The 576,716-nt window shown below is 42.1% G+C and overlaps 4 protein-coding genes and 2 long non-coding RNA genes across 26 annotated transcripts; 2 read left to right on the top strand and 4 right to left on the bottom strand.

The window, feature by feature from the left end:
• Nucleotides 1-9,205: 9,205 nt before the first annotated feature.
• Nucleotides 9,206-17,362, bottom strand: LOC134485570 (uncharacterized). Of its 2 annotated transcripts, XM_087636058.1 has the most exons (5): nucleotides 17,319-17,362; nucleotides 17,103-17,188; nucleotides 15,139-15,252; nucleotides 10,779-10,913; nucleotides 9,206-9,798 (listed from the first exon to the last, which is right to left on the bottom strand). In XM_087636058.1, the coding sequence occupies exons 1-4, from the start codon at nucleotides 17,338-17,340 to the stop codon at nucleotides 10,821-10,823; spliced, it is 315 nt and encodes a 104-aa protein (XP_087492184.1). In that variant the 5' UTR covers nucleotides 17,341-17,362; the 3' UTR covers nucleotides 9,206-9,798; nucleotides 10,779-10,820. The 2 variants fall into 2 exon arrangements, 1 of the variants encoding a protein (XP_087492184.1); XR_015670259.1 differs by lacking the exon at nucleotides 17,319-17,362 and having other exon boundaries at nucleotides 15,150-15,252; nucleotides 17,103-17,189.
• A 144,488-nt stretch (nucleotides 17,363-161,850) lies between these two features.
• Atg10 (autophagy related 10) lies at nucleotides 161,851-452,642 on the top strand. 13 transcript variants are annotated; one of them, NM_001429163.1, is given in 9 exon segments: nucleotides 161,851-161,887; nucleotides 174,342-174,613; nucleotides 178,570-178,686; nucleotides 236,878-236,985; nucleotides 331,760-331,895; nucleotides 352,083-352,180; nucleotides 450,650-450,747; nucleotides 451,347-451,462; nucleotides 451,758-452,642. In NM_001429163.1, coding segments are annotated over 6 exon segments (645 nt in total). In that variant the 5' UTR covers nucleotides 161,851-161,887; nucleotides 174,342-174,613; nucleotides 178,570-178,581; the 3' UTR covers nucleotides 451,447-451,462; nucleotides 451,758-452,642.
• A 3,025-nt stretch (nucleotides 452,643-455,667) lies between these two features.
• LOC147995980 (uncharacterized) lies at nucleotides 455,668-459,071 on the bottom strand. The gene is made up of 2 exons (XR_015670258.1): nucleotides 457,853-459,071; nucleotides 455,668-457,769 (listed from the first exon to the last, which is right to left on the bottom strand). It is a non-coding gene; the product is annotated as an uncharacterized LOC147995980 (long non-coding RNA).
• Nucleotides 459,072-487,139: 28,068 nt separating this feature from the next.
• On the bottom strand, nucleotides 487,140-488,710 carry Rps23 (ribosomal protein S23). The gene is made up of 4 exons (NM_078617.3): nucleotides 488,668-488,710; nucleotides 488,105-488,264; nucleotides 487,437-487,557; nucleotides 487,140-487,325 (listed from the first exon to the last, which is right to left on the bottom strand). Exons 1-4 carry the CDS (start codon nucleotides 488,669-488,671, stop codon nucleotides 487,179-487,181), a joined length of 432 nt encoding a protein of 143 aa, NP_511172.1. The 5' UTR covers nucleotides 488,672-488,710; the 3' UTR covers nucleotides 487,140-487,178.
• A 4,519-nt stretch (nucleotides 488,711-493,229) lies between these two features.
• Nucleotides 493,230-530,305, top strand: Atp6ap1l (ATPase H+ transporting accessory protein 1 like). Of its 7 annotated transcripts, XM_087625451.1 has the most exons (11): nucleotides 493,230-493,313; nucleotides 493,483-493,560; nucleotides 494,348-494,420; nucleotides 502,352-502,563; nucleotides 508,772-508,812; nucleotides 509,072-509,157; nucleotides 509,755-509,972; nucleotides 512,661-512,708; nucleotides 523,376-523,426; nucleotides 526,794-527,034; nucleotides 529,888-530,305. In XM_087625451.1, exons 8-11 carry the CDS (start codon nucleotides 512,671-512,673, stop codon nucleotides 530,188-530,190), a joined length of 633 nt encoding a protein of 210 aa, XP_087481577.1. In that variant the 5' UTR covers nucleotides 493,230-493,313; nucleotides 493,483-493,560; nucleotides 494,348-494,420; nucleotides 502,352-502,563; nucleotides 508,772-508,812; nucleotides 509,072-509,157; nucleotides 509,755-509,972; nucleotides 512,661-512,670; the 3' UTR covers nucleotides 530,191-530,305.
• LOC147995979 (uncharacterized) lies at nucleotides 497,782-510,568 on the bottom strand. Of its 2 annotated transcripts, XR_015670257.1 has the most exons (3): nucleotides 510,438-510,568; nucleotides 506,032-506,120; nucleotides 497,782-499,204 (listed from the first exon to the last, which is right to left on the bottom strand). It is a non-coding gene; the product is annotated as an uncharacterized LOC147995979 (long non-coding RNA). The 2 variants fall into 2 exon arrangements; XR_015670256.1 differs by lacking the exon at nucleotides 506,032-506,120 and having other exon boundaries at nucleotides 498,681-499,204.
• Nucleotides 530,306-576,716: the final 46,411 nt, after the last annotated feature.

The following is a 576,716-nucleotide window of genomic DNA, read 5'->3' as shown; positions in this document are numbered from 1 at the left end:
TACCATTGCTGGAACGGGGAGGAAGTTGAATCCACTTAGGGAGCCAGAAGCTAAGTTTTTCTTCTTGTTGGTCTGCCCTTAATGACTATGGGCTTAGAAAAATTAGCCTGTAGGCGTGTATCTTCAATAACAAGAAGACACTCTCCTTGTTTTTCAAGCTAACCTAAACAGGGAAATTGTACTGGCCTCTAGGGCCCAGCTCATCTCAGATATACACCAAACCGCCTAACAACCAGAGGGGACAGAATGCCAAACCTAAAGACTGGGTAAGGGAGGCATTTCTCAGGATTGGAATTTACTTTTGACAAATCCATAGATTTAACTCCAATCATAAGACAGGATGTCCTTACATATATGTGGTCCCACACATGTAAACCACCCCCAAAGCACAGGGGGAAATGCGTTTTGCTAAAAATACAGTTGCTCACTAGAATGAATTTTCCCATTTGGCCATGCTTCAAAACTTTCCAAATATCCAGACTTCTTTTCTTAAGGTTATATTTTAATCTTATTTATTTCCTCATAATCCACAAATATGACTCAACATGTACCACAGTGGATGCTGTGAATCGAGGAGATGTGGAGGATCCCATCTCTAACTCCATATGCATGAATATTTTGTCCTGGTTGTTAATCTGTCATAGTGTAAAAAGCCTGATTTATAAAGGCCGTAGGGCTTTAGCAGAATAAGGTCTTGCGTGGTTCATACAGTTGGGTTTATTTACAAATAAAACTATTTTGCATTTCTGCCTTTGATTTCCTAGTTTCACAAGGATAATTTCCAGAGTTTACTGTTTCCCCTTCAAAAGTGGGAGCAGTGACCACAAGGAAACAATTTCTTCATACAGCGATGTGAGCTCTGTGCGCATCTGGCTTTGGTTACTTTGTAAGGTAAATATCACTAAATGTTCATCAGAATCTTTGGGGATGGAAGGCACTGGACTTGTGAGGACAGTCTACTACGAAATACTGGGAGTGCAGTGCAGAAGAATGTCAAACAACTGGGTCCCTTCACAGAGGTAATTGGGTCAACCCTGGTATTCTTGAAAGTGGAGATTGATTTGAAAAAAAAAAACATAAGTATTTTCAATTTAATTTTGGTTACATTTAGGATATTTTAGTCAGTATGACTATTAGAATTTTACCCCAGGAATTCAATTAGAACAGAATCCTTTGGAAAAAAATATGTACTTTCTAATGAATGTATACTTTCCTAATGAAAACGTAGAGTTTCTTTTTACTTTTTGCTAATTACATTTTAAATAATGAAATTATTGTAATTATTTTTATTTAAGGGCAAAATAATCTGTATAGATAATAGCCAAACCTAACCAGAGTGCTTTAAAAATTAATGAATATTAATGAAGTTGATGAGTAACACAATACTGCCCCTGCCTGCTTCAGGAAAACAAATGTATCCACTGTGTTCTCCCAAAATAACCACCTTTGGCTATCGATGGTTAAAATAAATTTATCGCTAAAATCATTGTACATGATGTAATTTTTGCAATTCATGAGACTTGGCCCTGTTTACTAGATTTAGGTCTCTTTCCAAAAAACCAAATCTGTCTTATCTTTTGACATGCCTGAATGCCATTTCTGTTCATTAATTTCCCATCTCAACACGTTTCTCTCTCAGTTTTCTGGGCTCCCCTCCCCCATTGTTTTAGCAGTCCAAGTACAGCACTCAGGGCTTTCGGGCCTCCGTTTATAGCTGGTGCACAGAGAGTAGCCCCCTTACTCAGCACTTCCATTCATCCTAATTTGTCTAAACGGATTGGAAGCTGCCCATAAAATTTTCCAATGACAGTGACAACTGGACGTCAATCAAAGGACCCCACCCGTTTCAACCTTGCTTGTGTGAAGCTAATGCTTGTGTATATTTTTTCAGTAACAGAGACGAGGCTATTGTGGTTTTTTTTTTTTAATCTTGTTTCATTTTTGTTTGTTTATTTATTTATTTTTTTCCCCTAGCTTGCTAAGACAAGTTTCCCAGGCAGATCACTGGTTAGCATTAGGCTAGATTTTTTTTTTTTTTATCAGTGAACACCAGATAGACAAAGGGAAAGAAATACCACGTGAATTTAAATGATTGAAAATCCATTCTTGTAAGATCATTTTTGAGACTCTAAATTCAAAATCCTACAGTTTTACTTCAAATGAGTTTGTAATGAGAAAAGTAGAATCATTTTCAGTAAGCTAGCAAATTTAGGTCAAAATGAAAGGTGTTGGGAGCAGGGTGGGATATGAGGGAGGGAGGGAGGGAGGGAGGGGCTGGAAGGAAGGGAGAGAGAGTCCTGCTTCTGTTTGGGACTTATTGAATCCATATCTCTGTATTTTGGACACTGATTCACCCTGCTCTGTGTGCTGGACTCTACTGTGTGATTCCTGTTTGTTCTTTCCCATAAGCAGGTCAGTCCTTAAGTGCTACCTACTAGGTGAAGGTGCTTGTTTGAGACTTGATGCCAGTTTTAATCTGTGATTATTCCGGTTGCTCTTGAAGTCTATCCTGTAACATGCTTTTATATGTCCAGGGCTTGCTGCTGCAGTTAAAAAAAACAAAACACCAAAACAATCAATCAAACAAACAAACAAACAAAAGCAAAAGAAAACAAACAAACAAAAACCCCAAACCTGTGTTGATACTAAAGAGAGCAGCAAACCCTTGATAATAATTATAGTTTGATGTCTTAGCACCACATGGAGTAGCCATTTCCCCCCTAAAGTTGTCGTGAACTTTCCTTGCCCGAAAGTTTACCGCTTGGACTTCTTTCATCTGGAACTGTCTGGAATGAAGCTAGCCTTTGTACTGGGGACGAGCGGCCGTAGTTTCTCTTCCCCTTACCCGGTGGCAGGATGTTTAATTTCACTCCTGTGACCTAAAGAATGTGTACTGACGTTTGGAAAGTGGAATGTGGGAAGTGTCTCTGGTCAGAGCAAAAGTGGGGATTGGGCCCATGATGCTCCGCAGGACTCTTTGCGCAGGACTTGTCACTGCGATAACTGTGAGGCACGCTACTCTGTCAGGCGGGTGGGCGGGCGCGCAGAAGTCAGTGCTTTTCAGGGTTTGCACCGTCCCCTCCCTGTGGTCACCCTCAGGTTCATCGTGGCAATTATTTCTGAGCACTGGATGTGTTTTGGGGTCCTGTAGTACTTTCTTTCCAAATTTGCTGAATATATGGTAAAATGAGATTTCTTTTTTTTTTTTTTCCTAATTGTCTTTTCTGCAAGCTAGACCTGTTTTCTAAAACCCAGACTGGGCATTCTGCTCTGTTCACAGCTAGAAACAAAGGGTCCCAAATTAGGGTTCAGATCTGGCTCTCTTGCTTATGATTTTGGGGGAAAGTAATATTTTTTCCCATGTAGATGTATGTGTGAAAGCCAACTGCCTCTTTTAGGAATAAGAAAAAAATAGCATTGTTAATAGACAATGCTAACTCAGTTCAAGGTTGCCTCAGGGAATTAGATACGGGGAGGCTTAGGCCGATCTGACTTCATTTCTGAGGTCTACAGCTTATGCGATGGCCACCCTCCTAGGGGCTACATAGTGTGTTTACTTCCTGTTCGTTTCCTGAGTTCTTCCAACTCCAGTGAGAATAGATCTCGCAAGTCTCTGTGCTCAGAGGCCTCGTAAATCTTCTTCTGGTCCCTGGCTCCCTCTCATGACCATGTACTTGTCTCTTCTCTCTGTCATTATTAGAGCATCCACCTGTCCCACCCCAGAGTTTGTCCCCTCAGACCTCCTCTGGAGCTCCAGTACACAGCTGTGGAGTGCCAGATACCACCCTAGGGACGCAGGATGACAGGTTTGGTGGCCACTCGCATGATCGTTAAGGCCCAGGTTAGCCTTTATTTCCCTAATATCTCATCTTAGAAAGGTTATTTTTATCAGAGGATCCCAAAGGCGGAGATTTTCTAGAATAGGCATGTAAACTGAGGCCACACCCCAGCTGTGGCTCCTGGAGAATCCACTACTCAGGGCCCCAAAGCCCTCTCAAACATTTTATGAACACTAGAGGGCTCACAATGAATCCCCCAGTGCTTTTAAAAGTCCCAGAACCCCAATTAGCCAGTGCTTGTAACTACATCAGGCCCACTTCTATTGGAAGGGCAAGAAGAAGCTTTGGGGTAGGCTAAAAATGACAAGGACGGATGTCTTCCATCCTACCACTCCAAGGAGAGGACTATAGGACAAGCAGCTGAAAGGACACACATCCAGGCCAGACTCTTGACGACTCCTGGGCAGTAGGCCAAGTACTGGGCCAAGCACTGGGCATGGCTCCAGAGGCTGGGCCCCTGCCCAGGGCACTCACTGGTTCAGAGCCGGCAGAAAAGAGCAGTCTTGGCAGCAGGAAAGTGAGTTGAACAGATTGGGAAAGAGCAAAACCAGGCAGGCCAGGATGCTGTGTCACTAGGTCTGATCGGCCTACCAGCCATGGGGATGGAGCCTCAGGTCTCCTACAGCTATGGGAGGTGGGTGCTGGCAGTAGGGTCCAGTCCAGGGAATGGAAAGACCAGTGGCCCCAGCCTCAGGGAAGCAGGAGAAGGACAAAGCATCACTGTGCTGGAGAGAAAACTTTGGTGAGGTATCCTTCTGTGAAGTAGGATGTCTCAGACTAGCTTAGTGTATCAGCTCCATGTACCCCCGAGAGCGAGTGGATCTAAAGGCCAGGGTTCCCCAGTGTCCCTCTGCTTTATAATGTCAAAAATCTTGGGACACCCAACTGAGAGGCTTCTTTGAGAGAGGAATGAAAATCTTTTGATCCTATTAGTTCATTTCTCCTTTTCAGTTCTTACACTAATTTTATAAGGGAACAGACAAGGATAGACACACACGCACAGATACACACACACACACACACACACACACACACAGATCCACACATAGACACCCACATACAGAATACACAGGCACATATACACACACAGATACACACAGATGTATACACATGAGCACACACCCACAGACAGAGATACACACATAGACACACACGTACAGATATATACACGCAGGCACACGCAGAGACACACCCACACCCACATACAGACATATACACATATACACATAGACACACACACACACACACACACACACACACACACACACACACACACCACCTCCAGGCACAGAAAGGCCTCAGGACAGCAGCAAGATAACCAAGAAAGGTTGGGGAGTCACCTCCCCCACCCCACGCACTATAACACATCCCTGGTATCGCTATGAGCCACTGTGTCTCTTCTGTAAGGATGAAAAGAAGGAAGGCCATTCTTCCTCACTCCTAAACCTAAAGGAAGATAAAACAGGCAGTTTCAGAAATTCTTGGACCTGGAGGAATGAATATAAGCAGCTACCAGACAGTCATGGTGGCACAAGTCTGTCAACTCAGAATTACGAAGCCGAGATAGGAGATAAGACCAGTTTGGGTACGTGGTGAGACCCTGTATTACCAAGCAAGCCAAGTCAGATCTAAAATCGGATCCTGACTGTGGTAGAGAGGACTCCGTTCAGGGGTTTGTTTTAAGAGATCTCACAAGAGCTTTTTATATGTGCTGGATTTTGAGAGCTACAGACACATGGTTTAAGAAAAATATCTTCTTCCTTTTTCTTAACTCATGAAGAAAAGAGCCTTCCCTTTCTTCTGCTATTTTTGGAAGCTTTATAGTCCCTTTGTGAGATGTCTTTCTTTCTGTTTACCTTCAGATAAGATGGATTTCATGTTGGTGTAGCTGGCAGGAGAGGGTTACAGACATGTCTTAGTTTGTCCACTAACGAAAGATTACAAAATTCAACTTTCTAAGTGCTTAAAATGTGGTAACTCCATTTTACAGATAGAAAAATGGGCCAAGAGAAGTGAGACCTCATGCCAAGTCAGGCCGAGGGGGGAAAATTCGATTTCAAAGCGGGACATGATGCCCCAAGCAGTGTGTGCTGATCAAGTCGCTTAATCTCTACTTAGTTGGGTGGCATCATTGATCTAATTCGTAGATTGTATTAGGAAGCCATTCCGTGGTTTCTACATAGTGTTCTTGCTTGAGACCTCGGTGAACAGGTGAAATCACAAGTCAGGCTCTATTGCTGGGTTTGTCTAGCGTTGGAATGGATGATATTTGAAAATCATTTCTAAACACTCGAACCAGCCGATAGACTATCTCTAAACGAATGCACATGAAAATCCAAAGACGATTTCTTAAAAGAAAGGCAATAACCAGCTGCAATACTACACGGCCTCTCTAGAGCTTTGAAGCTGGTTTTAAGAAATTGATCTGGTTCCACCCTTGCTTTATGAAGGCCATAAAGCCTGTCTACTCTTCCTGGCTCATCTCCCTAGACAGGATTTCCAACGCACTCTAGCACAGCTTTGCTTCCGCTGTTCCCAAGCTGACAACACACCTTTTGGTTGGGAGTGCTGCAGTTCAGTGCTCAAAGCCACGCTGCCGACGGTGCCTTCTGTGGGAAGCCCCCTCATCCCACTTCCCCAGGGAAACTTACTCTCCTCTGGGCTCCCACAAAACTCTTACTCTGGGTTCGAGCGCTGCTACAAGACAAGAGGCTGCAATGGTTTGTCTCAGGAGCACTTCCAGGCCAAACACTGTGATTTACTTATCTTTATGTATGTCACGAACCAGCAAAGTCTACAGCGTATTTTAAGTGCTGTATAACACTTGTTAAATGAATGAAAAGGTTTAAGTGGTGTGGGCTATTTATTTATTTAATTTTTTATTAAAGTGAGGTGGGCTGTTCAAGGGGATCTCACCGGTTTTCAGTCAGCCAACCTAGAATTCTTGGTCGGTCACTGTGATGAAAGACATGATCTTGAAGAACTGGACGTGCGTGTTCTTGTGCGCATAAACTTCCTACTTTCACTGAAGTAGGATAAACACTGCTGAAGAACATGATCTGATGAAATTACTCGGTGGGTAAAAGTACTTCCGGTGCAAGCCTGGAGTCCGGGTTTAATCCTCAGGGAGGAGGGATAACCAGAAGGTTGTCTTCTGGCTTCCGCATCGTCCACGTGTGCACCCACTCACACAAATAATATTTTTTCTTTCACAGAACACACCTTGGGATAGGTTAGGAAAAAAACAACTAAAATCCCGACAAAGAGCAGTTACCGAATCGGCGTGGCTGCGAGCAGAGCTCAGTTTGGTTTACTGGCTGAGCTGGGTTCCGGCTGAAAGACTTGAAGAACAACAGCACTCGCTGTTCATTCAGTGCTTTTCTGTGCTTAGAAACTGTGCTGTCTTTCCCCTCCATTTCTCCAAAGATTAGGGAAACCCTGCTCCCCATAGCCATCCTATACTAATAACACAGAGAAGCAGAGTGAGCAAAATGAGGGAGGTCCTAGCTGCACTTCTCCTAAGACCAGAACCTTTATCATGAAAAATGACACCCATAGTTCCACATGGTCACCTGTGCTCGAAGGAGTGGAAGCGCCGGGCTCTGCAGGCCCTGAACAGTCTTTCCTTCCAGCTTTATCCAGAACAACGCATGCTGCATTTCTCCCCTCTGACCATAAAGCCATCTGTGATTGGCTGCTCCCTACAGACCCTTCTCCGTGCTCTTCTCCCTGCCCACTAGGCTTCCTCTGTCCGTTTATTATGTTAACTAAGCTCAGTCTTCCCACAGTAGGAGTAATTTCCTTAACTTCTCTGGTCTAGTCTTTTCACTCCTTCCCTTCCCCTCTCTCTCCTCAACTCCTTCTCTCTCACCCCATTGTTTTGTTTTGTTTATTCTTTGAGTCAGGGTCTCACACTTTGTCTCAGAGTGGTCTTGAACTTGTGACCCTCTGCCTCAGCCTCCCAGATGCGAGGGTTACCAGCAAGCATGGACACCCACAGCAAGCACCAGGCACCTTGTCATCATCTTAGCTCTTGCATAAGGAGCAGAGTTTCAGTCCCCAAAACCCATATAAAAGTCTGGGCATGATGGTGCCTACTTAGAATCCCGGTGCTGAGGAAGCAGAGATGGGAGGATGTCTGTAGCTTATTGTCCAGTCAGCCTAGCTGAGTTGTAAGTCTCTGGTCCAACTGAGAGTCCTTGTCTTAAAAAAAAAAAAAGGTTTCTGCAAAACAGTTCCAAAGTTTGAGGGCTCTCCTTGAAGGTTTATTTATATTTATTAAATCATATTCTCCAATTTACGTTCTCCTATTTATGTAAACTCCGAGAGCAGAGACTTTGCCCATTTTTTAAAAAGACATTATATATGAGTACACTGTAGCTGCGCCTTCAGACACACCAGAAGAGGGCATCAGATCTCATTACAGATGGTTGAGAGCCATCATATAGCTTCTGGGATTTGAACTCAGGACCTTTGGAAGAGCAGTCAGTGCTCTTAACCACTGAGCCATCGCTCCTGCCCATGGCTGAGTTTGCCCATTTTTGCAACAATGTATCTCAAGTTTCTAGCATAGTGCTGAAAAGGGAGTGTGCCTTGATAGAATGAGGTCGGGCACAGAAGCAGGCTTGCATACACATAAGACTAAATCCAAAGTATGTGTTCGGAAGAAATTCTTTCCCCAAATATACTGAGGTTGGAGAACCATTAAATAGACGGCAGCAGGTATTTTGGTTGTGCATTCTTTCTTTGACTCTCTCTCTCATGTGCCAGGTTCCCAGATCAATCTTAAGGATACACTATGAATGACACATTGAGGCTTGCTCTCAGGCTTCCATTAAGACTTCCCTTTATGGGGTTGGGGATTTAGCTCAGTGGTAGAGCGCTTGCTTAGCAACCACAAGGCCCTGGGTTTGGTCCCCAGCTCTGAAAAAAAAAAAAGACTTCCCTTTATTATGTACAAGCCAATGGTAGCTATCTCCATACAATAATAATGTAAACATAGCGAGTATATAGTGGACCAAGCTATGTTATACTACATGTTATATATTCTTTAATATTGGTGTCACACACTTACCAGTTCCATTGATTTTTCACACGACCACCAACTGATGGCATTTTATCACCTCTAGTTTTAAAGCTGAAGAAAGGAACCCTCGGAGGCATTAAATTTCTTATTAAAGATTATTCACTTGGAATGCAACCAGAGACCTTGGTCTGGATGACACTGGTGTTATCTTTTTGGGTATTAGAGATAGGCATGAGAATTAGGCAGAAATAAATCTGAAATTCTTCCAGTGTCCCAGTCTCCAGCCACAACCTCCCACCTTTCTGGGAATAAAAAGAAACCGAGGGACTTACACTTTCAGTATTTTTCCTCACAGGGGGTGGGAGGTGACATGGTTCCCACTCTCCTGGATTTTTATTCCTATAAGTCTTTATATGTGTGGGAGGATGGTTTGTTTCAATAACTCTGACATGTTAGTGTGTCCTTCTAGATTGGGTTCCGGTGGGAATATACTACTTCCTGGCAGAAATCCACGGCCAGAATCCCCCTGCTCCACCCTCCAGAAAGTCACGTCTTGTCTTTAGTGGATTAGGTTTCGAAGTTTCTTCAGGCAGAGAGGTTTCTGTGGCTCAGCCCCCGCGGAGGACCGAGGTGCGTGCGCTGGCAGAGAACTGCGCAGGCTTCCACAGTATCCTTGATCCCTGGCAATAGTGGGGAGGAGGAGTCGTTTTCCTTTTCTGGCCGTCTCAGGTTGGAGTTCCCTGACCACACTTCTGGTAAGCACTCTTCTGCTTGTACTGTTCACGTCTGCTCTCCGTATGTACTTTTCGGTAGTCCAGACTTTGGCACTCCAGTGAGCAGTTCACTTGCAACAGTTAACTCAGGTTTGTACGAGGCTGTGATAGATCCAGCCACGGTGGCCGTACAGCGACAGCAATGGCTTCTCAAGTAAGGCTTGAACAGAAGTGGAGTTGGAGAGTCAGCAAGAGGTTAGACACAGGGGCATGAAAGCTTTGTCCGTCCGTCTCTTTAACCATATTCCTCATCCACCCACTGCTTCTAATTTACCATCTGACCCGGGATTCCTCATCCTGTCATTCAAACCTCTGCTTCTTTGCACTGCTATCTTGCAGACTTCCTGTCGTGATTCATTCTGTCTTCCACCTTCAACTTCTTGTTTGACTGGTCCTTTACCTCCAGCCTAAACGTTTCTCTTTTTAACTAAACTACTCACAGTGCCAGTTTACACACTTCATCTCGTATTTTTTTTTCACCTTCTATTCTATTCTCTGTTAACTGCTTTCACTTTCAGTGTTCCTAGGCCACAGTGGAAAGTCTAAGGACATCTTTATAGTGAGGCTAGCAGGATGTCTCCTTTACACTGGACAGTGTCTGTCATTTATCTTGTACCAAGGTTCTGGTCCCACTGCTCCACCCCCCACAGATCTTCCTAGGTACTCTCTCTCTCTGCCTCTTATAATGTTCCTGCCCTTCCTTATAATGTTCTACCCCATCCTGGGGTGATCAACTACTCCATGGTTTTAACTTTTAACTATATATTGATGATACTCAGAACTCTATACAGCCAATACAGTTCTCTACCTAGAACTTCAAATATTTGCTAAATATTATACATTGGTGTTCCAAGGATGCTTCAAATTCAACATAATGAAGACAACTGATTGTCATACTCTCAAGTCTGTTTTCAGAATCAGTTTGTAATACACAGATGCCTAGCCATGCACACAATATTGTGAGAATCACCTTTGTCCTCTGACTACCCATTTAACCACACTGCTGATGGTCCAAAATATTTAGGTACTTGACTGCCTTCCTTGTAGCAGCCACTAATGGCTACCTGCCCACGAAACTGCCCCCCCCCCCGCCTTGACTGGGAAATAAAACAAAACAAACAAAATAGAATAGAATAGAACCTTCCCCCCATTTTGTTCTGGCATCCACACGATTCTCAAATGTTACATGCTTGAGGAAAACCTGGCGTCAGTCTCAGCTCCAGCTTCCATGGAGAAGTCTTGGTCTACCTTTATCGAGCCAATTATTGATGATTCCTATTAAAGAACAACTCAGAAATGTTTCATTAGCTCTTTGCAGAAAAGTGTTGGTGACAAATGAGAGCAAACTCATAGGTTATGAAGGAGGCTGGGAGAAGGAAAGAGTCCTGGTGGCATTCTGGGCAGATTAAGTCTTGTTTCATATTCCTCATAAACTGATTAGCCAGCAGCTGCTGTTTTCACTCTTCTGTCACTTTTGCCAAGTCTGTTGCTTTTTCTACCTTCTACTAATTTAACTAGTCTAGGAAGACTTCCTAGACCATCCCTGAACACACACACACACACACACACACACACACACACACACACACACACACACACACACTATGCCAGATCGTCCATGACTCTAATTAATTACTCTAATATTCTAGATATTCTAAGGAGAGGAGGAGCCTCTTGTTGAGGAAGTGGACATGTGCTACATGCTAACACAACCTACATCAGTAGAGAAGAGCACAGTGTGACATAATGTCTGGGAGGCACCAATGCAAAAAGGTTCGGGAACTTCCATGTTCTGCAACTGTAGAGGCTGGATGTTTTCTTTCCAACACTTCAACTCTAACACATGTGGTTACTGATTTTACAGTCTAAAATAACCAGAGAAACACTCCCTTATGACACACCCAACTAAATCTGCCACCAATTTAGCATTTAAGTACCATGCTTATAAAATTCCTAACAGCCTTGCTATTGATGCACACCAAGGGCCAGTGATACTTTACAGAAAGAGTATAAAGGTCTCATTTGATTCATCTCCCACTGAATACTTCATATGAAAACTGAGCTTCCACAGTGCTTTCAACAATTCCTCTAGCCTCTTAGTTTGAAAATTTTCAAGTATAAAGAATACTTATACCCTTTGCCCAGAATTACCAATTATTAACATTTTTATATGTCTCACAACATGTAAAAACACAACATGTAAATATATATATAAATATATATTATATTATATTATATTATTATTTATTATAAATTTATATATTTACATGTTATATATATTTTGGTGAATAGTCTACAGTCAATTGCCGATGTCATGGTTTGATTATCTCATCCTTTACCATATATCTCCTAATAGCAAGACTTCTTTTCTACGTAGTCACTGGTATGTCTGGACATGTAACACCAATACAACAGTTTACCTAACACATAAGTTACACTCAAATTTCTTTTCTGAATAAAATAACTGTTCTGATTCTGATCTTTTAACTTTTCCCCATTAGCTTCATGTTGGTAAGAATTGTTCATTCTATTTAGCTGCTGTTGGTTTTCTTTATTTGTGTATAATGACGCCTCTACAACTGTCACAACATTAATACTTGTAAAGAATTAAACTTCATTCTGTAGATCGCTCTACATTCTTTATCTCAGTGCTGGATTCAGGTCAAATGGTTTTGGTAAGAATTTCATGTTTAAAACAAATCCTTTTTTTCTACAGACATTGTGCCTTTAATCCCAGAATTTGGGAGGCAAAGACAGGTAGGTGGAGCTGTATAAACCAAAGGCCAGCCTAGTTTACATAGAGAGTTCTAAGCCAGGCCAACCTACATAGTGAGATACTGTCTAAAAAAACAAAAAAAGCAATTTCCTTCTTAGTACATTTTTGAGGAGACATGGTGAAGGGTCATCTTGTCATCTCTACCAGATTAGATACTAGACATACTCCTGGGCATGCCTGTGATGACAGCTATCCCAGAGCAGTTAACCGATGAGGGAAGAGCCACCTTAACTGCAGGTGGTACCATCCCATGGGCCTGAGGTCCCAGGCTGAATAAAAAGGGGGAAAGGAAAAAGGAAGCTGGGCATCACTCATTCGGCACACCGGCTGGCTGCCTCACACTCCTGATGCTGTGCCTGTAGCCACACCCACAGTTAAACCTACCCTGCCAGGATACACTGTACTCGTGGTGAACCTTCCTTAAGTTGATTATTATATTTGGTCACAGCACTGACAAATTAACTAGTGCAGTTATAATCGGTGCTGTAGTTTGGATCTCCCCTTCACCTCCCCCATTTAGTTATATTTAGCAACTGAATTATTTATTGTAGTAGCTTCCCAAAAGTAAGACCACCATCTTCATGTACTGAACACTTGGGAATAAAAGAGACGATTACACTTGGCAGTTACATTTTTTAAAAAGTTCAAAATTATTTGTTAAATTTTATTAAAAACATTCTTAACATGTTGGGAAAAATAATTTTCTGTAAGATTGTCTCAAATCCATAATAGTCTTTGTTTATGCAGATCTGACAAGCTTACTGATGTCTAATATCTCAAACTTGTAGATTGACAGTTAAAAGTAGCATCATGTAATATAAGGAAGAGATTAATCCAGAGTCCAGAATCCTTGTTTGTCCCAGGACCTTAAGAAAATTGTATGTCCTTCCTGGATTTGCCTCTTATACATAATATAGAATGAGAACTTTGGAATCTTTAGAATTCTGTATTTTAGACTGGATTTTTAATTCATTGGTTTTGTTGTTTTGTTTTGTTGTTTTGTGCTAGTGGTGTTAGGGATTGACTCTAGACCTCACCCATGATAGGTAAATGCTTTATCACTGAGTCGCCTTCCTAAACCCAAATCCCATCATTTAAAAGGTTCATTTTGTCTACAGTTAATTGCTAAACATTTTTTAGAGTCATTCTTACTCATCATTTTAAGTATTTATGCCGTGTGCAAGATCAAATTAGCTATGCTATTTTTTTACCTCAAGAAATAATAGAAAAGTAAATAGACCCTGTGGAAACCATTCCACCAGCTTTCACATGAAGCAGAACCTCAACTGATCAGTGGCCATCCTGCCTGGACTTGAGTACTTGAGGTGACACCACTGGATGTCCTGGAGAATATGATCAAGTTATAATTTTTCTGGAGTTTTGCCTGACTAGTTTTGGTTGTCCATGACAATCTGTGACGTCCTCCACCTCAGCTCCCCTTACCATTCTCTAACAGTGTGGCACTGTACTTGAGTGTGTCTGCACACACAGTCCGGCTCTTTTCTACCCAGCTCCTCTCTCATTGTTTGTGACCTGCACCGTGATGAAAAGGAAATCCCTTGGCACTTGGCTCTCACTATCTGGTCATCATCTCCCCGTGAGTGTGGCTGTTGTCTGCTCAGCTTGGACAGTCACATCAGCACTCCTAATTACACCAGGTATACTCAGCCATTTATTTATATGCCAAACACCAAGTGAAAAGTTGCATTACGTAAAACAGTTGTGCAGGGAAACAAAATATTAATTCAGAATGGTCTAAGGTGAGGGTAACTTTAGAATAAAAATGTTTATTTTCTTATGTTGTATCTTGACCAAGCAAATGCCACTGACTACATCATATGCTAGTCATATAGAAGAATAGCAATATTTTCAGAGGGAAAAAAAGACGTTTGCCAACTTGTTCATATGTAACCGACAATGCTGTCTATGTAACTATTGTTGACTGTAGACACAGGGAGTAGCAAATATTGGTTCTAGTGTGTGGGTAATGCACACAGTTTAAGTTGAAGGCAGACCTTAACAATTGTAGACAAAGACGTGACTATGAAGATATGGATGGTTGTAAATATGAGCACTTATATTTAGAAATCAGAATTAAATACTATTATCAGGCCTTTAAAAATTATTTATGTTATGAGGCCTCAAAAGGACAAAATCATTTCTCCAGAGACGCAGCTCTCTGGGGATAGAGCCAGAGGGAATGACTGCTTTCAAGGTTAAGGTAACTTCTCAAGGTTTCCAAGCTGTCATTCAGGCATCTTCGGGCCTCGGGTGGTGTAGGGCCTGCCTAACAGGATGACTGCTTACTTCCCTCAGCTAGAAACAGACTGTCTTCGGGTATGTTACAGACTGTGGCTCCACATAAGGATATAAATTAGAGAAAAGGGTTCCAGTATTAAAATGCTCATGTGTATTTAAATATTTGTATCCATGTCTGATCTGTTTAGTCATGGATTTTTTCCCCTATAGCAATTAGTCAATAATAGTAAAAGGTTGAAAATTATTTGACTTTCATATATTTTTACTTAAATGCTTCATAAAGGTTTCCCACAGATAAAGATACCCATGAGAAAACTGGATAAAACCCTGTCTTGCTAGCTTCACAATCTTCCCTTGGCTAGGCCCCCACATTATTTAGTTATTTCAGATGAAGAGAAATAAAATATGGTAGAGGCCAGGGGAAGAAGTAAAAATCCAACCAAGTTTAGGTTTCAGTAAACTTACCCAGCCCTCACCTCGTGGGAGGAGTGCTGTTGACTGGAAGCTTGGGATCACATTGTAGGAACGCTCATCTCCGCAGCTCTGTTCCTTTTCCAATGTTTCTTCACAGAAATGAAACTGTGGTGGAGAGCAGATTCATAAAGCACATTTGCCACACCTCAATTCATATCAGACTCCCATTCCTGACGTTAATGACAGTTACCCAGTTTGTTGCTTAAGGTTCCTGAATAGCCTGAATTTTGGTTTCCTGGGCTTTCTGGCTTTTTAGTTAGCGAGTGATTGTGAAGTTCACTCAGCGCCTTAAATTACACCTGGTCGTTTGTCTTCTCTTGATTCTAAAAGGGGGCTTTATCAACCAAATAGATTCTAGTAGAATATTGAAAATAAAATCTGAGGCTTGGTGGTGGTGGCTCACACCTTTAATCCCAGCACCTGGGAGGCAAAGATAGGTGGACCTCTGTTGCTGTAAAATTAAATTTTGCCCCGCACTAGATCCAGCACCATAGTGCCCCAAGATATCTTCATCTCAGTCAGCAAAGCTTCTCACCAGCTCTGCTCCATTCCATATCAAACTGCTGATGGCCTCTCTCTGAGCCTGGCAACAATCTCTCTACCCGTCTAGTTCCCAAGGCAGGCTGCCATGATGCCAGACATACACATGTCGCCAGCCACCACAGACTCTCTTGAACTTAAATCGCCACATGAAAGAACACACAACACAATAACCTCTGATCCAATGATGAGATATAATTTGCTCATCTAGACACACAAAGCCCTGTACACACCCATCTCTTAAGAATATTCATAACAACTTGTAAATGTGCATAGAGGAATCTTAACTTCCACCACCATGTTCTCTCTGCTGCTTCTCTCTTCTCCCTTTGTCTCCTGTCTCCTCCCCCTCTCTAAAATTTTTCTCCCGCCCATCCTTTCTTCTCGTCCAATGACAGGCCTCGTTCTATCCTATACCTGCCTTCACCTGTGTAATAACAACATCCTACAGACCTCTGTGAGTTTGAGCCTATCCTGGTATACAGAGTGAGCTCCAGGATAGCCAGGACTACACAGAGAAACCCTGTCTTTAAAAAACAACCATCAGGGACTGGAGAGATGGCTCAGTGGTTAGCGGTGGTTACTGCTCTTCCAGAGGTCCTGAGTTCAATTCCCAGCAACCACATGGTGGCTCACAACCATCTGTAATGGAATCTGCTTCCCTCTTCTGGTGTGCCTGAAGACATATACTTGTCTACATAAAATAAAATAATTCTTTAAAAAAAAAACACCAATAAACAAATAAAATCTGTGGATGGATGTCTTAGGCTGAATTCTCCATTGATAAACCTGTTTTCATAATCAAAATCCACAAATGTTTTAGTTACGAACTCTTTCCTTTATTAGAGTAATTAAATTCATTAAAATGAAAATGAATTTAAAAACACAGGTGTTAGGAACATGACTTAAAAACCACTTTTTGCAATTTAAAGGCCATTTTGTGTGACTGACATGAAATACTGTGTTGTCTGAGCTTGCCATTGGGCAACTCTGTAAGAGCAAGGCCTTGGAAGCAAGCCCCTGGCAGGTCACTGGGCAGCTCAGGAGTGTTTAGTTCAGGATAGGCCTTGATATGTTAGTGAGCTACCCAGACATGGTGCTAATGTACTGGTGAACCAGCCCCAAACTGTGAGCCCTGTGAGTACAAAGCTACCGACCGGCTAATGAAATGATACAAAAGTTGTAACTTTGGATCTCTGAGATCGCATTGCTAGGCCTCCCCCAACTCTGCTTCTTTATCCTCTGTTACGCATCAGCAAGAGGACTTGAGACTATGTGCAGGGACCCTGGCTTCAGTGACCACAGAACTGTCGCTGAGTCTACACTAGCCCTTGGCCTAGGCTCTCTCAGACTTCCTAGTACTATCTTCCTGCTTGCTACAGCTGAAAAGAAGTCACAGCGGACTTGGGTCGAACCTGCAAGCTTCTGAAGCGTCCTTGATGGAGATTCCCCAGTGGAACCTCATTATACAGGTGAAGGCAGGTACAAGATGGAACGAGGCCTGCCATTGGACGAGAAGAAAGGATGGGCACAAGAAAAGTCTGAGAGAGGGGGAGGAGACGGGAGCGAAAGGGAGAAGAGAGAAGCTGCAGAGGGAACATGGAGGTGGTTGTTAAGATTCCTCTCTGCACCTGTACAAGTTGTTATGAACATTCTTAAGTGGTGGATGTGAACAGGACTTTGTGTGTCTAGATGAGCATTTTCTGCCCAAACAACCGTTCCCTGCTTGGTGAAACGTTTGTTGAGCTTCTATTTTAGCACACAACGTCATAGAGAATGTTTGTTTGAAGAAACGGAGCATATTCGAAAGACAAATCTTGTATGGGCGTCCTAATTGCTGAGCATCTTACCGTCCATAGCCCTGCTCTCTGCACAGGGAAGAAGAATTTCCATCTTAAAAATTTTATTAACATTCATACAGAAAATTAGGATTCTCGGGGTCATAACTTTACCGTTCTGGCCGTGTGACAGGTGTCCAGCTGTCCTTGGTGCACGAGTTTTCCTTTACTGCCTGTGGGGATGTGGATGGATGGTAAGCTCCAAGGACGTGCAGTAAACACTGGCAGGAGTGTTTCTCAGCCAACCCAGCACGAGGAGAAAAGTGCTGGGAAAAGAGACAATTCCTTTCGAAAGATGGATAAGCTACACTTAGAAATTTCCATTACTGATGAAAAAAACTAATTGCTTTTCTCTCTCCTAAAAACCAAAATTCCTTCAGCTCTTGAAAGAGAAAATTCTTCATGTAGTCTACTTAGAGTGTTTTTTCCTCGAAACTATAGAGAACCCTGGACACCCAAAGCAACCTTCTGAGAAGATACACTGCTGATGTGTTGAAGAGAAAAGTCAGGCCGGAGAGATGACTTTACTAAGCTTGCTGTGCAAACCTGAGGCCCTGGAGTAAGTGCCCAGCCAGTCACTGCTCCTCATGCTTATTTCCCAGCACTGACAGGAGGAATCCTGGGGCTTCCTGACAAGGCTGTCTAGCTAAGTGCTCAACTCTGAGTGAGTGAAAGATCTTCTCTCAAATAAGCAAAGTAGAGAGAGATCAAAGTTGACATTAGATGTTGACCTCTGGCCTCCACTCAAACATACTCTTTCTATAGGAGTGCACAATACATCACACACACACACACACACACACACACACACACACACACACACACACACAGAGAGAGAGAGAGAGAGAGAGGATGACAATGTTTCTAGATCTGTAGATGATTAGATCAGTAACCGGTTTGTTAAAGCGTCTATGGCCTGGGTGATTAATTCCTGTTTATGACTTAGGCAACAACACATTAAGAGAAATCACCATTGCGAGTCGTATCTTGGTCATCTTTTCGGGCTTAAATTCTTTTTTTCTGACCAGTTATACTCAAACGTATATTATTTTTTCCCTTAAGGCCAGTGACTTGTTATTAACTTGACAAATAAATCACATGGTTTTTTTTTTCATTTAAGGATATTTATTATGACATATTAAAAACACATTGTGGGATGTTTGGACTGAAGATTAAAAGCAAGAAACTCAGATCCCTCCAAGTGACTGCTCTTCATGACAAGCTATTATGGAAAAAATATAGGCTTTGATATAAATCCAAGATTTTAGAGTTATTAATTGAATTATAGGAGGAAGACATTTAGTTTTCCCCGGTCTCCATGTCCTTATCTGTAAGCCAAAGCTAAAAGTAACACACACCTTGTGATGTTGGGAGAATCAATTTAACTCATACACGAAAGCACTTTGTAAAATTTGAAGTCAAATAAAAAATTATCGTTAGAAAAAAATACACAGCACTGTCCATTCATCAACGTGGAAACAATACACTGCTGAGTCCATGGTACCAACCTTTCAGATGCAAAGTACTTGCCAGACTCACTAAAAATGACCGTTATAACATGTTCAAGGTTAATGTTGACATAGAACTAGTTAACTCTTTCAGGTATTATTAGAATTTATGGGAGGAAAATTCTGTTTCTTTTCCTAAAGAGGCTAATACCCATTTAAAATGATTATCAAACTAAATAAAAAGGCGAACAAGGCAGGCTGAAGGGAAATCCTATCTACTGCAGAATGATGATAATAAAAACTTAGGTCAGTGATCATATTGATTAAGACGTGGCAAACATCAGAAGATCTAGAAACGCCGGATTAAAATGGTCTTTGTTTTTCACTGAATAACAGTGTAGTGGTGGGCAGTTGAAGGCTGGTTGAGGGACTCAACCATGTCAGCACTTAGTCAGCAATTTAGATGCTCTCAGCACTTAGTCAGCATTTTGGATGCTCTCTTCGTCCTCCCATTTTCCATCACCCTTGTCATCTCATGGGCAACGACCACAAAGTGGTCTGAGCTGCAAGCACTAACATCAATACCACAGACAGACAAGGAACACCTTCAGAAAGTCTCCTGAAATATCTAACCTTTGTCAGAAAGCGAAATAGTATCCAGGGCGACCCTGACAATTCACTTATTCTGATTGGTCAAAGCCAGGTCAAATATACTCAGCCAACTGCAAGGAAATTGGGGGAAATAAATTCAGTGCAAGGGGATATAGTTATACTAAAGGTCCTACGACTCGCGAGGATTCGTTTTCTGGGCCCAAGCATACAATGATTTAAGAAAACCAGCTTCAGTCCTCAGGATAAAGGAGAACGGAGAAAATCTGCTATATACCTGGCTAATGGGTATCTAAGATTCCTTGTATGTGTACAAATATAATAACTTATACTCTGCACACAGGAAACATCGTTTTGCCCCAGAGAAGAGAAGTTTTAAACAGTATATGTAAATTTCAGAGACAGGACAACAAATAAAACACACAAGATAGTGAAATGCTTCTGACCAAAAGCCAGTTCCGTTCCCCTTCTCCCTCTGAAGCATGGCTAATGGACTACACAACCGGGGTTGCTTTTTGTTTTGTGAAATATGGGTCATTTGAAATGGCCGTCTTAACATTTTACCCAACAATTTTTATCCATTCAGGTCTATGATTACTTACAAGACACACAGCTCCTATCAACCGTAAGCCTTTTCTCTTTAGCCATTTTAAAATCTACTTCCTGCCCTGGCTCAGGCTTTGCTAATCCAAGTACCAATAAGTAAGAGGTAACTGCTCTCTGCCAGCATAGGATGGTGTGGCTTGTCCTCTAGTCAGGGTATACCTCTCCAGAAGTGGAGTTTACATCATTTCCTGATTTTTTTCTAAAAGCTAGCCGTGGCCTGTGTTAGCGTGCTTTTTAATAAATGCCATCCCTTTAACCCTGCTCGATCTAACTAGAGACACACCACTTCCTGAAGAAACCCTCGTCTCAGTGGGAATGCAAGTCGAGGAACAGCCTAGGAAGGACATAGCGGTGCACACTAATTCACATTCTGGATTCCTAGTACATTTTTAAAAAGTGACCAGTCCTAGGACTTACCTCTGCTGGCACATAAAATGAAAACATATAAAGGGACTCTTCTCTCTCACTGTTGAGATACGTGACTTCGGTAGGATCTGTCACCTAAGATACCCGATGAACTGAGTCCCCTGGCAGAACAAGCTAGCATGCAGCCAACAGAGCAAATGCATGCGATTACGGCTTCTTCCCTGTCCTTTCCTTCAGCACATGCCACCTTCCAGTCTGATTTCAGATATTAGTAACTAATGGAATAATACACAGGAAATGAATACCCCCTCCTCTGCCCTGTAAATCAGAAAAGTCATTTCGAGGAGCTGACTGAGTGGAGGGAGAGGCATGTGGCAGGGGAATTGAACTTTAATGGCCACTCAAGAGCAATAATCCTCCATCTCCCGGCGATCTAGCCTCTGTGTGTGTGTGTGTGTGTGTGTGTGTGTGTGTGTGTGTGTGTGTATGTGCATGTGAGTGCATGTGTGTTGCATGTATGCATGTGTGTGCATGTATGCATGTGTGTGCGAGTGTATGTGTGTACTCGAGCACGTATGCATGTATGTGCATGCATACATATGTATGTGCATGTGTGTTTGTGTGCTTGTCCATGTGTGTGTGTGCGTGTATGTGCATGAATGTGCACCTATGTGTGTACATATGTATGCGTGCTGCATGAGTGTGTGTGCACATGTATGCGTGCATGAGTGTGTGTGTGTGTGTGTGTGTGTGTGAGTGTGTGTATGTGCGCATTTGTTTTGAGTTATGCCCTGTAGCTCAGCATGGCCTGAGCTCACTGTGTAAGGATTCAGGCTGACCTCAGACTCACAACAGTCCTCTTGTCTCAGCCTCCTGGCTGCTGATATTAGAAGCATGAGCCACCACGCCTTGCTTTCCCGCTCTCTCTCTCTAAGTGTCTCAGGCCTGGCAAACTGTTGCCTGATGGGAACCTATGGACTGAGAGGTTGTCTGTGTGTTTTAAATGCCAAATGCAGGTTCTCCTTAAGAACTTAGTCTTAGGGGTTGGGGATTTAGCTCAGTGGTAGAGCGCTTGCCTAGGAAGCACAAGGCCCTGGGTTCGGTCCCTAGCTCCGGAAAAAAGAACCAAAAAAAAAAAAAAAAAAAAGAACTTAGTCTTACTGTTAGAAGTCTGGTTCTTTTCAGTCATTTAGACAGTCACTTGTTTTTGGTATTTAAAAAAAATCAAGTAGGTATCCTAGAATAGTTAATTATATGATTTAATCCTATAGTATTCATGAAAGAAGTCAGAATTGTGGACAATTTGATATTAATAAATAAAGTCATCAAGACTATTGAATGTCTTTTTGCAGATATCCAATTATGATAGAGAGCCAATACCTTACACAAGTAGTAGAGCAGGACCTTGAGTGCCATAGACACCTGCTTTGCTCCTCTCTGTTGACAATTTCCCTCCGACCAGGTAGGAGTGAATTCTATTTTGTCAGAATACCAGAGAGCAAACTCAGGCTGTGCACTGGAATCACCCCGGAAAGCTAAAAATGTGACGATGCTTTAGTTTCTCCTGCTAGATTGTCAGCTGGTAAACCCTGGCCACCAAGATGCCCTTTAGACAGCCCATGTGGTTTCCACACCAATTTTAACGGAATAACTATTGGTCTGGCTTAACATTTTTCAGTCTTTACTGACAAGAAGCCACAGAACATATAATTTTCTGAGGCATTATTGTTTTGCTTTAATACTTTTGGGGAGCTTCTGTTGGACCAAAATGAGTAGTCCGTCTTTACTAATTGCAGTAGTCACAGACCACAAAGAACATCGGTCATCTAATCTATTGAACATATACAATGTAACACTTACATTTGTAAAATATACATACTTAGAAAGAATTGGCTCTATGATTATGAAGCCTTAGGGGGTCACAAAGTTTGTAAAAAGGGGGAGAGCCAGGAAGACTGGTGGTGTGGTCCTGGGTTTGAAAGCCAGGGTTCTATCAAGGACTCATCAGCTTAGAAGCCAGTGTTCCTTCTTCCTTATAGGAAGGCCAGCTCTTTGTCCTATTCAAGCTTCAGTTGATCAGATATATTAACATTAAAAGAAACAATCCATCTTACTGAACTACTGATTTCAAATGACAATATCGCCTAAAACCACCCTCACAAATACACCTAAAACCATGTTGGTCAAAATGTGGGAGCATCTTCATGCCAAGTCCAGTTGACACCTAAAATTAACCATCACACCAATGTAATACTCAAATAAATACCATGGTTTTGGTGGATAATTAAAAGCCAGAGGTCAGTGAAGACAGACTAGAAGCCGATTCCATGGAATATGATAAAAAGTCTGGATTAAAAAAGATAGACCACAGGCATGGTGATACAATCACCATGTGTCTGTCATGCTAACACTTGGAGGGAAAGGCTGGAGGACAGGGAGTTCAAGACCATCCTTGGCTACAAAGCAAATTCAAAACCAGTTTGAACTACCTGAGATTCTGTATGAAGAGGAGAGGAGGAAGGAGTGGGGTAGGGAATGATGATGGGGTTGGGGGAAAGGAGCAAGAGGATTGAGAGAAGAGTGAGCAGAAGAGGAGGAGAGGAGAAGGGGGAAGAAGAAAGGGTAAGAAAGAAAAGAAAGAGAGAAATAAAGAGAAAGGAAGAAAAGATACTTTAAAATACTGAAGAAAGAAATGAAAGAAAAAAGAGCAGAAGATGGGCAAAACCTCTCATGCTTTTAGATTGGTAGAATTCATATTGTGAAGATGCTGTATTAAGAGAACTCTAGAGACTGACAATCCATGTCAAAATCCCAATCTTTTTTTCATTTTTTGCAGAATTGCGAAAATTAATCCTGGGGACTAGAGAGGTGACTCAGCCCTTAGGACCCTGATTGTTCTTTCTGAGAATCCAAATTTGGTTCTCAGCACTCAGGCTGGTCATTTCATAACTATCTGTAACTCAAGCTTCAGGGCTTTCTGAGACTTCTGTATTCTGTGAGCATCTGCACACATGCATATTCAGACTTAAATCAGTGTGTATTTTGTTTTCAAATGATTCATAATAAATTCCAGGGCCCATGTGGAAACACAACAGACCCCCAAGTAACCAAAAGCAATCCTGGCAGTATTACAACACCTGATCTCAAACTATACTACAAAGTTATAGTAACAAAACAGCGTGGCAGTGACACAAAAACTGACATGTAGACTATGATGACTATTCCTGGTTCTCAACTTGACAACATCTGGAATGAATGACAATCTAGAAATGGAGGGTCTGGAAGATACAGACTTCTGGCCATAATTTTGACGGGATGACACATACTTTTGATCCAGATCTTGAGGCACAGTGGCCATGAAAAGCTTAAACCCAGGCAAGTTAGTGCATTCTTTTAATTCAAGGAGACAGAGGCAAGCAGATCTCTGAGTTTAAGGCCAGCCTGGGACAGAGCAAGTTCCAAATCCAGGTGTGGTGGTATGCACCTTAAATCTGGGCCACACATTCTGCTGGAGGCCTGCATAAGGATGAATGAAGAAGGCAGACTCACTGTTCTGCTTGCACTTACTTGCCAGCACATCTGTTGGAACCCATTCCTTCAGAATTCCAGCTTATACAGAAGACCAGCTGAAACAACTAGCCTTGTGGAATTGAGCAACTACTAGATTCTTGGGTTTCCTATTCATAGCTGCCTGTGATGGTTTGTATATGTTGGCCCAGGGAGTGGCACTATTAGGAGGTGTGGCCCTGTTGGGCGTAGGTGTGTCACTGTGGGTGTGGGCTTTAAGACCCTCATCCTAGCTGCCCTGAAATCAGTATTCTGCTAGCCTTCAGATGAAGATGTAGAACTCTCAGCTCCTCCTGCACCATGCCTGCCTGGGCACTGCCGTGTTCTCACCTTGATGATTGATAATGGACGGAACTTCTGAACCTGTAAGTCAGCCCCAGTTAAGTACCGTCCTTATAAGAATTGCCTTGGCCCTTTCTTGTGCTGTTCGTATCTTCTTAGAGGCCTTAGGGGTGTCATTGCTGAGATTCGGGAGTCTCTGTCATTTTCAGCATCTTAAGTTTAAGATTTATTTTGCTTTTTTTTAATTGGCTATTTTATGTATTTACATTTCAAATGTTATCCCCTTTCCTGATTCTGCCCTCTCTCGTTCCCCTCTCTCCCTGCTTCTATGAGGATGCTACCCCTTCCCACCTACTCATTCCCACCTCAACACCCTGGCATTCCCCTGCATTGGGGAAAAGAACCTTCACAGGACCAAGGACTTCTCCTCCTATTGACAGTGCCATTCTCTGCTACATATGTGGTCATGGGTCCTTCCATGTGTACTCTTTGGTTAGTGGTTTAGTCACTGGGAGCTCTGGGGTGTCTGGTTGGTTGATATTGTTGTTGTTCTTATGGGATTGCAAACCCCTTCAGCTCCTTTAGTCCTTTCTCTAACTTCTCCATTTGGGTCCCCGTGCTCAGCCAATGGTTAGCTGCAAGCATCCTCATCTGTAACAATAAGGCTCTAGCAGAGCATCTCAGGAGGCATCCATACCTGACTCCTGTCAGCAAGGACTTCTTGCCATCAGCAAAAGTAACTGGGTTTGGTGGCTGCATATGGGATGGATCCCCAGATGGGGCAGTATCTAGATGGTCTTTCCTTCAGTCCCTTTGTCCCTGTATTTCCTACTGTGAGTGTTTTGTTTCCCCTTCTAAGAAGTACTGAAGCATCTACGCTTTGGTTGTCCTTCTTCTTGAGCTTCAGTTGATCTATGAATTGTACCTTGGATTGGGGTACAATAACCACTGAGAAAGACTGCTCCATTGCCTTGCCTACTGGTGAGGCCAGGCCTAAACTATGGACAAACAGGGACACCAGACACTCCTAACTAGCGTTGCTTAAGACAAAGCAGGTCAGTATCCTAAGTTCCTCCTCTACAGGAAGGCCTCTCAAACTTGCAGATTGATCCTGCCCTGGGACCTGTGTCCCTAACAAAGATATCAACATCACAGGAACCTAGTGGGGCAACTGTCTGGGTAATGGGTAAGTCTATCATTTTAATTGACACATAGGACATTTAGATATATCCTTCCTGGGTCTCTGTGGGGAGGGTTAACCTAGATAAAGCCACCTGTGTCTCATGCTAAATAATTTGATAGGAAAAGTTTATGTAAGTTCTGAGGACATGAAAACTTTTAAGAAAGTGTTTGAAGATCTAGGGAGGTGTTTTGGGGTTGGTAAATACAAGGTATGAAAGATTTGTCTTTTTGTGAATTTAAAAAGATCCTTCTAAACTTCAGGGAATCTACTTGACTCTGCCTCTTACAAGTCAAAGGGACTCAAGATAAGTACTGTCAATTAACAGCCTGCCCCCCCCCCCACTCTGCCCTCACCTACCTATTCCTAAGGGTGGTATCTATTTCTCTTACTCTGGTCCTGGGACCCTCCACCCCTTCTCAATTCCCAAGAGTGTGAGCCTAAATTTCAAATGTACACCAAAACCCTTTTTCTCCCTAAATTCCTATCCTCTGTCCCTAACATCCAGGTGTTTTCTCAGTACTTGCAACCAGAAAATCTCCAACACAGTTACCAACAGGTGCTGTGGCCCAGTCTCACCCACTTCTTCAACTAGTCCTGCACACTCTTACCTCAAAATGGTCCCACAGGCTGGACAGCAGTGAAACAAGCAGCTCTTCCTGGACTTGGCCAACATTCCAGCTTTTTGCTCACACTCCAAAACTGCACCCCAATGTCAGCAGAATGTGTTATTGTCTATTATGGGGTCACTTAGTCATTTATAATCAACAAAAGGCTAGGATGTTTGGTTTCAGACCCTGGGACTGAGGTGCATATTTTATGCATCAAAGCAGACCTCTTGTAAGCCAGCCCCAATTAAATGTTGTCTTTCTTAGAGTTGCCTTGGTCATGGTGTCTGTTCACAGCAGCAAACCCTAAGATTGTAATACATCGGTTAGTCAGTGATTCTCTGCCTTCTGGAGTGACATCATAAGCAAGTGGTTGGAGAGATGACTCAGTTGGTAATTTGACCCCTAACACCCATAAAAAAATCTAGCTGTAGTGGAACACACCTGTGATTCCAGCACTGGGGAGGCCGATGTAGTAAGATTCCTGGACTTGTTTTTAGCAACTCTCTCACTCTTGTTCATTTTTTAAGTAATACCAGTTACTTGACAGAATCAAAGAGATGGAACAAGGAATCCAAAGTATAAAGAGAAATTATCTGTATTAGTATAAAGCATCCCCACATATCCAGTTTTGTTTTTCTTAGTTCTAGTTACCCATCATCAACCATGATCCAAAACTATTAAATGGAAAATTCCAGAAAAAACTCACTGTGCTGGCAAGTGTTAATCATTTGGAGAAAGAGGCTCTCAACTGGGAAAATGCCTCCTTAAGATTTGCCTGTATAATGACAGATGTAGAAAGGTTCAGCACATTGTTGATGATGCCATTCCTGGCTGGTGGACCTAAGGGTTATGGGAAAGCTATGAGGAGCATAGAGAGGCTGCGTTCCAGAGGCTGCCAAGGTTGTACTTCAACATTTTCCCAGGTGGTACTGGTTTTTAAGTCATGAAGGGGTCCTGAAGAGAAGCTGAGGCACAGAACTGTGTATCAAGGCTAGAGTTCCTGAAGAGAGGCCAGCAGAGGCCATTCAGGAAGGCTTATCTCTAGTTACAGTTGAAGTCAGGACTGAAGGGATTGTGAATGTCTAGACATTGAGTCTTGATGCCTTGAGGACAAACCAAGAAAGGCTGTTGGTGAAAGTTCAGCCCAGTTGCAGCAGAAGACCCTAGCATTTTTGAGATGCCAGAACCATGGAAAAATTGTCAAGAACAGCAACACCTGTGGAGTAGAGCAAGCCTGAGGCCAGGGGACAAGCTGAATGTGCTATGGGGACCTTTGGAGCCTAGACGATCATGAGTCCTATAAATCTGAGACTGGCCTTTATAGTGTTGTGTTTTGGTTTTCCTTTGATATGATTGTGACTGTTCCCTGGACATTCCCTCTTGGATATGAAAGTATGTGACTTATTTTTGTATTTTACAGGAACCCACAGTTAAGAGATTTTGGACTTTTACAAGGATTTTGAAATTTTAAGGTGATTTGACTATTTTACAGAAACTACTGATGTTTTAGAAAATGGATATGTTAGAGAAGTTTTGAACTCTGACAAAAAAGACTTTGGATATTTAAAGAGACTGAACCTTTAAAGTTTCAACTTTTAAAGACAGATACTTTCAAAAGTTGAAATGCCTTACATTGTGATGTTGATATTAATATGAGATCTCAGGGATGACCAAGACAGGAGAGGGTATGGGTAATAAGTAATGTATTGGTATATCAACTTGACAAGAAGTCAATTGTGCTGGTCATTTTTATGTCAACCTGGCAGAAGCTGGAGTCATTTGGGAAGAGGAACTCTCAATTGAGAAAATGCTTTATGAGATTTGTCTCTAGGAAAGTCTGGAGTGCATTTTCTTGATTGATGATTGATGTTGAATGGCCCAGCTCACTGTGGGTAGTGTCAGCACTGGGTTGGTCATCCTGGGTGCTCTAAGAAAACAAGCTGAGCAAGTCAGTAAGGAGCACTCCCAGGTTCCTTCCCTGATTGAATTGCTTCCTTGGTTTCCCTCAGTGATGTACTGATATGAGAAAGTTTAAGTAAAATAAACCCTTTCCTAGATTAGCTAGAGTTTAAACTGCCTTGAAGAGACACCATGTCCATGGCAACTCTCTTAAAGGAAACTGTTTATTTGGGCTGGCTTACAGTTCAGAGGTTTAGTCCACTGTCATCATGGCAGGAAGCATGGCAGCAGGAAGGTAGATATGGCAATGGAGAGGTAGCTGACTGTTCTACATCTAAATCTGCAGCCAGCAGGAAGAGAGTGAGACACTGGGCTTGGCTTGGCATCTGAGTTCTCAAAGCCCACCTCCAATGACACACTTCCCACAATAAAGCCACACCTAATTGTGACATGCCTTATGAGCCTGTGAAGGCCATTTTCATTCAAACCACCATACCTCCTTAAGTTGATTTTAGTCAGTGGTGCTTTATCACAGCAATAGAAACTCATAGTTTCTAAATAGACTACTCATAAGTTTCAAATTGTGTACCATCGCAAGAATGATAAACTCTTGTGCCACCCTACTCCACCCACTTAGGACAGGACTCATTTCTTTGACCCCAATATTTATGCTGTATTTACTGCCTCATTCTTAGTAACTTTGTATCAGTTTTGTTGCAGCGCTCTTGTTCAAGTGACCACTTTTTTATTTTATTTTATTTTTTTACTATTTCATGCATGTTGTTCTACCTAGAGTTTATTATTAAGTTGAGACAGCCTAGAGTAACATGGAAAAGACACCCTCAGTGGAAGAATTGCTCTGTCAGATTGGCCTAAGGTCATGTAAGTGAGAGGTTGTCTTGACTAAAGGTTGAGCTGGAAGGGTCCATGTCACTGTGGGAAGCACCATTCCCTAGGCAGATAGGCCTGGGCTGTGTAAGAAAGCTGCTGAGCAGGAGGAAGTGGGTGAGCCAGGAAGCAGTGCTCCTCCTCCTTGGTTCCTGCATGAGCCAGTGAGCGAGCCAGGAAACAGTGCTCTCCTTGTTCCTGGTTCTGAGTTTCTTCTTGAGTCCCTGCCCCTCTCTTAATGATGGATGGTAACTTATAAGATAAAAATAAATCCATTCATCCTTAAGTTGCTTTGTGTCAGAGTGTTTCATCACAGCAACAGAAAAGAAACTAGAACAGAATTGGTACCCAAAGAGCAGAGTTGTTCCTGGCGTGGATTTGACCATACTGTTTAGGGGGAGGACTGTGGAAGGGTTTAGAACGTGGAGCTAGAAAAGCGTGGAGTTCTCAGAGCTTAATGGGCTATCCTGTGAGATCGTAGAACATAGGAATGTAGAGAGGAATGCTGTCAATGGAAGTCTGGATTATCAAGTCTCTGAGGGAAGCAAAGACGATCTGTTCATATACCTTTGCTTAAGAATCCGCAACTGTTGTTCAACTGAGGTTTAAGAACCAGCTGTAATTAACAAGCACCAGTGAGGTGAAACCTGTGCTTTACTGGGACTGTGGATATTGGGCAGCTGAAGTTGAAGAATCTGCTGTAATTAGCAAGGGACCGGTGCCAATGAGGTGAAATCTTCCCTGAAGTATTTCCTTGGATCAGCACACACAGGCTGTGGTCAGGGGTGGGGACTGGGGGAAGTCTGCATCTCACACTGGTAGTCGAACATAGCTATGTGTAAGACTCACCATGTGATACTGGTTTTGAAAGCATAAAATAAATACATAAATAAATAAATAAATAAATAAATAAATAAATAAATAAATAATAAATACAAGACTGAGGGCTCATAGAGAATGGATGAGGCTTGAGAGGCCATTGGTTAAGGTGCAGCCTCAGTTGCAGTAGAGACCCCAGGCTCTTGGAGATGCCAGGACCCTGTGACATTGTATAGCATCTGGAATGGAGTAGAGCCCCGCTGGGCATACCGGACTGTGCCATGTGGATGACAGAGCTGAAGAAATGGGGAGGCCTGAGCCTTTTAAGTCCCAAAGATCACAGATGAGTGGCAGAGTTTGATGGGCAAGGTTTGACTGACATTGCTAAATTTGGGGTTTGGCTTTAATTTGAGAGTTCCTTCGCTCTGGTTCTTCCCTTTTTAAATAAGAAAAATGTAACTTATCTTTGTCTTTACAAAAGACCAAAGTTGTTAAGAGACATTGGATTTTTAAATCAGACCTTGGACTTTTAAAGTATTGAAAAATTTAAAGACTGGGGGACTTTTAAAAGTTTAACTGTTTTAGATTGTGATGTTAACATGAAATTTCAGGAACCAGAAATGAAAGAATAGAGCGTAAAGCAGTTCTCAACCTGTATTTTCATGACCCCCTTGGGGGTCAAGGGACCCATTTGTAGGGGTCACATATCAGATATCCTGATGTCAGATATTTACATACAATTTATAACATTAGCAAAACTCCATTATGGAGTAGCAATGAAAATAATCTTATGCTTAGGGGTCACCCCGGCATGAGGAACCAGATTAGACTGGCGCATCAGTAGGGTTGAGAGCCACTGGCTTAAAGTGACTCTTTGTATGTAAAGAGGAAGGATGTTGGAATGTCCTGGTCACCTTTTATCATCAAGTGGATACAAACTAATGTCACCCAAAGAGAGAACTACAGTTGAAGAAATTGTCACTATTATATTGGCCCATGACTAGGTCTATGAAAGATTGTCTTGACTAAGGCTTGATGTGAGAGGACCCAGCCCTCTGTGGGTGGCACCATCAATAGGCAAGCAGGTTTGGACTGTGTAAGAAAACCAGCTGCGCATAAGGCAGTGATCAAGCCAGGAATCGGCATCTCCACCATGGCTGAGGTTCCTGTTTAAGTTCTTGCCTTGGCTTCACTCCACGACGGCCTATGACCTGGGAGCTTAAGCCAAAGAAACCCTTTCTCCTCCAAGTTGGTTTGGGTGAGTATTTTATCACAGCAACAGAAGAGTAACTAGAAGACACGTATATAGTGTATCTTTATAAAAATAATATCTTAATTAGTTTTTGAGAATTTCATAGGATGCATTTTGATCCTAGGCGGCCCTTCCCCAGCCCCTCCCAGAGCCTTCCTCACTTCCTTCCTCACCCATGCTCCTTCTGTTTATAAATATGTTGAGTCTAATCCGTGCTGCCTAAATACTCTTGGATGTGGGGTGTGGGGTGTGTGTCGTGGGCTGTGACATATCTACTGGGGTCATACTGTTAAAGAAAATGGACTCTCTGCCTCCCAGTACTATCAAACACCAATCTCTCTTCAACCAGGGGCGGGGCTTAATGCTTGTCCCTTTACTCTATGCAGGGACTTTTTTTTTGTCTTCCGGTTTTGTCTTCTGTGTGCTGTCCCAGCCTCTGAGTTTATTATGTGCGACTTCCTTAGTCATTTGCCACCTTGGACTGTTACAGTCTTTTACCCACTTTATACAATGATCTCTGTGCCTTAGAGGGGAAATCGACATGGTCATCCCATTTAGGGCTGGTCACTTTATAGTTTCTCTCCCTCCCTCTCTCCTTCCTCCTCCCCCTCTCCCTCTCACTCTCCCTCTTCCTCCCCCACCCCATGGTGTGTGTGTGTGTGTGTGTGTGTGTGTGTGTGTGTGTGTGTGTGTGTGTGTTCGTCTATTTCTCTGGTTTCATTGAGACAGAGTTTCACTGTGTAGACCTGGATGACCTAGAACTCCTTCTGTAGACCAGGCTGACCTCAGTCTCAAAGAGATCCATGCCTCTGCCTCCTGAGTGCTGGGACTAAAGGCATGTGCCGCGCCCAACCTCGACCAGCAAGGAAGACACGACCACAGGAGATCTTCTTTGAGCAGTTTTACTCAGGAACCTTGACATAATCTTCTGACCTCTATCTCTTCTGACTCTCTCTCCCCAGGGAACTCTCTGCACCACACTTAAATAGCTAGCACTGGCCAGTCCTAGGAAGCCACGTGGGTCATGTAGATAGGCTGTCACTATTCGGAAGCTGGCAGGCCAGGCAGACATAGCCAAATAAGGACTTGTTTACTGCAAGGAGCGCTCACCGTTGGGAGGCTGGAAGTCGGAAACCAGCGCCATCTTTGAGGCGCTGCACGTCGCAGCTCTCTACAGGCATGCACTACGGTGGCCAGCTTTTATTCTATTTATTTTATTTTATTTTTATAATCTCCTAATCTCTGTGCTGTGAGTCTTTATGTTAGCCGCCATACCCTTCAGGAAGAAACTTCTTTGATAAGGACTGGGAGATTCTATGGGCATAGTGATAAGTTACTAGGGTCGTTTTAACACTGTGTTTGTCTGTCATAGGGATAGTGAGTGATACGTTCTCTCCTATGATCTATCTAACCACAAGTTCTTGGTCTCAGTAATGAGGCCAGGTATGGGTTTCACCCTGCGGAAGCATTGCCGGGACAGTTGCTAATGTAGTTCAGTTGGTTTGCTGGAGAGCAAAACTGACGATTAATTTTCTTGTAGTGTATATAGCACCTCCCAGAACTGTGAAAGCTAGCTAGTAGAAACAAAGCTTCCATGTTACTACCAGCTTGTTTTATGAGCATGTGGTGATCTCAGCGATAGGGTCTTGCCATCAGGTTCTAGAGGGTAACCGGAAGCAATGGCGATAGCCCGTAATGGTTAGCGGTGTATGGCACCACATCGTCCACCAACTCCAAAACAGGCAATTTAGTCCTGGTACTAGGCTTTTATTGGCTAGCATGTGGTTATATACCATATCCATCCCTAGTTCCCCTCCCCCACGCCCTTGATGACAGCGGATGATCTTTTTGATGTGCTCCTGATACTTGCAAATATAGTTTACAAGTATTTTGTTGATAATTTTTGCATATAAGCTCATCCTGAAAATGATCTATAGTTTTTCTTTTCCTTCCCTTCTTTTTCGTGTGTGTGTGTGTGTGTGTGTGTGTGTGTGTGTGTGTGTTTAATATGATGGTAATACTAACTTCATAAAAGAGTTTAGTCACATTCTTTTCTATTTTTTAATAGTTTCAGAAACACTGGTTTCTGAAGGGCTGGGAAGTTCACCATTGAATCCCTCTGGGCCTGAACTTCTTTAGTGGAAAGATTCTTAATAACGACCTCAATTTTAGTACTTGTTATACATCTATTAAAATTGTTTATCTTATCCTGTTTTAATTTTTATTGGTTATACAAATCTACGAATTCACATTTTTTTTTCCACAGTGGACTATACGTTTTCCAGGTAAGCCATAATGGTTTTATGGGTTTCATCGGCATCTGTTGTGCTAACTCTATTTTTATCTCTAATTGTATTGTAATCATCTCTAATTAATCTCTAATTTAAGGACTTTTAATTTTAGGTGTTTTAAAGGTCTTTCTATTAGTTAGTTTGGCTGACTCTGATTCTTCATAATTTTGTTTCCATTCCACTCATTTCTACTCTAATCTTGGATTTGACTTATTTTCTAGATCTCTAAAGTTTATTATTAAATCGTAAATTTAAAATCACTCTGCTTCCCTAACATAGACAGTTAGAGTTATAGAATCCCCTCCCCTCATAGGACTTTGGAGAGAATTCCAAGGGCTGCTGAGAAGAGTGGACTTTGCCGTGGTTGAATGGAATGTTTTGTAGATGTCGGCTAAGTCCATTTGTTCTATGGTATCATTTAGTTTGCATATTGATTCATTTTTGTCTGTTGTTGTTTGGGATTTTCTTTCTTTGTTTTTTTTGTTTTGTTTTGTTTTGTTTTGTTTTGTTTTGTTTTGTTTTGTTTTGTTTTTGGAAAGATCTGTTATTTGCAGAGAGTGGGGTATTGAAGCTACCCACTGCTATGGTGCACGAGTTAATCTGTGGCTCTGAATCTAACACTGCTTGCTCTATGAAACTGGGTACAACTAGTCTAGGCTTTATATGTTCAGAATCACGATGTCCTTTTAATGGATTATTTCCTCAGTCAGTACGAAGTAATTCTTATCATTGTTTCTCACTAGTTTTGATTTGATGCCTATTTTGTTAGATATTAGAACAACAGCATTTGCTTTGTTCGCTTACAACCAAAGGTAGTATGTGCCTTTTGTGGTAAGGTGTGTTTCCTGGAGACTGAAAATCAATGGGTCCTGATTTTTGATCCAATATACCAGTTTGTGCCTTTCGATTTAGAAATTGAGATCATTAGTATTCAGAGAGAGTTTAATACTCTATTCACTTAGCAGAGCAGTACTCATAGGTTCTCCCCCAGGGCCTATGGCCTATCTAACCACAGTGCCTGGGCTCTAATAAATGATTATGAGAGTATGAGGTTTAATTTGTGGAATGGGCCTAAATCCAATAAGAGATTAATTGGTTTTTACTATGATGTCCATGGCACTACTGCACAGGTTGGCATGTCTTGCCAGGCCGGTCATTGTCAGAGCTTCCAAGGTCCACAGTTAGTTATGGTGATTCCCTTTCTCTCTGGTAGCATACATTGCACCTTTCAGCCCTATGAAAATACTGAGGAGGGAGGAAGCCTCCAGGTCAGCACCATTTTGATTTCTTATGTTCTATGATTCCAGTGAATGATGTCTTCAGCACCAGGGTCTCTGCATTAAGTTCTAGAGGGTAGTCAAAAGCATTAGCAATGTCCTGTAACGTTTGGAGGTCTATGGGACTCTAGTAGACAGTAACTCAAAGGTGGTAACCCATCCTAGTGCTGGGCTTTTCATTATCCTGTGGTATTTAGTAGGGATATAATACTGCTGTTGTGGGGTAACACTATTCAAACTCTTTATATGTGTGTATGTGTACATTTTAGAAAGTGTCTACAGTAGTAGGTCTTCCCGTGGACTTTTTCAAAGCATTTCTCATGTTAGTTATCCCTCTTCTATCTACCTTGCCCTCCTGTCCCCTTCCCATTAAACCCTTCTTTTATCATTATTATCTTTAACTCTTTATACCACTGTGTTCTATCTCTCCTTTCTTAAAATCACCCCACCCCCTACAGGGCCCGTTCCTAATTTCTTGACCTCTAGGGCTATTCCGAATGTAACACACATATCTGAAAATTCAAGGTTAATATCTGCAAATGGGAGAAAAAAATGAGATATTAGGCCCCAGAGGGGAACTTATTAGTATTACTCTGCTAAACAGATTAAACTGACTCCTGGTGACTTATTTACTACCTGTAGATTAGTGCATTGGGGCATTGGTCAACTCTCATAAGAAAAGCTTCTTTTTTGCAATAAAGGTGATTAATACAGAGGCCAATAACTAATCATGTTGCAGAGAATAAAGAATAAAATACTGTAAAATGTTCAGCCCTAAATGGGGCATCCATTTCATGCCCTCCTCCTAGAGGCTCAGGGCTCATGGTGAAAAAGGGTGTGGAAAGGTTGTAAAGGCTATGGCCATGAGTGACTCTAAAGAATCAGTGCTTTCTGTACTTAGCTGGGCAGTCATACATGTGAATTATACCAGTTGAGTCAGCATGCTCAAGACCATTCTAGAATCAAGCCAATTAAAATTCCAGCATGAGGAGTGGAGATAAGTATGAAGTCCCCCTGCCCCCAACACCTAAAGACCTATTATCAGTTAGTAACTGCTGCAAGAGAGTCAATTGTGTTTAAACTTGTAGCCCCTGATGGGTTGGCCTCCTTCCAGGGAAAGTCACACGTCCAAGACTGTATGGGTAGCACCAACTGTACGTGATGGGTTTAAAAAGAAATTCCACAAAGCTGGCTGTAAGGAATGGGGAATGGAACTGTATAAAATTCTTGAAGAGAGAATAAAAAGCAAAAGATAAAAAATAAAACTAGAAACATATTGAGTGGTTCCTGAAGCATTCAGGAATCAGAACAATCTGTGTTATCAGGTATCGACCCAGGATCATGGAAGGTATTTTCCATGTATGGAGGAAACTATAGAAAATTCTAATTAATATGTATGCACTCCCATCCCCACAGGCATACACACAGACTGTTGTTAGAACTGATAAAGGAGCTCATGTTCTAGGACACAAGATGGGTATAAGCTTGGCATGTTTGCAATCCCAGTACTTAGGAGGCAGAGGTAAAAGGTTTGCAGGTTCAAGGTTAGCATGAACATAGTGAGACCCTGACTGGAATGTAACAATATCTAAATAAAGTGATAAATGACTATAAGGTATTAACATAAGATATAAGATTAACAAATGAAAGAAATTTGAAAAAAATGAATGAAGTATTTGGAGTAAAAATTAGTTATTACTTGATGATATAAGGAAGAATAAAGTAATTTCACATTCACATGAAAGCGAGGAGTTAAATTGACAATCTAGGTTGTACAAGGTAAACTGTAAGCCAAAAGTCAACATATTTGTTTGGCAAGTTTTCTAAGATCACTGAGGGGACAGTGTGCTTTTTAACTCTGTGAAGAGTAATGAGAAAAAGTGTAAGTCGGGTCAACTAGGCTTGTGATGATCAGGGCAGAGAAGGGCAAAGAGTGGGTTTAGAAATCCAGAAAGAGAGCACACAGGATAGACAGGTGAAGTAGGCAACCACAGTCAAAGAGTGAGAGTGTGAATTGGAGATGATGTTGGTATCTTGACAGGGTGCGATACTGATGCTAGGGGAATGACACGTACAGACAAGGTCAGGAATGGGAGTGCCAAGCTGGAAGAAAGGCAGGATGTTCCAAGCTTGGAGAGTTGGGTGTAAAGGAATGGAGTTGCAAAATGAAGATGGAAAAATGTGTTTTGTGGGCAGGTCACTTCATGAAATGACCGTACAACCTGGAGTCTAAGTTCAGTGGCTGTGACAGAGGGCCAAATCACACTTATTGAAGTAAATTACTTTTTGTTTAGATTATAGACTGAGCTAGCTAGTGCCTCTGCTCTAAGATGTTAATGGTAGCTTTGTTTTGTTTTACGTGGATTCTTTACCCTTACCAACAAAGTTAGAACGATTCACTACTAGGTTCACATTTTAGTCGACATAAGGACACTCCTGCATTTTATGAAACAAGCCTAGACGTTGTATGTGATGTTAAGGATACCATCCTTCTAGCCAAAAATTCATCATTAGACCACACTTTGAGGGAGCCTGTAGTCTAGACAGGAGGGCACCCTCAAGAAACCCAGGAAAAGGGTCTCCATAAATAAATTATCATCTTAATACAAAGCCCTGAGATTGTGAGGGTATAGGGCCTTCTGGGAGAATGGTAGATGAGAACGCTGTGGTTGGAGGGGAGAAAGAGTCGGGGAGCTGAGTCAGGTGATTAGGAATGAGAGGTTATCAGGGCCCATGGGCTACAAGTTTCGGACATTGAAGCCACAGGCACTTTCAAAGGAATGTTGTCTCCTGATCTTGAACCCTGAGTACATTTCTTTTTCTCATCTTTGAGTATTCAATAAGTAGGGTAAAACAGAGCTATTCTTCAGGGGTCATTTTCTGATCCCTGAATGGACTTAGAAAAAAGGAGCTTTGCCAGCACAGAGTTACAAAACTTAGTATACAGTGGGGGAATTTATACCTTTCTTGCAATGCAGGCCACTTCTGGTGGGCTGGGATGCACAGTGCGTTGATGGTGAAGGTGATTTATGGCAGCCGCTCTGAATCCATCTATGTTCTATGACCTCCCTGTGCAGTGTCTTCTGCCTTGATAAAAATCACAATATTCCGTGTCGGGTCTTCGTGAGTTTTTTTTTTTTGAATCAAGTATGAAACCATTTACAGTGTATTCAACTCTAGCTTTCTTTGTTCATTGTTTATCCCCCCAAGACTGAATTAATACATATCAAAATTCAAAGATTTCAAGATGTTGCTCTATACGTAGAACATTTTTTTTCTGTCCACATTTCGACCTGGCCTCAGATGAACCTTCTCTTCCCTTTTGTACGTCAAAGAATTTGGGTCCCCAAGGTTAATCACATGGATCTTCAGTTAATCATGTATACCCTCCAAACCATGTGGAATTATCTAATTGGACATATAAGGAGATAATTTTACATGGCAGAAAGAATGGTAATGAAGCAGTTATGTAGAAAAATAGGACATTTTTTGAAGGGAGAGTTGCTTAGGAAAAAGCCTGAATCTGTGTGGCTCTGGTAATACATGTATTTATATGTATGTACTCACTATCCGTTAATTATTCCATTAAAACATTGTGAAAAAACGCCAATTTCTATGGTACTAGGACTGAAAGATTATACGGTAGCTCATGTGTCAAAACTGGAATATTTGAGTCAGGGCTATACACAGAGAAAGGGAGGGTCATTATGCAAAGCTTTGTAAACATACTCTCATTTTATTATTTGGACTGAGAAAGGAAAAGGCTAGTGTGGTGATTTGAAGGAGAAATAGACCCTAAAGGCTCATGTGTCTCAACAGTTGGTCCCTGGCTGGTTCCGGGAGGTTACAGGAAGGTTAGGAGGTAGATCCTTGTTAGAGGAAGCACCCAGGGGATGGTCTTGAGAATTTTTAGCTTTGCCCACTTCCAGTTCACTCTCATTGTGTTTGCAAATGTGATCTTGCCTCTCCCTGCTCCAGCTGCCTGCTGCCATCCCTCCACAGCCAGTGGGGACTCCTTCTCTGGAACCATAAGCCAAAATAAAGTCTTCCCTGTCAGTTTTTACCATTATATTTTATCATGGCAACAAAAGTAAGTAATATAGGCACAAAAAAAGGTTAGAAGAAGAAGAGAAAAACAGATGGAGAAATAACTGTAACTCTGTGTTTTGGGCGTTAGAATGAAATCAAGAGCTTTGGAAATGAACCGGCTGATTGATTGATTGATTGATTGATTGATTTGTGTGTGTGTGTGTGTGTGTGTGTGTGTGTGTGTTTGGGGATGATGTCTTCCCAGTGGAGCTCACATTTCAACTTGGTCCTGATAGGTAATCAGGAGTTGCACATAAAGGCAGCAGGGTAAAAAACATTGCGATCCAGCGTGCAGAGAGGTGAGAAATGTGTCAAGTGCCCAGTGATTCTGTTCGGCAGACTTTTGAGGCACATGAAGTAGTGCTGAGAAGGAAGGTTGGAAAGACTAGTGAGGGTTCTGCATGCTTGACTTTGATTCTGTAGAAACTACTGGGGAGTTTCTTGAAAGTTTAAGACATACATAATAACATAATAATCATAATTGTGCTTTAGAAAGATGACTGGGGAAAAAAAGAAAATGGAGGAGCTAAATTCGGATGTGTTTGTGTAGAGTATATTGTTCGCACACCTACCTCATTCTAGCAGCTGAGTACAAAGCATCATGGGAACCTGTTGACTTCCTTTCTTGTGCAGCTTTAAGTGGTAAATGGAAAACTGATTGGATATAAAAATGCACATAATCATCAAATAGTAAAGAGTCTTTTGGAGAACAGGGAGGTCTTTGCAGTTGAGTGACCACACCAGCATACACTGAGTGCCAATGGAACACTTGAGTAAGAAACCTTCAGCTATAGCAGAGCAAGCCAAGAGCTTAGCTGTGGGAAGAGGACTTAGGCAGGAGGATTGCATGTGTGGACAGGTGTATTAGAAGGGCTCTGCAAAGCAAAGACAACAAAAGAGAGACTTCCATTTCTGTTTCTAAAATGGGAATGGGGCTAAAGAAACGCTGACCACCTTTTGAAGAGCACTGGGAACACGGAGTCGGTTGTTTAATATATTCATGCTTGACAGGCTAGAACAGGATCTTCTTTTATAAATAATCTCCAGACCATGATTTTAGAGAGAGGTAACTAAGCTATGTTCTGCTGTCATTCAAGATCAGGAACTTTGCATTTATGCGGTGAAGCCTGATTATGCTCTCAGACCAACAATGGGTTCCTTTTGCTTTGCTTTATTTTGCTCACTTGGTTTTGGTCTCTCGTGTAGTTTAAGCCATTCATTTCCCTTTTAGATGCTCAGAATTTGCACTCAATGGTTACATTTAAGGGAAATTTTTCTCAAAATGTAAAAAGCGCATTGGCTGGGATGGTGTGTATAGAAACCCTTCAAGCAAGTGAGAGACGAGCAGAACTGGGAACACATCGGCTCATCAGGATCTCGCTGAGTGCATCATGCGCAGGGGATAAACCCAAGTCAGAATTTGCAATGAGATCATTAGTGTGGCCATCCTGGTCCCGTACTCAGACTGCAAGCATGTTTAATGCACCAAGCCCACCTCAAGATGCCCCTCGGCCCCAAGAGAACAAAGAACCAGGCCAAAACAGGAGGATGGAAAGATGCCAAGTGGTCATAATGCTGTCAGTGTCACACTCTGTACTGATCAGAAGAAGAAAAGTAATAGAGAAAGTTCTGTCCTGCTGGTTCGGCTGCCTGCCACCTAACCCTGTGGAAGACGAACAAGGAGAAAATAGCCATATCATTATGGATTATATCAATAATACATTATAGAGATACCTTCTGTATATGGAATAGTGCCCTGATTTATGTGAATTATCAATATTTATGATTACACACTTGACCATTGGATATCAAAAAGAAAATTTTAAAGTAAATATAATTTTAAATTATTTGCTTAAAAATTACTTCATTAAAACAATTAAATTAGCAATATGAATAAAAATGTATTGGAGAAAATAATGTTTAAAGGGTCCCAGTTAGGAGAGAAGTAATGTTTTTTTTCTATTCCTCAATAGATAAAAATGACCTTGGAATAAACAATCTATTTTTATCATGTATAAAGAACAGCTCTGAAAATCAAGCATTCTATCTAAATTCTAAATATTCTCAGAGAATGTCATGGTTTAGAGCAGTATATTTTCATCCCAAATCTACATAACTTTTTAATTACTAAAAGTACTTTCTAGACTCTTGTACCATAGCACTCCTTGACTCTAGTCAAGGAATTAAACAATTCCTCTGGCAATTATTAAACATTTAAAGGTTAATACCTTCTGTGTACAACGTGCTGCTGACCACCGTATTGCAGGAACACAAAGTGGGTGAAGTTGCCCAGTGAGCAGAAAGAACGGCAAATGGAAGCACACAGAGTGAGACTGTGCCAGGTGACACGAGGGTTGGAGGGAGAGATGCCTATGGGTTAGAGACGTCTAGGTCAGGGTTAAGGAAAAGCAACTGTTGGCCTCAGTGTTGGTGGGTAGAGAAAATGTCAATGGACAGAAATGGGGACAGAGTGGGATGAGAACACGGATTCTGGTGACAGGAAAGGTTCTCGTCATGGCTCATGGGAGTCATAGAAGACAATTAGGACTACCAAGTGCTGGTAAGGGTTCTCTGGACTCAGGTGTCTGCCTGAGGAGTCTAAAGCAAATACAGTCTACAGTGGAACTGCGTCCAAGCCAGCATGACATGATGTGACATGACATGGCTCTGTGTATGCTCTGATGCTCAGGATTTTATATTCAGCTGCACTCGCCTGCCTGCAAAGTGAGGGTGACTCCCTATCCCCCAGGGGAGAGAGGGCTTTGTACCACAGGGTGACATTAGGTAGGAGCACAATAGTGGCAAGGGCAGGGGAGGGTCATCATGTGGGCCCATCACATACAAGGGACTGTCCACTTCTGACTCTGGCCTCTGTGCCCCAGTTATTTAGGTAACATTTGAGCTGTTGAATAATTTTTAGATGTAAAAGGAATTATCATCTACAAATCCTTTAAGTGCCTGCCTGATGAACAGTGGCATCCTCTTGTGGTGAATTGTCTAGGAGCAATCACATCTAGAAGTCAAATAAAAGCTAGAATTCATATAGGGAGGACAGGGCTGTGAGGGTATGACACACTCTGACTGAACATAGGCTGTGGAAGCTTGTCCTTTGCAAAAGCATTCCATGATATTGTATGTCCAGCTAATTTTTGTTCTGTTTTGTTTTGCTTTGTATTTTTGGTTTATTGGATAGTTCATGTATTTACATTTCAAATGTTATCCCCTTTCCTGATTCCCCCCTCTCCCATTCTTCCTCCTCTGTTTCTCTGAGGATGCTCCCCCTCCCACCCACCCACTCCCAACTCCTGGCATTCCCCTACACTGGGGGAAAGAGCCTTGACAGGACCAAGGGCTTCTCCTCTTATTGATGCCAGACAATGCCATCCTCTGCTACATATGCTGCTGGAGGCATGGGTTCCCCTATGTCTACTATTTGGTTGGTGGTTTAGTCCCTAGGAGATCTGGAGGAAACACAGGACTTTGTAGCTACCTCTGTTAAGTGCTGACATCATTTAGAGTAAAAAGGTGTATTGAACTTTTATTTCAGAAGTATCTGGAACTTTCCCATTCTCCACAGTTATCCAGAGATGTTCCTGTTCTTCGTAAATTAGAACTTTAAAAAAATTAGCTGGTTTAGGTATAAGTGTAATTGTGGCTTCAAAGAATGAATTGGGTAGTGTTTCCTCTGTTTCTATTTTGTGGAATAGTTTGAAGAGTATTGGTATTAGGTCTTCTTTGAAGGTCTGATAGAACTCTGCACTAAACCCATCTAGTTCTGTACTGTTAGTGGTTGGGAGACTTTTAATGAGTGCTTCTATTTCTTTAGGGGTTATGGGACTATTTAGGTGGTTTATGTGGTACTGATTTAGCTTTGGTACTTAGTATCTGTCTAGAAATTTGTCCATTTCATCCAGATTTTCCAGTTGTGTTGAGTATAGGCTTTTGTTGGATCTGATAATTTTTTGAATTTCCTCAATTTCTGTTGTTATGTCTCCCTTTTCATTCCTGATTTTATTAATTTGGATACTGTCTCTGTGCTCTCTGGTTAGTATGGTTAAGGGTTTATCTATCTTGTTGATTTTCTCAATGAACCATCTCCTGGTTTTGTTGATTCTTTGGATAGTTCTTTTTGTTTCCACTTGGTTGATTTTAGCCCTGAGTTTGATTATTTCCTGCTGTCTACTCCTCTTTGGTGTATTTGATGCTTTTTTTTTCAAGATCATTCCACACAAAGGAAGAGAACTTCAGACCAATTTTGCTCATGAATAGTAATCCAAAAATACTCAATAAAATTCTCACAAACTGAATCCAAAAATACATTAAAACAATCATGCATCATGATTTAGTAGGCTTCATCCCAGGGATGCAGGGATGGTTCAATATATGGAAATCTATCAACATAAACCAATATATAAACAACTCAAGGAAAAATAACCACATGATCATCTCATTAGATGCTAAGAAAGCATTTGACAAAATTCAAAACCCTTCATGATAAAAGTTTTGGAAAGATTAGGAATTTAAGGCCCATACATAAATGTAGTAAAAGCCATATACAGCAAACCAGTAGCCAACATCAAGCTAAAGGGAGATAATCTTGAAGCAATCCCACTATGATCAGGGAATAGACAAGGCTGCCCACTCTCTTCCTACTTATTCAATATAGTACTTGAAGGCCAAGCCAGAGCAATTAGACAACAAAAAGAGGTCAAAGGGATACAAATTGGAAAGGAAGAAGTCAAAATATCACTATTTGCAGATGATATGATAGTGTACTTAAGTGACCTCCAAAATTTCACCAGAGAACTCCTACAGCTGATAAATAACCTCAGCAAAGTCGCTGAATATAAAATTAACTCAAACAAATCAGTAGACTTTCTCTACTCAAAGGATAAACAGTCTGAGAAAGATATTAGGACACCCTTCACAATTGTCCCAAATAATATAAAATACGTTGGTGTGGCTTTAACCAAGCAAGTGAAAGATCTGTGTTACAAGAACTTCAAGTCTCTGAAGAAAGAAATCCAAGATGATCTCAAAAAATGGAAAGATCTCCCATGCTCATGGATAGGCAGGATTTTTCCTTTTTTTTTTATAGGATATTTTTTATTTACATTTCAAATGTTATTCCCTTTCCCAGTATCCCATCCATAAGCCTCCTATCCCCCTCTGCCTTCTTCTATAAGGGCGGTCCCCTTCCCAAACACACTACTTCCCACCTCCCTGCCCTGACATTCCTCTACAATGGGGGATCCAGCCTTGGCAGGACCAAAGGCTTCTCCTCCCATTGGTGCCCAACAAGGCCATCCTCTGCTACATATGCAGCTGGAGCCATGGGTCTGTCCATGTGTACTCTATGAATAGTGTGGTTTAGTCCCTGAGAGCTCTGGTTAGAAAGAACAATTTGCAAATTCATCTGGAATAACAAAAAACCCAGGATAGCAAAAACTATCCTTCACGATAAAAGAACTTTTGGGGGAATCACCAGTCCTGACCTCAAATTATATTACAGAGCAATAGTGATAAAAACTGCAAGGTATTGCTACAGAGACAGGTAGGAAGAGAATTTAAGACCCAGACATGAACCCACACTCCTATGGTCACTTGATCTTTGACAAAGGAGCTAAAACCATCCAATGGAAAAAAGACAGCATTTTCAATAAATGGTGCTGGTTCAACTGGAGGTCAACATGTAGAAGAATGCAAATCGACCCATTCTTATTTCCTTGTACAAAGATCAAGTCCAAGTAGATGAAGGACCTCCACTTACAATCAAAATACTGAATCTAATAGAAGAGAAATTAGAAAAGTCTTCAAACATATAGAAATGGGAAATTTTCCTGAATGAGCAGTGGCTCATTCTCTAAGATCAACAATTTACAAATGATACCTTATAAAATTGCAAAGCTTCTATAAGGCAAAGGACAAAATTTTGTCAATATAACAAAATGGCAACCCATAGATTAGAAAAATCTTTTCCAACCCTACATCTAATAGAGGACTAATATCCAAAATATACAAAAACTCAAAAAGTTAGACTCCAGAGAATCAAATAATCCTAATAAAAATGGGGTACAGAACTAAACAAAGAATTCTCAACTGAGGACTATTGAATGACTGAGAAGCACCTAAAGAAATCTTGTGTGTCTGAAGATAGCTATAGTGTACTCATATATGAATAAATGAATAAATCTAAAAATGAAAAAGAAAAAAGAAATGTTCAACACAGTTAGTCATCAGGAAAATGCAAATCAAAACAACCCTGAGATTCCACCTCACACCAGTAAGGATGGCTAAGATCAAAAACTCAGGTGACAGCAGATGCTGGTGAGAATGTGGAGAAAGAGGAACACTCCTCCATTGTTGTGGGGAATGCAAGCTGGTACAACCACTCTGGAAATCAGTCTGGCGGCTCCTTAGAACATTAGATATAGTACTACCTGAGAACCCAGCTATACCAGTCCTGGGCATACACCTAAAAGATGCTCCAACATATAACAGTGACACATGCTCCACTATTTTCTTCGCAGCCTTATTTATAATAGCCAGAACCTGGAAAAACCCCAGATGTCCTTTAACAGAGTTATGGATACAGAAAACATACCTTTACACAGTGAAGTACTGCTCAACTAGTAAAAACAATGACTTTGTGTAATTCTTAGACAAATGGGTGGAACCAGAAAATATCATCCTGAGTTAAGTAACCCAATAGCAAGAGAACACACATGGTATGCACTCTTTGATAATTGCATATTAAACCAAAAGCTCAGAATACCCAAGATACAATCCACAGACCACATGAAGCTGAAGAAGAAGAAAGACCCAAGTGTGGATGCTTCAGTCCTTAGAAGGGGGAACAAAATACTCACAGGAGGAAATACAGGGACAAAGTTAGGAGCAGAGACTGAAGGAAAGACCATCCAGAGACTGTCAGATATGGGGATCCATCCCACATGCAGTCACTGAATCAAGTCATTATTGGGAACTCCAAGAGGTTATTGCTGACAGGAGCCTGATATAGCTGTCTCTTGAGAGGCTCTGCCAGAGCCTGATAAAAATACAGACAGATGTTTGCAGCCAACCATTGGACTGAGAATGAGGTTCCCAGTAGAGGAGGTAGAGAAAGGACTGAGGTGGTTTGCAACCCCATAGGAAGAACAATATTAACCAACCAGACACCCCAGAGCTCCCAGGGACTAAACCACCAAACAAAGAGTACACATGGAATGACCCATGGCTCCAGTCTCATATGTAGCAGAGGATGGCCTTGTCTGACATCAATGGGAGGAGTGGTCCTTGGTCCTGTGAAGGCTTGATGCCCCAGTATAGGGGAATTCCAGGGCAGGAAGTGGGAGGGAGTGGGTGGGTGGTTGGAGGAGCACCATCTTGGAGGCAGGGGTTGGGAGGATGGGATAGGGGGTTTCCAGAGGGGAAACCAGGAAGGGGGATAATATTTGAAATGTAGATAAAGAAAATATCCAATAAAAAATGAAAAAAAAAAGCCCAATATATGTACTATGCCTCACCTTGAGTTGTTAGTCATGAACACCCCGAGTACCCACAAACAATACACGCTATTGCCCCTGCTCTTGTGCCAACAGAAGTAGGTGGGAGGAGCTTATTGCTAAAGAGCCTTGTCCATTGGCCACCGGACATAGAGAAGTCAAGTAGGTACTGACCAGACATTCCCTCACTGATGACTAGCTCCGGTAGACTGGAAGTTGCTCTGCAGTACTTGGGGGACGTCCTCTATAGTTTTACCTCGTTATGAATCTCGTACACAGTGACAATCAGTGACCAGCATGGCAAAGTCGGCTTAAGGGCACAATTGTCGCATGAATGTTATGGGGTCACCAACTGCTTTCTGATTAGATTATAAGTCCAGTCTACAAGAAGAAACTCCAAGATCTGTGGTAGAGGAGCTCTGAGCCCCAGGGTGAACCTATTGCAATTATTTTGCTATATAGACACAACATTAAATTTCCCTCTAAAGGTATATCTCTCTACACAAAGTTTAAGGGAAGTTCTGTGACCACATCAAAGAAGTTTCTTCGTCCTGTGGAGAGTAGTGATTGCAGAAACTTAGAGCTGTTCAAAGTGCACGAGTAAGTAATTGCGGGGTGCTTGCTCATAGATGGGGCATATTTCTCAAGACTTTTCAATTCTCAGGGACCATGACAGGAGGGGAGGTTGAACAAAGAGACTACAAGAGGCAGAGGTCAGGAAGGACTAGAGCAAAACAATGTCTTCTGGATGTGGTGGGATTATCACACCCATGAACTTGCAGTTGCTGCAGTAGTCTGAACAAGCCAGTGTACATTCTAGCATGAAGCATGGAGAGGGTCCTGAGCTCCTACCCCTAACTGAGACCTATGGACAGTTAATGGCTCCTGGATAAAGAACAGTCAGTTTTCTTTAAGGGTGTAGCGTCTGGTAGGTCAAGCACGCTCCGGTAGAGGGCTCTACACCTAGGCATGAAGAGACAACACAGACGAGTTGGCAGTATCTATGATTGGAAGCTGGGGGTGCTAGGAGGAAAGTTCTCCATTTAGGAAGAGTTGGAGGGAGGAGCTGGAACGGAATGTGATCAAAATACACTGTATGGAATTCTCAAACAATTAATATAACATTTTAAAGTAAAAAAAAATTGAAATTCATCAAAATTTCTTATTTTAAGAAATCAACCCAACAAATGAGCCAATTAATCGAACATTTGTTGAATCAAAAAATTCTAAAAGCCAAAATACGATAACTCATGCATACCAATTTGACAATATTTTTGATGTTTCCTCCCCCTCCAGTGTAGATCTGTCTGTGACTCTTTTTTGCATATATCCTATCCATAGTGTATACAATTCCAGCATCAAACTCTCTCAAGTGAAGGAGATAATTGGGAGCTGACTGAATCCAGAGCTGGATGGCTCTTTTACCACTCCAAGTTCAGTCTCTTAAACTTGTCTTGCTCTCATCTACTGCAATGATAATTTTGCTAAACTGAGACTTTCCAAAGCGTTCAAACCCTTAGTTTCAGAACTACGAATCTTCTCTCCTAATTTGATCATCTCCGTGCTTTTAATTAAAATATGCTTAATTTAATTCATTAAAATATTACATGTCTAATTATTCCAAACATGTTTAGGAATAAATGGAACTGACTTTCAGTCAGTGAACATCAGCAAAGAGTTTGCTGGCTACTGGCCTCGAGGTCTCTGCATGCTGTGCTTCTGTGGACACGAAACCTGGCGTCACGAGAAGGATGCCGTGGATCTGCAAATCTGGCAAGTTAGGTAAATGTAAGTCACTAAAAACTTTCTGCAGGGGTTGGGGATTTGGCTCAGTGGTAGAGCGCTTGCCTAGGAAGCGCAAGGTCCTGGGTTCGATCCCCAGCCCCCAAAAAAAGAAAAAAAAAACCTTTCTGCAGTGTAGTTAGCTATGCGGCTAGTTTATGTGTGTTTAGATATCCGTAATGTGCTGTAATATTGCTAATTAATGTTACTAAACAAGTACACATAGACACACCTTCCTCAAAAGCACCAATGTTTTTATCTGGTGTGCGTAAAGGAAATTTTAGTTCTTCCTTGTTATTATTATTAACTGTTCTGCCTTAAATGTTTGCTTGCGATATAATGCCTATGTATCAGGACTTTCATGTTCATTACAGATATTAAAAGTACTTAAAAAATACAAACAGTACTTTCTTTACATGATTTTCTAAGATTGAGTGAAGCAAGGTATGTGGAAGATTTTATCACAAAGCTAACAAATGTTAGCCTTTATTCATTTTGCTTTGGAAAATAGTTGTCCAAGGTTCGTCCATTGAATACAGTCATCATTAAAAATGTATCCTCAAAACATTTAAAAAACATTAAAAGCCAGTGCCAGGGTGTATCTTGGCATATTCCCCCCCCCCATGATTCTAGCACTTAGGAAATAAAAGCAAAATAGTTCCTAGTTCAAGGTCACCCTCAGCTCCACAGTGAGTTGAAGGCCGGTCTGAGCTACATGAGGACATCTTAAAACAAAACAACCAACCCTCAAAGCATCACACAACAGAGCATCTGGGGAGAAGGGGTGAATATGACCAAAGTTCATTGTGTAAGCTCTCAGCGGATAAAAAAAATGAAAAGACTTGGAAGTTTGAGAGAGAATTCTAATACTTGGGATTTGTGGTGAAGTTCAAATTGTATGATTAGAAAATCCACACAGGCAAGAGACACACCAGAACATGAGCAAGTGTAATTTAATATATGTGAGGAGGATATATATATATATTTATATGTATATATAAACATGTGTATATATTACATATATATATATATATATATATCCTTCACATATACATGCACAGGTTTATATGAGAGGAAGGGTACCATCAAGAAGGGGATGAAGAATGAGGAATGTGGAAGGCACTGAGGGGGTCAAGGTGTCTGTGTGTGTGTGTGTGTGTCTGTGTGTGTGTGTAAAAAATCTCACAATAAAAACCATTTATTTGTATGCTAGCAAAACATTAATAAGAAAGTGAGAATGTTTAGAAGTCAGTCAGGGAGGGGGAAAAGAGGGGGCAGGATCAGATATGGCAGGACAGGGACCATATATAGAATTTAAACAGAGGCGTTTAGCAATGGGGGATGGGGAACTGGGGGTAGCCACCAGCAAGTCCCAGATTCCAGGAAATCAAGAGGCTTCCAGGACCCAACAGGAGTGAGATGAGCTGAAATGCCCAACAAAGGGGAGGTAGAACCTGTAGAGACCGTATCCAGTGGTTAGGCAAGGCCCCCATTGGGAGATAGAACCATCCACTCATCTCCAAACTCTTAACCCAGAATGGCTCCTGTCTAATGGAAATAAGGGGACAAAGTAGGAGCAGAGACTGGAGGAAAAGCCATCCAGAGACTGCCACACCTGGGGATCCATCCCATATACAGACACCAAACCCAGTCACTATTTTTTTGATGCAAACAGTGTTTGCTGACAGCAGCCCGTTATAGCTGTCTCCTGAGAGGCCTTAGGGATACAGATGTGGATGCTCACTACCAACCATCTGACTGAACAAGGGGTCCCCAATGGAGGACTTAGAGAAAGGACTGAAGGAGCTAAAGGGGTTTGCAGCCCCATAGGAAGAACAACAATACCAACCAACCGGACACCCCCGAGTTCCCAGGGACTAAACCACCCACCAATGAGTATGCATGGAGAGATTCTTGGCTTCAGCTGCATAGGGAGCAGAGGATGGCCTTGTCTGGTGTCAAGAGGAAGAGAAGCCCTTGATCCTGTGCCCCAGTGTGGGGAATGCCAGGGTGTTGAGGTGGCAGGGGAAGCACCCTCACAGAAGCTGAGTGAGAGGTGATGGAAGAGGGGGGTCCAGAGGGGGAAACATTTGAAATGTAAATGCATAAAATACCCAGTTAACAAAACAGGAGTCAATCCTATTTAGTGTAGAGGTCAACACACCTTTCACAGGGAGAAACCTGGAAACGGCCGCCTTTATCAAGAGACCACACGTACCATTCCACTGAGAAGCAGCCTGACACCAGGAGGCCCCTAATTTGGTGTACATCAAGTCATTAAGGTCTCCTCCAATCCCATTGCGGCCTCAATTTAATTGTTAGAAAGTTGTTCTTTGGCTATTTTGTTTTTTCTATGTCTTTATTCCATTCTTCGCTGCCCCCTTTCTACCCTGTCATCCCCCAAATACTAGAGAAGTAAAGGGTAGAGGGGAAAGGAGTGATGCTATTGTTAGACCACTTCCTGCTGCTTAGTGGCGGAGTTCCTTGGGGCAAGTTTGATGCTGGCTGTCAGAATACTCAATTTCTTTTTGTTGTTGTTTCTTCTTTGTGCATGACTAATCTACAAACAGCAACCCACTTGAGGGCCCTCGCATTTATTTGCCCTCTAAAAGTTCCCAGAATTCCAAACATCACACAATTGCAGAAACTATCTGCGGCTTACAAAATCATACCCTTCCTAGAGCATGAGGCAAATCATAGTCAGCTGCTGTGGATGATCCGAAGCAGCCCCATGACCCCACACCTGGGATTAAAACAAAAACATATTCTCATAACTTCTGTGTTTTTCAAAGAACCCCAAATTCTCACTACAGAGGTAATATACCAATTAAAAATTTAAAATATTTAAATGGACCAGTTAATAACAAAATATGTATCTCAGCTGCAAAAGAAAGAAAAATAGCAGGCAAAAGAGATTAAAGAGACAATTATTGAAGACTGTATGTGGTCTGTATAATTTAGAATATCACATCAGTGTTAAATTTTCAGTCTTACGGTTATGTCAGAGAATGTCATTATTCTTAGATGTAAGCTGTCATTAAATATTCACATATGTATATGATGCATGTATGTATGGATATACATACACAAGTAAATATTCCTGTCTTCTCAGAGAGGAAAAAAGTAGATGTGCCATTTTGCTCACAACTGAGGAATCTAGAGAAAGATTGATTTTTCAGAGTAAAAGCTATGTCTGTCGTTTTGAGTATTGCTTTCCTAGGTTACAACCACACAGTTCTGTGCAATGTTGAACCACACGGTACAAAATCTGCAAAATTCTGCTCTGCCTATTACCCAGAAAAGGGTTACTTTATAGGGTGCAATCCCTGCTGTAGCCACTACTTGCAGCAGAACTCCCCAAATCAAAGATTCTCCTTTGCAAAATAAAGCAGGAGCAGCCCTAACATCTTTAAGTAGATTATATGCAAAGTCTAGGGAACATGCTAGTGGCAGAGAACCGTGAGAAGCTGGCCTTCTGGCAACACCTTGGGCTGCTTCCAGAATCCTAACATCATGGAAGATTAAGCTAGTTATCAGGGTTCCCTATACAAAAATCTCGCCTGATTTATACATGGTTGAAAAGATTAAGAAAAATAAACAGATTGACAAGCAGACATGAAGATTACCAAAATGTAGTGTCAGTGGCAAACAGAAAGATACGTGCTATCCCAACTCATTGACCTCAATGTTGAAGTACCTGAGAAAACAGGGCAGAGGGGGAAATGGAGAAAGACCTTGGTCAACCTGAGGCTTTCCAATGGAGATCCCAGTGAGCAAGAACAGGAAGGTTTCTCTGAATCAATAAAGTACAAAGATGTAAATGCTGTGAGTAGCAGCATTCTACATGGTAGAAAAGGAGGGATCAGCAAGACCCAAATGTAAGAAAGGGAATCAGTTTGTCACACACAAGACCTGCGAGAGCTCAGCCAGACAAACTGCCAACACGACAGGAGAGTTGGGCATGAAGCTCTACCCCTAAATGATGCTATTTACAGATGATCCCTGTTGGGAGTCAACTTGTCAAAGAATGTGACCCCTGCTAGCTGGACCACACTCCAGGGAATGGATATACACCCAAGACTATGTGGGCAGCACGGCACCAGAGTGTTTTGTCTTTAAATGAGGACACAAAGCTGGGGAGTAGGAAGGGAGTTGGATCTCAGAGGAGTTGGGGAGTGAATAAGATTTAAAAAAAATTGTGTAAAATTGTCAAAATTAAATAATAAATAAAATGACTTTAAAGTTAAAATAAGGCAAGGAAGGTAGGGAGAGAGGAAGGGATAGAGGGAGAGAATCCTAGTATTTGAGATTGGGGTAAAGTTCAAATCGCAAGCTGGGCAAGTCTGCACAGGCAGGAGCTGCACCGGAATCCTCAAGGCTGGCTTTGTGCCTCTGGAGCTGCCTCAGACATGTCCAGTCCTTAAGACTTTGGTTGGGTCCGATGTAGTCATTGCCTTCTTTTCCAGGGTTAAGGAATACCCTTACTTTAGTGGTAGTTAAAAGAGGAAACTGGCAAGTCGCACTCGAAAGAGTAACTCCCGCCTACATTGGGTGTGTCCTGTTGCCATCAGATCAAACCAACAGTAGTTGTGTGTGACAGCTACAGAGCTAGCTGAGTCTGGTGTGAGGAAACGCTCACGTTTGTTTAAGCCAGATTTTATTTCCTGAGAATGAGAAGATAGTTTATACAAGAGAAGAGTTAGTGTTCAGAGAAACAAAAACACCAGAAAATCCAACATGGATGGCCCACAGGAGTCAGTGAGCACCTAAATTCACTTGCTTTGCTATACACAAGTTTCTTGTTTCTAGAACCAGGTTTCTCAGAAATCAAGAATATAAAACACAAAATAAGGGGGAGTGCCTTTGAGGTTTTCCGGTACTTGTTCCAGGCCAGGTATATTATCCCACTTGCTCTCCAACTCTATGAATTGGGTACCTCTGTTCTCAGATCACCCATAGGAAAATGGAGGCGCAGAGTCGTTGAATAGTCTATACAAGGCAAAGCCAGGGTGTGAAGCCTGGTTTGTACATGCTCTTAACTATTCCTTTATGCTGGAACGCCGTTAAGGTTTTAGCACCGAATTTTTGGAAGCTACTTAATGGCATGATGAGGTATTTTAAAATTTAAAACAGTGGCAAATCCATATGGGAAATGTGTTTCCAATTTAAAGGTATTTTAAAAAGGAGAATGAGCACCCTGGAAGAGGGAGGGGGGGAGAATGGAGGAAAGGAGGGAGGGGGAAGAGAAGAGAGGGGAGACTAAATAGGAGCAGGTCCAAGAGAGGGAGGGTAGAAGGCATGCAGAAATGTGTACAAAGTCAACAATGGAAACCTGTGGATAAAGCTAGAGTACCATTTTAACGTGGTTCCTCCTTTTTCATGAACATTTCAAACACACTATAATCAAAGTGTAGCTTTTATTAAACAACAACAACTAGGGATAAGAGAGTGGTAGAGACAGACCAGACATGCATAAGACCCTGGGGTCAATCCCCAGCAGGCAGCAGTTCTATTAAAAAGGCATGTGTTGTTATAAAGTAAATATTCTGGAAGCTTACAAGGTAAGCCTTTTAAATCCTAGTCCATGTGTTCGTCAAACACCACCATGAACGTCCATCTTCACAGTTTTGGGCCATGTAATTCCATCAATGCTATCGTTAATTGAAAATTACTTAAATTAATATTTTTACTTAATCTCCTAAGTAACATTTACGAAGTGGTTCTTTTGCTTCTCTATAGGCTCCTCAAAGTATAACGAAGCAAACACATTAAACTGTTACAATCTCTTGGGTCAGCACTGTATGAGTGACCCATTTTGGGACAGGATAGAAGCCTCCTTTGTCTGTTAGAACCACCTGGGCTTACCAGTGGGGAAACAGATCCCTGGGCCACACTCCTGATCCACTGAATAAGAATCATGAGGAAAAGACTGCCTTTGAAATAGATTCTCTAGGAGAGACTCACGCAGCCCAAAGTTTAAGAGTAATCACATTAGAGATTCCCTAAGAGGAAGTGTAATAGCCTAAAATTCCAAATTGAGTCTGATATAATTACAGAACTTAGCACAATGGTTGGGGTAGAATTCAGAACTGTACCAGACCACCCCAGAAAGGGGCTGAGGAGAGCATCCAAGGCAACTTGGAGGACAATTGGACAGGGGAAAGCCAATTATTAGAAAAGAAAAGCAATTTCCAGATTCCATGGTGCCGAGAATGACTCCCTGAGAGAACTGCACTGCCTTTTTGAGTGGGTGGCTGTTTAGACTGTAGACATTTTGTCAGAGAGTGTACAGTAGTGTGGGAACAGGGCTGAAATGAAAGCAGGTCTCTGTAGATAGACTCATGGCTGCTAAAACTCAGAAGCTCAGTTACAGACGCATTAGGACCTAACAGGAGGAGAAGCCTGTTAATTAATAAATAGGACCATGGGATTGTCATAAAGGCTGTCAAGATTCAGACCTGTTTGATATTGCTCTTGAGAAATTTCCGCATTCTCTTATAAGTAGGCTGACTTTCTGAGCCCAGTCAGCCTAATCGGAGGTCTGTGCTCTTTTTTTTTTTTTTTTTTTTTTGGTTCTTTTTTTTTTCCGGAGCTGGGGACCGAACCCAGGGCCTTGCGCTTCCTAGGCAAGCGCTCTACCACTGAGCTAAATCCCCAACCCCGGTCTGTGCTCTTAAACTATTGCATTTCACAGAAATGTACTTTTTAAGGAGAAAAGTATAAAAACATGTGTAACTTTATGCTTGCAGGTTACCATATTAAAAAATAATATAATTTGAAGAAGAGTGCCACGGGTTAGCCAGGGCAAATCAGAGAAATGAGGAACTAAGGAAGGGAAAGTTTCCCGTTTTCATTCCAGCTGGGAAGAATTTTCAGTGTAGCTAGCGACAAAGTTGGGAAGATGGATGTGAAACCAGGGTGGAAAGAAGCCTCAGGAACTGGCTTTAAGGTGGAGAAGACACCACTGCCTGAGAAACAGACATAGCTGGAAATGGCCCAAGGCTACTCAGAGTAGAAAGAGAAAGTTCTCAGGTGGTACCCATTACGGTCAGCAAGGTGCTGGTATTGTGACATACCCATTTCTTCCAAAAGTACATATCCAGAAGGATGCAGGAGACAAGATTCATGGACGAGGATGGGGTTGGGGGCTGCATGGATGCTGTATCTGCTGTGTGTACAGAGAAAGGTCTGCCAGGGAAGCATAGCAGTTAATGGAAACTTTGCAAGTCTATGAACCTGATTAGGGACCTAGATAGAGCCTGGATATTGTCTTCAGTCAAGCAGGTCAAAGAGGTGTGTGGGATGGTGTAGGTTTATGACAGTCCCCAGGACAGCAAAGGGGACCCAAGGGACCTGGTACTGTGCTAGGAGAGGAGTATTCTGTAAGGAAACAAGTTTGGAAAGAATTCAGTCAGGGTTAACAGTGGAGACTGGCTTGCTGCCTAGAGCAATGGGGCTAGGGAGTTTGTAGTTCCTTATGATCAAAATGGTGTGAGAGGCTGGGCTGGTGGTACACACTTTTAAACCCAAATTTTGAATTTGAGGACAACTTGGCTACGTAGAAAAATTCTGAGAAGAGAACAGATGTAGAGAAATAAACGAAGAAGGGAAGATACTTAAGCTTTTGTGAGAAGCATTCTCTGGTAACACAACAGGTGCATGTGTACGCGTGTGGCCAATCCAGAGTTATAACCCTTGGAACAACGTGGAAATCATGTTCTCATTTAAAATGAATTGATAAAAATGGCAGAGGGAAAGATCGAGAGTGGACCAGAAACCCTGAAAGAGCTGGTATCTGGAAGTGGTTCTCTTTCTGTTGTTATAGTCGAGGGTCCTCAGAGCCATGGTTAGCACGTGCCCAGCAGCCTCTAGATTGTAAGGTTATGCACATACATTGGCTTTCCCAGTCACTATTTTCTCAAAGCCTGTTGTTTCTCCTCAGAAAATTTGAAAAATGTAACCTCTTTTCTGTTACACGTGTATTCTATTTATACCCCATTGTTAATACTGATGATCCTTGAGATTTTTTTTCCAGCCCAGCACAGTTTGGGATTCTCTTTTCTTATCACATGAAACCTTCAATAAATTGTACATCTAAATTGCACACTGCACTTCTCCAAACCTCAGGCATCTAACTGGGAAGATGATTTGAAAAGGAAAGGAAGGCAGTTGGTACTCTGAACCAGATACTCAGCATCGTTTCGGGATGGTTGAAGCTATACACTCTGGCAGGAAACATGGTGACCGACTTTCCCCTATCGAACTTTTAAATGACAAAGGTGTCGACTAACTGTGAGATGATGTCATTTTCCAGGCTTCCACAAGGATGCATCCAAGCTCTTTACTGGAACCCCAAGGGAAGTAACTATGAGCAGCAATGGTTGGCCTGAGAGGCACTGTTAAGGGTGTTCCTAACATTTCTGGAAAATGCACTGACTCATACCCATGGTACTGAGAGCCCTCAAAACCAGCAGGCTGCTCTCTGGCATCTCCATGCCCTACCACCTCCCATGATTGAGCCCCATTTTTACCTCGATGGGACTATCTGTCCCCATTCTTGTTTCCTGACTGTTAAACTTGTCACTGTTACCAGGCAACTGGGTTAAACATTGTAAACGTGCACAATGTAAATATAGAAGCAGAAGCTTGTTCTATGGAAGCTTGGTTTGTAGACGCTCCAGTGGACGTAAGTTCCTGGGCTGTGGTTAAAATTGGAAGGCAACTGTACAAAGCTGGAAAGATTCTGTGCTGTTTGCCTCAAGTTTTTGTCTCTCCTCAAATAAATTGTACTTGGGAAGCTCACAGGCTATAAGAAGGGTGTGATTGGTGTAAGAAAGATACGCGCCATCTTCACCAGCGTTCAGATAATAAGCACAGGCCGTGTATCAAAGCTTCACAACAGAATGAACAGCCATTTAACTTAGAGTAACAGTTTAATAGTACATAGCTGTGGTGAGTGTATGGGCCTCTCTAACCAATATCTTCTATTAACCAAATAACTACATAGCCTGCTTAATTGCATAAGAAGGGCTCTGTGTAAACCCCTCTTGTGACTCTTCTGCTGAGACCCATGGAATTAAGTATTACCATGCGTGGGTTTCTTCCTGAAGGTACAGTTTAGTGGCACGTCGCGGAGGAGAAACTTCAAATGACAATGTGAAATTCAAAACTCAATTCATTGCAGCCTATCCATGACCAGAAGAGAGAAGAACAGGTTTCTCTAACTGGCTGCAAGTGGTATCTTACAGCCAAAGCATCAAGCCAGCTCACATGTTCCTAACGTGCTGGCTTTGCAATCGTCCGCCGGGACAACTGAAAACCAATCTCAGAGTTTAGAGTCTTTCCTCTTTGCACATGATAACTGCTAATAAGTTACTTATTCCACGTGACTTCAAGGCTTTCACGTTATCTCCACACCAGGACTTCGTCCTCCTGATCTGGCCAGCTGTGTCGTCTTACTCATTCAAAGTCTGGGCTTTGGATAGAAGCCGTGACTACTCCACACGGTTGTTCTGAGTCCTTTGAGCACCTCTCCTTCTTCATGGTACTGATCTCTAGACGCCCATCACTAGACTTTGGCACGTCTGAGTTCCTCAATGTGAGTCATCTGCGACTACATTTGCAGATCTGGTGGGCTTTTTCGTTTTGTTTTGTTTTTAAAGAGGACAGAATCAAAGCATTTATTCACAAAAGCACTTAACTTCTCTAGGGAATTAGGTTTTTCCAGTGTGTCTCTCTTTGTCACTAGGTCTCTGGTAAGAGTATCGAATAGCACTAGACACTTTGTAATACCTCAGATGACATGTGATAGCCCCTTAGATCAAGTGTGGAGTTCTGACATATACTACCATGCCTCCCTACCAGATATACTGAGCCAATATTTCTCATGTTGAATTCTGGGACTTAGGAAGGTCAACATGAAGTCCCAAGGGCATCATACAGGCCCCTGTTCTCTCCCTTCAAGTCCCTTCTGTCTGAATCCTTTTGTTTATCTGAGGCCCCTTTCACAGTTGTAACAATCAACCTGCCTATTCTGTAGCACGAAGAAATTGAGGGGAAAAGAGGCTTCTACAATTCCTGAACTTGTCAAGATGTTACTCATGGCGTTTAGGATCATTTTTCTTTGTTTTATGACAATGTAACTGGAACATGGTTCACATAGCACAACATTTGTCTTTTAGTAAATGTCCTGTATCATGGTATTATCACCACTGTCATGTAGTTCCAGAAAATTTTCATCATCTAAAAAGATACTTCAAAGACACTCACAGATACTCCCATAATCCCCTGTTCTCAGTCCTAAGCAACCACAAATCTTTCTGTTTTTATTGATTTGTATATTCTAAGCAGTTGCCAGAAATAGGACTGCACAGGGTGTACGCTATCACCCGGTGTGATTCATTTGGTATGCTTTCAAAATTGACCTGTTCAGTAGTGTGTGTGTGTGTGTGTGTGTGTGTGTTATAGCTGCCGTGATGTTGTGTGGCATTCATACATCACATTTTGTTTAGCTATTCATCTGTTAATAGACATTTGGGCTGTTTTCTGTCTTTAGCTATTGCGAACAGAGCTGTTATGAACACGTATATTTAAATTTTCACTTGTTTTCTGTTCCTTTAAGTATAAGCCTAGAAATGGAAGTGTTTAGTCTTGTGGCAATTCTTTGTATAGTTTACTGAGAGATTACCAAACTGCTCTCTGTAGAGACTGCATTTTACATGCCCCCCCCCCCCCCCCGTATTGCATCACTGTTAGGGACTAGATTTCTTTATCCCCTAAAAGTTCCTATGTTGAACTTCTGTCCTGATATTAAGAGATAGCTTTGGGTGGTAATTAGATTTAGATGAAGTCATGAGGGTGGAGATAGCATGAGTAATGCCCTTATAAAAAGTATAAAAGGTGTCTGAAATTCCTCTCTTCACCATGTGAGAACACAGTAAGAACTGGGGGCATCTGCATGCCAGGAAGGGCCACCCTAGAATCTCATGCTGTTCCTAGATCCCAGAATTCTAGCCACTAGAACTGCAAGAAATGTATTCTGTGGTTTTAAATCACTCTTTATAATAGTGAGTTATAATAGCCAAAATGCCTGTATATTTGAGGCCTCAAATTTCTACTTACCCTTTCTGATACTTGTTTTTCTTTTTTAAAAAAATCATGTCGTTGGGACTGGGAAGTTAATTCATTTGGTAAAGTGCTTGTTGTGCAAGCATGAGGACCTGAATTTGATTCCCAGGACCCACAAATGATGCCAGCTATGCTAATATATATTGTAATCCCACACTGATGGGCAGACAGGTGGATCCCTGGGGCTCACTGGACAGCCAGTCAAGATTAATCTGCAAGCCCCAGATCCAAAAGAGAGACTCTATCTCAGAAAAGAGGGTGGCCTCCTGCACACGCATGCACACACATGCATCCACACAGGAACACACATGCATAGAGACACACACATGTGAGCATACATACAGACATACACATCACATTCACACGTATGGAAGCACAATTACTGTCATGTCTAACCCCACTGAACGTGATATTGTACGTGTATGGTGTCCGTGTTTGTGTGTGTTTCTTTTGCAATTCTGGTCATCAAAACCAGGGTCCCTTGAACATACTAAAGAAGTACTCTGACACCGAGACACCTTCCCCTTTAACATGATTCTGCCTGGTAATTCACAGATGAATTACAATGTTGAACACTTTTCGTGTGCTCCTTGTCTATTTGTATCTCTCTGTTGGAGAGAAGTCTGTTTGCATTCTTTGCCTATTTTAAATTGTTTTGTTTATCTTTTTGTTTATGTGGGTTTTTTTGTTTTGTTTTGTTTGTTTATTTGGAAAGGGTTTCACTGTGTAACCCTGGCTGTCCTGAAACTCCATCTGTAGATCAGGCTGGCCTTGAACTTACAGAGATCCACCTGCCTCTGCCTCCTGGTGCAGGAGCGGGTATGACCTAAAGGACATGAGCTCTGGAGAGCTGGCCCCGCCTCTTGTCCATCACTTATCTGAAGTTGCAAAGACTGAAAGGGGAGAAAGATGGATACAAAGAGACCGGGAAATGAGTGGGATTGGGGTGCATGGTGTGAAATTCACAAAATTATTAAAAAAAAAAAGTTTTAACAAAAAGTGTGTTACTGTCACCGGGCTCTGTTTATCTTTCATCGCTGAGTTGCATATTGTGAATTTGTGTGACAGCCTGGTTAGGTGGTGATGCCCGGCTCTTTAGTCAACTACATGTTGTTGTCACTATGTTTTGTAAACGTCAATAGCATTTACTTTAAGTTAAGGAGATCGTGTGTGATAATTCGGATCTCTTCATCCAATGAAGGACAAAAGGGCAAACGGCTGAAAAGAAAAGGAGTCCGGACCGGCGGATCCCGGCCCGCAGCAGCTCTCTGCTCCCAAACCCCATGGGAGAGAGACCTCACCGCCTGATCAGGTGGGCACTCCTGAGGCTGCAGAGCGGAGGAGACCACCAACACTGCCCACCCCTGCCCACATCCCTGGCCCAAGAGGCAACTGTATAAGGCCTCTGGGTTCCCGTACGGGAGGGCCCAGGAGCGGCAGGACCCCTGCGCCTGAGACACCGCCGGAACCTGAAGGAAACAGACCGGATAAACAGTTCTCTGCACCCAAATCCCGTGGGAGGGAGAGCTAAACCTTCAGAGAGGCAGTCACGCCTGGGAAACCAGAAGAGACTGCACTCTGTGCACATCCAGACGCCAGAGGAAAACACCAAATGTCATCTGGAACCCTGGTGCACGGAGGCTCCCGGAAAGAGCAGCGCAGATCTTCCCGGTTGTTGCCGCTGCGGAGAGGACTTAGGCAGCACCCCACGAGCAAACTTGAGCCTTGGAACCACAGGTAGGACCAACTTTATCCCTGCAAGAAACCTACCTGGTGAACTCAAGACACAGGCCCACAGGAACAGCTGAAGACCTGTAGAGAGGAAAAACTACACGCCCGAAAGCAGAACACTCTGTCCCCATGACTGGCTGAAAGAAAACAGGAAAACAGGTCTACAGCACTCCTGACACACAGGTTATAGGACAGTCTAGCCACTGTCAGAAATAGCAGAACAAAGTAACACTAGAGATAATCTGATGGCGAGAGGCAAGCGCAGGAACCCAAGCAACAGAAACCAAGACTACATGGCATCATCGGAGCCCAATTCTCCCACCAAAGCAAACACGGAATATCCAAACACACCAGAAAAGCAAGACCTAGTTTCAAAATCATATTTGATCATGATGCTGGAGGACTTCAAGAAAGACATAAAGAACTCCCTTAGAGAACAAGTAGAAGCCTACAGAGAGGAATCGCAAAAATCCCTGAAAGAATTCCAGGAAAACACAATCAAACAGTTGAAGGAATTAAAAATGGAAATAGAAGCAATCAAGAAAGAACACATGGAAACAACCCTGGACATAGAAAATCAAAAGAAAAGACAAGGAGCTGTAGATACAAGCTTCACCAACAGAATACAAGAGATGGAAGAGGGAATCTCGGGAGCAGAAGATTCCCTAGAAATCATTGACTCAACTGTCAAAGATAATGTAAAGCGGAAAAAACTACTGGTCCAAAACATACAGGAAATCCAGGACTCAATGAGAAGATCAAACCTAAGGATAATAGGTATAGAAGAGAGTGAAGACTCCCAGCTCAAAGGACCAGTAAATATCTTCAACAAAATCATAGAAGAAAACTTCCCTAACCTAAAAAAAGAGATACCCATAGGCATACAAGAAGCCTACAGAACTCCAAATAGATTGGACCAGAAAAGAAACACCTCCCGTCACATAATTGTCAAAACACCAAACGCACAAAATAAAGAAAGAATATTAAAAGCAGTAAGGGAAAAAGGTAAAGTAACATATAAAGGCAGACCTATCAAAATCACACCAGACTTTTCGCCAGAAACTATGAAGGCCAGAAGATCCTGGACAGATGTCATACAGACCCTAAGAGAACACAAATGCCAGCCCAGATTACTGTATCCTGCAAAACTCTCAATTAACATAGATGGAGAAACCAAGATATTCCATGACAAAACCAAATTTACACAATATCTTTCTACAAGTCCAGCACTACAAAGGATAATAAAGGGTAAAGCCCAACATAAGGAGGCAAGCTATACCCTAGAAGAAGCAAGAAACTAATCGTCTTGGCAACAAAACAAAGAGAATGAAAGCACACAAACATAACCTCACTTCCAAATATGAATATAACGGGAAGCAATAATCACTATTCCTTAATATCTCTCAATATCAATGGCCTCAACTCCCCAATAAAAAGACATAGATTAACAAACTGGATATGCAACGAGGACCCTGCATTCTGCTGCCTACAGGAAACACACCTCAGAGACAAAGACAGACATTACCTCAGAGTGAAAGGCTGGAAAACAATTTTCCAAGCAAATGGTCAGAAGAAGCAAGCTGGAGTAGCCATTCTAATATCAAATAAAATAAATTTTCAACTAAAAGTCACCAAAAAAGATAAGGAAGGACACTTCATATTCATCAAAGGAAAAATCCATCAAGATGAACTCTCAATCCTAAATATCTATGCCCCAAATACAAGGGCACCTACATATGTAAAAGAAACCTTACTAAAGCTCAAAACACACATTGCACCTCACACAATAATAGTGGGAGATTTCAACACCCCACTCTCATCAATGGACAGATCATGGAAACAGAAATTAAACAGAGATGTAGACAGACTAAGAGAAGTCATGAGCCAAATGGACTTAACGGATACTTATAGAACATTCTATCCTAAAGCAAAAGGATATACCTTCTTCTCAGCTCCTCATGGTACTCTCTCCAAAATTGACCATATAATTGGTCAAAAAACGGGCCTCAACAGGTACAGAAAGATAGAAATAATCCCATGCGTGCTATCGGACCACCACGGCCTAAAACTGGTCTTCAATAACTATAAGGGAAGAATGCCCACATATACGTGGACATTGAACAATGCTCTACTCAATGATAACCTGGTCAAGGAAGAAATAAAGAAAGAAATTAAAAACTTTTTAGAATTTAATGAAAATGAAGGTACAACATACCCAAACTTATGGGACACAATGAAAGCTGTGCTAAGAGGAAAACTCATAGCGCTGAGTGCCTGCAGAAAGAAACAGGAGAGAGCATATGTCAGCAGCTTGACAGCACACCTAAAAGCTCTAGAACAAAAAGAAGCAAATACACCCAGGAGGAGTAGAAGGCAGGAAATAATCAAACTCAGAGCTGAAATCAACCAAGTAGAAACAAAAAGGACCATAGAAAGAATCAACAGAACCAAAAGTTGGTTCTTTGAGAAAATCAACAAGATAGATAAACCCTTAGCCAGACTAACGAGAGGACACAGAGAGTGCGTCCAAATTAACAAAATCAGAAATGAAAAGGGAGACATAACTACAGATTCAGAGGAAATTCAAAAAATCATCAGATCTTACTATAAAAACCTATATTCAACAAAACTTGAAAATCTTCAGGAAATGGACAATTTCCTAGACAGATACCAGGTATCGAAGTTAAATCAGGAACAGATAAACCAGTTAAACAACCCCATAACTCCTAAGGAAATAGAAGCAGTCATTAAAGGTCTCCCAACCAAAAAGAGCCCAGGTCCAGACGGGTTTAGTGCAGAATTCTATCAAACATTCATAGAAGACCTCATACCAATATTATCCAACTATTCCACAAAATTGAAACAGATGGAGCCCTACCGAATTCCTTCTATGAAGCCACAATTACTCTTATACCTAAATCACACAAAGACCCAACAAAGAAAGAGAACTTCAGACCAATTTCGCTTATGAATATTGACGCAAAAATACTCAATAAAATTCTGGCAAACCGAATTCAAGAGCACATCAAAACAATCATCCACCATGATCAAGTAGGCTTCATCCCAGGCATGCAGGGATGGTTTAATATACGGAAAACCATCAACGTGATCCATCATATAAACAAACTGAAAGAACAGAACCACATGATCATTTCATTAGATGCTGAGAAAGCATTTGACAAAATTCAACACCCCTTCATGATAAAAGTCCTGGAAAGAATAGGAATTCAAGGCCCATACCTAAACATAGTAAAAGCCATATACAGCAAACCAGTTGCTAACATTAAACTAAATGGAGAGAAACTTGAAGCAATCACACTAAAATCAGGGACTAGACAAGGCTGCCCACTCTCTCCCTACTTATTCAATATAGTTCTTGAAGTTCTAGCCAGAGCAATCAGACAACAAAAGGAGATCAAGGGGATACAGATCGGAAAAGAAGAGGTCAAAATATCACTATTTGCAGACGACATGATAGTATATTTAAGTGATCCCAAAAGTTCCACCAGAGAACTACTAAAGCTGATAAACAACTTCAGCAAAGTGGCTGGGTATAAAATTAACTCAAATAAATCAGTTGCCTTCCTCTATACAAAAGAGAAACAAGCCGAGAAAGAAATTAGGGAAACGACACCCTTCATAATAGACCCAAATAATATAAAGTACCTAGGTGTGACTTTAACCAAGCAAGTAAAAGATTTGTACAATAAGAACTTCAAGACACTGAGGAAAGAAATTGAAGAAGACCTCAGAAGATGGAAAGATCTCCCATGCTCATGGATTGGCAGGATTAATATAGTAAAAATGGCCATTTTACCAAAAGCAATCTACAGATTCAATGCAATCCCCATCAAAATACCAATCCAATTCTTCAAAGAGTTAGACAGAACAATTTGCAAATTCATCTGGAATAAAAAAAAACCCAGGATAGCTTTAGGGACTAAAGGACTTCAGGGGGAATCACTATCCCTGAACTCAAGCAGTATTACAGAGCAATAGTGATAAAAACTGCATGGTATTGGTACAGAGACAGACAGATAGACCAATGGAATAGAATTGAAGACCCAGAAATGAACCCACACACCTATGGTCACTTGATTTTTGACAAAGGAGCCAAAACCATCCAATGGAAAAAAGATAGCATTTTCAGCAAATGGTGCTGGTTCAACTGGAGGTCAACATGTAGAAGAATGCAGATCGATCCATGCTTATCACCCTGTACAAAGCTTAAGTCCAAGTGGATCAAGGACCTCCACATCAAACCAGACACACTCAAACTAATAGAAGAAAAACTAGGGAAGCATCTGGAACACATGGGCACTGGAAAAAATTTCCTGAACAAAACACCAATGGCTTATGCTCTAAGATCAAGAATCGACAAATGGGATCTCATAAAACTGCAAAGCTTCTGTAAGGCAAAGGACACTGTGGTTAGGACAAAACGGCAACCAACAGATTGGGAAAAGATCTTTACCAATCCTACAACAGATAGAGGCCTTATATCCAAAATATACAAAGAACTCAAGAAGTTAGACTGCAGGGAAACAAATAACCCTATTAAAAAATGGGGTTCAGAGCTAAACAAAGAATTCACAGCTGAGGAATGCCGAATGGCTGAGAAACACCTAAAGAAATGTTCAACATCTTTAGTCATAAGGGAAATGCAAATCAAAACAACCCTGAGATTTCACCTCACACCAGTGAGAATGGCTAAGATAAAAAACTCAGGTGACAGCAGATGCTGGCGAGGATGTGGAGAAAGAGGAACACTCCTCCATTGTTGGTGGGATTGCAGACTGGTAAAACCATTCTGGAAATCAGTCTGGATGTTCCTCAGAAAATTGGACATTGAACTGCCTGAGGATCCAGCCAAACCTCTCTTGGGCATATACCCAAAAGATGCCTCAACATATAAAAGAGACACGTGCTCCACTATGTTCATCGCAGCCTTATTTATAATAGCCAGAAACTGGAAAGAACCCAGATGCCCTTCAACAGAGGAATGGATACAGAAAATGTGGTACATCTACACAATGGAATATTACTGGAATATTACTCAGCTATCAAAAACAACGAGTTTATGAAATTCGTAGGCAAATGGTTGGAACTGGAAAATATCATCCTGAGTGAGGTAACCCAATCACAGAAAGACATACATGGTATGCACTCATTGATAAGTGGCTATTAGCCCAAATGCTTGAATTACCCTACATCCCTAGAACAAAGGAAACTCAAGACGGATGATCAAAATGTGAATGCTTCACTCCTTCTTTAAATGAGGAAAAAGAATACCCTTGGCAGGGAAGGGAGAGGCAAAGATTAAAACAGAGACTGAAGGAACACCCATTCAGAGCCTGCCCCACATGTGGCCCATATATATACAGCCACCCAATTAGACAAGATGGATGAAGCAAAGAAGTGCAGACCGACAGGAGCCGGATGTAGATCGCTCCTGAGAGACACAGCCAGAATACAACAAATACAGAGGCGAATGCCAGCAGCAAACCACTGAACTGAGAATAGGTCCCCCGTTGAAGGAATCAGAGAAAGAACTGGAAGTGCTTGAAGGTGCGCGAGACCCCAAAAGTACAACAATGTCAAGCAACCAGAGGTTCCAGGGACTAAGCCACTACCTAAAGACTATACATGGACTGACCCTGGACTCTGACCTCATAGGTAGCAATGAATATCCTAGTAAGAGCACCAGTGGAAGGGGAAGCCCTGGGTCCTGCTAAGACTGAACCCCCAGTGAACTAGACTATGGGGGGCGGGTGGCAATGGGGGGAGGTTTGGGAGGGGAACACCCATAAGGAAGGGGAGGAGGGAGGGTGATGTTTGTCCGGAAACCGGGAAAGGGAATAACACTTGAAATGTATATAAGAAATACTCAAGTTAATAAAAAAAAAATAAAAAAATAAAAAAAAATTAAAAAAAAGAAAGTACAGAAGCTCAAACAAGGAAAAAAAAAACAGGCCTGAACAGATACAGAAAGATAGAAGTAAAAAAAAAAAAAAAAAAAAAAAAAGAAAAGGAGTCCGCCCCGAGCTCTGACATAGCTATCCCGCCACAGTTTCTGCCTGTGTGCTGGCCACATGCCCTGTGTGAGTTTGGTTGTTGCTCTCTGCCACTTCAACTCTTTTCCTGGTGAGTCTGTTTCTATTTATCCCAGAGAGTGGAAGCACTGGCAGAATGAAGAAACAGTTGCCCCCAGTGAGTTTCCTGATGCTATTCACAGGATTACAAGTGACTCAAGCAGCTGACTCACCAGAAACCCTGGCATAGTAGGAAAGAGAATCCAGGAGACAGGCATTGCTGGGTCCTCTGTGCAGCGTGCAGGCAGTGATACCACTGACATGCCTCCTCCTCTCCCATAATTGTTTATTACGTATGTAGTCTCCTCAGGAGGGGCAGTATGGGTGGCCTGAGCCTCGTGAGATAGAAAGAAAAACTTCCAATCGAGAGGAAGCAGCTTTACAACATCTGGAGAAACATGGCTCTTGCAAGATGTAAACATTCTTTGTGTGTTTATATTCTGGATAGCAGGCTCTTATCAATTCCATGAAAATAAAATCCACGCTTGGTTAAGTCACTCTGGTCACATTTGTTACACGTAATGGGAAAGTCAAACTCATAGGGTTTTCAGAGGATCCGTTAAGATGATGCACAGAGAACTCAATTCAATTAAAGCCACCACTGTTTAATTTGAATTTATGTAAAGAAATGAACTCTATACCACTCAGTCGCCCTCTAAGTATTACTCAGTAAACATATGTTGATGTCTGTTATCTATGAGACAATACTTAAGACACTGCATAGGTCAGCTGCATGGCATGCTGCCCTATGATCGTATGGAATTCTGCCATCACCATCCTGTGACTCAGTGGAGGCTCAACATTTTCATTCTGCACCGGCAAAGCACATCCTGTTACAAAAGACAGACAATTCTTTTAGCTGAGAATAACTGATGTCCCTAAAAACATCAGTTAGGATGTTATTCAAAAAACATTAAATTATACTAAGTAGTCTCCATTGACGCAGACTGAGAAATTTGAATACATTTTAGAACTATCTTACCAAACATGATATAAACAAATGAAAAACTGACATTTAACTGGTAAGCTTTAGTTATCGAGGGGAAGGAAAAAACACTTATTTTGAACAGTCAAGTACCTGATAAAAGAAATGTCAATGTGTTTTGGATTAACAAGAAAGAGAAAAACTGTAGGCTGAGAGAAAGCAGTTGTCACTAGGAGCTGGGGAGTTGCTAAGGTTTGGGGATGTTACAAATATAAACTTTTGATGGAGACAATTCTTCTCCAGATAATTACTTAGTGTAATATACAGGCAGCAGACATTGGGCAAATTATTCAGTGTGTGCTAGTCTTAGCTTCCCTTTATGTGAACTTAGGCCAATGCATGGCTGACAACTCTATGAAGATCATCATATTTTCAGCACATGCTATATGAAGTACTTATAAAAATTACCCTTCCTTAATGGGATAAATTAACATAGACATTATTTAAAAAAAACTGTAGGGAAGCACGAAAAAACTAAAAATATGTTACTATTTGTGAGTATTTGAACAAAAGAGTTGAAATTAGTTTATCAAATTACATCCTCATGTTTATCTCAGTACTGTTTGTGAAGTATGAAGCCAGGTCAATTTGAGTAGAATTAATTGGGTTCTACTACAACAAGGACCTACGATTTTTTTTCTTTGTTGTGAGCAAAGTAAAAGTACTTATCATCAAGTACTTATATACCCCTAATGAAGGGGACTGTGGGGAATATGAAAGTCAGCCTTGCAAAAGAAAAGGTGGGAGGAGAGTGAGGTACCACAGTCTCTTGTGACTCCTTGGAGAGTCCTGATCTGCTGTACACAGCATTAGATCTAAGATGGCTCCCAGCACACTAGTGAGACAGCAAAAAGGAACCAAGGCCAGGGTGGAGGCTGCTTCCCATCTTCAAGGAAGTCCTCACAAGTGATGATTCTCCTGCCCCCTCCTTCCAAGATACCTCATTAGGCAACTTTCATTGGAGCATGGTAACGTGTGACGAGATATGATTGGCCAAGGATTTAGGGGCTTGGGATTGGCTCAAACACCACATATAATGTGGGTTAGGTAATAAATTCGGACCTTCAACCTGATGCTGGTGTCTGGAGTCAGATTTCTCTGGGTTTGTGACTCTGTCGCCTCTCACTAATGGGACACCCCCACCCCCCATCCTTGGCCCTATTTCCCGAGGGGAGCATGTTGAGAGATACCCATGATCGTTCCCAACTACACCAAGCCTTGATAGATAATATGAAATAGATGAGAGCTGCTGTCCCTCTGCTCAAGAAAAACCTCACTGAGAAAGTTATCTATAGTTGAAATCTATAGGGAGTCATTTTGATGCTTTGATCAGGAATCTTCATGTGAACTCTGAGGGTCCTATTCCCCAATTGGTTCTTGTTTGGTCAATAAAGATGCTAGCAGCCAACAAGCTGAGTGGAATAGGCTGGACTTCAGTTTTCCCACAGGCAGGCTAGCAGAAACAAGAGAGGAGAGAAGGATTCACCATGCTTCTGAGGGAGAAATAGCCACCAGCTATGTGAGATCTAGGGTGGAGTGTCCATTGTTGGCTTCCCCAACTGGGCCTGGGGTAGCAAGCTGGAAATCAGAGATCAACTGAGCTGGGGGCAGATTTAGGGTGCTGAGCTAGGACTAAAGGTAACTGAGCATCTAATGTTGAGGGCAGATTTAGAGTGCTGAGCTGGGAGTGAAAAGAAGGGTGAGATCTCTGAGGAAGGCTTGGAAGTGCCCAACTATTGAGCTAAAGCATACAAAAAATAAGCTAACATGTGCACGTGTGTCTTTCACCTGAGGATCTGAGGTAACCTGGGTGGGGTTGGTAGAGAGGTCCACCCAGAGCTTAAGTCAATGTAGCCTTTCACATGCTACAGAAATCCACATGATAAAAATGAGACTGAGTAAGAAGTCAGACAAGAGTCTTAGCAGGAGTCATTGTGAGAGTGAAGGCCCTGAATGTGAACTGGTCTTGGTTTGAGTAGAATCTCAAAAAACCACCATGACCAAAGTACACAGAGCTGGGGAGAAAGGTGGGCTTTGTGATAAAGGTGGGTGATATAACCTTTGGTAGAGCTGTGACACAGACAGGAATCTTCTAGGGCAGGAAAGGTTTTGGATGGTTTCAAGAAAAAAGTATATAACATGACTACACTTAAGCAAGATTCTTCCAGCTGTCTAAATTGTCCAAACATCCTAGAGAGGCAAGAATGGTGACCGAGCGACCTCTTTCTTACAGGGTATGCTATTAGGCTAGGGGTGTGAAGATGGTGCCTGGATGAGGGGTGGCTATGATCTGGGGAGCTACCAAGACGGGGTTAGATTCAGATGTCCTTTGGACATACAGAACACATGTAGGTGTCTAGTCTATGGCGAATGGGTCAAATGCTGTAGATAGTGATGAGTGTGACCCAACATTAAACCATAAACTTACTTTAAAAATTATGGGAGAATTTTTTCAGCCTTTTCCTTTTTTTGTAACTTGGTTCTATGATTTTCAAGTGGGGACTTTGTAGGTGAGAATATTAAGTCCCAGTGTTGAAAGATTGGACACACCTGATAGGACTTAATGTAAGCATGAGAGTAGGAAGAAAGCTTTTTGTTTTTCCTATGAAATTCTGGGGAAACAGGCTACCTGGTGATATGCAAAGCCAGTTTGTCCTTGAACAAAAATGAGCAGTAATATTGCTGCTATCCTTTTGAACAGTTCTAAGCACCTTAGAGCCTTTGAGGGTTGTTGAAGATTAAGAAAACAAAATAGCATAGAACAATATGTCTCCTCTTTGTAGAAGTTTGCTAGCCTTAATCAACAGGGGGTCTCTGACTTTTATCTGATGTTAGTTTGGTATAACCGTCATTTCATCCCTCATGGTCCTCACTAGAAAGTGTGGTATTGACTGAGTTGGACTTTGTCCATGTTTCCCAATATTTCCCTTACATCCAGAAATTATCCTTCCATGTAGGAAGCTTAGGGTCAAGTACTTTTTATATCATCACCTTTTCTTTATGAGCACCTCTTGAGGATTTAGTATTGTAGTGGGTTTTGTCCCCTAATTGTCTAGAAACAACCCAATCTGGATTGCACATTGTATATTATTCTAAAATGTGCGTTCCAGAGTTGTTCACTTCCACCATTATTTTTTATAAAAGAGGTCAGGTACTTATACAAATTTTGTTTAAAATGATCTCTTTCTTTTACTATGAAAATAATGGACCTAGGACATTGATAACATACAAGTGGCAGAGAATACTGAGGAATACTGAGTTTAAACTACATCTGGGTGATTATAAATATGGGTAACATAAAGTCTTTAATTTAAACCTCAGCTTGACTATTCTACTTGCAATTTGGGATCAACATCAGGGGGATTTAGTGTGGAGGAGGGTGCAAATATTTCAGGATGGAGGGTAGTAGAACAAAAAATCATCTCTTTATCCTTGTATGACTTGAAATAGTCCAAACTGTCAAGAAGAGAAAACATCTCATTTTGTTTTTAATATTTTGGGTAGCTGTTGGTAATAATAATAATGAGTGTTTGAACATCCTGGCAGCCATTGGCACTGTTTGTAGCATTGAGGTAGGCATAACGCACATTATACTCAGCTTAATTTTAAGAATTTAATAAAAGAAAAATAGGTAGGAAGTGTGGTGCATTATCACACTTAGAGCAGTCAATTAAGTTAGTCTCCTGACACAGGCTACTTTATAAACTCATTTATCACACAAGTTAGTGTGATATGACCTTTCCACCCCTTCTTAGATAAGGATGGTAGCAATTTCTCAGCAACAAAATTATTGATCCTTTTTGACAGAGCTTCTTCTCAGTTTGATTTTCCTTTTTTTCCCCGAACTTCTGTTTAGTGTTACCTTCCCAGAGACTAAAGTTTCATTTGCGTTGGTGAGCAAATAAATGCTAGTGGAAGGATAAGGGAAGGCACATCTCAATGCCAATGCTAACCACCCACCCACACACAATTTACTAAGGCATTTTGCTCCGTGTGCTCTTATTCACTAAACAGAAGAACGTGTTGATTGTCTATTGAAGTTTGGCATGTTCACCAGACACATGTCACTCTTTTGTTGTTGTTGGTCTATTTAACCGTTGAACTGAATTTTAACACTAATTGCCACAGGTTAAATGATGACTCGTTTGTCAAATGATAAACTGGCATAAACCATTTGCTTGTGTTTATTGAGAATGCTTTCCTTCAGGGATATCATTATGGTTGTGGCAAGGCATCTCATTCCAGGGAATAGATAGTGACAGTGGTATTTTACCAGACTTGACAGATTTTAATATAAAACAAATTATAAAAGTATAGCTAAAGTTAGGCATTGTGAAAGAGGATTTCCTTAGGAAACAAGGAAGGAAAGAGTCATAGATTGGAAAGCATTTCCTTTTATTGAATACTCATGACAAACTAGAGTCCCCACCAGGAGTCACACATATATAATATTATTATTACATATGTTATATAACATTTATATAATGAAATATCATATATGTGATATTATACTATATAATGTATATTCTATCCATCAGGCATATATTTTATTTATCCTCAGTTAGGTGGTGACCCAAGGCTAAGAGAGGTCAAGTAACTTAGGTAATCAGCTATACTGAGGATCTAACATCAAATTCCATTTTCCTTCCACTTCACCCAGCCTTGTTGATTTCATGGCATAATCAGTGCCATCTCTGCCCACTGAGGACTGCAGAGCCCTGTGAACCCATGGCTTCAGAGCCACAGAGAACCCTTGCCTTCTTGGACTAGTAGAAGACTGTCATTCCCTGAGGAGACTGGCTCTAATATTCTTGGTCAGACAGTTTTATCATTTGGGATGAGGATACCTGAACCTCTGGGGGTTTTATAGATAGATAAAAACTATCTAGTGTTTCATGGCAGCAGTAGGCTTTGCTTTTAAGTCACAACTGGGCTTTGGCTAGAAAGAAGAACCCCATTGTCTGTCTGCTTCTAAGCTGCATATGCTGTTATGTATAACACTCAGGCCAACCTCATGGATTATGAATAGGTTTGACATCTAGCACTGAAGACAATTATTTTTAGTACTTACAAAGTGTTGAGGATGCTAAATTAAGGGAAACTAATGAAGGATTCTAAAAGTGGCCCCAGCAGCACCTGGACCAGACAATGAACAGCACTGAATGCAGAGACTTTCAGTAACTCAAGATGCCAAGAGTAAGTGATGGTGGGGAGTTTAGCTGTAAGCAGGGCATTTGTGAACCCCAACCCCATAAGGCTCATGAAGAAAGAATGGAAAGAAGTAGACTAAAAGGGTTGGAAAATGTATACAAGCTAAGACAACCAAGGAAAGCATGACCTGCTCTGGACCTGCACATGTCTACACCTATCAAGTTAGCATAGATCTTGGATGTTCTCCTGGGACTCTGCCTCCCTACCAAACTATTGGCTGCTGATGGATTCTGGATGAGGAGCACTCCTTCTCTTCAGCTGTGTACCTGAGTCTGAACCCAGAGGCACCAATGGATAGTTTCAGCCTTGGTAAAACAGTCCTGGTTAAAAGCAGTGGGACACAAAACAAAGCAAAAAGAGAGGAAGATAGGGAAAGAACTTGGAGTCTAAGACGTAGTGGGAAGGTGGGTCTGTGTGAGGGTAAACAGAAAGCATTTTTTTTTATTAACTTGAGTATTTCTTATTTACATTTCGAGTGCTATTCCCTTTCCTGGTTTCCGGGCAAACATCCCCCTAATCCCTCCTCCTCCCCTTCTTTATGGGTGTTCCCCTCCCCATCCTCCCCCCATTGCCGCACTCCCCCCAACAATCACGTTCACTGGGGGTTCAATCTTAGTAGGAATAAGGGCTTCCCCTTCCACTGGTGCTCTTACTAGGATATTCATTGCTACCTATGAGGTCAGAGTCCAGGGTCAGTCCATGTATAGTCTTTAGGTAGTGGCTTAGTCCCTGGAAGCTCTGGTTGCTTGGCATTGTTGTTCATAGGCGGTCTCGAGCTCCTTCAAGCAGTTCCAGTTCTTTCTCTGATTCCTAAACGGGGGTCCCGTTCTCAGTTCAGTGGTTTGCTGCTGGCATTCGCCTCTGTATTTGCTGTATTCTGGCTGTGTCTCTCAGGAGCGACCTACATCCAGCTCCTGTCGGTCTGCACTTCTTTGCTTCATCCATCTTGTCTAATTGGGTGGCTGTATATGTATGGGCCACATGTGGGGCAGGCTCTGAATGGGTGTTCCTTCTGTGTCTGTTTTAATCTTTGCCTCTCTATTCCCTGCCAAGGGTATTTTTATTCCCCTTTTAAAGAAGGAGTGAAACATTCACATTTTGATCATCCGTCTTGAGCTTCATGTGCTCTAGGCATCTAGGGTAATTCAAGCATTTGGGCTAATAGCCACTTATCAATGAGTGTATACCGTGTGTGTTTTTCTGTGATTGGGTTACCTCACTCAGGATGATATTTTCCAGTTCCAACCATTTGCCTACGAATTTCATAAAGTCATTGTTTTTTATAGCTGAGTAATATTCCATTGTGTAGATGTACCACATTTTTTGTATCCATTCCTCTGTTGAAGGGCATCTGGGTTCTTTCCAGCTTCTGGCTATTATAAATAAGGCTGCTACGAACATAGTGGAGCACGTGTCTTTTTTATATGTTGGGGCATCTTTTGGGTATATGCCCAAGAGAGGTATAGCTGGATCCTCAGGCATTTCAATGTCCAATTTTCTGCGGAAAATTTCCAGACTGATTTCCAGAATGGTTGTACCAGTCTGCAATCCCACGAACAATGGGGGAGTGTTCCTCTTTCTCCACATCCTTGCCAGCGTTTGCTGTCACCTAAGTTTTTGAACTTAGCCATTCTCACTGGTGTGAGGTGAAATCTCAGGGTTGTTTTGATTTGCATTTCCCTTATGACTAAAGATGTTGAACATTTCTTTAGGTGTTTCTCAGCCATTTGGCATCCCTCAGCTGTGAATTCTTTGTTTAGCTCTGAACCCCATTTTTAATAGGGTTATTTGTCTCCCTGCGGTCTAACTTCTTGAGTTCTTTGTATATTTTGGATATAAGGCCTCTATCTGTTGTAGGATTGGTAAAGATCTTTTCCCAATCTGTTGGTTGCTGTTTTGTCCTAACCACAGTGTCCTTTGCCTTACAGAAGCTTTGCAGTTTTATGAGATCCCATTGTCAATTCTTGATCTTAGAGCATAAGTCATTGGTGTTTTGTTCAGGAAATTTTTTCCAGTGCCCATGTGTTCCAGATGCTTCCCTAGTTTTTCTTCTATTAGTTTGAGAGTATCTGGTTTGATGTGGAGGTCCTTGATCCACTTGGACTTAAGCTTTGTACAGGGTGATAAGCATGGATCGATCTGCATTCTTCTACATATTGACCTCCAGTTGAACCAGCACCATTTGCTGAAAATGCTATCTTTTTTCCATTTGATGGTTTTGGCTCCTTTGTCAAAAATCAAGTGACCATAGGTGTGTTGGTTCATTTCTGGGTCTTCAATTCTGTTCCATTGGTCTATCTGTCTGTCTCTGTACCAATACCATGCAGTTTTTATCACTATTGCTCTGTAATACTGCTTGAGTTCAGGGATAGTGATTCCCCCTGAAGTCCTTTTATTGTTGAGGATAGTTTTAGCTATCCTGGGTTTTTTGTTATTCCAGATGAATTTGCAAATTGTTCTCTTTGAAGAATTGGATTGGTATTTTGATGGGGGTTGAATTGAATCTGTAGATCGCTTTTGGTAGAATGGCCATTTTTACTATATTAATCCTGCCAATCCATGAGCATGGGAGATCTTTCCATCTTCTGAGGTCTTCTTCAATTTCTTTCTTCAGAGGCTTGAAGTTCTTATTGTACAGATCTTTTACTTGCTTGGTTAAAGTCACACCTAGGTACTTTATATTATTTGGGTCTATTATGAAGGGTGCCGTTTCCCTAATTTCTTTCTCGGCTTGTTTCTCTTTTGTGTAGAGGAAGGCAACTGATTTCTTTGAGTTAATTTTATACCCAGCCACTTTGCTGAAGTTGTTTATCAGCTTTAGTAGTTCTCTGGTGGAACTTTTGGGATCACTTAAATATACTATCATATCATCTGCAAATAGTGATATTTTGACTTCTTCTTTTCCGATCTGTATCCCCTTGACCTCCTTTTGTTGTCTGATGCTCTGGCTAGAACTTCAAGAACTATATTGAATAAGTAGGGAGAGAGTGGGCAGCCTTGTCTAGTCCCTGATTTTAGTGGGAATGCTTCAAGTTTCTCTTCATTTAGTTTAATGTTAGCAACTGGTTTGCTGTATATGGCTTTTACTATGTTTAGGTATGGGCCTTGAATTCCTATACTTTACAGGACTTTTATCATGAAGGGGTGTTGAATTTTGTCAAATGCATTCTCAGCATCTAATGAGATGATCATGTGGTTTTGTTCTTTCAGTTTGTTTATATAATGGATCACGTTGATGGTTTTCCGTATATTAAACCATCCCTGCATGCCTGGGATGAAGCCTACTTGATCATGTTGGATGATTGTTTTGATGTGCTCTTGAATCCGGTTTGCCAGAATTTTATTGAGTATTTTTGCGTTGATATTCATAAGGGAAATGGGTCTGAAGTTCTCTTTCTTTGTTGGGTCTTTGTGTGGTTTAGGTATAAGAGTAATTGTGGCTTCATAGAAGGAATTCGGTAGGGCTCCATCTGTTTCAATTTTGTGGAATAGTTTGGATAGTATTGGTATGAGGTCTTCTATGAAGGTCTGATAGAATTCTGCACCAAACCCGTCTGGACCTAGGCTCTTTTTGGTTGGGAGACCTTTAATGACTGCTTCTATTTCCTTAGGAGTTACGGGATTGTTTAACTGGTTTATCTGTTCCTGATTTAACTTTGGTACCTGGTATCTGTCTAGGAAATTGTCCATTTCCTGCAGATTTTCAAGTTTTGTTGAATATAGGCTTTTATAGTAAGATCTGATGATTTTTTGAATTTCCTCTGAATCTGTAGTTATGTCTCCCTTTTCATTTCTGATTTTGTTAATTTGGACGCACTCTCTGTGTCCTCTCGTTAGTCTGGCTAAGGGTTTATCTATCTTGTTGATTTTCTCAAAGAACCAACTTTTGGTTCTGTTGATTCTTTCTATGGTCCTTTTTGTTTCTACTTGGTTGATTTCAGCTCTGAGTTTGATTATTTCCTGCCTTCTACTCCTCCTGGGTGTATTTGCTTCTTTTTGTTCTAGAGCTTTTAGGTGTGTTGTCAAGCTGGTGACATATGCTCTCTCCTGATTTCTTTCTGCAGGCACTCAGCGCTATGAGTTTTCCTCTTAGCACAGCTTTCATTGTGTCCCATAAGTTTGGGTATGTTGAACCTTCATTTTCATTAAATTCTAAAAAGTCTTTAATTTCTTTCTTTATTTCTTCCTTGACCAGGTTATCATTGAGTAGAGTGTTGTTCAATTTCCACGTATATGTGGGCATCTTCCCTTATTGTTATTGAAGACCAGCTTTAGGCCATGGTGGTCTGATAGCACGCATGGGATTATTTCTACCTTTCTGTACCTTTTGAGGCCTGTTTTTTGACCAATTATATGGTCAATTTTGGAGAAAGTACCATGAGGAGCTGAGAAGAATGTATATCTTTTTGCTTTAGGTTAGAATGTTCTATAAATATCTGTTAAGTCCATTTGGCTCATGACTTCTCTTAATTTGTCTACGTCTCTGTTTAATTTCCATTTCCATGATCTGTCCATTGATGAGAGTGGGGTGTTGAAATCTCCTACTATTATTGTGTGAGGTGCAATGTGTGATTTGAGCTTTAGTAAGGTTTATTTTACGTATGTAGGTGCCCTTGTATTTGGGGCATAGATATTTAGGATTGAGAGTTCATCTTGGTGGATTTTTCCTTTGATGAATATGAAGTGTCCTTCCTTATCTTTTTTGATGACTTTTAGTTGAAAATTGATTTTATTCTATATTAGAATGGCTACTCCAGCTTGCTTCTTCCGACCATTTGCTTGGAAAGTTGTTTTCCAGCCTTTCACTCTGAGGTAGTGTCTGTCTTTGTCTCTGAGGTGTGTTTCCTGTAGGCAGCAGAATGCAGGGTCCTCGTTGCGTATCCAGTTTGTTAATCTATGTCTTTTTATTGGGGAGTTGAGACCATTGATGTTGAGAGATATTAAGGAATAGTGATTATTGCTTCCTGTTATATTCATATTTGGATGTGAGGTTATGTTTCTGTGCTTTTATTCTCTTCATTTTGTTGCCAAGACAATTAGTTTCTTGCTTTTTCTAGGCTGTAGCTTGCCTCCTTATGTTGGGCTTTACCATTTATTATCCTTTGTAGCACTGGATTTGTAGAAAGATATTGTGTAAATTTGGTTTTGTCATGGAATATCTTGGTTTCTCTATCTATGTTAACTGAGAGTTTTGCAGGATACAGTAACCTGGGCTGGCATTTGTGTTCTCTTAGGGTCTGTATGACATCTGTCCAGGATCTTCTGGCTTTCATAGTCTCTGGTGAGAAGTCTGGTGTGATTCTTATAGGTCTGCCTTTATATGTTACTTTACCTTTTTCCCTTACTGCTTTTAATAGTCTTTTTTTGTTTTGTGCATTTGGTGTTTTGACTATTATGTGACAGGAGGAGTTTCTTTTCTGGTCCAATCTATTTGGAGTTCTGTAGGCTCCTTGTATTCTTATGCGTATCTCTTTCTTTAGGTTAGGGAAGTTTTCTTCTATGGTTTTGTTGAAGATATTTACTGGTCCTTTGAGCTGGGAGTCTTCACTCTCTTCTATACCTATTATCCTTAGGTTTGATCTTCTCATTGAGTCCTGGATTTCCTGTATGTTTTGGACCAGTAGCTTTTTCTGCTTTACATTATCTTTGACAGTTGAGTCGATGATTTCTATGGAATCTTCTGCTCCTGAGATTCTCTCTTCCATCTCTTGTATTCTGTTGGTGATGCTTGTATCTACAGTTCCTTGTCTCTTGTTTTGGTTTTCTATATCCAGGGTTATTTCCATGTGTTCTTTCTTGATTGCTTCTATTTCCATTTTTAATTCCTTCAGCTGTTTGATTGTGTTTTCCTGGAATTCTTTCAGGGATTTTTGTGACTCCTCTCTATGGGCTTCTACTTGTTTATTTATGTTTTCCTGGAATTCTTTTAGGGATTTTTGCGATTCATCTCTGTAGGCTTCTACTTGTTCTCTAAGGGAGTTCTTCATGTCTTTCTTGAAGTCCTCCAGCATCATGATCAAATATGATTTTGAAACTAGATCTTGCTTTTCTGGTGTGTTTGTATATTCAGTGTTTGCTTTGGTGGGAGAATTGGGCTCCGATGATGCCATGTAGTCTTGGTTTCTGTTGCTTGGCTTCCTGCGCTTGCCTCTTGCCATTAGATTATCTCTGGTGTTACTTTGTTCTGCTATTTCTGACAGTGGCTATACTGTCTTATAAGCCTGTGTGTCAGGATTGCTGTAGACCTGTTTTCCTGTTTTCTTTTAGACAGTTATGGGAACAGAGTGTTCTGCTTTCGGGCATGTAGTTTTTCCTATCTACAGTTCTTCAGCTGTTCCTGTGGGCCTGTGTCCTGAGTTCACCAGGCAGGTCACTTGGAGCAGAAAAGTTGGTCTTACCTGTGGTCCTGAGGCTCAAGTTTGCTCGTGGGGTATTGCTTATGAGATCTCCACGAGGGCAGTAACCAGGAGGACCTGCACCGCCCTTTCTGGAAGTCCCCGTGCACCAGAGTCCCAAATGGCGTTTGGTGTTTTCCTCTGGAGTCAGAAATGTGGGCAGAGTGTAGTCTCTTCTGGCTTCCCAGGCATGTCTGCCTCTCTGAAGGTTTAGCTCTCCCTCCCATGGGATTTGGGTGGAGAGAAATGTTTATTGGGTCAGTCCCTTCAGGTTCCAGTGGTGTCTCAGGCACAGGGGACCTGCTGCTCCAGTGCCCTTATCTACCGGATCCCAGAGGCCGTATACAGTTTCTTCTTGGCCAGGGATGTGGGCAGGGGTGGGCAGTGTTGGTGGTCTCTTCCGCTCTGCAGTCTCAGGAGTGCCCACTTGTCTGGGCGGTGAGGGCTCTCTCCCATGGGGTTTGGGAGCAGTGAGCTTTGGGCGGGGATCAGCGAGGTTCGACCTTGCAACTCTTTTTTTTTTAAATTTTATTTTCTTTTTTTCGGAGCTGGGGATCGAACCCAGGGCCTTGTGCTTGCTAGGCAAGTGCTCTACCGCTGAGCTAAATCCCCAACCCCGACCTTGCAACTCTTAAGAGGTTAGATTTCACAGGTGAAGAGACAGTGAAGGCAGAGGAAAAAGAAACAGTCAGCCAGCCATCTTCCTGTCATTTCCCATGGAAAGTTCAAAACAGAAAATCCCACTTCAAGTTGGTATTCATATTTTAACCATTGCACATGACTGGACATTTTTCTTCCTTTTCTCTTTCTTATCTTTATTGAATGGAGGCTTCTTATGTACCCTAGGCTGTCCTAGAACTTGTCATCCTCCTGACTCAGTTCCAGAGTAGCTGGATTGGACTCAGCTAATACAAGGCATTGGTAAAGATTATGTAACAGTTTCTTACATTTGCATACTTAATTTCATCAATTGTTTTTTATGGCCTCTCCCTCTTCTTCTCTCTCTGTACCCCTTCTTCTAACAAGCCCTGCTCCCATTGTGATGCCTTCCTTTTATGTGCAACCCGCTGACTTTAATTTGAGTTCCTGACTGAACATGGGTAGGAGGTTACTTACTGAGGTGAGCACAACCTATCAGAGACTACACCACTGAGAAAAATCATACCCTTCCCCCTAACAACCATGAACTTGCCCATGGTCCCTCAGGGATTGGAGGAACCTCATGGTCTCTCCTCATCTGTGGTGAAATGTTGAGGGGTCTAAATCTTGTGCAGAGAAGCAAAGTAAAGTGAGTTCATGAGTGCACTGGCTTTCTGGTACCTGGAAGGCATTACTCTGGCTGCATACTTTCCCAATCTGACCTTATGTTCTTCCCATGCCCTTACCTAAGGCATTGCCTTTGTCTTAGAATGATGTAGCCCTCCCATTTATGGTCTAGCACTTCCCCAAAGGACCTCCACAGCAGTAAAAAGCTTCTGTAGTGAAGACTAGGCACAGCACTAACCTCTGAACATGGACATGAATATTTAGACGGCAATTTGACAATCTGGTCATTTAACAAAACAATAGTAACAGATTCCCATTTAGGGCTTACAGTCTCCTTAGGCCCAGGTTCTTAACCAGGGTTAAGTTGGTGTAACAGGCCTTAAATTCATCAGAAATTGGTTGGTTGCCTCATATCTGTTATGCCATTACTACACTAATGGGCACACCTTGTCTGATGGTCAGGTCATTAATATAGTTCACAGGATTCCCAGTTGGGTAAGACTATTGACTTCTCCAGCAGCTGTCACTGCACCTTCAGGTACTACTGAGGCCACTGTGGGAATCCCAGGGGTTCCTCAAAACACAAAACAAACAAATAAAGCAAAATCACAAACAAACAAAACCCCTGAAACAAAAATAGAATGCCATATGACACATCTATACCACTCCTGTTGACATATATCCAAAAGACTCTGCACCCTATAAAAGAGTTATTGCATTCCCATGTTCATCGCAACTCTGTTCACAAGAGGCAAGATGTTTAATCAGCTAGATAACCATCAGCGGATAAATGGATAACAAAAATGTGCTACATATACATAATAAAATTTTATTCAGTGATGAAGAAAAATGAAATTTGCAGAAAAAATGGATGAATCTAAAAATATTATACTGAGTGAAGTTAACCCAGGCTTAGAGAGACAAACATTGCATATTCTGTTATGTGAAGATCCTAAACACAAATGTAGAATGTGGTCTGTTAAATTAGAATGTTGGGAAAAGCCAGAAAGAGGCCATTAAAGGGAAAAAAAGAGAAAGAATCTTTAAGAGAGGGGGGAGAGTAGAACACTGTTGGACATGTAGAGGTAGGGGAAATACTGGGGGTGGAAAAATCTAAGCCTGGAAAAGGGAAAGAAGATCGAGAAGAGGTGAGGACAGAAGGAGGGGTAACCCAGACTCAGGATGCATGAAAAAGCCACATGAAACCTACTATATTATAAATTTATTAAAAATATAATGTGTATTAAAAATTGAAAATATCTCCCCTTGATGGATAGATAATGCTTCTCCCAGAAGCCAACGTAATTAAGAGAAAATCCTGGTACCAGGTGTGGGGTAACCCCTGTCACCCAGGGAGATTCCCTAAACCATGTAAACTTTGGTTTTGGTTTTTACGAGAATTTGATGATAAGCCCCGGTTGCTAAGGACAGCACATATTGGTCACAGGACAGAGAAATCCCACTAGAGCAAAGCTGAAGACTAGACATTAGTTACTAATCTAAACGTATTATGATTAAGTGACCAAAGGCATTTTCCTAGCTAGTACCGAGTACCTATATCACTGTGAGGGTGCATAGATGTCTTTGCAAATACTTGATAACCTGGACTAAAAGGCAGTAGTAAAATGGTGCACTGACTTTGTGGTGTGTGTTCCAAGTGGGAGGTTGAGAAGAAGGGAGGTCTCACAGTGCCAGTTATTCAATGAATCTTTTCCTGATGTATCAAAATCAACGAAACACCAGATGTTAGATAGGTTGCCTTGTCTCTTAAAATCAGATAAAGCCATTTCAAGAATCTCTATAAGAATTATATTTGCTCAATTCAAATGATATTTTGAACAGTCCTCTAAAGAGACAATTGCACTGTGATTTAGGCATTGAAACCCTAATATTATTTAAGTGGCTTTACTCTTTTTGTCTTAATCTTATTCCTAGTCAGTGCATCCTTCTGTGTGTGTTTCTAATGGCCCTGTCACTTCGAGTCCTTTGAGCTCAATGCTAGCATCAATAACTTATGACACCCCAGCACTTGAATAGCTTTTCAGAAACTTCTTCGTGTCGTTTAAGCCATTTTATATAATCCACCCTTCTTGGTTGTGACACAAAGAGAAGCAACAACAACAAAAAAGCCAATCATGACATAGAAGACACTTCATGTCAGATAACGTCCCTGAATGAGCCAATTCAGCAAACTGTGAATTTCCTTAGCTTACTTGAGCATCCACAAAGCCGACTTAGCAACGACAACAGCCTTTCCATATGCCAGGTGAAACCCGCAAAGGGAATAGGCCTCAGTTTAATAATGAAAGAGGAGGGAAAGACTGATAATTATTCTGTCTAAACACTGTTTTGCGGCCTAACATTGATTGTGTCTTGAATCTCCTTGGGGGATGGAGCAGGCAGTCTTTTGCTTTCACAAACCTCATGCAAATTATTTAAACATTTTCGTAATTATTTTCCTGAAACTGAGTTTTGGCCCGCTGCCTGGAAACACTGAGAAGTGACATCACACTGCACCCAGAGATGCAGGTTCTAAAAACAGTTCTCTGGGGACCCATACCACTAACTGTCTTGGAGACCAATTTCCCTGTCACCGTGTGGCCCCACATACTTCTGCCTTTAGAGAGGCCCTCGTAAGGACACCAGGAAGCAAGCCAATGTTTAGCCATGAAATTCTAGTTATCTTGCTATAACTTGACTGTATGTGCAGTCTTTTAAATGCCCTGTCTAACTATCTTTATAAAAAATGTTTCTTAAATCCTTGATGTGTCTGTGCCCTCCCTTCTTAATCACAGGGGGGTGGGGAGGCATGCTTCCTTTTTCTATATACCAGGCCTTATATCTGATTATTCATAAGGATAATTTTATAATTGATGCAGATGACTGGCCTAAAAATGATGACCCTCTTTTGTGCTATTACTTCATGCCGAGGACAAAGAGGATACAGGAAAATTACTCCTTGGCCCAGGAAGTTTATTTAAATGCTGAATGAAGGTCTGGCGGCTGCTCAAAGAACTTTAAATAACCTTGTGGTGGAAAAACCTCTGAAACCTGCTTTTACCATCAGCTCAAACTGGACTGACTGCCACTGTAAGAAAATCAGTAGTTTCAAGGGTGCAAAAATGTCTATTTTTAAAGACCTATCCAGTGGTTGTGGGAAGATGTGGCATGTCCCTGAAGGGATGGGGATGAAACTTATCATCTGGCATTTCTGCTGGCTTCAGAAGCAGCCCTCTGCAGGTTCAGCAGCACAGACAGACATGGCCATGTTTGTGTAGAAGGAAGGACAAGTGTGATTCCTCTGTGGTCAATGCAGCTTTCTCTCAGGTTACTCAATGGAGATAAAAGAGGCCAAGGACATGTTCTGTGGATGCTGCTCTCACCACTAAAACCCCATGGAACTCAGTGTCATGCAGTAGAATGGTGCAGGATCTTGGTCCCTGCCTGGTGCTGCTGGGCTCTCCTGTCTCCTGTGATTTTGGATCCTTCACTGGATCCTTCAACGCTGAACAAGTTGCAGACTCCTAACAGACAATTCTCCCCGGAGAAAGAGATGAGCCACTTATTGAAAAAGTGTGGCTAGAATCACCAAATCCTTTATGTTGAGAAAATAAAGGTGCTTAGAACACTGCAAGCCAGACCCGAAGGGAAGATGGCCTGACAAAGGCATTGTGGGCAGAAGCAGAGAAACCACTGTTTCACAAAGGAAGTTCCTGAGCTCTCCTGCATAGCTAGTGTACCTGGGAGCCAGGTGTCCTTTCCTGTGATTCCTGGCACAAAAAGTCACAACTTCAGCTGACATATCTTGTCATACCTTCATCCCTGAAGGGGTCCTTGCTGGAGACCCCATCTCAAGCCACCTTTGCACTGAAACTGAGCTTAGCCTTACTCAGGAACAACTTAGGGGAAGAGCCTGGAGTCTAATCTCATGTGTCTGGTCAGCTAGCCAATGCTGTGACAGACCTGATACCTGGCCTGTAAATCTTGCTTCACTCTTCACTGGCCCCTCACGGACAGCTCTGTTGTCTGTTTTGTGACCTGTTTTTGGACCTTCCTCCCTCCCTCCCTCCCTCCCTCCCTCCCTCCCTTCCTTCCTTCCTTCCTTCCTTCCTTTTTCTTGTGAATGTGTACACGTATATGTGTGTCCGTGGTGTCTGCAGTATATATGAACAGTAGAGGGTAGGGTGGTACATATAGAGGACAGAGGTTACTCTCAAGTATTGTACCTCAGGTAGGGATATTTTGTTTGTTTGTTTATTAGGTTGGTTGATTGGGGTTCTTTCGTTTGTTTGGTTGGTTAGTTGATTGGTTAGTTTTATGCTTTTGTTTTTGTTTGCTTGTTTGTTTGAGACAGATTCTTCATAGGCTAGACTGGTTGGCTAATAAGGCTCTAGAAATCTTCCTGACTTACAAACTCATGCCCCCATATGTGGCTTTCTCACGTGGGGTCTGAGGATTGAACCACTGAGCCACCTCCCAATTCCCTTTCTTCTTTTTTTAACTGTTCTTTCTCTGTAGCTTGGTCTAGACCCTCGATTGTCCTTGCCTCAGCCTCCTCAGTGCTGGGATTATAGATAAATGTGCATCGTTAAATGTGACTTCATTGCTATTTCACCTAGGTGTTCTTTTGAGACTGAAGCTTACCTTATTCTATTTCAGTTCCAGGGTTGGACTTGAACCTGAGGTCAAAGGCTAGACTTTCAGGCCTGGGATGTCAGCAGAACCTGGGATTTTCCTGAAGTGGATGTTTCTGGTTGTGTCATGTGATATAGCTCACATGGTGTTTTATTGAGGCAGATTCACATGATGTTTTGCTAAATCAAGACCCATGGGAGGAAAGGTGATGTTTGGAGAGGGTATAGATAGGACTCAATGAACAGTGATGGGTTGCTTGCATAGCTAGCTGTGCAGCTCTTCAGTGTTCTCATGTCTTCAATGATCTTCACTTCGTTGAGAGAGGCACAACAGAGAACTCCTGACATTCCAGCTGGTCCTGGTCACTTCTGCTGACGTGTGCCTATTTGGCAGAGGCCTGGCAGTTTCTGCTGGATCATGCCACTGCTGCAGATTTTTGTTTGCTATCCTGACACTACTGAACTGAACTACTGGTATCCTGACAAGCAGAGACTGGAATTACCCCAAAGAACCACTCCTAAACAGGTCCATATCCCCTTGTCATATTTGCCATCTTATCTCCCTTACCTTTGGACAGCGGACTAGGGGTAAGGGGTCAAAGCATTTGAGAGCCTGTTTTAAAAAATCTAAACCTATCCCTTTTGTAAGCACTACACCTCAAGGCTGAAATCTCCTGACTAGAGGTGACCAGGTCAATTGAGGGTTCCTTTCTGTTGAACAGAACAGAAAGGCCATCCAGGCCCTGCAGTCAGGGTTTTGACCCCCCTGTTTCCAGGCAGAGGCAGCTCCCATGCCTGCCCTTTTCCATGTCATTTTGCCTAACTCCAGTTCAGCAGGCTATGTCTGGCAGTACCTTGAGCCACGAAGGCTTAACTGGAGGCTGCCTTCTCCCTCCTGACAGCCAACTCAAGCTTGTTAAAGACTGGATACTCTGCGAGACAAGGAAGCTTTCACCTTTAGTTCCAGTGCTTTTAAAGGCTTACTAGGAACAATCAATGTGGCATTTGCTTTTTTCCTGATTAAAATGAGACCACTGTGACACAGTTATTGAAATTTTAAATGCTGAAACATAGCTCACACTTTAGGAAAGCAGTTATGATTTTAATATAGGAGGGGAAAGCAGGGTGCAGAGCTGTATAAAGCTTTGTGAGCTTGTGGCAAATATTATATGGGTTTGGCTGCTCAACCTTCCTAAGTTTGGGGAAAGTTCCCACCATGTGATTCTTCCTGTACAGTGAAGGGCCCCCTCCATTGTGGAGGGCAGAAACCATGAGCCTTTCTATACTTGCTCACTCACAGTGTAGGATGCGTATTGCTTGCACTGGATCAAAGACCCACTCAGATTCAGAATTGGAAGGCAGTGACTCACAGAATAAAAGACCACAGGAAGCCAGTCTGTTATATTTAGTTATTGGTATCATCTTTTTGGATTAAGGGACATCTAAAGAGTCAATCATGTATTACTTCTGGGACTGAGCCAGTGGGGTAAGTACAGAAGATCTCCTCTGAAAATAGGCCAGGGCCACTTGATTAGCTGACTCAGGGACTGGGCAGGATAAGGTAGAGACAAAGTAAGCTCATTGTTAAACCCATTGGAGGTTACCCACTCAGGGCCTCTGCCCACTCAGCCTCAACTCTTCGACTTCCCCCAGCAACTTCCCTTAGGGTTATGGGGCCTCTGGCTACACACAAATGAAAAGCTATGCCACTGGCTTCTCTGGCTCTGAGGCTCTTGACTTGGAATGAGTAACTCCATCGGCAAGCCTGAGTTTTCAGCTTGAAACACCACCCTTCCATCTATTTTGTCAGAATCTTTTCAGATCTATCATCCCTGTCCCATTCAGTGAGGTCACTGAAGTTCCAGGCATCAGTGCTAGCCAACTCAGGTAGCAATGACAAGAGCTTCTTCTCTTTTGCTTCTTTCTTTAATAATATCCTTTCTTTCTTTCTTTTTTTGTAACAGGGTCTCATTGTGCAGCCTTGGCTGTTTGGAACCTGCTATGTAGACTAGGCTGGGCTCAAACTCACAGAAAGTCTGTCTCTGGCTTCAAAGTTCTGGAATTAAGGATGTGCGACATCACTTCCAGGAGAAGAGAGAGGAAGAAGAGATAATACTACAACAACAACAACAACAACAACAACAACAACAACAACAACAACAACGACAAAATAGGTTTTACTTGACTGCCAGGCATACTCCTAAACTGTTTATATTCCTCAGTATCTTGAAGTTGAAGCCCAACCTTTTTCTCTCTTTGGCATTTGGGGTACATGCGTGCATGCACGTGTGTGCTCAAGTACATGCATGTGTGTCTGCGTCATTGAGGATCTCTGACATGAAAGATTCCCTAGTCAATCTGTTCTGATTCTTTCCTTAGCCTCTGCAGAAGAGAGAAAACTTAAGCCTCATTACTCCAAGCTTTCCAGTCTTAGACAATTCCTACCTGACTTACTAGACGCTGGCTTCTGTGTGGGCCACAAAACACCGAGATGGTGATGGCTTTTCCACTCTATGACTAATCTTTGCTTGAGCCATAATTTTCTGGCCTGTGTCACAGTGAAGCCCCTACCTTATAGATACTGCAGAAGGTGCTTTCTGACAGTCCCATAAAAGACCCTCACATTAGAGACACAGAAGACCCTAAACCTATCAAGATCCCTTTCGGGTAGCATATCAGATATCCTGAATATCAGATATTTACTTTGCAATTAATAGCATTAACAAAATTGTAGTTATAAAGTAGGAAGAAAATAATGTTATGTTTGGGGGTCACCACCACATGAGGAACTGTGTTAAAAGGTTGCAGCATTAGTAGGGTTGAGAACCACTGCCCTAATCTCTCCAGGATACCAGATTCTCAGTATAATTCTCTAAAAGGATATCTCTCTTTGATGTCTTTACAGTCTCTGGTTTGATTTCATGTAGAGTTTGGTAGTTTTTATTCACTCTTACAAAGCTACTGGCTATGTCCACTAGGCAGGCATCAAACTCACAGAGATCAGTCTGTCTCTGCCTCTAATTTGCTGAGAGTAAAGACCAATGCCAGCATTCCCAGAAGTAGGAGATGAAGAGAAGATGAGGAAAATACACGTCCATTTGCTTAGAGACAGTGCAGTTTAGTTACTTTCTACAAAGGCCTTGAAGCATGGGTTGAAACCAAGATATAACTTCACTTAAAATAGAAAACAAAGGTAAATGAGATGACTTATGGCACTTCCCATCAGGTCTGACAACCTGAATTTGACCCCTGGGACTAACATACTGAAAGGGGGAAAGAGAAAGTCAGTTTCCAAAAGTCGTTTTGTAACTTTCACATGAGTTTTGTTACACATGTGTATATGAACAAAAACATTTTTAAATAGAAAAGTATAAATGTATGAAACTGTCGAAGAATTTTTAAAAATCTCATTCAGGGGCTGTTGGGTTGGTTAGTCAGATGTGCATTGTATGAGCACAATGACCTTGGTGCAGATCCCTAGTATTCATGTCAAAAGCTCAGTGTGGCAATATGCACCTGGAACTCCAAGCCTGGAGGTAGAAAGTATAAGAAATAATCTATTATGGTCCATTTTCGCTATGTGATATGTTTAGAGATCATCAGGGAAACACAGACAAACAGCAGTTATTAGAACCCTGGCTTCTCTAGCTCCCAGCTGTCACTGGCCTGCCTGAACACTTATTAATTTATCTTAGGGTTAAAACAAGCTAAAAACAACCAGTTGTGTGTGTACTTGATCCCACAAATCAGGAAATGGGGATAGGGTGAGGATGGGGCAAGGATCTCAAGCCCCAGAAAGATGGGAAATGTGGGGCAGGAAGATGGCACCTTCCTGAAGGACTCAGCCATCATGGAAGAAGGAGTGGTTCCGAGATGTAAAAACCACTGTTCTGAGCCACATGTTATGCCAGGTATTTCTGCTTTTCCTTCAACCCGGACTTTGCAAGATCATAAAATATACTGCTTTACTTTCGCACTTGGAATCTCCAGGACTCTTAGTAGGAAGTAAAGACTGTTATTTCTTACGGGGGGATCAGAGAAAGACAGTTCCTAAAGCCCATTGACCACCTACACTAGCTGAGTGGATGAGCTTCAGATGCAGGGAGAGACCATGACTTAAAAAGAAAGGAAGGAAGGAAGGAAGGGAGGGAGGAAGGAAGGAAGGAAGGAAGGGAGGGAGGAAGGAAGGAAGGAAGGAAGAAGGAAGAAGGGTTTTGTTTTTAAGAAGGCAGCATGAACTGTCTAGGAAAGACATTAGAGATTAGCCTCTGGCCTTCCACATACATGTGCTTACCACACATATGTTGCATACACCCAAATGAACAAGTACATGTAACAGAACCCATGCATACAAAATTTTAAAATACTATAAAATTCCATTTCAGTTAGGTAAATTGAAAGATTAGTAGTTTTGTCACATGAAACCATCTGCAGATGCCGTGCCTCCTGTGACAATGCCTCATGGAAATTTAGAAGATTGCATTGGCATTCCTAGAGCAAAATATTACTTCTTATAGTTTTTTTAAACAGTGACTGGGTATATATTCAGTAAAGTTCAGGTAAAGTGATTGCCTAGCATGCACATGGCCCTGGTATAATGTCAGAACAACATTAAAACAAGCATGGTGGTATACATCTATAATCCCAACACTCAGAAGTTCAAGGTCACTTTAGCTATATAGCAAGTATAAAGCCAGGCTTTAGATCCAAAGAATCCTTCTCATCAAAGTGGGGTAAGGGAGGATTCTTTAAAAAAAAATCACTGTGCCAGCATTTCAGCTGGGGAATAGTCTTTCAGCAAAGGTTAAACAAGTAGAAATCCACTTGCAAACATGACCTTACCTCATACCATCTAAAATATAAGGATACAAAGATCTGTTCTTGTGATCCTGAAGCTAAGACTATAAACATATTAGAGAAACAAAGAACAGATCTTTGAATCTTTATATTAGAAAGGTTTGTTTTAGATTTGTAACATAAACCACAAGCAACCAAACTGAGTAGATAGACGGAAGTCTTTTACAGATTGACTAGGAAATTTCCCCTACCAGCTCATGTATTGAGGTCTTGGTACCCTACTGATGGAAAAGCAATTGCATCCTCTTGCTATAACTCAATCAAGGGGTCCATCTCTTGGTGGATTCATAATATGATGGCAGCTGAAGGTAGGAAGTTGGGTCTCATTGCAGGAAGTAAGTCATTGCTGGGACCGGAATCACAGATAGTTGTGAACAGTCAAGTGGCTGCTGGAAAACAAGCCTAAGTCCCTTGGAAAAGCATCCAGTACTCTTAACCACAAAATCTCTTCAACTCCCAAGACATATTTTATATTCAGACCACAATATCAAATAAGCGGGGTAGACTGGAGAAGACTGCAGAGAAGCTGCCGAGAGAACATGGAGGCTGATGTTAAGATTCCATGCTGTACCTTTACATATTGTTATGAATGTTCTTAAGGGATGGAGTATACTGGGCTTTGTATGTTTGGGTGGGCAATTATATCTTATCAATGGAAAAAATATCAAATAAGTGTTGTCTTAGGATGTAGAACAACATACAGCATGTAAAAACTTAAAATGATACAACCACTTTATAAGACAATTTGATACTTGTTCACAAAATTAAATATATGGAAATAATATGACCTAGAAATTCCATTTGTATATATCAATTAAAAAAGTCTAAAGAAATATTGTACTTGGATATTCACATCAGTATCTTTATAAGAGCTCTAAATGGAAACCACCCAACTTTCTATCAAGTAATGGATTGATAAACAAAATGTTATTTGATCAAGAAAGGGAAATAAACTGATTCATATAAATGCACAGAAGGACATTGAAAACCCTGTTATTAAAGTAGATACCCCCAGAGCTAAGGATGTCCCACAGTCTTTCAGAACCAAAACCTGCCCCAAAAGAGCAGGTCTCCCAGAAACACTCTTACTGCTAAGATCACCGGCTCACAGGCTCACTGGCCAACAGGAGGCACAAGTTCCAGTCAGAGACAGCAAGGCCAACTAACATCAGAGATAATCAGATGATGAGAGGCAAGCACAAGAACCTAAGCAAAAGAAACCAAGAATCCTTGGCATCATCAGAACACAATTCTCCCACCACAGCAAATACTGAATATCCCAATTCACCTGAAAAGCAAGATTTGGATTTAAAATCACATCTCGTGGTGATGATAGAGGATTTTAAGAAGGACATAAATAACTCCATTAAAGAAATACAAGACAACACAGATAAACAAGTAGAATCCCAAAAAGAAGAAACAGAAAAATTCCTTAAAGATTTGCAAGAAAATACAAACAGGTGAAGAAATTGAACAAAACCATCCAGCATCAAAAAATGGAAATAGAAAGAATAAAGATATCACAAAGGGAGAGAACACTGGAGATAGAAAACCTAGGAAAGAGATCAGGAGCAATAGACACAAACATAACCAACAGAATACCAGAGATTGAAGAGAGAATCTCAGGGACAGAAGATACCATAGAAAACATCAATACAATAGTCAAAAAATACAAAAAACAAACAGCTCCTAACCCAAAACATCCAGGAAATCTAAGACACAATGAGAAGACAAAACCTAAGGATAATAGGTATAGAAGAGAATGAAGATCCCCAACTTAAAGGGCCAGTAAATATCTTCAACAAAATTATAGAAGAAAACTTCCCTAACTTAAAGAAAGTGATGCCCATGAACATACAAGAAGCCTACAGAACTCCGAACAGATTAGACCAGAAAAGAAATTCCTTCTGTCACATAATAGTCAAATCACCAAATACATAAAACAAAGAAAGAATATTAAAAGAGATAAGAAAAAAGTCAAATAACATATAAAGGCAGATCTATCAGAATTAGTTTCTCAACAGAAACTACAAAAGCTAGAAGATTCTGGGCAGATGTCATACAGACCCTAAGAAAACACAAATGCCAGCACAGGCTACTATATCCAGCAAAACTCTCAATTATTATAAATGTAGAAACCAAGATATTCTATGATAAAATCAAATTTACATACTATCTTTCTGCAAATCCAGCCCTACAAAGGATAATAGACGGAAAACTCCAACACAAAGGGGGAAAATACACCCTACAAAAAGCAAGAAAGTTATCTTCTTGCAACAAACCCAAAAGAAGAGAAACACACAAACAATTCTACCTCTAACAACAAAAATAACAGGAAACAACAATCACTCTTCCTTAATATCTCTTAACATCAGTGGACTCAATTCCCCAATAAAAAGACATAGACTAACAGACTGGATACGTAAAGAGGACCCAGCATTTGGCTGCATATAGGAAACACACCTCAGTGACAAACACAAACACTTCCTAAGAGTTAAAAGGCTGTAAAAAAAATGTATCAAGCAAATGGTCTCAAGAAACAAGTGAGATAACCATTCTAATATTGAATAAAATCTATGTTCAAACAAAAGTTATCAAAAAAGAAAGGAAGAACACCTCATACTTATGAAAAGAAAAAAAATCTACCAAGATGAACTCTCATTTCTATACATCTATGCTCCAAATGCAATGGCACCCACATTAATAAAAGAAACTTTACTAAAGCTCAAAGCATACATTGTATGTCACACAATAATAATGGGAGACATCAACACCCCACTCTTGTCAATGGACAGATCATGGAAACAGAAACTAAACAGAGACACAGTGAAACTAACAGAAGTTATGAACCAAATGGATTTAACAGATATCTATAGAACATTTCATCTTAAAACATTTCATCACCTCCTGGTACCTTCTCCAAAATTGACCAAATAATCAGTCACAAAACAGGCCTCAACAGATACAAGAAGATTGAAATAATCCCATGCATTCTATCAGATCACCACACACTAAGGCTGGTCTTCAATAGCAACAACAATGACAGAAAGTCCACATATACATGGAAGTTGAACAGTGCTCTACTCAATGATAATTTGGTCAAGGAAGAAATAAAGAAATTAAAGAGGAATGGATACAGAAAATGTGGTACATTTACACAATGGAGTACTACTCAGCTATTAAAAACAATGACTTCATGAAATTCTTAGGCAAATGGATGGAACTAGAAAATATTATCCTGAGTGAGATAACCAAGTCATAAAAGAACACACATGGTATGCACTCACTGATAAGTGGATATTAGCCCAAAAGCTTGGAATACTTAAGAAAAAATTCACAGATCATATGAAGCTCAAGAAGAAGGAAGACCTAAATGTGGATGCTTCATTCCTTCTTAGAATGGAGAACAAAATACTCATCAGAGCAAATACAGGGACAAAGAGTGGATCAGGGACTGAAGAAAAGGTCATCCAGAGCTGCCCCACCTGGGGATCCATCCCATATGCAGCCACCAATCCCAGTCACTATTGCTGACGCCAAGAAGTGCTTGCTGATAGAAACCTGATATGGATGTCTCCTGAGAGGCTCTGCCAGAGACTTATTGATACAGATGAGGATGCCTGCAGCCAACCATTGGACTGAACATGGGGACCCCCAGTGGAGGAGTTAGAGAAAGGACTGAAGGAAATGAAGGGGTTTGCAACCCCATAGGAAGAACAACAATATGATCCTATCAGACTCCACCAGAGATCCCAGGGACTAAACCACCAACCAATGAGTACACATAGAGGGACCCATGATTGTGACTTTGAGGTCATCCTGGGCTATATTGTGAGATCTCACTCCAAAAAAAAAATTGAAATAAAACATAGAATCATTCAATGTTAGAATAAGCAAATTGGTAGAGGTAGAAAGCAGGTAATTGACTTCCTAGGACCATCGTGTCTTTTCATTGTTCATGGATAGTGTATAAAGATGCCATTGATTTTTATATATTGATCTTATATGCTACAACTCTGCTGAATTTGTTTATCAGTCTTTTAGCGCATAGCTTACAATTTTCCCCATATAAGATCATTTCGTCTATAAGTACTGACAGCTTTCCTTTCAGCCTGAATGCCTTTGACTTCTCTGGCTTGTCTGTCTTGAAGCACCGGTTCTGGGATAGAGAGAAGAGCAGACATCTTCACCTTTATCTCTATCCTTGGAGAGATGTTGTCTTTCACCAGAAACTCTGACATTTTCTGAGTGGTCTTTGCACCTGTCCTTCGTCAAATTAAGGGAGTGTTCTTGTATTTCCAATTTCGTGTTTTGTTTGTGTGGTTTTTGTTTCCAGCTTTTGTTTGTTTGCTTTGGCTTTTGAGACAGGATCTCACTTTGTAGCCCATGTTGTCCTCAAATTCCTAACCTTCCTTCAATAAAAAGCCCCCTGGGTGCTGGGATTACAGTGCTAGCGAGGTAGGCAAACAGAACGTCCTGGCAACCTTCAAGTCTGCTTCATCTGGGCCAACATACACCCTGCTAACATGACCTAGCAAGATGTGATTGTCACTGCATTACTGTGTACAGTCACACTTTTCTCCAACAAGACATCCATCTAGTGATCTCTAACCGCTATGCTGTGACTATTAGCAAACAAGTCCTCTATTGCTTAATCCCATAAAAGAAGCAATAATTGGGGCCATTGAGTACCTTCTAGTGTAGCAGGCTGCAGCTGGATTTTCGGATTGTTCATTTGGTTTGTTTTGTTTTTGAGGCACTCACTAGTCCAGAATGGCCTGGCACTTGCTATGTAAACCATGCGGGTCTTAACCTCACAGAGATCCACCTGCCACCTGAGTGCCAGGAGTGAAGGCATGGGCCACGCCCACAAGCCCCTGTGTGTTCCTCCCCCACCCCCCGGATCTATTTTGCCATCTTCTCCTTTGCCTTTGAACAGTGTCGCGGGTACTTTGCACTGCTTGTGTGCCTCCTTCATTTCAGTTTCTTGAGGAAGAGGCCGAGAACCCGAAAACACCTGTTCCAGACACTGACCCTCAGTCGTACCCCAGGATTTTTCTATGGAGTTGGGTATGTGGTTAGCTTTTTGTTTACTAATGTGATGCGTTAAGCCCACCTTTGCACTGGAGTGAGTTACTACGGGCCATGGGGTATACGTTGCCCTCTTGCGCGCTCCTGGATGACTTCCAATGCATTACATCTATACGGGCTCTTATCTTCTAGACACCGTCTTTTGCTGCCTCTGCGAAGACACACCCACTGTATCTTTAGCTGTTTAACATTTCCCGGCTTCTAGGTAAACAACTGGTATTTTCACAAGTCTTTTCCCCTTGCTCAGAAAGGTCATTTCTCCCCTAAGATCATACCACTATCCACCTACATTCTTTATACTGTCGTTTTATTTCATTTCTTTTTACTTGGATTTAGGAAATTAATTAGAATCCAGGTATGGTCGTAGAAGTTTGTGATCCCTGCCACTGAGACACTAAGGCCAGGAGATTCCCAAAAGTCTCAGGCTTGAGCTACGGAACAAGACTGTGTCTCAGAGCAACGACAACAAAAAAAAGTTCATTTTATCTGCTTATAAGTTAAAGACTAAATTTTTTTCCTTTAAATTAGGGGCACATTTACCGGATTAAAATTTATTTAATAAAATAGGTTTGGTCAAAACCTATATTCAGCCTTCAAAAAGAACTTTTTATTGATTCTTTGTGAGTTTCACGTCATGCACCCCAGTCCCTCTCATCTCTCTCTCCTCTCATATCTGCCCTCCCACCTTGCAACCTCCCCTCACAAAATAAAACACTCACAAACAAACAAACCACAACAACACAAACAAAGCACAGAAAACAGAAGCTGTAGTTCTGTGTGTCCCACAGTCTATCCCTCTGTCCACACATCTTCACTGGCAAATGTTCATTGCAATGAGTCACCGGTCTGGCTCAAGATCTCTGGCTTCTATGACACCATCAGTATTGAATCTTTACCAGGATTCCTCCCAGTTACCCTATTGTTGTTCTGCATCATGGAGATCCTTCAGCCTTAGATCAACAGGGTTGGCCCTTTCACGCATCCCAACGGTTCACAGACGATACTGATTTTGGAATAGGCCAACTCAGAGCCCTGGATCTGGTCTGAGTGGTAGCTTGGATGAACTGTCTGCAGGTCTCCCTTATCGGCCTCCAGGGTGAGCTCTCCAGCCCTGCTCTGACTAGGCTGCCCGATGGTGCCATCAGCAGGAGGCAGGGCCAGCTTCTCCTGCTCTCACACCCTCAGGGTGGCCCACCTGTGCCTTTGTCATCAGAGCCAGTCCAGTGTGTTGCCCAGGTGAGGTGCACTCTCCCAAGGGCTGTCACTGGTCAAAGTTGGACCAAGCTCTCCAGACAGCAGCCTCCAGTGAGGGGTAGGACCAGTTATGCATAGCTCCTAGACACCAACATGGCTCCTGGCAGCTGCCCCAACCAGGGAAATCCCCAGCTGCTGCATACCCATCAACTCAGACATGGCCCTCAGTGACAGCTCCTGCTAGGACCTCAGCATGGCTCAGGTCTCACCACTCACACAGGCTTCTCCTCTCTACCCTTGAGTCTCCATCTCTCTCTATAATGCCCAAGCTGCTCCACTTCTTTCTCCCATCTGATCACCACAAACTCACACATTGCAATGGCTCCTGCTGCAGGCTGACCATGTGGCTGGTGGCCCCTGCGTGACATCCTCTATCTGAGCTGTACTGCACAGCATAGCAGAAAGAGGGTGTCTATGGCCCACATGTACTGTGAGCTGGAGGGCAAGTCTGTGGGTAGCATGGTGGTCCAAAGGTGTCTGTCTGTCTTCCTCCCCCCACACTGTGCTGCCTGGATTTGATTTAATTTGGTTTGAATGGATTTTTATGAATCCTAAGCAAAAGACAGACTTGGCCACCAAGCCAAACATTGAGTTAAAATGAACTAAGGACTGCCATCTGCTCTGCCCCTAACAAACATAAGAACGCTACCAAGAAGGTGTCTCTCTGCTCATTGCTGGAGTCAGGGTGGAGGTGAGAGGTATTCAACACTTTTTAGAGTATTATAAGAATGACCGAAGGGGTTGAAGAGATGGCTCAGCGCTTAAGAACACTGACTGCTCTTCCAGAGGTCCTGAGTTCAATTCCCAGCAACCACATGGTGGCTCACAACCATCTGTAATGGGATCTGATGCCCCCTTCTGGTGTGTCTGAAGACAGCAAGTATACTTATATGCATAAAATAAATAAATCTTTTTTTAAAAAAATGACTGAAAATAAACTAGACCCTGTTTTTACAACGCTTATATGGAGCAGACAGTTCATAAAAAAGTAAATAGGCTGAAGGTATCGCTAAGTGACAGAGTACACCTACCTCCTTTTTTAAAAACTGTAAATGGATATTTTCCCTCATATAATATATACTAATTATAGTTTCCCCTCTCTCTAGCCCTCCCAGTCCTCCCCTGCTCCCCTCTTATCCAGATCCACCCCCTTTCTGCCTCTCAGAACAAACAAGCTTCTAAAGATAATAACATAAAAACCAACACACAAAACAAACGAGTGAAAGAGCCCAAGAGAAGGCACATGAAGCAGACGTAAATAGAGTGACCAACTCATTCACACACTCAGAAATCTCAAAAGTCCATAAAAAACACTAAACTGGAAGCCATAATATATATCCAAAGTACATGTAGGGTCAAAAGAGATGAAAATATATAAACAAACTAAAAAAAAAACAAGATAATTAAAGAAAGAGCCCTGACACAGCATTATGAGACAAGGAGTGTCCAACAATGCCATTGACTTTGTGTTCTGTTGGCCGTGTAGTGCTGAGCATGTGGCCTCCTCTTGAGAGCATTTTGTTTCCCCAGTGGACGCCCTTGAAGAAAGTTAAATTTTTGTTTGTAATCGTTATCTGTCGGAGCTGGTTTCTGGGTTAAGAATGGGACATGTGTCTACTTCTCCTTCAGCTCTAGGAGACCTGGTGCAGGCCCTGTGCGTGCTGCCTATGAGTTCACCTATGCATCAATCCTGTCGTTCATATCGAAAGCTCTGTTCTCTTGGTGTCTCTTACACTGCTTCTGCCTCCTCCTCCACAGGGTTCCCTGATCCCTGAAAGGATTGCATACAGACATTTCCATTTATGGCTGCAAACTAAATTAATTTTGGAAGTGTGTAGACTCATGTATTTTGTTATGGCGATAGAAAGGAAATGAATACAGGTTCACTGTGGCAACTGGTGAGTTGTTAAGAGAGCAGAACTGAAATTAATACATGTTGTATGTTTAGTAGATGCTGGTATTCTCCAAAATATATCTCAGATTTGTCCAATTTTCTCAATATCCCTGGATATTCCTAGGTTCACTTCCCTTTCCACTATATTGTCAAGCAGACCTTTTTTGGATATCTTAGATCTGATGTTCTCTCGCTTAGTAACTTCCATTATCTCTCTTACTGGTGCTGACAATATAGCTGCCTCTTGACTGCTGGGACTGCAGATGTGTGCCCCATACCCAGGATCTTCTCTTTCTTCAGAATAAGCAGAAGTCCCTTATGGGTTGTTCCTACCCAGTCTCCGACCTCTACTGGTGACAAATTCCTTCTCAGGTCATCCCCTTCTAACTGACTTTGTTCTGCCGATGGAATGCTGTACTGGCTACTTCAGAGACTTTGCTTATGTTCTTTTGGCTTAGGACGCTCTTTAAGCTTTTCATACATCTATATAGTTATCATCATGATCTCAGCATAAGTATGGCACCCGAGAGGGCTTTCCATGGTCAAGAGATGGAGCAAAGCTGTATTAGATTGGCCTTGAACTTACATCATCATTTGGGGGAGATATTGACATTACCATACCACAAGAAATGAGTCTTCATCACTTCCATTCATATTCTTTTCCCCTGTGCTCAGCAACGACTTGTATTTCCTTCCTCTGGGTCTAACTCACTTGCTCATGAGTTTATTCCTAGATACTTTATGGTTCTGGTTGCTAATAAATATATCACCTTTTTCTTGCATCTTTAATTGATGGTACTGGATTTGCCAGAGTTCTGTTTGTAACTTCTACATACTAACCCCAATCAACACAAGCCAGAGTAGACCAAAAGCAAAAAGGGTGTTTGTGGATTCATTAAGTTTCTCATGCAGGCACAAAATACCCAAGCCAATCATTTTATGAGAGGAAGGCATTCATGGTCTAAGTCTAGATGATGAATCCATTATTTTGGGCTTCTGTTAGCAATATATCATGGTAGGAGCTACATATGGTAGAAGAGGCATCTTCAACCAGTGGCAACCAGGAAGTAAAGGGAGAAAGAAAAAGGAACAGGGTCCTATGATTTCCTTCTAGGCCATGTTGCAAATGACCTAACTTCCTCCCACCATGCCTAACTTCCTAAGGTTCCACAACCACCTCCTATATCCTCAGGGTGCTGCTGGGTATTTAATATATCAGTCTTTGGGCAACATTCTATACCCAAACCCAGCAGTTCAGATTTATTGTTTTATTTTGTTACTATGGTTCTTTCAAACAGTCTCATACAGCCTAGACTGGCCTTGATCCACTATAGCCAAGGATGGACTGCATCCTGCCTCCTAAGTACTAGATATATTACCATCCCTCATATTTAAACTATAGCTGTGTGATTAAGGAAATGTTACCAAAAAAAGACTAGTTCACAATAAATTTCATTAATAAATTTTATAAAATTTCCAAAGTTAAAATAATAGAACTTTTATTTATTTATTTATTATTCGTAAGTACACTGTAGCTGTCTTCAGACACACCAGAAGAAGGCATCAGATCTCTTTACAGATGGTTGTGAGTCACCATGTGGTTGCTGGGAATTGAACTCAGGACCTCTGTAAGAGTAGTCGGGTACTCTTAACCGCTGAGCCATCTCTCCAGCCCCATAATAGAACATTTTAAATGGGAATATGAAACTCTTTACTATATAAATATTAAAATAACATGAAAACATTGCAAAGCACGTGGTGTCAAAATATAAATGCACAAAAGAAAAATAAACACTATAAGGTAAAAAATAAAATAATTGACAAATATACAAAACCCTATTTAGCTTTGGTATTGGTAAAGAAATACCACACACAAAGGCACTAGGCTTTTCTTTGTTAAATTAACAACTTTTCTTTAATTGTAAGTCATCCATCTTAAAAATGCTACAGGCAAAACATGCTATTACACATACATGCACATGCATGCACATGCACACATACACATGCACACACACACACATGCTTGCTCATATGTATAGATATAAAATGGTAAGGCTAAAAAGCATTAAAAATGTTCAACAACAGTCAGATGCAGTGGCTCCTGGCAATAATCCTAGAATTCAGGAGGCGAAGGCAGGAGGACTGTAAAGTCAAGGCCAGCCCAGACTGCACGATAAGGCTCCATCTGAAGGCAACAACAATCAAAACAAAAGCAGTGCTCGGCAATTGTTCTTATAACGGAATACGCATCTATAGTTTTAGAGGTTGTCTATTGAAGTGATTCAAAGTATGGAGTAATTTTATGGGCAGAGATGTTCTCTGCAGTTTATTTATAGATTAATTAAAAATGGAAGCAGCTCCAATGTGGGTCATGGTCACACATATGATGTCACAGCCATGGCAGAGTGTAAATGCACTTTAGATAGGAACCTTGTGAAGGTCAGACAGTAGCTGCAGTTGGTGCCGTTAGTCTGCGGAGGGAATGTACCCACCGGCTTTCCAGGAGGAGATACGCTGTCTCTGTTCCTGGAATTCAGATTGTTTCTATTGTGTGTGCCGGGGTGTGTGTGTGTGTGTGTGTGTGTGGTGTGTGTGTGTGTGTGCACTCGTGCGTGTGAAATTTTCCTAGAATTTCTATAATAGAATAGAATATGAGAAAAAAAAAAAACCAGTGGGGTCTGCGTCGGCTTGCAATTTCCTGCTTTTTAAATTCTTATTTCCTAAAGGCAGGAACTTTGCTTTTGTTACTTTCTGCCTCTCCGTGCCTGTCTGTGTGACGTCTTCCATTTTCTCTCCCAGCTGAGTCCAGCATGCCTCCTCAGGAACGCTTTGCAGTCAATCTCCCCGAGTCTCCAGCATCTCAGTCTCTTGGTCCTCATCAGCTTCTTCCCCTCCAGCAACACTGTGCATGGGCCTCATCTCTTTCGATACAGTCATTAGGAGATCCTGTTGCTTTTATTGCTCTCGGTCCTTTTTCTGTCATTTTCACTGCCAGCTTTTCCTTCCATCATCGGGGATGGGGGTGGGAGGTGGGGGGTAGGGGAATGGGGTAGGGAGCTGGGAGAGTCTTTTTCACTTTCTACCTGAAACACATCCAGAAGGTCACTATCAAACTTCTGGTTCATATTCATTAAAATGGCCGAGTTAGTGACTCTCCCGCCCCATCAAGCCACCTCACTGTACTGGTATTGTCACTATTCTAGTATTGTCACTATTCTAGTATTGTCACTATTCTAGTATTGTCACTATTCTAGTATTGTCACTATTCTAGTATTGTCATTCACTGGCTGTGTTACCCGAGGCCGACAGACCTCCAAGCTTCCATTTCCTTAATAGCCAAACAGGGACAATACTGGGATCATACTGGTGAATACAGGAGTTATTGCACTAAATGCTCACAACAGTGTACGGTGAATGTGATCAATAAAAGGTGAGTGTTATATTCAGAGTCTTTATTAATACTGCATGACAAAACTCCTCAATAATAGAAGGTGCCTTGCCCCAAAAGTGATCGGACCAAGACAGAAAAACCAGCTGCACGTTTCTAGCTCAATCCACTCTGCACCCCATCTCCCTAGTGTCCTGTAGCTATTCCCTCCCAGTTGGACACAAAGCCCCTCCCAAGATTGTTACGAGTGCAGTAACAATCTCTAGGGAGACAAGGCTCTCTGGCCTTCTGCAAGTGGTGCAGGCGACTCCAGGGATGTACCTTCTGGAGTCTTCACCGATGTTCGAGATGACTTTTCCAGGGATGAAGTTGCCTTTGAGATACTCTTGCCCCTATAAGGACCCTTCTTTCAACGACCTGTACAGACACACTGACCAGCTCACTGAGCTGGACTTTAGTGGCATGCTTTTTGGGGTTTTATTCTATGCCTTAGTCATATTTGTTCATATCTTGGTAGAGAAAGTCACAGAACACTGGGACACTTGAAAGTCTTGGTTATTTCCCAGCTAGTTCACGATACTGTATCATTCTACATTTTTGAAAATGAAGTGTTTCTTCTGCCTCTCGCACTTATCCCAAAGCACTTTTGATGCTAGTCTGCTTCTGCAGAAGTCCTGCTTGCCCCACTTCTGCTGCTCATGAATGGTCACTAAGGTCACCATGATGGTTAGCTCTACACTTCAATTTAATCAATCTCAGGGTTACTCAGATAACAGGCAAGGTATTTTTTTCTAACGTGTATGTGCTTATGTTTCTGGAAATTTGTCTTTGAATCAGAAGCCAGAGTACAAAAGCTTCAACTTTACCAACGTGGGTGTCCATGCAATCTGCTGGGGGCTCTTAAACAACCAGATGCAGAGGAAGGTTGGTTGCTCCCTCGTTAGGGCTTCTTTTGCCCTCACACACTTGCTTCTAGTTCTCAGACTGAATTCTACCACAGGCTTCCCTATGTTCCCAGCTTGAATGTGACAGGTCGTGGGCTTTCTTAGCTTTGTGTGAGTCAGTCCTCAGAATACAACGAGCCCGTTTCCTCTCCCCATCCACCATTTGTTGCTTTTCCTTCTTTTTTCAACAGCGGCACTTAGTGCAGCCCAGGCCCTGCCCGACGCTTAGAGGGTAGGTTAGCCTCTTCTTAAGCAGGCCTGAGGCATCTGAAAGAGGCAGCACCATTGTGCAGGCAATGATTGCTATTCCTTCCTTCTCTGCAAATCCCTGAGGTGCAGCTTCCTGTCTGGGACAGGTCCTGATCAGACTGGAGGCCCAGAGGGAAGCAGGTAGCTGAGGGAATCTAGGTAAGAAGGAAGGTAATATTGATCCAAGGAAAACAGCTAGCGAAAGCTTTGTTCTTTTTGTTGCTGTTGCTGTTGTAGCTGTTACTGTTATTGTTGTTGCTGTTACTGTTGTTGTTGTTGCTGCTGTTGTTTTGACTCAGGTTGGCTTTTCTATCTAAAACAAACAAACACGCAAATAAACACACAAAACAAAAACCCAAGCCAAAAAGAAAATAGATCGCGGTTTTTCAGCTTTATCAAATTTCATTAATTAAAATTGTAATATCGTCCATGATTGCTTTTGGGATTTCAAAAGGCTGAGAAAGCTGTCCCAGTCAGTAATAAGACAGCAACACATCCAAGAGCTGAATCTCTGAGAGAACACTGTTGACTGTGTGTAGACACACAACTGTGTGTATTGCCAGTCACCAAACCTTAAAGAGAACACGGATCAGAAAAAGTCTCAAGGATAACAAAACACCACAGCCATTTTCATTATGAGAACAGACTGAAAAGCTGTGGCTCAAGAAGTAACCAGAAGCCTCAAGTAAACACCTTGTCCATCAGGTCCAACAGTGCGCTTGCTGAGGGTCACTTAAAGTGCCACAAATCTCCTGTTAGGATACAGGGAAGCACCAACAATTTACATTTGAGCCTCCGTGTTCTTTCATGGACTATGTAAACTGAAAACAGACATGCTTGATAGTCTGTAAACAGGTGCCAATACTCCTGAAGAGCAGACGGCGTAAAGTCACGAGAAGGGATAAATGTGACATTCTGGGCTGGACACAACAAACGTGTGACCTTATCATGAGGTACCTCCTTGTAGCACCAATGTGTGTGTATGTATGTATGTATGTATGTATGTATGTATGTATGTAATGTATTTATTTATTTATTTATTTATTCTTTGAGATAGAGTTTTACTTAGTAGCCTAGGCTAGCCTCAAACTCATGACAGTCCTTCTCCGTCAACCTCCCAGTTCCTGAATTTACAGGGATGAGTGGCTACTTCCGTCTCTCTTCCTGGCATTAAGCTATAACTCCATTTCTATGTCCACTCCTATTATAGCTTTACGGTCACAATTGTTTATTCTAAAATAAGTCATTGGAGAATTGGCGTGATGTCTATTTTATTTTATAGTAAATGCTCTAAAATGTATACACCTTTATAATTTAGTTTGATTCATCCTGGTTTGTGTTTTGTTTAGAGACAAAGTCTCACTGTGCCACCCAGGCTGACTACAAACTCCTGAGCTCCATTGATTGCCTCCTTCAGCATCTGGAATAGCTGGGACCACAGGTGACTACTGCCACACTCAGTCCAATAGTCATACTTCTTCTAAGACTTTATGCTTGAATGAGGTCACCTTCTAAGTCATTAAAAAGTTCTACTTATGTGGAATGTGAAAATTACCCAATTAGAAGTTTAAAATACAGATTCTTTGGGGAGGGAGGTGTTCAAGAGGGAGGTCTCACTACGTAGGCCTGGCTGTTCTGGAACTCACTATGTAGATCAGGCTAACCAAAACTCATAGAGATCCATCTGCCTGTGCCTTCTGAATGCTGAGAGTAAAGGTGTGCCTGGCTCAAACCGCAGCTTCTAAGGCCAAATTCCATAGTCAGAGGTGTGATTTGGAAGTCTGTAGCTCTAAGTTAACCTCAAAGAACTCTAATGTAGCCACAACTATCCCCACACCAAAGCTTGAGAAGCGCTGGGAGAAGGCAGAAAGCTGTGTAGGGATGAGGGCATCAGATGGCCAGGGCCAGGGGCCAGGACCAAGGTCCAGGAAGCAGGGGCCAGGAGGGGAAAAAGCAAAGAAGGTTTGGAAACATCATAAAGAAACTTATTACTCTGTATCCTAAATTTAAAAACACAAAAAGAGAAAACCATCGGAAAAGACTTCCTGAAGCCGTTTGCTAGCTTGTCCAGCACTTGAGTATCAGTGCGAGGAAAGAACATCCCTTTGTCGGGCGCTGGATTTTCATTGGTCAGGAAAAAACAAACAAACAACGTTTTCAGACAGGAACCGCGTCCAGAGCTTGCAGTGCACAGCCCGCATGCACGTGTTCGCAGCTCCGTCTTGTCTCAGACTTCCTGTTCAAAGCTGGAGTCATTCGTGCACTAGAGGTGCCAGAGAAGGAGCACTGCTGTCCCTGGCAAGGGGCCCTGGCCAGAGGAGGGGCTCCTTACCCCCTTTCACCATCGTTATGGTGTTGACTTTTGGCAAATGCCAGGGCATGAGAGAACGGGTGTGGGGACAGAGAGGAAGTCTCCAGTTCTTAATGAAACACAATTATTTTTAAAGTAACACCAGTAAAGGAATCCCACTGGAAGTTGCTGGCGTGACTTGACATTTTAGAATATTGCTGTTTCCTTGTTGTGTTTTCCATCGATGAAATGGCAACTTCCAGTGCGTTCAGGTACCTGACAGACGTCTCTCCGTCAGTTAGCGGCAGCTTTGGAAGTGTACATTCCATCCTAGCAGTCGAACCCACGTCTCCTTTCTTGATCTTTTAGTGTTTTTCATCTTCCTAGTGACGCCCATCATAAGCCATGTGGCGGTTTCAAAACAGTCTTCCCACTCTTCGTCATCCCTCGGTCCTCTCTCCAGCCATCTGCCAGCGTCCTGGGCTCGGATATGGTGCTCAGCTCTTCCTGATGTGTTCAGCTCCTTCTAGGCTGTCCTGGGCACCACAGACAAAAGCAATTTGAAAAAAAAATTGTGTGTGTGTGCGCGTGCGTGCGTGCGTGCGTGCGTGCGTGCATGAGTGTGTGTATGTGTGTTTAACCTTCCCCTAAAGTGATGTTTTCTTGTTCAAGAGTAAATCAGGTCTGGAGTCTGGAGATATAGCTCAGTGGTAAATCACCTGTGTGTCACCTGTAACCATCTGGTTTACACACACACACACACACACACACACACACACTACACACACACACAAGCAATCTGATTTAAAAAAAAACCAAAAAACAAACAAACAAACAAAAAAGCCAAGCAATAAACTGGCACTACCCTACCATTCAACAACAACCTGGTTGTCTCTAAGCAGCCTCCACTGCCCAGGTGATTTTCCTACTAATTCTGCCCTTTTGTTCAAGTGGTTCTCCCTGTAAAGACACGTAGGGCCAAGGGGTTTTTATCTGTGTATATTCTAGGCATACCCTTCAGCAGTAGCGATCTGCTAGCTTGTCTGTACATCAGAACTTAGGAGATGATTTTTTAAGGCAATCCCGCTGGGGCTGGGCATCACACAATCTCTTGCTCTCCACCTTTGGGTTGGTCGTTGTTTTCTGCAACGGTCTCCACCTATTGCAAGGGGCGACTTCTTCGTTGAGGGATGAGAACTATACTTCTCTGTGGGTATAGGGACAAATATTTAGAATGCAGATAGGGTTTGTTTTGTTCTGGTATAGTAAAATGGCAGTTGTAAATTCTCTTCCAAGGTTCATGACCTTTAGTGAGGGCCCAGATACTTGGCTAGATTTCTAGTAGCAGACTTTAAAGTAAAAGAGACCAGAGGCCATGCCTTTGAGAGAGAGCAAGAGGTAAGGTATGGGGCAAAGAGGGGTGGTGAGGGGAAGAGAGGAAAAGGAGGAAATTATGTAATTCAGCATTCTACAAGGTCCTCTTTAGTTCAAACTCATCCTCCTATCTCAAGGTAGCTCAAATCCTGATCCCAATACCACAAATTAGTTTTGGTTTGCTTTTGAATTTTATAGAAATTCAATTATATTGCATTAATTATATGTGCTTATGACACTCAGTCATGCAAATGGCTCATTCACTTTCATACCTCTATAAAGATCCATTGGATAAAGAGACAAACGTACTTCCACGAATGACGCTAGCACAGAGCCATCAAGTCTCTAGGTGATGCTGATATACACCTCCACCCAAGGCCAGGTAGGCAGTGGGGTTCTGTAATTCCCAAAGGAATTAACATAAGCCATTTCCTTTATTTTTTTAAACTTGGTAAAAGCATTATTCTATTTCTTTTATTGGATTTTTATTTACATATCAAATGTTATTCCCTTTCCTGGTTTCCCATCCATAAGCCCCCATCCCATCCCTCCCCCCTTTTTCTCTAAGGATGTTCCCCCTCCCCAACCACCAACCCCTTCCTGCCTCTCTGCCCTGACACTCTCCTACAATGGGGGGTCCAGCCTTGGCAGGACCAAGGGCTTCTTGTTGGTGCCCATCAAGACTATCCTCTGCTACATATGCAGCTGGAGCCATGGGTCTGTCCATGTGTAGTCTTTGGGTAGTGGTTTAGTCCCTGGGAGTTCTGGTTGGTTGGTATTGTTGTTCTTATGGGGTTGCAGACCCCTTCAGCTCCTTCAATCCTTTCTCTAACTCCTCCAACGGGGACCCCATTTTCAGTTCAATGATTTGCTGCTATTATTTGCCTCTGTATTTGTCGTGCTCTGGCAAAACCTCTCAGGAGACAGCTATATCAGGCTCCTGTCAGCCTGCACTTCTTGGCTTCATCACTACTGTCTAGTTTTGGTGGCTGCATGTATATGAGCTGGATCACCAGGTGGGGCAGGCTCTGAATGGCCATTCCTTCAGTCTCTGCTTCAAACTTTGCCTCCATATCTCATCCTATGAATATTTTTGTCCCCCTTTCTAAGAAGGACTAAAGCATCGTCACTTTGGTCGTCCTTCTTGAGTTTCATGTGGTCTATGAATTGCATCTTAGGTAATCCGAGCTTATGGGCTAATGTCCACTTATCAGTGAGTGCACATCATGTATGTTCTTTTGTGACTGAGTTACCTCACTCAGGATATTTTTAATTCCATCCATTTGCCTATAAATTTCATGAAGTCATTGTTTTTATTACCTGAGTAGTACCACATTTTCAGTATCCATTCCTCTGTTGAAGGACATCTGGGTTCTTTTCAGCTTCTGGCTATTATAAATAAGTCTGCTATGAACATAGTGGAGCACGTGTCTTTGTTGTATGTTAGAGCGTCTTTTGGGCATATGCCCAGGAGAGGTATAGCTGGATCCTCAGGCAGTTCAATGTCCAATTTTCTGAGGAACCTCCAGACTGATTGCCAGAGTGGTTGTACCAGTCTGCAATCCCACCAGCAATGGAGGAGTGTTCCTCTTTCTCCACATCCTCGCCAGCATCTGCTGTCAACTGAGTTTTTGATCTTAGCCATTCTGACTGGTGTGAGGTGAAATCTCAGGGTTGTTTTGATTTGCATTTCCCTGATGGCTAAGGATGTTGAACATTTCTTTAGGTGCTTATCAGTCATTTGATATTCCTCAGCTGAGAATCCTTTGTTTAGCTCTGTACCCCATTTTTAATAGGGTTATTTGACTCTCTGGAGTCTAACTTCATGAGTTCTTTGTATATTTTGGATATTAGCCCTCTATCAGATGTAGGATTGGTAAAGATCTTTTCCCAATCTGTTGCTTGTCGTTTTGTCCTAATGATAGTGTCCTTTGCCTTACAGAAGCTTTGCAGTTTTGTGAGGTCCCAGTTGTCGATTCTTGATCTTAAAGCATAAGCCATTGGAAATTTCCCCCAGTTTTTATGTGTTCAAGTCTTTTCCCCACTTTTTTCTTCTATTAGTTTGAGTGTATCTGGTTTGATGTGCAGGTCCTTGATCCACTTGGACTTAGTTTTGTACAAGGTGATAAGCATGGATCGATCTGCATTCTTCTATACACTGATCTCCAGTTGAACCAGCACCATTTGTTGAAAATGCTATCTGTTTTCCACTGGATGGTTTTATCTCCTTTGTCAAAGATCAAATGACCCTGGGTGTGTGGGTTCATTTCTGTGTCTTCAATTCTATTCCATTGATCTACCTGCCTGTCTCTGTACCAATACCATGCAGTTGTTATCTGTAATACAGCTTGACTCAGGGATGCTTGACTCGGGATGGTTTCCTTCCTTTAAATCTGCCCATGGCTCCCCATGGCTTTAAGAGGTACATCAACACCCTTGGCTGAGCACAGAAAACTCCTAGTGAGCTAGCCCTTGCCTACCTCCCCTGTTGTCTCCTCTCTTGTGTCAGTCACCTGTGGCAGGTCTCTTGTCATAATCCTCATTACCGGATCTGAGGACAGACCTCCCTCTGTGCCATTCTCTCCCATAGCATCACTGTAATCCAGGAAGTGAGCACATGGTGCCTACTCTTACCACTGTTACCCACTCTACCTACCTGAATGACTGGGCACAACTCTCCTTTCCTTCCATTGTCCGGTTTAGTTCAGACCTCACTGTGAAGGGCAAATGTTCTTCATACCTTTCACAAACGCGCCTTCAGAGAGAGTGCTGACACGCTTTTTAGCACATACTGTGTGTGTGCAGCAGTAAATGAGATAAATGCAAATATGTTTTCCTGAGGATTGTCATCCATGAAGATATAACTGAGAGGGCAAAACTGGGCGCCCATATCGTCCACGGTATAATTATTCTCACCGTAAGCATATCGCTTACATTGAATATAGTTTCTTCGAATATAAAGCAAATTGTCCATCAAATTTACTTGCACCGTAGAGTAATGTTTCTTAAAACGTGTTCTAAAGCAGTGGTTCTCGACCGTCCTAATGGTGCTGCGACCCTTCAGTACAGTTCATGTTGTGCTGACCCCTCGGCCATAAAATTGTTTTGTTGCTACTTCGTAATAGTAAATTTGTTATTATTACGAATCATAATGTAAATGTTTGATATGCAGGATCTCTGATATGTGATCCCTGTGGGAGTTGAGAATCATTAGTGTAGAGGCTGATACTTTAAATACAAACACTGGATTTTGTCCTAGACATCTCCCTAGTAGAAGCGGGGCCCCAGAATCTGGATTTTTAACATGCTCCACACACGATTCTTTTGTGTAAATGGATTTTAATTTTTTATCACATGTATTTGTTTCTTTTGTGGTCAGTGAGCATTGCCAGTGCTGCCACATGGAGATCCAAGGACAATGTACAAGAGCTGGTTCTCTCCTCCCATGTGTGGGCCTCTGGGAGCCAACTGGGGTTATCGAGTCTGACAGCAAGTAACTTTCCACTAAAGTGTCTTGCTAGTCCCTTTACACAGTATTCTTTTTAAATTTAATTTAATGTTTTACTTATTCACTTTACGTCCTGTTCACTGTCCCTCTCCCAGTCACCCCCTCTCACAATCCTTCCCCATAATCCCCCTTCTTCTCTGAGGAGGTAGGGTATCTCTCCCACCCTGGTACTTCGAGTCTCTGTGAGGCTAGGGTGCTTTCTCTCCCACTGAGGCCAGACAAGGCAGTCCATCTGGACTCAGCCTCTCCCACGTATGCTTTTGCAAAACCCCCATTCCAGTTTTTCAGGACCCACAATAAGACCATGCTGAACATCTGCTACATGTCTTCAGGGAGCCTGAGGTCCAGCCCATGTTTGCTCTTTGGTTGGTGGTTCAGACCCTGAGAGCCCCAAGGGTCCAGGTGAGTTGATTCTGTTAGTCTTCCTGTGCAGTTCCTATCCCCTCTGGAGCTCAAAATCCTTCTGCTTATTTTTCTCACAAGAGATCCCAAGCTCCATCCACTGTTTGGCTTACACATTATTCTTAATGGTGGTGAAGTTAGTCATCTGTCGAGAAGCAAAATAAATAGTTCACCAAATTAAATTAATATAGATAATGGCCTGATTTTAGCTATTCTTTTATTAGTAAAGTACCTGGGTGAAAAAAAATGTATTAAATTAAGAACTATCTGGAACATAAGAGAAAAGAACAAAATAAGAATCTTTTTGGTATTCATTAGAATGACATCTCCTAAGGTTTTATACTTCTCTTGAAATTTCTAAGTTATATTCTCAGCAAGAAAAAAAATATGTTGAGTTCTTACAGTTCAGCAGAAATTGGAATATTTCAAAACAAACTCTATCAGAGCAGGTATTTACCATTCTTGAGACTACTTGCTTACTTCTTGAGTAGTATTATAACAATGATAAGACACAAAGCCAGAAGGCCAGGCAGATAGCTTAGTAGGTAAGAATGCTTGCTCTGCAAGTGGGAGGACCTGAGTTTGAATCTTCAACATCCATATAAAATACTGGGCATGGCTACAACACCCAGCAGAGACTGCTGATTTGAAAGATTTCTGGCCAGCTAGTCTAACTCAAACAGTGAGCTTCTGATTTGGTGAGAGACCCTGTCTCAATCTCAGTCATTAAGAGCACTGACTGCTCTTCCAGAGGTCCTGAGTTCAATTCCCAGCATCCACATGGTGACTCATAACCATCTGTAATGAGATCTGGTGCCCTCTTCTGGTGTGTGTCTGAGGACAGCTGTGGTGTACTCATATACATAAAATAAAAAATAAATCTTTAAAAAAAGAAAGTGATAGAGGAAGAACACAATATTCTATGCAGCCCAGCATACCCACATACTGCCTGCAGCACACACATGCACACACACGCATACAGGCGCACACACATGCACTTGTAACATCAATTTGGACATAGTGGTACTCCCCTGTGAGGTCTGCACTTGGGAGGCAGAAACAGGAAAGATGAAGAGTTCAAGGCTATCCCTTGGATTACAAAGAGCATAAGGCCAACTTGGGTTATATAAAAATACTGTGTGTCTAAAGAAAGAAAGGAAGGCAGGAAGGTTGGAAAGAAGAAAGATAGGAAAGAAAAGAGGGGAAAAAGAATTCAAGGCAGATAATACATTCTGTGTACGTATGGCTTCACTTGGAGCCAAGGAAGGCAGTTATAGACCCATTACAGCAGTTTTGCAATTTCTTTCTATGGAATCCCCTATAAGAATTTAACCAGAGCAGAGCCTAGAGTCTCAGCTACTTGAAAGGGAGAGGCAAGAAGACATCGTCAGCATTAGAATTCAAGGCCAGCTTGGGCAACTCCACAGGTCCTCTGCCTGGAAGAGGAGGAAGAGAGAGAGGAGGGAAAGCGTTGTGTTAGCCTGCTCTGGCCTGCTATATCAAAGAGGCCAGCTTGAGCAATTTAAGCAAATACATTTTTTTTCTCTCACAATCTTGGAGCTAAAAGTCCATGATCAATGTACTAGAAGGTTCCATTTGTCAGGCAAAGTACCCTCCTTCCTGGCTGTGTCTTCACAGACTCTGTTCTCTGCACTGTGTGGAGAGAAAGCATTCTGCAAACAGGAAGTACTCTGTAACCACTTTCCAGAAAATTAGAAAGCTTTGTAGCTGGACTAAACTGGATTAAGGTATCAGTAGAAAAAAGAGGTGTCCCTTGGTCTGAGGTGAGGTTGAAACAGAAGGAACAAGATGACATGTTCAGGTGCCAGGACTTAATCCCTTAGAAAAGTGACTGTCCCTATGTCTACACCTAAAGATCACGGTTCAGCCTGGGATGAGGACTCAGTGGGTTAGCACTCTTGATCTGAAAGCATGAGGGCCTGAGCTCAAATCCACAGTACCAGATAAAAAGCTGGGCATGTCACAAGTGTTGGTGATTCCAGTGTTGGGGAGTGGAGAGGTGGATCCAGGGAGCTAACTGCACAGTCATCTGAGCTGAAATGAGATTCAGGTTCACTGAGAGAAGTTGTCTCAAAGAGAATTAGAAAGAGTGTCATAGGGGAAGACCTCTGATATCCTCTGGCTGCCAAGTGCATGTGGCTTCACACACACACACACACACACACACACACAAGTGCATGTGGCTTCACACACACACACACACACACACACACACACACACACACACACACACACACAGTCTTAGTTCCAAGCATTGTGACAAGAGCTAGAACCCTGCTAGAACCTCTTCTTTGTTCCAGAAGAGATACAGCAGCATTGTGAGGCCCAGAAGTTTGCAGATTCTGTGGCTGTGTGGAAAGTCAGTGTAAGTGACAGAAGTTGTTAGAGTTCCTGATGTGTAGGAAACACTGAAAGGACCAGAGTCAGCACAGGGCACACCAAGACCATGTTCTCACAACAAAGACTTATTATTTTCCCCTGGAGGGGCAGAGAGTAGGGAATAAGAGATAAAGACAAGAAGTAGAGAAGAGGAAGGGGACAAGGGAAAGAGAAAAGGGGACAAAGGACTGCCTCTGGATAGAGAGAAGATAGGTGTGGCCTGTAGCCAAATGATTTATAAAGGAAAAAGGGGAAACTCCTTGTTTACTTTTAATTGTCATGTTAATTAGGTGAGCAAAAAGGGGGGCTTTTGATTGTTGGATTTCAATATTTTGATAGCTGGACCTTGGTGGTCAGCAGCAAAAGGAGGAAGTAGCCAAATAAGGTAATAGACCTCAGTGGTTATCTTTAGAAATGTAGTGTCTGGTTTAGTAATGAAGAGGGAATGGGCAAGGGTAAGGCTTGCCACAGCCATGTCTGCCAAGCTGGGACCTACTAGAGTCCTTCAGACTCCTCCCTCCACCCATGGCCCAAGGGTAGGCTACGTGAGCCTGTGGTCCTGAGAGTTGATGGCACACTCAGACCACAAAGGAAGGCCTGGGGATTGTCAGTTACAGTTCAGAACATTTTAGGGTCTAAGTAAATGCTTAAGCCCTAGAATATGAACTCCTTTCTACTTCCTCCCACACACGTGGGTTTTTTCTATCTTCTCTCTCTGATCACATATGCATTAACTTATTCATTGTACAGTTCACACTGTGCTAATATTAAGGAAAGTACTAGAATTGTTTTATTTTTTAGAAAATGCCAATGAATATGGCCACCTTTATTGGAGGCCAGTAGTTGTTGAGGAAACACTAAAAAGAAGGTTTTTGTTTCTGAACAAAAGAAGCCTCTGGAAGCATTGGCTTGATACGGCGTGGTAAATACGTAATTAAAGATCCAGGGAGTTTATAATTTTATTAAAATCTGACTCTAGACTAAATAATTTAAAGCTTTAGAATGTCAAACATTGATTGCCACAATAAAGGAGTCCATTGAACATCATATAATGCCTTTTATAACGTCGAGCAGAAATTTCAGCCATGTGTACCTGAACAAGCAGGTTTGCAATTACTGATTCTGAAAGAAATGTAGTTTTATTACTAATGGTATATGAGCTGCTTGAATACAAAGACCCATGAGAAGAATGGTGAATGGGTACCAGTAAAACACATCCAAATCTAAACACATGCAAACGCATGCAGGTGCATTTATATTTTTTGTAGTAAAGCTGAGTATGGTAAAGCCTGGGAAGGCCTTTTTTCTAAATAACCTTTGCTTTGCTTCACAGATGTCCTGGGGCACTACTGAGGCAGAAGCATTTGGCAAGAATTCTCCTAAACTGTGCAAATTAACATGAATACCAAACTTCCCAATGGGTGGTCTTGCACTTAGGAATTCACCCGGTATTTTTTTTTCATCAAGCCAATGTCTCTACAAGTCAACCTTTCCTTAAATGGTTCTTTTATCCAGTTTTTGTTCTCTCTTTCTCTTCTTTTTTCACCATAGCACTTCTAGAATTTGGTTTGATATTTTTAAAAGTCTCAATTCTGACTCTCCACTTCATTCATTCATTCACTCACACATTCAGACTTCCATTCATTCATTCATTCAGTCAGTCAGTCAGTCAGTCACAAAGCTCTAACTTACTACTGGCAGATCCTGCAGATTAATCTGTGGTGATGTTTGTTTGTTTTGTTTTTATTTGTTTTTTACATTTGGCTACCATTAGTACTAAAAGCAGATCAAGATTACTTTAGAAAGATAGGCTTCTCAGGCTTCTCTTTCTTATGTAGAGTCTTAGGTAGCCTTCATCAGGTTCAGGTTTTGGTTGGGCATGTCTGGGCCACAGGCAAGGTTCCCTCCTTTTTAGCAGTAATGTGAGAATGAATAGGTTTGTATCACAGGGTGGGGGTTGGGAGGGGCTCTGCTTTACCTTGTGAATACTACATGTGTTTCAGCTGTTTATGTAGCTCTTAAATCATCAGTGTATCAACCTCAGAATGATATTTGCATTATCTTTGGTCCCTTTGTGTTTTATTCCTTAGTAGCTAATGTGTTTCCTTACCATTTGTCTTAGGGTTTTACTGCTGTGAACAGACACCATGACCAAGGCAACTCTTATAAGGACAATTCTTACAAGGGCAATTGGGGCTGGTTTACAGGTTCAGAGGTTCAGTCCATTATCATTAAAGTGGGAACATGGCAGTGTCCAGGCAGGCATGGTGCAGGAGCAGAGAGTTCTACTTCTTCATCTAAAGGCCACTATGAGAAGACTGGCTCTCAGGTGGTTAGGAGGAAGGTTTCATTGCCCAACCCCAACAGTGACACTGACAAACTTTCTCCATCAAGGCCACACTTCCTAATAATGCCACTCCCTGGGCACTATTCAAACTACCATACTATGGTAACTTTGAACCTTTTGTCTTTGATGTTTATAGATAAATTTCTTTTTAGCTATCATTCTTGATATCTTCTTGTTCTCTGAGACAAAAATCTTGTTATATAGTCCACTCTAGTCTCAAACTCATCTCCCATTTCTCAAGTCCTGGGATTATGGACCTGCCCTATTACATGGGCCTCACTCAATCTTAATAGCGATGATTCCTGAATCTTAGGAATATTATTCTTCAGATTTTTATTTTTATTCTTAATTATTTTTAGAACTCATAATCATCAGCTCCAGGAGGTTCAATGTTATCTCTCTCCAGTTCTTTACTTTCCTAATGAAAATAATGGAATTCCTAGGTTGGATCTTTTCCTTCTAGCCTGTCATCCCATTACTGTCTTTGAATACAGTGACACACCGTTTACATTTCTCTAGGACCAGAGAGTCTCCCAGGTGTGACCCTGTGAGAGCCAAAGTCATGTTTTAAGTTTTAATTACTGTGCCTAAGAGATCCATCAAACAAAAGAGCCTCTAGCCTGTGAGCCCCTTGCCTAGGGGCAGACACTTCCTAAGACGCTGGGGGCTATTGTTCTCTAAGACAGCAAGCACTCCCGGTTCCACTTCCCAAAACAAGTTTGGTTGACCCAAGTTTCAAGCCTCTCCCTCAGCAAGTTGCACCTTTGGTAATCACTGTTGCTGCTGTTGGCCTCACAAACTGGTTTCCCTTTAACCACAATTAGTTGTGGTTGTAGCGAGAGTAATTTTGAAATTTTGTTTTGTAGTCAAGAGTTCAATTTGTTCTTAATCTCTAAAATAAAATTTGCATCTTAGATATCTTTAATAGGACTATATTTTCATGTGCTATTCTCTATTAAACTGCTCTGTCCTATAAAGTTTTTGCTGATAAATATTATTACTTATTGGATTTGTTCAATGTAACACATAGTAGATTATTTACAAAAATGTTTTCTAATTTTTTTCTTTCTAGGGCTTATTTTCAAAGAGATTTGATCTAGAGATTTTTACCTTGGACAGCCTGGTTTAGGGGTAACTCTAAAAGGGTTTTACACTTTCTTCTTTGATGTGTCATAAGAATTTCATTAGCCCAGATTAATTAGTATGTTAATTTCTCCATCTAAAAGACTTCAATAGTATAAATGTGTACTCTATCATTATGAGAGCCAAAGGCATATGGTTTTATATGAAAAAGGCTTTCTAATCACAATTCAGTCTAAAGTAAACTAACATTCTTATCAGGTGAGTGGAAACTTTGCAGAGTCTTGTAGGATACGGTTTTAGGAAGATCTTCTTTGCATGGGCCTAAAAACTTAAGTCCTTAAATTGCTGAGGTCAGAAAACCACAGTATCTGTTTGGTTTCCTGTTCAGTTTTAGTTTGAGAACCTGAATATTTCCCATATTTCCATATATTAAAATTTAGTCATCCTTCAGCATCCGTGGGAGATTAATTTCTGAACCCAGACATACATACATACATACACATACACACAAATACATCATTTTCCTATAGATTTTTAGCCATCTCTAGATATATACCTAATACAACATAAAAACTGTTCAAGTAGTTGGTATACTGTGTTTTTTAAAGGAATTATGATGAGAAATAAGAATCGTATGCATCCTCAGCACAAAGGCTATCGATGTAGTTCATGTCATGGCTACTGCAGTAAACAATCTACAGGTGGGCAAATAGACTGAAAATAAAATAAGAACAAGAGCTGGGCTGGGCTATAGATTTGTGCTAGAGCACTTCTTCAGCAAGCTTGTGTCTCTGAGTTTTATGCTCAGTACTGCAATACCACTATCACCACCACCATCACCACCACCAGTGATGATGATGATGATGATATGATGATGATAACAACAACAATCATGATAATAATAAGCAACTAATAGTTAAATAGAATATGCACAATACACTAAATATATTTCTAAAGATTTTATACTTAGTAATTATATTAAAAATATATAATTCCCTACATGATATGTATGGTGTTTTGAATAAGAAATGTTCCTCAAATGCTCCTATTTTTGAGTACCTCGCTCACAGTTGGTGGCACTGTTTGAAGAGGCTATGGGACATTTAGGATGAGAAGCCTTACTGGAGGATGTATGTCACCAGGGATGGGCTTTGAGAGTATACAGCGTGCCCCGATTCCTGCCTGCTTCCTCTGCTTTCTGCCTGTGGAAAGATGTCTGAGCTCACAGCCCCGAGCTCCTGCAGCCAGGCCTGCCTGTTGTCATGCTGTCCTTGTCTTTCAGTACGGTAAGGAAACAGATAGCTACTAAGGATTAAAACACAAAGGGATCAAAGATAATGCAAATATCATTCTGAGGTTGATACACTGATGATTTAAGAGCTACATAAACAGCTGAAACTCATGTAGTATTGGCAAGGTAAAGCAGAGCCCCTCCCAACCCCCACGCTGTGATACAAACCTATTCATTCTCACATTATTGCTAAAAAGGAGGGAACCTTGCCTGTGGCCCAGACATGCCCAATCCAAACCTGAACCCGCTGAAGGCTACCTGAGACTCTACATAAGAAAGAGAAGCCTGAGATGTTTCCAACTTTACAGATACAGAAACTGAGCCATAGACAAAATTAATTGACAGACGCAAAGTTACACAACTATTAATGACAGACTAGGGATTCAGATACAGGCACTGTCACCTCAGGATCTGTGTTTTAATCATAAATAATACTGACTCTATCCAGGCTAGGTGGTGCCTACATGAAACCTGACATTTGAGATTTAGGTAAGACCTTCAGTTGCAGGCCAGCCTAGGAGATACGGTGAGATACCATTCCAAAGAAAGACAGTAAGGAAGAAAAGCATTGTCTACTGCCTCTCAAAAAATTAACACAAGATATTCCTAAATAGCCTAGGCAGCCCGTTAATTCATAATTTTTCCTGCTTCAGCTCCCAGAGTCCTGGGATTACAGCCCTGAGTCATCTTACCTACTTCAGTGATGAGTTAAAAGTAATATTTGTCCAAACTAAAACATTCTGGACTCATTTGTCTGCTTGGAGAGGTGGGAAGTCAAATGCAGGCCATTGCAGGTATGGAAGTCAGAGGACAACTTGCAGGAGTTGGTTCTCTCTTCCAGATGTTGGAGAACCAAGTCAAGTCATCAGGCCTAGCAGCACACCGTTATCCAGTGAGGCACCTTGTCTGCCCAGCATCACCCATCCTCACAGTGGTCAGGCTAATCCACTGATCGGATTGCCAGGAAAGGAAAAGCCAAGCTGGGATATTACCATTACTACACACTACAATCTAATATCTCTGAACTTTCTTTTTTTTTATTCTTTTTCAAAGGTTTATTATTATTTTCATTTACGTGTATGTGCACACATGAATTTATGTGTACCATATATGTGCAGGTGCCTACAGAGTCTAGAGAGTATTGGTTGTCCTGAAACTGGAGTCACAGGCAGTTGAGTCTCCTGATGTGGCTACTAGGAACAAACCCTTCAAGAGCATAACAGCCCTTGACCTCTGGCCATCTCCTCAGCCACAGCTTTCTTCTTCTTCTTTTTTTTTTCTTGAAGAATTTATTTTTTGTAGGCATTTCTTTTATTAACTTGAGTATTTCTTATTTACATTTCGAAAGTTATTCCCTTTCCTGGTTTCCGGGCAAACATTCCCCTCCCGCCTCCCCCCTCCCCTTCTTTATGGGTGTTCCCCTCCTCATCCCCCCCATTGCCGCCCTCCCCCCAACAATCTAGTTCACTGGGGGTTCAGTCTTAGCAGGACCCAGGGCTTCCCCTTCCACTGGTGCTCTTACTAGGATATTCATTGCTACCTATGAGGTCAGAGTCCAGGGTCAGTCCATGTATAGTCTTTGGGTAGTGGCTTAGTCCCTAAGAGCTCTGGTTGCTTGACATTGTTGTTCATAAGGGGTCTCGAGCTCCTTCAAGCTCTTCCAGTTCTTTCTCTGATTCCTTCAGCAGGGGTCCTATTCTCAATTCAGTGGTTTGCTGCTGGCATATGCCTCTGTGTTTGCTGTATTCTGGCTGTGTCTCTCAGGAAAAATCTACATCCGGCTCCTGTCGGCCTGCACTTCTTTGCTTCATCCATCTTGTCTAATTGGATGGCTGTATATGTATGGGCCACATGTGGGGCAGGCTCTGAATGGGTGTTCCTTCTGTGTCTATTTTAATCTTTGCCTCTCTCTTCCCTGCCAAGGGTATTCTTGTTCCCCTTTTAAAGGAGTGAAGCATTCACATTTTGATCATCCGTCTTGAGTTTCATTTGTTCTAGGGATCTAGGGTAATTCAAGCATTTGGGCTATGGCCACTTATCAATGAGTGCATACCATGTGTGTTTTACTGTGATTGGGTTACCTCACTCAGGATGATATTTTCCAGTTCCAACCATTTGCCTACAAATTTCATAAAGTCATTGTTTTTGATAGCTGAGTAATATTCCATTGTGTAGATGTACCACATTTTCTGTATCCATTCCTCTGTTGAAGGGCATCTGGGTTCTTTCCAGCTTCGGGCTATTATAAATAAGGTTGCTATGAACATAGTGGAGCATGTGTCTTTTTTATATGTTGGGGCATCTTTTGGGTATATGCCCAAGAGAGGTATACCTGGATCCTCAGGTAGTTCAATGTCCAATTTTCTGAGGAACCTCCAGACTGATTTCCAGAATGGTTGTACCTGTCTGCAACCCCACCAACAATGGAGGAGTGTTCCTCTTTCTCCACATCCTCGCCAGCGTTTGCTGTCACCTGAGTTTTTGAACTTAGCCATTCTCACTGGTGTGAGGTGAAATCTCAGGGTTGTTTTGATTTGCATTTCCCTTATGACTAAAGATGTTGAACATTTCTTTAGGTGTTTCTCAGTCATTTGGCATTCCTCAGCTGTGAATTCTTTGTTTAGCTCTGAACCCCATTTTTAATAGGGTTATTTGTCTCCCTGCGGTCTAACTTCTTGAGTTCTTTGTATATTTTGGATATAAGGCCTCTATCTGTTGTAGGATTGGTAAAGATCTTTTCCCAATCTGTTGGTTGCCGTTTTGTCCTAACAACAGTGTCCTTTGCCTTACAGAAGCTTTGTAGTTTTATGAGATCCCATTTGTCGATTCTTGATCTTAGAGCATAAGCCATTGGTGTTTTGTTCAGGAAATTTTTTCCAGTGCCCATGTGTAGAGATACTGCCCTAGTTTTTCTTCTATTAGTTTGAGTGTGTCTGGTTTGATGTGGAGGTCCTTGATCCACTTGGACTTAAGCTTTGTACAGGGTGATAAGCATGGATCGATCTGCATTCTTCTACATGTTGACCTCCAGTTGAACCAGCACCATTTGCTGAAAATGCTATCTTTTTTCCATTGGATGGTTTTGGCTCCTTTGTCAAAAATCAAGTGCCCATAGGTGTGTGGGTTCATTTCTGGGTCTTCAATTCTGTTCCATTGGTCTATCTGTCTGTCTCTGTACCAATACCATGCAGTTTTTATCACTATTGCTCTGTAATACTGCTTGAGTTCAGGGATAGTGATTCCCCCTGAAGCCCTTTTATTGTTGAGGATAGTTTTAGCTATCGTGGGTTTTTTGTTCTTCCAGATGAGTTTGCAAATTGTTCTGTCTAACTCTTTGAAGAATTGGATTGGTATTTTGATGGAGATTGCATTGAATCTGTAGATCGCTTTTGGTTAAATGGCCATTTTTACTATATTAATCCTGCCAATCCATGAGCATGGGAGATCTTTCCATCTTCTGAGGTCTTCTTCAATTTCTTTCTTCAGAGTCTTGAAGTTCTTATTGTACAAATCTTTTACTTGCTTGGTTAAAGTCACACTGAGGTACTTTATATTATTTGGGTCTATTATGAAGGGTGTCCTTTCCCTAATTTCTTTCTTGGCTTGTTTCTCTTTTGTGTAGAGGAAGGCTACTGATTTATTTGAGTTAATTTTATACCCAGCCACTTTGCTGAAGTTGTTTATCAGCTTTAGTAGTTCTCTGGTGGAACTTTTGGGATCACTTAAATATACTATCATATCATCTGCAAATAGTGATATTTTGACTTCTTCTTTTCCGATCTGTATCCCCTTGACCTCCTTTTGTTGTCTGATTGCTCTGGCTAGAACTTCAAGAACTATATTGAATAAGTAGGGAGAGAGTGGGCAGCCTTGTCTAGTCCCTGATTTTAGTGGGATTGCTTCAAATTTCTCCCCATTTAGTTTAATGTTAGCAACTGGTTTGCTGTATATAGCTTTTACTATATTTAGGTATGGGCCTTGAATTCCTATTCTTTCCAGGACTTTTATCATGAAGGGGTGTTGAATTTTGTCAAATGCTTTCTCAGCATCTAATGAAATGATCATGTGGTTTTGTTCTTTCAGTTTGTTTATATAATGGATTACATTGATGGTTTTCCTTATATTAAACCATCCCTGCATGCCTGGGATGAAGCCTACTTGATCATGGTGGATGATTGTTTTGATGTGCTCTTGGATTCGGTTTGCCAGAATTTTATTGAGTATTTTTGCGTCGATATCCATAAGGGAAATTGGTCTGATGTTCTCTTTCTTTGTTGTGTCTTTGTGTGGTTTAGGTATAAGAGTAATTGTGGCTGCATAGAAGGAATTAGGTAGTGCTCCATCTGTTTCAATTTTGTGGAATAGTTTGGATAATATTGGTATGAGGTCTTCTATGAAGGTCTGATAGAATTCTGTACCAAACCCGTCTGGACCTGGGCTCCTTTTGGTTGGGAGACCTTTAATGACTGCTTCTATTTCCTTAGGAGTTATGGGGTTGTTTAACTGGTTTATCTGTTCCTGATTTAACTTCGGTACCTGGTATCTGTCTAGGAAATTGTCCATTTCCTGCAGATTTTCAAGTTTTGTTGAGTATAGGCTTTTGTAGTAGGATCTGATGATTTTTTGAATTTCCTCTGAATCTGTAGTTATGTCTCCCTTTTCATTTCTGCTTTTGTTAATTTGGACACACTCTCTGTGTCCTCTTGTTAGTCTGGCCAAGGCTTTATCTATCTTGTTGACTTTCTCAAAGAACCAATTTTTGGTTCTGTTGATTCTTTCTGTGGTCCTTTTTGTTTCTACTTGGCTGATTTCAGCTCTGAGTTTGATTATTTCCTGTCTTCTACTCCTCCTGGGTGTATTTGCTTCTTTTTGTTCTAGAGCTTTTAGGTGTGCTGTCAAGCTGCTGACATATGCTCTCTCCTGTTTCTTTCTGCAGGCACTCAGAGCTATGAGTTTTCCTCTTAGCACAGCTTTCATTGTGTCCCATAAGTTTGGGTATGTTGTACCTTCCTTTTCATTAAATTCTAAGAAGTCTTTAATTTCTTTCTTTATTTCTTCCTTGACCAGGTTATCGTTGAGTAGAGCATTGTTCAATTTCCACGTATATGTGGGCATCTTCCCTTATTGTTATTGAAGACCAGTTTTAGGCCGTGGTGGTCTGATAGCACGCATGGGATTATTTCTATCTTTCTGTACCTGTTGACGCCCGTTTTCTGACCAATTATATGGTCAATTTTGGAGAAAGTACCATGAGGAGCTGAGAAGAAGGTATATCCTTTTGCTTTAGGTTAGAATGTTCTATAAATATCTGTTAAGTCCATTTGGTTCATGACTTCTCTTAGTCTGTCTACGTCTCTGTTTAATTTCCGTTTCCATGATCTGTCCATTGATGAGAGTGGGGTGTTGAAATCTCCTACTATTATTATGTGAGGTGCAATGTGTGTTTTGAGTTTTAGTAAGGTTTCTTTTACGTATGTAGGTGCCCTTGTATTTGGAGCATAGATATTTAGGATTGAGAGTTCATCTTGGTGGGTTTTTCCTTTGGTGAATATGAAGTGTCCTTCCTTATCTTTTTTGATGACTTTTAGTTGAAAATTGATTTTATTTGATATTAGAATTGCTACTCCAGCTTGCTTCTTCAGACCATTTGCTTGGAAAGTTGTTTTCCAGCCTTTCACTCTGAGGTAGTGTCTGTCTTTGTCTCTGAGGTGTGTTTCCTGTAGGCAGCAGAATGCAGGGTCCTCATTGCATATCCAGTTTGTTAATCTATGTCTTTTTATTGGGGAGTTGAGACCATTGATGTTGAGAGATATTAAGGAATAGTGATTATTGCTTCCTGTTATATTCATATTTGGATGTGAGGTTATGTTTATGTGCTTTTCTTCTCTTTGTTTTGTTGCCAAGACGATTAGTTTCTTGCTTTTTCTAGCTTGCCTCCTTATGTTGGGCTTTACCATTTATTATCCTTTGTAGTGCTGGATTTGTAGAAAGATATTGTGTAAATTTGGTTTTGTCATGGAATATCTTAGTTTCTCCATCTATGTTAATTGAGAGTTTTGCAGGATACAGTAACCTGGGCTGGCATTTGTGTTCTCTTAGGGTCTGTATGACATCTGTCCAGGATCTTCTGGCTTTCATAGTCTCTGGCGAAAAGTCTGGTGTGATTCTGGTAGGTCTGCCTTTATATTTTACTTGACCTTTTTCCCTACTGCTTTTAATATTCTTTCTTTATTTTGTGCATTTGGTGTTTTGACTATTATGTGACGGGAGGAGTTTCTTTTCTGGTCCAATCTATTTGGAGTTCTGTAGGCTTCTTGTTTGCCTATGGGTATCTCTTTCTTTAGGTTAGGGAAGTTTTCTTCTATGATTTTGTTGAAGATATTTACTGGTCCTTTGAGCTGGGATTCTTCATTCTCTTCTATACCTATTATCCTTAGGTTTGATCTTCTCATTGAGTCCTGGATTTCCTGTATGTTTTGAACCAGTAGCTTTTTCCATTTTACATTATGTTTGACAGTTGAGTCGATGATTTCTATGGAATCTTCTGCTCCTGAGATTCTCTCTTCTATCTCTTGTATTCTGTTGGTGATGCTTGTATCTATGGCTCCTTGTCTCCTCCTTTGGTTTTCTATATCCAGGGTTGTTTCCCTGTGTTCTTTATTGATTGCTTCTATTTCCATTTTTAATTCCTTCAACTGTTTGTGTTTTCCTGGAATTCTTTCAGGGATTTTTATGATTACTCTCTGTAGGCTTCTACTTGTTTATTTATGTTTTCCTGCGTTTCTCTAAGGGAGTTCTTCATGTCTTTCTTGAAGTCCTCCAGCATCATGATCAAATATGATTTTGAATCTAGATCTTGCTTTTCTGGTGTGTTTGTATATTCAGTGTTTGCTTTGGTGGGAGAATTGGGCTCCGATGATACCATGTAGTCTTGGTTTCTGTTGCTTGGGTTCCTGAGCTTGCCTCTCCCCATCAGATTATCTCTACTGTTACTTTCTTCTGCTATTTCTGACAGTGGCTAGACTGTCCTATAAGCCTGTGTGTCAGGAGTGCTGTAGACCTGTTTTCCTGTTTTCTTTCAGCCAGTTATGGGAACAGAGTGTTCTGCTTTCGGGCGTGCAGTTTTTCCTATCTACAGGTCTTCAGCTGTTCCTGTGGGCCTGTGTCGTGAGTTCACCAGGCAGGTCGCTTGTAGCAGAAAAGTTGGTCTTACCTGTGGTCCTGAGGCTCAAGTTTGCTGGTGGGGTGTTGCTTATGAGCTCTCCTTGGGGGCAGCAACTAGGAGGATCGGCTCTGCCCTCTCCGGGAGCCCCCGTGCACCAGAGTCCCAGATGGTGTTTGGTGTTTTCCTCTGGAGTCAGAGATGTTGGCAGAGTGTAGTCTCTTCTGGTTTCCCTGGCGTGTCTGCCTCTCTGAAGGTTTAGTTCTCCTTCCCATGGGATTTGGGTGCAGAGAACTGTTTATCTGATCGGTCCCTTCAGTTTCCGGCAGTGTCTCAGACGCAGCGGACTTGCTGCTCCTGTGCCCTTATCCAAGGGAACCCAGAGGCCATATACAGTTTCCTCTTGGGCCAGGGATGTGGGCAGGGGTGGGCAGTGTTGGTGGTCTCTTCAGCTCTGCAGTCTCAGGAGTGCCCACCTATCCTGGTGGTGAGCTCTCTCTCCCACGGGGTTTGGGAGCAGTCATCTCTGACCTTTCAATTTACCCATTACTGAAAGAAAGGCAATAAAAAGACCGAAGAGATGACTCAGCAGTTAACAGAATTTGCCGATGTCATAGAAGACCAGAGCTTGGTTCTTCGTACCTGTGTCAGGGGCCTCTGTGGAACTAATGTCCTCCTCTGAACTCTAGGGGCACCTGCACTTATGTGCATATGCAGACACATGATTTTAGAATTTTTTTTTCATCTTAAAAAGAGACACAGTAAGACTGTATGTTTATGACAACAGTCCATGATCACTGTGCCACATTTCTAAGTCACTCTCAAGGACAAGAGTTCAAAAACACAAATGTGGACATTTCTAACGTGAGGAGTGAAAGGAAGTGGGAGGTTCGTGAAGGTTTAATATAAGGTAAGGCATTTGTGTGGCCTAGTCATTCTCGTGGAAGGTCCCAAAGGGCAAAACCAACAGGGCTAAGGACTTAGAGATAAAGTGCATAGCCTCAGCCCAAACTACTGATCAAAAGCCCTGTGGGTGGAGTCACTGATCTATGAGAATCCCTTTAAGTAATTCTGATGCACCCTACTATTTGAGATCCACTGCCAGCACGTATTTAGGATTTAATTTATTGCAAATACCCATGTCCTTTATGGAGTGGGATGTTTTTCATAGGACCACGGTAAGTCTCCATGCATCATAAACCACTAAGCCTCAAGCTGACATTTACTGCTTCTCCACTGAAAGCAAGGAGGTTAGCTCCCCCTTTCAACTTAGGTTCCTGTTAGGTTATAGCACACAATAGAAATGTCTATATAGGTTTCACACACACACCCCTTATACAACATGGGATCCTTGTCACTAAATTTATCAGGAAAGTAAAGAGCTTGGGAAGTAATCTTCCTTTTTATGTAAAAAGCATGAAGACTAGATGCTGATGCTGATGCTGATGCTGATGCTAGTCTCTCTCTCTCTCTCTCTCTCTCTCTCTCTCTCTCTCTCTCTCTCTCTCTCTCTCTCCTTTCTGCATTTGTATGCAGTAAGCAGTGATCAGGTGCCTGAATCTTTTAGAGCAACTCAAAGACACAGTCCAAGTCATATGACTTTACTATCATAAGTATTGACTAAAAACACGTAACATGTAAGCTGCTTCTACAGTTTAACCATATTTTAATCAAACATTGTTATTGTTTAAACAATATTTCTATTATTTCTATGCCTATATGTAAAACGTTTTCATGATGTCCTGTCGTCCTGCAAAACATCTTTTGATCATCCTTTGCTGGGCCCTGTGCTAGATGCTGAAGATACGGCAAAGACTCAGTCCCTGTCAACACGGACCTTGGAGGTTGGTAGAGATAGACAAGAGCCTAGGTAATTACAAAACAGCATGATAAGTGTTATGATAGGTGAAATAAAGGGTGCCACTGGAACTCTTCTCAATAAAAATGCAACGTAACTGCTGTCTGAGTGATTTATTGCTCTTGATTATAAAATATGCTTGCAAGATAGAAGCTCACTCCTACTCATCCTTCAGAAGGCAGCTCCAGTTGTCATGTCCTCACACCCTCCAGTGAGTCTTGTCCCCCACCACCCTACCCCCGCCACTTGAGATTAGAGTCCTTTCCATGGGCATCCATCAAATGCTGTATTTCTATTACAGCCTTGCTCACACTGCATTCCAATGGTCTGTTCAAATGTCTATCACTCTGATATACTCTCAGCTCTTGGAGGGCAAGGACTCTATATTATTTGTCTTTGTGATTTTTAGTATAAAGCTAACATCAATACTCTTTCATATTCTTTTATTGCATGATTTAGGCTTGCCTCTCTGCTATGAATCACTGCTATACGCTTTATCACCTGGGGGGGGGAGAGAATGGGCTTTTCTCTTGATCTTTTTAACTGCTGGAGACATGAACTCATTATAGGTGCTTCTCCTAGTCAGGTTTAAATGGAACATGCACCTTAATATTACCCCACAGTTAGGATTAACGGAGAAGGTAATTTCTATATGAATTCTATCTGCATACTATCACGACCTCCCTTCATGATTTGTTGACCTGGCTAGTGTTTCTCCATTGCTCTCTTGTTCCAGGTGAACCTACCCTTCGAGGGAATGAAAACAAGCCTGTAGTGACTGTGGCTATTCCTGGTTGTCAACTTGATTATATCTGAAAAGAACAATGACCCAGAATTGGAGGCCTCACCTGATCCAGATCTTGAGGCTGGAAGACACAAGTTTCTGACCTGGATCTTGGCATGGAGATCTTGAGACATAGTGGTTATGAGTCCCAAGAGACTAAGGCAAGATCTCTGAGTTCAAGGTCATCTTAGGACAAAACAAGTCCCAGATCCAGGTGTGATGGTATACACCTTTAATCTGGGAACATCTAGAGATGTACATAAGGACTTTGGAAGAGGGAAAATTTGTTCTTCTTCACCTGCTTGCATTTACTTGCCAGCACATCTGTTGAAATGTACTAGTCTTGTGGGACTGAGCAACTACTAGAGCCCTAGACTTCCCATTCACAGCTGACCACTGATGGGGTAGTTGAACTGCAGACTATAAGTCATCACATCAAATTCCCTTACTATATAGAGACTATCCATAAGTTCTGATTCTAGAGAGCCCTGACTAAGACAGAACCTAAACTGTAAATGTGATTAAATCTAAGTTATGCAATGGTGTTGCAGTACCTAACGTGCTGCCTCATCCAGGCTGGTTTCTTAGATGTAAAAAGTAGGGAAGACTTAGTCACCAAATGAAGAGTAAATGAAGTGTAAAGCTTTTGACTTGACACAGTAAAAAAGGATACATTTTATATAATGGTTCATTTTACACATGCGAACAAACGCTTGGTTATATGTGTATAAATATATTCCAAAAATATTTATTTATCTTTATTTATCTTCAAACCCTTACAATAGGTTGACACTCCTTGACATTTCTAGTCTGTCTTTTTCTATTCAATTACAAACTTTTGTGCAGGAGGGCTAGGCTAGTGAGAATGTCACTCCCAATCTAACAGTAAGAAAAGGTTAGACAATTTGTAAAATCACAGATAATTTTACTGTTGTATTAATGTCAGATCCCAAAGAAACAACTCTTACTGAGTATCTGTGGTTCCTCCCAACAATTAGGGCCCTACTCTAAACCTGTCCCTCCTAGGGCTTGGGCTTTCTTTGCTTAGTCTCTCTTCCTACATAATCCTGCCATATTTGACCTCTTGCTCTCTTGGTCTCCTGATTCTCTTATGACCTTTTGCTCTACTGATCATCTCCTGTCTTCTTTTGTCTCCCTCTCTCCTTTCTTCCTCTTTTACTTCCTCCCTCCTCTCATGACCCCATCTGTGAGTCTGTTGCCCATGTTCAATCTGGATCCTTCCAGACTGTTCTATGCCTTTTATATCTACAACAAAACCTTCTCCTCAAGCATAACTAGGAGTGGTCCTGTCCTCATTTTTCATTCAGTTACTATAGGATCTCTCTGTAAAGTCAGAATAACATTGAACTCAAATTCTGAGATTACAGGACTGCACCACCATACCTGGTCTATAAATTTGTTTGAAGCTATCAGTAACCCAAAGTTTCCAGGCAGCTGGTTAAATTTAATTAAGTGATAAGTGGTTCTGATGAGAGATGAGACACACACTGTGTTAACTCTGGCAGAAACAAGAAAGAGAGATAGGTAGATCATAAAAGGGATCATGAGGAAACAGAAAGAGTATAGCCAATTTTCTGGCCCCCAATACTGGGACTTGAAACTGTCTTGCAAACACTAGGCAAGAGCTCTACAGTGAGCCTTCTTGACTATAGCTCTTCTTGTCTCATTTTAATTTTGAGACAGGGGGAGGAGCTTGCTAAGTGGCTCCAGCTTGTTCTGACCTCATGATAGGGTAAAATCTGGGTTTGAACTGTCACCCTCATGGTTTAGCCTTGTATCTGGGATTGCAGAGTTGTCACACCAGGACCTTCTATAGCAAACTTCACTTTCAAAAATTTGAATCACTGGCAAATCCACTTATGAGAGGATTTTTGTATCACCTGTCCAGATGTTACTCAGGAGTGAGATCCAGGATCTCAAAAGAAAGACAGATTGTGAGACACATTTGAATGAATTTCCTTGAGAGGGTGGACATCCTGCTTCTGTCACCATGTCCCTCAACTGACACAAAACAGAATTCGGCTGCTGCGTTGGGAAGAGACTAAGTCTCCCCAACACACACACACACACACACACACTCTCTCTCTCTCTCTCTCTCTCTCTCTCTCTCTCTCTCTCTCACAAATGCACACTCTAAACTTGGAGTTGGTGAGTGTGATGGTTATTCCTGGTTGTCAACTTGACTACATCTCCAATGAACTACAAAAATGGAGGACATACCCTGAAACCAGATCTTGAGGCTGGAAGACAGACTTCTGACATAGATCTTCACATGGGATGACACTCACTTTTGAGGCATTGTGGCCATGAAAAGCTTAGGCCCAGGCCACGTAATACATTCTTTTGATCCCAGGAGACTGAGGCAAGCAGATTTCTGAGTTCAAGGCCAGCCTGGGACAGAGCAAGTTCCAAATTCAGGCATGGTACACACCTTAAATCTGGGCCACACATTCTGCTGGAGGCCTGCATAAGGATGAATGAAGAAGGCAGACTCACTGTTCTCCTGCTTGCACTTACTTGCCAGCACATCTGTTGGAACCCACTTCTTCAGGATTCCAGCTTATACAGAAGACCAGCTGAAACAACTAGCCTCGTGGAGCTGAGCAACTTCTAGATTCTTGGACTTCCTGTTCACAGCTTCCCATTGTTGGGTTAGTTGGACTACAGACTGTAAACCATTACAAAAAATTCCCTTCATATACAGAAGTATTCCATAAGCTCTATGACCCTAGAGAACCCTGACCAATACAGAGAGCTATAGTCAACTAGCCAGAACAGGTTCCCTTTTGTTTGTTTTTTAAGTAAATTAAGACTGGAATAAAGCCCCTCTACTTTGTTTCCTCATCTGTGGGTGCTTTCATATCCTGACCTCAGAATTACATTGGAATGGGAGAAGAATTAGAAGCTCCATCTTGAAGGCAAGACCTAGTGAACACAGACCAGTAATCCTATCCTCAAGATACCCCTAAAGTCCTCCCAAGCCTTTCATCCTCTGTGGGGCTCAGCAAAGCAGCATTTCTTTGGCAGATGGAGAACAATCCCACTGCATTAGTCTGTATGATCAGGAGTACTGTGGCTGGGCTCCACCATCATATGATGTAGTGTTTAGAACTTGGCTATATTGAGGCTTGATCTTCTAAGTGAACTTTGTGTTTAGAACTGACCTACAGTGAGGCCTGATGGCTGAGAAACAACCGTAAGTCAGAGAGGGTAAATCTAACCTGTCAAAGGGTGAGAGAGGGTCCTGGGAGCAAGAGACCCAGAAGTTGACAAGCCAAAGGGTAAGAGTGACAAGCTTGGCTCAGACAGACACAGCCTAGAGAAAGTGACTCTACCCTGAGTGCCTGGAGCTGATCTCCTTGACAGAATAACTCTGGAATTTAATAGCTTTGAACCAGGGGCCAGAAGGGAGGTTAAACCTCAGGAACTATCTATCTACCACTAAATGCTGTTTTATCCAATGACCTTGAAGTTCTAGTGAGTATTTGACACCCAGGGCTGCATCCCTCCAGCAAGGTGGCTAATTCTTAGACCATCTTCAAAGATAGGCTCACTGTTCAGTTTTCAGTGTGTGGTTGCTCCCCAAACTCCTGAAACATGTGAAAGACACCCTATCCATATGGTTTGTTAGTTCAGGAGGTACTACTGCCTGGGGTGTTTTGAAAAGATGAGAGAACCTGCCCATCCCACAGACTGCAAAACCAACTGGCCCCAAAAGTCCCTAGTACATACATAAAGAAGATCCTTAAGTGAGCATGGGTCTGGCTGACAGCAGATGCTTGTCTGGTAATGGTTTCATGCAAATGTTGAGTAGCATAATTCCAGAGTGCACAAGCTCTCCCCAACCTATTCCCTAGCCTCCACAGATATAATTAGCAGCCATAAATTTCATTGTTTAGTTTTTGTTATGTATATTAATAATATACAACAGTGGGCTTGTATGTTCATACGGTGTATTCTGATTTTATGCAATACATACTGTCCTTTCTTGCTCTCCCCATATTCCTGCTGATCTTCCTCTTTCCAGCTGGTCCTCTATTTCCATGTGTGTCTGTATCTATGTTTTGCTTTACGAGCCAGAGAGTTTAATGAGGGTTATTTGCAGTAGCGTTGGCAACTCAGCAGTGGCCACACTACAGAAGCAAATGTCTTCTCTTCCCCATCAATTTTTGTGTATTTTGCTTTCCAATTTCTTATTCAAGAAGATGTTTCCATTTTTATAGAATACAGTTTTTTTGATTTTTCAAAGATGTCTTCTACTTAGTATGTGTTGTATTTTTAAAAGAATATTGCCTAACTCAAGGTCATCACAAAAGGTCTTCAGTCATTTTAGACTTTCAAGGTTGATGTTTTGTCTAGAATGTCTAAATTGGACATCACTGGTAGCCTTGATTTTTTATAAAGCTCGGGGTCAAGATTCTATAGATGAATGTCTACAGGTAGAATCTGTATGGCCTTCTGTGACCATTCACCCAAGTCACATGGTTTTGCTTCTCCCATAATTCAGATTCATAGGAAAGGAGGATCACCAGCCACACTTCTCAATGGAAGGGGAATCTATTCATAATTTTAAGACTATAAGGTGGAACATCTTTTCATAGTTACTGGGGAGACTACAACCTGCCACCCCACTCCAAAACCAAATAAAGATACTGTAATTTCTACATTCAGTCTCTGAGAAAAAGAGGCAGAAAGCTTGGTGGGGCTCTAGATCTGAGAGACAACTTGGGGTACATTTCAGTAAGCTGCTTAGAATGGTTCATCTGCTTTGAACTTTGAAAGGTTGGCAAATTTATCACACTCAGAACAGGGGAATTTCTATAGATGAACTAGTAACTGAGAAAAGTGTGGTTGACTATTCTTGGTTGTCAATATCTAGTTGACTCTACCTGGAATTACCTAAAACCTAAGCTGCCAAACACAGTGAGGGATTTTTCTTAATTGGACCATTTGAAGGGAGATAGCCTCCTTAAATCTGGGTCACACCTTCTGGTGGCAGACTATAGAAAGGACAAGGAAGAAGGAAGGTTTTGGTCTTTGCCTGCTTTCCCTCACTCTCTCTGGCAAGTTCATTCCTTTACTAGGATTACAGCCTGCTTCTTCAGGATTCTGATGTATGCTGAAGACTAGCTGAGACATCATGAGGTTTCATGGAGTGAGCAACTATTGAATTCTTGAACTTTTCAATGGGAGACAACCATTGTTGTAATAGTCAGACCACAGACTTTAAGCCATTTTAATAAACCATACACACATACATACACATACACATACACACACACACACACACACACAGAGAGAGAGAGAGAGAGAGAGACAGAGAGAGAGAGAGAGAGAGAGAGAGAGAGAGAGAATTTCTCTTCCTTCTAGAGAACTCTGACTAATAGAAGCAGAGAGAAATCACAAAGCTCTTCTGAGGAAAATCACAATAGCAATAATAACAGAGACCCCTAGGATTTGGAGTAAAGCCATGTGCTTTTTGCCAAGTTAGAATTACTGTGTCCTTTTAAGAAATGGTTTCTTACTAATTGTCTTGATAGAAGCAGAAAGTCATGTCATTAGGAAACTAGGCAATCATGGAACTTTATTGCAAAAAAAGGATGTATATCTGATATGACAAGCCAAAAGGTATCCAGCAGCCCTGTAAAATTAAGTGAGAAGAGCATAACTAAGTTTGATGAATTGGTCCCATGGCAACACTCCCATGGCATTGCTGACCTCACACAACCTTTACAGACCATGACTCATGACTTGTGGTAACTATCTACATTGGTTCTTCTAACTTTGCTTGGTTAGGGAATCGTCAGAAACAAGTTTGGGATTTACAAATGCTGTTATCTCCTGGAATAGGCTCAGAATATGTTATTTGTATTGTAGAGGAATGGTCTTTAAGAAGTTGTTACTGAAGAAGATGTGGGGAAAAGCTTACTCAAAGAATTAACAGATAATCTCCATTCCCAGTGTCTTAGCTTAGGTTTTATTGCTGTGACAAGATACCATGACCAAGGCAACTCTTACAAAGGAAAGCATTTAATTGGGGGCTGGCTTACAGTGTCAAAGGTTTAGTCCATTATCATCATGATGGGAAGCATCTCAGAGTGCAGTCAAACATAGTGCTGAAAAGAGGGGACTCTGCTACACTTGTGCATAGGAAACCTACAATGACATACTTTCTTCAATAAGGCTGTATAAACTCCAACAAGGTCACACCTTCTAATAGTGCCACTGCCTATTGGCCAAGCATTCACATACATGAGTATTGTAGGGCGGGGGCGCGCATACCTATTAAAACAACCCACCCAGCCACTGCAGTGCTGGCTAAATAGTACCTTGGTAACAGAAGTGAAAGTGAAGCTTTTGCTCAACAGCATTATTCCCATCGAGGGTGATCTAATGATGTCCAGTGAGCATTCTGTTTTTCTGTAGTTGCTTACACTCTGAGATTTCTTAATATGCATCATAACGATGGTGTAGTGATGGGAGTTGGGGACCAGTAGGCCATTTGGCAGTAAGTTGACTACACTGGATTTCTGTCATGCAGGAAGCATTGGTATTTAAAAAGATACCTATTGTGAATTTTCTTTTTCATTAACCATGCCTACAATTATAATTGTAGACTTGGTGAATGTCATAAATTGCTATAGATTCTGATTTGCTACAGAGGAGAGAACTCATATTATAGGGAGTAAATAAATGTACTAACATTGGTAGAATTTATTTTTCTTATGATATATCCATCAATTGGCTGCAAACAAAACCCTGATAAGGTTGGCTTATTGTTGTATGTTGTGGAACAGTAACTACATGTGATGTTTTCCCATAAATGAACCATTATGGTTTTCAAGCCATAATGAGGTTTAAAAATAGTCATCAAATGCCTCCAAATGCTATCTGTCTTAGTCAATGTTCTATTGCTGTGAAGAGACACCATGACCACAGCAAGTCTTATAAGGGAAGCATTTAATTGGGACTTGCTTACTGTTTCAGAGGGAAAGTCCATTATTATCATAGTGGAAAGTGTGGCAGAATGCAGGCAGACATGGTGCTGTGAAGGGATCTAAGAGTTCTACATTTGTATGCATAGACAGCAGAAAGAAAGAGCCACTTGGCCTGGCTTGGACTTTTGAAACCTTAACACCCACCACCTGTGACACATTTCCTCCAAATAGGTCATGCCTACTAATCCTTTCAACTATATAAGCCTATAGGGACCACTCTTATTCAAACATTCTATGGCATTATTCTCATAGGCTTCTAGCCATATCTTAATGCAAAAAAAATGCATTCAGTACAATTTCAAAAGTCCTCACAGTCTCAACACTGTTTAAAAATCCAAAGTTCAAAGTCTCTTCTGAGATCTTTTAACTGTAACCCCTGTAAAATCAAAATAGAAAAGCAGATCACATGCTTCCAACGTACAATGGTGCAAGACATACATTACCATTCCAAAAGGGGAGAAAAGGGAGCATAGTGAGGAAATATTGAACCAAAGCAAGACCAAAAACCAGTTGGGGAAAACTCTGAACTCCGCATCTCCATGTCTGATGTCAAAACTTTCCAACTCCTTTCAGCTTTTTTAACTGCAACATAACTTCTTTCTCTTGGGTTGGTTCCACACTCTGTTACCAGCTCTCCTTGGCAGGTATGTCACGACTTTGACATCTCTAGTTAATATCTTCAGGTCTCCAATGAAACCCAAGCTTTACACAATGGCTTCACACACTTGGCCTCAGTGACTTTTCTTAGTCACGGAGGGAGATTCTCTAACCCCTTTCTTATATCCTTGACTCAAAAGCCAGAATCAAGTGGCTGAAGCTGCCAAATTCTGCTTCTTCCTGGGCCTGGAACATGGTCCCCTTGTTCAATTACATCTGCATCAATTTTCTGGTCTTGATAGCTTCCTTTACTGTTCGAGCTTTTAAAAATTCCTTTTCACAAGTTAGAAGCTCAGCTGGCTGGGGTCTTGCCCTGAGGTTGCCATTCACTTTATTTCATTTATCATTGGGCTTTTCTTTAAACCTTTTATCGTCCCAAGTCCTAGACTCAGCTCCATTACACTCCCTGGTGTTCTTTACCTCCTCAAACTGTACATTTTGTATTTTTCCTTGGTTAGCTTGCTCCTTTTCATTATATATTTTCATAAGAGTGACCACTAATAACCACACAATACATTCAATACTAGGTTGTCTTGAAATTTCCTCTGCCAATACCATTAATTCAAAACTCTTCAATTTAGCCTCAGGCACAAGGACAGAAAACAGGTACATTCGTCACCAAAATACTATATGAATACTCTGTAGACCACTTACTATAGTTTTCTCCTCTGAAATCTCTTAAGCAGGGCTATCATAATCTATATTCCTCTCAGCACCACTGTCTTCCTACTAGCATGGCCCATTAAGCAATGATTAAAGCATTCAGCTGTGTTCCAAATCCAAAATTCACATCCCATCAACAAACAACATGGTCAGGCATCCCATAGCAATATCCTTCTGCCTGGTGCCAACGTCTGACTTAGTCAGTGTTCTGTTGCTGTGGAGAGACACCATGACTCTTATAAAGATAAGCATTTAACTGGAACTTGCTTAGAGTTTCAGAGAATTAGCCTAATATCAACAAGTTGGGAAGCATGGTAGCATGCAGGCAGACACAGTGCTGGAGAAAAAGCTGAGAGTTCTACATCTAGATCTACAGGCAGCATGAAGAGAGGGCTACTGGGCCTGGCTTTGGCCACTCAAGCCCAACCTCCAGTGCCACACTTTCTCCAACAAGGCCACACCTCCTAATCCTTTCCAAAGCTCTAGTCCCTGAGCATTCAAATCGATGAGTCTACAGGGACCATTCTTATTCAAACCACCACACCGTCTAACATCATTTTTATACAATGCTGGCTTTCGTTCTCTCTAGATATTAGGGTTTAAAGGATGAGGAATGTTTAATAATGTAGCACAGGTCTGTAATGCCAGCATTTGAAGAAATGAGACAGGAGGATGTCTAGTTTAAAGACACTCTAGATGATATAGCAAGATCTGTTTCAAGTAAAACAAATGTATACCAACTGTTTAACAGTGATGACCATAGCTTCATTCAAAAAGAGTGAGCACAAAAGACTCACTCTTAAATGGCCTAACTATGTCTTGAAGTAGACATTGGAAAGTTCTTTGTCCATTAAACCTCTATATTTTCTCACTTTAAGAGCAAATTTCTCATTGCTTGAGTCTTGGTGGGTCTTAGGGTACTGAATGCTTTTCTCGGTGCCACAGTGGTCAGAGACTATCTTTTCCAAACCTCAGAACTATGGCTTGAGCATGACATCTAGGCTCACACAATCAGATTTGGCTTTGAATCTTTAAAAAAATGTTTTGTTTTGTTTTTTTAAAATTCACTCTCATGGTTTGAATATACTTGACCCAGGGAGTGGCACTATTTGGAAGTGTGGCCTTGTTGGGGTGGATTTAACACCCTTGTCTGTGGTGGGGTGGGCTGTGAAGGTATCCTGGTTCCCAGTCGAGATAAGGTTGAAACCCTGGTGACCCTCAAATGGACAGTAGGCGTTTCCCTAAACTCCTAGGAGGCCAGGCCCCTCTCACATAGCTATAGCCCCCCCACAGCTCCCTGTAGAGACCATCAGTCACATAGAAGCAGGACCATGCCCTCCCAAATGTAGATAAGGTCTTCCCAAGTTCTCAGACCAAGCCAATAGGAAGTACCTGCTGTCAGACCCTGACCCAACCCAAAACAGTATATAAGAATCCTATACAGAAGGTATAGGATTAAAGGTACCTGAGAACTACTCTGTCACCTGAGGGCTTCTATAGTAAGAGCTGTAACACTGCCATTTGGGGAAGAGATCTGTTTTCCTGAAATTGTTGCCAGAAGTTCCTCTGCATCCCTTGCTGGCCAGCCAGCCTCCAGCGGTGGAGATGGAGGTGGGGCAGCTGCTGCAGTCGAGGTGAGTCCCCCTTCCTGGTTAAGTTCTCTCCCCTTCACCTGGATCCTCACACCTGATCAGGACAGAGATCTCCATGGAAAGCCTCCACTCCAGTATGAAGGCCAACACTTGTCCTAGCTGCCCAGAAGTCAGTATTCCGGTAGCAGCCTTCAGATGAAGATGTAGAACTCTCAGCTCTTCCTGCACCGTGCCTGCCTGGATGCTGCCATGTTCCTATCTTGATGATACTGGACTAAACCTCCAAACCTGTAAGCCAGCTCTAAGGACACTTTCTCCCATGTTGTTTCTGCTGTTACTGCCTGAGCTGATTATATATTCTGTTAGGTTCTGTGTGTGTCCTCAGAAACCAAACACTGTAGAAGCCAGTCAAACTGCTTTCTTTGTTCTATAGTTACCTGCAATAATCTTGGACCTGAACCGAACACCCAGTAGCATTTCCTACATCCACCCATGTATAAGCTTTTATGGTATTCACCTTTATAAGCTGCTCCCCCCTCCCCCATGCACTTCCAACATAAGAGAGACACCTGCACCAATTATTTGGAACCAGATTTCCATTTTGAGTAGGGTGTGAGTAAAGTGTAAGTTCCCAAGATCTCCCTGGGAACTGATGTTTCTACTTGGTAGAAAGAGATATGTATGTGGGCAACCAAATTCCTGATTGAGACAAGAGTGCTACACAAGGCAAGTCCCCTGCCACAGTCAAATACCCCAACTAATGGGAGCAGGAGAACTGTACAACAAAGACGTGTTCCTAAGGAATTCCCCTATCCCTAAATGCAGATTAGGGGAATAACTTGGGACAGATGTTTGTGGATTTTAGGCATAAAAACCCTGTAGGATCTTCACTTGGTGTCACAGTTCATCTCTGGAACCTGAATTGTGACCCTGATTGATAAGTCCTGGGCCATATGCAGTTCTGGACCCCCGTGCTGGCCAAGATGCCTGATTTGCCTGATTTTATTTGTGTGTGTGTGTGTGTGTGTGTGTGTGTGTGTGTGTGTGTGTGTGTTGGGGAGGAGGTAGGGATGAGTTGGGGGTGGGTGGGGGGTGTTCCCTGCCTGCCTGTCTGTCTATCAACCCTATGCATGTCTGATGCACTTGGTCAAAGTGTCTGTTCACAGTAGTAAAACCCTAAGATATTCACTTTATTATGACCCAATCACAGTCCCCTCCCTCCTCTCCTCCCAGCGCCATCCTTACAAATCTCTCCCTCCACTGCCCCCTCCCCTATAGGTATCACCTTGGAGCACGTAGTTCCAGCATGTCTAGGAACTACATCTCCCACTGAGGCCCAACCAGGCAATGCAAGGAGGGGGAAGAGGATCCAATGTCAGGGAACAGAGACTAAGACAGCCCCCACTCCACTTATTAGGGAATCCCTATTGTTATAAGTGTGTAGGGGGTCTAGGTCTAGCTCTGGTAAGCTCCCTGGTTGGTGCCCAGGCTCTGTGAGCCCCCATGGCCCCAGGTTAATTAACTCTGTGGGTCTTCTTGTGCTGTCCTTGTCCAACGTGCTCACTTCTGTCCCCAACTCTTCCACAAGACTCCCCAGGCTTTACTTGTTATTTGGCTGTGGGTCTCTGCACCTGTTTCCATTCACTGCTGGATGAAGCCTCTCAGAAGACAGTTATGCAAGGTTCCTGTCTGCAAGCAAGGCAAAACATTAGTAATAGCGTCAGGGGTTGGTTCTTTCCCATGGGATGGGTCTCGGGTTGGGGCGGTCATTGGTTGGTTGTTCCCTAGTCTCGGCTCCATCTTTGTCCCTGTGCATCTTGTAGGCAAGGCAGACTTTGGGTTGAATGTTCTTTGGGTGTATTGATGTCCCCCTCCCTCCTCTGGAAATCCTGCCTGTCTACAGGAGGTGGTCACTTCAATCTCCATATGCCCCTCAGATAGGAATCTGAGCTAGGGTCACCCACATAGACTCCCCATATCCTCTCCAGTCTCAGGTCTCCAGCAAATCACCAGAGATACTCTGCCCCCACCAGCTTCCATTCCCATTCCCAGCCCTCTCTCTGCTCCCATTCCTCACACCTGGTCGCCATCCCCGTTTCCTCCTCACCCCCTCTCCTACCCGGTTCCTTCTCTCGATCCACCTCAGATGACTATTTAGTTTCCCTTTTTGAGTGAAATTTACACATCCACCCTTGGGACTTCCTTATTACCCAGTTTCTTTGGGTCTGTGGATTGTAGCATCGTTGTCCTCTACTTTATGGCTAATGTCGACTTATATGTGAACACATACCATGCCACAGGTGCCTTTCTGTTGGCCTTGAATCTTAACTGAACCCTGCAAACAGGAAAAGGTGATTAAGTCTCTTATGACTTATGAGCTTGTGTGTGAGCACAATGTCTGTAGTCCTTGTACCAGGATCAGCAGCAGCATCCTCACCAAGCCTGGTGTGACCTTCTAGTGACTCCTACTGCTTAGTTGCTCTGGTTTTTCAGTTTTCTTGTTGATTCTGGGAGCTACCCAATATCCTGTCAATATAACCCTTTAGTGCTAAGTCTATTTCTTGTGATCAAGAATGGTGTGTCTTTGTGCTGCTTGGTTCAAAGTGCTCTTAGTACCTACTTAGGAAGGAAATTGTTGAATGACTCCGTGGCCATCATGTTTTGTATTTTGCACAAATGAATTTTTCTATAGGAACAACATATTCTTATTTTTTTTTACATATAAGGCAGGACAAGACAATTTACTTTATGAAATTTTAATTAAAAATTTCAGGAATATATATATATCATAGAAGAAAATGATAACAATAAAACATTGCAAAGCATCAGGAAGCCAGTGGCAGGAACTGGGATTGGATGGTTGGGGGTGGGTGCTTATGCAGGATCACGTCCTTCTTAGGAAAGCAAACACAGAAGTAAAATCCCTAAGCCAAATCCTTCCTAAGGGAAGGTCGGCCTCTGGTTCAGCCTACTGTTTGTTCGCTGAGTCTTATCCACAGTGAAACTCAGGTGGCAAGCCTCCCAAAGGCTTTACAGACCCACAGTGGCTTAGGCGGAAGCCTCGGGTGAGGCTGTGCTAAGAAGGCTAACAGGTACTGTTGGCACAGGATTTGAGGCTGGAACGTGCCTATGCCCTAGACTAGAGTATATCACACATGGTTTCTATTAGTTTGTGTTCTTTCTCTTCAGTTTTTTCTTTGCTTGTGTGATTTTTTTTAACTTTTATTTTCCTTCCTTTTCTATAGCATGTTAGAATTACATGTTTAAACGTTTTGCTGGGTGTGAAGTACACCCTTGTAATCTCACACTTGGGAGGTAGAGGCAGGAAGACCAGTAATTGATTAGCCCAAATTGCATGAGACCTTTTCTCACAAAAGCAAATGACAACAAAAATTGTTTTCCCCCATTCTATACATCATCATTTTATTATATTACTTATGAAAAGATTTGTCTTTGATAATATTATTAGTTCAAATTTAGCTTCAAGATATAATTTTATACATTCTTGTGGTTGTTCTGTTTGTTTAAAACAGGGTCTCACTACATAGCCTTGGCTAGCCTGGACTGTATGTAGACCAGGCTGGTCTTGAACTCACGGAGATCTATCTACTTGAATGCCGAAATAAAGGTATGTGCCACTATGCCCAACTTACTTTTATAATTACATTTGTGTATTTTTAGGTGAGAGAGTTGCAGTATACACACCATGGCTTGAATGTAGAGGTCAGAGGATAACTTTCGGAAGTTGGTTCTCTTTTTCTACCATGTGTGTTCAAGAAATCAAAACCAGATGATCAGTCTTGACAGCAAGCATCTATAGCCACTGAACCATCTAGCTTACCAGCTTATAATTGGATTTTTAATAGAAACGTATTGACGTAATTGTATTTGATGATAGGGCAATGTAAAGAAGACATTCAAAGTAAATCTCAATGTTCAAATGTTTCTTTATAGAATGAATTGTGACTGAAAATATAGTTATTGGATGAAATTTTCATAATGTCAAAGGACTGAAGATCTCCCATGTAATTACATGTGATTGTTACATTACTAGCTACCCACAATTCATCTGTCATTCCTTTAGCTGTTCTTATCACTTGGTCTTTCTTCTCATTCTGGGGACTGAGGAGATAGTTCAGTGGGTTAGGGCAAGCATGAAGAGCTGGGTTCAAATCTCCAGCACCTGTATAGTAAACCAGATGTGAAAGTGTGCGTCTATGAGCCAGTGTTCTCATAGTGAGGTGGAAGGTGGAGGCAGAATTTCCTGGAAGTTCACTGGCCAGCCAGGGCAAAACAAGGTAAAAAGGAAAGACTGATGTCTAAGTTTGTCCTGTGACCTCCACACACTGTGGCATGCACCTGCCGGAAAGAGTCGTGGTCTGTAAATTCTTCTGAGTGTATCCTTTAAAGTTTCCATGCTGCATAGGTATCCTGTTCCTTTACATTTACCTTTCATGTGGTTCTTAGATATTATGCTTTAGAGTAAGTCAGGCTACAGCTCTGTGGTTGTTTTGCCATTAAAGCCTTTTTAACTGATTTCCATATCAATAGATGCTGTGCCTTGCTATAATGAAAATAACTTCTAAGGATACAATACTTCGTTGTTTGTACTCTCTTAGGAAACAGCTCTCTCCCTGACTTTTCCAGAGGCACCGGACAGCTTATCTGCATTATCAGTGTGGCATTATCTAGATGCCTGCTAGATTGTGTGCATATGTATAGTTTCCTTTGCTTGATTTAGCCTTTAATATTCCTCCAACAACCGTGTCTACAGAGGCTCACAACAAACTTAAGCTCAATCATTTTTTTCCTTCCTTCCTTCCTTCCTTCCTTCCTTCCTTCCTTCCTTCCTTCCTTCCTTCCTTCTGAAAGACCCCTGGAGCAGGGAGACCCTCACTCAAGTCTCGGGATGACATGACCCCCCTAAGAACTCATGAGAGAGCGATCTTGCTGCAATCACAGGAGGTTTATTGATAGGGACGACAGAAACCAGTGCACTGGGGGCGAGACTCGAATCCCACGCAGGGGTAAAGGAGTTTGACCTCGCATGGTTGGAAGAAGGGGTATTTAAAGGAAAAACCATACCGAATCACAAGGAAGAACCTCCTGTTTCTCATGATTGTTCTTTAAGATTTTAATCTAACTTTATGGTTAACCAGTTCCTGCTACTATGGTCAGCTGCTATTATGGTTAGCTAGTTTCTGGAACAAAGTGACTGAACCAGCCGGTGCAATTACTCTTTCTGTGATCAGCTAGTTTCTGGAATAGGCAGTTCCAGGGCCCGCTTTTGGTTTCAACTTTTGTCTAGGGGGCAATTTTAAACTTTTTCCTTTCCTTTCCTTCCTTCCTTCCTCCCTTCCTTCTTTCCTTCCTTCCTTTTTCTTTCTAATACACATGGTGGCACCACCTCTAGAGGCTGAGACATAAGAATTAAAAATTCAATGCCAGCTGTGAAAAGGCAGCCAGGCCCAGTCTGAAGATAAAAACTTAAAGGGTGCATGTGTGTTTGAGCGGGGGGTGGGGGTGGGGGGCTCAATGGTCTTTGTGTGTGTGACCCTGGGTTCAACTCCCAATATGGAGAAGAAAGGGATGGGGCTATTAATTTCTTTATTTTTAAAATTAGATTCATTCAGTTATTCGGGATGGGAGCATGCGTTTGTCATGGCATGCATATAGCAGTCAGAGGAACTGCTATTCCACCAAATGAGAGCAAGGGATTGAACTCAGGTCGTTAGGCTTGGCAGCAAGTGCCTTTTGCTCACTGAGCCTGATCACTAGCCCTATTTAATTCCTTTATGGTTCTTTGTTGACGGTCTTACTGACTATGGCCTCTAACCCCCATGAAAGCAAGGCAATGCCTGCCTGTCTGTTTGTTGTTGTATTTCTAGTACTTAGCACAGTTTCCCTGACAAATGCTAGATTCTTGGTGAGTTGGTGAAAAGAATGGATGAGTATTAACCAGTTTGACACTTTCCATTTTCCAAAGGGAGCTACATGACACACCCACTTGAAACACAGCCCCTTGAGAGTCTTCCTCATAGCCTAGACATACCCCTAGCACTCTCCCAGCTCCAACATGCAAACTCCATCATTCTATCTGCTTACAAAGCAATTGATCAGGAGGTCATTCCCAACCCACCACCAGTCCCACTTTGTATCTCCTTGTTTCCACCTCTCCAGTGAATCTCCACACTCACCAGGCTTAATATCTTTGCGCCCTGTCTCTGGCAGAAATTTCAAGGCATTTCTGAATTTCAAATCAGCTACTACAGCCTTAGTTCTGTGTTTATACACTCTCATGGCCTTCATTGCCACTCTGTATTCAGCAATCCTCTTGGATTGATCTCATGGGGTACCTACCTGCAATGAACAGAGAAAAATGTTGTCAGGACATGTTAAACTAGCTTAGTCAGGAATCCTACTACACCTAAGGCTGGGCCTGATGACCAAAACCCAGTGATACCACTTACTCAAAATAACCAGGCATAGTCCTAGAACACCCATGACACCCATTGGACAGTATATTAACAGAGACCAAGAACAATGCTTTCCTGTGCACATCTGGAGAGATGCCACTTTGATCTGCCAGTTAATGTTTTTCTGCTTTAATGACCATATAGATATACCATTGCATACACACTATGAATTGGAGAAGATATAGATTTTTCTTTTGCCTTCATTAGCTGTTTGTATTATAGTCAATAGTGTTCCTATTACTTCAGTGTGCTGTACTGATTTGGGAAAGTGCTTCTTCAGTAATAGGTATCCCATCCCCCACTCCCATCTATAGGCTACTACTTTCCAATTAGTTTTGGTTCTATCAGTAGTTGGTGAGTCATCCATGTGAGTCCCTCTCCTGTCTGCAGTTGGATCAAGATATAGAACTCTCAGCTCCTCCAGCATCATGTCTCTCACCTTGATAATGGATTGGACCTCTGAACCTGTAGGCTATCCCAAATTAAATGTTGTCTGGTATACAAGTTGCCTTGGTCATGGTGTCTCTTCACAGCAGTGGAAACCCTAAGACAACCAGGGTATCAGTGACTGTCTCCCTATAGTTTTCAACAGTATCCTTATTGTATCCTGCAATCAAAATATCATCTACATAGCTAAAAGTAGACAATTCAATATATGTACCTTTTCCTGGGAACATCTTGGTGTTACATGAGCAATGGTCTGGCTATTCTCACAGCTGTTAAGCACTCTTCTGAATCTGTATTGTTTAATATTCCAGGTAAAAGTAGTAATTTCTGTAGAGTTCACATGGAGTGGTATGTATGCTAAAGAATATGTCTGAAAAAGTCAATGGTGCCAAAGAATGTTGGGTTGTAATTCCTAATCTTTAAGAATATATCTTCTACAGTAAGTAATTTTCTTGGCATTAGTGGAGAAAGCTGGTTAATGTTCCTGTAGTCTAGTGTGAATCTCCTTTGTCTGTTTGGCTTCTTTACTAGCCAAGCAGGACTATCGTTAAAGGATTGTGTGGGTTCAACAGTATCTTTCTTCAGTAATTTCCTTACAGTGTCAGTAATGCTTTCAGTATTGCTTGGTAAAAGATCCCTTTATTTTTATAGGATGATGTTATAGCCCAAGGGTTTAAGTTTCCTAATGTATTGCCATTGGGAAAATAATTTAGGTTTGGCATCCATTCCCAGTTCACAATTAGGTGCTGGTGTAAATATTATGGAAATATTTAGAAGTAAATTATAGACTAATAATTCTATCCATGATTTAAATGGTTTTCCTGCTACTCAGGAATAATACAATAATTGCATAATTTGGGGGTGTTTGGTAGGGGTGGGTAGAGATTGCAAATTGTTACCTCACTACCTGTATCTATCAGCTAATTTACATGCTGGACCAGGATCTTTGCTGGGATCTGTGTGAAGCATGTGAGGTCCTTCCTTGATTCCAGGGTTGTCAATTCAATTTGTTCTTTGGTCTTCCTAGGAATCTGTTTCTAAATCCACCTCTTTGAGGTTGTCTTACTGATATTTGATCTTGTCTTCCAAATGGTCTTATATCTCTGATTTTCTGGGGGAAAAAAAGGAGGGTTGGATCCCAGTAGTGTTCTTGTCCCGTCTCTATCTTTAAAAGATAACCTTTTACTTGACTTCTTTCTTGGCGGTGGTTTGGTTTGATTCTGTACATTAGACTAGAGGGATACTATCTTATCTGTCTCCAATTCCCTAGTCTGCTTGAAGAAGTTGATAGCATTTCCAACAGTTTGGCAATTGGTCAGAGTTGATGTCAATGTCACTCTCAAACATAGAGGGTTCCCTTAATTAGAATTTTCCTCATGTCCGGGAGCAGTGATGACACCTGTCGTGTTGGACTGTTTGGTAAATTAAGTAAAGTATATATAATTTCCTAGCCAGTTCAATTGCTTCTTCCCCTTTTCCCATTGTCCTTCTACCTTGAGTTGATGGGAAATGGCTGCTTCCACATAGTTGTTACCCAAGTCAATAAAATAAAGCTGACTTGTTACCCAAGTTGTTTCCCTTCTAGCTATATCTAAAATTCATTCCAGTCCTTCAAATATGTGGGAATTTCCTAGAATCCCTTTGACTCCCTTCATTTCTTCTGAGGTTACCATTACTCTGTCAGGTTTCTTTTCCCATTAGGCTTTATAGGCTTATCTCCTCTTTGTATAAAATCTCATCTCATTTGCTGCAGCTCTGTTCTTGGAAATGGTCTGGATTCTCCCTCAGGGCTTACATGAGTATGACTGGCTAAATGGCTAGGAGATGTCTTAACTTTACTGGCAGTTACTGGTAGGGAAGTCTTGGTGTAATTGAGGCATAGGACTGAGCTGACTGTATCTGTCTCCTCCACTTGGCTCTCGTCTTCTGGGCCTGCAGTTCTCTCCTTTCTACTTCTAGTGGGCTCTGCAGACTGTTTCAATGGTCACCCTCTGTCCCTGACCCTCCTCTCTTTCATGAATGAGTGCAGACTCTCTTTTAGACATCTTTAGCATCAAAAGACCCATTAGTCTCTCACTTCTCTTACTTTCCTACCAATGACTTCTATATACCCCATCTTTTTCAATGCTTCTCCACACTCCTGTAGTTACAATTCTGGAGTTATCCATTCACCCGACCTTTATTCTCCTTCATTCAACCCCACCATGAACTGTAAATGATGGTTTGTTCCTTCTTCATAGAGAAAAGGAGGGCTATGAGAAAGGGACCATGCTCAAGTGCTCTTTCTCTCTCCATACAGGTCTCTGCTTCCACAACCATCCATGCCTTTCTCCTTTGTCTTCATTGAAGTTTATGTGATCCAGCAGTTGCAACTCAACTTCTGTCTCTTCAGGTCTGTGTCTTCTGAAAGATTTCCTCTCTGTTTTTGGTTCCCGTGCTTGGCCTACGACTAGATCCAGAGATACCCACTTAAAAATGGGAAATGCCAAAATGCTCTTTTTGGCCTTCACTCTGCCCCATCTGCCTTTTTATCCCCTTCCTTTTCTTCAGAAGTGAGCTTGAAGTCACTGTAATAGTTCCCCATGGCTTATGTTTTGTGAGTGAATGAATGAATTTTTAGAAACAGGGTCTTGTGTATCCCAGGACGGACTTCAGACTATTGTGGAGCTAAAGACGGCTAGGGCTAGGGTTAGGGTTATCGGAGTGAACCACAGCACGGTTTGTTCTTGTAGATTGAGCCCAAGGCTTCATGTATGTTCTGAAGCACTCTACACCTCTAAACCCCAACTTTCCTTAATTTTTAAAAGACCTAGCCACTTAACCGTTAATCCCACCAAGTGAGAATAAGACCAGTACTGAAAATTTGAGCCAAATTTGAAGCAGTCATTAATTAAATACTTGTGCTTTAGACAGGTCCATTCTTGGGTTACCAGAAAATGTGGAAGACTCACATTTATAGAGGCTTATAGAGGCAAACCCATAAGGGTACCATATTCCTTGTCAGATCCAGCCAAGGGCAAACATATATCCTGATGTAGTTTCTGCCTGTGTACCTTTCCCTTACATCCAATCAGGGGCATGTGTCTTGGTTAGGGTTTCCATTCCTATGAGGAGACACCATGACCAAGGCAGCTCTCTTATAAGGGATGACATTTAATTGGGGCTGGCTTACAGGTTCAGAGGTTCAGTCCATTATTATCATGGCCAGAAGCATGCAATGTCCCTGCAGACATGGCACTGGAGAACTCTACTTCACAATCCAAAGGCGGATGGGAGAAGACTCGGCATCCTCAGGCAGGTAGGAGGAGGGTCTCAAATTCCACCCCCACAGTGACACACTTCCTCCAACAAAGCCACACCTACTCCAACAAGGCCACACCTCCTAACAGTGCCAGTTCCTGGGCCAAGCATCTTTAAACCACCACAGCACGCATACATCCTGGCATTTTTCCTGCACGCGTATCTCCTGCCAATATGTGATCAGGCTCATCCAGTACAGTTGAGTCAAACAAAGTTGTTTAGGGGAATGAAACATGCGGCTTGTAATCGCCCATAGACAATAGGCCATAGCATTGCAGGAAGTATATCCCTCCTTGGGCAAGGGGCTTATAGGTTAAAAGACATTTTTGTTTCATGGATGTATCAGGCACAGTAATTAAAACTTTCTTTGGCTCTTATAAACTACCCAGATCACCACCTTAACACTCAAACTGCTTCTGATAACCATTGTTTTTGTTTTTGTTTTTGTTTTTTTAATTTCCAAAGCCAACACTCACTTTTCAGAATTTGTCTCTCTGATTCTTCTGCACATATATATTTTTTAGGATTCCATCTTAGATCTCTTTATGTATTACTAGATGTACTCTCCCTTAAATAGTGTCTTCTGTGACCATAACTGCAGCCATCTATATATCAATGACACTCAAATATAGCCTCAACTTCTTCTGAGGGGGGTTAGGATTTAAAGTCGGCATGAAAGGCAAAAATAGAACAAGTTAAAATTATCCCTTAAAATCTTTAACATTCCCTGCAAGTCACCGTACACCATCTTGAATATATACACCATCAATCAAGAAGCCCTGCACAGCCAGTCTTCCTTTGCTATTGGAACAGAAGGTTGCTGCTCTAGTTGAATGCCAGATGAAGTTGTTGGCTTGCATATGGGAACCATGCTACAAGAAAAATATGTTATTGGGCTTTTTGTCTTGCCAAATGCATATCGTATAGTTAATATAAGTTAAATAAGCATAAGAGATAACACCAGTCCACTGTATATATTTTTAGCCTGACTTCTTTCATGGGCTCTAGATGCCAAAGTGCCTATTGAATGCCTTCTTAAGGATATTTTGGTCCAAATGGTTTTAATTATATTTTTGAAAGCTGAAGAAGCGAGATCACCCACAGTCTACTTCTCAAAAGCATTTACTGTAATGATGGAGAGATGTGACAAGGTTATAATTCACATTTATAGTCTTTTTCATATCATGTTGACTGATGTCCTCTAACCCTCCGCTGCTGACCACATCCCAGTGTGCCTGGCTGGACCCAAGGATGCTTCAGATTGGTAGAATCTTTAGACCAAGCATCACTTCTGCCAGTAACCTCGGGCTAAGGAGCTTTGTTAAGACAAGTGGAATTCATAAATATCTTTGAAAGCATTGTAGTTCCTTATTGGTCTTTTCAATGCTTAATCCCACCTACTGGCTGTTACAGCATCCTGTGGAGCATTCGCACTAGGATACCCTGAGCAATCAGCCAAGTTAAACTCCAGCATTTCCTCAATGACCAGACTAAATATCTGACTCCAATAAGTTGGGTATGCTCTTTGTACATTGAGCAAGCATCAGAAACAAGTTTATATGGTGAGCACTTTGCCTTCTCTTTATCATACACCAAACAGTGTAAGTAATTAGAGTTCATAGGAGAAAAAAGTCATGTGTTACATGTACATATATAATATGTAATACATATTAGCATTCCTCAACTGTGGAGAGCTTTACTTTGTAGGGTGGCAGGCTGCGTAAAGTACCCTGATTCCTGGTCTAGATAGCTTGAATCCCTGGGGGACCCTTAAAGAGTCAGCAGGCTCATTCCCAGTCTCCCAGGAGATCAGGGCCTTCTCACATACCTGTAGCCTCCCACAGACTCCTATAGTAAGGTTTGAAGCAGATCAGTTACATAGGGCAATGTCCAAGCCCCTCCTCCACAAGTGAGAACATGACCACTATAATGAGGTCACTAGGCTCAAGACAGACCAATCTTAGAAGCAGGACCACGCCTCCAAATATGTAGATGAGGTGTGCCCAAGCTCTTGGGCCAAACCAATAGGAAGTACCTGCTGTTAGACACTGACCCATCCTGAAACTGTATTTAAGAATCATGTTCAGGGTTAAAAATGTGCAGGAATTAGTCCATTGTCTGGGAGCTTCTGCCATAAGAGCTGTAACACCACTGCTTGGGGAAGAGATCTGCTCTCCCAAAATCTCTGCCAGAAGCTCCCCTGCACCCCATCAGTCTCCTGCTCGTTCAACCTGGCCAAGCAACCAAAGGGGCAGCATTAGAGAAGGGGGTAGAAGGGATGGGGAATGTGGGGAGATGGGGGGGGTAGGATCAGTAGTGGAGATGGAGAAAACTGTGCCTGAGTTCTCTTCTCCTCACCCTCACCCTATCACCTAGACGGGCCAGAGATCTCCCTTGGAAAAGCCCCAGGCACCAGAGCCCCACATGACTCCACTTTTGGCGTTCTAACAACCTATGTATTATAATAGGACTGGACAATTCTTATGGCATCCATTTGGTGAAGTCTGAACCAAACTGGAATATTCTTTTTTTTTTTTTTTTTTTTTTTTTACATTGTGTAGTGTCACAGAAATGTGATGGAACACATAATCTTTTTTTTTTTTATTAACTTGAGTATTTCTTATATACATTTCGAGTGTTATTCCCTTTCCTGGTTTCCGGGCAAACATCCCCCTCCCCCCTCCCCTTCCTTATGGGTGTTCCCCTCCCAACCCTCCCCCCATTGCCGCCCTCCCCCCATAATCTAGTTCACTGGGGGTTCAGTCTTAGCAGGACCCAGGGCTTCCCCTTCCACTGGTGCTCTTACTAGGATATTCATTGCTACCTATGAGGTCAGAGTCCAGGGTCAGTCCATGTATAGTATTTAGGTAGTGGCTTAGTCCCTGGAAGCTCTGGTTGCTTGACATTGTTGTACTTTTGGGGTCTCGAGCCCCTTCAAGCTCTTCCAGTTCTTTCTCTGATTCCTTCAACGGGGGTCCCATTCTCAGTTCAGTGGTTTGCTGCTGGCATTCGCCTCTGTATTTGCTGTATTCTGGCTGTGTCTCTCAGGAGAGATCTACATCCGGCTCCTGTCGGTCTGCACTTCTTTGCTTCATCCATCTTGTCTAATTGGGTGGCTGTATATGTATGGGCCACATGTGGGGCAGGCTCTGAATGGGTGTTCCTTCAGTCTCTGTTTTAATCTTTGCCTCTCTCTTCCCTGCCAAGGGTATTCTTTTTCCTCATTTAAAGAAGGAGTGAAGCATTCACATTTTGATCATCTGTCTTGAGTTTCATTTGTTCTAGGGATCTAGGGTAATTCAAGCATTTGGGCTAATAGCCACTTATCAATGAGTGCATACCATGTATGTCTTTCTGTGATTGGGTTAGCTCACTCAGGATGATATTTTCCAGTTCCAACCATTTGCCTACGAATTTCATAAACTCGTTGTTTTTGATAGCTGAGTAATATTCCATTGTGTAGATGTACCACATTTTCTGTATCCATTCCTCTGTTGAAGGGCATCTGGGTTCTTTCCATTTTCTGGCTATTATAAATAAGGCTGCGATGAACATAGTGGAGCACGTGTCTCTTTTATATGTTGAGGGATCTTTTGGGTATATGCCCAAGAGAGGTATAGCTGGATCCTCAGGCAGTTCAATGTCCAATTTTCTGAGGAACCTCCAGACTGATTTCCAGAATGGTTTTACCAGTCTGCAATCCCACCAACAATGGAGGAGTGTTCCTCTTTCTCCACATCCTCGCCAGCATCTGCTGTCACCTGAGTTTTTGATCTTAGCCATTCTCACTGGTGTGAGGTGAAATCTCAGGGTTGTTTTGATTTGCATTTCCCTTATGACTAAAGATGTTGAACATTTCTTTAGGTGTTTCTCAGCCATTCGGCATTCCTCAGCTGTGAATTCTTTGTTTAGCTCTGAACCCCATTTTTTAATAGGGTTATTTGTTTCCCTGAGGTCTAACTTCTTGAGTTCTTTGTATATTTTGGATATAAGGCCTCTATCTGTTGTAGGATTGGTAAAGATCTTTTCCCAATCTGTTGGTTGCCGTTTTGTCCTAACCACCCTTTGCCTTACAGAAGCTTTGCAGTTTTATGAGATCCCATTTGTCGATTCTTGATCTTAGAGCATAAGCCATTAGTGTTTTGTTCAGGAAATTTTTTCCAGTGCCCATGTGTTCCAGATGCTTCCCTAGTTTTTCTTCTATTAGTTTGAGTGTGTCTGGTTTGATGTGGAGGTCCTTGATCCACTTGGACTTAAGCTTTGTACAGGGTTATAAGCATGGATCGATTTGCATTCTTCTACATGTTGCCCTCCAGTTGAACCAGCACCATTTGCTGAAAATGCTATCTTTTTTCCATTGGATGGTTTTGGCTCCTTTGTCAAAAATCAAGTGACCATAGGTGTGTGGGTTCATTTCTGGGTCTTCAATTCTATTCCATTGGTCTATCTGTCTGTCTCTGTACCAATACCATGCAGTTTTTATCACTATTGCTCTGTAATACTGCTTGAGTTCAGGGATAGTGATTCCCCCTGAAGTCCTTTTATTGTTGAGGATAGCTTTAGCTATCCTGGGTTTTTTGTTTTTCCAGATGAATTTGCAAATTGTTCTGTCTAACTCTTTGAAGAATTGGATTGGTATTTTGATGGGGATTGCATTGAATCTGTAGATTGCTTTTGGTAAAATGGCCATTTTTACTAAATTAATCATGCCAATCCATGAGCATGGGAGATCTTTCCATCTTCTGAGGTCTTCTTCAATTTCTTTCCTCAGTGTCTTGAAGTTCTTATTGTACAGATCTTTTACTTGCTTGGTTAAAGTCACACCGAGGTACTTTATATTATTTGGGTCTATTATGAAGGGTGTCGTTTCCCTAATTTCTTTCTCGGCTTGTTTCTCTTTTGTATAGAGGAAGGCAACTGATTTATTTGAGTTAATTTTATACCCAGCCACTTTGCTGAAGTTGTTTATCAGCTTTAGTAGTTCTCTGGTGGAACTTTTGGGATCACTTAAATATACTATCATGTCATCTGCAAATAGTGATATTTTGACCTCTTCTTTTCCGATCTGTATCCCCTTGATCTCCTTTTGTTGTTTGATTGCTCTGGCTAGAACTTCAAGAACTATATTGAATAAGTAGGGAGAGAGTGGGCAGCCTTGTCTAGTCCCTGATTTTAGTGGGATTGCTTCAAGTTTCTCTCCATTTAGTTTAATGTTAGCAACTGGTTTGCTGTATATGGCTTTTACTATGTTTAGGTATGGGCCTTGAATTCCTATTCTTTCCAGGACTTTTATCATGAAGGGGTGTTGAATTTTGTCAAATGCTTTCTCAGCATCTAATGAAATGATCATGTGGTTTTGTTCTTTCAGTTTGTTTATATAATGGATCACGTTGATGGTTTTCCATATATTAAACCATCCCTGCATGCCTGGGATGAAGCCTACTTGATCATGGTGGATGATTGTTTTGATGTGCTCTTGGATTCGGTTTGCCAGAATTTTATTGAGTATTTTTGCGTCGATATTCATAAGGGAAATTGGTCTGAAGTTCTCTTTCTTTGTTGTGTCTTTGTGTGGTTTAGGTATAAGAGTAATTGTGGCTTCGTAGAAGGAATTCGGTAGGGCTCCATCTGTTTCAATTTTGTGGAATAGTTTGGATAATATTGGTATGAGGTCTTCTATGAAGGTTTGATAGAATTCTGCACTAAACCCGTCTGGACCTGGGCTCTTTTTGGTTGGGAGACCTTTAATGACTGCTTCTATTTCCTTAGGAGTTATGGGGTTGTTTAACTGGTTTATCTGTTCCTGATTTAACTTCGATACCTGGTATCTGTCTAGGAAATTGTCCATTTCCTGAAGATTTTCAAATTTTGTTGAATATAGGTTTTTATAGTAAGATCTGATGATTTTTTTGAATTTCCTCTGAATCTGTAGTTATGTCTCCCTTTTCATTTCTGATTTTGTTAATTTGGACACACTCTCTGTGTCCTCTCGTTAGTCTGGCTAAGGGTTTATCTATCTTGTTGATTTTCTCAAAGAACCAACTTTTGGTTCTGTTGATTCTTTCTATGGTCCTTTTTGTTTCTACCTGGTTGATTTCAGCTCTGAGTTTGATTATTTCCTGCCTTCTACTCCTCCTGGGTGTATTTGCTTCTTTTTGTTCTAGAGCTTTTAGGTGTGCTGTCAAGCTGCTGACATATGCTCTTTCCTGTTTCTTTCTGCAGGCACTCAGCGCTATGAGTTTTCCTCTTAGCACAGCTTTCATTGTGTCCCATAAGTTTGGGTATGTTGTATCTTCATTTTCATTAAATTCTAAAAAGTTTTTAATTTCTTTCTTTATTTCTTCCTTGACCAGGTTATCATTGAGTAGAGCATTGTTCAATTTCCACGTATATGTGGGCATTCTTCCCTTATTGTTATTGAAGACCAGTTTTAGGCCGTGGTGGTCCGATAGCACGCATGGGATTATTTCTATCTTTCTGTACCTGTTGAGGCCCGTTTTTTGACCAATTATATGGTCAATTTTGGAGAAAGTACCATGAGGAGCTGAGAAGAAGGTATATCCTTTTGCTTTAGGATAGAATGTTCTATAAATATCCGTTAAGTCCATTTGGCTCATGACTTCTCTTAGTCTGTCGACATCACTGTTTAATTTCTGTTTCCATGATCTGTCCATTGATGAGAGTGGGGTGTTGAAATCTCCCACTATTATTGTGTGAGGTGCAATGTGTGTTTTGAGCTTTAGTAAGGTTTCTTTTACGTATGTAGGTGCCGTTGTATTTGGGGCATAGATATTTAGGATTGAGAGTTCATCTTGATGGATTTTTCCTTTGATGAATATGAAGTGTCCTTCCTTATCTTTTTTGATGACTTTTAGTTGGAAATTGATTTTATTTGATATTAGAATTGCTACTCCAGCTTGCTTCTTCAGACCATTTGCTTGGAAAGTTGTTTTCCAGCCTTTCACTCTGAGGTAGTGTCTGTCTTTGTCTCTGAGGTGTGTTTCCTGTAGGCAGCAGAATGCAGGGTCCTCGTTGCGTATCCAGTTTGTTAATCTATGTCTTTTTATTGGGGAGTTGAGGCCATTGATATTGAGAGATATTAAGGAATAGTGATTATTGTTTCCCTTTATATTCATATTTGGATGTGAGGTTATGTTTGTGTGCTTTCATTCTCTTTGTTTTGTTGCCAAGACGATTAGTTTCTTGCTTCTTCTAGGGTATAGCTTGTCTCCTTATGTTGGGCTTTACCATTTATTATCCTTTGTAGTGCTGGATTTGTAGAAAGATATTGTGTAAATTTGGTTTTGTCATGGAATATCTTGGTTTCTCCATCAATGTTAATTGAGAGTTTTGCAGGATACAGTAACCTGGGCTGGCATTTGTGTTCTCTTAGGGTCTGTATGACATCAGTCCAGGATCTTCTGGCCTTCATAGTTTCTGGCGAGAAGTCTGGTGTGATTCTGATAGGTCTCCCTTTATATGTTACTTGACCTTTTTCCCTTACTGCTTTTAATATTCTTTCTTTATTTTGTGCGTTTGGTGTTTTGACAATTATGTGACGGGAGGTGTTTCTTTTCTGGTCCAATCTATTTGGAGTTCTGTAGGCTTCTTGTATGTCTATGGGTATCTCTTTTTTTAGGTTAGGGAAGTTTTCTTCTATGATTTTGTTGAAGATATTTACTGGTCCTTTGAGCTGGGAGTCTTCACTCTCTTCTATATCTATTATCCTTAGGTTTGATCTTCTCATTGAGTCCTGGATTTGCTGTATGTTTTGGACCAGTAGCTTTTTCCGCTTTACATTATCTTTGACAGTTGAGTCAATGATTTCTATGGAATCTTCTGCTCCTGAGATTCTCTCTTCCATCTCTTGTATTCTGTTGGTGAAGCTTGTATCTACAGCTCCTTGTCTCTTCTTTTGGTTTTCTATATCCAGGGTTGTTTCCATGTGTTCTTTCTTGATTGCTTCTATTTCCATTTTTAATTCCTTCAACTGTTTGATTGTGTTTTCCTTGAGTTCTTTCAGGGATTTTTGTGTCTCCTCTCTATGGGCTTCTACTTGTTTATTCATGTTTTCCTGGAATTCTTTCAGGGATTTTTGCGATTCTTTCAGGCATTTTTGCGATTCCTCTCTGTAGGCTTCTACTTGTTCTCTAAGGGAGTTCTTCATGTCTTTCTTGAAGTCCTCCAGCATCATGATCAAATATGATTTTGAAACTAGATCTTGCTTTTCTGGTGTGTTTGGATATTCCGTGTTTGCTTTGGTGGGAGAATTGGGCTCCGATGATGCCATGTAGTCTTGGTTTCTGTTGCTTGTGTTCCTGCGCTTGCCTCTCGCCATCAGATTATCTCTAGTGTTACTTTGTTCTGCTATTTCTGACAGTGGCTAGACTGTCCTATAAGCCTGTGTGTCTGGAGTGCTGTAGACCTGTTTTCCTCTCTTTCAGTCAGTTATGGGGACAGAGTGTTCTGCTTTCGGGCGTGTAGTTTTTCCTCTCTACAGGTCTTCAGCTGTTCCTGTGGGCCTGTGTCTTGAGTTCACCAGGCAGCTTTCTTGCAGCAGAAAATTTGGTCTTACCTGTGGTCCTGAGGCTCAAGTTCGCTCGTGGGGTGCTGCCCACGGGCTCTCTGCAGCGGCAGCAACCAGGAATACCTGTGCCGCCCCTTCCGGTAGCTTCAGTGCACCAGGGTTCCAGATGGTCTTTGGCTTTTTCCTCTGGCGTCCGAGATGTGTGTGCAGGGAGCAGTCTCTTCTGGTTTCCCAGGCTTGTCTGCCTCTCTGAAGGTTTAGCTCTCCCTCCCACGGGATTTGGGTGCAGAGAACTGTTTATCTGGTCTGTTTCTTTCAGGTTCTGGCGGTGTCTCAGGCAGGGGTCCTGCCGCTCCTGGGCCCTCCCCCACGGGAGCCCAGAGGCCTTATACAGTTTCCTCTTGGGCCAGGGATGTGGGCAGGGGTGAGCAGTGTTGGTGGTCTCTTCTGCTCTGCAGCCTCAGGAGTGCCCACCTGACCAGGCGGTTGGGTCTCTCTCTCACCGGGTCTGGGAGCAGAGAGCTGCTGCGGGCCGGGATCCGCGGGTGTGGGACTTCCGGTAAACACAGAACGTGCCCGGTCCTAGAGAAATTCTGCTTCTGTGTGTCCCAAGCTCACTAGGCAGCTTTCTTGCAGCAGAAAATTTGGTCTTACCTGTGGTCCCGAGGCTCAGGTTCGCTCATGGGGTGCTGCCCAGGGGCTCTCTGCAGCGGCAGCAACCAGGAAGCTGGAATATTCTTTATGGCTAGTTACTGATTCCAGAAGGTAGAATACCATGCATCTGTGTAGGGAGCCATTCTGAGCTATACAGTCACAAAGGATGTGTGGAGCGGGAGTGGCAGCAGTCCCAAGATGGTGCCCGGGACTGCAGCTATGTCTCATGACTAGCACCCGACTTCCTCATACACCTGAAACTAGCCACATCCTTGTGAGAGCTGTGCAGGTGCACCATGATGCAAGATCAGGCCATGTGACGTGGACCTATGAACTGAGACTACGAAGTCTGGACTGAGGAGGCAGAGTTGAGGGAGGATATAAGGGAGTGCGCTTGGGGGCTGGAGGAGGAAGGGAAGAAAAGAGAGATTGCTGCTTGCATGCAGAAAGAAAGGTTCCTGAAAAAACTGCTTTGAGAAGAACGTCATCATGGTGTCGCTCCTTTCTGTGGATCGGAGACGGAGGCGACACATCTAGGAACTAACCAGTTGGGTAATCCTGCACTAGCTATTGTATAATTTTCTAATTTTTTTGTGGGGAGTTTGTTATTAGATAGGGTCTTTCTGTGCAGCCCTGTTTCATCAGATATTCATGACTGTGATGGTTGGATATTCTTGACCCAGGACTGAAGCCATCATGCAAAGAAGTTGAGGCTTGGCACCATGAAGAGAGCCTATGAGAGGCCTATTGATAGAGCCTGGTTGCAGCAGAAGACTCCAGTGTATTTGAGATACCAGTACCATGGGATGATCACCAAAAGCAGCAACAGGAGTGGAGTGGAGTCAACCAAAGCCTACTAGAGTGCTTAGGTCTTCATTCTGTGTCATTCTCTCCTGTCAACATCTGACCCTTTGGAAGCAACGAGGAGCAATGGTACCTGGAATCCTAAAACGGACTTGAGTACTGCATAGAGTCTGTGTTCTCTAACCCTAACCATCATAAATGTTCACTCTCACCACCACAGTGGGGGCCACTGTCACATTATAATGACCCAAAGTAAGCCTTTGGAAAAGAACTGCTGCACTTGGAGAGAGCAAGCCAGCTGTCAAAGAGCGCTTAAAACATGAATACAGCACTGGTGAGAAGCTGATGGCTCCTGTAACCTGTGATGGAGTCTGTAGTCTCAGCTTCTCTGAGGAGAGGGTGAGGCAAGAGGCTCAAGGTTCGAGGACAGCCTGGCCCACATAGTAGCAAACACTGTCTCAAAAACAAACCCACAACTGTTCTAGTTGGCGACTTCCCCCCACCCCACCCCCTACAGTTGGAAACAATTTGCATCTTGCCGAAAACACAGAACATGGGGTTCCATTTTGATTCTGAAAAACATGTGACCACCCTGGGCGTTACTACCAAGATTTTTGTAAGTATCACTACAGATGAAAACATGGCTTCTATAAATCAGTCAACTAGTCCTTTATCTTCTAGAATGAACCTTTCAAAACACTGAGTTCTCTGGTATGTAAGGGAATTCATAGTTCTAAAATATCTTCAAATCCTTGAAAGAGAACAATGTTCCCTGAAATAGAACATACACAGTACTTCTAAACAGTCGGCTCACTATTTAAATTGCTCCAATAGGATTTGGTATATGACATGATTTTCCTAGTAAAAACCAGACCCTCAAAAATGATATCCTTGAGCCAAACATAATGGCTTGACCTGTAATGTCAGGTTTTGGGGACTGAGGCAGGAGGATTGCTCACATGTTTTGGCCACAATGTAGTGAATTCCAAGTCAGCCTGGGCCAAACAAACAAACAAACAAACAAATAGAAAGAAAGAACTAATAGCAAAAGACAGTAGCAAGAACAATAAGTTCAAACCCACAAATATCAGTCCAGTAGTTACTTCTGTTGGTTATGGAACTTGCCGTGTAGACTAGACTGGGTTCCCACTTGCAGCAGCGTGGGAACACTATGATGAGTAGGTATGAGCAACCACACCTCGTTCGCAGTATCATTTTCTTTCTTTTTTTTTTTCTTTTTTTTTTATTATTAACTTGAGTATTTCTTATATACATTTCAAGTGTTATTCCCTTTCCCGGTTTCCGGGCAAACATCCCCCTCCCCCCTCCCCTTCCTTATGGGTGTTCCCCTCCCAACCCTCCCCCCATTGCCGCCCTCCCCCCATAGTCTAGTTCACTGGGGGTTCAGTCTTAGCAGGACCCAGGGCTTCCCCTTCCACTGGTGCTCTTACTAGGAGCAGTATCATTTTCTTAAAGACCTAATTTCTTTGTAGAAAAAAAAAAAGTGGCTTACAGAAAACTGAACAGTGAGCACAGAATTCCCACTTTCCACACACAGAAAGAACTTCACCCAAGCCGATGAACCAAGTTTGGTGTATCAATATATTAACATGACAGTCCCTACTTGACTTTCGGGTCTGCTCCGTGTTGTTCAGTCTTACGGGTTTTGCTAGACAAAGGACATCCTGCGGCGAAGGTTAGAGTACCACAGTATGCTCTCACTCCCTGAGCAAGTTTCCTCTACTGGGAATTTGCAGTCTGCCTCCTGTGACTGCCCTGGCAGTCTTCCCCCTGTCTAGGCTTGTTTGCTTTATCCTGTTGCACATTTGGGTAGGCACTGAGCACATGCAGTTTCAGGATAATGTTCCTTTCTTTTTCTTTCCTTCTCCTCTTCCTCCTCATCCACACTCCTCTGCTTCTGTGGGTGGAATTCAGGGCTTCACACAGGCCAGTCAGGTATTTTACCTGCTAGGTATGTCCCTAGCTCCGATAATGACTTCTAATGTACGAACGGCCTGTATAACCCCATTTTTCTTTCATTTTATATACCTCAAGAAACCAAAATCAAAACAAAACCAGCCACTCAAAAACCAGTCCGAAGTTTCCAATTCTAGGAGGTTCCGTTCATCCAGACAGGTGTGGAGGCACCTGTACTCTCAGTATTTAGGGGGCTGAGGCAGAAGGATTGCCATGAGTCAGTCTCTCTCTCTCTCTCTCTCTCTCTCTCTCTCTCTCTCTCTCTCTCTCTCTCTCTGTATGTATGTATGTAAAAAAGACATTCAAATATAATAGGTAACAAAGGCCTATTAGGATGAGTAGTAGTGAGTAAGTGTTCCATAAATTTGAGCTTTCCTATTCTTTTGTGACTGTTTCTTCGTTTATTTCAATGACTACTCATCTGGAGTTTTACTTGAGTCTAGGGAGGCTATGATTAAGAACCCATGCCCTCAGGAACTTTATCATGCTGAGTGCAAACACAGTCTAGAACCATTCCCTGCCTTGAGAGGTACAGGGAAAGGCGCAGTGTTGACCTGACTTACATCCTGTTTTTTTTTTTTTTTGGATTCCATAGGTGAATCATGTCGTTTAAAACTGGCTCTGGTACAGAATGCCAGGCTTGAACTAACGGCATAATTTGCGGTAATTATTCTAAATTGTTGAGTACAAGAATATGGAAATTAATTATTCTTACTTTTGCATGGCAAAGTTTCTGGTAACTTTTTACTTTACTTTCAGGAAATAATAAAGCAGCCTTGGCTGGCCTAGAATTTGCTGTATAGCCCAGACTGCTCTTAAATTCTCTTGCCATCCCCCACCCACATTTACTTCCTTGGGTGCTGGGGTTATAAATATGAGCTACCATGCCCTACAAATAACTTCTTATACTTCAAAACAAACAAACAAACAGGTCAAGTAGAAGCACATTAAGATGGCTTTAATCCTAACACTCAGAGGTGGATGTAGGAGTGTCTGCAGTTCCAGGCTAGCCTATGCTATACATTCCTGTCTAACAAACAAACAAACAAACTAACTAACTAACTAAATTAGGTGTTACCAATTAACTAATAGTCGCTCAAAAAGTTAGTTGAAGTTTATTTTTACAATACTTTTTTTTTTTTACCCCTTCCCCCTTTACAATACTTTTTAAAAATTATTTTGTGTGTGGCCAAATGTAATGTTTTTTGTTTTGGCAAAATAGTGGTTTAATCATCAATAAAACCAACAATCAAAAGCAGAAGAGTTCTACCATCCTTCCATATTCTAAGCCCCTTTTAAAATTAGCCCTTACCCCATCTTTTGTCAGTGGTCACCACAGATCTGTGTTCTGTCCATTCAAAAAACAAACAGAAAGTCACACACGCACACACACAATCAACTTATTTCGAAACAATATGGACTTACAGGAAATTGCGAAGACATTACTCAGAGTCTCAGGAATTTATTAGCTACTTAACATGGTAATCTTACACTACTTGCTCAAGACCAAGCCTCCTTCTTCACATTTGAAAACTGACAGCGCTTTCATTTTGCCTGTTTACTTTCTTTTCTAAGAAATGTTCTCCTGTTTAAAGGACCAGACTCGCTTTCCCTGAGATATCCTATCTGTCCCATGACCCCTATGACTCTTTTCCTCCTACCATGGTCCTACCATTGCCCCTTGGTTTCATTTTACTGGCTGGTATTTTCTGATTTTTGTTCTGAAAATGGTACAGTTATCAGCACTCGAATTCCAAACTTCTTGCCCCAGCCCTGTTTTAAATGGGTGGCAGTGAACCTCACTTAGCTGACAAGGCTCTTGGGGACACTCGCGGCCCGCACCCTTGCTCGCACTCTACTAGTCACAAGTCGCTTGTTTGTAGTTAGGCGTCTAGTATCACTGTGCGTGGGAAGGGAGCGCAGGTACCCTGGCTCGGGTTCGCCCTGGTCTGGCCTAGAGCACCGACAGGGAAGGTGATGGATGTGAGCGAACTGGTTGCAGAAAGGTCTCGCTGCGACGTCACCGGGCGGCCCCACCGCGCAGGCTCACGGCCGCGCGGGCGGAGCTCCTCCTCCGCCGGTCCGCTCCCGCCGCCCGGCCCCGCCCAGTCCCGCCCCGCCGCGCGCCGCCGGCTCCAGGTCAGGGCGAGCGAGCGGGGTGAGTACACCTAACCACGGCGGCGCCTCTGCAGCCGCCTGCAGCCCTCGCCCGCCTCCCGGGACCCGAGAAGGGCGGCAGAGCGGCCCGCCCGTGACAAAAAGCCCGGGAGGTGGGCGCGAGCCGCCTGGGCGACCTTTCCACCTTGTGCTAGGAATGTGCTCACGTGACCTTGAAACAAAGGAAGTTAAGTGACTGGCAGGCTTTCAGATTTGCAGCCAACACAACCCCCCTTCCCCCCATTGATCTATAAAACCAGGACGTGGGGGGTCGGAGATAAAGGACTAGTTGACTGATTTATAGAAGCCATGCTTTTATCCGTAGTGATACTTATGAAAATCTTGGTAGTAACACCCAGGGTGGTCACATGTTTTTCAGAATCAAAATGGAGCCCCATGTTCTGTGTTTTCGGCAAGATGCAAATTGTTTCCAACTGTAGGGGGTGGGGTGGGGGGAAGTCGCCAACTAGAACAGTTGTGGGTTTGTTTTTGAGACAGTGTTTGCTACTATGTGGGCCAGGCTGTCCTCGAACCTTGAGCCTCTTGCCTCAGCCTCTCCTCAGAGAAGCTGAGACCACAGACTCCATCACAGGTTACAGGAGCCATCAGCTTCTCACCAGTGCTGTATTCATGTTTTAAGCGCTCTTTGACAGCTGGCTTGCTCTCTCCAAGTGCAGCAGTTCTTTTCCAAAGGCTTACTTTGGGTAATTATAATGTGACAGTGGTCCCCACTGTGGTGGTGAGAGTGAACATTTATGATGGTTAGGGTTAGAGAACACAGACTCTATGCCATACTCAAGTGTGTTTTAGGATTCCAGGTACCATTGCTCCTCGTTGCTTCCAAAGGGTCAGATGTTGACAGGAGAGAATGACACAGAATGAAGACCTAAGTGAAAAAAAAAATAGCAACAGGGAGTTAAAAATCTCACAGAGCAGTTTTAGAAGTTTTAGAAGCTGTCACGCCTGAGCTCGATGGCCTGTCCCCAGCCTGTCACAGCTGGAGGCAGAACTACCTCCAGTTTGAAGCCAGCCTGCACTACCACAACCAGATCCTGTCTCAGTGAGCAAAAACAAATGGAAAATTGTTATGTATATTTTAGTGGAAGAAACTAGCGCAAATAGTTCTAAGGTAGATTCATTTGAATATGGAATATTTCAAGATTAGGGTAATATTAGCTGATCTTACTGTACATAATGGGGGTATCTAAGACAATGCTTAAAAGAAATTCTATCTTTCCCTGTGTTTTCTCTGTTAGGCTAGCCTTGTGCTCCCTGTCAGCTAGGACTGACCTTAAGCTGATCCTGTCTCTACTTCCCAAGTTCTGTGGGTATTAATCATAATGCCCAGTTTATGTGATGCTGGGAATTGAACTCAGGCCTTTGTGTAGGCTAGGTAATCACTCTGCCAACTGTACCACCCCATCCCCACATGTTTATATTTTAGACAGGGTCTTACTGAGTCCAGTCTAGTGTAGAACACACCATCCCATTGCCTCAGCCTCTAGAGCACTGAGATTATAGACAATCTGCCCCCATGCCCAGAACAAATTATATCTTGATAGCACTTCTTAACATAATAAATGTCTTAGAAACATAAGCATCCCTTTAGGAAAAAGCAGTAAAGCTTACATAAGTAGATAGTTTCAGACTGGGGTTGATTTGAATATTATCTTGGAAACTGCAAGATGTGCTTTGGACCTCAGAGATTATGTTTGAATCAGAAGTGTAATCAACATCCAAAAGAGAGACCTATAGAGATTATCTGGTGGTAGTACTTTGACAATAGATGTCTTTAGGGCCAAACAGGCTATAAGAACAATTGGAAAATAGGGGAAGAGAAAAGTGGGCTCTACCTGAAGGTCACCGACTATTACACTGGTCATAGTAGCCAAGGAGAGTGAGCACTAATGTTCACCCTCGAAGTTAGGGTTAATTCAGATCATCGAATAGTATCTTTCCAAGAACAGCTACTTTGTGCTGGAACCTTCAATGGTTGCTACTGCTTATTGTTTTAAGTGGAATCTTAAAAAAAAAAAACCCAAAGATTTATTTATTTATTCTATATAAAGTACACTGTAGCTATCTTCAGACACACCAGAAGAGAGCATCAGATATCAGTACAGATGGTTGGGAGTCACCATGTGGTTGCTGGGAATTGAACTCAGGACCTCTGGAAGAGCAGTCAGTGCTCTTAACCGCTGAGCCATCTCTCCAGCCCGTAAGTGGAGTCTCTTGAGTGGGAGGCTCTGTGTGACCTGCTTGCACCCTGTTCCCCGGAGTTTGTTGTAGTCCTCAATGCATTCTGAGTCATCTCAACCTATTCCCACGTCACGATTGCCCTGTCTACATCTTATTCAGTGCCACAGAGTTCTTTTTAATTCATAGCTCCTGGACCAGTTGAAGTCTTCTCTAAAGCATAGGCTGTAGGCATGGAATGTTCTTGGCTGTTACTACTATAACAGCCATAGCAAGCTGCTTTTCCTGTAGTTCAATTTCCTCCACTACAGAGAAAATTACAGTGGCATACCTCAAAAAGATGCTATGCGGATTTTAGTCACCATGGTTTTGTTGCATAGGAAAGGCATAATAATGCTATTTTTAATTATCATATCAACAACCCATATTAATTCCTCAAAACAGTGGTCGTATTGTTTATCATCGATTTTTACTGTGTTTTATTACTGTTCTCTTCAGCTTGGAAGTTTTCACATAAACTTGATTACCAGCTGTAGGAAGCAAAGCCATGATTTATACTTATTGATACATTTTCTTCTAAAAAGTCTCAAGTCTCTCAGGTTGATATTGAGGGCTCAGTATCTTTCTTCTTATCTCGTTATCTGGTTTCTTGTATATTAGCCATTTTATCTGTTTTGCTTATAATTTTAAATTCTAGTCCTGTCTGTCTCAAGAGTATTTGAGCTGACTTTTAAACCCATAAATGATATAGTAGCAAGGATAAATCGTGGCCATGAAGATAGGAAGTTCGAGTAAAAAGACATTTGGATGAGTCACACAGAAGTACATCTTATATTTTTTTCCTTGTTCTATGTGACTGAGGCAGCCATAGACGGAGTTCTGAACTTCATGATGGTCAAAGGAAAGGTGGAAACACACCACATACTCTGCAAAAACACGGCTTCCTGCGTTAAAAGAATTGGGAATCTTTCCCTGAGAGGTCATTACTATGAGCTCCCACATCAGCAAACAAAAACTCAAGTCAGTGGAAACTACATGTTCAAGGAAAATAAAACTTAGGCTCTTTCTAGCAGCCGACCTGGAATGACCCACATAAGTCTATTGCTTCAAAGTCTTCAGAGATCACCTCACCTTGTTTTCCTCTTTGGAAAAGCCTTTGCCTTGTTCCTGTATGGTAGAGCCCCGACTGCTTGTGTTCTGAACTCCAAATTCTTCTTCTTTTTTTCCTAATAAATACCAGTGAGGATCACGTACGTGGCTTACTGCTTTCAGGGACACCCCATTAATCCCTAGCCTCTTTTCCTTTTTTTTAAAAAAAAGGTTTTATTTATTTTATATATGTGAGTACACTGTAGCCGTCTTCAGACACGGGCATCAGATCTCATTACAGATGGTTGTGAGCCACCATGTGGTTGCTGGGAATTGAACTCAGGACCTCTGGAAGAGCAGTCAGTGCACTTAACCATTGAGCCATCTCTCCAGCCCCCAATTCTTGAATCACTTAGCGACTCAGCCTCTTTAAAGATAAAGAGTTTATCTTCTAGCCCCTAGACATGAGTACAGAGTGCATGGAGTGCCAACTATAGCCACAGACTCAGAGAGAACCCAGGTGCTGTCATTCTCCTCATCTTGTTGACCTGAAATCGACTAACACTGTCCAGGAGGCTCTACTGCAGGTGGTGGTGGTGGTGATGAGGATGATGATGACTGTGACTGATGATGATGTCAGCAATAATGGTGATGATGATGACAACGACAATGATGGCAGCGATGATGGTGATGGTGAAGATGGTTATTTTGAGACAGTGTCATGTCACATAGTACACATCTGTGTGGAACTGGAACTCACATTTTAGCTGAGGTTGGTCTTAACTCTTCATTCTCCTGACTCAGGTCTGTATTGCCCTAACTTCCAGCTTCTGTTACTGCTGTGTGTGTGTGTGTGTGTGTGTGTGTGTGTGTGTGTGTGTGTGTGTGTGTGTGTGTGAGAGAGAGAGAGAGAGAGAGAGAGGGGTAGAGAGAGAGAGAGAGATTTGGAGGGGGGCTTATAGGAATTGACTCCAGGCCCTTTTATTTCTGGGTATACACCCTGCCCTCTACTAGCATTACATTTAAGAAAATATATATTGTGTGTATACATGTGTTTTTGTGAGTTGCTGCTGTGTGTGGACGTGTACCCTTCGAGGTTACGGACTTGTGAACTGAAGTCTGTGAACATGGGAACTCTGCAAGAGCAGCAAGTAGTGTTAACCGTTGGGCTGCTTTTCCAGCCCCTCTACTGGTAGTATCACAGAGAGTTCTACACTGTAGGATGCTTTAATAGGCCTGGTCCTTTAGCAATGAATGACAATAGCCAACTATGACCTTTCTTTTTGATGACCTAGTATGGTTCTGCTTATTTCATATACCTTACACAGTCCTCCCTAAACAGTAGTCAATGGGTTCTGCTTAATCTATACTGTTTGCCTTGCTCCCTGCAATTACATATGTATGTATGCATGCATGTATGCATGTATGCATGTATGTATGTATGTATGTATGTATGTATGTATATGTATGTATTTGTATACACCTTGTACTTTATAAGAACTCTGCCGGCTTTGTGGAATGACTCTGTTTCCACCTGGTGGGTCATGTTCAAATTTCAGATTTTAGTTCTTGAAGAATTAAATTCGTGTTTTTAAAACTTTCTGTTTTGGAGTCTTCCATGATTTTCTTAGGGAAATTTCGGTTTTTACTTTTTCCCCATGAGGACCCTCAGAGTCAGCATTTATAAGATACATGCTGTAAAAATAAACAAAATGTGGAAATAGGATGGTACATAGGTTGGCCTGGTACTTGTTATGTAGCCCAGGCTAGCCATAATCTGCCCTTTTTCCTCCTCCTTCAGCTTCCCCTGGGCAGGGATCCTAGGAATTTGCTACCGTACCTGGGTCCCATTTATTTTTTAAATTTTAACCGTTTTCCCATTGCATTTTGCTTTTAGATGCTTTTTAGATTTTAATTTTTTAAAATTAGTAGCAAAGAGTAGGTTTTGTTTTTAAGTTTAGGTTTTTCAGCCATTATAGAAAAATGTGTTCCCTCTTCAACCTTATAACTTAACTAATTAATTAATCAATTTGTTATTTATTTATAAAGAAGATAGGGTCTTGCTGATAAACTTTGGGTGACCTAGAACTAGCAATCTTCATGCCTCAGTTTATAAAGTGCCAGAATTACACATGTACATCTCCTCAACTTTATAAGGGTGTACTGTGTTTGAATGTACTCGACCCAGGGAGTGGCACTGTTAGGAAGTGTGGCCTTGTTGGAGGAAGTGTGTCACTGTGGGGGTGGGCGTTGAGACCTTCCTCCTAGCTGCCTGAGGACAGTCTGCTCCTATTGGCTTTCAGATGAAGACTTAGCAGCCATGCTCGCCTTGATGATAATGGACTGAACCTCTGAACCTGTAAGCCAGCCCCAATTAAATGTTATCCTTTTTGAGAGTTGCCTTGGTCATGGTGTCTGTTCTCAGCAGTAAAACCCTAATTCAGCGTGTCTCTTTCCTTGTTCAAAACAAAACTAAGACAGAAGTTGGTACCAGGGTCTTTCTGTGATAGGTCTGATCATGGTTTTGTTCAGAGGAATGTGGATTTGGGGACTTTGTAAAGCAGTGGGGTGGAGCTTTAAGTGGGGGCTTTTGGGGCCATATTAGTAGAAACCTGTAAGACAGTGTTCCTGAGTGTGTTTTGTATTGTGGGAACTTAGCCCAAGAAGCTTCAGAAGAGAAGACTTTTAGTGTGTGGCCTAGAGACTTTTTTGTGATATTTTGGTGAAGAATGTGGTTGCCTTTTGCTATTGTCCAAAGAGTCTGCTTGAGGCTAAAGTAAAGAAATTTAGATTAATATCTTTGACAAAGGAGGTCTCAGAACAGCCTGGCGTAAATTCTGTTACATGGTTCCTAAAGTTCACTCTTAGAAGGAGCATTTTAATGAAAAGGAGCAAGCATAGACATGGGAAATACAAAGTATGGTTCAAAGGGTAAAGGGTACCAGGAAGCGAGATGAAGCTAAGTACTGTGTTCAACGATATTAAATGGAATTAAGGGAGTGATGACCTTGGAGCAAGATCTTATTCAGCTAAACTCATGCATTTGCAGTTGAAGAAGGGAGAGTTCTATCTAAGCATTATTAGGACTGGTTATTGTTTTCATTTGGACTTTTAATCTGGAATGAAGTACAATACAGAAAGCGGGGGCACCCCTCTGATTTAGATCTTGAGGCTGGAAGACACAAGCTTGATCCAGATCTTGAGGAACAATGATCATGAAAAGCTGAGGCCCAGGCATGGTGGTGCACACCTTTAATTCCAGGAGACAGAGCCATGCAGATCTCTGGCTTCAAGAGCAAGTTCCAGGACAGCCAAGCTCAGGCAGTGAAGGAGTTGGAAAACAGAGCGCTGGTGATAATAAAATAAAACAAGGGCATGGAGTGGGGGAGGCGGGGCATGTTCCAGTCCCAGCAAGTAGCAGAACTTGGCAGCTTTAACCACATGGCCATAGCTTTAGAGTTCAGAATAGAAGGGACAACTGGGACAATTGAAGCTGGTTAGCTGGAGCTTAGAAATTAGTGGTGATTAAGAAGAGACCAGCATCACTGGGGTGAAATCTTCTGGGACGTGTTTTCTGAGAGCTCAAGAAGCTGTACTCCAGAGATAGCCAAGGTTGTACCTCATGCTGCAGCTGTACTTGGTCATGTTTAAGAGTCACCCAGGTGGTACTGTACTGGTTTGAAGGCATGAAGGTGCTGTGGAGAGAGCAGCTGAGGCTTGGCTCTGTGTTAGGCTGTGGAAGGCTATTGATGAAGGTGCAGCCTCAGTTGCAGTCGATGGCCCAGGACTGAAGGGGTCATGCATGCAAAGAAGTTGAGGCTTGGCACCATAGAGGAAGCCTACGAGAGGCTATTGGTGAAGTTGTTGTGCTGGAAGACCCCAGTGTCTTAGAGATGCTAGTACCATGGAATGACCTCCAAGAACAGCAGCAGCAGTAGAATGGAGTCAACCAGAGCCCAGAGTGCTACAGAGAGCAGAGCTGGAGAAGTTTCATCAGACCTTTGGAGGAGCCCAGAAGATCATGTGTGGATCCCAGATGCTGGAATAAAAAAAAAGCTGTAAAGTTGAAGTTGCCTTGGAGACCCCAAGATGTTAGAGCTACCAGAGCCATGGGATACCTGCCAAGGAAAGATGCTAACAGGAAGTGCAACCAGCCCAACAGAAAGAATTGTGTTGTAGTCAGCAAAGCAGAAAGGGCTGGGCATCAGATGCGGAAGAGCAGAGATTGGAGTTTGCCCAGCTGGGTTTTGGTCTTGGTTTTGTCCAGGATTTTCTCCCTGTGTTAATTTGGGATGGTAGTGTTTATCCTGTGATTTTGGGGTATGTTATCTGCTTTTGCTTTTTATTTTATAAGGGATTACAGTTAAGAGATTCCACGAGTCTCAGAAGAGACTTTGAACTTTTAATATTGTTGAGACTGTCAAAACGTGACTTTTGACGTTGGACTAAATGTATTTTGCGTAACGTCCCCATAGGTACGGCCCCCATAGACTCATGCATTTGAACAAGCCTATGGGGGCCAGGGAGTGGAATGTGGTAGTTTGAATATGCTTGGCCTGGGGACTGGCACTATTAGGGGGTATGACCTTGTTGGAGGAGGTGTGTCACTGTGGGGGTGGGCCTTGAGACCCTCCTCCTAGCTGCCTGAGGACAGTCTGCTCCCAGCAACCTTCAGATCAAGGTGTAGACCTCTCAAATTCTCCTGTGCTATGCCTGCCTGGATGCTGCCATGCGTCTCTCTTGATGATAATGGACGGGACCTCTGAACCTGTAAGCCAGCCCCAATTAAATGCTGTCCTTTTTAAGAGTTGCCTTGGTCATGGTGTCTGTTCACAGCAGTAAAACCCTGACTAATTCAGCGTTTCTCTTTCCTTATTCAAGAGCTTCTTGGACCCTTGTTGACACTCATGTTAGTGACTGTCAGAAGAGGGACTTGTGTGGGTTGGTGTTGCCCCTTCATCTCCCTTCGTCCAAGTCAATGTCAAAGATTCTTTCTCTCAGTATTTAGTTGGGGAACAGGTGAATGGGTACAAGTACAGTTAGGGAGGGTCCATCTTTCCTGTATTCCAGCAAGTTCCCTAGGTATTTCCCCTCTCTGACCTGTGCCTGTAACCTGGATAGTGTTTTTGTTTCAGTTACAGCTTATAAATTCAGGGTTTAAGGAAGATGGCAAGGTTGTGCTACTCACTCTTTGGAAGGCTCCTCTGCTGTCCCCTCTGTCCCTTCAGGTCCCCACTGGTGGCGTCCTAGCAAGGTATTCAGTTCATCACAATTCTGCTCTGGCCCTGCATACTAAAGTAGCTAGAGAGAACTTGGAGGTTGAAACCCAGTAGGAGGATGGCGACTTCTCTCGTGGGTTCCCTCGAGTGACATGTAGACTGTAGGAGAGGGAAATGCTTCCTGTTTCTTCCTGGGACCTCCTGCTGTAGAGGCCAAGGGCAATATCGCTCTCATCAGTGGGTTCCCGGGCCAATGCAAGGACATGTTGCTTCCTGTTTTAACTTTGATGGGCGGTATGCATTGTGAGCCTGCAGGGAGGGAGGCTGCCCTGCTAGGGAGCTGCAAGCCTGAACTGCTCCCTCCTCCCTTCCGATGGTTCTTCAAGCTGCTTTTTGGGTGGCCACGCCCAGGCTGCAGTGCACCTTGAAGTCCAGGCTTTTAGCTATCAGCACTGTCACGTGATTTGCTTTTGGCCTCAAATTTCTGGCATGGTTGCTTTGTAATCATTTCCACAGTAATTGTTAGAAATATTTACTTGGGGGTGTACGGAATCATGTAATTGTTTTGGTCCTGGAGTTGGATTTCCCATGAAATCGACATTTTCGAGCTTTGTCTTTCGAGGGGAGGGGGCGGGGACCCTGGGAGTTACGTGAATAACCAGTTTACAAGAAGGTCTCCGTGGTCCCCACTCAGCCTTCCTCCCGCTGTGTCCATCCGTTAATCCTCAGACTCCTGTTTTATTGACTGATCTTAAGCTCCTAGGCTCAAGCGGTCCTCCTGCTTCAGCTTAATTGTCTGAGACTATGGCACAAGTTTGTACTGCCTGGCCTGGAAATGGCATGCTTTCAAAGGACATAGTCTGGATTTACAGTGATAATGGTATGGGATTCTCTTTTAGTACGGTTTCGAAGTTAACGTTCCAAGTTAGCAGCTGACATGATTGATAGTATCATGATCTTTTCCTCCATACATGTATTCACCTCTCTCCTCCACTGACTTCCTTCACCCCTGCCACCCATTTACTGGGTCTCTTTCTGCAGCAGACCGTCTTCCCTCCTGATTTAACGTCACTTCAATTCCATTACCTTTATCTAACAGCTACTTCTCATGGTCACTGATGTAGAATTCTTCCCAGAAAGGACAGAGATGAAGACGCTTTTTTTCAAAAAAAAAAAAAAAAAAGACGCTTTTTTTCATTAGTGAAAAAGGATATTTAATGTTTAAATATATTTATAGCCTGTACTCTTATATATGTGTGTATATTTATTTATAACTAACCTTAGAACTAGGGAAAAGTTCTATGTGAAATAATGACTCATTACACACTGTCTTACAGATTTATCAAAAGAAATAACTTTGCAAAAGAGACCCTACCACCAACAAAGCCAAAAACCCACACAAACATAAATTTAGTTCCAAGCACATTAAAGATCACATAAAAGCCTGTAGTGTGGTAGTGAGGGAACCGTTTCTGGTTAGGTGAGATCATCCGGATAGTGGTCATACGAGGTATACCCAGCAGCGCATAAGCTTCTTCCTCGCTGTCCTCCGAGGTCTCGCCCTGAGCCTGGAAAGGTTCTGCTTTCTCCATCTCTGAATTCTACTGATAGGATTGGGAAAAGGTTTGGATTGAGGTTAAAAAAGAAGAAGAAAGGAAAGAAGGGAAGAAAAGAAACCACAGCAACTAAACAGTAGTCCTGCTCAGCCATGCGAAGACTCAGGCTAAGCAGACAGATGTATTAGTTCCTTATACGTCATGACACAAGGAGCTGGGACTCATTTGCAGCTTCACTTAGAATTAGAAACGACAGGCATATTGGTTAAGATGAGAGGAGAATTGAGGTTTGCCGAGCAATTTATTTGTTGTTTTCTTTTAGGAGACAGGGTCTTAGTATGTAGTCCAGGCTCACCACCAACGTGAAGCCAGTCTTCCTGCCTTAGAAGAAACTCTCGTGATAGGATTAAAGGCACGGGCCACAACTCCTCTCTAAAATCCATCTTTTTGCTGACACTTCAGTCATAGTCATTCTGGTCATTCAGTCATAGTCATAGTGTCTGGTGGACACTAAAATCCAAATTCACTTTTTTTAACCTGATTTTTTTTTTTTTTTTTGAGAAAAGGCATCCTGTAGCCCAGGCTGGTCTCCAGTTTGCTACATTGCTGAGGATAGCCTTGAACTATTGATCCTTCTGCCTCTACCTCCCTCTAATGCTGGAATTAGAGGGAGGTACCTACACACTGAGCCAGTCTGATTGGGAATGTGATTGTCTCACATCTGAAATCCCAGCATTGGAGAGGCTGACGCAGGGGGATTCCCTCAAGTGTACAGTTAGCTTGGTCTTCATATTAGTCCAGGCCTGTATGGGCTACAGAGGAAGGGTCTCCTGCAACCCATCAAAATAAGCTTGTCTGGAAACACACAGTTCCGATAGGAACTGCTAAGACTGTTGACTTCTGCTTCTACGACTCAGAGGGAGAGGGAGAATCCAGGCTTGAGAGTGTGACTAAAAGTGTTGATTGCATGACGTTTTCATTTTTAATAAGTTGAGATATTCTTATTTGAGCAAAGAAACAGTTATCCACTGATATTTCATTATGCTGCATTGCGAGGATTTGAGTGAGATTAATAACCTTTTAATATGGTGTCCTAATCAAGTTGCGTTTGCGTTACTGTGTATGACATCCTTCAGCAAAGCTCAGTCCTTAGATAATTTTAAAAGTATACAGCCCAATATTAATTAGTGTCTTAGCGTTCAGTCATCTTGCTAGCAGCACGCTGATTATTAATTAGATAACGCATGACTATTGAATGAAATTGTGTATTTCAACTAGCACTTTTAATAGTTTAGTAAATCTCAAAGTACCTGGAGGGTTCAGGAGGATGGAGTGTTTTTACTTGTTTTTTGTTACCAAGAGTTGGCTTGGGATTTTAGAACTCTTGAGTGTATAATCCATTTTGGTGTGTTTTCTATTTTTTTTAATTTATTTTTGTTTATTTTTTGAGTGTGGGTTACCATGTAGCCCTGGCTGACCTGGAACTCTCTGTGGAGACTTTGCTGACCTCAGACGGACAGAGATAAGCCTGCCTCTGTCTCCTGAGTGCGGGGATTAACATGTCCACCACCCAGCATGCCAAGTTTATATTCTTGATGAATTGAATTCTGTTTGTGACGATTTGTTATCTCTCGGGGTCTGTCAGGATCATCCATCTTTAGCACGGTTCCATTTCACTCCTGGTTCTCCGTCTTTTCTCTAAGTGTTGAGACAGACTCTTGCTGTCTGCGTGATTCAGACACAGGAGCATTGTCTCTAGCCTGGATTCTTGCTCCCTCTGCACTCCCAGAATGCTTGCTTGATCAGTCATTTGTGGATCTACAAACTCTTTGTGCTAAATTGGCCCTACCTCTCTCCTAAACCTGCCGGTGCTCCAGGGATCGCTGCTGAAATACTCAGCCACCTAAAGGTAGAGTGTGTGGAATCACGCTCGCCCAGATCTTTCCTTTCCTGCCTTTGAATCCCTCCCGCCTCTTTGTTCTACCCCAGTCTTCACTCTGAACAACTTCTCATCCAGTCAAGACAAGACCATTGTCTCCGCTGACAACCAACTACAATTCTGTCAGAGTTTTACTCTAGGCCTTGCGACCCTCAGCACAGGTCTTGCTTCCTCTCTCTCACACTTCCTCCCATACTCAAGAGTTCTGTAGATGGGTGTGGTGGTTCATGGTGCTGCAATCTCAGCATTCAGGATGTCCAGAAAAGAGGATTAGGAGTTTGAAGCCATCCTGGGCTATATAGTAAATACCAGGCTAGCCAGGGATACATATCAAGACCTTGTCTCAAACCAAACCAACCAATCAACATCCCAAACCCTTGTTTGCCTATCCTGGTCCCACTTCCCTTTTTTGTCTGGTTTACTCTAATTTTGGCTCTTGTATGTTTCATCCATTAGGATCATACTGGATTTTGTCACCATTCACCCATAATTCTCTGTGTAGTCTAGCTGTGGCACGTACATCAGGAATATCTGACCCCGTCACAGTGGAAGTGCTGGCAGCTTCATTTTCTTCAGCCTGTTTGGTTCCTGCTCCCTTGCCCTCTGGGCTGATACATACTGATCTCAGGAGCTCACCCTCACTGGAAAGACAGTCCTGAAATGTCCAGCCCTTTGGAGCTTTACCCCAGTCTGCGTTCTCAAGGGAAGGTATTTTGAGATCAAAAGAGGTAACAGGCTTGAGCTCACTGTTTCTACCGCTGTACACGGCGGAGCTCCAGGCTGGGCTTGGGGAGCCAGTGCAGTGTGGAGCAGTTTTCATGTGTACGATTTACATGAGAGTAGCATGGTCATAAGTGCAGCCACTGAGTAGTTTTAAGACAAAGTTGACATTTAAAACAGTCTTTGAGTGGAAGGCCGCTTTTTCTCCACTCCACAAAGCTTTGCGCACAGAGATTATTGGTGCCCCACTTATGTGACACTGATTTTAGGTCAGTGCCTTGTCAACATTATATGAAATTCCTATTTCTTTGAGGATTCTGTAATTCAGTTTGTAAGCAATGGCACTGGACTGTCTCTGTCCAGTGACATTAGGTGCCTTTAATATCATCTGGGGAGGGAATCCAAGCGCCAGTCATTTTGGCCTACAGTCATCTGGGTCCACCAATCCCTTGTTTACACTGAGACCTCAAATATGACTCTCATAAACTTTCCCCCATTCACTGAAGTTCTTAAACCTTCTTGCTGTCCTGCATCCGTTGCTGTCTCTACATCTTTACTGCTTTTCCCATCACGTCTTGGCCATTTTTCCTTTCCTGCCTAACCTGAACTTGTGACCTGTGGCCAGCAGCGTTTCTCCTATCTTGTACCCTGTCGCTGAACAGCTCAGCCAGTCTGCAACTTTCATCACAAATCCTCTCTCTGCTCTCCCCATTCTCCTGGAGCTGGGCACTCTTTTTTTTTTCTTTTTTCTTTCTTTCTTTTTTTTTTTTCCGGAGCTGAGGACCGAACCCAGGGCCTTGCACTTGCTAGGCAAGCGCTCTACCACTGAGCTAAATCCCCAACCCCAGAGCTGGACACTCTGAAGCAAGTCACAGATCACAGGGACGCCCTGCAAACCCAGGGTCTCCAGCCTTACTGGGGGTCACTCTCAATCTACCTGCTTCTCGTTAAGGGCTGTCTCGTGTCCCTTAGCAGCTTCTAATCTCAGTCCTTTCTCAGGAGCTCTCCCTCATTGTTGCCCTCACCTCTTGCGCATTGGAGTATCTTGTGACCTCCACTTCCTTAACCTGGAGACTCCTAAATACTCCCTAAGTTCTCCTAAATACTCCCTAAGTATTTTTCCTTAAATGCTTCCTTTAGCCTCAAGGGACAGACACACAGTGAGTGTCCAACCATCAATGGTGCTGGCTAGGATGTCCTGTTCTAAAAGGCCAGTGTATTGTTTCCCTGTTGCTTTCTCTGTACGGGGGTTGGGGGGGATTGGGGGGTGTCTCTTAGCCAGCCTCCTATGCTTAGTTCGAGTATGTCTTCCCTGAGACCTGTGGGCCTCCTTAATTACTGATTGGTGTCCCACTCACCACTTTGAAGATACGGCCTGCAGACTTTCCTCATTTTTAGTCTTGGCTGCACTCTGACTGTAGTGTATTATCATGCCCGCCACATATACAGTGACAACGACTGCTTTGTAAGTTCCTAGATGATTTTCTTTTCCCAGTGAGTCATTCTTGCCCTCGGCTCTGCGACTCTGACTTCACTAGGCTCTCCACACGCTGTTCCCTTAATCTCTAGATCGTTGTTGGCTCCTCTTCCTCTGTAGACACCTTAAATGTTGGCTCTGAAGACTCATTTCATCCTTGCTCCTGCTCCTGTGCTCAAAGTTCTTTGTTTCTGTGGGACCTTAGAACACTCGTGGGACATTATGCATGATTCCCAGGAGAAACGTGGATAGCTGCGTATACATAGAGTTTAGTGCGTCAAGTTTCATTGGCATCCAGAAGCCATATTAAGAATGTGGCCAGACTTGGGGGTGGTGTGTGTTTGCCTGTTACCCTTGCATTTCGAAGGCAGAGGCAAGAGGATCAGATTGCTGCAAGTTTGAGTCTAGCTTGAGCTGCATAGTGAGTTTCAGACTGGCCAGGATTACCTGGTGAAACCCTGTGTCAGAAACAAACCCCTGGCAAACCCAGAGTGTATTTCCCTACTAAGAGCCAGGCACAGTAGTATGTGACTTTAATCACAGCCTTTGGGAAACAGGCAGGATAACCATGAGCTTCAGGCCAGCTTGGTCTATATAGTGAGTTTCAGACCAGCCTGGGCTACATATAGCAAGACTGTTTCATGAAAAAAGAAATAAAAAGTGCATGCTACAAAAGCTTAATTATAGTGTAAAATGTCAAAATTTATTCTTAAAAGTTGAAAGTATGGCCAAGGCATTCATGTCCGTTGAGTGTAGGTACTTGATTGAAATTTATTGCTCATGCTTTTCACCTTGTTTGTAAAGAGAGAGTCTCATGGAGCTCCACCCCTCTGTGACTCAGAGGGTGACCTCCTGATCCTCCTGATCCTCCTTGCCTCCATCTCAGATGCTAAATGACAGGTCTACCTCCACACTCAGATCATAGTTTATTCTTGGTTAAACTGAACCTAGGACACACCTTCTAACTTTCTAGTTTTGATTGAAAGGAAGCTCTCCAGTCATTATTAGCTGTTCGGATACAGAGTCCTGGGTCTATATGCTTCCCCTCCATTGCCAGGGCCTTCAGGGACACTGCCCCCACCTTGCTCTGGAGCAGAGGACTTTTCTTCTAGAGGCACACATTTATCTGACCCTTATTGAGGCACGTACAAGATACGCAGTCACGGAAATTAGTTGTCTTCTTGTAGTTTAATGGTTTGTTTAGTTAAACTCCGTATTTAGGATACACAAATACGGTTTGTGAGCACACCCTCACCTCTGAGGAGCAGAACGCTTGATGGTTGTCACGCCGCAGAGTCAGTGAGCTGCTGCAACGCTGCGTGGGCTAGTTAATCCACAGTGTGGAGAGTAAAGGCTGGTCAGGCAGTTTCCACTGGCGGCGTTCTTGTTGTTTACCTCCCTTTCTTAGAAGAGCGTGAGTTCTTACGAGGCAGAGCGTCTGCTTCCTTCACATCTTACTTTGCTCTATGCACAGTGCCTATTTAATATACATTCAACTGGGTGCATAGGCACATGCTTATATGGGTTCAGCTAAATTTGAATAGTCCGCAGAGTGGGTTGGGAAACAGCTTGTGTAATAGACAGGTCATAGCCCTGAATCCCTTTTTATTTGTATGTGTGAACAGACTCCTTTTGAGGTTTCATCTGAGGAATGGAGATAACACACCTTCGAGTTTTGAGAGGCTTGTGTGGAGAGGTAAATGTCTCACTCTGTAGTAGTTGATCTACTACGCAATGGTTTTGATACCCACAACTAATCAGATGGAGCGTTTGTACCTCTAACTTCTGTTCATTGAGAAGCCTCAACTACATGATCTGGAAGTTTTCTTATGTGCTAAAATATTTCCGGAAGTAATATCGTATGTTTTGAACAGCTTTCTACAACAAATACATGAGTATTTCTTGGTATGTCACATTTGAGCTTGGTCTGATAGTAATTAATTAACTTTAGACCTTGGAAAGCAATTTCAAGCTTTGTAGCGGCACTTGTTGGAGAGTTGACCCTTCTGATAACCTGTGAGGGGCGGGGCTTCCATGAACCACTGGGGCTCTGCAGTGTAAGTGCTGAGGTAGAAGGCAGAAGCATTTCGAGGTGCATATTTGAAAGCATTGTCTCAGAATTAGATAAAATTAAATGTGAGGATTCTATTACAGTCAACATCACTTTTATCTTTAGAAAAACAAACAGCCAGAGTGTTTGGTCACATGAATTGTTAGTTTGTAGGGTACATGTTTAGAAAACCAGACCAGAATCCCCCTCAAACAACCAAAAATCAGTCAAAGAAAACTCCATAACTGAAAACTCTTGTTTCAAGTATAGGCTTTTAGGTTTCATGTTGCCTAAAACCGAACGAGGACAGGGTGAGACTATGTGGAGAGGAAACTCTTTCACAGATGACCCTGAGGATGGTTTCCATTCTCTTGCCCAACTCTGGGTAGCTCACGCTGGTACTAATACTGTCCGTTTGTTTCTTTGTTTTATTGTAGTTCCCATTTAACATGGAGGACGAGTTCTTTGGAGAAGAAAGCTTCCAACATTGTTGTGCAGAATTCATCAGACATTCACAACAGATAGGCGATGGCTGGGAATGGAGAACGGCCAAGGTGAGAACAGAAGATGCATTTCTTTGTTTTTTTATGTTTCGATGGTGTCTTAGGACACAGTGTAGCTAGCCTGGTACTTTCTATGTATCCCAGGCTGCCTTCAAACTCACAGGCCTTCTTCTCTGTCTTCTGGGTGGCAGGTCGTAGGTGTTGGTAACCACACCTGGCTACAACCGACACTTTTTTTTAGTGGAGGGTTATTTATTTTTGTTGTATAAAAATATCGATAATTGATAGTAAGGAATAAAAATGGGGCTGATTTAACAAAAGCCATGAATTTTAAAGCATTCGTTAAAACAGATGTCCATTTTATTATTCCATCTATATATAATCATAATTATTTGGCTAATAAAATATTATCTAGAAAAGTCCTTAGGTGACCTTCCTGAACTAATAGATAAGGTCCCATACAATATTAATTATTGCTATGTAAACAAATGTTTCTCTGGAGCTTCAGACTAGTGGTTTACATTATAAATGATCTCTCTTTGTCTCAGTTTTGAGGTAGGCACCGACATTGAGCTTTATATCTTATCAAAGATGGCATGGAACACCCTCTCTCCTGCATCTACCTCCCAAGTCCTGGAATTGCAGGGTAGTGCCCTACACCTGGCTATTCTACAATTTTCTTAGGACACTGTTTCGTCTAGAGTTCTGTGAGTCCATACCTCTTTGGAGGTCACGTATTAGATATTTACATTTTAATTCACAATAGTAGCAAAATTACAGTTTTGAAGTAGCAACAGAATAATTTTATGGCTGGGGGTCGGCATAACATGTGGAACGCTAAGTGTCCCAGAGTTAGGAAGGTTGAGAGCCGCTGTTCTAGAAAGTGATGGTAATGGTTATCCTGAAATCAGGTCAGAGCCCAACACTCACGTAGTCTCAAGGAACTCCTTAATAACATAAAGATCATACAGAATGTTTCGTCTTTTGACTCTATTCTAAAATAATGTAAAACCCTTACATACTCTTGTATTTCCATACGTACAATTGATAATGCTCTCTGTAAAAGCTTTCCGAGAGTCGCCTGAGGTCATTTTAGAGAACAGGTTTCCCCAGTCTGACATTTTGGTTGATTCATGACTGGATCAGGCTCTTGCTTCTCTGCTTCCTGGATCTGCGTCTTGAGTGCCTCTGGGAAACCTGAACGTTTGGACCTGGTTCCCACGACTTGGAACTGAGCTGGGGGGTCCTGTGCCGGCTCAGAGTGTCACTGGGCTGAAGCCATGGGTTCTTTGGGGTCATTTCCCTGAAGCAAGCTCTGACTGGTGGCTCTAGAGAGATCTGTTCTCTCCCTAGCGACTCAGCAGTGTATGAATTTGAGACAAGACTTCCTTGGTGGTGCAGTCCGCTCCCCCTGAACTGTGATTACAGGCCTGAGTCGCAGTGATAATCAGAAACCTTTCCTGGTGCCCTGTTTGGAGAGTTGACATTATTTGTAACTCTTATTAATTTTATTTGAGTAGTTTATAGTTTTTCTCTTTTACTATTATGTTTGAATTTTCATTCGTATTCTTTTCTATGAGTTATATTAAGGGATCACTATCTCTGCATGTTACTCTTACACCAGTAACTTGGCTGTGTTCTTACTGCGCTCTTTGTGATAGTCCTGTGTTGTTTCACAATGGAGTTGGGAGCATGTTGAGTGATAATCCTAACAGCTCTCTGTCTTTAGCTTGATTTAATGCTAATTGTTCTGATATTCAATATTCAAGTTCCTCCCTCCCTCGCTCGATCCCTCGCTTCCTCCCTCCTTTTCTCTTGGTGTTAGGAACTGAAGCTCTGTATATAGGTTTCTGACTCATTCTCTCTTATAAAGGTACTTTCTATTTGGCAACAATACGTTTTACAATTGTAACACATAGTAAGAAAGAGCAGTGTTCTTGGTGTTCTCAAGTACCCTTTATGCTACTTTTTGAGAATCAGGACAGTAAATCAGTGTTCCTGGAAATTCTTGGAAATTTCACAATTATGATTATTATTATTTTTTTTGGTTCTTTTTTTCGGAGCTGGGGACCGAACCCAGGGCCTTGCGCTTCCTAGGTAAGCGCTCTACCACTGAGCTAAATCCCCAGCCCCATGATTATTTTTAAAATACATTTCTAACCATTTTCACACTCTGTAGTTTGGATAGCCGCAATTCATGTTTAAAGACTAAACTATACTAAATTTCATGGTACTTTCAAAGAACTAGGACTTTCAGGAATATTCCAATCATGAAAAACATAATTTAAGGTAACAATCCCCCCATGGCCCCTTTTGGCTTAAAACCTCCAGGGAGCCATGCAGGACGTTTTTCTTTGCCCTTCGCTCTTTTTATTTTGTTGTGTTTTCTTGAGACAGAGACTTACATAGTCCTGGTTGGCTTTCAATTCATCATGTAACTGAGGCTGGCCTTGAACTTCTGATCCCTCAGACTCTGCCTCTGAAGTGCCGGGCTCAGAGGCAGGTTCCACTGTATCCAAATCTGCCTGTCCCCTTCTCTATGTCAGCTGGCAGCAAGGTGATAGAGACCTACTAGAGTAGGGTTGGGGTCTATGTGCTATTATTGTGTGTGAAGTGAGGTAGTGCTAGGGTTCAGTGAAGCCTTCATGAGGGGAGCCATTTCTGCCAGAAGTTCTTTACTGTAATTGTGAACTGTGGTCTGAAGAATCCTGTTTTTAAAATTTGACTTTGTTACTGGTCAGTCTCTGGGACAGCATAATTAAGTCCAGTTTCATGTTTAGTGTCCTTCTGGCTGCTGAGTTAGGAAAGGTCCCTACCCTTTAGAGTGAGAGTTATACCTTGAATTAAGGGCCTTTCCCCATAGTGGGATCAGCCCCTAGATATCACAACAAAACACCAACACCAGAGAAAATCCAGAGAGCCTGAAGATAGTGCCTTTAAATACAAATGTCTGTGGAGACCTGGTTGTTGATGTCCTGGGACACACCCTCAGGGATTAAGCAATGGGGAAACCAGGCTGATGGTAAGTGGCTGTCCAGGTTGTCCGAATGTTGAGATCTTTTGATATTTTGAGAAAAGTAGAAACTCCTGATTTAGGAGAAGTTTCTGAGTTGTTAAGTGTTGGTAGCTGGTTAAAAATCATGATCGGAAACACTGTGGAAATCAAACCAGACCTTAGTGGGGAGTGCTGGGTGGTCTGTGGGTAGGCAGCACAGGAGTTCTGGGTTTAATGTCGGTCTGTATTACTTGACTGGTTTCTCAGCCAGCCCTGCCTGACCATCCCTGGGGCTGATCTGAGCTATGAGGGACCCTATGCTGCCTCTACACTGGTTCAGGGCTGCTTAGCTTCTTACGTGATTCATTTTAATTGCCTCTGGGCTCCCCCATAACTTGTTTGTCCTACTTAACCATAGTTAACCATTTACAAAGTATCTTTGGTTTGATACTATTTCCTGCATGATTTTTTCCTTGTATTCAGTTGGAACTCCATTTTATCAGACAGTAACATAGAAGCTGCTTAACACTGTGGCTCCCCCAACTACTTCTACAATTTCACTGTCTATTCTACATCTCACTTCCTTCAATTCTCTCTCTAAATGCCCAGAAGCAGAGAAAGGACCATTCTGAAGAATACATAATTTTTTGTCAGTGCTAGGAAACAAAGTATCAGAAAAGGATTCTAAATCTCAGTGGATTTCCAGGGTCAGTGGGAGATCCTACCTCAAAAAAAGGGGGATGGGTTGGATAGCAATAGAGTAATCTACTCTATATGCATAGACAGCATTCATGTGCTTGCATGTATGTACACAAAGGAGCAGAGGATAGGGGACATGAAGTGCTCCGAGTTTAGACATTGTACACTCAGATCCAATTAGGGATTCATTTCTCTCTGAGTTTTAAATTGTTTTGACGTAATAATATTAAGCTAACAAACTTTAAAGCCCTTACCACTTAGTGTTCGACCATTGTTTTAACTTGATCTTCACGGCCATGTTTATAATGTTCACTCTTACTTTAGCTTTGGCTGCTTTCAGAGTTAGGTCCTTTTATGCTTTAAGAAAAACAATAGAAGTCACTCTGGGCCATCGCTGTTCTCCTCGTACCGCATGGTTAATGGCGTTTATTATGGTGAATCATAAAACATGTCCACAGCATCTTCACTCGGGGTACTGTGGTCTGATTGTAGTCCATAGAGCCAAGCTTTCTCTGGACAGAGAGCTACGAATCTCAGCTCTGTTTTCGTGCATGCATGAAACCTTAGCTATGTATTTAGACTTTTAATATCACAGTGGGCTGGAGATGTAGCTTAGGGAAGTCACACCTGTCTACCACACGCAAGGCCTCTACACTGTGTGTGTGTGTGTGTGTGTGTGTGTGTGTGTGTGTGTGTGTGTGTGCGTGCGCCACAGGTTGATGTGTTAATCACACTGAACAGAGTTTTTATCAGAATTTTTGAGATCCAGTCTCTCCTTAGTCATAGAGTTCACTAAATTTTTGATTTTATCAGCGATGGTGAGATTCTGGGTTGGGTGTTTCCTGTTTCTTGGCCCTGTTATCATTGTAATGGAGGCTCACACAGATCCCAAAATAGCCAGACACTTTTATTTAAAGTATAGGTAAGAAAGTAGTATAGGTAAGAAAGAAATATGAGTGGGGTTCCTCAAGAGCTGCAGTCATCGCTTGGAGCTTTGTCCAGTGGCATTCAACAGGAGTGTGGTTGCCGAGGGATAGTTTGGGTGGTTCTCCATTTTGATTGTAAACCTTTGCTCCCTGAGTGTCTCTTCCCACAATACACTGAGGTTTAATCATATGCACGCCCAATTATGCATACACAGGAGATGGTAAATAAGAGGGTTTCCCTAAAGGGTCACTGAGGGGGTACAGTCTTCCTCAATGAGCGTGCACCCAGACCTATTCTAGGCCAGTTCAGTCCCTGACATCTATACCCAGACATATTTGAGTCATGATTGGCGAGAAACTGTGTATGACTGATGGGTCTTACGAGGAACAGAAACCTCTTGCATCCTGAAAGTGAGGTATGCTTGCAGCACAGGGCAGATGAGGGCACTGGGTTGCTAACATACTATTGGATAGATACATTGTTTGGAGGGGCATGTGTGTGCGTGCATGCGTGTGTGTACGTGTGTGTACATGCGCGCTAAGCAAGCCCCAGGGAGGTTTCTGTTGCTGCCTCCCCAGGGACAGGATTCCAGGCATAAGTTGCTGCTCCCAAGTGTTTAATGGGGGTTTTGGGGACCTGAACTTTTTTTTTAATTGATATCCATAAATCTGTTTCTCACAGCATATTGCTAAAGTAACCTCTCACACATTTGAAAGTTTCTTTCTCTTTCTGTAGTGTGGAAACAGGGCATTCACACATTGCGAACAAATTCTCCCACTTCTTGAGATTAGACTCTGTATCGTTAACACTAGCTAATTTTTCTGTTAATCTTTGTTGTGTTTTTCAGGCAGAATTTCATGTAATCCAGGATGGCCTCAAACTTGCTTTGTAACGGAGCATGGCCTAGAACTCCTGGTCCTCTGTCTCCACATCTAAAGTGCTGGGATTACAGGCACGTGCTACTATGCCTGGCTTTGTATGCTATTCTTAAAGAAGAGTTAGAGAGCTTTCCCCGGAATTAATGTCTGACTCCTCAGTTAAACCTGCTTGATATTTTAAAAGACATAACAACACATTAGAAATACTTTTATTATTTCCAGTATTACTTCAGAACTAGTTATCACAAAGGTTGTTCCTTAATTCATATAAAGTAAAAAAAATGGCTAGGTCTGGTGTTCTGTCAGTATTTGGGAGGTAACGGTAGATAAATTGCTCTGAGTTCAAGGTTAGCCTGGGTTATATAGTGAGATCCAGGACAGCTAGGGTTGTAGAGTGATTCTGTGTCTCTACACAACAATGATGGCAAAAACAAAAAACAAAAAACAAAAAAAAACAAAAAAAACAAAAAAAACAAAACAAACAAACAAAAAAAAAAACCAAGCCAAAACAAAAAACGTCTTCCTTCAAAAAATAACCGAGTAAAAAACTTAAATTTAACTGACTGTAACTTAAGCTGCTCGACAGCCCATCTCTCACAGTTATCTTTGTCTCTGAGTAACACACATTGCCTTTGTTCAGATCCTTCGCCATTTACTATCTATGTCCCAGTTCATAATTCCAGGTGGATCGTAAAGTGTCTCCATGCTTTATCTGTCGGTATGATCTGTGTACAAAGCCCACCGCCGTCCTCCTGTCACTCCTGCCGCCCTGCTGAGGTCATACCTCATTTATTTGCACAGCTATCTTTATTTTTAATGTCTTATTATGAAAAAAATCCCAGCTACAACACTAGAGAGAATCGTATAATGAATTTCCTTGTACCTATCACCTGGCTCCCACAATTATCAACTCACAGCCAGAAACGCAGTGTTTCAAAGGATCTGGGTTATATATGAAATGACGTAATATATCTCAACTTAATTAACTTGGCTTTGTGTTTCCCTGTGTCTTCAAATGATAGGTGTTTCAAGCCAACCCTGAAAATTTATTTATTGTCATATATTAAAGGAAATGAAAGCACTTCAACAGAGAGTCCCAAAGGAAAAAAAAAACTGCTATTTTTATAAATTTTATTTTATTTTAAAAACTGTGTCAAAATACACATAATACGAGGCTTACTATTTTAATATTTCCATGCATTGTTCATCAGCGTTGAGTTTGAGAGCTGAAGGTCACACTGCTCTCCCTAACCATCCGCTCATCTGTCCCTTTGCGTCCGATTGTTATGGGTGTCTTATGTGCCATGGTGGAATCAAAGAGTATTTCTCTGCTAGTGACTGGCTCCTTTCATTTTGTGTAATGTCTTCAAGGTTAATCTTTTATTTCTATGAATTTTTGATCAAGACTTTTATGAAAAAAGGGGTAGAAACAGAACTTGGAGCAGATCTCTGTTATGCCATAGCATCTTGAATATTTAGGGTTTTTAAAAAAGATATTGCAATTCTTTTGTTTGTGAAGCGCATTATTAAAGAGAATTAGAAATGTTTTCCATGGGACTTGAGAAATGGCTCTGGTGGACTTGATATTCTTCCACAAGCTCAGAGTCCGATCCCCTGCACCCAGGTCAGGGAGTTCACAACTGCCTGCAATTCCTGCTCCAGGGCCTCTGACGCCCTCTTCTGGACTCTGTGGGTGCTCAAAACTACTCCATCCATACACATAATTAAGAATCAAATAAATCTCTAAAATAAAAATATTTTCCATGTGCACATATCCCATTTGCTGATATATGAACCTGATTGATACATAAACCTCAAATTATAAAGAAGACGGTTTTCTTGTTATGTGTAGTTTGCCTATTTCCTAGTTTCTTTTGAATTGGAGCTTTGCTGTGTTGCCCATGCTGATCTCCAACCTACGGGCTGTCTTCTGTCTCAGTTCCTAAACAGTTTTGATTACAAGTCCAGACCTGCACAGAGTAACCCATTCAAAGTTATATTCTTTATACATCAACCTCTCGGAAGTAATTCTTTTCATTTCAAAAATGAAATAGTAACTAAAATGTCAGCGTCTGTATGTATGAGTTACTTCTCTTTTGCTGTGACAAAAAGCCATGTCCAAAAGCAGTTTGTCTTACAGTTCTACCAGGATGGTCTATAGTGGCGGAGAAAGCAGGACTTTGTAGCAGGAGCAGGAAGCTGGTTGATCACATTGCCACCATCACACAGGAAGTAGAGAGCAAGCAAGAAGGATGGCGAGGCTTTAAACCCTTAAAACCTGACCCCCAGGAACACTCAAGACTCTGCCAGCTGTAAGTTTCATAACCTCCCCAGATAGCTCCTATGATGAGGATTAAGTGTTTAAATACATGAACTCAAAGGGACATTTTTCTCAGTCAGACCACCATACTATGTATACAGCATGCAAAGAAAAATGGAAACGTAGTGACAATTTAAAGCCTACTGAAAGATACTTCCCAGGGATTTTAAACAACAATGCTGTCTTATCTGAGTAACAGATTAAATCCATGTATTGGCTGGCTGTAGTGATCTAGGCGACACTTCTGAGGCTGAGACCAGAGGACCTGTCACACTGCCCACAACTTAGAGGGCAGCCTAGGCTACACCGTGAGATCTTGTCTCAAAGACCACACCAAAATAATTAACCAAAAAAAGCATGTGTTAGTTTGCGATACTTAATTTCTATTCTTCTAGTTTGTTTTATAGATTTATGTATCCTTTTACTAATAATCCTCCTTTCTGGGGATTGTGAGCATAGATATATTTGTTTAATCATTCACTGTTAGTTAATGAAATATTTCTGACTCAAAATGTCACTGATAATGGTTAAGTATATTGCACTTATATCTCTCGAGACTAGACTGGATTTTTTAAAAACAATTATCTTTGGAGATTAGGAGAAAAATGTACTCGGGGATGCATGCTCTGGTTGGTGATAAATTTGGAATCCTAGTCAGTTGTACTAGATTTTGTATTTATGATTTATCGAGGGTTGGGATATCGTTTGTTCCCTAAGCATATACAAGCCTTCAGTAGTTATTTCGAGTACTGCTTGGATCGCTTGTGAATTCCGTACTTCCCAACACCGTGATCACCAAGACTTTTGAGAAGTGAAAGCTATAATACTTTGGGAACTGATAATTTAGATAATGGTAGTAATTACACCAGTTTCACAAATAAGAGCTCACACTTAGTTGTAGTGGTGATCTAAGTTACAGTGTGCATTTCAAAAGTTCTGAAGGAAGGTTGTCTCATAGTGGGTTTGGCAAGGCTAGGGATTGTGGTGTATTAAACAAAGCCAAAGACTTGATATTTCATATATATATATATATATACACACACATATGTACATATATGTATTTATGTATACATATGCATATATATGTATGTTGTCTATATAATATATATACATATGTACATATATGTATAAATATTCATAGGCCAATTTACTAATTTATAATAAGATTATTAGATGAACTAACTATACTACTCTTCTCTGTATGGTAGTTTGCTTTTGTTAGTGGTCATGAGGCTAGTGTTGTGTGTTAGAAGTTTTCCTTCAGAGACTCGATACACATACCTATTCATCCTAGACAGGGATCCCATGATAGAGCAAAGTACAGATACCATCAAAATCTAAGTTGGTGAACCGATGAGTTTTATTGGAGTTACTAATAGGAGCAGAAATAACTCAAAGACAGCTTCATTGCCAACACCCATCCAGTATGGTAACACAAAAGCTAGGAAATGTGGATCACACTGTAGAGCATTTCTGCAGCTCAACAGGGTGGAGAGTGTCTTTTCCAGGTGCCTCAGTTCCAACCCTTTTACAGTAGCTCAGCTGGTTTCTGCTTCTTCCAGGCAGCTGTTCTGGTCACCTTGCAGTTCAGCTTCATTTCTTCTGAGGAGTACTCTACTAGTTTATTGCTTACTCTGGCAAGGTGGGGCCTAGCAAATCTAGTCAGTTTCAGGGACTTCCTGAAGCTATTTTGAGTTGTTTGCTTTCCTGCAGGAGCTTTCTGCAGGATAGGATGCTTTAATCTAGGAGGAAATTGTTACACAACAGCTGCAGAGCTAGCTCAGCTGGGAAAGAGTTTGCCCTGTTTTATAGGTGACCAAATCTCAACTGTCCGGAACACAAATGAGTACAAATTCTCAGACATAGTTGGATGAATAAATATTTAATGGCACGATATCTCTTGTTTTATAATAAGGATTTATAATATGGATGAGGACACCTGGTTTAAAATGTGTAAAGTTAAAGCTTCCTCCCTACCTTTTGGGGACAGTATCCTGTTGTGTACTCCAGGCTGGTCTCACCTGCCTTCTTTCTCCTTCAGTGTCATGAGCGTGGGGCTCACAGGCAGGCACTGCTGTGTGCTGCAAGGATCCCTGCAAGGGATTCTGTGGAGAGTCAGTGGATCTGCTGTGGACTGGAGAGCACATTCAGCACTCAGGCAGGTTCCAAGACTGCCCTGCCATCTTGTTTTTCCCGTGTCCCTTTCCTGCTACCCAGGGTATGTAGCGAACTTGAGCCCCCTTGCGTGTGAGTGTAAGGGAGACAGAGTGCTCTCTTGTTCCTTAGGTCTACTGTGTTACGTTGCCGCAGCCATGACTTGTCTTAACTGGGAGGGTTAGCTCAGGCTAGTGTCTCAGGTAGCTGCTTTGAGTATGGGAGGGCTAGCTCAGGGTAGTATCTCAGATAGCTGCCTTGAGTATTGCTGGTACCTCCGATTCAGCCCAGCTGAGCACCTTGACTGTGAGGTCGCTGTTGACATCACCCGAGGACACTGAGCACCTGAGATCAGGGCGTCCTGGAGACGACTCTGGATCGTTTTCATGACGTGGTGCAGTGCTTCTCAGCACAGCATGTGCCCCGGGGGGATGTCGGTCCTCAGACGGTGGTTGTACCTGTTCTGTCCCTTGTCATTTCCGTTCCTGGGCCTTTTAGGAGAGACTTTGAGGTTCTACCTCCCAAAGCTACATGGTACTGTTATTTGCGTTTATTCTTTTTTTAAATAATGAAATTAAACTTTTATAAGTAAATTAATACCAAGCCTGGAGGCAGGCAAGCTCTTGGGCAGTTGAGGCAAGAGGATTGTGATGCATTCGAGTCCAGACTGGGCTATGCGGTGAGACCCTGTATTAAAAAACAGCAGGCAAGGCTGGGTAGTAGTGGCAGCATGCACTTTTAATCCCAGCACTCAGGAGGACGAGGCAGGCAGAACTCTGAGTTCAAGGCCAGCCTGGTCTATAGCATGAATTCTAGGACACAAAGAAACCCTGTTTTGAAAAACCAAGGAGGAAGGGGAAAAAAAGGCTTTTCAGAGTTGGAAATATAGAACAGCGTTAGAATGCTTGTCTGGCCTTCGTGGGACCCCAGCAATGCAAAATAATCAACTAATTCTTGTCTCAGACTCAATCTGTAAATGTAATTATTTGGAGGGTTTCTATGTGTCTCCACCCCCACCCTTATTCCCAAATAACTGCTGGGCATCTACACCAATTCTAGCTCCTGGATAAAGACACAGACACCTGGTATATTCATTAACAAGCTGCAAACCTAAGCTGGGCAGGTTCTGAGCTGTTCTAACCCGACTAGGCTGCTAATACCCAGACAAAGGCCCGTTACTTGCCATCTGGTCTTGCCCTGGCTTGCTCTGGTCCATGTGTGTCCTCATGGCTGCCCTCTCATCGTGACCTTGTGGCGAATCCTCCTGGTCCCTCACATGGCCTCACTCTCCTCAAACTCCTCTAGGTTCTTCCCTCCTGCGTTTATTCTTAAATCCTGTTTATCTGAACACGTTTTCACATGTTGATTGACACATTTTGTGATTTGTGTGGATGAGTCTTTTGAAAGTAATCACTGTAGGATTTTCTAAGATTAAACTTGGACATTGTCTGCACAGAGGCCGGAATCCCGACTCCTCAGCTGTGGCTAACATGCTGCCTTCCTCACAGTTGCCACATCACTGGCCCTGGTGATTGTACCCTGCCCATTTCCCCACAGGGCTCCCTGGCATCAGGGTCTGTCAACCAAGAAGTTCCTACTTCTGTGGGTAGATCCCATTGTATTCCATTTCATTGTATGTTGTTTGAACCGAATGTTTAAAAGCCTGTTCATTTTTATAAGGGCTTATTAAGTAATAAAACTCCTTTTTACTGTAATGAACCATCAGGTTACTGTTACTGTGTACCATCATGACCTCTAGGCTGCTAAATTTATTTGGGAAACGTTTGGCATTTTAGCAGCACTGGACGAGCTGGGTCATCTCTCCCTTCTCTTGGTGTCCCTAGTCTTTCAGTTCACTTCCAGTGCATACTATACTCCCTTTCAGTGTCCTGTGCTGTCTGCCTCTTGTCCACAGTCTCATAACCCTAGTGTGTGGGCTCAGGCCTTGACCTTTTCTCATTACCCTAGAGACTGCCTGGTCGGTCCCCATCTGCTCCCCTTCCCTTAAGGGCATGACTGATCTCCATCCTGGGTGTGATGCATGTTCACCCTCAATCCCGAGGGTGAGGGAGAGTGTGAAAAGAAACAGACTTCGAGGGAGGTGAGGGAGGCAGGCTTCATTGAGCAGCTAATTTAACTGGGGAGAACAAAGGCTATTTAAACGTTTGGGGCACGAGTAGGGGATATGGAGTGGGTTGGTGGGCAGGCCTATCCCTGCCCATCTCAGGACTCTTCTTGGGTTTGGACATGTTTCAACCCCACTCTCGCTGCAGACTTGCCCCCCTGGCCTTACATCACCTCTTCTAAGTTCTGGTGCCACCAAACATGAACCTACTTCTCTCCTGAATTACAGATGGGTGGGCCAACTTTGTATTTGTTTTGGGGTTCAGGAAATTACTACTCCAAACCCCAAAGTCTGGGACAGAAGGAACAGTGCATCCTCTCCACTCCAAGTCTGACACTCGCTGCCCTCTGTTTTCATACCGAAGTGCAGGTTAGCAGATATAACTGACGTGCAGATCACTTTAGCCAATCTTCAGTTTCTGTTTTGATGTTTTAGATTCCAAAGTGAACAAGCTGCTTGAACTCCTTTTCTCTAAATTCGATCATCTGTTTTCAGTTTAGGCCTACCCCATCTTTCTTGTTTCTGCACTGCAGTTACCCTTCATATCCTTTGGTCTCTCAGATCTCACGTGTGGTTCACCAGGAAATCCTGTTATAGTCGGAATCCGATTTCTCACCACCCCTCCTCCTGCGTCCTAAACTGTTGTCAGTTCTTGCTAGGATTTTCTACATAATGAGCTGCTTTCTTCTTCTCCTATCTCCCTGCAGCAGAATTCTTTACATTCTTTAAGATGTCATGTAGCATTATTTTTCAACCATGCAATAACTAAAAGCCAAAGTGTTCTGATGATCTATAAATCCTGTGATGTTCTCCTTCCTACCTTTCTTACGTTCCTGAAGTCACTCTGTAGGCTTTTGTGTTATAACCATCCAGGCACGTTGGCCTTTTAAAAGGCTGCTTCTCAAATATGCCAGACGTCACTCCCAGGCCTTTCATTTTGTTGCTCAAATGTCACTTAAAATAAAAAAAAGGGGGGTTGGGGATTTAGCTCAGTGGTAGAGCGCTTGCCTAGGAAGCGCAAGGCCCTGGGTTCGATCCCCAGCTCTGAAAAAAAGAACCAAAAATAAATAAATAAATAAATAAATAGATAGATAGATAGATAGATAGATAGATAGATAGATAGATAGATAGATAGATTGAGTCTTACTGTATAATCCATGATGGCCCAAAAGTTGCTATGAAGTTCAAGTAACCTCTGGGTTAGACTTACAAGTGCTGGGCGACACGGGCCTCTGTGTTAGCGCGTGACCTCAGGGGAGCTGTCCTTTCTACACATCAACCTTTGAACCACCCGGCATCTGTGCGGCAGCCTCACTGCTGGACACCCTGGTTCCTTTGTCTTCTGCCTTTCCCATTTTGCTTAGTCATATTCACTTTCTGGTCTGTTCCCGAATTTACCCATGTTTATTTCTTCTGTCCTTCCTCCCCATTCAGTCCAGATCTTTGTATGTTCACTTTCTGGTCTGTTCTAGAATTTGCTTGTGTTTATTTCTGCCGTTCTTCTTCCCCTGTTCAGTCTGGGTCTTCATATTCTTTGCTCATGCGCCTCAAAAAACTAGAATATCACAATCTGGAAAGAAGGTGTGCAAGTAAGTGTTAGTTCAAATAAATGACTGCTGTCTTAGGGTCTTACTGCTGTGAGCAGACACCATGACCAGTGTAAGTCTTATAAAGGACAACATTTAATTGGGGCTGGCTCACAGGTTCAGAGGTTCAGTCCATTATCATCAAGGCAGGAGCATGGCAGCGTTGTAGCACCCAGGCAGGCATGGTATAGGAAGAACTGAGTTCTACATCTTCACCTAAAGGAAGCCAGGAACAGACTGAGCATCCCCAGGCAGCTAGGAGGAGGGTCTCCAAGCCCACCCCACAGTGACACACTTCCTCCAACAAGGCCACACCTAATAGTGCCACTCCCTGGGCCAAGCATATGCAAACCATCACATCCCATTCCCTGGCCTGCCAAAGGCTTGTTTAAATACTTGAGACTGTGGATACCTAAACTTAGCATAATAAAAAAGTATATTTAGTTCAACTTCCAAAGTCCCTGTAGTCTATAGTGTATCAACAAGGTTAAAAATCCAAAGTTCAAAGTCTCTTCCAAGATCCATCCAGTCACTTAACTGTAATCCTGGAATTAAGACCGGCAGCCAGCTGGGCAAACTTCACACTCTGCCGTCTCCACGTCTGATGTCAAAGTGGTCTTCAGACCTTCAACTCCTTTTTCATCCTTGTTGACTACATCAAATTTCTTTCTCCTGAGCTGGTTCCACTCCCTGTTAGCAGCTTTCCTCAGCAGATAGCCTGTGGCCCTGGCGTCTTTAACATCTTTGGGTCTCCAAGGCAGCTTCAATGTTACAGCTTGTTTCAATGTCTGGGATCCACACATGATCCTCCAAAGGGCTGGCCTCACTTCTCCAGCCCTGTCCTCCATAGCAGTTTAACTTCAGGTTGATCCACACTACAATGTCACTGTTGTTCTTGGTGATCATCCCATGGTACTGGCGTCTCCAGTACACTGGGGTCTTCCACTGCAGCTAGGCTTCACCAATAGCCTCTCCTAGGCTCTCTTCATGGTGCCAAGCCTCCACTCCTTTGCATGACCCCTTCAGTCCTGGGCCAACTGAGGATGCACCTTCACCAATGGCCTTCCGTGGCCTCTCACAGTGTCCAGCCTCAGCTGCTCTTCATGACCCCTTCATGGCTTCAGAACCAATACCACCTGAGTGACGCTTACACATTACCAAGTCCAGCCACAGCATGAGGTACAACCTTGGCATCTCTGGAACACGGCTTCTTTGTACTCTCAGAAAACACTTCCCTGAAGATTTCACCTCAGTGATGCTGATCTCTTTCTTAGCACCAGCTAACCAACATCAGTTGTCTCCTTCTCCTCTTAAATATAAAGCCAGAGTGACATGGCCAAAGCTGCTGAGTTCTGCTGCTTGCAGGAGCTGGAACATGGCCCCCTTGTTCTATTACATTATCACTAGCTTCCTCTTTTCTAACTCCTTCACTGCCTCAACTTGACTGTCCTGGATCTTGCTCTGTTAGATTGACCTTGAATTTAGAGATCTGTAAGCCTGACTCCTAGGATTAAAGGTGTATACTAAGTTGCCTGGAGCTAATTTAGCTGGATGGGCTCTTTCCCCAAGGCCATTATTCCCTTAATTCCTTTTAATATCCTTGAACACAGGATTCAGCTCCATTTCACTTCCGGGTGCCCCTTTAATACTTGAACCATTTATTTTGTATTTTTCCTTTCTCAACTTCCCTTTTTCCATTAAAATGATCTTCATGAGACTTAACCAGAGAACAAAGTCTATGATGGGCGTTTCTGAGACTTTCTCGGTTGATGTAATTAGTCTGAGTCTTTTCACCTTAGCCTCAGGCAGACTCTTCAGATAAGGGCAAAAAGTAACACGTTCCTCAAAATACCACAAAAGCAGTCTTTACAACACACACTGAAATTCTTCTCTAAAACCTCTTGGGCTAGGCCTGAACAATTCAGATCACTCTCAGTAAGAAAGACTTCTGCATTCCTACTAAGATAGCCCATTAAGCTTTATTTAAAGCATTCCACTGCTTTCCAAATCCACATTCTTCCAAACAAAAGCATGGTCAGGACTATCACAGCAATATCCCAGTCCCTGGTACCAACTTCTATCTTAGTTAGGGTTTTATTGCTGTGAACAGACACCATGACCAATGTAAGTTTTATAAAGGACAACATTTAATTGGGGCTGGCTTGCAGGTTCAGTCCATTATCATCAAGGCAGGAGCAGGGCAGCATCCAGGCAGGGATGGTGCAGGAGGAGCTGAGTTCTACATCTTCACCCAAAGGAAGCCAGGAACCAACTGAGCATCCTAGGAGGAGCTAGGAGGAGGGTCTCCAAGCCCACCCCGCAGTGACACATTTCATCCAACAAGGCCACACCTGCTAATACTGCCACTCCCTGGGCCAAGCATACGCAAACCATCACAACTGCATACCTGCTTTTTGAATGCTTTTATCTTTTATTCGAAGATATTAGTCTGTCTAATAGGTTATCGTTATAGAAATTTCAGTGTTTCTAAAGAATTCTATTAGATAAGAACTTTGTTTGAACTTGTAAAAGAAACTGAGAGAATGCCAATGTTACTTTTCATTAATTGGTGAATTGGAATCTATGAAAATGCCCTTACATTAACACAAAAAGTCACTCAGATAATCTCTTTAAGACAGTCGTTTTAATTAAACTGGTATTTCTGTTGGAATGGAATTTTCCTATAGTAGTATGTAGCATGACAGAACATGATGTATGCTTTAGATTTAAAAGTGACCATGTGACTATGTGCTGTTTGGTTCACTTAGATTTAAAAATAACCACGTGACCATTTGCTGAGAGGGGCATTTTTACCTTCCAGAATTGAATCGAAGCCCTAAGCTGAGGCAAAGGTTCCCCAAGTAACTGTTTTTCTATGTTTGGATGACTGTGAATAATGTACTAGCCATCGAGGACAGAAGCCCACGTCCGCAATTACTCAAGGAACTATTCCACAAGAATCAGAAGCCCCAGCCCTGCCCATGTATGAGCACAGGTCTCAGTAGAAGGGTGTGCAGTGAACTTAATCAAAGACTTCTCTCTCCTCCACAAACAGTCCAGTTGTCAGAGAGCCACCGTGGAGAGTAGGGGTGCAGAGAGTGAGGGGAGGAAGACTCATTTCATTGTTTCTGTGGGGCATTTGCTAAGGGAGGGATTTGCTGAGCGGTTCTTGGAGGCTTTGACAAGGATTGAGGTGGGTACAGCGCTAGGGCTGAGCCTGAGGAAAAGTGGATCTGTCCGATCTGTTTAACATGGTCACTTCAGAGAGGATCTGGGCCTAATTTGTTTTCTCTTGTTCTAGTGAGTAAGGCTAGCCGGTTAAGGAACCCTAGCCGGAGGTGGGAAACGCCTAGATCAGGGAAGCTTGCCAGGGGTTGATCTTGCAGGAACCTCTGAGGAAACTCATGTCACCTTAGAAGAAAGCTAGCGGCTTGTCCAGGTGGATTCATTGCTTTGTTTGGCACACAGCTTCTTAAAATCTGATTGCTTCTGATACCCTTTTACCTAAGACTCTGGCATGTGACCATGAGGATATAGGCAAATCCAATGGGTGTACAACTGAAACATTTCCTCATAAGTCATCATGAATTTTATATATGCATTATATTGTGTATAATGAATTCAAAGCAATGCTTTGATATATGTACGTACATGATATATAGTATATATGTGTGTATATATAATATATAATTTTGCAATTTATTTATGTATATACTCTGTCATCTATCAATTAATAAGCTATCATCTATCTGCCATCCGTCTATCAATTTATCGTGACACAAGGTCTCATATTTAGCCCTGGCTAGTCTGGAACTTGCTATGCAGACCAGACTGGCATGGAGCTCACAGGCAGCCACCTGCCTGTGCCTGCTTCTCACAAGCTGGGGTTAAAGGTGCGTGCCACGGCACACCGCACTTTCAGTCAACACCGAATCAGACGTGTATGTTAATGAGATGGAGGTGCTTGTTTATTTTTACCTGAATAATTAAATCTTGGCTTAACATCTGATACTGTAGGACGTAGAGCATCTCTACTGATTTGTAGTTGATTAGTATTTTGGTTTTATAATCATCAGCGCCGAGATCTCTGCTTTCCATAAATATATTATACAAAATGTGCTTAGGACCATTTCAGAATCGTTGGAAATTCTGTCTTAATCTCAGCCTAAAATTAATTTCATAGTTTTTGAAAATAAAGCTCAAGTCAGCAATCCAAACGAGTTTTTTAATACTATTCCAAAATATAATAATTTGATACATTGGGGAGGACGATGGGAAAATTCTGAAAGTCTTCGTTAAATCATTACGCTCTTCCTAGAAGAGCAGAACACTTGGCATGTCCAGTAAACGCTTTGCTGTTCACGCTCATCATAGCCTGGAATCTGTATTGAGGTTGGTCAGTGTGGTGCAGCGATTCACTGTGCTGTGTGCAGCACAAAGTGTGTGCGCTGTGGGCAGAAGGATGTTTGCAGCAAACGTGCTCCGTGCGGCACAGGTGAGCCCAGCCAGAAAAGCCACAGGCTCATTGAGGTTTGGGCTTTAAATTAGTTTTTTTGTCATTGTGCCTTCAGAAACCTTTCTCTATGTACAGATTTTTCATGACACCCCCACATACCCCCACATTCACTTACATGATACAGTTAGAGAGGTTGTGGTCTGTCATACCCAAACTGGGTGCTACTCCACTCACATAATTAGTAGCCATCTTGGTTTTCAGAAGCTGTTTCTGTTCTGGTAATGGTTCAGGCTACATTGTATCACTTTCTACACTTTATCTCCTCATGGAGACAGGAAATCTCTCATCACAAACGAATGAACGTGGATTTAGTGCATAAAGAAAGGAGGCTGTGGTCATATAACCTGGACTACTATAGTTCTGGTTTATTAGTTATCTTTGTAAATTTCTTGCTGTGCCTAATTTATAAATTGAATTTTATCACAAAACGTATATATGAAAAAAGCATACAGTGGTCCCTAAATTACAGTGGTTTGACTTATCTTTTTTTTTTCAGCTTTTAGTGGGTGAAAAAGCTACATTCATTTTGTAGAAATGCCCTGTGATTTTAATTTTTGATCTTTTTCCAGGCGGAGTTGGTGGCTTGATACTTTCTTGCTGGGTAGTAGCAGGGTGGTAGGAGCTCAGCCATAGGTCACAGGGGAGACACAGGGAGCTGAGCTATGAGGGTGAATGCGGGCAGTATTAGTAAGGCCTCTGCCCTCTTAGGGTGTTTATATCCGTTATGAGTTTATCAGGGTAGAACCCTATTGTAAATCAAACGCACATCTATAATCACGTGCCACAAACCCATTTGGGTCAACAACAGACAACACAAAGATTATATTGAGGATAACATTTTCTACCACTGGACAGACAAACTGTGTTTCCATTCTCTATAGTGTTCAGCTAGTAGCGCTTAGAATAGGTTGGGAGACTGAGGCAGGAGATCCTGTCTTTAAGGACAGCCTAAGGTACGCAGTAGTTCCCAGGACACCTGGGCTACAGATCAAGAGGCCGCTTAAACAATAAAGAAGAAAGCCACCCAGTGCTCACCAGCAGATGAGTAAATAAACGATGTATTAAATATCCATTAAAATATATACAAAAACCAAACATGGTAGTGCATACTTGCAGTCTAAGCACTCAGGAGGCTGAAGCAGGGGGATAACTGTGCTGAGGCTATTGTGTAACAATTTCTAGGTCAGCTATACTATAGGATCCTGAGGTAAAGACAGTTGCTGCACAAGCCTGATGACCTGAGGACCTTGGGTCCTGTGGTGGAAGGAAAGAACCAGCCCACGAAAGCTGTCCTCTGACCTCCCCACACGGGCTGTGGAATATACACCTGCACTCATGCATACACATGCATGCAGTGGTAGTAAATGAAATATTTTTAAAGAAAGGAAGTATATTCTCCTACCACAGTCATGACCCTTCAAGACAGTATGTGAGGCAGAGTAAGCCAGACACAAGGGGTAAATATTTTATGACTTTTACTCATATGAATTATAAGATAGTTCAGTTTCTTTAGAGAGTAAAGCTATTTCTTGGGAGTGGAGGGAAGGGAATGGGGAGTAGCTGTTCCGAGGATGTGGTGTTCCTTGGAGGAAGATTAAATGTCCTGGAGAAAGATGGTGGCATACCTAGAAGGCAGTGTGAGTGTACCCATACAGTGAATTCTTCAATTACAGTGAATATGGGAATGCTGGTTTTGTCATTTTTTTCTATCATAATTTGTTTTTAAATACTTCAACAATGTTAATGTTAGGTTCATTTTATCATAGTTGTTTTTTTTTTTAAATAAAAAGTATCAGTCACACATAGTGATCACTATCTATAATCGCAACCCTCAAGAATCTGAGGCAGGAGGATCAAGAATTTCAGGTCAGCCTGGACTACATACAGTGGAGCTTAACCCAAAATAAAAATAAAATAAAAAATGAGGAAACTATTCCTGGTGAACCCAGGTGTGGGAGTTCACTGTCCCAGCACTAAAGCGTAGAGGCAGCAGAGGGACTTCTGCTTTGTGAGGCTAGCCTGTGCTACGTAGGATGATCCGTGCCAGCTAGGGAATAATACAGGACTAGAGGAAAAGAGTTCCTGGTGAAACGCTTATCCAACATGTATGGTTAGACACACTGGGGTAACTCAAATGTTGGACACAAAGGGCCGTCTAATGCCTTTGGTTCTGAAATAATGACTGGATTTGGGGAGCTTATACAAGGAGTCTTTGAAATGGTGCTTGGGTGTCTCCGCTATAAATGTCTGAAAGGTTATACAAACTACTGTAAATGATTTCTGACCGTTCACGTCCTTCTTTAAAGATTCACTTTTGAAATTAAGCGCACGCATGAGGCATATGCACCTGTGTTCAGGTGTCTGAAGTCCCTGATGGAGCTCCCCTGGAGCTGGGGTAACAAGAGGTCGTGAGCCACCTGATGTGGGCACTGGGAACTGAACCCAGGTCCTCTGAAGAGCAACGTGTACCAATCTCTCCAGCCCCAGTAATTTTTTTGTTGTTTTGTATGTGGGTGTTTTACCTGCTTGTGTGTTTGCAAATGCATGTGCCTGGTGCCCCTGGGAACCAGAGAAGAGCATCAGATCCCATGGGACTGGATTCCAGAGGATCTCGAACTTCCTGTGGATGCTGGGAATCCAACTGAGGTCCTCTAGAAGAGCAGCTAGCGTTCTTAACAACTGAGACATCTCTCTAGTCCTGGCCGTTGTAATGTATCCTGAACCCTGTGAGTACTATAGAATGTTCGTGGCTCAGTAAATGTGACAAGCACACCAGTTAGTGTGCTTTTCCTAATCCCTGGCTTCTCCCTGACTGGCTGTTCATCACCATCATGATCATATATCCTTCAACAATCGTCTGGGCAAGTCTCAGCTCAGCTCAACCAGGGCTTGGGACTGCTGCTGCTTTAATGTTGTCCCCCAAGGACGACTTACTCCACACCCCACCCTCCTGGGTAAAACCCAAAGAGTAGCCACAAAATGCACCATAAGCGGTCTTAATAGAGGCAGTGTCTGGAACAGGGTGAATTATATGACCTTCTAACTCCAAACCTCTTGTCTCTATGGCTTATGAACACTTTTATGATCCAAGGTTATAAAACACATTAATCTCAGTTTTATATTCTGATTGCCTGTCTGGGTGTCCGCAATGAATAAGATACATATGAAAGATGCACGCCTCGTGATTTTTAGGAGCACCGAGATTTCCTATGCAAAACTGAGAAGTAAATGAAACCCGTCATTAATGTGCTTGAATGTCTGCCTCGCATTTGTCGTCAAGGCCTACGGAATGTCCTTTGGGTCCTTCGGTGACCCACAGTTCCAGCTTATGCTGCCTTACCCTGCTTGCGGAAGTAGCATAAGAGCACGACAGAGAGTGCTACAGCCTTCTCCATTCTCCCCGTTCTTTTCCCGGAAATCCTACCAACTGAAATCTGATTTTAACAATAGCCTGCCTCCGTTCGTACAGGGCCTGCTTAGAGTTCCGGTTTCCATACTGGGGGCTGTCTATGCTCACGAGAATGTATGTGCATGTGTCCCTAGCAGGACACAGGACATCTGAATTCTAGCTTCTGCCATCCAGCCTTTTAACTCCTTAAACCTTTCGCGTTCTCAGGTTGTTTTCTTGGGGGTGATTATTGGACGGGAAAAAAAAAAACCCGATGATCTTTATCCAAAACTTGGTACCTAATGTTATATTTTGGGGCAAAAAGAGGTAAACAGCATTTGCAAATCTTATCCTCGACTGAATGCTTTTCAAACCATCTGTGATGAAAGATCAAGATTTTTATTTCCAATCTGTCATAGGCATACTTTTGTAAAAGAAATGCTAAAAATGAATTACGACAGAAAAATGAAATTAAAAAGTCCAAAACAGAAAATATAAGCCCTAAGTTTTTTGTTAGATTTGACAGACATAAAATTACTATGTCATATTGCTTAAAGGTTTGTAGCCACTGAGTTTTAATTGTTGTCCTCCTTCCCGTACACATTTTTCTGTTCCAAATATATAATATCTCTCATCCCAAACTGGTTGTCCGCCTCCACCTTGTTGCCAGAGTCAACCGCTCTCCAGGATGAATGTGGAAGGCAGAGAGGGTGTGTTCTGGCCAGTGAAGGCGCCCTTGGGTTCACACACATCTGTTCTCCACAGACCTCTAAGTCACAAAGCTGGTCATTTTGCAGCACTACTTAGCAGCCCAGCATTCCTTCAGGGTTGTGTGAGTAACTGTGTCTGCAGGAGTCTCATGTATGGTCTTCTTGAAAACTTCTCTTCCTCTTTTTAAGGTCAGTTACAGCCCATATTTTTATTTTGGTTATTTACACGGTGAAGATCCATTCAGATGCATGCCATGCTGTGTACCCACGTGAAGCCAGCAGGAGCCGAGCATTAGGACTGAGGTGTGTGCAAAGCGAGTCTCCATTGTGCAGTCGCTTAACAACTAAGAAATAACCATGGTTTACAAGACTGGGAAGACAAGGTTTATGGCTTTGACTGTTTTCCATTACTGGAAAATTTACATGCTGAAAAGTAGCAGAAACCAGTGTAAAAGAATAAACAGTGAGTGAACTTCAAGGGCTTGTTCTCTCAGGAATCGGGAGCAAAGTGGGTTTTATTAGCTGTTTCATTAAGTTTTACTTTGAAGGAAAACAAACAGCGAAAGCATATGTGCGGCATCTGATGAAAGGGCTTCCTTCTACACAGCCCTGTGCAGATCTCATTAATGTAACATTCATGGGAAGGCTTGTCTAGCGATTTAAGGATAATTTTACCCATTTTAGTCTATTTATAATTTCTGACACGGTTTATTTAATGTATTCTAATCTTTAAATCACCATGTGTACTAAACTAATATATCTAATCTGTCTTTTCCATGACACTTTGCAACAAATACCTACAGCATCTGCTGAAGGCAATTAATATATGAAGTTTTATATCAAACTTAACACTTCAAGTAAAATGATACTGCTGGATGTTGGCAACTTGGAAAATTCCCGAAAGTAGATAATTTCTTCTTGGTCAAATTTCTAATTGTAAATCTCTCATTATTCATACACAAAAGTATACTTAAACAATCCAAATGTGTGTACTAACATAATCCAATATCCAAAATCTAATAGAAGACTTAAAATATTAACTATTACATATTTTTCTCGTATGGGAAACTTAATCCTGCTCGGTATCTGTCATTGTCACCTGAAGAGTTTCCTAATTGCTGCCTTTTCCTTTTCAAGATAAATAGGAACTCAGATTCATTTGGGCTGGAAGAAGACCTCGTTCCCATTTCATGTGTTGGTTACACTATAGTGGTATGTGGCCGGTTGACTTGAGCTGTAACTGAGTTGATGAATATTCCACTATTATAAATTAGGAGTTAGGCTGATGGTCTTACGTTCTTTTCAGTTTTGTGTTACACGAGTATGCATGGCCAGTCTGTGTGAGCATGCAGTCCTTTGGCATGCATGTGGAGGTCAGAGGGCAACTTTGTGGCATCTGTTGTCTCCTACTTTTACATGGTCCTGTAGCTCAAACTCATCACTGGGCTTGCATGGTGGTAATCACCCTTCCCCATTAAGTCATACTGTCACCCCAGCTGATAGTCTTTAGAACCAGATATTACTTGGTTCCAATCTTGATCCTGCTCTAAACATAGAGAGTGAGTGTAATGGTGCCTGCCTTTAAACCTGATGCCCAGAGTTGGATACCCAGGACCCAGGTTAAAGGAGACAACTGAATCCTTCATGTTGCTCTCAGGCTTCCACACATGTGTGCCCTGGTAACATGATGCTCCCAAACATAGAAGCATGTGGGTACACACACACACACACACACACACACACACACACGGGGTGGGGGGTAGGTGCACTCATATTCATGTGCACACATGAGAATGTAGTAAGGTAGAAATAATAACTTCTAACATTGAGTACTATGATGATTTAGATGAAATGAGAACCCCTAAGTTGCCAGTAGCCTGTGATAGAATATTGAATGTCACTTTAAAAAGACCATCAGTCACTGGAGTTAAATTTGAGCAGTTAATGTAAAAAGTAATGTGTACCAATATGTATACCATATATGAACAGCTCTCTCACCTCTTCACATGCTCTGGTCAGATGGTCTAGAGGTAACGGCTTGCAGCTCTCCTTGCTTCTTTTGAGAATTTCTTTTTGGTGGTTCTGGGTATCAGAATCTCCATTTCCTGGTGGGCAAGCATTCAGTTTTCCACAGAGTGCCACCTCAGCACCCTCCCTGCTTCTTTAGGTATTCAGCTCCACATGCTGTAGATTTCATGCCCACAGCTTTCTCTGAGTATGATGTGGGTATTACCTATTAAAATCGGTAAGTAGGCTCGAAGTGGAAACTCAAGGGCTCTTTCGAAAGCCAGTTGTGTTGCTTGTAAGATATCTGCCTTACATCGTGTAGTTGAGCTCCAGTTGTTGGGACTCAGGTGGTGTGCTAGCAGCTTCTTCAAGCTTCCTCAGAATTGAGCCAATGGGCAGAGTGATGTCAGCAGATACAGACTCACTTACACAAGTGAGGCAAGACCTGTGGAGGACACATGATGTTTGGAGGGAATATAAATAGGACTCAGTGGATGATGAGAGGGACTTGCTTGGAGAGCTAGCTGTGCAATGCTTGTTGGTCTTGCGTCTTTGCTGATCTTTGCTTTGCTGAGAGAGGCACAGCCAAGAGCTCCTGGCATTCCTGATGGTCCTAATTTCTCCTGCTGACTTGTACTGATTTGGCTGAGGCCCGGCTGTTCCCACTGCTTTGTGCCACCACCACAGCTATCCTGACACTACTGAACTGGACTGACTTGTGAACCGAACTGCTGATTTCCTGACAACCCAGGTGGGATTCTCTCCGCAGAACAGTTTTTAAACAAATCCGTTTCCCCCGTATCCTTTCTTTTCCACTACCTCTGGAGGGTGGTGAGCTAGAAGAGAGGAGAAAGCATTTTTCAAACCATCACTAAAAATAGGATTTGGAAAAAAAAATTGAAGTTACGTAGACTGTATATGCATAGATTCAAATTTCTGTAACTTTGACTCTACAAACTAGAATCTTTAAAATATGGTATCGTAGTAACCTGAGGTAGGAGAATCAACGAATTAGAGGCCAGACTAGGCTATCTAAGGAGGTGCTATTAAAAAGAAAATAAACTTCCATATGATTTTAAGTTTAGGATATAGAAAGTCTCTGTAGTACCTGTTCACAAGGATTGTCCTGTTATTAGACTCTCCTCTATGTACTCTCCTGTCCCACCTGGCGAGTGTGGCAGTACGATGATTCTATTTTGACACCAATTAAAATATATGTATGTATTTATCAGTGTGTGTGTGTGTGTGTGTGTGTGTGTGTGTGTGTGTGTGTGTGTGTGTGCGAGCAAGTGTGTGGAGGTCAAAGGCTATCTCTGTGGAGTTGGTGCCTTTCTTTCTCGTTTATATGGGTCCTGGAAATCTAACTCAGACCATTGGCTGTGCAGCTGGAGCTCTTAGTGGCTTAGCCATCTCAAACGTGCATGATGTCATTTTTTCACACTTCCCTAAAAAGGTAGGGACCCCTATCCTTTGATGTCTTCCTAACTGTCTCATCTTGGCCCTCATTTGAAACTCGAACAGAAGTTGAAACTGAACTTGAGTTTATAATTTATCCTCCCTTTAGATCCTTAACTGTATCATGAGAACAGCTCAGCTTGCCCGCCCAACGTGGGACTAAGCCACATCAGGCCACTCCAGGGCAGCCAGTCCCAGCTACCATTGGTTGATTGCATATGTCTAAGCAATCCTTGAGGACATTAACTGAGCTTGCTGCCAGTCAGTGCCAGTCAGCGTAGTGATCCTTCTGTAGACTACTAGTATGAAAAGGAGTTGTCCTAAGTTGATAAACAGGATGGTTTAGCAGTTCCTAACCACTAGGTCTGTAAGCAACAACTTGGTCCCAGACTGTATCATTTCAGATGTGTCCAATTCTTAGAATGATATCCTTTAGATAATTACAACTAACTAATAGTATGCTTTTATGACTGAAGACTTCAGTGCCCCCTTTCTCCCTGCAGTTCAGTCTGTACCCAACAGCTTAGTATCTAGAAAAATTATTTTCTCTATTTCTCCTACTGCGCCGTCAAATTAAAACTCAGGGGTGGTTTGAGGAATTTTCCAGTTCCTTCGTTTTCAGACTGCACTAGGTTCTGTGTAGCTGAAAGTGTGGAAAGAATGTGCAAACAAGAGGAGCAGCAGATTGGCTGACCCTTGGTATCTGTGGAGATTGTTCCCAGGACCCCCATGGATTCCAAAGCCTACCATCCTAGTCCTTCATGCAAACGGTTCATATTTGCTTATACCCCATGCAATCTCAGTATTCTTTAGATCATCTCTAGATTACGTTCAATACACAGGACAGCATGCATCTGTTTGTTAATTTGTTTATCAACTTTACATCCTGATAGCAGCTTCCCCTCCCAGTCCCTTCTTCTCCCCTCCCTTCCCCCTTTCTCCTCAAGAAGGGGAAGGCTCCTGTGGATATCAGCTCACCTTGGCATGTCAAGTTTCAGCAGGACTAGGCGAATCTTCTCTTGCGGCAGGGCAAGGCAGCCCAGGGGAAAGGGATCCAAGTCAGGCAGCAAAGTTAGAGACAGCTCCTTCTCCTGAGCAGCATGGATATTATAAATAATTTTTATGCTGTGTTGTTTAGGGAATAGCGACATGTCCATGTTTGGAATGTGCCCTTCTGACTGTTTCCTTCTGACTGTTTGCAATCCAAGGCTGCCTGTATGGAGGGCTATGTATTCATACGATTGCAAATTCTAAGTCTTTAAATGAAACCCAATCATTATTTGAATCTTGCTGAAATGTGTTTTTAAAACATTTAAACGACTGCAAAATAGTCCGTATTCCTGTACATTCATTTTGCGTAGTTATAAAAGTCAGACTAAGGGTGCAGCTCGGTGGTAAAGTGCTCCTATGCATCCAACTCCAGTTCAAGTCTCCGGACTGGGGTTAGGGAAGGAATCCTTACGGTTCCCATTAGTTTTCTATAGTTTGAAATTATTTAATTTCTGAGCTGAGTGGATGGTTCACTTCTGTACCCAAAAGGCTGAGGCAGGAAAATCCTGAGTTCAAGAGCCAGCTTGAGTTACATGGTGAGGCCATATCTCAAAATAAACAAAATAAAATAAAAGTGTTTGTCATATATTCTATACTCTTTAGCATTATTAGATAATTTTCATTTAAAGACAGAAAATGTCGTCTCTTACAGAAGTTGTACATTAAAGGAAATGGAGGAGACACTCTGAAACAGTGTTAGTAAATACATCATTAATATGTCAGATGACCTAAAGGCAACACAATTTGTATCATTGAAGCTTTTCACTTCAGACAGATTCATACCTTAGAAACTTCTAAATTATATCACAAGTTAGGCTTCCTTAAGGGAATGCTGGGACGGATATCAATGCATAAAGAAGCATAAAAATGTCAGAGTATGAAATATTGAAGGTGGAACACGTAAGGCGTTAGGGACACGTGCAGAGTTCTGTTCTGATGGGGTAACTGAGATGGCAGGAGGGTGGAAGGCTTTACATCTGGAGTGCTGAAGACACTGAGGAGGAACCAGCCATATGCATTTTATTCACAGAGAAGCTGCTTCAGTGGTTTGTCCGTGAATTCCAGGGTCTTGTGTATCCAAGTGGGGAATCCAGGAGAATCCTGAACTGCCTTCACAAACACCTATGTGTAAAGGAGCAGGGCCGGATGTAGCCTTTCAGTACCATGTTACATTTAAGGAGCTTTCTTAGAAGTTTATGAGCTAGAAGTGTCAAAAATCAGCAATTTTGGGCGTATAAAAACAAGGGGAGCTGCTGATAATGTGCTGATAGAAGTGTATCCTTGGGGTGTGCAAACCATTCCTGTGATGACCCTACCTGCCTCTCCCCGAGGCTGAGCGGGCAGACCATGCCTAAAATGACCTGGGCTGGTGTCACACAGCGTGGGTGGGGCATAGCACTCCAGACACCCAGAATCCCCAGGTGTCACTAAGATGAACAGGTGGAATGGATGGAAGGTGAAAGAAAGAGAACTGCTGCTGGAGTTGGTGGTGGGGTGGGGCCAGCTCTCCCACTCTTGAAACCAGGAGCCAGCACTCCCAACTGTAGCAGGTGTCCACAGCCCTCCATACCCAGCGAGCAGGGGACAGCTCGCCCTCCATACCCAGGTGAGGGGTCGAGCCAGTTTTGCACAGCGCTCAGACATCAACATGGCCCCGGCAGCAGCTCAGACCCAGGACATCTGGCTGGCTTTTGGTGGTGACCCAGGACATCTGGCTGGCTTTTGGTGGTGACCCAGGACATCTGACTGGCTTTTGGTGGTGACCCAGGACATCTGACTGGCTTTTGGTAGTGACCCAGGACATCTGGCTGGCTTTTGGTGGTGATCCAGGACATCTGGCTGGCTTTTGGTGGTGACCCAGGACATCTGGCTGGCTTTTGGTGGTGACCCAGGACATCTGGCTGGCTTTTGGTGGTGACCGAGGACATCTAACTGGCTTTTGATGGTGACCCAGGACATCTGACTGGCTTTTGGTGGTGACCCAGGACATCTGACTGGCTTTTGGTGGTGACCCAGGACATCTGACTGGCTTTTGGTGGTGACCCAGGACATCTGACTGGCTTTTGGTAGTGACCCAGGACATCTGGCTGGCTTTGGTGGTGATCCAGGACATCTGGCTGGCTTTTGGTGGTGACCCAGGACATCTGGCTGGCTTTTGGTGGTGACCCAGGACATCTGGCTGGCTTTTGGTGGTGACCCAGGACATCTGGCTGGCTTTTGGTGGTGACCCAGGACATCTGGCTGGCTTTTGGTGGTGACCCAGGACATCTGACTGGCTTTTGGTGGTAACAGTCCCCGCTGCTATAGGCCCAGGAACCCAGATGTGAACCGTAGTGGTGGCATAGGTCAGGACCTCAGCATGGCCTTCAGTTGTATTGCTGGCTGTTCGAGTCAGGTTGTTCCTCACTACCTTCAAGTCTCCAGTTCTGCCTCTCTCTGTTGTGCATGCGCCATTTTGCTTTTCTTTCTCTTCTGTCTCTCCACCATTTGTTCATCTTAGTGGCACCCAGGCATTCTGGGTGTGCGGAGTGCTATGCCCCATTCCTGCTGTGTGGCACCACATGTCCCTGATGGCGAAGGTGGAGTAAATATGGAAGAGAAGGTTCTGCAGATCCAAAGCTGCAGGGTCTTAATGACACAGGGCAACAACAGGATACTTTAGAGGAGTTTCCACGAGGATCCAGGGTCGGTAGCATAGCAGGAGCCAGAGGCTCAAACCAGACCAATGACTCATGGCAATGAACATGTGTAAGTGAACATGTGTGGACAAAGGGTGTACTGTGTGACATACTGTGACAGACTAGGACACAGTGCAGCGTCTTCCATAACAGGATGTTTTTATGCTTTGTTTTGTTTATTTTTTTTCTTTATTTTCTTTTGGTGGGGAAATTGTAAGGGTAGAGGGCAGATATGAAGGGATGGGGAGATGAATGGCATGATGTGAGACTCAGAATCAATAAAATAATTAAGGGTGATGCACACCTTTAATCCCAGCGCTTGGGAGGCAAAACAAAATAAGGATTAAATTCGCTAAAGGAATGAGCATCTCCTGACAGTGTGTTCCTATGTCTTGGTTAAACTGGATGGAGTAAAAGCCAGATTGGAATGGGAGGCTAAGCTGAGGCTGGGCGTGGGCTCAACAGTTAGAGCACTTCTGGAGGAAGCTTGAGGATCAGAGGGTGGAGATTGAAGTTCAGAGCTCCAGAAATGTAAGGAGGGCATGGTGCCCACCTGAGACACAGCCTCCAAAGGCTGAGATGGGACCCCACGCCCACCCCCAGAGCAAGGTGGCTGATGAGCTCCGCGTTTGGGCAGAGAGCTTGGCTTAGTGGGTGCAGTGGATGCAGCAAGAGTGACTGACGGAGAAGCAGTTCTGACGTCACACTCGGACCTCCACATGCACATACACACATAGTGCTTGCAAGCACACACACACACTCGGAAATGGGGAAAGAAACCTATTTGTATAGTGTTTTATAAATGTCACAATTTTAATAACGAAGAAAAACTTCTTTTATTTTTTTTACACAGCGTTTCATTTGTAAACTAGGCAGGTCACGAGCTTATAATCCTTCTGCCTCAGCCTCCCTTGTGAAAACAACCACCAAGAGAACCAGGGCATCATCTCTGTATGAGGAAAAGTTGCAGTATTAATTGAAATATGTTATTTTAGCTGTATTCACTTTTTAAAAAGGGTAAGCTTTGAAATTTTATTAAAGTATCTATCTCTCTCTTGTGTGTGTGTGTGTGTGTGTGTGCGTGTGTGTGCGTGTGTGCGCACATGCACGTGTGCACTCACACACGTACATCACATGTGTGAAGGTGCTAGGGAGGCCAAAAGAAGGTTCTGGATCCTGTCAGGTGGAATTGCAGGTAGTTGTGAGCCTTACAAATATGGCTGCTGGGAACTTGGTCATTGGGAAGAGCAGCAGATCTTAAGCACTACAACTGAGGTTCACTGAGGTTTCCCATGTAGCTCAGACTGACTGTCAACCTATATTCCCCTGCCTTTCCTTCCTAACATGCCAGGACTGCAGGCACTCGCCACCACACGTGGCCTTCCTGTTCCTAGTTCAGTAATGTTGGCATAAAAATGTCTTATTTACGTTAGTCAGAGAAAGTAAAAGAAGACTCATTTGTTTTACCGGATGATGGCACTTTAAAGTAGACTTTAGAATTACCCAAATTCTGGTTAATGCTGAGAACGGCTTTCCCATCATTCAGAGAGTGATAAATGCTCTTCTCTTTGGAGTCATTGCCAGGGGCTGGGAAGAAATGGAGGCCAACTGCAGTAATCATACAGTGCAAGGAAAAGATAAGATTTCTCACGACAGCTCTGAAAGCATTACCAAATTCTCTCCAATACACCCTGCTGTACCTTTCAGTTGTGAATTTTTACGCATGTGGAAAGGGTTAAGCAGTGAATTGATTACTAGACAATCTAGAAGGCTAAGAGAAGAGTGCCAGCTATGACAGGTCCCAGAGTGTCAGCTAAGAGACTTCAGGGAAGATGTGGAGAGTTAGGGCTGGCGTTGAAAATGTAGAATGAGGCACATGTTTTATGTGCTTACTAAAATGTTGATTAAAACCATGTGAAAACAGCCAGGAGTGGGAATGTGGCAGCTACTGGTCACATATGGTAATTGAAATACAAATTTAAGTTAAATGAAATTAGGAAGTTTGGTCCCTTAGTTGGATCAGATGGCTTCACCTGATGACTACCTACCTCTCAGTGCAAAGTAGTTCCATCATCAAACATGTCTCCCAGGCAAAGGCATCCTCACAGGTCTGCACTACCAAGTCAGCTGCATGGCCAGCCAGAGCTCAGTTCCCATCGGCCTTTAACCCTTGCTCCTTGACCTTTCTATTTGTTGGCCGCAGGACTCTGTCTTCTCCCCTATTGAAAAGAATGTTAACTGAGGAGGCCATGGGGTGATCGATAGTTGCTAACCCATGTTAGGTATTTTTGTTACCCCCTCATCTTGTCTAGTCAGTGTAATGGCTGCAGATAAAGTCCTAGAGCTTCCCAGAACAGCAGCTTGGCACAGGTCGTCCTTCCTGGAGGCATGGAGCTCCTGTGGCCTAGCTTTGGGCTTTCATGTCAAGAAGCTCTAGTGTCTGTTTAATTGGATTCTTTTGCCTAAATTTAGGGTTTCATTTTTACTTGTGCTAAGTAAAAATCTTCCTCTTATGACTTCTGTTTGTTAAGCCTGGATCTGCTCACTTGACACACCCTCGTTGTGATTGTATAAGGATTTGATAAGACCCTTTGTGGGAGGGGTGCTCCACAGGTTGTGTCAGACCTCCTTTTGAAGAATGATCTCTGGTGAGCCGGCTGCCTCGCAGGACTGAGTTACTCCTAGCCAAGCAGTTTAGAATGCTTTCAGAAGTGGGCAGTCCTGAGTACTGGGTCTGGAAATCACTAAAGCTGAAGGGGCTGACACAGTGTAATGTGTAGAACATGGAGTCTGTCGCAGGTATGTAAAATAGCGTGTTGAGGGTGCAGTGTCAATGAGGAGAATTTGCTGTGTGGAGGGAGGTTATCAAGGTTGGTTAGGAAAAACTGTGTGTTAGTAAATTCAGGAGAACACACATGGCTTACAAACACCACATAACCAAACAAAGGGGGGCAACTGTTGGATATTTCCATTCTTGTGACCACAAAAGTGAGTGAGCCACAACGCACTGGGAATTAAACGAAGTAGGGTTAACTTTTCATTAAAGGCTATGCTGTGCATTCACCAATCCTGGTTGCCCTGGCAACGGGGCTCCTTCGAATGCTAATGACATTATAATGAGAAAAAAAACCACATATGCAAACGCAGTAAATAGTAATTAGAGGCAGAGCCATACATGGTGAGCCCCACCTTGGGAAGGTCTGGGAGGAGCTGGTGAGGGGTTTGTATGGGAGACAAAGAGTTGGCGCAAGGAGGAGTTTGAGTTCAGCAGAAAGGGCTGACTTGAGGCTGCTCCTAGCCTACTCTAGCATGTGTGACCTGCAGATACCTCGGTTCCCTGGCAGAATTTAGTCAGTCAGACGTCTTGTGGTTGTAGGACCACACTGTTTCAACTGTTCTACCTGTTGGCATTATTGTGTGGAAAGAACCTTAGCCATGTTCTGGCTGAGCCTTGGGGCTCCTGCAGCACGCTGCTGCCTGCAGTTCTATCTCTACCCACAGCAGGCAGGGTCGGGCCTGCCCAGGCAAGGCAGTGGGGCCAGAGTGTAGCCAGCAGTCTGTGAAGAGAGGAGAGAAGACAGTTCTGGGTTCCTTTAGATAAGTAGGGGGCCGATGAGGGGAGCCACTTGATTGATATAAGGGGGGTTTGAGTAGTAATGATGCATGCTGGAAATGTGCAAAGTTGTGCATGCCTCTCACAAGTGTGGCACACGGAGTTCTTGGTCTGCCTCACTGATTAAAATCAGAGACTGCAAATCTGTGCTCTGTGTAATTCTCTCTATTTTATCTGTTCGGCTCTCCTGATTTTATTACCATATGTCTGCTGGTATGTGGCTTTTTGTTTGTTTGTTTTGTAGAAATGGCTAGAAAACGCATTTCCTGCTTCATATTACCCCAATTCTTTGATCGTTTTGGAGGTAAGGGACTCACAGATTACCAGGGATGGCTACTGTGATCCATAAATTCTTCTAATCTTTTTTAATTCTAAAAATTTACACGGTGCGCACATACCTTTTCTGAAACTTTTGCATTAGTGTATTATTAAAAATGAAATGACAGAAGCAGATGATAAGTGTTGGGTGTAATGATGGTAAAACACTTACCTTAGCCTGTGCGATGCCTGAATTCACCTCTGCCACCGGGACAAAAATACAGTGAAATGTGTTTGTCATCATCGTTCTGGGGACCGAGTGCTGGCCTTCCACATCCTGTACCACTGAGCTTCACTGTCAGCCTGTGTATTTATTATAGTAACAACCTCAAGTCTCTATCAGGCCCCGAGCCCAAGCTTCTCTGATCACCGGTGCTATGAGTGAATTTTAAACTCCCTTCCTAGGTATGTCAACTGGTGTTGTAGATGATAATATACACTGGTGAACCACAGATGTGTATTGAGTGCATTGCTATGCACCAGGTACTTTTAAAACTGCTCTCTCCTCTCTTGTCTCTTCCTCTCCCTCTCCTCTCTTCTTTTCTTTTTTCCTTTTTCCTCTCTCTCTCTCTCTCTCTCTCTCTCTCTCTCTCCCCCCTTTCTTCCCCCCCTCCTCCCCCTCTTCCCCTTCCCCTTCCCTCCCTTCCTTTGTCTCTTCCTTTGGAAAGTGATTTGTGTATTCTTTAGAATCTGTCTTTCAAAGCAGGGGACAAGAACAGCCAGTGTAATTAAGAAGCATCCTGCAGCACCCCGCATTTTCAGGGAGTCTGCTTTGGCCAGTGATTTCTCACACACTATGCTCTCTACTCTGGTGCTAGTGTGTGCGTGTGTGTTTCTTCCACAGTTGGAACCACTCTATGAAGTCATTCACCACTTTAGTGTTTCCTAAGACATTGTGACCAGTGCCTTTTCTCTGTCAGGACAATTTCCTAGACAGATACCAGGTACCGAAGTTAAATCAGGAACATATAAACCAGTTAAACAACCCCATAACTCCTAAGGAAATAGAAGCAGTCATTAAAGGTCTCCCAACCAAAAAGAGCCCAGGTCCAGACGGGTTTAGTGCAGAGTTCTATCAAACCTTCATAGAAGACCTCATACCAATATTATCCAAACTATTCCACAAAATTGAAACAGATGGATCACTACCGAATACCTTCTACGAAGCCACAATTACTCTTATACCTAAACCACACAAAGACACAACAAAGAAAGAGAACTTCAGACCAATTTCCCTTATGAATATCGACGCAAAAATACTCAATAAAATTCTGGCAAACCGAATCCAAGAGCACATCAAAACAATCATCCACCATGACCAAGTAGGCTTCATCCCAGGCATGCAGGGATGGTTTAATATACGGAAAACTATCAACGTGATCCATTATATAAACAAACTGAAAGAACAAAACCTCATGATCATTTCATTAGACGCTGAGAAAGCATTTGACAAAATTCAACACCCCTTCATGATAAAAGTCCTAGAAAGAATAGGAATTCAAGGCCCATACCTGAACATAGTAAAAGCCATATACAGCAAACCAGTTGCTAACATTAAACTAAATGGAGAGAAACTTGAAGCATTCCCACTAAAATCAGGGACTAGACAAGGCTGCCCACTCTCTCCCTACTTATTCAATATAGTTCTTGAAGTTCTAGCCAGAGCAATCAGACAACAAAAGGAGGTCAAGGGGATACAGATTGGAAAAGAAGAAGTCAAAATATCACTATTTGCAGATGATATGATAGTATATTTAAGTGATCCCAAAAGTTCCACCAGAGAACTACTAAAGCTGATAAACAACTTCAGCAAAGTGGCTGGGTATAAAATTAACTCAAATAAATCAGTTGCCTTCCTCTATACAAAAGAGAAACAAGCCGAGAAAGAAATTAGGGAAACGACACCCTTCATAATAGACCCAAATAATATAAAGTACCTCGGTGTGACTTTAACAAAGCAAGTAAAAGATCTGTACAATAAGAACTTCAAGACACTGAAGAAGGAAATTGAAGAAGACCTCAGAAGATGGAAAGATCTCCCATGCTCATGGATTGGCAGGATTAATATAGTAAAAATGGCCATTTTACCAAAAGCAATCTACAGATTCAATGCAATCCCCATCAAAATACCAATCCAATTCTTCAAAGAGTTAGACAGAACAATTTGCAAATTCATCTGGAATAACAAAAAACCCAGGATAGCTAAAGCTATCCTCAACAATAAAAGGACTTCAGGGGGAATCACTATCCCTGAACTCAAGCAGTATTCCAGAGCAATAGTGATAAAAACTGCATGGTATTGGTACAGAGACAGACAGATAGACCAATGGAATAGAATTGAAGACCCAGAAATGAACCCACACATCTATGGTCACTTGATTTTTGACAAAGGAGCCAAAACCATCCAATGGAAAAAAGATAGCATTTTCAGCAAATGGTGCTGGTTCAACTGGAGGTCAACATGTAGAAGAATGCAGATCGATCCATGCTTATCACCCTGTACAAAGCTTAAGTCCAAGTGGATCAAGGACCTCCACATCAAACCAGACACACTCAAACTAATAGAAGAAAAACTAGGGAAGCATCTGGAACACATGGGCACTGGAAAAAATTTCCTAAACAAAATACCAATGGCTTACGCTCTAAGATCAAGAATCGACAAATGGGATCTCATAAAACTGCAAAGCTTCTGTAAGGCAAAGGACACTGTGGTTAGGACAAAACGGCAACCAACAGATTGGGAAAAGATCTTTACCAATCCTACAACAGATAGAGGCCTTATATCCAAAATATACAAAGAACTCAAGAAGTTAGACCGCAGGGAAACAAATAACCCTTTTAAAAAATGGAGTTCAGAGCTAAACAAAGAATTCACAGCTGAGGAATGCCGAATGGCTGAGAAACACCTAAAGAAATGTTCAACATCTTTAGTCATAAGGGAAATGCAAATCAAAACAACCCTGAGATTTCACCTCACACCAGTGAGAATGGCTAAGATCAAAAACTCAGGGGACAACAGATGCTGGCGAGGATGTGGAGAAAGAGGAACACTCCTCCATTGTTGGTGGGATTGCATACTGGTACAACCATTCTCGAAATCAGTCTGGAGGATCCTCAGAAAATTGGACATTGAACTGCCTGAGGATCCAGCTATACCTCTCTTGGGCATATACCCAAAAGATGTCCCAACATATAAAAAAGACACGTGCTCCACTATGTTCATTGCAGCCTTATTTATAATAGCCAGAAGCTGGAAAGAACCCAGATGCCCTTCAACAGAGGAATGGATACAGAAAATGTGGTACATCTACACAATGGAATATTATTCAGCTATCAAAAACAACGACTTTATGAAATTCGTAGGCAAATGGTTGGAACTGGAAAATATCATCCTGAGTGAGCTAACCCAATCACAGAAAGACATACATGGTATGCACTCATTGATAAGTGGCTATTAGCCCAAATGCTTGAATTACCCTAGATGCCTAGAACAAATGAAACTCAAGACGGATGATCAAAATGTGAATGCTTCACTCCTTCTTTAAAAGGGGAACAAGAATACCCTTGGCAGGGAAGAGAGAGGCAAAGATTAAAACAGAGACTGAAGGAACACCCATTCAGAGCCTGCCCCACATGTGGCCCATACATATACAGCCACCCAATTAGACAAGATGGATGAAGCAAAGAAGTGCAGACCGACAGGAGCCGGATGTAGATGGCTCCTGAGAGACACAGCCAGAATACAGCAAATACAGAGGCGAATGCCAGCAGCAAACCACTGAACTGAGAATAGGACCCCCATTGAAGGAATCAGAGAAAGAACTGGAAGAGCTTGAAGGGGCTCGAGACCCCATATGTACAACAATGCCAAGCAACCAGAGCTTCCAGGGACTAAGCCACTACCTAAAGACTATACATGGACTGACCCTGGACTCTGACCTCATAGGTAGCAATGAATATCCTAGTAAGAGCACCAGTGGAAGGGGAAGCCCTGGGTCCTGCTAAGACTGAACCCCCAGTGAACTAGACTGGTGGGGGGAGGGCGGCAATGGGGGGAGGGTTTGGAGGGGAACACCCATAAGGAAGGGGAGGGGGGGAGGGGGATGTTTGCCCGGATACCGGGAAAGGGAATAACACTCGAAATGTATATAAGAAATACTCAAGTTAATAAAAAAAAATATAAAATATAAAAAAAAAGAATTGTCACATTTGATTGTCACCTTGTTCAAAGTAAACGTAAGTTAAGCATTTCTCTACTGGTGGATATTTCAGTTGGTTCAAATGATACGCCAGTGAATATCCGCAGCACACAATGTTATATGCACGTATACATTTATGTCTGAAGAGAGGATGGTTTAGAATAGAATTGCCAGATGAGCATGGTCTCAATACCTTTTGATAGAACACGCAAGCTGTAGAAGCGATCTGCTTGGTTCTGCTCTGTTGGTCTCTTCCTTGCCTCCCACCTGATGGCTCTTCCTGTCTGGATCACCCTGTTTGTCGCACAACAGTGGTGGGAAGCCTTCTGGCTCAGTCTTTGGTCTTCTCTTCTGGATTTAGACTCTCAGGAGGGAATCACACCCAGCTACTTGGCTGTAAATACTAATAATACAGACATACCACATATCATTCATGTACCCCCACCCCACATACACACCACACACATGTAGTCATATACCCTCACACACCATACATATCATACACAGACACTCATTCGCTCACACATATACCCTCACACACATGCATACTAACATGTACTCACACACAGTTAAACACACACAACACACATACACACTCACAGTCACTCACATACACAACACACACAACACACACACATACAAGACACTCACATATACACACACACACTCCCTCAGGCTCACTCATATACACAAACTCATACACACATACCCATTACACACCCCCTCACATGCATACAGTACACACATGCACACACCGCACAATACTCAAACACACGTACACTCACACACATACATACACCACACACTCACTCATACACACAGAAACACATTTAGATTTATGTTTTTAAGATTATGTCTCTGAACTTCAGATTTTGTATGCATTAACCTAATTGACATTCCATTTAATATCTATTAGAAATTGTGAATTTGACTTATTTTTCTCTCTGCAACCCTCCACCTGCTTTTCCCATGTATGTCTTATATCAGTAAATCTTTCTTTCCAGTTATTCAGGGTGAGATCCTGAAGTATCGTTTCATTTTCTGATCCTTGTATATCCCATGTTTAACCATTCATACGTCTCAATAACTCTACTTTTAAATATTCCTACCTCCAGCCATTTCTCTTCCCTCCATCATGTCCCCTAAACTCAGGCTTCTACCATTTCCACTTGATTGTTACAATTGTTACAATCAGTCAATTATGTAATTAATGTGTAGTGTCTCTAACCAGTAGCAAGGGTGAGATTTAAAATGGGAGGATGCTGAGGTAAGGTTTTGGAAGTTTTTCCAATTACTTTGCAGTTCCTCAAATCCAGAGCTTTGACAGTTGTTTCCGGGGCCTTCTGCCGCTCTCCCTTGTGATGGCTAATCTTATCAACTGGAGTAGATTTACAGTCACCTAGGAATCAGCCTCCTGAGCATATACCTGTGAAGGTGTTCCTAGGGAGGCTTGCCTGAGGAGGGAAGACCACTCTGAATGTAGGGGGCACTACTACCCTGTGGCCCAGGTCCTAGAGCCTGTGAAAAGGGAGAAGAGAAAGCAGTTGAGTACCAGTCAGCCACTCTTTGCCTCTTGGCTGTTGATGAGGAGTGAGCAGCTGTCCTTGTTTTTGTTTCCACAGCTAGACCTGCTGTGATTGTCATGCCTTTCCCAGCGTGAAACACCTTACAGTCCAACTGTGATTCAGAATAAACTCTTAAATTGCTTTAGAAAAGTAGCAAGGGCCTGTGAGGAGATGGGTCAGTAGCAGGGGCCTGTGAGGAGATGGGTTAGTAGCAGGGGCCTGTGAGGAGATGGATCAGTAGCAGGGGCCCTTGAGATGGTTTGGTGGGTAAAGTGAACGCTGTGAACACCCGAGACCTGAGTTTGATCTCTAGAAGCCCTGAGAAGGTGAAGGAAAAGATCCAGTTCCATCCAGTTGTCTTCTGACTTCCACATGTGCTGTGGCATGGCTGCGACCCTTCATACACCATAATAAATAAAAACTAAATTAAAAAAAGTGACGGGCATGGTGGGGTACACCTTTAATGCTAGCAATCAAGAGGCAGAGGCAGGTAAATGTCTGTGAGTTCAAGGCCAGCCTGGTCTACATGAGGATTTCCAAGACAGTTAGAGCTATGTAGAGAGACCCTGTCTCAAAAACCAAACCAACCAGACCAAATCAAACCATGAAACAAAACAAAACAAAGCAAAACAAAACCTAAAACAAACAAACAAACAAACAAACCCCCCAAACCACTATTCCTTCCTTCTTTCATTTTTATTACCTGTTTTATTGTCGAGATTATGTTATAATCACATAGTTTCTCCCCTTCTCTTTCCTCCCTCAGAGCCCTCCCACATACCCCACCAACTGTTCAGCCAAGAGTTAATTCTTTATGGAAAAACAACAAGCACACCTCTCTTGTACAAAACTCCTTTCAACTTTCATAAATAGTAAAATTAAATGTCTGCCAAAGTATTGTCTTAAAGCAATATTCTCTATGGTTTATTATCAAGAAATGTTTGATTGGCACACCTGTTCTATATACCTTTATATAAGACATGTCGCCGTTTCTCAGATGAAGGAGGTCCCGAGTGGAAAAGTGAGCCTCTCCAATGTAACGTGTTCCTCACTAGTTTTATGGCACCCGAAGCAGGTGCTCAGTAATGGCAAGTGTCCACCCAGCATGCTGATCCACTGAGATTCCTGAAGGAATATTCAATGGCGCTCATCCTCAGGCGCTGTGTAAGATTGGATATCACTGGTGCTTTCAGTTCTTTTTAGATAAGAGTTCTACATTATCTCATGGCTTTCATCACTTCTGGTGCTGAGCATATCTTTAGACAGTTATTTGTTCTGTCTAAGGTTCTGCTTATTTGTTTTAGGAGGGTCTAATTTATGCACTTTATTTTATCCTGGATCAGGAATTTTTAAAATATCAATTTATAAGAACAGCATATATTATCAGATAACCTTCCATATCTTTTGTTTACTAAAATATTTTCTCATTTTTCATTCTCTTGACTTTGAAAATAATATTCTTTTCACATACAAGTTTTAAATTTGTAGTGGATCTGCCACTGTTTCACTTTCTGTTTGTGAGCTGATGTTTTGATTAGGAACTCCTTTTTAACTTCATGGAAGAAGCATCCTCTTGGATTTTGCTCTCGGCATTATTGTCTTATTTGCTGTGTGTAGGGCACTGGCGCATTTGGAACGTGCTGTGGAAGGCCTGTGCGCTGTGCAGTTAGTTACTTAGGTACCAGGGTGGCCCAGGTTGGTTGCTTGGTGTCTGCATTCCTCTGTGAGTGAGCCTATGTTCTCCATCAGCAGATGCTAATTCCCATAAGTAGAGAGGTCCATTTCTAAGCTCTGTATTTAATTCCCTGAACTAATCTATCGCTATCAATTTCAATTTTACTAATGCTTTGCGGTTGATTTCGCCTGTGATTAGCCTATCAATCATTTTTGATTAAAGTCTGTTATATACTCTTTTTCAGACAACTTATTGTAGACATTTTATTACATTATTTGGTTAGTGAATTACGTGTGTGTGTGTGTGTGTGTGTGTGTGTGCGTGTGTGCATGCATGTACCATAGTACATGTGTGAAGGTCAGAGGACAGTTTTCTGGAGTAAGTTCTCTCCTTCTAACATGTAGGTTCTAGGATTATTTTATACTCAGGCTATCTGTCCTCCCAGCAAGCATCTTTTCCCAGTAAGGCCTATGTTATAATTTTTATGAGTCTTTCTTTATGAAATAAAAAATTTGTATTTTTAAAATTTTAATTAAAAATTAAATTTATTTTTAATTTTCTCAAGAGCTTGAAAAAGATCAGTGGGCCCAGGTGTTGATTTCTGTTGCCTGCATTCTGATGTAGGTCAAGGTAATTGTGATGGATTTCCACTTCGATTTGTTATATTGTTGCTACATGAGTAGTTTCCCTAGAGCTTGAGCATAGCGTGGTGGTAGAGCCCTAGTCTAGCAAGTATGCAGCCCAGCGCTCAACCTCTAGCCCTGCAAAGATTTCTGAGGTGGAACCGTCCCGCTATTTTTGTATAGAGCGCCCTTGGTGGTGATGTCTAATGCACTTACATGTTCCTGGATTAAACTGGGTCTTATTTGACTCACTTTTCTTATTTCATTTATTTTATTTTATTATGCTACTGTTTCTGTCACTCATTCCTAGTATTTACTTATATGTTTTTTTTTTGTTGTTGTTGTTGTTTTTTTTTTTTTTTTTTTTTTTTTTTTTTTTGCTGCCATGGCAATGCAACCTAAACCAGAACAGATTTATTTCTAGGGTAGGAAATGCTTTAGCCTGTGTCACTGGTAAGTTCGGGGGTGTGGAGGTATTTCAAGAACAATTTCGGTGTAGACCGCTCCTTATACGCAGGCGCAGGGCAGAGAGGGAGGGAAGGGAAGCTGCTCGAACACGTGCTATGGTGTTTCTATTGGTGCCCGACTCTTCATTGTTCCAGGATCTGCAGATAACTATGAAGTAACGCAGTCTGTCACAAGCTGAAAGGGGAAGCGTTCATCTATGGCTTTCCTGCGCTCATCAGTCCAAGGTGCCCCACAGTGTTACCTACCTCCGTTCAGGACCGTGTGAACGAATGTATACCGACCGGAGACATCGGCCACGCCTGTGTGACTCTCGCTAGACTGAGACATGCGGCCGAGCTGCTGAGCTAGTGCTATCTTTCTAAGCTTCTTCTAAGTAAGAAGTGCTGTGAGGATAAGTGGCAGCTGCCCTCAATGAACCGTAAGAGAAATGCTGTAAGGAAATAGATAAAACAGTAATAACCAACCCATCTCTCTCCTCTCTTTAAAGGTGGGCTATCTGTCGTTCAGGCTGCTCTGGAGCTCCCCAGGCATCCTTACAAACTTACAAACTCATGGTAGTCTTCTTGTCTCCGCCTCCCACGTGGCCAATTACAGCGTGAGCCGCGGTGTATGGAGAAAAGATTCTCTTAAAGTTTGAAGTGAAAGGTTAGAAAATTTTAATGTATTTATGACCAGTATGTAATGAAAATAAAAATGGAGATCCGTGTTAGAAGTAATGACAGATAAAGATCGGCACCTTCAGTGCTGCTTGAATACATTCGTAAAGCATTAGTGCCCCAGCAGAAGACTGAGCATAAGGTATCACATGAGCAGACAGTTCTAGAAGAGAATGTATATAGTTCACGTGCCAGGGATACCTTGCTGGGGCTGGGGATATAGCTCAGAAGAATGGCTGCTGAACACTTCTAAGGCTTGGATGGGATCCCCAGAACCTTATCTAAAACCAAAGACTGACTGACTGTCATCTGTCTGTCTGTCTCTGTCTCTGTCTCTGTCTCTGTCTCTGTCTCTGTCTCTGTCTCTGTCTCTGTCTCTCTCCTGGCTTGGGATTCTTCCTTTACTTGTGGTACTGTCTAAAGTCACCTGGTGACATCTGCCTGCAGCTGGGCAGACTTGGAAGGTCCAGCATAGTTTGACTAATGTGCTTGATGCTAGGTTGGACATGGTTGAGGTATGAGTGAGGGTCTTTTCACGTGGTCCTCCAGCTCAGTGCACAGCTTACACAGCTCCTGAGAGCTGCAAGAAGTGGGAAGGCACAGCAGCATGTTAGTGCAGCTCTCCACCCCAAGCTAACAAGAATAAGAAACTCCAGATGGACAAAACAATCATAAGGAAGAAAACTGCCACACCCACGGGCAACAGAACAGGCGTTTTCACACAGTCTGGTAGAGCTGGAAGGGAGACCTTGAAAAGATCTTAGCAGTGTGTGTCAGAAACATTAAAACAATCAAGTTTGTTTTTATGCTCAGATTATGAGGGGAGAACGCTTTACTCACAAGGATGCCAATGGTGAAGTTTGTACTCACTGTGAAGGTCCAGAGCCACCCCTACGCAGTTGTGTGCAGCTGTCTCCTGCCATGTAGAAAACCTCGAGATGATGCACAACTGTTTTTAGTTAGCACATGGTTGAGCATACTTGTGGGGTGCACTGCGATGGTTCAGTATGTGTAGATGCTCTGTCATGAACGTTCAGAGTGGCTTCCAGATGTGGTGCCTCGAACAGCTGCCCTCCCTCTGGGGCATAAACGTTCAGTTTAGATATCACGTGTGTAATAGTACTATTAAGTGTCATCACCCTGCCGTGCACTGGGATGCCAGGCTTCCTCCTCCCAACTGCAGTTTAGCACTTGTTACGTCAGACTCGTAATATTCTTCTATGGAAGAAGTGGGCTGCACAGTTGTGCTTCCAGTGTGACTGAAAGGCGAACTTAAAAAATAAATATCATCAAAAGCACACTGGAAGAAAATACGCTACACTTTAATGAGTTTTGTCTTTGTGTAATTAAGGTATAGATTTTTTTTTCTCCTAAAGTTTTATTTGTTGAGGAAGAAATGGTATTTTGTGACCCAGTGATTTGATTTTGGACTAATTTCACCATTAGCACTAAGAATAAAATGGGAACAATCTAAACTCCTTGTCTTGACAAATGTCTGTATAGGATCTGACTCTGCATATGCCCTTCCTTCCGGCCACAGGCCCTTTGCACCAACCTTTCTCAGCCTGGGATTGCTTTCCTTTAGCTAAGGCTTTGCTTGGGTGTTTGCTTCATTTTGGTCTGTTACAACTCTACTTCCCAAGCACCGTCTCCTGCTGTCTGAGACCGTTCTTCCCACACCTTCCCAGCCAATGCTTTTTCTATTCCAGTCTTCAGTGCCCATGGCAGTATCACATGATAGTGAGGAAGACGTCACGTGTGTGGTGTTCTCCGATTTGTCTCATGACCTACTCGTTTTCCTCTTCTCTGGTGCCGGAGTCCTTGGCGTGTTTTGACATCTATGAAGGGCTCCGGAAGGCGTGGTTCTCCTGCCTCTCCAGAAAGCCAGGAACGGTCTGGAGGTGCCAAGAAGGTGGACTCGGTAGTTCGAGAGTCCTGCCAGGAAAGGTAGCTGGAACTGTCTGCCTAAGATGATAACATTTATGTTGTATCCATTTTCTGTATCCTATCAAGATGTTATCTGGTCAGGGCAGCAGGGTCTGGCATCTGGCCCCTGTGGCTTTGCTGGGTGGGTCACTGGGTATCGTAGGCAGGTAGCAAGTACTTCTGGACATACAGATGTCTTCTGGCAACATAGAAGGGTGCAGTGTTTGGGGGCATTTGACATAGACTCAACCTCATGTTCTAGCAGCCATGAAGTAGCAAGCATTTCAAACTCCAGAGACTTTACAGTAACTGGGTGTGCAGAAGTCCCCTATGAAGAACTAAGAGCACAAAACCAGGTCTAGTCACAGTAAGTTAAACCCTGTTCTTCTTATTAACAGTGATTACAGATATGAAGGTAAAATTCAGTTGCTCTTAGGATAATTGGCTCTCCAAGCCCTTAACTGGCTCAAAACTGGACGAAATACAAATGGTATTTAGGACAGCACATGACTGTGTCCAGTGCCTGTGGCTTCCTCGGCCTTCCCCTGTGTCCCTCCTGAGTTTCTGTTGCCGAGTCCTGAGGTTTATAAGATTTCCTTCTGGAGTTATAAATAAGCCGTTGATCTTATGCAGTATAGCTCTCAGCTCAGATACTTAAATTTGTTTAATCATTAAAAGTTTAACTTAGGCACAGGAGAGCACTGTCTCTCTGCCTTAGTCCCTTGAGACAGGGCCTCTGACTGGACCAGGAAGGAGCTTTGCTGGATTCCCTCTCCAGGAAGCACTGATGCCCCTCTGGCTTAGTGAGTCCCCTCAGTGCTAGGCTGCAGACCCAGGCAGCCACGCAGGGCTGAGGTCCACGCCTGTTTAGTAAGGACTCTCACCAGTTGGCCAACTCCCCAGTCCCCTGAGCCACTTCGTGTGTTTGTCTTTTTTTTTCTTTTGTTCATCATTGTCATTCTCTCCCACTTTGTGGAACTGCTGAGGAGCACCCCGATAACTGTTGTCATGCCACTGTTCGTGGTGTATTTCTGTCCCTTTCTGTTGACTGACTTTTCTTACGGTTTCAGTCAGGTTTTCAGTCTTCTGGGCATGCCTGGTCATTTCTTTTTTTTATTGGATTCTAGATGTTTGTTTATGCTGCATCCCCCATTTCCAAAAAAATGTAGTAAGGATTCTAGGAGTTGGCTTCCCTGTCCCTCCCTCCCTCCCTCCCTCCCTCCCTCCCTCCCTCCCTCCTTCCCTCCCTCCCTCCCTCCCTCCCTCCCTCCCTCCCTCCCTCTGCTCTTCTCTCCTTTAGAAACTTTCTGTTTTGTTTTGTGCTTATATTGTAGGGTGCTTATGTTCGAGGTTCAGTACAAGTCTCATTGTGTAACAGTTGGGTTGGGGTGATTAACATATCCATCACTTGGGGTCCTTATCAGTTCTCGGTGGTGAGAAGATTTACAATCCCCTTTAGCCACACCGAGGTCTTCGAGTGTGGTTTTAGTTACAGTCAGGTATTGCGCAAGGCAGCAGCAGCTATTATTCCCCGCCCGCCCGACTGACCGACTTCGCCCGTTTCCTGGTTCCTCCTTTCCCCCTGCCAATCAGTTTGATCCTTTCAGGGGCTGTTTTTAAGATATGTGGGGCAGGTTTCAACCAGCCTTTAGATGAGGTCTCCTTTGGAGCACCCCTGAGATAGCCGAGGATGCTGTTCACCGCTGTGCGTGTTGGGACGTTTTTCTGCTCTGGCAGCTGGGCATAGGAAAGATTCCTGGCCCTGTGTGGGCTCAGAGGATTACGCCGCTTACCTCATCTGGCTGTGGTTCCCAGTCCCTAGTAGTTTACTCGCATGCATGTGGGAACACTACTCAGGCAGAGGCACCATGTTCTGGCAATCTCCAGAGTTCCCGCTCCGTGGCTGCCGTATGCACGTTCTGCCCACTGTCAACTCCCTGTTTTCTTGGCTCGGAACTCTGGCTCTTCAGACCCAGTGACTCCTGGGCTCTGTTTGGCTTTGCTGCCTCTGTACTGAGTATAAAACTTTGTGAGCTGGGGCGCTTCTTGAGTCTTCTTGTTTATTGCTTTTCTCCCAGAGATCACTGCCCTGTGCTATCTGTGAGCAAGGTCAGAAAACACCTCCGTCATACCTTTTTTTAGTTAGAGTTTTAGCTATTTAAGGTGGGAAGACAAACCTAGTGTTTTATTTCATGGTTCACAGGCCAGAGGAACACTTAGAAGAGTATTTTTGTGTGGTACCAGTGTATTCCCCCCATTTATACGAATTTTAAATGCATAGACATTTTAGGGACAGACATGATTAACTTTATGGTCATTAGTCGGTTTGCTCTGTGTACTGTGGAGCTCAGTAGTCAGGGGGCATGAGAAGCCCATGAGGTGAGCACATGGACATTACAGGACTCTGGGAAGCTCACGGCGTGGTGAGTGAGGGGCTGAGTGGTTACTCTTGCAGTGCGACGGCCTGGCCTCCCTTTCTCCACTGCTGAAGGTTGTCTCCTTGGGACACTGCTTCTGATTAACAAGGAAGGAGAAGAGAGTCAGTGCAAGAGCTTTAAACATGCACAGGCTTGGAGTGGAGATGACTTGGAGGGCAGAGACTGTGACTCATTCTGGGAAATATGTCAAGAAACTTTTGTTATATCAAAAAAAAAAAAAAACGAGAAAGAAAGAAGGAAAGCCAGCGGGTCTTAGCCTCCTCTCCTTTCTGTTTCCCCTGCCTGTCCTTCCTCTCTGACAATCGTTAGACTTTGCCACACATCTGGTACTCTTTCAATTAGCGAATGTTAAGTACTCTTTTTGGCAGAATTGCCCCAGTAAAGTCTTTAGTCTCACAGTATCCAGGCTCCGTGGGTTAAGAAGCAGGCCATGTACCAGAGTAGAGTCTCCTTTAATAGCTGCTGGTACCCTCTGCTCTATTTTTGGCCAGTGTCATTTTGGTTTCCGGAACATCTTCAAGACTGTGGCCTGAATCTCGGGCTGGAGCAACTGCAGTTTGGGGTGTTTTTCCGAGACAGATGCCCATGTTAGGTGTAAGGGTATGGGGCCGTCTTTCTCCCACCCTGCCTGCCTTTCCTCTTACAGGGTCGAGGAGTGTCGTTCCTGTCCTCTGTCCCACCATCACCTAAACTCACAGACTTGTATTTGTGACTTTGCTTAAAACTATAGTCTTGGCAAATGTGAATGCGATCAAGGTTAAAATGAGGTCACACTGGTTTAGGACAGGTCCCGGATCTATTGTGACTCATGTCCTCGTAAGAAGAGGGATGTTTAGCTATAGAGACAAAATACTTGGGGAGATTTTCCTGTGAAAACACCCACGCAGGCACACACACACACACACACACACACGCGCACACACACACACACACACATAGGCATCCCCCCCCACAGAGAGAGAGAGAGAGAGAGAGAGAGAGAGAGAGAGAGAGAGAGAGAGAGAGAGACATTGAGAGAGAGAGAAGGAGAGATGGAGAAGGAGAGATACCTGTAAGTTTTATAACATATCAGAACAGGGCAAAGACAGCTTCTCCACTGAGCCTAAAACATGTGCTAGCTGGGTTAACCCAGCCTCCAGAACTGTGTGGGGATCTTTGTGTTGTTTTAAGTGTTTAAAGCGTTGCCTCTTTCTGTAATGCCCTAGGGAGGACATTCTTACACCCTGCACCCTAAGACCTGCCTCTGAAGACTTAAGCCGGGTAAATTCAGGGACCTTTCTTTCATTCCCTTAAAAGCTGGGCAGCTGAGTAAGCCACTGCTTTGCATGGGTGGTGCTTTGTGGTGACCAGAACAAGGCCTTGGCAACCTGATTTTTTTCTGTTGCCAGAACCGTCATTTCTTTCAATCTAATAAAGTATAAAATTAACTGTTGTTTACGTCCTCCTAACAATGAAAGGGATACGATTCTGAGTAACTTTAAATGTAGAGAAAAAGGGGTGATCAGAGCTTGAGCAACCCATATGAGTTTTTCCTTTTTAAGACTCTGATATTGGCAAAGCAAGGCTAAACCTTTGAGAACACTCCAATGAGGGTAAACAGACAAAATATGGTAAAATCTTTACAAACTTAAATTGGAAGCAGGACCAGAGAGAAAAAATTAGTTTTCTCCAGCAGGCCCCGAGTTATAACACCACTGGCCATTCCTCTGGCACAAATAAGCCGAAATGCTCTGGGAGCACAAACGAAATTGCTTAATATAATAAAAAGTATGAGGGCACACACGGAGGTCCCACGTCTATGAACCAGAAATTGAAAACTCAAAATGGGCAAGTTGGAAAACCTGAAACCAAAACATTATTAAAAAAGAAGAAGGAGGAAGGAAAGAAAGCGCTTAATTGTAAACCTAACATTGCAGAGGCGTGAGCTAAAGTGCGGATGAGACGTAGGGAGCTTTAAAGTCGCTCAGTGCTTTGTCTGAGAAGTTAGCATCATCAGCTTGTAACCGTCCTTTGAAAACGTGTGCAAGCTGAGTGGGTGGTGGAATTTCAGCTTAGGTCTGCTGGGCATGCACTCTTCCCCCAGATAGTGTTACTAGTTTGTGCTGGGTAACTTCCTCTTTTCTTTTGGTGACAAGGGACTGGTCTTCTCCCACTCCCTCTTCTCTGGGGCCAGAGTCTTTGGCGTGCCGTGCCATCTATGAAGTGCTCAGAAAGGCGTAGTTCTCCTGCCTCTCCAGAAAACCAGGAAAGGTCTGGAGGTGACAAGAGGGTGGACTTGGTAGTTCGAGAGTCCTGCCAGGCAAGGGAGCTGGAAATATTGCAAGAGACTGATTTGTCTGCAGATGAGCTCTCAGCCGGACTGGGGTTCTTGGTGTTGAATGGAATTGGAAACTGAAAGCCATAAGTAGGCATCAACATGCTACTGGGAAAACACGTGAGACCCGACAAGGTGACGTTTGTCTCCTTACAGTACCTAGAGGGCTAATTCAGACACCGAAGGGGGAGGGCGATTAGCTTTATTTGCAGAGCTTCATGGCTGGATCTCAGAACATAGTAGTCACAGGGCACATCAGAGTCATTCTGGGCTTCGCTCCCTCTGAATCTAGATCCCAGCCCTGCCTGAGGTATCAAAAGAAACATATGGGCACGTGTGGTGTCTACAACAGCACATTTGGGGCTACCCTAGAGCTTGCAGGCCCCCAGGTTTCCTCAGCTCGTTTCACCCCACCCCATACCCTAAACTCCTCCAGCTCCTGGACTTCCCTGCCCCATCACTTCATTCCCTGTAACCCTGTCATTCTGGCTGTGCTCTCTGTTGCCCCCCACCCCGCCCCGTCTTCCTCTCCTGGCCCCTCTATCTTAAAACTCCTTCTCTTGTTCTTGCTTGGTTGGTCCTCTCTCTCTCTCTCTCTCTCTCTCTCTCTCTCTCCCTCTCTCATGAACACACACACACACACACACACACACACACACACACACACACACGCACACGCACACGCACACGGCTTTCAATTTTCAATTCCATTCAACACTGAAACCCCCAGCACTGTGCTCATCTACAGACAAGCCACTCTCTTGGAACAAGAGACAGGACTCTGGAACTGCCAAGTCCACCCTCTTGTCACCTCCTGTCCTTTCCTCACCTTCTGGATAGGCAGGAGGACCAAGCCCTTCCAGGTCAGTCAGCTCCTTTCTGGTCTTTGCTCTGGCCTTTGCCTGATGCCTCTAGCTGTACTTTCCCCTCCCTTCTACAATAAAACCTTCCCTGCAACCATACTTTGGAATATTCTGGTCCTCAGTTTATATAACTGGTGCTGAAACCCTTAGTTTATACATGGGGAACTATTACTTTTTCCTTCTTTTGTTGGGTCTTTATTTTATTTAGTAGTACAAGGAAAATGATATGTAACTATTAAAATATATATATATAAATAATTTAACTGAAAGTATACTTTTTTACTTAATACATGTTTTAAATATATATGTAATTTAGAGTGAAAATATCTTCTTTTACTGCCCCTCTGGCCTAACACATATATTTAAATAAGTGCTATCTCTTCCTTGTAACAGCATACCATTAATCATTTATTTATTTATTTGTTTATTTATTTTTGAGGTAGTGTGTCTTGATACGTAGCTTTCAAAATCATGGTCCTTTTTCCCCAGTCTTTCACACGATGAGATTACAGGCCTGGTTCATGATTTTGGGTTTTTGGAGCATGAGGTGCTAAAGATTAACCCAGGTTCTCAGGCGTGCCATGCAGGCATTCTTCCACTGAGCCATCTTTCTTTGTGAGTCTATATATAATTATCTATTTCTAATAGCGCTATAGTTTCCATTGTGTGGGGGATTTTAATTACCTTAGTGGAGCCCCTAATGATAAGTAATTTTAAGGCATTGTTATGGTTTGTATGTGCTTGGCCCAGGCAGTGGCACTATTGGAGTAGGTGTGGCCTTGTTGGGGTAGGTGTGGCCTTGTTCGAGTAGGTGTGGCCTTGTTGGAGTAGGCGTGGCCTTGTTAAAGTAGGCGTGGCCTTGTTGGAGTAGGTGTGTCACTGTGGGTGTGTGCTATAAGACCCTCATCCTAGCTGCCTGGAAGCCAGTATTTTCCGAGCAGCCTCCAGATAAAGATGTAGACCTCTCAGCTCCTCCTGTATCATGCATGCCTGGATGCAGCCATGCTCCCTCCTTGATGATAATGGACTGAATCCTTGAACCTGTAAGCCAGCCCCAATTACATGTTGTCCTTCTAAGAGTTGCCTTGGTCATGGTGTCTGTTTACAGTAGTAAAACCCTAACTAAGATAGGCATTATGTTGGTTACTTTTCTTGTCGCAGTGACTAGGAGCTACTGAGGAAGGAACGGTTCTTTTGGCTCTACAGCTTGGGATGAGGTAGTCCATCATGATGGGGAAGGCAGCATGGCAGGAGAAGGAGCCAGCGGATCACATTACATTAGCGGTCAGAAGGCAGTGTGTTAATAGGTAGTGAGAAACCTCCAAGCCCGCCTCTAGTGACTCACTTCCTCTAGCAGAGCCCCATTTCCTAAAGAGTCTACAGTCTTCTAAAAACAGTGATACCAGCTGAGGAGTAGGTGTTCAAACGCATGAGCCCATGCAGGACATGTCATATTCAACCCATAACTACGATGCTTAAATTTTTTTGAAAAAAAATTATGTGTAAGTATGTGTGTGCCTGAATGTGTGCATGCGTACCATGTTCATGCAAGAGCCCTCAGTAGTCCAGAGTGGGCACCTTGTCCCATGGAATTGGAGTTATAGGTAGTTTTGAGCTACCATGTGGGTGCTGAGAACTTGGGTCCTCTGTAAGAGCAACGCGCACTCCTTACCCCTGAGCACACTTTCCAGCCCCCACAACAGGTTTTCTTAGGGTCTCCCTTAGAACTTTCAACAGCAGAGCTCTGTAGCCCTAAACGGTTGGTTCCTCCACGGCCAAGGAGATTCCTTGGCCTTTCCTCTTGTTTCCCTCCCACTGATTATATTATTATGATTATATCATTAGGCTTTATAATATTTAGACTCTGTTCAGTACCCATGGCTTAGTTACAGTGGGTAGAAATGACTTCTGGTCAACATTCTATAGATACCATTGCCTCACACTGTGTAGAAAAGGGAGACTCTGGAAGATAGCTTGTCTAGGTACGAGGACAGTCGGGAGTTACATTTTACAGATGGTGAACAGAGGACTCCCTGAAACAGGTACCTGTGGATGTGATTCTTTCCCACAGAGAGGTGGGGCCAGCTTCCTCAGGTGAAGCATAGTACCTGACATTGCCCTGCTATCTTAAGTCACGTTTAATACACTTCAAAATACTCAGTCTTCCTCAGAAACGAAGTATATTATATCCCTATTTTTCCCACTTTTGAATTTTTGCTTTTGTTAGTTTTTATCAAAATGAGCCAGAGGCTAATACTTACCCGTGAATTCCTTTCCCTGTATCTGGTCACGCTGTAATAACTCAGCTCTGTATTTAATATTTCCAGAGGTATCAGAGTCGGGCGAGACTCGGACACGCATTTGAAAACTCATACATGTATTTAAAAGGTGTAGCAACGAGGAATAGCCGTGGGTAGAAACCGGTGAGTGTTGGGATGCCTGTAGGATAAATCATATGAACATATTCCCCTGGAAGGACCACCATGTTCATAACAGTCTCTCTCTGGGCATCTAAACTTGACCTTTCAGTAGTGAACAGGTATTGATACATCGTAGTGTCTGAGCTATCTAGTCTTGCCATTTTGTTTTGTTTGTATATTTTTCTGAGGTAGTGTCTTTCTGTGTAGCCCCGACATCCTGAAGCAGGCTTGTCTCGGCTTACCCTTGCTTTTCAGGGGGAATTCTCTTCTCTTTTTTTCTTCTTCAGTTGATCAGACTGGGGAAGCTATCGATGGTTTTGGTCTCACCTGCAAGGACTTACTTGTCCTAGTTCTGGCTTGGCCCCCCTCCTACTAACCTTGAGGTCTTGCTCAGTTGTCTTCTTCTCTATCTCCAGCCACTCTTTCCGGACAGTTGTGTTACATCTCAGTGCCTTATTCCGAAGCTCTGCTGAGGCTTGTTCGATAACTTTAAAAAAAAAGGCATTTTTAAAAAAAGATGATTTGTAAAAGGCTTATTAAATTCAGCAAGAGAAGCCTCATAATTATTTGTGTGGCTGGTCTCAAGCAGGCATATCCTAGCTCTCTGGGTGGGTGGCACAGCCCTATGGCAGCTTGTAAGAAAGCAAATCCAAACATGTTCTGTTGGAAGTGAAATTCTTAGATCTTCATCCAAAATGCAGTCAGCAATACACCATAAAACTTGCCGGTCTCTCTGGGACGCTGCAGAACCCACAGGATGTTTTCTCTCCTAAAGTTTTGACATTTGGCTGTACAGTAGGAACACAATCTGGAAGCAGATGTGCAAAAGGCAGCCAGCTATTTGTCTGAAGTAAGCATCACTTACGAAAAGGCACAAAGACTCATACATTACAAAGATAAAAACTATTCTCTGTGCTCTCATCATTTCAGAGATTACCAGTGGGACAAAGGTTTTAGGTATCTTTCTACGTGAATATTGTAAGTACATATAACGTATATATTTAAATCTGATAAATGCTTGAAGAAAATTTAAGACTACCTTGGATAATGTTCAATCATCAAGTTTTTTTAGCTGTGAAGAATTTCATTGTTTTAAAATGTAATAATTTATATTACCACCTCTCATTGACAAATATTCACGTATTTTTTTTTAGCTCTTATGCCATGAAAACAGAACTTTATAATTAGTACTGACACAGGAATTTGACTTTCTACAGATGTGACTGCATCTATAAGCTATAAGTTCCCGAATGTAGCATTTCAGACTCCAGTGTTTATACATTTTCTCCCTTTCCCTTCTTTTTTAAAGTGAGACAGAGTTTTACTTTACAGCCCTTGCTCACCTGGAACTCTCTCTGTAAACCAGGCTGGTCTCAAACTTCCAGAGATCTACCTGCCTCTGCTTCTCGTGTGGCATTTATAGATGTGCACCACCATACCCAGCAGTATATTTTAAGTTTCGGTGGCTTTTGCCAACTTGCTTTTCAGGGATATAACACTGATTTAATTTTTTTTTTCCTCCCGGCAGTGCGTTGGGAAATCCTGCCTGTTTCACCCATAAATTTGCATGTATGTTACACATCATGGTTTTTTGATCTATAGGTCAAAAGGTTGTCACATCATTTTTAACTTGCATTTTCCTTATAGTTAATGCTGAACATCTTTTTATCGACGTCTATTTCTCTTTCGGTGATTTATCCATCTGTCTGTCTGTCTGTTTGTCTGTCTACATTCCCACCTATCCTCTGCTCATTTCCTTGGGCTGTTAGTCTTTTTTATTGACTTGTTATAACTATTTGCATTTTGAGGAGTTTAAAGCTGTTTATATATTGAGGAAATCAGTGGTTTTCTATGACAAGAGCTAATTTTTCTTATTTGCATCTTTATGTTTGTCCCTTGATTTATTTTAAGGATTTGCATTTGGAGGAATTTAACGATGTTTATATATTGAGTGAATTAGCGCCTTTTTATGACAAGGCTCAATTTTTTGCATTTTTCTATTCTTTGATTTTTTTTTATTCTGTGCAGCACCTTTTTTCTTTTTTTAAGATAAATTTCATTATTTATTTTGTATGTATATATGTGGTGTATGTGTATATTCACATTGTGTGGGTGGCGACATGGAGGTCAGAAAGGGGTATTGGATCCTTGGTGTATTGGTGAGCTGCCTGATCCAAATTAAACTGCTCAGTTGTACATGTACAATAGTTCATGGGTGCTGGGATCCACACTCAGTCCCCTGACAGAACAGTGAGCGCTCTCTCTGAACCACTGATCCGTCTCTCCAGACCTCTGTCACAGAATGTTTCCGTCCTCTGGTTTTGACCTTTTGGTTTTGAGACAGGGTATTTTGTAGCTCAGACTGATCTCATACCTAGCGGCTGAGCTGAGAATGACCTTGGACTTGTGGTCAGTCGTGAGGGATTATAACCGCATCGCCGGGGAGGGACCGAGTGTTTTGCACGTGCTGGACTAGTGTTCCGCCAGCCAAGTACATCACCAGCCTTTCATCGTGCTTTAGAAGACAGATTTACCTCTGCTTTAATCTTTTCCCATTTGTGAGCTTTATTGTTAATTAGCAATGCGCATTCTGTTTAGGCAAGGGAAAAGTTGTCTACAAAAGTATTTTGGATTTTTTATTTGTGGTATTTGAATTATTGCACCTGGGCTTTCCCTGTTCGTTTCTCTTCCGCAGTGACAGTCAAGTACAGCAACTGCCTTATGGCAGATGGTTAGCGAGTGGTCTTGATAATGGAGGCACCTAGTAATGGTGACTAGAGGACTAGGTCAGGGCTGGGTAAGTTGCAGGGCCTGTCTTACTGTCTTAACTTGGTGACTGACACAGTGAGTTGTAGTGGAGTTGATGTCAGCATTTGGAAAGGTCCCAGTGAGCCATGGTCCTTATCAAAGTCTTGCCCCCTTCCTTCCTATTAATTCCTTCCTCAATGCTCTGAGTTCCTCGGGTGCTATATGTTCCTAATGCTGGCACTGCACTAGAAGCTGTTGGGGTACTAGCCCTGGCTTACTCAGTCTAAGATGATTAAGGCGCAGCATTTAGAGCACTGGGATACATTCTCACGCTCAGCTAGGGTTCAGAACGAATGCCAGTGCAATCCCATTGAGTAAGGCTTCTACCGCGCATTGCCCCAGTGCCTCCAGATATGTCCGGCACTCACCTGAGAACACTGGTTCAGGGCCCCAGGTCGACCTTCAAACTGTATGCCCAGTGTTTGGGTATGGTGATGCTGCTGGTCCCCAGAACTGGGTGGCTCAGGCTCATCAGACTCGAGCGTAAACACTAGCCTATGTCTGCTCTTACTTAGCTGAAAAACAAGTTTCTTGGAAAATGCTTCATCCTTCATCCTTTTCCCAGGCTACCTGGATGGGGATTTTATGTGGAATGGTAGTCTGGATTCCTCAGCTGAAACACTGCCTTCTTCTAGAAAGTGGTTCTGATTTTATTATAATTTACTGGGAGAAATAAAACTAAGGGATGTTTAATACTAGTTGACGTAGTGGGCCAAATTAAATCACAAACCATGGTAACCATAAGAAGTGGGGAGCGAGGAGAGAGTATTGACTGGAACAGAAAACGCCACTGTGAAGGGGAGACTTGAGTTGAGCGTCGTGTCCTGGTCTAGGCTACTGGACGGTAGAGCTAGGGTGATCTTCTAGGGCTTTGCATTGACCTGTCTGTACCAGACACTCTTCGGTCCTTGTTAGCATCATTCTCAGGGGCTGCTCGATTACACCACAGCTGCTGGATAGCCACTGTTTGGATTTTGTACAAAAGAAGAGTCCCTCTCCCCATGGAGTTAGAACAAGTTTGGCTAGTGTTCCAGAAGCAGAGTGGGGGGTGGGTAAACCCGAGCATAATGATGGCATAGTCATTGCATTTCTGTGCTGTTTCAGTAAATATTAATTATTTTTGTCACTGGTCATCAAGCTAGGCTTCATATATGCTATGTAGGAGGTGTGCCACTTTAGTATCTTGCCCAAATTTATGTCGTCCAATAGGGTGATTTTGACAATATAGGCTGGGTGACATATAAATGAAATGTAAAACAGTAATTCTGACATCACTCTACTGCTTAACGTCCATAAAATAACTACAAGTAATAATGTGAGATATTTGATAGTTTACTCTCCAGTCAGAAGTGATATTCGGTATACAAAATAACCTATGACGGTAGTATTAACTAACCAGAGCAAGCTGGATCCAGCCATTCAGAGTTGAGTCATAAGTAGCGAGCCTCCAAGTAAAGGCTGAGGGATGGCTGGCAGCCCAACACACTGTGCGCTGTGTTGCACTGTACACTATGTCTAAGTCGCAACCACGTATATTGTTCTATAATTTAAAAAAAAAACAACTTTAAACTTACTTTGGGGTGCTAGGGATCACACCTAGGGCTGGTGTGCTAGGCAAATAGTTTTCCACTGAGCTATATCTCAGCTTCTTAATTCTCTTTAAGATTATGTTGATTGTAATTCTCCCTACCCAGGAGGTGACACGGTAAAATTCTCCACAGTAGATGAATAGCTGAAACGGGAAGAGAACGATGAATTCTCTCTTTTTGGGGGTTAGACACCTGAAATCAAGGTGTTGGGTCATGCTCCCTCTACGGCTCACAGACTGAACCTGTCACCTCCGTGCTGTGGTGGCTAACAGCAGTGCTTGACATTCTTGGCTTATAGCTACACTACTCTCCATTTCCGTGAGGCATTTTCAGAACTTCGTATGTCTGTTTCTGTCTTCGGATGTCCCTCTGCTTATAAAAATGAGCAGCCTCTCCTTCCTTAATTATTATATTATTTAGCTCCTGTTAAGATGTGAATGCTGGTTGACAGTGCGCTGGAGGACTGATGTTGCTTTGTGTGCAGACATAGCTATGCATGGAGAGTTACTGTGTTCTTCTGTGTGAGTACATGGAATTCAAGCAGCTTTTGCCTTAGAATGGAGCTTATGATAGTTGGATAAACACTACACTGGGCTGTATTTAAGAGCAAGTATAAGAAAGCAGGAAAGAAAGCAATTAGTGGGGCTGGAGGATTGGCTCAGGGGTTAAGAGCACATGCTGCTCAATCATGAGGACCGGGGTTTGATCCCAGCCTACATCAGACGGATGGTGCGGTGTAAGACAAGACTTCCTCAGGTCATGGTACACAGGATGTTAGGAGGCACCATAAGGAAGTGGGAAATGTGGCTCCTCAGACAGTTCGGGCAGGTACTACATACAATTATCGCTCTGTGATATCTGTTTCATCAAAGAGACATTGAGGTTCGCTCCAGCCTTGCTGCGAACCCTCAAATCTCCCATGGTCACCGTTGTTCACAGCATGGTACTGCTCCTGGTGGGATTAAGTGCTTGTCTAGTGTTTACCATCCTGAAGTTTGGCTCTCTGACTTCGCCATGCTGGGCTAGTAGAGCAAAAAGAGTAGAAGAGATTAATTTAGAAGAGGAACATTAATAGGCAAAACTGCTAGGGAAATAAGAATGATATTTATCAAGTGGTACACAGGGTACATTGCGTTAGTCTGGTCGTCCATATTATCTCATTTAAAGTGGCTGCGTTCTCTTGGCATGACTTAGAACACAAGTGACACGATAGTTCTTAGATCGATGAGTTCTTGCATTAATTGGTATTTTTCATGTCTTCTTTGTTGGTGGATCACAGGAATGTTCTGATGGCTACATGTGCAAAACACAGTTTCAAATAAAGAAAGAGACTCCAACACCACATCGGGAAACACCCGCCAGTGTGCACACGTGTCTCCCCACAGAGGTGAGTAGTTCAATGGAGAGCGAAGCATATTAATTAAGAGCTTTCGGTCCGTGTCATGTATGTTTATATGTTAAAGATTTAAAGTAGCCCTGGATGCCGGGACTTTTGGTGGTAGGCATGTGAATTTCATTTCTGAGCGGTTGTTTTCTTCGTGGCAGTGAAAGCAGCAATTGTGGTGTATGGTGAGAGTCTAGACATCCTTCATACCTTTCCTCGGCTCTGAAGACCCACAGGACTTCCTGTCGTTTTGGTTTTTATCCAGTGACATCTCCACCGATACAGATCTGACTCTGCCTGCTCTGCCTTTGACAGCTTTTCTAGTCATTTGGAAATGTGTAGACTCTGGGTCTCATTCTTTAGGAAAATCTGATTGACTTGAGACATTTACAAAATTAAACGTTATTAAAGCACTGAGTTCATAGTGGTTTTCTGGAACATTTTCAGTCTCTCAATTAATCAAAATACAAATGCCCTTAACATGTTTCTTATTCTTAAGAAAAGTTGTAGATATCCATTCTGAAACACTGGGGAAATCTGTAAAACTGAACTAATTCTCCGTATACCTTTAATATACACTGTTAGCATTTTGGAAAGTACTGCCTATTTTCCTTAGGTTTCTCCTCTGCATGTGTTTGGTACCCAGGAAGAATATCACGACCATCCTTACGTTTCAGTAAACGCAGGATCCGTGTTCACTTCTTTTTGATGACTACAGCGGGATTATATAGTCTTACGTCAGGAACCACTGGAATGTTAACAGATAAACGATGGTTGATGGGAACTAACTGCTTCAGTACAAAGGAAGAAATCATAGCTGTTTCAATCCTGAGCATCTTAGTAAAAAGACAGCTGTTCTTTGTACATGTGTCCTTGTGTGTGGGGGTTCTCTGCGTGTAGGTGTACGCACCCCTTCTGTCTGTGTGCATGTTCCTCTCTGTCTCTATGTGCGCATGTTTCTGTCTCTCTGGGTGCACATGTTACTGTCTGTATGTACAAGTTTTTGTGCGTGTGCCTTTCTGTATGTGCATGTGCCTATAATGTATGTGGGTGTGCATATGGGCCTGAATGTATATGGATGCCAGGTCCGTGTAGGTGTTTTCCTCTTCAGCTCAGAGAGGGTCTCCCTCACTGAACCTGGGGCTCACTGTTGGTTGACGACGGTTCTTCTTTCACATCCCAAGGGCTAGGACACACTACCACCCTCAGCTTTCACAGGGTGCTGGTGGTCTGAACTCAGCTCTGAACTCGTCATGTGCGCTTGCAAAGCACTTTACCCACGGAGCCATTTGCCTCGTGGAGATGCTTCTTCTTCATGTGTGTAGGGGCAGGAGTTCCAACAGCGTCCGATCAAAGTCTTTGCATCGGGATTCGGTGCTTGGGAGTGCTAAGTGCTCCATAGAGGTTGTTTGATTCTTGATTACTGCTGCCTGGCCCAGTAGCCAACACCAAACCTGAAGCCAAGCATGTTAGGAAGCTTTATCAAGTCGTTACGTGTTAGCTTAGAAAGGTAACAGAAATGATGATTAAAAAGACAAGTCACTGGTTTTTGTCCAACGAGTTGGCAGAGATTTTAAAAGCACCAAGAGTGCTGTGGCAGTAGGAGAGGCCGACGCTGTCTGATGTGACAGGTTGACAGGCTAAACCTGTGCTCATGGTGTGCGTAATCTATACCGATTAGAGAAGTTTAACCTCATCCTTTCCCATCTGTAACATTGCCCAGTGCACTTCACCATTTAGGGATGCGGAAGAAGTGACCCTCGCGAAGCCCCGCCCTCGCAGTGTCCTGCCATTGGCTCTTTGCTGCGCCTGCCTCATTTTGGTTCCACCTCCAGCCTTCAGCTTAGCCAACAGGCTGGTTTCCATGTAATGCTTTTACATCACAGTAAACTCCCGAGTGGTGCTCACACAATAACCAGAAACAAGCAGAATTTTATCAGGAAGTGCACGTATCATACTGCCATTTATGGTAGGGAACAAATAGAAGCGACTGTAATGTGCACCTGTAACGGGTTGGTTAATTAAGGTCCGTGCACCATGGATGCAAAGACTAGAAAGACCTCTTAGATGACCGATAGTACAAGAATTAAATGTTAAATAGAAAAGGGACAGTCGTTATAGACAAAACAACGTAATCCAAGAACATTTACTGCCCTTTGAATTAGCTGTTGACCATGGTTTTAAATATTATCATTTTTAATCTCTTCAAAGAGTAAAACCCTTATTTCTTCCTTCTCATCGCTTTGAAATCCTGTGGGTTTTTATCTGTTTGTTTGATACAGCAGTTCCGTTTGGAGGCACCATCTATCTATGTAAGTTTGCTTTCTTGAGGGTATCCCATTTTCTAGCTCCCAAATAAGAAAGAATGCTTTTAAAGTTGACTGTGAGTGACGGTGCCTCTGGATTTCTTGCTGGTCTTTAGCTGAAAGAGTAATGGAGAGATTCTCAGCTTGGTGTGGCAGTGTGTGCCTCTAATCCCAGAGACAGATGCAGAAGAATCAGAAGTTCGAGGCTCTCTTCAGCTACGTAGCAACCAGAAAGACGGAACCTTGTTTTAGACAAGAAAGCAAGCAATGAACAAGAAAAAAACACAGAAATAAAAAGGATATATATATATATATACATATGTATATATATATATATATGCAAGTATTTATGTAGCATAGATATTATTTTCCTTCTAATCAAGTAAGATTCTCTTAACTGCAGATTATTTTAAACGTTTTCTGTTCTGCCCTTTCTCTTCAGGGGTTTTCTATAACAGCGTGGTTCCTTTGTTTCTCTTTCATATCCCGTAAACTGGTGTTTACTGTTTTGAGGTCGGACTGCTTCCCCAGAATGTAGACCTGCCCATAAAGGGTTACATGATAAATATCTATAATCTAACTAGATCACCTTACTTGTGTATGTTGATAAAACCTGGCCAATCAGATTAGTTACTTTGAATTGATTGAATTCTAAAAGGGTATTACTTTAAGTAGAATAGTATTTTTTACCCCCTGATAATCAGTGTACATAGAAAAGTTACAAATGTCTGAAAAGAAACACTTGCAGTGAGGTTTTCTGTAGTTTGGTTTGGAGGGGAATGTGCTGCTGCTAAGCCTATCACTTGCCAGCCGAGGAAGGTGTTTTATTTTATTTTAGTTTTTCTTTTTATTTATTTTTCTCTCATATATTGCATTCCAACTTCAGCTTCTCCTCCCTTCCTCCCCTCCCCCAGCCTCCCCTTCACCTCCTCTTTCCCCTAGATTCATTCCTCTCTCCCTTTACTTCCCTTCAGAAAAGAACAGGCTTTTCTGGGACATCAACTAAATGCAGCATAAAAGCTACAAGACCAGGAACAAATTCCTACATCAAAGCTGGATGAGGCAATCCAGTAGGAAGAAAAGGGGCCCAAAGTCAGGCAAAAGAGTCGGAGACAACACTGCTCCCACAAGAACACCGAGCTACACAACCATAGGATACAAGAAGAGGACCTCGGTCAGGTCCATACCGGCTCCCTGGTCTCTGAGAGCCCACTCAAGACCCTGTCAGTTGATTCTGTGGGCTGTGTTCCTGTGGTGTCCTTGACTCCTCTGGCCCCTGCAGTCCTGATACGCCTATTTCCCCCTGCCCCCAATTCCAGTCACCACTTCCTGTATTCTTTCCCTCTTCCCCCCACCTGGTATTTCCTGTTCCCATCTCCAACCCCTGAGTCCATCCTTGAAATCTATTTTTAAACACATGTATGTGTGTGTGTGTGTGTGTATGTATGTATGTATGTAATTTTTACATCCTGACCACACTTTACCCACCCTCCTCTCCTTCCAGACTTTCTCCCCACCTCTCCCTACCCACTGTCCACTACTCCATTTCTCTTCAGAAAAAGGCATGCTTCCATGGATATCAAACAGCCATAGCATATATCTAATCCAGTATGTCCAATATCATCACAGAAATATTTAAAAAATTTTTTTATTTAGTATTCTCTCATATACTACATCCTGACTGCAGTTTTCCCTTCCTCTCCTCCTCCCATCCCCCAATTCCCATCCCTCAACCTATTCCTTAGAAAAGGGCTGGCCTCTTATGGATATCAACCAAACATGGCCTATCAAGTTGTTACCTCCCTTCATATTTAGGCTGTATGAGGCCACCTAGTAGGAGGAAAGGCTCCCAAAGGCAGGCAACACACTCAAAGACAGATTCTGCTCCCACTGTTAGGAGTCCCACAAGAAGACCAAGTCACACTGTCAGTGTTCTAGAGGACACAGGACAGTGATTGTTCAATGAGCCATTGCAGATGAATTTAGGCTTCTGAGCATGGGGGTGGGGGTGGGGAATCAGCCTCTGAAGGACTAAACCCTGACTGCTTCCCAGAAACTCTTTTTATTGTTGTACAAAAGGCACCTTTAGCAAGTCAATTTCTGAATACCAAAACTTCTTATCTGACCTAAGGGTTATCTTTAAAGACCCATCACCTAAGTGTTTCTCAGCCAGAGGAGACTTCCTGGTTTGCCAGGCCTAAATTATACAAAGGCTCTGAGAATCCTTCAAAAGAATAATCCCATAAAAACCTCAGACAACAATCGCTGACAAAAGGCTACTTCAAAGCTGAGGTGCTATCCCCCCCCAGATTCATGCCAGATAAAATGGTTCTGCTAAAATTCTGCTACACTATACAACTGTTATATATGCACGGGGCTTGGGTCAGTCCCATGCAGGATTCCTGGTTGGCAGTTGAGTCTCTGTGAGCCTTTATGAGCCTAGGTTTGTTGATTTTTGTGAGTTTTCTCATGGGGCTCTTAACCCCTCTGGCTCCTACAGTTCTTCCTCCCTGTCTTTCTTCAGGATTCTCCAAGCTCTGCCTAGTGTCTCACTGTGGGTCACTGCATTTGCCTCCCATAGTTGCTGGGTGAGGCCTCTTTCTTGATGCCAGTTAGGCTAGGCAACAGTCTATGAGTACAGCAGGATATCAATCAGAATCATTTTATTGACTTTTTTCTGCCAGTGGTGTTCTGTTCTATCCCAGGTCTCTGTGCTGTCCAGCCTTTGGTTTCTGGACCTCCAGCCAGTGTCAGGGATGGGGTCCCTCTCATGGCAAGGTCACAAGCTGGACCAGCCATTGGTTGGCCATTACCACAATCTCTGTGCCACCTTTACCCCAGCACATCTTGGAGGTAGGACCAATTGTAGGTAGAAGGATTTGTGGCCGTGTTGGTGTCCCAATCTCTCCACTGGAAGCCTTGCTTGGTTACAGGAGATGGACTAGTTCAGGCTCCATGTCCCCCATTGCTAGGAGCCTTAGCTAGGGTCACATTCATAGATTCCTGGGAGGTTCCATTGTACTGGGTTTCTAGCTAGTCCCAGAGATGCTCCACACACTATCTAGTACTTTCTCCTTCAATCCTCCCCACACCTGGACCCCCTGTTCTCATCCCATGTGCCATTAGACCCTTGTCCATCCCCTCTTTTACTCAGTCCACCCACAATGTCTATTCTGTTTCTCCTTCACAGTGAGATTCCCTCTTGAATCATTCTCCTTAGCCTCTCTGGGTCCGTGGAGTGTAGCATGATTATCCTTTACGGTTACCGTCCAATCGTAAGTGAGTATATACCATGTTTGTCTTCCTGCGTCTGGGTTAACTCACTCAGGATGACCTTCTCAAGTTCCATCCATTTGCCTGCAAATTTTATGAAGTCATTGTTTTTAATGGCTGAGTAATAAATAGTCCATGTGTATATGCACCACACTTTTATCATCTACTCTTTGGTTAATGGACATCTAGGTTGTTACGGATAAAGCTGCTGTGAACATGGTTGAGCAAGTGTCCTTGTATTACGGTAGATTTGCTTTGGGTATATGCCCAGGAGTGGTATAGGTGGGTCTTGAGGTAGATTGATTTTCAGTTTTCTGAGAAGCCACCATATTGATTTCCAAGGTGGCTGTATATGTTCTCACTCCCATCAGCAATGGAGGAGTGTTCCTATGTTTTCACATCCTTACCAGCAGGAGCTGTCACTTGTGTTTTTGATCTTGGCCATTCTGATAGGTGTGAGATGGGATTTCAGGGCCATTTTGATTTGCATTTCTTGGATGACTAAGGATGTTGGATGTTTCTTTAAATGTTTCTCAGCCACTTGAGATTTCTCTTTGAGAATTCTTTGTTTGGATTTGTACCCCATTTTTAATTGGATTATTTATTTTGTTGATATCTAGCTTCTTGAGTTCTTTTTAATTTTGGATATTAGCCTCTGCCAGATGTGGAGCTGGTGAAGATCTTTCCCCATTCTCTGGCTGTTATTTTGTTCTATTGATGGTGTCCTTTATCTTACAGAAGCTCTTCAGTTTCATGAGGTCCTGGTTACCAATTATTGATCTTAGAGCATGAGTCATTGATGCTCTGTTCAGGAAGTTGTCTCCTGTACCAATGAGTTCAAGGCTGTTCTCTACTTTCTCTTCTGTCAGATTCAGTGTATCTGCTTTTATGTTGAGGTCTTTGATCCACTTGGAGTTGATCTTTGTACTGGGATATATTTGCATTTTTCCACAGGCCAGCATTCTGTTAGACCAGCACCATTTGCTGAAGATGCTTTTATTTTTGTCCATTTTGTATTTCTGACTTCTTTATCAAAAATGATGTGTCCATAGGTGTGTGAGTTTACATTTGGGTCTTTGATTCCATTCCTCTGATCAACTTGTCTGTTTTTATGCCAATACCACTTGTTTTTTTTTTTTTTAATTACTATTGCTCTGTAGTACAGCTTGAAATCAGGGATGGTGACACTTCCAGAAGTTCTTTTGTTATAAGGATTATTTTAGCTGTCCTGGAAATGTTTGTGTTTCCATACGAAGTTGAGAATTGCTCTTTCCAGGTGTATAAAGTATTGTGTTGGAATCCTGATGGGAATTGCATTGATTCTGTAGATTCTGTAGATTGCTTTTGGTAAGATGGCCATTTTTATTACGTTGTTCCTAGCTATCCATGAGCATGGGAGAACCGTCCATCCTCTGCTATCTCCTTCGGTTTCTTTCTTCAGGGACTAGACGTTTTTATCATGCAGGTTTTCACTTACTCAGTTACTGAGTTACCCTGAGGGATATTTTATATCATTTGTGGCTGTTGTGAAGGGTGTTCCTCAGCTCCTTTGTCATCTGTATGTAAGAGGAAAACTGAAAAGTATTTTTGGGTAAAACTTGTATCCAGACACATCAGTGAAGTGTTTATCAACTGTAAGTGTTCCTGGTAGAAATTTTTGGGTTGCTTATGTATACTACCATATGGGGCACCATTTGTAAAATAAAAGATTATTCTTTTTTTTTTTTTCGGAGCTGAGGACCGAACCCAGGGCCTTGCGCTTCCTAGGCAAGCGCTCTACCACTGAGCTAAATCCCCAACCCCAAAATAAAAGATTATTAATATTATTCTGTATATATTAATTAATGGTAGAAATTAGTATGGTGGCAATTATTCAGGCCAGCTTTTCCCCAAATAACCCCACAGAGATCATTTAATATTTCTTTTTTTTTCTTTTCTTTTCTTTTCTTTTTTTTTTGTTTAATATTTCAAGGACATAGGCCTTAGCTGGCCTTAGATGCTCAACTAGCTCCTCTAAGTTAACCTGACCACCTAGCCACATCCAGCCATGTGGTTAGCTATCCCTTTTAGGTCTTCACATCTGTCTTCTCCCATGTCTCCTGGCACAAACCTTTCCACCTTCTTCTTCCCAGAGTTCCTTCTCCTTCCCAGAAAGTTCCCCCTTCCACTTTCTGCCCAGCTAATTGGTAATCAGATTTTTATGAAAGCCAATCAGGGAATACCTTAGGTAGATGAAGGATGACAGAGACACAGGGTACGCCAACAATCATATCATCTTTGGATACCAATACTTTGACTTCTACATTTCCTATTTAAATCCCCTTGATCTCCTTTAGATGTCTTATTGCTCTAGCTTGAACTTTAAGTATTTTATTGAATAGACATGGAGAGAGTGAATAGCCTTGTCTCATTCCCAAGATTAGTGGAATTGCTTTCAGTTTTTCTCCATTTAATTTGATGTTGCCTTTGTTATGTTTAGGTATGTCTCTTGTAATCCCTGCTCTCTCTCAGACTTTTATTATGAAGGGGTATTGGACTTTGTCAAAGGTGTTTTCAGCATCCAATGAGAAGATCATGTGGTTTTCTTCTTTTCATTTTTTTAATATGGTGGATTGCATTGACAGATATTCCTAATTTGAACTATCTCTGCATCCCTGGGATGAAGCCTACTTGATCATGATAGATGGACTTCTTGATGTGTTCTTGGATTTGGTTTGCAAGTATTTTATATAGTATTTTTGCATCAATGTCCATGAAGGCAATTGGCTGGTAATTCTCTTTCTTTCCTTGTTGAGCCTTTATATGGTTTGAGTGTCAGGGTGACTGTGGCCTCCAAGAATGGTAGTGTTGCATCCGTTTCTATTTTGTAATAGAATAATAATAATAATAATAATAATAATAATAATAATCTGAGAAGCACAGGTGTGGGGTCGTGGCTTTCCTGGTTCAGGGCGTTGGCCTGGCCTCTGGTGGAGCAGAAGACGTTGGGCAGAGGGGTGGGCAGGGTTATGGTGATGAGAGGAGGAGTGGTTTGTGTTTATTTGCAGGTGTTGGGGAACTGGAGGGGGGTGGGGTTTTCCTGGGGTTCAGGACTCTGGCCTGGCCTCTGGTAGGTGTAGGCCAGGATCCCTAATGATCGAGTTGTTTTGGAAATCAAAGTAAATTAGATCGCCTAGTGTGGATCACTTGGAAATTGTATTTTGTAATTTTTTAGTCATGTCCTAGCAGTATGATATGACCTTGTGTAAACCTCAGTTTTCTCACGTCAAGTATTTGTTCTTTTGCTGGATAAAATATGCAAAAGTATTACTATTAATACTAACAAAATATTTCCTGGTCACAACAATGAAGAACACTGAGCAAGTGGGGAAGTTAAGAAGGAGAAGGCATGACATCTCGTTTCTGTGCTTCTCATGCTTTCAAAGGTTGGGATAACCCTCCTCAGGCATGGTTAGCCAGCAGTCGCTCACAGATTTGTAGGGAGACCACTGAATATGACTCTAGCCAAAAAGTAGTAATAAAGTGTTTAGGGAACTGTGCATGTACTGTGGTAAATACTAGACTGAGTTACACGTCTCCGTTTGTATAACTTTTTTCTTCATTAGGGTTTCTTTCTTTCTTCATCAACATAAATTTCTATTTATTCAGTAGTATGATTATGGGTATGATGATCTACAATTTGCTAGTTTTTCATTTTTAGATATCTCTGAATTAATATTTTATCTTAATAGCTTGCTTACATTTGTGATAGAGTAGAAAATATTATGACAATTTAAATATATACTTAGGGTAAATGATAATAAGATGGGGAATATATTGTTTCTCTTATGCAGTGGACTATTCATATTTAACAAATTTTAAATTCCATTATTTAAGCAGATTTTATGATGAGGATTGATTATGCTCCTGATAGAAGAACTCGAGGGATATATAATCTTAGTTTGTGAAAATTACAGATTTAGCTATAACTATCCTTTCAGGATGGGACCTGTCAGTCATGAAAATTCGGATGATTAATGAACTTTAAACAAGTGTGTAAAACAACACTGTCAACCATCAGTCATCAAAAGATGCCTACAGTCTGCAGAGGGAGCTCAGGACGTGGTCTGTGGCCCTAGGAAACATTGACTTAAGCAAAATACCCAGTTTTAACCCTAAAATTGTGACATTCAGATGGCTAAAATAATCATACTTTCTGCTGATAGTAGCTGATTGTGCCTGTTTAGCTTGAACAACTGTGCTAAGGGAGTGCACATATGTCAATGTCACAGGAATGCACATACATGAATGTCAAAGGAATGCACATATGTGAATGTCACAGCAATGCACAAACATGAATGTCACAGGAATGCACAAACATGAATATCACAGGAATGCACATACATGAATGTCAAAGGAGTGCACAAACATGAATGTCACAGGAATGCACGTATGTGAACGTCACAGGAATGCACGTATGTGAATGGGTGGGTTTCAAGCCAGAAAGAGGAGTTTCCGTGATGTTAGTACTTTCATTTGTTTATCCCCAGTCAATATTTCTATCAGTGACTCTAACAAATTCTGCTTAACACCCGTTTGTTTGGTATTAATGTCTGTGTACCAGGAGTTTAATCCTCAGGAAGAGATACCTGCAGCGATCATTTATCAGCTTTTCTATTAGGTGCCAATGCCCTGTATTAGTTCTGTATGACCGCGGCAGACCTGTGGTAGGAGATGGTGATGGATTTAAATGTGAAGTCAGGTAAGTTGATGTTAATAAGGAAGACAGGAGTCCAAGCCGCTGGCACTGTGCTGCGTGATCTGAACACATTATCTCCTGATACAGACAACCTTCATTACCATCCTTGTACGCATAAGGAGATGGGGACATGGCGGCTAAGACCCTTACCCAGGGACAAAGGCAAGGCCATGATTAAGTTTGACTTCAAAACTCATGCTTTAACTACTTCATAAGCAACAGGAACTATTTTAGTGGACACCAGAAATCACCTGGAGGCTTGTTAAAAACAAATTATTATATAACAGTTTGTTCAAACTAATTGCCGTGTCCACACCTACAGCTTTTAGCAGGTCTGATGGGGACCTAAGAATTTGCAGTTCTCCTAAGCTTCCAGACGGGACCGATGCTGCTGCATCAGAACCACACAGTGAGAACAACCAGGCCTGTCCTCTAGCATGCTTAGTAGAGCTGAGGTACTGCACACATGGTTGGCTCATGTGAGGAGTCGGTCAGTACTGCAACAATTTAGATGGGATGGAAGTTGTCTTGTCAGGTTTGCCAGAAGGAGAACATAGCCTAGCGTTTCTCTTCAAATGATTTGCGGCAGATATGCTTTTAAGAGAAAAGAAGCCAGAGAAGCAGGGCAGAGCAAGGAATAACAGCTGGGGAAGAGAAACTGGAGACAAACTTAATCTGACCTCAGCTCTTCATTTCAAATATAGCAGAGAATTAGTCCCACTGAGTGTCCCTGGGCTGGCCTTTGGTAGTCTAGTAATCAGTTTCAGTAGCCACATCTCAGGTGGGTAACTGCAGTTTCCCAAGTAATCCTCCAGAGAAGGGGTCCTCTATGAGTTATCGGCCAACAGTCATAGCATTTGAGTAGAGGTACACGGACCAGCCTTAAAGAGGAATTAAAGGGCTATCAACAGTATCACTATTAAGGAGTGACATAAGCCAACAAAAAATGAAACCTACCCACTACATCTGCGAATCCCACAACAGAGAAACACAAATATTTGAAAAAGAAAACTGCATTTGTATTCAACATATACAGGCTTTTCTTGTTGCCAGCCTTTAAGTGCCACACTATATTAACAATTTATACAGCACTGTGTTGAATTCAATATTATAAGAGATACAGAAATGGTTTCAAGTGTTTGGGAGGATATAAGTAGATTATGTGCACATACGACACCATCTTATACTAGTGTCCGCAGATTTTGGCACTTAAAACCGTCCTCCGTGGATGCAATCTATGTGTAAGACCTGGACTTACATGAAAAGGGGAGGCTTTCAGAAAGTGGTAGTTTTAGTTGTCTAAAAACTCAAGACAATGAAGAGAGTGTTTAAATGCTAGGAAACTAATTAGAAAGTTAGATACATTGACCAACACAGGGGTAGCCTTTGAATATATTCAAGGAACTCCGAGGTTCCAGAAACCATGTGGAGATCTTTATAGTTAAGATGGCTTCTTACAATAGTGTGAACATGTCACCTGTGATGTGTATTCTCAGGCCCACTCAGGCTTTCCTGAGGTTGCCTCATCTGTGATAGTCAACATATATATGTTATGCGAAAGCAGATAGGGGATCCAAACCCATGGTCACATACATGACCCTGTTTAACCAAAAATCAGTGGCTCAAAACAAAATGAGTCAAGATGAATGTGAAAGGTTTGTCATGGAGTGAGGGCAGCGGGGTAGGAGTAGTGGGGGCAACGGGAGGGTGTGGGGGCTGAGAGTGGTCAGTGTGCAATGGGTATTGTGTGTGAACTTGTGGCAGAACAAATTTAATGTATAAATTAAAGTAGATTGAAGAGTCCAGTTGTCCCTATTACCTCAAGCACTTAAAAATATTTTTAAAATGTAAAACAACGTCATCTTCTTACCAATTCTTTCCTTTGTTTTGGGAAGTATGTCTTCATAGAAACATGATCATAATTATATTTAAATTAAGTGAATAGTTGCATTTGGAATTTAGTTTTTAATATAGCAAGTACCCATAAATAAAACATTGAACCAAAAAATTATTGTCATCCTCAGTGGATTTTAAATGGATTTCCCAATATCAAATTATTTGAGAACCACTGCTACAGTTCAAGTAAAGTATTACATGATTACACGTGAAAAACTTTGGTAACAGGCAGGAACAGTACATTCATTCACCAGTGATGGATTAGGAATTTCAATAGTTCACCTGGCAGAGAGCATGCATGGCACAGCTGTGGTGTGCTGGGGAACCATCATTATCAAGTAGAGGCCGTCTTGGGGATGTTACAGTAGACCAGAAAACCAACAGAGATTAGTCATCTTCAGAGATTGGAATGCTTTGGTGCAGAAGAGAGAGTAAATTTACTTGGTTTCTGAGGCTAGGACTCGTGTCACAGTCTGACAGATGCTCTGGACAAAACTTAGCATTACCCAGAGTGAGGCTGAAGAAAATGCAAAAGTAGGGACTTCCTGCTTCTCAGTGCAGACCTTCAGCTGCAGTGAGGACAGCCTCCCCTCCTCCCCTGCCCTCATCTCTTGGGACAGTAGTGGGCATACTGAACTGCCCAGAGGCTTACAGCAGCCAGGCAGATGGGGAGTCACTGAAATCCGCTGGATGAAGTGCTGAGGGCTGTGTGCAGGTGAACAGGCTACTGAAGGCCAGCTGGCATGGCCTTACAGCTTTGTAAGTGCAAACGGTGGCGGAGGTGTGGAGTTTTATGCACGGTTTGAGGAAACATTGCATGAAATTCAAATAATCTTTATCTTGGGCAGCAAATGTTCCTTACATGATCAGTGCATAACTCCTCGCTTCAAACAGTGCAGAAAGGATACTTGACTGCTGTAGAAGACTAAACGAGGGACTTCTACGTTTCACTTAGAACTCAATGGCTAAGAAATAGTTAACATATAAATCACACTTTGTTTCTAGACAGAGTCTCATTCTGTAGTTCAGGCTACATTGTCTCACTGTGTCTTAGCCTGGCCTTGAGTTCATGGACGTTCCCCTTCCTTTGCCTCCCAAGCTCTGAGAGCACAGGTGTGAGCCACCGCATGTGGCTTATATCGAATTTTATATTTTAAAATGTACAAAAAGATACCTCTGCTAATAACTGAGTTTTTGAAAGATCTGCTTTGAGTGGTATAGGAAATCAATTCACTTTGCTGTTCTATCGCGGACCACGTGTCTTAATTGTAGAAAAATAGCTAGATTTAGATGTATATGCCTGTGACATTATCTACAATGGATTTTAAAGCTCAAAGTGGAACTGCCAAGATGTCTGGAACAGGCCAGTGTGCTTGTAGCCCAGCTAACAAATTGAGCCCCTTTTCCTGAACGTACCTGGTAGGAGGAACGAACTGAGTCCTATAAGATATTCTCTAGTTTATGCTCTGTGACATGTCTCTCCTCTCTCTCTCTGTCTCTCTCTCTCTCTCTCTCTCTCTCTCTCATATATGCACAAATAAACATAAAAATTTGATATGGAATGAAAAGGAGAGGGTCATAACTTCTTCCTTTTTGACTGGCTGTAATTTAAAATTGTCATTAAAATGGAGTAGATGATCCAAAGTGGGCTGGTTAAGTGCATTGAGGTATCTTCTGTGCTAGCCCTGGGAAGCAGGAGTTCTTGGAAGTTGGTGAGTACAGGTGAGACAGTTATAGAATCATTGCTGTGACTTGCCAACTTCTGACATTGGGAATTAACAAGACCACGTCCTTCCCAGCAACACCCCCCCCAAAAAAAAAAAAAACCCCAGGGCACTGACTTATGATCCTCCATGCAGAAAAGGGGATATCCTAAGGGGCAGGCTAGTCAGAACTGCTCTCTGGGATCCGGTGTTTTGTGGGACACTTGTCTTCATTAGTACGTGTTAGGGCTTTTACTTTCCATCGTCAGTTTGTGAACTTTTCTGTTGGATTGAAGACTTTAGTAAGAGAGACGTGACCATTTCGCTGTAGTGAAAACATGACCAGCAGCTGTCTGCTTTGTTGAACATGGACTTTACTGATAATCCTTATCAAACCTTGTTTGGATAAATGAGGTAATAGTTTGAGGTAGAATTAGGAGCACAGACTTTATATTCCAATTAGGTAAGTTTTCTTTCCTAAATATTTTACTCATTTAGTTTAGGAAAGTCTTTTCTACATTAGTTTGACAATGTCGTACATTTCTGTATATAATAGATCTTAATTATATCTACCTCTAGGTCACCCTTTCCACCTCCCTGACAGCCTTCATCCATATCGAATACCTTCATGGCCCTTTCTGCTTTCACCCACTGAGTCCAGTCGATGCACCTGCTGGAATGTTGACTGATTTGTTGTTTGTCCAGGTCATGCGTGGATACCCACGGCTGCGGTGAGTTCAGGTCATGTGTGGCTACCCACGGCTGCAGTGAGCTCATGAGTGGAGCAGCCAAGCCATGTCCAGAAGTCGGCGTTTCGCGCATCTCTTCAAGCCTTCCTATGGTTGTTAAAAATCTTTCTGCTCCCACTTTCGTGATGTTCCTTGAGTCTTGGGGGATAGGGTATTGATACAGATAACCCCATTTAGGGCTGAACATCCAGTAGTCAGTTTCTTAGCACTTTGACCACTTATAGCTCTGCGTCTCCACACTAACTTCTGTCCCCTGCGAAAAGAAGCTTCCCTGGACTGAGAGCAACGTTCATCCGTGGGTATAAACATAAACATTTAGAGGCAATGTTTATACCAAATCTACTTGACAAGACAACGCTAGGTTCCCTCCTTAGCACTAGCATTCTGGCTAAGTTTAAAGTACCAGCTATGTGTTCCTTCTTGTGGAGTAGGCCTCAAACCCAGTCAGAAAATGATAGCCATTCCACGGTTACACCAGTGGGTCCATTGTGCCTTGCTAGTCAGTATTGTAGCATGCAGGGTCCAGTGATGTGTAAGACCACCTTGTCTCCTTCAGTGTCCTGCATAGCACCTCTGGCTCTATGGGAAGTAACCAGCAGAGAAGTTTTCCTGTCAGTTCTGGCTTTATTTCTGTTGTGCAATCGAATGTGTTGTGTCTTCAGAAATAAGGCCTTGCTATATAGTTATGGTAATGGTGATGTAATTACATTGCAGAAGGAAGGACAATGACCTGTGTTGTTTGGGGGACCTCTGAGGCCTGACCAGTGACTCACAGGAAGGCATCCTACATCTGGTACTGAGATTTTCACTTAATATCCCATGTCTTCTGGGAGAAGAATTGTTCATCCATGCAGAGTACCTGTGTTCATAAAACATTACATTTTGAATTGGCCTACAAAATCCTAGGATCCTGTAAAGAAATAGCCTTCTTTCTTATTAACTTGTTCCTGCCCTCTCTCTATTCCAATTAAATAATTATTTTTGATGGAAGAAATTGTTAACCTTTAGTTCATCATTAACTTTTAGGTCATAAAATAACCCACTGATAATTACTAGTCTTTATAATTCATATGTATGTGCTGTTGAAAAGAAAATAATATTTGAAAACATCCTGTGGAACTCTAACTTGCTGGCTCAGAAAGGCTGAGAATACAAAGTTGAAGAGGCAGGGGACAGGGTTCTCTTGTGTTTAGTGTTGGCCACGCAGTAAGAGGACAAAGTGAGATGAACATGGAGCCTTGACATTGCTGGCAGTCAGGAGCAAATTATCAGTGACCACTCACAAGAGAATTGCATGGACGGCTTCTCAGGCTTTTATAGTTAACGTTACTTTGCATTTTTTTGTCTGTTAATTTCCTTATTTGGGTAAATTTTGGATCATTTTCGTGAAATAAAGACAGCTTATGTTTTGCCCTTTGATTACTGTATTTCAATGCTCACGATATTTACATTGGTTAATAGCACTTATATTACTGTATCTGGAATTTTCCTGAACCTTGATTACTGACATTCCATTTCTGTTGCAGAGGATTGGAGATGGGCACTGAGCATATTTTGTTCATCCATTTACTACTTTAGAGCCTCAGGTTGCACCTTCAGATTACATTTTTTTTAAAGCTATGAAAATGACAGCGTCATAAAAGTGCTAATAGTATGTTACTGGAAAAAGAAAAAAAAGAAACAGGTTTTTGTCCTAGGGCCTAGCAGTTCACCAAGTGAGACTTTCCCCAGACAAGCACAGGTAGGATATTATGGAGGGTGAGGTCCTCAACAAAAACAACCCATCATAAACTCCCCGAAGCACAAACCAGAGCGTCACTACGAGAGATGATCTCAGAGGCCAAGAGCACAACCAGAGAATGATGACCCTCCGAGGAGGCTGGCTTCAGATATGCCCACCGCCCTCAGGGTTTTACTAAATGGCTTCTTGGATGACTTCTATTTTGTATGTCCAAAAGAGACTCATATATTAGGATATTATTTCTTTTTTTATAATGGAACAAATGACAAGCCACCGTTCTCAGTAAATGTTAACAATTTCTCTGATCTTAGATGGAGGTATGGTTCTAAGGGCAGACGATGAGTAGGAAGCATGATTAGCCTAGTATTTGGAAACGCAATTATTGGGGCAGCATTGAGATATCAAGAAAAGTTTCTGTTTAATGTCTCTAATTATAAACAAGTAGAATCATGCACTGTAGTCACGGGCTTCTAGATACATGGATGTGTAAATTCTTCCTTTGTTTGTTTGTTTATTCATTTGTGTGTTTGGGAGATAGGGTCTCATTTTGTATCCCATTCTGGCCTGAAACTCACTGTATAACCCAGGCTGCCCCTCAACATGTAGATCTGCTCTGCAACCAGGTACTGAGCCCAGGTTTGCACCACCTCGGTGACTTGGTGACCGGATTGTTAGTCTAAAGGAAATGATGCACCTGACTTCCATGCTTCCTCTGGGACCTTCTTAAGATATGTGTAAGACGAAAGACAAGATAAATCCTAATCTTACCTCTAAAATTTTTATTTTATGTGTATTGCCTGCATGTATTTCTTTGCACAGCATCTGTGCCTGGTGCCTGGCGCGAGTCAGAAGAGGTTATCTGATGCCCGGAAGTGTAAGCAGCTGTGTGGGTGCTGAGAATGGCGTCCCCGGGAAAGGCAGCACGGGCTCTTCAGTAGACACGAAGCCATCTCTGGCTCCTCCGACTCATTTAAGGGGTAACACATGCTGGAGTGTGGTGCGAGGTTTGAGAGGAAAGGGGCATCTGAAAACCAGTCATGTCTGATTAGGACTTTGAATTGCAGTACAGTCGAGAATGGTTACAGGAGCCGGAACGTGCGGCCGCAGACTGTTTCTGTAGCTGGGATATGGCAGAAGTGTTTGTGTGTTCATCAGACAGCGCCCATGCAGGTATGGGGCCGTTTGATGAAACCTGGCTTAGGGGTCAGTGCAGTTCAGTGCTCTGCTGGGAGGAAGACTGTTACAGAGGCAGGGCGTTGTCAGCATTCCGTGTTCTTTCCTGGCTGGGCCCTTGGTACCTGAGTTGTACACTTGGAAACATTCATATAAGATACGCTGTTAGTGAGACCCCGTAGCCTAAATAGATGGCTTCTGAAGGCTACTTTTTTTTTTTTTTTTTTTGCCTTGAAGATTCTGTGCATTCTGTTCTCTTTGGCAAAACTTAAGAATTTATATTTTGAGAGAAACCAAGTTGAAATTCACAAAGGAAGCCAATTATCTTTTCTATCTATCAGGCTAGTAAGAAAATTTGTAAAGACACCTGTGATAGCCGTTGTGGTCAGCAGTGAAGTGTATCAGACAGGCTCCTCTACGTGTAAATCTAATGCTGACAGACAGGGCTGTTATTTCTGGCAGCACGTGTGTGCTTAAGAGGATACCAAGCTCATTTTTGTGTACGAAAACTTGCCAAGGGGATAAGGGTACACAGCTCGACAAAGAGCATGCGCTTAACAGGCCCCAGGCTCCAGGCCTGGTTCCCAGAAACAAACGACCCATCCAGTAGCGGGTAACCTAAACCCAGACAGTGGAACCAGGAGCCTGCGCTTCTCCGGGAGGACATTAGTGCGCTGTTTTAGTTTGGTTGCCCTAGTTACACAGTCTGTCCACGGAGTGACTTGGACGGGTCCATGCTGTAGCTTTTTACAGGACGTTTAATGGGTTGCAGGTTTCAGGTTTGTTTTGAGTCTTTCGTGGAGAATTCCTGAGGAGGATATCTTGATTTTATTAGCAAACCTAAAACAAATAAAAGGGAAACCACGTCTTAGTGTTTCTTCCTCTTTGATTTTTTTTTTTAAAGCCAGGTAGAAGTGTCAGCCCGGGAGAAAGATACACTGCTTAGAAGGTATTGCAATGCGACTTTATCTTACAAGAAATTATACATGAATCTAAAATCCTTGAATTTAAGAATTTATTCATTGCATTGGAAATTAATTTTCATCCGTTGTTAAACCGAAAAGGTTAATTTAGAAACATTCTATGGAGTATTGTTGTGGATTGCACAAATGGGGTAGGGGGTTTCAACTGTGTTCATGGCTCCTGAAGTGCTTCTTTAAAGGCCTGGTTTGCTAAATCAAGCATTGGGTATTTGATAAACCTTGAGGAGAGGTGCATTTAGTCCTGCTGACCTCAACAGAGCCTCCGGGCAGTGATTACATTTGTCTGGCTATATAGCAGGCTGAAGAGAGAAGGGAAGGGAGGTTTCGGGTTGGCAATGGTGTCGAAGAACTCCCGAACGCTGGCTGGAATTGTGTTCGTGGCCAGTGGGTCAGAAGGTGACAGCTGGTGCTCTGGTTCCTTGACTCCCTGACCCCTTCCGAGGGGGAAGTGGTGATGTGAGGAGAACAGTCTATGCTTCGGGTGAGAGTTCGGTGGTTGTAGACTCTTCTGAGTGCCCTTCCCCAGTTCTCGTGCGTGCTGATGTGCTGAGTGTGGACTGTTCTCAGCTGAGGCACTTTGTAAAGGTACTGCTGGTAGAAAGCATAGGTGTCTCGTAGTCATCCACACTGGTCCCAGCCTGTTTTCTGTTTCCTGCTGCACCACAGTGTGAGGGGCCTCTGGTCTATGTCCCCTGTGGCCCTGAGCCCCATGCTTTTCCCCTGTGGCCCCAGCACACCCCACCCCCTCTTCCTGTGCTCACCGACACACTTTAGAGCTGGGAGTAAAACATTCCTTCCATGACAGTTTCTTTCAGGTGTTCTTGTCACATGGTGAAGAAGGTGATATGTTTACCTTGTCACGTGATGAAGAAAATGATGCATTTGCCAGGATCTGGGTGCTTTCAGCAGTAGCCACCGAGCCTAAATCTTATCCCCAATCCTTTATGCCACAACCTGTATTTCTACTACCTGTCCTCTTCTACCAGCCTGTCTTACTCCATCACAACCAGGTTTTGTAAATAATTATAACACCTTTCCTAGCTTCATCATCATCCCAACCTAGGCAGTTTCTCTTATCTTACATTAATGTCAAGAGATGGAAGACATCTTCCTTGTCACTACTAATCTTGGACTTAACAATTCTGGTGTTCATCTTCTTTGACTTATTGTAACATTTGGCTCTATTGACTAAACTGGCTGATTTTGTGTATCAACTTGACACAGTGAGAGTCATCAGAGAGGGAGGACCCTCAATTGAGGAAGTGCATCCATGAGATCCAGCTGTAAGGTATTTTCTCAATTAGTGGTCAGTGGGGGAGAGCCCATCCCATAGTGGGTGGTGCCATTCCAGGGCTGGTGTCCTGGGTTTTGTAAAAACGCAGGCTGAACCAGCCATGTGAAGCCAGCCAGTAAGCAGCACCCCTCTATGGCCTCAGCATCGGCTCCTGCCCCCAGGTTCCTGCCCTGTTTGAGTTCCTGTCCTGACTTTCTTTGGTGATGAACAGCAATGTGGAAGGAAGTGTAAACCCTTTCCTCCCCAACTTACTTTTTGGTCATGCCAATAGAAACCATAACTAAAACATTAATCAAGCCTTTCTTCCTGGAATAAACTATTCTTGTCTGCAAAGCACTAGGCCAAATGAATTCTTTTACTCACCTAACAGGTCACTAGATTACACTATGGCAAAAGTTGTAAACTCTCCCGTAAGCCATGGTCTTTATGAAGTATTGAAGACAAATGCCTACCAACCAAGGTAATCCAGAAGGGGAAGACATGGCTGAAAATGAGAAGCAAAGTCAAAAGACTGAAGGTGGTCAGGAGTGATGGCTCTGACCATCTTGAAACACACTGGGTCTTTGCAGTTCATGGGCGTGTGGGACATCGCCGTCAAGACAGGTCTCGGGAGTTGCTGAGGAGACAAGTGGGAGTCTTCATATGTGGGTAGAGAACCAGGCGGTCTGTGGCTATCGCCAGTGTTGGTCAGCAGCCAAGTTGGACTTTGCTCAGAGATGCTGGGGAGCACTTGAGTGGTAGCCCTATGTTTTGGGTTATAGCTCCCTTATTCATCAACATCTTCATAAATTCAGGGCACATCACCTATTTCATAATACCTTCTCAGGAAATAATCATGAGTGAATTTTATGCTGGAAAGAATGTTTTAAACAACAGTGAAGTTCATAGTTACAGTATGCCTTTTTATGACAATGTCCCCTGAAGGTTAGCAATCCACCCTCTCCTGCTCCATACCAGGCATAAAATAGTGAAATAGTGAATCACGAAGTGAGAATGCACTGTGAAGATCTGTTGTTTGTGGACGTGACAAGGTACATTAAAACAAATTGTCAGTCAACCATGTATCGGGACCTAAACGACGTTTATAGGAGAATGTTATCCAGCTCCCACATTGGAACTTTTACATATGACTCTCTCTTGAAAAGTAATAAACAAATGAATGTTTCAGGAAATCTGCGATAGACGAAATCAGGTGGAACTGATTTAATGCTATGGATAATTACATAATTAGTGCTGTAAAAACTAAAGCGTGCTATCTGCTTGATGGCCTGGGGCTGCTGTGAGGGAGGTATGCAATTATACAATCAGCAGCCTCCTCCTTTGCCGATGCCAGGTAAGCCTGCTGCAGCCTCAGCTAAGAAGGGGCTTCCTTCTATTCCCTGCTGTTATCTAAGAGGAGAGGGCTGAGCCCTAAGTGGCCCACTGTCCTGGATACATTCCCCCATGTCCTGGGTCTATACGAAATCATCCCCTAGGACCAGTGGCTTCTACGCTTTTCTGTAGTAAAACAAATCCATTTTTCCTCAGCCCATAAGACTACACTGAAATCTCTGAAACCAGTGTCTTTGTGAAACATCTTACTCCCTGAGCTACTCTACGACTCCATTATTGTTTTAATGCTAGCCGAGTGCTACCAGTTCATTTCAGAACTCATTGATGGCTCCTGCACCCCACTTGAAGACTCTAACCTTCTGCCCTTAGTGATGGCCGTTGTCAGCGGAGGAGGAGTTAACGGGATTGCCCAGGGATTTGTGTGGCAGGGTGGTACAGCATGGTTGGATGCGCCAAATCTTTGAAGTTGGGTGTATTTGGTTTTAAATCTCTACTTTTACTCACTTTCACCGTGTGACTTTGAAGATATTAGTGAAACTTCCTAAATCTCAGACCCCTTCTCTGTAAAACAGAGTCTCGAATACCGACAGGACTGAGATGGGAACCGGGGTCTTCGTGTCATTCATTCTGTCCCGGAAATAATGCCTATCGGCTGTGAGTGACTCATCACTGCACTTGGTTTCTTTGCCTGTCTTCTCCATCGTGAGACACCTCAGCTGGAGGAGAGCATAGTTACTAATGCAGCCTTATAGGTGGGATTATCATTTGTTCAGTTCTTATAGCACAACCTTAGGGCAGCTTTACTTAAGTAGAATAGAATTTTGGAGGTCGGCAAGCCCTGTGGCCGTCAGGGATACAGGGATACACGGGTTCTGACATCCCACATCTCAGCAGTAGCAGGAATTGTCCTGAGATAATTGTTCCTTTGCTTGGTGTAACAGAAATGAAAGGTTTAGTGTTTATGACACATTTCAATATACATTTGAAATATTATGTTATATATAGAGAATTTAAAGAAACTTTATGATCATTACACAGCCTCCTCATTGTGAGGCGTTAAAGGCCTATACCTTTGTGCCTGGAGTCCTACATATAATTTTTCTGTGGGTTTTCTTGATCTTAGCTGAAATATAATGATTTAATTATTAAATTAGAAAATACAACCTCTGTTTCTCACTTGAAAACAGGGCAGGAGAGAGTCCTCATTGTACATCTGTATGAAACCCCCTTTCTGTAGTCAGTGAAATTTTTATGTCCATGAAATGCCAGTTCCTTGCTAGTTTTATTTCTGGAATTTCTTAGCCAGAAGGAACTTCCTTGGTTCCATTGCTGTCTTTGCTGCCCCCTTCCATTCATCTTTTCTCTGGAATTCTGCTGAGATCACGGTTATTCATCGGTAACCTGGGCTTTGTTGGCTGTGTGGAAAGGACATAAATCAGCCTTGAGAGTATCAGCCAGAGACAGCTACAGGGCATCCCTTTTGCATGACTTACTCTCCCTGGTACCCAAGTGCTGACGGCTTTGAAATGGATCCCGTAGTCTCATGCTTGGTACATACTGACGATGACCCTTATTTCCCATGCCGTCTCTGTTTCCAGGCTCTTACATCACATAGGAAAGTACTGAACGCATTTTAAAGTTCATACCATATCTGAAGGCGTTCAGGAGAAAGGCTCTGGCTCCTTTAAGACAGAAGCACCCTTTTCTCTGCCAGAAAGCTCATTGTAAAACTGCGAGGTTTAACCGAAAAGAGCTTCCATTTAAATTGAATACTGATAGAGAAGGTTAATTGGCCTTAGATACTGGGTTGCTAAGGAAGCATTTTTCTGATTGGGAGGGAACTCTCCTGGGTGTTCTGCAGCTTCTTGTGGGTGCTTTGCTTTCTCTCTTGCTTGCAGTGTCTGAGTTGGACAAGGAAAGAGCAGAAAGCTATCATCGGAATGGAAAGCTGTGTGGAGCAGATGGTTGCTCTGTCTTCGCTGCAGAGAGAGAGAGAGAACTAAATACTGGCTAGCAACAAGCCGGTGCCAGCAAGGACTCTTTGTTTAAGGCAGACACTTGGAAAATACCACGAGGGCAAGATAGAAAGAGCTTGCTGGGAGGACAGAGAGAGGTTAGGCTAGGTTTTCCTCTGTGTCTGGATACATTCAAGCGAAGGAGATGAAAGGAAGTTTTGAATCAGTCTCCAACATCCGAGGAAAACCATGAGATTAACTAGTTGATCATATTAAGAAAATGATTCAGCATAGATTGTATTTTGGAAGTATTACACTACACTTTCTATAATATTTTGGAAGTTTAGAACTTTTAATCTTATAATTTTAATAACTACTACTGGGTTAATAGTAACACTTTATAATGTCTACTTAGTAAGAAAGGTAACTAAATAATTTTTTTCCTTGAACATTTTTCGAAGCTAACATGTCTTTGTATTCTGACTAGCTGCATGGACTAGGCTCTCTGACTAGCCTTTAATTTATAAGCTATCACATCGTTACTGAATGATGCTCCATTAACTCAGTGAATTTAATACCTGTAGTTGGCTGAACTTCGTATTTTCCCTCCACAGGTACTTGTGAGTGTCTCCTGAGCAGGAATTCTTTTGTCCAAGGACATCTGAGGAAGAAAGCACTTGTAGGCAGTGGTAGCTTTCAGGAGAGCTACCCACAAACCCCCATTCCTTCTATTCGTCTTTCTTCATGTCTGTACTGGGATCTACTAGGTCTGTTGAACGATACGATGTAGAATTTTACGGCATCTTTAAATGTTAACATTTAATTTAACTTGATTTTTTTGGTGAATGTATGCTTAAAGAAAGGGCCAGACATTCCTGACACATCCTGAAAACCTGGAGTGCCATACAATTCACAAATCCACCCTAGTGACCTGTGTCGCACACATCCCTGGTTGTATGCCCACTTAACTCTTGCCTTATAAGGGTTATCAGGAGAGTCTTAGAAAAAACACTTTTAAAAAAAAAAAAAAACCTTTTTATTCATTGTTTGTGAGTTTCACATGTACCCCAGCCCCGCTCATCTTCCCATAACCCCTCATATTCACCTTCACCTTGGTAACCTCCGCCCCCAAATAAACAAACAAACAACAACAACAACAACAACAACAGATTAAGCATAAAAACATTTCATTGTGGAAGCTGTACTGTGTTACAGTGTGCCCCTAAGTGAATCCCTCTGTCCAAACATCTTCACTTGCAAATAATTATTGCAATGAGTTATTGCTCTGGTTGGAGATCACTGGCTCCTGTGACACCATCGATATTGGGTCCTCATTGGGACTCCTCCCAGTTATCCTGCTGTTGCCTTGTGTCATGGAGGTCCTGTAGCTTTGGATCAGCAGGACCAGCCTTTTTCTGCAACTCAACCATTCACAGATGATACAGATTTTAGAGTGGTCTAATTCAGAGCCCTGGATCTGGCCCTGAGTAGTAGCTGGTCCACATGTTGGCTCTCCCTTATCTATACCACCAGGGTGAGCTCTCCAGCACTGCTTTGGCTAGGGCACCCAGTGGTGCCATCAACAGGAGACAGAGTCAGCCTCCTGCTCTCATGCCCTTGGGACCCACTCACCTGCACCCATGCCTCCAGAACCAAGCTGTACTGTGCTGCAGCTTGTGAGGGGCTGGGCCAGCTCTCCTGTTCGAGTGCTCACTCTCTCACCCTTGGTGCTGACTGGCTCACTTGTTCTTTCGTCATCAGGGCCAGCTCCACTGTGAGGTACAGGTTCCCTTCTCTGAAGTGCTCCAGCCAGTGATGGGGCAGGGAAAATTCTCCCACTCTCATGACCCCCGATTCTGCTCTCCTGGCGACTGCAGGCCGCTAGGGGAGGAAGGGAAGGGCACCAAAATCACCTCACACCAGACAAGTGGTGGGCTAGCTCTCTCGCTCTCTTACCCTCTCAGGCCTGCTCACCTGCCGAGCCATCTTGCTGGCCTCATCAATGATATATATATTAAGATGGAAAGGCAGACAAGATCATTAACAAAACAAAAAAAATAGAATAATAAATTAAACTGGAATCGCTCAGAAGTAAAGCAATAGAATTGTGTATTTGAGACACAAGGAAGACTCAGTAATCCTTTCTCAATTCTGTGGTGTAAGTACACTCTAATATTAAAGTTTGTGTGCGGGCGCGCGCGCGCGTGTGTGTGTGTGTGTGTGTGTTTTAAGTCTGAATTTTCAGATTGCTTAGCTTTAATCTTGCTCCATAGCCCATTGGTTCAGGACTTTGAGAGCCTTTCAGAGTTAGCAAGTGACGTCTCCTTAGAGAGACAGGGATAACAGTGACAGAAGGGGGCAGCTAGAAGGGAAGCAGCTTCATATAGACTTTGAGCAGGTAAATCAACAAGAGGAAGTGGCACTGTGATAGCATTCAGTCACTTTCAGATAGGATGCTTATTTTAATGTAGTATCCACTGCTTTAAAATATGTGTAGTTTTGTGGCTATGAAAGACTTCACTGAGCTGAGATTTAAAAAAAAAAATTTTTTTTTTAACTTCAGATCTCAGCCGCTTATATTAAGACAAAGCTCAGCTAGTAAACTCATTAAGTCAGGACCCTAGGCAGTTCTCCAGTGCCGAGTCTGAAATCCAGTGTTGCACACATCTTTGCCTCCCTGTCAGGAGTGACCTTGAAGGAAGCCAGCGCTTTATGAACCAGAATCCTTTGTGGTACTTCATTCCGAATTGATTGTTTCTTTACACTAAGCTGTAAGATCTTTTCTTTGGTGTGATTTGGTAAGCATTTTCTTTGGTAAGACTTTCTTTTCTTTATGCTTCATAGAGTTTGCACTTATCTGGAATATTTTGTTGTCAAGTTCTTACAGCAGGACCACCATTCTTCCTGGTCAGGTGTTAGAAGGATTGAGGTCTTGGTACAACAGGATTGTAGCTTTTAGCAACAGGAAAACACAGATGTCCTGACTTAAGTGTTACGCAGATGTTTTTTCTCCTGTCATAGTCAAGCTTCTCGGCTGGCTGGACTGTGAGCACTGAGCTTGCATGACTTCATTCATTACATGAAGGACATATGTCCTGCCTTGCCGCTCTCCACTGCATGGTGTAGATGGACAGTTTTCCTTCTTCTCATTTTTCTAAACTCTAATACCTTGAGAAAGAGCTTTGATATGGTTTATATTCAAAGAAATCTTAGGAGATAAAATGATTGTTTTACCTCCTTGGTGTTACTTGTTGATTCATGCATATATTATATGAAGTTCCGATCATCTGGTTGCTCCAACACTGCTTTATTGGACCCCAGGAAAACCTTTTCCGTGCTGTGCCTCTGGAACGTGTCCTCATTTTGACCCGTCAGGGTAAGTGTGTAACACAGACATTGTGTTAGTGCATCTATCAACTGATGAGTTGTAGATAGTGTACATTTTCCTTTTTCCTAGTGAGTGAACCCAAACTCCAGTGCTTTGTGGAAACAAAAAAGAAAGCACCAGACTTTTCCTAGGCCTCTTTACACTGTGCTTTATGGCAACCCATGGTGGCTGGAACTCGGCGAAGCACCATGAGAAGTCGTGAGTAGGGAGCATGCGAGGGTGTCGTTCGGCAACACCAGAACCTGTTGCCATCTGTGGAACTGGAAACAGGTCAGTACATAGGTCCGTAAGCAGGCTGAACTCACGCTCTTGTTCTTTTCTTTCAATTCCTGTGTTGACATCACGAGATCTTCCGTCTTGGAAACCTATTGAGAGCTTCTGAAGATGCTTAGTTTATTTTAAATATTATTTATTGTATATTGTGTGGGTGAGAAACTTGTAAATTGTTTTGTCTTTTAGAAGTACGCAATAAATACGTTGAGGCTGAAGTAAATTTTTATTATTAGTAATATTCGGTTTTTTTTTCCTTTTCATGGTGCATGGAGGGTGTGCGCATCTATGTATGTCCTCATGGGTGTGTGTGCACATTGGAGATTAATATTGCTATCTTCCCAGACTTGTTCTTCCCATTATTCAATACAACCCAGAGCTTGCTGACATTCTAGTCTTACAGGACAGTGTGCTCTGGGCTCCTGACCCTGCTTTAGTGGCTGAAAGTGTGTGGGCTCTGAAGATCAGGTTCACCTTGCTGTACAGAGGTGTTTTAACCATTGGACCATCTCCAGCCTTGTTATTGTTTTTTTTTCTTTTTATTTTAGAGTCAGGGTCCTAAGTTAGCCCAGGCTATCTTCAAACTTGCCTTGTGACAGAGGATGACCTTGAATTTGTGCCTTTACCCCTGCAGGCTGGGGTTATAGGGCTGTGCCACCATGCCCTGCTCATTCCTTCATTCTTAGTTGTTTATTTTAATTATATATTTTTTGAATCTTACATATGAGTACTGCATTTACATCACCTCCACCTCTCGTATGTATTGCATATTTAATGCAGCCCGCCAGGTCCAGTGAGTGTTGCGTGAACACATGTGTTTAGAGCTGCTCCCTTTGGGTTGGAGAACCTCCAGGAAGCTCATCCTTGGAGAAGACTGGCCCTCCCTCTCTCAGCAGCTATTAACTGGCCATAGCTTTCACTGAGAGGTGGGGCTTTGTGAGAGTTCTCACACCCACGTTAGAATGTCCACATGTTGTCCCTGTGCTGGACGTGTGCAGGCAACTGGAGCTTCCCTCTCAGTGTAGAGAGTCCTACAACCTCTCTGTCCCTTCTTGTAAGACAGCCCGGGAGCCTTAAGTGTAGACAGATCAGTTGGGGTTGTGAAGGCCACAGTCAGCCGTTCTCTGCATTTTGACCAATCGTAGGTGTCTGTGACAGTTCCCTCTGTTACAGAAAGAAGCCTGGGGGTTCTTATACCTGTCTATAGGTGTAAGGATAACTTTTAGAAATTATACTTGTTTAGGAAAATGGCAGTAGTGGGTTCTTCTCTAGGGTCTATGGCCCCACAGCCATGGGTAAGTGGCTGGGATTACAGTACCAGGCAAGAATTCCCTCCTATTGAGTGGACCTCAAGTACCACTTAAGGTTATCACCAAGATATAAGTGCCACTGTTGCCCCCTTGGGGATATCCACCAGTGGGACATCTACCCCATGGTTATGGTTCATCTTTTACAGCTAGGCAGGATGAATGACTGCTTTTACCCACTGGTAGCTTGCGTAGTGTGTCATCCACTAGTAGCTTGCGTAGTGTGTCTGGATTCTGAAACAGCTCATCCTTTGGCTGAAGGTTTCCAGCTCTGGCTTCCAGCTCTATTTCCCTAAGCTCTGTGTCCAGAGTTTTTCTAAGCAGTCAGGCCTTCTCTTTGATTTCTGGGAAGCTAACAGCAACAGAAATGGCCCGTATTGTTTTCTGGGGTCTCTTGGACTCTCATGACCAACAACTTGCAGAGAGGTTTCCCATACTCGGCACTGGAGTTTCTGTTAGTCTAATGGCTGTTAGGAAAGCGTTTTCATTTCAAGCGATGTAACTTCATTTGCATCATATATATTTGTGTGTGTGTGTGTACATATACATATATATCATATATATTTGTGTATGTATATATATATGTACTTATATTATATAGTGTTTCCCTGTAGTTTTTTGAAATATACTTAGTGTTCTTTACAAAAGTACTAAGAGGTTAAATAGACATGCACTCCCTTTACGAAATGGAGGGCACATTGGAAGCCAGTGGAGAAAGCACCTTGGCGACAGAGACATATTTACTTCCCAGGCAGTGGTACCAAGCTGTCCTTAGAACTGGCTTTGAACAGATATAACTAAGTGCATAATTAAACATTTTATCAGTGGTATATATACAAATTAGCATTTTTGTAAGTGCATGCTGCACTTTTTAAAAAATGTCTCTCTCTCAAGCTAACAAAGAATATGAGGACTTGCAAAAATAGTGAATAGTATGAAAACACTTATAGAAAGTTTTTATATTTTTTTCAAAAGCTATATTAAAAAACTATTTCTAATTATTTTCTATTAGGTCTTCAGAAATGCATTTAAAATGTCAAGTTATTTTGTTTTTGTTTTTGAATTGATTGTTAGCTAATTATAATATTTATTATGGAGAAATGATGGACTAGAATGGATAATATTGAATTAGAATAAAAGCTTAAGATTCTAAATAGACAAACAATAGATGTCAAACAAAAGTCTTCTTGCATTTTAAAAATTCTTAAATGGGTCAGTGGTGGATTCCATGAAATTGTTTGATTGAATTTTCGCCAAATGTTCATTTCCCATCACTTCCCAATTCATTACTTAACCTTTATTCAATAAGTTCCATTACTAATTAGTATAGAGAAAAATAATCAAGATATTATACTTATTTTAAAAAATTTTTTTAGAAAACCACATATTTCAGTAAACAATTGAGTGGATTCTACAAAGAAAAATTGTTTCCTGGTTATTGTTACTAATAATGCGATTATAGTTTATGACATAAAATAATGGAATCAAATTAAATGGCAATAAAATCAACAAAATAAATGCCATGAAAAACAGCAACTGTAGATGAAATAAATAATAGCTTTAGGGATATGACATGACTTGAATAAAAAAACATTTGTTCATTTTAGTCGTATTTCATGTGTAGCAGAATGATTGGATTTAAAGTATGTGTTTTAGTTACGTGTTGTTACAAACAATAACAACAACAAAACAACTACAACACTTAGTAGATTTAAGCAACAGTCTGCCTCCAGGTTCAGTGTAAGCCTGGACTTAGCTACAAGTTCCACATCAAGGGGCTCTTTTCACTTGAGTGCTTGATATACCTCCATTGGGATTACTGAATTAGGTGGGGCTAGACCTTAGTGTCTCTGTCTCTCTCCCCCTCACATACCCCCTCTTTCTTTTGTGTGTGTGTGTGTGTGTGTGTGTGTGTCCTGCCACATCTCCCTTTTCCCACCTCTACCCCAACTCCCTTTCCCCCTTCCTCCATCCCTCTCCCTCTCTCCCTCTATCTATCTCCCTCTACCCTCTCTCTCTTCCTCTTCATTTCCCTTTCCCCCTCTCACTCTCTCCATCTCTCTCCCTCCCCATTTCCTCCTCCTCATCTGCTCCTCCCCATCTCCCTCTCCCCATCTCCCCTTCTCATCTCCCCCTCCTCATCTTTCCCCTTCTCTTCAGGAGGCTATCTAAGGCTTCCACCACATGCTCTTCTTTTCAGCACAGTTGATCTCTTAGCTGGTAACCTTTGTCCTCATCCACTTTTTCAAGAGACCAAAATAGCAGCAAATAGGCTTCTTATGACTTCCTCCTGGGAACCACACGGGGCTTTATCTAGGCACCTCTCTTAACTAGTCTAAGTCCTTGGGTGGTAGTTGAAGAAAGAATGGAGTGCCTTGGTCACTGACTGGGTGTAGGAGTAATCATAACAGCAGTTGGCACAATGCACATTCACTCCTCCAAATACTCAGACTTGAACTCTACTTTAATTCAAAAGTATTTTAAAAGTTTAGTCATATAATTTTGCTTGGAAATGAAGTATCAAGGACAAAGCAAAGAAAAATGAAAAGCCGGAGGAGGAGAATGGGGTTGTACTGAGGAGATCTGTGTTGTTGTCAAAGGGAGTGCACTCCTTTGAGAGGTAACTTAGGTCATGAGAACTCTCCAGTGAAGCATGAACTGTGGCTTTTCCTCCTGATGCTCAGCCCTCCTTGTGGAGGAATTTGTTTCCTTAGTTGGTGAATTCTCACTTGCTGTGATCATTGTTAAAACTTTTGAAAATTGGGGAAGTTATGGCTGTTTTCTTAATCTTTATTACTGTTTTTTAATTATGCATGATAATGGTTTCATTATGATTGCATGCAGACCTATGTATACCTTGGTCTCAACCTAACCCCATTACTTTCCTTTGCCCCCTTCTCATTCTGGTTGGTCTCTTTTCTCTCCCCGAACAGCTACCTTTTAACAGTAATGTTTAAAATCTGAATTCTATATGAGAGAAAACATGGGGTCTTTGTCTTTCTGAGTCAGCTTATTTACCTAACATGGTGATCACTACTAGTTTAATATGTTTTCCTGCAGTGACATGTATTTTCTCATATTTATGGCATGTGTGTGCGTGCGTGTGTGTGTGTGTGTGTGTGTGTGTGTGTGTGTGTGTGTGTGTGTGTGTAAATTTTCTTTATCCATTTATTTACCAATAGGCACATAGGAGCCTATAAGTTGTCTGTTGTAAATAGTGCCATGATTAACATGAGTATAGTGGTTTTATCTCTTCACTTGTATATGTGAAGATTATTATTTTTCCTATTAAGTACTTGGAACAAAGGTCAATGAAAAGCCCAGGTCACTTCAATAGTAAAGGGGAGATCTTGTATACAGGGAAAATGTCCGAGAGTAAAGAGTAAGAATCCTCCCACACACATAAGCAGAAACAAGAACAAATTTTGTCCAGTCTTTGTCAGAAAGTAGATGACACTGGAACAGTTTCTAGTTCATTTTATTCTAGTATTGTTCTGATTACGAAACCCAACAACAACAACCAAAAGACAAAACAGTAAACAGGAGAACCACAGACCTGTGTCGCCATTGTGAATAGAGCCACAGACTCCCGTGCACACTGGCGAGTAGAGGTAGTTGATATGGAAATGGCTCAGTGCTTTAACACATTTGCTGCTTTTGCAGATGACCCGAGTTTCATTCCCAGCACCTATATGGTGGCTCACAAATACATAACTTCGGTTCTAGGGGATCTGACCACCTCTTCTTACCACCCCGGGCACCAGGTATGCGTGTGATGCACATTTACACATGCAGGAAAAAGTAAATAATTTAATGAATGCATGTGGTGCACTTTTACATATGCAGGAAAAACTCTCATACACATAAAAAATAAGGTAAGCTATTTTCATCTCATGGGCGAAGAAGGGCTGATTCACCTTTAAAACATGAATTGGAGCCATATACCATATTAACAGCGTAAGTGAGGAAAATCACGCAGTCGTATTTGTCATAGAGAAAGAATGTTTGGCAAAACACAATACCCATTTGTGATACAAACTAAAAGAAGAGTTGAGAAGTTTCACCACTTGATAACGGAAACTAACAACTACGACCACCATAGCACCGTTGCTGTCTTGTTGCTGAGAATTGATTTTGTGGCTTATCCCGTCCAGTAAATGTTCTACCTCTGAGCTGTCCTCAGCCCTATAGCACCATCCTTAATGCTTAAAGACTTTAAAAGACTCACTGTCCCACTAAATTTGAGGAAAATCAAAAGCAATTGCTATTAGAATAATTCCCATGGAAGATCTTTCTAGAGAGTTCATACTGCGGGCCTGAGAAGCTCCCAGGAAACCTGCAGTTGACAAACCCTACCTGAATTTTAATGAGATCTATTTTTTCCCCATGTGTTTTGAAAAAGGGAAAAATGCCTTAAATTTTGTGTCCTAGGAGTAGACTTTAGTGACTACGTCTCAAGAAGCATTTCCGGTGACACAGGGTCATTGGGTAATAATAGTTGGGGAGCTTGAGCATCCAAATCAAGAGACCAAGGTTAATTAGTACCAGTAAATTCTATTACAGTGAATACGTACTAAAAAGCTTTCTGAATAAGATTGTTTCTATGTCAAAATGTTACAAAACACAGGTTTTTGATTTTCTTCTTGAAATGTAGAAAAGGAATATGTAAAAATAAAATGTATGTGCATACTGAAAATGAAAATACAAATGAAAATACATTTTAAAAATAGGAACATTACTAATTTTGTTTCATAGACTCTAGGAAGGTGAGCTTAAATGTTATTCTGAACTCACTGAGGTATTGGGGAGGGCCTGTCAGAATTGGAGGAGAGGAAAGCAGTCTGACCAAAATATCTTATGTGAGGGCTGGAGAGATGGCTCAGCGGTTAAGAGCACTGGCTGCTCTTCCAAAGGTCCTGAGTTCAAATCCCAGCAACCATATGGTGGCTCATAACCATCTGTAATGAGATCTGGTGCCCTCTTCTGGTGTGTCTGAAGACAGCTACAGTGTACTTATAAATAAATAAATCTTTAAAAAAAATATATTATGTGAAATTAAAAGAAAATATACTTTGGAAACAATATTGAAAAGTCAAGCTATTTATTAAATACTATTAGAATAACTATTGGGAAAAAGAGGATTGGATGTCATGTTTGTGAGCTTAGAATTCTCAAAACCTACATTTTTTTTATTGAATATTTTCTTTACTTACATTTCAAATGTTATCCCCTTTCCCAATTTCCCCTCTGGAATCCCCCTATTGCTTTCCCCATCCCCCTGCCTCTATGAGAGTGTTTCTCCACCCATCCCCTCCCATCTCCCCGGACCCTGGCTTTACCCTACATGGGGGCATTCAGCCTTCACAGGACCAAGGGCCTCTCCTCTCATTGATGCCCAACAAGGCCATCCTCTGTTACATATGTGACTGGTGCCATGGGTCCCTCCATGTATACTCTTTGGTTGGTGGTTTAGTCCCTGGGAGCTCTGGACTGTCTGGTTAGTTGATATTGTTGTTCTTCCTATGGGGTTGCAAACCCCTTCAGCTCCTTCAGTCCTTTTTCTAACTCCTCCATTGGGGGCCCTGTTTTCAGGTTTACAACCAAAAATACAAAACCTATTTTTAATAAGGGTTCTTAAATGCTTTAACCTCCCTTCCAGCCTACAACTCACCAGAGGTAGTGCCCAAGAAAGGTTATTAGGATACAGGGGAAGTGGAGCTGTTTAGAAATAGTTCTTTGGAGCAAATCCAGTCTGTGTCAGGATACCAGCAGTTCAGTTCAAACATGAATCAGCAGCAGTAGATGACCCAGCAGAAACATCTAGGCCTCCGCTGAATATGCATGGGTCAGCAGGAGCGACCTGGACCAGTAGGGTCGCCAGAAGAAGTTCTCTGCCATGCCTTTCTCAATGACGTGAAGATCAGGAAAGACACCAGACCAACAAAACCTTACAGAGTTAGCTGTACAAAGCCCTCCATCACTGCCTATTTATACTTCTTCCAAACATCAAGTGTCCTCTCACGGGTCCTGCCTCAGCAAAACATCATATTAGTCCGTCTTAGCAAAACTCTACATGAATCTCAGCTGACATATCCAGAAAATTCCACTTCATTCAGCCAATCAGCCCAAGTCTGTGGAAGCAGCAAGAAGCCACTAGAATACCACCAGAAATCTTTTGGTGCATTTCTTTCTATGAAGTCACGATAAACAGTGACCAGTAAGGAATGGCAAGGCTTACCAATACCATACATACCACCATCTATTGGGTTATATTTGTATTCCTTCTTAACATCATGTGTCCTTTCACTTGCCTGCTTTAGCAAAGCATCCTTTTACCTGTGTGCCTCAGGAAAACATCATTTGACAGAACTGACTTAACAAAGAAACCAGAAGTTCCCGTATAATGTGTTCCTATCGTACACCAAGGGAAATCCAACATCCAAAAATACAGAACTAAAGTATACAGGAACTAAATGAAAATGTGGCTTATTTTTTTATAATATGACACAATGAAGACTTTCTAACCATGATACTGATAATCAAAAAATCATGTTTCTGTTAGCTATTAGTGAAAGTAAACCTTCCCCAAACATAATCCTTTAAAACGATTCTCAGTTATTATTTCTTGAGAGTCCCTAGTCTGGGTGAGCAGGTCCTTATGGATTTCCCTTGACTCCCTTCAATATGGTTTATCTGATAGGTTGTCTCGAGCTGAGGAGACTAAGAGACTACCATCCCTCCCTCCCAGGCCTCTTTACCTTATATGGGGCCTACCTAGTTTTGAGAGACTGAAGGCAGAAGCGGTGGGGTTTCTCCAAACCTCATAAGGCTCTTACACATTTCATTGGTCCAAATAAGTTTTGAGATCACCCAGATATGAAGAAATGAGTAAATAGACTCCATCATTAAGAAGCACCAGCACATTGCAAAGGATATGGAAGTGGTAAGGCATCTTTGGAAACCATTATCTCTCTAGGAAATCTCATCCAAATCTACTTCACTTGGAGGTCTTTGTTCTAATTTGCCATCATGGTAGTACTTTTCTAATTCAGTGATGTGTAATACTTACTGGGTGACCTCAAGGCTTATGATTGGGATGTGTCATTTCATTAATGTTATTGTTCTTACAGTGTATTAAGTTTCCTAAACATGGGAGGCTATAATCTTTAAAATGCCTAACTTCCCCATTCTTCTCACTTGGAGTGCTAGAAGTTGCCTAGTAGTTTATTGACTTCTGCCTAGTATTTTCACTATGTCGTCTCTTATTGTTGGTTTTTTTAGTAGTTTCTATTGTTAATATCAAGTTCACTGAGTTTTTTCAATGTCTGATTTTTTTCTTAATCTTTTTCAGCATTTTCATATGTTGAAGTTTTACTTAGATGTTTGAAAAAAAACATATCATCTATCTGTCTGTCTGTCTGTCTATCTACCTATCTATCTATCTATCTATCTATCTATCTATCTATCTATCTATCTATCTATCTATCTATCTGTCATCTATCCTATCCGTCATGTATCTATCATCCACCTTACCTACTTATTATCTATCAATCATTCTATCTATCCTATCTATCCTGTTTATCAATAAATCAATCATCTATCTTGTCAAGTAGTAGCTATCAATCTATCTTATTATCTATCATCTATCTTACCTATTTTCTACCATTCGATATTTATCTATCATTTATGTTTTATCTATCAATATATAGTTATCAATCATCAATCTATCTTATCTGTCATCTCATATAAAACTGTCTATCATCTATCAATGTATGGATGTATGTATGTTTGTATGTATTTATTTACATCTGTCTACTTATCATCTGTCTTCAATGTTTCCTTTTAACATGTTTTAACATGCTTTTCCTCCAACCCTCTAGATAGATCTTGTATGAGCTGTATCTACCACCTGGTCTCTTGTTTGTTTTTGAGATTAGATCTTTTACATCTCAGGCTGACCTCAAATTCATTGTGTAGCTGGGGATGGCTTTGGACTCTTTATCCTTCCTCTACCTACCAAGTCTGGGTGATTACAGGCATGGGCCAATACATTTGGTACCATCTGCTTTTGAAATGAAGGGGAAAGATTTATTTTGGCTCTTAGTTTCAGAGCCTTCATTCTAGGGTCTCTTGACTTCATAGCCTTGAACTAGCATAGAGAATAAAGGCCTACAGGCAAATTGAAGGTCTGGACAACATGACACCTGATGTGCTTATCCCAAATGACTTAGTTATGAAGGTGACTGCCTGATGTCTGGGGAACTATGAGTAAGCAATACTCATAAATAACTGTTATCTAACTCTTATGTAACTAGTTCTGGCAAGAATCCACTTTTATGTGATTCGGTATAAAATGTCCTTGAGACCAGAGCTCGTGCTCTTGCCAGAATAGAGTGAGTAAAATATGTCGCATCTGCAAACAGCACTCCATCTTTAATTTCCTGACCCTAACCTACCCTCATCTTTGGTCACTGAACTTGGCCTAGTAGCTGGAGGGAAAACGATGTGTTTTAGTTGCCCCCGAGGAAGATAGTTAGGAAGCCAGGAAAAGAGGGAGAGGAGGAAGAAGAGATTTATAGTAATAAAATGAATGAAGTCTTTAAAGTCAGGATAATGTTCAAAAAGATTGTTGGGTACATATGGTAGCTACCATCAAGGGCCTCCTCCAGTCACTAATTTCCTTCCAGTAGGTCTCACCCCATAGGGCATTTACCACCTCCCAGTAGAACTATAGGCTGACAATACGTCCTTAACACCTGCATCTTGAGAAGGCACGTACTTAACCTTATTAACAATCACATTAATTTGTTTATGTGTTTCAGGGCTGGCTTCAATTGGTAGCTTTTCTCTCTGTGTGGTTTTACTTTTTGCTTTCTTTTAGCCTGATGATTTTGATAAGATGCTAGATCCTGGTGAACCTTACTTTGGTGAATGCTAGGTATTTTCTTCTTCCTGTAAGCATTCCTGAAGCTTGTTCTGCAGTGTGTGGATTACCTGGAAATCATTTGATTGTGGAGTCTTGTCACCTTGGCTAGCAATGGTCAGAACAGTTACTGGTCTGAGAGTATTTGCCCCTTCACTGTGGCACCCAGTATCCTGTGAAGTATGGCTGCTGGGAGCCTGAACTATTTTCACTTCTGTGTATCTGTCAGCCATACTTAGCTTTGGATGGTTCTTTCCTTGACCTGGTTAATCTTAATCTTCTCTTAACTGAGTGAATTTGTGTGTGTGTGTGTGTGTGTGTGTGTGTGTGTGTGTGTGTGTGTGTGTGCGCGCGCGCAAATCTGTTTTCTCTAATTCTTTGACTAGTTAACTTGGAAAATTATTAATTAAAATTTTATTTCTGTGGGTTTATAAATTATTTTATTTCATTTATTTTGAGATGGTCTCATTATATAGTCATGGCTGGCCTGCGACTTACTATATGAACCAGGCTAGCCTTGAATTCACAGAGAGCCTGCTTCTGCCTCCTAAATGATGGGATTAAAGAAGCACGGTGCTGTTCTTGCCTTAGTTTTTATTAACACATCAGTTCATTCAGTTAGTGGACTTTGCTATGTGTGCTCTTATTCAGTAACTGTTCTTATACCCCGACTCCTTACCTTCCTCACCCACTTAACTCTTTTTTTAATTAAATGTATCTCACACAATATATTTTAATAATAGTCTTTCTCCTTCACACATATGTGTACACACACACACACACACACTCACACACACACACTCATGTGCACACAAACCAAAATTAAAATAATAAAGCAGACAAAACAAAACAAAACAAAAGGACCAAATTATGAAAACAAAAGGTTTACAGGAAATTCCATGGAATTCATGTTGTGTTGAATAGTTGATCCTGGGCGTGGGGCCTGCCCTAGAGTGTGCTTCATATACCCAGTGATGCTCCATCAGAGAAAACTGGTTTTGTCTCAGGGGGTGGGAATTTATGTCAACTTCCTCTTGTATGGCTGGGATTTTGTGTGCTTTTACTTGTGCCGGTCTTGAGTGTGCTGTAACGGCCTCTGTGAGTTCACACGGGCATCAGTCCTGTTGTGTTTGAAAGAGGCTTTCCTTGGAATCATCTACCACCTCTGGTTCTTAAAGCCTTTCTGCCCCCTCTTTCACATATAGAACCCTGAGCCTGTAGAGGAGGATTTTGACGAAGACATCCATTTAGGACTGAGTGTTCCAGTCTCTCACTCTCTGCACATTGTTCAGTCGTGGGTCTCTGTGTTGATTACCGTCCACTGGAAGAGGGCTCTCTATTGAGAGTTGAGCAATCCACTGATCATAGGTTGTCATTAGGGGTCTTTCTGTTGCTATGCATCTTTAAGAGGCTAACAATGATAGATTTTCCCTATGGCTCATGGACTGTCTAATCTTAGATCCTTGGCCACTTTATCAGTATCGGATATGGATTCCACGACACAGGGTGGGCCTTAAAGCCAACCTAAAAGTGGTCTGTCACTCCCAGTCAACTCTTAACTATCTCAATGTCCTTAGATTCCTAATTGAATCACCTCAACTCGGGAAGCCTTTGACTGCGCTTGCCTGAATACTCTCTACAGGCAGTAGGATGACCAGTCTCCCTCTCACCTGTTTGTTTTTGGTTTTTCTATCTCAGGAACTGTAGTTTTGCTTAATTTTTGTTTTTTTTCTCTCAAAAATTCATTTTCATATGTCTTGTCCAGTGTATAAATTGTTTCCAATGGAAAGATCAATCTTGTCCCTGTCACTCCTTGACTGGAACTTGAAGTAATCACAAATGTAATAATTTTAGATGGCAGGAGATATTTGTGCCTCTACCATATTAAATGTAAATGATACTATTATAGAAGGCACTGTAAACAAGGTTGAAAGACAGAATGTCAGCCTGGGAATTAAAACCCCCAATATATAAAGCAACTGTTAGAAGTCAGTAAAAAATTAACACATAAATTTAAACTAGGGAGAGTATTTTTATTTGTTTGCTTTTGTTAACTAGCAGTTGACAAAAGACATAAAAATAACCAGCAAATGTACAAAGTAAGTTTTTGTTTCAGTGCTAAGAAAAATGTACTAATTGAAATGGTCTAAAATACCATTTTTTTTATTTATCATTTTCACACAGAAGAGAAGCAATAACGGTGTCTGTGTCTGCCACAGTGAGCATTCATACACATTAATGAGACTGTAAATTGTCACAGTTTTTCTGGAAGATGCTTTAGTGATGTGCATTCAAAATTTACTTCACAATTTCTAATCCAGAAATTGATTCTTCACAAATAATATCAAGGATTTATAGATGTATTGATTTGAAAACCTGGAAATAATTTCACCAGCAAATAGTTATTCTTGATATATATAAAATATTTTTAGCTTAAAATGTTTTTAGCTTAAAATTTTTATAATTACGGTTACAAATATTTTGTAATTTATTTCTCCAGTTAAAATTTATGTATGTAAATACACTCAGAATATCACTATTCTCCTATTGCTAGTAATGAGGAAAGATGAAAGATGCCTTCCTGAGAATCAGTGAGGAAAAAGCAAGCTGCATTTCAGTAAGTATAATGGGGAATGCACATAAACATACACACACATGCATACGCACATGTATGGAATTCTTCTGACAGGATTACAAATACTTTCATGTTTTAGTTGCTCTTCTTGTATTTTCAGTATACCAAAATAATAAGAATAGCATTTTCTCTTTTTTCCTTTTACAGATTAATATAATTACAGCAGTTCTCCCTTTCCTTTTCTCTCTCTGACCCCTCATATTCCTCATCGGCTCTCTTTCAAATTATGCTTCTGTTTGTATCAATTGTCGTTAGCATGCATATATATGTACATGTATATACATAAATAGTCCTAAATATAACCTGCTCAGTCTGTATAATGCTACTTGTATGTATATTTTCAGGGTTGACCATTTGGTGTTCGATATCCTTCTTGGAAAACACTGTGTCTCCTGCTCTCGGCATTTCTTGGTTGCCTGTAATTCTTTGAGCAGGTCCTGTGCGTGCTGTCACAGTCTCTTAGTCATGTATGAGTCAGTCCTATTGTCCTGAAGACACTGCTTCTGTGGTAGCATCCACCACCTCTGGCTTTTCCAGTCTTTCTGCCTCTTCTTTCACACAGATCCCTGAGCCTTTGTTTAGAGTCGAGACCTTGTGGGCTTTTCTCTGTCCACTTCGATGTGTTCGTTGGAGTTCTCTTCTTGTTCACCTCACATTTGGGCAGTCATGTTATAGCTCCTGATATTTCTGGGGGACGGTCTCACTGCACAGTCCTTAACCCTTTGGTTCTTCCAGTCTCTCCACCCCTTCTTTTGCAGTGTTACCTGAGCCCTCGATGTGTGAGTGTTTTGTACGTGTATCCATTGGAACCGGGCTGCACAGCCTGGCATTGTGATTCATTTTGAGTTTCTTTAACAGCCTCCATGTGCTGTTCAGAGAAGTTTCCTTGTTGTGGTATAAGGACTACACTTACCTGTGGGTGTAAGGACAAATGGGGATTATGCTGGGTTAGTAAAATAGTAGTTGTAGGTTCTCCTCCAATGCCCATGCCTTCTCTAGAACTGACTTTAGTTCTAGTACCAGGCATAGTTTTCCTCTTGTTGAGGAGGTCTTTAGTGTAATTTGAGAGCCGTTGGTTACAGCCAAGGTATGCGTGCCACTACTGCAGCCTTAGAGCTGCCATGCCATGCCGGTCGTGGTTGTGTTTCACAGACACCATAGCTGTGTAGAACTCTTGGTTGTCAATGACTTTATGAAATTCGTAGGCAAATGGATGGAACTGGAAAATATCACCCTGAGTGAGGTAACCCAATCACAGAAAAAACACACATGGTATGCACTCATTGATAAGTGGATATTAGCCCAAATGCTTGAATTACCCTAGATGCCTAGAACAAATGAAACTCAAGACGGATGATCAAAATGTGAATGCTTCACTCCTTTAAAAGGGGAACAAGAATACCCTTGGCAGGGAATAGAGAGGCAAAGATTAAAACAGACACAGAAGGAACACCATTCAGAGCCTGCCCCACATGTGGCCCATACATGTACAGCCACCAAACTAGATAAGATGGATGAAGCAAAGAAGTGCAGGCGGACAGGAACTGGATGTAGATCTCTCCTGAGAGACACAGCCAGAATACAGCAAACACAGAGGCGAATGCCAGCAGCAAACCACTGAACTGAGAATGGGACCCCCGTTGAAGGAATCAGAGAAAGGACTGTAAGAGCTTGAAGGGGCTCGAGACCCCATATGTACAACAATGCCAAGCAACCAGAGCTTCCAGGGACTAAGCCACTACCTACAGACTATACATGGACTGACCCTGGACTCTGACCTCATAGGTAGCAATGAATATCCTAGTAAGAGCACCAGTGGAAGGGGAAGCCCTGGGTCCTGCTAAGACTGAACCGCCAGTGAACGTGATTGTTGGGGGGAGGGTGGTAATGGGGGGAGGATGGGGAGGGGAACACCCATGAAGAAGGGGAGGGGGAGGGGTTAGGGGATGTTGGCCCAGAAACGGGGAAAGGGAATAACAATGGAAATGTAAGTAAGAAATACTCAAGTTAATAAAGATGAAAAAAAAAGAACTCTTAGTTGTCTCACTCCTTCACAAGCGTGCGTGATGCCGTCTGGTACCATGAAAGCCAGTCCTCAGGGAGGAAGCATTCCAGTTTGTTCCATTTCCAGGGGCCTCTGGGACATGTTTCTGAAGCCCAAGTTGTCTTCAGCAATGGGAACTTACCTTTTGTATCCGGAGACCCATCGAGGGCAATAGCAATAGCTTTTTAAAGTCAGCAAATAGATGAAAGACGTGATGGAGTAACGGGAAAGAGAAAGAAAGCCACTGCCAGGGTCATTTTCTGTAGTCCAGTCTGGCCTTGAACTTGTAATTTTTCTGTTTCTCCTGCCTGAGTTCTGTGATAACAGGTCTTTGCCACAATGCCATGCCAGATCTGAGTGTGTTTTACAGAGGATGATAATAGGAAGGTTTGTTTTTTTAAAAAACGTCCCATAGGAAGTACAGGCATGCAGACACGAGCCTAGCGGAGAGGCTCTACCCAGCAGCTGACTGAGACAGATGTGCAGACCCACAGCCAAACATTAGATGGAGCTTGGGGAGTCCTGTGAAAGAGTTGGGGGAAGGACTGAAGAACCTGGAGGGGACAGGAACTCCATAGGAAGACCCTTGGGGCTCCTGCGGACTTAACCCCCAACCAAAGAGCATACAAGGGCTGGACCTAGGTCCTCCACACATATGTAGCAGATGTGCAGCTTGATCTTCATGAGAATCCCTCAACAACTGGAGTAGGGGCTGTCCCTGACACTGTTCCCTGCCTGTGGATTCTGTTCCCTAACTGGGCTGTCTTGTCTGGCCTCAGTGGGAGAGGGTGTGCCACAGGAGTGGGGAGTCCTGTGGTGACTCAATGTAGCAGGGTGGGTTAGTACCTCCTCCTTCTCACAGGAGAAGGGGAGTGAGGATAGAGGGAGGAGCCATGGTAGGGGGAGGGACTAGGAGGAGGGGCGCTGCAATCTGGACATAAAGTGAATAAATAAAATAAATTAATGGGGGCTGGGGGGGGGGAGTACAGAAACTAAGGTTATAAAATAGAAATTAAACCAGTGATTTATCTTTTGTGCTTTCTGGGTAGAGTAAAATAGTAGACCTGTGTATGAGCCCTAACTTTTTAAACCTGAGGATAGACTTATTTTGGGTCCTGAATCTAGCCTTTAATGGCCAAGCCGTCTCTCCAGCCCAAGGATAGATTTATGGGAAAATTATATAACATCTTTGACTTTAAAAGTTTTAAGTAGTTGTTCTCAAATCATATACTCTGATTGTTATGTGTGTTATGTAAATACTGAAAGAGGAACAAATTATTATCTGACTTAAATAACATTAGTTTTGAAATTGTTATACAGTGTATTTTGAACATGGACGTCCCCTTATCAAGTTCTGCACCTTCCCTTCCCACCCATCTTTGAGGCCTTCTTCCCTCAGTTTTCCCTCCTCCTCTCCTTCTCCGCATCCAGTCTGGTTTGTGTTGCCTAACTAGTCTTGGGAGGGAAGTGCTGCTCTGGAATGTGGTCAGCCCACCAGGGGTCACACAGTTAATGAACTGACCCCTTTCCAGCTCCTCAACTAGTGGGGGCTCTGTACCCGTCCTCCATGCTGGGGCTTCTTTCTGGCTTAAGGTTGTGCAGGTCCTGTGCATGCAGTCACAGTCGCCACCTGTGAGCTGTCCTGTTGTGTCTGGAAAACTCTATTTCATTGACATTACCCACCATCTATGGCTCCTACAGTCTTTTCACTGATGTTATCCACTCTGTGTGGCTCTTACAGTCTTTGTATCTCCTTTCTCTAAGCTCCCAAACCTTAACGGGAGGATTGATATGTATGTCCCATTGAAGAAAAGGAATGAGAATAGCTTCTACCTAATACCAGATGTACTTGGATTCTTGATTATAATTATGAAATACTAATTATCTCTGTGACATCTTTAATATCAGTCCAGCCCTCCCCCATTATTTTTAACCCAAAATATATTAAATGAAGAAACTCACTGAGATTTAAAAAAAAAAAAACCTTTACTATTAGTGACATTCCTAGCTGCAGCTTCTTTCCCTCAGCTGTTTGAGAATCTACCCCACCATCCCTGCTTATGGCCTCTCTGGTTCAGAGCCCTGGACGTAAGCGCAGACCAGCATAAGCTTGCGTAGGCCCGGTGGCTTCCTCAGCTTGTCAGAGTTTCTCAGGCTTTCCCACTTTCTAACCACTCTACTCCTAGGGATAAACTAGACCCGAAGAACAAAAGGAACTCTGCTTCTCCTACAATGACGTGAGGTTAGTAGAGCTATTAAAGGACAGTAATGATCTTGAACTTTTCAAACAAACACATCTCTTTATGGCTTTGCGGCCTGGCTCCAGAGAGTTCACAGAGGGAGCAAGTCTCGCCGCCTCCTTCCATGGCATCAAAACTAGTTTCGTGTCACCAATGTTGTAGAATAGAAATGAGCGTTTTTATCAGGGACGTCGCTGATCTTCCCAGTGAGGACGCCAGCCCTCAGCTATTACGTGGATGTCACTGTTAGTCAGATGACACCCAGAAGCTCAGCGCTGCAGCCTGTCTGGGTTTGGAATATTTATATGCACTGTGATGAGGAAAGCAGGTGCATGCACACATCTATTTCTAAGATTTGACTATTTTGTCAGATGATTTAGGTTGAAAATTCCTGCAGATGTCAACTTAAGCCAATTTTTGCTATTAGTAGAACAGTTTAAAAGTTGGTCTCATGAGCCTCACAGATACACTTCCTGTGGAACGCCTTAAACCCAGCTTTGGAGCCAAATGGAGCCCTCTCCCTTTTGCTGTGTAAGCACGTCCGTCGCAGTCTTTTCCCAGTCTGGGATCAGCATTGCTTGGCAATATCCCTTGATGCCCTCTCGCCCCGTGGCCTCACCTTCTGTTGTTAGATTTCATACATGAGCGGCTGTGCCAGGCTCTGGGGTGTTGAAAGGAGTCTTTGCTAAGTAGGGGTGCTTCGGTACTGAAGTCTTGAGAGTTTCTAACGGGCCCACCTGTCTAAGATGGTTAAAGTCTGTTTGCTGTGGAGGCTCACAGTCCTGGTGAGAACTGTGAACTAACCTAATAGTTTAGCATTGAATGGTAAGGTAACGTTTCTGCAGGTCGTGAATGCTAATGCCTGTAATCAGCAATTTTTTTACACTTTCATACTGTCCATGGTCACCTCTTTACTGGCTTAACCTTCTGTTTATAAAATCATTTGTTCAAATGGTATCAGGTGTTGTTTAAAACTTTTCATTGAGCCTTTGTGAATTTCACGTCATGCACCCCAATCCCACACGTCCGTCCATATCTATCCTGTGCCTTGGCAGCCCCACTTGAAAAGAAAAGAAAATGGGCTGGAGAGACGGCTCAGTGGTTAAGAGCACTGTCTGCTCTTCCAGAGGTCCTGAGTTCAAATCCCAGCAACCACATGGTGGCTCACAACCCTCTGTAATGGGATCCGATGCCCTCTTCTGGAGTGTCTGAAGACAGCTACAGTGTACTCATATAAATTAAATAAAATAAATCTTAAAAAAAAAAAAAGAAAAGAAAAAAGCAAAATAAAACAAAAAGCAGAGAAACAGCAACAACAACAACAACATCAACAACAACAACATCAACAAACCCATCTCACCATGGAAGCTCTGGTGTGTCAGTGTGTCACACAGTACATTCTTTTGTGTGTTACACAATGCATTCTTTTGTCCAAAAGCTTCACATGCAAGTTCACTGCAAGTCCCTGGTCTGGGTCAAGGCCCTTGGTTTCTGCTACACTATCCATACTGGATCCTCACTGGGACTCCTCACAGATATCCTGTTGTTAGCCTGTGTCATGGAGATCCTGTAGCGTTGGAACTGCAGGACCACCCCTTTCACGCACTCCAGCAGTTCATAGATGGGGTATGTCTGTGGGCCCTGGATCTGTGCCTGGGTGGGAGCTAAGCTGATCAGCCTACCAACTCTCCATGCCCTTGCCACCATTATCAGGTCTCTCACTGTGCCCTGGCCAGGAGCAGGGGCAGGTCTCCTGTGCTAATAACGTTTGGGGCTGGCTCTCCTGCACCTATGTCACCAGAACCAACTCTCTACTGTACCTCCCAGGCAAGATGCTGCCCCTCTTTCTGAGTGTTGCAGTCTGTGAAGGATAGGGGTGTGGTGGGGGGCATGGTGAGGGGCAAGATCTGCTCCTTGATACTCTGGATATCAGCATGGCTTCAGGTAGCAGCCCAGCCCAGCCCAGGGATGTGCATTTGGCCTTGGATGGTAACATGGGACATGGACTCTTGCCGATGCAGAGCCCTGGGCTCAGACATGGCTCTCAGTGGCAGCACTGGTCAGGACCTCACCATGGCATCAGATGGCAGCACAGGCTACTCACATGAGGCTGCTCCACACTACCCTCCAGTCTCCAGTTCCACCTCTCTTCCCACTGCACAAACCGTTTAGCTTCTCTTTCTGTCCCAACCCCTACCACATACTTGCTTTTCCCAGTGGTGCCTACCCACACACTGGTGGCCTCTGGTGGCACTGGTGGGCCTCTGTGTGTCCTCTGCCTGAATGTCACATCTTTTAATTACTGTCTTTCCTGTCCATATTATCATGGATCATAATATTATGATATGTTGTTATGTTAAGTTTGCTTAAAGTATCTAAAAAGAAGTAGAAAAGTATACCTCTAAATTACCTACAATATCTTCTGAATTACCTTAAGGTTAAGATGAGCTGGCTCTCCTGGTTACTGGAGCTTTTCTGCTTGCTTGCTTGCTTGCTTTGAGACAGTTTCATTGTATCCTCGCATTTGGCCTACAGCTCACTATGTAGACCAAGGTGCTCCCACACACAGACATCTCTAACATACAAGCCTCCCAAATGCCAGGATTAGAGGTGTGCAGTCCACGTCCAGCCTACTCAGTTGTGTTTGAAGTAATTTAATACAGTCTACTTTTAATTTAACATGACCAAATCCTCTGAAAAATTATAGCCAGTTTTATCTAAACTGCAGCTTTGTGTTTGTTTGTGTGTTTGTTTGTTTGTTTGTTGGAGTGTTTGGATCCAACCTGAGGCCTCCGGTTTGCAGACACACCCTTTACCCCAGCTCTGAAATATCTTTTGTTATGTATTTTGTAGAACGAACTTTCAGTAAACCTCTTTGATTAAAGAGGAACTTTTTCTTGAAGAAGAGTGTTGTGTCAAGAAGTAGTAGTAGCATCACTATGGTTATATACAACAGTGGAAATATTAGCAATAAAGTTTAAAAATCACCATTTTTGCCAAACCCAAACAACCTTCACAATTATCAGGGGTCACAGGGTTATAATGGTTAAGGAATAAAATGTCAAGCATTGTATACAGGCTAATGTATATACCACACTGTCTTATGTAAGGAATTTAAATTTCCTAGATGCTTGTATTCATAGGTGTGTCTGTGTATGCATGTGTGAGTGTACTTATGTACATGTACATGTGTATGCTTATGCGTGTAAATGCATGTGTGTATATGTGTGTGAATGTACCTGTATGTATGTGAATGCACATGGGTATATGCGAGTTGCATGCATGCACATATGTGCCTGTGTATCTTTGTATGCATGGGTGTGTGAGTTTACTTGTGTATATGCATGTATGTATGTTAGAGCACATGTGTGTGTATGTGTTTTCTAGATCCAGTTTATTAAGGATAACAGGAAGACTGCTTAGAAAACTTCACAGTTGAAAAATGTATGTGCAAAGTTTATCAGTATGTCCACACCATCTTAAATTGCTGCAGAGTATTTACACAGAAAAATCTCAGCTAAGCCTCTAACTTACCTGTGCTATAAAAATGTCCACCCCAGCAGCAAGGAAGCCATATACAAAGCTAAACTCAAATTAACAAACAGTGAATCATTTCTTTATCTTATTTCAATTATGTAACTTCCATTACATGGGCTGTTTTTTCTTTAGAAACATATACTAGAATTTTCTTATGCAAAATAATGTGTGTATTTCTACCTTAGCAACATTTTAAATGTTCATTTTACTCATAAAATCAAAGCAGTCTTGTAAAATTGAGCTGGGGTTTGCTGTGGTGTCAAAGCAATGTGTCTAGAGCACAGTTGGCAGTGGGATGGGCTGTGGAAGGAAGTGTAGTGTGGGGCTGACAGCAGCACTGGTGACAAGACAAGGCAGAAGTGTGCCTTCCCACACTGACAGTGACCCAGGCCCAGGTTTTTATATTTCCATGGTTGTCCATTAGTGTTGTTACATTGTGTGAAATCGTAATTTGAAATTATACAAAGAATGAAACATTTTTGCATGTCCTTAAGGTTAGTGTTTTAGTATCTAAAATTACATGTTGTGTGGTACAGTGAGTTTAATCGTGTTAGTTTGTCTTGACCAGGGTCTTGCTATGCTGTCCAAGCTTGCCTCAAACTCTTTGCATCCTCCTCCCTGTCTGGTTCTCAATTATCCCTTTGCTGGGGTTACAGGTGTGTGCCCTCATTTCTGGCCCAAGTTGTTGTTGTTGCCTTTTGTTTTTATTTGTTTTAATTGACCTTAGCATTTTCTTTTTTTTTTTTTTAGTGTTAGTTTTACATATTGCTGCAAATGAAGGCATCATCGTTTCTATACTTCCATATTTAGTATGACTTAACAACAAATGTATCAGCTCACAGGACCAGTAACTTTCCTTCCAGATAAGATAGTTCAGGATTGAGTAAGGTTTATGGTCACAGTGTGGAGTCAGTTTCAATAACAAGTCAAGGGGCTGGAAAGAAAGCTCACTCAGTAAAATGCCTGCCCTGCAAACGTAAGATGTATGTCTGACCCTCAGAAACCATGACAGTTGGCAGGTGTAGTCTCACCGAAGTGGAGGAGACAGAGTGATCACTGGAGCTTGGGACATAGCTGTTCTGGTTGAGTCTATCAACTCCAGGTTCAATGAGAGGCCATGTCTCCAAAAGTAAGGTGAAGAGCCGTCAAGGAAGACAGTTGATGTCAACTTCCGGTGGTCCCCAGTGGTGGAAAGCTGGACAGGACAGATCTCTGGGACTTCCTGGCAATTTTGTGTCTAATTGTCTAGCCCAGGCCAGTGAGGGACACTTGTCTCAGAAATTAAGGTAGATGGTGCCTAAGGAACAATATCATGGTTAACTTCTGGCTCCCATGCCTACATATACATGTGCGTGTACCCCTCACAAAAATAAGCTAAATTCACAGATACTGAAGGGACGTCTTCCTAAAAGGAGTCTGCAGTACATCATCCTGATCTAAGTTCCACAAGTGGATGGATGCTTCTCCTTTAAGTAGTCCCTATGACATCTTCATGATGTAAGGTCCATGAGCATATAGATTTCTGTAAGCAGTCCCTATGATATCATCCTGACATAAGATCATCATTCTTCCAGCTCATCCATACCCATAACAGTCTAGTTAGGAGTATTAAACTAAACTTGAAAAGTGAATCTTGTAAAGGCAGAAGGACAGTATTACTTCTCAAATTTAATTTATATTTAACTAACCATGATCCTAACCCATGGGTCTAAACACTAGACCCATTATAGTAATATGAAAAACTTGCCCTTATCAAAGAAATGAATTGAGGTTGTTAGGATGATTCAAATTACAAAGTTGTCAACATTTTTACTTTTTAGATTACTCCTTGAAAAAAAGTGAAAATCTAAATATTTGTCACCTAAACCTGTATGTATTAATTGGAAAATCTTGAGCTCAAAAAAAAAATTAGATGAAATTTGTTCCCTGCCTCATAGCTTAATAAATTGGTTAAAGTGTGACATAAATACACATTTGACATACATATGTTAGGAAAACCTATTTAGTGATTAATTTAAAAGCAATAACTACTAAAGATTACATTATTTCAGTACAAATGTATCACATTTATGGGATATTAATATAATAATAAAGTATCGCAATTGACTGTATATATTTATATTTCATTTAGAGCTTTCATGGTAATAAGCCTACATTTAAATATTTCTGTATATTCTTATAAATGGGACGATAAAGACACAAAGGATGCTCAATTTGTAATGATTGAACTATACAAGATTAATGTAACAATGTAGTCAATATTCAAATGCTTTGCACTGTGTATGATAGATGGTACCTTTGTTCAGAAAATAGTTATATAGCCCTCTTAAAATCAATAACAATAATCATAAACAAGATAATTCTATCAGCGCAAGTCAGTCTTACTCTGAATATATTAATTTAGCACAGTATTACACTTAATGAATTATCATTAGTCATAAATAAATACATTTTCACGTGTGCATATTTATAGCCTTTAACACTTACAATCTTAGGGGTTTTTTTGACAGGCTCAGGTAAAAGATGCTCATTTCCAAACTGTAAAGCAGTATAATCAGTCTTTTAAAGCCCACTGCAATCAATATCTATGCAAATGGAGTGTCTTTGGAATTTACATTGCTTTGTCAATCACCCCTGGATTCCCCACCCTGCACTCAACCTACTAAGAGAATGTTTGTCTTTTTAAAGGGATAGTGATGACTTCTTTTGCCTAAGTATTTTTGTATGAATCAATGGGGCGATTGCTTTGATTCTCTCACCCCTACCCTTTTACTACCTGTCTTTTCCACTTCTCCCATGTGTCCTCTCATATTGTCAGTCATACGTTGGAGAGGAAGGGTTCCTGAGCTCGAGCCCTGATCCTTCCATGTTCCTATTGTTGGCTTTGAGTTTTCAGGAGAAGGACCAGACCTCTGGAAACTTGAGCTGGTTTACCCAACATGTACAGAACAATGATCGTGTACCCCAGCCTGCTGGGAAAATTGTCTTCAGAGGCTACCAAGACTCTTTTTTGCCTTGACACATCATTAGCCTTAAAACCTGAGTAGTGACAAAGGACACCTGCTAAGCAAATGACATAGGATGTGCGCTCAGTTGGATAACCAAGTGCAGGTGACTCCATAATGGGGAGTTCAAAGCTTACTACAATTGAATTGAGTAATCAATAATCTACAACAACTAAGGGATACAGTGGGAGATGACTTAAGCTCTGTTTTTATAGCAAAGAGAAAAAACAGACTGAACAAAAAGGGGAAAGCCTTGTTTAACATCACTTTTACTACAGAGGCTTGGGTTTTTTGGTTCTGTGTAAGCACAGCACAAGCCTATGGTTTTAAAGACTGCTGGAGAAGCCTGTGGCTAAGGCTGTTTTCCCGTGAAGGAAATGGAAGGCTGATAATTGCCCTGTTCTTACACCGGCCAGACAACATCTGATGAGTTGCACTGTGTTCTATTCTAAACCGCTTGAACGTGAGAAAGGAAATTACTTATGAAATTGCTGCCTATAGTAGAGAATGTGGCTCCGCCGTGAGGGGCACACATGTAGGAGATGCTGGGCTACTGAAGCAGCTCCGTGACATCACTGAGGAGCCTGACTCTGGTAGTCACTGGTTATTTCCTTTCTACATGTTCAAACTCCTCCATTGGGGACCCCGTTCTCAGTTCAATGGTTGGCTGTGAGCATTCACCTCTGTATTTGTCAGGCTCTGGCAGAGCCTCTCAGGAGACAGCTATATCAGGCTCCTGTCAGCTTGCGCTTCATGGTATCAGCAATATTGTCTGGGTTTGGTGGCTGTGTGTATATGGGCTGGATCCTCAGGTAGGGCAGGCCCTGAATGGCCATTCCTTCAGCCTCTGCTCCAAACTTTGTCTTCATATTTCCTCCTGTGAATATTTTTGTTCCTCCTTCTAAGAAGGACTGGTCATCCTTCCTTTTGAGCTTCATGTGGTCTGTGGATTGTATCATTGGGTAATCCGAGATTTTGGGCTAATATCCACTTATTAGTGGGTTCTTTCCAGCTTCTGGCTATTATAAATAAGGCTGCTATGCACATAGTGGAGCACGTGTCCTTGTTGTATGTTGGGGCATCTTTTGGGTATATGCCCAAGAGAGGTATAGCTGGGTCCTCAGGTAGTACTATGTCCAGTTTTCTGAGGAACCTCCAGACTGATTTCCAGAGTGGTTGTACCAGTCTGCAATCCCACCAACAGTGGAGGAGTGTTCCTCTTTCTCTACATCCTCGCCAGCATCTGCTGTCACCTGAGTTTTTGATCTTAGTCATTCTGACTGGTATGAGGTGGAATCTCAGGGTTGTTTTGATTTGCATTTCCAAAACATGGCTGAGGATGTTGAATATTTCTTTAGGTGCTTCTAGGCCATTCGATATTCCTCAGTTAAGAATTCCTTGTTTGGCAGCGCCGAAATAGCTCAGTTGGGAGAGCGTTAGACTGAAGAATTCCTTGTTTAGCTCTGTACCCCATTTTTAAATAGGCTTATTTGATTCTCTGGAGTCTACCTTCTTGAGTTCTTTGTACATATTAGATATTAGCGCTATATTGGATGTAGGATTGGTAAAGACCTTTTCCCAATCTGTTGGTTGCTGTTTTGTCCTAATGACAGTGTTCTTTGCCTTACAGAAGCTTTGCAGTTTTATGAGATCCCATTTGTTGATTTTTGATCTTAGAGCATAAACCATTAGTGTTCTGGTCAGGAAATTTTCCCCAGTACCCATGTGTTTGAGACTCTTCCCCACTTCTTCTATTAGTTTGAGTGGATCTGGTTTTATGTGGAGGTCCTTGATCCACTTGGACTTGAGCTTTGTACAGGGCAGTAATATACTTTATTTTTTTACCTAGAAACCTTGGCCAGGGTTTTCTAATTAAGGAAGAAAGATGACAAAGGATATTGGGAAGCAAGTACTTGAGATCCATGCAAGGTATCTGACTCAGCGGTGGGATGGAGTCAAGTTATACAAGTTCAGAAGAAGGGCATTGTTTACCAGATATGTACAGGAGAGAATTTGCTGGGCTGGGGAGATGTTCTGTGCATTAAAGTGCTAGCCATATATGGTGTGAATGAGAATAGGTTTGTATGTTTGAATGCTCGGTTCCTAGTTGGTAGAACTGTTTTGGGAAGAGTTAGGAGGCGTGTCCTTGTTGGAGGAAGTGTATCACTGAGGATGGACTTTGAGGTGTCAAAAGCCACAGGCACGGAATAAATAAATGTACATTTAAAGAGTTTCCTAGTAGCCTCATCAAATCCACACTGAATCTGGTTTTTCAAAAAAGAGATTCTGATGTCAGTATTGTTGACTCTCTAGAAGCCTACAGATTGGGATTTAAGGAGTCAAGTTAGAGGGGACCTGATTTATGACTGTGATCTTTACCCTCTTCTGTTCCAAGGCACTTCTGTATACACATACAGAAGCCATGCTGAGTGTCAAGTTCATTGTTTTACAAAGGATTCCAGTAAAAAAAAAAAAAGATTTCTGTTACTTCAATCGATAATGACGAATGTTCCTGAAACCAAATACTTGCTCTACCGTCCAACTTTTATGTGATACTCAGCGTATTCTTTTAATGGATGGTGTCTGTGAGCATTAGGGATGAAGGACAGTAATGTGGGAGGCAGGTAGTCCTGGAGAGCATGTCCCCAACTCAGAGGGCAGAGCGTACCTTTTCCTGACTTTAGAACTAATTAACTTAAAAACAAATAAGTACCACATGCATATTTAGAAATGTTTCTGATAAACAAACTCCTGTGTCCTGTGACTAGTCCACAGGGAAGATTTATTCAGTTGGTTGACATTTCATTCGCTTTACACCTTCCAAGGATACAGCATGAACCGTGTAACCCAAGATTAATTGATGGTTGTTTTGTCCTCCTGTAGTATTTTATTGCATGTTTTTTTAGGAAGGCATTAAGAAGCTTGTATGATTTATACTTTGCATATTCACAGTTATAAGATCTTACGCACATTAGAGCTATGACTCGTGATCCCAGGACGTCATTGTACCTTGCACCATGTGCTACGTACGTAGTTTTGTGTCAGCTTGACACAAGCTAAAGTCATCTGAGAGGAGGGAGCCTCAATTAAGAATATGCCTTCTTAAGATTGGCTGTATGTAAGCCTATTGGGCATTTTCTCACTTGGTGATGGGTGTGGGAGAGCTCAGCCCAGTGTGTATGATGCCATGGCTGGTGATCCTGGGTACCATTAGAAAGCAGACTGAACAACCCAGCAGGAGCAAGCCGAGGGGAGCAAGCCAGCTCCTGCCTTGTTTGAGTTCCTGTCCTGGCTTCCTTCAGTGATGGGCTACATGGAAATGGAATAATAATGGTCTGGTGTGATGGCTCAGCAGTTAAAGGCAGGCACAGAAGCCTGGTGACAAGTTCTATCCTTGTAGAAAGGTAAATGGAGAAACTGACTCCACACAGTTGTCTATTGACCTCCATACATGGACTGTGACATGTGCCTAATAATTAATAATAATAATAACAATAATAATAATGGTAAATGAATATTTCAAAACTTATGAGGACATAAGAATTATGAGAGGTTAAATTCTAGAAATATGCTCTTTGGCCTTGCCAGTAGAAGCAAGATGATGAAAGGAGCATCATCCTTTGGAAAGTGTCTCGATAAGACGCACATGCTGTGGCTCTGAGGCCTTCAGAAGTTGACCTGTGGCAAATGCGGCTACCCTGCCAAGCGCAAGAGAAAGTAGCTGGAGTGCTAAGGCAAAGAGATGAAACGCCCCCAGGACTGGTCGGATGAGGGACCTAAAAAGATCGATCGTCTACCGCCAATTCAGACATGGATTCCATTCAGGAACAACACCTAGACCCAAGAGGGCAGCTGTTGCAGCATCCAGATCATCTTGAGGATTTCCATCAATCATAAAATAAATGTTCTGGTTTCAAAAGAAAATTCTAGAAATATTTTTTTAACTATTTCCATGTTCTAGGTAGATGTAAAATAATGTGTAAAGCTTTACACACAGCAACACAGCATCTAATATGAAGAAGCAAATGGCTTTGATGAGGACCGCATTGAACCTAGCCCTGATGCCATGTCCACTCCGGTTAGCCGTTCCACACGAGTTTGGACACGTGTCTAGTACATATCTGTGGCTTGTTCGTAGCCACAGCCTTTCTCCCTCCTCTTTCTTCCCACTTGGCCTTCAGGTCCCTCACAAAGACTAATGTTCTAGAAGTCTATGCTAGAGTGTAATGCATGTATGTATGCCTGGCATGGAGTTATCTACACCTGTTCGTTACAGCTGCATTAGTCTTCGGAGGGTGCTGACGTCCGTGTGTCGTGATCTGGGCATCAAGAATCCGAGCAAGCTTAGAGTCACAGGGTCCTCTCAATGTTTCTAGTAGTCACTGCCGATGGACTGCTAACAGCAGCATTCTGCTTCTTTTTCCTATATGAATGTGTCACATGCTAAATATTCTCTTGTGTTTTCTTTTGTCTGTAAATGTATCCAAGTTTTATGTAGATACTAGCTCATTCTATTTTTCTCTTTGTTTTTAAAACTAACCATCAATTTAAATGGTTTTTCAATTTTGGATAAAAAATGTATAGTTACAAAAATGACATAAGTCAGCACGTGTAATTTGTTTTTCTCTGTATTCTTCAGGCAGTTTATTTAAGCCCGGTCTTCACCTACTATGAATCTCCAGCTACTAGGGAACAGTCAGCAAGACTGTTTCCCTTTGGCTGTAACCCGGGAATTAACTGAAGGGAAGAGAGAGAGGGAGGTTCAGCTCAAAGCTCTGACCCCTGCTGTATTCGGTTAACTTTTCAGGGGAGTGGAAAGATCTCATCTTGAGAGACCTGTCTGAAGGGACGTAGAAGTCTTTTTCTTGGTAAAGCTCTTCAAGATTATTATTGAATAATCCTAGAGGGTACCTATTACTGGGAGGATAACATCTGAATACAATATCGTATCCAGTTAAATATAGCTTTGTTTCAGAACGTCTGGTGTTTATTGGCTTTCGTAGGTGTTTCGAAATAACCGTGGTACTATTGATTTGTTTGGAGGTCATTTATGTTGCATCTGTCCAGAAAGAATTAGCAGTTAGAACAAATACCCACTAGTGGCAGTATCTGACACCACCACACATTTGCATGTGGACGTCAGCCAAAGTATTGTATTTTCCACAGAATTTCTTTTCATTCGTAGTTTGCTATATACTGTTGCTGGCTACTTGGACAACTGACACACCATAAGGAATGCTCCAGGTGTAACTGTTTTTTGAATACTAAGCCACATCATAAGTCTCTATGCTCGTTCATCATTGGGTTTATATGATGCTAAAGTAAACTAAATCATTTTTTGAATATTTTTCCTTCCACACTTCAAGATGTCTTCTTGGGTATTGCCTAAGCCTGCTAATTTACAGCTCCAGAACCATGTTGTCTCATTTGGAAATAAAGCATTGAGTAGTTTAAAGTGAAATGACTCACTGTATAACAGAATTGCTGTTGGATCTTCTGAGCTGTAAGGGTTGTTTTCTATAGCTATGTATGTAACTGTGCATTTGGGTGATGATGCCCTCTGAGTACTAAAGGACACACTTGTGAGCTGCAAGTCCACGTTTAAATCTAAGATTGGACAGTGTTACTCACGAGATAGAAACTTGGTAGTTTCAAGGCCGGATGGCAGCAAGTCTGGAAGTTAATAACCTCTGTACTCCACTGGCGTCTGTCATCTACTCTGTGCTTGACTTCCGTGGTCCCGTGGCACTCACGCCAGGGAGAGGCACCCACTCATCAGGCACCCTCTTCTCTTAGAAGCTGCAGAGGGTAGATGTCAGGATTTTTGTATAAGAATGACAGTAGCACCCCATTATAGTAGTTATACCCTCGTTCTTATTCACACAAAAGTTCTTAAAGAAAACCAGTTTTCTACATATGCAGAATGGGCTGAAAGAACTGCTTGAACTCCTTCACATCCCATAGCCACAAAAGTCTTAGTGCCTAAAACGAAGAATGGAGTAAACAGTTATGTAAATGGATTGAATGGAAGCAGAGCCAAAAGCACACGTCGTTTTTCCTATCTGGCTTTCTCTGACTAGCCTGGTGCTTTTAATATTGCCGCACTTCATCTTCATGGATAATGTGCACGAAGCCTTAATTTCTAGCACAGAAGGATAATGGCTCAGTGATCATTGTCTTTCTCTAAAACACAGCTGAATATAAGCCAGGAAGCTAAGAAAGGGAGCTGTTCTTTTAAAACGGCCTTGAAATGGAGTATGAAGTCAAGTATCTGCGAGAGCTTGTTCACCTTAGTGTGGGTTCTTTTTCCACAGCACACCTCAGGGACTTAAAGTGTCCTTACCTACCTCAGCCGGTCAGCAGGGGAACTGTAGGCAGTCGGCTACTCACACAGGGTGTTGGAGACAGCCGCGACACAGTGTTAAGTGGTTTGGTCCACAGCAGAGGAAGTTCCCTTCTGCCCACCTCTTAGCTACAGAAATCCCCTCATCTGTGGTGTTTTGTTGTTTCTGTTACAAGGGTGAGATCTCCTTTAACATGCTAGGCAAAGGGGGCTTTATAATAGAACGAAAAACCTATCCCACAGCTATTTGTTTTAAAATAGGACATTGATTTTTAAACAGTTGTGCCTCTGCTGATCTTATGTTAATCTTACTATGTCATCTTTTAAAAAGTCATTATAACCGATATAATAGCTATGTGTGTTTATGTGTATGTGTGTGCATATATGTGTATGCACGTGTGTGTGTCTGTGTGTGTGTAGAATAGCTGCAGGTGTAAACAATCGCTCCCTGGCCGCTAGCTAGTTTTATTTCATTTTTTTCCTGTGAAGGAGCAGAAAGCCATTTTAAACAACTGAAATGGAGGACACAAAGGAGTAACCTAGAACAGTTTGAGAGTTAGTGCTGTGCTAACTGGGGGCCCTTCTCCAGCTTCATGTGATGGCATGCTCACTCTATAGAAAAGGCCCTTTCAGCAAGTGTTTAGGAAAATATGTTCCAAAAGATCTGCATAACATTAGTGTAACCAAGTGTTCCTCTCTGTGGCTTCCTGTTTTGGAATTAAATGCCTTCAGGGTACTCAGAATAACTCTGTTTAGAAACACAAGAAGAGTTTAACCCCTTATGTCCTGGATCAGACTTTTAAAACATAAACATGAATTAGAAAGTAAAAGGACCTCATTCTATTCTATATCTCAAAAAATTTATTCTTAAATAAGGAGTTTTTATGTAAAGTTGGTGGTTTAGTTAAAAAAGCAGAAACATAAACATAAATTATCATTAAAACAATAAGGTCAGTTTTGTTTCTTTATAAACAATTTTCAAAGACAACCCTTGTCTTATAAATGGGTGATTTCCACGTGAGCTCACTGGTGAGTTCCTTGTTGTTCCCAGGAAGTGCAGGGTCCGAGGAAGCTGGGCCTGCGCGTCTTTCTTTGTGCTCTTGATGTTTACAGTTCTTGAATTGCTGCTGCAAGCCAGCAGAGGGCGCACCCAGCAATATTTTTGTTTCTCTTAAAGCTTAATAATGCATTACATTTTCCTCCTTCGCTTTCATTAAAAAAGATGTCCACACCTAATCATCCATTGATTGTACATTTTCATTGTGTCGATTCAAGTGTAAATATGTTGCTTTTAAAAGGGAGACTCAAAGAGGCCTTATTTATGTAATTTGGAACATATTTAAGATTGTGATGCAGAGTGAAAGGCGGACACTGCATGACCTCTGTTCTCCAGAATATTTTTTAACTTAGTTACAGAGAAGGCAAGGTAAAGGTCCTTAGCAGGAAAGAACGGTACAAGTAACACACGGCTCAGTCCACGGTCACAGAGAAGGGACATGCCAAGTGAATATTGAAAGAAAGCTTCCCCAAACTGGAGGTCCTAGTTGGGATGCAACACGGTACATTTGGGGACAAACAGCTGTCGGGTTAGAGGCCAGAGAACTTGGACGGTAGAGGAGGTGCCCTGGGGCTTCAGCGGGTCAGAATGGGAAAGTGAAGATGGAGAATGATGACTGTGGAAATCATGCTGGGGAGCTGGTTTTATTCTAGGAGGACATACATTTTGTTTATTTAAATTTCTCTTTGATATTGACACATGTTAATAATATATAAGCCCATCCTCATCCCCTGCCCCCTATGTCTCCCCATTCCCCATTTCCCACTACTCCCCCTTCCCACTGCTTATTTGATCTATCCCCCCACCCCCGTTTTTCTTTTTTCTTTCTAATTCCTGCTGAGTCCGTCCTGTATATATATCAGGGCGATCCCTGAAGAAAATTAACTCTCTCCCCTCAGCAGCCCTCAATTGCCAAATAGCTCCTCGGGTATGCCTGGGACTTTCCTTTCTCCCATCCACGCTGGGATTTTATCACATAATGTCTTTGGGGAATGAAGGGTTAGCACAGAACTGAGAGAACGAAGGTGTTCATTTCCATCACTGAGCAGGGGCAGGCACGATACCATCTTGATGATGATGATGATAGTGGTGGTGGTGATGATGATGATGATGGTGGAGGTAGTGGTGGTGGTGGTGGTGGTGATGATGATGTTGCTGTTGTTGATGGTGGTGGTGGTGATGATGATGGTGGTGGTGGTGATGATGATGGTGGTGGTGGTGGTGATGATGATGATGTTGTTTATGGTGGTGGTGGTGATGGTGGTGGTGGTGGTGGTGGTGGTGATGATGATGTTGTTGTTGTTGATGGTGGTGGTGGTGATGATGGTGGTGGTGGTGATGATGATGGTGGTGGTGGTGATGATGATGGTGGTGGTGGTGGTGATGATGATGATGTTGTTTATGGTGGTGGTGGTGATGGTGGTGGTGGTGGTGGTGGTGATGATGTTGTTGTTGATGGTGGTGGTGGTGATGATGATGGTGGTGATGATGATGATGGGCATTTCCTGTATTTTATCACTAGGTGAGGTCAGCTGTGACAACTTCATTAATAACAATGATGCATTTTGTTTGTGTTTACATATGTAATGTTTATGTATATGGTGAGACACTTATGTATGAGGTAAAATAACATTATGTGCAAGGTAAAATAACATTGATTTTGTATATACATATATATCACATGTACGACTCATATACATTTCAGCGTTATCACATGATTTAAACATTGATATTCAAATTGTTATGTAATATGTAATACACCCTACAGCAAATTCAGAGCAGAGCTGGAACTCAGCTCCTAAGGCTTTGGGTTGAACCTGATGGTTTTTTTCGTTGTGCTCTCTGACTTTTCATCATATAATGTCAGTGTAGGTGGGAAGGGTCAGGTACGCCTTGTAGATGCTGTGGAGATAGGAAGGTGAGCACAAGGCAGAGGGAAGGGATGAAGGCACCTGCCAGGTTCGTAGGCTACGTGATTGGGATGAAGTGATGTCATTACCCCACAGGAAACCCTATACCTATGCAGGTCAAGCCGTCAGGCTGTGACAAGCCAGGGGACAGAGGATGATTCCATTTCGGCAGGTCAAGTTCGAGACGTCCGAGGGCATCTTCTCTAGATGTCTAGCACATACTTCATATTTTAGGTTTGGAGCTCCAAAGAGAAGTCAGAGCTAGAGCTTCTGGACAGCCGAGATAATTCAGAGAACAGGCGCAGACTGGTGATTGACGTCAGAGACAGATTTGGGGGACACTGACTGTGAAAGCAGTCGGATGCCCCATTCGCCAGTCAGCAGGGATATGCATCACCACTGTGTGCAGCTTCTGAAGCCTCTGCCCTGGGGGGCAAAGAAGGGGCTCGGCACACACAGATGTCTGTGGGGAACCAGCAAGGGGACATCACCGGGCCTGTTCACCTTAGGGCGTAGACTTCTTAAGTAGTCACGGAGCTCTAGTTCCCTGCTGGGGTGCAAAGCTGACTTCCAGCTCACTCTTCTGTGAGAGGTCCGAGAACTCAGAGGTGTTCACCTGCCCACTGGCTGGAAGCCAGGTGACTGTCACGAGATGCATTCGACATCCTGCCATCTATCTTCATTTATTCCACTTTGAATTTCTTTATGGGAGAAAGCACTGCTATTTTGTATAGTGGTGTAAAGTCACTAAAAATTTCAAAGAAGAAACTAGGCTGCCACCCTTGAATATAAACCATAGAATAACTGTCAGTACGATTTCCTTCCCTGGAAATTTGTCACTCTGCAGAACTTTCTTTTCCTGTTGCTGCCATTTCATAGCTGACAGGAAACACATTAAAGGGCAAAGGATGGTTTTGCCTTTCAGCTCAAGGGGCTTCCTGTAGTAGCTGTGAGGGGAAGACAGGGCCTCAGGAAGCTGAGGCTGAGGTCATGCTGCTTCTGCCTCAGGGAGCACAGGATGGGCAGAAGTAGGGCTTGGCTAATGAGCCTCAAGGTGCACCCCAAAATGGGAAGCAAGTGTTCAAACATGAGCCTGTGGGGGACATTTCATGTTTAAACCACAGCCTTACCTCCAATCTGCCTCTCCTTTCTGTTGATCTTGTTATGACACTATGCCCATTATTTTAAATAGAATTTAACATTTTTTTTTAAAAAAAACTACTGTTACTTAAAAGAAATCTGGAACTTTTAAATATGTGTTTCTTGGTACAACAAAAATGTGTATACATGTATTACCTATATAATACTGGTTTTATTATGATTTTTCAAGTACATATATATAATGCATTTCAGTCATCTTCACCACCTCCCCTTTACCCTATCTTATTTCCTACTCATTTCTGCTAATGCCCTTCTTCTTCCTGTATTTGTGACAGATCTTTTTTTTTTTTTTAAGTTGTGGAGAGAGAGGCTGGGGACATGGTTCTGTGTAGCTGCTGTCTTATCTAGGGTTTGCATTGCTATGATAGTGCACCATGACCAAAAGCAGCTTTAGAAGGAAAGGGTTTATTTCTCTTACATTTCCTGGTAACATTCCATTGCTAAGGAAGTCAGGGCAGGAACTTAAGCACATTCAGAATCTGGAGGCAAAGGCAAGCTGTGGAGGGATGCTGCCTGTGGCTTACTCCTCATGGCTTGCTCTGTTTACCTCTTTGTAGCATCCAGGACTGGAGCCTTGGGGTGATACAGCTCCATTGAGCTTGTCTCTTCCACATCAGTCACCAACCAAGAAAGGCCTCACAGACTTGCCCACAGGCCAGTGTGGTGGGAACATTTTCTCAGTTGAGGTTCTTGCCTCCAGAGTGACTGTAGCTTTTATCAAGTTGATGTGTCATTAGGCCGCACAGTTGTGAAGCCTACCTAACATTCTTTTTTTTTTTTAAATTTAGAGAATACTTTATTAGTTTTTGTAATCAAACCCACGTAGATAAGACCTTACATATTTAATACAGTGTGTTACCCCTGTACAAATGGAAAAAACTTAAGTTCAACATTTCTAGACCAATATGGCTGTTAATTTCTGTACAGTGCCAACTCAACACAGTAAACGGGGATACTTTTTTCCAAAGTTGACAGCACAGCTAAAGTTTCAAAAAATTCAAATTATATATCTGTATATATATATTTATATTTATATAAAAAGACCAATAATAGCAGTGTGTTATGCATCAACAGCAGCAACAGCTTTTCCAGGTTCTGCAGTCATCTGAACAAAACTGTAGAGACATCCAGCACACTCCATTAAAAAAAAAAAGTAAAAAAACAAAACCCGAGAAAACAGCACAGTTCTGTTACTCTTGGCACCATTTTTTTTTAAATGAGCTTCTCAATCATCATCTGGAAAGAAAACATTCTGAGCAACATCATTAAAAACAGCTCTGATAAAGCACGGTCACTACTACGTATCATAAAGCAGGTACAAGCTATTTTACATCCTCAGAGGTATGATACAGTACTGTCCTACATCTATAATACTAGAGGATACAATTTAAAAGGCATTATTTGAGACTTGATTCTACTTTTCCAGCAGAGGGCCCAAAGGATGGTGTGACACAGCTTTGTAAAGAAACATACTCTAGACAGGATTTCCTTTCACTAGTGGCACAGTTCCAAGGATTCATTCTCTCCATGAATGTCAGCTAAAACCGTTATTAAAAAAATGAAATATCCCTAGAACAAAACCGTATAACCACCGGATTCACATGAAGATGACCTAGTGGAGACAAGCTAGACCTCACCTTACCAACAAGCTATCAAATCTGTTATGTTTAAACAGTGAGACCTCCAAGGAAGGAGATGCCAAGTAGTGCTTCAAAGCTTCGGACCACAATCAAACACAGCATCCTTTTCAACAGAAGCAGAAGCTCATCTGAATATGCTCAAGGATGCTGACATCAACATTTAATCATCTCCTCACTCATCCAGGAAGAAGGGGAGATCAGTTACTACTGTACTTTATTGTGTTCAACCAAATCACCATGTTACAAAAATAGCAAGCTGCCATAATAAAAAATAAGGCTCCTCTATCCAGCACCAGATAGCATCATTTTACTTTCAAGCCTAGAAATTGCACACTTGTATATAAACCAATCGAAGATGAGGATTGAGAGTTCATCTTGGTGGATTTTTTCTTTGATGAATATGAAGTGTCCTTCCTTATCTTTTTTGATGACTTTTAATTGAAAATTGATTTTATTTGATATTAGAATGGCTACTCCAGCTTGCTTCTTCTGACCATTTGCTTGGAAAGTTGTTTTCCAGCCTTTCACTCTGAGGTAGTGTCTGTCTTTGTCTCTGAGGTGTGTTTCCTGTAGGCAGCAGAATGCAGGGTCCTCATTGCGTATCCAGTTTGTTAATCTATGTCTTTTTATTGGGGAGTTGAGGCCATTGATGTTGAGAGATATTAAGGAATAGTGATTATTGCTTCCTGTTATATTCATATTTGGATGTGAGGTTATGTTTGTGTGCTTTTCTTCTCTTTGTTTTGTTGCCAAGATGATTAGTTTCTTGCTTCTTCTAGGGTATAGCTTGCCTCCTTATGTTGGGCTTTACCCTTTATTATCCTTTGTAGTGCTGGATTTGTAGAAAGATATTGTGTAAATTTGGTTTTGTCATGGAATATCTTGGTTTCTCCATCTATGTTAATTGAGAGTTTTGCAGGATACAGTAACCTGGGCTGGCATTTGTGTTCTCTTAGGGTCTGTATGACATCTGTCCAGGATCTTCTGGCCTTCATAGTTTCTGGCGAAGAGTCTGGTGTGATTCTGATAGGTCTGCCTTTATATGTTACTTGACCTTTTTCCCTTACTGCTTTTAATATTCTTTCTTTATTTTGTGCGTTTGGTGTTTTGGCAATTATGTGACAGGAGGTGTTTCTTTTCTGGTCCAATCTATTTGGAGTTCTGTAGGCTTCTTGTATGCCTATGGGTATCTCTTTTTTTAGGTTAGGGAAGTTTTCTTCTATGATTTTGTTGAAGATATTTACTGGTCCTTTGAGCTGGGAGTCTTCACTCTCTTCTATACCTATTATCCTTAGGTTTGATCTTCTCATTGAGTCCTGGATTTCCTGTATGTTTTGGACCAGTAGCTTTTTCTGCTTTACATTATCTTTGACAGTTGAGTCAATGATTTCTATGGAATCTTCTGCTCCCGAGATTCTCTCTTCCATCTCTTGTATTCTGTTGGTGAAGCTTGTATCTACAGCTCCTTGTCTTTTCTTTTGATTTTCTATGTCCAAGGTTGTTTCCATGTGTTCTTTCTTGATTGCTTCTATTTCCATTTTTAATTCCTTCAACTGTTTGATTGTGTTTTCCTGGAATTCTTTCAGGAATTTTTGCGATTCCTCTCTGTAGGCTTCTACTTGTTCTCTAAGGGAGTTCTTTATGTCTTTCTTGAAGTCCTCCAGCATCATGATCAAATATGATTTTGAAACTAGATCTTGCTTTTCTGGTGTGTTTGGATATTCCGTGTTTGCTTTGGTGGGAGAATTGGGCTCCGATGATGCCATGTAGTCTTGGTTTCTGTTGCTTGGGTTCCTGTGCTTGCCTCTCGCCATCAGATTATCTCTAGTGTTACTTTGTTCTGCTATTTCTGACCGTGGCTAGACTGTCCTATAAGCCTGTGTGTCAGGAGTGCTGTAGACCTGTTTTCCTGTTTTCTTTCAGCCAGTTATGGGAACAGAGTGTTCTGCTTTCAGGCGTGTAGTTTTTCCTCTCTACAGGTCTTCAGCTGTTCCTGTGGGCCTGTGTCTTGAGTTCACCAGGCAGGTTTCTTGCAGGGGAAAATTTGGTCCTACCTGTGGTTCCAAGGCTCAGGTTTGCTCGTGGGGTGCTGCCTAAGTCCTCTCCGAGGCGGCAGCAACCGGGAAGATCTGCGCTGCTCTTTCCGGGAGCCTCCGTGCACCAGGGTTCCAGATGACGTTTGGTGTTTTCCTCTGGCGTCTGGATGTGCACAGAGTGCAGTCTCTTCTGGTTTCCCAGGCGTGTCTGCCTCTCTGAAGGTTTAGCTCTCCCTCCCACGGGATTTGGGTGCAGAGAACTGTTTATCCGGTCTGTTTCCTTCAGGTTCCGGCGGTGTCTCAGGCGCAGGGGTCCTGCCGCTCCTGGGCCCTCCCCTACGGAAACCCAGAGGCCTTATACAGTTGCCTCTTGGGCCAGGGATGTGGGCAGGGGTGGGCAGTGTTGGTGGTCTCCTCCGCTCTGCAGCCTCAGGAGTGCCCACCTGACCAGGCGGTGAGGTCTCTCTCCCACGGGATTTGGGAGGAGAGAGCTGCTGCCGCCTACCTAACATTCTTTAGAACCCACATGGTAGGAGGAAAGCAAGTGGTCCTGTGGTCTCCACACACACCTTGGAATGCATGCACCAACGCCTGTGTGCATGAGCATATGCACAGGCACACACGTTCAAACGAATCAAGTTGAGAGGGATTGTGACATTTTAAGGTTAGGGTGAGGTTTTAGAACACATGCTAGGGTGGGAGTGATGGCACGTGCCTTTAAGTTCACTACACTGGAGACTAAAGCTGGAGGGCCTCGGACTGGTTGTTATCCTGGGCTCCCAAGCAAGATCTTATTTTAGAGCAACCTACAACCTCATATCTCTGCTAAGACCAGTACTGTGTTGTTGCTGAAAGTTGTTTCTGTGCCCCTGTCCTTCTTGTCCGTTGCCTGCTTTTGTTTGGTATAATAGATTTGTTACTTTATCAAACTAGTCTATATTTATCTTCGGTTCCATAAGTAAGTTCCATTTTAGTTTAATTTTCCACCCTTGAATTATTTCGATTCGCATTTTAACTGTCCAACCCCCATCACTGGGCAGGACTTTCCAGGAAAGCCTTGCAGGTGGCTGTGAAAATGATCCATGTTGTATTAGCACAGATACATGCAACAGTGCGGTTCCTTCTAGAACTGCGCAGCTGTGGGTCCTTTTCCTCTAGTCTTCAGAGCGGCTGTGGAAAGGCCTGGTTATTCTGTGTTATGTGCAATTTCTCCCTGCTTTCACTCTTATTCTTCTCTTAGTTCCTTGACTTTGTTTCCACTTTAACATTACTAGCCTATGAAATCAGCCTAGGTTCAGCCTCTATTTCACAGCATAACCCTAAGTAATCCTATTTCAGCTGGACGATTAAACATTTTTAAAGAAGCCATACAGAAATTAAGTAAAAGCACTGTAATCTTCAGCAAATGCCTGCGAGATAGAAACTATGAAACAATGATGTGTTCCTAAACCAAAAGGAAAGAAAGATTAGGAAACACACACACACACACACACACACACACACACACACACACACACACACCTATGGAGGGGGGAATCGCAACAAGGTAAATATGACAGGTAACATTTGTATATGTAAGAGTGTATTGTTCCATTTATTATAACGAGCACAAACAAACAAAGAAAAAATAACTATGGGACAGACAGGGGCATTTTGTAAGGGGAGAAAGTCAATAGAAAGGAAATCTCATTTTATATAAGTTGAAAAGTGAACTTTTAAGAAATCAGAAGCTCTTATGTGTTAAACACAGGATTTTTCATGAGCTGTTACAGATATTGGATTAAGTAAGCTGCCAAGTTATGAAATTCTTCAGACCGTGTGTTATATTGGTTTGGGGATGTTTATGTCTCCTCCTGGCTATTAGACTGTTTCCTTCTTCGTAAATTCCAGGAAGATGCCTTATACATCACTCTGTTCATCTTACAAATCCTTTTGTCTTTCTTGGTGCCTTGTCCAAAGTCATATATAATGGTCCTGGAAGTAAATTTTCACTAAATAGCATTTCTATCAATTCTTAAAAAATATTTGTTTAATCGTTCTTGATGAAATATATTTGATAGGGCATAAATTATTGATATTTAAATGAAGACAATAGATTATTTCAAAAATCTAAAAATAATTTACAATTTTACTTATACTTACAATTTTGATTAATGTATATCTCATTATTTGAATTCAAGGATTTACATATTAATAAGGGTAAATGAATAAATTCATTTTTAAATTCAGTTTCTGTTAATTTTGCTAAAAGATCATATACAAAATGGTATTTTTTAGAACCTGGATTTTATGAATTGAAAATGACTGTTTATGACATGCCTGGCTTCTTGGATATTAATGCTGGAATTACTAAGAATTTGGAAAAGTCATTGTAGACGCACAGGGAGACATAGCTAGGGGTAGCATGAGTTTGAGGCCAAACGGCTTTATAGGAGACCTCACCTCCAATGAGAAAATGCTGTGATGTAAAAAGACAGAGCTGTGGCATGAAAGTACGCTTAAAGATTGGTGATAACTGATCATTTTTGTTATGCTGATTTATTTAGTAAGACAGAAAAATTCCTGAAACAAGGTACATATTCAAAGTGACAGGATAGAGCTATAGGCTGCTTAACTGCATATTTTATTTAGAGAAGCATATTGTATAAGTGCTTAGTGATATTAAAGTCGCTATCAACCTCGGGATATCATATGCAATTATTTTTAACTTTTATGCAGATATAGTCATTAAAATGTACATTTCGGGAACATTTTGAATGTCTTTCAAAGCGTGTCTGAGTGATTTCCATTTGAAAAGTAATGTTCTAGATTTGTTATTAATCCAAATATAGTGATATAGCCTACTTTATTGATTTCCCTGTGGTTTTTAAAGCCAAGAGCGAGAGAATTCACAGACGCAGTTTGTTGACATATTGCAGTGCATATGTATGCTTTTCTGGAGGGGAAGGTATAGCGTATACCACCCATCCAGAACACTTAGTACCAGATTTATGATTCCTCTAATTTGGCTTGTAGTTTGCCAAAGAGCATGTGAGTGCATATTTGATCAGAAGCATATTTTGCCTTGAATCAGATAAAGAATACTTAATGAGTCCGTGTAAGGAGTAGTGTGGGGAGGAAGGACCGGCAGACCGAAGGAGTTTTAAAATAGCTCAGTGCAAACTATAATACATGCAAAGTAGTGTTCTGTAAAAAGTCAGCGCAGCTTCAGGTTTCCATGCCATCACCGCAGTAAAAACCCCACTGCAACTGCTGGGGATGGTGTCTCACGTTACATGTGGGACAAAGACGTGCTTCCAGCGTTTCAAGCGTCAGCTCTGCCTGGGGTGGGAGTGGGGGCATAGCCATGCTCTTTTTAGCAAGTGTCTCACAAAATGAGTCTAAAAATTATTGGATAAAATTAATTCTTCTCTGTGATTATTCGATCAATAGGAATTACCTTTTTGTTTTGGTTTGTATTTCTTACCTTATCGCTGAAGCGAATTTAGCCGTTTGTTTGTTTCTCGTCTTTGATACCTTGCCTAATCTTCTTCTTATTGATTTGTGAGATTATTAAAGATGAAATACTGGGTGGGTTACAAATATTCTGCCCAGTTTTCCTTTTTCTTTTGTTTAAAAAGATATTGTCATACATAATTTTCAAAAATAGCTTTGGTCAAATAGAATAACCAGTCTGTGATTTCCCTTTTTGTTAAAAGCTGAGAGCCCTGTATTATATAATTGGTATTTCTTTTGATACTGTGATGCAGGATGAGGTTAATCAAGGCAAGTTTTTTACAGTGTTTAGCTTAAACAAGTTATAAGAAATTTATGGTATTGGACTGCATAATTGTCATCTATAAAGATTAATTTTTAAATATCTTGATAAAGATCAGCTGTTTTGCCCCAGACTCTGAGGCCTCTACTAGAAGTGCCCATCAGCTTCCTGGTTTTCTTGGTGCTTCTTCCTCTGCACCTTTGTAAGAAAGGAAAGGAGCTCTGAGGCCTTTCCAGGAACTTAAGAGGGACACATTTACACACGTAAGAAGTCACTGTGTGCAGTCATTCAGCGTTTACATTAGTCCAAAATGACAACAGTCGTTTTCATGCTATTCATTCAATAAAGTGCCAGCTACGTTTTGGTTTCACTTGGATCTTAGGAGTAGCCTAGAAATCTGAATAAAATTATCCTATCTCAAAATCACTTACACATGAGCTCTGGTAGCACAGACACTGAAGCAGTGGTTCATCAGCCAGCCTTTCTGATGTGAATAAAGCTCAGAAATGCTGGGTTGGTTTTCTGTTACTGACCCTGGAGATTTGCCAGTGATTCTGCACTGAATTAATAATTGTTGGCCAACTCACTGTTTTTATTCATTAAATACATTTTTATTGACCACCAGGCACTATTGTAAATTAATTTCAAAATATTTCAGACAGGAAACATATGAGCATGAGAAGGTTTAGTGAAAAGAAGATCACAGTTTGAACATATTGAATTGAAATACAAGATATAGGCTCCCTGCAAGGTTCATCCACCACTGCAGAAGAGGGGAGAAAAGAATGTGTAAGAGCTGGAGGGATGCTGCGAAACGATGTCTTCTGGGCATGACGTCACTGTCGCACCCACGAAGTCATAGCAGTGGTGATCACCTGCACAAGTGCCATCAGCCTGCCATCATGGATTGAGGGTGAGGTCATGAGGCCTCACTCCTCCCTGCAGAGCTGTGGGCAGTTAATGGTTGCTGGGAGAAGGAGTCCCATTCCTCAGTGGTGTAACCACTTAAAGCCTACGGACTAACTCCCCACCCACACTCATGCAAACAACCATAAATAAATGCAGTGGTCATTGCAAAGACGGGGCTGTGGGAAGGAGAGGAGGTTTGGAGGTCATGAGGGGTAGAGAAGAGAGGAGGGAATGTGCCCGAAGTAATATACACACATATACATATACATACATACATGTGTATATATATATATATATATATATATATATGAAGGAAGTGTGAGAAAAATGCCATGGGACATCTAAATGAAGATATATTTAGACTTCAGATGCGAGGTATTTGGGGGAATTCAGCCTTGTTGTACATACAGATGCTGAAACCACAGAAATGTTTGAGATTAATGGAATAAAGTAAGTGTGGTGATGGCTGCAGACAGAGCTATGGGAAGTACAGCCTTTAAAGAGGTAAGTAGAGAAAACCCAATTGGAGCAATTAATGATGCAAAGGGTCTTAGGAGGAAAAGTCAAGGCACCCCATTACTATCAAAGGGAAAGAAGTAGAGAATTCGAGGAGGAATTAGTCTTGACTTAGTTTATGTGAAAAATATGTCAACAAAAAAAAAAAGTTCTGGGAAAGCCAAAAAATTCTCAATTCTTTTAAAAATAATTTATTTTTATTTCATTAACATTTTATCTTTATTAATTCTTCAAGAGATTCTTATGTGTTGCTGTAAAATTATAAAATGCCCCTCCCCAGCACTAGATCCATGCTGGTAGATATCTTAATCTCAGTCAGCAAAGCCTCTCACCCGCTTTGCTCCATCCCATATCACACTGCCAATGGACTCTCTCTGAGCCTGCAACAATCTCTCTACCCATCTAGTTCCCAAGGCAGGCTGCCACCATGCCAGAAACACACATCTCAATTCCGTGGTGGCTTAATGTCCCAGCCGCCACATACTCTCTTGAACTTAATTCGCTACAAGAAAGAACACACAACAAAATAACCTCTGATCCAATTGATACGATATAATTGCCCACCTAAACATACAAAGCCCGGTACCATCCATCCCTTAAGAACATTCATAACAACCTGTAAATATGCAGAGAGGAATCTTGACATCAGCCTCCATGTTCTCTCGACGACTATTTCTCCAGTCTCCTCCTGTTCCAGTCTCCTCCCCTTCCCTCAAACTTTTCTCCTGCCCATCCTTCCTTCTCGTCCAGTGACAGGCCTTGTTCTGTCTTGTACCTGCCTTCAGCTCTATTACATCCTCCTACACATATGTTGTATTTTTGTCTTGATTAAGGTTACAATTGTGATTAAACACCATGACGAAAGCAACTTAGGGAGGAAAGGGTTTATTGGGCTTACACTTCTACATCACAGTTCATCATCGAAGGGAGTCAGGTCAGGAACTCAAGCAGGGCAGGAACTTGGAATCAGGAGCTGATGTAGAGGCCATGCAGGAGGGCAACTTACTGGCTTGCTTTTCAGCCCACTTTCTTACAGCACCCAGGACCAACAGTCTAGAGATGGCTCACAATGGGCTCTCCCACATTGATCACTAGTTTAAAAATGCCTGACAGACTTGCCTACATCCCAATCTTATAGAAGCATTTTCTCAAGTGAGGCTCCCTGCTCTCTGATGATCTAGCTTGTATCAAGTTGGCATAAAACTAGTCAGCACAATTTTGATCGTATTTATTTCTTCCCCTAACTCCTCCTAGCTCCTCCTCCACTTCCTTAGTCACCCAACACCCTATTTTCTCTCTCTGCTCCCCTTCCTCTAATACCTTCCACACCTTCTCCCCTTAATTTTTTTTTCCGGAGCTGGGGACCGAACCCAGGGCCTTGCGCTTGCTAGGCAAGCGCTCTACCACTGAGCTAAATCCCCAACCCCTCTCCCCTTCATTTTAAAAACTTAAAAACCATTGGGTTCAGTTTGTGTTAGCCAAGCAGTCTTAGAAGTAAGCCTGACCTGGAGTGTGAGCCTTAGGCTGTGTGCTATACATGCCCTTTTTAAGGATGAGCACACTGACATTTCTTATTCTCTGCACATTGACCAATTGTGAGACTGTGTTAACTGCCATTTACTGCAAGCTTCTTTAATAAGGGTTGGATGAGGCACCGATGTGACATTTGGTTCCATCTCCATGTGTTCCTGAGTCAGCATGGTGGCTGGGTGTAGTTGATAGACCTGGCTCAGCTCTTATTTGAACACTATAGTTGATGGTCAGGTTACTTTGACTTGTAGAGATTTTCTGCTACTTTAACTTTATATGTGTGACTCATTTTATAAAACCTTAAAATTGTTGTTGTTTTATATCAACTGTAAGAGGAGTCTTAAGTTGAGAGAAGTGTGTCCTCATTCTGAAGTGAGCCTGCTAGGCAGGTCCAACATCTAACTCTTCCCCAAGTGTTAGCGCTCCATAAAGACAGATCCTTGGTGAGAAAACTTGTACACTTTATTCCATGTGGACAAGGACTATATAAACCTTGGGGGTGGGATGGGATTTGGGGAAGGGGGCATATGTTTTCTATTGGCTGAATTTAAGATGTTAATGATGCACTATTTGCATGGGGAAGGACTCCAGGTGCTACATCACATGACTGACTGTAGCTGACTGCCCATGGTCTTCTCAGTGGGGTGTCATGGTTACCGGTTCCAGAGAAGGTTCAGAGACAGGAAGGGAGCAGCTCTACTCCTGGTGGTCTCAGGTCTCTGAGATTCCCCAGGGTCTGAGCTCACTCAATCTTACCAGTTCTTATGCTGGTCTGATGGCGTGGTCCACTTGCCCTACACCCCTTCCTCTTCCTTTTCGCTAAGCTTCAGGCACCACATTGAACCTAGGTTCATTTATCTGTACTTGTTCTTTGAGTCCTTAAATCGGAGACCTGGCCCCATTTTTACAAAGCAATAGTGGTAGAACCCCAAGCTTAGGTGCTCGGAGTGTCCATTACTCAGGGGCATCATTGGTTCTGGATTCTCCGCTGACAAAGCAGCAGGTGTGTCTTCGCGTACCTAGTGATGTTCTAGATACAGCCACTCCTACATGTGTAGGGCCAAACGGGAGCTTGTGAATAGCACATCGCCACACGGCCCACTCCAGCCTCTTCACTTGCTGCTTTGTTAAGTCAGACTAAGCTGCCCTCTGTGATTTGCCCCTGTTTTTGTAATTCTTGGAGAATTCCACACAGTGTATTTTGCTGATATTCAAATACCTTCCCCAACTCCTCCCACATCCAACCCCATTCCCACCCACCCAACTGTGTGTCCCCCCACCCAAAGGACAAATTATGATGCTCGTACAATCTTGAATGTTACCTTTCCGTTGGAGATGGTTGAAAGCCTTAGAGACTTTTCTTTTCCCAGCAGGTATCAGTTGCTGATAGCTCCTTAGCTCAGGGGTGAGATTTGAGGTCCCCATGCTGGGATCTGGGTTTACTTGAGCTTGTGCCATTCTTGTGTGTACCGTCACCATTATTGAGTTCATTAGTGCAACTACACTATTGTGTCCAGAAGATTCCGTTTCCTTGTAGCCGTCACCATCTCTGGTTCTTACAGTCTTTCCACTCACTTTTTAGTGATCCCTGATTCAAGAGGAAGAGGTGTAATAAGATGCCCCTCGTAGGACTGAGCATCCCTTAGTCTCTTATTCTCTGCACCACCCACCATTGTGGGTCTATGATTTAATCTCCACCTATTGCAAAAACAAGGTCCTTCGATGAGGGATGAGACTTGCACTAATCTGTGAGTGTAGAAATAGGTCACAGGAGTCGTTTCTTGGTCATTTTATTCCTTATACATACATGTCAGCGTGAGAATTGTTGATCTGTACCTGTTCATCTGAAACACCATTAATAAAGTTCGCTGTATGTGTTTTGTCTTCAGTCTTGAGATACCATACCTCCTAGAACTGTTGGATGACATCCTGCATTACGTCCTACCCTCACACTTTGAAAAGTTATTTTTTCTTATTAACTTCCCTGGGAAATAGCTTAGCTACCACAGACTTGTTACTTAATAGTGGGTAGTTAGTCATTTATGATACTTATATCCACTGCCAAATTGCAGCACCATTGTAATGATAACATTGTACTGACTATACCTCATTCCTTAACGTCTCTGGGTCTCTCTAGTCCAGCTCTGCCCCACAGCAAGACCACTGTGGTTTTAGGAGTTGCTTTGGTATTAATTTGCATTTAATTTTTTTTACTTTTTATTAAAATATAATTACATATAATTACATAGCTTCCATCCTCTCTCCTCCTCCCTCCGATCCCATCCATACCTCTCTACCTCCGCCCCACAAGTTCACAGCCTTTTTCTTTGGTTATTGTTGGTGAGTGTATGTGTGCTAGGTAAATACATAAATACGACTTGATGAGTCTGTTTACTGTTGCTTGTGTTTCTGTTGCTGTGATTTCAGGGCTGGCCACTGGCTATTGAATAAGCAGTTGTGGGGCTCCTCCCCTGGAAGGACTCGTTCACCCATTTTGGCAGTCACTGGTCTTTGTTTAAGTGTGACTCCATGATATATTCCTCTTCAAAGTCGGGGTGTCTGTTGGTGTTGCCCTTGTTGAGTGTTGGTAGGCAGTATAGTATTACGGTCATATGAGTGTAGCTTTCCTTCTGTTTCTAGAAGACCCACCTGACTTCCTATCTCTCATGCTCTGCCAGTCTCTCTGCCCCTTCCTCCATGACGCTCCCTGACTATTAAGTGCATGAGTTATGTTGTAAATTTATTTAATGGGGCTAGGCACCCCATGCCATTTGATCCCTGCATCTTCATTGATTGTCTTTGCCGGTGGTCTCCCATCTGCTGCAAAGAGAGGATTCTTTGTTGGGGGTGACAGCCACGGTTATCTGAAGGAGTAAGGATAACGTTTAGAATGCAGTTAGGAACTGCGCTGATGCTCTCAGGAGCTCTGGGTAGTTGGCTAGTTTTGCAGTAGCCAGCATGATTTCCTGCTATTGCTAAGTCCCATCAGATAACTGTTAGCTACCACCAACTGTGAGTGTTACTATTGCACCTTGTGGGATCTCTCCGCATGCTGGGCATTGTTTTAGTTCATAGGGGTCATTACTAGGTACAGGTGTTGATTGCTTCCTTCCCTTGACAGCTTACATAGCACCTTCTGCTACTAAGAAAGCTGGTCCTCAGAAGAGGCCTTCGGTTCGCATCCAACTCAAATCTTCTCGGTCTTGTGTCTAAAATGTGTGGTGTTTCTATAATAGGGGCTTAACCTTCAACCTCTGAGAGTCAACCAAGCCAACCACAGGTAGCATAGATAACCTATAATCTATATTGGTTTAGGGGTCTTTTGGACTATTCTAATCAACAGCTCAAAAGGAGATTTCTTGTGTGCCTGGTATTGGGGTTTTGGTTAGATAGGCTGTGGTACATGGTCTGTATTGTCAGCCCAAGCGACACGACTTCATTTAAGATATCTATATCTATATATCTATATCTATATATATCTATATATATAGTTATATATGAATAAATAGGTAAATATAAAATATCCTTATGGCTTTTTTCAAGCATTCTTACTGTTATTTGTTCTTTCTCCCTCCCTGTTCTTCTCTATTGCATTTTATATGAAATGGATGCTAAAATATGTATTCTGTATGCTGACTCTTCACCTAGCACAATAAACTGAAGATTCACCCACATTATATTGCATATCAAGAGTTTTGTTTTATTGTGGAGTGTACTTTCCCCTCCACTGACTAATATTTGCTGCTTTCCATGTGGAGCTATCGTGTGTACTGTACCACAGATACAGGTATGCAGCCTTTCCCAGTCATGTGTTTTCATTATGTGAGGAGGTAGGGGGTGGGAGGGATTATCTAGCCACGGACATTGTGTCAAATGCAGATGTGTGTTTAACTTTTATAAACAGCCACTTTTTAAAACTGGCTATAGCATTTCATATTGCAACCTGCACATCTTTTGTAAAACATATTATGATAATAATCACTCCTTTAGTGGTATCCCATTGTGGTGTCATATGTTCATTACCCATTTTTGTTTTGGGGGAAGTGTATGTCCAAAATCTTAGCGTGTTTCAAAATAAATGTCTTGTCTCCTTAAGTATAGCAGTCTTACATATTCTCAAATATATATTTCTCACATGCATGGCTTGTCTTTAATTTCTTTTTTTTTTCAGTTACTACTGTACTTTATTGTGTTCAACCAAATCACCATGTTACAAAAATAGCAAGCTGCCATAATAAAAAATAAGGCTCCTCTATCCAGCACCAGATAGCATCATTTTACTTTCAAGCCTAGAAATTGCACACTTGTATATAAACCAACCGAAGATGAGGATTGAGAGTTCATCTTGGTGGATTTTTCCTTTGATGAATATGAAGTGTCCTTCCTTATCTTTTTTGATGACTTTTAATTGAAAATTGATTTTATTTGATATTAGAATGGCTACTCCAGCTTGCTTCTTCTGACCATTTGCTTGGAAAGTTGTTTTCCAGCCTTTCACTCTGAGGTAGTGTCTGTCTTTGTCTCTGAGGTGTGTTTCCTGTAGGCAGCAGAATGCAGGGTCTTCATTGCATATCCAGTTTGTTAATCTATGTCTTTTTATTGGGGAGTTGAGGCCATTGATGTTGAGAGATATTAAGGAATAGTGATTATTGCTTCCTGTTATATTCATATTTGGATATGAGGTTATGTTTGTGTGCTTTTCTTCTCTTTGTTTTGTTGCCAAGATGATTAGTTTCTTGCTTCTTCTAGGGTATAGCTTGCCTCCTTATGTTGGGCTTTACCCTTTATTATCCTTTGTAGTGCTGGATTTGTAGAAAGATATTGTGTAAATTTGGTTTTGTCATGGAATATCTTGGTTTCTCCATCTATGTTAATTGAGAGTTTTGCAGGATACAGTAACCTGGGCTGGCATTTGTGTTCTCTTAGGGTCTGTATGACATCTGTCCAGGATCTTCTGGCCTTCATAGTTTCTGGCGAAGAGTCTGGTGTGATTCTGATAGGTCTGCCTTTATATGTTACTTGACCTTTTTCCCTTACTGCTTTTAATATTCTTTCTTTATTTTGTGCGTTTGGTGTTTTGACAATTATGTGACGGGAGGTGTTTCTTTTCTGGTCCAATCTATTTGGAGTTCTGTAGGCTTCTTGTATGCCTATGGGTATCTCTTTTTTTAGGTTAGGGAAGTTTTCTTCTATGATTTTGTTGAAGATATTTACTGGTCCTTTGAGCTGGGAGTCTTCACTCTCTTCTATACCTATTATCCTTAGGTTTGATCTTCTCATTGAGTCCTGGATTTCCTGTATGTTTTGGACCAGTAGCTTTTTCTGCTTTACATTATCTTTGACAGTTGAGTCAATGATTTCTATGGAATCTTCTGGTCCCGAGATTCTCTCTTCCATCTCTTGTATTCTGTTGGTGAAGCTTGTATCTACAGCTCCTTGTCTCTTCTTTTGGTTTTCTATGTCCAGGGTTGTTTCCATGTGTTCTTTCTTGATTGCTTCTATTTCCATTTTTAATTCCTTCAACTGTTTGATTGTGTTTTCCTGGAATTCTTTCAGGAATTTTTGCGATTCCTCTCTGTAGGCTTCTACTTGTTCTCTAAGGGAGTTCTTTATGTCTTTCTTGAAGTCCTCCAGCATCATGATCAAATATGATTTTGAAACTAGATCTTGCTTTTCTGGTGTGTTTGGATATTCTGTGTTTGCTTTGGTGGGAGAATTGGGCTCCGATGATGCCATGTAGTCTTGGTTTCTGTTGCTTGGGTTCCTGCGCTTGCCTCTCGCCATCAGATTATCTCTAGTGTTACTTTGTTCTGCTATTTCTGACCGTGGCTAGACTGTCCTATAAGCCTGTGTGTCAGGAGTGCTGTAGACCTGTTTTCCTGTTTTCTTTCAGCCAGTTATGGGGACAGAGTGTTCTGCTTTCGGGCGTGTAGTTTTTCCTCTCTACAGGTCTTCAACTGTTCCTGTGGGCCTGTGTCTTGAGTTCACCAGGCAGGTTTCTTGCAGGGGAAAATTTGGTCCTACCTGTGGTTCCAAGGCTCAAGTTTGCTCGTGGGGTGCTGCCTAAGTCCTCTCCGCAGCGGCAACAACCGGGAAGATCTGCGCTGCTCTTTCCAGGAGCCTCCGTGCACCAGGGTTCCAGATGACATTTGGTGTTTTCCTCTGGCGTCTGGATGTGCACAGAGTGCAGTCTCTTCTGGTTTCCCAGGCGTGTCTGCCTCTCTGAAGGTTTAGCTCTCCCTCCCACGGGATTTGGGTGCAGAGAACTGTTTATCCGGTCTGTTTCCTTCAGGTTCCGGCGGTGTCTCAGGCGCAGGGGTCCTGCCGCTCCTGGGCCCTCCCCTACGGGAACCCAGAGGCCTTATACAGTTGCCTCTTGGGCCAGTGATGTGGGCAGGGGTGGGCAGTGTTGGTGGTCTCCTCCGCTCTGCAGCCTGGGCAGTGCCCACCTGACCAGGTGGTGAGGTCTCTCTCCCACGGGGTTTGGGAGCAGAGAGCTGCTGCGGGCCGGGATCCACGGGTGTGGGACTTCCGGTAAACACAGGAAGTGCCCGGTCCTAGAGGAATTTTGCCTCCGTGTGTCCTGAGTTCACCAGGCAGGTTTCTTGCAGGGGAAAAGTTGGTCCTACCTGCGGTTCCAAGGCTCAAGTTTGCTCGTGGGGTACTGCCTAAGTACTCTCCGCTGTGGCAGCAACCGGGAAGATCTGCGCCGCTCTTTCCGGGAGCCTCCGTGCACCAGGGTTCCAGATGGTGTTTGGTGTTTTCCTCTGGCGTCTGGATGTGCACAGAGTGCAGTCTCTTCTGGTTTCCCAGGCGTGTCCGCCTCTCTGAAGGTTTAGCTCTCCCTCCCACGGGATTTGGGTGCAGAGAACTGTTTATCCGGTCTGTTTCCTTCAGGTTCCGGCGGTGTCTCAGGCGCAGGGGTCCTGCCGCTCCTGGGCCCTCCCCTACGGGAACCCAGAGGCCTTATACAGTTGCCTCTTGGGCCAGGGATGTGGGCAGGGGTGGGCAGTGTTGGTGGTCTCCTCCGCTCTGCAGCCTCAGGAGTGCCCACCTGATCAGGCGGTGAGGTCTCTCTCCCACGGGGTTTGGGAGCAGAGAGCTGCTGCGGGCCGGGATCCACGGGTGTTGTCTTTAATTTCTTACTTTTATAAGGACAAAGTATTTACTTCTCTCAAAATCAATTATAATTTGAGAGGGCCATGCTGTTGGTGTGCTAGGAAGTTCTTGCTTATGATAAGGCCATAAAGATTGTCTCCTATGTCTGTTTCTCCTGTGTTGGGGGATGAAAGGATTGAGGATCCAAACCTAGGACCTTGCACATGATAGGTACAGTTTTTCTGTTACAGCCTCACATCTCCACGTGGTGGGTAGTTTCCACTACTGAACCACACCCTCACACCTCCGGGTTCTAGTATAAGAAATTTATGATTTCAACTTGGCATTTGTATCTGTGTTGTCAAATCTGTGCATAATGAAATGTAGATTGGAGTGTACACTGCCTCCCACTAGCCTGCTGGGCTTCATTTGGAACTGCACTGACTCTTCTCGATCAATTTCAGAGCATTTTATGTCTTAACAATACAGATTCTTCTGACATGTGTAGTCCATGACATATTTCTCAGATTATGGAGGCCCTAAGAGAATTCTTTTAGCATTACCTTCTATACAGCAGTGCAGAGCCATGCAGGTCTTTTGTTAGACCCAGTCTTAAGTGGTTGATGATTTGAGTGCTATTTTCAATGGGATTTCTGAATTGTTCATCTTTTAATTACTTGCTGTTACACATAAAACTACACTTGACTTCTGTCTATTAATATTGAATTCTGGAACCTTGCAAAACAACTGTGTGTTTAGGTAGGTACTCTGGAGAATCATATGACTTTCACATAACTGGGATATCTTCTAGAAATAGTTTGCCTTTTCATTTTCCATCTCCTGCCATCCTTCACACCTCCCCTCTCCCCCTTCCCTCCCTTTCTTCTTTCTTCCCTTCTTTCCTCCCTCCTTCCATTTCTCTAGTGAGTGTTTCTTTCTTGCCTCCCTCCGTCTCCTGCTCTCATTCCTCTTCCCCTCCCTTTATCTTATTGCAGCGGCCCCCAGGCAATGTTGCAAAGAAGTAGGGATGGTGTGGACAGTCTCTACATCTAGAAAGGAGTATTCGGTGTTTCATCTTAAGAGTGATGTCCCTGGGGGAGTGGGGCAGAAATAGTGCTGTCCCTGATAGGATTTGTTTCTATCCTTAAAAAAGAAAAACCCTTGGGGTTGTGTTTATGTATGTTTATGTGTGTCCATGCGTGTGAATTGTTTACACATATGTATGCGTACACAGAGGTGCACATGCCCATGCACTTGTGTACAGAAACCAGAGGAAGATATCAAGTGAATCCTTCCATCCCTTTGTTCCTTTGAAACAGGGTCTCCCGCTAAAACTGAAGTTTTTTGGTGAGGCCAGGTAGCTAATGAGCTCTCAGGATCTACCTGTCTCTGACCCCAAATGCTGGCATTACAGACACATGCGCCCAGGCTTAGTTAGCTTTTATGCGAGTGTGGGGTCTGAACTCAAGTCCTCCTGTTTGCATAGCAAGCTCTCTTACCTGCTTAGCAATCCCTCCAGCCCCCCTAGTGGCACTTTTAACTGAATTTTAGGTGAGGCACACTTAGGTGAGGAACATCATTTTTGTTCCCAAGTTGGTGAAAGTTTTTAATCACAAATTTAACTTTCAATGCTTTTTCCCTGCATCAGTAGAAAAGCTTTATGGCTTTTCTCTCTTACTTGGTTACTATGGCAAACTAAATTGGTTGAATTTTGAGTGTTGAACTATCTTTGCATTCTTGTAATGCATCTTATTTGGTCATTTTTAATACTATATATTATTAAATTTAACTTTCTGGAATTTTATTAAGGATTTCATATCAATATTCATGAAGAAGATTGATTTATTGTTTTCTTGTACTTTTTCCTCTTTTCTGTTATTAAGGTAGTAATCAGTCCTATTTCAGATGCTGTACGACATTTCATACAAATCGTGTAATTTTCTAAGTTGTCTAAGGCTTTGGTATCTTGTTTATTGGATCCTTCTCCCCATGACATCTACCCAGATTAGCCCGTGCCTCATTTCTCCTTATTAGAACCATTCATTATGTAGGCTAACTGCCATCTTTTAAACTGAGGTCTTCATCTGTGATTACCTGAACATGTCCAAAGTTTGTATAGCTCTTGTCACAGTATCTATGCCTGTAGTCACCTGAGATGTGATTTACATCATTCTCGTACCATACTGAATTGTTCACTTGTGATATAACAATTGGCAACTTTTTTTTGCATTTAAAAAAATCTAATCAGCATGTCGTCCTAGGATATGCTGTATGTACAAGTATTACTAAATGAATACATATTTATAACTAATAATTTAGATAATTGGCTTGAGTTTCTGAAGCCTCTGAGGTGGAGAAGCTGACATGAAGTTAAATGAATTGAAATTTTAATGTATAAGACATTTATTAATACAGAGTATTAATCTTCAGTGTAGGGTTTTGTTTTTTGTTTTTCTCAGACGTTCGTGTGGTTGTTAGCCACTGTTCCTGTGTTAAACTTTCGCCTATTAAAGGGTCTACTATTGAGTACTAGGAGCGCCTTCCTGGTTTCTGACTGCCCCTGTGAATGTTTGCAAATGCAGCAGCCTTCCCGTTACTAAAGGTTCTGCTTCCGCTTCCTGTGCTCAAGGAAAGTGTAGATTTCTAATTCTTCATATAGGAGTGTTAATATTGTTCACTGTGATAGACTGGGATGAAGGAAAGGCTCCAGTCATCTCGGTCACAGGAAATGTTCCTACCGCTTAACTCTTTCAATTTTGCCACCCCCTCTCCTGTCAGCTCTTTTTCTTGTTCCCCTGGATTTCTTAAAGTGGTAGCTGTCCTTTGTCCAATGGAGTTAATATGCTTCTTCCTAAAATATTTATTTATTTTTAAGACAAATTCGGCAGGGAGATAGAGGACATCAAAAAAAATACATGTCCAATTTTCATGCCCTGGTAGGGATTCAGAATGTGGAGAATTTTAGATAGGCAATAAATAATAAAATTGTATATTATTTAGTTTATAAAATTATATAATTTCATAAAATAAAGGTAAATTCTGTGTTACATCGAATTCTTAGTGGTGTCTCGGCTACACCCCATGCTCCAACATTAATATTTCTTTAGTGAAATTCTATTCATACAAACTAGAATAGGTAAATATTATGGAAAGCCTCCAGTAAGTATTGACCACCAAATCATTCTTTGTCTAGACTTACTTGTTTATTTCCTACATTTTTCAAATCACAGTAGAGATCATAGTTTTGGATAAAAGACTGGGAACTGTTGCCTGACTGCTGTACTGTTTATTGGTGGTGGTTTCTAGACCCATTCCCATCTCCATGTCTGGTGTATACCATTCAATGGCGGTACTCCTGGGGCTTTGCCCAAGGGTGTTCTAGCATAGCTAGAGCAAACTCCGCTCCAGGGTGATATAGCGCTGTGATTTTAGGAGCTAACACCCCAAAGTCACTCACCACCAGGAAGTAGTGAGATTTAATAAATAGATTCTAACTGATTCTAATAAGTGACTTGTAACAGCTCAGGTAGGAAAGTCTGAGGCACATTCTTTAGTCTCTCAGAGGGTCCCAATAGGATCACTTTTGCTTAGCAAGTGATCTATACGAGGTGCTGATTGCCTTCCCTGCCTATTTCATGTCCTCATAACCCTACTCTCTTACTGATGCTCCTGAAATCACTTTCAAATAGATGACTGACATTCGAAGCCTCATCTCAAGGTCTGCTTCTTGTAGTAACTCATGCTAAGACGGGGACCCCCACAGAACATGGATCTTCAGTGTAGGGTTTTGTTTTTTGTTTTTCTCAGACGTTCGTGTGGTTGTTAGCCACTGTTCCTGTGTTAAACTTTCGCCTATTAAAGGGTCTACTATTGAGTACTAGGAGCGCCTTCCTGGTTTCTGACTGCCCCTGTGAATGTTTGCAAATGCAGCAGCCTTCCCGTTACTAAAGGTTCTGCTTCCGCTTCCTGTGCTCAAGGCTACTGCCAAGTGAATGTCTTGGCTAAGGTTTATTTTTTCTTAAGCTGATCATGACTTAAGATATTTGCCTCACATTCACAGTAAAAGAATCTTTTCTTGGTTTGACATTTAATGCACACACAAAATAATTGATTCCCTACAGATGTCCATGGGGATGTGGGCATTTGGTCTGGAGAGACTTTCTCTTTGCATTTTTAGACTCCTGTCATGTTGATTGTAAAGAAGAACTTCACCTATTAAAATAAAATGCATTATAGAGGAGCGGAGATCATTAATTATGTTATAGCTCTTTATCTTTTTATGACACGCATTGCTGTGTGTGTGTACTGCTTTAAAACGCCTGCTCTGTAGTCCATTATAGAGGCACAAGAATGCTTTACGCGAATGCAGTAAAGTGGCAGATGCTTCTTAATGACAACTTCTCAAGTCATTTAGAAAACAAGTCAGTTCTGGATTTGCTGTTTTTTTTTTTTATAAATATGGCAACTGTGTACACAAATGATCCCAAAGATGTTAGAGCTGATATATGAAACCACTCGTATAATATTTTAGACTGCTAGAAGTTAGTTTAAAAGCCACAACTGATAGCATTTTAATAAAATTAGCATTTTTCTTACTATGCAAGTCATTCTTTGTCATTATCAGGAACCAGAAAAAGACATTGATTCAGTATTCTGAGCTTAAACTTCTTTTCTTTTCTTCTTTGGAAACCCGTGTTGAATGTTGACTTCTCGTTAGCAATGTGAGGAGAACAGGCGGTGGTGAGTCCTGACGTGATGACAGGGGCACATGGGGTCCAGCACCTGTAGACAAACACAGCTCCTTCCAGAAGTAAGTTCTGCATTTTAGAAGGCACCGGTGATGCCCATGTCCCCCTTTGTGCAGTCATTCCGGGGCTCACCTCTCCTCAGTGTAGTGGGCAGACACCCACAAGGCATATTCCAAAGGGTTCCAGGGAAGCCACCGTCACCGCCCTGCAGTCTCTGCCACTCAGACTATATGGGTGGTATTTACGAAGACATCTGTGTTCAGGAAACTTTCGTTTAAAAGGTAAAGATTCTTGGCAGCGTTAATATGCACAGGCCGTGGCATTTACTGTGGGTGACTTTGTCCAGCTCCTTGGTATTGGGATCAGACAAGAGGGCTGAAAGAGGAGAACAAGGTCACGAGAATCAAGGGGATGAGGCCAAAGATCAGTTCTGCCATCTTCTAACTTTGCTCTCCAAGGGTCTGGGTACCAGTGAGCTTTCAGAACATGCCATTGGGATGAGATTTCGGGAATAACACAATAACTACTCTTGAGTTTGCATTACTGATATTTAAATACAGATCTGTGTTAGTGTGTCCACTCACTTGTCAGAGAATACGGTGCCATGTCTTACCAAAACATCCTAAAATGAACCAAGGCCCAGACACTAGCAGGAGGTCCAGATCATTTCCGTGTTTATAGCTCAGTGCAGTGTACCTAGCCACTGGCCTCAGCAGGACAGTCCCCTGTTCATCTGTGTTCAATTAGTGCAGCTGCTGTTTCTCAGGCTCGGGGCTTCAAATGATTTCTCCAAAGAAACCTTAGAGGAAAACCAAGGTGTAGTAGATAAACAAAGTCTGAACAGAGTTTTCAAAATTAGCCTGCTCAAGTTTGAAATTGTCTTTTCAAACATAAACTTAAATTTACTACTAATGACTTAACTTCACCTCACATGTGTATCACACTTAGAGGTAGTGGTGTCAATTACTGGCTAGTAACTTACTGAAAAGCACCCAGAGCATGAAGACTAACCTTGTTCACACAGAGAGGACATGCCTATTCACATACATCCATGTCCCAGCACCACCACATGGCACAATATGCAGGTCCATATTGTTGGCATGGTCCAGGGTATCCAAGTGGTGGCTCATGTTGGTCTCATACCTGCCATGTCCCGTGGCTGCCACTTGGCAGCCTGGACATACCTGTTCACATGTGTTCCAGTCTCACTGTTACCTTGGGGTCACCTGAGCTTGCATGTTTGCATATCTATCTATAAACAGATCGATATAGGTATGTGTTAAAGATGAGAAAGAAATTGTTGCTAGTAGCAGAAAGACACAGGAGCAGAACAGAGTGTAGCCAAAGGCCTTATAGTAGACTGCAGCAAGAGAAGTTCAGAAGATTCCAGATGACCAGTGAGTGATCCTCAGTGATAACAATTCAATGCTTTTACACAAAAACAGTTGCTAAAAATCTGCCAGGACCAGTTGTGAGACCACTGAAAGAAACACTGGAGCAGGGTGATTATGATATACAGAGGCCAGTCACTACAGAAAACTCAGTTTATATGGAAGACCTGGAGAAAACATATTCTCAAAAAAACAAATTTATAGAACAGGTGAGCTTGTATAGACTCTGAAAATGAGGAAGGCTTTCTCTAATTGCATCTCTTGAAATTGTCATTTTACAGTATTTGTGAGGTCATTTGATCATTTGTATATCTGCAGTGCAGAACAGAATATTGTTCCTGTCTTTTCTGATTCCTAGACCCTAGGGGTGGTCAAACGTGGTCTGCTGCCTGCTATTTTTTTTCTAATGTTTTATTGATTTCTTGTGAATTTTACATCGTGCACCACAATCCCATTCATCTCCTCATCCCTCCATTTCTGCCCTCCACTGTTGCAACCTTCCTGCCAAAAGACAAAAATAAAGTAAACAAGCAAAGAAAGATCTCACCGTGGAAGCTGTGCTGTGTCACAGTGTGTCATATACCCTTCTGCCTGAACAGTTTTACTTGCAAATGTTCATTGCAATGAGTCACTGGTCTGGTTTGAGGCCTCTGGCTTCTGCTACTCTATCACTACTGGATCCTCACAGAGACTTCTCTCAGATCCTGTTGTTGCCCTGTGTCATAGAGATCCTGCAGCTCTGGAGCCACAGAACCTGCCCCATCATGCACTCCAGCAGTTCATAGATGGGGTAGATGTTGGGATGGGCCAACTCAAAGTCCTGGATCTGGGCCTGAGTGATAGGTGACTTGTTCAGCCTACCAGCTCTCCTGCTTTGCCCAGCTCTCCTAAAATATCATTATCTCCCTTTTTCCTTTCCAGCCCCTCCTATTTCATCCCCTTTCACACCATCTCCCATTAACGGCCTCTTTTTTCTTTTTCTTCAATTATCATTGTTATAAATTTATGTATATATAAATATATAAATAGAAACCTCCTAAGTCTGCTTGGTTTTGCTTGACTGTGTATGACGTCAGGGCTGACCACTTGGTATTAGATAACTGGTTAGGGGGCTCATCACTAGGCACAATAGTAATTAAAAGCCTGTGCTTCTTTGCTTAAGGGGTAGAATCCGGTGAGATTTCCCTCTTCCAATTTAGCATGTCTACTCATATTATTGACCAGGACGTGTTTAGGCAGTCACTTTTTTATGATATCATGAATGAAGCTTCCCTGTCAGTTTTAGGAGACACAGTCTCCTCCATACTGCCTATTTCTATATATCCCACAAGCTATAAAAACACATGGTATAAAAATCAAACAGTATTTCTTGCCTCATTAAAATTATGTGAAACTTAAATATTAGTGTCCATAAATAATGGTTAGTTGGAACAAAGTCAAATTCACTAATTTGCATATTTCTAGGCTTCTTTCATGCTTTGAGCATTTTTATAGACTGTACAAAGCCTGAAGTTTTACTATCAGTCTTTAAGATAAGGGTTTTGTGACCCTTGATTTGGAACACAGAGACACTCTGAAACATTTGTTGATGAATGAATGAGTTAATAGTAAACTTTCTACATGCCAGGCAGTTTTATACACTATCCTACTTAATATCCATTGAATAAGGGGACTATCTTTGTCAGTCTTCAATTGCTGTGAAGAAACCCCATGACCACAGCATCCCTTATAAAGGAAAGCATTTGATTGGGTCTGGCTTGTAGTTCATTGTCATGGTAGGAAGCATGCAGGCATACTGGCAAACATGGTGTTAGAGAAAGAGCTGAGAGCTCTACTAAAGCTCAAAGCATCACACATACAAGAATCACACACCCCACTCTCATCAATGGACAGATCATGGAAACAGAAACTAAACAGAGACACAGTAGAAACTAACAGAAGTTATGAACTAAATGGATTTAACAGATATCTATACATTTCATCCTAAAACAAAAGAATATACCTTCTTCTCAGAACCTTATGGTACCTTCTCCAAAATTGATCATATAATTGGTCAAAAACAGGCCTCAACAGATACAGGAAAATTGAAATAATTTCATGTATCCTATCAGATCACCACGGACTAAGGCTGGTCTTCAATAAAAACAAAAACAACAGAAAGCCCACATACACATGGAAGCTGAACAATGCTCTACTCAGTGATGACTTGGTCAAGAAAGAAATAAAGAAAGAAATTAAAGACTTCTTAGAATTTAACGAAAATGAAGGCACAACATACCCAACTTTTAGGATACAATGAAAGTGCTAAGAGGAAAACTCATAGCTCTGAGTGCCTCCAAAAAGAAACTAGAGAGAACGTACACTAGCAGCTTGACAGCACACCTGAAAGCTCTAGAACAAAAAGAAGCAAATACACCCAGGAGGAGTAGACAACAGGAAATAATCAAACTCAGGATTGAAATCAACCAAGTAGAAACAAAAAGGACTATACAGAAGATCCACAAAACCAGGAGCTGATTCTTTGAGAACATCAACAAGATAGATAAACCCTTAGCCATACTAACCAGAGGGCACAGAGACAGTACCCAAATTAACAAAATCAGAAATGAAATGGGAGACATAACAACAGAAACTGAGGAAATTCAAAAAATTATCAGACTCTACTACAAAAACCTATACTCAACATTTCTGGAAAATCTGGATGAAATGGACAATTTTCTAGACAGATACCAGGTACCAAAGTTAAATAACGATCAGATAAACCATCTAAACAGTCCTATAACCCCTAAAGAAATTGAAGTGGTCATTAAAAGTCTCCCAACCAAGAAAAGCCCAAGACCATATTGGTTTAATGCAGAATTCTATAAGACCTTCAAAGAAGACCTAATACCAATACTCTTCAAACTATTCCACAAAATAGAAAAGAAGGAATACTACCCAATTCATTCTTTGAAGCCACAATTACACTAATATGTAAACATATGAGACAAGGCTTTCTGGAGTTGTTCATTACCATCTACAGTAAATTCATCAGGAACATCACTAATAGGCAGTGATGTTAAATCTCAGCCTAGAATCACTGAGTTCAAAGTTTGAGTGTGGAGCCCAGAAGCACATCTGTTTATCCTTCAGGTTCTCTTAAGAATCTGATGTCTTTGAAGAAAGGCAGAGTCTTGGGCTCGGAGGCTAAAGACTTTGTGTCTTTGCTCAGTGTCTTAGTTGTTGGGTGGCTGTGGACATTCTTCCTAGAGCAAAGGAACAAATGACATCATACACATCATCATGTCACATACATCCTAACATTGCTGCTTTCTGACGTAGAGTGGAAAAGACAACTGAGAAGAAACTTGGCTCACTGACTTTTGATAGGTAAAATACCTGAAAATCTTCCGTGTTCTTTTAGTTAGTCATTATTTATACAAGGAATGCCAGACTTTTGAAGTCTCATCCTGCTAATTCCCTTACATTAGATAGGTAGAAATCATAAATGAAAATAATCTGGAGAGATGGCTCAGTGGTTAAGAGCACTGACTGCTCTTCCAGAGGTCCTGAGTTCAACTCCCAACAACCACATGGTGGCTCACAACCATCTGTAATGAGATCTGATGCCCTCTTCTGGTGTGTCTGATGATAGCTACAGTGTACTTCTATATAATAAATAAATGAATCTTTAAAAAAAGAGAGAGAAAGAAAAGAATCTACCCTTTTAAAAAGGCTGAATGGGCTCTCTTGTTTTTGTTTCTAGGAAAGTGAGCGCTATGGTATGATGGAGGCACTAATGGCCTTTAACATGCAAGGTACTGTGAAGCCCTGTTTCTTCTCGCCACAGGAGATGAACTCTGATAGACAGCCCCTTCCACAGTCTACCCTGTACTCAGCCTTTTTGCTTCCCAGCTCCAGGCACTAACAGGGTTGCTGTCTCCTTTGTGGTTTTTAGAAAACAGGGACTGAGAACTGCATGCCCGGGATAGCTATAAACTGCAGAAAACTGCCAGATGCACTCTGCCAGGTATCTGAGTCCTTCCCTCCTGCCTCGTGTGCCCTTCAGCACAGAAAAGGGCTTAATTTTGTACTGGAGAGAATCCAACGTACATTGGTGATGAGGATGCCAACATAAAACATAAGCAAAGTGGCCAACTCCCTTTCCCCTTTTATATCAGTCGTTCCTCTGATAATAATGCTGGTTAAGAAGGGCATAGCTACGGTGCCTTCTGTGGACCATCTATGTCCCCTGTGGGTTCAGTGCCACCTGGGTTGCATGGAACACCATTCCCCTTATGTGCCACATATAACAGATGCATTTCTAAGAAAATGACATCATTCTCAGTGGTTTGTGTGATCGTGACTAGCTTAAAAGCTACAAAGTTCATGAGAAAAAAAAATCATCCCAGTCATTAAGATAGCAAAAAGACTACGGCACGGTAAGGTGATGAGGACGAAAAACACGAGAGTAGTGACTTAAAGTCCCACAGATTATTTTTATAACTCATATCAAATATAATCACAACATTTCTTATTCAATAACTGCCTTTTCATTGGGCAAAAGGCTTCATCAGTCTAAACCCCGGTAAGTGCCACATGGCTGTTGGTTCAGGACACTCAGCAAATGGCTTACTACATAGCATAGCTTGCTACAGTAATTGGGTGCCCTCGATGAGTACAAGCGGACACAGCTCAAAAGCAGCCTTGGAACTAGCTCTGGCCCACTGCCCCCTCCTTGGCTCCTGGCCATGAATTTTGAGCCACCGACTCTCGGTTTGAATCTAAGAGAGACCAAGATGACTGAGGTGACCGTCTTTTCCTTGAGGACCATTGTGAACAGAGCTCATTCTTATATGTGCTCAGTAACAGTCAGAGATGGCTCACGATAGGAGTGCACCTTCTCTCCCTGTAATTATTTCTCGCTGTAGGATAAATAGAGATACAGATCTCATTTCCAAAGCTCAACACTCTATTTGGATTTGCTTTCAATAAAATATCTATGAAGTGTCTTCAGCAAGATCCCTACTTAATGGGATTTAGTTGTTAAGCTTAATTCATATCAGATTTACTAAATGAGAGATCACTGTCAACTTATTGTTAATTGAATTCAATAAAATCAAGGTTTCTATAATTAATGTAACTACTTAATCTTTTAGCTCCATGAATGAATATAATTTTCTGAGCATAGGTTTCTTCTCGTTCAATGAATTAGTAACATCTCGAGGAAAATAAATGTATTGTGAGTTCTTTTACTAATAACTCTTAATATCAAATTAAGTAAATCCAAATATTTAAAACACTACCTAATGAAAAAAGCAAAACATTAAGCTAAAAATGCTATTATGTTTTGAGTATCAGCCAAAATCCAGTGCAGTAATAATTGAGAAGTGGCTTACTGTAGTGGCTGAGTGACTTTTCCCGAACTGAAGCAAACAAACATCTTTCCAGTCCATAAAAAGCGGCTCAAGAGAGCTGAGAGCCCGCACCTCTGTGTTGGAGACTGTGGAGTCCCACACCGTCAGTTTGGGACTACTTTCAGGCACGTGGGCAGCACGCGGGTAGTGGAAGCGGACGCTGTGGAAATCCCGCTTTACCTTGGCTTCCTATAGATGCCTTATCCCTGGAACTTAATCCCCTAGACCCTTCCTACTCCTAGTCCTCTGAGGAGACTCCTCTCCTCCAGCTATCTTTACTGCTAATATAACCTGGAGAGGAGCCTTGTGACTCATGTAGCTTTGGTCCGGCTCCTGAGCCTCCTCTTTCACTGATGCTTCTGAGTCCCCCCTCCTCCCTCCAGAAGGGAAAGTTCCAATTCTGAGGATGAACTGTAGGCAGAACAAAATGTGGCTGCAGTGCCAGCCCTTGCTTCTGACTCCCTTGATGCCAACTGCATTTCTGGGCCTTGTTTGTATACATCAGCTGAGAGTATTGGGCGAGAAACAAAGATTAAAGTTCCTCTTAGCGTTAATTCTCTGAGCCTGTTTACTGTAACAATGTCAGAAAAATTTTCCTTAGTTTTATTTGGAGGATTAAATGTTCACTAGAGTTGATAGAGCAGTCAAATGAACACGCTAGGAGCTGTCAAGCAATCCCTACACCCACTACTTTGTGACTAGTCATGCCCGCCTGCGCTTGGACTTACTCACTGCCCTAATTATCTTAAACAAATTCTACACATTGGGTTCTTGTTAATAGCATGACCGCTCCGCCATATTTGTGACTAGCTCCTCCAGGTCCTGGAAACCGTAATTACTAAGTCATCAGCCAGATCCCATATGCATATGCAGTGTTTTGTCCCAGTGGTGATTTTTTGTAAAACTATGGTAACTATGACAACTGGAATGTGGACCCTGATACAGTACACCATTCTTACCCAAATGCGCAGTTTTACTGGACCGTGTGTGTGTGTGTGTGTGTGTGTGTGTGTGTGTGTGTGTGTGTGTGTGTGTATGTTAGTGCAGGGGCTATGCAATGTTCTCGTATGTATGAGTGCGTGTAGCTGCCAGTGAGAACAGCGATTGGCTGGAAGCTTTTAATGGGCTCTCCACAAGGCCTGTTTGTTCCTTGTCCCTTATTTCTTAAACTTTGTGGGACCAGAAATGTGTCTTACCCCCAACACATTCTTGAGTTCTTAATTTGAATGAGGCTGCAGGATATTCTTTTAAAAATTTTCCTTTCTCTGGTAAGGCTGTCTCAGATAATGCATCACTATGGTTTTCTGCAGCCATTAAGAGCTCATTTCCTTAGACTCAGAATGTTTCTGAAAAATTGCTCAGTGATGGAGCCGGAGAGGTGGCTCTGTGGGCACAGACACTTACTTTACAAGTGCAAGGATCCAAACTCCATCACACACAAACGCAGGCATGTGGCTACTTGTAAACTTAGCATTTGGGGATAGATGCAGGCAGGCCCACACATTCACTGACAACTCAGGGTTATCGAGACCCTGTCTCAAGATAATAAGGTGGATGGCAATAGAGGAAGACACTTGTCCTACACATATAACGTGTGTGTGTGCGCTCATCTACCTGTATATTGATTGGTTTATTCTTTTGTGAAGTGTTTGATATTTAGTTTGCTTGCATTTTTTGTAGAATTAATCTTCGTGTATTAGAATATACTCTTTTTATATTAGAAATAGTAACTTAGAGATAAATATGTATGTCTACAACCTAGAAAAATATGTCACATACACACACACACACACACACACACACACACACACTAACTAAAAGGTATAGTCTGAGATGATAAATAACTAAAGATTATAAACATACAGATACCTGCACACTCTTAAATTATAGTCATGGAAATACTTCAAGTCAAAGAGAAAAGGATGCACTAAAGGATTCTGGGAGCTTGTCACGGAGACGCATGCTCATAGTCTTCCTGCTTAGGAAGCAGAGACAGTGGGATCATGAGTTAGAGTCTAGTCTGGGCTGTATTGCCAGTGTCTGTCTCAAAAAAAAATCTTGAAATATAGGCAAAATGTTAAGTTTAGATAATTAACTATCTAATGTTAATTTAACAACTTTCATCTTTATAGAAAATTAATATATTTATGATTACTGAACATAAGTTGGGTTATGTAAGAGGCTTTCCATTGAAGGTATGGGACTCAAAAGCTGCACACACAAAATGTGCAGATTTGACTGTATATTAAAAAGCTTTGTAAAAAAAAAAAAAGCTTTGTAATAAGGACTAATAAATAGTTTGCAAGAAAACTGTGTGAAAACATATATATATATGTATATATATATCTCACACATTTTTCTAGGTTGTAGACATACATATTTATCGCTAAGTTATTATTTCTAATATACAAAAAGTATATTCTAATACCTGAAGAGTAATTCTACAAAAAATCCAAGCAAGCTAAATATCAAACACTTCATGAAAGAATAAAGCAATCGACATACAGGTAGACGTTTGCCTTTGCGAAGACTAAAGAAAGGCAGAAATTCAAGCAAAAACTGCAATTCAAGAACTCATCAAACGGCCACAATGAAAGCTCAGTAGTAATTAGACACGGAAGAGGGGGACTCACGGAACACTCCACCATGGTGTCCTGTCAGAGCCACACAACTGTGGACTGAAACTAGGGGTCAAATAACTGCAAATAACTTCTTCCCTCTTGTAAGATGGTTTTCTTCAGCTATGCTGTCCTGTTGGAAAGTCGACTGATACACCGAGTCATTAAAAAATTAGTAGATGAGCAGGGAGAGTGTCACATGCAGTTCTTCTTTCCTTCAGTTTGTAACCATGTCGACCAAGCAAGGGCACCCTCCCTCTCTTTCCCAGAGCTGTTGGCACACCCATATGTACCTCTTCTCTGTCCTCTGCACCCTCTGCCCTGAACCATGTTCTGATATGGTGCGGCCCTTCAGATTCTCATTTACAAATGGTCTGCAGTCTTCATGCCTTCCCATATACCATTGCAGAACTACCTCATAGCTGGCATTTTTTAAAAACATGTCTTTATTGTTACATATTCTAGGTTGATTATGTAATATTTCTCCTGCAATGAAGATCCTAGCTTCTGTGTCCTCATACTCTCGTTTTCCTGTGGTTCAGATTTCCAACAGTGAAACCACTAACTGTATCAGCGAGTAGATATATTTTTAAATTGAAGATATACTGACAAACTGTCCTCGACAGAAAGCTGTATCAAGTTATATCCCCAACAAACATGGTTGAACGCCTACCTCTTTTAAGGGTTCTACTAAAGAGTACCATCTATGACAACCAAACCTTTAACGCATGACCCTGTGAGGACACTTAAGATCCAACTCATGACAGGTTGCAATTCTTTTATTATGTTGAGAAACAAAAGAAATTATAAATGTGAAATAACCCAGTTGTGAACCAAAAAGGAAGAACTTGGTTAAAAATTTATTGCAACAGATCTCTAGACCTGCGGCTAAAATTAAATAAACAGAAAAAGAATGCCTCTCTTTTGTTGTTGCGTTAATTGTATCTGGAGTATTTAGTTGAATGATTTCTCGCTGATTATTTAATTCCTTGTATTTAATTGATATGTTTACAGATGTTGGGTGACAACCGTTGTATAAATACCTCCCATTGTGACTTGTCTACTGTAGTGTCTCCTAGGGAGCTGACTGTGAGCAGGGAGTTAGGGAAGGAGAAACAGATCCAGAGAGCAGCTCCCTCCCGCCTTATCTCCACAGGCAACCGGATTTCATATTGATAAAGTTCACCATCTCTTCTCTAGTTCTTTCTGACTGTTCGTGGCTGCTGTTGCTGTTTTGACGAGAAGCTGAAATGAGCCAAGCCCACTTGCTTCATTCTTCCTACTAATTTAATTTAATTTCAAAGGAGAAATTCTCCAGCACAAATAAGTAAGTGCACACGGATGGACCCGGCAACCCTGACTCAACATGCCCTATCAGTTGCTTCTAAATGTAAAGACACATCCTTCAGAGTTGCCCATGCACGATACGAAAGAACTAGTCAGTGAAGAAGGAGTACTTGGGAAGTGGAATGACTGTTGCCATCTCTGCTCACACAGCCTTGTTTAACTGTAGTATGCTGATGACCACACCCTAAGTCAACATTTATTGTTAAGCTGTACCAAAGATACACAAGATAACAAAATCGGAATTACTTGGGATCCGAAATACACCTAGCAAACTCAGACTCTTGCCAAATAACTTATTCCGGATGGAACTGGGTATTGTTCATTGTAATGAGTCATCTTTGGGCAAGTGCAATAGAACCTATAGGGGCATTCCATGGCCTGTGTTCAGTTGTTAGGACGGATTTTAGTTTTCACAGCTCTTGTTGCTAAAAATCGCACAGTGGAAGCTTCAGAGTTCTGCTGTAGAAGTTCTCGGTGCTGCCCCCACCTGTGCCCCACCCCACTCCCCAGCCCCCTTCTTGTTTCTCTACTGAGAGCTGCTTTGTTCCCCCAAACAATCTGGAATTACTTAATGATGCTAATGTTTTCTGGTTTTACTGTTTACCTAGGACTCAAATGTTAAGTGTTTGTGTGGGTAACTCCCTTTTTCTTACCCCCTAGCCTTGAATTTACTTAACTGTTCTCTCAGCAGGGAGAAGCGCTTATCTCTCCCTCTCTGCCTTTGCACTCGGGTGTTGTTGTTGTTGTTGTTGTTGTTGTTTGTTGTTTTATTGTTGTTTTAATTGACAAACGTGGGTTGGCTTAGTCTCTGCTTTTTTGTCCCCTCAGGAGAACTTGGAGCTACCAGTGGATGATTCTGAAGCCGTGGGGCCTGCGGCGGCGGCAGTGATTAGACAGGAGTATCATGTCTTATACTCCTGTAGCTACCAAGTGCCCGTTCTGTACTTTAGGGCAAGCTTTTTAGGTAAGACCATGTCTAATACAGAAAGCGAATTTATAAAATTTACATATAAGACAGGGAGCCCATTTGGAAAATCGTTCCCGAGGGAGGAAGAAAATAGAGGTAAAAATAAAAAGCTGTGAGTGAGGTAAGGTTTTACCAGTAAGACTTCTCATGCTTCAGAAAGAACAGACTTCACAGTGAATGATATCATCCCAGCCTTAAATCTGATCTTCGCATTTCTGGCCTCTTGCCTGAAGGTGACTAAGCCACCTGGCCGTTCTTGACTTTAAACAAGTAGGAACAACTTAAAGCTGCAATGTTTATTTACTTCTCACTTTTGCAGTAAAGATGTCTTTCTGTCTCAAGCAATGCCATTAACTCAAAAGTTCCTGGGCTTCTTTCACCAAGAGCTTATGGTTATTTCAAGAGCTGTTTATTGGTTGGCGTAAAGCATACTTAAGACTAGCAGTAACACCTCCGTTAGCCATCTTCACATCTCAAATGCCTCAGTGTCTCGCTGTGCTGTTATTTAACTCATTCTCCTGCCAAGAAGGTGGACACCTTGTCTCCTTGGAGGCCTCTGCTAGTGAAGTTTATTTAGTGGCAGCCACATGGTGTCCTCACACTGCAGCTTGGGGAGATCAGGGAGGCCGCTGGCTAAATCAGGTCAGCTTCAGGGTACCTTGCACTCGGAGCTCCATCCAGCCCACCTCTTACCTTGTGTCTCTTTCTGTGCATGCCTTTCTCGGCAACACTGCCTTTGCAGACTACAAACTTCCGGATAGCTAAGCCATCTGAATTTCGCCAATGATATTTTATTTTTAATTAAAAAGTAGCTTAAGCTGCTTTGAGCGTGTGTTTGGTGGGTTTAATCACTCGCCGCTTTATATTGTTTAATGGTCTCCAGTTTTGCGGGGCTGGCAGTTTAACAAGCACTTACGATTTAAAACAAGAGCAAATTCTTAGAGACTCCCCGGTGAGAAGATTTTTAATCTGAGGTGCAGTTCCTAAGAACTGACAATTTCGGGTTAATTTTTAACCTGGGACTTGAGGACTGAGGACACCAATAGTTTACTAACTCTCGAACTCTTGCTGCAGACTCATCCATATGATTATTACTAACCTTTAAACATTTGCTTTATTGTAATTATATTTGATTTGGAGTCCAGAGGTTAAAAAGGATTTCTTGCCTGCACGCTGTCCTCTCTACTAAAAGTGGGGGGTGGGTGGGGGAATGCTTTCCTGGATTCTAGTTAGCAGTCGCCCTACCTAGCATCATCTAGATTCAGAGATGAACCACGGCGGCAGGGAGAGGACACAGGACAGTAGTTCTGGTTCTTCAGTACTGTTCTCTCACATGATCAGTATTCACTGTAAGCAGTTAATCACCAGAGATGAGTTTCGAGAGACAAAACAAGCCCTTTAGCCTGTCAGCATCAGGGATGTGAGGTGTTTCAACATGGCTGCTTCTAGCTGGAAGTGGGTCTCGCCGAGGCTGGCTGATGAGCTCACGCTGGCTCTGCGCTCTGCACGTGCCAACAGCTCCCCTCACAGCACGGCACAGTGATTGTTCGTGCAAGTCCAATTATGCTATAATGACATTAGTGTGCTTCCTGCATGCATTTCTGCATAGCCATTTTAGTTCCTAAAACATACGTGCACAACTGGCACTCCTGGTTCTATTTTTAGAATTTTAAGACACCCTTCATTTGTGACTGATAAAGAAAACCAGAGGGGTCATTTGTTTTATGTGGAAATGTATTCCAAACCTCTTGTTCTGTCTTGTATAGAATTGGTTTCTTAGTTCCTTTTAGTCTAGAATTCATTTGGTATTTGTTTAGGCACATTAAAATATGGAATCATTTTTCATAAAGAATATTGAAATGTTTTCTCGTGGAGAAAAATGGAAAGTGGTTCTTCGCTAGATCATTCCTTGTACTTTTAAATTTTGCTTTTACCTAACTTAAACTCAGGGGCCTTCTAAGAATGCATTATTCTTCATTTATGAGTCATAATTTTGCACGTATTCCCCCTGGTCCAGTCCTTCTTTTGATGTCTGCTTAGCCTGGCTGCCCGTGTGTTACCAATCTAATGATGTGGAGAACGTATTCCTCACATCTTCCTCTTATTCCAGGCCCAGGTTTTTCTTTGTTTCCCTCTAAGAGAATCCGACCTAGAAACAGGATGGTTGTAAAATTTCTTGCCCAAGGGTCTTTTCTTTCTTTCCTCCCCCCTCCTTTTTTTTTTTTTTTTTTGGTTGTTGTTGCAAAATATAGTTCATTTGTCTGTGACAGAAGTTAGAGTTTCTTTTGCATCTGTTAGTAAAAATCAACTTCTCTGCTTAACTTTGGATTTTTCTCTCTACATTCATAATACATACACACATATACATATACTTATACACACACATACAAATAGGAAAAGTAAAGGAAGGGTTTGGTGGTTCCCATTGAAATTGACATTACCCCCCTTATCAACTGGTTGAGATTTCTTCTGAATCTGTTTTGTTTCTTGAAATGCAAATCCACCGTGCTTGGAGTTCCCTTTACTCCTGTACATGATTCAGTGTCTGCCAGGCCAGCTTCTGCCTGAGACTCAGCTGACATGCTGACTACCCTTGTTCCTCCCACGCCCTGTATCATATCCCAGCAGACCGTGTCATCACCTCACAACTGCAGCCTAATGACGCGTCTCTTTATTTGCCCCCTACCAGATGGTCCTCAAACGTATGAAGAGTAGTGAAGGATATTAGTGTTGATTACCTACGAAGTGAGAAGCATTGATTATGGATCTGTGTTCGGTAGCTGCATGGCATTTTAACACACACACCATGCTCACCGTGCTGATTTTTTTACTCACAGCGTCAACTGTAGGCAAGCATCAGCGGATGCTTATTGGATGAATCAATAGTGAAGAATATCTAAGCGTTTCTAAATAGAGACAAAAGACTCGAATATTGTAATACTGTTCTCACTGTTGGTACAGGTTATAAGAAGTGATGGTGTCCTTTCCAGGAGACCTAAGGTCCACACTATCTCCGTATCTTTACTGTTGAAGCAGTTGCTTCTCAGAGACTGTAGAAATAGTAAACTAAGGAAAATGGAACATCCTGAACAGCCAAAGCACGGATCTAGCCTAGCTGAACAGCTATCCTAGCTCTGTAAATATGGTTCTTTATTTGATTCTTGAAGGCAGATGGCCAAGTTCATGTAGCCTTTACCTTCGTGTCAATAAGACCCATAGAAACATGGTACCTCCTCTTTTATTTTCCCTATTACTGCTACTACTGCTGAGACAAGATCTCTGTCGTCTAAGCTGCCCTCAACCCCAGTTCTCCTTCTGCAGCCTCCCAAAAGCTTGCTTATAGATATGGTATGCACCACCATACCTGATCAGGAACTTGGTTCCCAAAATGATAGCCTAGACGGAAGAGAAGTGAATTCTTCTCAGGGCACTGGTTCTCTTAACTGCTTTTGCCATGGCTGGTTTGGACAAGGCAAAGGTAGTTCTATTTATCATCAAGTTTCTGAGTGAGAGGTCGCCGCCCTTTCCTTCGAGAGGCTGCAGATATAAAGCATAATGAGTCTGGTTTTGAGCAGTGCCTTGTGATTTGTGAGTCCATCCCCACAGAGCGTCTGTGTTATCCCATATGTGTCGATGCGTCTCCTTTTTCTACCGTGTACTTTTGTGGTGCTGGAGTTTGACCAAAGGCCTTGCGTGTGTTGCTTGTGTGCTCTCCCACTTAGCCCGCCCACTGCTTTTAAAGCCCTCTGCATCAGTTGTGTGTACCACGACAAAGATTCCCCTTCTCATCATTTTTATTGTTCCATGGACATTTATGTCCCATTTTTCCTTGATGAACTTGGCTGGGAGCAAATGGCAAATGTTGGAAACGTGGTTTAAAGAGTCTATTTATACCGAATGGCCTTGATCTCACCAGAGTCATGGATTTAAACACCTGTCCTGACACCTTAACTGGAGATTTTTATGTTTATTCTAGATTGAATTCTGACTTATTTCTTCCATTTCCCTTTTCTCTTTCCCTTTGTTCTTAATCTTTATTGAGAAATGGACCAAGTGGTTCTTCTCATTTTCAAATATTTAATTCTTTGGCTGACATATGCGTTCTTCTTGGGAACTGTTTTGACATATTTCCTTAATTAGTCAGAAGGGCCGCTTTAGAATAGGGACGGAAACATTTCTCCCATTCTGCAACTGAAGTCTGTCTTATTGGCCCAGAAAGCAAGGATATAGAACTTAAAATGCACCCCAGGTACTTCTGTGAAAGATTTGTTCAGTTGTTATGGGCTTAAAAGATGCTCCCAGAGAAGAGGAATGAAAGAAATAGCCAAACAACAGTTTGCTCTCAAAGGTGGGATAAAACAAAGCAAGGAAAAGGTTCAGATAAAGAACAACGAACCGTGTAATTCAAGTGCACAAGTCAGCAAGGTAAAGGAGGAGGAACATTTCTTGGGTCTGGAGCATGAGGAAGCCTTTGGTTTGAAGTACACAGAGTAGATTTAAAGGAAGAAGAAAGATGTGAGCCACAGGGAGTGGAGAAATAGAAGTCAAGGATTTGTAGTTCTATCTCAAGGACCTCAGGGACAGTGAGGGGTATGTGCCCAGCTCTGGGGACAGAGTAGAGAAGGCATGCTTGGCTATCAGTACAGAGCAGTGTGGTTTAGGGGTGTCCCCTTAAGAGAAGCATGGAAGAAATGGTTGAAAAGATAAATGTGGGTCAGATTATTGATGAGGTAATGGGTAGGAAGGAGTTGAGACATAACAAAATGAGAAAATGAACTGAATTGCATTTCCTAGAAATCATGGAACAAAAAGACAGATGAGTAAGTGAGGCTGAGAGCAAAGTGACAGACAGGGATGTGACACTTCGGTTGTTGTCAGCATTATGAAAATCTTAAAATAGTGACCGTCTATAAACGATGAGCTGGAAAGAATGTATTTTGTATTTCCAGGATAAAAATCCTCCCGTTGAATAGGAGTTATTTAGTAGAGAAAAAAAAAATGGATGAGTCTCAAGCAGAAACGATTTCAGTTAATTATCACAATAAGCAGAAAATGGAAAATAAATTGACAGATAATTTAACTTAGAATCTCATCTGATTGTAACAACCTTTAGGAAAGCTCATTAATTTGTACTGTATGTAAGCAGGAGCAAGTCTAGCAAAAGTCCCATCAGCAAACTAGAACATGAATTTGGTGAATCAAAAAGAGTCTAGGGATTGAAATTGGATGTGAGGAGAAAACGGTGAATGCTATGAAAAATAATGAAAATGTGAGTTAGCTAATACAAAGATGGACAAACTGAAAAGTCAAAATTATAGAGAAAAGTTAGCAAGAATGAAGGAATGGGGCTGACAGATGGCTCAGCGGTTAAGAGCACTGACTGTTCTTCCCGAGGTCCTGAGTTCAAATCCCAGCAACCACAAGGTGGCTCACAACTATCTATAATGGGATCTGATGCCCTCTTCTGGTGTGTCTGAAGACAGCTACAGTGCACTCACATACAATAAATAAATAAATATTTTTTAAAAAAAGAATGAAGGAATGTTGAGCCTTGTACATATTTACAGTCCTCTGAGGACTTAGGGGACGGTAGGGCATGTTATAGAACATGATAGTAATAGAAAGAAAAACCCCCAAGTTTATTAATTACACACACCAAGGGGAAAGCGATATGGCAGAGTTAACTGAGCCACTTGGAATAGCGCCTAAGACCACGCATGCGTCATACTGCGTGGAAGGGGCTGCTCAGGGAGGAGCCCACATTCTCACCTGTGAGCGGCTGCATTATAGCTTCTGGGGCATGTGAGTATCTGTTCTTCCCAGTAGAGGAAATCCTCTTCTACTCCACACCAAAACGAAACAACCACCAGCAGCAGCAGCAGCAGTGGCACTGTGAAATGTTTATAAAAGCACCGGAATCCAAAGCCTCGCATCGCACCGTGGTACATGGTTGCAACCCCAGGGCTGGACTTGGAAAGGGAGGCAAAAGGATCAGAGTTTAAGTCCAGCCTCAGCTCCTTGGCCTATTTTTCTATTATTAGACAGATCATTTAAAAACAAAATGGGTCTGCTAGGCTACAAAGATGGCTCGATACTTAAGGATCTGACTTGGTTTCCTAGTACCTACACGTTGGCTCACAACTGTTTGTAGCTACAGTTCCAGGGAATCCAATGCCCTCCTCTTCTTGCCTTTTGGATGCCGGTCCCACACATAGTAGGTATACATACATACATGCAAGCAAACAGTCATACATAGAAACTGAAAGTAAATATTTTCAACAGTTCAGATTTATGAAGACAGTCACTAAAGCCCTTTAAACATGCTCTATCAGTAAGAAGAAAATAATGGGAAATGACCAGGAAAAGCAGAATAGGACTTGGAAATGGATGACAGAACCAAGGGAAGATAGTGGGGGCCCAGTAGTGATTGCAAAGTGAAGCCCTTTGGCTTCAGTGGTGAGGAGAGATTGGCCTTCCACTTGGTTCATAATTTTGGAAATATGCTTGTATACTGAGGATTCAGACATCTACTATATCTGCCTATATGGATTCCCATAAGATGTTTTATGTAAATGCAAAGCATTTATTCAGAGAATTTTAAAACTATGATCATTGCCCTTGTCTTTAGTAAGAACTGGGCCTATTTCCCTAGAAGTAATGCTGAACTCTGTCCTCATCTATCCTCAGCTCTGAAATATTGGCCATAATGTGGTATGAAGATGTTTTTAGAATATAGAGATGGATAAAGGAAACCAGAAATGAATGATGTCCTTGGGGGAGCTAACAGCCCAAAGAAAATAAATCAGGCTGAAATCCACTGGTGGGAAGTAGAGTATGCTCAGGGCCACAAGAGGGGAAACGTGATGCCAACATGGACGGTGATGGGGTGACTTGGACCAAGGTGATCACAAAGCCTTGGGAGGGCATGGAGTTCACAGACACTGTGGTGGGGGAGGGGAGGGCAGCTCTAGTAAGATGAAGGCTTCAGGTACCCCGAGTTGAGCCAGTATTGGTCAAGACCACTAGTGGCAGCAGCAGCAGCACAAACACAGCTTATAGAGAGTTGCTGTGCTTGGGTGCACACAGTGTGGCGGCAGAAAATGCAAGCTCTGGAGTCTCGCTTCTTTTTTTTTTTTTTTTTTTTTTTTTTTTTTTTCTTTTTTTTTTTTTCTTTTTTTTTTTTTCCCCAGAGCTGGGGACCGAACCCAGGGCCTTCCGCTTGCTAGGCAAGCGCTCTACCACTGAGCTAAATCCCCAACCCCCGAGACCCGCTTCTTATTTGCTCCTTTCTGCGAACTTGGGGAAGGTGTGGGCCTCTGTCCTTTGTCACGTGAAAGCAAAAGTTAGACCATGCCAATGTCATTGCATAGGTTTTTGAGGATTCTCAACATTTCCTGAGCCTGGATTTGGCACCGTATGTCATGTCAGTCGTGCTATGTGTCCTGGTCCTCACAAGACAGAAGGAAGACAGAATGTCTTACTAATCTTCACGCGCAGTGTTAAAACAGTGCTTTCAGGGATCCCGATGACTCATTAAGGGTGCGTGGAAACCGCAGACTCAAACTCCATACCTGTTCTCATTTCTCAGTGTTACCACTCCAGTGATTGACAGAAAATGCAAAACCATGAAATAAACGAATTAATTGGCGGTACAGGTGGATGAAGTTGCCATGAGCTGTGTTTTTATGCTTTTTACATAGATGTCTTCGATTAATAAAGATACTAAGTATTAAGTGTTTATAGGAATAAGTGAAAAATGACAGAATTTGCTAGCTAAAGTAGCTGATGTGACCATACATGAACAATTACACTCATTCCATAGCACAGTGTAATTTTCTCACTGAAGCAAAAATGAATTTTCTCCGTTGGTGGAGCGTTGTCTGCCTCCCTGTGGAGTACAACATGAATTTTTATGCCCTTCAAAGCTCCGTGGAAGGCCAGTCTGCTGAACAATGGCATATCTCGTTATGAAAAATCCACTCTGGTTTCTTCTTTATTTCTAATGACCACATCTAGGATGTTTCTGTTAAACTTACTGTGCATAATTTATATTCTTTCTAATCACTTTTAGGAGTTATCTTTTTATTCTTTATTTTTTATTTTTTACTCTGTGGCTTTTTATAGTGTGTGGCTCATACTAGAGTTAGATGGTGCTAGGGAAATATCTCAGGGTATTATTGGACTCACAAAAACTACTACTATTAAGGAACTTAATTTAGGAAGCTGCACATTTTGAGCAATATATAGTTTACTTGACATGTAGGTTATTATTCATTCGAGAGATTTTATGTGAAAATGTCAAGTGATGCTGGACATTACAAAAGATTGCACTTTTTTAATTATTCCAAATTTTTTGTCCAATGTCTCTTGTTCCTTTTCTACTGCTTTAGCATATATGTGTGTTATCAGCCCAGCTAATACCAGCACGCAGTGGTCACTCAGTAAATACTTAGTAAATAAATGACCTCTATTATAGTGTTTATAGGTTTCTTCTGAAGTTACTTTGGCTTCTATTTCGGCTTTTCAGGTTTTTAGAAATTTTACTCCACCTCCCCCTTGATGTATTTATTGTGATTTCTAGACATAAAAAAATCACCGAGTATTTCATATCTGGTGAGAAGTGGTACACAATGTATCTTCTTAACATGGCTTGAAGTTCTTGACTGGAAATCCTTTGACCTGAGTACATTGACACAAAATAATATGTTTAATACACTTAGCCAAGGGCTTACTTACAGTCACATTTTTAAGTTAAAATGCTGCTTTTTAGTTTTCAGGAACATCTATCCGTGCACCAGATACTTTGCTTACATATTGCTTAAGCTCTGTTGGTATGGTGAGATTCTTAACATAGTTGGTTGTCTCGGTTCAGTGGTTCAATGGAATTTCTAAAAACTACAGTTCAATTTGAAATAATTAGAATCAGAATCATATTTGAATACCTGTCATGTGCCCACAGTGTATGCTAAGGTTTGAAGGACTGCTGATTTGGTCATTGTTGACCAAATTGTATGAAAGGCAACAAAATCCAATTCTAGTGTGTCTTCGATCATGACGGGATAAGCTATGGCTAGGCAGATCAGCCCTAAAGACTTAAGGGAGAGAACACATATCTTATGTAGATCATATTGTCAAAAGATGAAGTTGTTATGTCCCTGTACTTTTTAGAGAGTGGGCAATAAGCAGAAGCTGGAGACATTCACAAAATTTCAGAGGAAAATCAAAGTATAGGCTTGATTCCCCACCCCCCCGTCCTTTTTATTACAAATTGGCAGATGGTTACTCATTAAAGAGGAATTTAGTTTGTGTCAATAAAATCATTTGTGGCCCAACATGAAAAAAAAGATGAATACCTTTAAAATTATTATTTTTACGATCTAAGTATGGATTCAGCAAGAGTAAGATGTCTTAATAGATAAAGAAAGGTGTTTGCTGTTCAGTCTGAGTTTGACTCCCACAGCCTACATGGTTAAGGGAGAGAGCTGACTCAGTAAGTTATCCTCTGGCCTTTACCCCTACACACACCATGGTGTGTGCATAGTATGGCCTACACATGAACACACATACAGAATAATGAATAATTATGTAAGTGAACAAGTTAATAATAATGATAATTAATAATGATGATGATGATGATGATGATGATGGCATCATGGAGTCCAGAACTTGAAATGGAAAAAATTCTTATTTTAACAAAGTACCATTGTGACACAAAGTATTTGTTTTCCTTGTCTGGCTCTGAATGTGGTTCCAACGAACAATTCCACTGACAGCTCTTGTAGCATTACTTGAATCATTTAGCCTCCCTTAGTGACTATTTTGAAGAGAAGTGGTCTTTTAAATATTTAAGACCTGGCATGTTTGTTTAAAATGCTTAAATTCTAATCTTTATAGTCATATCAGGCCTGCTATGATCTAGCAGAGGATGCCAAGTAGGAGACATCCAGGGACGCTAAGAGGCTTTGCAGTGGCCCTTGAGAACTAGCCAAGTTACGCATGCACACACACACACACACACACACACACACACACACACACACACACACACACGGGAGGGGGGTAGGGAGAGGGAGAGAGAGATAAAGAGAATGTGCACAAAAGGGCAGTTTTATTTGTTTTTGCAATTTTGTTTGTTTATAATGTTTATATGTGTGTGCGTGTTCATGTGTGGGTACACATGCCTGTGTGCATGAGCATATTCACATGTGGGTGCATACAAGCCTCTTTGTGTGTGTGTGTGTGTGTGTGTGTGTCCGCGCGCGCGCACGCGCTCATATGTGTGGGTATACAAGCTTGTGTGTGTGTGTGTTCATGTGTGTGGGGACACGTATGTGAATGCCATAGGTTGATGTTGCTTGTCAGCTCTCACTGAACCCAGAGCTCATCAAGTGCAATCTCACTGGCCAGTTTGCTCCAGAGAAAAGAAAAACACAGGGCACATACAAATTTGTATATGAGTCATTATTCATAGTAGCCAATAAATGGAAAAGAAAAATACCAAATGCCCATCAAGTGGTGAGTGGATAAGCACAATGTGCCTTGTAATCAATAAATACAACTTGGCTGTAAAAAAAAGAATGAGAGGCCAGTACATGCTATGACATGGAAAACTTATAAAACAGTTCACAAAAGAGCCAGCTGGTCACATACGTGTATGTTTAACAGTGGTTTTCTAGAGGCAGGCAGGTTAGGGGATGCGAGGAACAGCTGATAAGTTGGTGGTTCCGAGTATTGCAAACCCGAGGTGATGCTCACAGAACCCTGAGATTACTGTTGATTTTAAACAGGAGAGTTGGATGTATGTGAATTTCACCTTCGTAAATCTGTCTTTTATGTCTTCTGTGACCCCCACAGGAGCTAAGAGATCGCTCAACCTGTTACTTCTCAGGTCTGCCAGGGCTTCCCTCTCCCCTGTCCCCAGAACCTTCTCCCCTTCTGCCAGGCATCACACTAGCTCACCTGCTCAGAAAGGTCTGACCCCGCCTGTCAGCTGTCCCCCTGCAGCCTCCTTTGTCTTTCTGCCACAGTATACATCACCTCTTAACGTCCCATATGATTTTCTTTATGGACCGTCACGTTCTTGCTCTCTGGCTGTAGTATGACTTCCACGAAAACATCACTTGGCCAGCTGATGTATCACAAAAGCTGGGGATATAGTAGGTGCCACATAATATAAATATCTATTTCTAAAATTAACCTCTTATCTTATTACCCCAAGGAGAAAATTAAGGGGTGAGATACTAGTTCTTCTGTGTTGAATTAAAAGTTATTTTTCATTTTGACTTAGTAATTCCATTCTAGGAAATTTATCAAAAGAAAATAATTGAAAAGAAGAAAAATTGGTGTGGCCTCCTTGGGACTCCTTTGTGTCAGGTACTGTTTCAAAGCTTGTGAGGTTTTAAATGACCAACAGCAATGTGACACTTAAGTAAATATGAGTTACAGTGTAGCATGAGTACAGCATCAGGTAAACAGTCAAGGTGCAAAGATGGCTTTTACTTAGCATGGGAAACATTTATACTGAGTATGAAAAGTATAGAAACTCTGACTTCTACTATGGAGTTAAGACCTCTTTACTGATGACTTACAGTGTCAGACCCTGGCTCAGATGACAGGGTCCATTCAGGAATAAGAATGACCAAGCTCAATCAGAGAAAGAACTGGAAGAGCTTGAAGGGGCTCGAGACCCCTTATGAACAACAATGCCAAGCAACCAGAGCTTCCAGGGACTAAGCCACTACCTAAAGACTGTACATGGACTGACCCTGGACTCTGACCTCATAGGTAGCAATGAATATCCTAGTAAGAGCACCAGTGGAAGTGGAAGCCCTGGGTCCTGCTAAGACTGAACCCCCAGTGAACGTGATTGTTGGGGGGAGGGCAGCAATGGGGGTAGGATGGGGAGGGGAACACCCATAAAGAAGGGGAGGGGGAGGGATTAGGGGGATGTTTGCCTGGAAACCGGGAAAGGGAATAACACTCGAAATGTAAATAAGAAATACTCAAGTTAATAAAAAAAAAAAAAAAAAAAGAATGACCAAGCTCCACATCTATAGATCTCCACGGTTGGGAAAGGCAGGAAATGAAGAGGTGCGTAAGCGGGTAACCTCAGAGATGTTTATTATGAGAAAAGCCAGGGAGAGCAAAGGGCTCGCTGGTTGCTATGAATGTGATGTGTGGATTCACTGCCTTCAGTAAGACCTTGTTCCTAGGGAAGAAAGACAGTGGTGCAGATAGGCCAGTTGGACGGGGCTGCAGTGCCTCTATGCTTGGATTTTACCCTGTGAGGAGAAGAACAGTAGAGTGTATAGTTCGACACAAAATACATATAGTTCTATAATAGAGGTTTATAGGAGTGGACACCCAGCACTAGAGCTTGCAGGACTAACAAAGGCCATTGTGGAAGTTTGAACTTAAATCCCTGAGTAACATAAATGGAAGAGCAAGCATGTACTGTAGAAAAATTTAGAATGTTGGGACAAACCATAGTTTTTATTGTGAGATTGATGGCTGAGAAAGAGACCGCTATGGAATGACTGTTGGGTTTCTGGTCTTTCCTCACTACGTGAGAAATAGAGAAAACACATGGTAATGTATCAGTGTTGGGGGGTTGTCTTCTGAGGTTAGAGCCTTGGGCCTCATACGTGCTAAGCATGTGCTATACTGGTGAAATACAGCCATGCTCTAATTTGTGAGTGAAATTAATATCAAGGATAGAGATAAACACATTGTTGCTAATCATTGGTTTCATGGAGCCTCAAAGAGCCTGAACATTAGGAACACAGTACCTACTACCTTTTTTAAAAGCTACAAAAGCTAAAACCATAGAAATTCTTTTATCTTTCTTTTTTGCTTTTATTGAAAATTCATACAACAAGTTCTCATTATGGTTTCTCTTCAACCATCCCCTTCCAGATCCTCCTACCTCCTGCTCATCCAACTCTATACCTTCTTTTTCTCTCTCTTCTGAAAACAGACAGGTTAAAAAAATTTAAAAAACACAAAAAGTACAAAAAACACACATACAAAACTAAACCTTGAAAACACAAAATTGAGAATCATAATATACAAGCAAAATATCAGTAAGGTAAAAGAGTGCCCAAACAGGGCTGGAGAGATGGCTCAGTGGTTAAGAGCACTGACTGCCCTTCTAGAGGTCCTGAGTTCAAATCCCAGCAACCACATGGTGGCTCACAACCATCTGTAATGAGATCTGATGCCCTCTTCTGATGTGTCTGAAGACAGCTATAGTGAACTTATATAGAATAAATAAATAAATCTTTTAAAAAAAGAATGCCCAAACAAAGAAATATGAGACAAGGGGAAAAGTCATAGAAACACTGTTGACCTCATTGTGTGTTGGCCATCCTGCTGGGTGTGGAGTCTTAAGTGCAATTTGAATCCCCAGTAAGGCACTATGGGAAGATATTAATTTTTTCTTTGCAAGCAGCTGTCAGTTGGAGATAGAGTCTTGGTATGGATGGGTGAGCATCTCCACTTCACCCTCTCACACTGAGAACCCATCTGGCTTAGACCTGTGCAGACGCTGTGCGTTGTGCTGTGATCTCTGAGTTCCTATGTGTACTCAGCCTGCTCTGTCTGGAAGACACTCTTTTCTTGGAGTCATCCATCCCTTCTGGCTTTAAAACCATACAAATCCTTACTCATTTTAACAATGTGCATTTTTGAGATGAGTACAATTGTACTCTTTTTATTTGTTTTGAGCTTGGTTTTAACTGTGGTTGGTTTTTTTTTTTGTTTGTTTGTTTGTTTGTTTTGTTTTGTTTAAGTCTACTATTGCCATTTAAACCCTGTATTCTAAAAAGTTCTCTTTTTTATTCTCCTGATTCAACGTGCTCTGAAAAAAGCACTGGCCCTCAATCCTAGTATCACATTTGATGGGAATCCTGGAACATTCCCTGACATTGTCGCTGGGCTGCTCATTATTAGTCTTGTAGAAACACTCCCAGCCTAGTAGGCAGGCTTTTGACGGTGGCAACAAGCAAATGATGCTTAGGTCATTGATTATTTTAAGGAGTAAAATTAAAATTATTATTTGCTAGCATATACTAAAGCTTAGCTTTCTTCTCTGTGTCTGAAAACTTTGGTGATAAGGAATACATTATCTATGTATCATATATATACATATATATAGTATTTTAATATGTGTATGTATTTTAGTACATACACATAACGCATTCACGGCATCACTGTCCTTGGAGGAAGCATGTCTTAAGAAGAGCCTTGGATTGTGAGTCCTGAAGCCAGCTTCTGATTCTGTCACTGGGGTGAGCTGACAGCGTCATCTTAGAGACTAACACCAGGGTGTTAGTCACCTTATCTCTAACACTAGTTGCCCTACTGTGCTCACCTTATTATTCTCCTACTAAGCCACTCTCATTTTGATATGTAAACATTATTTGAAAGCATGTTGCCTTTTGAAATTTGTTTACTGAGATTGGTCCGTGACGCTGCGGGACGTCGGATCTTATTTACCTCTTCAGAATCAACACACACGTGTTCTGAAGATGTATAGTGCTTATCTTCAGAGCAGAGTTTGGCCTACTCTGTAAATGTGTTCAGAAAACAATATAACACAGATATTGAAGGCAGCTTGTTTTCAACTTGTAGCTAAACATGACATTCAAATGTTAATTGGATGAATAAATCTTGTTCATTTTACAGACATGGAAATGTCAATGGAATAAAACTATTTATCACAAGATAATGGTCTCCTGCTGCCAGATAAATGCCAAGATGAAGATAGTTATTGAAAATGTATCAAAATATTTCAGTGCTATTTATTGAAAATAAAGGTTGAGGGAAAGTTCAGCTTTTTGGGTCAGACATGAGAAATGCCCTGCTTATGCCATTAGCACGTTACTGCATCAAAGGCATGGTGTGTGGCGAGGGAGCCTGGGACAGTCTGAGAAACAGCAGTGCAGATGTAGAGCTATTAGCTTTGAGAAGGACTGAGTGCAACATGGATCTGTTAGCTTTGAGAATTACTGAGTGCAACATGAATCCGTTAGCTTTCAGGACTGAGTGCAACATGGATCTATCTGTTAGGAAGTACTGAGTACAGCATGGATCCATTAGCTTTGAGACAGACTGAGTACAATATGGATCCATTAGCTTTGAGACAGACTGAGTACAATGTGGATCCATTAGCTTTGAGAAGGAATGAGTACAACATGGATCTGTTATGAAGGACTGAGTACAGCATGGATTCATTAGCTTTGAGAAGGACTGAGTACAACATGGATCTGTTAGGAAGGACTGAGTACAGTGTGGATCCATTCACTTTGAGAAGGATTGAGTACAGAATAGAGGCTGGGAGCTGCTGAGTAGTTACTGAGTGTTTTCTGTGTTCCTGACACAGTCCTGAGAAGGCTCGCTCATGTAAGGCTCATGGGAAGAAAATCCTGAAAGGATTATCCTACTGTGTGCACAGGAAAAGTAACTGAAATTCAAAAAGCAAAGATGTACAGAGGAAAGTAGCTGTGATGCACACAGAGAGCAACTGCCAGCCCATGTTTAAGCTCCAAGTAAACTCTAAGCCTCCTGTGTCCCCTCATACTACACTTCTTGTGCTCTCCAGTCTGGAAACCACAGCAATGTTTACTGTTTGCATACGAGTGTTTCCCTGGGCTATACTGCACTTCTTTGAGCCCAGTAATGCAATGTATGAGGTGAAATTGGATGCTTATCCAAGGAAAAGGCCTATGTGTTGTCTTGAGAACTTACTGCTGTGAGTGGACAGAGTAACACTAGATTCTTGCATTTTGACGCCCTTCCAGCAGTGCATTTTGAAAATCTTTATAACTATCTCTCTCTTCCTTTGTATTTGAACCCATCCACCTATTTTCCCTCTTATCTGGGTGCATTTGAAGTACCATGGTGGTCTTCATCAAACACTTTGAGTGGACACCAAGTGTAGAGAGAGAAGTAACAAAAAGGAGAGGATTTCTCACTTCATTTTCTTGCTATTCCCATCATGCAAGTGGCCTGGGTTCTCCAAGGCATTCATTCCACCTCCCACTTATCCCAACACTATATGCTAGTGTCCCCATCCTCTGTGCTCTCCAACACTAGGTTTCCTCTGGCACTGGCCACTTTCTATTTAGTATTTTAAGATATTAATATATTTGTCATAGTTTCCTCAGTGAATGGTAAACTACTTACTATAAGAAATTATGCTCACTTTCCTTTTCATCCCCTCAACGTTCAGTTGAATGATTTAAACATTATTGTCCATCAGCAGGAGACAGAAAATGTCTAGGTGTGGTCTCTGCCTCAAAGACAGAGAAATTACGAAGGCTCCAGCAGCATCTGCAGCAGACCTCTGGGAATCAGAGAGTCTGTCTCCTGGGCGTGCCCTTAGGCGTTAATCTGTTGTTTCTGTCTAAAGCATGTTCACCTTCTAGTTTATAAAAGTCCGAAAGGAGCTCTCTGCTCCCAAACCCCGTGGGAGAGAGACCTCACCGCCTGGTCAGGTGGGCACTCCTGAGGCTGCAGAGCGGAGGAGACCACCAACACTGCCCACCCCTGCCCACATCCCTGGCCCAAGAGGCAACTGTATAAGGCCTCTGGGTTCCCGTAGGGGAGGGCCCAGGAGCGGCAGGACCCCTGCGCCTGAGACACCGCCGGAACCTGAAGGAAACAGACCGGATACACAGTTCTCTGCACCCAGGTCCCGTGGGAGGGAGAGCTGAACCTTCAGAGAGGCGGACGCGCCTGGGAGACAAGAGGAGACTGCACTCTGTGCGCATCCAGACGCCAGAGGAGGACACCAGGCTCCATCTGGAGCCCTGGTGCACGGAGGCTCCTGGAAAGAGCGGTGCAGATCTTCCCGGTTGCTGCCGCCGCGGAGAGGACTTGGGCAGTGCCCCACGAGCAAGCTTGAACCTTGGAACCACAGGTGGGACCAACTCTTCCCCTGCAAGAAACCTGCCTGGTGAACTCAAGACACAGGCCCACAGGAACAGCTGAAGACCTGTAGAGAGGAAAAACTACACGCCCGAAAGCAGAACACTCTGTCCCCATAACTGGCTGAAAGAAAACAGGAAAACAGGTCTACAGCACTCCTGACACACAGGCTTATAGGACAGTCTAGCCACTGTCAGAAATAGCAGAACAAAGTAACACTAGAGATAATCTGATGGCGAGAGGCAAGCGCAGGAACCCAAGCAACAGAAACCAAGACTACATGGCATCATCGGAGCCCAATTCTCCCACCAAAATAAACATGGAATATCCAAACACACCAGAAAAGCAAGATCTAGTTTCAAAATCGTATTTGATCATGATGCTGGAGGACTTCAAGAAAGACGTGGAGAACTCCCTTAGAGAACAAGTAGAAGCCTACAGAGAGGAAACGCAAAAATGCCTGAAAGAATTCCAGGAAAACATAAATAAACAAGTAGAAACCCATAGAGAGGAGACACAAAAATCCCTGAAAGAATTCCAGGAAAACACAATCAAACAGTTGAAGGAATTAAAAATGGAAATAGAAGCAATCAAGAAAGAACACATGGAAACAACCCTGGACATAGAAAATCAAAAGAAAAGACAAGGAGCTGTAGATACAAGCTTCACCAACAGAATACAAGAGATGGAAGAGAGAATCTCGGGAGCAGAAGATTCCATAGAAATCATTGACTCAACTGTCAAAGATAATGTAAAGCAGAAAAAGCTACTGGTCCAAAACATACAGGAAATCCAGGACTCAATGAGAAGATCAAACCTAAGGATAATAGGTATAGAAGAGAGTGAAGACTCCCAGCTCAAAGGACCAGTAAATATCTTCAACAAAATAATAGAAGAAAACTTCCCTAACCTAAAAAAAGAGATACCCATAGGCATACAAGAAGCCTACAGAACTCCAAATAGATTGGACCAGAAAAGAAACACCTCCCGTCACATAATAGTCAAAACACCAAACGCACAAAATAAAGAAAGAATATTAAAAGCAGTAAGGGAAAAAGGTCAAGTAACATATAAAGGCAGACCTATCAGAATCACACCAGACTTTTCGCCAGAAACTACGAAGGCCAGAAGATCCTGGACAGATGTCATACAGACCCTAAGAGAACACAAATGCCAGCCCAGGTTACTGTATCCAGCAAAACTCTCAATTAACATAGATGGAGAAACCAAGATATTCCATGACAAAACCAAATTTACACAATATTTTTCTACAAATCCAGCACTACAAAGGATAATAAAGGGTAAAGCCCAACATAAGGAGGCAAGCTATACCCTAGAAGAAGCAAGAAACTAATCGTCTTGGCAACAAAACAAAGAGAAGAAAAGCACACAAACATAACCTCATATCCAAATATGAATATAACAGGAAGCAATAATCACTATTCCTTAATATCTCTCAACATCAATGGCCTCAACTCCCCAATAAAAAGACATAGATTAACAAACTGGATATGCAATGAGGACCCTGCATTCTGCTGCCTACAGGAAACACACCTCAGAGACAAAGACAGACACTACCTCAGAGTGAAAGGCTGGAAAACAACTTTCCAAGCAAAGGGTCAGAAGAAGCAAGCTGGAGTAGCCATTCTAATATCAAATAAAATCAATTTTCAATTAAAAGTCATCAAAAAAGATAAGGAAGGACACTTCATATTCATCAAAGGAAAAATCCACCAAGATGAACTCTCAATCCTCATCTTCGGTTGGTTTATATACAAGTGTGCAATTTCTAGGCTTGAAAGTAAAATGATGGTATCTGGTGCTGGATAGAGGAGCCTTATTTTTTATTATGGCAGCTTGCTATTTTTGTAACATGGTGATTTGGTTGAACACAATAAAGTACAGTAGTAACTGATCTCCCCTTCTTCCTGGATGAGTGAGGAGATGATTAAATGTTGATGTCAGCATCCTTGAGCATATTCAGATGAGCTTCTGCTTCTGTTGAAAAGGATGCTGTATTTGATTGTGGTCCGAAGCTTTGAAGCACTACTTGGCATCTCCTTCCTTGGAGGTCTCACTTTTTAAACATAACAGATTTGATAGCTTGTTGGTGAGGTGAGGTCCAGCTTGTCTCCACTAGGTCATCTTCATGTGAATCCGGTGGTTATACGGTTTTGTTCTAGGGATATTTCATTTTTTTAATAACGGTTTTAGCTGACATTCATGGAGAGAATGAATCCTTAGAACTGTGCCACTAGTGAAAGGAAATCCTGTCTAGAGTATGTTTCTTTACAAAGCTGTGTCACACCATCCTTTGGGCCCTCTGCTGGAAAAGTAGAATCAAGTCTCAAATAATGCCTTTTAAATTGTATCCTCTAGTATTATAGATGTACGACAGTACTGTATCATACCTCTGTGGATGTAAAATAGCTTGTACCTGCTTTATGATACGTAGTAGTGACCGTGCTTTATCAGAGCTGTTTTTAATGATGTTGCTCAGAATGTTTTCTTTCCAGATGATGATTGAGAAGCTCATTTAAAAAAAAATGGTGCCAGGTACCACAAGAGTAACAGAACTGTGCTGTTTTCTCGGGTTTTGTTTTTTTACTTTTTTTTTTTAATGGAGTGTGCTGGATGTCTCTACAGTTTTGTTCAGATGACTGCAGAACCTGGAAAAGCTGTTGCTGCTGTTGATGCATAACACACTGCTATTATTGGTCTTTTTATATAAATATAAATATATATATACAGATATATAATTTGAATTTTTGGAAACTTTAGCTGTGCTGTCAACTTTGGAAAAAAGTATCCCCGTTTACTGTGTTGAGTTGGCACTGTACAGAAATTAACAGCCATATTGGTCTAGAAATGTTGAACTTAAGTTTTTTCCATTTGTACAGGGGTAACACACTGTATTAAATATGTAAGGTCTTATCTACGTGGGTTTGATTACAAAAACTAATAAAGTATTCTCTAAATTTAAAAAAATAAAATAAAAAAAAATAAAAGTCCGAAAGGCAATAAATAGAAATCTTAGTTGCTATGTGAATACAAAGGAGAAAAGCTTAAATGTTTAATCTTCCCTCAGGAAGAAAATAGTAACTTACGCAGAAGTCTGATTCGTAAGTGTGTGTGTCAAGTGTGTACACCTGTAGAGATTTTCCCAGAAGTCAAAACACTCAGTGCTTTTAGAGCAGCAACAAGCACCATCCTGTCTCACAGATCACTAACGTAGCCTTGCATGTACTTTCACAGATGGGAGACCTTTAGCTCTGGAGGATATATGGGAAGGAGTCCATGAATGCTATAAGCCGCGGCTGCTCCAGGGACCGTGGGATACCATCACCCAGCAGGTCAGAGTCTTTCCCTCTTGCCGAATGTAGCTCCTTACCTCTGTTCACTCTGTCATCTAGTTCCCTCACCTCTGTTTCCATCCTGCACATTTTTAGCGACTTCAGTTCGATGACAGTGTCTTGTAGGACATCGTAGTTTACTCCCCCTATTATAAGCTTTCATAACACCCCATAATTTTCTTTCACGGAACTTATTATAATTTTGAATTATATATTTGAGTGCACTGTTTTTCAAAAAAAAAAATGAGCTCCCTTGTGGGCAGACAATGTCTGTTTTCCCTTTTCCTCTTCACGGTATGCCCAGCATACTGGGTATACTAGGTGCCAAACAAAAGTTTGCTTTATATGTAGAAACAGAATCTAAGTTGGCACATACATTAAGAAATAGGAGTTTCCAGCACCCAGAAAGGCAAGAAGATCTCAGTAAGTTTGAGGCCGGTCAGGGTTACATAGTGAGATCCTCCTGTGCTAGCATGAACACTTGTTGTGGGGCCCCCAGAGTTCTGTACCTCAGTGTTTCAGTGGAGACAGGCAGGTTCTACAGCTCTGAATCAATGAACTACACATGTATACAACATGCACACAGACAGAGCCAGAATGCTCAGAAATACCTTTGATAGAGAAAATAGTTGCTTTTAAGTGTCGAGGAAAATGATAATGGGTGTAGAAAGATCCTATGCAAACTGTATGGCTTTAATTTTCACATTCTTCTTGATGCAAGATCTCTCTGTATAGCCTGGCTGTCCTCATGAAGTAGGCACTTCTATAATTCTATAATCGTCTATAATTACTTCACAGTTTTACTTGTAGGTGCATTTGCAAAAGAAAATGCGAAGTCTTGATTAGTAATAGGTTTGCAATATGCGAAAGATGAAAATAGATCTACAAAATGGGACATAAAAAGCAAATTTGCAAAAGTATAGAAAACAGGCCTGTCAATCAGGCCATTATTGCTGCCTTACGAAAATGGAAGTTAATTATTTTGGAAATTTAAAAATACTCATCACTTTGCAAACCTCAAGAACATAAATATTTTTTTACGTCTATCAAAACTATTTCTCCAAGACACTGTTTAGCTTAATAACAGCTTCCTTTAAAAAGTGCCTTTATCAGCCATTAAACTATACCCTTATGTGGATTTCATTATAATAATGGCCGTTTACTTACCTGTCAATGAGAGTAGGTCTGTGATGTGGCTGCAGGGGACCATTTTGTAGATTTTTAACTGAGGACAAAATTTGTACTAAGTGCCTTTCACATTGCCCTCGGTTTATGCCTTTCCTTTGCACTGTTGTCCCCCGGACTAACCTGGGACTCCCCCTGAATCCATGGGCAGAGCTTTGCATCCCTAGATGCCCGATGCTCTCCTCTCTGCCCGCTTCCTCGGCCATGCCTTCTTCAGCCTCACTCATTCACCCCTCTCTGACTAGCCCTGGGCATGCTCACAGGGCACCACCTCTCCTGAGGGCTGTGGCTGCCACTCCCTGATGCCCTCCTGCTTTCTAAAATTCATCTTTCATTCCACTCTGTGCACCTCTGGCAAAACATGGCCCTTGGTTTCTCTAGCTCCTGTCACTGCTTTGAAACTCTTTCTAGCTTTCTCCCGTCTGTCTGGATAGTACTTACATACTCTTCCATTGAATCTTCCAGACGATATCAGCTAGCTCCCCTGCAACCTGGTTCTATAGACCTAGACCCACTACATGAGAGGCTACTGTGGTTAAAATAATTGTATACGTAAGCAAAATAGCCGTATAGGGCTCTGTGTATAAAAGCACTTACAACACAAGCTGGCAAACTGAGTTTGTTCCCTGGAACCCCTGAAAAGATGGAGAGAGCCCCCTTCTCCAAGTCGGCTGCTGATCGCCACATTCGTATCATGATGTGTGTGTCTGCACTCTCACACAAATAATAGTAACAAAAAATAGCCACAGAAGTTTCTTTTAGCAATGTCATCTTGTTTAACGAAAACTCATCTCTATTAATTTTAAGAATGTTGAAGTGAATGCTGTTTCAACTCTCAGTATTGTCAATGACCGCACAACTCCAGAAATGTATACCACTGAGTCAGAAGCCACAGGGCAGAGAAAAGGTTTGGTTTTAAGTATCATGGAAGATGGCAAGGGATATAGGAAGATCATATTCAAAATATGGGTGTCTTTAATTTTAGCAGGTTTTAAATACAAGGTCTCACTATGTAGTCCTGGCTAGCCTAGAACTCACTGTAGACCAGGCTTGCATCAAACTCACAGAGATCTTTTTACCTTTCCTCCTGAGTGCTGGGGTTTAAGGTGTGCCCCACCACTCCCAACTTGAACTACCTGCTCCTTCTTGATTATGCTTCTGATTCTGTTCCTAGATTTTGCCTTTTTCTCATTAATGGCTTTGTTATTAATCTCGGTGCCAAACCTAGTGGTACTTTCTGGTACTTGTATAATTTTGTGCTTTGATTCCACACGTCTCTGTTCTGTCTCATGACATAGGAATGGAATTTTGAATTCACAACTGGATTTGCTTTTGTTTCTTAAACCAGTGTTTCCTATAGAGTTCTTTCTATTTATGGAATATCTAAGATGTTTACTCAATATAACGAACTAGTCTGTACACTCCTTTAGAGAACTGTCTGTATTCAAATGTAAAGACACATGAATTCCCACTTTTCCCACTTGTCATAGTGTTGCCATGTTACACATCAAATCTGATTACAGTAAGCAGAGTGATTTCTAACATGGGGATCACTTAATAAATATTTTATATGCCCAACTATAAAATTTAGGTGGACTTTTGGAAATTCTTTTATGGGGCTTTTGACTGTGGGTAGTTTAAATAACTTCTCATAACACTTCAGTAAAATCTTCATTTAAGCTTTAGAGTCACTTAGCAAAGTCAGGACAGTGAGAAAACCTCATTTGTAGCCATGGGCACCATTTCGCATTTGAAAGTCATTATATGTAATTCTTTTGAAGATCTTGATTCTTAATCCCAGATTGGCTAACACATTGGTGTTTATCTTTTCCTTTGCTTGGGATCTTTGGGAGAATAGATCTGCATTTTTATAAGAGCTCATGCCTAGGAAAACAAGGTGTTTGCAATGGGATGGAGTGGGTGGGCACCATAAAACCCTAGAGGAGAATAAGCTGATCGAATATTGGTCGCACCAAATAGTAGTCCTCGTTTTGCAGAATTACGCTAAAGAATCATTAGCTTGCAGACTGAGCACTGTAATAATGCCCTGCCCTCCAGAGTGCCTTAGAAACAAAAGCAGCCTTTGCATAATATAAAACGCATGTCACTTCTTTCCCAGGCCTGACTGTGCTCATATAGTTTGTTGCTCTTCATCTTTAGTAATCACACTTCTGTTCTCTCAGCGTTTGTCCTGATGATGAGGGCTTGTTCATGTCAGACATGAACCGTCTCCTTTGAAGACAAGCCACTCATGAATCTCATACATCTGATTATGCTGATGGCTCACCTGCCTTTGTCCAACCCTGCAACCTAATGCAAAATTCCTAAAGAAAGTTAACCAGTACTTAGTGGTTCTCTCTCTCTCTCTCTCTCTCTCTCTCTCTCTCTCTCTCTCTCTCTCTCTCTCTGTGTGTGTGTGTGTGTGTGTGTGTGTGTGTGTGTGTGTGTGTGTACTGGAGCATGTGCACATGCAGTCTATACTCATATGTGAAACACACTCCATTTAATTGGGGTTTCTTACATGAAAATGCTTTGGACGGATTACTTGATCAAAGAGTGACTGTTACGGTGACCATCACTGAAGGTGGGCACTCTATGTTTCAGGGCAAAGGAGTCCTGTGATCTTAGCATAGGCTAAGGTCACAAGATTTTTTTTTTTTATTTTCAACCTTCTTTAATATACCCATTTCTAAAACACACATATTTTTCCAATGTTCTCTGACAAAGAAAAATGGCTTCTAAAATTATAAACAAAGTAGTGACATTTGTTTAGCTGTACACAGCTTCTATGCTTTGTTTCAACAAGTAGAACTTGTGGAAATGTATTCTGACTATGTCTATTACTGACACACTGAGGCAATGAAGTCTGAATGTGTCATGTTCATATAGATTTCTTTTTTTTTTTTAACTTGAGTAATTCTTATATACATTTTGAGTGTTATTCCCTTTCCCGGTTTCCGGGCAAACATCCCCCTCCCCCCTCCCCTTTCTTATCGGTGTTCCCCTCCCCATCCTCCCCCCATTGCTGCCCTCCCCCCAAGAATCTAGTTCACTGGGGGTTCAGTCTTAGCAGGACCCAGGGCTTCCCCTTCCACTGGTGCTCTTACTAGGATATTCATTGCTACCTATGAGGTCAGAGTCCAGGGTCAGTCCATGTATAGTCTTTAGGTAGTGGCTTAGTCCCTGGAAGCTCTGGTTGCTTGGCATTGTTGTTCATAAGGGGTCTCGAGCCCAAGAGAAAAAACCTTCAATTTTTACTTAAAGGTATTTTGTGTGTGGAGGTTTTTATTTCTTGTTTCCTTAAACCCTGTATTTAAGGATATTCAAAAGTATAGATGATAGTATATACACTTATAGACTCATGATGCTCTTGTTTCTTTATCCATTTAGTTAGTTACTCCTGGTTAAACCTAGGTTTCCCCAGTGTGATAATCAGATGTTCTAACCTTAGATAGAGCCCGGCCCCAGGTTGCTTTGTTCATATGTACTTTTTGGTATCTCATCCAGTTTGGAATTTTTTTTGACACAGATTTTAGACAATATTTTATCTCATCCATAAGTATTTGAGTAGGCATCTTTAAAACTAAGGGCTCTGCATAAGCATTTATAGCAGTGTTATTTATAATAGCCTCAAATGGAAACATGATGGGTGTCCTTCAGTGGGTGGTTGTTGAAACAGATTGTGTGTGCATTCTTACCCTGGAAAGCAATCAAAAGGAGCCAACTAATGACACACTCGACAACCTGGATGAATCACTACATAATGAAACCAAGTGCAAACAGTCTCCAAAGTTTACATAATGCTTCATTTGATTTCTATAACGTTTTTTCTCTTTTCCATTTATTTCTTTCTAAATTATATACTCTCTCATAATTTCACACACACACACACTCACACGAAATTTTTTTATTAATGTCACTCCCTCATTATCCTTTTTACCTTCACCTTCACCTTCGCATCGTCCTACCAATTCCTTCCTTTCAAGTACAGTTCATGAGGTGTGTGTGTGTGCACGCACGTGTGCATGTGTACATGAGCATGTGTAGCATATACACATACGTGAGACTCAGTCCATTTAATTGGGCTTGCTTACATGGAGGTGGTTTTGGAGAGATTGACCAAAGGCAGTCTACAGTGGTTACACAGCTGAGGAATGTGACCCCAACACACAAACCATTAACTCCCTCTGACTTGTTTGGGAGCCTCTCCTCTACCCTGTGGTAGAATTTTGCCCATGTATTATAGTGCTAACCACAGCAGCTCTGAACTCATCTATGTAACAGCCATATCATGTCCAGGACTACTTTACATCCTCTGGCTCTTAGATTCTTTCTGTGATGTTTATCTGGAGTCTTGGAGGGTTGATACAGTCATCCAGTTTAGTGTTTAGGGCTACGTACTTGATTCTTGCCTGTTTTCAACACATTGATTAGTTACGAGTCTCTGCATTAGCTGTTGCCCACTTGCAAAAAGAAACTTCTTTGACCAAGGCTGAACGCAGATTAATTTATAGGCATAAATGTAGACTTTGAAGGCAGTTTGATATGATGCCCAATACAATAGTAGTAGGTTACTCTCTAGGGCTTACGCCCTTCTCAGCTATGGCCTTTGGCCTTTGGTCAGGTTTACAGTACAGTATGAGTTCCTTCTGTCGAGTCGGCCTACCTGAATCTCAAACAGAAAACAGGTGCTCACCTTCTTAACTCCCATGCCTTTGTGGCCCTAGCAGGTGCGTCTTGCCTGAAAGTTGGTATTGTCACTCACAGGGTGCACAGCTGGATATGGCTACTGATGACTTTTCTCCCGGAAGTCTGCTTGACAGTACAAAGCCTAGCCAAGCAGTGAGGAACTTTCCAGTCCAGTTTCAGCCTTGATTTCTCTGTCTTGCAAGCAAAGACATCTTTGAGCAATAAAGTCTCTTTATGTAGTTCTGGTGCTCAGTCAAGAGGAAGGGCTGAGCTTTCAGACCCTCCAGGGCCTGCCCAACAGTGCATAGAGGTGACCCGCACCTGGCACTAGGGTTTTAATACCTTAGAACTTCTAGGAACAGCAACATCTAGCCAGACAGGATAGTCCTATTTCCTTAATTTATACTTTTAATTGGGTTACAAACTAGTGGGCTTCCTGATGACCTTTTTGAACCTCTTACCTTACCCTCTCCTTTGCCCCCCATTTCCCCCATGCTCTCCTCCTCCTGTCCTTAACCTTTCCATTCCCAGCATTCCCATCTCTACTTCACACCACGCATGTGCTCTCCTACCTCCCTTAAGGCACTCCCCATCCACTGGCCTCTTTGTACTTGGCTGGCTTCTATGGTACTCTAAGTTGAACACAAAAATTAAATTCAAAATTAGGTTTCCCATAAGGGAGAATGTGTAGCATTTGTGCCTGGGTCACCTCACTCAGTTATACTTTTTTATAGTTCCATACATTGCAAATTTCTGTTTTCAGTGCATGTAGCTAGGTTTCGCTTTGTTCACATACCAAGTCAGCTACCTGATCCCTAGACTGATCCTCTTTCCCAGCTGAACGGCTAGCACACTAATGAGCGTTGAGGGGCAAGCATCTCTATGGTGGGATACGGGGTCCTTCAATGGAGTGCAGGAGTGGTCCTTTCCCTGTGTGCCACGCTGGCTCACGCTGTAGCTGTTTTCTAACGTTCTGAGGAATCCCCAGGATGATTTCCTCAGGGGATGCGCCAGTTTACACTTCAACCAACAGTGAACGGAGATTTTTCTTTCTCTGTGTCTTCGCCAGCATTTGTTGTCTTTTGATCTCTTGATGGTACCCATTCTGGCTGGCGGGAGAAAGGAACACAGCGTAGTTTTTAATTTGTGTGGCCAGTGATAATTGACTGTGTTTTAAAATGTTCATGAACATTTATTTTTCCTCTGAGAACTCTGTTCAGGTCTATAACCTAATTTTTTTTTATTAAGCCAGTGTTTTTATGTTTTGCCTTTTGAGTTCTTTGTGTGTTTTAGATGCGTATGCATCCCTTTGATGCTGGGAAAGATGTTCTCCTACTGTGCAGTCTGACTCTTAATTTGACACTTTCCTTGGCATTTTAATTTCAGGAGGTGCCATTAGCTTACCCCCCTCCCCCTTTTTCCCTAGATCACTGTCTTAGTCAGGGTTCTCTCGAGTCACAGAACTTATGGGTAGTCTCTATATAGTAAGAGTTGATGACTTACAGCCTGTAGTCCAACTCCCCAACAACGATCAGCAGCAGCTGTGAATGGAAGTCCAAGGATCTAGCCATGGTTCAGTCCCATCAGGCAGGCAGGCAAAAAAAAAAAAAAAAAAAGAAAGAAAAGAAAAGAAAAAGAAAACCTTTTCCTTCTTCCAATGTCCTTATGTAGGACTCCAGCAGAAGATGTGTCCCAGATTAAAGGTGTGTACCACCACTCCTGGGTCTCGGACTTGGTTTGCCCCAGGTGACCTTGAACTCAGAGATCTCCTTGCCTTAAGCTCCTGGGATTCATAGACACTTTGCCTCAAGATCTCCATGCTAAGATCCAGGTCAGAAACTTGTATTTCCCAGCCTCAAGATCAGGATCAAAGGTGAGCCTTCCAATTCTGGACTGTAGTTCATTCCAGACATAGTCAAGTTGACAACCAGGAATAGCCACTACAGTGACCAAAGCTTTGTTTAGGAATCCTAGTTTCTGTGTGTGTCTTGTAGGATACTCTGTCTTTCCTTCTAGCTGTGTCAGAGTTTCAGGTATTGTGCTAAGGCCTTTCAACCATTTTGGAGCTTATCTTTGTCCAAGGCAAGAGAAGAATCAACTTACATTCCTCTACGCAGTAAAGCATTTTTGAAAGGGTGAAGTCATACCCGACATCAGGGTTGCGGTGGTGCGGTGCTGAAGCAGGCTGTAATGAGGCCGGGGGAGCTCTGCGCTCTGTGTCCTCACTTGGTGAGCATCTCAGTTGTCACACAGTAGGGTTATGCAAGATGTTGCTGTTGGAAGGAGCTGAGCAGGTTGCAAAAGATTTCTTTGTATCATTTCTTTCCACTATATGTAAAATTACAATTATTTCATCATAGAAAAATTAAAAACTAAAAACTCTCAGTAATGTGAGTCTGAAATTACATCTAAAATTGGAGGAAAGTACAGAAACATTAAGCAAGCAAGCAAGCACTATTTTAATTTTTTGAGTTGGTTTGAATCAATATCCAAATAAACTTAACCCAGAATGGCCAAAATCACTTAGAACTTTAGAAATCTGCTTAAAATCTATGTGGATTTTCATTCCTTCCTCTTTTACATGGCAAACCATGGAAGAAACAGGTTGTTTATTCTACAAATTTATTTTGCAACCTTGATTATTTTTCCTGGCTGCATCATTATGATGCTTCATGTGTTCTCCCCTAAATTTTATGAGCTGGTAATTAGATATTAAGGTTTGATCAAATTTGTGCTTGAATTTGGGGTGGAGCAGGAAAACTTCATAAGTGTTTTTGATTAGTCTCATGCATGATCATGGCTCTGTTTTTTAATATTAGCATCTTCTGATGGCCCTATATCATTAACTCATTAAGGGGTTCAATAATTGGGATGTTTTAATTGTATCATTCATTATTTATTTGTGAGACTGTTTCAGTAATGACAAAGTTTCACCCACCACTCTTGTTTTAGAAAGGCAGCAGACATCTACTTCTTTCTTTTGTTCTAGCTTTGCAGATGGAGTTGACCATTTAGCAACCTCTGCAAGACACCAAGATTGTTTTATTAAATTTCTGTGAATGGATATTAGTGTTTTGTCTTAGTTCATGATTGTTATTGTCTTTTTTGATGTTCAGCATGTCTTAAGTTACTAGTGAACATCTCTTTAACTCCTGAGTCATCTTGATAACAAGCTATGTATTTTTAATGCCTTTCTTGCCTTATGGTATGAAACGTTGCACATAAATATTGTACATGTCCTGTCCAAATTTTAAATGGTAAAGCCGTGTGTGCGTGGTGTGTGTGTGTGTGTGTGTGTGTGTGTGTGTGCCCATGTGTGCCCATGTGTGCCCGTGTGTGCCCGCATGCCTGAGTGCCCGCACTGGGCTAGTTGCAGGATCTTCTGCAAATTATGACACACCTTGTGTCTTAGTTTAATTTTCCTATACAGATGATGCTATCATCTACAGAGTTGGAGGGAAAACTAAATCAATATACATATAATACTTAGAACGTTGTCTAGGATATGTAAGAAAATACATTATGGAAAAAAATCAGCATTGATTACTTCAGGGCAAATAGTTATTTCAGTAATTTCTACAATAACCAATGAATTAACTAGAATAATATTAGGCTGAAAAGCTCTCAGGGAGAACTTTCCTTTGTGATGGAGACCCTCCAACTCCAAAGACCAGACCGAGACACCACAGGATACAATCAACAAGAAGATTTGGTTTATTGTTGGGATACACAGGCACAGGCACCTGCAGGCGCTTCAGTCACTCGGGGGACTGGCGCGCCCCACGGAACCAAGGTTGGGCTTTTATAGGATTTTGGGGAGCAGAAGCAAGCATACAGAAGCAGATGCATGGTTACAGGGATATAATTGGTGGATTCTAATATGGCAAGGGTTTAGCCCGGGGGCAAGTTTCTTAGCTACCTTCCTGAAACATAACGACTGACTCGGCCCCCCACCAGGGTGTGGGACCTCTCCCGGGGCTTTTTTTTTCATTGTCAGGTGCTCAACCGAAGTCGTCCTGTTGCCAGGCCTTCAACCAAACACATCTTGCTTGGCAGCCGCTGTGTACTCAGTGTTCTAACCTTTCCCTGAACCAGTCATCTTAAGTACAGCCTTGCAAAATGGCGTTACTGCTGCTAAGCTGGGGTCTTTCAAGGCTTTGACCCACCCCTCTCCTTGCTCATGTAGTTGACGCCAAACCCTTGTGACTTAGTCGATTGCTTGGGCCTCAGGATTTCTTTTGGCTCTAGGCTGCTTCACTCCTTTTCCCTCTCTCCCTCATTCTCCTTCATCATTATTTTCGAATTTCAGGATTGTAGAACATCCACCATTATCAAATCTGTATTAGTTCATTTTGTGCACCAATGTGAAATATCGGAACATGGGTACTTTATTTTGGAAAACAAAACAAAACTTGATGGGGTTACCATTTTGGAGGCTGGCAGTTCACATGTGAGCAGCCCCACCCATTCGGCCTCCGGTGAGGAGGCCCCTGGTGACATCACAGCAAGACAGAGAAGCAGAAAGGGAGATAGACACATGCGTGCATTAGAGATAACATACCAAAAAGTAAAGTCATGGGATTCAGGGCCAGCTTCGCTTTGTTCTTGGTATGCTATTCACAAGGGAGCTAACCAATACCCCATGAGAACCCCATCAGAACCTTCTGAGCGAACACGGTCTGCAGGGATTAGCCTTCATCGCTAGCTTGAAGGGATTTGGAACCATCTGGGAGATCTCGCCTGTGGATGTGCCCAGAGAGTTTTAGCTGATGTGGGAAGACCGGCCTGGAGGGTGGGTGGCACCATTCCATGCACTTGGGTCCCAAACTGAGCGGAATGGAAGGAAATAGGAGACATCAGATGAATACCAGCGTTCCTTCTCTCAGCTCCTTGCCTGTGGAAATGCGAGGCATTCTAGTCATGCATACCCAACCCCGTGAATCATGCCTTTGCCACCATGATGCAGAGCCCCCTCTTAGGCTGTGAGACAAAGCAAGTGCTCTTCCATTCAGTTGTTTCTTAGGGATTTTATCGCTGTACAGCGACAAAGAAAGTAACTACTAAAATCCTGACCATGTAACCACCTTTCTACCAGGCTCAAAACTATGACACAGGGGACCAAATTTTTAGTATATAAACTTTGGGGGTATATGTTGCAGGAAAACATAAAAAAAATGGCAGAACCGGTTCCCATTCATACCCTGGCAGTCTCTAGTTCTGGCTCCAATGGGCCATTGGAACGAGCGCTAATTTATCTCAGATTAGTATCTCTCCCGAGGCTCTCTGCTAGCTGCAAACTCTCTGGTTCCAGCTACCCAGTAAAATCATGGTTCTAGAAGTCCAGCAGCAGCTGGCCTATCATGGCTCCTGCCACAGACTCTGCCCACACTCCCAACAACCGCCCCCTGGTAGTTATAAAAGTATAAACTCTCAACTTCCCGGTAAAACCAAGACTCAACAAACTGTAACCCAACAATCAGATTTATATGTTAAATTCTCAATCCACAATACATCCACACAATAAACTCACAACCAATTGATAAGGATATAAACCGCCCACCTAGATAAGATAAATGTGCCTACAGAAATCTATCCCAGCTACCTTGGCAATTCAGGACCACCCAGATATGGGTCATCTTCCCCGTCTCCATTTTGATTCTCTTTCTCTTCCCCCTCTCTCCCGCCTTACAAAAGCTTTGTCCCTGCCTTATTTTTTTACTGTCCAATCATGGCCTTGACCTAACTTGTCTGCCTTCACCTGCTTAATGATATCAACCTACAAGTATACACTAAAGTCAATTCCAAACTATTGCAGGCTCCTTTTCCCACACAAAAATATTAAAATTATAATTTTATAACTCATAATAGAGATGACTATATTCACATTCTGTGCCAAAATATTTAATTTCACCTAAAAGTTTTGTCTTTTCTTTTTACAAGTAATATAAACATTTTTATGTGTCCTTAAAGGGTAAGTGGCCCCTAGGCACTGTACTTGAGGAATACATGACTGGGCTATAGGAACCTCCAGGAGCTGTCCCTGGTCCTCTCGTGCCCAATCTCAGTCTTCCTATCATTTCTCTCTACCGCTGCTGATATGAGTACGTGATGGGACGTACATTTCTTTTTATGGCTTCTAGCTCTTCAGCTAATGTGCTAGAGACACACTTCTATTTTCACGCTCCCAAACCACAAAGGAGTCCATCACATTGGATCATTTTCTCCACATGTGCATTTGGGCTCGTGAGGGATGAACACATGCCCATAAGTCTTTTGTGTAACAGCTTGTTCAGAATTGCCTTCTCTTCAAGTCCCCAGCTTAATTCCTAAAGGTAAGCAGGAGACTTACATATGAATAGCAACCTATGTCTTACCTCCTTTTACATAATTATTTCTAGCACCTGAACCGGATGCTTTAAATTTGGAAGCCTAGAGTTTGGAAGCCCTTTGCTTTCTGTTTCTGTGTGCCTGAGGGGACCGAGTCCAAGTCAGTGAAGGTTGTTCAGGGGTGAAACTATGAAGAAGCACGCTGATTGTTTATCTCCCTTGCATTGCATGCCTCTGCAAGAACCTGACTAAGAGACCGGAGAGATGGCTCTGCTTAAAGTGTGTGCTGTACAGGCATGAGGACCAGTGTTCTGATCCCCAGAACCCATATAAATGTTTAATGGTTGTGGCAGTCCACCCGTGATTTTAGCCTAAGAAAACAGGCGGGATTTCCAGAGCAAGTTCTTTGGTGCGAATAGTCATGTAGTTGAGCTCTAGTTTTGATTGATGGGCCTTGTCTTTGAGCAAAATGATGTACCATTGATGTTCGTTCCCAACATCAACCTCAATCCCCCACATGAAATTTATATGCATGTGCCCACACACATGCAGAGATGCATACATATAGGTGCACCTCACGTACACACACAGAAAAATAAAAAAAAAAAGCACCATCTTAAGTATCTATAGGGAGTAGAAGACCAGCAGCCTCTGTAAAACACGTTTACCCAGATACCATGATTTCAGCTTGAAAAGCAGGGCTTGCCTAAAACGTGCAACAGGATGATAATTTGAGGAAGTTTCACTTTCTTACCATAAAAAAGTTTCTCCAAGATTAAAACAAAGCACGTATACATAACTCAACAACAAAAATATTTTAAGAGTCTTCGGTGAATAAATTCCTCTTGACTCTCGGTGCTGCAGGAAGTCATTGGCTTGGGGATCTTGAGTAAGGAAGCTTCGTGCGTTCCTCAGTGATTTATAATGATAGCTGATGATTTAATTGTGCTTCCTCTAGTAAGAATTGTGAGTGCTCAAGTGAAGCGCCAGTGATTGGCTTCTTCTGAACTCAGTCTCCCCGGAGTCTTTAGGCATCTCTTTTACACAACATCCGATGGCTGACTTTTAACTCTTCCTGGTTTAAATAATACAAATCAATTAAAACACACAGCTGTTTAACAGAACAGCGCCGTGTTGCTATAGGTCTCCGTGGGTATTTCCTGATGGCTCATAATGACATCAATTTAGCGCACCTGGTAGGATCCTTGTGAACTGGAAGTGGCTTAATTCTTAAATGACAAGAAAATTAAGTTGCTTTATAGGTTGCTGCTGCTTCTTCAGAACCTCTGCCAGCTCCATGGCTGGCGCCTTTCACGGTGGGGTTTGATTTAAGTAGCAGTGCCAATATCTTGTGGTTGTTTTCTCTGTAATTTGCTGCTAATTTGTTGTATCTGACTTTGAACACTAGTAAGTCATTCGGTAAGCAAGTTAATGGAGGCCCAGCGCTGCGTCTGTCTTTCAGGACTTTTTTTTTATTTCTTTGGTTTTTTGGTTGCTTTTTTTTGGGGGGTGGGGGTGTTGTTTGATTTGTAGGTATAATATTTTAATAGTTCTCAGTAATCTTGTCACTTGTTTTAAGAGGCTGAAATATGCTCGGATCATTGGCATCTCAGTGCAGGGCTGTTTTTCTCTCGACTGTACTAACTGTTTTTAGATTGCCAATCTGCTTGTCCACTGAGTTGTTGATGGCCACGGAGACTGTATATCATCAACATAATGGATACTGGATACTGGATATCGCCAACATACTTCACTTTCCATGTTCATTGTTTTGTCAATCCAGAAAAGTCCACTGTCACTCATGGTGCATTGTGCTTTTCTTGTTTTATAGAAAACCGCCACATTTTTATAAGGATTTTATGAACTCGGTTTGTACCCTTCACATTTGTTGCATAAAGAAAAGTATGAAGATGGGAGACTGGCAGAGGACCAAGCTGTGCTCCCAGCCCCAGTGCATTGGCATCTCACAGCCACCTGTAACTCAAGCTCCGGGGGATCCAGTTCCCTCTTCTGGGCTCCATGGGCACCTAAATAGATGCACACATACACATGCACACACACACACACACACACACACACACACACACACACACACACACACACACATATTTAAAAAGAAGAGGCAGCATATGAAACTTACTTTTCATTGTCCTTGGCTAACCTGTCTTTCATGAGTATCTTAGTTTTGTCACAGGAGTCAGTGCTGGTTTAACACTGTCTTCCCATCTGGCCCGAACTTTCTGAAGTTTCTAACCGCTCGTCACTAATGTTCACATTAATCTAAATAAAGAGATTTTTAAAAAAAAGTCTTATTGACATAATTTCTCAGATTTGCTTTGTTCCATTTTAATGAGAGTTTTAGATTGCATTTCTCATAAATAACCTGGATCTACTGATGTATTTGAGGTCACATGTTTATTTTACTGAACGGTAACAACAAGATGCTGCCTAATAGTTTCTGTCTCACGTGTACCTACTTGAGCAAAACAATTCTTAGGTTTTGATCATTAAACTTTTGATTCAGTGCATGCCTTGAATATATCCAAAGGCCTTATTTAAGAAATTTAACAGTATGTCACTAGAATTTCTATTCCTGAACAAGGAGCAGCTTATAAATATAAAAATAAAATACCATTTAAAATATTTAATAATTCATTTTAATATTATTCATCCTAGCACATTTCATTTTTATAATTACCTACTATCAATTTTTAATTTTTAATAAACACCTTAGATCCCAAACTTCAAGTTTGAGGAATATTTATATTCTCATTTCCAGTATTTTACAAAGAGGTTTGTGATGGGTAGGTGGTAAGGACTGTGCAGAGACTGGCATGCTGGGGACGGTGACACAGGATTGGGGAGAAAGGAGTGCAGGCTCAGCTGGGGCTTCACCCTGGATGTGTTCTCCATCACCAATAGGATTTGAAGCTACCGAAGAAAGATGCTACTTCTCTTTTCTTCTATGAGACAGTGTCTCATGTAGCTCAGGTTGGCCTTAAACTCACTCTGTAGCCAAGGCTGGCCTTGAACTTTGATTGTCCTGTCAGCACCCCGCATGCTGGTGTGCAACATCACACCCTGTGTTTGACTGTGTTTTGGATAGAGTCGTCGCGGTACACACATACTCTATCATGCATTCCTTTATTTTTCATTCCTCGTTCACCCTCTTCAGCTTTCCCTCACTAGTCCATTCCTCTCGTTCAGATCAGCTGCTAAGTCCCCCATATTAATGTTTATAGTCAATGTATTATTTTAAAGAGTAACCCATAAGTAAATACAACAGCAAAGTGAATCAAGTATCTATGGAAGCCATTACCACTATCTCAGAGTATTCTTCAGGGTAGTTGTCCAGGGGTTCTTCCTCTGTCCAATCCGCTTTTCAAAACCATGTCAAGTAATATACATGTATGTCTATCCACTCCCACTAATATCCACTGCATACATCTAGGACATGCATGTCTACCTTCTAACATACAGTGCACACATATACTATAACTAACATAGCAAGTGAATAAGGACTAAATAATGGAAGAAGCGACAAGTTTAATAGAGAGCCCAGGCTTAGGGATGTCTGTGCTCTCTAAAACAAGAAATACAGGGGAAAGCAATTCAATATACTTCGTTCTGTAATAGAAGGAAGAAGACATGTGTATCTGAAGAGACTAAATTTTCTTGTGCCAAATCTTTTGTAGACAATTTTGAAATATAAAACAGGATTCTCCTTTACAAATATCACTCTCATCTGTGATTGAAGCTGGGCAGAGGATCTTCAGCCTTTCTACAGTAAAGCTATAGCAGTGTGTGCTGCTGTGTGGGTTATGCAGTAAAGGTCCTTACTAGTAGCTTACTGTCCAGGTTCAGCCTGCAGATGTGCGTTAAAGGTCCTGAGACATTTTGAATTTAGATGCTTTTAAAATAGATACATGATTTATATTTAATCATGGTTAGCTTGGCTCCCTCAGATTCTGTGTATTTTATGTAATTACTTTGTCTGACTATTTTATAAACCATTAATTTTCCTATACATTTATTGAGGAAAAAGCAAAGAACAACAATCCTTTCTCTGATTTACAAAGGCATATGTGTGTGTATGTAATATTCCATAAAATATAGAAGAAAATTAAATTATTTAAAACCCCAAGACATCCCAAGTTAGCACTGTTAACTTCAAAGTAGATAACTTTCTGGAACTTGGGTATCTGTGTTTCTCTCTCTCTCTCTCTCTCTGTGTGTATGTGTGTGTGTGTGTGTGTGTGTGTGTGTGTGTGTATGTATGTATGTGTGTGTGTATGTGTATGTGTGTTATAAACACAAATGAGTCAAATTATGTTCCTGGATTAAAAAGTTTTACATCACTGACTTTTCATCCCCATGACTTTCTTTAATGACTGTACAGGATTCTAAGCTGGCCTCTTATCAGATTTTTGTAGTTTGAAAATTGAGTGTTTTTCAGTTTGTATTCGGAAGCTTTTGAGTAATATCCTTATAAGTATAGCTTATATATGCTGATTGTTTCTTTGGATATATTCTTAGAATGGAATTACCAGGTCAGTGTATATTTACTTTTAAAGGTTCTGTTAACCACCATTAAAGGGTCTGATTTTCATTCTTGCCAAAACCAAGCGTTCTTCCTCTGTCCAGGGGCAGCCTCCAGGAATAACCGCCAGCATTTTCCAGTTCGTTAGATTTGTTAGTGTATGAGCAGAACAGCACGGATGCCCTTAAGTTCTTCCCTAAGCAATATAGGATAAGTAGAGTCTTGAGGCATGAGGCTTTGTGTGTGGTAAGTGGGTCAGCTACCTCCTCTAGATAATAAGGTCGGTGTGGAATATTTGATCAAGTAAACCTATGTGAGGGCTAGTCCATTGTGAATATATCCCTTTCCAAACAGAGATTATTTTGCATACTTTAAACATCCTCATTTGGCGCCTTCAGAACACGTTCCCAGCTAGGCATGGAGTAGCTGTATTTGAGGTATTTGTGCTGCCTGTAATTGGCACCATATAATTTATTCTGTAAGCAAAAACCAGGCCATCATCCTAAGGACAGGTACGGTCTTTACAGGAAACCAAGTGCTTCCTTTTCTAAGATCTCCATGGAACTGGAATAAATGTGAAAGTGTGTGTCTATTATGTAACTTCCTAAAAGTAGAATCTGCCTGTCTAGAGGTATTCTAGCAACAGCAGCTGCCACTCAGTAAGTACTTTCCAAGTGCCAGGTGCTCCACACTCCCTATTCGCAGGCTGACTCCACACCTTTGCGTACAAGAGACACTGAGACCCCAAAAGCAATGTGCTGAGAGTCAAATACCCAAGAAAAGAACCAGAATCACATCTCAGACACCTGTGTTTGGAAGGTTGTGTCCTCAGCCACCATTTTACCGCCTGGCACAACATCCATCTCGCTCTGAAGTTGGCATCATAATAAAGATAGTATATTAAAGTGGTCTGATCCACTATAGAGTCAGAAACCCCCTTGAGAAGCTGATGAAAACTTTGGAATCTTTTCCTTGACATACACAAATTTGCAGCCCTAAATCAGAAATTCTCTGAACCTCAAAGGGCATCCAGATCCCTGGAACTTGCTATAACCATAGTGATAGTAAGTTGTCCTCCATCTTTAGTGATAGTAAGTCATTCTCCAACCCTAGTGATAGTAAGACATCCTCATGCATAGTCATAGTAATTCACCCCCATTCATAGTGATGTCATTCTTCATCCATAGTGATAGTAAGTCAATAATGAGTAACAACAGAGGCCACAGAAGCCTCTTAAGTTCTGGTCTTAAGAAGAAACGATGGGTACTGGGGTGTCTACTTCTGGAGTGTGACTCTGGAAATGTTCCTGTAAAATGAACTAGCCTTGGTTTCTCAACACTCCCAATAAGGGCTTCAACTATGTGAAGCAATTCTATTTCTTCAACTGAACTTTGATAATACATAACTTGGCCAAAGTGGGCTGGGAAGTTGGCTTTGAAGTCAGAAATACTTGGGTTCGTCTATTTAACTAGCACTGTTTCTATTTCGATGGGTTTGGCCTTTTACCTTCCTTGTCTGCAGAATAGGAAATTATTTTCACACAAAGAATCTAAGAACAGATCCACTAGGTTCCTCTGATCCCGTTTGTGCCGTGATACCTGTCATATGCTCAGCCTCATGGTCAATACCTGAAAAGAACTGCACAGAGCAATTTCATTCTGTGTACATCTAACACCTCAGTGGCAGAATAGTCACGGGACCTGCTGACTGTGGGAAATGGGTTAACACGTGAGTGCTCATACCATACCTACTGAGCGAGTGTAAAGGGTTTACAGTCTCACCCCAAACAAATTAAAATCCTGTTGACTTCAGAAGTTCTTCCTTAGGAAATATATACAGTTCTGGTGGTCCTGGAACTCACTCTGTAGAGCAGGCTGGCCTTGAACTCAGAGATCTGCCTGTCTCTGCCTCCAGAGCTCTGAGATCAAAGGTGTGCACCACCGTGGCCTGGCAGGAAAGATCTACAGTTTTAACTGTTTGACAATTGTGTAGCTTATTACGGGATGGAGCTGGCAAATCACAGGAGGAATGTCCTAAGGCAGAAGTAGTCCCACTAGACCCCAGTGAGCATCGTCCCCATCAAGCTTCTCCTTGAGCCAAGCTACTTAGGAATTGCTGGCAGGTCTGTAGCTAACCCTGTAGATTCCCACGGAGACACGTGGATCTTAACCCACCTTCAGTGCATCTAGTATAGAGTAGCGGATACACTCGGCCTGGTTTTTTAGACCATTTGCTGGTGTTGAAGCATATGCACGTCTAAGTAGCTTCCTCCAATCGAGACCCTCGTTTCCATCAGGACTTGCTCCCATCTCCACTACAACCTTATTCAAAAGGTGTTTATTAATCAAAATCGAAGTGGCCTATTCCTCAAACCCAGGCGTAGTGTTTCAGACTTAACAAATTTAGATTTGTTCATACACAGCTGAGGCGGAACCTCCACAGGAAGGTAGTCGCAGCAGTTGAGTGTGCGCAGACAGTCGCCTATGAAGTCTTTTCTAAAGGTCCTTTCCCCCTCATCTCTCACTCTGTCTTCTCATAACCACACTCATTACAACTGCTGAGAAAGAAAACCAGTTTGAATGAGTCCTATAAAATGATCATTTTCGGTTTTCCAAAGTCCATCTTCTGAGAAGAAATCATCAGCACAGCACATTTGTTCTGGGCGTCATGTGTGCTTGACCTCCATGCCGTTGTTACGCTACCGGGAAAGGCCAAGCGATCAGCAGTCCCCGTGTCTCGCGGATTTGAATGTCCCTCCTTGGATTCGGACTTTGCGAAGTTGGGTTGTAACTTTTTACAGGACCCTGCTTGCTCCCCTATCGCACTTGTTACAAACCCGATACTTTTTGCCATATTGCAGGGATGGATTAATCTCACCTGGTGTATTAAGAACAAACCCAGTGTGGGATTTGTGGGACTTGTGGGATGTTATGACCTTTTCATGGGGCTATAATTTGCATACCACCAAGGCTACCATTTGAAAGTGCATTAATTCAGTGATTTTTGTTTTCTCAAAATGCTGTATTGCAAACACTCCTGTATAATTCTAGGACCTTTCCACCATCCCTAAAAGAAGCTGTATGAGCAGTCGCTCTTGCAGTTGCTCTCGCAGTCGCTCTCCATCGGTTCTCTCCCTCACCCTTTCAACACGACAAGGTAGCCTGTCCCAGTACCTAGCCTGTTCTGGAATCTTGTATAAACGAAGCCACAGACCGCACGTAGCTTGTTCTCATCTGGTTCAGAGCTGAAGCGTCTAAAGTTCATTCCTTCTGATGACGACTGAAGGAAATTCTGTCACATTTTGTCTTTTTCTCAGGTCACGAATATTTGGCTTATTTTCCTCTCTGTTGTATTACTGAAAATGCTGGTTCAAACACATACATTTTGTATGTGCCTAAAAGTAGAATGTCTAGGTCACATGGTAACTCCGCTTAATTGTGAGTACTGGCTACTGAACTACTTTTAACACAAAAATCATCCTTTTTTTTAATTTCCACCAACAATGTGGAGGCAAAGAAGATTTCCCCATCCATGCCAGTGACTGTTATTATCTCCTAATTAATTGTTAATATTCTGTTAGATATGAAGTTATATCTAACCATAGTGTTGGCGTACCTTTACCTAATGTCCAATAGTATGGAGTGTGTTTTCATGTACTTATTGTGTGTGTGTATGTCTAGATCCTTATCAGATATATAATTTTAAAATATCCCCTATTCAATGCACTCATCACTTTCCTGGCAGTGGATCTGACTCAAAACCCTCACCCTGAGAGAGCCTCCTCTGTTTTCCCTTTGCCAAGCCTTAGGTTTCATGTCTACAAAATGACTGTTACTCACAAAGATTCTCAACAATTTTTAATGTTTGAATTGAAGTGAGGTCTTTGTTTTGCTTGCACATGTTGTTATATGTGGTTCTAGAAAGAGGTCAGATTCATCTGCACAGAGATGTCTCAGGGCCTCAGAAAGTGTCCTTTGTTACAACTCTTCTTTTCCCATTTAAATGGTACTGCTAACATTCAGTTGAGTGCATGTGTGTATATTAATTTCTAAACGCCCCGTCCTCTTCCACTGATGTGTGGACACAGTATTACAACAGCATCACGGGTTTCCTTGTTGGGTTTTTGTTTTGTTTTTGCTTTTGTCCTGTTTTGGTTTTGTTTTGTTTGAGACAGTCTTATGTACCTCAGGCTATCCTCAGCCTTGTTGTACACTGAGGGTGACCTTGAATGGATCCACTTTCCTCTATTTCCCCATGCTGAGAGGACAGGTATCTACCACTGCACCTGGCTCCAGTCTTGACTACTACGACCTTACAGCAGTCAGGCCTGACGGTCTTGCCTTGAGTAGGAATTGCTCTTCCTGGAGTTTGTTTTGACTAGTTCATGTTCCCTGCACTTCAGTACTAACCTTGGGCCAGCTTCTCAGTCGCGCCCACACTAGACTGCCTTGTACATCTGGCTATGTGTTTAATTTCACCATTAGACTGAAGAGTGCCCAGCCTTCTTTCTCCTTTCAGACAGTGGCTGCCATTCCTTGGCTACCTCTTTTGTCACTCTATATAAACTGTAGCATTAGCTCTGTGGTATCAACTGGTAATTTTGATAAGGCTGTTTAATTTAAATTTACTTTGCCATATAAATTATAGATGTAATGGCAGAGTGTGTTTATATGTACATATCAGGTAATGTTTAATGCAGATTAAACATTCATTTGCTCAAACATTTCTCCTAACTTTACTGTGAAAAGCCAATCTTTTAGCTTTCTCAAATGTACAGTGCATTATTGTTCCCTGTAGTCATCTTTCTGCATAACAGGACACCAGAAATTCTTACACTCATCTCACTGTCTGAGCACCCATTGTAAACTTCCCTTTATCTGTCCATCCACTCTGGAGGCCACTGTTCTGCCTTTGACTTCCATGAGGTCATGGCTGTAGACTCTAGCCTAGGTGAGTTCAATGCCTTTCCTTTCTCACACAGTGCTATGAGCGCTGGTGAGAATGGCTATCCGGGCTGCATGAAATAGATTCAGTGGATGTTAAGTGAATCAACTAAAGCTTACAAAGAGAAAAAGAACTAAGACTAACTGATGGCGAGCATGTGAGAGAAAGGAATGTGTATACTGTCCGGGGCTTTGAATTAGTGAAGATTATGGAAAATGTATGATGGTTCCTCCAAAGAGTTAAAAGTAAAGCTATGGCATGACCCAGGCATCCAGCTCCTGTGTACATATACAAGTAAATGCCTCAAAGAGACAAACCTTCACGGTGTTGTCCACATGTCTTTCCCGCCCACTTCTTTTCACAGACACTCCTTTTCTCAGTTTGATGGTTAGGAGGAGGGTTTCCGCATGTTTTCGTTGTGTACTGTTTCATGGTGGTACAGCACTGGGTCACAGTCAGGAGGTAATGCAGGGAGGGCAAGGGAGCCCACTGCCACAGAAGCAGACATCCACCTGGAAGTTGTCACCTTCCCTGGATATAGGGCTACCTGGCCCACTCTGTCACTGTGGTAACTTTACAGAGGCCTCCTGAGCTGGCTATTTTTTGTGGTTGTTGTTGTTGTTGTCTTGCTTGGTTGTTGTTTTCATTAGGGATAATTTTATTGATTTTTTTTTTTGAGCAGTCCTATTTGGTTTTACCCTAGGTTGCTGGGCTATCCAGGCTCTGGTACTTGGTTACTCAAGCAGTGTGGGATATGGGTTCCTTCTTATGGAGTAGGCCTTAAGTAAGATCAGACATTGATTGTTTTTACTCCCACAAGTTCTGTGCCACCATTACCCTAGCATAGTTTGCAGGCAGGACAGATTACAGGTCAATGGTTTTGTGGCTCAGTTAGCGCCCATGTTTCTCTTTTGGTAGCCCTCAGAGTACCCTCTTGCACCAAAGAGACTAGAATGGAGAGGTGAAGGCTCCATGTGGACGCCAGTTCAGTGGGTTGTGTGGATGTTGTAGAGAGTAGCCCTTTGTCTTAACATTACCCTACACTGTTTGAGGATTTCTGTAGTACCCTGTTGGCCAACAACTCAGTGGATTGCAAACCAGTCCCACCACTGTAGGCCTTGTCTGGGAACAAGAGATCAACAGCTGAGACTCTGAATCCCCCATTATTAGATCCTCATTAGGGTTACTCTCATAGATTCCAGGAAGTTTTCACTGCTCTAGGTTTCCATGCCACACCCCAGAAACCACCCTTAATTCCACCCATCTCTCCCCATACTTTCTCCCTTCATCTCATCTCCCAGTTCATGTGATCTTCTTGTCCCTGTCCCCAGGCATCTGCAGTCCATTCATAAAATCTATTCTATTTTCGCTTCCCAGAGGGATCAGTGCGTGTCCCCTAGTCCCATCATCTTCACCTAACCTCACTGGGTCTATGGATTGTAGCTTGATTATCATTTACTTAGTGGCTAATATCTACTTATAAGGGGAAGCTACCATATTTATCTTTCTGAGTCTAGGTTATCACACGCAGTATGATTTTTTTCCAGTTTCATCCATTTTCTGGCAGATTTAATGGTATCATTTTTAAAAAGAATTATTTATTTTACGTATGTGATTATACTGTGGCTGTCTTCGGACACACCGAAGGAGCACATTGTATACCACTACAGATGGTTGTGAGCCAACATTTGGTTGCTGGGAATTGAACTCAAGACCTCTGGAAGAACTTCTGAGCCATCTCTCCAGCCCCCATATCATTTTTTTTAACAGCTGAGAGATACACCATTGTGTAACTGCACCACATTTTGTTTATCCATTCCTCTATTGACGGACAACTAAGTTGTTTTCAGTGTCTGAGTATTATGAATAAAGACAAATGAATATATCTGAGCAAGTGTTCTTGTGGAGAACCCTTTGGGTGTATGCTCAAGAGTGATATAGCTGGGTCTTGGGGTAGGTCTATTCCCAATTTTCTGAGGAACTGCCATATTGATTTCCATAGTGGCTATACAAGTTTTCACTCCTACCAGCAATGGAGGCATGTTCCCCCTTTTCCACATCCTTACCCGCATGAGCTGTCACTTAGGTTATTGATCTTAGCCATTCTGACAGGTGTAAAATAGAATATCAATGTTATCTTGATTTGCATCTCAATGAAAGTTAAGGATGTTGAATGTTTTTTAAGTGTTTCTCAGCCATTAGGGATTCCTCTATTGACAATTCTCTATTTAGATCTATACTTACCTCCTTTTTTAATTGAAGTATTTGGGGGTTTCTTATATCTAGTTTCTTGAGTTCTTTATATATTTTGGATATTAATCCTCTGTAGAATGTAGAATTGATAGAAACATTTTTCTATTTTTTTATTCTTTATTAACTTGGGTATTTCTTGTTTACATTTCAATTGTTGTTCCCTTTCCCGGTTTCCAGACCAACATCCTCCTAACCCCTCCCCCTCCCCTTCGATATGGGTGTTCCCCTCCGCATCCTCCCCCCATTACCGCCCTCCCCCTAACAATCCCGTTCACTGGGGGTTCAGTCTTAGCAGGACCAAGGGCTTCCCCTTCTACTGGTGCTCTTACTAGGCTATTCATTGCTACCTATGAGGTTGGAGTCAGTCCATGTATAGTCTTTGGGTAGTGGCTTAGTCCCTGGAAGCTCTGGTTGGTTGGCATTGTTGATACATTTTTCTATTCTGTAGGCTATTGCTTTACCCAATTGGTAGTATCCTTTGTCTTACAGAAGCTTTTCAGTTTCATGAGATCCTACTTTAATTGTTGATCTTAGTGCCTGCACTATTGGTGTTCTGTACAAGAAGCTGTCTCCTGTGCTGATGCTTTCAAGGCTATTCCTTACTTTCTCTTCTGTCAGTTTTGGTGTATCTGGTTCTATGTTGAGGTCTTTGATCCACTTGGGCCTACGTTTTATGCAGCGTGATAAATATGGATCTGTTTGCTTTCTTCTACATGCTGACTGACATCCAGTTAGACCAGCACCATTTGTAGAAGTTGCTTTCTTTTTCAGTGTGTATATCTGGCTTCTTTTACAAAAATTAAGTAGTCATATATGTTTGGATTTATATTTGGGTCTTTGATTCAATTCCATTGACCAATCTGTCCATTTTATTCCAATACCATTTGGTTTTTATTGTTATATTTTCATAGTACGATGTGAAATCAGGGTTGATGATGCTAACAGCAGTTCTTTCATTGATTACAATTGTTTTATCTATCCTGGTTTTTTTTTTTTTCTCATTTGAAGTTGGGAATTGTTCTTTCAAGGTCTGTAAAGAATTGTGTTCAAGTCTTGATGGAGACCATATTGAATTGGTAGATTCCTTTTGGTAGGATGGTCATTTTTTTCTTTGCTATAAGAAGATAGCTTCTTCAATTTCTTTAAAGGCATGAAGTTTTTATCATGCAGATCTTTCACTTGCTTGGTTAGAGTTACCCCAAGATATTTTATATTATTTGAGGCTATTGTGAAAGGTATTATTCCCTGAATTATTTTTCAGTCCATTTGTCATTTGTATATAGGAAGGCTACTGCTACTGTTTGGTTTGGTTTATTTGTTTTGTTGTTGTTGTTTTTAGTTAATCTTGTATCCAGGTACTTCATTGAAAGTTTTTATTGGCAGTAGCAATTCCCTGGTATAATTTTTAAGGTCACTTATATATACTATCATATCATCTTCTAATACTAATACTTTGACTTCTTCCTTTCCAGTTTGTATCCCCTTCAGCTCCTGCAGTTGTCTTATTGCTCTAGCTAAAACTTCAAGTACTATATAGAACAGATATGGAGAAAGTAGACAATTTCTTTATAGCTTTATTGATTACCAGGTGCTATAGTAGTTGCTAGTTAACAGCACAGACACGGTTCCTGTTCTCTTGTCATCTAAATTTAATGAAAATCAAATGTTTAAACAACAACTGTAGATTAGTCTGGCTATAGTCTGGAAGCGATTGAACAGAGGATAATTGGGGCAAGGAGACCAGTTAAGAGGGAAAAGTAACCCGAGCAAAACATGAAACTGGTGCAGATGGGGGCAGAGGCATATGGAGGTAAATCATGGTGGCACTAACCACATAATACAGAGGAGATGGGGCTGACAGTACGGGGAAACTGGCCGACATATAAAGTCATTAACAGGCGTGAGTTCGGATGCACACCCTAAGCTTAGAGAACAGGAAAGATGTTTGGATAAGACCTGTATATTGGAACCTCATGAGACAGTTCAGGAATAGAAATGTGGAGGTTTGTGTTATCAGCAATGGTAATGAGGCCTCGGGAATAGATGGAGTCACGCAGGCATGTGTAAAATGGAGAGTCAGAACAGCATGAAAGGGGGCTGTAAGCAATGTGCAGACAGTGCCAGGACGTTCTGCTGGTGAGGAGCTCAGGCATGAGTGGGCCTCAGCTTCAGAGGACCCAGGTAAGAAGAGCCTGAAATGTGCTCATCCGGTTAGCAGCACCAAAGTCCTCTGTGTCCTCGTGGTGAGTAAACACGTTCTGCTTTGTTGGTTGGTGTGGGCGATGAGGAAGCAAGCACAGGAGATATTTCCACAACTGAAGAGGGAGGAGCACGGAGAGGAGAAGAAAGCTTGGGTCTTCACCATCGTTCAGTTGTTTGTTTCCAGTGGGAACAACTGGGAGTGTTTAAAAATGGGGATAGAGGAGGGGTAGAACCAGAGGAACACAGCCCTAGAAAGAGGGTGTACGGAAGGGAGGGAGGCTCTTCCTCTGTAACAGGAAACAAGCATGTGCTATGATCAGATGCAATTGTTGGGACAAGAGAGGATATTGTATGGTCTGTCCCTTTTTTACTGTAAGGTGATAAGAATGTTTATCTTCATTACAGACAGGGAAGGATGCAGAGTGTAGAACAAATGCAGGTTGAGTTCCTTCCCAGGAGAAATGGAGAAGGAGCTAGAGAAATTATCAGGATGTGCAGGAGGTCTGGGGGATCCCCGGGAGCAAGGGCAGTTATGGGATTCTCTGAAGAAGCCCTGAATTCAAGGGCAGAGCAGGAAGTCATCCAGAACTGGGACTTCACGATTAAGATGCAGAGGCAAGAGGCAAGGGACACAAGAATATAGAAGGGAGGGCTGGGGATTTAGCTCAGTGGTAGAGCGCTTACCTAGGAAGCGCAAGGCCCGGGGTTCGGTCCCCAGCTCCGGAAAAAAAGAACCAAAAAAAAAAAAAAAGAATATAGAAGGGAAAGTTGCTGAAGAGACAAAGTCTGCAACCCAAATCTAATAGGTAAGAGAGGAAGCGAGCACACAGAACATGTGACCAAGAGGTCGATGAGCTGAAATGTTAAATAGAATTCAGAAGAAATTTCAAAAGATCTGAAACCACAGACTGCAGCTGCTGGAGTGCCAAGCCGCAGTGGGAGTCAGAGAAAGGCTAGGTATTGAATGAATCATCTGCATGCATGCAAAGTCACCCAGGAGGGGGTAGGACTTCAGCCAGATGTTCTGAGTCACCCGGGAGGGTAGGACTTCAGCCAGATGTTCTAAGTCAAAGGAAGGTGGGCAGAAACACTGCATGGCAGTGATGTGCATTTGGTGTCAAAACAACTGGTGGCAGTCAGTTCTCTCTTCCATGATGTGCGTTCATTGAACCTTTACCCACTGATCCATCTCACCGGGCCACAAATATAGTGTATTATTAGCCTACCTCCTTCCTGCAACCATATATACTTGCGTGGATGTTCAAGGCACATTTTGAAAATTACACCAACCTGAACTGCCAAGCTTATTAATTAGCATGCAGCAACTTTTCCTGTGTATGTACCACCCAGTCAAAAATGACGATCATCCATCATGGTCAAGTAGGCTTCATCCCAGGGATGAAGGGATGGTTCAATATTTGAAAATTCATCAACATAACCCACTATATAAACAAACTCAAAGGGAAAAAACACATGATCATCTCATTAGATACTGAGAAAGAATTTGTCAAAATCCAGCACCCTTTCATGATAAAAGTCTTGGAAAGATCAGGAATGCAAGGCCCATACCTAAACATAGTAAAAGCAATATACAGCAAACCAGTAGCCAACATCAAAGTAAATGGAGAGAAACTTGAAGCAATCCCACTAAAATCAGGGACTAGAAAAGGCTGCCCATTCGCTCCCTGCCTATTCAATATAGTACTTGAAGTCCTAGCCAAAGCAATCAGACAATGAAAGGAGACCAAAGAGATACAAATCGGAAAGGAAGGAGTCAAGATATCACTATTTCCAGATGATATGATAGTGTACTTAACTGACCCCAAAAGTTCCACCAGAGAACTCCTAAACCTGATAAACCATTTCAGCAAAACAGCTGGATATAAAATTAACTCAAACAAATCAGCAGCCTTCCTCTACTCAAAGGATAAACAGGCTGAGAAAGAAATTAGGGAAATAACAACCTTCTCCACAGTCACAAATAATATAAAATATCTTGGTGTGACTCTAACCAAGCAGATGAAAGATCTGTATGACAAGAACTTCAAGTCTCTGAAGAAAGAAATTGAAGAAGATCTCAGAAGATGGAGAGATCTCCCATGCTCATGAATTGGCAGGATTAATATAGTAAAAAATGGCCATCTTGCCAAAAGCAGTCTACAGATTCAATGCAATCCCCACCAAAATTCCAACTCAATTCTTCATAGAGCTGGAAAGAGCAATTTACAAATTCATTTGGAATAACAAAAAACCCAGGATAGCAAAAACTATCCTCAACAATAAAAGAACTTCTGGGGGAATCATCATCCCTGACCTCAAGCTGAATTACAGAGGAATCGTGATTTAAAAAAAAAAAACTATATGGTATTGATACAGAAACAGGCAAGTAGATCAATTGAATAGAATTGAAGACCCACACACCTATGGTCACTTGATCTTTGACAAAGGAGCTAAAACCATCCAGGGGGAAAAAAAGACAGCATTTTCAACAAATGGTGCTGGTTCAACTGGAGGTCAGCATGTAGAAGAATGCAAATCGATCCATTCTTATTGGCTTATACAAAGCTCAAGTTCAAGTGGATCAAAGACCTCCACATAAAACCAGATACACTGAAAGTAATAGAAGAAAAAGTGGGGAAGAGCCTCGAACACATGGGCACTGGGGAAGATTTCCTGAACAACACACCAGTGGCTCTTAAGAAAGAACCCAGATGCCCTTCAATGGAGGAATAGCTACAGAAAATGTGGTACATTTACACAATGGAGTACTACTCGGCTATTAAGATCAAGAATCGACAAATGGGGCCTCATAAAACTGCAAAGCTTCTGTAAGGCAAAGGACACTGTTGTTAGGACAAAACGGCAACCAACAGATTGAGAAAAGATCTTTACCAATCCTACAACAGATAGAGGCCTTATATCCAAAATATACAAAGAACTCAAGAAGTTAGGCCCCAGAGAGCCAAATAACCTATTAAAAAATGGCGTACAGAGCTAAATAGAGAATTCTCAGCTGAGGAATATCGAATGGCTGGGAAATGCCTAAAGAAATGTTCAGCATCCTTAGCCATCAGGGAAATGCAAATTGAAACAACCCTGAGATTCCACCTTATACCAGTCAGAGTGGCTAAGATCAAAATCTCCAGTGACAGCAAATGCTGGCGAGCATGTGGAGAAAGAGGATCACTCCTACAATGCTGGTGGGATTGTAAACTGGTACAACCACTCTGGAAATCAATTTGGAGGCTCCAAAATTGGAAAATAGACCTTCCTAAACATCCAGAAATACCACTCTTAGAAATATACCCCAAAGATGCCCCACCATGGCACAGGGGCACATGTTCCACTATGTTCATAACAGCCTTATTTGTGATAGCCAGAAGCTAGAAAGAACCCAGATGTCCTTCAATGGAGGAATAGCTACAGAAAATGTGGTACGTTTACACAATGGAGTACTACTCAGCTATTAAAAATAATGACTTGATGAAACTCGTAGGCAAATGGATGGAACTAGAAAATATCATCCTGAGTGAGGTAACCAATCACAGAAAAACACACATGGTATGTACTCACTGATAAGTGGATATTAGCCGAAAAGCTCGGAATACCCAAGATACAATTTATAGACCACATGAAGCTCAAGAAGAAAGAAAGATCAAAGTGTAGATACTTCAGTCCCTATTAGAAAGGGGAACAAAATGCTCACAGGAGGAAATACAGAGACAAAGTGTGGAGCAGAGACTAAAGGAAAGGCCATCTAGAGACTGTCTCACATGGGGTTCCGTTCCACATGCAGTCACCAAACCCAGTCACTATTGGGGATGCCAAGAGGTGCATGCTGACAGGAGCCTGATATAGCTGTCTCCTGCAAAGCTCTGCCAGGGCCTGACAAATACAGATGTGGATACTCACAGCCAACCATTGGACTGAGCATGGGGTCCTCAATGGAGGAGTTAGATAAAGGACTGAAGAGCTGAAAGGGTTTGCAACCCTATAGGAAGAATAACAGTATCAACCAACCAGACACCCCAAAGCTCCCAGGGACTAAACCACCAACCAGAGAGTACACATGGAGACACCCTTGGCTTCAGTCACATATGTAGCAAATGATGGCCTTGTTGGGCATCAGTGGAAGGAGAGGCCCTTGGTCCTGTAAAGGCTAGATGTCCCAGTGTAGGGGAATGCCACTGTGGGGATACAGGAAGGGAGTGAGTGGGTGGGGCAGCACCCTAATAGACTCAGGGGGAGGGGAATGGCATAGGGGTTTCTGGAGGGGAAACTGGAAAAGGAAATAACATTGTGTTAAAAAAAAAGGAAATATCCAATGAAAAATAAAAAGACTAAATAGCACTGTTTACAACACTGAAATGATTTCAATGTTTAGCATCAGTGGAATGGCTGGATACATTTCACAGTGTATGCACACTAGAGGTCTATTAAGTAAGTTATCTCTGCAGTTATAGACAGGAAAGTATATCAGTGGTGCATTAATAAAAAGATATTTCTGATTAGTATGAGTTATTTAATGTCATTTTTATGATTAAAAAAGAAATAGCCAAAAAAATGAGAACATTTTTAAATACCCACTACCATGGTGTTTTCTTCCTTCCTCCCTCCCTCCCTCCCTCCCTCTCCCTTCCTCCTTCCCTCCCTCTTTTCTTTTCTTTCTTTCTTTCTTTCTTTCTTTCTTTCTTTCTTTCTTTCTTTCTTTCTTTCTTCCTCATCTTAAGTGTATGGGCCTCTTTCTTCTGGGTTTTAGCCAAAATCACTCAATGCTCACATACCTGAAGCATAGAGTATACATAAACATGATCACTTTCACTGGGTGAAACCGGTATTCTCTATCCTGTACACTCCTTTCAGCAGTGTCAGAGTTGGGGTCACCCCATAATCCAACCATGTTTTAAGGTGTCACTCTTTTTAAGGATAGGATTCAAGTGGCTAGTATGACCAAGGGACTGGAGTCTGTGTAACATGCTATACACTTTATACATATTACACAGTGGTTGGAAGCTCCACTGTGTTTCACACACCAATTACTTCCATGTGACCCCTGGAACTGCTTGGTGTGAAGTATTGTCCATGTAGCACTTTTTCCTGTAGATACCAGTCAGCACAACACTATTCATTTAAAACAAAACTAAACCTTGACCTTTCAACTCTGCCCTTTCACCTTCGTGATGTGTACACTTGGATCTGTTCCCTCAGTTGTCTGCCACTACCATACCATCTTTAATCCAGAGAATTGATAGTAAGGAGAAATATTTCATTTCATTTTTAACCTATTCCTGATTTGATTTTCATTTAAATTTTATAAGAAGCCTAATAATTTCCACAGTCATGCTGATGCTCTGACATTAAATTAGATCTGGAGATTTAAGCAAAATTCACAATTTTACATTATTGATTCTTCCAATTATCGATATGTTGTATCCCCCCGGTAACATTTAAAATTATTTTTCTTAAATTATTTTACACAATATGTAGACATTGTTTTACATAATTCTGTATCTTTGGCATATATTTCATTGCACTTTCTTAGCTTCTTGTTTTATTTAGAGCCACCGACACATTTCTGAATCTAGGTGATAACTTGGGCATTCTTGCCTCTTTCTCAATTTCAGAGGGAAAACTGTAAATATTTTAAGTGCATAGCTCACATTAAATCTTTTATTCTTTTTATGCAAATTTTCATACAAGAAGATGCCATTCAATGGGCATACTGTCCCATACCATCCTCCTCTTACCCTCCCCCTCCGCCCTCCCTCTCCTCCCCCTTGTCTTTCCCTCTCCCCCATCTTCTTCCCTCCCTTCCCTTCCTCTCTCCTCCCCTGTTCTATTGGTCTCTTTTTCCCCTTACTCAGTCTCACCTCTACTTGCATGTCTTGTATACATACATGATTTTATGTATCTATATAAAGTTCTATAAATCACAAATGAAAAAATATTATGCGATAGTTGTCTTTCCTAAACTGGGTTAATTCACTTAACACGACCATCTCCAATTGCAGTTGTTTTCCTGCAGATAACATGACTTTGTTTCAGTCAAAAATTGTCTGTCATTGCATACATCTTATTTATGCATCTCTCTATTATTGCCACCTCTTGCGCTTATTTAATAATATAGTATATATTTACTATATATTCTTGCTGTAATAAACAGTGCTACAATGAGCATTGATATTCAAGTATCTCTGTGATACCGTGACTTGGAGTCTCTTGGTAAATATCCTATGGAGGTACAGGCAGCCAAATGTAGATCTTTTTGCCCTTTTGAGAAACCTCCATCCTGACTCCCCTGTGGCTGAGCTAATTTCTTCGCACCAGCGTTGTATAAACTTCTGTTTTGCCCAAATCCTCACCAGTGATCGTTGATGCTGTTTTCCTGATGACTGACGTCCCCTTAGAGGTAAGATGGAATCTCCGTGTAGTTTGATTTGCATTTCTCTGATGGCTCATAGGGTTGTCATCATTAGGGTTTTTAGCAATGTGATAAAACCATGACCAAAAGCAACTTGGAGAGGAGAGAATTTATTTCAGCTTACAGTTCCCCTTCACAGCCAATCACTAATGGAAGTCAGAGTAGGAATTCGAATGAGGAACCTGGGCAGGAGCTGATGCAGATGCCATTTGGGTGTGCTGCTTACTGTCTTGCTCCTTGTGGCTTGCTTGGCCTCTTTACTTGTAGCTGCCAGGACAACTAGCTGAGGGAGGATCCTATCTGCAGTGGGCTGTAACCTCCCTGATTAATCATCCATCAAGAAAACGCACCACAGGCTTGCCCCTAGGCCTGATCGGGTCAGTTTTCAATAGAGGTTCCTCTTCCAAAGTGGCTCTAACTGTGTAAAGTTGACACAGCCAGCACAGAGGCTGAACTTTGTTTTTTCATATGTTTATTGGCCATTTTCATTTCATGTTTTGAGGGATGTCCATTTCCTGGGCCGTTTATCAATTGGGTTGTTTGGTTTCTCACTTAGAGTTTTGAGTAGATATGAGTAGCTAGCAAAGATTTTGCCCATTCTGCAGGCTGTTTCTTCACCCGATTAACAATCTCCGTGTGCCGTGTGGAAGCTTTTTGGTTTCATGAACCGCATTTGTAGATCCTTGGCACTCTTTCTGAGGCAGCTGGAGTGATATGAGGAAGTGTTAGCCCGTGCCTAATCTCCATGCGTTTCCCCTACTTTTCCTTCAACAGTTTCAGGATTTCACGTCTGACATTCAGATCTCTGATTCATTTGGAGTTGAATTTTGTGCAAGGTGAGAGGATCCAGTTCACCCCTCCCGTGTAGATAGATACCCAGGTTGTCTAGAACCATCTGTTGGGCAGGCTGCCTTTTCTCCACTGTGTACTTCCGGCCGTACCCTTTCCCGATTCTTGGTGTTTTAACTTATTTTTCCGTCAGATGTCTTATAGTCATTTTAAGACAAGCAAATAATTTTTGTTGTATTTTTAAGGTGGTAAATTGCATTGATGTTTCATGCATTAAATCGGTTTTTCTCAGGGAAGAAAATCCAAACATGCAGAGTAGCCGAGAAACACAAGCTTTCCAGAGGAGCACACGCCTGGCTGCCTCAGTGTATTGCTAGGTTTCATTGGCTAATATTTTGGTTGGGACGTTTTCTTCCATATTCATAAAGAAATTGGCCTGTAATCTCCCTTTCTTATAATAGCTTTGTCACTTAGATATCGAGCATATGTTACCTTCATAAGATGACTTGGGAAGGGAGCTTCTTTTCCTTTTCTGGAGGAGTTTTATGTTTTCCTGGTGTTATTCCTTCTTTAACTGTTTGGGGGAATTAATCAGTGAAGCCATCTGGTTTGGAGTTTTCTTCATGGGAAGAGATTTAATAAAAAAAATGATTTCTTTGATAGAAGTGATACTATCCAGCATTCTCAATATAATGTGGGCTTCTTCCCCCTGCGGCCTAGAGTGATGGTTGCTGCTTTAAAGATTCCATTCTGGTGGGTTTCCACTTTCATGATCCCATCGTACAAATGTCCATGTCCTCCAAAATTCATATATTGGACCATGAATTCCCCAGTGTGATGGGACTTAAAAGCAGAACTGTTTATTTAGTGATTTGATGACTTAGTCATGAAGAAACATGCTTATGCTGGGATTGCTACCTTACAAGAAGGCTCCCAGAAGCCCCTTTCTCTTGTCTGAAGTGAGGACACAGTAAGAAGCTGCTTAACGTAAGCCAGGAAGAGGGCCTTCACCAGACACAACATTCTCTGGAGCTGTTCCTAGACTTCTCGCTCTTCTAAACTGTGAGAAACAGATATCTATTGTTTTTTAGTCACTTCAGTCTGTGGAATTTTCATGAGAGTAGCCTAATTGGAGTACAATAGATGATGTGCCCTAATATATACCTACATCTATTCTATGTATCTCTCTCCTCTTTGAGACACATGGTTTCCTTCAAATCCATTCCTTGATTATTTCCCTCTCTCTTTTAAAATTCTTGGTTATTTTCTCTTCACACAACTTCTACTATGTCACTCTCCAAGACTCCACTTCTAGATGCCTTCACCTTTCTGCCACATGTTGTCTGTCTGTAAATGTTCTTCCCACTTTCCCTCCCTCAATTCTGTTCTTATTACTCATGGTCTATTATTCTTTATTATTTTTGCATATATGCAAGTAAATGAATGCAAAGTGCTAAATGGGTTTAGTGTCTCTTGGACTCCCTTGACCAACAACTTGAAAGTTTTCTCATTCCTGATACTGGGATTTTGTTAAATTGACTATTACTCTTGGGAGAAGCTTTGTCACCCCTACTGGTATATCATCATTTAAACTGTATACATTCATATACAGATATACTTACACATATTTTAGGTAAATATAAAATGATGTGATTCCTTACAGCTTTCCCATGCATCCTTAGTGTTACTTATCTCCCCCTCCTGAATCTCTTGTAGTGCCCAACCCCTCCTCCTTGAGCCCCTTCCACTTTTCCATCTCTCCCTTCATGTAACCTTTGTCTCACCCATATAACCCTCCAAAAGTCATCCTCCTAGCCTCCCCCACCGCCATGGGTGTGTGCATGTGTCCCACTGAATTTATCCAGTGGATCATGGGCATGGAACTGTCAGTAGGCCTGGTAGACCACTCGGTGGCTTGTCCAAGTGAGGATGGTTACACACATACACACATACACACATCATACACACATACACACATACACACATCATACACATCATACACACATACACACATACACACACATCATACACACATACACACATCATACACACATACACACATCATACACACATACACACATACACACATCATACACACATACACACATCATACACACATACACACATACACACATACACACACATCATACACACATACACACATCATACACACATACACACATACACACATACACACATACACACACATCATACACACATACACACATCATACACACATACACACATACACACATCATACACATCATACACACATACACACACATCATACACACATACACACATCATACACACATACACACATCATACACACATACACACATACACACATACACACATACACACACATCATACACACATACACACACATCATACACACATACACACATCATACACACATACACACATCATACACACATACACACATCATACACACATACACACATCATACACACATACACACATACACACACATCATACACACATACACACATACACACATCATACACACATACACACATCATACACACATACACACATACACACATACACACATACACACATCATACACACATACACACATACACACATACACACACATCATACACACATACACACATACACACACATCATACACACATACACACATCATACACACATACACACATCATACACACATACACACACATCATACACACATACACACATACACACATCATACACACATACACACATACACACATACACACACATCATACACACATACACACATACACACACATCATACACACATACACACATACACACACATCATACACACATACAAACATCATACACACATACACACATCATACACACATACACACACATCATACACACATACACACATACACACATACACACATACACACATGGCCCATCATGAGCCAGAGTTTGGCAGAGACAGGGAGAGCCCTTCCCTGAGCAGTGATTGATTATTGGTAGTTCTCGCAGTGGCCCAGGCTGGATGCAAGCTCACTGCTACGGCTTTGGCCTTCTGAACACTGGGATGATGGGTGTATACCACCATTCTCTAGTTAACTAGAAATATCTTGGCCAGGTATGGTGGCTCACACATGTAATCCCAGGACGTTGGAGGCTAAGCCAGGAGAATCCCTTTGAGTCCCATGCCATTAAATTGCACAATAAGTTCTAGGTCAGCTTAGCCTACAGATTCAGACTCTGTCTCAAAAAAGAAAAAAACTCACATATATAAAATAAATAAATCTTTTTTTTAAAAAAAGAGTGCACCACTATGCACAACTTATATTAACATTTAAAAAAATCCAGTTACTCTACCAAAACTCTCAATCCTTCTTGAGCATAATGTTAGAAATTGAACTAAATGTCTGGTATTTTCATGTCTGACAATAAATCTGTATTATCTCTGGTATTTATCTTGTCTTTTACTTCTTATAGTTACTTTTTATTTAGTACCAGATATCAAGAATAATTTCACATGGATAATAGAAGTCTTTTTTTAAATGCTATTTCTATCCAGAGAAGATTTTTTTCTTCTTCGGGTATGCAGCTCATTTAAGGGCACTAGCAGTTCTAATCACAAAAATCCCAACCAAGGCAATGTTTTGAAGCTGGGTTTTGTTTCCTGTAAGAATTGGTCTGTTTCCGGTACCCTAACTTCTAGAGGATGCTCAAGAAAGATTGAGAGTTTTGGTAGAGTGGATTTTTTTTAATGTCAATATAAGTTGTACATAGTGATGCACTCTTTTTTTTTGTAAAAAGGATTTATTTATGTTATAGATGTGAGTTTTTTTTTCAGACCACACCCCAAATCCCTTTATGCTTCCAGGGCTCCTTTCCCCTGGTGCACCCTGGGCTTGCAGAACCAGCAGTCACCCAGATGTCAAGTCCTGTCTCTGGGCTTCCTTCTCCTTCTGACTCTTTGACTTACATACAACTCATCATCTTCTAACTCCAGTGCCTTCCAAAGATATTGGATCTGCTTCCCTCTTTCTTAGAAGAAACATGGCTAGATATGAAACCCTATTGAGCTGGGCCATTTGAAGGAGAGTGCAGGAGAGAGCTGGGGAACAGCATCTACCCTGTATCCACATAGTTTCTACATGCCTGAGCAGTCTGCCTTTAGTCAGGACAAGGGGAAAGAATATGCTGAGGAGAGTCTGAGGAAGCCAGAATGTTCCGAGTCAAGAAGGATTAATCAATTCTTTTTCTTTCTTTCTTTCTTTGCTTTGGATAGGCTAAGTCAAACTAGGTGACATCTAAGCCCTATATAATTTGAAATTCTAGGATTCTATTAAATGAAGATGAGCTTCATTTAGGTTAATTTAGAAGTTTAATTAGAACTTAAAGTTTCTCCTGTAGCGATAAGGAGGCTTATCACCATAAAGAAAACTCCTAGGTTTTAATTTCAGCACAATAGCTCCCACTTGTAAAACACTGAACCAACTTCCATCCATAGTGCGCAATGGAACTGAAACTGAATTGTCCAGAACGATCTACTTGCAATGTTATCTGCTAAGAATGTGCTTTTCTCTGAATCTCTACACAGTCATACGGTGAAGTGGCTTCATCCCTCCCCTATCCTGTATTGTGATTTTTATTCTTTCTTCCATATGCTTCAAAGGTTCTGGATCATTTCCTGCTCATGGTATTAGTAACTTCGCTTGCCCAGTCTTATGTTCCTGTATTCTTACACATTGTTTTCCTGTCTTCTCTTTCTCTTAACCCCATTTCCCACTTCTCTCCTCCGAGCTATAATTTCCACCGTGCTCTGTAGACCTTGTTCTCTACAGCATAACAAGAGGAGGTGTTGCCCCTAGGTTCTCTTCTGCATTCTCCTTTATTGAATATCTGTTTGGCCATTGGCTTCCGTTGAGCTCTAATTGTCTTGAGGGGATCCTGCTTCTCCTGTAGCTTTCACTTTCCTCCTCATCTCAAACTGTCATGTCAAGCTCATGACTCCTTTACCATTTAAAACTCACCAGCTCCTTGCAGCCCTGGATAGTCTACCCCTGATTGTCTTACCCAAGTACTCCAGGACTCAGATACTGTCTGTTCTCATGCCAGCATAGAAACTACAGTATTGAGGCTTTCTTCAATTCGATGACCACAAAGCCCAAAGATCCACCCAGCTACCTACACATAGTGTTCCACTCCGCTATTGAATTCACTTTGCTGACTCCATAGGAGATATTTGGCGTCTTCTTTCATGACCCAGGCCCTCTCTCCTCCTTCATATGTCAGAGTAAGAGCAAATGTAATATGAAGAGAGTCACATCATCTCTTGCAGCACCAATTCTGGGATTGACATTCTCTGTCAGTGCTCCTATTGCAGGAGAAGAGGACCTACCACTTCCCTGTACTGCCAACCTGTTCTTTTTCTCTGAATTCTAAACGTTATTTGGATGTGAGTCTTTATTGTGACAGCATGTCTCTCTGACATAGGATCTTTCATTATTTATCTCCTGTGTTGAGAAACTTCCCTTTTAAAGGTTATGAACACACACAGTTCACAGAGATAAGTATCCTAAATATTTGAAAAGACACGCAAGCCAATCTATAAAACTGTACAAAATAAAACTGCAGTGAAATGCCATTTTTATCTTACTGGCAAAAACACAAAAGTCTGAAAGACGTTGTGCATGAGAAAGGAGCACCCTGTTTAATCAAGACTGCCTCCCTCCAGTGCTGGAGGATTGAACCTTGGGCATGCTAGGCTCTACCCTGAATAGCCTTCATCCTGGAAGGGTCAGTTTCATATTTCACTGCTTGGGGGGGAGGTTGCAACTTTACATCAGTTGGGTACTATGTAACAGCATTGTGAAGCACATATAGCCTTGGGCCTCAGTCCCCGTCTCAAGTTCACCCTATATCAGACTGTGCATCTTAGAGTGACCTCCAGACTTGGCTCTGTACTCTTTCTGGATAGTTCTGTCCTGTCCCAAACCTTTAAATACCCTTTTGTAAACTACTGACCCTGACTTTAGGCCTGGGGCTCAGAAACTCCTCTGGCTACCGACCTGTGGCTGTGGATACTGACTCTCCTCTCAGGGTGCCCGGATGCTGCCAATACACCGGCTAGGAGAGGACTGAGAGAAGTCTGGAAGGGGCGGGGTCTGCAGTCATCCTGGGCATCAGATGCCTATGTATGCCAGGCCAAGGAAGGTGGGCGGAGTCTGGGACAAACAGGATCCAGATCTAGTTGGCTTTCTTGGTCTTAGCTTGTCGTTAACTTCTTTATTGGGGGTGAGTTTGAACTGAACACATACTTCATTGGGGGTGAACCAAGGGTTATATTGTTTTGGGGGTGAGAGTATCCAGAGTGGCAAAATGTCATTGGCTGAAAGCTAAGATACTGAGATGCCTCATTTGCATGGAGAGGCGTTCCAGGCGCTTTGCTTCCTGACTACTGGTGACCACCTGCTTGCAGGGTCTCCAAGGCAGGCACACAAACAGGGCGGGAGTTAACCCTACTCCTGCTGGTCTCAGGATAAGGTTTTAATCTCAGGTTTGAGATTTCTATGGTTTGGACATGCTCAACCTCAAACATCCCGTGCAGTTCCTCAGCTGTCCGGATCCACATGCCCCACACGGACCAGCCTATTTACACAGGCTATGTGTTGGGCTGATGGTACTTCAAACTTATGGTAGCCCAAATAAAATGGATTTTCCATCTCCCCATCTACCCCCACAAATGTCTATGTTCTCCACGAGCTCCTCCTCCCCCAGCCTTTGATTTTTACCTAACTGTGAACAACTTTGTATATTCCTTGCATTCTCTTTGTCTTTTGGCTAAGAGCCAGTGTTTTTAGCCTTTGACTTTATACACTTTCAGCATTACTTCTCAAGGATGTTGGCTTTGCCGGCATTCCCTAGTTTCTACTCCACCCTTCACTCTCGCACTGGCCCCAACAGTAGGGTTGCTTCTCACCATGGTCCCTGCACTGTCTCTCCCTTCCTTTGCGGCTCCTAGCTCTTTCCCCAGTTCCTGCAAGGTGACGTTCTGTCTGTGACTTCCGTCTTGTATTTGTGCTTTGAACAAAATGCTAATTAAGTGCTTAAGTGACAATGTAGGGTGTGTATAACTGGGATTGTGAGGCATAGCTGCAAAGAAAGTGGAATGCCATAGCTCATGTCTGCCAGTTAGCCTTGAGGAACATTTATGGCAAAATATAGTGTAGCCAACCAGGAGGCACAGCAAGAATGAGATGGTCTTAAAAGGCACCATCTACCTGCTGTGGTAAACCCCAAGTGTCTTCCTGTCTGTGTTGGAGACCAGTCACTTCATCGGGTGCTAGAATGCTGGCTCTCTGGGTTGGGCCTATGTCTTTGATGTATTTCATTAACTCCAAATTTTAACCCTGGGATGAAAGTCCAGAATCTGCTGCTCTCCATAGCCACAGTGCTTCACAAGATCTGCTATCTCGTGGTGTCTCACTGTAGTTTTGTCCTGGTCTCTGATCGTAACTCCTCTGCTATTGACACTTTATTTTGGCCTTATCCAAGCCAGAGTTGCCCCTTCTTTCTTTTGAGCTTCAGAGAACATCATTTAAGTTGGTTTTGAACAAATCCGATCGTGTTTCTTTAGTGTCAAGTTCTCCAGTCGGTTACGCTATTCTTCCTCAGTGTAGCCAGGGTAACTGCCTGAGCTTTTCATTAGACTAAGATAGCAGTAGTAAGGCTTCTACTCATACCCATGGGCTTGCTCGCCATGGTCCTTTAACATTACATCATCTGTGTGTATGGAGACACACTATAATCCACAAATACTTAAATATGAGTGAAGAGCTGCTTCCAGAAATGTCATTCATCCTCAGTGATACAAAATTGTCCCTAAAAATCTCACTCGTCATGTGAATTCGGAACGTTTATTATCGGTAAAAGTAGAACTAGAAAGTGTGGTGTTCTCAGGAGGCACATGTGTGGGGTTATAAATTGAATAGGAATAATCTAGCGGAAGCAGGTGAGGACTAGTAATTCACAAAAGATTGCCGTCGCATTGTTGTTGCAACAATTGCTACACGTTTCTAATTACAATTACCGTCATGATTAGGCAAATGGGATGAGATTTTTAATACGAAAATTACTGAAGACTCATTCTTCCCTTCCGTGTAAGAGGATTTGAGTATTAGAGCATCACTGACTCCACCTGCCAGGGATCTTCTTGTGCCTGAGAAGACTCTCCCTACGTGTAGCATTCATTGATAGGTCAGATAGCCCATAGTTTACCCGAAGCCTTCCACAAGAAAGCAGATCTCGGGGCTGGGGATTTAGCTCAGTGGTAGAGCGCTTACCTAGGAAGCACAAGGCCCTGGGTTCGGTCCCCAGCTCCGAAAAAAAAGAACCAAAAAAAAACAAAAAACAAAAAACAAAAAGAAAGCAGATCTCTCAAGTGGGAGGGCTTTCTTATCACATGGCAGCCAGTGGTTGCTCTTACGGGGAAGCACAGGAGAGCTGGCAGCTAGAGGAGAGCTCACAGAAGGGTCTTCTGGGCCTAGATGATGGGGACAACGTGTGTTCATCTACACTCCATTCTCAGTACCGCTCTGTGATGGTTTGTATGTGGTTGGCCGGGGAGTGGCACTGTTAGGAGGTGAGGCCTTGTTGGAGTAGGTGAGTCACTGTAGGCGTGGGCTTTAAGACCCTCAACTTAGCTACCTGGGAGCCAGTCTTCCAGAAGTCTTCAGATGAAGATGTAGAACTCCCAGCTCCTCCTGCACCATGCCTGCCTGGACACTGCCATGCTCCCACCTTGATGATAGTGGAATGAACCTCTGACCTGTATGCCAGCCCCAATTAAATGTCATCCTTATAAAAGTTGCCTTGGTTATGGTATCTGTTCACAGCAGTAAAACCCTAACTAAGACACTCCCCAAGTTCATGACATACCAGAGACTATTCTTAAATAGTTACTAAATAACAAATGATGACATGTAATTTATAATTATTTTTTAAATTCCCACATGCCAGGAAATCAGGCATAACCTAGCTATGTCTTCTATTTAGGGCTTTTCACTGAACTTAATGTCTTCTTAAGAATTGTCTGGGAGGGCTGGAGAGATGGCTCAGCCGTTAAAGGCGAGGCACATAACCAAAGCTCTAAGAATTGTCTGGGAAGAGCCACTTTGTAGCTCATTCGTGTAGTTGTTTGGTTGTTGGTAGAACTCAGTTTCTCCCTGTCAGAATGGAGCCTCTCTTTGTTCTTTGCCATGCGGCTTATCCATGTGACATCTCGGAACATGGCCACTTGCTGTGTCAGAGCCAGAGGTGAGAAAGCAGGGGAGAATGCCAGCAAAAAGCAAGTGTGCCCGTAAACAGACTCGGTAAGGGCCTGTGCCTAGTCATGGACATGGCACCCCTTCTTGTGGCGATGTTCATTTCTGAAGAAAAAGTCACTAAGTCTGACTGACCTACATACAAGAAGCCTGGATTACACAGAGAAGTAAATTATTGGGTCAGTTTGGAAAGTTGCCTACCAGATCTTGATGGCTGTGTTAAGTTATTTAAGGCCAGACATAGGAGCACTTGCCAGCAATTTTAGTACTCAGGAGGCAGAAGTAAAGAAATTGTAAGTTCAAGGACAGCCTGGGCTATATAGCAAGAACATCTCAAAGGAAAATAAAATCACTTGCATTAAACATCATGTTTGATAAGAAATAACAGGTTAGGGTTAGAGAGATGGCTCAGTGGTTAGGAACATTTGCTGTTCTTGTAGAGGACCTGAGTTCAGTTCCCAGCTCCTACATCAGAGAGCTCACAGTGTGCTTATAGCTCCAGCTCCATAGGATCCAGTGCCTCTTCTTACCTCCTCTAGGACACACATACACACTCACACACACACATACTCACACACACACACACATACACACACACATACATACCACACACACACACGAATACACACACACACACACACACACGAATACACACACACACACACACACAAGGGGGAGGGAGGATGCGGGGAATGAATTTTATAAAAAGAGAGAAAAAAAAACCAATTCATTTTGTCTTGAAACAAAAACAAATGCTAACACATAATTTAGCACCTTCATCAGTCATATTTTTAAAAAATATATTTCCAGATAGTTACAGTGTAGTAATTAATAACCTTCTGAGAACTCAAAGACCCGAATACAAGGGAGTGTATTGCAGCAGGCTTAATCAATGTTTAGTGTTGATAGAATGTAAAATCGAAGCACCAGGGATAGAAATAAAATTGCCTTTCTGCAGAAAGATCCTCAACAATTGAAAAACAGCTCTATAAAACTGGAGAACAGCTTGATGATTTAGAAAATAGAAACCGCAAAAATATTCTGTAGATCCTAGAGATGTCTCCAGTGTTCATTACCTTGTCTGCTTTTGAGAGTCAAAAGGAAGGGTAACAGAAAGGGTTTTTGCTCTGGCCCTGAGCCACTCTGGGTTGAGACTATTAACTAAGCATAGTCTGATCTAAAAATAAACCTTCTGCACTCTTATTTTCAAGTAAGTCTCGTTCTTCATATCCAAACCAGGATATAGACATGAAATTACTAGCTTCTATGTGCGCTTATCTGATGAATTCTTCAATAAATGGGTTTGATGTTATATATGATAAAAATGCATTAGAGCCACAGGATTATCAGTGCTTTAAAACAACACAGTCCCGTTACTCACCTGAGCAACCTGAGTTACTTCAGGGATGCTAATTGGACGTGGGTGAGACTAGAGATCAATGGTAGGCTGGCAACATCTCTTTGAGAGACCCTGTTAGGTATTTGCCCTATGCCCAGGAAATGTCTCCACCTAGCAGTTGATTATTAGCATAGGCCTTGACACTAAAAGTTGTGGTATCATGTGGTTTCACCAGACTCATCTGAGGCAGGCTGATAAGAATGAAGATGATGACAGCCTGAAGCCATCCTTGTGATGAGACCCACGGTAGAACTGAGAAGGCCACAAGCGTCACATTTAGGTAGATGAGGGTCTTTCACTGCCTGTTACTGGCTGTGTGGTGTCAGTGGCACTTAGCTTCCTTGGAAACTTAGTGTCCTCCTATATAATGGGGAAGAGATAGCAAAGATGACGATGGTGGTGATGGTCACAGACAACTTTTAGGAAACCCTTATTAAATAACAAATGAATGCTGGGTGATGTGTGTTTTAATTCACTTCTGTTCTCATTACATCATACTGCATTACTGTGTAGTAACCGATGAGGTATAAATATATTCCTAGTCAATGTGTGTGTGTGTGTGTGTGTGTGTGTGTGTGTGTGTGTGTGTGTGTATGTCAGAGAGTACTTTCAGCTACGTTTATCCTTTGAGGTATCTTATGGAGTATGTATCCATATCAATATATGAGCACAGATATGTATTCATGTGCGTGTATATATAGTTGTGCACACAAAGGGCATATTATTTACTGCCAAGCAGTATGCTTCACATGCATTTATCTCACTTCCTCCTCAAAACAGCCCTGTGATAAAGATTACAGTAGACAATTCTCACAGAGACAGAGAGCGACAGAGACAAGGATACTTCGTGTGATAACATCGGTTTCCAGCTTCACCGCTGCTTACTGGAGAACCAGACACGGATTCAGCCAATTCTAACTTAGCCCTTCTAGTGTAGAGGCGAGCGAGTTGTGGGGGTTGATTCAGCCCCACAGTTGGGTGGGGCTCAGTTCTGCCTCCAAGACCGTGTGGTTCTTCCTCACCCCAGGATCTGCGGGTGTTGATTCCATTCTTAATGCCTTATCTCCCATCTTTACTTACTTGGAGTGAGGAGGCTTGAACTCTTAGATCTAACTTTCATTTTTGGGTATTTCTTGACAGAAAGAGCAATGGTAAGTGCTCTTATTAGGTTGGTGCGGTTGTGGGTGTCCCAGTAGCCGAGAGCAAATGGCGGGAATAAACCCGGTGTCACTGGATACAACAACTTCCTTCTATTCCTTCAGTTTACTTTTCTGGGCTATTTTTTTTTTACATCAATTCAGAATCTCTGTAGGTTTTTTTTTTCTTCATATGTAGTTAACAATCTGAATGACACATTCTTTATAATACCACAATAATTCCGTCTATTACATCACTTAATTTATAGGAGTCCTAACACTAAAATCGATAAACATTATTTCTAAAATGTCAAGAGTGTTAATGGTGTGATTAAGAAAGAAAAGATCCTACAGTTTCCCTGCACAGCACCCGTTGATATACTGTTGTCGAGCACACCTAACTGAAGCTGCAATATGGGAGATTTAAATCATTAAGACTCTGTCAACTTTAAAAATGTGTGTCAGAAGCTATTTTTAGCTTCACGGATCTTCTGTGCCATATTGTGGAATTCTGTTAGCAGAGAAAGGGAGAGACTACATGTCTCAGAGAAGATTGTCTCAGGTTGTTTTGAGACATATCAACAGTTGCTAAGGAACCATCTCTAATGCTTCTGGGAAATTCTGTAATACTTCACTTAGAAATTGGGGGAGATTTTTTTTTTATAGAGCAAATCTTCGTGGACAAGGAAAGCATATAACGGCTGATATTAGGGAACTGGAAAAATTATTTTAACTTTCCTAGAAGATTGAGTTTAAATGGGGCTTCCTAGCACCGTATAATCTCCTTACAGAATCCTGGAAGCCTCCATTTACATCTGATTTTAGAACAAGCAGCATTTTAAAATCTGGTCACATTTCAGTTTATTTTCCATGATTGATGCTCTAAAATGGAGATTAGCACTTCTTTTCACACGGAGAATTAATTAGCATGCTAGCATGGTGGTTTCACTGATTTTCTTCCCTTTTGGTGAAAAGCGATCTCAGTAGTAAACATTTTGTAGGCGCTGACTGTTTACTAGACCCTGCCAGACACAGTCTTGTCACCTAATGGCACTGCTGGGTGAACGGTTCCCTCTTTTCATGTGGCTCTGCAGAAGGTGAAAGACATTCAGTAGCCAGCTTTCGGAAGACTCATGCTGCTACTCAACTCCCTTGCACAATCCTTGTGAGGATGTTGGACCAGTGTCTGGTAATGCCTTCACATCCATTAAGCCTCATCCCCCTGGCTGGACAGGAGGCTGTTCTTTCATAAGATCATTGCTTTGAGACAAAATAGTGTTAGCTAAAATGTTTGATCTACAGATGTTATCACTTCTGGAGTTACTTAAACAATAGAGTAGAAATCACTGGGTGTTTTCTTTCTTTCTCATTCACAAACACTAAGTGTGCACCTAGTATGAGACCGTTGTTAGAGTTAGCACTGAGGCTAGGGTACAGTTATCACGCAGCCTTGGTCTTCACAGGTCTTTAGTGTAACAGAACCACTGCTCCATTCACCTGCTCCATTCACGAGCAGCCGCAAAGGAAGAGGCTGAGGACCATAACTATTGCAGAGCCATCAGGGATGGTACAGGCTGAAGAAATACCCCTCCCATGCACACCTTCTTCCGCTTGAGTTCTCCAGTTCTCTCTTGGTCCCTGTATACACCATGCTATTGTTCCACAACGTCATAACTTTGCTTCTATGGTTATGGCTCTTTCTCAAGCATCCTTCCTAGCTACTAGAGTTTACCAGCATATAAGTCTCTAAACAGGTACATTTTTTGGCCTTCAGATTGGAGAGCATGTGCCAAATACAATGGTAAGTTAGAAGATGCCTGGATATTAGATCATTGTAGAAATAGGAAAACCCAGATATTGCCATTTTTTGTTCACACAAAGGTTTTTCCCACAGCTAAAGAAGCCAATAATGTGAGATCAAACCATGTAATGGGACTCGGATTCTCCAACAAAGTAGTTCAAGGACCTGATGTTGACAGCATTGCTTGTGGGCATGGAAGATATGTTTAAAAAAAATAAAAAATGATAATGGCCGCAAGCAAATGCTAAATACCAAATGAATGATTCAACAGCTGTGAGATAGAGAAATGTAAAAAAATATATAAAAGCCACAGTCCTTGAGGATATTGTTGCAAACTCAGCATTAATTTGGAGTCTGAAGTCCTGACTTTGCACTCCAATCAGAATACCAACCAAAGGACATTTTGCTGGTGTTTTACTGATTATGTTAACAAGAGAGCGTGTGTTAGAGGTTCACTAAAGATCATGACTAAAGTGGGCCAAACTGATGTTGTTCGTGCATTTCTTCCTACATTATAGGCATAGAAGTCATCCAAGATGACCAATAACTTCTCAGTCATGCCTTAGAAAGCTCAGCTTTCTAAGTTTTATTTTAAAGCAAAAACTGGGGTCTAGAGAGATGGACCATGGGTTAAGATGCTGGCTGCTCTAACAAAGGACCTGAGTTCAGTTCCCAGCATCCACATAGTAGCCTGTAAGTTCAGCTCAGAGGATAGGATGCCCTCTTCTGGATTCTGCAGGCACTTCATGCATGCAATGCACTTATATGCAGGCATAATATCCATACACTTATATGCAGGCATAAAACCAAGACTGCTTTGGTCTAATACTAGATTTCCCAAATGAATTATCAAATGTCAATCAAGAGGAAGATACTGATTCAATGCAATCCCCATCAGAATTCCAATCCAATTCTTCAGAGAGTTAGACAGAACAATTTGCAAATTCATGTGGAATAACAAAAAACCCAGGTTAGCTAAAACTATCCTCAAAAAAAAAAAATGACTTCCAGAGAATCACTATCCCTGATCTCAAGCAGTATTACAGAGCAATAGTGATAAAAAAACTGCATGGTATTGGTACAGAGACAGGCAGATAGACCAGTGGAATAGAATTGAAGACCCAGAAATTCCCACACACCTATGCTCACTTGATTTTTGACAAAGGAGCCAAAACCACCCAATGGAAAAAAGATAGCTTTTTCATCAAATGGTGCTGGCTCAACTGGAGGTCAGCATGTAGAAGAATGCAGATTGATCAACGCTTATTACCCTGTACAAAGCTTAAGTCCAAGTGGATCAAGGACCTCCACATCAAACCAGATACACTCAAACTAATAGAAGAAAAAGGGGAAAAATCTGGAACACATGGGCACTGGAGAAAATTTTCTGAACAAAACACCAATGGCTTATGCTCTAAGATCAAGAATTGACAAATGGGATCTCATAAAACTGCAAAGCTTCTGTAAGGCAAAGGACACTGTTGTTAGGACAAAACAGCAACCAACAGACTAGGGAAAGATCTTTACCAATCCTACAACAGATAGAGGGCTTATATCCAAAATATACAAAGAACTCACAAAGTCAGACTGCAGGGAAACAAATAACCATATTAAAAAATGGGGTTCAGAGCTAAACAAAGAATTCACAGCTGAGGAATGCCGAATGGCTAAGAAACATCTAAAGATATTTCAACACCTTTAGTCATAAGGGAGATGCAAATCAAAACAACCCTGAGATTTCACCTCACACCAGTCAGAATGGCTAAGATCAAAAACTCCGGTAACAGCAGATGCTGGCGAGGATGTGGAGAAAGAGGAACACTCCTCCATTGTTGGTGGGATTGCAGACTGGTACAACCATTCTGGAAATCAGTCTGGAGGTTCCTCAGAAAATTGGACATTCCACTACCTGAGGACCCAGCTATACCTCTCTTGGGCATATACCCAAAAGATGCCCCAACATATAACAAAGACACGTGCTCCACTATGTTCATAGCAGCCTTATTTATAATAGCCAGAAGCTGGAAAGAACCCAGATGCCCTTCAACAGAGGAATGGATACAGAAAATGTGGTACATCTACACAATGGAATATTACTCAGCTATCAAAAACAATGCCTTTATGAAATTCATAGGCAAATGGATAGAACTGGAAAATATCATCCTGAGTGAGGTAACCCAATCACAGAAAAACACACATGGTATGCACTCATTGATAAGTGGATATTAGCCCAAATGCTCGAATTTCCCTGGATGCACAGAACACATGAAACTCAAGAAGGATGACCAAAATGTGAATGCTATACTCCTTTAAAAAGGGGAACAAGAATACCGTAGGAGGGGATAGGAAGGCAAAGTTTAGAGCAGAGGCTGAAGGAACGCCCATTCAGAGCCTGCCCCACATGTGGCCCATACATATACAGCCACCCAATTAGATAAGATAGATGAAGCAAGAAGTGCAGGCTGACAGGAACCAGATGTAGATTTCTCCTGAGAGACACAGCCAGAATACAGCAAATACATAGGCGAATGCCAGCAGCAAACCACTGAACTGAGAATGGGACCCCCACTGAAGGAATCAGAGAGAGGACTGAAAGAGCTTAAGGGGCTTGAGACCCCATATGAACAACAATGCCAACCAACCAGAGCTTCCAGGGACTAAGCCACTACCCAAAGACTATACATGGACTGACCCTAGGCTCCAACTGCATAGGTAGCAATGAATAGCCTAGTAAGAGCACCAGTGGAAGGGGAAGCCCTTGGTCCTGCCAAGGCTGGACCCCCAGTGAATGGGATTGTTGGGGGGAGGGCGGTAATGGGGAGAGAATGGGGAAGGGAACACCCATGAAGAAGGGGAGGGGGAGTGGTTAGGGGGATGTTGGCCTGGAAACTGGGAACGGGAGTAACATTTGAAATATAAATAAGAATACCCAGTTTAATAAAGATGGGGGGAAAAAGAACTGTAAAAAAAAAAGATGGAGATACTGAGCCTTTTTATGCCTCAGTTTCTCACAGTCACTTCATGAACTAATAAACATTCCTTGCACATAGAATGTAGTCACACTGTGCATATTAGCTATTGCTAATATTAATGATTTTACTTCAGGTTGATAATGAAACCTAGTATTCATTAAAAAATTTGCCAAATTTAAAATGAACTATATTATATAGTTCATGAAGGAGTTATAGTATTATATTTATAGAGAGATCCATGGCTTTTATCCCATGAAGCAGTCATCATTTGGTGGGCCATCTGGCAGTGATCATAGTTCTATTGAAATCTACCACTAAGGCTAATTACTACCCAAGTGGGCTCTTGGGGGTGGAAGACATCCCTTAGACTCTCAGGCACATTGACTGCAGTTACACGGTACGAGCAGAACTGTGCGTGCCAAGATAACAGTCAGGCCATGTCATTCTTTTAGGTTTCAAAGAAAACAAGTGTCACTTTTAAGAAGTTTAGCCACACCGTCCCTGATACAGTCCTCAGAATGGTGCTGTAATTTGTATGCCATATACTTGGCTTTAACAAGGCTTTTAAGTCTGTTAGGCAGGTTGGAGGATTAGAAAGCCCTACGCAGACAGGCTGTGCACGGACATTTATAAGCAGCATTTGTTTACTCTGTAAAGAGCCAGTGGCGAGAATATAGATGCAGACGACAGATAGCAGACACATCTGCAGTGACTAATAGCACCAAACAAGGCCACGCTCATACACCATTATCATCTGCTATCGGGTTTTGTTTTTTCCGTCGCTTTTTTTAAGATGCCCTTTGATGCCTCCAGAGATTGAAATTCCATATAAGCACGAAGGTTAGGTCAGATAAGAATGCACGCAGCCTCTACTGTATGCAGATGTCAGAAGAATGTTATTAGTTGGAATATAAATAATCTTATTACATACCGTCTGCATGCTGGTGTCTGCACACTTGTGGCTTGTCACCAGAATGAGGAATGACAACACTTAGGCTCTTGCTAAGTTGTGCATCACAGTCTCGAGGCAGAGAGAGACTCTCTGAAGTTTCTATGGATCACCCCTGGATGTGAGAGATAAATTTCATCACCCAGCACTGTCATGTCTTGCAGTCCGTCATCAATAACTAACAAACAGAGATCTATGGAATTGGTATACAAGGCTCGGTGAGAAATGGCACTGTTCGGGACCAGAGAGCTATAGAGTGAGCTCCTTTCCCCAAAGATGGGCAGTAGCACGCAGATAACACAGAAGAATCGGTCAATGAGAATATGATACTGTTGATACTAGTTGGCCATAACTGGGCTGGAGAGATGGCTCAACAGTTACTTGTACCGCTCTTGCAGAGGACCCCAGTTCAAGGCCCAGCGCCCATGTTGAACAGCTTACAAACTCTCTAACTCCGCCTTCAGAGAGATTCAATGTCTCTGGCTCCTAGGGATACGTGCACTCACATGCATATGTCCACACAGCTAATTTTAAATAATAAAAATATCTTAAAAAGTACTACACAAGACCGCAATAGAACTTTATAGTCTTACACGTGGTGGTGCATGTAATCATGGTAAAGTCATAGACCATTGATAGAGATTATACAGAGAGATGTTTTTAAAATGGGCTTTTTGGATTTTTATCTATTTTTAGTCTGTGTGTATGGGTGTTTTGCCTGCATGTCTGTATATGTGTGCAGAGTCCCGAAGAGGGCGTGAGATCTCCTGGAACTGGTGTTTGACTGACTGAGTGTGGTTTTAGAAGAAAACCCAGGTCCTTTGGAAGAGTATCCAGTGCTCTTAACCACTGAGTAATTTCTCGAGCCCCTAAATATGTGTATAGTTTAATTAGAACACATCCCTTCCTTTCTTGTCTTTTCTCCTTCTAGTCCTGTCCAGCCACCCTCCTTTGAGGCACTCCTGTGTCTCCTGCTCTCCAGTTGATAGCTTCTTTTATTATTGATGTACAGTACATACACATACATGTGTATGTATACAATGCATATGTGTGTATGTATGTGTATGTCTGAATAATACAGTTTAGTGAGATCGTTTTTGTTGTTTGTATATATATTGCTTTGGTACTGACCATTCTGTACTGGATAACCAATAAGGGAGCTCATCCCTGGGGGGAGCAGCTAATTTTCCTCCCAGAAGACATTCATTGGCTGTAGTTAAAATAGACTTTATTGTGAGCTGAAATGGAGAGAATTTTTCAGTTAGAAAGACCAGCACAGCAGTAAGAAAATGCTAGCCAGCTATAATGGCTGCAGAGAGCAAACCATGTTAGGAATATACAGTGTGAGCAAAGCCAACCTTCTGTAACTGGGACAGCATACCTGTGAGGATGAACAGCGGCAGCTCAGATATAACTCGACCCAGAATAACCACTGAGCAACACACAAACCTTTGTGGTTGTGTTTGCCAGTGAGTATTTAGGGCTTAGATTATGGTTTGGCAAGTGGTGGATACGCAATGAAGCCTTCATTCAATTCGTGATTAGGTATAGTCTAAAAGGCAGGCTGGAAAAATTGTCTGGAACAAGTTGCAGGAGAAATAGAGGGCTTCGCAGTTGGAACTTTATCATATAGGTATAGATTTTTAGCCAGGCAAAACCCAAATACATTAATCAGGCATTATCCTGTGACCCACGGCTCTGATTGGTTGTTGAAAGAGGTTTCTGTTCCCAAAAGGGTTGAGCAAGGGATGATGTCATGTTAGTATCTGAGTTTCTGTATTGAATGGAAAAGGAGAAAATGAAGAACCCAAAGCAAAGAAGGCCTGAGGAGAGGTGCCTGCCAGAGTCTGTTTGGGGTCTGTTTGTCTTCCAGTGGTAGAAGGAAATGGGGGTGTTTGGTGGAAGCTGTGCTTTGTGAGATGCTCAATGGTGCTTTGGAGAAATAAGGGGATAAGAGCAATGAAGTGAACATAGATTCCAAAACCCCTCCTTCAATGAAGGTTACTTCTGAGCCTCCAAAGGCGTCCATCTGAGACGCTCTTCCCATCGCCGTGGCGAGGTGGTGTTTCTCTGAGGTCTCAATTAGACAGAAGGGGTTGCTCTCCTTCCTTGAGTTAAAGAAAAAGGTCTGTGTCTGCTGTAAATTGTAAAACCAAAGGAATGCCTAAGTTGGATTTTTCAAAATTACATGGTTTAAACTTTTTGTCTTATGCATGAAAACTGTTATTTCTACAAATAATCGGGTGTCAGCAATGTGGCAGACAGGCAGATGTTTCGTCAGCTGACACCGCTGAGCCCTGTACTTGTTCAATATGAAAAAGTACAAAGTAAAAGATTCCAAGATTTGCGAATTCAAGAAATAGATTTCCTCGTTGCCAGTGCAAAGTAGTTTGACTAGATCGTATTTGAAGGGGAATGTTGTAATCTTACAAACGAACATACCAGCTCTCACAGTGCCCCTCAGTTAACGCAAAGACTTGAGAGCTGTGACATCAGAGGAGCTTCTGCTCACAGTCACCTATGATCACGTGAGTCAGCAGGGAAGAGAAACATCCTGGGTTTTAAGCTGACCAGATGAAGAAGGCTGTGGAAAGGAGACGCTTTCTTATGAAGGAAAACACTTCGCTCCTCAAGCAGATTGCAAATGAGCCCCCCCCCTCCCCGTTGCTTCCTAGACATGTCACAAGAGTCTAGAACCAGTGACCTTGGCTACTCTATTTAGTGGGAGGGTGCAGTGGCCATAGCGCTGGCCATAGTCTCCATCTCCTCAGTTTATGCCAGTCTCTGCCTGTTTCCAGGGCTGCAGCAGGTATAAAGTCTCCATGCCTACTGTGTGGTGGATGGCTCTCTGGCGGACTCTGGTGGTGAATGCTCTGCATGTTTCCAGACAGAACAGCCCAAGACTGACTCTATTAGAGAACATTTGAAAAGATAATCAAGAAGTATAAACAAATAGCCCATATACTAAAGTCCCCTGTTTTGGACCTTAGTACAATTTTAACTTGCAGCTATGACTCTGAAGCATCCCAGTATCACAGACAGTGCGCACAAGCGTCTTAGAGTGAGTACGCACGTGACGTGTAACGCTGTTTCTTGGTTGAAGGGAAGGAATTAATCATGTAAAGTCAACTCAAGGTATGTGTGCCTGTGTGTATTTAAGTTCTCAGAGCTCGTGTGCCTCTCATTTTTCAGACAGGCACTTCTCAACATATGTCAGCATGTCTGTGGGTTTTCTCACTGTGTTGCTAGCATTTGGATTGCCAGCCGGCCTTCAACCTGAGCACTAAAGTTTTTAATTATTATTGTCATTGAATGAACAAGTGAATTGGAGATATTGATTTGTTATATTAAGGAGAGCTAATGCATGTGTTTCCATGCATATATTAGCATACTGCATCAGAGATCATGTCTCATCTCTTCCCCTTTTTTCCATTTTAATTTTTGATAGACCATGTATAATCAGTGAAATAAACACCATCCATTAGTGAGCTTGGTCTTCCCTGAAGTATTAATATTCTAAACAATCCTATTACCCGAGCATTATTTTGATAGTTTATTAAAAGTCCTGCAGCTCTCACATTGCTATATCTAAACAAGCTTTACGCAATTAAAGTTATAATAGGAACTTTATTACAATGATGTATAACTTGTATCATCCTAATAAAAGTTCCTGTACACAGCGATGCTTTAATAATGCTGTTTCTGTAACCCTGCTTCCTTAGTAATGGGGCTTCTCTCATGGCAACTTCATTATTAGGAAATGATCTCAGTAATAGAAATGCAAATACCGAGTTTGAAAGGAGCGTTGTGTGCACAGCTCTATTATTGACCTGCTGTCTTCTCATGCATTGCATATCATCATTATAAGCCAACCATGTAGATTATAGTTATGATTACGACCATGCTGTTACATTTTAGCATTCATGTCATTCCAGGTCGGCACTGACTGCCATTTTAAGATGAAATTCAGGGGTTAAAATGATTTAAATTTTAATTAAAATTAGTTTCAAAAGCATTAAAATGACTTACAAAACTTTCTCTAATTTTTATTGTATCTCAGATTGAGTAGACATCGGCCCTTAAAATGGGGTGTTCCCTTGATACTCAGACTGTCTTCTGAATAGATATATGAGAATAATGCTTTGAGGGAAATGATTTTATATCTCCAACTTTCATAGATACCTGCTCAAAAACCCTGACTGTGGAGACACTTGAAGCAGAGATTTTCCCCTTCCAACCCCTCCCCCATGCCCTTTGAGCTTTGCTCATACCAGGGCACTGAACAAGCAGCAACTTGGCAACTTCATTTATGGCACCCCATGGCCCAGATTATACTTTTCAGTATAAGGGAGCAGAGGAGGTAGGTAAGTGCCTCGGATATGGAGACAGACAGTCTCTGAGGAGCCATCTAAGCTTTCTTCTCCTATTCTACATCTATAAGATGGGGATAATGATAGTAGGATATTGAAATGGTCATGGTGATTTATATACATATGAAAAACTGTACTAATAGAAAATATTTATGTACTGATGAAAATAGGTGCTAATACTTATGTATGCTATACGATGCTTTTACTCGTAGTTTCAAAAATTACTTTTGCTTTGTATGCTTCCTCCCTTATTAAAATTTAAATATATTTGTTATTTCAACCAACTAAGTACTAGTGAAAATTTTCAATGCCAATTAAATCAGATACTCAATATAATATTTTCTGAAAAATATATATGTTCTCTATATATATTTGTTTTAAGCTTTACATAAAGATCAATGAAATTATTTTAAACATAAAATATATATTGAGATAAAAAGTAGGATGGAAATATGACAGAGAGAAAAATAAAAGATCCAAGAGTTTGTGTGTTTTTCAGTGAATGATGGTGGGTATGTATCTTCCGTTGAAAACATCTAAGAGAGTTATGTAGTAGTTTCATTTACGATCACCAGTTTGTACAGTACACTGAAAATGACATGTATATAGTGTTTAGGTACACATAAACAAAAACATTTGAAAAGTGAAGATATAACAGACATGAAATTATCTCTATAATATATGTTTCTCTGAATACCCACTTTGCTTGAAAACAGTGTTTTTTTTTTTTAACAAGTTCTGAAGCTGTGTAAATCATAGAAGTCAGAACCTCTCAGCCCTGCATAAGAGACTTCACTGACACATCTCTTACTTCCCTGAGTACTCGGCATGCTCCCACATAGGTAGTAAGCTGGGGCAGGAGCCTTCTAGGGCCTTGCTTTGCTCCAGGCAGGCTGGCTGAGCCCATCCCTGCCCTGTGGCGGAGGAGGAGAGATGGAGCTTGGATGAACTGGCCTTTATGGAGAACATCCCAGGATGTCATTCTGTACTTAGAAAATTGAATAAGAGGAAATGTGTGTGTCTTAAGCATGTTTACTGCTTATTACATTTATGTGAGTCGGCGTGTGCACATTCGTTTTTGTTTTTTATTTCATACTATGCTTCGTGTTGAAAGTTTGGATGCCACCTTGTTTGTGGGTAAATTTCATATCAGGATATCAAAGATACAGTTCTGTAGGTCGATACCTAGACTTAATATTCCTGTTTCAATTTTTCGTTGCATTTCAGTTTTTATCATTGTTTGTGTGGAGGTCAGGCAGTCGGAGAACAGCTGGTTGGAGTCAGTTCTCACCTTCTACTGTGTAGTTCCTGGGGATAGAACTCAGATAGTCACAGTTGATGGCAAGCCCCTTTAACCTTTGAACCATCTCACTAGCCACTTCCTTGATATTCCTTTTCAGACCCTTTGCAGGGTAAATAGAGTTTTTCTGAGGGGTATGTTAACACTATACACCGATCAATGCAGGAGCTCAGGCAAATATGAGCTTTAGTTAATTTGATTTTCTATGGCCTACTTCTGTGGCCCTTTGAGACTCAACCAGCAGCTTGTAGAAGAGACTCATGTCAGATAATGCAAGCCTGTTCCTAGAAACTAGAGCTTTGAAGCATTCTAGTTTTGAAAAGTCACAGACTCTTGCCCTACCTGTCAGGACATACTTTATATATTTACAAGTGTTCTAGATAGTCAAGCACAACCCTTCTCCCCGTGTCATTTTGCAACAAGTCGGTCATTTCTCAGTTCGCATCCTCACATCTCAGTGGTCATGTCGAAAGTGGCTTAAAACCTAAGCTAGTTGCCTAGGACCTTATAAAAGATGCTGCGTGCTGTTTAGATGAAATATTGCAAAGTTGCAATATTAAGACAGTGTTACTTTACAATGCAGTTTGTATTGGGGCAACAAAAGTTAACTGAATCTTCTTTTGAAGTGATAGGCAATATAAATATTCCTACTGTTTTAACACAGTCATAAATGTTACTGTAGGGAGATAAGCCATAAGGAAGAATATGTATGCGCAATGTGTAATAGTATAAAACTGGAAAATCATCCAAGTGTTTCATTGTGGTGTAACGTTTACACACTGTGATTTGTTAACAAGATGGAATATTATGTAGAGGAAGTTGCAATAAAGAATAATATATGTGAAATAATATTAAGAAGTAGGATATTTTGGTCACAAACATATTCATTGGTTATTACATAACTATTACAGGTATTACTATGTAGGTAGGTACATACATTTCTACATCTCAATAAGTCCTGAGCAGAATTCACCTCCGGCAGGAAGGAAGGAGGCTAAAGGACTCCTGAGTCTGAAGCTCCAAGGAACTTGACTTTTCTGTTTGGAAGGAGAAAAGAATGGCTGGCTTAGCTTCAGCCTCCATCTCATACACATATCATCTCGTGCACATATCATCTCATACACATATCATCTCATACACATATCATCTCATGTACATATCATCTCATGTACATATTATCTCATACACTATCATCTCATGCACATATCATCTCATACACATATCATCTCATACACATATCATCTCATGCACATATCATCTCATGCACATATCATCTCATGCACATATCATCTCATACACATACCATCTCATGCACATATCATCTCATGCACATATCATCTCATGCACATATCATCTCATGCACATATCATCTCATGCACATATCATCTCATACACATACCATCTCATGCACATATCATCTCATGCACATATCATCTCATGCACATATCATCTCATGCACATATCATCTCATGCACATATCATCTCATACACATAGCATCTCATGCACATATCATCTCATACACATATCATCTCATGCACATATCATCTCATACACATATCATCTCATGCACATATCATCTCATGCACATATCATCTCATGCACATATCATCTCATGCACATATCATCTCATGCACATATCATCTCATACACATATCATCTCATACACATATCATCTCATACACATAGCATCTCGTACACATATCATCTCATACACATAGCATCTCGTACACATATCATCTCATACACATATCATCTCATACACATATCATCTCATACACATATCATCTCATACACATATCATCTCATACACATAGCATCTCGTACACATAGCCATCTCATACACCTATCATCTCATACACATATCATCTCATACACATAGCATCTCATACACATAGCCATCTCATATACCTATCCATCTCATACACATATACATATACCAGGTTCCATCTCATACACAGAGCCCCTGCCTTTCCTGGTATCAGTCTGCTTTCAGGACCCTGAACTCCCCTGGGTTTCTAGGCGTTCTTGTCTAGAAAAGCCCACTAAATTTTTACAGTGCTGTTGTTGCTATTACCATGATTACTTTCTTGTTTTTATTTGACACAGGGTTTTGCTTTGTAGCTTAGCCAGCCTTGAGTTTGCAGTCTACCTGCTTCATGATGAAAGCCCATAGTCCCATAGGGCTACTTCAAGTTTGAGGCTAGCCTAGGTTACATAGTGAGACCCTGTCTCTGAAATAAAAAGGAAGGAATCGGAGAGAGGAAGAAACTGTGACCTTTGACCTTAGTGCAATCCTTTACTTACTTCCAAAATACTCACATGCAATTGTCTCAAGAGCCCTAAACTTAAAACTCCCAGCGATCATACTTCTGTGACCAGGACTTGCTCTGTCACACTTCAGCTATGGGTAGCATCGTGCTACCTTGTTTCTAACTATTGTTTCTAACTGTTAATAGTCAGGACAATAGGAAAACTAATGTCCCCGAGCTCAGTGTTTATAGGTCAGAGATTTACCTAACAGTTTTCCTTATTGGAAGGGGTTGCACAGTATCTGCAATGAATTCATCACATCTCTGGGAATTTTTCTCTTGGAGTGTCTTTGAGAGAGCTTCTAAAGAGAAAAACTAATTTTAGCTCAACAAAATCCCCAGGAACGTGCTTCAGGGAAGAGGGGGGGACAGCAGAGCACCTTATTATCAGAATGGGGTGAGAAGCAGGAGGAGCCACGTAATTGCCGGGAGCCTGAGCTCTGAGTGGATTCTCTCATTAGAAATTTACACTGATTATATGTATCTAAAGAGAACATTGTGGCATTATAAAAACTGATCTGGGGGGAGGGAGAGCTAAACCTTCAGAGAGGCAGACAAGCCTGGGAAACCAGAAGAGACTGCTCCCTGCACACACATCTCGGACGCCAGAGGAAAAAGCCAAAGACCATCTGGGACCCTGGTGCACTGAAGCTCCCGGAAGGGGCGGCACAGGTCTTCCTGGTTGCTGCCGCTGCAGAGAGCCCCTGGACAGCACCCCACGAGCGAATCTGAGCCTCGCGACCACAGGTAAGACCAAATTTTCTGCTGCAAGAAAGCTGCCTGGTGAACTCAAGACACAGGCCCACAGGAACAGCTGAAGACCTGTAGAGAGGAAAAACTACACGCCCGAAAGCAGAACACTCTGTCCCCATAACTGACTGAAAGAGAGGAAAACAGGTCTACAGCACTCCTGACACACAGGCTTATAGGACAGTCTAGCCACTGTCAGAAATAGCAGAACAAAGTAACACTAGAGATAATCTGATGGCGAGAGGCAAGCGCAGGAACCCAAGCAACAGAAACCAAGACTACATGCCATCATCGGAGCCCAATTCTCCCACCAAAACAAACATGGAATATTCAAACACACCAGAAAAGCAAGATCTAGTTTCAAAATCATATTTGATCATGATGCTGGAGGACTTCAAGAAAGACATGAACACACTTAGGGAAACACAGGAAAACATTAATAAACAAGTAGAAGCCTACAGAGAGGAATCGCAAAAATCCCTGAAAGAATTCCAGGAAAACACAATCAAACAGTTGAAGGAATTAAAAATGGAAATAGAAGCAATCAAGAAAGAACACATGGAAACAACCCTGGATATAGAAAACCAAAAGAAGAGACAAGGAGCTGTAGATACAAGCTTCACCAACAGAATACAAGAGATTGAAGAGAGAATCTCAGGAGCAGAAGATTCCATAGAAATCATTGACTCAACTGTCAAAGATAATGTAAAGCGGAAAAAGCTACTGGTCCAAAACATACAGGAAATCCAGGACTCAATGAGAAGATCAAACCTAAGGATAGGTATAGGTATAGAAGAGAGTGAAGACTCCCAGCTCAAAGGACCAGTAAATATCTTCAACAAAATCATAGAAGAAAACTTCCCTAACCTAAAAAAAGAGATACCCATAGACATACAAGAAGCCTACAGAACTCCAAATAGATTGGAACAGAAAAGAAACACCTCCCGTCACATAATTGTCAAAACACCAAACGCACAAAATAAAGAAAGAATATTAAAAGCAGTAAGGGAAAAAGGTCAAGTAACATATAAAGGCAGACCTATCAGAATCACACCAGACTTCTCGCCAGAAACTATGAAGGCCAGAAGATCCTGGACTGATGTCATACAGACCCTAAGAGAACACAAATGCCAGCCCAGGTTACTGTATCCAGCAAAACTCTCAATTAACATTGATGGAGAAACCAAGATATTCCATGACAAAACAAATTTACACAATATCTTTCCACAAATCCAGCACTACAAAGGATAATAAATGGTAAAGCCCAACATAAGGAGGCAAGCTATACCCTAGAAGAAGCAAGAAACTAATCGTCTTGGCAACAAAACAAAGAGAATGAAAGCACACAAACATAACCTCACATCCAAATATGAATATAAAGGGAAACAATAATCACTATTCCTTAATATCTCTCAATATCAATGGCCTCAACTCCCCAATAAAAAGACATAGATTAACAAACTGGATACGCAACGAGGACCCTGCATTCTGCTGCCTACAGGAAACACACCTCAGAGACAAAGACAGACACTACCTCAGAGTGAAAGGCTGGAAAACAACTTTCCAAGCAAATGGTCAGAAGAAGCAAGCTGGAGTAGCCATTCTAATATCAAATAAAATCAATTTCCAACTAAAAGTCATCAAAAAAGATAAGGAAGGACACTTCATATTCATCAAAGGAAAAATCCACCAAGATGAACTCTCAATCCTAAATATCTATGCCCCAAATACAAGGGCACCTTCATACGTAAAAGAAACCTTACTAAAGCTCAAAACACACATTGCACCTCACACAATAATAGTGGGAGATTTCAACACCCCACTCTCATCGATGGACAGATCATGGAAACAGAAATTAAACAGTGATGTCGACAGACTAAGAGAAGTCATGAGCCAAATGGACTTAACAGATATTTATAGAACATTCTATCCTAAAGCAAAAGGATATACCTTCTTCTCAGCTCCTCATGGTACTTTCTCCAAAATTGACCATATAATTGGTCAAAAAACGGGCCTCAACAGGTACAGAAAGATAGAAATAATCCCATGCGTGCTATCGGACCACCACGGCCTAAAACTGGTCTTCAATAACAATAAGGGAAGAATGCCCACATATACGTGGAAATTGAACAATGCTCTACTCAATGATAACCTGGTCAAGGAAGAAATAAAGAAAGAAATTAAAAACTTTTTAGAATTTAATGAAAATGAAGATACAACATACCCAAACTTATGGGACACAATGAAAGCTGTGCTAAGAGGAAAACTCATAGCGCTGAGTGCCTGCAGAAAGAAACAGGAAAGAGCATATGTCAGCAGCTTGACAGCACACCTAAAAGCTCTAGAACAAAAAGAAGCAAATACACTCAGGAGGAGTAGAAGGCAGGAAATAATCAAACTCAGAGCTGAAATCAACCAAGTAGAAACAAAAAGGACCATAGAAAGAATCAACAGAACCAAAAGTTGGTTCTTTGAGAAAATCAACAAGATAGATAAACCCTTAGCCAGACTAACGAGAGGACACAGAGAGTGCGTCCAAATTAACAAAATCAGAAATGAAAAGGGAGACATAACTACAGATTCAGAGGAAATTCAAAAAATCATCAGATCTTACTATAAAAACCTATATTCAACAAAATTTGAAAATCTTCAGGAAATGGACAATTTCCTAGACAGATACCAGGTATCGAAGTTATATCAGGAACAGATAAACCAGTTAAACAACCCCATAATTCCTAAGGAAATAGAAGCAGTCACTAAAGGTCTCCCAACCAAAAAGAGCCCAGGTCCAGACGGGTTTAGTGCAGAATTCTATCAAACCTTCATAGAAGACCTCATACCAATATTATCCAAACTATTCCACAAAATTGAAACAGATGGAGCCCTACCGAATTCCTTCTACGAAGCCACAATTACTCTTATACCTAAACCACACAAAGACACAACAAAGAAAGAGAACTTCAGACCAATTTCCCTTATGAATATCGACGCAAAAATACTCAATAAAATTCTGGCAAACCGAATTCAAGAGCACATCAAAACAATCATCCACCATGATCAAGTAGGCTTCATCCCAGGCATGCAGGGATGGTTTAATATACGGAAAACCATCAACGTGATCCATTATATAAACAAACTGAAAGAACAGAACCACATGATCATTTCATTAGATGCTGAGAAAGCATTTGACAAAATTCAACACCCCTTCATGATAAAAGTCCTGGAAAGAATAGGAATTCAAGGCCCATACCTAAACATAGTAAAAGCCATATACAGCAAACCAGTTGCTAACATTAAACTAAATGGAGAGAAACTTGAAGCAATCCCACTAAAATCAGGGACTAGACAAGGCTGCCCACTCTCTCCCTACTTATTCAATATAGTTCTTGAAGTTCTAGCCAGAGCAATCAGACAACAAAAGGAGATCAAGGGGATACAGATCGGAAAAGAAGAGGTCAAAATATCACTATTTGCAGATGACATGATAGTATATTTAAGTGATCCCAAAAGTTCCACCAGAGAACTACTAAAGCTGATAAACAACTTCAGCAAAGTGGCTGGGTATAAAATTAACTCAAATAAATCAGTTGCCTTCCTCTATGCAAAAGAGAAACAAGCCGAGAAAGAAATTAGGGAAACGACACCCTTCATAATAGACCCAAATAATATAAAGTACCTCGGTGTGACTTTAACCAAGCAAGTAAAAGATCTGTACAATAAGAACTTCAAGACACTGAGGAAAGAAATTGAAGAAGACCTCAGAAGATGGAAAGATCTCCCATGCTCATGGATTGGCAGGATTAATATAGTAAAAATGGCCATTTTACCAAAAGCAATCTACAGATTCAATGCAATCCCCATCAAAATACCAATCCAATTCTTCAAAGAGTTAGACAGAACAATTTGCAAATTCATCTGGAATAACAAAAAACCCAGGATAGCTAAAGCTATCCTCAACAATAAAAGGACTTCAGGGGGAATCACTATCCCTGAACTCAAGCAGTATTACAGAGCAATAGTGATAAAAACTGCATGGTATTGGTACAGGGACAGACAGATAGACCAATGGAATAGAATTGAAGACCCAGAAATGAACCCACACACCTATGGTCACTTGATTTTTGACAAAGGAGCCAAAACCATCCAATGGAAAAAAGATAGCATTTTCAGCAAATGGTGCTGGTTCAACTGGAGGGCAACATGTAGAAGAATGCAGATCGATCCATGCTTATCACCCTGTACAAAGCTTAAGTCCAAGTGGATCAAGGACCTCCACATCAAACCAGACACACTCAAACTAATAGAAGAAAAACTAGGGAAACATCTGGAACACATGGGCACTGGAAAAAATTTCCTGAACAAAACACCAATGGCTTATGCTCTAAGATCAAGAATCGACAAATGGGATCTCATAAAACTGCAAAGCTTCTGTAAGGCAAAGGACACTGTGGTTAGGACAAAACGGCAACCAACAGATTGGGAAAAGATCTTTACCAATCCTACAACAGATAGAGGTCTTATATCCAAAATATACAAAGAACTCAAGAAGTTAGACCGCAGGGAAACAAATAACCCTATTAAAAAATGGGGTTCAGAGCTAAACAAAGAATTCACAGCTGAGGAATGCCGAATGGCTGAGAAACACCTAAAGAAATGTTCAACATCTTTAGTCATAAGGGAAATGCAAATCAAAACAACCCTGAGATTTCACCTCACACCAGTGCGATTGGCTAAGATCAAAAACTCAGGTGACAGCAGATGCTGGCGAGGATGTGGAGAAAGAGGAACACTCCTCCATTGTTGGTGGGATTGCAGACTGGTAAAACCATTCTGGAAATCAGTCTGGAGGTTCCTCAGAAAATTGGACATTGAACTGCCTGAGGATCCAGCTATACCTCTCTTGGGCATATACCCAAAAGATGCCTCAACATATAAAAGAGACACGTGCTCCACTATGTTCATCGCAGCCTTATTTATAATAGCCAGAAGCTGGAAAGAACCCAGATGCCCTTCAACAGAGGAATGGATACAGAAAATGTGGTACATCTACACAATGGAATATTACTCAGCTATCAAAAACGAGTTTATGAAATTCGTAGGCAAATGGTTGGAACTGGAAAATATCATCCTGAGTGAGCTAACCCAATCACAGAAAGACATACATGGTATGCACTCATTGATAAGTGGCTATTAGCCCAAATGCTTGAATTACCCTAGATCCCTAGAACAAACGAAACTCAAGACGGATGATCAAAATGTGAATGCTTCACTCCTTCTTTAAATGAGGAAAAAGAATACCCTTGGCAGGGAAGGGAGAGGCAAAGATTAAAACAGAGACTTAAGGAACACCCATTTAGAGCCTGCCCCACATGTGGCCCATACATATACAGCCACCCAATTAGACAAGATGGATGAAGCAAAGAAGTGCAGACCGACAGGAGCCGGATGTAGATCTCTCCTGAGAGACACAGCCAGAATACAGCAAATACAGAGGCGAATGCCAGCAGCAAACCACTGAACTGAGAATAGGTCCCCTATTGAAGGAATCAGAGAAAGAACTGGAAGAGCTTGAAGGGGCTCGAGACCCCAAAAGTACAACAATGCCAAGCAACCAGAGCTTCCAGGGACTAAGCCACTACCTAAAGACTATACATGGACTGACCCTGGACTCTGACCCCATAGGTAGCAATGAATATCCTAGTAAGAGCACCAGTGGAAGGGGAAGCCCTGGGTCCTGCTAAGACTGAACCCCCAGTGAACTAGTTTATGGGGGGAGGGCGGCAATGGGGGGAGGGTTGGGAGGGGAACACCCATAAGGAAGGGGAGGGGGGAGGGGGATGTAAAAAAAAAAGAAAAGAAAAAAAACTGATCTGGAAGATTCATCGATATTTTTTCTGTTGCTTTCAAATTCTACCTGGCATGATTCTAAAAAGTAATAGTGTTATACATAATATACGCGCACATATATAGGCTGCTGTTTTATTTTGTTAATAAAATATCTTCCTTGTGATGGTTGCTATGCATTAGTGCCTGGTTTTCAATAAATTAATATGTTTGTGTGAATTTGTTCTTAAAACTCTCAAACTCTCTGACTATCCATTGCTAAATTCTCTGGATAGTCAAAAGTGTTATCACTATTTTACATGGATCTCAGGCGTCTGGGCCAGATATTGCCATCATTCTGAAACACAGTGCAAGGGTGGAGTAGTGTACTGATGCTTGGAAAGGGTAGGTCACAGTGATTTCACCTAAAAACAGAGTGAATGTACCATGTTGGTGTCTCATGCTTAAGTTCTGTTTAGTGTCAACAGACAGCATTGGAAACCTAATTCTCCTTTTTTCTATTTAAGTTTACACACACACACACACACACACACACACACACACACACATATTATGCAAACACACACATATATACACATTCATTGTATATACACATATATTGTATATATACACATGCATGTATTGGTTGTAGATATACACAGATACACATATTGTACACACCCATATGCATACATTGTGTACACACATATATATTGTGAATATACACATACATATATTTATTATATATATACAGACACACATACATATATTGTGTATACACACTACTATATAGACTATACACACGTTGTGATTGTGGCTTTACCTCGGGAGCATAACCCACAGAGCACAGATTGACAAAGTGACCGCTGCAATAGCATGAGGTTTTTTAATCCATGTATGTGGGGTTGCTAATCCATGCAGGGAGAGGCAACCCTGAACCCAAAAAGCACACAACTTTTATTCGTTACAGAGGGCAGACTTCAGCAACAGGGTTAGCTGACCTATTCTCATTGGTGGTACACAGAACAAGGGATCTGGTCAGGTATTGGCTGGCCTGCTCAAGGGGCTGTTCTTGGCTCAATTAGTCACTTTCCTCCTCCAGCCCTACACCTGGCCTTGAAGAATCACTGGGAAAGGGCTAAGTTGGCAGGTCTCTTAGAGGGGGGGCGGGGTGAACTGAGTGGTCGGGCAGGGTCAGGATGACATCTTGCGGTTGTTCTCGGAATTTACCACAGGGAGAGGTAGAGGGTTTCTCCAAGAACAGTTGTTATTGTTTTGTCTTAATTAGCTTAGTCAGAATCTTGATCACCAAAACTTTATCATATCACTGGGCATACCACCAGATGTATTTCTCAAAACCTTGTTTTTATAACTTTGTTTCTCATATCTATGAAACTTTGAAACTTTATTTCTTCATGATCACATTGTGATGGTTTGTATATGCTTGGCCCAGGGAATGCTCTATTTGGAGGTGTGGCCTTTTTGGAGTAGGTGCGTCACTGTAGTGTGGGCTTTAAGACCATACTCCTACTGCCTGGAAGTCAGTCTTCCACGAGCAACCTTCAGATGAAGATATAGAACTCTCGGCTCTGCCTACATCACACCTACCTAGACGCTGCTCCACCCTGATGATAATGGACTGAACTTCTGAACCTGTTTAAGAGAGTCTGCGGCAGCTAGAGACACTGGGCCGCCGTGGAATTGGGATGTGTGCTTCTGACAAGGTATCTATCAGATATCTTGGGGCAGTGCAGTGCAGGACCTAGTGGGGTAAAAGAAAGCCATTTTACAACAACAGCAATGTTTCTCCAAACCACTTCAATGCTGACATCCTGTCTCTTGTTATAGTGATGGTGAGAGATGGCTTAGTGGTTGTGAGTACTGGCTGCTCTTCCAAAGGACCTCAGTTCCCAGCATTGGCGTGACAGCTCACAATGTCTTTAGTTCAAGTTCTTGAGGATCTGACACCCTAACACGAATATGAATTTAGACAGAACACCAATGCACATACAATAAAATTAAATAAATTGTTTTAAGAAAAAGGATGAAGAAAAGCCTTCATGAAGAGATCTTAGGTCCTTTGGGGAAAGCATATTCAGATCCTCCCCAAGTAGAGCCTTTACTGGACAGAAGTCAGGGACTGCTTAGAGAGGTGGCTCTGAGCCTGATCTGCAGTGTAGATGCCAGACTCTGTAGAAACTATTTCTATCTTGGAGCATAACCTTTGGACACAACCTATGGGTGCGTTGCACACCCCATGTGTGTTTCCAGTGCTGCAGACTCAAGAAAGGAAGGTGGAGACAACAGGATGTGGGCACTAACTCTACATTAAGGGGTGAGCAAACTCCGGGGAAAAATAAGGAAGGCAAATCGATGACTTTAAAGTCAACCCTTGGTTGGGGATTTAGCTCAGTGGTAGAGCGCTTGCCTAGCGAGCACAAGGCCCTGGGTTCGGTCCCCAGCTCCAAAAAAAAAAAAAAAAAAAAAAAAAAAAGATTGCTTAAAGTCAACCCTTAAACATGGACAGACTTTTTTTTTCTTTCTTTATTTATTTATAATTTTATTTTTCTTGGATATTTTATGTATTTACATTTCAAATATTATCCCCTTTCCACCCTCTCCCATACCTCCTTTTGCCTCCTGCTTCTATAAGCATGCTCCTACTCCCACCCACTGACTCTAACCTCAACGCCCTGGCATTGCCCTACGTTGGGGAAACCAGCCTTATAGGACCAAGGACATTTCCTCCCATTGATGCAGGACAATGCCATCCTCTGCTACATATGCAGCTGGAGTCAAGGGTTCCTGCATGTGTACTCATTGGTTGGTGGTTTAGTCCCTGGGATTTGGTTGGTTGACATTGTTGTTCTTCCTATCGGCTTGCAAACCCCTTCAGCTCTTTCAGTCTTTTCTCTAACTCCTCCATTGGGGCCCCCTTGTTCAGTCCAATGGTTGGCTGCGAGCATCCTCATCTGTATCAGTAGGGCTCTGGCAGAGCCTCTCAGGAGACACCCATATGTGACTCCTGTCAGCAAGCACTTCTTGGCATCAGCAATATTAACTGGGTTTGGTGGCTGCATATGGGATGGATCCCCAGGTAGGGCAGTCTCTGGATAAGCTTTTGTTCAGTTCCTCCTCCACTCTTTGTCTCTGTATTTCCTCCCATGAGTATTTTGTTCTCCCTTCTAAGAAGGAGTGAAGGATCCACATTTTGGTCTTCTTCTTGGACTTCATATGATCTCTGAATTTGTTCTTAGGTATTCCAAGCTTTTGGACTAATATCCACTTATCAGTGAGTGCATACCATGTGTGTTCTTTTGTGACTGGAATACCTCACTCAGGATGATATTTTCTAGTACCATCCATCTGCCTAAGAATTTCATGTAATCATTGTTTTTAATAGATGAGTTGTACTCTATTGTATAAATGTACCACATTTTCTGTATCCATTACTCTGTTGAAGGGCATCTGGGTTCTTTCCAGCTTCTGGCTGTTATAAATAAGGCTGCTATGAACATAGTGGAGCACATGTCCTTGTTATATATTGGAGCATCTTTTGGGTATATGCCCAGGAGTGGTATAACTGGGTCCTCAGGTAGTATTATGTCCAATTTTCTGAGGAACCTCCAGACTGATTTCCAGAGTGGTTGTACCAGCTTGCAATCCCACCAACAATGGAGGAGTGTTCCTCTTTCTCCACATCCTCGCCAGCATCTACTGTCACCTGAGTTTTTGATCTTAGCCATTCTGACTGGTGTGAGGTGGTATCTCAGGGTTGTTTTGATTTGCATTTCCCTGATGACTAAAGATATTGAACATTTCTTTAGGGGCTTGTCAGCCATTCAGTATTTCTCAGTTAAGAATTCTTTGTTTAACTCTGTACCCCAGTTTTTGATAGGATTATTTGAATCTCTAGAGCCTAACTTCTTCAGTTCTTTGTACATATTATATATTAGCCCTCTATCAGATGTAGAATTAGTAAAAATCTTTTCACAGTCTGTTGGTTGCCATTTTGTCCTAATTGACAATGTCCTTTGCCTTACAGAAGCTTTGCAATGTTATGAGGTCCCATTTGTTGATTCTTGATGTTAGGACATAAGCCATTGGTGTTCTGGTCAGGAAATTTTCCCCTGTGCCTATATGTTTGAGGCTCTTCCCCACTTTTTCTTCTATTAGTTTGAGTGTATCTGGTTTGATCCACTTGGACTTGATCTTTGTACAGGGCGATAAGAATGGATCAATTTGCATTCTTCTACATGCTGACCTCCAGTTCAACCAGCACTATTTTTTTTAAATGTTGTCTTTTTTCCATTGGATAATTTTAACTCCTTTGTCAAAGATCAAGTGACCATAGGTGTGTGGGTTCATTTCTGGGTTGTAAATTCTATTCCATTGATCTACCTGCCTGTCTCTGTACCAATACCATACAGTTGTAATCACTATTGCTTTGTAATACAGTTTGAGGTCACGGATGGTGATTCCCAGAAATGTTCTTTTATTGTTGAGGATAGTTTTTGCTGTGCTGGATTTTTTGCTTTTCCAAATGAATCTGCAAATTGCTCTTTCTAACTCTGTGAAGAATTGACTTGGAATTTTGATGGGGATTGCATTGAATCTGTAGATCGCTTTGGGTAAAATGGCCATTTTTACTATATTAATCCTGCCAATCCATGAGCATGGGCGGTCTTTCCATCTTCAGAGACTTGAAGTTCTTGTCATACAGATCTTTCACTTGCTTGGTTAGAGTCACACCAAGGTATTTTACATTATTTGTGACTATTTTGAAGGGTGTTATTTCCCTAATTTCTTTCTTAGCCTGTTTATCCTTTAAACATAGGAAGGCTCCTGATTTGTTTGACTTAATTCTATATCCAGCCACTTGGCTGAAGTTGTTCATCAGGTTTAGGAGTCCTCTGGGGGAACTTTTGGGGTCACTTAAGTATACTATCATATCATCTGTAAATAGTAATATTTTGACTACTTCCTTTCCAATTTGTATCCCTTTGACCTCTTTTTGTTGTCTAATTGCTCTGGCTAGAATTCAAGTACTATATTTAATAGGTAGGGAGAGAGTGGGAAGCTTTGTATAGTCCCTGATTTTAATGGGATTGCTTCAAGTTTCTCACCATTTAGTTTGATGTTGGCTACTGTTTTGCTGTATATTACTTTTACTATGTTTATGTATGGGCCTTGAATTCCTGATCTTTCCAAGACTTTTATCATGAAGGGGTGTTGAATTTTATCAAATGCTTTCTCATCACCTAATGACATGATCATGTGGTTTTTATCTTTGAGTTTCTTTATATAGTGGCTTATGTTGATGAATATCTATATATTGAACAATTCTCGCATCCCTGGGATGAAACCTACTTGAGCATGATGGATGATTGTTTTGATGTGTTCTTGAATTTGGTTTGTGAGAATTTTATTGAGTATTTTTGCATCAGTATTCCTAAGGGAAAGTGGTCTGAAGTTCTCTTGTAGGTCTCTTGTAGTTCTCTTTGTAGGGTCTTTGTGTGGTTTAGGTATAAGCATATTTGTGGCTTCAAAGAATGAAATTGGTAGTGTTCATTCTGTTTCCATTTTGTGGAATAGTTTGAAGAAGATTGGTATTAGGTCTTCTTTGAAGGTGTGAAAGAATTCTGCACTAAACCTATCTGGTCTTGAGATTTTTTTTGGGGGGGGTTGGGAGATTTTTAATCACTGCTTTGATTTCTTTAGGGGTTATGAAACTATTTAAATGGTTTATCTGATCCTGATTTAACTTTGGTACCTGGTATCTGTCTATAAAATTGTCTATTTCATCCAGATTTTCCAGTTTTGTTGAATATAGGCTTTTGTAGTAGGATCTGATGATTTTTTGAATTTCCTCAGTTTCTGTTATTATGTCTCCCTTTTCATTTCTGATTGTGTTGATTTGGACACTGCCTGGTTAATCTGACTATGGTTTATCTATCCTGTTGATGTTCTCAAAAAACCAACTCCTGGTTTTGTTGATTCTTTGTATAGTTCTTTTTATTTCTACTTGGTTGATTTCAGTTCTGAGTGTGATTATTTCCTGCCTTCTACTCCTCTTTGGTGAATTTGGTCCATTTTGTTCTAGAGCTTTCAGATGTGCTGTCAGGCTGTTATTGTATGCTCTTTCCAATTTCCTTTTGGAGGCACTCAGAGATATGAGTTTTCCTCTTAGCACAGCTTTCATTGTATCCCATAAGTTTGTGTATTTTTTGTCTTCATTTTCATTAAATTCTAAAAAGTCTTTAATTTCTTTATTTCTTCCTTGACCAAATTATCATTGAGTAGAGTGTTGTTCAGCTTCCCTGTGTATGTGGCCTTTCTGTTGTTTTTGTTGTTATTGAAGAGCAGGCTTAATCTATGGTGATCTGATAGGATGCATGGGATTATTTCAATCTTCTTGTATTTATTGAGGCCTGTTTTCTCACCAATTATATGGTCAGTTTTTGAGAAGGTACCATAAGATGCTAACAAGAGGGTATATTCTTTTGTTTTAGGATGAAATGTTCTATAGATGTCCGTTAAATCCATTTGGTTCATAACGTCTGTTAGTTTCACTCTGTCTCCCTTTGGTTTCTGTTTCCATGATCTGTCCATTTGTAAGAGTGGTGTATTGAAGTCTCCTACTATTATTGTGTGTGGTGTAATGTGTGCTTTGTGCTTTAGTAAAGTTTCTTTTATGAATGTGTGTGCCCTTACATTTGGAGCGTAGATATCCAGGATTGAGAGCTCATCTTGGTAGTCTTTCTTTTGATGAGTATAAAGTGTCCTTCCTTACCTCTTTTGATAACTTTTCATTGAAAGTTGATTTTATTTGATATTAGAATGGCTACTCCAGCTTGTTTCTTGGGACCATTTGCTTGGAAATTTTTTTTTTCCTGGCCTTTTACCCCGAGGTAGTATCTATCTTTGTCACTGAGGTGTGTTTCCTGTATGCAGCAAAATGCTGGGTCCTCTTTACGTACCCAGTCTGTTAGTCTATGCCTTTTTATTGGGGAATAAGTCCATTGATGTTAAGAGATATTAAGGAAGAGTGATTGCTCTTTCCTCTTATTTTTGTTGTTAGAGGTGGAATTATGTTTGTGTGGCTCTTGTCTTTTGGGTTTGTTACAAGAAGATTACTTTCTTGCTTTTTAATAGTGTGTAGTTTCCCTCCTTGTGTTGGCATTTTTCCATCTAGTATCCTTTGTAGGGCTGGGTTATGGAAAGATATTTTGTTAATTTGGTTTTGTCATGGAATATCTTGGTTTCGCCATCTATGTTAAGTGAAAGTTTTGCTAGCTGTAGTAGCCTGGACTGGCATTCGTGTTCTCCTTGGGTCTGTATGACATCTGTCCAGGATTGTTTCAGCCTTGGAGTGGGTTCCAGAAATCCGCGAGGTCAACACAGAACAGATGAGTCTGGTGTGGTGGCACCTGCACAATCCCTGCCTGTGACTGAAAGGGAAACTTGAGTGCAGCCTGGCTGCACAGTGGGCCCCAGGCCAGCCTGGGCTGGGACGAGATGAGACCCATGATACCTGATGGTCCTGAGCCTGGCTGTGAGAAGATGCTCTACTATTCCGACTTCTGAGGCTGTGCACATTCTGCTCACTACTGCAGCTGTACCCCGTCTTCACGCTCATGTCTTTTCCTGTTTAGCATTTGTCATTGAACGTTCTCCCTGGGAATGTTCTCTTACTTTTTCAGGCTAGTTTCCTTATAAACTCGCTACCTCCAACTGCCCTAGTACCAAGAATTTTGTTTATTCTTTTAATGTGGAAAAAATAGATGAGGCCTCCATTTTCCTCTGCCCCATGCTGTAGCTCAGTAAACTCTTCTGGCTTTCCCTCCCCGCATCCAGGATTTTGAGAGGCACTTGGAAATCTGCAGGATCATCTGATAGTGCTTCCCCCAAGGTATCTTTAAAAATAAGTTATTCCACCAGAACAGAGGATTTTAATGTAGACATTGGTATGGATCATAATAAGGTTTCCAGACAGAGACACGGGACCTAGGCAGAGACACGGGACCCAGACAGAAACTAAGCTTTTTGACTTAGTTTAAATGTTCTAGCTTTCTTTCTGTGACACTATATAAAAATCTCGGCAATATACAAAAAATGATTCTGCACCTTAGACTTTCTCATTGTCTCTGGATGAGAGCTTTGATTAGCTCTTTATAAGTTCTTCATTAGTAATGGGCCGCTTTCTTGTTTTGTCTTTAGCTGCTGTCTCTAAAAAGTTTATTTTCTACCAGAGAATTCTTTGAAGATCATGTGGAAGCTGCTGTGCTGTGTCAGGTTATGGAATATTGCAACTTAATATGCTGTATAAAATGCAACAAGTGCTGTTGGGTTTAAATGCCCATCTCTCCTCAATGCTGCCAGCTGGGGTGCTTGCTCAGTCTTAGCAACTGCCTGACCTACTTGTGCAGCGTGACTGTTTAATTAATAGACATTTACATAAACTCCTTGCCCCGCAGCAGGCTTTATAAATCCTGGTGGTTATCTTCTTTCCACCCTGTGAAGTATCAGCTGTGCTGTTTCCATTTTTGCATATCAAAACACAGAGAGATTAAAATTATATACAACAAATTGATAGCTAAATAAGTTAGGGAACTCAGAGAGCTCTCACATGTGAGTCATATGGCTTAAAGCAATAACCCATAACTTTGTAAATATGTTCAGAGTCTACTGCTCTCTTATCCATGGGTTGGAGTTGGAGCTGTCAGACTCACAGAAATGGAGCCCTTTATAGATCTGTGCAAGAGTGGAGGAATCTCTTTCTGGGCTCTCTGGAGCCATGAAAGGAAGGTTCGGTAGTAGACAAGGTGGTATGACAGAATTATTACTGTGATGTCTGTAATTTTTAATAAAAATTCTAGGAATCCTGGTGATATCTGTGCAGCATGCGACTCTGAAAAACTGTTCATGGTATATTTTTTAAAAACACTATCTCAAATATCATTGGATTTTCCTGGCCACAAGATGTTTAGGTACAGCTAGAGCAAAGCGTGTCTCATTTGACTCACTAGCCCGCAGCAGAAGGAATAAGAAGGGAGCTCACCTTTCTGGGAAAGGTTTTCATTCCTGTCTCATGGTTTTGTCCTTCGATACTTTTTCATTGCCTGTCTGCTGTCTCTTCAGCACCTATACAGGATAGAAGCATGGACTTAGGTCACTAGTCTTCCCTCCTAAACTATCCTTCCAACTGTTAAATGAAATCTCTGCATGCTGTGCCTTATGTTTTTGTCTTGTGTAGGTGTTGATTACTTCTAGGAGATTTGTGGATCATAAAGGGTCTGCCATACTCATTTAACAATATCTTTAACAAAACAAAAGCTTTTCAGTGTTGTGTATAAAATGGAAGTTGTATGTCTGTCTTTTAACTAATTTTTTTTGTTTTTGTTTTTGTTTTTTTCGGAGCTGGGGACCGAACCCAGGGCCTTGCGCTTGCTAGGCAAGCGCTCTGCCACTGAGCCAAATCCCCAACCCCTTTTAACTAATTTTGCAATAAATTTGGAGTCAGCTTTGGGGCTTACAACCTCCGGCCACATTCTGCTCCCCTCCAGCAGTAATCCCAGCTGGCCTTTAAGATCAGAATCAGGTAAAATGTCAAATTTTGGGTTGTCTCCAATGTTCCCGTTCACTCCACCACCCCACCCTGGTCTGACGCAGCCAGTTTCTTCCTCAGTCCCTGTATACTGGATTTGGATCTTTAGATGCCAACATCATAGTCTACTGTGTTGTCATGCCTTCTGTATCCTTGCACTTTGGTACCCTAACCATATAGCAGACAAGCAGGCAGGGACCTTGATGCATTGGTTTTCTCAGTGAATATAATTGTTTATATAGAAACAAGTAAATAAGCATGATATTGATAGTACATCCCTTTAATCCTAGCACCCAGAAGTCTGAGGCTGGAGGATCAGGAGTTTTAGACCACATAATAAGTTCAAGACCAAATTTGGCTACATAGTGAGCTCTTGTTTCCAAATGGAAGGTGGGTGGTTAGATTTTAGAACACATTGCAAAACCGACATGCCTTAAAGTAAGTTACATGGGGTGAGTTATTCCTATTGGTACCCCCAAACCCTCTTCCTTGGAGAACTGACAGAACAGATGTTGAACTTCTCCCGTAGATATACAGGATGTGCTGCATCTAGTCCCATGCCAATGAAACAACCATTCTCTCTCTTGTGTCTTCCAATGCTGTAGGATTGCTGATGTCTCCCACATATATATTCCCATTTGTGGTGGAGGTGGCATTTGTAAGGAACACTTTCATTTGGCACAACAGACTCCCTCTGTCTAGTCATTAGTTCTATAAATATTCATTTATTACCTGGAGCAGAGTCTGGCGTGGTCATGGAAGGGATGGTGTGACATGGTTCTGGGCCCTGGAGCAGAGCCAGCAGGGTGTGGGCCTCCATAAGTGTTGAAAGTTGCTGTGGGCATATGGCTTATTTGTATAAATATATAGGACATATTCTCCCTGCCAAGGCTAATGACTCCATGATAATTTGAAGCATTACTGGTCTGGGAGTCAAGGGTGTGTCTAATGTCTCAGCAAAATGGTAGAATGCTGTGACCTTCAGGACACCCCTTAAGGCTGTGGGAAAGAACTGTAAAAACATGAGTTCAAAAATATATAATTTCTCAACTGTGCAATATTGTAAGGTCCATGATTTGCCGAAGAATGATACCCGTAATAGTATGCAAAAGAAAAGACCAATTTATTCTGTAGAAGTCCAGCATGCTGGGGTCTACCATTTCAAGATGGAGATTCCCAGGTAAGCTCACAGTCCCAATTTAAAGCACATTAGGGGAATTCCAGGGAAGGGTAGGTGGCCTTTATCTTAATTGGTTGGCTCTATCTCTAGGGACATTCCAGAACCATTGCTGGGAGACTGGAAACTGTTGCTGGGGAAGCCTAGAAACTGTTGCTGACCCTGCCCTTGCCTCAGGCCAGCTTCTGATGGTGGGCCAGCTTCTGATTGGCTGCCTGAAGCCTGGGTTGGTTTTTTTTTTGTTTTGTTTTGTTTTGTTTTTTCCAATACCTGACTTGGTGGGATAATCAAAAGGAAACCTTGGCTGGATGATTGAAATTTAGGCCTAGTCTCCTGACCTGCCAGTTTGAAGCCTGTCATGGAGTCAGCCTTCTCAATAGGAGGATACAATATGAATTATATGAGGGGTTTCATGGATCTAAAAGAACAGAGGCAGCCACACTATTAAACAGCTTGTCAGAAAGATACAAAGACAGACAGATTCCAGAGTTCAAGGTCAGCCTGGGACAAAGTGAATTTAGGCCCAAGCATGGTGGGAGTGGTGATCTCAGAGCTACATCCCACCCAGCTAGCTTGTTGTGTGTGCTTACAAAGGCAAGCAGATCTCTGAATTAATTTGCAATGTTAAGAAAAAGGTGCTTGCTGTCTTTTCCTAGGAGTCAAGGAGCTAAGGTCAAAAAATGCTAATTGGTGGGATAATCAAAAGGGAACCTTTGCTGGATGATTGAGTTGATGTGTAAATGAAAGACTGGACTTCTGCCTACGATTGCTGACCTGTCTGGTCTTCAGGACACTGTCTGGAGCAGAACACAAAGCTGTCAGCTTATACCTACAATTGGCATCAAGTCATTTTTTTCCACTGCTCCCAAACTCTCAATCAAGCCGAGGCTGGACCTTGGCAACTTGTCATGTAAAAGGTAGTGTCTTAGATGCTGAAATGAAACATCACAATCAGAAGACTTTGTGTGTCCTTAAAGAAATGCAGAACACTTGAGGTCCTTGCCTATAAATTGTTAGTTGTCTAAACACTGTGGAATTAGCAATAAGCATGGGGTGCAGTGGTAATATGGGTGGAAGGCATCTGCTTCAACTGTGATCTCAGGGAAAGATAAATGTCTGTGGATGAGGAAAGGAGAGAAAGTTTGAGGCAGAAAGACCAACATGCACAAAGGTCTGTAGAAAGAAATGGCTGTTTGGGGAACCATAGCTGGTTTCCTGGTGAACTGTATGCCAAGTATTGGTTTAATTCTCTAAGATTCCGTCACATTTCTAAGTCACTGTAAATGAGGCTCTTTGCACAGACAACTGGCTTGCTCCTCCCAGGTTTGCTCAGCTGTGAATTCTGCAGAGAGGCCTTCCTTACCAACTATGTCACATAGCTCTCATGCATCGTTTTCTTTAAAAAAAAAAAACACCTCTTCCTTTTCATTCAATCTGCCTTGCTACCTTTAAAAAGATGAAAGAGAAAAAGATCTTCAGAAATTTCCTAAACATGGTCTTCATGTTGGTATCTTCATGTTAGAACGCCTCCTCAATACTGTGCAGAAGCATGTAGAAAGTTCTGCAGAGGGGTACACATTTAATCACAGGCCCTAAAGAAGTACCAGTATATAGTCATACCACAAGTAAACAATTAAAAATACAGAATTCGTAATGAAAATCTAAGAGAGAAGACAAGCCAAGAAAACAAACTTTAGTTATTAGAATCCACAGATTCAGATACTGAAAATACTCATTATAAAATACAAGTATATTGAACATATTTTTGAAAGAAGACTATCAAAAATGGGCAGATTTCAAAGGGTGTGAGAACACATACCTGTAATGCCTTCATTTAGATCCTAGAAGCAGGAAGAACAGGAGATCAAGGTTCATGGCTGAATAATGCATTTAAGGGCACCAGAGACCCCATCTCAAAACAAAATGAAGCTGAATATGGGTCTTTAATCTCAGCAACAGGAAGGGAGAGTCAGGTGAACTCTGTTAGTTTAATACCAGCTTAGTCTACACAGTGAGTTCTAGGCCAGTCAGGGCTACATAGAGAGACAAGGTCAAGATGATGATGATGATGATGATGATGATGATGATGATGGTGGTGGTGGTGGTGGTGGTGGTGGTGGTGGTGGTGGTGGTGGTGATGATGATGATACAATAATAATAATAACTAATGCAAAATTAAGGAAAACCAAATAGAACATTTAGAAAGCAAAGTATCATTAGAAAGCCTAGATTAAAATGCAGCTAAATATAGTTAAAGGGGCTGCTACTGTGCGAGAAGATGAATCTGAAGAATTGTGCATGGCATAGTAAAAGTGAGAGGAAGTGGTAAATGCACTCACAGGTTAAGAGAGATAAAGGACAGACGAGAGTTGACGTATGTAATAGAATTTTCGAAGCATAAAGATGAGGCCATACTCAGTAAGTTAACTCCAAGAATTTCTCAGAATTGTTAAAAGGACCTCCCTGTTTGTGTTTGGGAAGGTCAGTGAATTTCAGGCAGTATAAACAAAGGAAATCCACACTCAACCACTTCACAGTGAAATACCAGGAGGAAAGAGGAGGCCTAAAGATGATGCCAATTAACTTTCAGTTACAAAACACCAGAAGCTGGAACGTGAGGCCGTGTAGCCTGAGTCCTGAGAGATATGTGTGCAATCTAGAATTATTTTACCTACAACTCATTTCTCTTTCAGAAATGAGGGCAAGGTGGAGCTTCCTACGATGGGGCTGTGTATTACCTGCAAAGCTATGCTGAGCATAGATCACTCACTAACACACACTCCTGAAAGATCAGTGTTAGGGAGAAAGAGAAGGACTTCCAGAGGAAGAGGCAGGAGACTCAGGACAAGGCCAGCCTCCAGTTTGAGGCTATCCTGGGCTACATTAGACCTGGTCTCAACAACAACAAAAACCCCTTTAATAAAACTATCCATAAATGAATGTTAAGAGACACAAAAAAGTAATTGGATAAAATGTGAATAACTCACAAGGAACATGGAATTATAAAATACTGATAATATCTAGTAACTGGATCCGAGCAACAGCAGAAGTAATGGAAACACCAGGAAACAGCACATAAGCAAGGGGGGTAGAGGGATACTCACCCCACAATACTTCAACTGCCTGGGAAACGAGGAGGCTGAATAAGTAGTTTTTTTTTTTTTTTGGTTCTTTTTTTCAGAGCTGGGGACCGAACCCAGGGCCTTGCGCTTCCTAGGTAAGCGCTCTACCACTGAGCTAAATCCCCAGCCCCATAAGTAGTTTTTATTAAGAGAAAAAAATTTAAAAATTTGGAGGACAACTTTAAAATTAAACATACATGTAATGTTCAACTTAAATAAAAGAGAAAGAACAATGTGAAAAGATTTTTCCCTGTGGCTGGAGAGATGGCTCAGTGATTGAAAATGCATACGGCTCTTGTAGAGGATCTGAATTCTCATCCCAGCACCTAGGAGTGGTACAGTGGCTTCTGTACCAGGAGATCTGGCGCCCTCTTCTGGCCTCCACAGACATCTGCACTCATGTACACACAACACATACATAATTAAAAATAAATCTTTTTTTTCTTTTTTTCGGAGCTGGGGACCGAACCCAGGGCCTTGTGCTTGCTAGGCAAGCGCTCTACCACTGAGCTAAATCCCTAACCCCTAAAAATAAATCTTAAATAACTTTTTTCTCTTATTGTAGACTCAAAATAAAGGCACAAGGAGAGGCCAGAGAGGCCAAAGGAAAGACATTAGAATGCAAGGGTTTGTTGTGCAGTGGGACAGAGGGGCTGCTGAAGAACTGAAGAGGGATCAGTAAAATGTAGACGAGAAGATGGGCGAGAGGAGCAGGAGGAATAGGAACAAAGTGACTGAAAATGTTACAATGAAACCACTGAGTTTTGTTCCAACTTAAAACCAATAAATACACTTAGATAAAAAAGTTAAATAGGAAAAGGTTTTTAAAATCCACAATAAAATGAAATTATATCTTGACCCTCCATGAAAAAAAGAGATTGTATTGGTTTTTAATCTATATTCTTTTCACATTAAGTAAAGATACAGAAAGAGTGAAATTAATTTCCAGTAAGAATGCTAGGCAGCTGGTATGGCTATACTAATATGAGATAGAAATCTTGTCAGACAATGTGATTAGAGATAAGTATAATCATATCGTATTAAAATCCCAATTTTTCTGGAAAGGTATTCTTCCATGCATTTAATAATTAATAACACAGATTTGGGGTGTGTGAAACTATATGTATAATATATTATGTATAATATATTGTATAATTTTATATAATATATTTTATATATTATAGTTTATATATAAAAACTGTAGAGATAGAAAAAATTAACTATTAGAGGAGAGATTCCTATTCCTCTTAGAAAATGATAGGCCACCAACAACAAGAGCATAGAGTTCTAAGCACAGATCTATCAATAGAAAACAAAGCAAGGGGCTGGGGATTTAGCTCAGTGGTAGAGCGCTTGCCTAGCAAGTGCAAGGCCCTGGGTTCGGTCCCCAGCTCTGAAAAAAAAAAAAAGAAAAAGAAAAAGAAAACAAAGCAAACAAATGCAGAGAGATGTCTGTCTTACCTCACACACTGTGTAAGCAGTGATGGACTGCTCCACATGGGTCAGCGGCCACAGCGCCTATCCGAGGGCTGGAGAGATGGCTCAGTGGTTAAGAGCACTGACTGCTCTTCCAGAGGTCCTGAGTTCAATTCCCAGCAACCACATGGTGCCTCTGTAGTGAGATCTGATGCCCTCTTCTGGTGTGTCTGAAGACAGCTACAGTGTACTTCTATATAATAAATAAATAAATCTTTTAAAAAAAGATCATTCATGAACAATATCACGATTACAAGCTAACTAATGTGATATAATGGTCCAATGTACCCAGAAAGTGAGGAATATATATTCTCTATTCATGTTTTTCAAAGCACTTGTGGATCATATCAAAGATTAATAATGGGGGGGGGGGGTGAAGGTGCCTCACCAGTTAGTAGTTCTTGCTGTGCAAGCACAAAGACATGAGTTCTAATCCACAGAACCCACATGGGAAACTAGGCATAGTCATACACACAGTCATCTCAGGGCCGTGGCAAGCAAGGGACAGGAGGGTCACTAGGGTTTGCTAGCCACAGCTTAGCTTCAGGTTCAGGGAGAGAAACTGTCTTATAGGACCAAGATGGAGAGTGGTAGAGTTGGACCTCTGGTGTCTACACATATGCAGGGTTATGTGCATACAGTACACACACACACACACACACACACACACACACACACACACACACACATTTTCTTTTACATTTTTAAAGGTTAAGATCAGTCCAAATATAGAGTACAAAACAAATAGCGAAGCAGAAGATAACAGTGCTTAGGGAAGATTCCAAAAGCCATGTGTAGCAGGGACTGGCACACAGAGCAGGCACTTACAGAACATACATTTGTTAAACAAAAGGCACCTGAAGCTATGAGCGCATGTGTGCAATGGATCTGGATGGGCATTCACTGGCATCAAATCGTCCTCATCCACTTCGTTCTTTGTTCTCTATTTTCTGAGTTCTGTGTATGACTCATAGATGCTTATGAATGTACACCCTAAGTAGATGCTTGCAGGGGAGAAGTCGAGAGTTGAGAGACTGAGGAAAGCTATCCTGGGCATCCACTCTGGTTGGACGTAAGAGGAGTTTCAGTGCCATGAGCAACAAGACTGGTGGTGTGAAGGGCCTTTGCCCTCATTACACAAATGACCGTAAACATAGCTCACCATGGTGACCACAAAGCCCTCCTCGGGTGCTGTTGCTAAAGCCAGTACCCCGTCCTGCTGGTGCTCATTCCCCTACACCAGGTGTAGGGTGCGGAAGAAACCTCTCTCCATTTTTTCTCTGTTTGGTTTTTGAGAAGGGGTCTTGCCCTGTAGCCCTGGCTGTCCTAGAGCTTGGCTGTGTAGACCAGGTTGTCCTCTGCCTCCTGCATGCTGGGATTAAAGGCATGAACCACCATACCCAACCTAAGCTTTCTCCATTTCTGAGGGATGTGCTCAGAGTGGAAGCAGTGATCAGTCTGCATTACGAAAGTGGGTGAAAAGAGTGTGTGAAATTGCATTCGAGCCCTCCCGGAGAGCCAAGAGAATTAAGAAATGAACCAAGTAACTCCTCGTGTTTATTACACGCAGGACGAAGGTGCAGTGTTATCATTTCCTCTGATAGTTATATCTAATAGTTCTAAAAGCAATTCATAGTATTCATGTCAGACTTACTTTATGCCACATTTAACCGTCACAAAATTAAATTTCATAAGGGAGTGTGCCTATGTAACTCCCCCGGAGTCCCAGAGATAGAGATCTAACCCATCTCTTCTATTTGCACAGAAAACCATTTCGCAGAATTGTGTTCCAGAGAAATGCTTAGTGAGCTGCAAGCCCAACACCGTCGGCTGTGTGCTTCCTCAAGGACAGTTTGCTTCATGCTCAGTTCAGTCGCACTAACAGCAGATGGTAGCACTTACACGTGAATTTACCTCTCAAACAGATCTCAAAACGAGTAACACGGAAAGAGATCATGGCGGTTTTGATGCCCTTTCATTTCTGGAAAAGGTGTGTTAAACAAATCAAATGTTGGAGTTTAGAATTTTTTCCCCCTTTGATTCCAACATGTAATTCCTAAGTGAACTAAGGATTGCTTTCATCTCTGGGTCTGGCTGTCTACACAGAAAGCAGAAAGTGCACACATTATCTCCTGAGGGGATCAGTTAAAAGAACTGTCCGTTGCAGAAAAGTACCTTTTGAAAAATATTGTCCTGATTGTCTTCACTGGTCATACACCAGAGCGTTTGAAACCCTCTCCCTCACTGTGCTGGATAGTCTTATATATAACTTATAGTCTTATATATAACTTAGCACAAGCAGATGCCATCTGAGAGGAGGAAACTTTAATCAAGAAAATGCCTGCATAAGATCTGGCTGCAGGCAGAGGACTGTCTTATGTCAGTGGGAGAGGATGCACCTAATCCTGTAGAAACTTGACATCCCTTGAAGAGGGATTCTGGGAGTAAGGTGGGGGGAGGGGGTGGGAGAGCATGCTCTCAGAGGCAAAGGGGTGTGTGTGTGTGAAGAACTCTGGGAGTGGGGACTGGAAAAGGAGGCAACACTTGGAATGTAAATGAATAAAATAATTTAAAAAGAGTAAAATAAATATGAATTAAATTCCCAAGCCCCTCCCCCCAAAAAAGATCTGGCTGTAGGCAAACCTGTAGGACTTTTTTTAATTATTGATGAATGTGGGAGGGCCCAGCCCATTGTGGAGGGTGCCATTCCTAGGCTGGTGTCCTGGTTCTATAAGAAAGCAGCCTGAGCAAGCCAGTGAGCAGCAAGCCCCCCATGGCCTCTGCATCAGCTCCTGCCTCCAGGCTCCTGCCCTGTGTGAGTTCTTGCCCTGAATTTCCTTCAGTGATGGAGTGATACCTGGAAGAGTAAGAGAAACAAACCCTTTCCTCCTTCAGTTGCTTTTGGTTATGGTGTTTCGTCACAGCAATAATAGCCTACTAAGACACCTACTTGTTCTGAAAACAAATTTCTAGGCCTAGAGGATCAGGTAACTGAATGGGGCTCAGGAACAAGCATGGAGGGTAACCGGCATTATTAAAGGGTGTGATCACCTAATTGCATCCATCTTGGTCAGGGTGTCTGTTGCTGCAAGGAGACACCATGACCGAAGAGCGAGTTGAGAAGGAAAGAGTCTCTTCAGCTTACACTTCCACATCATAGGCTATCGTTGCAGATGTCAGGGCAGGAACTCTAGCAGGACAGGAACCAGGAGGCAGGAGCTGATGCAGAGGCCATGGAGGGGTGCTGCTTACTGGCTTGCTCACCATGGCTTGTTCAGCTGCTTTCTTATGGAACCCATGACCCAGGGGTGCCAGAGGTGGCACCACACACAATGGCTGGGCTGTTCCCCATTGATCACAAATTGAGAAAGTGCCTTACACTTGGATCTCGTGGAGGTATTTTCTTATTGAGGCTCCTTCCTCTTGAACGACTCTAAATTGTGTTCAGTTGACACACAAAACCTGCCGGCACAGCCATCATCATATCCCATCTTTGTATTCAACCTGGGGGAAGAAACCCTCCGTTATTTAAAACAGCCGTGGCTCAGCAGTCAAGAGCACTTGTTCTTGTAGAGGACTGGGGGAAGCGTCCTAACATCCGTGTAATGGCTTACAACTGTCCTAGGCTCTGGTGCCAACAAAGCTGATGCCTTCTTTTAGTTCCCTTGGGTACTGGGTATGCACACAGTGCACATACATGCATGCAGGCAAAACACGTACACATATAAAATAAAAATATTAAATAAGACTTTCAAAAAACAACCCTTTAAACATGATGCCAAACACTGGTGATTCATAGGGCCTCCAGGAGAGCACAGCCTAAACCAGATATGAGCTGAGCTCTCAGCCTGTCTTAGAGGATGCAGCACTCAGAAGTGACTTGATTGACTCCAGCAGCCTGATTGACTCCACCCACTCCTAAGCCTTGGGGGACTTCAAAGTCCCGATCAAGAAACAACCACTCCTGTCTAGTCAAGCTGTCAACTCGTCTAGACTGCCACTCAACATGTGTACAGACATACAGCAATAGCATCTTCTTGATATGGTTACCAGCCCCTGACTCAGGTATCGCCAGCTGGTCCACTACATGGGATGGAGAGAGAAGGGGAGCTTGAACTTAACCCCACTATACCCCAGAAACGACGTCAGCGTCCCTAAACCCCTCAAATTCTACCTCCTAAATGCTGTCCCATGAAGTCATTTCTTTCTCCCTTTTTATTTTATGTGAGCAAAAAGACTGTTAGGTCACAGATGCTGCCCCTATCCAGGGGACTAGCCATCCCTGAAATCCTATCCAGTGCCTTCACAAAACTGCTAAGCTCCTAGAATGTAGCAGCCCCCAGAGAGTGAGGCAATGGGGTTAATTTCCCAAAATGCAGATTTATAGCTTGTCTAGTATGATTACTAATCTTCTGAAGTCAGAGACTCTTCTCTCCTAGCTCAGACCCCTACTCTTCAGAGTCTACAAATGTAAAGAATTTCCTTTGTTCTTCAGGTGGCTGTTGCACCTCCTACCCCAGTTCTCTTACTGCCCGTAGTTAGCGTTATTAGAGGACCTGATCATCTGAAAATATTTGGCCAAGATCACTGCAAAAACTGAATTTTGTGGATTCTGTAGCATTACAACCTTCATGATTGGAGCTGAAGAGATGGCCTGGTGGTTAAGAGCACTGGCTGCTCTTCCAGAGGACCCAGACTTGATTTCCAGCATAGTGGATCAGAACCCTCTGTAATTCCAGGTCCAAGAGAGCTCATGCCCTTGACCTCTGTAGGCACCTGTACTCACATGCATATACCCACACACAGACACACACTTAATACCTCATTTTTAAAAATTAAATTCTTAAACCAAAGATCTTCAGGAGCTAGTAGTGTTCATGTCTGTAATCCCAGCACTTGAGAGGTAGAGTGTAGGAGAGCCAGAGTTCGGGGTCATCCTCTACTGTGTAATGAGTTCAAGACCAGCCTGGACTACAGAATGCTCTGTGCCACAGAAAAAGAAGTAGCGGTGGGATGTAGAGATAGCCTTGGGCACATGCCTAAAATATCAGCGCTTTGGAGGCAGATCCTGGAGGCTCAGAAGTTCAGTCATTCTCTGCCCCACGTGTAGTTTGAGGCCAGCCCAGGTTACATGAGATCCTGTCTCCAAAAAATCTGTCTCCGTGGAAGTAACCACATTTTTTAGTTAAAAAAAAATGCTTTGACCTTACTTTGATTTTGTCATAAATCAATTGAAAATTACATAAGAATTATTGCTAAAAGAATAAATGAGAAAATATATGCATTTAAATCACACCAAGCAAGCAACATTTTTCTGTACAGTGTGAGTGCTCTTGGTTTCGTAATGATTCAGAGCCTCGTATTCCCCAATCCCATGTACAGACTCGATATTCCTGACCCAAATGTCTGAAATAGGAAAGGCTCTGAAATATAAAACTTTTTGAACATCAACAAAAGTTTCAAATTTTGGAGCATTGTGAAGTCAGGTTTTATATGAGAAACGCTCGACTTGTAAAAGGTCTGAAAATATTCCCAAACCTCCAAACTTGTGAGGTTTCTGTTCCCAGGCATTTAGGATAAAGGAAATAAAAATTTACTTTCAGCATTTTAAAAATTAATACTCCATCTGTCTCTTAAAAGTAGTTAAGGATCTGGTTAATTTTCTCCAACTAAGAGGAGCAAATACTGTTTAGAAAGCATTGCATGTTAAAACACGTACAGTTTAACTATCTAATCGATTAAGGATATTTTCAACACATTGCTAGAAGATTCTCATGGTCAGCCACATACTTCAAGGGTTTTATAGTCTTTGGAGTCTAAATGCTCTCCCAGCCAAACCCCTTACTAACATTCCAATGATAGCGTACCGCTGGGTCCCGCTTTGGTTCCGACATGGAAACTCCTGAGCAGTCTGCCCTTCCTTCCTCTCTCTCCTCAACTGCCACTGTCTCTGCCACATCCACACAGGTTATAGAATGCCCAACAGAACAATGCATTACTTTTTCTTTTAGAATTATATGTCATTTAAATAAATTGAGAGAAGAAAAATGTCATATTCTGTGTTTTGAAACAGGGCGTCACTGTGTAGCCCAGGCTGGCCTTGAGCTTCCTTACCTTACATCTCGGTCTCTAGAGTGGGGGTGGGGATACAAGCATGTGCCACCATGCCTGGCTTAACTACAACCTTCATCATGTAAGAAGCTTGTCTTTATCTTTTCTTTTTTTCTTGTGAATTTGAGTTTTCCTTTCATAATATTTACTAAAAGACCTCCCTTACTGTACATTATGACAGATCTTGCAACAAGCAATTCTTAGCCCATCACCCCAGAAGCATATATGCACTACCTTTATTTCTGAAGGTAGGGTTGCTGAATAAAGTGTTAAGGTACATTATGAGGGTCTCTCTGCAGACTAATTAGTCAGTCCTGTGTGATCATTCCTCTTTTTTCAAAACATTTTTTTCTTTTATTACAAAATAGAATCTTATCCCCTAAAGGTATAGAAACTACACAGAAAGATCAACCGAATCAACAAACTTGAACCCTTGGGGCTCTCAGAGTCTGAACCACAAACCAACGAACTTACACGAGCTGGACCTAGGCCTCCCTGCACATATGTAGCAAATGTCTTCATATCTGCTACAAATGTAGCAGATAGGTCTTCATGTGGGTTCTGAACAACTAGAGTAGGCGCTGTCCCAAAAGCTGATTGATGCCTGTCCATAGGAAATGCTTGTCTCACAGGACTGCCTTGTCTGGCCTTAATGGGCGAGGATGTACCTAACCTCAAGAAGACTTGAAGTGCCAGGGTTGGGGGGGGAGATAAACAGGGGACCCCCAACCCCTCAGAGAAGAAGGAGATGAGGCGATAGGGGGATAAGGGAAAGATTATGGTAGAAGGTGGGCATTGAGTGGGATGTAAAATGAAGAAGTAAAAATAAATAAATAAGGGGTTGGGGATTTAGCTCAGTGGTAGAGCGCTTGCCTAGGAAGCACAAGGCCCTGGGTTCGGTCCCCAGCTCCGAAAAAAAGAACCAAAAAAATAATAATAATAATAATAAATAAATAAATAAAAAATAGATTCTTTTCTCAAATGATATATCCTAATCATGATTTTTCCCTCCATCTACTCCTTCCAGTTCCTCACCACCTGCCCTCCAGATCCACCCCTTTCTGTCTCACATTAGAAAAGAACAGGTTTCTACGAGATAGTGATCAAACACAACAAAACAAAATGTAATAACATGAAGCAAAAACTATCATATGGGTATTGGACATGGCGACCCATCAGGGACAGGAGTCCCAAGAGCAGGCACAAGAGTCGAAGACCCACAAGTCATGAGTCCATAACAATATTAAGACAATATTAAGCTAATAGATAGAATATTTATGGAAAAACCTGGTGCAGACCCATGTAAATACTGTGCTTGCTGTGAGAGCTCACAGTCCTTGCTTAGTTGCTTCAGAGGGCCTGGTCTCCTGGTGTCCTCCATTCCCCCGACTCTTAAAATTATTTCACCTCCTCCACAGAATTCCCTGAGCTCTGAAGGGAGAGATTTGATGGAGACCTCCAAACTAGACTCTCCCTCTAGGTCTTTGCATCTGTTCCCATCTACTGCCAGTGGAAGCCTCTCTGATGATGACTGCAGAAGGCAATAGTCTATGAGTATAGCAGAATATCATTAGGAATAATTTTGTTGAGTGTTTGACCAGTCATATTTGGTCTTGCCCCACATCACTGGGCTATCTAGTCTCTAGTTCTTGATTACCCAAGCAGTGCGTTGGGTGTGTGTTTCGTCCCATGGAGTGGTCTTAAATCAAATCAAACATTGGAGAGTTGACTTCTCCCAACAGTTCTGGGCCACCATTGCCCTAACATATTTTGCAGGCAGGACAGACTGTAGGATTAAGGTTTCGTAGCTGGGTTGGTATCCATGGTTCTATTTTGGTAGCCTGCAGAGGACCTTTCGTACCAAAGAGACTAGAATATAGGAGTGAAGACTCCAGGTAGGCACCAGCTCTACTTCTTCCCATTTAATGAGTTGTAGTCGACAATGAGGCCCCACTGTCAGTTTGCAGAGATCAACCCTTTGTCTTAGCATCATCCTTGGTTGTTGAGGGATTTCCATGAGACCTCCTTGGCCAGAAACTCAATTGATGCAAACCAGTCTCACCACTGAAGTCTTACCTAACAATAGGAGATTAACAGTTGAGACTCTGTCCCTATTACTAGACCCTCATTAGGATCACCTTCATGGATTCCAGGAAGTTTCTACTGCACTAGGTTCTCACACCCCCTCCAATTTCAGCAGTCTCTCCCCAGACTCTCTCCTTCTATGCTATCTTCCCCCTCCACCAGATCCCTCCCATTGCTACCTCTACCCGTCTCCAGTCCACCCATGAAATTTATTTTCCCTTCCCAGAGGGATCTATATATTCCCCCTACATCCCTCCTTTATATAACCTCTATGGGTCTATGGATTGTAGCTTGGTTATCATTTACTTAATGGCTAATGTCCACTTGCAAGTAAATACATATCATATTTATCTTTGGGGCTCTGAGTTACCTCACTTAGGATGATTTTTTTTCTAGTTCCATTCATTTGCATGCAGATTTCATGATGATATTTTTTTAACTGCTGAGTAATACATCATTGGACAAATGTACCACATTGTGTTTATTCATTCTTCTGTTGAGGGACATCTAGATTGTTTCCAGTTTCTGGCTATAATAAGGCCTCAATGAACATGGTTGAGCAGGTCCTTGTGGCAGGATGGAATGTCCTTTGGTTATATGCCCAAGAGAAGTATAGCTGGGTCTTGAAGTAGATTGATTCTCAACTTTCTGAGGAATGGCTATATTGATTTCCATAGTGGCTGTACAAGTTTTCCCTCTCACCAGCAATGGCGGAATATTCCCCTTGCTCCACATCTTCACAAGCACGAGTGTCACTTGTATTATTGATCTTAGCCATTCTGACAGGTATAAGATGGCTGAGAATGTTGAACATATTTTAAAATGTTTCTCAGCCATGCGAGATTCCCCTTTTGAGAATTATCTGTTTAGATGTGTTCCCCATTTTTATTGGATATTCGGTTTCTTTTTATGTCTAGATTCTTGAGTTCTTTTTATATTTTGGATATTAGTCCTCTATCAGATGTGAAGTTGTTATAAAATCTTCCCATTCTATGAGCTACTGTATTGTCCTCTTTGCCTTACAGAAGTTTTCATTTTCAAGAGGTCCCATTTTATAAATCGTTGATCTTAGTGACTGTGTTATCTATGTTTTCTTCAGAAAGTTGTCTTCTGTGTCAATGTACCCAAGGCAATTCTCCACTTTCTCTTCTATCAGGATCAGTGTATCTGGTTTTATGTTGTGGTCTTTGATACACTTGGACTTGAGGTTCATGCAGGTGATATATATGGATCTATTTACACTCTTCTGTATACAGACATCCAATTTAACCAGCACCATTTGTTACCGATACCATCTTTTTTCCAAGGTGTATTTCTGACTTCCTTATCAAAACTCAGGTGTCCATATTTTGGATTTATGTCTAGATCTTTAATTTGATTCCACTGATGAATGTGTCTCTTTTAATGCCAATACCATATATATATATATTTTTTTTGCTGCTATTGCTCTGTAGTACAATGTGAAGACAGGGATTGTGATACCTCCAGCAGTCCGTTTATTGTTCAGATTTGTATTTTTGGTTTTCCATATGAGATTAAGATTTGTCAAGGTCTGTAAAGAATTGTTCAAATTTTGATGGAGAGTATATTTAATCTGTAGATTGCTTTTGGTAGGATGGTCATTTTTACTATGTTAATATTACCGATCCATGACCATAGAAGATCTTTTCCATCTTCTGATATCTTCTTCAACATCTTTGTCCAAAGACTTGAAGTTTACGCAAGATATTTTACATAGTTTGAGGCTATTGTGAAAGGTCTTGTTTCCCTGATTTCTTTTTCAGTCCATTTTTCATTTGTGTAAAGAAGAGTTACTGACTTTTCATTTTTTTCTTTTTTTTTTAGTTAATCTTTTATTCAGCCCCTCTTTTGAAGGTATTTTTCATCTGTAGGAGTTCCCCAGTGGAATTTTTAGGGTCAATTATGTAAACTTGTTGTTTCATCTGCAAATAACTATGTTTTGACTTCTTCCTTCTCAATTTATATCCTTTTGATTTCCTTCAGTTGTTTTATTCCTCTAGATAAAACTTCAAGTAATATATTAAATAAGTATCGAGAAAGTGGACAACCTTCTCTTGTTCCTGATTTTAGTGGAATTTTTTTGAGTTTCTCTCCATTTATTTGATATTGGCTAAAGGCTTGCTATATAAATTGCTTTCATTATGTTTAGTGTATAAGATATGTCCCTTATATCCCAAATCTCTCCAGGACTTTCATCATGAAGGGGTGATGAATTTTGTCAAAGGCCTTTTTTAACGAAATTATGGTGTCATTTCTGTCTTTAAGTTTGTTTATATGGTGATTACATTTACTGATTTTCTTATATTGAGCCATCCCTGCCTCTCTGAGATGAAGCTTACTTGATTATGTTGGATAATCTTTTTGATGTGTTCTTGGATTCAGTTTGCCAGTATTGAGTATTTTTGCATTTATGTTTGTAAGGGAAATTGATTGTGCTTCTCTTTTTTTGTGATTCTTTATGTGATTTGGTTATCAGAGTAAATGTGCCCTCATAAGAATGAATTGGAGAGGGGCTGGGGATTTAGCTCAGTGGTAGAGCGCTTACCTAGGAAGCGCAAGGCCCTGGGTTCGGTCCCCAGCTCCGAAAAAAAAAAAAAAAAAGAACCAAAAAAAAAGAATGAATTGGAGATTATTTGTTCTGTTCTGTGAAATAAATTGAGGAGTATTGGTGTTAACTGTTATTTGAAAGTCTGATAGAATTCTACCCTAAATCCATCTGGCCACAAGCTTTTCTTGGTTGGGAGACTTTTAATGACTGCTTCTATTTCCTTAGCTGTCATAGGTCCATTTAAATTGTTTTTTCTGATCTTGATTTAACTTTGGTAAGTGTTACCTACTGAGAAAATTATCCATTTCTCTTAGATTTTCCAACTTGGTGGAGTACAGGCTTTTAAAGTATGTCCTTATAATTCTCTGGATTTCTTTGGTGTTTGTTATGCATCACAAACACACACCCCTTTTAGTTTCTGATTTTGTTAATTTGGATATTCTTTCCATGGATAAGGATTTGTCCATTTTGTTGATTTTTCTCAATGAACCACCTTTTGGTTTCATTAATTCTTAGTGTTACTCTTTGCTTCCTTTTTATTGATTTCAGCTTTCGGTTTCATTGTTTCTTGCCATCTACTTTGGTGTGCTTACTTCTTTTTGTTCTAGAGCTTTCAGGTGTGCCATTAAGTTGCTAGTATGAGATCAGTCCAATGTTTTTGTAGGCTCTTAGTGCTGTAAACGTTCCTCTTAGCCTTCTTTCATTGTGTTTAGGTATGCTATGTGCTCATTTTCATTGAATTCTACAAAGTCTTTGGTTTCTTGCTTTATTTCTGTCTTCACCTATGTTTGATTTAGTAGAGAGGTGTTCAGTTTCTATGAAATTATAAGCTTTCTTTTATTGGTGATACCCATCTTTAATCTCTGGTCTTATGATCGTATGCAGGTAGTTATTTCTATTTTTTTCTGTCTGTTGAAACTTGTTTCTGAGTATGTGGCCAATTTTGGAGAAAATTTTATGAGGTGCTAAGAGGAAGGTGTATTCTTTTGTGTTTTGGGTAAAATGTTCTCTAAATATCTGTTTGGTTCTTTTTGCTTATAATGTCTGTAGTTGTCTGTTTAGTTTGTGTCTGGATGATCTGTCCATTGGTGGGAGTAGGGGATTGAAGTCTCCCAAAATCAGTGTGTGAGGGTCAATTTGTGATTTTGACTATAATAGTGCTTTTATTACATGTTAAGAATTAAAATGTTGGGGTTGGGGATTTAGCTCAGTGGTAGAGCGCTTGCCTAGCAAGCGCAAGGCCCTGGGTTCGGTCCCCAGCTCTGAAAAAAAGAAAAGAAAAGAAAAAAAGAATTAAAATGTTCCATTGGTAGATTTTTCTTTCGTTGAGTATGTAGTGTCCTTCACCATCTGTTTTTATTAGTTTTAGTTTCAAATCTCTCTCTCTCTCCCTCTCCCTCTCCCTCTCTCCCTCCCCCTCTCCCCTCCCCCCTCTCTCTCCCTCTCCTCCTCTCCTTCCCCCTCTCCCCTCCCCCTCTCTCTCCCTCTTCCTCCCCCTCTCCCCCTCTCCCCTTCTCCCCCTCTCCCTCATTCTCACTCTCTTAAATATTAGAATAGCTATACCAGCCTTCTGCTTTTTTCCAGTTGCTTGGAATATCTTTTTCCAACCCTGAGGTAATGTCTATCCCTGATATTGAGGTGTGTATCTTGTGTGCAGCAGAAAGATGGATCCTGTTTTCAAATCCATCTTGTTATTCTGTGTTTTTTAATTTGGGAATTGAGACCATTGGTGTTGATAGATATCAATGACCAGTGATAGTTGATTCTTGTGATTTGCTCTTGCTGCTGGTGGTGGTGGAAGTGGTGTATTTATGCTTCCCTTCTTTTGGTTTTGCTGGTGTGAGATTATTTATTTCCTGTGTTTTCAAGGGTATAGTTAACCTCTTTGAGTTAGAGTTTTTCTTCTATTGCCTTCTGTAGAGTTAGATTTGTAGATAGATATTGTTAACATTTGACTTTATCATGGAATATCTTGTTTTCCCCTTCCATGATTGAAAGCCTTTCTGGGTATAGTAGTCTAGACTGGCATCTGTGGTCTCTTAAAATCTGTAGCACAGGCTTTTCTGACTTTTAGAGTCTCCATTGAGAAGTCAGGTGTGATTCTGATATTTCTGCTTTTATATGTTATTGATCCTTTTCCCTTGCAGCTTTTTCTTTCTTCGTTTTGTATATTTAGTGTTTTGATTATTATGTGCTGTGGGAGGGGTGTCTTTTCTGGTTCAATCTATTGGTGTTCCATTTGCTTCTTGTACCTTTATACTCATATCCTTTTTTAGGTAAGGAAATTTTTCTTCTATGACTTTGTTGAAGACATTTTCTGGAACTTTGACCTTAGGTTTCTTCTCCTTCTTCTATTCCTATTATCCTGTCCCAGATTTCCTGGATATTTTGTGCCAAGAAGTTTTTGGACTTAACATTTTCTTTGATGATGTATCCATTTCTTCTGTCATATCTTCAATGCCTGAGATTCTCTCTTCCATCTCTTGTATTCTGTTGGTGAAGCTTTCCTCTGTAAATGTTTAAGATTTTCTCGGCTTTGGACTCTTAACCATCTGACTGTGATATGTCTACTGTTACACCTGTCACCAAAGTGTATGAATTTTTAGCCAATCTCTCTTTGAATATTTAGTATACTCCTTTCTCCTCTCTTCAGATTCCTATTACATGTATGTTGCTGTAGTCAAGTCCAACCACGAGGTGTGAGGGGCTCATTTCCCCCACAGCTTTTCTCCTCTTTTTCAAAGCGAATATTTCTTTTAACATGTCTTCAAATCCACTGACTCTTTCTCCTGCAGTCTCACATCTGTTGATGAACTTACCCTGCATTGCGCAGTGAGTGCGACATTTCTGTAGGCCTCCTCCCGAGCTGTCTTTCCCTCCAGTGACATCACCACTTGCACAGTCATCACCATCACCTTCCTGTTTAATTCTGTAAACAAATTCAAGTCTGTGGACATAGCTGTATAGCTGCTTTGAAATCTTTGCAAATCCAATGACTTGGCCCACTCAGAGTTCATATTTATTTTTAAATGAATCACCCTATGTGGTTTCTTCATATGCGTCATAAATTTCTTTTGAAAACTGGACACTTTGAATGACATATTACAACAATCCCAGATTCTGGACTATTATTATTATTTTTTTTTGCTATTGTTGCTGTCATTTCTGTTTGGCTTTAGTAACTATCCTGGACTTTGATTTCAGAAATGGTCCCCCTCTAAGTATAACCATTGATATGTCTGTTATTTTTCTTTTTAATTCTGTTTTGTTGTTGGTTTTGGTTTGTTTGAGACAACGTCTCAATGTGCTGCTCAGGCTGGTGGGGATCATGATCCTCCTGCCTCAATCTTCCAAAAGGATGAAATTATACCCATAGTCTATCTCTGTGTCTGTGTCTGTCCTTGTGTCTGGCTCTTTATTTTCATTTAAAACAGTTTTGCCTGCCTTCCTCAGAGTGACACAGCTATATCTGCATAGTTTACAGGTTGATAGAGATTGTATTCAGCACATTGAGCCCATAAACTCTATGACATACAGCCTCCCTTTTTTGCCACTGGCTAATATATGGGTGAAGTGCCCTCAAACTTAAGATCCTCCACTTCAGGATCTCTGTGTTACAGTGTTTGGCTTACCAGTTACTTGCAGCCTCCCGTGCCAGAACTGGAGAGCTCCTTCTTTAGATCAGGTTCTGTGATTGGTATTGATAGCTTCTCAACAGTGGCCAGGATCATCACAGCCCGTCTGACAGCACAACTGCTGCTTCCTGTGGCCAGAGGGTGAGCTCTGGCAAAGCCACCAGTGAGGAGAGCCAGGATCTGGTACAAGGAATAGGAAGTATTCAAAGCAAGAAGGCTGCAAGATTTCCTCTGTTTCTAATTCAAAACCCTTGAGCTAATCATAAACTATACTTCTCAAAAGTTTTATTTGCCTTTGCTTGTTGATTCCTAGTCCCTGGAAATAGTTTGTGTGGAACTGATGTTTGACAGTTTCATTCAGGTTTGTACTTACTTTGAGAGGAGAGGAGTTGCTAGCCCATTTTGTCACAGTGGGGGGGGGGTCTGTTCCCCTTCACTGTTATTTCTCTTCCCTTTTTGTAATATTTTTATTAATTCTTTAATAATTTCATAAATGAGCCATGTGTCAGGGTTTACACCTTTAGTTCCGGCACTTGGGAGAAGAGACATTTGGATCTCTTGAGTTTGAGGCCAGCCTCATCTACACAGTGAGTTCCAGGACAGCCAGGTCTACAGAGATAAAATCTGTCTTGAAAAAGCAAACAAACAAACAAACAAAAAAAAAAGAATTTCATAAACGTATTTTCAGTATCTTTACACCCCAGCTCCTCCCCTTATTCTATCCTCTCTTATCAAACTTTGACATTCCTCCTCCTCCTCCTCCTCCTCCTCCTCCTCCTCCTCCTTCTCCTCCTCCTCCTCTTCCTCCTCCCCCTCTTCCTTGGCTTCTTCTGCATCTGCTTCTGCTTCTTCTAAGACTTCACATTGTTTATGTCCATAAACTGGCAGAAGAATGATCTGTAGCTTATAGCTAATCCTTCCCCTATAGAGAATATGGAATTACACCATAGGGGATTTCAGTTACAGAAACAGCCCTGTTCATTTGAGAGACAAAGGGGAGGGGAAGTCAGAAGGGAAAGAAATATTGCAGATCATTCATTTTCACATACTGTGTTGTGCTCACAGAACATGTGCCCACTGACCCTGGGAGGAAGGTAGCCTGCTGAAGCAATTAACACACTAACCAAATTTCAGCTTAAATATACAAATGATTTTGGTTCCTTGACAAGGAAGTAAGGGAAATGCTTTGTTTTGACTGTCAAGTTACTGGTCTTCATGTACATCACTGAAGAAAAATTAAAATAATTATAAGCCAATTAGAAACACTGGCTAACAGACAGAGCCAAGGAAATTTATCTAATTTATAGTGTCTGAATGGCGTGTGTGTCCCATTGTGCTCAACAGAACATCAGCTCCTGTAAAAGTATCTGTTATTTGCCTAATATTCTTGTCATTTTGGAGGCCCATTGCCTCTATCTGCTAGCCTAGGCCTAATCCTGGAAGCTTCTAACCTCTGTACCATGTTATCTAGGCCTAGAATGTTTTCAGCCTCTGAGACTTACTGCTGAATAAGCAAGCTCACCCTTTCTTGTTCTTTCTGAACTCTGGCTGGGTGATTCAGCTAAGCTGCTCTGGTTCAAAGTCTACTCCAACCTTACTGATTCAATGTGGCTTCTCTCTTGGCCTCTGACTGAATTGATCTGCTTGGCTTCATACTAATTTTGGCAACCTGTTCTAATCTTTTGGCTACTTATTCTCTGGCTCATTCTGTCTTCACTGTGTCTAGCTTGTTGTCTCTCTGCAACCTGTCTCTCTATTATTGTCCTGGTAAAACTGCCTTCTCTCTCTCTATGTACTACTCCCTCAAATAGCTTCTCTTTCCTCTTTCTTCTTGTGAGAGTTGAGCATATCCTATTCTGTCAGATCTTTCTCTCATTCGTCATTTTTCCTGCCACTGAATTAGATGCCACTTTCAAACAGGTATGCTTCTTTCTACTAACTAACTTCACTTTTATTATTTGGGATTAAAGGTGTGTACTAAGGTCATATCTATTCTATTCTCCAGCCAGAGGGATGAAAGGTGTGTGCTAAGGGATGAGTCACACCACAACTAGACAGTGTTTTTTCACAACCTTTGTCATGTTTGGATTATAATTGTATTTCAAAGTAGAAAGTCAACCTGAATGCTAATCAGTTACTTGGAATTTAAGTTAGATGTTTATCTTAAAAGAGCAGAGCTAGTGATCTGGCTTAGTGATATTCTACTGCTGTGAAGAGGCACCATGACCATGGAAAATCTTTTTTTTTTAAAGATTTATTTATCTTATTTATATGTGAATATGCTGTAGTTGGCCTTCATACACTTCAGAAGAGAGCATCCTATTACAGATGGTTGTGAGCCACCATGTGGTTGCTGGGAATTGAACCCAGATCTTCTGGAAGAGCAGTTAGTGCTCTTAACCACTGAGCCATCTCTCCAGCCTGGAAACTCTTATAAAAGGAAGCATTTAGTTGGAGACTTGCTTCCAGTTTCAGAGGTTTAGTCTGTTATCGTCATGGTGGGAGCGTGGTAGCATGCAAGCAGTAATGGAGAGCCATCATGATCCAGAGGCTGAAAGAGAACCTGTGCCTGGCATGAGCTTCTGAAACCTCAAAAGCACATTTCCTCTAACAAGGCCACACCTCAGAATCCTTCTTTTTTTAAGATTTATTCATGTATCTTATTTATATGTGTACAACTGTAGCTGTCTTCAGACACACCAGAAGAGGGCATTGGATCCCATTACAGATGGTTATGAGCCACCATGTGGTTGCTGGGATTTGAACTCAGGACCTCTGGAAAAGCAGTCAGTGCTCTTAACCGCTGAGCCATCTCTCCAGCCCTCATAATCCCTAAACAGTACCATTCCTTGAGGGTTAAGCATTCAAATATAGGAGCCTAAGGGACCCATTCTCATTCGCACCACCACAGTGGGTAAAAGCACTTATAACCAAGCCAAATGACATCAAATGGCATGAGGTCAAGCCCCAGAACCCACATGATAAAAGGAGAGAAACAACTCCTGCAAGTTGTCCTCAGATCTCCACATGTGTGCATATGTGCACATGCTTCCTGTGTCCAAACACACGCACACGCACACACATACATGCACACACACATGTACATAGTTTGGAGGAAAAGAGATGGCATACAGATTTTAAATAATAAAAAGGAAAGCAGATTGTTTAGCTTTTTTCAAGTAGTTCCCAGTGACAGTTTGGATTTTTTTACAGGAGCATCCAATACTTGGGCAACCATTTTTTGTTCTACATCCCTGCAAGACAAATGAATTCATGACTGCTGTGCTAAAGAATTCACAGAAAATCAATAGGTAAGAAACACCATCAAGACTCATGGTACTCTACTCTGATTTTAAAAGTGTAAATCTTTTTGTGTGACTCTAAAAGCTAGGCTAAAATAAGAAATATTCTTTCTAATAGTAATAGTAAACACATTGATTTTGTCTGTGTGCTAGGTGTTCGAGTTTAGATATATGAGCACACTGGGCTTTTATAACACCCCAATAACTTTTAGTTAATTTTCAGAGAAGAAAGGTAAAGGCGCAGAGGAGTTAAGCGACTCTAGCAAAGTCACGAAGTTAGTTTGGTGTAGGACTGGGATTTGAATACAGGCAGCGCCAGGATTTTAACTACTTGCTCAACAGATGTTATAAATTCGAATGGAAACTTGGGGCCATCATGAGGAGTCCAAGGCCTGGTTCTCTTTTCCAATTTAACTACCTTGAGAGATCTTCATACCCTTGAATCACAAATCCAACTTACACCACCATGTAGATGGCATCAGGGGCTCGGCTGTTCCAGGCAAACCTCAGGGAAAGGCTTCATTTTTCTTCCTTCTGGCCACTCGCTGGCTTGCCATCAGAAACTATCATGGAACATTTGTATTACATATATCTTACTTGTTTCCTAGAAATGTCAACTACATCACATCATGGCTGAGCATCGTGGGGCCAGTTGTTGGTCTGAATTTACCTCTGAGCTACGCCAAAGCAACATCACAATCTGAGTGATCTGTGAACAAGCAAGGTAAAGAGAAAAGCCTGGGTCTCATTCTTTGTTCTTAGAAAGATGACGGTGTCTCTCTTACCCTTAGCTACACCCAGGGTCTGGGGTCAGTTTGCATTGTCTTCATTGGGGTGCGCCCTGGCTTGGTCACTCGTGTTCCAACAGTGACCTGTCCAGGTATCTGGGAAGGGTTGTATTTTGTTACAGAGAGCATCCCCACAACTGCAGGTGGTTTTATTTTATGGACACTGTTCTTGAAATAAGACTTTACTGCTCTTTTTCATTCTCTTTGCTTTTGTTTTCTCCTTGTTTTCAGATCTGCTGATCCTAGAAACTGCAGCATGAAGGATAGCAAGAGCTCTGCCTGGGAAGCCTCAGCTTTCATGGAAATGGGACTGCAGTATCTCATGTCACCAAGATTTGATGCGGAGTTCTTTCCTCAGAAAGAAGACATCTGCAAAACCTGTTTGCTTGGGATAGTGGTTGTATGGAAGGAACAAGTCACGGATTCAGATCACTATAAACAACAAAGATGAACCTATTTCAGTGGTGATGTCATTGCTGGCATCATCAAGGCTCACACAGGTTCTTTTTGCCTTGGCACAGTTCTTCTGTTGTGGAGATTGATGGGGAAGTATATTTGTGTGCTTGCTTTAGTGTACAATGTGTGAAAATTAAAATGTAGAACTTGCCTGTTTCTGAAAATTAATGTTATACATTTGACCCATCTTAAATTATTCTCCAACAGTCAAACTCAGGAGCAATGGGTTATTTCTCAATTACTCACCAAAAAAAAAAAAAAAGTGTGTGTGTGTGTGTGTGTGTGTGTGTGTGTGTACATAGAAAATTAGATACAGAATAAAGAATAACTGATCATTTTAATATAATGATGTATTTTACAAGCCAGGTATAGAAAGGTAACTACAGGTTTTTAAAATAGCTATAAAAAACATTCAAGCATTGCAAATGCTTTTTTTTTAATAAAAATAACACAGTCGTTTTTCCTTCTATGTGTGAGACCCATGACTGCTCTGCTGCAATACTGCAGGCTTTTGTGTAAGTCTTCATAGCCCTACAATGTTCTTTCTAATATGAGAATAACAAGCTGTCTCATAATGTTGCTGTGAGAACTATATGAAGTCATTAACACACAACTATTGAAACACGTATACAAATATTAATTAAATGTTCACCTGCTGCATAATTGACTACTGTTAATTTAGCCCATAACGTGTTTCCTAGCCAGCAAGGCATCAAGACAAACCATATCTGGAGGAATTACAGGTTTCTTTGTTTCAGATTTTCGTTTCCTAGAAGATGAAAGTTAAGTGGAAAGTACAATGGTTATAGTTGCTTCTGTGAAGTGTGCCCTGCAGAATCACCTGAGAATGCCTTATACCTACAAATGCCAGGTCTACCTTCTGGAACATCCTGACTGGGGTGACCTTGGCAGCCATGCTCCCTGGAAAACCTCTGCTGTGGATTAACCATTACCATAGCATTGATTTATGCTCCACTGGTCCAGCAAGCCCTGCTGATTCTCTAAAGGATACACTTGCTTCCTGGTGTTTGTCAGCACAAGGTTCCACCATAGCCTGATAAACTCATTAATATAATGTACTGGCGGATAATACCTGCACTGGCTGGTTTTGTGTGTCAACTTGACACAAGCTGGAGTTATCACAGAGAAAGGAGCCTCAGTTGAGGAAATGCCTTCATGAGACCCCGCTGTAAGGCATTTTCTCAACTAGTGATCAAGGGGAGATGATCCATTGTGGGTGGTACCATCCCCGGGCTGGTGGTCTTGGGTTCTATAAGAGAGCAAGCTGAGCAAGCCAGGGGAAGCAAGCCAGTAAGTAACATCCCTCCATGGCCTCTGCATCAGCTCCTGCTTCCTGACCTGCGTGAGTTCCAGTCCTGACTTCCTTTGGTGACGAACAGCAATTGTGGAAGTGTAAGCTGAATAAATCCTTTCCTTCCCAGTTGTTTCCTGGTCGTGATGTTTGTGCAGGAATAGAAACCCTACTGATGCAATACTATAAGCTGAAGATATGTTTAATAAAACTAACTTATTGAGCATTGTAGTCTAGCTACCCATCTTATTTTTTAACTTTTATACTTTTATTTGTTTTATCTGTATATAAGCACAGGAAAGAACACTTGCCACATAACACTTGTGAGAAGGAGGGACAGCTTATGAGATGGGGTATTCTCCTTCCACTCTGTGTCCTAGGAATCAAACTCAGGGCATCAGGCTAGGCCTTGGATGTCTTTACCCTCTGAGCTACCTCACTCATTAAAGCATTAGCTGCCCTTAAATATGACTGGAACACTTACATTAGCCTGCGGTTAGGCAAAACTACATTATGAAAAGCCTATTGTTTAATAGAAGTGCAGAATATCCCTCATGTACAGGCATCGAGCATTTTGTAAATATTATGGGATGTGAACACACAAAACATTATATCCAAGAAAACACAATAACAAGCACAATACTGCAAAGCACTGTTTATACTGAAAAAAGTTTCCAGAAAATATACTGTGATCATGGATTTCCCCTTCCCCAGTTCCTTCCAGATTCTCTGTACCCACCCAACTCTGTTCTTTCTCTCCCTTTCTCTTTAAAACAAAGGATAAAATTTAAAAAAAAATAGAAAAAAAAAAGCACACACACAAAAACCCCACAAAGTATGAATCAAAATCAACGGAAAGAAAGAAGAAAGAAACCCAAACAAAACAAAAAGAGACAAAAAAAAAATCTACAAAGACACCACTGAGTTTGTCTTATCTCAGCCTGTACATTGGGTCTGCCCATGACATGTAGTTAATATGCCCAATGAGACTCCATTAAAATCAGGAGAAAACTGACTTTCCCTTTGCCAGTGGGTATCGGTTGCAGATAGGTCCTTACTTAGAGGTGGGATCCTTTGTTCACTTCCTCCTCCCCATGCTGGAACCTCATCTGGCCTGTACCGGTGCAGGCTCTGTGCTCATCCATGCTACTGTCCTGTTGTGTCCAGAAGACACTTTTCCCTGAAGTTACCCACCATTTCTGGCTCTCACAATTCTTCCTCCTTCTCCTCCTCCTCCTCCCCCCTCTTCCTCCTCCTTCTCCTCCTCCCCCCTCCTCCTCCCCCCTCTTCCTCCTCCTCCTCCTCCTCCTCCTTCTCCTCTTCTGCATAGCTCTCTGAGCCTTTAGGGGATAAGTTGGATGAAGGACCTCATCTTAGGGTTGAGTGCTCCGAAGTCTCTCGCTCCCTGCACAGTGTCAGAAGCTTTGCTATTTGAGTCTCATGGTCTCACCAGCTTGCCCTTGATGCCTACTGTCACAAGAAAATACTGCAGATCACAGGCTCAGGAGAGGATCAAAATTCAAACTATGGTTTCTGCTGCCTATGAGCCGTCACGAAGTAAAAAAAAAAAAAATAGCTACACTACTGTAAATTGGCTTGCATGTACAAGATTAATAAGAACATTTAGACTTCTTTTTTTTTTTAACAAGATGGCTGCTCTGGTTTGAAACTCGTCACCTTTGAAAGTTATTCCCAGTGATATTGAGAAATAGTAGGTTGTCTAAGAGAATGGAGTCTGGTTCAGATCTCAAAGAACTGGATCAAGTTCTGATGGGAGTTGGTTGTTATAAAGCAGATGTGGTGGTTTGAATGACAATTGCGCCCCACGACTCAAGTGTTTGAATTCTTCCCTCCTTGGTAAACTGTGTAGGAAGGATTAGAAGGTGTGGCCTTCTAGGAGAATGCCCTTAAACCAACAGGCTAGGAAAGGAGGAACAGTGTTAGAGGGGTGATAGATCCAGATTATCATGGGGAGATTGGATTTAACTGGAGATGGGTGGGCAACCAACCTTGTTTACAAAAGTTGAAACCCATGCTGTCTTACAGGAACAGCTCTCAGCAGTCTCAGAAGTTATCTGTCCTTAGGCAAGTGGCCCTTACAGGTTTGTCTGTCCTTAGGCAAGTGGCCCTTACAGGTTTATCTGTCCTTAGGCAAGTGGCCCTTACAGGTTAAAGGCAGTTTTGTTTTATAGATCTTTTCATCACAGCAATTAAAACTTAGAACATAACTTTAGCACTCACAAATCCTGTGTTAAGGAGATAAATGGATTGATGAAAATGAAAGAAGCCTGGTACTAATGTAAGACTCTCAGAGAGAATCTTCCCTCAGGAGGGAGATCCTCAAGCCCCAATGACCAGTCCGAGTCCACCGGCTGCAATCTGCAAGAGGATTTTTATTGATCAGGATACACAGGTATCTGTGGGCATCCCAGTCAATTTGGAAGACTGGCACGCCTAGCAGAACCAGGGACGGGTTTTTATAGGGCATTGAGGAGCAGAAGCAGGCTTACAGAAGCAGATGCATGGTTACAGGGATGTGATTGGTGGAGTAAATGAGGCATACGTGTATGTTACTTATTTTGGCTATAATCATAACAGTGAGTTAGCAAAAAGTACATGGTGGTCAGGGCTTCCGGGGGGTCAGGGACTTTTTCTTTTTCCTGCCAGGTGGCCCATGGAGCAGTGTCCATAATTTAGTCTGGTTTCTGCATTTTGTTTTCTTTTCTGGTCTGTTTCGTCTAAATGATGGGTCAGCTTGTCCCACATATCTAAAAACTTACTTTTTATTTCTATAGTTGAGGGCCTTGGGCTTGTACAATTCCCTTTCTGGGAGGGGGTCTTTCATTCCCCCATTTTCTTTTTTTGTCCTTGAGTGGAATCTTCCACTCAACTTGGTTAAGGTACCTCTGTTTTTTGTTGTTTCACCATCTGATACTGTTGTCTCAGCACAAAAGTTTGAATGACTGAAAGTCTGTATCTCTTACTATTCCTGTCTGATCTGCATAGAAACCACATTTTTCTTTTAGTGTAGCACACAGACTCCTTCTTTAAGGAATATCAGGTCTAATCTCCTGTTTTGAAGGACTACCTCTGAGAGGGAGGTTAGGTATTCTTGGAGGTCAGCTAAAAAGTCTTTTTTATTCTTTTCATATCTGAGTCAATGGCAGTTCTGAATTCTCTATAAGCCTTGCATTATAGGGCAACAGCAGATGTCCTTGTGCTGCCCTTGTAGCACCTGGATAGCCTTAAATAATTTTTAACTCTCTTTTGTCTCTTATTAAGTCTTTAGCATCAGGATTCCAATCTGGACACTATCTGAACCTATACACCAAGGTCATGACTGTCTTTTAGAACTTCTAAACTTATATAGGTTGTGATCCCTGAGGCACAGTCCCAAGAAGTGTTAGGAGTACTAACATATGCAATGTTACATCATTTGTAATAGAAATCAAGCGTATCCCTACACCTATTCTGAGGGAACCCAGGGCAAACAGGCAAACATGAAATTTTTGTTTCTAAAACACACTCCTCAAGTGAGAATTATAGCAACCTCCCAATCACTTAAGTCTAGGGAGCTTTTTGAAGATCTGAGTGTCCCTCTAGGTCCCAGCTCTCAGTCCCAACAGCTAGTATGCTGCTGGTGAGGGCTGAGACTTGACGGCTGTCAGGGTGGTCAGCAGCACCAGGTACGGTCCTTTCCAGCGAGGCTCGAGTGTCTGGGCTCAGTGTAGCTGTAGTCTCTAACCTGGAACTGATGGGATGTCTCAGGGGTCTCCGGGGCATAGGCTGCTGTAAGCTGTGAGCAGATTTCTTTCTGTATCACCTGTAGGTCTTTTAGCCTGGCATACAAATCATTATTACTATGACATGTTGGTTCAGTAACATCATCTAATACAGTCAGGGGAGCTGAGGCCCCATATAAGATCTCAAAGGGGGTAAAGCTGAATCTGGAAGGGGTATTTCTTGCTCTGAAGAGAGCAAGAGGGAAGGAGTGTCACCCAGTCTACGCCAGTCTCCATGGTCAATTTGGTCAGGGTCTCTTTTAGAGTCTTATTTATTTATTCTACCTGTCCTGAACTTTGAGGTCTGTAAATATAATGTAATTTTCAATCAACCTCTAAATACTTGGCCACACCCTGGCTTACCTTGGCAACGAAAGTAGGGCCGTTGTCTGACCAGATTACCTTGGGCACTCCAGACCTGTGGAAGATTTCTTCTAGTATCTTCTTGATGACTATTGAGGCCGTCTCTTGCTTGGTGGGGAAAGCTTCTACCTATTTCTGAAAAGATATCTATAAACACTAGGAGACATTTATAACCATATTTTCCTGGTTTTATCTCTGTGAAGTCCACTTCTCAGTAGTATCCAGGCCATTCCCCACGGAGCCTCCTACCACAGTCAACTTTTCTGAAAACAGTTACCTTTTGGCATGGTATCCATCAGTGCACGATCTGTTCCACGAGATACTTGAGACCTGTGACATAATATTTAGTTTTTTGAAAACGTCTGGATGAGTTTGCTTACCCCTAAGTGAGTCCATTGATGCATTTGTTTTACCATGGCCTCTGCCTGTAAAAATTGTAGCAGGATCTTCTTTCTCGTTGAGGTGTACCAGAGTCTCTTCCTCGGCCTGGCTGGGTCATGTAGGGCCGTTAACAGAGCCAGAATCTCTTTTTTTTTTCTTGCCCTCAGATGTCAGCAGGCCCCTCTGCTGATGGGCTGTAGCAAAGGCATACGTGCTGTCCACATAGATGTTAAGTCCCTTTCTCAGCCCAAGGGCTTTGGTGAGGGGAGCGAGCTCTACCCTCTGAGTAGAAGTGTCTTCTGGTAGGGCCTGAGCCCATATGATTCTGTTTCCATCTACCACTGCTGCCCCAGCCCATCTTTTTTCTTTTCTAAGAAGCTGTTCCCATCTATGAACCAGATAGCATCTACCCCCTTTGGTGGCTGGTCAGTCAGATCTTTATGCCACTCCTGTGCTTTAGTGAGCACCTGCTGACAGTCATGAAGGGGCGTGTCTAGGTCGGGGTCCGGAAGCAGGGTTGCAGGGTTTAGACTCGTAGGGGCAGTCTGGAATCACAAGGAACAAGTGGGATACCCGGCCCACGCCAAGGTCCACCGTTCTTCGGGTAGTCCATGAGTATCATTTGTTGCCAGTAGTCCCCTGTACTCAAGGTCTTTTGCTGGACACTAGCCCATTTGGGCGTAGGAACACAGAGTGTTAGGCCCCCGCCCGTATTCACAAAACAACTAGGCAGGCTTCCCTTCTATCTTAGCGCATAGCCAGCACTCTAGGACCAAGAGGCTTGCCTTCCGGGCTGCTGGAGAGGCCCCTCTTGTTCTTCCTGGGGCAGTCCCTGACCCAGTGTCCTTTTTCCTTGCGATAGGCACACTGATCTTTAGCTAGGAATTCTCTTCTGTTGCCAGGTACTGTCTTCCTAGGTTCCCTAACTACTGTGGCCAGTATATATTCCTCTCTTGTCTTTTATCTCTCTTTAGCTCTCTAGCTTCTTCTTCCTTTTGTCTCTTTTCTTCCTTAGCTTCCTGCTCTTTTTAACCTTCTTTCCTCTTTCTCTTCCTCAGTCGCTCTCATATCTCCTGCATCTTCCTCTACAGCTATTAGATGCTGTCCACTTATGTAACTACACTTCAACTTTACTTTCTCTGCAACTTACACTAACTCTCAGCAACTTAGCTTAACCCTTTAAATTTCTGTAACTTTCTCTCTTTATATCTTTTCCTTATCTTAGCCAGATTGGTGGGGCATTTTCCAGCCCCTCGGAGACCCACCCTTGGAGCCTGGTGGCAGACCTGGAGCACTCCCTACCTTCAGGGGTATTCAAGTCAACAGTCAGGAGTGAAGGTCTTCCATCCATGTCTGGAACATTCTTTCTGGCCTCCAGTAGGATTCTGTCTTTCCTCGGTGGTAAAGAAGACCTGTAACAGTTACTAACAAGCATCTCAAATGGGATGGTGAGAAAACAAGAGAATCTTGAGAATAGAGGTCCACTGAAGAGGACAAATAGCATTTAGTCACACAGCTAAACCAGGAGGACTTTTTGGGACAAAAAGGCCATTGTAAAAATAAGCACAAGCTTTGTGTCTGTGAAACAGAACGGCAAGCAGAGAGGGAGCTGATCTGTTACCGACTATCTCTCTGGACTTAAGAACTAATAACAAAAGGATGGAGAGATGGTTAGGACTTGGGTGCTAGATGCCAAGTGGCTGACAAAAGAATTGTAACCAGTTCACCTGGGACTTTCAGGACCTCAGTAGCAGCCCTTTACCAAACTGTCTCAGTGGGCTAAAGGCCCATGGAAAAGAAAACATTAATCCTGACCTTGGCCACAGCCAAAGCCTGAATTCTAAATTTTGACTGGCAAAACAAAGTTCTTCACAGTTTGTTGCAGATTCCCTCCGAAACTATCTCAGGGGCTTCTCTGTCCCCCAACCTGGGGCATTTTGACCACAGGGGCAGGAACTGGCTGCTGTGGGGATAGGATCAAAGGCACTCTCCATGTCAATGATGACTAACAGGGAAGGTTACTTAATGTTGGAGATCAACTCCTCTCTTGGAATAGGGCCAGCAGATATGGCAGGCTCCCTTAAAGAACTTCTCTTAATGAACACTCTCCTTCTGTGAGCAAGTGTTGAAGGTCTGGTCACTGAAGGCAGCAACTGGAATTATTATTTTTTCAGGGCCAAAAGTCTCATAAAACAACCACTAACTCTACGCTATCTTTTTGTTGTCAAAGCCGGCCGGCCTCATCACCTTGAAACTCCTCTTACGCTGACTTGGCCAGAGCTGCGCCACTGCCCACATGCAGCCTGCAGCTTGCTAGCAGGCCTGCATGCTTGTCACCCTCAGCCCCTATATTTTTCTACTCTGTGCTGTCCCTTCCTTAGAAGCGGTGAATGTTTAAGCAACAGGGAGAATTTTTCTTCAGGATCTAAGGTAAAGCTTTCAGGCTCTTGTTAATACCTTCTTCAGACAGGGTCACTCACTAACCTGGAGTTCTTCATACACAACTGTTAACAGCAGCTGGGCTGGACAAGGGGAGCAAAGGGAGGGGCATCTCTCCTTGGGGAGGAGGCTCAAGAGAGAAAGATAAAACTCCCCGGCAGAAAACAATTTTTCTCAAGCAAATTATTTCCAAGTTAAGCACCAAGAGGACCAAGTAAAACTCCTTGACAACCAAAGCAAACAGTTTCATGATTTCAAACACAGTCGTCAGTCCAAAATTTTAAACACAGTTGTCTATCCAAAGTCCAAAAACGAAACAAAAGCCAAAAAGACACTGGACAATACCACAGAAAACAACCCAGACAAACAAGACCAAGACAAAGAATCCTATAACCAATTTCCACAGGTGTTCAAAGACAAACAATTTCAACAGTCAAACAAGCAACAGACAGACGCACCGCGCGGCTTCGGTGTCAAACTGAAACCAAAAATTCAGACAGAGGCGACGAGGGTCCGGATCCTTCAGTGGATCCGGCTCTCTCCTCTCTCCTCCAACCCAAAACCATGTATCCTTCCAATACAGGCTGAGCCCCGAAAAACCGGGCTCCAAACACCCTTGGAACGTCTTCCAGGGCTGCGGGGGAGAAGTCCGAGCTCGTCAGCTCCTTCTCTGGCCCGCCCAAATACAAACGGTCTAAACCCAAGCCAAGTAACTAAGCATTTACAGAACAAGTCACAAAGCAAGACAAGACAGGACAAGACAAACACTGGCCAGCTTACCTCCCGGTGGGTGGTCGGTGGTCTCTAGGCAGAGGATCTCCGATCCCGGACGAGCCCCCATATGTAAGACTCTCAGAGAGAATCTTCCCTCAGGAGGGAGATCCTCAAGCCCCAATGACCAGTCCGAGTCCACCGGCTGCAATCTGCAAGAGGATTTTTATTGATCAGGATACACAGGTATCTGTCGGCATCCCAGTCAATTTGGAAGACTGGCACGCCTAGCAGAACCAGGGACGGGTTTTTATAGGGCATTGGGGAGCAGAAGCAGGCTTACAGAAGCAGATGCATGGTTACAGGGATGTGATTGGTGGAGTAAATGAGGCATACGTGTATGTTACTTATTTTGGCTATAATCATAACAGTGAGTTAGCAAAAAGTACATGGTGGTCAGGGCTTCCAGGGGGTCAGGGACTTTTTCTTTTTCCTGCCAGGTGGCCCATGGAGCAGTGTCCATAATTTAGTCTGGTTTCTGCATTGTTTTCTTTTCTGGTCTGTTTCGTCTAAATGATGGGTCAGCTTGTCCCACATATCTAAAAACTTACTTTTTATTTCTATAGTTGAGGGCCTTGGGCTTGTACAATTCCCTTTCTGGGAGGGGGTCTTTCACTAAAGGGTGTGGTGACTGAAAGATCCTAGCTCGAGTCTCAGGATGGCGCGCCCCAGGAAACACCGATCCCGGACAAGCCCCCAAATGAAAGATCCCCGAAGAGAGACCCTTTCTAAAGTCGCGGGAAATCACGGACCCCAGACACAGAGAGACCATTTTGGATGTAATAAGCAAAGGTGAGGTTTATTACGGAGATCTATTACGGGGATCTCCGGGTCAACACATATCCTGCGCAGGAGACAGAGGTGTCGACCCAGAAGCTCAAAAGTCAGGGGTTTATATAGGGAAGGCTAGGGGGGTTGGCGCGGTTACACACAATTGGCTAATTTCTGGCGTGGCTATAAGTGATTGGCTCATTCAAACATGGCAGTGAGATTACACCACAGCAGAAGAGTACGTGCTGACTGGGGCGTTCAGGATTTTAGAAGCTAGGGGTGTATCAGGGTTTGAAGGACATCTGGTTAAGGTATGACTCTGAGTAAGCTGGTGGAGGTGCCCTTCTGCCAGATGGTTCAAGTCAGTCCTGATAACTCAGGCTGGTTCCTGCATTCCTTTTCTTTATCTTTATGGTCTGTTAGTCCTAGCGGCAGGGCGGGGCTGCCTGGACTTGCTTTTCACAGTGTTTAGCCCTGAGTCTGTGAATTTTGAAACTTACTCTTTTAACTTCATATTCTTAAACCTTAAATCTGTAAAATTTTCCTTTCAGTGACCTCAGGGCAAGACCCTACCTAGCCAAACTTCCAACTGGAGAAAAGGAACTAAAGCAAGCTTGGGGCATGATGTGGTGGCCAGAGCCTTCCATCTCAGCACTGGAGAGGCAGAGGCAGCAAGATTTCTGAGTTTAGGCTCAGCCTGATCTGCAAATTGAGTTCCAGGACAATCAAGTTTACACAGTGAATGGGAGCTTCATAAACAAAGCCAGTGAATATCTGAGTGAGTGGCCATGCTCCAGCCTGAGCAAACAGCAGAACTTGGCAGCTTCGCTCACATGGCTCTGGCTTTAGAGTGAAGGAGGCAAGAAAGGAGTTATGGAACCTTCCCCTTTGTCCAGACAAAATGCTGAGGCAGGGATGTCCCTACATGGAGACCCAGAGAGGCTTTTTCATGAAGCTGTGTTGATGAAGCCTGGATTGTCTTGAGTGTTAGAGATGCCAGTGAAAGAATAAAAAATGCAGCCAAGAAGTCAGAAGTTTAAAAAAGCCCTAAATACCTCAAATTCCAGACCCTGCCCTCTACCTGTAAGTAAAAGGTCACATTTCTTGAGCCTGCTCCCCCAGGATCCAGATAAAAGGGTTTAAGATAAGGCCCTTAGATAGGTGAAACCAACCTAGTAAAGATAAGAGGAAGCTTCTTCCAGGAACTAGCTGACCATAAAGTTAGATTAAAATCTTAGAGAACAACCTGGAGAAGCAGGAAGCTTCTCCTAGGAACTAAAGGGAACACAAAGTTAAGCAATCTTGAGAGACAGGAAGCTTCTTGTGATTTTCCAATGATACCACCCCTCCCCCCTTTCTCCCAGCCTCTCAGGGTCAACACCTCTGTCTCCTGTGTGGGATACGTGTAGGCCCAGAGATCTCCATAATAGATCTCTGTAATAAACCTCACCTTTGCATATTACATCCAAAATGGTCTCTCTGTGTCTGGGGTCCGTGACTTCCCGAGACCTAAGTAAGGGTCTCCCTTTGGGGATCTTTCACCAGTCTTAGGACACCTGCCCTGGAAAGCTGCTAACAAGGAGTGGAACCAGCCCAAGAGAAAGGGATGTGTTACATTCAATGAAGCTGAAAGGAGTTAGGAGACCTGAAGAGCACTTCGATGTCAGACGTGGCGGTACAGAGTTTGGTCTTGCTTTGGTTCAGTATTTTTTTATTATGTTCTTTTCCTCCTTTGCAAACAGTAATGTATATCCTATGCCATTATATACTGGAACTATGCACTCTGCTTTTTAATTTTGGTTTTATCAGGGATCACACTTAGAGTGCCGTTTCAGAGTTTGCACTTTGGATTGAATGCTTTCTTGTCTATGAGTCTGTTGGGGACAGGAAGAGGAATGTGGTGGTTTGATGAAAGGGTCCCAGAGGTGCATAGGGAGTGGCATTATTTGGAAGGATCAGGACGAGTGTCCTTGTTGCATTGACATGACCTAATTAAGATGGTGTCTCCTCACAGCAATGAGAGAGCACCTAAGAGCACAGGTTAGCCCATTGTCCCCTTTACTTTTCCTCACATCTACCTGCTTTCCGTCTTTCTGCCAGAGGATAAGTAGCATAAGGCTTTAGCCAAGTGCAGCTGACAGCTCTTGAGCAATGAGTCAAAAGAAACCATTTCCCTTATAAATCAATCTCAGCTGTCACATGGAGAAAAACTGACACCTAAGGCCAGAGATGGCTTCATGAAAGCGGGGTCTCCACTAGGTGAGGTAATGCTTCTCTGGGGAAGCAACCCAGGCCACCTCTATGGGACGAGGACTGAACTCTCAGAACAAGTAGAAGTAGAAAGGGGTTAAACTGTGAGAAAAGCTACGTGTAAATTTAAAATGCTGATCTGGGAGTATCCGTGCTAGTACAAGTGCTTGCACCTGTGCTGCCTGGGCACTCTACTGTTTACCACTTAGCATCTCTGTAGCTTCTGCAAGGGAGTCTTCCCTTCAGCCTCCCTAAATGAACAAAGATTTCTCAGCATATGTGTGTGTGTGTGTGTGTGTGTGTGTGTGTGTGTGTTCTGAATAATACACTTATCCGGAAAAACTAGGTATCCTTTGCTAACAAGCTCTGGGATGTTAAGCTACCAGCTCAGGACTCTTTAGCTTTGGTTTGGGGTTTTGTTCTTTTTCTGTCCAGTACTAGGAATTGAACTGAAGGCCTTGAACACGATAAGCAAGATATTTTCAGTCTCTTTGAGACAGGGTTGCTGGGGTTGACCTTGAACTCATTTTGTAGCCCTGGCAGGTCTTGAACTCTTCATCTTCCTGTGTTTGCTTTCCTGACAGTTGGGACTACTAGCTTGTTCCACAAGACCTGACTCATTAGGGGCTTCCAGTGGTTGCTCCTTCACATTGACTCCTCTTGGAAGTGGTGCCTCTTCCTTTCTTTCTTTCTTTCTTTCTTTCTTTCTTTCTTTCTTTCTTTCTTTCTTTATTTATTTATTTATTTATTTATTTATTTATTTATTTATTTTTTACACTCCAGATTTTATTCTCCTCCTGGTCCACCCCCCAAGGGTTCCACATCCCATACCTCCACCTTGTGCCCCCATACTCTTCCCCAACCCCTCACTCTCCACCCCCCCCCATCTCCACAAGGATGTCCCCACCCAACCCACCCCACCAGACCTCTAAACTTTCTGGGGCCTCCAGTCTCTTGTGGGTTAGGTGCATCTTCTCTGACTGAACCCAGACCTGGGAGTCCTCTGCTGTATATGTAATAGGGGTCTCATATCAGCTAGTGTATGCTGCCTGGTTGGTGATCCAGTGTCTAAGAGATCTTAGGAGTCCAGGTTAATTGAGATTGCTGGTTCTCCTACAGGGTTGCCCTCCTCCTTAGCTTCCTCCAGCTTTTCTGTAATTCAACTAGAGGGTCAGCAACTTCTGTTCATTGGTTGGGTGCACATAATTGCATCTGACTCTTACAGCTACTTGTTGGATTTTTTGGAGAGCAATCATGGTAGGTCCCTTTTCGTGAACACCCCATAGCTTCAGTAGTGGTGTCAGGTCTTGGGGCCTCCCCTAGAGTTGGAATCCACTTTGGGCCTGTCACTGGCCCTTCTTTTCCTCAGGCTCTTCTCCATTTCCATCCCTGCATTTCTTTCAGACAGGAAGAATTATGGGTCAGAGCATTGACTGTGGGATAGTAATCCCATTCCTTACTTGATGCCCTGTCTTTCTGCTGGAGGTAGATTCAGTAAGTTCCCTCTCCTCACTGTAGGGCTTTTCATCTAGGGTTCCCCCCCCCTTTGAGTCCAGAGAGTCTCTCACTTCCCAGGTCTTTGGTACATTCTAGAGGGTCTTCCCAACCTCCTTCCTCCTGAGGTCACCTATTTTATTCTATCTGCTGGTCCTCAGGGCTTCAGTCCTTGTCCCCCACCTAATAACAGATCATGTTTCCCTCTCCCCCCAAACCCCATCCCCTTTCTCTCCCCTGTTGCTTCCTCCCTCCCCCCTTGTGGCTGCTTTCTCTTCCCTCCCAAGTGGAATTGAGAGGCCTCACTTGGGCCGTTCAGCTTGTTGATCTCTTGTTGAGTTCTGTGGACTGTATCTTGGGTATTCTGTACTTTTTTGGGGGGAGGGGACTAATATCCACTTATTAGTGAGAACATACCATGCATGTTATTTTGGGTCTGGCTTACCTCACTTGGGGTGACATTTTCTTTTTCTTTTTTTTTTTAAAAAGATTTATTTATTTTATGCATACGAGTACACTGTAGCTGACTTCGGATGCAACAGAAGAGGGCATTGGATCCCATTACAGATGGTTGTGAGCCACCATGTGGTTGCTGGAAATTGGAACTCAGGACCTCTAGAAGAGCAGTCAGTGCTCTTAACCTCTGAGCCATATCCCCAGCCCGGGGTGACATTTTCTAATTCCATCCATTTGCCTGCAAAACTCAGGATGTCCTCATTCTTAATAGTTGAGTAGTATTCCATTGTGTAAATGAACCATATTTTCTGCATCCATTCTTCTATCATGGGACTTCTGGGTTGTTTCCAGCTTCTGGCTATTACAATAAGGTCTCTATGAACATAGTGGTACATGTGCCCATGTGCCATGGTGGGGCATCGCTGGGATATATTTCCAAGAGTGGTATTTCTGGATCTTTAGGTAGGTCTATTTCTAATTTTCGAAGGAACCTCCAAATTGATTTCCAGAGTGGCTGTACCAGTTTGCAATCCCACCAGCAATGGAGGAGTGTTCCTCTTTCTCCACATTCTCGCCAACATGTGTTATCACCTGAGGTTTTGATCTTGCCATTCTGACTGGTGTATGGTAGAATCTCAGGGTTGTTTTGGTTTGTATTTCTCTGATCACTAAGGACTTTAAATATTTCTTTAGGTGCTTCTCAGCCATTTGAGATTCTGCTATTGTGAATTCTTGGTTTAGTTCTTTTTTTTTTTTTCTTTTCTTTTTTTCAGAGCTGGGGACCGAACCCAGGGCCTTGCGCTTGCTAGGCAAGCACTCTACCACTGAGCCAAATCCCCAACCCCTCTTGGTTTAGTTCTATACCCCATTTTTTTGATTGGGTTGTTTGGTTTTCTTGGTGGTAAACTTCTTGAGTTCTTTATATATTTTGGATATTAACCCTCTACAGATGTGGGGTTAGTGAAGATTTTTTTTTCCAAATCTGTAGGTTGCCAATTTGTCCTATTGACTATGTCCTTTGCCTTACGGAAGCTTTCCATTTTCATGTGATCCCATTTATCAATTCATGATCTTAGAGTGCGAGCCATTGGAGTTCTGCTTTAGGAAATTTCTGCCTGTGCCAATATGTTCAAGGCTCTTTCCCACATTCTCTTCTATTAGATTCATTGTATCTGATTTTATGTTGAAGTCCTTGGTCCACTTGGACTTGAGCTTTGTGCATGGTGACAAATATGGGTCTATTTTCAGTTTTCTACATACAGACATCCAGTTAAACCAGCACCATTTATTGAAGATGCTTTTTTCCCATTGTATACTTTTTGCTTCTTTGTCAATGATTAAACGTGCATAAGTGTGTGGTTTTATTTCTGGGTCAACCTGTCTGTCTCTGTAGCAATACCATGCAGTTTTTATCACTATTGCTCTATAGTAGAGCTTGAGGTCAGGGATGGTGATTTCCCCAGCCATTCTTTTATTGTTTGTGGGATGATGTCATACAGGTGAGGCAGGTACGAGATAGAATGAGGCCTGTCATTGGATGAGAAGGAAGAAGGGGTGGGAGAAAAGTTTGGAGGAAGAGGAGGAGACAGGAACGGAAGAGGAGAGGAGGGAGAGAAGCCATGGCAGAGACAATATGGAAGCTGACGTTAAGATTCCATGCTGTAGGGGTTGGGGATTTAGCTCAGTGGTAGAGCGCTTGCCTAGCAAGCGCAAGGCCCTGGGTTCGGTCCCCAGCTCCGAAAAAAAGAAAAAAAAAAAAGATTCCATGCTGTACCTTTACAGGTTGTTATAACTGTTCTTAAGGGATGGATGTGTAAAGGGCTTTGTATGTTTAGGTGGGCAATTATATTTTATCAATTAAATCAAAGTTTATTGTGGTGTGTGTTTTTTCATGTGCAGATTTAAGTGTAAGAGAGTGTGCGGTGGCTAGTCTGTGCTGCCGCAGAGTTGGATGTGTGTTTCTGGCATGGAAACCTGCCGTGGGAACTAGATAGGTAGAGAGATTTCTGCCAGGCTCAGAGAGAGGCCTTTGGCAGTGTGATATGGTGTTGGGAGCGATGCCCTTGAAGCCCTCCAATATTGCTGTTATTATTATGGTTATCGTTAAGTATGACTAGGTTCGTGGAAAATCCCTAGCCAGCTGCAGAAGACTAATACAAATCTGGTGGTCAAAATGAATAATAATATGATAAAGTTCTCTTGCTGAGAAATACATCTGATGTCAAGATACCCAATGTGATGACCTGTAACCTTTCTGAAAAACCAACATCCTGCTGACTAATAGATATGCCAAACCTGTGACCTTTCTGACATCCTGTCAACATCAGCCTACTCCCTGACCACACGAATACTGTGTCCTTGGCCTGTGTAAATGTTTCACATTTCCCCCTCCCTCTGTTACCCATGTTATGGTATAAATTCAGCCTTGGGGAAAAATAAAATTGTCGCCTTGATCAGACTCTTGTCTTGGCGTCCTTCTTCGTATCTCTTGTCCCCCATTCTCTTACAGGTACCCAGCACCGTCGTTGACAATATGGGATGGAGCAAAGCAGGTGAGAGACTTAAAATATCTAGCAGACATCTTGGGACACTGCGGTGCCAGACCTAGTGGGGGATAAAAAGACTTTTATTTTTCATATTTGTACAATTGTTAAGAATTGTTTTCACTATTCTGGGTTATTTGCCTTTCTAGATGAATTTGAGAATTGCTCTTTCCATGTCTTTGAAAAATTGTGTTGGGATTTTGATGAGGATTGCATTGATTCTGTAGATTGTCTTTGGTAGAATGGGCATTTTTACTATGTTAATTCTACCAATCCATGAGCATGGGAGATCTCTCTATTTTCTGAGATCTTCTTCGATTTCTTTCTTGAGAGACTTGAAGTTCTTATCATAAAGATCTGTCACTTATTTAGTTAGTTACCCCAAGATATTTTATATTATCTGTGGCTATCTCAAATGGAGTTGTTTCCCAAGTTGTTTCCCTAATTTCTTTCTCAGCCTGTTTATCATTTGTATGAAGTAAGGCTACTGATTCATTTTATTTAATTTTATATCTGACCACTTTGCTGAAATTGTTTATCAGTTGGAAAAGTTCTCTGGTAAAATTTTGGGGTCACTTATGTATACTATCATATCATCTGCAAATAGTGACACCTTTAATTCTTCTTTGATAATTTGTATCCCCTTGATCTCTTTTTGTTGTCTTATTGTTCTAGCCAGCACTTCAAGTACTATATTGAATAAATATGGGGAGCGTGGGCATTCTTGTCCCAGAATATAGTGGGATTGCTTCAAGTAACTCTCCATTTAATTTGATATTGTCTGTTGGTTTTCAAGTAAATTGCTTTTATTATGTTTAGGTATGGATCTTGAATTCCTGATGTCCCCAATACTTTTAACATCAAGGGGTGTTGTATTTTGTCAAGTGCTTTTTCTGCATCTAAGGAGATGATCATGTGTTGTTGTAAAAATATAAAAAATAAAAAAGGTAGGATTGTCTTTTATCCCCCTAGGTCCGGCACCTCAGTGCCCCAAGATATCTGATAGATATCTTGGTTGAAACACATCCCAACTCCATGGCAGCCCAGTGTCTCCTGTCGCCACACACTTTCCTACACTCAAACGGTCACATAAAAGAACACACAACACAATAATCTTTGACCCAATTGGTAAGATATAATTGCCCACCTTAACATTCAAAGCCCAGTACCATCCATCCCTTAAGAACATTAATAACAACCTGTAAACACACAGAGCAGAATCTTAACATCACCTGCCATGGCTTCTTGCCCTCTCCCTCCTGTCTTTCTCTTTTCCATTCCAGTCTCCTCTTCCTTCAAACTTCTCTCCCGCCCATCCTTCCTCTCACCTAATGACAGGCCTCCTTCTATCTTGTACCTGCCCCTCACCTGTATTTTACAAATTCAATGGGGAGAAGTTTGAGTCCTGAGTAGGTGACTAGGCAGCTGTCCTTGAAGCAGCGGAATTACCATCAAAATACAGATAACTCCAGGGCAAACCACAACAATCATGTGATTTTTTTCCCTTTGAGTTTGTTTATATAGTGGATTTTCATCCTTGCATCCCTAGGATGAAGCCTACTTGATCGTGGTGAATGATGGTTTGATGTGTTCTTGGATTTGGTTTGCAAGAATTTTGTTGAGTATTTTTGCATTGAAATTCATAAGCTAGATTGGTCAGAAATTCTCTTTTTTGGTAGGGTCCTTGTGTGGTTTAGGCATCAGAGTAATTGTGGCTTCATAGTATGAATTAGGTAGTGTTCTTTTTTCAGATAGTGTTTCTATTTTATGGAATACTTTGAGGAATATTGGTATCAGGTCTTCTTTGAAGATCTGGTAGATTTCTGAACTAAGTCCATCTGGCCTTGGGCTTTTTTTTAGTTGAGAGGTTTTTAATGACTTCTTCTATTTCCTTATGGGATATGGACCTGTTTGGAAAGTTTACCTGATCCTGATTTAACTTTGGTATGTGGTGTCTGTCTAGAAAACCATCCACTTTATCTAGATTTTCCAGCTTTGTTGAGGCTTTTGTATAGGCTTTTGTAGTAGAATCTGATGATATTTTTGAATTTCTTCCATTTCTGTTGTTATGTCTCCCTTTTCATTTCTGAGTTTGTTAATTTGGGTACTGTCTCTGTGCCCTTTAGTTAGTTTGTCTAGGGGTTTATCTGTTTTGTTGATTCTCTCAAAGACCCAGCTTTTGGGTTTCTTGATTCTTTGTATAGTTCTTTTTGTTTCTACTTGGTTGATTTCAGCCCTGAGTTTGACTGTTTCCTGCCTTCTACATCTTCTGGGTGAGTTTACTTCTTTTTGTTCTAGAGCTTTTAGGTGTGCTGTTAAGTTGCTAATGTAAGATATCTTCAGTTTCTTTACCAATGCACTTAGTGCTATGAATTTTCCTCTTAGCACTGCTTTCATTGTGTCCCGTAGGTGTGGGTATGATGTGTCAACATTTTCATTAAATTGCATGAAGTCTTTAATTTCTTTCTTTATTTTATCCTTGACCAAATTATCATTGAGCAGAGAGCTGTTCAATGTCCACATTTGTGTGGGTTTTCTGTTGCTTTTCCTGTTATTGAAGACCAGCTTTAGGTCATGGTGGTCTGATAGAGTACATGGGATTATTTCAATCTTCTTGTATTGGTTAAGGTTTGTTTTGTGACCAATTATATGGTCAATTTTGGAGAAGGTACCATGAGGTGATGAAAAGAAGGTGTATTCTTTTGTTTTAGGGTGAAATATTCTGTAGATATATGTTAAGTCCATTTGGTTCATAACCTCTATTAGTTTCACTGTGTCTCTGTTTAGTTTCTGTTTCAGTGACCTGTCCATTGGTGAGAGTGGGGTGTTAAAGTTTCCCACTATTATTGTGTGGGGTTCAGTGTGTGTTTTGAGCTTTACTAAAGTTTCTTTTATGAATGTGAGTGCCCTTGTATTTGGGACATAGATATTCAGAATTGATACTTTCTCTTGGTGGATTTTCCCTTTGATGAATGTGAAGTGTCCTTCTTCATCGTGCTTGATACCTTTTTGTTGAAAGTCTATTTTATTGGATATTAGGATGGTAATTCGAGCTTGTTTCTTGGGAATATTTTCTTGGTAGACCTTTTACTCTGAGGTAGTTTCTGTTTTGTTAATGAGATGTGTTTCCTGTATGCAGCAAAATGTTGGATCTTGTTTGTGTTTGCATATTCAGTCTATTAGCTTATGTCTTTTTATAGGTGAGTTGAGTCCATTAATATTGAGAGAAATTAAAGACAGATGACTGTTGGTTCCTCTTATATTTGCTTTTGTAGGTAGTGTTGTGTGCTTGTGGTTTTCTCCTCTTGGCTTTGTTGTGAGATGCTTAAATCTTGTCTTTTCTTTGGTATAGTTATCTTCCTTGTGTTGGAGTTTTCCTTCTACAATCCTCTGCAGGGCTGAATTGGGAGATAGATACTGTTTGAATTTGGTCTTGTCCTGGAATATTTTGGTTTCTCCATCTATGTTGATAGAGAGTTTTGCTGGGTATAGTAGCCTGGGATGGCATTTGTGTTCTCCTAGAGTCTGCATGACCTGACTAGGCTCTTCTTCATAGTCTCTGTTGAGAAGTCTAATGTAATTCTGATAGGTCTGCCTTTATATGTTACTTGGTCCTTTTCACTTGCAGCTTTTAATATTCTTTCTTTGTTCTGTGTGTTTAGTGTTTTGACTATTATGTGATAAGAGGATTTTCTTTTCTGGTCCCATTTATTTGGTGTTTTGTAGGCTTCTTGTACCATTATAGCCATCTCTTTCTTTAGGTTGGGAAAGTTTTCTTCTATGATTTTGTTGAAGACGTTTTCAGGTTCTTTGAGCTGGAATCTTCATTTTTCTCTATTTCAATTAGCCTTAGATTTGCTCTTTTATTGTAGCCCGAATTTCCTCTATGCTTTGGGCTAGTTTTTTATGTTTTGAATTTTCTTTGACTGTTGTGTCAGTCCCTTCTACTGTATCATCTACATCTGAGATTCTCTCTTCTATCTCTTGTATTCTGTTGGTGATACTTACATTTGTAATTCCTGACCTCTTTCCTAGGTTTTTTATTTCCTGGTTTGCCTCCATTTGTGTTTTCTTTATTGTTTCTACTTCCACTTTTAGGTCTTGGATCACTTTATGCAATTCCTTCACCTGTTTGTGTTTTCCTGTATTTCTTTAAGAGATTTATTTATTTCCTCTTTAAGGGTTTCTACCTGTTTACCTGTGTTTTCATGTATTTCTTTCATTGAGTTATTTATATCTTCCTTAAAGGACTCTATTATCTTCATGAGATAGGATTTTAGGTCAGCTTCCTGATTTTCAGATGTGTTGGTGTATTCAGGGCTTGCTGTGGTGGAAGCACTGGGTTCTGATAATGCCCACATATATTGGCTTCTGTTGCTTGTGGTCTTGCACTTGCCTCTTGCCATCTCATTATCCCTAGTGTTTGCTGGTCTGAATGACTCTGTCTGGAGTCTGCCTCTTTTGTCGTTGGGTTGCAACAGATCTCCTGGTAGGCCTGCAGCCCTGGCTGTAGCAGACCCACTGTGGGGATTTCCCACTGGAGGGTATTCAGAGGGGCAGAGAAACTGCTGATCTGTTGCCCTGGCTGCAGTAGATCTCCTGGGAGGCTTCAGACTGCTGGGTCTTCAGAGGAGCAGTCACACTCTTGTCCTGTGAGAAGCTGTTCTCCATGGTGGGGGTGGGGAGTGTCAATGGACTGTGGTTTCTGTTTCCTTGTGTGCAGCCACACTCCAGGGAGACTTTCAGTCTTTTGGGTCAGTTGCCCTGCATGCCACAGAGCCCCTGGGAGGTCTTCAGACTGTGGTGTCTATTGCCCAGTTGCTCTGTGTACAGAGGAACTTCTGGGATCCTTTCAAGCTGTGGTGTCCTGGGTGCAGTGGCTCTCCTGGGATGTCTCCAGTTGTGGTGTCAGATGCCCTGGGTACAGCAGATCTCCTGGGATGCCTCAGGATGTGGTATCAAATATTTTGTATATGGTGGTTCTTCTGGTATGTTTCAGGATATGATGTCAAATGTTCTGAGTGTAGCAGGTCCTCTGGTGTGTCTGAAGATATAGCCTCTTCCAGGGAGCAGACTAGCTAGCAGTCTGTCCCAGCAGAAAGAACCAGGCAGAAGGGTAATGGTGGATCTTGTCATTGAAGGTGAGGACACTTTTGGAGTCTAGCATAGTGGTACATGCCATTAATTCCAGGAGATTCCCAACAAAAATAAACTCAATAGATGAAAACAGAAACTAAAGTTGACAAATATATTGAGAGGGGGAAAGGGCATGGAGTTGGGGAGTGGAGAGCAGTTGGGGGAGGGGGAAAGAATGATCAAATATATTGTAGGAAAAACTTTTTTTTCAATTAAAAAGAAGGAGAAGTCTTCTAGCACTCAGGAGGCAGAGGTTGGAGGCCACTTGGATTTACATAGTGTATTACTAGCTAGGACTATATGGTAAGATTCTATCAAGAAGAGGGAGATGAGGAGGAGGAGGGGGGAGGAGGAAGAGGAAGCCACCACCCTTGGCCTCTCATCCTCTCCTGATGGATCAAGAAAGTTCCAATCTGTAGTAGAGATGGTGTTTATTCTCTGGCCAGTAGGAAAAGAGGCTATTAAGATCAGAGCAGGGGCTGGGGATTTAGCTCAGTGGTAGAGCGCTTACCTAGGAAGCGCAAGGCCCTGGGTTCGGTCCCCAGCTCCGGAAAAAAGAACCAAAAAAAAAAAAAAAAAAGATCAGAGCAAAGTTGGGTTTTCTCATCTCTTTCTCCCTGTGATAGTGTCATTTAAAATATGTGTGTGTGTGTGTGTGTGTGTGTGTGTGTGTGTTCTGCAGTTGCCTTCAGACACACCAGAAGAGGGCATCAGATCTCATTACAGATGGTTGTGAGCCACTATGTGGTTGCTGGGATTTGAACTCAGGACCTCTGAAAGAGTAGTCAGTGTTCTTAACCACTGAGCCATCTCTTCAGCCCTAGTGTCATTTTAAAAACAAAGACCACATTATGAAGAAAATATCGAATGTATTTCACATATTAATGAAAGACCCCAGCTTAGCAGCAGTAACGCCATTTTGCAAGGCTGTACTTAAGATGACTGGTTCAGGGAAAGGTTAGAACACTGAGTACACAGCGGCTGCCAAGCAAGATATGTTTGGTTGAAGGCCTGGCAACAGGACAACTTCGGTTGAGCACCTGACAATGAAAAAAAGCCCCAGGAGAGGTCCCACACCCTGGTGGGGGGCCGAGTCAGTCGTTATGTTCCAAGAAGGTAGCTAAGAAACTTGCCCCCGGGCTGAACCCTTGGGGGGCCGAGTCAGCCGTTATGTTTCAAGAAGGTAGCTAGGAAACTTGCCCCCGGGCTAAACCCTTGCCATATTAGAATCCACCAATTATATCCCTGTAACCATGCATCTGCTTCTGTATGCTTGCTTCTGCTCCCCAAAATCCTATAAAAGCCCATCCTTGGTTCCGTGGGGCGCGCCAGTCCCCCGAGTGACTGAAGCGCCCGCAGGTGCCTGTGCCTGTGTATCCCGACAATAAACCAAATCCTCTTGCTGATTGCATCCTGTGGTGTCTCGGTCTGGTCTTTGGAGTTGGAGGGTCTCCATCCTGAGGGAAAGTTCTCCCTGAGAGCTTTTCATTTGGTGCATTGGCCGGGAAACGAGATCCTCCACCCAGGGACCACCGACCACCCACTGGGAGGTAAGCCGGCCGGCGTCTGTCTGTCTGTCTGTCTGATTTTGTCTCGTTCTGCCTTATTCTGTCTGTTCTGTGAGCGCTCAGCCAGGTCTGTTCTGTGAGCGCTCAGCCAGGTCTGTTCTGTGAGCGCTCAGCCAGGTCTGTTCTGTGAGCGCTCAGCCAGGTTGTTTGGAATTTGGGCGGGACGAAGAAGGAGCTGACGAGCTCGGACTTCTCGCCCCGCAGCCCTGGAAGACGTTCCAAGGGTGTTGGGGCCCGACTTTTCGGGGCCCAATCTGGGAGAGGAGAAAGATCCGGACTAACGGCACCTCTGTCTGTATTTTTGGCTTTCAGAGGGCCCCGGACCTTTGCCACCTCCATCTGACTTTTTGCTTTCAGTTTGGTACCAAAGCCGTGCAGCACGCCTGTCTGTTGTTTGTTTGACTGTTGGTGTTGTTTGTTTTCTCTGTGTTCTAATCTTCCTTAGAACTAACATGGGACAGTCCCTAACAACGCCCCTAAGTCTCACTCTTGATCATTAGAAAGACGTCCACGACCGGGCACACAACCAGTCCGTCGAGGTTAAAAAAAAAAAAAAAAAAGGAAAATGGCAGACTCTCTGCACATCCGAGTGGCCCACTTTCGGAGCGGGATGGCCAGTGAATGACACATTTAATAAGATCATTATTTTACAGGTTAAAGATTGGGTCGTCCACGGACATCCTGACCAGGTTTCTTATATTATCACTTGAGAGAGTCTCGCCTTAACCCCCCCCCCCCCGGGCGGAACCCTTCGTGGACCCGAATTGGCCTCCCCTCAACCCCCAGCCTGTCCCCTCGGCCCCGCCCGGTCCGCCGGCCACGTCTTCCTCTCTCTACCTTTGTGAAATCAGAGCCTTCTAAGAAACCTGTCCTCCCGGCAGACCCAAACTCCCCTCTCATAGATCTTCTCACTGACAGGCCCGGCTGAAACGGAGGAGACACAGCCGCCGGCCAGATCAGTTGCCGGGCCACAGTCTGATAAGGGTTTCTCCCCTGTTGAAGGGAGATTGCGCAATAAGCGCGAGGTGATGCCAGATACAACCTCCCAGGCTTTCCCACTTAGACAGGGAACCGGTGGCCAGACCCAATACTGGCCGTTTTCAGCAGCTGACATTTACAATTGGAAACAACACAACCCTTCTTTCTCCAAAGATCCGGTGGCATTCACCGTCCTAATAGAATCTGTTTTACTTACCCACCAGCCTACTTGGGATGACTGCCAACAGCTCTTACAGGCCCTCTTAACCTCAGAAAAAAAACAAAGAGTGTTTCTAGAAGCCAGAAAGCATGTTCTGGGAGATGATGGGCGTCCCACCCAGCTGCCTGAAAAAATTGATGCTACATTCCCACTTAAGAGACCAAACTGGGATTTTAATACAGCTGAAGGTAAGGGACACCTACGCCTTTATCGCCAGTTGCTTCTAGCGGGTCTCCGAGGGGCTATACGACGCCCTACTAATTTGGCTCAGGTAAAACAGGTATTACAGGAAGCAGGGGAAACTCCCTCCGCCTTTCTAGAGAGACTTAAGGAGGCCTACCGTATGTACACTCCCTATGACCCAGATGACCCAGGACAAATGACGAGTGTCTCTATGTCCTTCATCTGGCAGGCTGCTCCAGATATCAGGACTAAGTTACAGAGGTTAGAAAATTTGCAGGGCTATACATTACAGGATTTACTTAAAGAAGCTGAAAAGATTTTTAATAAGAGAAAAAATTGAGTCAAATCTTGGCCGCCGTAGTTCAGGGCCAAGAAAGGAAGGGAGATAGGGGGGAGCTCGAAAGGGGCTGAAGCTGGATAAAGATCAATGTGGCTATTACAAAGAGAAAGGGCACTGGGCCAGAGAGTGCCCCAAGAAGCCTGGCGGACCCCGAAAGCCTCGACCACGAACCTCCCTCTTGGCTCTAGATAAAGATTAGGGAGGTCAGGGCCAGGAGCCCCCCCCCCTGAGCCCAGGGTAACGCTTAAGTTGGGGGGCAGCCGGTTACTTTCCTGGTAGACACAGGAGCCCAGCATTCAGTCCTCACTCAAGCTTCAGGACAACTCAGCGACCGGACGGCCTGGGTACAAAGAGCTACTGGTGAGAAACAATACCGATGGACTACGGACCGCCGGGTTCAGCTGGCTACTGGTAAGGTGACCCATTCCTTCTTACATGTTCCGGACTGCCCGTACCCTCTGCTGGGCCGTGACCTGCTCACCAAACTAAATTCATTTTGAGGAAGGAGGGGCCCAAATAACTGGCCCCCACGGAACTCCCCTTCAAGTTCTAACCCTACAACTAGAGGATGAATATAGACTATATGAACTGGGACAGGACAAGCCACAATCCCTAGAAATAGACACTTGGGTCACGAATTTTCCACTGGCTTGGGCAGAGACTGGTGGGATGGGGTTGGCGCTCCAACAGCCCCCCTTAATTATACAGTTAAAGGCCACTACAACTCCAGTCTCCATAAAACAATACCCCCTGTCACATGAAGCTTATCAAGGTATAAGGCCTCACATTACGAGGCTTCTAGATCAAGGCATCCTAATCCCCTGCCGGTCGCCTTAGAATACGCCTCTTCTGCCTGTAAGAAACCTGGCACTGGAGATTATAGGCCAGTACAAGACTTGAGAAAGGTCAACAAGAGGATAGAAGATATTCATCTGACTGTTCCAAACCCTTACAATTTGCTCCTGACTTTAGGGTTCAACATCCCACCCTCATACTCCTGCAAACCTTTTGAACTGTTCATCGATGAGAAACAGGGGTATGCTAAAGGGGTCCTAACACAAAGGTTGGGACCCTAAAAACGCCCTGTGGCCTACCTGTCTAAGAAATTGGACCCTGTGGCCTCCGGCTGGCCACCGTGCCTAAAGATGGTGGCTGCTATTGCTGTCCTGATCAAGGACGCTGGAAAATTGACTTTGGGACAGCCACTCACCATCCTAGCACCCCACGCAGTGGAGGCCTTGGTAAAGCAGCCCCCAGACCGCTGGCTCTCTAATTCTCACACCAAGCCTTGTTACTGGATGCAGAACGGGTTCAGTTTGGGCCCGTAGTCGCCCTCAATCCTGCCACCTTGCTTCCTCTACCAGAGGAGGCAAAACAGCATGACTGCCTACAAATCCTCGCAGAAGTACATGGAACCAGGCCGGACCTATCGGACCAGCCTCTTCAGAATGCTGACCACACATGGTACACGGATGACAACAGCTTCTTGGCAGAGGGAGAGTGAAAGGCTGGAGCTGCGGTCACTACGGAGGACAAAGTGATTTGGGCGAAAGCCCTGCCTGCTGGTACCTCCGCACAACGGGCTGAACTCATCGCCTTGACTCAGGCGTTCAAGATGACAAAAGGTAAGAGGCTAAATATATATACAGACAGCCGTTATGCCTTTGCCACGGCACACATCCACGGGGAGATCTACCGGAGGCGGGGGCTGCTCACATCTGAGGGTAAAGATATTAAAAATAAGGCTAAAATTCTGGCCCTCTTAGAAGCCCTATTCTTGCCCAAAAGACTGAGTATTATACATTGTCCAGGACACCAGAAAAGACACAACCCAGAGGCACGAAGAAACCGGCTGGCCGATGCCACGGCGAGAGAAGCGGCCATGAGCAAACAAATCTTGCCCTTAAATAGCCCAGACCAACCCACACCCCCACCAGTGGGACAAACCAGTTGGGTTTATGCCCATGAGGACATAGAGCTCCTAGAAAAAAAAATGGGGGCCATCTACCACCCTCAACTAAAACAGTGGGTCTACAAAGGACTTTTGAATTGATCTCCTTTTTACATAAATTAACCCATTTGGGGTTTAAGAAGATAAAAACCTTACTAGATCGGGAAGAGATAAATCTGTGTTTTTTTTTTTTTTTAATTGGGACAAAGCGATACAAAAGGTGACTGAGAGTTACAAAGCGTGCGCTCAGGTTAACCTGGGAAGGACCATGATTGGACAAGGAGTTCGTCCTAGGGGACACCGTCCCGACATCCATTGAGAAATTGATTTTACTGAAATTAAACCAGGTATATATGGATACAAGTATCTCCTAGTGTTTATAGACACCTTCTCAGGATGGGTCGAAGCCTTCCCCACAAAGCACGAGACTACAAAAATGGTCACCAAGAAGCTCCTCGAGGAAATCTTTCCCAGGTATGACATGCCTCAAGCGTTGGGGTCGGACAACGGGCCCGCTTTCGTCTCCCAAGTAAGTCATTTGGTGGCCAAATTGCTGGGGATTGATTGGAAATTACATTGTGCCTATAGACCCCAGAGTTCAGGTCAGGTAGAACACATAAATAGAACAATTAAGGAGACTTTATCCAAACTTACGCTTACAACTGGCTCAAAGGATTGGGTGGCCCTCCTTCCCCTAGTTCTATATCGGGCCCGGAATACCCCGGGCCCCCATGGTCTAACTCCTTTTAAAATAATGTATGGAACACCACCCCCATTTGTCCATTTCTTTGATTCAAACATTGCTGATTTTGCTGACAGCCCTTCTCTGAGGGCCCATTTACAGGCCCTACAGATTGTGCAGAGAGACGTCTGGGGACCTTTGGCCGCTGCTTACCAGGACAAGCTTGAGCATCCGGTGGTGCCACACCCGTTCCAGATTGGAGACACCGTGTGGGTACACAGACACCAGACCAAGAATCTCGAGCCACGGTGAAAAGGAACCTACACCGTCCTCCTGACTACCCCGACCGCCCTAAAGGTAGACGGAGTCTCGGCTTAGATCCACACACCACACGTCAAGGCAGTCCGGTCTGAGGAATTGACTAATCACAACACTACACCCCAGACATAGAGAGTTCAGCGCACTCCAAACCTTAAAGTTAAAACTCCTACGTGGCTCCTCCTAGCCCTTTTGTGGCCTAGAGTCAGTGGGGGAATAAGCCCCCACCAGACAGAAATTTCTTGACCAAGTCGAGTGAAAGATTTCACTCTAAGTTAGCAAAAAAATGGGGGAATGAAAGACCCCAGCTTAGCAGCAGTAACGCCATTTTGCAAGGCTGTACTTAAGATGACTGGTTCAGGGAAAGGTTAGAACACTGAGTACACAGCGGCTGCCAAGCAAGATATGTTTGGTTGAAGGCCTGGCAACAGGACGACTTCGGTTGAGCACCTGACAATGAAAAAAAGCCCCAGGAGAGGTCCCACACCCTGGTGGGGGGCCGAGTCAGCCGTTATGTTTCAAGAAGGTAGCTAGGAAACTTGCCCCCGGGCTAAACCCTTGCCATATTAGAATCCACCAATTATATCCCTGTAACCATGCATCTGCTTCTGTATGCTTGCTTCTGCTCCCCAAAATCCTATAAAAGCCCATCCTTGGTTCCGTGGGGCGCGCCAGTCCCCCGAGTGACTGAAGCGCCCGCAGGTGCCTGTGCCTGTGTATCCCGACAATAAACCAAATCCTCTTGCTGATTGCATCCTGTGGTGTCTCGGTCTGGTCTTTGGAGTTGGAGGGTCTCCATCCTGAGGGAAAGTTCTCCCTGAGAGCTTTTCATTAAAAGTGCTGTGATTTCTCAACTTTGCTTTCAGTCAGTTGTTTGTCCTCAGTGGTGGGATTTGTATTTGTTCGGAAGAACAAAGCACTGTTAGGTATTCCATCTGTCTGTGGGAATCACAAGATGTACAGCCTGCTGCACACAAGGCTAAGTCATATATGTCATTTTGTCACAGACCAAGCTGTCTTCAGGCATCATGACTGTATACAGTATATAGGCAATCTGTGTATAACTGTGTAAAACCTTCATAGGATGTGCATGTGTCTGTGGAGGTAGGGTTGGTATGTGCTGGTTTGTAACTCAGACAGATTTCTCACTTCAAGGAAAAGAGATCTAAAAGTGAAACAGACACATTAGTTTTTTCTACGTCAAAAATCCTGTCCTGGCCTTGTTACTCTGTTGGCCAGTGAGTTGATGTCACTTTTGTAGGAGGACTTAGGTAGTAGTTAACTGTTCTTGTGCCCATAGCCTTGGCTATTCTCATGGATATGAGTCTGAAACGGCCCCTCTGGGTTTGAGTTTTAGGTTTCTGTTTGTTTCATGTTTTGTTTTCTCTTATATATTACATCCTGACCACAGTTTCCCTCCCCCTAGTATCTCCCTCCCCCCACCTCTCTTCTCCCTCAGATTCACTCTCCATCTGCCTCTCCTCAGAAATGAGCAGACCTCCAGGGACGCCAACCAAATGTGGCAAACAAGTTACAAGGAGACCATGCACATAATCACATCAAAGCTGGACAAGACAGCCCTGTTGGAAGAAAGGGGCTCTAGAAGGAGGCACAAAAAAGGACAGTCCCAGCTCCCACTCTTAGGATTCCCACAAGAACAGCAAGCCACTCAGCCATGGCATGTCTGCAGAGGACCTTGGTCAGATCAGGCTCCCTGATCTTTGCGAGTGCCCGGAAGTCCTACTCAGCTGATTCTGTGTGCTGTGTTCTCTTGGTGTCCCTGACCCCTCTGGCTCCTACAATCCTTCCGTTTCCTTCTCCACAAGACTCCCTGTGTCCTACCTAATGTTTGACTAGGATTCTGCATCTGCTTCCATCAGTTGCTGGATGAAAGTCCCTCGGGTCTCTTTGATGATGAATCTGCTAGGCTCTGGAGTCCCAGAACACTCTGTAGGCAGAACAACTGTAGGTCAGAAGTTGTGTGGCTCGGTTGGTGTCCCATTCCCTCCACTTGAAGTCTTGCCGGATTACAGAAGATGGCTAGTTTAGGTTCCACACCCCCCATTACTCAGTCTGTTGGGGTCACTCTTGTAGATTCCATTGAATTTCCATGGCACTTGGTTTCCACCTCTCCCCAAAACGTCCCCCAGAAACAGGAATTGCTTCTCCCAGTATTTTCTCCCCCTCTCCTGTTCTCTCCTGTTCCCACCTACCCCACCCCCGAGTCTACCTGGGAAATCTATTTCCCATTCCCAGGGAGATCCTTTCATTCCTCCCAACACCCTTGAGTCCTCCTTGTTACTTAGCCTCTCCGGGTCTATGGACTGTAGCATGATTTTCTTTCTACTTTATATCGAATGTTTTGTTTTTAATAGAGGTTCTCACACTGTAGCTCAAGGAGGCCTCAAAATCAATATGTAACCTAGGCAGGCCTCAAACTCATGGTAATTCTCCTTCCTCAGCCTCCAGAGTGCTTGTATTGCAGGTGTAAGATAATGTGCTCATATTAAGCCTCAATATTTTATAGTGTGTGATTAAGTGTTTTTGCCTTTTATTCTTCAGTTTGGTAGTGATCTAGGAACTGTATCACAGCCCTTGCTTTTCGTTTGATGATGTCAGCAGCGACATCTAGTGGTCTTGGTGCCAAGTGCCCTTCAGAGTTAGTCCTCTTTTGAAAAGTATTAAAAGTGACCAACCCCACATGTATTTTATGTTCAAATCAACCTATCTAATAATAAGCCCATAGCTCTGTGATACGTTCTTGGACTTCTTTAGAAGTGTCACATGTCCTGAAGCCATTCCTAGTTACAAAGAAGAATGCTAGCAAAGGTGCTACGCGGTGTTAACAGGAAACCACACAGTTCAACAGATCTGCAGTGTTTGATGATTAGCAGTTCCCAGGCTTTGCCTGGCAAATCACACTCACTATGTCTCTGTTGGAGGCTTGATTTACCTCGGTAATCACAGAGCCAGAGGCTGAAGGACGATAACATTATGAAAGTAGCCACGACTACTATGCAATGGGTTTTTAGCTATCTATAATCCCAGCATTTGAGAGGCTGAGGTAGAAGGATTACCATGAGTCCAAGGCCACACTGGGCTACATAATGACTGCCAAGCCAGGTAGGCCCACTTACCAAAGCTCTACTCAAGCAAGAAAAATAAATGTTCTACACAACATTTGTCACTTGACTGTCCCCACATCTTTATTTTACTGATGGTCCACGTACTCAGCAGCTATACAGATGTTCTTGTATGGTCAGTGTTGTGGCTACACCATCAGAATGTATGGAAAACTCTAAATTATGGAAAATTTTAAACATAAAAGTGGAGACTGGCTTGATCCCTCACACATCTAAAAGTCAGAATGAATGAGCGCACCAAGACGGCGTTGTATTTGCTTCACTTACTTCCTCAGTTGTTCCAGGGCCTTACAACAAATTACAGACATTGTGCCATTTGTTTCTATGAATACAGACTTTTTCTTTGATCTTGTCCATTGATTTTTGATCTGTTTTTCAATCGTTGAAAATTGTAACCCTTAGGACTGGAGAGATGGCTCAACGCTTAAGAGCACTCACTGCTCTTCCAGAGGTCCTGAGCTCAATTCCGAGCAACCACATGGTGGCTCACTACCATCTGTAATGGGATCTGATGCCCTCTTCTGGTGTGTTTGAAGATGGCGGCAGTGTACTCACATATATAAAATAAGTAACTTACTGAAAACAAACAAAGACATGTAACCCCTAAACTTTGGTGTTTTGGTTCATTTCTTTTTTCTCTGATGGTGGGCTTCATACCCATGTTGTGATTGTAAATTTACCAGAATCTTTGGGCAAATTTCATTTTCAATGACTGTAATCAAGCCATTGAGTACAACCACAGCAGAATGGCCAGGTGCATTTTACAGGTTCCATAGGAGGTATCAGTGATGTGGTTTGTCCCCCACAGGTCCGTTCATGGGGTGGGAAGAAGTGTGTTGACAGTAAATAATTCCCTGCATGGCTTATACCTAAGATCCTGCCTCCAAGTTCCTACCTTGAGTTCCTGCCTTGACCTCTCTCAGGGATGAACTGTTCCCTGGAAGTGCAAAATAAAATAAACTATTTGCTCCCCATGTTACTTGTGATCTTCCTCACTACAATACAAATGTTAACTATATACCCCAGTTCTAGGGGACCCAACATTCACTTCTGGTTTTCATGAGAACTGTACACACATGGTATACATGTCTACATTGAGGCAAAATACTCATGCACAGTAAAAATCCTTTTTTTAAAACGTATTTTATGTATATGAGTACACTGTAGCTGTCTTCAGACATACCAGAAGAGGGCATCAAATCTCATTACAGATGGTTGTGAGCCACCATGTAGTTGTTGGAAATTGAACTCAGGACCTCTGGAAGAACAGCTAGTGCTCTTAACCGCTGAGCCATCTCTTCAGCCTCATATTTATATTTTGGTATACAATGCTTTATCTGCATATACACCTTTCAAGAAGAGAGTATCAGACCACATTATAGATGGTTTTGAGTCATCATGTGGTTGCTAGGAATTAACACAGGACATCTGAAAGAGCATACAGTGCTCTTAACCACTAAGGCTCAAGTGAGCGTGGGCATGTACACACACAACTCTACCAGAAACTCATATAGGGATGTTCCTACACCTCTTAAAATTCATCTGTAGGACAAAACTAGATCAAGAATCCTGCCTGATGAGTGTACACACAGCATAGGAAAGAGAAAAAAGGCATGTAATAATGGGACCGTGTGTGTACACACAATACAATGTGTAAAATACAGAATGAATGGAAATGACTCTAGCTGATGTCAAGGTGACAAGGAACTAGCCAGCAAAGCCTATGGTCCAGATCACTGGTAAAGGACCTGCAGAGGGAGTAGGTAGTTCTTACTAGATATTACTAACAGTAGCACTCCATAGGCCGAGAATACTGAAACCACCACACATACAGTATAACCTTTTAAAAATGCCTTCTTGTATTTCTAGTTGCTACAGTACACCGATTTCATTATGTTATTTAAAAACCACACGAACATTTGTCTGTGTGAAGATCTGAGCACAATGAGTGGTCCCTGGAGAGGCCAGAAAAGTTTCAGATATCCTAGAGCTGCAGTTATGGTTGTGTTCTGCTGGACATGTGGAGAACCCAGGTCCAAGTGTGTGTGTAAACCACTAACTTGTTTCTCTAGTCCCAGCAATAGTTTTATGGCTAAATAGTACATCATTTTTTAATATACCACAAGCTAGCTGCCTCTCCTGTAGATTTATTTCTAGTCCTTGGCTGTCACAAAGTTACCATAAATATTTGTGCACAGGATTTAAATTATGGGCATATATTTTGTGTAACTACCTGGGAATTTAATGGCTTAGGTCTATGTGTACTGCATAACTTCATACAGAATTGCCAATCCCAACAGATAGATGGGAGATCCAGTTTAGTATTTTGCAAGTACCCTGCATAGATTATAATCTGCGTGATTTTAATAGGACTGCTTTACTTCTGAAGTTAGCAAGCAGATACAAAGCCTTTGAGTATATGACTTGAAAATACTTGTTGCCTTTTAATTTTAGATCTTCAAAAACACTAGTTTAAAAACTTGACCAAACCCAAAATTTAACAAAGTGTCTTGGTGTGCTGTACACATCTTTTATAAGACATCCTTGGAGGAACAACTAAGGACCTTACCTTAACACAGGTTAAAGATGCTTGTTTCTTGATTCACCTTGTCCCTGTTTAGAAACTAGAATTTCACCACTCATTTTTGTCATCAGTCTTAATACTGCAGCTATAAATTGCCTGAAAGTCAAGTCACCCGTAATATTTTTTAAATTACCCTAGTTCTTCCATACATTTTACAATGTTCTCCATTCTGAAAGAGGGGCAGAAACTGTCCCAAGTTGTTCATTCCTTTCTCAGACCATTTTTTTAAGAAGGCTTCATTATGATCCTTACTGACCGTCAAGCCCAGTCTTCCTTCCCTGATGAGATTAAAGGTGTGAGCCTCTGCCACAGCTTTCTTGCTCATTGGGAAAAGACATGGAGACGTAAATGTAAAGGATAGGGCTTTGTTTACCAACACCGATGGTCACAGAGGAATTTAAAATCAGTTCCACACACTGGATTGAGTTTGGTAGCCACTGTACTGAGGGGCTATGTAGCTGGTTTAAAAAGGGTTGGGGGAAACATGTAAGAGTTAAATACACAAGACGCTGTTGAGTCCAGGTTCAGCTGTACAAAGATGGAGAACAAGGTTCTCCCTGGCCCTGGGAGCCTGAGCTCCAACTCTCCTCCCATTGTCCTAATAGTAGCTATATACCCATGCCAGATGTCACAAGAAGCCTGTTCATAAATGCACTCCCTGGTAGGGTTGACCAGTGAAGTCTGAAACACCAGTTGACCAGTGGATGCCTCAGCTAAGGTTCCCACCTATGAAACATTGTATAGAATCTACAGGCAGACCTGCTCTACCCTAGTGCAGATATAATCATCTTTCATTTATAATCTCCCCTTGAGACAGAGAACACCGTGACCAGCAAGGTTTAAAAGGTAAAGGTGAGGCTTTGCAGAGATTGAAGAATGGTTTGAGCCAATTAAGTACAAATATAGTCAACCAGCAAGAGCAAAGCTGACATGGGTTGTTCTTTATCCATTTAATTTAAACTGGTCCTGCAGTTTCCAAGTACTTCACTGTTAAGGTAGGGTATGGACTCTCCCTTACTCAAGCCTTTTCCTGTGCTCTCAAGTTTACCTTGGCCCAAGCTCCTTAGCACTATCACCTAATGCACAGATGACGTGGGTTGCACCCCTTTCCATACACTCAAAACATTCTTCCTGCCTCAGGCTCCCAAGGACTGGGATTATAGTCCCACGAAATGGCAGTCTTTTCTAGGACTCTCAGGAACTTTCTGCATGCTAAGAATTCTCACTCACAAACACTGAAAATTATAGTACAGATGACAACATTAAACTTGAACTGCCAAGAAATAGAAATGCAGAGCACTTTTAGAGTCCTGTGCACAATGACACTGTTCACTTGTCACAGGGTTATGTCTATGCTGTAACTGTGTGGAACAAGCCCCACTTACAAAATATTACATTACAAAATATTTTAGCAACTGTCTCCTATACCTGGTAAAAGCCAGATATATTTGGCGTTTCAGGGCAGGAAGTAAGACACAAAGTATTTTTTCTGGATATGAAAATTTATTATTCTGTTTCCATTGTCAAAATTTTATGATCTTGGTCTTTCCTTCTTGCCTTTGTACAGAGCCAAAAGAGACACATTGGCTACTTTAACCACCTTAAAGCGGACTCCAGGAATATCACCCACGGCATGGCCTTTGCGACCAAATCCAGCAACCAGAACTTCATCATTTTCCTGAAATAAAATAAAGTCCATCATAGGCATTACTGGCAATTAAAAGAAATACCCACTTCCCAGAGTAAATAATTTAAAGACCCCCCCCAGCACAATCATAAGACAAGTCACCTCAATGAAGTTCAAGCAACCGTCATTGGGCACGAATGCTGTGATCTTCTTGCCGTTCTTAATGAGCTGCACCCTGACACACTTCCGGATGGCAGAATTTGGCTGTTTGGCTTCAACCCCTCTGCAACATCAATGGCACGTGAGTTAATAAGGTTTTAAAAAACGATTACTAATAAAGCAGAAGCAGTTCCTACTCAATCCAATCTCAAATCCTGCAGATGCCACCATTTCAAAGAAGTTTCCCCAGACAAAACAGAACTAGTAAACTAGAGTTGTAAAAATTAGTGTTGCTAAATTTGTGAACACTACACAAAAAACATCACCATTTTAGAAAGTCAATGCATCCTTAACATGCTAGAAAAGTAATTTTCTCAACTCCAAAAAGGTCCTAAGAACTGTACCAGCTGGTTATGGTACAGTTCCCACACTGTTCAATATATGCATTAGTATGTATTATTACCTGTTACCTTTCACGCCTTCCAGACTACAGTTGAAATTAAAAACTTTACTAACCCCCAGCAGTAGTCCTAACATAAGCAAGGATACTTGCCATTCTCTCTCCTAATAAAACCCAGACCAACGCAGGCACACGATCATTTGCAACTTTTTAAGAATCAGTTCGTTCTCAATTACGGTAAACTAACGCTTTTAGGGAGCCTTTCACTTACACTTTTTCCAGTACAATTCCCTTTGCGTGAGAGGCACCCCCAAACGGATTGGCCTTCAGGGCTGTGCCCAAGTGGGCTTTCTTGTACTGTTTATCATGCCACTTCTGGTCCCGTCGGTGACTGCGGAGCTTCCGGGCAGTACGGAGACCACGACACTTACCTGAAAAAGAAACACCGAACCCTCTGTAAACCCTTCGAACTCGCGCTTCCACACACGATCATCGGCAGGAGGTACTTTTACGTCCGAGTCCTGCGTCTCCTCTTAGCCCGTGGATCAATTACCCTCGAAATTCCCTAACTAATTCAGAGATGCACACAAAACCTGGGTAGGGATTTTTCAGTTTATTTACATTTCTAGTGCAATGGGTCTGGAGCAGGGGCCCGGCAAGGCAGCCCGTAGGCCGCAGGAACTCATCCGCACGGCCACGTGCCCGCGAGCCGGCGCCCCTTCACCCGGCCTCCGCCCGGATACAACCTGCTCCCCGCTGTATCGACCCACGACAGCCCGTACTACGAGCTCTAGGTCCCTCCAGCAGCCCCTCAATCCAGCCCACACAGCTCACCCATCTTGCCGGCGCCACGGGCCCGAGAGAAAGAGAGAAGAGAGGCAGGAAGGACCCACAAGGCATTGCGGGAAGCCCCGCCCCAGCCAAGGGCCCCGTGCGGCCGTCCGAGCGGCGCCTGTACCGCTGTGTGTAGGTGAGTGGAGGGATGATCTTTGGAAACGACTCAGTGCCTCCGCTTTTCTGAGACACAATCTGAGTTTTATTTAATATTCATTAAATTCAAAGCGATCTCATTTACGCTGTTTTTTTTTTTCAGGCAAATGACAAGGATAGAGGTATACGGACTACCAATCCCAGAAATCTTTGCGCTAATTACTCATTGCGCAGGCGTCCCATGCAAACCGCTCAGGTGCAGGACTGGGCGGTGTTAATTCGGAGAGGGCGGAGCGAGGTGGGGCTTGGCAGAAAGGGCGGTACCCAGTTTCACTGAGAGGTGGGAAGTTGAAGTGTATTTAGGAAATGAGGTTTCTGCTTACAGGTTCACATGCTTCACAGTAAATTATAAATTTTAATGAGGCAATGATTCAGTGATGAAAAATCTAGCCAGACTTGAGCTTTTAAACAGTGAGCTTGCATTTGTTGATTGTGAATCCTTGCTTAATTGTAGTACCTTTACAATACGAGTGTTTCCTGTAAATGACGTAAATACAACGTTTTTCTGGAATGTTGAGCCACTGAACGAAAATTTTAATGGCTTTGCACTGGAGATTTGGCAGTTAAGAGAATGAAAATTTCTGCTCGTTAAGTTTATATTCTAGGTAAAGGGCCAGAGTACATAAATATAAAGAATATCTTTATATACTGACAGATGTTATAGAAAAGTACAGTTTTGTATGCAGGGGTACATTTAAGAAGGTATCGCTGGTGCTGGAGAGATGGGTCAGTGGTTAAGAGCACTGACTGCTCTTCCAGAGGTCCTGAGTTCAATTCCCAGCAACCACATGGTGTTCATATTATTATATAATGCATATTTATATTAATGCACACATATGTAAATATATAATATATTTAAGTATATATTATAAATATATAATTATATATAATATATAATTTCATAATATCTATTTAGTTGATCAAGAACTTTAAAAAATAATTTAAAAAATGACTTCTCTGATTAAAATGGATCACCATCTTCCACTAAAATTAAACCCCAGCTATCTTTTTTTTTCAATTAATCACTATTCGTTTACATTTCAAATAATATACCCCTTCCCGGTGACCCCTCCACAAACACCCCATCTAATTCCTCCCTCTCCCTTTGCCTCTATGAGGGTGCTCCTCCACCCACTTTCCTACCCCTGCCTCCCCGTCCTGGCTATCTATGCTGGGGCATAAAGCTTCCATAGGACCAGGGGCCTCCCCTCCCATTGATGTTGGACAAATGTATCTAGAGCCATGGCTCTCTCAATGTGTACTCTTCCTCTTCCGCTGGTGATTTAGGGGGAGATCTGGGGGGTCTGGTTGACATTATCGTTCTTCCTATTGGGTTGTAATTCCCTTCAGCTCCTTTAGTCCTTCCTCTACTTCTTCCGTTGGTATCCCCAGGATCAGTTTGATGGTTGGCTGTGAGAATGCGCATCTGTACTGGTCAGGTGCTAGCAGAGCCTCTCAGGAAACAGCCATATTAGGCTCCTGTCAGCAAGTGCTTCTTGGCATCAGCAATAGTGTCAGAAACCCCAGCTGTCTTAAGGGCTTAAACATCTACAACAAAATCCATAAGAAAACAGATATTGATATTTATTTGAACTTGGGAAGAAAAGTACTTTTGTAAAGAGAAATAATTCGATCACTTAAAATGAAGAACCTCCATCAGAAAGAGCTGGGATGTAGCGGTAGTAGAACACTTCTCTAGCATGCACAGGGTTCAACTCCCAGCACTGAAACAGAAATCCGAAAATAAAAAGACTGACTCTGAACTGAGGCTTACTGTTTAGTCGAACAACTGATACTTAAATAGGTTGATACTTAAATAAAAAAAAACTTTATTCATACATAAAGAGGAAATAAACCAGCAATAGAAATAAATAACATATCCCAGAAACAGAAGTAGTGTATTCCATAACCTCTTGAAGAGCCATGCATCATTCTGACTGTGGCTTTAAGTACCATGCTGGCCTCGAACGGCATTAGGAAGCATCTCCTTATTACATCTTTAAGGGTCCAGGTAAAACTTGGACGGCTTGTTAGTATTGTAAGAACTATTTCATCTGTACTCATGTGAACGTGTGTTTCTGGGTGTATGTACACATGCCTGCAGGATTCTGTAGAGGCCAGGCAAGGGTGCCAGCTTCCCTGGAGCTGGTTACAGGTGGGTGGGCACTGAGCCCCTCCACTGCTGTGTGGACGCTGGGAACTCAACTCCAGTCCTGTGAAAGAGTAGAAAGTGCTCTTAACTTTGGAGCCACCGCTGTAGCCTTGATTTGTTTCTTAAAAGTTTAGTAAATCATCCTGTAAAGTCACCTAGGCTGCCATTTTCCTTGTAGCAAGATGAAGTACAATGCCAATCTCTCTATTGCTATAAAACTACGCACAGACTTAACTTGGATTTTCTATATGAGTCATTTTTCTAGGAATTTACTATGCCCACCCTCAATTTATCTGAATCCTTAAAATAATTTTTTTTATAGTTATAGGTTTTGATTGAAGAAATCTGCCCATTGTTACATTTTGCACTTGTGGGATGATGTCACAGGTGAGGCAGGTACAGGATAGAAGGAGGCCTGTCATTGGATGAGAAGGAAGGATGGGCGGGAGAAAAGTTTGAACGAAGAGGAGGAGACTGGAAAGGAAAAGAAGGGGGTTGGGGATTTAGCTCAGTGGTAGAGCGCTTGCCTAGCAAGCGCAAGGCCCTGGGTTCGGTCCCCAGCTCCGAAAAAAAGAAAAAAAGAAAAAAAAAAGGAAAAGAAGAGGAGACAGGAGGGAGAGGAAGGGCAATATGGCGGGTGACGTTAAGATTCCACGATGTACCTTTACAGGTTGTTACAGGGATGGATGTGTATTGGGCTTTGTATGTTTAGGTGGGCAATTCTATCTTATCAGTTGGGTCAAAGGTTATTGTGTTTTGTGTTCTTTCCTGTGTAGATATAAGTGTAATGGAGTGTGGGGCTGCTGGTCTGGGCCGCCACGGAGTTGGGATGTGTGTTTCTGGCATGGAAACCTGCCTTGGGAACTAGATAGGTAGAGAGATTGCTGCCAGGCTCAGAGAGAGACTTTCGGCAGTGTGATACGGGATGGAGCAAAGTGTGTGAGAGGCTTTGCAGACTGAGAATTAAGGTATCCAGCAGATATCTTGGGGCACCGCAGTGCCAGACCTAGTGGGGATAAAAGACAACATTTTATTTCTTATGTTTTTACAACATGCACTCACATATGTAAGTTTATATATTTGTGTGTGTATACATAAATATTGTAATACATCTAATTATGCATTAATTTCTTTAGTAAATATAATATTAGCAGTTTGGTTGTTTGATTATGCTGTGCTTTCGGTAGTGGGCTTGATTACTGCATTGTTCTTTTGCTTTTTTTCCCCTTCGAATTTTTAAATTCTTTTAGACCACAAATAAAGCGTGATTTGATGTTCAGTGTGAGTTCTAAGGCAAGGATTCCCATTGCTGTGTGGAAGCAAGGCAATAAAAGAGTTAAAGGAACTTGTGCCCCATGCCTAGCTCATAACAGGAGCCTCAGCAGCATAGCCAGCTGAAGGCTAGCCTGGGCTTCAGGAGGCCTTGCTTCAGAAGCCAAGGTGGGGTCAGAATGAAGAGTGAGCCCTTGGAAAGAGGGGCTCCACCACTTCTGGAGAGTGAGCTACTAGGAGTGGAGGAAGGCAGAACTGAATAGGTCAATAGTCCCAGCCACGTCTGGTCTGCTCTATGCTGACAGGCCCGGGAAAGGTTTCGGGTAAGAGTGTGGCAAGATCTGAGCTACGTTTATAAAGGATCCCTCTGCCTGTTCTGAAAGAATGGTTGTGGGAGCCAAGGAGAGACTTGGGTGAAAGAAAGAGAAAAGCCACTGCTGACCACTAAGATAAAGAGGGGACTCCCCTACACTGTTGCTATTCTCTCCCCCAGTTCCTGAGGGCTGTTTGGTGTTTGTTTTTTTAAATTATTTATTATTTATTTAATGTATATGAGTACATTGCAGTTGTCTTCAGACACACCAGAAGAGGGCATCGAATCCCATTACAGATGGTTCTGAGCCACCATGTGGTTGCTGGGAATTGAACTCAGGACCTCTGGAAGAGCAGTCAGTGCGCTTACAGGTTGAACCATCTCTCCGGCCCTGTTTGGTGTTTTATTTAACCATCACAATAATCCCTGTGTAATAGGTGCTGTTATTAATTCTGTTCTACAAAGAAGGCACTGAGCTTAAAGAAGCAACTTCCTTAAACAAAATATGCTTGTTTTTCACATTAACTATAAAGCAGAAAATTTTTTTTCAGGTTTAGAAAAAAATGTACTGAACATTAGATAAACATAATTTAAGTCTAGATGGAAAACGGGCTGCTAAGCTGTAGTATCCGGGGCAGCTACAACTAAGCGGGTGTGGCTGCTGTAAGTGTTGTCTTTGGGGTTGCTGCCCAACGTCCCTGGGTTATTAGAGATTCAACAAACAAACAAACAACAAACACCGAGAGACACCAGGTAACAGAGGAGGTGGTTTGGTGGCTCCTGCGATGCTGGCAAATGTCAAAAAGGGAGTGAGCAGTCTTCTCGTGTTCCTGGTAAATTTAGGAAGAATACTTCGAACATTGTTCACTTTTCCCTTTTGGGCCAGGCTGCTCAAAACATTTCCTCAATTCTTTCCCGGCAGGCCTCTCTTCCTGCTGAGAGCACGCGTTGGCTTCACCGGCGGCCATGTCTGGCTCTTAGAATCCATCCTGCTTCCACAGTGAGCTTTTCTGGAGCCTTTTAGCGATGGGGGAGGGAGGGTTTCCGGCTCTGCAGCTCCTGCTTTGTCCTCTTCCTCAGCTTCGTTAGCACACAGGGGTGTGGGGTAACACTTTTATGTCAGTTCTCTGAGATGTTTGTCTCCCCAACTAAGAAGGAAGATTTGGCTTTCAGAAATTAGATCAGGTGGTGAGAATTAGCTCAGGGGTGATGCCAACCACACCAGGGAGAAGGTGTAGCTCGGGGGAAAAGAGCCAGAGGTTTTAACAGTGCTGACAATTAATATTGGAGCATTAATGTAGTTAGAAATGACGCCGAGTACTTTAACTATAAAAAGCGATGTAGCAGTTGCTATGGAAATGTGACAAGTTAAAATAACAGCTTTAAGTGGAAGCACAGGAGAGAAGCAAGGGAGGGCCCCCTGATTACACACCCTGAGTAACGGAGGCTGATGAATGCCAAGTGCTTCATTTTACCTGATTAAATTATTAAACATAATTTTTTCTCTTTATACAAAATGAATAGAATTTCTTTTCCTTTCCTTTGAGCTGCCATTCTGTGCAGTGATTATTCTCATAACTATTCCAAGGAGAAGCTAGAGAAATAAGTCTGCATTGCCATGTAATCTAACTAATATTCAGGCCCAATCTGTAAAAATCCTGTTATAATTAAACCTCTATAGGACCCCGGGGGGGGGGGGGACTTGGCAATGCTGTTCTTTGATACCCTTTGTGAGATTCCCGAAAGAGAACTCTCTTTTTAATATGCACATTAAAACTTACCCCCAGGTGTTCTCTAGCTTGGCCAGGAACCAAACAAAGGAAATAGATTTCAATTTCAGCGGGGACCTTTACAGGAAAGGTAATTCCTCCCCCTGCTATGGAGTATTAAATTTTTGAATGTCCTTCCCTGGAGAGGTTAGATGAATCAGATCTGCATTGTCTGTGAATTCAGCCGGGAACTACCTGATCCAGGGGTGTGGGAGGGGTAGTTAGAGATTCCTCCTGCCCTCAAATTCCACAGTGGAATGAAGACTCAGGAATATTTCAGAAGTATGTACAAAGAATGTGTGGACACAATATAGACATATAAAGCAACTAAAGTAATTATATAAAAAAAGTAATTATATTAATCTCATCTGAGATTAGTGAGAGGTCATTGGCTAAAAGATTTTATGCAGAACAAATGTCTTTTTTTTTTTAAGATTTATTTATTTTATTTATACAAGTACACTGTAGCTGTCTTCATGCACAGGAGAAGAGGGCATCAGACCCCATTATAGATGGTTGTGAGCCACCATGTGGTTACTGGGAATTGAACTCAGGACCTCTGGAAGAGCAGTTAACACTCTTAACCACTGAGCCATCTCTCCAGCCCAAACGTCTTTAAAGAAAAGAGAATAAGAGGGAAAAGGAAAGACAGGGAGAAACAAACATGTCGTTGTAAAAATATATATATATAAAAAATCTATTGTTGTCTTTTACCTCTCTAGGTCCACACCGTGGTGCCCCAAGATATCTGCTAGATATCTTGTCGGAAACACATCCTAACTCCGCAGCGGCCCAGACCTGCCGCACACTTTCTTACACTCAAACCCTCACATAAAAGAACACACAACACAATAATCTTAGATCCAACTGATAAGATATAATTGCTCACTTAAACATACAAAGCCCGGTACCATCATCCCTTGAGAACATTAACGACAACCTGTAAATACACAGAGCGAGATCTTTACATCAGCCTCCATTGTCCTGCCACGGCTTCTCCCTCCCTCTCCCTTCTCTTTTTTCTGTCCTAGTCTCCTCCTCTTCCTTCAAACTTCTCTCCCACTCATCCTGCCTTCTCCTCCAATGACAGGCCTTCTTCTATCCTGTACCTGCCTCACCTGTACTTTACAAATTCAATCCGGAGAAGGTTCTGGTGAAGGTTTCTGATTCCAGGCAGCTGTCCTGGGGACAGTGGAATTAGCATCAAAATACAGATAACATCAGGGCAAACCACAACACAAACAAATTAGGGCTCTAGGTTTTTATTAATTTTTAAAAAAACGATTTATTTTTATTTATGAGTATACTAGCTGTCTTCAGACACGCCCGAAGAAGGTATGGGGATCCCATTGCAGATGGTTGTGAGCCACCATGTGGTTGCTGGGATTTGAACCCAGGACCTCTGGAAGAACAGTCAGTGCTCTTCACCACTGAGCCATCTCTCCAACTCCAGTTTTTATTATTTTATTATCATACAAAATGACAAATTTTTCCTGTTAAAAAAAATTGCTTTCCTCTCTTATTGGTCCCAGAACTCATTGATCATGAGCCACTACAAATGAGCTTGTCTGACCAGTAAGATGACCATCAGTTCACCTACTGTGGAATAAGTACACATATGCGTATTTACTGTTTATTCAGTGGCTCTCTCCTAAAATCTCCAAATTTATGTTCACTATTGAGAAAATAATTTCTCAGACTCTTACAATCCAGGACTAGGGAAGTGGAGGTTTGAGGAGTTCAGGACCAGCCTCAGCTATATGGTAGGTTCCTGGCAGCCTGTGCTATATGAGTATCTTAACTCCTGACTCCACCTTACAACACAGAGATAAAATAATGTCTTGGATCTATTAGCAAACAGCAATACAATGTGCTCTTTAAAATGAAACGGGCTGGTTGACGTCTGTCAAACAGACCACCACACTCTTGTCACAGATACTAAGCCATGACAGGGCAGCATCCCAGAGCACGTGCCTTGGAGTGAGCTTAGTTTTTGGTGAATTCAAAGTGCTTTCTGTGTCTGCTGACTTGGGCCCCTGCAATCATCTGGTAAAAGCTGTTCTTTAACGCTATTTCCTCTCTAAGTTCCTAGTCAGAGTCTGCTCCCAACCTCAAGCTTCCCCTTCTGCATCATGTCTCTGTCATCTCATCGAATGCATCATTAGTCAAGCAGACACCCATATCAACCTCTTTCATCTCTGTTTGTCACTGTCACGTCACTGTCCTCCTTTCTTTTGTCAACCTGGGCAGAAGTGGGCCTCAAGAAGATTACGGGTTTGTCTTGCACACCTTTTAAGGATATTTGTCTCGGCGGTCATGTGTTTGCATTTTTGAATATTTATTACCAGGTTTGGTTTGATTTTTTTTTTCCTTGTGTTCCTGGTAAAAGAAACTGGTGAGGTGCCAATCAGTGTTGCCGGGCGGACAATCATAAGAGCGGACCTCCTGCCTCAGTTTAACACGAGCAATGATGCATGATCTTAGACATGATCCATGCTTCAGGAAGTGAGAGAGCGAGAAACATTAACATTTAAATTAGACGCACGTGTCGCCATTTGATTTACTATTCAGATTCCAATCAAATCAGAAGTTGATTTGGTGGAAATTGATAGGAACCTGAGCCGCAGTTAGACTCTGAGCTAGATGTGGAATTGCACACCCCGCACACAGTCCCTGCGAGCAAGGAGCGGGAAGCACATACTGTATACCTGTCTGTTGGGAAATAAGTATAACCTGGGTTTCTTTATTTCTTTTTAGTTTTTTAGCATATAAAAGAATGGATTTCATAATGGCATTTTCATAGGTCCGTTTAGTTTTACTACATCATGTCTGCTTTTAGTCAACTAAATTCTATGGAATGTTTGAGGTAATCCATTTTCTAGTTAGAGTGATTTAAGATTCAGGCCCTACAAGTCGTAACTGTTAGCATTTTGTCTAAGTTCCGCCCCACAGTTACCTGGCAACAGCCAGGTTTGCCTGACTCACTACAAAAGGGGCTGCTTGCCCCCTCTGCTCTCTCTTGCTCTTGCCTTCTTCTTCTTTTATTTTTTTTTAATTTATTTCATTTATTTTGTGTATATGAGTACACTGTAGCTGTTTTCAGACACACCAGAAGAAGGCATCGGAGGATCTCATTACAGATGGTTGTGAGCCACCATGTGGTTGCTGGGATTTGAACTCAGGACCTCTGGAAGAGCAGTCAGTGCTCTTAACTGCTGAGCCATCTCTCTAGCCCCCGCTCTTGCCTTCTTTTTTTTTTTTTTCTTTTTTTTTTCTTTTTTTTCTTTTTTTTTCGGAGCTGGGGACCGAACCCAGGGCCTTGTGCTTGCTAGGCAAGCGCTCTACCACTGAGCTAAATCCCCAACCCCCGCTCTTGCCTTCTTACTCCCACTCTGTCCTCTCACCCCTTCACCTTCTCTTCCATTCCCCTCCCCCATCCCTCCATTGCTGGCTTCTACTCTCTCTCTCTCTCTCTCTCTCTCTCTCTCTCTCTCTCTTTCTGTCTCTACTACCCTCTCAGTTCCCCTCCCCATGCCCTGAATAAACTCTATTCTGTACTATACTGTGTGTGGCCGGTCCCACATTGGGGAGGGATACCTCCTGCCTGGGGAGGGATACCTCCTGCCTGCGGAGGCACCCCCTTACCCCACACCTAACTACACATCCACCAAACATATCTCTCCTTATCTTTTTATAAACAACAATAACCACATGGCTAGAACTGGGGATTCCTTCTGTGGGATTGTTTTTTTTTTTTGTTTTTTTTTTCTTTTTTGGTTCTTTTTTTCGGAGCTGGGGACCGAACCCAGGGCCTTGCCACTGAGCTAAATCCCCAGCCCCCCTGTGGGATTGTTAACAGGTTCATTCATCCAGCCACTCACTCATTACAGTTCAGGGTATCTATTGAATGTCCACTAGAACTCTAAGTATATATTGGTTAATTAGTCAAAGCCCCTGCTTTCACTAGGCAAGCTTTCTGAGGAGGCAGCAGTATAAACAAGTAAATGAATATTGAAGTGTGGGTTGTGATGTCAGGCTACAAGGGAGGCTGAACTGATGTCCAGAGAGGAGGCCCATGTGACCTACTTGGACAGAAGAGCTTGGGCACAAACCTGTGTGCTGCAGTTTGGTCAGGTGACGTAGCTGATGTGGTGGAGAAGCGGGACAGCAGGGACTGGTATTCTGGGCTTTGTAGAGGGTCTCTATGCAAGGACCATTAATTTACCATCTGACTGGTGGATCTCCCCTCCCCTGAAAGCACTGGATAAATACAGACTTCTATTCGTATATGCTTCCTAACTTGTTAGATGTATTGTTTTTTCTTTTGTGAACATAGTTCTACATGGTCATATATGAGTGCAAGAGATGAATTTTTGATTTTGAAAATTCCAGTTAATATTAATTTAGTAATATGTAGCAAATCAGAAAATTAAGCATGGGATATACAACTTCCTATTCCTCCTGGAGGGCTGTTGAGGGAAAGTTTCTACCTCTATATTTTCTGCATGTGTGTGAGCCACTCGCCTTTTCTCTGTTCTGGGATTTTCTGTTTTCACCGTGAATAGCTTTGAACATGAAAATGCATCTCCTTTTGAAGCCAATGGCAGGTTTGTTCAGAACATTAGAAACAGACGCTTTTCTTCCTGAATTAAAAGCAGATGAGTTTCCTAAACACCATGCACGATCGGGGTTCCTCCAGTTAGTAAGGCTCTCATCACGTGACTACACCCAAGCACAAGAGGCAGGGATGCTTTTGCTTTGGCTCATGGTCTCCCAAGTTCCAGGCATGGATGTCTGCTGCTGTGGGCCTGTGGTGAAGTAGACCGCCATAGCTGTGGAAGGAAGGGCAGCAGAGACTCCTCACTTCACAGGAGTCTGCAAGAAGGGGAGGGAGAGAGAGAGAGACTGTGAGAGAGTGAGGGAGTCTGGGCTGCAATATGTCATGTGGTGATCTATCTCAGGTGACCCCCACCTCCAGCTATATCCTAGCTCTGTTCAGTTAGGACACTGACCCAGGTATAGAGACATTCATGGAATCGCTAGGTGATGAGTCAGAAAGTCTTTGTCTTTCACCCAGGACTCTTGTGTTGTCTGTCACCTTCTTTGAAACGGGAAGACTAATCTGTCAGCTGCAAGTGGGTAAGATCTCAGCTTTACACGTTCTCAACAAAGACTCCCAAGCAATCTGAGAGGCAGGAAGAACACCAGGCCAGGCCATTCCCAAGTGTGCTCAGCCTGCGCGATATCTAATTAACATTTTTCTACTGTCTTTCTCCTGCAAAGTCACAAGATGAGCTATTCTCAGACAATCTCATCAGAAGTGTGACTTCTATTCTCCAGTTTGTGAAAGCTACTAGGTATTAATTATTCTGCTTTTAATATTCTTAACCAAGTGGGAGGATATTCCCACAACGAAAAGAGCGGTATGGTAAAGTGTTAGGATCATCAAGACTTATAATCCTTGATTTAAAACTAACCCTTTTGTGTGCATGGGCTTGAATGATACCCAAGCATAGTCCTCTGAGTGATTCTTACAACACTGTAGTTTATCTGCATTCCCAGGGCCAGCGAGTGCACACAATAGGGGGATGGTTTTTCGACTATACCACCTCCCCACTGGGTTCTGAGGAATAGACAGTGTCATTGATACTGTACTTCAAGGAGCTGCTTTGGCTGTTGGAGATGTTGTAAGTCTCCAATATAGTGGCTAGTTGACCTGGAACCTAACAAGTCTGAATTGAGAGTTATTATGTATGTAGATTTCACACCAGCTTTTACGCTGGCCAAGTCTCCTCACAAAATCTTAAAACTAGAAATGGTAGTATCTTAGATATGCTAAGTTAAGAATCATTAAAAGTACTTTCACATTCATTTTTGCTTCTTTAAAGTGACTACTAGAAAATGTAAGCTACATATGTTGCTCTCACTTAGCAATGCCCGTTCCGGAGTCTTGCTACTTGAAGGACAATCCTTGAGCCAGCAGCAGCTGGGTCATGAATAGGAACACGGACTCCTCACCCCACCTGGACCTACTGACTCAGAACCCAAATCCCACCAAAATCCTTGTGCTTTGAACAAACATGAGAGATTAAGGAGTAGAGAACTCCCTAGGGCCAGGGTTGCCAGATTTAACTATTAAAAATGTAGGCTACTCAATTAAGTTTAGTTTTCTGATAATCAATGATTTTTACATACACCATATCTTTGTGTGTGTGTGTGTGTGTGTGTGTGTGTGTGTGTGTGTGTGCGCACATGCGTGCTTGTTCCTCTCTGTGGGTGAGGTGAGGCAAAGTCTAACTCCTGTCCCTCAGGGTGATATCCGCTTTGATTTTGGACATAGGGTTTCTTACTGGCCTGAGACTTACAGAGTAGCCTAGTCTGGCCAGCAAGCCTTAGAGCCCACAGGTCTCTCTCCAGCACTGAGATTCCAGGAGTCAGTCTCTGTGTCTTTTATGTGCAGGTTCTCAAAGTCTAACTGGATCTTCATGCTTATACAACAAGCACTTTGCCAACTGGTTCTTCTCTGCAGTCTCATATACTATGACTTAAATATTGCATGGGACACACATATTGAATTGACTTGTTTTTCTTGGATTCTAATTTAACTGGAGATTGTGTAGTGTGGTGGTTTGAATAGGTATGGTCTCCATACACTCATGTAGGGAATACTTGGCCCAAGGGAAGTGGCACTAATAGGAGGTGTGACCTTGTTGGCGGAAGTGTGTCGGGCAGACTTTGAGATCTTCCATGCTCAAGCCACACCCAGTGTGACACACAGTCTCCTGCCGCCTGCAGATCAAGATGTAGGACTCGGCTCCTCCAGTACCATGTCTGCCTAGACTCTGCCATGCTTCCTGCCGTGACGATAATGGACTGAATCTCTGAGCCTGTAAGCCAGCCCCAGTTAAATGCTGTCCTTTATTAGAGTTACCTTGGTTGTGGTGTCTCTTTACAACAATAAAACCCAACCTAAAACATATAGTTTATCTGTTATTAGATGTCCAGTTAAATTCCTGCTCTCCAAACCTGCTTTACTACTTGTAATTTTGTAGAAAAGATCAAGTTGATAAAAACAGAGATGATGAGTAGAAGAGGGAGTGTAGAAGAAGGTAGAAAAGTGCGTGTGAGAGGAAGTAGAAATGAGTCAAGGCACAAGAGATGGTACTGAACTATAATCACTTATTATTATTATCATGATGACGATGATGACAGCATTTCATGTGGCCCAGGTTGACCTTGAACGTGTGGTCAGGGATGAAGTCAAACTTGTGATCATTTTGCTTCCAGCATTCAAGTGCTGGAGAACAGGTGTGTGCCAGCTCACCCAGGATATTATTAAGCTATTATCACACCCTTCCCCTTTAATTCCGGGTTTTTGCATCTTCCCCAGTTATGATGCTTCATTTATCTTTTGTTTTCTGAACGGGTCCCTGGTGCCATGTAAGGAGGAGGCAGCACATAAAGAAGGGAAGGACGTCACCAACAAGTCCCCAGCTTCCCTGAAATCCTTTACCTCTCCCCAAATTCACTTCAAAACAGCTCTTCCCGGGCTGGAGAGATGGCTCAGTGGTTAACAGCTCTGCCTGCTCTTCCAGAGGATCCTGATTGATCCCCAGCACCCACACAGTAGCTAAAACCATCTGTAACTCCTTTTTCAGGGGACCCAAGGCCCTCTTCTGCCCTCTGAGGGCAACCGTACACATGCACTCCACAGACATATATGCGGGCAAAGCACTCATACTCATAAAAAATAAAATAAAAAATATCTTTAAAAAAATTAAAGATAGCTTCTGTCAACTACTAGTACTTTCCCATTAGACGTATCAAGGTCCCGAAGAGACAAAAATGCCTGTGTTTTGTTTTGACTTTCACTGTCACGGATTTTTGTTACGTGTGGTTTTGCCATTTCATCTTTACCAGAATCCTTTTTATCCAGCATAGAAAATACTGGACTTTGTTTTGGCATCTCGTAGCACATGTGCCATTGTCCTGTGTTAGTATCCCCTCCTTTTTCCCTCTCAGGCAATTATTTAAAGCACCCCTGCCTGGGATTCTTCAGAAACCTTCACAGAAAGAAGAACTTCCCTGGCTGTTACAACAGAAGTTCTCAAAGTCATCCATCCTCTTGGGCATGGCTTTAGCAGTTCCTAACTCCAGATCCTCAATAACTCTCTGGGAGGTGGAAAGTTCCATTCAACAAAGAACTGTGATCTAGGACACGTGTGGAAATAAAGGTAAGTTCTAGAGAATGTTTTTCCAACCAGTTCACCTTAAAAATGTCTGGAAAAATAAATACTTTGTAGACTTGAGAGAGAAGGTTATCATTTCCTGAAAAGCAGCGTGAGAACCTTAGTAAAGGGTGTGTAGCAGTCACACAACAGGGCGATTTCCCATAAAAGGCTCACTAGTGATGCATTTTCTCTAAAACCCACTCTCTAATAATGTTTAATGCAATGAATAATTGAAACGCTAAATGCTGCGTTAACTCTGAGCTCCAGCTTGAACATTGTCAGGTCTCGACCTCCTTCTTTCCTCGCCCCCCCCCCAACCCCCATAGTGCATCCTGGGAAAGCTATCTTTTTATTGGCTGAAGGTGCTGTCAGTCACTTGGCAAGAACAGTCCCTCCTCTGCTCTGCTTGCTCTATGTATTAACAGATGTGCTTGGCTTGAAGAAGCATACATTTCTTGATGGGAAGAAAACTCTTGTTTAGTTTCTCACTTCTGTTCTTATGTATGGTGTTTTCAGTCAGTTTGGATCAGATACTTGCCAGGAAGAATGTAGGGTGAGTAACAGCTCATCTTTTAATGTGATGTGTTTGCAAGTGTGACATTAGATGTTCTGTCCTTTTTTTTTTATAGAGTTTTGTACCTGCATTTGTTTATGGTTCAAAAATGTATAAGCTAGGTTATACCATACAGCTAACGACAATATTTATTAGACTATACTTTTATTGTAAGAAGCAAGGACTATTGTCCAAAACACTAAGAAACACTGCATTTGTATTAAACACACCACTGCTTAACCGGCTCTCAGAGCAGTCCTGGTTCCGGTTTCTTTTATGTTTATAAATAGGGGCTAAGTTCACACTTTCTCCTGTCAAGATTATATGAGTGGGCATAACTTGTGATCCCAAAGAAGTGATGTTAGGTCTCACTGATTAATAGAAGGTGCTGATGGTTTAAGACGGCCCTGGCAATTAACAAGCACCGTTTTTGTTTTCTCTCTATATCTTACAAAGGAGTACTCGCCTATCTCTAAAAAAGTATATTTAGACTCTCAACTACAGCCACTGCATGTCTTGTTTCCCAATTATTCATGATGTGCCATCTCACCCAGTGCACTGGGGACATTCGTGTGAACACGGAGCCCAGCAGCAAGCAGGGCAAGCTGGAAAAGCTCCTTGCAGAACTCCCAAGTCAGCAGCTGACAACAGCTTTAAGAATAGACATTCACGGGGTTAGGGATTTAGCTCGGTGGTAGAGCACTTGCCTAGCAAACGCAAGGCCCTGGGTTCAGCCCCCAGCTCTGAAAAAAAAGAAAAAAAAAAAAGAATAGACATTCACAATGGTCTGTTCATTTCTCCCCCTAAATCAATTGGTGCTTTCACTGAAGCTTTCTTTTAGATAGGAGATGGCTTACATATCTTAGGTAGTTAAATGTTACCTTGTTTTGTTTGGGACAGGTCTCCTGTAAGCCCAGGCTGACCTTGAACTTCTGACCTCCTATCTGACTTCAAGAGCTGAGATTACAGAATTCATGGTCACACCTGGCTTCATAATATCATGGAATCCTGTGCTTTTGTGATGCTTGGCAATTAAATTTAGGGCTTCATGAATGCCAAGCAAGTGCCCTACCACTGAGCTATATCCCAGTCTATAAAATGTACTCCACCAAATTTATATAGAAATGAGTGGCTTTTGTATTATATTGGCAAAGAAGTCAAAATTAAAAAAATCAGGGGTTGGGGATTTAGTTTTAGCTCAGTGCTTGCCTAGCAAGTGCAAGGCCCTGGTTTCAGTCCTCAGCTCTGAAGGAAAAAAAAAAAAAGGAAAGAAAAGAAAAAGAAAGCAACAGTGTACTCATATGAATAAATATGAATACATATTTAATATGTATAAATATGAATAAATCTTAAAAAAAATCAAATTCTGCTTTTATTAAGGCATAATATATATATATAATTTTAGTTTTATGAACATCATAGAACTTAGAAATTATATGAGCAGCTGTACTCTTCAAGAAAGCTGCAAAACCTAGATGCTACTAATTAGTACATATGGAAAAGTACATATATAATGAAATATTTATCCTAAAGAAAAAAACTATGGCATTTGCAAGAAAATGGGTGTAACTGAACTATTAGGTAAATTATCTCTGACTTAGAAACAGAAATATAGCATGTTCTCTCTTTTAGGAAGACCTTAGATTTTAATATAAGTGTTGGCAGACAGAGTAGTAAAGGTCATGAAACTAGAAAAGGGACCATGACAGGAAAAAGGGAGGACTTAAGGGAGGGTTGGGTAGGAGTACAGGGATGAGGTGACTGAATACATGTGTCCTTAGAGAGGAAGGGGCTGCAGGGAAAAAGGAGGAGATGTGGGGTGGGGACAGAGGGGGAAGGAGGGTCAGTGAAAGCAAATTATGAATGACAGTCCAAGAATGAAACCCATTGTTCTGTGTGATAATTTAAACATTAACACAACGTAAGTCATGTAGATGACCGTCCTCATCTAGTAATGCATGCTAACTCTCTATGAAGGAACGGGTAATTTCTATTTCATGGATGTTCTTTCAAATCACAGATCTGAAAAGAAGAATATCTTTTAACTCTGTAGGGCTATCCCTAGGAGAGATGACAGCAGGCTAACAAGATATATATGAGAGGTGTGGGGAAGGCTGGTTGTTTTTCCGGAGGTCCTGAGTTCAATTCCCATCAACCACATGGTGGCTCACAACCATCTGTAATGAGATCTGATGCCCTCTCTGGCCTGCAGGCATAAATGCAGGCAGAACGCTGACTACATAATGAATAAATAAATAAACAAACAAATAAATAAATAAATTAATTAATTAATCTTTAAAAAATGACTATTTTTGTATGGGTTGACCAGGGATTAAAATGACAGTGAACTTCTTTGCTTACTTTAAGTCCTTCATTAATGAACACATGGAAAAATTTGATTAGACGAAGCAGTTTAATGGTATTATGGCTTGTTCATTCATTCATTAAAATACTTATATCCAACAAATATTCCATAAATTCTTCTATAAGTTAGGAATGCCAAATTGACTCTGTACATTTTATTTTTCCTAGGTAAAGTATACTTCATTAATTCTACGTTTTTGTTACTGAAGACACTTAAAACTTGAATATATAGGTTGGCGTTAGAATATATAGCTTGTGAATGACAACATTTAAACTGAAGAAAATACTAAAAATGTTTTTTTTTTGTGTGTGTGTATGAGAGCTTAGACTCTTCAGGAAGTGTTTCCTGCTTATTAGCTGTTCCTTTGTATATTCAATGACGCTTCAACTCACACGGGAGGGGGGCGTGGATTTGGAGGTTGGGTAGGTAGAAATGGTTTGCATAAGACGCATGTTACTCGGGGAAATTAAATTTCTTAGTGCCCCCAAGCTCGCCAAGATAAGATTGGCCTCAGAGGACTGACTCATATCCACCCCATTCATGAGGGACTTACCGTAAACAGATGTGTCTCCTAGGTTGTGTGTGGTTAAGTGGCATAGCACATGCCTGGCACGAATGAAGTCCTAGGTTCAGTCCTCTGCACTGCAAAAGAAAATAGATAAAACATATTCCACACGAACTGGTACTTACGAAAGCTCTTAGATCTTTGCTTAGAAAGTCCCAAGCTACAAACACCACACATGCCTGTCAAGATTAGGATGAAGCAGCGGTAGATAGATCAGCGTTCATAAATTCCAAAGTCATGGGTGAAGATGAAAAGAAACCGAATACTAAGGGATAAATGTTATATGACCATTAATTCACAATTCTGTAAAATGACAACTCATACAGAATGAAAGGCAGTCTGTCTATGTGCTCGGGACGGAAGGTGGAGGGTGACAGGTACATCGTAGCAATGCTCGGAGAACCTCTGGTGGGTGGCATTAATATTCTTTAACTCTGTCGTAGCTCTAGTGTCATGGTTATGCTCCTGTGTCAAAACGCATGGTGTTGACCAGGTTACATGGACAGAGTTTACTGTACAAAAATTACAATGGAATGCTGTCCATAATGAGGAACAGACTGTTGCATACACTTTCTCAAAGTTGTCACCTGTAGACATTTTCACTAGATAATTTAGAATACTGTATTTGATTTGTAACCAGTTCTATTTAATTACGTATGAAGTAGGATTGGCTGAGACACAAAGGCTGAATCCTGGGTTGGGGCGGGTGGGGGGGATTTTGTATTTTGGCCTGCATTTTTAAGAAGATTTATTTTATTTTAAATCATTTGTATATATGTGTACATGTGTGCCACCTGTGCGTGGGTACTCAAGGAGGCCAGAGGCATCGGATTCCTTTGGAGCTTGGGTTCCAGGAAGTTGTAAGCCATCTGATATGGGTTTTAGGGATAGAACAAGGGTCTCCTGGAAGAGTAATACATGTCCCTGAGGCACTTTCCGATCCCCTGTTTTGCGTATTTTTTAAATGCATGGAATACATGACAAAACACTTCTCTATCTCCTATCCTAGCCTCCTATTTTCCCTTAGGAATTCATGTTAAAGAGCTTCACAGTAAAGAGCCATCCACTGTAATGTCCTGGGACAGTGGCTCTCAACCTTCCTGTAGCTATGACCCTTTACTACAGGTCCTTATGTCACGGTAACCCCAGCCATAACAGTATTCCATTGCTGCATCATAGCCATACATTTGCCACTGTTATGAATTGTAATGTAAACATCTGGTATGCAGGACATCTGCCGTGTGACCCCCCAAAAGGGTTCCAATCTACATGTTGAAAACCACTGTCCTAGAATGTCAGAACACTGGGAACAATTTGTGTGAGAGAGCTGTTCAGTATGATAAGGAACTACTCTACTCATGCTATCTGGGAACCAAAAAGAGGCTGATCTATCTCACAGGAGAGAGGCTTATTTATCTTACGTTTTCGGATGTTCAAGGGCAAGAAACCTGAGTTGACACAGATCTGCTGAGGGTCCAAGGCTAATGGCAGACAGTGAGATGAAGTGTATCTTGGGACAAGGAGGGGCATCTTCAGCAAGGAAATAGAGAACAGGAGGGGCAACGCTTGCTCTTTTTATACAAATGTTCTCAAAAAGAATTACTGAGGGTTGTAGGAGAACCATCACTAGGCTGTGTAAGAACCACCACACACTAAGGACGTCTGCTTCACCCACATGCTGCCACCTGTCTGCCCAGCCTACGGTCATTGTGGACCTTTGGAGGACATTTAAACCACACCATAAATATGTGAAACTAGGAACATGGCTGAAGAAATCATGATACATTTTTATTATGTAATGCTGCATGAAATTCAAAATTGTGTCAAGACATATATGACAGCATAGGCAAATATTTGTGATATATGCTGAAGTCTAAAAATTGCACTCTGAAAAACAAGATATTCTCAATATATTTTTAAGTGTTGTAAATTTTCATCTTAGAGACAGTGATTAAAGACAGAGTGTGGGATGCCTGAGAGGTTGCAGATAGAGAAGAGGTCTGAGGAGAATTCCCTGAGGCATTCTATAAGAAGTAAATTTTGTGGTATAGTATGTTATTATCAGTATATATAAAGAGTAAAAGGCTATCAATAATTTCTATTTCAGAGTTTTCAGAAATACCTTTTTGGCAATTAAGTTTGTCTTTTTGTTCAAGACAGGGTTTCACTGTGTAGCCCTGGCTGTCCTGGAACTCACTCTGTAGACCAGGCTGACCTCCAACTCACAGGGATCTGCCTACCTTTGTCTCCCTTTCTGGGATGGAAGGCGTGTGCCGCCACTGGTGGCTGAATTTGCATTTTAAAAAATAAAATTGAATATTGAATATTTCTATTGAATATTACTATATATCATATAGTAACAGCACAGTGTGAGATAAAATTTCACTGAAAAATAATTTATTGCTCATAACCGTATTTATGTTATTGGTTAATGCTTGGTGGATAGCTCATTGCGTGGTATGGAAGTTGTCTGTCAGTAATCTCTGGTGAGTAAGAATCACAATTCATCCACAAAAGCAGAAAATTTTCAGAAGTTTCTGTATTTTCTATATCTCGTTTGGAGAGGATGGGTCGTATTTAAATCAGAAATTCATGGCTAAAAATGTTGCATTCTGAGTGGCCACAGTGTGCCTCGTGGAGAGATGGACACAGCTGAAGACACAGCTGAGATGGCTTCTCAGAACTACAGATGTTTGTTTCCCATTTGAAACTCTGTTTCTCATTTCAGTTCTCAAGCGTCTTCCAGCAAAGAAGCGATTGTACCGAATGGTAAGACTTGGAGTTGCCCTTTCAGTTTCCTGGGTGCAGGGATAAAGAAAAGCCTGTTCTGGGATACATTTTCCTCATTTGTGTTGTTAGTAAGGAGAATCCCTCCTGGAAAAAAATCTTTTAAACTAGGGCATCTTTAATGATAAGCCAAAACAGGCACATGCAGGATGTGGTCCAGTGTGGTCCTCAGCATCATTCAATCATGTCAGCAAACTGGTAGCATCCAGCCTTGTCACTCACAACATTATTTATTTGACAGGTCAACTCATTATTCATTTGACAGGTCAAAGGAATAGCGGAGAGGTGAAACCAGTCCAGAATCTCACGACGGTGCCCATCACACAGGTATGGCTGTTGGCACATTAAACTTTACATACAGGCCTTCCGAGGCTCTCAGGGCTACCCTGAAGATGTGCACGTTAGTTGTGTCAACTACTAACATAATCTTACTCTGGGTAGCTGAGAAAACCATACAGTTCTTAATTGTATTTGCCCTCTCCTGCTGTCCTCACGGTGTTCAGTTTTCTGGCTTTATCTACAGAGACTGCAGCAAGGGCTTCTTTTACTCCTGGGGAACTTACTGCTCTTTCCTGAATTTCTTTCATTTACCCTGGAATAACTGCTCCACTCCCTATGATGTCTTTTAAGTGAATATAAAACAACAGGTGGGATGGAGAGATGGCTTAGTGGTCAAGAGCATTGACTGCTCTTTCAGAGGCCCTGAGTTCAATTCCCAGCAACCACATGGTGGCGATGCCCTCTTCTGGTGTGTCTGAAGACAGCTTCAGTGTACTTACATATAAATAAATAAATCTTAAAAAAAACAAAAACCAACATGTACCCATTATTGCAGGATATGAAATAACCTTTATATCTGTTGGAAGACTTTGCTTCCAAGGACACACATTCGTCTCTTAAAAGTTCTTTTATTTGGTTAACCAGACTTTCAACTACAATCTGAGCAAAGCACACTGGAGTACATTCAGCCATCACAATCCTGTTAAGTTCTCCAGGGATGGGATTCCCTGCATCCTCTTCTGGACAAAAAGAATCACAGTTAAATTTAAGAATCAGACGTGGCTGGACCTCACTGATGAAGCACTTGGTCAAAACACCACTGTGGACACCGGCAACTCTAACTGCAGCGAGGAAAACGCGGTGTAAGTTAGTCTTCCTGACTGAGAAAGCCTTAGAGGTTCTGCGTGATCCAGTGTGACTAGCCGATTAAAATCAAGTCACAAATTAACTTAGAAATATTTAATTAGTTTTCTAAGAATTTTGTACAACCTCGTTTGATCATATTCACCCCCAGCTCTTCCCAGATCCCCCCTCTTCCTAACCGCCTACCCAACCAACCCCTAAATTTTGTGTCATTTTCTTCTTTTACTCAAAAGCAAATTTATTTGTCCAAATATTTCTGCATGTGAATTCTGCTGGAGAGTGTTTGGTTAGTTTTATTTCTGTAAGCTTTAAAAGTGAGTTTCTAATTCACTCTAAAAAAGGAAGGGAAAAAAAGGAAGGAAGGAAGGAAAGAAGGAAGGGTCTTAGGGTTTCTATCGCTGTGAAGAGACACTATGATCAAGACAAATCTTATAAAGGAAGACATTTAACTGGGGCTGGCTTACAGTTTCAGATGTTTAGTCCATTATCATCACGGTGGGGAGCATGGCAGCATCCAGGCAGACATGGTGCTGGAGGAGCTGAAGGAGCCAATAGTTCTATATTTTGATCCAAAGGCAGCCAGAAGGAGAGTCTCTTCCCCAGGCAGCCAGGAGGAAGGTTTTTTCCTCACTGGGTGGAGCTTGAGCACTAGCAGAGTGCCAAGCCTACCCCCACAGTAACATACTTTCTCTAACAAGGCCACGCCTCCTAATGGTGCCACTTCTCATGGGCCGAGCACATTCAAACCACCGCAGGAAGGAAGGAGGAAAAAGTTTATCTATGAGCATGTTCGCATTTAGAAGGGAGTTTGATAATATATCAATTTAATTAAACAATAAGACTTAATTACCCACTGGGCCTATGATGTCCCCAGTCCTGGGCTGTTGACTTGCCTTACAATACCAGGCATGGGCACCTCCTTCCATGCTCCTACCCCAAATCGGAGGGTAGTTAGTTACAATAGTTATGTCGTTATTGAACGGGTGGGCGCATCTTGCCCAACAGGTTGGAGTTTTGGTTGCAGGGTTTCCAACTGGGCTAGACCACGGAAACCTAACCTGTACTTCCTGAGCAGCTGGAGGACGCCCTTCTGTACTTTTGAAAGCTAGCCACAGGGAGGTTTCTGGCGAGGTTCTAGCTTGCTTTCTCTGTATCGCACAATGGAGGTGTGTGATATCTTCTGTAATGTGCTCGTGTTCTCTAGTTCTGATAGGCAACCAAGAACAGACAAGAGCCCGCATCATTTGGAGGAAGAAGAAAGGAAGGAAGGATAGGAAAAGGGGAGGAAAAGGGAAAGGAAGGAAAGGAAAAATGTTTATTTTCTGGCTTGGTCTCAACTTCAAATGTTCAAGTACCCTGCTCTTACCATGAAATGAACTTAGATCATGCAGCAGGGTACACATGTCTTACTGGGTGACTCAGGAAAGCCTGTTTACTCAGAACTAGGTGTTGTGTTTGGTCATGGGGGAGGTTCTCAGATTATGGAACACGGGTAAGTCCACGGTTTGTTGCTCAAGAGGACAATTGGTTGAAGTTCAGAGATTTACTCTTTGAGCATTAGAGGAACAGACTGATTAACGTTGGTTTGAGGTAAGCAGATTAAGTAAAAGTCCCCATGGAGAACAGATCACTCCCAGAAAACCTTTCAGGCATCCAAATCTTTTGATTGTTTTTGTTTTGTTTTTTTCTGTTACTTGCTTTGGTCCAGGAAGAGGAAATCTGAACTGTTCCGATTGAGTCCCATAAACCCCATTTAATATTTGTTGGTACAGCAGATGCTTTTGTAAGATTCTTTGCTCTTGTTCTGTTCTGTGACGGTTAGGATACTTTGTATCAACTACAGGATATCATGTATGCTCTCCTGTGTGCATCCTTTTTATACATTATACAGTGTGGCTGGAATTGCTGGCTTGCTCCTGACTTTTGTTTCTTGTTTTAAAGTTCTTGATGATGGGTGAAATGGATTATTTTGATATATTTGTATAAAGGATATTAGGCATCTCCATTCAGAATGACGCTCTCCTAAAGGACTTAAGGAGTTATAATTGCAAGATTTAGGGGACTATTAAGGATTCATCTACATTTATTTCACTTGTTACGACACAACCATCAAGAACTACAGAAGAGAAACCCACACTGCTGAGGGCCCAGGACTCTTTTCCCAGGCTCCAATTAATTCCCTACAGGGCTCTTTGTTTGTGGTCAGTTTCATGGAGAAATGCTGATTGCCTGGGGACAAGCATGCTTGCCCAGAGCTGGCTGGCATACCGCCACTCCATTTATCCTGACATTAGGGGGTTGTGGGAAGATAGGCGGGCAGCATGGATTTTTACCGGGCTGTGGAGACGTTAGTCATCAGAGGGAACTGTGCCTGGAAAGAAAAGTTAAGACTTGCCTTGCAGGTCCAGTTCTGCCAGGGAGATGTGCCATTAGGTCCCATGGGCTGGTCACACGTCAGATGGAGATGGTGGTAACTTCACCGTAGCTGACAGCCTTGGTGGGCTTACCACAGGCCAGGGATAGTGAGGTCTCCACATCTGGTAGTCATCACAGTGGCTCTCCGATAGGTCATAAGGAGTCAGGCTGAACAAGGCTCGGAGACTTACTGGAGTTCCACTCGGAACTCCAGTTTTCAAGTGTCTTTAAAAGGGACTCATTCCCAACTTCTGCTTGGTCTTTTCTCACAGGATTAAACAGATGAGGAAATCCAAGCACAGGCTCTGGAGGACCGTCAGGTGCTGTTCAAAGCAGTGGCCCCTTCTCCTTAATACCAATGACAAGCCCAAAGGCCTGCTGTCTCACAACCCGCTGGAGAGGCTGTGGGGGCTTTCTGCTTGTTTGAAAATAAAATTTAAGATTATTTTACTTTTTTTTTTACTTATGTGATTGTGTCTCTCTGGGTGTGGATGTGTGTTTAGATGCCTGAAGAGGTGACAAGAGTGTGCTGGATCCCCTGAGGCTGGAGTTATAACCTGCTGCTAGCCATGTGACCTGGGTACTGGGAACTGCGTGCTGAGTCCTTTGAAAGAGCATCAAAGTTCTCTCTGAACTGAGGAGTGCTTTCTCTAGACACGCGTTTTAGTTTTCATAGTGCATACGTCCGATATTGAGCAGGTACTGGTATTTTATCTTCCTAGTCACCACCCTAGAAATATACTCAGGTATGAGCCCAGGGTGGGCAGCCCCCCTCTCCTGCAGCCCAGCTCACAGAAATATGCAGGCAGCCTGGGTATACCCACACCCAGAGAGTAAGCCAGTGTCTTCTTCCCAGGAAGTGAGGAGTTTTAGTTCCAGCTGGTAAGACCTCCGGATACCGATTCCTCTGTAAAATAACGAGCTGCCTTTCCCATTCCAGTGAGGGAACCCTTGTGTTTGACAGAACTATAGTACGGGTTGCTGGAAGAACAAACAAACCCGAGTGGAGACATAGCCATGGAAGGTCAAAAGCCCAGATTGGAAAAAGATGACCACGCTTTAGCTTTTGGAAATAAAATGTTCAGGGAGAGGCAAATTTGGCAGAGAGATTTGCTGTGGAAGTCTTTTTAACTAGTGAGCACCCTGCAGACAGACTACAATCCCAGCATCTGTGCGTGTTTTGAGGTTGGACAGTTGTAGTGCAAAGAATTCAGAATCTGTTGTAAATGTGTAAGAACTGGGCACCAACTGAGATCTTTTTTCCACTCTTGCTCTGCGTTGTACCCATTTTTGTGTCCCTGGTTAGCTGTATGCACCCGGCACCTACAACATCCTCACTGACCAAATAGTGAATTGGATATGTTGAGATCAGGCCTTAGGCTCTTTGCTCCAAAGCATGGTGTGTTTTTGAGCTTCCATGGGAACCAAGGCCACTGGGCAGAAGCCCCTGGTGGATTGCTTCTGGGAGCTTGCCTCACCAGGTGATGGATGAGTCAGAATGGCTTTGCTCTGAGGTTTAGTTCACAGGTACAGATCAAGCCAGTGAGTGACCAAGCCAGCGAGGTCCACTGGAAGAACTACAGAGGTTTTTGTCCACACCTGGCATAGCTTGTTCCTTGAAAGGATTTTCTTTGGAACTTTGACAGTCAAAATACCACCAGGGAAGGGATCTCTTGAAGCTTCCCTTAGCAAAGAGGTTCCCAAAGTGTTTGCAAACAGGCATATGAAAGGGGTCCAAGTTTATCCTGTGAGGAGACACAGACTTTTTTTTTTTTATCAGTCTTGGTTATATGATTTGCTTTGTGGTCATCACATGCCTTCCTCATAAGCAGTATTAGGGTATAGTTCAGTGTGGCCACTGATGTTTTGGAAGTACGTCAAGCTAATGACGCCACAGCATGCTAATGACGCGACAGCACGCTAATGACGTCACAGCACGCTAATGACGCCACAGCACGCTAATGACGTCACAGCACGCTGTCTTCCATTCCCCATGCTATTTGATTTTGCTGTCTTTGGTTCCTGAAGGCACACTAAGGTGTTCTGACTTTTATTTTACTTCTAAGATATTTTATTGATATAGCGGCAGCCTTCTCTTTACACGTAATTTTTAAAATATTTTCCTATCATAATGTGTTCATCATTCTTATATTTCTAACCTTATTAAAATATAAGTGAAGACTAACCTGCACATATTCAAGTGTATCACGTGACCACTGGTCACATATAGACATACACACGTAGTACTATCACCACAACCAAGACAATAAATACTTTCATCATGTCTAAAATATGCGTGTACCCATTGTAATCCATCATCTGGGTCACTCCTACCTCTTGAGAGAACCATTGGTTATTTCAATAGAGTCATATAATGCGTTCTCTCTTTTTTAGTGTGGCTTCTTTCACTTAACATGATGACCTAGGCAATCTTCTGTGATCAGTGCAGCATTCTTTTTCATTGCCAAGTGATATTCCAATGTATGGCTATATGACAATTTAATTATCTCTTGACCCATTGATGATAAAACTTTGCTACTCTCCTTTATGTAACTTTTTAGATAGTTATGAACATTCTTGCATAAGTCATTGTGGCAGAATGTATTTTTGTAAAAATTTTTTCATGTAGGAGTAGAATGGCCAAATCATATTATATAGGCATAGATATCAGTCTATGAAACTGCTAAATTTTAATTGAAGAAATCTTTTGGGTCACACACTGCAGCAAGGCTAGCTTAGAATGTTCTACATAGTGTAGTATGGCCTTAAGCTCATGGCAATACTACTGCCTCAGTTTCCCCAGTGATGGTATTACAGGAGTGCAACATCATGCCTGCTCCAAACTTTAAAAAAGCAAGTCCCTGATTTTGAGACAGGGTCTCTTGCATTTAAAATTTGCTTCAGATTTAATCTGCTGTTGAGGCTGGCCCTGAACACCTGATCCTTTTGCCTCTACTTTCTGAGTGGGTAAACACCACCAATGCATTCTGCTTTTCCCAGTATCACCCACTTGCTTCGTGTCCTCAGCAGTGTGAAACTCAGAAGAAATTCCTTTCTAAAAGTTTCTGTGTGGTTAATACTTTCTGAAAAACACTCACTGGTCTTGGGCTAAAGGGTACATCTTGGGGTTAGTAAGACAGTTCCATTCTTAGGGCAATGTGTGTGCACCACAAAGGCCAAAGCGACACATCTTCCTGCTGGAGACATTTATGAGACGCAATCTAGAAGCACAGCCATTCATGTCCTTTGTGGTAAGCCAGCAGCTTCTGTCCAGAGACTGATTAAAATTCTTCCACTTACCTCCCGGATAGCAGCCCAGCATCTCCTCTCTCTTTTCCCAAGGAGAATCTGTCAACACTAAGGGACCAGATGCTTTTCTGTAATATTCAGAAGGTGAGGAAAAGCCTCCAACTCTCCACGCAAACGCTGGACTCCTTGCTTCCACTACAAACCCCAGATTCCAGTGAGGGTGGAAAGAGGGCTGGCTCTCCCGCACTACCCAGGGGTTGGAGCGTGCCAAGAGAGCTGATACTGTTGCTCCTGAGAGAGAATGGTTACTCTGTCTTTGACTCAGGAAAGCTACTGTTTACCTTCAGAAAAGTCTGCAGAAATACCAGTTGTAACCTGTGAGCTCCGCTTGTGAGATGCGTTAATCATCCTGTTTGTTGTTCTGTGTTATGCAAATTTGTTTTTATTCTATGATTAACTAATGGCCAATGATGCTGAGCATATTTTAAATTTTATTGTTTTGACTCTATCTCTCTGCCTCTGAATGTCTGTCTCTGTCTCTCTGTCTCTCTGTCTGTGTGTGTGTGTGTGTGTGTGTGTGTGTGTGTGTGTGTGTACATGAGATGACTGCAAATACCCTCAGAGACCAGAGGCATCAGATCCCTGGAGCTAGGGTGACGGTACTCACAAGTCTAGGTTTGTGACTTCCTCCCTAGGCTGAGTGCTGGTGTCACAACCATGTACTACCAGATAGAGTTCTGTTTTGATTTCTCTCTCTCTCTCTCTCTCTCTCTCTCTCTCTCTCTCTCTCTCTCTCTCTCTCTCTCTCTCTCTCTCTCTCTCTCTTTCATTTTTGTATATTTTCTTTTTTTTCTGTTTTTATTTTCTTAATGGGTCCGTTTGAGAAGCAAAACTTTTTATTGTAATAAAAATCCAGCCTATCATCATGTTTTATGGCTCATGTATTATCTACGCCCAGTTGTAGGAATATTCTAAGTCACTGCTATCAATGTTGGATGTTTAGATGTCACATTTAGTTCCATGACCTGTTCTGAGGGTTTTTTTTTTTTTTGAGTGTCTGAGAGGAGTCAATCATTCCTAATAACAACCGTTTTTGATTATAGTTATTTATTCTGCCCCCTCACACCCGTGCCCATGTGTGCACACTCAAGTGTAGGTGTGCCAGTGTGGGGGTTAGAGGGGAATTTTCAGGAGTTGATTCTCTCCTTCCACTAGATCTCGGGTGCTGGGCTTGGGGCCACATGATCCCACCAGCTGAGCCATGCTGTAGTCGGAGCCATTTCTTTCTTTCTTTTTTTTTTTCTCCATCTTTATTAAATTGGGTATTTCTTATCTACATTTCAATTGTTATTCCCTTTCCCGGTTTCCAGGCCAACATTCCCCTAACCCCTCCCCCTCCCATTCTATATGGGTGTCCCCCTCCACACCCTCCCCCCATTAACGCCCTCCCCCCAACAATCACGTTCACTGGGGGTGCAGTCTTGGCAGGGCCAAGGGCTTCCCCTTCCACTGGTGCCCTTACTAGGCTATTCATTGCTACCTATGAATTTGGAGCCCAGGGTCAGTCCATGGGTAGTGGCTTTGTCCCTGGAAGCTCTGGTTGGTTGGCATTGTTGTTCATATGGGGTCTCAAGGCCCTTCAAGCTCTTTCAGTCCTTTCTCTGGTTCCTTCAACAGGGGTCCAGTTCTCAGTTCAGTGGTTTGTTGCTGGCTTTCACCTATGTATTTGCTGTATTCTGGCTGTGTCTCTCAGGAGAGATAAACATCTGGTTCCTGTCAGCCTGCACTTCTTTGCTTCATCCATCTTATCTAGTTTGGTGGCTGTATATGTATTGGCCACATGTGGGGCAGGCTCTGAATGGGTGTTCCTTCTGTCTCTGTTTTAATCTTTGCCTCTCCCTTCCCTGCCAAGGGTATTCTTTTTCCTCATTTAAAGAAGGAGTGAAGCATTCACATTTTGATCATCCGTCTTGAGTTTCATGTGTTTTAGGCATCTAGGGTAATTCAGGCATTTGGGCTAATATCCACTTATCAATGAGTGCATACCATGTATGTCTTTCTGTGACTGGGTTACCTCACTCAGCATGATACTTCCTAGTTCCAACCATTTGCCTACGAATTTCATAAAGTCATTGTTTTTGATAGCTGAGTAATATTCCATTGTGTAGATGTACCACATTTTCTGTATCCATTCCTCTGTTGAAGGGCATCTGGGTTCTTTCCAGCTTCTGGCTATTATAAATAAGGCTGCTATGAACATAGTGGAGCACGTGTCTTTTTTATATGTTGGGGCATCTTTTGGGTATATGCCCAAGAGAGGTATAGCTGGGTCCTCAGGCAGTTCAATGTCCAATTTTCTGAGGAACCTCCAGACTGATTTCCAGAATGGTTGTACCAGTGGAGGAGTGTTCCTCATTTTTCACATCCTCACCAGCATCTGCTGTCACTGGAGATTTTGGTCTTAGCCATTCTGACTGGTGTGAGGTAGAATCTCAGGGTTGTTTTGATTTGCATTTCCCTTATGACTAAAGATGTTGAACCTTTCTTTAGGTGCTTCTCAGCCATTAGATATTCCTCAGCTGTGAATTCTTGTTTAGCTCTGAACCCCATTTTTAATAGGGTTATTTGTCTCCCTGCAGTCTAACTTCGTGAGTTCTTTGTATATTTTGGAGATAAGCCCTCTATCAGTTGTAGGATTGGTAAAGATCTTTTTCCAATCTGTTGGTTGCCGTTTTGTCCTAACCACAGTGTCCTTTGCCTTACAGAAGCTTTGCAGTTTTATGAAATCCCATTTGTCGATTCTTGATCTTAGAGCATAAGCCATTGGTGTTTTGTTCAGGAAATTTTCTCCAGTGCCCATGTGTTCGAGATGCTTCCCTAGTTTTTCTTCTATTAGTTTGAGTGTATCTGGTTTGATGTGGAGGTCCTTGATACACTTGGATTTAAGGTTTGTACAGGGTGATAAGCATGGATCGATCTGCATTCTTCTACATGTTGACCTCCAGTTGAACCAGAACCATTTGCTGAAAATGCTATCTTTTTTCCCTTGAATGGTTTGGCTCCTTTGTCAAATATCAAGTGACCATAGGTGTGTGGGTTCATTTCTGGGACTTCAATTCTATTCCACTGGTCTATCTGCCTATCTCTGTACCAATACCATACAGTTTTTTGTTTTTTGTTTTAATCACTATTGCTCTGTAATACTGCTTGAGTTCAGGGATAACGATTCCCCTGGAAGTCCTTTTATTGTTGAGGATAGTTTTAGCTATCCTGGGTGTTTTGTTATTCCAGATGAATTTGCAAATTGCTCTATCTAACTCTATGAAGAGTTTGGGTTGGAATTTTCATGGGGATTGCATTGAATCTGTAGATCGCTTTTGGTAAAATGACCATTTTTACTATATTGATCCTGCCAATCTATGAGCATGGGAGATCTTTCCATATTCTGAGATCTTCTTCAATTTCTTTTTTCAGAGACTTGACGTTCTTATCATACAGATCTTTCACTTGCTTGGTTAAAGTCACACCGGGGTACTTTATATTAATTGGGACTATTATGAAGGGTGTCATTTCCCTAATTTCTTTCTTGGCTTGTTTCTCTTTTGTGTAGAGGAAGGCTATTGATTTATTTGAGTTAATTTTATGCCCAGCCATTTTGCTGAAGGTGTTTATCAAGTTTAGTAGTTCTCTGGTGGAACTTTTGGGGTCACTTAAATATACAATCATGTCATCTGCAAATAGTGATATTTTGACTTTTTCCTTTCCAATCTATATTCCTTTGATCTCCTTTTGTTCTCTGATTGCTCTGGCTAGGACTTTGAGAACTATATTGAATAAGTAGAGAGAGAGTGGGCAGCCTTGTCTAATCCCTGATTTTAGTGGGATTGCTTCAAATTTCTCTCCATTTAGTTTAATATTAGCTACTGGTTTGCTGTACATGACTTTTACTATGTTTAGGTATGGGTCTTGAATTCCTAGTCTTTTCAGGACTTTTATCATAAAGGGGTGTTGAATTTTGTCAAATGCTTTCTTGGCATCTAATGAAATGATCATGTGGTTTTTATCTTTCAGTTTGTTTATATAGTGGATTACATTGATGGTTTTCTATATAGTAAACCATCCCTGCATCCCTGGAATGAAGCCTACTTGATCAAGATGGATGATTGTTTTAATGTGTTCTTGGATTCGGTTTGCAAGAATTTTATTGAGTATTTTTGTGTCAATATTCATAAGGGAAATTGGTCTGAAGTTCTCTTTCTTTGTTGGGTCTTTGTGTGTTTTAGATATAAGAGTAATTGTGGCTTCATAGAAGGAATTCGGTAGTGCTCCGTCTGTTTCAATTTTGTGGAATAGTTTGCATAGTATTGGTATGAGGTCTTCTATGAAGGTCTGATAGAATTCTGCACTGAACTCATCTGGACCTGGGCTCTTTTTGGTTGGGAAAGTTTTAATGACTGCTTCTATTTCTTTAGAAATTATGGGGTGGTTTAAATGGTTTATCTATTCCTGATTTAACTTCAGTACCTGGTATTTGTTTAGGAAATTGTCCATTTCCTGCAGATTTTCAAGTTTTATTGTATATAGGCTTTTGTAGTAGGATCAGATGATATTTTTTAATTTCCTCTGATTCTGTTGTTATGTTTCCCTTTTCATTTCTGATTTTGTTAATTTGGACACACTCTCTGTGTCCTCTCATTAGTCTGGCTAAGAGTTTATCTATCTTGTTGATTTTTTCAAAGAACCTACTTTTGGTTCTGTTGATTCTTTCTATGGTCCTTTTTTTTCTACTTGGTTGATTTCAGCTCTGAGTTTGATTATTTCCTGCCTTCTACTCCTCCTGGGTGTATTTGCTTCTTTTTGTTCTAGAGCTTTTAGATGTGCTGTCAAGCTGCTGATATATGCTCTCTCCTGTTTCTTTCTGCAGACACTCAGAGCTATGAGTTTTCCTCTTAGCACAGCTTTCATTGTGTCCCATAAGTTTGGGTATGTTGTACCTTCATTTTCATTAAATTCTAAGAAGTCTTTAATTTCTTTCTTTATTTCTTCCTTGACCAGGTTATCATTGAGTAGAGCATTGTTAATGCTCTACTCCATGTATATGTTCCATGTAAATGAGGGCATTCTTATTGTTATTGAAGATGAGCTTTAGCCCGTGGTGATCTGATATGATGCATGGGACTATTTCTATCTTTCTGTATGTATTGAGGCCTGTTTTATGACCAATAGTATGGTCAGTTTTGGAGAAAGTACCATGAGGTGCTGAGAAGAAGGTATATCCTTTTGTTTTAGGATAGAATGTTCTATAAATATCTGTTAAGTCCATTTGGTTCATGACTTCTCTTAGTCTGTCTATGTCTCTGTTTAATTTCTGTTTCCATGATCTGTCCATTGATGAGAGTGGGGTGTTGAAATATCCTACTATTATTGTGTGAGGTGCAATGTGTGCTTTGAACTTAGTAAGTTTTCTTTTATGTATGTAGGTGCCCTTGTATTTGGAGCATTGATATTTAGGATTGAGAGTTCATCTTGGTGGATTTTTCCTTTGATGAATATGAAGTGTCTTTCATTATTCTTTTTCATGACTTTTGGTTGAAAATCGATTTTATTCGATATTAGAATCACTACTCCAGCTTGCTTCTTCCGACCATTTGCTTGGAAAGTTGTTTTCCAGCCTTTTACCCTGAGTTAGTTTCTTTCTTTGTCTCTGAGGTGTGTTTCCTATAGGCAGCAAAATGCTGGGTCCTTATTATGCATCCAGTTTGTTAATCTGTGTCTTTTTATTGGGGAATTGAGTCCATTGATGTTGAGAGATATTAAGGAATAGTTATTGTTGCTTCCTGTTATCTTTGTATTTGGAGGTGAGATTATGTTTTTGTACTTCTCTTTTCTTTGTTTTGTTACAAAACAATTAGTTTCTTGCTTTTTCTATGGTGTAGCTTGCTTCCTTGTGTTGGGCTGGATTTGTAGAAAGATATTGTGTAAATTTGGTTTTGTCATGGAATATCTTGGTTTCTCCATCTATGTTATTGAGGATTTTGCTGTGTACAGTAACCTAGGCTGGCATTTGTGTTCTCTTAGGGTCTGTATGACATCTGTCCAGGATTTTCTAACTTTCATAGTCTCTGGTGAGAAGTTTGGTGTAATTCTGATAGGTCTGCCTTTATTTGTTACTTGACCTTTTTCCCTTACTGCTTTTAATATTCTTCCTTTGTTTTGTGTTTTTGGTGTTTTGACTATTATGTGATAGGAGGAGTTTCTTTTCTGGTCCAATCTATCTGGAGTTCTGTAGGCTATGTTCATAGGTATCTCTTTCTTTACATTAAAGAAGTTTTCTTCCATGATTTTGTTGAAGATATTTACTGGTACTTTGAATTGTGAGTATTCACTCTCTTCTATACCTATTATCCTTAGGTTTGGTCTTCTCACTGTGTCCTGAATTTCCTGTATGTTTTGGGCCAGTAGCTTTTTCCGTTTTACATTATCTTCGACAGTTGTGTCGATGATTTCTATGGACTTTTCTGCTGCTGAGATTCTCTCTTCTATCTCTTGTATTCTGTTGGTGATGCTTGTATCTACTGCTCCTTGTTTCTTCCTTTGGTTTTCTATATTCAGGGTTGTCTTCCTTTCTTTTTTGTTTCTATTTTCAATTCCTTCACCTGCTTGATTGTATTTTCCTATAATTCTTTCAGGGATTTTCCCCTCTAAGGGCTTCTACTTGTTTACTTGAATTTTCCTGCATTTCTCTAAGGGAGTTCTTTATGTCTTTCTTAAAGTCCTCCATCATCATGATCAAATATGATTTTAAATCTAGATCTTTCTTTTCTGGTGTGTTTGGATATTCAGTGTTTGCTTTGGTGGGAGAATTGGGCTCCGATGATGCCATGTAGTCTTGGTTTCTGTTGCTTGGTTTCCTGCGCTTGCCTCTTGCCATCAGGTTGTCTCTGGTATTACCTTGTTTTGCAATTTCTGACAGTGGCTTGACCTTCCTATTGGCCTATGTGTCAGGAGTGCTATAGACCTGTTTTCCTGTTTTCTTTCAGCCAGTTATGGTAACAGAGTGTTTGCTCTCAGGCATGTGGTCATCCCTGTCCACTGGTTTACAGCTGTCCCTGTGAGTGGGAACCAGAAGGGCCTGCCCCTACTTCTCCTAGATCCCTGTGGACATGGGGCCCAGATGGCGCTAGGCATTTTCCTCTAGAGTCAGAAATGTGGGCAGAAAGTAGTCTTCTCTGGTTTCCCAGGCGTGTCTGCCCCTCTGAAGGTCCAGCTCTCCCTCCCACAGGATTTGTGTGCAGGGAGCTGTCTGATTGGGTCTGCTTAGATCCCAGCAGAGTCTGGACCACAGGGCTCCTGCAGCTTGACTGCTCCAATCTTCCCGTACCCAGAGGCACTATAATGTTTCCTCTTGGGCCAAGGATGTGGGCAAATGTGGGGAGAAGTGGCAGTCTCTCCTGTTCTGCAGTCTCAGCATTGCCCACACTTCTGGGCAATCAACTTTCTCTCCCATGGGGTTTGGGAGCCAAGGGCACGGTTTTTAAGGATCTTGTTCTGGCTCCTCAGATCTGAGAGTGCTGCCAGGCACATTCTAGGTACTCAGTAAATGTAATCATTTGCCACTTGAAGGTGGGGCACAGGGCTGGGGGATGGCTCAGTGTGTGAGAGTGCTCGCTCTGCAAGTCATTAGCACCCCCTGGAGCCATTTCTGTTTTGATGAACGATACTGTTTCCATTTTCTTAGGTTGTCTTTAAAGTTTGGTGATGCTGAAAATCCCAAGGATATTGATATAAGGTAGGAAACATTATAGTTACAGCATGCCAGATATATTATGAGCTGCTTAATTTACTCATGCCAGGCATGTGCCCATGCTATGACACTGCAAACTCCATATCTAACTACACTGAGAGGTTGGTGGCTGTGTCTGATGGGATCCTGTAGGAATGCTTTCTACACAACGAAGTCCAAACATATCTCAGTACTCTGAGAAATCAGCAGGTAAGGGAATCTTGTAGGAATGTTTTCATTATCGTCATCACCACCACCACCACCACCACCACCACCATCACCATCATTGAATTCTTTTTTCAACTACTACCCAAACGCCTGTACTCCTCCATCTCTCCATTGAGGGGTTTGAGCGCACATGAACCTGAGAATGTGGTCCTTTCCCCAGAACTAAAAAATATCGCTGAGAGAGTCTGGTAGGCTTCAGGCTCTATTTTAAGGTGATTCATCATAGCTTTTTATGAGAATCACTCTATTTGACCACCACGAAGAGATCTTTGCTGTTCTAATTCCCCATCAATCATTCAATAAAGGCCTCAGTATTTTTTTCTGCTGGATAGAAGGCTGCATCTACAAATAATGACTTAGCTTAGCAGCCAGTAATCAACAAACTTAAAGCAAACAATGTTCTCCATGTGTTGGGTAGCGTATCCCTTTAACCCCAGCATGCTGGAGGCAGAGGCAGGCAGATCTCTGTCAGCTCGAGGTAAACAATGAATTCCAGATAAATGACACCACACAGTAAGACCCTGTTTCAATTTTTCCTTCCCATAAAAATATTTATAATTTTCTCAGAGTTGGTGATCAAGACATTTGAAGGCACAATTTTTTCCCCACAGTCAGTCAATGTAGGCAGGAGGACCTGAGTATGTTAAAACTTACATTAAAAAAAGCTGGGTAGGGGTGGTGTTGCTTATAAACCCAGTACTGGGAAGGTGGAGACAGGTAGACCTGTGGGTCTCACTGGCCATATAGGACAGTGAGAGCTCTGACTTTAAAATAGCAAGAGGAGGGTAGCTCCTGAGAGGTTGTTCTCAGGCCTCATATGAATGCTTGCGCACGCGCATGCGCGCGCGCGCGCACACACACACACACACACACACACACACACACACACACACACACACACGTGCATATAGGGCAAAGATTCCCTTCCTATAGGATGGACATTTTAGTGAGATGAGCTCAAGTGTGTTCAGCTTTAAGCGAAGATCCAGTAGGGGATGCTAGGGCATATGTGCTCTCCTCCTGTACACTTTGGCCATGTAGAAATATTTATGAGTCTCTGATAAAAGTCTCTGTATTCAGGCTTGTTTGAGAGTGACGACACACCTCGCCTTTCAAACAACTCAAAAGATAAGTTTTTAAGGAAAATTGGCTTTTTATAACTGAGTAATCCAGCGTATCGTAGGTTTGACCATGAACAGCTTTCTTCCTCAGGACAGCTGCCCCCACACCATAGGATGGTAGTGTTTCACAGAGCATAAAGTAGAACATACGTACTCCTACCCTTCAGAGCCTTGTGCTTGCTAGATAAGGACTCTAACACTAAGCTACATGCCCAGCCCTTCAAGGAATTATCATGAGGAAACAGACTCCACTAGGTACCTGGACAGATGTGCACATCTGATCTAGAAACGCCAAGCACTTTTGCTTTGAAATAGCACTGTTCCCCAACTGGAAAATAGTCCTGTAAATCCTCCTCCCGTGCCACTCCTCTTCCTCCTCCTCTCCCGCAGCTAGGACAAAGGTGTGTGACATGTATGGCCATATTCCCTCTATGTCTTAGCATTTGAGGATAATAGAACTTACTTGCCCAACTTTCATCTGCCCATCTTCTCTCCCTATAAGCCTTTCTGGCCAAGGCGGGCTCTGCTATGGTCGTTTTTCTTTTTTGTTAATGTGACACAAAGCTAGATATAATTGAACAGAGGGAACCCCAACTAAGAAAAGGTGCCCTCCTTAAAGTCAGCCTGTGGACAAGGCTACTGGGTATTTTCTTCCTTAGTGATTGATGGAGGATGGCTCAGCCATTGTGGGTGGAGCCACCCCTGGGCTGGTGGTCCTGGACTCTATAAGAAAGCAGGCTGAGCAAGCCATGGGGAGCAAGTCAGTGAGCGGCACCCCTCCATGGCCTCTGCATTAGCTCCTATCACCAGGTTCCTAACTTGTTAGAGTTCTTGCCTTGATTTACCCCATTGTGTGGTTATCTGAGATTTAGGTCCAATTGGATTTAGGTCACGGTGATTTTTATCACAACATTAGAAACCCCAACAGGAAAGTTTGTGCTTACTATGCTTAGAAGGCCAAAAGTTGAAAAAATGTTTCCAACATGTACGTCCCTTGTAACTTATACAAGCGGTACCCTAGCAGTCCACTTCCTCAGGCCTTGCTCTGACATGGCTAGGAGCTGCATCTTGGGATGGCTTTCAGGGGCAGTCCTGGACCCACCTGGGGGTCAGCTCTTAGATGAAAAGGCTCTTGTTATTCCAATGTATTTGTGGTCATGATGAATCTCTAGTGAGCCATCACACTAACAAGACAGGGCTCTGACTACTTCCCATCCTTGCCATGGGAAGTGTCAGCCCCAGCCTCCTCTACCTCCTGTGAGACTGTTCGTTTTACCTCAGCTCCCAGAATTCTCTATGAACACAAAGTAAAATAAAGAGAACCCATGAAAACAGAAAGATAAGAAATATTGAGTTATAAGAACAAGAAAGTAATTGCTAATCCAACCAGTATATCCAATTACTACTGATGCTCTAATCCTACCAGTGTTGAATTTTGTTCCATGTGATGTCTCATCTTTTAAAATAAAAGAAAATTATCATGAGTTATATATTTTCACGATATTTTTCCACGATTGGAGAATGTTCCAATTTAAAGCCATTAGTGGTGGGAATGATGGTCTCAGGTTGAATCTGACAGGCAGCTTAAACACAGCATCTGAGGGAAATTGGGCAATAGGTTTTTGTCCTGCTAGGTTCAATATGACACGAGGATAATGTAATAAACCTACTCCTATTATTTTACGACAATTTAATTCTGTGTTAATATACACCTAAGCTTTTATTAAATCTATAGCAGTTATAAATATACAATTTGATTCTTAGTAAAGAAAAAAAAGCCCCCGGACCCCCCACCCCGTAGGATTTCGTATTGCTCTTTTTCCTGTTCCCAATCTCTTGCCTTCTTATCTATCTGGCTGTTGTTTGGCTCCAAAGAGAAGCCTCTCCCCAATTCCACAGCCTGACAAAAGAGGGCGCCATTGTACTGTTCACGGATGACGATCGATCTGAGACAGAAAAAGAAAAAAAAAAAAAAAAAAAAAAAAAAAAAGAGCCAGCTAACACTAATGTACAATCCTCCTCAGGTTCACCCTAAGCAATTACAACAAGCTGTCCAGCCAGAGTTGGTTTAGTTTACACCGTGTCGAGATAATTTTCAACAATTCGGTGCAAGCAACTTTTAATGCAACCGGTATATATGCTTTGTCAACTTACTCCTACCACTGCCAACGCGTCAGCAGCCTGCGGCGGAACGATGCGCTCCTGTTGCTTAGCAGCTCAGATGATGTGACAAGCCTGTGGGAGGTCACGTTTATTGATTTCCAGGTAATAAACGAAAACTTACGCTTTACAAACCTGCATACTTGGTGCCAAAGAAACTCAGTGTTTGTTTAAGCCACCCAAAACAAGCCGTTTAAGGAAGAGTGTCCTCGCAGTACCTTTAAGGTAGCATTGGTTTATTCTGGGTCTTCTGAGGTATGAGATGGAGCAGGATGGAGAATTCCTTCTGCCTGAGCCCTCCAGGGCTCGCCTTTACTTTCCTGTTTTCCCACTCACTAGGCACCTATCTAAACCCTAGTGCAGCTGTGGCTGAAGCCTGGTGACTGACATTTCCTGGGCCCAGAGGCTCCGTGAGAGGAGAGTCCTTCTGGGAGCGAAGTGGGTGATCTTATCAGAGCAGATAAGAAGTACATCTGCAGTGTGAAAGGCAGTGTTGACAGGTAGCCTGGGAATGGAATCTTAACCATCAAACGTAGCCCGGAGAGCTTGAAAACCTTGGGAGAAACGCCTGTGAGCATGACTGGCTCCTTTGCACCCCAGCAGCCCAACTGAGAGACAGTCTATCAAGCCTCTCTATTTTGTTTACGTGGCCAGTCTTACTCACCGAAGTAGCATGCGTGGCGTTGCACATCCCTTATAAGGGCATGTTCCCGCTTTTTCCGTATTTACATGGGGATACAGATTCATATATATTTCTCTCAGCTTGGAGGAGCCATCGTGTTGGTGAAAGGCGCAGGGGAAGAAGGGAAGAGCACATACTTTGGAGTCAAGCCGATCTGATTTTAAAAATCTCTCCTCTGCCACACGGCTAAGTTACATAACTGTGTCCGTACATTTTCGTCCATGTAGAAAGTACACGGCCTCAAATGTGTGAGACATTCAGGACCATTGCAGGCATGGCGTAACAATAACACTTAGAGCAGCATAGGCTAATGGTTAAGACGACATATTTTATGTTATTTACATTTTGTGACTGAAATAACAAAACAAAAACAATTGGGTAAAGGCAAGGGATGGGGATTTCAAATGAGGGATAGGAAAAGAGGATCGGAAGATGACTTTGCAGCCACCAGGGATGACTAGGTCACAGACTCAGGGGATGAAACTCTGTGCTGGCTGAGCGAGGCAACATGATTTGGCTTCGAGGCTCTGAAGCAGAGCATAAGGGAGAAGCACCCCAGTGTACATTCACAGAGCCCCCAAGACTCCGGAGAACTTGCAGTGAGGAGCATATTCCTCTCCAGGACTGTGTAACATGTATACAGAAGCAGGAGTGCAAGCTCAGGCCGCGGAGAGGAGAGTCCACAGAAGACAGCTGTCCACACTCCAGGGTCGCTGGCTTTTCCTGTAGAATAAACATTTGTCCCTCGGTAGGCACAAGAGATTGGTAGCAGACCCTAATTCCTTCTGTCCGCCAAATCCAGGAATTCTCAAGTCCTTTACACACAGTGGCATGGTATTTGCATATGACCCACATACAGCTTTCTAGGGTAGTGACAAGAAAAGAGAGAGATGATACCAGAAGCCGTGGAGTCCTATGAAGTCGCATGTGTGTGAAGCCGGGTTTCCCATGTGTAAATTTTATCATCACACGATTTCTGCTGTGTGACTCCAGGTGAATTACAGAACTTTCCTGAGCCCAAGGCTCTTCTTTGGGCTACAGTAAAATAGTCACTTGCTCACGGGCTACTATGAAGGCCAAGTTGGGTAAACAGTGTCTGGTACACACAAAGCCTTCGGTGTGTATCTCGGTTTGGGCTTTCACCATATCAGTAGTCATGTCCTCCCTTCCAACCACTCCCTGTCAGCAGCATCCAACACCATACTTACCAAACCCAGAGCGTCCTTTGAGTTAGACACATAGCAGATGTGCCATTTTGTATGAACTCAAATAGTCCTAAAACCAGATTAAAAGATGTTTCATTTCAGAGACTCGAACTGCACACTTTTAGTTGCCACAGCTCATCCATCCCAGAACGGTTGGTCAGTGTTCTTTGAAAATCAAGTTTCCTGCCAGAGATGGTGGCTCCTGTCTGTGATTTCAGCACACATGAAGTTAAGCAGGAGGAAGACAGTGAGTTTAGGGTCAGCTTGGGCTATACTATGAGCCCTCAAGGCAAACAAAATTTCGTTGTCTGAGTAAGCAGAATCATATTTATCAGATCACAAACTTAAATTATTCTATAATGTGGTAGTGATAGGTGCCCTACTCCTTTTCTTATTTTCTTGCAAAATTACCCTGAGGAAAGCTGGTTTAAGGGAGAAACACTTTATTTGGCTCACAATTCCAGGTTCCAGTCCATCACTGCAGGAAGTCAAGGCAGTACAAACTTGAAGCAGATAGCTACTTCCACAGTCAAGAGCATGCTAGTCTGCATGCATGCCTAGTCCTCAGCTCACTTACTTGGTGTTTATACAGTCTGCGATGTAAACCTAGGGAATGGTGCCGCCTGCAGTGGGCTGGATCTTCACACGTTATATTTGTATAATCAATTTGTCCCCTAGACACGCCCACAGAGAATCTGATACAGACATTCCCTCGCTGACATTCTCTTCTTAGGAGGTTCCAGTTATGGGAAGTTGGCGATTAAAACTTAGCGCATGGGCTGGAGAGATGGCTCAGTGGTTAAGAGCACTGACTGCTCTTCTAGAGGTCCTGAGTTCAATTTCCAGCAACCACATGGTGGCTCACAACCGTCTGTAATGGGATCTGATGCCCTCTTCTGGTGTGTCTAAAGACAGTGACAGAGTGACAGTGTACTCACATACATAAAATAAATAATTAAAAAAAACCAACAACGCAGTATGTAAAATTTGGTTACTTAGGGCCCAGAACCATTAGCACAGTGTGAATGGACTCTTAGAAGGTCACTTCTGTTCTTTTCTTTGTCTGGACAGATCCAAGGCTTCTCCATCAAGGGGGCACAGTTTTCTCAGGCTCGAGACTGCAGCTCTTCCTTCTCACCTGCTGTTCTGATTGGCCTGGCCATGTCTCTGATTCTGTTGCTGGTGTTGGCCTATGCTCTGCATATGCTCATCTACCTGCGCTATCTGGACCATCACTACGAGTTCATCACCTCTCCTGCCCACTTCCCATCTTTGAGAGCGCTGGACACAGGGGAGGAGAAGGAGCTTCTGGGGAGCCAGGGAGCAGAATGCTACGAGCTAAGGAACCAACAGATCTGCAAAATCTATATTTAGTAACACGAGTCTCCATCTCCTCACCAAGGCCAAACCGTCTCCAAAAGACATTGTTCTCTTTTGTGATGTCTGACTTGTGAATTGTTCGATTAAAAAAGAGAAAAAGAAAAACCTTGCCAATGAGTTGGTTTCTAGCGTTTATTGGCTTTGCTAGGAAGGTCTGAGGCAGTGAAAAAGTATCTCAAGAGATCCCACAGAGGTAAGCAGTACTGTTCCCCCAAAAGATGCCTTGGACATTAGTGAAGAAAAAGACGAAGAAAGGGAGTGCACTGGCTAGTTTTATAAGTCATTGAGAGGAGAGATCCTCAACTGAGGAAATGCCTCCGTAAGCCTGAGCTGTAGGCAAGAGTGTAGAACATTTTTGTAATTAGTGATTGGGGAGGGGCCAGCATGTGGTGAGTGGTGCCATCCTGGGCACGTGGTCCTGGGTTCTATAAGAAAGCAGACTGAGCAAGCCATGAGGAGCAATCCAAGAGGCAGCACCCCTCCACGGCCTCTGCAGCAGCTCCTGCCTATAGACTCTGGCTCGGTCTGAGTTGCTGTGCTGACTTTCTTCAGTGGTGAACACTGATGTTAATTTAGAGTCTTAAGGCAAATAGACCCTTTCCTAATATGGGGATATTAGAGAAACCTTGAGAAAAGAGCTAGGGAAGGGGAAAGTTGGCAGGAAAAGTTCAGATCTTTTTTTGGGAACACAATTTACTCTTTTTCCCCAGAAATTATATTGCAGCATCATTTTAAAAAGTAGTTCTCAGGCTGGAGAAATGGCTCAGTGGTTAAGAGCACCCGACTGCTCTTCCAGAGGTCCTGAGTTTAATTCCCAGCAACCACATGGTGGCTCGCAACCATCTGTAGTGAGATCTGGTGCCCTCTTCTGGTGTGTCTGATGACAGCTACAGTGTACTTATATATAATAAATGAATACATCTTTAAAGAAAACAAAAGAGTAGTTTTCCTTTTCTCTCTTTTCTAGAGCTTTCTCTAGATAGCTGCTGTGTGTCTGCACAGAGCACTGTACTCTTAAGTCCAGGCCTTTGACAGACAGAAGCAGCACAGCCCATGCTGTGTGGTAGGGATGACGGTCATGCTTCTTCCAGCTGGTTGTGGGCCCGGGTTGGCCTCACACACGTGCAGCAGACTTCTGTAGACTGTCATGAACACCCCTGATGAAGAGTGTGCATGCTGTACAAAGCCCACTGTGGACAAGCCCTCTAGTCCCCATCTGCTGAGAGTGTGTCGTAACCTCTTCCTGAATAGAAATTCTGAAGCCAACACATGTGTTCTTACTACCACACTCTTCCTCACGGTCCTTCTTTTCGGGTCTTGGAAGATCTGAGGATTGGTTCGTTCTCTATCTCTCCAAAGCCGGAGTGCACTTTCCTTGCGACAGAGCTGGCATTCATAAGAAGGGCATTGCATTTCCTTCTCCTGAGTCTGTGCATAACCAAGGCTTACTAGGAACACTCCCCTCCTCTCCTCCAAACTCAGAGTGCACACCAAGGAAAGGACACTGGGAGGTTTTGGTGACAGAATTGTTGTCCACCTGAGATGACGATCAGTGGGCGATGAGCCCTGACATTTCTGATAACAGCAGTCGGCTGAGCATGTCTTTTCCATTTCTTTTGGCTGAGTCATTTACCAGCTGAATGAAGGTTGAGGTCTTAACCCTGTCAAAGTCTGAGTGATGAAAATACTTCATCTAAAGTTCCTTTTGTTTGGTTCTTCAGAGTAGACTTGATAGCCTGGAGCTAAGACTCATGTAACTGATTTCACAGAGAGGACTGCAGAAAAGAGATGCTCAGAAAAATGGAAACCCAAGGTGATCTATTTGCTCTAGCTTGCTTGGAACCAACAGAATTCCTGCTAATACCAAAGGTGGTCAACTCAGACCACACAGCTCAGCCATGACAGCTGGATTTTCGCTGTTGTGGCCTTGATTATTCACTGGTGATATGAAAGCTTTTTAATAGGTTATAAGTACATGAAAACTAGAATGTTTATTGCTCAAAGTAGGATGCTTTTAAGAGTGAAAAGAAATGTCATTAAAGTTCCATGATAGAAAACATGATCAGTGCCAGGGAACTGGAGGGTTCCATCACCATAGGTATTGGTTGACTTACTCTATATGCTGGAAAATGTGAGCTAGAGATTTTAAATAAGAGAGAGTCAGGTAGGCTAACTTCAGATCTTCATATCCCCCTTCTCCTTCCAAGTCCAATGCTCTAGTCTCACCCTCCAGCTCTGTAGCAGATCACTTGATACAGCCTCCCCTCCTCTTAGGCCACCATCTTCAGCAGATGACAAAGCTCTTGTCCTCTAATTTTTCTTTCCCCAACTCATCCCATTGTCCTAGCCCCAACTCTAGCAGTTATTCTCTGGGAGCTCAGCAGCCAAACTTGTCAGAGCAGCAGATTTGCTCTCCCTCCTCTCCTCCGTTTCCAGTTCCCTAGTCTCATTCCCAGCTCTGGCAGACTGGCTATCGTGATCTCTCCTCACTCACCCTCTGCCCCATTTCCCAAGCAGATCCTGGAGGAATACTCTGCTTCCCTCTATCCTGTGGACTTCCTCAGCACCCTCGCCTCTGACTCTAGCCCATTCCCCTTATAACCCCAGCTCTCAATACCTAGAAACACATTTTATCTGGAACCCCGTTCCCCCAGTGACCACATATTATGTAGCATACAACACACAGCCACCCTCCTAAATATCAGAAAAGGCAACAAAAATCAAAGAAAAGAAGCAAACAGACAAATAATCCTGCTCAATTTTTTAAGTCAAGTCCAGATATCAGTAACTAGAATTATAATCATACCAATCCCAGATGCTTAGACACCAATGTAAAAACACAACAACAGTCAGAATAACATGTCAGCACTAGAGACCAGCAATTGTGCCACAGTAGGCCCTAAGAAATGGAACATAAATGTAGCACAAGCAAGGACCTTAAAATAATTACATAAATATGATAGCGGTCCTTAAAGAGAAAATGAATAAATCTTTTAAAGAAATCTATGAAAACACAAACAGTGGAAGGAAAGAAACAAAACAGTTCAAAGATCTGGAAGCAGAAATAAAATCAATAAAGAAAACCCCAACTAAGGGAAACGAAATGAAAATTTAGAACTCAAATAGGGAACTCAGAGACAAGCCTCACTAACAGAATACAAGAAATGAGGGAATCATGCTTATCACCCTGTACAAAGCTTAAGTCCAAGTGGATCAAGAACCTCCACATCAAACCAGACACACTCAAACTAATAGAAGCAAAACTAGGGAAGCATCTGGAACACATGGGCACTGGAAAAAATTTCCTGAACAAAACACCAATGGCTTATGCTCTAAGATCAAGAATCGACAAATGGGATCTCATAAAACTGCAAAGCTTCTGTAAGGCAAAGGACACTGTGGCTAGGACAAAACGGCAACCAACAGATTGGGAAAAGATCTTTACCAATCCTACAACAGATAGAGGCCTTATATCCAAAATATACAAAGAACTCAAGAAGTTAGACCGCAGGGAGACAAATAACCCTATTAAAAAATGGGGTTCAGAGCTAAACAAAGAATTCACAGCTGAGGAATGCCGAATGGCTGAGAAACACCTAAAGAAAGGTTCAACATCTTTAGTCATAAGGGAAATGCAAATCAAAACAACCCTGAGATTTTACCTCACGCCAGTGAGAATGGCTAAGATCAAAAACTCAGGTGACAGCAGATGCTGGCGAGGATGTGGAGAAAGAGGAACACTCCTCCATTGTTGGTGGGATTGCAGACTGGTAAAACCATTCTGGAAATCAGTCTGGAGGTTCCTCAGAAAATTGGACATTGAACTGCCTGAGGATCCAGCTATACCTCTCTTGGGCATATACCCAAAAGATGCCCCAACATATAAAAAAGACACGTGCTCCACTATGTTCATCGCAGCCTTATTTATAATAGCCAGAAAATGGAAAGAACCCAGATGCCCTTCAACAGAGGAATGGATACAGAAAATGTGGTACATCTACACAATGGAATATTACTCAGCTATCAAAAACAATGACTTTATGAAATTCGTAGGCAAATGGTTGGAACTGGAAAATACCATCCTGAGTGAGGTAACCCAATCACAGAAAAACACACATGGTATGCACTCATTGATAAGTGGCTATTAGCCCAAATGCTTGAATTACCCTAGATGCATAGAACACATGAAACTCAAGACGGATGATCAAAATGTGAATGCTTCACTCCTTCTTTAAAAGGGGAACAAGAATACCCTTTTGAGGGAATAGAGAGGCAAAGATTAAAACAGAGACTGAAGTAACACCCATTCAGAGCCTGCCCCACATGTGGCCCATACATATACAGCCACCCAATTAGACAAGATGGATGAAGCAAAGAAGTGCAGACCGACAGGAGCCGGATGTAGATGGCTCCTGAGAGACACAGCCAGAATACAGCAAATACAGAGGCGAATGCCAGCAGCAAACCACTGAACTGAGACTAGAACCCCCGTTGAAGGAATCAGAGAAAGAACTAGAAGAGCTTGAAGGGGCTCGAGACCCCATATGTACAACAATGCCAAGCAACCAGAGCTTCCAGGGACTAAGCCACTACCTAAAGACTATACATGGACTGACCCTGGACTCTGACCTCATAGATAGCAATGAATATCCTAGTAAGAGCACCAGTGGAAGGGGAAGCCCTGGGTCCTGCTAAGACTGAACCCCCAGTGAACGTGATTGTTGGGGGGAGGGCGGCAATGGGGGGAGGGTGGGGAGGGGAACACCCATAAGGAAGGGGAGGGGGGAGGGGGATGTTTGCCCGGATACCGGGAAAGGGAATAACACTCGAAATGTATATAAGAAATACTCAAGTTAATAAAAAAAATAAAAAAAAATAAAGGTCTATACCACCACAAAAAATAAAAAATAAAAAAAATAAAGGTGAAACTGGAACCCCCCCCCAAAAAAAAAGAAATGAGGGAATCTTAGGCATTGAAAAAAGAACAGAAGAAATGGGTACCCCAGTCAAAGACAATTTTAAGTCTAAAACAAAACAAAAAACCAAAACAAACCAACAAAACAAAAAACAAAAACAAAGTAACAATAACAACTCTTCCCAAAAAATTCTGGATAAAAAAATATTCAGAAAATCTGGGACACTATGAAAAGTCAAAATCTAAGAGTAATAGGAATGGAGGAAGGAGAAGAAAGAAACCAAAGTCCAAAAGGCACAGAAAATATTGTCAACAAAATTATAGAAGAAAATTTCCCTATGGAAATTATCCCTATATTCTAAGGGGAATGACTATCAAGGTATGAGAAACATTGTAGACTACTTGGTATAGAACCCCAAATAGATTAGACCAGAAGAGAAATTCTCCTTATCACATAATAATCAAAATACTAAACATAGATAGCAAATAACGACTATTAAAAACTACAAGAAAAGTAGAACAACTTCTAACTATATAAAGGCTGAACCATTAGAATAACACCCAGTTTCTCGATGAAGGCTCTAAAAGCAGAAGGACCTGGATAGATGTTGTAGTGGCTATTCCTGGCTGTCAACTTGGCTATATCTGACACGAACTACAATCCAGAATTGGAAGGCTCACCTGTGATCCTGATCTTGAGGCTGAGAGATACAAGTTTCTGACCTGAATCTTGGCATGGAGATCTTGAGGCATAGTGACTGTGAATCCTAGGAGAGGGGCAAGGAGATCTCTGAGTTCAAGTCATCTGGGTCAAATCAAGTCCCAGATCCAGGGGTGGTGGCACACACCTTTAATGTGAGCCACACCTTCTGCTGGAGACCTACATAAGGACAGTGGAAGAAGGAAGAGCTCTCTTCTTCGCCTGCCTGCCTTGTGGGATTGAGCAACTGATAGATCCTTGGACTTCCATTCATAGTTGCTGCTGACCATTGTTGGGGACTACAGACTATAAGTCATCAACAAATTCCCTTACTATCTAGAGACTATCCATAAGTTCTGTGACTCTAGAAAACCCTGACTCATAAATGTGATGCAGAGACCACAGGCACCAGCCCAGAATACTATACCAGCAAAACTTTTAATCACAATAAATCAAGAGAAAAGACATTCCCTGATAAAATCAAATTTAAATAATATCTACCTACAAATCCAACGCTACACAAGGCTCTAGAAGAAAAATTTCAACTTAAATAGGTTACCATAACCACCCCCCCCTAAAAAAAACCCACAGGAATAAATAATCTGAGACCAGAAAATCAAAAGAAAGGGAAATGCTACCTCCCCAGTACAGCATCAAAATGTCAGGAATCAACAAACACTGCTCACTGATAATTCTTAGCAACTTAATTCCCCAGAAAAAGAACACAGACTAACAAAATGATTGGAAAAACAGGATTGAACCTTTTCTTGCACTCAAGAAACACACCTTAATACCAAAGAATAGACATCACTTCAAGGTAAAAGGCTAGAAAAAGATATTCCAAGCAAATCTAAAAAAGCTTTTATAGTCTCCATTGAGAAACTGGCTGTGATTCTAATGGTTCTGCCTTCATATAGTTACTTCCTCTATTCCAAGCAAGAGGCAAGCTAGTTTATCCATTTTATAATACTCGACAAAACAGATTTAAAAAAAAATCAGAAGCAATAGGAAAGAACACTACATATTCATCAAAGAAAAAAAATCCACCAAGAGGACATTGTAATTTTTTTATATTGCAATCTTAACATCTATGTTTCTAACACAAGAACACCTAAGTTTGTTAAAGAAACATTGCTACAGCTTAAATCACATACTGACTCTCATACGCTGATTGGGGGAGACCTCAGCACCCCACTTTTTCCACTAGACAGCTCGTGCAGACAAAAACTAAACAGAAAAATGCTGGATCAAAATGATGTTGTAAAACAAATGTACCTAGTAGATATTTACTGAACTATTCACCCAAACATGAAAGAATATACCTTCTTTTCAGCACCTCAGGGAAATTTCTCTGGCCAAATACTTGGACATGAAGTAAGTCTCAACAGATATGAAAAATGGAGATAACAGAGTAACCTATCTGACCACCATGAATTAAAGTTGGATATCATCATTAGAAGAAATCTTAGAAATGCATGAGAACTGAACAACTCACTACTAAAAGAAAAAAAATGGGTCAAAACTGAAATAAAGAAAGAAATCAGAGACTTCCTAGAATTGAATGAAAATGAATACACAACATACCCAAACTTACAGGACAGAATGAAGACAGTTCTAAGAGGAAATTTCATACCACTAAGAGCCTACATGAAGAAAAATTGGATATATCTCATAAAGCAGAGCTACTTCGGACTTGCCAGCACTATAAATAATGACACAGACTTTTTAATATTTTAAAGCATGGGCCCTTCAGCTAGGGCAGCCTCCTACTTCTCTAACCTGACTAATCCTGGCATGACGTACCACCATATGGCGAGCTCTACCTCTCTGCTCCTCTCTGGTTCATCAATTCACTTCTGCGTCTGCTGCTGAATCTCTCACCTCCAATTCTTCCCCAGCATCCTTTTCTCTGCTTGGAAGATCTGCCCTCCACTGCCCTCACAGATGCTGATTGCCAGATCTTTATTACGGCCAATCGGATACAATTCTAGATTGCCTTAGACAGGTGAGGAAGAACAAATAGTTACAAAATATAAGACCAGAGATGGGTCCCGGAAATAATAACCAAGATCCTGAAAGTATTTATCTGTCCGCCAGCCCAGAATTAACAATTGAATATGCAGTGCACCCCAACAATCTCATACTTGTAAATTTAACAGCACACCTGATAGATCTAGAACACAAAGAAGAAATCACATCCAAAAGGGGTAGATGGTAAGAAATAATCAAACTTGGGGCTGAAATCAAAATACCAGAAACAAATGAAAAATACAAAGGATCAATTAGACCAAAAGTTGGTTCTTTGGGAAAAAAATCAGTCAGACTGACAGACCCTTTTCCAACTTATTTAAAGGCAGAGAAAGAATATCCAAATTAACAAATTTAAAGATGAAAATGGGAATATAACAATAGTCACTGAGGAAATTTAGAGAATCATAAGGACATACAATTTGAAAATCTAAAAGAAGTGGATAATTTCCTTGAAACACACCACTTACCAAAATTAAATCATTATCAGGTAAGCAATTTAAACAGATCTATAGTCCCTAGTGAAATAGAAGTTTTTTTAATTAAAATTCCTCCTCCAATGCCAAGTGCCAGATGGTTTTATTGCAGAATACTCCTTAAATTATTATACCATATTATACCAATCCATAGGAACACTGCCTGATTTATTTTATGAAGCCACAATTACCCTAATACTCAAACTACACAGAGACCAAACAAAGAAAGAGAATTGATATCAATATTTGTTTTGAACATAGATGCAAAAGTTTTCAATAAAATATTTGCAACCTGAATCCAAGAACACATCAAAAAGATCATTCACAATAGTCAAGTAAGCTTCACCCCAGAAATACAACGATCGTTCAACATACATAAATTGGCACATGTAATCCTGGAGAGATCAGGGATACAAGGGCCTCATGTTACTATAGCAAAGACAATTCATAGCAAACACATAGCCAACATCAACTTAAATGGAAATTCCTTTACAATCAGAACAAGACTAGGTTGCCACTCTCTTCCTACCTATAGTACTTGAAGTCTTGGGTAGAGTGATAAGACAACTGAAGGAGATCAAGGAGAAAGGAAGAAGCCAAATTATCTTTATTTACAGATGATATGATAGTATGTTCAAGTAACCCTCAAAATTCTAGTTTGAAACTCCTATGGCTCATAAACACTTTCAGCAAAGCAACTGGATTAGAAATGAACTCATGAAATTAGTAATGCTCCTCTATACACGTGATAAATGGGTTGAAAAAAAATTAGGGAGCGACACCTTTCAGAAAAGCCTTAAATAATGTGAAATATCTTGAGGTAATGCCAATCAAAATCATGAAAGACTTGTATAACTGCAACTGTAAGACACTGGAGAATGAAATTAAAGAAGATATAAACAGATGGAATGATGTCCCATGCTTAGGGATTGGAAGGATTGATATAGTGAGACATGCAGTGTATAAATTCGATACAACCCCCATCAAAATTCCAACACAATTCTTCACACATGTGAAAGGACAGTTTTCAGTTTCATATGGAGACAACAGGAACATCAAATCGGGATAAGCTAAAACAATCCTCAACAACAACAACAACAAAACAACAACAACATGAACAACAATCTGCTGGAGGGAACACCTCTCCTGATTTCTAACTGTTCTCCAGTACATAGTAAAGAAGCATACTATTCACACAAAATCAGACATTTGATCTAACTGAACATCTAGGCATAAATCCAGACACCTATGAGCACATGATATTTGATAAAGAAGCCAGAAATACAACTAAATAGAAAGAGAAGGGGGGACAGAGAGAGAGAGAGAGAGAGAGAGAGAGAGAGAGAGAGAGAGAGAGAGAGAGAGAGAGAGAGAGAGAATATCTTTAATAAATGGTGCTGTGATGGCTTCATGTACAAGAATTCAAATAGTTTCATACTAATTATTCTACAGAAATCTCAAGGGCAAATCTATCAAAGATGTCAACAGATATACTGAACCTGAGAGGAGAGGAAGTGGAAAATAAGCTTGAACACATTGACACAAGAGACAACTTCCTGATCAGAACACCTATTCAGCCCAGGTTCTAAGGTCAACAATTAATAAATGGAACCTCAAGAAACTGAAAAGCTTCTGTATCGCAAGGGACACTATCATTTGGACACAGCAGCAGCCTATAGAATGGGAAAAGATTTTTTTACCAGTTACACATCTGATAAGGAGTAATATTCAAAATGGATAAAGAATTCTTAAAGACAGTATCTCAAGAGAACAGATAAACCATTTAAAAATATCAAAGTGGAGAATTTTCAAAAGAGGAAACTCAAATGGCCGAGAAACAGTTAAAGACATGTTTAACATCCCTAGTAGTCAGGGGAATGCAAATCAAAATGACTTTGAGATTTCGTGTTGCACCTGTCAGAATGGCCAGCTCATGTTGGCCGGGATGAAGAGCAAGAGCAGTTATCCGCTGCTGTTGCGATGGTAAACTTGTACAGCCACTAAGGAACTCAATGTGGTTGTTCCCAGGAAAACGGGACTAGATCTACCTCAACATCCAGCTACAGCGCTCTTAGGCATATACCCAAAAGACACTTAATTATACCAGGGAGACCATGCTCAAGCATATTCATTGCTGCTCTATTCATAATAGCGAGACATTGGAAACAACCTAGATATCCATCAATAATGACTGCCTAAAGAAAATTTGGTACATTTACACAATGGAGTATTATTTAGTAATTTAAAAATGAAATAATGAAATTTGTGGGCAAATGAATGAAACTAGAAAAATCCTGAGTGAAGTAGCCTAGACACAGAAAGCCAAATATGGTATGTATTTTCTTTTTCTTATTTTTTAAGACTATTCATTTACTTTATTTATATGAGCACACTGTAGCTATCTTCAGACACACCGGAAGAGGGCATCAGATCCTATTACAGATGGTTGGGAGTCACCATGTGGTTGCTGGGAACTGAACTCAGGACCTCTGGAAGAGCAGTCAGTGTTCTTAACCTCTGGGCCATCTCTCTAGCCCTGGTATGTATTTTCTTATATGTGAATATTAGCGGTTAAGTCAATGAGAAGTAAGCTACAATCCATAGAACCATAAAGGTCAGGTACAAAATAAGAGACTGGGGAACAAGTAAATCTCCTTCGGAAAGGGACATGCAGTAGAAAGTTATGGATTGATGGAATTAGAAGGTAAAGGAGGGATATAGGGAGGAGGAATGTGGGAGAAAATAGAGAGATAAGGGCCATTTGAGGGGTAAAGTAGAAATCTAATACAGCAAAATCTTCCTAAAATATATACATATGTGAAAGCAATCTGAATGAATTACCAAATAAAGGGGAAGACAGAGCCTCAAATGGACACCTCTGTCACCAAATGAAGCTTCCAGTAGCAGGATTGTGTTATATCTAATAGAGTTGTTGACCAAAGGGGGCCTGTGGAAACCCCCAAGCAACCCCAGTTATTACCAAGATTATAGCTTGCTTTCTACAAGTTGATGGCATGGTCCTAATGCTGAAGACAGCACTACATAACATCTTGTACATGGGTAAGTCAAGTTGGTCCCTACCTAGCTTCCTCACATCTATGGGCTAGTGTTTTTAGTGTAGGAATGTACTCTGTGTTCTAACAAAGGAGCCACAAACACTTTGATCTATGTAGGATGATGTCTATGCAGGTGAAAGCAGGTACAAGATAGAAAGAGGCCTGTTATTGGACGAGAAGGAAGAATGGGCGGGAGAAAAGATTTAGAGAGGAGGAGGAGACTGGAGCAAGGAAAGAGAGAGAGGGCAGCCGAGTGAACAGAGAGAACATGGAGGCAGATGTTATGATTCCTCTCTGCACATTTACAGGTTGTTATGAATATTCTTAAGGAATGGAAGTGTACAGGGCTTTGTATGTCTAGGTGGGCAATTATATCTTATCAGTTGGATCAGAGGTTATTGGGTTGTGTGTTCTTTCATGTGGCGACTTAATTGAATTCAAGAGAGTTTGTGGTGGCTGGAGACATTGGGCCACCGCAGAATTGGGATAAGTATGTCTGGCATGATGGCAACCTGCCTTGGGAACTGGATGGGTAGAGAGATTGTTGTCAGGTTCAGAGGGTAACCATCGGATATGGGATGGAGCAAAGCAGGTGAGACACTTTGCTGCCTGAGATAAAGACATCCAACAGATGTCATGGGGCACTATGGTGTCGAATCTAGTGTGGGATAAAAGAAAGCCATTTCTATTTTAATTTTACAGAAACAGATCTACAATGGTGACCTTCCAGCAAGCTAGGTTGGTGAAACGGTGGCCCAAGGCTTGTGGAAGTGACCAACCAATATCTGCTTTGACTTGAATCTCACTCTGCAAGATGGAACCTATACCTGATGCTGTATGGGTGACCGAGGACCTGAGACTAGATAGCCCCAGGCTCTAGACCTAGGGATCTAACCAATATCACTATTCTACTAAAGGTAAAATGACTCCTAATGACATTCTGCTATAGTCAGAGCTCATCCTTTATCAGAGAAGCTTCCTCCTGCAGCAAAACAAATACAGAGACCCACAGCCAGACATTGCCCAGAGGGTAAGAGACCTTGGAACACTCAGTCCTAAATGGGATGTCTCCATCAAATCCGTTCCTTCAGACATCAGGGAATCCCATGAAAGAGGAGGCAGAAAGAGTATACGCTTGAATGGTCACATCTGGCACATAAGGAAAGAAAGTGCAGAGAGCAAGCCATGTACAGGAGAAGAGATAGATAGGAAGGATGCAGAGTAGGCTGTGTCCATTTTAGTCATCTAGTTTCTTCTTCAAACTGTGTCACTTATGAGTCAGATGAAGAAATGTTTCGTTTAGCAAGCTTAGATACGAAACCTAAACTCTTAAATGTTACAGGATATCTGATCACATTGTGAACCCTAAGATTGTGAACTGGAAAAGCCTTGTCGTGGTGTGGTTCGGCCCTACCACACACCTTTAATCTAAGAGTTAAATAAAGTCAACCCTAGGTCAAGAGGTGGAGCAAGCAACCAGCTGACAGGGAGTGTATGTAAGTAAATGGAAAGGAGAGTCTTTGAGTTGAAGGGTATTTATGACAGGACAGCAACAGCAGAGGAGAAAGGGCTTTTTCTTTCTGGGACATTGGCTGAGGAGGAAGGTCAGCTGGGTGCTTTCTCTGCCTCTCTGAACTAGCAGGTTTTCACCCCAGCATCTGGATCCTGAGTCTTCATTGGTAAAATCCAATGTTTGGAATTTTTGTTTTTGAGACAACACATAAGTAAAAGGAAATTTTAGTAGGGTAGAATCTTGCCCTAAAGACCCAATTTCTTAATCTGTTCTCTCCTAGAACACAGGACTCAGCTCCATTTCACCTCCTGGTGTCCCTCGAACCACACCTTTTATATTTTTTCTTTTCTAAGTTTGCTAGGCTTGTTCAAAATGCTCTTCATGAGAATTAACCAGAGAAAAAAGTTTCTATTGGGCTTTTTTGAGGCTTCCTTTGTCAGTGCCATTAGCATAAATCTCTTTATCTTTGCCTCAGGTAGACTCTTCAGACAAGGACAAAAAGCAACCACATTCTTCACGAAAATACCACAAAAACAGTCTCTACTCCACATACTGAAATTCTTCACTGAACCATCTTGAGCCAGGTTCAAATTACTCTCGGTAATGAAGTCTTCCATATTCCTTCTAGGACAGCCCATTAAACCCCATTTAAAGCATTCTACAGCTTTCCAAATCCATAACCCCGAAATCCACATTGTTTCAAACAAAAGCACGGCCAGGCCTATCACAGCAATATCCTAGTCCCTGGTACCAACTTCTGCCTTAGTTAGAGTTTTACTGCTGTGAACAGATACCATGACCAAGACAATTGTTATAAGAACAACATTTAATTGGGGCTGGCTTACAGGTTCAGAGATTACATCCATTATCATCAAGGCAGGAACATAGCAATATCCAGGCAGGCATGGTGCAGGAGGAGCTCAGAGTTCTATCTCTACCTCTGAAGGATGCTAGCAGAATACTGGCTTCCAGACAGCTAGGAGTAGTAGGGTCTTAAAGCCCACACCCACAGTGACACAGCTACTCCAACTGAGGCCACACCTCCAAATAGTGCCACTCGGTGGGCCAAGCATATACAAACCATCACACATTTTTTTCTCGTCCATTGGAAGGGTGGTCAGGGACTTGGTTTTTGACTATCTTTATGTTGCTTTAGAGCTTAGAAACTCAGGAAGTCGTTTTCCCTTTGATAGTTCCCACCAGCCACAGCCATCTGCTACCAGCAGCGCTAGAAGGCTGATCATTAAGAAGCTCTCTAATGGTAATCTATAGCTTTGTCTATTTTTCTGGGTTTTGTGAACTAAAAATTTAATTACTGTTCTATAGTAACTAGTTCTTTATTTTGCCATATAAGGAGATTTAAAAATAAAAACAAATACAAAATAATAACAACAACAATAAAACTCTTTTTTAAAAAATATTTATTTATTATGTAATTATGTAGAAGTACACTGTAGCTGTCTTCAGACACACCAGAAGAGGGCATCAGATCTTACTACAGATGGTTGTGAGCCACCATGTGGTTGCTGGGATTTGAACTCAGAACCTCTGGAAGAGCAGTCAGTGCTCTTAACCGCTGAGCCATCTCTCCAGGCCAACAATAAAACTCTTACATCTAAAAATCATCACTTAAAGTTAAGTTGAACCTTAGGAAATTGCTGGGTTTTTTTTCTTCCAACAAGTAACCCAGGTTAGCCTTGAACTTTAAATGTAACTGAGGTTAGATTCTCTGAATTCTCCTGCCTTTACCTCCCAAATGCTGGAATTATAGGTGTATACCATCATATCTGGGTAGAAATTGCTATTTTTGTTGGTCAAAAATTAGTTGAGTATTGGAAATTTCACATGGTTCAACTAAACATGCTAAAGAATATTTCAATTTGAGAACTTTGAAGAATATAATTTTACAGGAAAGGACCGGATTTCTATATGTCTTTAACTTAATGAAAAATACACTAAATTCTTTAATTTTCTTGTTTCATTATGGGCAATGAAAATGTCCTCTTGGGCCCGCCCTTTCTCTCTCCCTCCCCTCCTTATTTACTTCCTTCCTTCCTCCCTTCCTTCCTTCCTCCCTCCCTCCCTCCCTCCCTCCCTCCCTTCCTTCCTTCCTTCCTTCCTTCCTTTCTTCCCTTCTTCCTTAGTCTCTCTTCAACTCTTTCTTTTAACTTGGAAATAAGGTTTTGTGAAACCAATTTAAGGCTTTGAACTTGTGAAACCTGTCTTGGGCTCCCGAGTAGCTGGATTTAGAGGCCTTCATCAGCACGCTTGGTTTGGTATCTCATTAACCACACACATCCCACCCCAGAAACAAAGCAAACTAAAAACTAAAACCCAACAAACCAAACCAAACTAAACCAAACCAAACCAAACCAAACCAAACCAAACCAAACCAAACCAAACCAAACCAAACCAAACCCAAAACACCACTCTAATAAATGCATGTGGGTGAGCCCTTCAGGGCAAGACTCATTACTTAGACATCTCCACTGTTCTGAGGACCTTATGCTCTTGATGGCTGGATTTCTCACTTGTACTGTATTTAGAATCAGGAGCAATGTTCTACCAATGAATGCATTTCCATATGTTCCCAGCCCCTAAAGATTCTGGTTACTTTTACAAGAGGATCCCAGTGAGTGGTGACACTCAGTGAATGAGACCTACCAACCCCAAATCAAAGGTGGTGGAAATGTTTGGCATCATTTTTGACCAATTTGGCATTTTGTGTCCAACTTTTCTGTCATTTCCCTTCCAGGCTGGATCCAGACAGACTGTAAACCAATTTTGGTTATTAAAAACATCTTTTTAGCTCTTGGCACTACAAGCAAAACCACTCCTGAAAAAAAAAAAGCCTGTCCATATGGCTTTGGATAGAAGCACTTTTTTTTTTGAATTTACTGTACATGTGAAAACAATAAACAATTTGCATTTCTTTCTTTTTCTAGTAATCCAAACTCTATCCTAAGGGTTTTTGTAGGATCGGCTTAGTTATTTCTACATTGCCCTGCTTTCTGAGATATTACTGATTCTTAGTGAACTAAACCTTAGTTAAATCTCTCTCCATTCCCCTCTCCCCTTGTCTCTGTCTCTATTTCTCTCCCTCTTTTTGTCTCCTCTCCCTTTGTCCCTCTCTGCTTTCTCTCTCTCCCTTCCTCTCCCCTTTCTCCCCATTCTTACTTCCCTCTCTCCCTCCCCCTCTCTTCTATAAATGCATCAGGAAAATGTTTACTTAAATGTTAAAATGCACATATGACGGCATTAAAGATGTGGCTTTGCCTTTATGGGGAAGCAAATAGAAACAGCAAACTCCTGATATCTGTGGTAATGGGAAACAGACTGTGTTTGTACTGATAGTTTTTAAGTTTTTAACTTTAGAAATTAAGTTGTACCTTGTCCTCCACCAAACTTTTTGCCACAAGCAGCGGAATTCTTTCTCATTTGTTGGTCTCAGACAGATTTTAGAATACAGAAGTGGCCAGGAGGAAAAAAGAAGAGAATCAAAAGACCCCTAAATCTCATGTTTCCTCAGGTTTTTCTCAATGTGTTGACTACATCCATTTGTGAGCAGAGGGATGCACTCTGTGTTAAAAGGGGATACAAGTCTTACATATATATTTTTATGTATGGCATTTGTTTTTCTTTACAGTCTAAGTGGCAGCATCCGCCTGATTCTCATTAGCCCCTTTCCCAGTCCAGTTGCTAGTTATGGATTGGAAAAATTGGTAGAGGGGTGGCCATTCAGGAATCTGTGGCCTCGTCCAATATATTCTTTCAAGAGGGAATGATTTGAGGTACGGCTCAAGGCAAACATGCAGCCACTGGTCCATCTACCTCTATCTAGGAGCTTACAAGAGTAAGCGCACGCGCGCGCACACACACACACGCACACACACACACAAACTCACACATGCACACATGCACACACGCGCACACGCATGCATGCACACATCCCATCCCATCCATCCATCCATCCATATGTAGGACTTTGGGTGAATTTCTAAGGAAGGTTAAACTGGTACACAAGGTTCTTATATACAGGGGCTTGTAACAGAGTGGAGGGGCAAAGCCTCATTTATTGTGAATCTGTAATGTTTCCTGAATGTTAGCAACTCACACACAGGGAGCAGTGTACATTACAGATGTGGTATCCAGATGTACTGTTTCAATGATGTAGTCATTAATTTGTTCTGGGAGAATTTTTATCTGTTGAACAAGACTTTGAAGAAGACTTCTAATCTAAAATAATTCCAGAGGATTTTATATCTCTTGGTCACTGATAGCAGTGACCTTGACACAGTTCTGCAAAAACTTTGGAGATCACACACACACACACACACACACACACACACACACCCACACCCACACAACACTCACACACACACACACACACACACACCATACTATCCATATGTAGGATTATGGTAGACTTGGGGGAGTAATAATTAACATAAATTAGAGAAACTGAAAACACCAAATAAAGTGATGGGTTTTAAATGAGGCTGGATATTGTAATTAGACCCAGATGGCTCCTTTTGTAGTAGTATGGTTTGCCCAAACAGCCACATTTCTTTGTTTGAATGTCAAAAGAGAAAACAAATTAAGCCCTTGTTCTATTTCCTTCTCCTCAGAATGTCTAAGGAGCCTGGCAATGTAGGCTTTGTGAGATGTCCATTGGAGCAAAATGATGCCGTGTTCTCCATGACAGAGGCCCTGAGATGCAACATATACCACCTCATAACCAAGGGCTTCAAGAATTCGAAGAGCCAGTTCCTTTTCTCTGTCCCATCTGTTCAGAGTGCTCACTGCCTTGGGGGAACTGTCTCAGGAATCTCAGGGTGCCATCCCCATTTGCCATTGGCAACCAGACTCATCACCAAATGGAAGCTCTGGTAGCCAGGAGAAGAACCGCGTGTCTTCAGGCCATTCCAATTGTCACAGGAAATCAGGGAAAATCAAGCTGAGAAGAGCAAACAGCTGATTGCCAGCAAGGCCGCTGTCTTTTTTAGTTTTGCAGAAGACATCACTGGGTCTTCGGTTCAGAAAACCTGTCAGTGGAAATGCCTTTCCTTCACGTTAGCCATCCTCCTACCCCCAGCACTATATCCACCAGCCCAGTCCCCTTCCCCCTCAGCAACTTAATTGGTTACAGTCATCAGGCAGGAGAATGCACACACACCCAATCTTTTCTCATAAATGGTTTCCTCAAATCTGTAAATCTGTATTTATTTGTCTTGGAGATCGAGTCTTTTTTTAAAAAGTATTCAAAATGTTTCCATTTTTAAGGAGATAGATTAACAAAATCTGTTTCTCTTTTACTAAAAATGAAACAAAACAAAAAACCAAAACAACAATAATAAAAATCAAAACAACCAAAACAGACTAAAAACAAACAAACAAAAAACCCCAATAAAAAATAGAACAAGAATCGTAAGGCTATAGAAATCTAGATGAACATAAAGACGCAAAGCCTGGTATCAAGAGTAAGTGAGAACACATAAAAATACATGAATATTAATATGATTTTGTAGTTCTTGGAAGAGCTGCTTTAACCTCAGCTTGCTTTGGGGTATATGAGTCCTAATATGTTGACCTTAGGACTATGAGAAGTTGGGAAGGCCATCATAGTTTTCTCTACATATGGAATTTAAAAGAGTTGTCTCCACAGAATCAGAGACTAGAATTGGCATTGCTAAAGTCTGTGTGGAAGAAAGGGGGTGGAGAGGAGATAATTGGGGATGGAGAGGAGACAGAGAGGGGTGGTAAATGGGTACATGAGCATATTGAGAATGACTTCTGCTGTTCTAGCTCAACAGAGAAGCTGTTGTCAGTGACTGTATATTAATTGATTGCTTGCTTGATTGATTGATTCACTTTACATCCTGATCACAGCCTCCCCTCTGCTCCAAGCTCCCCCTCACATGACCCTTCCCCCAAAACCTCCCTCCTCATTCACTTCTCAGAAGAGGGAGGTCCCTCCAGGGGAATCAACCCATCCTAGCACCTCAAGTCTCCCACTGAGGCCAGACAAGACAGCCCGGATAGAGGGCAGGATGCACTGGCAGGCAACAGAGTCAGGGTTGGCGCCCGTTCAAGTTGTTGGAGTACCTGCATGAAGACAAAGCCACACATCTGCTACATATGTGTAGGGGCCCTAGGTCCAGCCCTTGTACGCTCTTTGGGTGGTGGTTCAGTCTCTGGGAGCCTCCAAGGGTCCAGGTTAATTGACTCTACTCTGTTGATCTTCTGGTGGAGTCCCTATCCCCTCTGGGTTCCTCAATCCTTCCTCCAACTCTTCCACAAGACTAATGCTTGGCTATGTGTCTGCATCTGTTTCTGTCAGCTGATTGGTAGAGCCTCTCAGGACAGTTATGCTAGTATGAATCTAGGCTGACAGAAATATAGCCTGAGGCTGCAAGGGAGTTGAAGGATGAAGGCAGGCCAGCAAAGTGTCAGTATTGATCTTCTGAGGATATCTCACCACATCTTCTTCCCACTTCCAAATTGGCAGGGGTTGTTACTCCATTCATTTATGTCCATCTTATACAGGACACCTGTGTATCCAGGCCAGCAGTGACAAACATAGCTGTCAATAGTATCTTTACATGTCGTAACATGGAAACCCTTATCACTGTGATAAGACTTTGACCAACAAGAGGCATCAAGGTCTCACAGTGTGACCTGTGAATCCACTCCCCATGCAGATACAGTAGTAGTTGTTTCCTCCATCCACACCTAGACCGCCATAGAGACATGGCTGGCTGGCACAATCATCAAAGTTTAGTTCACAGTGGTCTCCAAGGAATCCAGGTACACAGTCACAGAAGTATCCCAAGAGCATCCTGACATCGGGCATCCCATAGGCATGGCAGGATCCACATTCATCAATTTCCATCTCACAATTCACACACAGTTCACTCTTGAGGACAGACACACCTGTATCTTCCTATCTCATTGAGGCACACAACCCCATTCATGCAGGGACCAGAAACTCATTCATCCATTTCTAAGTCTCAATGCCTGCCTTGGTGTCCAGGCACACAGAAGCAGAAGGAGCCATTGATTCCATCCTGGCACACAGCTCCATTGTGGAAAGGGCTGGAAGCACACTTCTTGTGATCTGTTTCACAGAACCTTCCAGCATATCCAGCAGGGCAGACGCTCAGGATCCATATTGGTAGATGTTTCCTCCACAGGAATTAGTGGCAGTTTCACAGTCAGCCCACTGAACCCAGGAGGACACTGGCACAGGAATCCCCTTTCTCACAAGTAACAATTCCTTGGCAGGGACTGAAGAAGCAAGCGTCTTTTAGATCTTCAGCCTTTGTCCAAATTATTGAGTATGTCTAAGCAACAATTGTTGTTTTGTGGAAAACCATTGTGAGTGATTGTATGTTTAAACATAGATAATAGAGAAGACTTTGACTATTTCCCAAAGAAATGATAAATGTTTGATGTGGTGGACATTCTGGTTACCCTTTTAAAAATATTACATACTATATTATACATTATATAATCCAATTATATCCCATTAGCATCTCCGATTGTTAATTAAAATGTTAAAAGTAAGTTCTATATTGCTTATTACAGGAAGACTAAAACAGTTACAAAATGTCAATTGTTAACATTATGTGTAGCATTTGACATCCTTAAAGTTCAGCATTTGGAATATGAATTATCTAAATAATTTCAAGACTTTCTCCCTTTTTTTTACTCTTTATTTGCTTTGCAACAGTCTGCTTTGGAGCATCTGTTATGCCCCAGTTTCTCTGGCAGATGCCAAGACACCTCAGTAAGAAAGTCAGGCCTTGCTCAGATAATATAGGGCTTCCTCCAGTCAACTTTGGAATTCTGGCATTTACAAGTCTAGGAACCATTCAGTTATGTCAGAGAGTCTAAGTTCTTAGTGGAGCCTCAGGTAACAACAGCTACTACAGCTTCCTGTTTCTTCTTCACACTCCTGAACCTGGAGAGCAGAGTAGTGTGGGGCCATGTAGGGCTGTTCCTGAAAGAGGACTCAGTGTCCTGGGAAAAGAAGGCCTATCTGTGTTGCAGGAGGAACTATGTGCAAGCACCTGGTGGAAATGATTGTTGTGTTGAGGGAAATCAAAGTTTGCATTGCCTTGGCTTTCAGTTATTGGTGGAAAGGCAATGCCAGCCTGGGAAAACAACAAGATACATTTCATGAAAGTACCTTTGAGTTTTGTTTCTTGATCTCTCTATTTTTTTACTGTTATTTAAAAAAAATGTGTCTCCTCTGCCCAGAATGAGGAAAATAATCTATGCCTTCAGGTCAACAGATAAAAGAAATGCTTTCCTGTGTGAATGCCTGTGTTTAGCTCTTCACAAGTGTAGAACTTCTTGGACGTAGCCTCAGGCGAGTGGATGAAAATTGTGACTACAGGTGTCTTTAGATATGAGGATATACAACGGGTTTGTTAGGGAACTAAAAGATGTTGCGACAGACCGAGTGGATTTCAGTGCAACATTCTTCTTGCAGTTGAAATGTGATGCAAACCACTGATAAAAGGAGGTGCTTACTGGGCACACGGATTTCCTCATCTATAGGTGGAAGCCAGCTGCAGGAGTCAAGAGCTCTGCATACCGTAAAGAGATATTCAGCTACCTTTGGTTCACACACCACAGAGGCATGCCTCAGGCATTGATGAAGTTTTAAATCTCAGGAAAAATATTTTTCCGAAAGGAGTCAATATCGTGCATCTGAAATGAAAGTAAGAGGCATATGGAATTAGGAGAACCTTCTTTTTCATGAACAAGCAACCCACATAGGGAAAATGAAGAAAGAGTTGAAAGAAAATTAGGTAGAAAAATTAAATGTAAGCAAAAGGAACTCATGGTTTACTGCCTAGCTATTTTAATCTGTTTTGTGTATGTATGAATTCATATGTGTAGGTTATGTTATGTTTGTTCATTATAGTTTAAGGTAAAAGTGCTGCCAAGAAGAAAGAAATAATGTTCAAGACGCAGATGAAAAGTTCTTAAAGAGGTGGATTGTTTTAGACCATATAACTGTGTTCAGTGACTCTGGCGTGTGATCCTGAGGACAGAGCCTTCATTGTGCTTGGGATCAATGGTCCCTCTGACCATCATTGGCAGAAGTAGGTAAAGAACATTGTATTCTAACACACCAACCCGTGGGATCCAAGGTATGAGGCCATGAGACCAAGACTGCCTTTCCACCATGGTTGGTGTGCACTATAAAGGTCTAGGCTGAGCTCTTCCAGGTAGCATGAAGGTTACATAATGAGCAAGCAGGTCTCCTCACTGCGTATATACGTTATAGTGTATACACTGAATGATGACATTTGAAAACATTCAATTCCTTTAAGTAATGCTACAATTATTTAATAAAATGGGTCTCTTAGAGAGTAGTGTTTAGTTTCATAATTGCTATATCGCTTTTCTCATTGAAGCAACAAGATATTGCATGAAAGTTATTTAGAGAAGAGAAGGTCTGTTTTGGCTCACAGGTTGAAGATGCAGCCCCTCATGGCTGTGAAGGCACGGCTTCAGGAGCATGAGGCTGCTGGTCACATGTCAGTAGTCCGGGATTAGAATACAGCTCACTCTCACACTTTTATTCAGTATAGAGCTCCAGCCCATGGAGTGGTGCTGTCCATGGTGAGGGTGGATCTTCCCATTTCAGTTAACTTCATATAGAAACTGACTCACAAGCATGTCCAGAGGTTGTTTTCATAGTACTCTAAAGTCCATCAAGTTGTTAGTATAATAAACCACCACGATTTCTACCTTCTCAGAACTCTGATAGCATTAGAGGAGATTCTAATTGCTCTAAGGAGTGTGTAATTATGTCAGCTTATTTTAAAATCTGAATCAATGAAGTCTGAAGAAATGATTCAGTGGAAGAGTGTACACTGCTTTTCCAGAGGAAGACCCAAGTTGAGTTCCTTCCATCCATGTCAGTTGGTTCACAACCATTTGTCACACCAGTTTCAGGGTATCCAACGTCCTCTTCTGAACACTGTGGACATTCACAGCTGTGTAGTATGCATGCACATGTGAGCACGCACATACACGCACACACAAGTGTGTTTAGAATTTGACAAACTAAACTCTTAGGTTTTGCACTTATCAATTACACAGAGATTATTATATAGCATAAATTTTCCAGACATTTAGTAGATTCAACCTGTGCATTCATTTAGGTCAAATCACTCAATGACAGGAAATCCATGTATAAAGGAGTTTTCTAGGGAGCAGAGGCAATGTAAGAGACTGGACATGGTTCGTGAAGATAATGAAAGTCTAGATGGGCTGTGGTCGTTGCTTTTCATGCCTGGAGTGCACCCTATGTAACTTGACAGTTGAGCAGGTGGCCTGCATACCATCCTGCCTTCAGATGCCAACAGACATATTGCTTCTTACTTTGTGAAGTCTCTTACTTTCTAATTGGGTTTATCTACGTGAGTCTTCCACACCACTGGAGCAGGGTGTGCACCAGTGCTTGTACTGAGTGCCAAGAACTGTGTGAGCTGGCTTGGAGCATTTGGAGGAGGTTTGGGGAGATGTCCAGTGGCATTTCTTGAACCTAAGGTTTTGTCTTTCATCAGTTGCAGTCAGCCAAGAAACAGGGTTGTAGAACTCATAACTGGCTGTATTCCTCATCTTTCACTAGTAAGCAGGGCCAGGAGTGAATTACAATAAGGAGTAGGCTTTCAAGGACTTCTATTTATCCACAAGGTAGTTTAAAGCATTTGCACTGAGGCTACAGTTTATGTGTCCCCTTCTTTACCCAGAGCAGACATTTGTAATGGATGCACCAACCCTTTCCCACACTGGTGTTGTTCCTGGAAGAGCGAGGCAGCCACAGTTAAGTATTCCACAAATAAACCCTGCTAAGAATAGTGTCTTATTTCTAGAGCCTCTGCACGAGAAACTCCACACCCTATTGGAGTCAGATAAGGAGAACTGGTTTGGAGAGCTCTGTCCAAGTGAGAGGAGCCTCAGAAAGACACAGATTGAGTGAGTCTAAGTTCAGTCAGCTTTTCCGGATGCTGGCTCAGACTGGAAAGTGTCTTTGATAGGTTGCTGAAGGACTGCCTGTCAGTATGGTGGAGGGGGTACGGTGGGGGTTCTAAATCCTGACAAACTCTGTGCCCAGCAACCAAATGAAAAATTCCCACTAATACCTTGTGCTTGTTAGATGCCAATTAGACTTTCATATCGCTGTCACTAAAATACTTTGGAAACTTAAAGTTCAGTCTTTCTTCTTTAGCCAGAAAGACATAAGTTCTTTACTTATAATTAGCTTTTATTTTCTTTTAAAATTATTTTTAATTAAAAAATAAGAATAGCATTGTTGTTTTTGAACAAAGTATGTTTTACAGATTTTTCTTCCCTTCTTTTCATTCAACCACTCTACCTTTGTCCCGTTTGTCCCACTAACACATGCTCTCCCCAACTTGCCATCACCAGGTCCCATTTAGAAGAATTGTCCTGAAACTTGCTATAATTTTGCCGTTGATACTGTGCTTGACTTCTCCACTTAAAGGCCTTCAGAGAGTCTTGAATCGTTATTTTGTTATCATTGAGAAACAGCGGCCCAGATGAGTGTGTGCTCGAGTTTAGGTTTGGTAAATGACAGCTCTGGATCCAGTATGCATTTGCTAGTGTACATTTGCTATGTTCCTATGACTTCACAGTATCTTTGTGCACATGTGACTGAACACCCAAGCCTCAATTCCTTCAGCTATTCTTTCTCATGGATTTGTTTTAACTTAGCAAAGGAAAAAAAATTGAGGCTACACAAGGGTCTTAATTTGAGGCAAGCATCCTAAATTTCCCCAGGACTTAGAAGAGTCATCTCAATAATAGTTCTTACATGACTCTCCACAGTCATGAAAATATTATATTTGTTCTTCTGAGCAGTTCCCCTATTGTTCCGCCACGGCTGCATTTATTTAACATACATGGTTTGCATTTAGACTGCCTGGTGCTGTCTGCTATGGCCTAAATTATGCTTTCCAAGTTAGAATATTTTTCCTTCTTTGGCATCCATTAAAAATCAACGGCAACATGGCCGCCCTCCAGAAACAAGTCTGTAATGCTAACCACAGGACTTGGTGTCTAAAAATAAGAATTGAAAAAGAGATTTAAGTTAATGCCCAGAAAGAAATCTTTCCATGTGTCTTTACTACAGTTTGGTAAGCCCCGTTCTAGGGAAAAGTGTGAAATACCATGGGCTGTGGGTGCTGCTCCCTGTACCACGAGGCTGCTCAGTGGGCACCCGTCCCTCATCATCCAGTTTCCATCTTAACCATTGTCCCCAAAGGTCATGTCAGTTCAGACGGGGTTCCTTTCCCCCTGGAGCTTGCAATGTGCCCTAAGCAGGCTCTACACTAATGGTTCCCAAGTTTTTGAAGTTCTTATGATCCACTGGCCATCATTTACTCCTTCCTTTCGGAACTGATTAAACTCACCAACTGATGCAATGGGAATTTAAAGAGTTTGGGAATGGTGTGGGCAGTTTAAATGTTGTTAGAAATTTAGTATGGAAACTGTAAGATAAATAAATTCAAAGTTAATTATTTGGGATAGTCAGACCCATTCTGCCACCACAAACTCTTCCAGCTCATCCCATAAGCATATTTCCTACAGTGAATCATCCGTATTTGCTGTTTATTAATCTGTACTCAGCGTTTTCATCTACTTTGCATTTTCTGAATTTCAAGACTATGGTCTACTTGGGAAGCTCTCCATCCAGTCCAGTCTTAGAATTTCTCAAATGCTTCAGACCTAGTATGTTACTAATTGTTTGTCCCATTCTTCCACCTGCCCTTCCTCTATCCAACTTCTTCTTTCTCCCTCCTCTGTCTTCTTTCATGCACTCAAACTGTGATGCAAGTTCTTAGGGCAGACTGCTAGGTTTTAGTGATGAATATAGGAACTTTTTCTGGGATATGGAAAAATAAAAATCAGGCTTCAGTCAATGACAAGACAGCATGATGTTTAGTACTTGAGGATTCCTGCTTCTCCCCTTTCATCATTATATTTTCACAGCTTTACATGTAATTAGAGAAATATCACAGATCTTCAATCTAAAGAGTATCTATCATGACAATTTCTGTATGTGTTCTCATTCCTCAGCAGTCTGTAAATAGCACTTCACATCCTTGACCACATTTAGATTAAGGTTAGTGGGTTTAGTCACATATCCAGGTTTGCAATGTCAGCCTGTTCTTTCTCTGACTATCCTGTCTACTAGAGAATACTGTAGACTCACACAGGTGTATAATTTAATTTTGTTTTTATCCAGAATGATTTTGCTTGATGTCTTTAGGACCCAGGTATTTCCTGTAGGTTCTTCTCTGTACTCACAGTTCATGATAGCCAAAGCCGTAGATTTTACTGTGGTGCTGGTGGTAGAAGTGAGGTCTGTACACATGCAAAACACATGTCTGTACACTCAACTACATGCCCAACCCATAGTTATGAGTTTTAAATTTATGCAAATGCAGTTAAGATACATTAGCATATCAATAATGTAGTTTTTTTTATTAACTTAAGTATTTCTTATTTACATTTCGAGTGTTATTCCCTTTCCCGGTTTCCGGGCAAACATCCCCCTAATCCCTCCCCCTCCACTTCTTTATGGGTGTTCCCCTCCCCATCCTCCCCCCATTGCCGCCCTCCCCCCAATAATCACGTTCACTGGGGGTTCAGTCTTAGCAGGACCCAGGGCTTCCCCTTCCACTGGTGCTCTTACTAGGATATTCATTGCTACTTATGAGGTTGGAGCCCAGGGTCAGTCCATGTATAGTCTTTGGGTAGTGGCTTAGTCCCAGGAAGCTCTGGTTGCTTGGCATTGTTGTACATATGGGGTCTCAAGCCCCTTCAAGCTCTTCCAGTTCTTTCTCTGATTCCTTCAATGGGGGTCCTATTCTCAGTTCAGTGGTTTGCTGCTGGCATTCGCCTCTGTATTTGCTGTATTCTGGCTGTGTCTCTCAGGAGAGATCTACATCCGGCTCCTGTCGGCCTGCACTTCTTTGCTTCATCCATCTTGTCTAATTGGGTGGCTGTATATTTATGGGCCACATGTGGGGCAGGCTCTGAATGGGTGTTCCTTCTGTGTCTGTTTTAATCTTTGCCTCTCTATTCCCTCAAAAGGGTATTCTTATTCCCCTTTTAAAGAAGGAGTGAAGCATTCACATTTTGATCATCCGTCTTGAGTTTCATTTGTTCTAGGCATCTAGGGTAATTCAAGCATTTGGGCTAATAGCCACTTATCAGTGAGTGCATACCATGTATGTCTTTCTGTGTTTGGGTTAGCTCACTCAGGATGATATTTTCCAGTTCCAATCATTTGCCTACGAATTTCATAAAGCCGTTGTTTTTGATAGCTGAGTAATATTCCATTGTGTAGATGTACCACATTTTCTGTATCCATTCCTCTGTTGAAGGGCATCTGGGTTCTTTCCAGCTTCTGGCTATTATAAATAAGGCTGCGATGAACATAGTGGAGCACGTGTCTTTTTTATATGTTGGGGCATCTTTTGGGTATATGCCCAACAGAGGTATAGCTGGATCCTCAGGCAGTTCAATGTCCAATTTTCTGAGGAACCTCCAGACTGATTTCCAGAATGGTTGTACCAGTCTGCAACCCCACCAACAATGGAGGAGTGTTCCTCTTTCTCCGCATCTTCGCCAGCATCTGCTGTCACCTGAGTTTTTGATCTTAGCCATTCTCACTGGTGTGAGGTGAAATGTCAGGGTTGTTTTGATTTGCATTTCCCTCATGACTAAAGATGTTGAACCTTTCTTTAGGTGTTTCTCAGCCATTCGGCATTCCTCAGCTGTGAATTCTTTGTTTAGCTCTGAACCCCATTTTTTAATAGGGTTATTTGTCTCCCTGCGGTCTAACTTCTTGAGTTCTTTGTATATTTTGGATATAAGGCCTCTATCTGTTGTAGGATTGGTAAAGATCTTTTCCCAATCTGTTGGTTGCCGTTTTGTCCTAACCACAGTGTCCTTTGCCTTACAGAAGCTTTGCAGTTTTATGAGATCCCATTTGTTGATTCTTGATCTTAGAGCATAAGCCATTGGTGTTATGTTCAGGAAATTTTTTCCAGTGCCCATGTGTTCGAGATTCTTCCCCACTTTTTCTTCTATTAGTTTGAGTGTATCTGGTTTGATGTGGAGGTCTTTGATCCACTTGGACTTGAGCTTTGTACAGGGTGATAAACATGGATCGATCTGCATTCTTCTACATGTTGACCTCCAGTTGAACCAGCACCATTTGCTGAAAATGCTATCTTTTTTCCATTTTATGGTTTTGGCTCCTTTGTCAAAAATCAAGTGACCATAGGTGTGTGGGTTCATTTCTGGGTCTTCAATTCTATTCCATTGGTCTATCTGTCTGTCTCTGTACCAATACCATGCAGTTTTTATCACTATTGCTCTGTAATACTGCTTGAGTTCAGGGATAGTGATTCCCCCTGAAGTCCTTTTATTGTTGAGGATAGTTTAACTATCCTGGGTTTTTTGTTATTCCAGATGAATTTGCAAATTGTTCTGTCTAACTCTTTGAAGAATTGGATTGGTATTTTGATGGGGATTGCATTGAATCTGTAGATCGCTTTTGGTAAAATGGCCAATAATGTAGTTTTAGATGTGTCCTAGTGTGATCCTTATCAATTTTCAAAATGGTAGCTTTTCCTTCATTAACTAGACCCTGTTGGGACCCAGGGAATCAAAAAGGAGGACTCATGGGTCTTGTGAATCAAAGTCCAACATAGTTGCTTTTTTTCCTCCTTATTAGTCTCTTATTGTTTGATTTTTTTCAAATACACAATACGCAATCTTGCCAATCTGATAAGAACAATTATATTTAAAACTCTTGTAGGTTCTTCAAATATGCTTGATTCCTGGTAATTCTTCCCATTCTTATTAATGCCAGGATGAAGGTGGCATAGATAGAGATTTAAAAGAAATTCCCTGAAAATATGGGTGTGCTTGTCATGGCTTCTGCTAAGCCCAGACATCTGTATTGACACCCTTCCTTGGCCAGCTTGGTTGCATGCCTCAGATGACTTTGTGGACAAAGCTATCCATGTTGTTATCCTCTGCACTATCCTGGGAGCTGAGAGGAGCTGTGAAGTCCTCAGAAACAATTCCAAGCCAGAAGATTGTTGCCTACCGTCTCCCCTTAGATGTGGGTGCTGTTCTGTAGACTTCCAAGGTGTTGTCACTGGAACTTTCTTGAGCAGAAATGTTAGGACATCCAGCTGTGTCAGAGACAAGGATGCTTGTGCTTCCAGTGAAGTGTGTCCCGTTTCCTCTGGCATGGAGGACTATCTTGTATTACTACTGCCTCATATATCTCCAGGGAGCACAGTATTTGTGCCTGTCATAACAAGTTGTGTCTGACATGAGGGAAACATGACAGCCAGCGCCAACTATTTCCTGTCTTCACTAATCATCAACCCCTTTAGAAAAGCATAAACCTAGAACACAGTCTCTTTGATTAAGGACAACACCTGTCAGGTGCTTATAATTTATGAAGCCTTAAAGATCACGAAGCCTTAAAGATGATTGATTTGATATTTTCTTATGTTTGAGTCATTTTTCAACCTCATATTTGGCCCATATTGAGTTCTCAGTTTGTATAGGCGATTGCGTTTGGTCAGAATTCATTGTCAGAGTCCCCCAGTTTCAAGTACTGGAAGATAATGAGGACAAAGAGGGCACAGGCAAGGACTCCCTGTTGCTCGTGCTTCTGTGTCTATTGTGCCCCGAGGTTCTCTATTGGCAGAGAATGGTGAGCCTGCCGCACATGTCCACTGGGATGACTCACAATTGGACCTCACGGATGATCTATCACAGTCTCTAGTCATTTGGTGAACTGAGCATGGGACTTGTCAGAAACATTTTTCTTCAGTGTTTTACTGTGTGCCCTGTAAGGGAAATTTAATCCATATGTGTCAAAGATTCATTTACACTTAAATCACTAAAGCATTGTTCTGAGCTTTTGATGTCTGACAAGTCTTTTGACTTTTTCCAAGCAGTTCCAAGTTCCTTGCCAAAGGCAGTCCTAATCCTCAACAGTAGAAAATGCAGATTTTCTCCTTGACTCTAAACCCATTTGCCTCCTTCTCTGGGAAAAGTTCTTTAGCAAATTCACATTTACCTGCCTCTGTTTCAAAATACCTCTGGGCAGCAGAACTTTGGAAGGGTACAATGCAGTACAGGGTAATTTCCACATCTGGCCCCGATCCGGGCCTTGGGGGACCAGCTTTCCAACTTGGCATGGGAGACAGGATGTAGTTTTCTTTCATCTACCTTTACTCACTGAGGGCATTGTGTGGGGTAAACACCCGAATATTCTCCATTCATCTGGCCTAGGGTGGCAGAAAGGAAGAAACCTGGTCTAACGGAAAGGAACTTGGGTATACACATTAAGGGACATGAATGGCCAGAGAGGGAGAGTTCCATTTCTCTCTGGGTTCTTCCCAGGCTGGGAGTTACCCTGCTTTCAGTTGCACTGACAGTCCTTAAGTCTGACAATCACCAAGATTCCAGTAGTCTCGTAATAAAGGAGACTGCACAGCTGCTCCGTGTACCAGTGCCCTGTCTCTGAACTAGCAATCTCTGGCCCTCGTTTCAGTAACGGTTTTAGTTACCTGGGTTAGGGTTGGGTCTGGCCCTAGGATACTATGGCTGTGTAGTGAAGGTTGTCTCCTACAGGAACTTCATTTAAATGCTTTGCTTAGCTGTTTTCATGTGCCAGTCCCCATGGTCACTTTCCCTTTCTCTTTTCCTCTCTCTCTCTCTCTCTCTCTCTCTCTCTCTCTCTCTCTCTCTCTCTCTCTCTTCCTTCCCTCCTTCTTTTCTTTGTTCTTTGTTCTTTGTTTCTCTCTCTCTCTCTCTCTCTTTCTTCCTTCCCTGCTTTCTTTCTTTGTTTCTTTCTTTTTTTCTAGAGGAAATACTTTATTTTTCTTGGATATTTTATGTATTTATATTTCAAATGTTATCCCCCTTTCCCCCTCTCCCATATCCCTCCCCTCTCCCCTTGCTTCCATGAGGATGTTCTCACTCCCATCTACCCACGCCAACCTCAATGTGCTGGCATTCCCCTACCCTGGGGAAAAGAGTCTTCACAGGACCAAGGGCTTTTCCTCCTATTGATGCTGGACAATGCCATCTTCTGCTACATATGTGGCTGAGTCATGGATCCCTCTACGGGTACTCATTGGTTGGTAGTTTAGTCCCTGGGAGCTCTGCTGGGGTCTGTTTGGTTGATACTGTTGTTCTTCCTATTCTGTTGCAAACCCCTTCAGTTCCTTCAGTCTTTTCTCCAACTCCTTCATTGGGGTTCCCTTGTTCAGTCCAATGGTTAGCTGCAAGCTTCCTCATCTGTAGGGCTGTGGCAGAGCCTCTTAGGGGACACCCGTATATGGCTATCAGCAAGCACTTCTTGGCATCAGTAATAGTGACTGGGTTTGGTGGCTGCATATTGGATGGATTCCCAGGTGGGGCAGTCTCTGGATGACCTTTTCTTTAGTCCCTGCTCCACTCTTTGTCCCTGTATTTCCTTCTGTGAGTATTTTGTTCTCCCTTCTAAGAAGGAATGAAGTATCCACATTTTGGTCTTCCTTCTTTTTGAGCTTCATATAATCTGTGAATTTTTTCTTATGTATTCCAAGCTTTTGGGCTAATATCCACTTATCAGTGAGTGCATACCATGTGTGTTCTGCCAAAAGCAATCTACAGATTCAATGTAATCCTCACCAAAATTCCAACTCAATTCTTCATAGAATTAAAAAAAGCAATTTGCAAATTCATTTGGAAAAGCAAAAAACCCAGGATAGCGAAAACTATTTTCAACAATAAAAGTACTTCTGGGACAATCACCATCCCTGACCTCAAGCTGTATTACAAAGCAATAGTGATAAAAACTGCATGGTATTGCTATAGAGACAGGCATGCAGATCAATGGAATAGAATTGAAGACCCAGAAATGAACTCACACACCTATGGTCACTTGATCTTTGACAAAGGAGCCAAAACTATCCAGTGGGAAAAAAGCATTTTCAACAAATGGTGCTGGTTCAACTGGAGGTCAGCATGTAGAAGAATGCAAATTGACCCATTCTTATTGCCCTGTACAAAGCACAAGTCCAACTGGATCAAGGACCTCCACATAAAACCAGATGCACTCAAACTAATAGAAGAAAAGTGGAGAAGAGCTTTGAACACATGTGCACTTGGGAAAATATTCTGAACAGAACATCAATGGCGTTCTGTGCTCTAAGATCAAGAACCGACAAATGGACTTCAGAAAATTGCAAAGTTTCTATAAGGCAAAGGACACTGTCAATAGATTGGGAAAAAGTCTTTATCCATCCTACATCTGATAGAGGGCTAATATCTAGTATATACAAAGAACTCAAAGAAGTTAGACTCCAGAGAATCAAATAATCCTATTAAAAATGGGGTACAGGACTAAACAAAGAATTCTCAACTGAGGAATACCGAATGAATGAGAAGCACCTAAAAATGTTCAACATCCTTAACCGTCAGGGAAATGCAAATCGAAACATCCCTCACACCAGTCAGAATGGCTAAGATCAAAAACTCTGATGACAGTCGATGCGGGCAAAGATGTGGAGAAATAGGAATACTTCTCCATTGTTGTTTTGATTGCAAGCTGGTACAACCACTCTGAAAATCAGTCTGGAGGTTCCTCAGAAAATGGAACATTCTACTACCTGAGGACCCAGCTATATCATTCCTGGGCATATACCCAAAAGATGCTCCAACATATAACAAGGACACATGCTCCACTACGTTCATAGCAGCCTTATTTATAATAAATAGAAGCTGTAAACAACCCAGATGTCCTTCAAGAGAGGAATGGATACAGAAAATATGGTTCATCAATGGAGTACTACTCATCTATCAAAAATAATGACTTCATAAAATTCATAGGCAAATGGATGGAACTAGAGAATATCATCCTGAGTGAGATAACCCAGTCACAAAAGAACACACATGGTATGCACTCACTGATAAGCAGATATTAGCCCAAAAGTGTGGCATACCGTTCGCTTTTCTGCCCATAAAGCATCCTGGATCTTCTTGTTACTGAGGAAACATGTGGTAAATCTAGTCCTATAAAGTTTGTATTGAGCACATGCTGTTTCTTAAGCATGATTGACAACTAGAGGTAGAATATGTCTCTTTCATTTCTCTGCATGTCTCTAGTGCCTACAGCAATGCCTGGCATACTACTGTTGCTCAACTATCGTAACATTTCCTGAATAAATGTAGTATCTACGTCTATGAAAGAGTAGAGCTAACTGTAAAAGGTTCAAACTCAATCATGAAATGTCAGTTGTAGATTGAGTCTCACCCTTGGCTTTTAATATTTGTTTTAGTTGCTTTACCCTCTAAACCCTGACTCCACACTAAAATATACTAATGGCACCCCACGGGTCTAACATTTTTTTTTTTTTTGGTTCTTTTTTTCGGAGCTGGGGACCGAACCCAGGGCCTTGCGCTTCCTAGGCAAGCGCTCTACCACTGAGCTAAATCCCCAGCCCCATGGGTCTAACATTTTTTAAGAAGTAGTCTTTACACTGCCCTCATCTAACTCCATGGATGTCACAGCTGGCCATTTACTGAAGACAGAATGAGACTGACCTTTATCTGCAGATGGGTAAATTTGCATGAAGGCAGTGTATAGGGCTATCATCCACTTCCTGTGATATTCTGGTCTTTTCTTTATGAAGCAATATTTCCTCTTTGTAATGTGAGGCTTAGACTATGTTGTTGGTTATATGTGAAGTGTCCTCCACAAGCTCATGAGTTTGAACACTTTGACTACAGCTCATTGCACTTCACTGGGAGGTGACACTTCACTGGAAGAAGTGTGCCTCTGGGAACAGATCATGAGGTTTATAGTCTAGTCACTCTAGAGTCTGTCCAGTCTCTGCTTCCTTTACTACGTGTGTGTGTGTGTGGGGGGGGGGTTGAGGAGTCCCAGCTCAGAGAAATGATACTATTGATAAAGGGCCCTACTGGTTTTAAAGCCACATACATTAGGCCTCTCAAATTGTTTCTTTCAGGTATTTTAGTCACAGCAACAATGAAGTGATATGGTGTTGCAAGGTTACTGATTAGTTTCACTTAAATGTTAGCTAGCCACTCTCTCAAAGGTCAGGTTAAGAGTAACACAAACATAGTGTTCTGTTTATACAGAAAGACATTGCAACATAGCATTGCAAACATGTACTTTTTATCTTTATCTACAAAAATATGATGATAGGCCAAAGGTTGGTTCATCATGTAAACATGCTTGCTGTCATGTTGGTGACGTGAGCTCAGTCCTTAAGACTCAGCTGGAGGAAGCAGCTGAGCAATGACTTTTGAAGGCTGACCCCTGACCTCTGCATAGACATGGGCATCTACCCAGACACCCACAGTATGATAATAATGACCAATATGACCAAGCCCTTTCTATTACACCCTGAAAAGATTAAAATACCAAACCCAAACCAAAACAGTTTTGAATGTAGAAGGTTTGACATCACTCTTATAACTTGATATTAAGAAGTATACAAAAGATCCTGTATCTGCATTTGGAATGTGCTCATTTTAAATGAAAAAAATGGAAGTGTTGCTTTTAGAAATGAGGCAATTTATTCATATAACGACCATATTATTCACTACCTAGTGAACATTGGCATTTAAAAATTATTAAAATGAGATAAATTTGAATAAGTCATTTTGATCATGCTAAAAATTATATAATGTGACACCTTTGGGAATTTATGTGTTTATGAGAGGAAATTCACTTCAGTCCCAGCAGGGGCCTGTTCACCTCTTTCACTCAAGCATGACACTCACATTTATTAGCAATGCAGTAATTGCACTCCCATAGTAGAAGGCCATTTTATTCTGTCAGTATACATTGCAGTTTTAGGCACAGAACTAATTCTGTGATATATTGCCAAAAACATTGGCCCCATTTCCAAGGAATTCAAATTATTTATTCATGACTTCAGCAAGCTTTGTATGATTGAAGGTCTATCTTTTATCAAGCACACATAAATCCAATTCTGACCTCAAAGTGCATAGATGTTCTGGTTGTGGTAGTCACGTATAAAGAAAGGTAGACAACTGCTTCCTTTTTTCTCCAAGACTCTTAGAGTGTCTGCCGATTATGTACCAGGCACTCTGCTGAGCACAGGGGTAGATGGACAGGAGCAGAAATTCACTGCTAACTGCAATTCATTTCTCATGGAGCTACCCTTACATGGGAAAGGCAAATGTATATTAGTTTAATGGGTCATCTTTTTGTTGCTGTTGGTCTTTAGATTTTTATTATTTAATTCTTTTATTCCATCAATATTTCTTTTATGTTCAATAAAAGCTGTTAACTTAGAAAAAAACCATTTAGGATATAGAAAAAGAGTAACATGTTCTTCTTGTACCTTCCCACATCAGCTTCACTGTGAAGTCTGGAAATGTTCTGCTAATCTGTGTGTGTGTGTGTGTGTGTGTGTGTGTGTGTGTGTGTGTGTGTGTGTTTTCTGTAAGATTACAGCAACTAATTTAATATGTATGAAAATACTATCTATATATTATACAAACAGAAACAAAATAAAACCCTCTCAAATGTTCTTCACACTAAAGCATTTATTCTAGGGTATAGTAACCACTCTCAAATTTTTAATCCCTATGAAAATATTGATGACCCTAATTGTCAATGTACTGTCAATGCTAATATTTCCTTTGAACTTCAAATTCTAACATGGAACTCTCCACTGAATGCTGTCATGTGGCTACCTCTTAGAAATCTTGAATTTACAATGCCTGTGAAAGAGCCAGAGTTGGGGTCAATCTAAGGCCAGTGGGAAAATTCCACCTCAAACCTCTTAGCCCTAAGAGCTCTCCCTTCCAGGAAGAGTAGAGCCAGCTTAGTTTCTGGAACAATTGCAAGACAACTATCAGACAAATCTATCTGTGACTCCCCAATCGACCCCTTGGAGAATCAGGGATGGTCTACTGACCACAAGTCAGTGTGAAGGTCACTTTGCCCCACCAATAGTACTCTGCCTAGTTACTATTGTTTGAATTCTGCCCTTATTGTTTGAAATTTGCTCTTATCAAAGGTACATAACTCCCTGTTAGAGTCTGCTCAGGGTTGTCTCCCTCTTGAAGTGGGATGACCCCAGCATGCTGGAATAATAAAACTCTTCTTTCTTTTGCATCAATCACCACCTCTGTGAGTCTCATAGAGGTCCAACTCTTATCACACAGCTGTTGCATGTAATCTGAAATGTCCCTTTTTGTTTCAGTTGTAAAACACTTCACCCTGAACTTGCGCTGTTTTAAAGGTTATGGAACCTTTAGGAAGTAAGTGTCCTGGCTAGTAGATTGGGAGAGGGGGGAGGCATTAGAAACTGGCCCTGGCAGATGCCAACTGCCCTGGTCTCATTCAGTCTCTGATCCCCATCTGATGCCACATGAACAAGACTTTAGCAGTTTCTGGCTGCGAGCCTTCTCCACCATGCTGGATGGTGTTGCAGGGTATTTGATCACAGTGTGAACCCCAAGACTGTGTTATTTACTGAACAAAAGCTATTTCTAGTTGTTGTGTGGCACATCCCTTAGCACACACCTTTAATCCCTCTGGCTGGATAAAGACATGTCCTTAGTATACATCTTTGATCTTAAACAATGAAGGTAAATTTAGTTTGTAGAAGGAAGCATCCATTTTTAAAAGTTATGCCTAATTGAGTGACAGACAAAGTGATGAATCAGAGAAATATTTGACAGACTAAGAAATGCCCAACTCTCAGGAGAAGAGAGTGGAAAGGGAAACCACTTAAGAGAGCAGAGTAAAGGAAAGCAAGGAGATAGTTTTACTGGGACAGTGATAGAGAGACAGGTTGTAGAGACAGAGCAAACTAGACACAGGTGAAGACAAAATGAGTCTGAGAATAAGAGAGAGCCAGAAAGACTAGAATAGATTTCTAGAATTAGTTTGAGGTTGAGTAGAGCAATTTAGGAGATAATGAGAGAAGCTAGGTTAAATCAGTCAGCCAGAGTTCTGAAAGAACAAGAAAGGGTGAGCTTGTTCAGTAGCAAGTCTCACAGGCTGAAAAACGTTCTAGGCCAGATAAGAGTATATGGAGGCTAGAAGCTTCTGGGACTAGGCCTAGGTTAGTAGACAGAGGCAGTAAGCCTCTGACATGACAGTTAAATCAGGTGAATAAAAAATACGTTTATAGGAAGGAGACCCAAGTTTTACCTTTTTACATTGCTTCTTCCCGGAATTTTGGTGCCAGCAACAAAAAAATAATGCATGGAGTCAAGCCATTGTTGCCAGCTGGACCTGCATGCCCCATTCTCATCAGTGCTCTGATGTGACTGAGCACTGAAGAAGCAACACTCTCCATCCTTGACCCCCTTAGATCCTCATCCAATTCACTGTCAAGACTTAACCCAGTTCCTCACTTTTCCCTTACCCTTTTTAGTTCTGCGACAATGACCTCACTGCACATCTCTTTGGCGGAGTCAATCAAACCATTGGCGGGCTCGTCTTTTTTTTTCCTCCTCAAAGTCAGGCTCCTCTAATCCTGAGAACAATAGTAGATTCTTCAATTTAGCTAGATACTTCCTGCTTTATATCTTCTTAGTGGTTATACATGGAGAACAGCAAGTGGGTTAGGAAATTCTTTAGTAATGTAGGATAATCAGAGCTTCAAATAATATAAGATGTTGGAAGGTAAGAGACTAGAAAAAATATTGCTCTGTACCAAAAGAATGATCTAAAACTTGTTGCAGGGTGTGTGTGTGTGTGTCTGTGTGTGTGTGTGTGTGTGCGTGTTCCCGTGCATATTTAATAGTAATAAATAAGGCATCTTTGACTGGGTATCCTCATGTTGAAAATGATTGATACAGACACACATTGAGAAGGTTGGAGCAGTCCACAAGAGTGTGGTGTGTCATCTAAATGAAATAATTTTACCATTTAGCTCTTCCGTTTTCTTAAGCTTGTCAAATCTACAATTGCCTGTTGTAAATGCAGTTCTTTAAATGCCCATCTTTACCTTTGTTCTCTGTTGCCGCCATCCCTACCTGGCATGTTCCACTTCTTAGCCTCAGAAACCAGACCCAAATGTTAATGGTCACGTTGCAAAGTACAGGTGCCTGTTTGTGGCCTGCCCATGATGGGTACTTTGGATTTTTGAAATGCCCATCTGGTTTCTGTCACTCTTGTGAGGATTAATTTTAATTGCCAACTTGACACAGTCTAGAATCATCTGAGAAGACAGTCTCAGTGAAGGACTGCCTGGCTCATGTTGGCCTGTGGAGGACTGTCCTTTTCCCAGCCTGTCTTGAATTTTCTTTTTAATTGAGGTTGGAAGATCTGCCCACTGTAGGTGGCCACAATGCCAGGGTTTGGGTCTTGAACTGTGTTAAGGGTGGAGATTGGGTGAGGGCAAGCAAGAGCATACACACATACACTCTCTCTGCCTGACTGTGGATGGGACTGACTGCTTCAAGTTCCTGCCCAGACTCCCTGCGGCAACAGACCATAGCCTGGAATTTTCAGTCAAAGAATTTCTGCCTCTCCAAAATTACTTTTGTCATGGTGTTTTGTCATAGCAACAGAAAAGAGAGTGGGACAACCACTACTTACCTTCCTTCTCTGTCTCTGGTGCTAGCATCTGGCTAGGGTATTATCCTTCTCCAGGCTGATCCTTCCTCCTGAAATAGGGCTCAGCTTAGGAATCATTCCCTCATGGACAACCCCCTAACTCCTGAGAGGAGCACCCCAAGTTTCCCATTAATGATTTGTGCATGATAACTTTATTATGTTTCCCTAGGCAGCTTCTAAGTCCTGATTGCTGGTGACCCTGCCCTAAGCTAGCACATTTAACATTTATATTAGGATATATCATAGTTGAATGCTATGTTATGCTATTAACGACTCAATTAATTTTCTTCATGTTCCCACTTCGCCCATTAAGTAGGTGGACTGGCACACACTATGATTCTTTGCCTCTGAGGGGAAAGTTAAATCTTTCCTTTTGGCCTACTGCTTATGTAAAGGATTGCAGAGAAACAGGTGGGGTTGAGGGTGACCTTTGTGGACAAACAGGAATAAAAGAGAGCAACCCAAAAGAGAAGGAACGAGAGTAATATGAGAATTGCTCTGGGTTGGGAAAAGGATGCAGGGTGTACCAGAGGCGTCCTTTTGACCCGCACAGAAGCAGGGTCCTGAAGGATCATGTGTATTACCATATTGGTATCCTCAGAATAATGGCAAGATGCTTGACCAAGGACTGTGTGATTTTTTAGCACTGGAACCAGGGCCCTGTGATTGTGTGCCCTGGCTGCTTCAGGTTCACTTGAAATTCTGGTTTTCTTGGAATTCATTTTAAGAAAAGAAAAAAGTGGACCACTATTACCCATCTAACTTTGAAAACATAACAGATTTATGTCTGTTACAGCAAGGTTTTGACTTTGTATTTGACTTTTTAAAAACTGTTTTCTCTTCAACCAACTCCTCCCAGATCCCACCTCCCCACCTACCAATGTTATATTCTTTCCTTCTCCCAAAAACAAAACAAAACAAAAACAAAACAAGAACGACAACAACAACAAAAAATCCAAGAGAAACAAAACAGTGAAAAATCAAAACAGAAAAATAAACTAAATAAGAAAACCCCCCAATACCAAAACATCACACACACAGACACACACACACACACACACACACACACACACACACACACACACTTTTTTTTCCCTCTATTAATAGTTGACATTTATGTTAGCACTTTATCTACCCTGGGTTATTTAATTCTCCTAATTATTGTAAGTCCAATCCCATTGTCTTGTTTGGGAATTGGGAATGTGATTCCATAAAGGTTAACATGCTCCAGAGCCAACCAACAGGTGATGGAATCTGGAATTAGACCCAGGTAGCCTGGCTTCTTGGTGATCCCAGAACATTTGTGTCACCGTGCTGCCCTACTGGCAGATGCTCCCTATGCAAATCTAGGGCTCTGTACCCTATCTTCTTCACTTAGAGACATCAGGGGTCACCAACAAAGAGCAGTTGACACATTTGTTTGATTTGTTGGCCTTACAAGGAACTGGCCTTCTGCTGAGAAGGGTGGTTAGAGTATAGTTCTCTCCCCATTTCTCCATCCCTACTCTGCCTGTTGTTTGGTGATTCCTGGGGAGGGGAGTGGCTGGGTTTTATATCACCTCTCTGTGTTATCTCCCTGGTTTTGATATTTCTGGACCTGTGTTTGTGTTTCAAGCTGAATAGAGAGGGGCTTCTGGAACCCAGTATGCTACTGATTCTCCTTTCCAAGGTAAACTCTGCAGCATGACTCCTGGGTGTGACTGGGATTCTTAGATCAATAGCAAGGATTTGTGGGGCTTAGCGGTCAATGTGGAAGTCCCTGTCATGGTTGACTGAAGACATTTAAGATTCTCCTCCAGTGCAGAGAGGCAAGGCCAGTGGAGATCCCAATTTCCCCTCAAACACACAGTCTTGGTTCCCAAGGAAGAGATCATTTTCAGTTTCCGTGACTTTGATTTGAAACCAAGTGTTCCATCGGGACAGAAGCACTTTATTCTGGGTCTGTCCATGCAACAAGGAGACAGTGTGAACTCTCACAGCACAGCACAGTGTAGCCTCACCAGGGTCTACACAGTGGCAATTCATGCCTGTCTCGGCTTGCTATGTTTTGTGAGTTCCAGGAGGAAGCTGTGAACTGAGGGCTTTTGTAGCCTAGGGACTGAAGGATGAAATATGAACTATTTCTGTTTCCTCGCCTCAGCTAGCCCAGGAAGTGGCTATGCTAAGGTCTGGGGAGACAGTAGACCAAACTGTTTCACAGGTTTGTGTGGCTTACCACAGGACCTAGGGTCTTTTCTCCTACCTCTGTCAGGCTGTCCCCAACCCATTCAGTGTCAGGAACGTCAGGTGTCTCATATGCAGAGCCATACATCAAGCATGAATAACCCCAGCTGAATTGACTTCTACCAGAAGATCCAACCTTAGCCGCTTGGAGTATTGATTTTTATGGTTTCTGAGGTGTTTACAGATGCAGATGATAGACCAGGATCCATTCAGACTCTGTGATGGGCATCTGGTCCAGAATCACGTGAGTTGGCCTGACTCTACCAAATTTAAAGGATATTTGTTATGAACTGCTTTTCTCCAAGCTCTGCTGAGAGAGCTAGCCATGCAAGAATCTTCCGTCCATTGCTTCAAGCTTCCAAGTTCATTTTACAAAACTACCTCCTCTATAACTTTGATTAAGGAGACCAAGAGAGTGTATGAGTCCTTTATAGACCCTAGAATGGAGGTGTTAGAACTTCGGTCACAAAAGCCTGACTCTGAATGAGACCAGCCTCTAAGTCACCATTCACTGTTCAGTTTCTCCCCAATAGGCCCCAGGGCCTAATGTTGGGTAGACTGGTACATTGCCTCCCTTCATGAAGGATACAGGATGAGATCCTCTAACAGCTTAGTGCTAGGCTGGCTCTTAGGATCTGTGGATGAACTAATAGGGAGATACTCACCTACCTACTGCCTTTCTGCCAGCATCAGCACCATTGCTTTTGGCTGCCATGCATGTCTGGCTGTTAAATGCAGAGGATTGACTGGTAGCAGGCTGGGGCTGTGCTGGGAAAGCTGTATGCTTTCTCTGTGTTTTCATGAGATATTTATCCTTTTAGATAGAGTTTTCCTGCAATAACATTTCTTTTTGATGTAGCTTGCTTCTGTCTTCCCTCGAAAAGGAAAGAGATGGCTATAAGTGGGCCAAAAGTGGACTCCCCTTTTCAATCACCAACAATATTTTCCTTGCTCCACTTCCCATGATGGATCCCTGCTCTGTGCAGTCCAACCATATAACACACCCCCAACACACACACACACACACACCCCCAACACACACACACACACACACACACACACACACACATGGAGGGCATGCGTTCTAAGCTTGGTCCTGGACTGTGTTGGAAGAGTATCGTTTGGCAGAACAGAATGCTCTGCTAAACAGTGGCTAGTTACAGGGTATCTTTCTGAAGACTAGAGGGTTTCTATGCCGAAAAGACGTCTGAGCAGTGCCAAACCTCCAGGTTAATGGATTATCACCACTGACCCATGCTTCCCTCTCAACATTGATAACAACCTTTTTAATTTATGGCCTTTTCTTCTTGTTGGTAATTCTAGTTAGTCATTTTCTCTGAAAATCTGTTTAAGGAGCACTATGGATATAAGCTTTTTAGTAATTCTCTCTCTCCAGAGCTAAGACTTCTTCGTCCATTCCCAGAGGGTGCGGGAAGACATTCCTCCACTTGCTGGTGGAGGCAGACAAAGGGTAATGTGACAAAAGAGACCTGTGGGAAGACTTCCCCGAACCCGGAATGATCCCATTCTTCTAGCACAATCGGTTCAATTTCCCAAAACTGTCTCAACAATTGTTAAGTAACCAATTTGCTGAATTTACTGAGTTACCAAAATACTTTATTTCTTTTATGCATTTATAAAGACTTTAGCAATTGGCTTGGGCTGGGTTGGCAGGGCCTGAAAGGGCTTTGAGATGTCAGGAACAATAATTTCTGTGGAAGGTCCTAAGGGCTCAGGCAGGAGACTCCAGGGGGCTGTTTGTCAGACCGCCCACATGGGGCACAAAGGTGGTAAAAGGAGTCACTGCTGAGAACACCATTCCTGAGCATTTGGTTATCATTTGCAAACAGGTTCCGTTAAAGTTACTTCTTTTCTGACCCTCTTTTAAAAATTCAGCTCATTAGGGGGATGTCATCCTCTCTGGCCAGTTGACTCGCAAGTTTCCATTCTTTACACTGCTTGAGTCATTGACTGTTCATTTTACTTTTGCTGGTCACTCCGATGTGACAGCAATGTCTTCTCAGTGTCACCCACAGAACACAGCAGACCTGCTTAACTGGCCCTTTGGTTCTCAACCTGTGGGTCATGACCCCTGTGGCAACCCTCACCCTCTAAAAATTTACATAATGATTCATAAGAGTAGCAAAAGTAGTTAGAAGTGGCACTGAAAAACTTTTATAGTTGGGGGCCAGCACAGCACCAGGAACTTACTAAAGGGACGCAGCAGCGTTAGGAAGGCTGAGAAGGAATGCAGCAGCTTTTGTTCCTAATCACATTAGCACAACCACAGAGTTACTGTTTACCACAGATTATCCAGAGAGGAGGGAGACAGAAAGACAGAGAGGCAGAGACAGAGAGAGACAGAAGATGGGGAGAGAGGAGACAGACAGAGAAAAGAGAGAGAGGAGAGAGGAGATGAGAAAGAAAAAGAGAAAAAGGAGAGAAAGAAAAAGAGAGAAAGAAAGGAGAGAGACTGAGGGGGAGTAGAGGAGAGAGGACATGTGTGCACATGCATGCACACACAAACACACACACATACACACACACACACACACACACACACACACACACACACACACACACGGATTATATGGATTCTTTCCTAAGGGTATATGCTACCAGTTTTTCAAGTAACACCACTAATTTTTCTTTCCACATAGATACATTTTGCGATTTTTGCAAAATGGAAGTAATACCAAACCAAACTTTTATAAACTTGGTGTGACAATCTCTGTGTAGTATTCTAGAGAGCAACAAGTGATTGGTTTTTGTAACAAATCTCATCCTGACATAGATCAAATACATAAGTTTGAGAACTAACTTGCTCTAAGACCACCATCTTTGATTTTGACCGTTCTGCAGAATATTGTTGTGTTGCTCATCAGTTTCTTTTCCTTCCAAGCTAAGTCAATCAGGAAAGCAACCGAAAGAAAGACTTTCTTCTCCCCTTCCCTCAAACATTTGATTGAAAAGCTCTCTGATGCTACAAACTACACCCTTACTGATCAGCCATGTATCAGTATGCTCATGTTTAATGTGGGCCAACCATTGCTTTGATAGGGTTTCTGGGGAACTATGTGCCTACAAGATGAAAGGAACCTACCCAGATGTGAGCCCAGATGGAGTAGACTCTTCTGGGCTTATCACTTTTTCCAGTGGACTGACCTATCCTCAGTCTTCAGAAAGAAGAAAGGACTTACTCTTAGCTCTTTGGTAGAGGATGCTTTCACTGTGGAGACACGTCCTTACCCATGGAATTGAACTTTGAGGCAAAGTGGGAATGTGCTTAAGATAGAAGGATGTCATGCTCAAATTCTACCCCATTTCTGTAGGTGTCTTCTGCTTTTCTTACACTTTAAAATATATTACTATTTTAATTAATACAGTGATTGCTGGCCAGATGTGGTGGTGTATGCTTTTAACCCCAGCACTCTGGAGGAAGAGGCAGCCTGGTCTACAAGGCCAGCTCCAGGACAACCAAGGCTCTTACACACAGAAATCTTGTCTCAGAAAAACTAAAAAACCAAACCAAATACCACTCCCTTAACCAATTGATCAACTAACCAACCAACCAACCAACTAACCAACCAACCAATCAACCAACCAACCAGCCAGCCAACCAACCAACCAACCAACCAACCAACCAACCAACCAACCAACCAACCAGCCAATCAACCAACCAACCAACCAGCCAACCAACCAACCAGCCAACCAACCATTCAACCAACCAACCAGCCAACCAACCAACCACCCAATTAACCAACCAACCAACCAACCAACCAACCAACCAACCATTCAACCAACCAACCATTCAACCAACCAACCATTCAACCAACCAACCAACCAACCAACCAACCAACCAACCAACCAGCCAGCCAGCCAGCCAACCAACCAACCAGCCAACCAGTCAACCAAACCAAAAACCATAACCCAAATCAAATAAACAAGAACACAGCAATTGCATGTGTTTCTGAGGGACAGTGTGACATTTCAATATGTGTACATCATATATGAAATCAACTTGGGGTTTTTCTACCTTCTACTGAAATAATGATTTGCCCGATGCCAAGCGGGATTACAATTTTTCCTTTTAGAAAAATGTCCTTCTAGTATCTGTTGGCGAGCATGTATTTAATTATTCCATTGAGCTCTGGTCTGCACAGGGCGGCACAGAGGGTCCATATGCAGAGGAGGAGCGAGAGGTGTGGGTTGGAGCTGCAGATCAGTGGCGCCTTGCCTACCTAGCATGTACAAGACCTACGTGATATATGTTCAGTAGTTGTGTGAGCGCACTGTGAGAGGAAATAAAAATCATAACCCAACCATACAATAAGGATCCAGGTTGGAGATGACTGCTCCATCACCCGCAGTGCAGAGCTAAGGGGTGAGTTTTATCTGTCGAGAAGGTCATTGCTGGACTTCATGGAGAGTTTGATATAATTTTTCTTTGTTGATTCTGTATGTTTTAATATGTATTGAAAACATGGCTCTTTATGCTTCCAGATTTTCATGATGGACACACAATCCCCAGCACCACCTATGCTGCCCCAAACCAAACCAAACCAAACCAAACCAAACCAAACCAAACCAAACCAAACCAAACCAAGCCAAACCAAGCCAAGCCAAACCAAGCCAAGCCAAGCCAAGCCAACCAATCAAACAACAAAAGCAAAACAATACAAAAACCCCGAAAAAAGAAAAACTATCCCCAAAGTAGCAAAAACCAAAACTGAACTATATATACATATATATATATATACACACACACCCTGGAAACAATCAATCTTAATTCCTCTGTCCCGGGCAGTTACTATGGAAAACAACGAAGACAGTAGTAGCAATGTCCTTGCCCTGGTTTGGAATTGATATACAAAAACTTGATGATCGATAAACTAAAGATAGAGTGAATGCCGCTGTGGAACCAGATGCAGGACGTCATGGAAGGCACTGGAGAAATGTATCTTGTTTAAGGACTGTAGACAAAGCCTCCAAGTAGGCTTGGTAAAACAGTGGGGACAGATAAACCCGTTTGCGACAAGACAGAGACAATAAAGGAGAGGACACAAAATATCGGAGATGGGAAAGACTTAACTCTTCCCTTATTTAAAATTAGATCTGTTCCTTAATCCCCGGCTTCTCACGCATTGCCCCAGCAAACATCCCTTCACGTCCCTGTAGACAGAATATGTTCCCCATTGCACCACTAGAGGTCAGGAGAGAACCACTGATCAGTGTCCGAAGCTGGCTAGATAACCCGTTTCAACTTTGCAGGAAATGCTTATTTTTTCCAAACATGAATAGTCCTACAGTCACAGAAGAGCCAAGGCCTAAGCCTTAAGTTTCAAAGGTTAAAGCATGGATATGGCTATCGCAGTACGCTGTTACCTACGCACCGTGAAGCTGGCTTCATCATTTTTATAAAGATGTCCGTGGTTGAATTGAGAGTAGAAAGTTCGCTGTTGGGCTAAAGAAATGGCTCAGCAGCTTGCTACAAAAGTGAGAGGCCCTGGGTCCCGGTTCCTGGAACCCGTGTAGACTTGGATACAGACGCTCCCATCTGTAACCCAGTACTCCTATGCAACATGGGGTGTGGATTCAGAAGAATACTTGGAGATTACCTGGCGACTTGGAGTGAGTGGTGTTGGCGGATACAGCTCCCTTAGCATCCATAGTGCTGAGCATCAAACAGACGTCATCGCAAACGAGGCAGAAGGGAAGGCTGAAAGCCAGGATTGTCCGGAGACACACATTATTTACACTTGAGCGCATGCTTGCATGATCCTGGAGGTGGAGGGGTGGGTGGGGAGGAAGGATCTCAACGTTTTGTACAGTAATGACATTGCAACATTCTTTTAGTGTGTGTGTGTGTGTGTGTGTGTGTGTGTGTGTGTGTGTGTGTGT

The sequence above is a fragment of the Rattus norvegicus genome, chromosome 2 (assembly GCF_021556685.1).
Source record: "Rattus norvegicus strain SHRSP/BbbUtx chromosome 2, alternate assembly SHRSP_T2T, whole genome shotgun sequence".
Taxonomy (NCBI): Eukaryota; Metazoa; Chordata; class Mammalia; order Rodentia; family Muridae; genus Rattus; species Rattus norvegicus.
Note: the sequence above shows the minus strand (reverse complement) of the source record. Positions and strands in the feature narration are given on the sequence as shown.

Excerpts from the sequence above, each read along its gene's own strand:
- LOC134485570 (XM_087636058.1), bottom strand. The coding sequence starts at position 17,340 with ATGTTCATAACAACTTGTACAG. Across the intron at positions 15,253-17,102 it reads GACGCTTCAGAAGCTTGCAG|TTTCATTTCTGTGAAGAAAC; the intron begins GTTCGACCCAAG and ends TCTCCACCACAG. Across the intron at positions 10,914-15,138 it reads TCCCACGAGGTGAGGGCTGG|GAATCATCAATAATTGGCTC; the intron begins GTAAGTTTACTG and ends GTTCTTTAATAG.
- Atg10 (XM_087634254.1), top strand. The coding sequence starts at position 174,546 with ATGTCCAGCCCTTTGGAGCTTTACCCCAGTCTGCGTTCTCAAGGGAAG. Across the intron at positions 331,896-352,082 it reads CTTTAGGGCAAGCTTTTTAG|ATGGGAGACCTTTAGCTCTG; the intron begins GTAAGACCATGT and ends GTACTTTCACAG. Across the intron at positions 450,748-451,346 it reads AATTCACAGAAAATCAATAG|AAATGTCAACTACATCACAT; the intron begins GTAAGAAACACC and ends CTTGTTTCCTAG.
- Rps23 (NM_078617.3), bottom strand. Across the intron at positions 487,558-488,104 it reads GGAATTGTACTGGAAAAAGT|AGGGGTTGAAGCCAAACAGC; the intron begins GTAAGTGAAAGG and ends TTGATGTTGCAG. Across the intron at positions 487,326-487,436 it reads GTTGCTTGAACTTCATTGAG|GAAAATGATGAAGTTCTGGT; the intron begins GTGACTTGTCTT and ends ATTTTATTTCAG.
- Atp6ap1l (XM_087625440.1), top strand. The coding sequence starts at position 503,019 with ATGGGAAGAAAACTCTTGTTTAGTTTCTCACTTCTGTTCTTATGTATG. Across the intron at positions 508,813-509,095 it reads AGAAGCGATTGTACCGAATG|GTCAAAGGAATAGCGGAGAG; the intron begins GTAAGACTTGGA and ends TTCATTTGACAG. Across the intron at positions 512,709-523,375 it reads AGGCTCTGGAGGACCGTCAG|GTTGTCTTTAAAGTTTGGTG; the intron begins GTGCTGTTCAAA and ends CCATTTTCTTAG.